This window comes from Saccopteryx bilineata, chromosome 3 (assembly GCF_036850765.1).
Source record: "Saccopteryx bilineata isolate mSacBil1 chromosome 3, mSacBil1_pri_phased_curated, whole genome shotgun sequence".
Taxonomy (NCBI): Eukaryota; Metazoa; Chordata; class Mammalia; order Chiroptera; family Emballonuridae; genus Saccopteryx; species Saccopteryx bilineata.
In genome coordinates this window covers 27,979,960-28,556,675 of record NC_089492.1, presented here as the reverse complement: position 1 = coordinate 28,556,675, position 576,716 = coordinate 27,979,960, and the positions used below count along the sequence as shown (strand labels likewise).

The window sequence follows — 576,716 nt, the reverse complement described above, 5'->3', positions numbered from 1 at the left end:
TCATAGGGGTTCTTGAAGAAGGAGAGAACAAAGGATAGACACTTTGTTCAATCAAATCATAGCTAAAAACTTCCCTAAATTGATGCAGGAAAAAATCACACAAGTTCAAGAAGCACAGAGAATTCCATTAAAGAGAAATCCAAGGAAATCTACAGTAAGACACATCATAATTAAAATACCAAGACTAAGAGATAAAGATAAAATATTAAAAGCTGCTAGAGAAAAAAGTCTATCACCTACAAAGGAGCCCCCATAAGGATGACTTCCGACTTCTCAACAGAAACACTTGAAGCCAGAAGGGAATGGCAAGAAATATTCAAAGTAATGCAGAACAAAAACGTAAAACCAAGACTTCTCTATCCAGCAAGGCTATCATTTAAAGTTGAAGGAGAGCCTGACCAGGCGGTGGCGCAGTGGATAAAGCATCGGACTGGGATGTGGAGGACCCAGGTTCGAGACCCCGAGGTCGCCAGCTTGAGCGTGGGCTCATCTGGTTTGAGCAAAGCTCACCAGCTTGGACCCAAGGTCGCTGGCTTGAGCAAGGGATTACTTGGTCTGCTGGAAGCCCATGGTCAAGGCACATATGAGAAAGCAATCAATGAACAACTAAGGTATCGCAATGAAAAACTGATGATTGATGCTTCTCATCTCTCTCCGTTCCTGTCTGTCTGCCCCTATCTATCCCTCTTTCTGACTCTCTCTCTGTCCCTATGAAGAAAAAGAAAAATAAAATAATAAAGTTGAAGGAGAAATAAAAAGCTTCCCAGCCAAAACACAAAAAAAAACTCAAGGAATTCATTACAATCAAACCAATGCTGCAAGAAATGTTAAGGGGCCTGTTGTAAACAGATCAAAGGGGGAAAAGAATATAGCAAAACAGGAATACAGCTTTAAAGAATAAAACAGCAAGAAACAACTTGCTGCCCCTTTAAAGAATAAAACAGCAAGAAACAACTTACATATCAATAATAACCTTAAATGTAAATGGTTAAATGATCCAATCAAAAGACATAGGGTAGCTGAGTGGATAAGAAAACAAGGACCTAACCATATGCTGTCAACAAGAGACACACCTTAAAACAAAAGATACACATAGACTGAAGGTAAAAGGCTGGAAAAAAATATTTCATGCAAATAGAAATGAAAAAAAATACTTATATCAGACAAAATAGACTTTAAAACAAAGGCTATAGTAAGAGATAAAGAAGGTCATTACATAATGATAAAGGGAACAATCCAACAGGAAGATGCAACCATTATAAATATCTATGCACCTAATATAGGAGCACCTAAATATATAAATCAGACCTTGATGGATATAAAGGGTGAGATCAATAGCAATACCACAATAGTAGTAATGCAGTAGTAGTAGTGAGGATTTTAATACCCCATCACTAGATAGATTCTCAAGAAGGAAAATTAACAAAGAAACAGCAGACTTAAAGGACACACTAGATCAACTTGATTTAATAGATATCTTCAGAACCTTTCACCCTAAAGCAGCAGAATATACATTCTTTTCAAGTGCTCATGGTAAATTCTCTAGGATAGACCACATGTTAGGGCACAAAAGCGGTCTCAACAATTTTAAGAAGACTGAAATCATATCAAGCATTTTCTCTGATCACAATGGCATAAAACTAGAAATCAACCACAACAGAAAAATTGAAAAATACTCAAACACTTGGAAACTAAATAGCATGTTATTAAATAACAAATGGGTTAACAATGAGATCAAAAAATAAATTAAAAAATTTTTAGAAACTAATGATAATGAGCATACAACTCAAAATTTATGGGACACAGCAAAAGTAGTACTGAGAGGGAAGTTCATAGCATTACAGGTATTCCTTAAAAAGCTAGAAAAAGCTCAAACAAACAACTTAACCTTGCATCTAAAAGAACTAGAAAAAGAACAGCAACTAAATCCCAGAGGTAGTAGAAGGAAGGAAATAATAAAGATCAGAATGGAAATAAATGACATAGAAGCTAAAGGAACAATACAGAGGATCAATGAAACTAGGAGCTGGTTTTTTGAAAAGGTAAACAAGATTGATGAACCTTTAACCAGACTCACCAAGAAAAAAAGAGAGAGGACTCAAATAAATAAAATTAGAAATGAGAGTGGAGAAATAGCAACTGACACAACAGAAATAAAAAAGATTGTAAGAAAAATACTATGAAGAACTATATGCCAAAAAACTAGACAATCTAGATGTAATGAATAAATATAATCTTTTAAAAGTCAATCTGGAAGAATCAGAAAACCTAAACAGACTGATTACAACAAATGAGATCAAAACAGTTATAAAAAAAAAAAACCCAACAAACAAAAGTCCTGGGCCTATGGCTTCACAAGTGAATTCTGCCAAATATTCAAAGAAGAACTAACTCCTATCCTTCTCAAGCTATTTCAAAAAATTCAAGTGGAAGGAAGACTTCCAAGCTCCTTTTATGATGGGAGCATAATTCTGATTCTAAAACCAGGCAAAGACAACACAAACAAAGAAAATTATAGGCCAATATCCCTGATGAATTTAGATGCTAAAATCCTCAACAAAATATTAGCAAACTGGATCCAGCAATTAAAGAAAAAAATCATACACCATGATCAAGTGGGATTTATTCTGGGGAGGCAAGGCTGGTACAATATTTACAAATCAATCAATGTGAGTCATCACATAAACAAAAGGAAGGAGAAAAACCACATGATAATTTCAATTGATGCAGAAAAAGCATTTGATGAAATCCAGCATCCATTTATGATCAAAATTCTCAGCAAAGTGGGATTACAGGGAATATACCTCAACATGATAAAAGCCATCTATGACAAACCCACAGCCAACATCACACCTAATGGGCAAAAATGAAAAGCAATCCCCTTAAAATCAGGAACAAAGCAAGGGTGCCCCCTTTTACCACTCTTGTTCAACATAGTCCTGGAAGTCCTAGCCACAGCAATCAGATAAGAAGAAGAAATAAAAGGCATCCAAATTGAAAAAGAAGAAGTAAAACTATCATTATTTGCAGATGATATGATTGTATATAAAAAACCCTAAAGTCTCAGTTAAAAAAACTACTGGACCTGATAAATAAATTCAGCAAGCTGGCAGGATATAAAATTAATATTCAGAAATCAGAGGCATTTTTAAACACCAAAAATGAACTGTCAGAGCAATTAAGGAAACAATCCCTTTCACAATTGCAACAACAACATCAAAAAAATAAAGTACCTAGTAGTAAATTTAACTAAGGAGATTAAAGACTTGTACTAGAAAAATTATAAAACATTGATAAAAGAAATCATGGAAGATACAAACAAGTGGAAGCATATACCGTGTTCATGGAGAGAAAGAATAAACATCATTAAAATATCTATATTACCCAAAGCAATTTATAAATTCAATGCAATACTAGTTAAAATACCAATTGACATACTTCAAAGATATAGAACACATATTCCAAAAATTTATATGGAACCAAAAAAGAACACGAATATCCTCAGCAATCTTGAAAAGGACAAATAAAGTGGGAGGTATCACACTTCCTGATATCAAGTTATACTACAAGGCCATTGTACTCAAAACACCTTGGTACTGGCATAAGAACAGCCATATAGATCAATGGAACATAACAGAGAACCCAGAAATAAACCCACACCTTTATGGACAACTGATATTTGACAAAGGAGGTAAGAGCATACAATGGAGTAAAGACAGCCTCTTTAACATATGGTATTGGGAAATTTGGACAGGTATGTGCAAAAAAAAAAAATGAAACTAAACCAACTTACATCATTCACAAAAATAAACTCAAAATGGATAAAAGACTTAAATGTAAGCTGTGAAATCATAAACATCTTAGAAGAAAACAGGCAGTAAGCTCTCTGCCATGTCTTGCAGCAATATATTTGATGATTTATTTCTACGGGCAAGTGAAATAAAAGACAGGATAAACAAATGGGACTATATCAAACTAAAAAGCTTTTGCACAGCTGAAGACAATAAGGACAGAATAAAAAGACTACACAATGGGAGAACATATTTGACAATACGTCTGATAAGGGTTTAATAACCAAAATTTATAAAGAACTTGTAAAACTCAACACCAGGAAGATAATTCAATCAAAAAATGGGCAAAAGAAATGAATAGACACTTCTCCAAAGAGGACATACAGTTGGCCAATAGGCATATAAAAAATGTTCAACATCACTAATCATTAGAGAAATGCAAATTAAAACCACAATGAAGTATCACCTCACACCAGTCAGAATGGCGCTTATCAACAAAACTACACGTGATAGCTGCTGGTGAGGATGTGGAGAAAAGGGAACCCTCCTGCACTGCTGGTGGGAATGCAGACTGGGGCAGCTGCTGTGGAAAACAATATGGAGATTCCTCAAAAAATTAAAAATCAAACTGCCTTTTGACCCAGCTATCTCACTTTTAGGAATATACCCCAAGAACACCATAGCACTGTTTCAAAAGGAGTAATGCACTCCCATGTTTATGGCAGCATTGCTCACAATAGCGAAGATCTGGAAACAGGTCAAGTGTCCGTCAGAAGATGAGTGGATTAAAAAGCAGTGGTACCTATATACAATGGAATTCTATGGGGCCATGAAAAAGAAGGAAATCTTATCTTTTGTGACAACATGGATGGACCTGGAAACTATTATGTTAGGGAAATAAGCCACTCAGAAAAAGAAAAATATCATATGACCTCACTCATTTGAGGAATCCAATGAACAATGTGAACTGAGGAATAGATTGAGACAGAGGAGAGATCAAAGAGACCAGAGGAAAAGAGGATGGAGGGAAAGCGGATGATAGGATGGGATAAACCTGAAGGAAAGGGGGGAGGGTGCTATGGGGAAGGGGGACAAGGGAGATGTTGAGGGGAATATAGGGGAGGGGGATGCATTCAGGGCAACACTAGAATCTATGTAAACACAATAAATTAAAATCAATTAAAAAAAGAAATAAAAATAGGCAAAGATCTTAAAATATCTGGAAAATTTTTCTAAAGAAGTTATATGAATGGTTAATAGGTCCACGAAAAGGTGCACATCATCACTAATCATCAGAGAAATGTAAATCTAAACCACTGTGAGTTATCTATTTTGCACCTGTTAGAATGGCTGTCATCAAAATGACAAGGTATAACAAATGGTGTGGAGAGAATGTCAAGAAAAGAAAACCTTTGTGTGCTGTTGGTGCTACTGTAAATTGGTACAGACACCATGGAAAACAGTAAGAAAGTTTTTTAAAAAATTAAAAATAGAACTACCATATGATCCAGCAATTCTACTTCTGAGTCTTTATCTGAAGGAAATAAAAACAGTGTTGAAGAGATATTTGCATCCCCATATTTATGAAGCATTATTTACAATAGCCAAGATGTAAAAACAACCTAAGTGTTCATCAATGCTTGAATGAAGAAGTTGTGAGATTTTACACACACACACACACACACACACACACACACACACACACGAATAGTATTCAGCCATAAAAAGGAAATCTTGCTATTTGCAACAACATGGATGGACCCCGAGGACATTATGCTAAGTCAAATAAATTGTACAGAAAAAGGCAATTACTGATGGATTTCATATGAGGAATCTAAAATAAACAAAACCAACTCATTGCAAAAGAGAGATTTGTGGTTTTCTGTGGTTGGGGATAAAGGGAGGGGGAATTGGATGAAGGTGGTCAAATGGTACAAATATGTAGTTATAAGTTAAACTATATAGTACTGGGTATGTAATGTACAGTAATGTGACTGCAGTTAACACTACTGTATAGTATATTTAAAAGTTAAGAGGGTAAATACCGAGTTCACATTTCATAAAAAAAATTTCTTTTTCTCTGTACCTATATGAGATGGTGTATGTTACTTCATGGCAATCTTCTCATAACTTATGTAAATCAAATCACTATGCTCTTATACCATAAACTTATATGGTATTGTATGTTAATTATGTATCAAAACAGGGAAGGAGGAGATCCCAAGAAAAATTTAGGACTATCATTTTGATGATATTATCAAATTACTGTCATATTTCCCCAATTTTAAGATATCATGTTTGATAAAATTGGTCTATCTAATTACAGTAGTTTAGAAAAAAAATCCACCACCATGCAAATGTTATAACATTACTGATTCCAGAGAAAGAAAAATATATATTTTAGATTCAAAGATGTAATCTTTGGGGGTACTTGCTGGCTTTTATACATTTAGGCTATGTTAAGACACAATTATTTATTTTATTTTAATTTTTTTTGAGAGAGTGACAGAGAAAGGTACAGATAGGGACCGACAGGCAGGAAAGAAGAGAGATGAGAAGTATCAATTCTTTGTTGTGGCTCTTTAGTCTTCTTTGTTGTTCATTGATTGCTTTCTCATATATGACTTTACTGGGTGGGTACAGCCAAGCTAGTAACCCCTTGCTCAAGCCAACAACCTTGGGCTTCAAGCCAGAGACCTTTGGGCTCAAGCCAGAGACCATGGGGTCATGTCTATGATTCCATACTCAAGCCAATGATCCTGTGCTCAATCTGGTAAACTGGTGCTGAAGCCGGCGAGCTTGGGGTTTTGAACCTGGGTCCTCCGCATCCTAGTCTGATGCTCTATCCACTGTGCCACAATTTATAGAGACCACTTAATAACCCATTTCAATAGGAGTGCTCTCTGCCATTTCTTTAGATCTGTCAGGGATGCAGAATAGGAACTGTATTTCCATATGGGTCCTTCTCAATTACATGCTCTTCTTTAACAATGTCTAAACAGGTGTTTTTACTTGATTGTTTATAAGATCAAAAAAAGTTATTTGAAACTTAAACTTTACTCTTTAAAATATTCAATTTATATGTCAGAGAAAGACAGATACCATATAATTTCACTTATATGTGGAATCTAAAGAACAAAATAAATGAACAAACAAAAATGAAAATAGACTCATAGATACAGAGAACATTTTGATGTTTGACATAAGAATAAGATTGGGGGTTTGGAGAAAAAGGTAAAGGGAGTAATAAGTACAAATTGGTAAGTTATGAAATAATCATGAACATGTAAAGTACAGCATAGGGAATATAGTCAATAATATTCTAATAATTATGGGTAGTGGCAGGTGCGTATGAGATTTATCGAATCTTTGCAATATTTTTTAATTGATAGGAGGGGAAGCAGAGGCATACTCCTACATGCACACTGACGGAGATTCATCCAGCAAACCCTTTATGGGACGATGTTCTGCCCATCTGGGGCACTGTTCTGTTGCTCAGCAATGGAGCTATTCTTAGTACCTGAGACAGAGGCCATGAAGCCATGCTCAGTGCCCAGGGCCAGCTTGCTGCAATTGAGCCATGGTTACAGGAAGAGAAGAGAAAGAGTATAAGGGGGGGGGAGAGGCGAGAGGGGGAGAGGTGAAGAAGCAAATGGTCATTCCTCCTATGTGCCCTGACTAGGAATTGAACCTGAGACGTCCACATGCTCATGCTGGGCCAATGCTCTACCACTGAGCAAACAAGCCAGGGGTCACTTTGCAAATTATATAAATGTCTAAGCACTATACTGTACACCTGAAAATAATATAAAATAATATTGAATGTCAACTGTATCTGAAGAAATTATTCAATTTACAGTTAACAGGTTTAAGACAGTTATTTCTTATAGTATTTTTCTAAGCCATGGATTGCTTAGAAAATTTCCCAAGTTACTTCCCATTTTTTTTTTAATCTTTGGTGTTTGCTACTGTTAGAGAGTAGAGTACTACAAGTGAAAGGCACAATGAATGAAGAAATTTCAAATGAATGTCAACAGGATAAAATTGATCATACCTATTTTGGTCATTGCTCAAGTGCTACTTCTTAGGGTTCATCTCCCTATGGAAAGCCATTAAGCTAAAATGTGAAGCTTATATGGATTGAAACCCACAGAACGGAACGCTAGCAACTGTTACCCTATGATAAGAATTGGCTCTTCAGCTAAAAACTATTTATCAACCCTTCCTTGCTACTGGTGAAGCCTCTAGCTGGGTGTACTTAGAATAATGAATCTACAAGTCTTGCTCTGTTCTAAATATTTTTTCCTAGTTCTGTTTCTGCCTCTGACCCATATGGTTTGCTTCTATATCCTACATCTGGGGCTCATTTAAAGTAGCAAATGTTTGCCTGAATTGTTCAAAGCTCAGTTTGTAAGGGACAGATGTCTGAACTCCATGGATTCTGTCAACTGTAATCCTGCTGCTTCTATCTACTATTGCTCAAATCGATACAAAGGGGAGTTTCAGGAAACACAGTTCTCTTGTGCAACTCCTTCCAAATGCTCTCAAGTAATAAGAGTGACCAAAATACTTTTTAAATAAATTTTGGCAGGAAATATAATATTGCCTATATCCAGAGCTGCCGGGAGACATTCTCCCATGATAGAAATCCTCTCTAAATCCTATTTTCTTCAGAGTTGTTGGCTCTGTCACATAAAACCAACACAAGTAAAAGCAAACATGCAAAAACTAAAAATTTTAAAAGCCCTGCAGAAAATTGTTGCCCTGTGGCCCTGTATCTGCAAAGCTAGATTAGAGTTTTGCTTATAATAACATGTCAACTATATTAGGGTCTCAAAATAGCTCTTTCTTCACTTTAGGCTGTTTGCAACCCATGCAGAGAAGAGACTAGTCATTGAAAACAGTTGCTTCCAAATCTTTGAAAAATGGAAGAAGAATAATTTAAGATAGTCATATCAGATGGTTCCATGGTAGTTCCCAGTGATCCCATGAAACACAGATGTTTCTTGAGCTGAATGGATTCCAATAGAAAAACAAAGAACAAGATCCCCCCAAAACAACCCCTCCAAAATAATGAGTATCCTTATCCAGATTTTAGAGGAAAAACATGCAGACATAATTCTCCCAATTTCAGTTACTTCCATTTCTTTTTTAATCTTTGGTGTTTCCTACTGTGAGTGCAGTGCTTCAAATGAGAGACACAATGAATGAAGAAATTGCAAATGAATATGAACAGGATAAAATTGATCATACCTATTTTGGTCATTGGCTTTCCTTATGGATTTGGGTATCAAGACTAGTATTTTACACAATTATGGAGAGAGAAAGAGAGGGGAGCAGAGACAGAGTAAGAGAAATAGAGAAAGAGAGGGAGAGATAACCTGCTCATAATTGCAATTTGAATTTATATAGATATTTACAAAGTAGGATATTTTTAATAGTTGAATTCCATCAAACAAAAAGTTACATCAACTCTGTAAAGAATTCCATGACTTCCAGTTACTTTGACACCTGAGCAAGTGTAAGAAAAACCATTTAATAGGCCCTGGGTGGTTGGCTCAGTGGTAGAGCGTCGGCCTGGTGTGCAGGAGTCCTGAGTTTGATTTCCGGCCAGGGCACACAGGAAAAGTGCCCAACTGTTTCTCCACCCCTCCCCCTCTCCTTCTTTTCTGTCTCTCTCTTCCCCTCCTGCAGCCAAGGCTCCATTGGAGCAAAGTTGGCCTGGGCACTGAGGATGGCTCCATGGCCTCTGCCTCAGGCTCTAGAATGGCTCTGGTTGCAACAGAGCAACGCCCCAGATGGGTGGAGCATCGCCCCCTGGTGGGCATGCCAGGTGGATCCCGGTCGGGCACATGTGGGAGTCTGTCTGACTGCCTCCCTGTTTCCAACTTCAGAAAAATACAAAAAAAAATCATTCAATAACATTCACCCAGTTTTCTTTACCACTTCAGAGATTTCTGTGCCACCATAATTTTAAGTTCTACTATAGCTCCTCCATGTTTTCTGGAGAAGCTCAGTTAAGAAAACTGTAAGGAATTTTTCCTATTAGGCAGAGTTCCCCCTCAGAATCTATCTGAAAAGACAATCCTTTCAAATAGCTTTTTTTCTTGAACTGTTGAGATGATATTGTATTGCACTAGCTGGCATGTTTTATTATTTTCCCTTGTACTAGCAGCTAAGTTATACTGGGCTTATCACCCTCCTGTTAGAGATGTTATTGCAGAAACACAAAGTAAAAGCAATGAATGATTGCTTAGTTTTTGCATTTTAAAGTAGATTTTTAAACTTCAAGAAAAAGGCAATATAGTATTGAGGAATGTTTAATTGCAGAAGCTGGGATTTGATATTTTTTTAGAAGCACAAAACTGAAGAGTTCAGGCCATAAAGTTCTTGCCAAAAAAATGGTACATTTTTTCTCAGTTTTGACAAAGATTCTTCAAGTTCAGCTTAGGGAGATAATAGGAGAAAAAAGGTACGTTGAAACGAATCTTGGGTGCAAGCATTTGAGATGAACGGGTTGTACTGTTCTTTCTCTGGTTAGTTCCAAGTGGAGACAGATGTAGAACCTCCTATACCTCTCATTTAGTTTGTCATTCAGAGGGAGGGGTGACCTGTGCTTCCTTCCAAGTTAGAACCCAAAGTGGCAGAAACTGGAGATGGCCTTTGCCCCATATCAGCTGGGTACGGTAGCAGTGGGGTAGAAATGGTGGTGGGACGTGAGTAAGCAGACCAGACCTGAGATAGCTCTACAGGACATTTTCCTATGGCCCCAGAAGTATCCAGGGAAAGTAAGTGTAAAGATATTCCACTGCCCCAAGAGTGGAAGACAAGTGAAGGAACAAGGGATCATTGATCAGAAAGGACTTCTCCGTATGGAGAAGGGAACACCCAGTTTGTGGAGCAATGACTATGACCAGTGGGATAGTGAATCTCAGGGGATGCCAGCATTAGCAGATAAGACGGTAGGGACTAGGGAGGGGGAGTATGTCAGCAGGTGACCAGATTCTGGCCAATAACCAACTTTTTAACACCACCACCACTCACTAATCCCCACAACTTCAGGTCAGGCTCAGGAACCTGGGGAAAGAGGCTGGAGAAAGGAACCTCTGAGATGACCAGCTTAAATTTTAAATGATTGATTTTAATTAAAATGAACTAAAGTCAGATAGAATGGGGGTTTGACTTGATTTAAAGAAAGCTATGGAGGCACATTAGCTTTGCACATCTGAATGTTACAACCTGCTAATTTATACTTATATATATTTGATTTCCTCTTATTTCTGTTGTAGAATCTTGATTGGAAGTGGTCTTATCTTGGGTAAAGAACAGGGTGTAAAGCAAAATTTTTTAATGATAAAAATGGTTTATAACATCCCTGATGGCAAGCATATAGTACAGACATGTTCTTCAATAAAGTCCACACAGGGCAGGAGGAAAGCTATTTCTCAGCTGTCCTGACACCAGATTACATTGTGGGCATCGTACCCTGAGACACTGAGGTTGCATTATGCTCCCAATGTGCGAGGCTCATGGGATCAGGCATCAAGTAAGACAGATTCACTCCTTGGCCACTGGAGGCTCACCCAGCAGGAGGCAGGCAGCTTTCCACATGGTTTAATTCACTCCTGCACACGTGCTCAAGGTCCCTCTCTTTCTCTCTCTCCTTATTCTTGTCTATTTGAGTGAAGTGTGTACAGGTAATTGTGCTCTTGTGCTCATGTGTGAAGTTTTGATTTTAAACTTATGGCTCTGGCAGATGGCCTCCATAACATTGTACCTGGCTTGACAGTTTGGGGTTGAAACCAACACCATTTAACCTCAGCCTCTTCCCTCCCCGTGCTGTGCGCATTCTTCATCTAGTAAGGTCCGAACAACACGGGCCTCTTTCTTCATTTCACACAGTACACTCAGGTTTTGATAGAATGTTAATATTTCCAAAAACTACATGTGACTTTAAAAAGCAACTGACCATTTGCAAACAACAAGCTTGAAAGAATACCTGGCTTCTACTTGAGTCACTGTCCTCAAAGTACAAGCTCGTTGTTGATGGTAAATACTTTAAACACAAAACTAGGTTTACATACTTCATTGTGAGCTCAGATTCCATAATTATGTCCATTAAAGATAAGCTTTTCTAATTATTTTGAGCTAGCAAAAACAGTCAAATGATATTGAGTTTTTGTGTTATTGATTTTCATTATTAGTAATGACTATAATAATTACAGGCACAAGTACAGGTAGATAGGGGTTTTGTAGGACTTGAATTTTAATTTAGGAAGCTCTCTAAAAAGAATATATACAATATTACAAAGACAAAATCAGGTGTTAAAATAAAATTAATTTTAATAATATATTAAAGCAAAATTTTAAAAATTAAGTAGACATATGCCACCAAATCACATAGTACGAGGTTGTCTCAGAATCTTAGAAGGGGTCCCAAACATACGAAGTGACCAGAAACCTCTATTTTATTAACTTCATGATAAATCCCACTCTAAGCATAATTTATTGGTTATTTCTTTTGTTATACATACTGAATTAGAGATTTTATATTTGAAAACTCATATCATAATTCAAATCATCGTCCTGTTTAGAGGTTTAGAAGGCATAGCTCAGAGAGAGTAAGAAACTTACCTAAGGTCACAAAACTAATAACAGAGCAAAAATTCTAATATATTTAAGTCTGATTCATTCCAAATCCCGTATTTCTTTTTTTATAGTGCTTATCTAAAATTTGATTAACACATAATGTAAAGTGTTACTTTACGTTATGTCAGTTACACTTAAATGTGAAGAGGCAGAAATGCTTCCTTCCTTCCTCACCCATCCTTTCAATTTCACATATAGATTAAATTTTGACCATGGGTATATGCTTTAGTAGCCAATAGATCAACAAATATTAGATTTGTACCTAGACTATGGGAATGATTACATGTCCTGTAGAAGGTCCTGAGTAAAAATCAGGCTAGGCATAGCACTCATAAAACCCCAGTAGTGCTATAAAACTTAGATGACTACATCCCACTTAATGATTTGTTGACAGCAAATGCTCTTAACATGCATGTTAGAGTTGTCCTGGAATTGTACATTTTCGGGCAGACAATCTGTAAAAAATGTTGGCTTCCGAATTGGGTCTGTCGTTCAACTGAGCCCCAGCTCTGAGTCTTGTAGAAACACAAAGCACCGTGATTTTTTCTGCACTTAGATTAGTTTGTCTTTTCCGGTTATTGATTTTTGTGTTTCTCTTCTAGCCTTGAGTTTGATGTTTATTATGGCTGACTATATGACTGCAGAGTTCTTTAAATTCCAAGCCCATGGTAGCTTTTGTTTGGTAGATTTATAATTGTTCAGGCTTCTGGGTGGTTAAAGTAAGAGGTGAAAAGAAAGAGAAAAATCATCTTTAAATAACGCACATTTGTATGTATACATAGAGCATTTCTATATTTACATATTGGCAAAGGTTGTCTGTGTAGAGATGTGGTTGTTTTTGAGGTGATGGCTCCTTAGGCCCTCTCCAGTGGTGCCGTCATTCTACTTGGGGAGCATGTTTTGGTTTAATTTGCTGCTTTGGGTTCTTTGGGCTTGTGATCCTTTTGTTTTTGCCCTTGGTTTCATGGTAGGTCTTTCAAACCATGCCATAACTTAGTTCACAGCATCTTAACTTAACTTTAATATGTCACATATCAAATATCTAATTACATGCTCTCTTCCTTCCCATGATCTTGCACTGCTGGACTCCTGTCAACACTAGTTTTTTAATTAAATTCCTTTGGCAGGTATGCCCCTGACATTTACACGCATGTGTGCATGAGCACACACACACACACACACACACACTCGTATATATACATATATAATATACATATAATTTGCCCTGGAGTTTGGCCATGAATTCTTCAAAATCTGGGTTTTAATCAAGATTTTAATTTTGTTTTCCTAGTGACTTCCAATAGTAAAATTTACTACTTTTTTCTGGTCAGTACTTTGGAAAGGGAGACATAGAGTGAATTTTCTATTCTTTATCAATAGAGGTATCAATGTAATATATGAGTAACATGTATATTTTTGCCTCGTATAAAAACAGTGAGATGGTGGTTGTTCTTTAGATAAGGGTAGAGGAATCACAGCTTTATTGAATAAATACTTTTTCCTTTATTTTATGCTCAGTAATACATTTTCCTGAGAGTTGGGACATTAAGCAAACTCTGTTGAAAGGAAGTTAAAAGTCCTATTACATTAGTGTCTCAGTATTTTATTTTGTTACATTATTCTAGAAAATGATGTTATTGATTGGGATCCCAGAAGTAATTTCCAGCAACATGCCTTATAAAACTATTTTTTTAGCCTTTTCCAGAAAATTGCTTGTATCTTGTAAGAACATTTAAAACTAATCATTGCTGATATTATGTGATAAGACTTGACACTTAGAAAATAAATGTGAGATAATTCAAATTTGTATTTCAATAAATGGTTCTTGAAAGCCCATAGTAAAGCAGAAAAATATGCTCAGTTCTGAGAATTATGCTAATGTTTGCCTCTACCAAGAGCTCATTGCCTATTAACAATGAAATAAACCATTAACAAAGAGGAGGTAGACTATTTGTTAAAGAGACAGAATGGCACAATAAGTTTATCTCTGAGAAACTTCAGTAAAGATCATCTTCAGAAAATATATTAATTGATTATTTCTGTTCAATTAAGTTGTGTGACAAAACTAGCCTAATGCATCTCTAGTCTCTACAAATTTATTATTTCAAAGGAAATAGTAAGGAGGAGTGAAAACGCAGAACCTGGTGTCCGGTAGACATCTGTGTGAATCTAGGCTCTGCCTCTTACTGCTGAGCACCTTTGTTTTTGTATCTGTAAAGGGGGGATAATATTACATATTAGAAGATTTTATTATATTATAATGAGATTATCTACTATATAATGGTTTGGTAACATAAGCCTCCAAAAATATTGGTTATTCATTTGATCATTATTAATAACAACAAATGATATAGAGACCTAAGGCTGCTAATCAAAGTACCAGAATACGATCATGATAGAGGGCTGTTTTCTCTTCTCTGAAAACCCATAAGAAATGTAAAAATGTACGTAACTGGATGCTCTTAGACAGATTTTTAAAATATGCACAGAGTGGAGTAATTCTGCAGAGAGGTGGTGCTCAAAAAATGGTTCCCTGGAACAAATGCATCAGAATCAACTAAAAACTTGATCAATATTCAGGTTCTGGGGTCCCATCCCAGAGACATTGAATCACAAAATCTGTGAGTGAGACTCCACTGCTCTGTGTTGTAGCAAAGTCATCAGGTGCTTTTCTGATGCACTCTAATATTGGAGAACCACTGTTGGAGAGATTACTGATGTAAACATCATATGTCTCATTAGAAAAGTTAGTTGTGACCCACCTTTTACAAAAGACTTTTTTTATTTCGAAGTCATATTTAGGACTATATCCCAATTTACTTTCAAATGGAAACTATTAAAAACATTCCTTGTTACAAAAATACCCTTTTCATCTTATTTATTAAAATTTTAGTTACTACAGAAGAGGAACAAAAGAGAAAAGAAAAATTAGAATAAACTTGAACTAGTGACCGTTAGTATAAACTGGGGCATTCAGTAAAAGAATGTTCTGAAAACTTGACTTTCTGTGGTGAGGATTTTCAGATGAAAACATTTTTTGGTTTCTCCTGAGAATAATATTCTTATTACTATTATACTTATGCATGTATAACAACATTTTGGTCAACAAGGAACTGTATATACAACAATGGTCCCGTAAGATTATAATGGAACTGAAAATTGCTGAGTGATACCAGTTATTCAAATGCCAAATGCAGTACATTACTCATGTGTTTGCAGTGGTGCTGGTAATAACCTACTGTGCTGCCTGGCCTGTGGTGGCGCAGTGGATAAAGCATCAACCTGAAACGCTGAGGTCGCCAGTTCAAAACCCTGGGCTTGTCTGGTCAAGGTACATATGAGAAGCAACTACTGTGAGTTGATGCTTCCCGGTCCATGACACCCCTTCTCTCTTTCTCTCCTCTCTCAAATATTCAATTAATAAAAGTTAAAAAAAAATAAAAATAAACCTGCTGTGCAGCCAGTCCTATAAAAGCATATCCCATACAATTATGTACACTACATATTACTTGATACTGACAATAAATGATTATATTGCTGATGTATGCATTTACTATACTATACTTTTTATTGTTATTTTAGAGCGCATTCTATACATACACATATAAAAAATGTTTGCTGTAAAACTGCATGTTATGCTATGCTGGCAGTAGCCTCACACATCTCAAATTTACTGTTTCTCTTAATTGCATCATTTTCTCGTGTGCTTGATTTAATCTTGTGTTGTTTTGTACAGTAACACACTATACAGGCTTGTAGCCTAGGAGCAATAGACTATACTATACAGCCTAGGTGTGCAGTAGGCTATCCCGCCTAAGTTTGCGGAAGTGGACTCTATCATGTTTGTACAATGATGAAATCACCCAATGAAGCATTTCTTCTAATGTAGCCTTATCATTAAATGGTGCATGACTTGTATGCTTTCCATAAGCTGATTTTTCTTTTTAACATACTTTGGGAAGTAATTGTGTTCTGTCCCAAAGGTTTTATTTGATAGGAAAGATAAGGAATGTCCATAAACCTACTAGAATGAAGTCCGCTTCAGGATTTGAATGCTATATAATACAATTTTGCATCCAGAGTATCTAACAATGTGCCTGGTACATGCACATGTTTTAAAAATATTAAAACTGCATTAATTATTATTACAATAGTACAAAGCCAATGTGACAAATGTTATAGATGAAATAAAGTTAAAAATAACCCAAGATTTTATAAAAGAGAGCAATTACTTCCAGCTGGAAAACTAAGAAATATTTAAAAATAAAGATGGAATTTGAGCTAATCCCTTGAAGAATGAATAGAGTCTAGACCTGCTTGGATGGAGAAGTTGGCGGGCACAGGGAATTGTAGGCAGAGTGAATAACATCTTGCAATATTCAGAGACAGGAAGTGTGGGATATGTGTGTGGGGCATCAAATAGTCCCCTGTTACAGAAAAATTTTGAATAAAACAAAATTTTTCAGAAACTGGGCTATTGAAGAAAAACAGGCTTAGAGCCTCAATACTATTCTATGAGTAGAATAGAGCCATTTTATGTCTTAAACAGGAACTGAATGCTTAGTACCATGGTTGAAGAAGAGAAATCTGCCAAGTGTAAACTAGATTGAAGGAGGAGCTAGCATATGGGAAAATGGAGGGCAACTGGGTTTGAGAGAATTAGAGAACTCAATTAACAACTGAGAGTATATTTAATGAAGTATGAGCACTAAAGAAGAGAAATGCCATTTAGATTTAAAGTTTGGCTCATTAAGCCTGGCTTGTGGTGGCGCAGTGAATAAAGCATCGACCTGGAACACTGAGGTCGCCAGTGCGAAACCCTGGGCTTGCCTGGTCAAGGCACATATGGGAGTTCATGCTTCCTGCTCCTCCCCCCTTCTCTCTCTCTCTCTCTCTCTCTTTATCGCTTTCTCTCCTATTTCTCTAAAAATGAATAAATAAAAATCTATAAAAAATCATTAAAAAAATAAAGTCTGGCTCAGAGACCACAGGCTGAGGAGGTTTAAATCTGGAGCTGCTTCCAGACTGTACAGGCAGTCAAAAGTTACAAATTTCCAGATATAAAAAAAATGAGTCATGGGAATATAATGTACAGTATGATTGCTAGAGTTTATAATACAGCATCACATATTAAAGTTGCCAACAGAAGGTTTTTAAAAGCCTTTATTAAAAAACAAAAGAATTCTTTCACAAGAGGGAGCAAGAAGCATGAGGCAGGTGTATCCACACAAGGTAGGAGAAACTCCAGATAAAAGCAAGATCAATTAAAAGTATTTCCTCCCTGAAGGCAACTGGTAAAGACTAGAGGAGGTAATCACTCTTTCCAATGTAAAAACAGCAAACAAAACTTCAAGGAATATCAAGAATAAAAAAAAAAAAATGACATTACCAAAAGATCACAATAATTTTCCATTGATTGAACCCAAAGACAGAATTCTATGATTTACCCATACAGATTTGAAAACACCTGTTTTTTATTTATTCATTTTTAGAGAGGAGAGAGAGAGGGAGAAAGAGAGACAGAGAGGGAGAAGGGGGGAGGAGTTGGAAGCTTCAACTCCCATATGTGCCTTGACCAGGCAGGCCCAGGGTTTCAAACCGGCAACCTCAGCATTTCCAGGTCGATGCTTTATCCACTGTGCCACCACAGGTCGAAAACTCCTGTTTTGAGAAAGCTCAGTGAGCTACAACACAACACATACAACTCAACAAATTTAGGAAAACATTACATAAAGACAACAAGTAACTTAACGAAAAGATAGAAATCATAAAAAAACCATGCAGAAGTTTTGAGCTAAAGAATTCAATGAATAAAATAAAAAATGCAATAGAGGGTGGGCACCAACAGCAGAATAGTCCAAAGGGAAGATAAAAGTCAGTGAGGTAAAATATATGAACTTTGAAATAACATAGATGAGAACAAAGGAAAAGAATTTTTTTATCTTAAATAACAGTTTTATTATTTTTGTCAGGTATTATTTAATATTTTTTAATATTTTAATACTCGTAGCATAATCTAGTTTTGTATACCTCTTTTATTGTTCTTATTAAGTATTAAATGCATGAAATAATAAACTACCTTTTGGTATATCTTTTTGTTGTTGTCTTTTTTTTAATGTAATATATTTTTTACTTTACTTTTGAAAATTTCTTTTCTTTTGAGACCAGAATAAGATCTCAAATAAAGCAAAAGCAAGACACAATTTCATACATCAGTGGTATCCATCACTTGAGAATGCAAATCTCTTTGTGTTTCCTTCAAACAAAAATAATCAAACTTTTTCTTTTGATCATCCTTTGGAAAATTCTCATAATGACATTCTCCTTTCAGGGATGGAAATGATAGAATAATGTCCACTTATTATAATAACAACTTTCAAAAAGATAGCATTCACAAAACTTTATGGCTCTAGCAAACACTAAATGTATAATTTTAGCAAGCAGCTATACGACTGAAGAAGAACAAGTACATACAAATTACCTAATATAACTATTCCGTCTATAATGCAGAAGACAGAGGAAGGATTAGGCTTTCAATACCTATAAAACATGTACAATAGCACAATATAGTGAAATAAAATAAAATGCTATGAAAATAAACATCACAAATGATAATAATTTTGTAATTGAGTAAAAAGAGTCAAGAAAACCTATGTGATTGATCTATGGGACAACATTAAAAGAAAATCACAAACATTGGAGATCCAGCAGAGGACAGACAATATAGTTAAAGATAATAACAGCTGAGAATTTTCCAAAACTGGGGAGAGACTTGGACATCCAAGTTCATGAAGCTAAGTCTACTCCATTATTTCAATTCAAAATGACCTCCAAGAAACAATAAACCCTCAAAAATCAAAAAAAAATAAAGAATTCAAAAAGAAATGAGATAAAAGGATCTTAGTGTACTAAGGAACCACATTGGGCTATCAGCAGATTTTTTAGCAGAAACCTCACAGGTCAGGAAAGCGTGGAGTAATATATTAAAAGTGTTGAAAGAAAAGAATTGCTAGCTAAGATTACTCTCTCTGGGAAAGTTATCTTTCAGAAATAAAGGATGAATAAAAACTTTCCAAAAACAAACAAAGCCAAGGGAGTTTATTACCAGTAAACCTTCCTTATAAAAATGCTGAAAGTTCTTCAAGTTGAAATGATAGATGCTAATTAGTAACACGAAAACATATAAGTGTATGAAAAACACTGGTAAAGATGAATATACAGTCAGATTAGAAAACCACTTTTTCAATATGATAATGTGTTAACTACTTAACTATAGTATAAAGGTTAAAGGAATGAAGTATTAAAAATAACTATAACTATTATACAGACAACTCAACAAATTCAGGAAAACATTACATGAAGACAATGAGTAACTTAACAAAAAGATAGAAATCATAGGACTGACCAGGCAGTGGTGCAGTGGATAGATAGAACATCAGCCTCAGATGCTGAGGACCCAGGTTTGAAACCACTAGGTTCCCGGCTTAAGCGCGGGCTCATCTCGCTTTATGGTGGGCTTACCAGGTTGAGCTCAGGGTCACTGGCTTGAGTGTGGAACATGACCACATGGTTACAGGCTTGAGTCCAAGGTCATTGGCTTGAGCAAGGGTTCCCTTACTCTGCTGGAACTCCCCTGGTCAAAGCACATAAGAGAAAGCAATCAATGAACAACTAAGGTGCTGCAACAAAGAATTGATAATTTTCATCTCCTTCTTTTTCTCTCTGTTTATCCCTGTCTATCCCTCTCTTTCTCACTCTCTCTCTTGCAAAAAAGAAAAAAAAAGAAATAATAAAAACCAAGCAGAAATTTTAAGCTAAAGAATTCAATGAATAAAATAAAAAATGCAGCAGAGGGCACCAACAGCAATTGTTAATGAATACACAAAATATAATGATATAAACTGTGACATAAAAACACAAAGGTATGCAAAAACAAAGAGGAAAAGGAACAATGGAACTCAAAACAGCCAGAAAACAATTAGATGGTGTTAATAATTTTTTATATATCAAAAATTAATCTAAATATAAATGGATTGAATTCACCAATTAAAAGACGTAGAGTGCATTCATCCAGTGAGTGAATGGTTAAAACAATAAACATGCAACTATATGCTGCCTTCTAAAGTCCACCTTCAGCTTTAAGAACACACAAGGATCCAGGCAAAGAAAAAAAAAAGATGAGAAATATCCTCAGAGCCTCCATGAAAAATGATCAAATTATTAATAAGGTTAAAAAATAAGCTTGGTATTGGACTTCTTGAGCAAATATCTAATAAAACAAGCTAACAGGAGACCAATACTTTTAAGAAATTCAAGGAAATAATTTGTGAGCCAAAAATGTTGTATTCTGGCAAGCTTTCAATTGTCAGAGCTAAAGAAAAAATTTTCAAAGAAATAATCAGGGTATCCTGTCCAGAGTGTTTGTCTTGAGGAATTTACTAGTAAATAAGGGTAATCTAACCAAGTAATAACTGGGGAAACTTTAGCAAAATTATTGAGGAAGGGTATAAAAATATATTTTTATATGGCAAAAGAATTATATAGGCAAAACAAAAACACAACTGGGAAGATGGTAGACAGAATATATTAAGTATTATGTGTTCTTGTACAATAAGAAGACTGCAACTAAAAATTAAATAATAAAGTGAAAGGGAAAAGTAGAATCAGGCTAATGCTGAGTAGGCAATAGACACAAATCAAAGGATACTATTTAAAAAGATCAAATAAAAAGGAGACAACAAAGAGAAGGACTAAGGGCTCTATAAAAACTATAAATACAAAGGTAATCACTATAATAAAAATAACAAACCTTCCCAAATTCCAAGAGCAATGTTTATAAAAGAGAGGAAGACATATCCAATAGAAACACAGAACATATAACACAGTAATTCTTGTACAAAATTATGATAGAGTTGAGAGCAAATATATCACAGTACAGTAAATAAATGTAAATGAATACATTTTTCTATTAAAATATTTTCAAATGTAAACAAAAGCAAACATAAACAAATGGGACTACATCAAACTAAAAAGCTTTTGCACAGCAAAGAAAATCATCAAGACAAAAAGGCAACCCACTGAGTGGAAGAAAATATTTTCAAATCATACATCCAATAAAGAATTAAAATCCAAAAAATATAAAGAACTCATACAAGTCAACATCAAAATGCCCAAATAATCCAATTAAAAAGGGGAGGGTATGAATAGACACTTTTCTAATGAAAACATACCAATGGCCAACAGACACATGAAACAATGCTCAACATCACTAACCATCAGGGAAATGCAAATCAGAACCACAATGAGCTATCACCTCACATCTGTCAGAACAGCTCTGCTCAAAAAGACTACAAATAATAATGTTGGTGAGGATGTGTTGAAAAGGGAACCCTTGTGTATTGTTGGTGGGGTTGTAAATTAATACAATCACATAGAAAACAGTTTTGAGATTTTTCAAAAAATTACAAACAGAACTATTGTTTGACCTAGCAAGTCCTCTTTTGGGTATTTACCCAAAGAAAGTAAAGAAACAATAATTCAAAAGGATATATGCACCCCTATGTTCATTGCAGCATTGTTAACAATAGCCAAGATCTGGAAACAACCTAAGTGTCCATCAGTAGAAGAATGGATAAAGAAAATGTGGTACATATATACAATGGAGTATTACTCAGCCATAAAAAACTGACATCTTGTTATTTGTGACAACATGGTTAGATCTAGAGAGTATCATGTTAAGTGAAATAAGTCAGACATAGAAAGAAACACTGTATTTCATTTATATGTGAAATCTAAAAAACAAAACAAAGGAACAAACAAAAGGAAACAAACTCACAGATACAGAGAACAAATTATGATTGCCAGAGGGGAGGGAAAGGAGTAGCAAAGGAAAAGGAAAATAAGAAATATACACACTTCCAGTTATCAAATGAGTCAGCATGGGGAATAGAGTCAATGATGTCATAATGAATATGTACAGTGATGGTTGGTGACTAGACTTATTGTGATGATCTCTTTATAAGGTATATAAATGTTAAATCACTATGTTGTATTCCTGAAAGTAATGTAATATTGTATGTCAATTTAAAAATATATAAGTATTTACAAATACAGAAGATACATGCATACATACATATGTATGTACAATAATAAACGCATAATTAGGGAGTGGTAAAGAATAAAATCACTTTCAAATTACCTTCTGGTTTGGTCCAGGCAGTAACTATCAATTATTATGAATAGACAATAAATCTTTGGCATGGGGTGGGTTGTCTGATGAGGAGCAAGTTATTTACACTGTTCTTAAAGTGTCTCCCCATAAAACAAGGGCAAGATTAGGCACAAGGAAAAAAAGTAGTAATTACATAATAACAAAAACAGCCATCATCTCAAGCTTCATATTAGGAAATGGGGACCACTGGTCATGGTGTGGCCCTGCTTCCAGTACTTACAGAAGGCAGCAACAGCGTGTTTGTAATTTTTCAGTCTGGGGAGGCATAACCTGAGTATAATTTCAAGAAATTCAACAAATTTAAACTGAGTATCACTTATATAAAATGATTGCTCTGTATTATTAAAAAAATGTAACTATCATGAAAGATAAATGCTAAGAAATCTTTTAAGATTAAAGAGACTTAAGAGACACAGCAACTAAGTACAATATGTGATTCTAGACTGGAGCCTAATATTGAAAGGAGAAAAAGAATGATAAAGGACATTATTAAGACCATTCACAAAATTGGAATGTAGACTGTAGATGAGATAAGAAGTCTGTATCAATATTAAATTTGTAAAATTCAATTAGGGTGCTTCCATAGAGAATATCCCTGTCTTGGGAAACTCACACTGAGGCACTAGGTTTAAAGTGTCAGTATGAAGGCAGCACGTGCTCGTAGTTCTGCAAATATAAAGTGTCGCATGTGCATGTGGAGACAAACACAGAGACAAAGAGGAATAATAATAAAGTGTTAGATATGCTCAAAACTGGTAAATCTGGGTACAGGGGTTCCTTTCATTATTTTTCCAAATCTTTAATTTTGAAATTATTTCAAAATAAAAGGTATAAAAGAAGCAATGTTTCACTCAGTAGAGTGTTCCATTCTTTGCTTATACTCCTTCCTTTAGATTTTTAAACAATATTTCTCTGGCTCTCATCTAGGACTGAACTGCTTTTTATTTGTAAAAACTTTATAGAATTAAAATTTTCTCATGCTCACTTGACTATGACAAAAATCACTTTCTTCACACAGTCCCAGTAAAATGCATGTAATCCTGCTAAGATTCTAAATTTGATATAATCTGGATTAAGGAACATCCAACCAAATAACCAGTATACACTTTATAGTCCAGGATTCCAGTATCCAAAGACTGCTCAGCACCAACATTGACTGAGAGATTGGATTAGTTTTATTATTTAAGAGTATATAAAAATAAACCACAAGCAGCTTCTCAGCCAGCCTAATGAACTTCAGGTTAGTACAGACAGAATAACGTGTAGCATGATCTCAGAATTAAAACAGGTTTAGTCATAAAAATTTCAAATTCAGTTAAGAAAAATAAACACTAATATCAGAGGAGAAATTCTCATCCACTTCCAGGTCATACTTTAGGAAATGTTTATGGTGCCCTGTTGCCCATACTTGATGTTAATATGGACATATAGAGAGCTTTATAAGTTACAAAGTATATTTATATACACTGTACCATTTAAAATTTTGAACCACTGTTTAAAATTAAATAAGTCGGAAATCATCACCCATTTTGTGGCTTGGGAAACCAGGACTTAAGTGATTGTTTTTGCTTAGTGACGGCTACTAAATTAGAGGAACAGTTATTGAACTCTATTCTTACTCTAAGTTTACTGCCTTATGTTCCTTATACTGTTTCCTTAAAAAAACTGGACGTACCTTAAGATCTTTTGTCTATGTTCATAAACAGGAGTGGACAAAGAATATTTAGAATAATTCAACAATTCAAATCAAAAGCAAAAGGGCTCTCTAATTCTATTAACAAACATAACAACAAACCCAGTTACACAGAGTACTTGGGATATTCTTATGGAATACAATTCTAGTTCATGTAGACAAGTAGGCAGTGAGAACCGTCCTGGATGTCTCTGTGATACCTAATGCCATTCTAGTAATTGCAGCTATTTAGAGTTGAGGAATTGAAGCATAGTTCAAACTAACTTACTAAAAATATAGAAACAAGCCAGGCATCTTTACGTGACCAGCATGTTTAAGAATATTTCTGACTGAAGAGGTATATTTGGTATGATAGATACTTGGACCACTCAACTGATTGCATTGTTGGATAAAGGACTGAATTTCCTGTGGGTTTTGGAGCTTAAATAGCTATCTTTGCCCCAACTCTTAAAATACTGACTCCTACCTTCCTCCATCATTAGTACGTGGGATATTCTGATGGAATACAATCCTTTACCTTGTGGAGGGACAATATTTACCTTGTGGAGGGACAATGTACTCACTAAGCAGTTTCAGATTCCTTCATTTTCAAGCATATATACTTTTGAGAAGATAACTCTAAGGGCACAGATTTTTGCTGTATAAGAGATTAATAAGATTTAACCTACTTATATTTCAGTTGAGCTGATGGTAAGGATTAACTCATGGGTGACAATTCCAAGTTGAGCCTGGTATTCTGCCAAATCCAATGAAACAGAAAGGTTGTGAATATGGGGTTTAGAGCCAGATTTCTGGTTTTGAATCCTGGCCCTATGCTTATTAGTTGGGTACCAGGGACAAGTTAATTAACCACCCTGAAAGTCAATTTCCTCATCTATAAATTGGTGATAAGGATACAATCAACATCACAGGGTTGTTTGAAAACTGCATGGGTCAATATATGTAAGGAAGCCAATATATAAACCAGTGCCAATAAAAATAAACAATTAAAAAATTTTCTACTTGGATGTGTCAATGCAGAGATTCATGATCATTGCTGCTTATGTCATAAATCCTTAGTCAGTAAACAGACTCTCAAAACTAGATCAAGCACTTCTGGGGTAGGTGCAATTCTGATAAAAAGAACATTCATACACTTCTACTTAAATGTACAGAATTTGAGCCACAAAAAGTGGAGACAGGGCATGAAATACAACCCTTAAGAGAATAAAGCTGAAAGCCACAACTGTAACTTGACTCAAACCATAAAAATGTTGAAACTCAACCAATGGATGCCTAGACCTGACCTAATTCCTGACTAAACAGGGGATGAGACGGGCATTACTAGAGGCACCTGGCCCGCCAGGCTGTGCCTTCCTGCAGCAGCCTAGGCTTCAGTTTTGCTGGACTGATGCACTCTCCTCACTTGCTACACTGAGGTCCTCCAAGGAAACAATCTTCTTCTTTTACTTTAAAAATATCCTTATACTTGGCCTGTGAACAGATGCTTAGTGATTAAAGCATATGACTCAGTTTGCTTGGAAAAAACCTAAGTTTCACCGATTGTCTCGATATAATTATTAATAGCCTTTCAACTTCACTCTCAAAAGTATCTCAATTTGGATAACCACTTACACATTTTTCTTATTAATAATGATAACTGAATAAACAAATTCTCCTTATCCATACACCAGTCTTCTCCATCTAATTTGTTTTGCCCTATTTCTCCAGCATTTTCCCTACACATAAACAGTAAGTGAAAGAAGTACTATATTCAAGCAGAAATAAACCTTTAATGTATTTTATTTTACTTTATTTTTTCCTTTTAATAGAATTGTGATATAACAGGCAAGTTACACAATGTGTTATTTAATATAAAATGACATACCTTTAAATCTAGTTAACCTTCATGAAAGTTAAGAAATATAAAAAGAAAAAGCTATTCCAGAAAAGTTATATGGAGAGGCAATTTTGCAATCTGAAAGAAAATCATATCATTATCAAAACTGAGCAAATATACTTAGTTTTCTTGATCACTTCTCCACATATTTGAACTATCTGTGGACAGCTGTTGTTTCAAATGATTTTATTAATGCAATAACACTTTGAGGAATGTACAATCACCAAATAGATTTCAATATAATAGGAGTTCTGAAATTTTTGTTTTAAAAAGGAATGCAATAATTAGCTCCAAAATGTAAATGTCCATAATTTCACAAAACAACCCCAAAACACTACTTATAAAAATCATTTTTGCTAGTATAGTTAAGCATTGTACAATCACGTTGGTTTCCTCATCCATTTAGTTTTACTAGTTGTAACTAACTGATCCAAGTATTTTATCCTCTTTTATATAATTAATCTCAAATGAAGCCCAACCAACCAGAATATTGCAATGACACAGTTACTAGTTATTAAAAACATTGTTCAGACTAATTATGCCAATGGAAAAAATTCATGTTAGAATTCATGTTAGGGCTGTTTTTCTCTTTAAATATATATTAACAGAAATCAAATAACAATATGGGTGGAGGTGAGTTATGGCCTGTCCTTCTCACCCTATCCTCTAGCTTGGTTTAGTTTATATAGTACTTCTTGTCACATTTGTGTTATGTAATTTCAAACAAAATTACATTGATTCAAGTGAGATTAAGACCACAAATATTAGTCTAAATATGTTCCTTCCCTTTCTATTTCTTTATTTTTTTCTCCAAAAAATGCAAATGGAAGCTCCGTTGTTTACCTAATGTGAAGGTAAGTTATAGCTGGGAGTGGTGGTGCTCCTGTAGTCCCAGCGACTCGCGAGGCTGAGGCGAGTGGGTCACTTGAGCCCAGGAATACTGGGCTGCAGTGCTCTATGCTGATCGGGTGTCCACACTAAGTTCGGCATCAATACGGGGACCACCAGGTTGCCTAAGGAGGGGTGAACTGGCCCAGGTCGGAAGGTAAGTTATGGAAGTGAGTGCTGGAGGAATATAACTGCACAATTATTAGTTTTAAAAATCTCATCTATTTTAGCCATTAAGTACTCATTGTTTAACTGCGAACATTTCAAATGACAAGAATGCTTTTATGCAGCAAAGAAAATAGATGTTGAAAAATCACGAAGGATAAAATTCGGTAAAATTTTAAAAATTAGTATTTAAAAAATACATTTGCTACCTCTAAAATGGTGTGCTGTTAAAAAAAGAAACAACAGGCCCAAGGTAGAGTCACTTGTGCCCAGACAGCAAACCAAGTTTTAATTGCAATTTTAACCTCTCCCAGAAATGTGACATTAAACCAATGGTTTTGAAATTTCATGACAACACTAGTGACGCGATCTTCCTGATAAGACCCCATTTCCTTCCTACAAAGAAAGATAACCTTGCCTGAAACAATCATTTTATTCCTTTACTAATAACTTCCTTGTCCCCACCGCATTGCCAGTTTCTGCCTATAAAAACCTTCCATTTTCTGGATCAAAGATCTAAACATAAGACCTGAAACAATAAAGTACATAGAAGAAGACATAGGTACTAAACTCATGGACCTGGGTTTTGTTTTTTTTTTATTCTTTTTTTTTTTTCTTTTCATTTTTCTGAAGCTGGAAACGGGGAGAGACAGTCAGACAGACTCCCGCATGCGCCACACCGGGATCCACCCGGCACGCCCACCAGGGGCGACGCTCTGCCCACCAGGGGGCAATGCTCTGCCCATCCTGGGCGTCGCCATGTTGCGACCAGAGCCACTCTAGCGCCTGAGGCAGAGGCCACAGAGCCATCCCCAGCGCCCGGGCCATCTTTGCTCCAATGGAGCCTTGGCTGTGGGAGGGGAAGAGAGAGACAGAGAGGAAAGCGGGGCGGAGGGGTGGAGAAGCAAATGGGCGCTTCTCCTGTGTGCCCTGGCCAGGAATTGAACCCAGGTCCTCTGCACGCTAGGCCGACGCTCTACCGCTGAGCCAACTGGCCAGGGCTGGACCTGGGTTTTAAAGAGCATTTTATGAATTTGACTCCAAAGGCAAGAGAAGTGAAGGTAAAAATTAATGAATGGGACTACATCAGACTAAGAAGTTTTGCTCAGCAAGAGAAACTGATAACAAAATAAACAGACAGCCAACTATGGGAAATGATATTTTCAAAAAACAGCTCAGATAAGGGCCTAATATCCAAAATATACAAAGAACTCATAAAACTCAACAACAAACAAACAAACAATCCAATAAAAAAATGGGAAGAGGACATGAACAGACACTTCTCCCAGGAAGAAATACAAATGGCCAACAGATATATGAAAAGATGCTCATCTTCTTTAGTTATTAGACAAATGCAAATCAAAACTGTAATGAGATACCACCTCACACCTGATAGACTAGCTATTATTAACAAGACAGGTAATAGCAAATGTTGGAGAGGCTGTGGAGAAAAAGGAACCCTCATACACTGTTGGTGGGAATGTAAAGTAGTACAACCATTATGGAAGAACGTATGGTGGTTCCTCAAAAAACTGAAAATAGAACTACCTTATGACCCAGCAATTCCTCTACTGGGTATATACCCCCAAAACTCAGAAACATTGATATGTAAAGACACATGCAGCCCCACGTTCATTGCAGCATTGTTCACAGTGGCCAGGACATGGAAACAACCAAAAAGCCCGTCAATAGATGACTGGATAAAGAAGATGTGGCACATATACACTACGGAATACTACTCAGCCATAAGAAATGATGACATCGGATCATTTACAGCAAAATGGTGGGATCTTGATAACATGATACGAAGTGAAATAAGTAAATCAGAAAAAACCAAGAACTGCATTATTCCATACATAGGTGGGACATAAAAGTGAGACTAAGAGACATTGATAAGAGTGTGGTGGTTACACGGGGGAGGGGGGAGAGGGAGAGGGAAAGGGGGAGGGGGAAGGGCACAAAGAAAACTAGATAGAAGGTGACAGAGGACAATCTGACTTTGGATGATGGATATGCAACATAATTGAACGACAAGATAACCTGGACATGTTATCTTTGAATATATGTATCCTGATTTATTGATGTTGCCCCATTAAAAAAATAAAATTATTAAAAAAATAAAATAAAAATAAAAACCTTCCGTTTTCAGTAATTTTTCAGAGCTCCCTTGTAGTTGCTGGATGGGATGCTGCCCAACTCATGAATTAAGCCAATTAAATCTTCACATCTTTCAGTAGATTTTTTTTTAAAAAACAGCTCTTCTGCCTTAAATTTCTATGTTAAAATCTTTGCATCATGGATGTTTGAAAGTGTATACATTTATACTTTTTTAAATTGTGTATGCACATGAGAGAGAGAGGGACAGAAAGACAGGAAGGGAGAGAGATGAGAAGCATCAACTCATGGTTGTGGCACCCTCGTTGTTCAGGATTGCTTTCTCATACATGCCTTAACCAGGAGGCTCCAGCAGAGCCAGTGACCTTGGGCTCAAGCCAGTGACCATGGGGTCATGTCCCAGGACAATGCTCCATCCACTATGCCACCACCTGGTCAGGCATAGGCAAGTGTATACATTTCAACATATTTCCTCAACTTTTTTTATTTTGTGGAGTTTAAAAGATAGTATGTTATGTCATACCACTGACTTTATAACTACTCGACAACATAAAGATGCACTCTTAGGCTGGTGTTTTATTTTGTTTAAATTAGAAAGTAATGTGATATAGAGAAAGGGAATTAATTGTGGCTAATTTTCTCCATGTTATAAAGCCTTACTTCCTTAAATTTAAATTTTGTCTTAAAGATGAGGAAACAGCCAATTGCTGCTTTAAAAGCCTGGCCACTGATAAACAAAAGGAATAGTTGCTCTACTATATTTAGTGTGATCATGCAAAGTAGGGTGGAACAAGTAGGTTTCTTTGGCCCAGGGGTGTTTTAATGCTAAAATACTATAGTAATCGTTTGATTACTCACCCCTTGTGTGTTGTCAGCATGACACAGCTTTGTCAGATTGAAAGTTATTTTCTTGCCAAATAGTAGATTCTACAAACAGATGGGTGATCTGTTTGCTGCTCACATAAGTGTACGAAGTTATCAAAAGCTTCATGGAAAGAAAAATCATTGGCCACAACACAAGTTACTATCTGAGGCTCAATTCATTGACTAACTTTGTAAAGAATTTTATGTAGCTATGCATTTAACACTTTTATGGGGAGTGTGGTCTGAGCTTTCACACAACCCTCAAAGGAGTTTGAAACACAAAAATACTTGAGAACAGGTGCACCACCAGTTTACCTCTGATGCACTCTCCAGTTAATTGACCGTATATGTCCGCATTCTGCCCAAAGGTTATTTGATTGATTAATTCACCATATATTTATTGAGTTTATACAATGTGGCAGACCACAGGGGACAATAATAAAGTATGATGGACTCTGTACTTCAGTAGCTTACTGTCTTTTAAGGGAGACAGAACAGTAATTAGAACATGATAAAACCTATGATAGAAGTATCTTCAAAGTACTGAGAAAACATTCAAATAAGGCTGGAGTTGATGGTGTGGAGGAGTGAATAAGATATTTGCCTACATCCTAATAGGTAAGAATGGACACAAAAGAATCCCAAGCTTTGAGAACAGAATAGAAAAAGGGTAGAAGTGTGAATAATCTGAGGAACAGCAAGAGACGAGCACAGTGGTGTAAGGGGTGGTGTGTAATTAGGCCAGAGGAAGGAAGGGACACAGTGTAAAGGGATTCACATGTCAGTTTAAGTAGTTGCACATTTATTTAGTAAGATAATGGTTTCAATTTGGGGGTTCATGACCTTTCCAGTGTCCAGGGAAGGAGTCGAAACACTATTGTCAGTATTTATTGCCTATAAAGGTAGATACTTTCCCAAAATGAAAACTTAGCCTTGTGATGAGATTTTATTTAAAAGGCACTGATTATTAATTAATGCATTTTAGGAATCAAAATGTTTGGAATCAAAGTATGGAGTTCATGAGGGAAAAAATTTAAATTTTCTGCAAAGTTTGCAAACTCTTGGTTTTGAGTCATTAAAGTGAATGAATTCAAGATGTAAGATTTTGTGTCTACTTAGATGTGGAAATCAAGGGAGAGTGGGTATATGATATTAATACCATCTTTGTAATCTAGGCTTAGATAGATAACACATTCAGAATAAGAAACATTTAGTGCTCATTCTTGAAGATTAAGGTTGGATATATCAATTTAGTGGCTTTTTGGGAGAGTATAAAAAAGAAAAAGAAAATCTTTGATGTATACCAGCATTTAAGAGACAAATAGACATGACAGCTAAATGAAAGGTATGATTCTTGATAAACTCCAGATTGGAGGGAGGCCACAAAGAATATTATTAGGCAACTGGGGAAGTTTAAATATGGATTATGTATTAGAAAATAAAATTACACAATGTTAAATTTCTCAAGTGTAATAATTGTTTTCAGGACATACACGCTGAACTATTTAAGAGGAAATTTCAAGATATTTGCATTTATCTCTCAATTTTAAAAGCCCACTATAAACGCGTAGAAAATGCATAGGTGTCAGGGGGAGTGGGATTAGGCAAATGTGGAAAATATGAACAATTAATGGTTCAAGATGGAGGGTATTTGAGTATTCATGAAAAATTCCTGCAACTTTTCTGAAGTTAAAAAAAATTTTTTAATAATAGAAAAAAATGAGGTAAAGAAAAAGTAAGCCCTGGCTGGTTGCTCAGTGATAGAGCATTGGCCTGGTATGTGCACATACCGGGTTCGATTTCCGGTCAGGGCACACAGGAGAAGCAACCACCTGCTCTGTGCTGGTTTTGATGCATTTGTTGAGGGCAAAAATCCTTTGATATTTTTGCTTGACTTTTTATTCCAAAGCTTCAAGACTGTTTCAGAGTTCATTAATGTTTGATACAACTTGTTCAGAAGGAACTATTTCTTTCAAAGAAGATTATTTCAACTTCTTAGCGGTAATAAAATAAAACTAATTAATACCTTTTGTGTAAATACTATTTTTCTGGGTACTGGGCAAAGAGTTTTGACTATATAACCAGACTTAATTATTGCAAAAATCTTATTTGCAGGCATTAATTTTATTGATATTCTAATATTACCATTTTACAAGGGAACTAGATAGAAAGACTTAATTATATATTTAAGTTCACAGTCAAGGCTCAAACCAAAATTATTTGACTCTAAAGTGTGTTCTCTGAGATGTAGGATGTTTATTTTGTTTGAGGACTATTAAAATCCTAAGCAGTATTGACAACTTCTCATTAATTAGATATCATAACTTTAATACATATATTTTAGAATAACCATTTTAAATCTCATGTAATAGATTTACAAGCTACCCCCCCTTTATCTTAAAGCATCTTGCAAATTAGATTTTCCATTTATTCATTCATGCATATCCATTTATTTGAAAAATTGCTTTTCCTGCAAAGTCACAACAGGATACACTGCTGCAAAGTCTTGGAGGAGGAGACAACCAGAGAGATCTGAGGGTCCTGAGAAATAGCAAAGGGGTGCATCTTGGAATGGGGTGGAAATTTTTCCTGTTTCTCCTTCCCTGCCCTACTCAGAACACAAAAAGCCACCAAGTCCCACGTCCCACATCCAGTTGGCCTCCTCTTCAGCCCTACTCTTGTTTATCAAGGCTTCTATTGAAGAAACACTTCTTTAAAAATGAATTCTTTGTGTGAAAGGATCATACTAAATCCAAAAGACACTGCTTGAGAATTCACTTTTCTTACTGAACACAGGTTTTCCTATAGAAGAAGAGATTAAAACCTTCGCAAGATTCTCAGTCAACCTAATGAAGAACCCAGGAGATGATGCCCACAGGCAGAGGTGCTGGTAAGAAATGAGCAGTTGCTCCTGTAGGGTCCACAGTCCCGGAGCTTGGTTCTTTTAGAAGTGACCTCACTCTAATTATGGAAAAGACTAGTGGAAACATGAATAAAAGAACAACCGATATGGAACTGCAGATAAATATTTTTGAAATGGGAAACAGATATCTTTATTAGTATTCTCCTGGTATGATACTTCCCATAAACTCAGCAGAAATATACCAAGAGGTTAAAAACAATTACCTGTGAAAAAGTCAGGGTCAAAGATTGTCTTTTGGTTGAGTAAACTCACATGTTTTCACCAAGGCTTTTTCAAATGAAACTATTCACTTAAGAGCAGTTTCAGTTTCTTATAGAAACACTACACCTGCACAATTAGGCCTTCTTCCAGGCTTTCAGAAACAGTCAGGCTAGTGATATGATAGGCAGTGATAACTCAGCCATGGGGTCAAAGTAAGGATGGTGGAAATGCTTCAGAAGTCCTCCAGAGAGACCCAGGAGACTGTCACTTGTATTTACTTGACAATGAATAACTGATCAAAAAATAGATATTTTGGCTAAATTTGTTTTTGTCCAGTCCAAAAAACAAACAAAAAACAAACTTATCAGTTATTTGAACACATTCACTATTTAAAAAACTAAATGGTTCAACCACCTTGAAAAAGTCTTGCAGTTCCTCAAAAGCTTAGACATTTACCACAGAAACCAATTATACTCCTTCAGAAATGTACCCAGGAGAAAAGGAAATATGCCCATGCAAAAATTGTACACAGGTATTCATAACAGCATTATTTATAATAGCCAGAAACATCAAAATAACCTAAATGTCCATCACCTGATGAACAGATAAAATATGAAAATCATAAAATGAAATAAAAAGAAATAAATTTTTGATACATGCTACAACATAGATAAATTTTGAACACATTATTCTAAGTGAATGAAGTATATCACAAAAGATCAAATAGTTCATGATTCCATTTCCATGAAGTGTCTAGAGCAGACAGAATCTAGAATCTATAGAGAAAGATGAGACAGTGTCTAGAATCTATAGAGAAAGATGAGTGGTTCTCTAGGGTAGGGAGATGGGGGTTTGGGGGAGGGATAACAGGTAAAGGGCCTGGGTTTCTTATAAGAGGGATGAAAATGTCCTAAGATTAATTGTAGTGATGGTACACAACTCTGAATTATTGACAAGTCATTGAATTATACATTTTCAATGGGTGACTTACGTGATTTGAGAATTCTCTCTTAATAAAACTATTACAACGAACCTAATTTAACTAACAGGGACAAAGAAGTCTATTTTTTTAATTTAATTTTATTTATTCATTTTTAGAGAGGAGAGAGAGACAAAGAGAGAGAAGGGGGGGAGGAGCTGGAAGCATCAACTCCCATATGTGCCTTGACCAGGCAAGCCCAGGGTTTCGAACCGGCGACCTCAGCATTTCCAGGTCGACGCTTTATCCACTGCGCCACCACAGGTCAGGCCTATTTTTTTTTTAAATAGCCATTGTCCTTTTCTCCTACTTTCCTGCTCCTGGTGGCTCTTTGTGAGGATGTGGGCTTCAGACATGATTTTTGAACCAAGTTCATTTCACACTAATGTATAGTGGAAAAATAAAAGTTCCAGATGCATAGCTTACATTAGCTATGACTGCGAAACCATAAGGAGCAAGACAGAAAATACAAGGCTTGCAATTAGGAAACCTGGAGTTGGGACTGACCCTGTCATGAACTGTCTGGGTGACCTTGGAAAGGTAAACTAATGTGTGTGAGCCTCAGTTTTACTGATTTGTACAGCTTGATTAAATAATAGCAGCAACAAAAATCTTACATAAGGTTAGACCAAAAAAGATAATAGGTTTGCTTATTCATTCAAATCTACACTGGGGGGTTATGCTGAGGGTTATACTGGTGGCTCCTCAGGGAGACCCCGGAGGCTGATAGAAGTCAGCTCTAGCTGCTTTGAGAGCAAACAGAAAATTCACCTGCTCCAGATTAGGAGATTAAGAAAATAACCTCTCAAAACAGGTAATGCCTCAGCTGATTCTTGACTACAGGCAAGAAGGTATGGTGGTGGGGTTAGTGTTTGAAGAAGCAGCTGGGAAAAGGCTCAGAAGGGCACCTAAACAGGGAGTTCAAGGTATTTCATGTAGCGAGATAGATCTGAGCAGCAGTTCTCAGACTGTGACCCCAGACCACTGTCAGCATTAAATGGGAATGTGTGGGGAATGCAAATTCTCAGTTCAAACCACAGACCTACTGAATCAAAGACTGTGGGGTGAGAGCCAGCCATCTGTGTTCTAACAGACTGTGCTGGGCATGTGATGCCTGGCCAAGCTGAAGAACCATGGGACTAGAGCCTTGGTTCTGGTGCTGGGTGGTAGCAGATGTGTCTACACTAGGTGAATATCTATGCAGTATTCATAGCAGTTTCATAAGTATATTTATAAACTGTATAAATTACCACGTAAGGCTATTTATTAGAAAATACAGAAAAGGTTAAAATATAATACTAGCTAAATATATATTGTAAGGCTGGCGGCTGTGGCCATGAAGGTTCACCTTGGATTCGGGCTGATGGTAGAAAAACTGCGGAGCTGGAAAGTTGAGTCATTTCTGTTTAACAGAGTCTCCGAATGGCTGATGAGCAAATCGGCAGGGAAAGCCACTTCTCTCTCTCCAGGTTGATGAGCAAAACAGGCCATGGTGGGGGTACCCCTTCTCTGGCAAACAATAGCAAAAATGGCCCCTCCCAATGGCGGTAGGCAATCCACAATCTACAATCTGCCGCCCTGAGGGCAAGCACCTGCACTTTACAGAGCCTAGACACACGTGGTGCTGCCCTGTGCTCATGCACCAATCAGGCAAAGTACAAGTGAGCAAGCCTAACACCTTTGTATGCCCGACATACATATTGTTAATATTTGGTAAATTATATAAATATATTTCTTTTGCATGGTTAAGCCATAATGTACATTCTTTTGTATTCCACTTTTCTTAACTTAATATTTTATGAGTATTTTCCCATGGGTTTTGAGTTCTGTCAATCAGTCCTAAAAACTCATGGAAGCTATTTTTAATGACTACTACAAAGTGTTTCAGCATGTGGATAGACCAGAATTTAATTTATCATTTATTATTGTTGGATAGTTAGATTGGTTTCAATAAATTAACATTTTACATAAATATTTCTTCTGCATTTCTACTTCCTATAATAGATTCCTAAAAGCAGAGTTATTGTGTTGTCTACCTATTCTGTTTATCTGTGTCTCTCTTTCTTCTGATTACAGATCCATCTTCTCTGGCTACAGGACTGGTGAGCATCCTACCTGGGCCAGTTCTGATGCCCATCCTGACCACATAGACTGGTTCAGGGATGGCTATGCGACTCAGGCAGAGCCAACCAGCTTAATGACTACATATTGCAGGAGAGCCGTGCTCCTCTTCCTCCTGAGAGTAAGAAGAAACCAGTCAGCTGTAGGAACTTATGAAATTAATATGAAGAGAGAGAAGAAACAAGAGGTAAAGAGCATGCAAAGTTACAACAGATTCTAGCTTATTTACTCTTCCAGAACAAAAATACTTTAAAAAACCTATTTCAAATTGCATTTATTAGTCTTGACTGATATATAGGACCCTGAAGGTTAAGAGTGTGACAGTATTAAATCTACATATGTTTGAGAACATTGAACACCCATTTAACCTTCCTATTTGGAAGCATATTATGTTTCTCTGATTATTTATAATTTTCTTTTATTATTTGCAGTACAATTTTATAATTTTCTTCATGTAGGAGCAACATATTCCTTATAAAGCATATTCTTACACATGTTATTTTTGGTTGCTTTTGTTATAATAAGCTTTACCCCTGTATTAGATTTTTATTGCTGCTGAAGCTGATTACTACAAATGTAGCGGCTTTACACAATATAAATTTATTGTCTTCCCATTCCGGAGGTCAGAAGTACAGAAGGTGTCTAAAGATATCAGTAGGGCTGTGCTCCTTCTAGAGTCCAAGGGAGAATCTGTTTTCTTGTCTGTGTCTGTCCAGCTCTCACAGATGACTGCTTCCATCTGAAAAACCAGCAACAGCCAGTTGAATCTCTCTCCTCTCTCTCTCTCTCTCTCTCTCTCTCTCTCTGCTTCTGATTCACCTGCCTCCTTCTTCTGTATTTACAGATTCTTATTTTAATATTGAATATTGGGCCCAATTGGATAATCTCCTTATTTTAAGGTAATCTGATTAGCAACCTTATTCCACCTGCAACCTCACACGTTCCATGTAACTTAACATATTCACAAGTTCTGAGGATTAGGACGTGAATTTATTTGAGGGACTGTATTATTATGCATACTGCACCCTTAATTATACATTATCAATTGGCTTCTGATTTTTGTATATATAATATGTGTATATAAATATATTTTCTGCTTTTACAGCAAAACTCCCCAAACAATTGTTTCTATACATTTGCTCTTGACATTGTTTCTTGAATGTATTGCAATCATGCTTTCATTCTCACCATCCACTAGAAATTTATTTTAAGGTTAACAATTACCTACTCCTGGCCAAACCGAAGATTAACTCAGGGTTCTCATCAGGGGAGGCTTACTGATATTCATGAAATCTCAGGGTGCTGGTACCAGGAAAGTTTATTTTTGCTCCTGTCAAATGAAGGTTGGAATTGAGAGATGACTGGGATCTACACTATCACTCTTAGACCCAAGTCCTTTCCAACTAATGGTTCCATCATCTCTTAGCTCTCTAGAGTCCTCTCCTGAGTCCTCTAAATACAGTTGAGAGTAACCAGAAGATCAGTGTGCCAAGTTTACTTTTTCTAAAGGCGCTAGCACTGGCAATGATGTACAATATGCCTTCCATGACCCATTTGGCAACATTCAGTATTGTTGATCCACCTAACCTCTGGGCCTCATGGAAATTGCATCTAGCTGTGTGGTCAGGAGGAACGGAAACTGGGATTCGGGAACAAACGGCACTGCACCTGCTGCCTAACCATCACATGCGTTTGATGCAGTTGGTTACTCCCTCCTGGGGTCTTCACTGTTTCCTGAGACCAGCCCAGTCAGTGCCTACAAAGCTCAGCCAGTTCCAGAACCAACACAACCTGTATCAAATTTAAGGGCCGGTGAAATTGAATTGTGTGCTTATTTCTCTTTTCCCAAACTTTTCCTTTCTCCCGTTTTCCACTTATCTTTATTAGCTCTCTGTCTTCCCTTCCCAGACTGTGGCGACCTTTTGCCATTTTCTACACATTTTGTTCTTTGACTCCATAGTCCCTTTTGAACACTTCCTCCAAACACCCACACTCATTAATCTCTGCACGTCATTTTCTCTCTATTTTGATAAAATAACTTAAATATGGACATTTCTCTGTGAACTTCTCTAGTGACAATACACATTTCCCTTAGATCATGGTAGAAGGCCAGAGGGGGAGTTGGCATTTTCTTTAACAAAGACTGCACTGGTTTCTTCAAGCCCAAGTCCTCAAGTACTTTTGTTCTAAGCTTTGGCCATATAGAACTTAATATATTATCATTACTATTAATAATAATAACACTGGTGAAGATATATAGCATTTGTTATATTTGCTAAGCACTGGATTTCATTTAATATACAAAATTAAAATATTATTTCCCCATAATTTCAAGCAAGAGCTATTTTTCTTCTTTTAATGTATCAGATTTCATTTTTTTAGCCTTATAATTATTATCTGGAGGTCTTTTCTGATTATTTATTTTTCTTTACTTTTTTCAATATGCAATTCTATCAAAAAATCCTTTTCATAATGACAGTAGCTAACACTGTCTGACAATTATGGGCCAAAATGTTAAGTGCTTCGTGAGAACTGTCACACCTAAAATTCAAGATATTAGTACCTTATACCCTATTTTACAGAGCAGGAAACAGAGGCACAGAAATATTTAAGAGCTTGCCTAAGATTATGTGGTATCACAAATGTAAGAACAAGACCCCTGATGGAGTCCCAGGTGGATCCCAGCCCCTGGGAACATATGCACAGTTTCCCTGGTGATGGTACATTTCTCATTTGGCCCTTGACTCTCCACATGCCGACTTCTCTGGTTGGGTCCTCCGTCTTCCTCTTTATCGTCATGATTCTTGTCCCTAATTACCTTGGCTGGGTCCCTTTTTTTCTATTTTTTAAATTATAATTTATTAAAATCAGAAATAAGGTGGAGATTTTTGTATGTATTATTTAAAAAATAATTGTTAACCATATATTTTCTTTTTCTCTTCTGAATTTGCAGAATGTCTGTATCCAATTAGAGATAGTTTTTGACTTTCATAAAGTTGTCAATCAGTCATATTTTAAAATCTGCAATTTTATTTATTTAGTGAAATTTTGCTAGATAAGATACAATTCTGGCACATAAGAATAAAATACAATAAACAGATATTTATATATAATAGGAAGCAATGAGGGTAACTTTTGAGAAAGATTTTAAATTCAAAATTCAACAAAAATAATAATAAGCATGATAAATAAATGAGCATGAAAAATAAAAAAGGTAACTGAGAAATTAACTTGTGGTCCTGGCCTGTGGTGGTACAGTGGATACAGTGTTGACCTGGAATTCTGAGTTCACCAGTTTGAAACCCTGGGCTATTCTAGTTAAGGCAGATATGACAACCAATCAATGAACAACTAAAGTGAAGCAACTATGAGTTGATACTTCTCACTCCACCCCGCTTACTCTCTCCTCTCTCCATAATAATCAATAAATAATATCTTTTTTTAAACCAACACATGTATGCCCATATCTGGACAAGTTCACTAATCCATGAATTTATAGTATGTGCTCTAATATGCAATAAGCACACACATGATCTCCTCCTTGACTAATCAAATGCTCATCCTAAACTCTGCAGTAATGATACTATACACAAGACATTGTAAATCAAGTGGAATAAAATAGACTATGAGGTAACTTGATCCAGAAAATCTCCTGGCTTTTCTCTGAACCACATTCAATAAATTCTGATAATTTTAATTTAGACAATTTATGTGCCCAGATGAAAACTAATAAAGTTATTATTTCCAGTATCATTGTTGGAGAAAAAGTTCCCATATTTATTAGTAGTTGAAGAAAATTTAAAAGATTAATGGTATGTTGAAATATCCATTAATAAAATACTCCAAAAATGTTTGTTAGGCTTTCGTTATAAGGAATGTAGATTGTGTTCTTATTTGAATACCAGTGTTGACCTCAACCCAGGGATGCTTGTCAACTTTGAAAGTGAAGAGTGTAAAACTGCCTGGATTTTCATGGTGATTTAACTCTGCTGACCCTTTTCATCAGTTCTTATTTTTAAGGATTTGTAGTTCAAAGCAAAGTCCACAGTTCAGCCCATTACAAAGTAGCATATACTCAAATCCAAGTGAACCTCACTGAATATTAACCTAGCTTTAGTGGATTTCTTTGGTTTCTAAAGAAACTGCTGCTACTTGGCAAATGTTTCCTCAATTTTCTTCTCCTAGTTTCTCTGATGTATGACTATAAGTCCACATGCTCTTAAATTTTTTTTCAAAAACTGTAAGAATCATATGGAATCAAGAGTAGAATAAAGTCAAATCTCCAAATAATGCAAATAAAGATAATCTCACCTTTAGTCCTATTACATATTAATAAATCATGAAAGTTTGTTCTTCCTTTTCCTAGAGAATTTTTTAATCAAGTAAATACACCAGTTACTAGTGTGTTATTGTAACAATATAAATTCTTTCTATAATGTTTATTCTACCCTTAAGACCTCAAGATAGTTTGTTTGCATAAGTTTATATTAAGACCCATAATGCTTGCATATTTTAAAAGTATGACTATAATTCACCAATGGTTGCAAAAGTCTCATAAGATCTTCAGCTATTAATTGTTGCATTTAAAACTGACCATAACAACAGCAATGTAAAGAAGATGATTTTCTAGCATCAGTCATGAAGGTTTTGAAATAGAAGGGAGATGGCTCATTTGGGCAACATACTTCCCTGGGGTCTGATGCTGGATAATTTAAAGCTTATAGCTAATGGGTCTTATCACCTCTTATGACATAGAATTGGCCAGAGGCCCAGACCAGGAGCATGTAATTGGATGAATGATTATTAATTCTGAAGATGATATAAATCAAAGGATTTAAAGAATGGGGTTGTTAGGTTCATAACAACTGGCATCTTTGGCAAATTTAATAGCTTTTATCCTCCCAGCCCTGGCAGGCCAACCTGTGCTAATCTGGGAAGGGTTTCAATATAAGAAAAGGTTCAGGCTAATATGATGACCAGGCTCTGGAGCTCAGACTCCAGGCAAGGTTGATGTAACATTATCTGGAAGCCACCAGATGTCGTACATACATTGTTCATTATTTGATTTGCCAAGTAACTGAAGTATGCACTGGAGAGAAAGAGAGGTTCTACAGCTGTTAAAAGGTTAAGAGATTCTGTCCAGAGAAGTGCTGAGTTCACTGATAAAACTTACTTCCTCTACCTTTGTACAAGTAGCTTATAAAACAACTTCTACTCATTCATTCATGGAAAGTATTTTACAATAACATGAAACATAATCATTATTTTTATGATGATTCAGTTTTCCTGAACACATTAAATTTTTTTTTCCTTTCAAGCTGACTCCTTGCTTATTTTTCATTCATTCTATGGAGAACTCCTAATTGTTTTCTATTTAACCACCACTTCCTAGCTGCTGGGGATATGCAGCTGAATAAAATTTTCCCTGTCATCAAAGATCTTACAGCCCAGTCAGGGAGGCAGATAGAGAAGTAAACCAATAGAACTCAGCTACTGTGCAGCTGCAGGCTCGGTTCCCTGGAAACAGGTACTGAGATGAAGTCTGGGGTACAGGATGATTATTTGAGACGAACACCTGTGAAAGGATGGAGGTGGAAACAGGACTGGGCAGAAGGAAAAGTCAAACAGCTGCAGGTCTGTCAAAGTCTTGAATAACACGGTGAGAAAACTCTGGGGCAACTGCCCATTAGACCTATCTCACATCAGGGTGGTCTTTGCGTCTCTTGCTTTGTTCAGTGGCTGGAAGAGGTCTGCCCTTGGAAGGGGAAGGTTGTTCTCTGTGACTGAAGCTGTCAGCTGAAGGGTGTTGGATGGCCACACTCCCTGTAGGCTGGGAAGCAAGTCCTTTCTTGCAGGGGAATCTAGGTGGTACATCTCTGTGTGGACCATACACAGGATGCTGTGGGACCCTAAAAGGTCAGCTTAGCCTTGGGGGGTAGTACATAGATGGTTAGAAGTGAGGCCATGTTGAATCGTAGAAACAATAATGGTAATAATAGCTAAGATTTGTTGAGCAATGAATGTATGTCAGATATAACATTAAAATTTTCGCTTGGATTATTTAATTTAATATTTACCACACAGCTATGAGATAGATATGTAACTTCCATTCTTAGGTTATAGATGAGGATATAGCAGATGAACCATTAAGTAACTTCCCCAAGACCACAGAGTTGGATTCAATCCCAGGATGTGTGACTTCAAGACCCCCTGGGTAATAAGCACATTTACGCAGGAGTGTGGCTAGGCTATTACTTTGGGGAAATAGTGCATAAAGATATGAACTGCCCATCAAAGTTCCTAACCTAGAATGTGAACTTAATAAGTATTTGTTGAAGGAGGTAGAAAGGGAGGAAGAGAGGGATGAGGGGATGAAGGAAAGAAAAGAAAAAAGAACAAAGTCAAATTTAAAGAACTGTAAGAAAATGTATGTTCAGAAAACTGAGTCTCAAGTTCTGTTAAGAAGCTTCCAAAGTTTTCCTGAAAAGAAGTGGATGGCATTCGTCATGTTGTTCTTTGTGTTCTCTGCATGGGAAGATACTCTTGATATTATTTCCTCCAATTCACCAAGCTTTATTATTATTATTATTATTATTATTAGAGAGAGAGAGAGCAGGAGGGAGAGAGAGACAGGAACATTGAACTGTTTCTGGATGTGCCCTGACTAGGAATCAAACTGGCAACCTCTGTGCTTCCAGACGATGCTCTAGTCAACTGACCCATCAGTCAGGGCTTCAATTGACCACTTCTTAAAGCTACACATGTGATCACCAGTTATTTATCCAGTGACTATCCGAGTTCTCCTATTAGGCTGGGATTATTTACAGAGATTTCTACACTTTAGCCAACTACTTGTGGCCTTAGTGACCACACAATTCTTGCCTCAACAAGAAGAGTTACAACAAACTGACTACACGATTTGACTTTTCAGAATTTGATGGCCATGCTATTTTCACTTCTATTTTTATGTCTCCTTTCCATATTTGTCCCTTCCTACATATTCTGACTTCAGCCCATTGCATCTACCATTCAGTGGTGCTTACTGTTTGTGGCTCTTGCTCAGTTTGCCCAATCAAACTGAGTTTTCACAAGACGCAAGCCTGATCTCAGTAATACTGGAATAGCTGCATTTTCAGCAATCCTGTCTTCCTTAAGCATACGATGTTAAGGGTTCTGAAGAAGCTACATAGGATGCTACTTATGATATCTGTGTAGGCCTATTGCTGTGACATTTTGTCTTTTCACCTTACATAAGGGTTTGCGGATGTTGTTGATGAGATTTTCTAGTTTCTGGCTATGTTTTAACTCATGTGTCCCTATTTTAAATCCCAGGCTCCACGGATTCTGGAGTTCAGAATAGTACTATGTACAAACAGAGCCTAGATACTATAGTGGAAAAGAATGATGGAATACGAGAGGAGGATGATAATGTGTTTCTTTTTTACATGAGTAGAAGAGACGGCATGTCAGAAAATTAATTTTGATGGTACTGGAAGGTAAGTCTCCGGAGTCCCCACTTCCAGCAATGTTTTAAACTTGTAGTAGAATTCCAATTTTTAAAAAAAATTTACAAGAATTTCTATAAAAGAGAAACTGGAGCCTCTGTCACAAGTTAATGCTCTAGGCCTAGTCAAAGCCAAGTAGATGTTTGATTTTCTGCTCTGCTCTGCGGATCTGGATGGGCACCAGTGTGCCATCTGAGACCAGAGCAGGAACATTACCTGGAATGAAATTTAAGAAGCAAGACTGAAATAGTGAGTGTGGAGGAAGCATATGCTTAGCTTCAAATACGAGGTTAAATGAGGGTTAGTGAATAAGAAATAGAGGTGATCACGTACAGATTTGAAAATAGTGTTGGCCAGGACAGGGGAAGGAGATAGGATGAAAGTCCAGAACAGAGATATTTAATACAGGCTAGGTTGGGGAAGTATTTTCCATCTAGATTAGGGAAGGGGTGAGCTTACTAAACACAAGGTATTGACAGTGGTTATGGGGGGGGGTTCCTGTGGACATGGGGAGCAGGGAGATAAGGGAGGTGTGTGATCTCAGAAGGCACATTCTACTTTATTTTCTGTTTTTATGCAGTATACTTACATATGTAACAGTGATTTTTAAAGTACTTTTGTTTTACTAGTGGGCAAAATTCTACATGGAACCCTAGTTCAGGGAAGAAGTAAAAGCAGAGCTGCCATGATTGAATTGGGTGATAGTTGGAACCAATGCCTTCCTCCTGTATGGCCCAGGATGAATGAACTTTTTTTCCCTTTGGAAACAGTACCCTGAATTTTGTTTGAGTTAAAATTTGAAGAATGTATTAGTTTGCTAGGTCTAAAAGTGTGAAAAAGACATTTGCTCAATAGAACATTTGTATGTAAAGATACAGAGGCAAAAAGCAGAAAGACACTGGAAATAGTAAGGCTTTTGGACCTCAAAAGAGTGAGCAATTGTTATTTGAGTTAGATACAAAGAGGGATTCCAAGATGGTGACAGAGTAGGTGGGCGTTCCAACTGTCACCTCCTAAGATCAAACTGGATTACAACTTAAGTACAATCATCTTGTAAAACCAACTTTGGACTAAGCAAAGAGGGGTCTATAACTGAAGATCACAGAGGAAGCCACACTGAGACTGGTAGGAAGGGCAGAGACATGGAAAGGGCTGCCCTGCTCCCAGGAGAGAGCAGGGCGGAGGGTCCGGAGGGACTCTCACTGTGGGAATGGTCACCCTGAGAGGGGAGGGTCCTTAGCCCCAGTCCAGGCATCCCAGCATAGAGCCCCAGAGCCTAGAATAGGCACCTGCACAGCATTTGGCAGTGAAAAGAGCCAAGGTTTCTGTCTTCGAGAGAGATTGGGAGCTCTCAGAGATGCAGGCTCCACCTTAAAGGGTCAGTGAAGAAAATCTTGTTCACAGCCACTTACCTGAGGCTCCTGCAGAAGGAGGGATGAGAGGATTAGAATTGCATCGGAAGAGTGTGAAGTCAGTAACCCAGGGAGAGATACCATGGGGGTCGGCCACTGAAACCTCTGTGCTGAGTCATCTTCCAATACTCCAGTTATCATCTGTCTTGGATGGAGCAGTCCCTTTCCTGAGCCATCAGCCTGGGGAAAAGTAACTGTCCCACCCTCAGAATCTCTCCTGCCCCATTTCATGGAGATTGGGTCATTCTGAGAAGTCATCCAGGAAGCAGAGTGCCTGTCTGTGATAAAGTTTTCTGATGTTGAGGCCAGAGCTTTCCCTTACATGCTCCCGAGTCTATGTCTGGTGCTTCCACCTCATGGGAGACTCAGCAGAAACTGTCTGGACTGTGGGCAAACCACACCTCTGGGACTCAGAGGCCACACCCACTGGACTCTTGGGGCCACACCCTACTGAGGTTTGTGGAAAAAGTCTGGACAGTCTGACACCTGGGGCCAAGGGGTGGAGCCACACTCACTACCCTTCCTAATGCCTGAATTGTCACAGGCTATAGGTTCTACCAGAGGTGTTTTTAGTGGCTGAGCCCAACAAGTAGCCAGCAGACAGAAGCTGCAGGAGGTCAGACTCAGAGAACCTTGGCCTTTTAAGCAGACTTTCCCCAGGCCAAGTATGGGTAAAAGCCAGCCTACGTGTGCACCTTTGTATTTGCATGTGCACCTGGGACCAGCAGAGGCAGCCACAAGTCTGGATTACTTATAGCTCCAAGAAGGTTGCTAAGGGCCAGTTGTGGGCAGTGTCTGCCACTTATCTGTGCCAAGTTTCCTCCAGGGAGGCCCAGGGCCTGCACATCCAGTGGCCAGCTCAGAGAGCATCTGTTCAGGACCTAATGACCCTTGCCGGCAGCATGCCCTAAGGGACAGCTCATCCAAAACTTGGTCCAGCTGAGGCGAATTCCGCTCTCTGTGATCAGCACTGGCACATCAGCTCATGTGTTTTGGATAGGATGAAGCTTCCCAATCAGCCAGCCTGGGTGTTGAATATCCTGCCCCGCTGGGCTAGGTTCCACAGAGGGGAGAGAGGCTTGGAGCATGGACAAAGTGTGGATCCCCACGAGCCTACTATTGGATCCAGTCGAGAGGCTTAGCCACTTTCTAGGGTACACAGTCAGCCTTATGGGAGGACTCTCTGTCTTCCTCCCTGAGACCAGGGTCTCACCGGTTGGAAGAGCTTCTGCAGAGGCAAGTGTTGGCCCCACCAAATCTGAACCTGATGCTCACCTCTCTGAGGAGAAACAGAATTGGAGTATCCAACAGTGTCTGAGGGATTAGGCTTTGGAATAGGGGCCACTTTCTCTGTACCAAGCTCCTGACCAAGAGACCCCTGAAGTAGGAGGTCCCACTAATGTTGTATTTTTAACCTCAGCTGCCCTAACCCACCAAGCTTGCAACCTGTAGATGGATTGGTGGGGTGAAGCCAGTATTAGCCCACACTACAGACTTTCTACAGAAGAATCTGTGGGAAGACCACACAGCTACAGGAGGAGGTAGAGCAGCTGAAAATTAGAGGCAACTGTTACGGAGCTTGGGGCTTTTACAGAGCTACAGTAATCTCTAAGCAGGAGAAAGCTGATCCTTATAAAGAGGATGGTCCCTCTCACACTACCAGGCACAGAATATGCAGACAGAAATCAGAAATAGTGAACAGAAGGTACCCCATGGCAATTTACAAACAATAGCTGAGGCCAAACCAAGAAGACCCAGAACCAACACAACCAGAAGTGGGTGGCAGACAGTACCAATGCCAGACTCAGCTAGTTACACAAGTGGCATGCTCAAAGGAGGAGTCCAGAAGGCACCAGACACTGCAGAGAATAAATATGCCCAACAGAACAGACACTGAACAGTGTCTAATACACATGATCAAGGTTAACCCATAGAGCCAGCCAGCCTGAAGGGATAACTGCACCATGAAAAGAACAACTACATTAAATACTGACATACAACAGGAGGATAAATACTACCTCAAGAAGCATTCCTACAGCAAGGAACTCAGGTGACCTGAAGGTCAGTCCCACTGAGCCTGTCTTCCTCATAAAGACACCACAACAAATTTCAAAGTCAGACAGTTCTACCCAATACACAGACAAAATAGGCAGATTAAAGAAATATGACCCAAATGAATCAACAACAGAAAAAGAACTAAATGAAATGGAAGTATCCAAACTACAAGATGCAAAGTTTAAAATAATAATTTTTAGAATGCTCAAGGATCTTAGAGCAAGAATGGATAATCACAATAAGAACTTAAACAAAGAGATATGAAGCATCAAAAAGTACATTGAAGGTCCTGGCCGGTTGGCTCAGTGGTAGAGCATCGGCCTGGCGTGCAGGAGTCCCGGGTTCAATTCCCGGCCAGGGCACACAGGAGAAGTGCCCATCTGCTTCTCCACTCCTCCCCTTCTCCTTCCTCTCTGTCTCTCTCTTCCCCTCCCGCAGCCAAGGCTCCACTGGAGCAAAGCTGGCCTGGGCACTGAGGATGGCTCTGTGGCCTCTGCCTCAGGTACTAGAATGGCTCTGGTTGCAACAGAGTGACACCCCAGATGGGCAGAGCATTGCCCCCTGGTGGGTGTGCCGGGTGGATCCCAATTGGGCATATGCGGGAGTCTGTCTGACTGCCTCCCTGTTTCCAACTTCAGAAAAATACAAAAAAAAAGGACATTGAAGTCACAAAAAAGAACCAGTCAGAAATTACAAATACAATATCAGAAATGAAGACTGTGCTAGAAGGAATCAACAGCAGGATGGATGAAGCAGAGCATTGAATCAGTGATTTAGAGGAGAAGATAAACATAAGCACAGAAGCAGAGCAGCCAAAAGAAAAGAGGCTCAAAAGGACTGAGGGAACTCTAAGAGGCCTCTATGATAATAAGAAGAGAAATGACATCTGTATCATAGTGGTTCCTGAAGGAGAAGAGAATGAACAAGGGATAGAGAAGAGAACCTGTTTGAAGAAATCAGAGCTGAAAATTTCCCTAAATTGATGAAGAAAAACATCACACAAGTTCAAGAAGCACAGAGAGTCACATTAAAAATTAACTCAAGGAGGCCTACACCAAAACACATCATAATTAAAATGCCAAAGATAAGAGACAATGAATGAATCCTAAAAACTGCAAGAGAAAAGCAGTTAATTACCTACAGAAGAGCCCCCATAAGGATGACATCTGACTTCTAAACAGAAACACTTGAGGTCAGAAAGGATTGATTGGCAAGAAATATTCAAAGTGACACACACAACAAGAACCTATACTCAAGACTACTTTATCCAGCGAGGCTATCACTTAAAATTGAAGAAGAAATAAAAAGCTTTCCAGTTAAAAAAAAGATTGAAGGAATTCATTACAACCAAACAAGTACTGCAAGAAATGTTAAGGCACCTGCTATTAAAAGAGCAGAGGAAAAAAGAAATTGAGAGTAGGAGGATTGTAAATTTAAAGAATAAATGGCAATAAATAAGTATATATCAATAATAACCTTAAATGTAAATGGATTAAATGCTCCAATCAAAGACACAGGGTAGCTGAATGGATAAGAAAAGAGAACTGGGGCTTTAGCCGGTTGGCTCAATGGTAGAGCGTTGGCTTGGTGTATGAAAGTCCTGTATTTGATTCCCAGCCAGGGCACAGACAGGAGAAGCACCTATCTGCTTCTCTACCCCTCCCCCTCTCCTTTCTCTCTCTCTCTCTCTCAGCGCCCCAGCAACCAAGGCTTCATGGGAGCAAAGTTTGCCCAAGCACTGAGAATGGCTCCATGGCCTCCACCTCAGGCACTAGAATAGCTCTGGTTGTAATAGAGCAACTGCCTAGAAGGCCAGAGCATCACCCCCTAGTGGGCTTGCCAGGGGAATCCTGGTCGGGTGCATGTCTTTCTACTTCCTTGCTTTTCATTTCAGAAAATTACAAAGAAGAGAAAAAAGAAAACAAAAGAGGATCAGTACATCTGCTGTCTATAAGAGACCCACCTCAGAACAAAAGATATACAGAGACTAAAAGTGAAGAGATGGAAAAAAGAGTTTTATGCAAATAGAATTGAAAAAAAAAAAGCTGGGGTAGCAATACTTATATCTGACAAAATAGCCTTTAAAACAAAGGCCTGACCAGGCAGTGGCACAGTGGATAGAGCATCAGACTGGGATGCAAAGGACCCAGGTTCAAAAACCCTAGGTCGCAGGCTTGAGCGCAGGCTCATCCCACTTGAGCACAGGCTCACCAGCTTGAGCAAGGGGTCATTGGCTTGAGTGTGGGATCATAGACATGACCCCATGGTCACTGGCTTGAGCCCAAAGGTTGCTGGCTTGAGCAAGGTGTCACTCACTCTACTGTAGCCTCCTGGTCAAGGCAAATATGAGAATGCAATCAATGAACAACAACGGAGCCGCAATGAAAAATTGATGCTTCTCATCTCTCTCCCTTCCTGTCTGTCTGTCCATATCTGTCCCTCTCTCTGACTCTATCTCTGTTTCTGTCAAAAAACAACAACAACAACAACAAAAAACAAAGGCTACAGTAAGGGATAAAGAAGGTCACTACATAATGATAAAGGGAACAATCCAACAAGAGGACATAACCATTGTAAATATTTATGCACCTAATATAGGAGCACTTAAATATATGAAGCAGATTTTGATGGATATAAAAAAACAAGATCAACAACAACACTATAATAGTAGGGGATTTTAATACCCTACTAACATCAATAGATAAATCTTCCAGACAGAAAATTAACAAAGAAATAGAGGTCTTAAATGACACACTAGATCGACTGGATTTAATTGATATCTTCAGAACATTTTACCCCAAAACAGCAGAATATACCTTCTTTTAAAGTGCTCATGGTACATTTTCTAGGATAGACTACATATTAGGACACAAAACAAGTCTCAATAAATTTAAGAAGATTAAAATCATATCAAGCATCTTTTCTGATCACAATGGCATGAAATTAGAAATCAATTACAATAGAAAAACTGAAAAACGTTCAAACACTTGGAAGTTAAATAGCATGTTATTAAATAGCAAATAGGTTAACAATGAGATCAAGGAAGAAATAAAACTTTCCTTATAACAAATGAAAATGAACATACAACAACCCCAAATCTATGGGACACAGAAAAAGCAGTTCTGATAGGGAAGTTCATAGCATTACAAGTATACCTTAAGAAGAAAACTTCAAATAAACAAACTAACTCTGCACCAAAAAAGAACTAGAAAAAGAACAACAAATAAAGCCAAAAGGAAGTAGAAGGAAGGAAATAGTAAAGATCAGAGCAGAAATAAATCACCTAGAGGCCAAAAAAAAAAGAACCCCAAAATACAAAAGGTCAATGAAACCAAGAGTTGGTTCTTTGTAAAGGTAAATAAGATTGACGAATCTTTAACCAGATTCATCAAGCAAAAAAGAGAGAGGACTCAAATAAGTAAAATTAGAAATGAAAGTGGAGAAGTAACAACTGACACCACAGAAATACAAAGGATTGTAAGAAAAAACTCTCAAGATTTAAATGCCAAAAAAATTGGGCAACCTAGGTAAAATGGATAAATTCCTAAAAACAAAGGAAATTAAAACAGTTATCAAAAAACTTCCAGCAAACAAAAGTCCTGAGCTGGATGGCTTCACAGGTGAATTTTACCAAATGTTCAAAGAACATCTATACTCAAATTATTCCAAAAAATCCAAGAGGAGGAAAGACTTCCAAACTTATTTTATGAGGCAAGTATTATCCTCATTCCAAAACCAAGTAAAGACACTACAAAGAAAGAAAACTATAAACCAATATCCATGATGAACATAGATGCTAAAATTCTCAACAAAATATCAGCAAACTAGATCTAGAAACACATGAAAAAGCTTATAGATCATGATCAAGTGGGATTTATTCTGGGGAGCCAAATTCTGTACCATTTATTCTGGTACAATATTTGCAAATCAATAAATGTGATTCATTACATAAACAAAATGAGAGATAAAAATCACATGATTATATCAATAGATGCAGAAAAAGCATTCGATAAAATCCAGCACCCATTTATGATCAAAATTCTCAGCAGACTGGGAATATATGGAACATACCTCAACATGATAAAGGCCATCTATGACAAATCCATGACCAACATCATATTCAATGGGCAAAAATTAAAAGCAATACCCTTAATATCAGGAACAAGACAGGGGTATGCTCTTACTCACCACTCTTATTCAACATAGTACTGAAAGTCCTAGCCACAGCAATCAGACAAGAAGAAATAAAAGGCATTCAAATCGGAAAAGAAGAAGTAAAACTATCATTATTTGCTGATGACATGATACTATACATAGAAAACCCTAAAGTTTCAGTCAAAAACCTACTGGACCTGATAAATAAATTTGGCAATGTGGCAGGATATAAAGTTAATATTCAGAAACCAGTGGCATTTTTACACACCAACAATAAATTGTCTGAAAGAGAAATTAAGGAAACAATCCCCTTCACAACTGCAATAAATATAATAAAGTGTTTATTCTTGAAAGATTTTTGCTGGTTATAGCATTCTGGAATAATGTTTTTTTTTTCTTTTTCTTTTTTTTTAAATAAATTTTTATTAATGGTAATGGGATGACATTAATAAATCAGGGTACATATATTCAAAGAAAACATGTCTAGGTTATTTTGTCATTAAATTATGTTGCATACCCCTCGCCCAAAGTCAGATTGTCCTCCGCCACCCTCTATCTAGTTCTCTGTGCCCCTCCCCCTCCCCCTAACTCTCTCCCTCCCTCCCTCCCATGTCCTCCCTCCCCCCACCCCTGGTAACCACCACACTCTTGTCCATGTCTCTTAGTCTCGTTTTTATGTTCCACCAATGTATGGAATCATGTAGTTCTTGTTTTTTTCTGATTTACTTATTTCACTCCGTATAATGTTATCAAGATCCCACCATTTTGCTGTAAATGAAACGAGGCCCAAAATATAAAACCTGAAATAAAAATATTTTTAACTAAAAAATCAAAAAAATATATAATAAAGTGTTTAGGAGCAAATTTAATCAAGGAGGTAAGAGACTTGTACTTGGAAAATTATAAGACATTGAAAAAGAAATCAAGAAAGACATAAACAAGCAGAAGCACATATTATGTTCATGGATAGGAAGAATAAACATCATTAAAATGTCTATATTACCCAAAGTAATTTATAGATTCAATGCAAAATTCCAATGGCATACTTCAAAGATATAGAGCAAATATTCCAAAAATTTATATGGAATCAAAAAAGAACACAAATAGCCTCAGTAATCTTGAAAATGAAGAATAAAGTGAGAAGTATCACACTTCCTGATATCAAGTTATACTACAAGGCCATTGTAATCAAAGCAGCTTGGTACTGGCATAAGAACAAGCATACAGATTAATGGAACACAACAGAGAACCCAGAAATAAACCCATCCCTTTATGGTCAATTGTTATTTGACAAAGGAGGCAAGAGTATACAATGGAATAAAGACTGTCTCTTTAATAAATGATGTTGGAAAAATTCAAAAGGTACATGAAAAAAAAATTAAACTTAGACCACCAACTTACACCATTCGCAAAAATTAACTCAAAATGCGTAAAAGACTTAAATGTAAGACACGAAACCATAAACATCTTGGATAGCAATATTTTTGTCGACATATCTCCATGGGCAAGTGATATAAAGGACAAAATAAACAAATGGGACTATATCAAACTAAAATGCTTCTGTACAGCAAAAGATACCACTAACAGTGGCTGCATAAGCCTGCATTCCTTTTGGGGCTTTATACATAGGTACTATATATTTTAAATGAAAAACTAAAAATGGAGGACTCTGCTCTTTAGTGTTTCCAAATAAGTGACATTAAAGGTCATGAAAAATAACTGAAAGATTATAAATTTTGAATTATTCACTCCAGGTTTAATTTTGAAGTTCTGTTTTTCTGTACAGAAATTAGATTTTTGCTTTTTGTATAGTAAAATGCCAGGAGCATAATCATGGGAAGTTTTCACTTGGATAGAAACCACAAGTTCACAGTCTACTATAATTTTGTAGGAGGAAGAACAAGAGCTGTACTTGGCCGTAATATGTTCTTCTATATTTAGGAGGATGAGAGCCATCAAAATACATGAGGTGACCTATAATGAGATTTTGTTAATATAGCTAATTTTTGCTCTTTATTTTATATCTTTAACGCTGCTTTACATATTTACTGTTTCACTAGGTATTTTATGCTTTCGATTTTTTTACTATGCTTAGCCATAGTAACAACTTAATAATTATCATGTGACTAACACAGTTTGACTTTCCACACCAAATAATTAATGTAAAATCCATGACAAATGATAAATTTGTTGATTACATATAGAAATGGGAAAATCCAACCCAATTACCATCCTTTTAATATTATGTTAACAGTGGAAATGGAAACCTTCTATCTTAAGCTCACCACCAAAGGCCTTTCCATTCTTCTTGTTTTCATGCCAATGACCTTCTTGTCTTTCTTGAACTCATGCTCCCGGATCCCAGAAATGGACCACATTCTCAAAGTAGACCTCTAGCAGGTAATAAGACATTTTTCTTAAAGAAAAGGAAAATGGAAAAAATAAAGAAGGAAAGAAGGAAGGAAAGGAAGGAAGGAAGGAAGGAAGGAAGGAAGGAAGGAAGGAAGGAAGGAAGGAAGAAAGGAAGGAAAAAAGGAAGGAAGGAAGGAAGGAAAGAAGGAAGGAAGGAAGGAAGGAAAAAGGAAGGAAGGAAGGAAGGAAGGAAGGAAGGAAGGAAGGAAGGAAGGAAGGAAGGAAGGAAAGAAAACCTCTACCTACTTTGTCAGGGCACCTATATTTTCCAACTAATAACATTATCATGTGTTGAATAGCACACAGTTTTCAGAATTAGATCTGGGATAAAAATTGGGATCTGATTCTGTGTGTCCAAGTTTGTGACCTAGGTTGATTTATTTTTTCAACCATAAATGAGGAACAATGTGTGGTCCCAGGTGGCATAGTGAGCACTGTCCGCTACAACCAGCAGGCATGCAGTAACTGTGAGTGCCCATTTCATGGCCAGTTCATTCTCATGACTTCTGGAGGCTACTCTCCTCCTGGAGCTCTGAATTATAAAACTTGCCTAGAAATTGTTATTTTAAATAATAATCTACTAAATTCTTTATGATTGCCTACATTGAGTGGCATGGCAGACCTTTCCTGTGTGAACAGCACTCTTTCCTATAATGCTGTAGTTGAGATAACCATCCTCACGCCATTCATATGTTACAGGTGTGGCCACACCCCAATCAGAGTAGTCCTTCCTTTAGCCAAAGAGATTAATAGATGTGATCTCAGTCAGGACAATACCCCCTAGTTTTTCACCATAAATGTTAGTAAGACCATCTTTTTCCATTGGACTTGATAAGTTGGCAGAATATGAGTCTGCGGGTGTCATCAACTCTCTTGTGTACCACATGAAGAACTACCTGAAGCAGAGAGAGAAGGAGAGAGAAAAAGAGAAAGAATCTTAGGGCTTATGGTATCAGTTGAATCCAGACATTACAGAAGCCATCTTTATTCCTAAATTTCTTCCTTTTATTTGTAAACTCTTTGAGATGGGCTTTTGTGATTTGCAATGAAAAGAATTCTGAAAATACACATACATTTTGGCTTCTAGAAGAAGCCACTTTGACTAAGTAGATAAAAATATCAATTAGGCCTTTTAACACATCTATAATTTTTTAAAAACAACTATAAGTTAGAAAGACTATATAAAAATATTTGATATTTTTCTATTTTTGGGTCCCTTGTGTTAATAGCTACACTAAAGTTTATAAAGACAAATCAGCCTACCATGCATTAAGGGAAGTGTATTAATACTGAATCTGGGTGACTAATTTTCATATTTAAATGCACCTTAGAAGCAATTTGGTTTAAGAATCTCAAGAAAGTAAACACCAGCACCAAACACAACACAAAACTGTGTTCATGCTGGGAATATTCACGGGTGTTCATCAGGGCAAGTGTTGGATGTAGAGCTGTTGGCTACAAGTCTGGCATTGTCTGTAGAATCTCACATGGGTCTGCATGTGGTACTTTTCACCTCACCACTCTCAGGTGACAAAGGAGTTAATGCAATTAAGGTGCAGATATATTTTAAGTGAGAGGAGAGGAGATGGAAAGACAGACTCCCATATGCGCCCCAACCAGGATCCACCCAGTAACCACTGTCTGAGGCTGATGCTAAAATCAACTGAGCTATTCTCAGTACCTGAGGTTGATGCTTGGACCAACCGAGCTATCTTCAGAGCCCAGGGCCTATGCTCAAACCAATCACAGCCACTGGCTGTGAGAGAGGAAGAGAGAGAGAAGGTGAGAGGGAGGGAAAGAGAAGCAGATGGTTGCTTCTCTTGTGTGCCCTGACAGGGATCAAACCTAGGACATCCATATGTCTGGCTGATGCTTTATCCACTGAGCAAACCAGCCAGGGCCTAAGTGAAGATATTTAAAAGAGGAAAAATTTAAATTTTCATGGTAGTGGTGGACATGGGGAGAAATGTTCAGATTCTGGATTTGTTTTGAGGGTAGACTCAGTAGCTATCAGTTGAATACTTTCTACAAACCCTAATGGTGACAATATATATATTCAAAAAATATTAAAGTATACATAATGAGTATAAGTGCACAATTTTTCTCAGTATTAAATATATAAAATATAAAGAAAGTTTTATCAAGAATTTCATTAACTAGAGCTTGAAAAAGGAAACCATTCCAAGCGAAGAGTCATCAGAGAGGGAATCTGGGAAGTAACTCTCATTCCTTGCTCTGCATTTGAGTGTACAGGAGATATCGAACCTCTCTTCTCTCTGCTGTCCTCCATCTCCTCCTCTGTCTTGCTGTCACTTGTGTATATAATTATATATCTACATCCAGGGCCAGTATCATAATTTGTGGCACTCAGTGAAAAATGAAACTGCAGAGCCTCTTGTTCACAAAAGCAGAAGAAAAAAGGCATTAATAATATAAAGGTACTAAAATATAGGCCCTGGCCAGGTAGTTCAGTGAGTTTGAGCATCTTCCTAATACAACAAGGTTGCAGGTTTGATCCCCAGTCAAGGCACATACAAGAAGCAATCAATGAGTGTATAAATAAGTGGAACAACAAATTGACGTTTTCTTCTTTCTCTCAAATCAATAAAAAATAAAATAATAAAATATAAAGATTTTCTATCCCATCTGTAGTCTCTCAACATGTCATGGTGTTTCTAAAAATTTTTAAATTTATTGTTCTGTGTAAAGAAAATTAAAAAATTTTAATTAGAATGAATTTTAACTATGTTTGCCTCCTGCAATGTTAGTTTTAAATGCAAATATAACAGCATTTTATCTAGATGTAGAATCATTGCAATCACACAATTTGTATTTTGTAACCTTTACATGCATGTATATTTAATTTTTACTAGAACTGAAAACTAACTCAACCTTTTATTTTGCTTCTTGGTAAGTGCACATTCTGCCAGCATTCCTGTGTCCTAGGCATACTGGCCAGGAAGGCAGAGCTGAGAGGAAGATGAACCGTGCACTGTGTCCTAGGCTTACTGGCCAGTAAGGCAGAGTTGAAAGGAGGATGAACCGTGCACTGTGTCCTTTCCTTTTTCTTCAGTGTCAACATTTTTAGCATCACTAGAGGGCCAATCCAGAGAAGCAATGCAAAGAAGATACATGAGAAAATGTCTTGGTGATTTGTGTTTTTTAGAATGCCTTTGCCTCCTTGTATTTGGAGCAAGTTCTATTTGAATTGAAAGTAAAGCTTCTAGGAGAAGCCGTGTCCCCACTTAGCAATAGCCAACATGCGGAACTCCCACTCACAGTGGGTCCCTGGGATTTCTGTGCTCATGGGACATTGAGACCACTAAATGCAAAGAAAGTGCCAAGAAATGACAGACATGCCATATTACACGTATCTCTTCTGCTCACTAACATGCTCTAAGGTCTCATTGGACCTCATTTGCAAAACACACCTTCAAAGTTTATTAAGAGTTTCAAGGCAACAACAACAGAGCATTAAGTAAAATATGGGGTAATCACACAAGTTGCACACCCAAGAACCCAACCCTGTTTATATGTTAAAATTTGAGGGGGGGACTATGTAACCTAAGATCTATTTGAGAACATTCTGTGACCATTTAAAGAACTAATTATTAGAGAACATTTTGCATCCACCCCCTGCTCCTCAATAGATCATATATACCTTTATGACAATTCTCAAAATTACAAGTATTTACACTGTCTCTCTTGTCTACTATACTGTGAACACTCTGAGGCACAGACTTATGTATTCTGATGTACGTTCCTGTCACCACCTACAGTAGTAATGTTAGGCTCCTACTAAAAGGTACTCAGCACTTATATCCTGAAAGAATGAAGGACTCTTTCTTATTTCTAGGGTTATAATTATTGTTGAGCTTTCAAAAATACATTTTAATATTTATATGCCATTCTTTATGAACTGCTCTAATTCTTTTTGTTGATTTATGTGTAAAACTGTTATGTAGGAGTCTATATGATTCAAACATACACAGGCATGACATCTTAAGCATTTTATTTTGATTTTCATATACATCTTTAGTCTCTTCAATCGCTGAAGATAATTTTTCGAACATTAATGTTAGATATAAGTTTGAAGTCTTGAATAGCAAAATTGTATCCACCAGGCTATCTTACACCTTCTTACACTTTCTTACACCTTCTGGGCACTTCTTACACCTTCTGGGCACTGCTCACTGGAATTATTTTTTTCTGGTTTATTTTCCTCTCATTTCCAAGGCTACTGCTGGGGACAGCAGGAAGAAAACTGAAGTGAACACAGAAGAGGAGAATACAGCCTGACCAGGCAGTGTTGCAGTGGATGGAGTGTCAATCTAGGATTCAGAGGACCCAGGTTCAAGGCCCTGAGGTTTCCAGCTTCACGTGGACTCAGCGTGGTTTGAGCAAGGCTCACCAGCTTGAGCCGAAGGTCGCTGGCTTGAGCAAGGGGTCACCCCTGGCCAAGGCACATATGAAAAAGCAATAAATGAACAATAAAGGTGCTGCAATGAAGAATTGATGTTTCTCATCTCTCCCTTTCTGTCTGTCTGCTCCTATCTGCCCCTCTCTCTGTTTCTTTCTCTGTCACAAAAAAAGAAGAGGAGAATACAATTCTACCACCACCTGCCATCCATATTTATTTTATAGAACATTAGAACCCTTCAATTGGAAGCAAACTCTTAAATCATCTTGTTTGACTTCTTCCTTAATGCAGAGATCTAGTGTGTAGTACCTCTGACCAGTTTATAAAAATCAATCTCTGAGTTCTAGGCTCTGAACCAAGATTCAGAAGTGTGTTCCCTGGAAAAGGAAAGAATGTGTTTCTGTTTATACTCAGAATGGCTTTTTAAGGTGGCATTTCTCAGTCATCCCCATAAGCCATATGCCTTAGGATTTCATAAGACCTTAGCTTTCAGAATATATTACTATTTAAACCATACTTTTCTTTTAGGAATTTTGAGAAATTTGCTATTTTGAAATTTACTTGATTCTTAAAGACAACAGTTACAACTCTGAATATAATTATGAATTTCTTTTATTTCCAAATATGCATTTATACCTAAGGATAGAATGTGTGAGATGAAAAAAACAAAACCAAACCCATGGTTTTGTTTCATGTGAAATACTGGTTATTTCACGAGGATGTGAGAGCCTACTGACACTTTTTCTAGGTCCTGGAAATGAAGTGATGGTCTCATGGTCTGTCTTCAGAAAGCTTCCTGTGTTGAGGTCAGACAGTAATAGAACAAGTAATCCCGATGCACTTAAGGCACCTTTTGAGGTGAGCAGAGCCATGGGAGTAAGTATTAGAGACACACACCTGGTTCAGAATGTTCAGAGTTTGCCAGGACAACAAATGCTTAAGCTGAAGCTTGGAGAAGTGGATGTTGTCAAGATGAAGAGAGCAGGAAACCACATATTTGATGGCCCGATGACCAGAGAGGCCATGATGAGTTAGCAGGGGTAGTCAACCTTTTTATACCTATTGCCCACTTTTGTATCTCTGTTAGTAGTAAAATTTTCTAATCGCCTACCGGTTCCACAGTAATGGTGATTTATAAAGTAGGGAAATAACTTTACTTTATAAAATTTATAAAGCAGAGTTACAGCAAGTTAAAGTATATAATAATTACTTACCAAGTACTTTATGTAGGATTTTCGCTAAGTTTGGCAGAATAAATCTTTATAAAACAACTTAATCTAGTTAAATCTATCTTTTTATTTATACTTTGGTTGCTCCGCTACCGCCCACCATGAAAACTGGAACGCCCACTAGTGGGCGGTAGGGACCAGGTTGACTACCACTGGGTTAGAGGAACTGAAAAAAACCATTATGGTCAGTGTGTGGTTAAAGGGGGTTATCAGGTGAGATTGAAGAGGTGGGTGTGAGCCAGTGTGAGGGCCTCATACAGTCAGTGTGGAATTTAGCACTTAGTGCCCAGGAAATGGGAGCTATGAAAGGTTTTGTAAGTAAGGTGACTGTAGATGACTGGCAGCATGGAACAACATGTGCAGTCCAGGGTGGGCCCAAGGCAACTCCCACGGCCCAAGGGGGCTGATCCTTAAATATTCAGGAATTTTGCCAACTGGTTGTTGCTAAACTGTCAGTAGCTTGAAATAGGCCATGATGGGAAAATTTACATATTGGAAATTGGCAAATACCATAAATAGCGTTTTGTTGTTTTTGTTGTTGTAGGAAAGCTGGTTTACTAGCATATGACTGTAAGCAAGGGGAACATGATGACCCCGACCAGATGGTAGCCGTAGGAAGGGAAATATGTGTTACCTTTGAGAAACAGTGAGCCTGCTATGTCTATGTGGAAGTAGACGTAGATAGAAGAAATGCATAGCAGGCACCAGGCTCATTTCCAACCCGTCTGGGGACTTCTAACTTGACACCTGTCAAGTAGCTCCAGATTGAAAGCAAAGGTCAAACTCTTCAGACATTCCATTCCACATTCAGTCATGTCATTTGTTTTTTAAGAAAATGTGCATTAAATTTCTTACCATAGGTTCTTATAGGCAAATTAATAACACTGTACTTCAATTTTGGCAATACTCTCAGTAACATAAAGCAAAAACTTTTTTTTTTTCTATCCAGAGATTTGTTTTACTCACCTGGCATTGATTGCTCATGTTCTCCAAGCCCTCTCAGATCAGACAATGTGAATGCCAAATGTGGAAGGCAACTTGGACATTAAACTGTACATTCTCATGTGATTTGCAAGATTTGCAAAGATGACTTTTCTCCAGGGTAATGCTGAAGCAGATGTTACAATTCTGTGAAAGTTTTATTTGTAATTTTATGAGATTAGCACACACACACACACACAAAAATCCATATGGTATGTTCTTGTTGGTTTTCAGCAAGAAACGATTTAGAGAGGTAAGAAATAGAAGAGAAAATATATTTATTTTGGCCAATTCAATTGCTAAGTAGACTCATTATTTGTATTCTGGCTCAAAAGTTTCACATTTGGAATGTGGATCTGAGTTTTATTTTCTTGCTGTGTTAGGGGTTGAGTAGCTTCACCAATAGTTACTCTCTCTGTGACTGAAAAACCATATCCTGTCATTTTTATGCTTCGGAGAGGATTCTATTTAGATAGAGGAAAGTGTCAGGAATGAAGCTTTCTGACAGCAGGGTGAAACTCTCTCACATTTAAAGAATTCTCACCAGAGGTGTTTGTAATCTCCCTCCAATGTTTCCTTCCTCCTAAAACCTGTTTGAAGATAAAGCAGAGTGTAACCTGTGCCCTGTCAACTTCCTGCAGAGTGTTAACTCAAAAGCCTCCATCATTTACAGAGAGCATCTTTTCACAAGTTCCTGGTGTTTGGGAATGAGTTCCAGATCACTTTTCATAGGGCTGACTGTCTATTGCCCGAGGCCACCATCGCTATTCATTAAAATTTTGGAAGGTGGTATTTAGCTTCATTAAAGGATTAAAGGATCTTGAAACAAGGCACAGTGTGATTTCTTGTACATAAATTCATCTTACTTCCCCAAAGCTTGTAAGATGGGAAATGGCTTATGAGAATCTGATAGTTAAAAAAAAAATAGAGTGTGAGAACACCCTTGATATCCAGGGTTTGTTGCTATTGTTGATATGGTCCATATTTTACTTTTAAGATGTAAAGATAAGTCCAATACATTAATATTTTTTAGTTCAACTTAAAGGAACCTCTCATTATGTATTATACCTGGATGTTGGGACTATTGTGGTGAACAAAACAGATAAATTCTTTGTTCAAATGGAGATTACATTCTGGGGATGCATGATTAAAGGAAAGAATGATGTATTATTACCTGCTTAAAGGTAGAACCAATTTTTTAGTTATGATTCTTTCCAGCTCTTTAAAACTTTTTTTTTTCCAATAAATTTAGTCTTAAGAAGAGTTGCAAGGATAATACAGAGAATTCTCTTATTTCCCCTAAGGTTAACTTCTTACATCTTGAATGGTAAGATGATCATAACTAAGATAATAACATGGGTAAAAGACTACTTAATAAACTGGATTTTATTCCTAGTTCTCCAGTTTTCCCTCGTGTCCCTTTGCTGTCATAGTGTCTAAACATGGATATCTCTCTGTGCTTATTGACAGGGAGTCCTCAGTTTTCTCCATTTGTGATGGTCTCTGAGTCCTTTTTTGTCTTTCATGGCCTTGACACTTTGGAAGAGTTTGGGTTATGTATTTTGTAGTGTATCCGTCAATTTGGGTTTGTCGGATGTTTTCTCATGATTAGACTGTGGTTATGAATTTTGGGGAAGAATACACAGAGGTGAGATCTCATCATCATCTGGGAGGGTTCTTGATATTAGTGTTTTAATATAAATGTTATTAACCTTGATCACTTGATGAAGTTGGTGCCTGGCAACTTCTGCTACTATAGTTACTATTTATTTTCCTTTCCAAAGTCTATTTTTGGGGATTGAATTACTTAATTGCTTAGTCTACCCCACACTGAAGGGGAGGAAGGTTTTTGTTTACCTCCTATAGAGGAGTATCAAAGAATTTGTGGATGTTAAAACTACACAGTAATTAATAATTATGTTGAGGGAGTTACTTTGAGGCTATGCAGATTTCCTAGTTCTCTTTAATTTAGTATTTATTTGTGGATATAACTTGCAGCATTAATTATTGTGGTGTTCTACTAGTGATTTCTTATTTCTCTCATTAATTCAATATTTATTAATTAGAATTTTTCTGTGAGGAGGAGCTGTCCTTCCTCCTCAGTTTGTTTATTTCATCATTTATTTGTGTCAATGTGAACTTATGAATATTTATTTTATTCTTGGGGTTATAATATAATTCTGTTGTTATTTTTTTGTTCAAATTGTTCAAACTTTAGTCAATTCCTTTTTGGATTAGATGCCCTGCCTTTTTACATTGAGAGTTAATGCTGTTACTTTTCTCATATGAAGTAGAATTTCCTTCTATTGAGAGGCAACTCTATGTGATTTGTGAGCTTTTGAAAGAAAACCAAAGTTAAGTAACTGTCTTCAATAACTTTGAGAATTACTTACACTGATATTTGAAACAATCTACTGCGTTTTGATTAGTAGAAGTAATGCCATAGCAGGAAAGAATAATGAAAACATACATTAGCTTAGGTTTGTTTACCAATTACTACAATAATCATACATTTCCTTAAGTGAGACATCACACCTTGATTATAGCAGTTGTCAACCCTTGAGTGTTTTGTCAGAACCTTGTAAAGTGTTATGTAGGCAAACCCAATGATCATTGGCCATATTCATCCATGTAGAAATGACTATTATTATTCCATGGGACCTTCTCCTATGTTCCAGATTCAGGAATAATAACAGTGTGCAAACACAAGGCTTCATGAAGATGTGAGTGCTTATGGATGTCAGGCTCCTCCCTCACTCAATCACTCTCTCATTATGTAGTAAAGCTTCTATCCATCATCATAGGTTCAGGGTCAGCCATGTTAAAGACACAGACACTAGGCATCTGGGTGGGATCACTCAGGAATACTCAAAATGGCAAATTTAAATTTGAGAATACCAAAAATGTAGTGTTCCTTCAAGGCAGTATTTAGATAAAGAATATTTTTAATATTAAATATAATTGTTTTACTAGGCTTTTATTGTCTTAATATTTTGGTATCTTGAAGTCCAATGGTTGGGGTTCTGTATTTTCAAGCGATTTGACCTTCAGTGAAAGATTAGTGACCCTTTCCTAGTCTGAGAGTAAGATCTCCTTGAGATGTATGAACTGAGTTGGGGAAGAACCAGCTTTTAAAAACAAAGATTCAGGCAGCTGTCTCTACATCCATGATTTGATGGAATCAGGCTTGTGAAGAAGGGGTCATGTCTGGGAGTCTGTCTACCAGGACCTTGGAGAATGTACTTCCCCCACATGTAACAATATATATTAGAGTGTAATATAATATGGTATAATAAATTTCATTTTATCAACTGTCATGGCTGGGTCAGCAACGATTGTATTTTAGAATAGAGCATCATAAAGATAAGCATCAGAATTGAAGAAATTGTAGGTAAGATTAGGAAAAAATGATATCAGGAAGAAACAGCATTCTATAGTTATTGTTGGATGAGAGAGACTAAAAGTCACTTGCATAAAAAAGTCTGCCCTGGCTGGATAGCTCAGTTGGTTGGAGCATCCTCCTGAAGCACAGAGGTTGCTAGTTTGATCCCTGGTTGGAGCACATGCAGGGGCCAAATCTATGATCTATGTTTCTGTCTGTTTATATATCTCCTTTCCTCTTTCTATAAAATCAATAAAAATAAAAAACAAATTTTAAAAATCTTATCTTGTTTATTTCCAAAAGGTAATTTTGTCTTGATTTATATATAGATTTAGTCTCCCTCATACTCTCTGTCAAAATGTAACACTCCAGCATTGTTATTGGTGGATTATTTCAACATGCCCCATCTCCTCACCTCCTGACAATACTTATATTCTTTTATTAAAGAAATTCCAACATCAAATGTACAGGGTGGGGCAAAAGTAGGTTCAGAGTTGTGAATACACAAAACAGAATTTATTCTTGTATTTCTTCTATTATTATCAATATTTATTAATTATAGTATTTTCTATATGAAAAACTGTAAACCTACTGTTGTCCCACCACCACCACCACCACCATCATCATCATCGTCATCATCACATCACCATCATCCTCATTTTATTACTGGTGTTCTTATCCAAAATGATAATTGGTAAGAAAACAGTGAGCCTAGACTGTGGTAGCACAGTGCATACTAAATGCTGAGGTTGCTGGTTCAAATTCCTAGGCTTACCTGGTCAAGACATATATGACAAGCAATCAATGAACAACTAAAATGAAGCTATGACTTGATACTTCTCGCTCTCTTTCCCCTCTCTCTTCTCTCTCTGTAAAATTAATAAATAAAATCTTAAAAAAAAAAGGACAAGATTTTTTTTAATTCCTAGGCTTACATACTTAGATGATAGCTATTTTGGATAGGGTGGTCATCCTCATTTCACAACTTTTAAAATAACTTTTGTCTCCATTCCAATGTGAGAAATATCTTTTGGCCCGGGTGATCATTAAAAAAGAAGTCTGCTCAAGACGGAAAAACAAAACAAATAGAAATAGAAAATTCCACCACCAACAACAATGAGGGGATTACTATTAACAGCCCTGTTTTTCCTTCTTACAAATGCTGACTAGAAAGGTCTGGCTTCTAAGGAGTCTGCTTATCTAACTAAGTAGCTCTACATAAATTGAGACTTAACATTACCCAGAAATTTGAGTAAGTTTCGTTACTGACACACATCTTATTACTCTTAGATGAAATTTCAAGGAAGCAGACATTTGCCTGTTTCCGATCACGTAGCCTCAACTCTGCATAGTTACAGTTAGATTAGAAAAGTTTAAATTACAGATCTTATTTAAAGTGTGAATGCCACTATGATAAGAAGCTCATAAATAAGATCATGAAACATTTAAAAATAAAGATTATGTGCTTCACAAAAATAGATTCAGAAACAACATCTCTTTACAGAGTAAGTTATATATGGAAATGTTTTTCTTGATAATGAGAATGATTATAACATTCAAAAATCAGTATTATTTCTCTTGTGGTAGTGAAATAAATGTGGAGACACAATTTAAAGAACCCACTTATTATTCCATCCAAAAATCCTGATGTAACATTATTTAGTTGGCATTTTGAAGTTTTCAAATAGAATCATATTTTAGAGAATTAAATGTCTGTGACAATGGAAAAACAAACTTCATGTATGCCTTGAGTTTTTATTTTTAAAGCCTGATATGTACTTTTTTTGTCAAATTTAATATCAATACTTGACATTCGAATATTCTCCTTCTAAAAAAATCAGTAAAAAACATGTTTACCCTTTTCAAGGATAGCTAAAAGTTTGTAAAAAAAAATTAAATTGTGATGATGCCTTAAAAATAAGTTTTAGTGTATAATTTTTTCATGGTTAGTGTAATGGGTTGCGGCATTTTATGTTATGGAGTAAGCTATTAATATATATGAAACAGTCAATTATAAAATAAAACATAGACTAATAAAAGTGCTTATGTTAACTTTACACCCTTAAGAATAGACCACATATTATTACCAAATTGAAGATACTTGCTTAAAACATTTCATGTGTTTCTCAACTTCTTTCTTTTGCACCTGCTTCTCCCCTTCTGTCCAGGCTCACAACACTCACACATGGTGGTGCCCAGCTTCCCAAGTGCTCTCTTCTTCCCCAGTTTCTTTCCCTTCCATTATCCCTTGCACATCTACTCCAGATTAATTTCAATCTTGCTTTCATCATGTCATGTTTTTGATGAACTCGCAAATCTTTAATGGTTCCCTATTTTCTACTGAGTAGTATCCAATTACTATTAGCTCTTAAAGTTTTACATAATCAAGCAAAGTAGGCCCTTTGAAACTGGACCTGACATTACTTTTTTGCACAGTTTTCCCCAGCTAGTGTAGATTGTTTAGTATCTCTTTAATGAGACACACCTATGGTTGCTTCTATAACATTTCTCTGAATTAGCCCTTGATTAGAATTTTTGTTCCCTTTCTCAATTTGTATTGCCTGTAATTTTAGTTACTTTCCAATTACCTTTTATTTCTAGGTCCCATTCAACTCCTGCCTCCTCCTTGATAATTTCAAACTGTACTAACCTCTCTTCCCAAGAATTTATCACATTATATCAATCTCTTTCATTTAATCTCATGATGCTTTTAGGCATATCTTATACTTTTGAAATCTGCTATAGTTTAGTTCTTTGGCTGACATTTTAACTACTTATGTTTTAATTTGTTATAAAGAGTCCTTTAGAGCAGACAGTGCATATTTTTCAGCCTTTGGTATTCTGTACATATAGCAATGTATTGATTTTAGAATACACTCCTACAATTTGAATCTTGTTCCCTTACTGTACCAGGGCTATTATTTAACCTCTCTCATCCTCAGTTTGCTCATCTCTAAAAATGGGTGAGACAAACAAATTCATAGGACTGTGGTGAGTATGGTGATGTCTGTAGAAAGCTCTTAGTGCTAAACAAATGTTCTTTCCCTCTCATCCAGCACACAATATGGTTTCTCAGTATTATTTATCAACTGCACTGAAGAAATATTTAATAATTGTTTGTTGACTCTTCATCTATTTATTAATTTAAGGATTAAGTTAAATCAAAATCTGAGCCCAAAAGATTTGAGTTGTATGACTCTCTGTGGAAAAATTCTTTGTGGAAAGTTCTTCCCTAAAACATTTCATCAGCATCAGCTATATTCTGGGCTCAATTTCATATAAATAGAATGAGGTTACCAAAAAGAAACTCTGGAATAAACTAGTCATCAGGATGCTAACAAAGCTGCCTCAAAGCCAGCTCTGTTGAGGTGGTCACATGTAGATGACAGATGACAGCATGATTCCCACAAAATAGCTCCTGTGTTTCCACATGAAGTTGACTATGCAGCAAAATCTGAGAAACAGTGTATTAACATATAGGGAAAAAAACCCTCAAACAAAGTACTGTAGGTCAGATATTTTAAAAGTAAGAGCAGTGGAGAGAGAAGAATTTGTATTTATCTACTTGGGCCTGTTCAGTCCATGAAGCGATGGGGAGGAGCCCAAACCATATTAGATTGTTAACAACACCTGAATGAACATGGCAGTGATATTCACTATTATAGAAAGTTATAAACGGGAGGACTTTCATTGATCTTTGTAATCACACTCATATGTGAAAGTACTCTAATAAATGTATCACATTTAGGAAAATATATACATAAGAGTGTATTATCTAAAGAACATTAAAGTTATTAATCAGTAGTAAACCTCATGTAAACAAATTTGTGTTCAATGCTTAATTTGCTCAACAAAGGATTAAAAGGATGTGAGGATTCAATGTGGCACATATATGAATAATTTTAAAAAATCTGTTTGTCTATAGAGATTTCATTTAGCAAATATAACCTTCCACTTAAAAAAAAATAAAGGATGTGAATTGCCAGGGTACTCATGTGTCATATGCCTTTCATTTTAAAAATATTAAATTGTTGCCTGCCCAGGCGGTGGTGCAGTGGATAGAGTCTCAGACTGGGATGCAATGACCTAGGCTTGAAACCCCGAGGTCATCGGCTTGAGTGAGGGCTCATCCAGTTTGAGTGTGAGCTCACCAGCTTGAACAAGGGGTTTCTGGCTTGAGCATGGGATCATAGACATGACCCTATTGTGGCTGGCTTGATCCTAAAGGTTGCTGGCTTGAAGCCCAAAGTTTCTGGCTTGAGCCCTGACTCAAGCCAGCGACTACTCACTCTGAAGTAGCTCCCCAGTCAAGGCACATATGAGAAAGCAATCAATGAACAACTAAGGTGCCACAATGAAGAATTGATGCTTCTTATCTCTCTCCCTTCTTGTCTGTCTGTCCCTCTCTCTGATTTTGTCTCTGTAAAAAAATACTAAATTGCTTCTAACATATTTTCAACTTCTTTATATATCAGGAGTGATTACTCTTCAGAATGCTTGGGAAGTATTTCAAAAGGTGTTAATCATCATTGTTGATAGATGTCATTACATTGCTATTGGTAAATAATTTATCTAATTTATTTACAGTTGTAATTCTTTTAAGGAATTAAGAAAGCAAGATTAACTTCTTGCTTCCAAAGGTTTTGGTGAAGTGAAATGTTTACTATTCAACATTCTGGATAAATTTTTATCATTTTTCCTCCCAACCCACTCTGCTGTGCTGGTAGCACCTTAGAATATTCAGCATCATTCATGCGATCAAGTAGCTTTCCTACTTCACAACCCAAGGATAAATTGCATAAGCATTTATTTCTTTTTCTTTCCTAATAAGTTGAAACAATTATTTTAACACTTCATTTTAAAACCAGGCACCCGTGGTAAATTAACTAAGTAGCTTGGCCAATTCTTTGAGCAAAAATCAATTAAATAGTTTTATGTCGTGCTGAAAACATAGTTGATTGATAACTTAGTAATTCTTCTTTTCAGTTGGCTTTCTAGCCCTTACACGAGATGCAGAAATAGAGACATACACAGGAGCCTCACCTTGACCTCTTATCATTTGCTACTGCAATGTTGTGGAGGAAGTGTGTCTGGAGCTCTGCTCGTAAAACGAAGTCAATGATATTTGGATGTTTTGTACACTTTTTAATCTGGCCCCATCTACTCTTATCAGAGGAATCTCATCAATTCTATTCAGAAATAACTCCTATGGGTGGGTGGGTTTAGTTTTTGTGTGTGCATGTGTTCCTTTTATTTCTTTTCTTTTCTTCTTTATCTGTAATGGCAACTTAGAGGACTTAATTCATAATATCAACCTGATTTTTAAAAACATTATCATAGTGAATATAAAGTGAACAAGAAGAAGGAAAGATCACATCTTCTGTTTAGTTAAGCCTTTACCTAAAGGAAGTCTGTTGGACAGGAAGTTTTATTTAAGTTGACAGGTGGTTAACCAGGGCTCACTCTGACCCGTCTATGTCATCAGCATGTTACTTTAGTTACTTGTAGTTTATTTTTTCTTAAGAAAAAAGTGTAGTACTCTATAATGTGTCTTGAGAAATTTGATTACACATATGAACCAATAAATTTTAAATAATGAAATGTCTTTAAGGAAGTTTACAAACCAAGATAGTAATAAGAGGGATGGCAAACTTTCCCGGACACCCCAGCTATACAAGTGAAAACAATAGCTTCTTAAATTTTATGTTTCTTAAAATGCTTTTATCCTAAAAATAGATATATGTACAGTTATACATATATATGTTGATATACATACATGTATAAACATATACTTATACATACATATACCAATACACTTTATTAGAAATGCAGTCAGTTTCTATTTGTGCCTTTAAGATAGTCAAATACATTGTGTCCATTATATTAATGTCTAAGTTACTCAACAATCTTGTTCCTGGATCTTTAAAACTTTCATACAAGCCAGGAATCAAGAATGAATAAGCCAAAGACTCCAGTGAATAGGAAGAGGAATTCTTAGAGATTGAGAGAAAGATGTTAAGATGTAGGAATAGCTTATCCTACTAGCCACAAGAAACGACCAGCACACGGTCAAAGCCAAACCTCACTGGTGCTAAGTCAAAGATGTTTGGGAAAGGTATTAAAAAAGCAAAAGAAAGCAGCTGTGTCAGCAGTATGGTTGGTGGGCAGCAAAAGTGGTCAATAGAAGGTGATCTGATGGCGACTAACAGAAGTCATGTGGTTGGAGGGAAGCTGAGAAAAGTAACACAGTGGACAGATCTGTAGGCAGATACCTTAACTTCTCTGAATCTGTTTCTTCATTGGTAAAATTTTGATAATAATAGCATCTATCTTATAAGATTGGTGTGTTATTGAAAAAGATATTTATGTAACAAATAAAAAGTGTTTCTGGATCATAATTACCCAATTCTTACTGTTAACCCTATAACATGAAGTTTTCAAAAATTAGTGTCACTCCTGATATTTCAGGTCTGTCTACCCATCTGTGGTTTATGCTGATTGTATTACTTCTTGTTGGGTTGGATTGTGCACTATAACTTTCCAATGCGGTATGTTGTTTATTAAGGGTCACGTCTAGCATTGTGATGGGTACAGTCTTACCGACAAATTAGTGGTCGTGGAAGCTAAGATTTTTCAGAATGACATATTCTCAGTGGAGAACTAAGAGAAGTTTAATATAACACATGTATCAACTAAGCAGACCAGATCCTGGCTCAATTTGAAAAGACATAGATCTACATAGCTGGAATAGACGTACCACTGTGTACCAAGAGAGCATCAGTCCTGCCACTGTGGTTCCAAGTTCAGCTAATCTGTTGTGGGAAAGTTCCAGGGAGAGGATTTCTGTGGATGGAGGGGCCTCTGTTTTCCATCTGGTATTATGGCTTTAAAGCAGGAGTCTACCTAGCAATTCTGGATCCCTGGAAGAGAAGAAGGAAGGAAGAAAGGAGGGAGGGAGGGAACAATAACAAAACCAAAGGAAAAAAACAAAAATCTAAAATTTTCATCTAACACCTATTTTTTTATTTAAAGTTTTCTAATGATTAGCTAGCTTAAAATAGAAGTCTCTTATGAGTGTTTGATTTATTAAAGTCATAAAAAATAAGATAAAATAATTAAAATTAGGACAACCAATCTTCCAGGGGGACAAAACAATGCTTTGATAATTGAAATACTACAAATATTATAAATATTTATGAAAAAGAATTAAGTTGTATGTAAATATAAACAACTTGGTTTTAAAAAAATCTTGGAAAGCCTGTGTGAAAAATAACAAAAGGAATTAAGACAGCCAAGAAAATGCAAAAAACACTTAAAAGACATTGATTTTAAGAGATTTGGTCATTGGGTTTACTTCTTGTTAAACTGTTTCTAGGGGAAGAGATATTAGGCAACCTAGACTGAAATAAGATCTACTTGAGTCAGCAAGATTATCAAATCACATCATAGGAGAAATGTTTTCCAGGTTTGTCAGACCTGCTCCAAACCTACATTATTGGATGTCCGAATTGTGACTATGTCACCATACAGGTGGATTTAGTGATCCTCTAAGAACATGCACTATCATGTCTGGAACCAACTTCTTGTAAACTTAGTTGGTACTTGGGTACTCCATATGTTCCACTAATGAACGACTTTAAGTCTACTGAGGATCCTTTTTGAAGCTGTTCATTAGTGGAATATAAAAGACAGAGAAATGAAACTTAGAATAGTTGGAGGTTTGCTGAAACCACAGAAACTCTGGCAATCTTAGTTAATGGCCCGATGTTGGTGAATGAATGGGAGAAGTTATGCCAAGGAAGACTGCTTGGATGAAAACATTACCTGGGGGTTAGCTTAAAATGGTGCTGACTGACTGAGCCCTATGAAGTTGAGGATTTCTGCAAGAAACTCTGAATGCTATATCAGCATTCCATCCAAATATATTCTACACTAATTCTAGTAGTATTTCCCAGGGCAGGAGTTCATGGAGTACATCACTTATTACCTAATGGGACGCAGCACTCCACATGGCTTACAGGCCTCATAAAGTTTGAATCAGCTTAGATGTATACCCAGAGGAATTTGTAGGTACCTGGACAACCAAATTTTTGCAGACACAGCATCTCTAACACAGGTAAAGCAATCTGTATTATTAACTATATTGAATCTAAGGAAGACTGATTGGGCCAGAGACTCTCATTCTTTTATTTTTTGACACTAGGTCAATTGCAAAATAACAATTGTGGTATGAGTCCTAATTTTTACCTTCCTAATTGGAAAAGTATTCTTGATGTATCATATGTTCTTTTTGTGTGTGTGATAGAGAGAGAGAGGGACAGACAGGGACAATCAGGAAGGGAGAGAGATGAGAAGCATCAATTCTTCATTGCAGCACCTTAGCTGTTCATTGATTGCTTTCTCATATGTGCCTTGATCAGAGGACTACAGCAGACTGAGTGACCCCTTGCTCAAGCCCGTGACCTTGGGCTCAAGCTGGTGAGACTTGCTCAAACCAGATGAGCCCACACTGAAGCCAGCAACTTTAAACCTGAGTCCTCCATGTCCCAGTCCAATGCTATTTCCACTGCACCAGGTGGTATATCATATGTTTAGGCAATATCTAAAGTAAGCAACAAAGTACAACTGCAATACCAGCTGGTTAGAAATAAATGCTTTAGAAATATTTTGTCAGAAAGCAAAGTAAGGACAGGAAGTCCTCATTTTGCATGGCATTGTGTGAAATGCCACCTGTGCATATCAAAATGCATTGTTCTATATGAGTCTGTTGTACAAAACCAGAAAACCATTCTGACATGCATAAGTTGCCATTTACATAATACATGCAAAGTGAGGACTACCTGTAGTTAGGCCATGACATGACAGGTCACAGGGAGGTGACAGTATCATTTATTATTCAAACTGGAATGGGTTTAAGAGTGAAAGCAGGTTCTATTAATTATCATATTGGAACAACAGGCATAACTCAGGTTTATGTACCAGATGAGACCAAGAAGAAATGGGAGAGAAGTGATAGACAACGCCAGGGGTGCCAACAGCTCTACCTGTCCAGACACAGGCATGGTCTTGAGATGATTACTTAGCCAGAAGGCCAAATTGCTATTTCCCTCACATCTATCATATTGTGCCTTCAAAAGCAGGTCTTGACTGGCCCGGTATTCTATTGGCAGCTCAGCGTTCTCAGGATTGGAAAGAGGTTTAGGGTTAGTGAAGGTCAAGCCTGAGCTTGACCTCTTTCCCTAATACCAATAGTGACAGGTGTGATATACAATGGATTTATTTTTCTAGTAGCATTTGGTTCTAGTAGTAATAATTTAGCATGCTTGGTATATAATAGACACTCAAGAAATATGCAAAAAAAAAAAAGACAAGATGCTGTCCTAAAAATTCCTTGACAACTGTCCATCTAAATTCTGCTAGAACTCAATGTAATGTCACCTGTGACAGAACATACATGACTTCTCAAGAAGTCAATATCACCATGGGCCAACTCTGGTTATTAAAGATTCTTTCTTGGTGTACTTTGATTTTAAGTTTGTCTTTCTATGCTTTCTACACTTCCTGCTTTCTGATTTAACAAGAGCAAGTTTCTTTCTTTTCTTTATACTCTTATGTTATTCCTTAGACCAGGGGTCTCAAACTCGCGGCCCATGCGGCCCGCCGAACAATTTTGTGCGGCCCGCAGACTAATCCACGAAGTTCAAAATATTTTGGATAAAATTAAGTAAGCCTAGGGGCCTACTTGTATTTTTCATTTCTCTAGCATCCTAGCTAGATATTAGCTTAGTTAACAGCAGTTGTGATGCGAACTACAGTTTCTGGTCGTTTTGTGACACTGAGTAAACTGCATGTACGATTGTGCTTGTTGTACTGATTTTTTTTTGTTTTCAACTGCAGTGAGAAAAGTGTTGCATAACAGTTGCCTTTTGTAGACCTAGTGCGGCCCGCCGAATGGCTGTGATCTTGCTCTGCGGCCCACATGCTGAGTTGAGTTTGAGACCCCTGCCTTAGACCATTACATTACTTCAGGGGAAAAAAACTTTGCTTCAACCATCATTATATGATTTGTTTCTAGCTTAGGAGAACAGTATATTAAAAGTATCTTGGGAAGACACATGAAATTCACTTGCTTTGTGTCAGAATTAACAGATAAGTCATGTTTTGTCTGTGAAATAGAGTATTAACATCTTGATTCATGAGCTGTACTTATTACTGGTGATAAATTTTAGTGTCCTGCTCTGTTAACTATTATCTTTGCTTTTTCTCATTTATCACTTTTTAATCTACTTTGTGAATAGTCAGATCTGTCACTAAAATTTCAAGAAACTATTAAATAAAACTGTTTTCTAAGAAAATATACTGTCTGTCACTGCATGGTTAAAATGGGATTGTTTTAATAAGGTTTATAATGTCCCTGTACCACTGTCATGCCCCTAATTCACCATTGCTTCAGTGTTATTAAACTAAGCTTTAGTGGATACATTGACTCTTTTGATCAGTCATTATTTCCACAGGTTTTTAAAGAGTACACCCTATAGATCTGGCAGGAAAATAAAGTCTACATAAATTTAAAACGTGTGTGTGTGTGTGTGTGTGTGTGTGTGTGTGTGTAAACTATAAACATGGTGATTAGGGAGCTAATGAATAACTCAGTCTTGCTAGGCAACAGTAGAGGGGATAGCACATTTAGAAAGTGCCTCAAGGGTTAAAATGCATTTTTGTTCATTTTATCTTATGTTGTCCTAACAAAAATCTGGAAGGTATTTTTTTGTATTTTTCTGAAGCTGGAAATGGGGAGACAGTCAGACAGACTCCCCCATGTGCTCGACCGGGATCCACCCAGCACACCCACCAGGGGGCGATGCTCTGCCCATCCCGGGCGTTGCTCTGTTGCAACCAGAGCCACTCTAGCGCCTGAGGCAGAGGCCACGGAGCCCTCCCTAGCGCCTGGGCCATCTTTGCTCCAATGGAGCCTTGGCTGCGAGAGGGGAAGAGAGAGACAGAGAGGAAGGAGAAGGGGGAGGGATGGAGAAGCAGATGGGCGCTTCTCCTGTGTGCCCTGGCCGGGAATTGAACCCGGGACTTCTGCACACCAGGCCGATGCTCTACCACTGAGCCAACCGGCCAGGGCCTGAAAGTTTTTTTTTGTTGTTGTTGTTTTTTTTGTTTTTTTTTTATTAATAATTTTATTTTTTTAATGGGGTGACATCAATAAATCAGGATACATATATTCAAAGATAACAAGTCCAGGTTATCTTGTCGTTCAATTATGTTGCATACCCACCACCCAAAGTCAGATTGTCCTCTGTCATCTTCTATCTTGTTTTCTTTGTGCCCCTCCCCACCCCCTATCCCTCTCCCATTCCCCCCTCCCCCCCGTAACCACCACACTCTTATCAATGTCTCTTAGTTTCACTATTATGTCCCACCTACGTATGGAATAATACAGTTCCTGTTTTTTTCTGATTTACTTATTTTGCTTCGTATCATGTTATCAAGATCCCACCATTTTGCTGTAAATGTTCCGATGTCATCATTTCTTACGGCTGAGTAGTATTCCATAGTGTATATGTGCCACATCTTCTTTATCCAGTCATCTATTGATGGGCTTTTTGGTTGTTTCCATGTCCTGGCCACTGTGAACAATGCTGCAATAAACATGGGGCTGCATGTGTCTTTACGTATCAATGTTTCTGAGTTTTTGGGATATATACCCAGTAGAGGGATTGCTGGGTCATAAGGTAGTTCTATTTTCAGTTTTTTGAGGAACCACCATACTTTCTTCCATAATGGTTGTACTACTTTACATTCCCACCAACAGTGTATGAAGGTTCCTTTTTCTCCACAGCCTCTCCAACATTTGCTATTACCTGACTTGCTAATAACAGCTAATCGAACAGATGTGAGGTGGTATCTCATTGCCGTTTTGATTTGCATTTCTCTAATAGCTAAAGAAGATGAGCATCTTTTCATATATCTGTTGGCCATTTGTATTTCTTCCTGGGAGAAGTGTCTATTCATATCCTCTTCCCATTTTTTTATTGGATTGTTTGTTTGTTGTTGAGTTTTATGAGTTCTTTGTATATTTTGGATATTAGGCCCTTATCTGAGCTGTTGTTTGAAAAAATCATTTCCCATTTAGTTGGCTTTCTGTTTATTTTGTTATCAGTTTCTCTTGCTGAGCAAAAACTTCTTAGTCTGATGTAGTCCCATTCATTAATTTTTGCCTTCACTTCTCTTGCCATTGGAGTCAAATTCATAAAATGCTCTTTAAAACCCAGGTCCATGAGTTGAGTACCTATGTCTTCTTCTATGTACTTAATTGTTTCAGGTCTTATGTTTAGATCTTTGATCCATTTTGAGTTAATTTTTGTACAGGGGGAGAGACTGTAATCCAGTTTCATTCTTTTGCATGTGGCTTTCCAGTTTTCCCAGCACCATTTATTGAAGAGGCTTTCTTTTCTCCATTGTGTGTTGTTGGCCCCTTTATCAAAAATTATTTGACTATATATGTGGTTTTATTTCTGGACTTTCTATTCTGTTCCATTGGTCTGAGTGTCTATTTTTCTGCCAATACCATGCTGTTTTGATTGTCGTGGCCCTATAATAGAGTTTGAAGTCAGGTATTGTAATGCCCCCAGCTTCATTCTTTTTCTTTAGGATTGCTTTGGCTATTTGAGGTTTTTTATAGTTTCATATAAATCTGATGATTTTTTGCTCTATTTCTTTAAAAAATGTCATTGGAAGTTTGATGGGAATTGCATTAAATTTGTATATTGCTTTGGGTAATATTGCCATCTTGATTATATTTATTCTTCCTAGCCAAGAACAAGGTATATTCTTCCATCTCATTATATCTTTTTCGATTTCCCTTAACAATGGTTTATAATTTTCATTATATAAGTCCTTTACATTCTTTGTTATGTTTATTCCTAAGTATTTTATTTTTTTTGTTGCAATCATGAAGGGGATTATTCTTTTGAGTTCGTTCTCAGTTGTTTCATTATTGGCATATAGAAAGGCTATTGACTTCTGTATGTTAATTTTGTATCCTGCGACCTTACTGTATTGGCTTATTGTTTCTAGTAGTCTTTTTGTGGATTCTTTGGGGTTTTCGATGTATAGGATCATATCATCTGCAAAAAGTGATACCTTTACTTCTTCTTTTCCGATATGGATGCCTTTTATTTCTTTGTCTTGTCTGATTGCTCTGGCTAGAACCTCTAGTACCACATTAAATAAGAGTGGAGAGAGTGGACAACCCTGTCTTGTTCCTGATTTAAGGGGGAAAGCCTTCAGTTTAGTGCCATTTAATATGATGTTAGCTGATGGTTTATCATATATGGCCTTTATCATGTTGAGATATTTTCCTCCTATACCCATTTTGTTGAGAGTCTTAAACATAAAATTGTGTTGTATTTTATCGAAAGCCTTTTCTGCGTCTATTGATAAGATCATGTGGCTTTTGTTCTTTGTTTTGTTGATATGGTGTATTACATTAACCGTTTTACGTATGTTGAACCATCCTTGAGATTCTGGGATGAATCCCACTTGATCATGATGTATTATTTTTTTAATATGTTGTTGTATTCGATTTGCTAGTATTTTGTTTAGTATTTTAGCATCTGTATTCATTAGAGATATTGGTCTGTAGTTTTCTTTTTTTGTGCCATCCTTGCCTGGTTTTGGTATGAGGGTTATGTTGGCCTCATAAAATGTGTTTGGAAGTATTGCTTCTTCTTCAATTTTTTGGAAGACTTTGAGTAGAATAGGAACCAAGTCTTCTTTGAATGTTTGATAAAATTCGCTGGTATAGCCGCCAGGGCCTGGACTTTTATTTTTGGGGAGGTTTTTAATGTTTTTTTCTATTTCTTCTCTACTGATAGGTCTGTTTAGGCTTTCTGCTTCTTCTTGACTCAGTCTAGGAAGGTTGTATTTTTCTAGGAATTTATCCATTTCTTCTAGGTTGTTGAATTTAGTGGCATAAAGTTTTTCATAATATTCTACAATAATTCTTTGTATATCTACGGTGTCCGTGGTGATTTCTCCTCTTTCATTTTGGATTTTGTTTATATGAGTTCTTTCTCTTTTTTCCTTGGTAAGTCTTGCCATGGGTTTGTCAATTTTGTTGATCTTTTCAAAGAACCAGCTCCTTGTTCTATTAATTTTTTCTATAGTTTTTCTGTTCTCTAATTCATTTATTTCTGCTCTGATTTTTATTATCTCCTTTCTTCGGCTGGTTTTGGGTTGTCTTTGTCCTTCTTTTTCTAGTTCCTTAAGGTGGGAAGTTAAGTGGTTCACTTGGGCTCTCTCTTGTTTGTTCATATATGCCTGAAGTGATATGTACTTCCCTCTTATCACTGCTTTTGCTGCATCCCATAGATTCTGATATGTCGTATTGTCATTTTCATTAGTCTGTATATATCTTTTGATCTCTGCACTTATTTCTTCTTTGACCCATTCATTTTTTAAAAGTATGTTGTTTAGTTTCCACATTTTTGTGGGATTTTTTTCCTCTTTTTTACAGTTGAATTCTAGTTTCAAGGCTTTATGATCAGAAAATATGCTTGGTACAACTTCAATTTTTCTGAATTTGCTGATGTTGTTTTTGTGGCCCAACATATGGTCAATTCTTGAGAATGATCCATGTACACTGGAGAAAAATGTATACTCAGTCACTTTGGGATGAAATGTCCTATAGATGTCTATCATATCCAGGTGCTCTAGTGGTTTGTTTAAGGGGCCTGGAAGTTTTAAATAAGGGAAAAGCTCAAAGTTGTTTGCAGTATGAAGACACTTTCCAAAATATATTCCTAATTTTTGAAATGCAAAGTGATGTGATGAGTAAAAGCAGAAAACTAGTCTAGAGGCCTAGGTAGGCATAGGGAGGCTCTATTCAACCCCACCTAGGGAGGCCATTCTTTGAAAGTAGCCACTCTGTGATTTCTGTTCTTGAGAGTTTATTGCCCACTTCCAGTGTTGAAACCACAATTTTTCTATAAACATTATTTAGGTGTTCATAGCAGGATTCTTATCCTAGCAGGTATTTCAGAAACAGAGTGGAAATGAGCCATTGTTTATAGATTTAGGTTATTTGAGGATTAGATGTTTGAAACTTGGGGACTTGAAAAGAATCAAATAATAGGAAAATGTATTATTCCAGAGGCTGGATTTCTTATTTCTCCCTAAACACTTTAACTGTAAACCTATCAATTTTTAAATTACTCTGGTTTGTAAGATAACATATTTAGCTCTAAGACAGTAAAGGACTTGAATTTGCCCCTAGGTCAGCAGTTGTACTCTAATTGCTGACATTAGGTGAATACCAACCAGCTAAATCACAGTGGCTCCAGACCATTTTAAGGAGCTGTGTCTGCACAGTATATGGCCTCATGTGCAAAATAGGAGATTGCCTATATGAACAGAAGAGTGCATGTGCAAATTCCTTTTTGTGTTGAGAGCTGCTTATTTTGTACAGATAATTACCAGGCCACATTCCCACTAAATATATTCTGCTGCCTTAAATTGGGGTCTTAATTGTGAAAATTGATCCTTTGAAGAGATGAAACCCTTTGAAGGTTTCTTTCCTGAACTGCAAAATTTTATGGGTTTTGTCTATAAATTGAGTTGTGCAGGATGACTAGACTGACGGATTCTATAGATTGAGGTCTAGCAGTATCATGTTACTCATTTTCTACTAGAATACCTTCTCTGGCACAAGGGTCCATGGGCCATGAATTGATAGTGATGTTAACTCTTCAGTAAGTCAGGCCTCTACTTCTGGACATTTTCCTTACGTAAATAGTCTTTTATTGTTGGCAGTAAAGGAATTGGAAAACATGGTTCTATTAGAATAAGCTATGATATGGGTAGTCTTAATTTTTATATGGAGATGAGAGGTATTAATATTAACAAATGATTATATTTGTTACCTATGTAAAAGCTTTGAGGACTAGGGGGAAATGGTTTTGTAATGTCCAAGGGTACTACTTTTCTTATATGACATTCCTGAGGAGACAATTAACAAGACTAAGATTTGATCCCTGCACATGTCCATAGTGAGGGATTAAAATTAATTGGACATGTTGATGCAGAGACCTTCAACACAGACAGACATAGTTTGCAGAATTACCTTTTTGAAGCTGAGTCTAGTCTTCATTTAAGAGCTTCTTTTTGTATTTGCATTTATTTCCTTCTCTGCTCTGCTACTGTTGTCCTATAGAATTTAAACTATCTTAAAAGCAATAGTACTGACCTGGTTGGGACATTTTTTTTTTTATAAAAATGAATATGTGACTCTAACAAGTATGTGAAGTAGGCATGATCATTGTTTGTGGTCTGCACCCTGAATCAGAGCTGTTGCTGTTAGAGACTCTATAACTGTCTCTTAAATATTTCCATGATGAGAACCTTCCTCATTGCCACATACCAAGCCAAGCGATCTGTTGTGGTGTGGCCTGGAAGCCCACTTCTGTGCCATGTGGCAGAGGTAGGTCACACTGTGGTTTCTGGAAAAACTGCCTTTAATATATGTTGTGTGTAAATTTATGCAACCCTTCTGGGGGGAAACGCAGAAGTAGCCATTCAAGGACTTAAAAATGCCTCCACTCCATGACTCAGCAGACTGACTTCCTGGAATTTATCAGAAGGAAAAAAAATCAGTTGACATGTGTTACGATTTATGAAAATACATAGCTGTTTTTCAAAGTGTTAGGTAAAATTTAAAATTTGAAAATTATTACGCTGTACAATGAAAGACTGTTCATGTCCATTTAAATTCCATAGAAGAGAATGGCATGGAGGCAGTAAACATTATTGGAAAAGGGGTATGGATATCTGGATATATTTACATTTGTTTAAAAATGCAAAGTAGTTTGGAAAGTCTTTTTGTGCGTGTGTGTGTGTGTGTGTGTGTGTGTGACAGAGACAGAGAGAGGGACAGACAGATAGGAAGGGAGAGAGATGAGAAGCATCAATTCTTTGTTGCAGCACCTTAGTTGCTCGTTGATTGCTTTCTCATATGTGCCTTGACCAGTGGGCTACAGCAGACAGAGTGACTCCTTGCTCAAGCCAGATGAGCCCACGCTCAAGCTGGCAACCTCAGGGTTTCAAACCTGGGTCCTCCACATCCCAGTCCAATGCTCTATCCACTGTGCCGTTGCCTGATCAGGCTGGAAAGTCTATTTACGTTGAAACTACCACTTTTTTAAAAAGAGAGGTAAATATATAATAATGAGCATCAACATAATTATATTGTATAATCTCACTGCGTGTATGTGTATAATGTTTAACACTGTTAGCATTATACATTATTACTATCATTAACCCTGAATGTTTTTATTTTCTTTTTTGTGATTTTTGGTATTTTTCACAAAACTAATAAGGATCATACATTAATAGTATAATTAGAAAACAATAGTTGTTCTATTTCCCTCCTCTTATAGATTTTCCAAGGGCAGCAGTGTTTTATGGAGAAGTCTTGGGGATAAACAAGAAGTGAGTAGGCCTTCAATGAAACAAATCCTTTGTACTACACAAGCAGGCTAGCTAACATACCCTCTTCTCTTGCATTCTCCCTTCTGAATGCAATAAAAGTGGCTGCACGTTGATTCTGAAGTGATTGTCCATTCCTTTCCAAAGATTATCAAATAGAGATAGTACAACCTCCCACACCTACACCCTGCTGAGAGCTTGAAATAAACAATGTTCCCGTACCCAGAGCAAACTTCATACTTCAACCAGTTAAGGGTCGGCTTGGATGACACTGTTACTGTCGCACTAGCAGGTGAGGAAAGACTGAAAAAATATTAAAGAGGTAGAAAAGAGATGGATGTGGGTGGGAAATGGGACAAGGCAAATTCTACATCCAGGTTCCTGGTTTGGGCAACTGGTGAATTGTGGTACCTATCATGATCCAAAATGAGGTGGAGGGGGTCGAGGGGGAGGATGAATGAAGAAGAAAATGAATCTGGTTCTGAACATTTGTAATATGAATAAAATAGCAATGTCACTTGCAGATAAAATGTTGCAAGGTTGTGATCGTTGTGGATGGACACTGAAACAGTTCAACTGAAAAGTTTTTCTCATGAAAATACTGCAAAAAATAAAAAAAGAATTCTCTCGTCACTTCCAATTACCATATTTCCCCATGTATAAGAGGCTCCCATGTATAAGACCACCTTAATTTTGGGGTCCAAAATTTGAAAAAAATTGTATTACATAAAATTATTAAACTCAAGTTTTATTCATCATAAAATTCATACAACTCCTCACGTGGAAAATGCGAGTAAAAAATTCTACAACCGCTATATAAGACACATCAAGTTTTTAGACCCCAGATTTTTCAAAAAAGGGTACTTTTTATACATGGGGAAATACGTAAATTCGGGTGGTTTTGCATTTTATACTGCAAGTATTACTGAGTTGTACCACCACATTGCATCTTTGAGGTACCCCCTGGTTAGCATGCAGCGCGCAGGGATATAGCATTGATAGGCACTGCTGCCCACCAGGGCAGTTCTCAATGTCCATAGGAGGTGAGAAACAGAAGTTATAACGCAGTGTGGTTAGTGTAGCAATGGACATATGTACCCTGTACTGCCAGCTCAGAAGAAGGAATAGTTACTTTCTGGACAATGGAGTTCTATTTAAGCTTCAAAATCAGAGTGAGGTTTGCTTTGTATCTTGAAGATTGATTAGGCATGGAAATTATGAGTTCTTGAAAATTATGAGTGGTGACATGTGGCAATGCAGACCCATCATTTAAGGTTTTCTTAGGCCAAACCAAAGGTCAATTTTGGTTCAGTCAAGTGAACCATTAGAAAATGTCATTTTGAATTATAAATGTATAGTCTTCTCCCAATATACCATCTAAGATACACCAACAATTTCACAGCTGTGAGAAATGACACAAGTCTTCAACATCAAAGCAGCAGGACACACATGGTCAGTGAATTCTGTTTGTGAAACATAAACTTCAGAACAAGAACAGATAAATGTTAGAGAAATGAACTTTCAATAATTTCACCAATTTATCACAAATGTCAGTGTTTCTCAGCTTTATTTTCCTTCCCACTCTCCTGCCAAAGAGCCTTTTTAGACTTTTCCCCTAATTGTCTTTCTCCTCATGAAATTTAAATACCACAGATAAACATATGTCCTTTACCCAACCACAAATTATAACATCTGAGAATTTTTCACCCTCTAAGAGCTCATTTTCGCCCTAGGGGGATTCATATTGCCCCATTCCTTATATGTGATTTAAATAAGATACTAACGAAAAAGTTTGTCTCCTAGATTGCTTGGAGCTCAAGAAGGTCTATATTTTGTTTTGTTGTTTACATGCCTTGAGCATATAAACCGCAAGATATACATTAACTGATATCAAACCTTTCATGTGACTCCAAACCTCCATTCAAAGCAGAAATTTCATTCAGATTCCTTATGAAATCACTCTGAAGTGTAGTTCACCATTGAAGAGCTTGACTGCCTCATATTTCTTAGATTTTCTAACGACATCTTTTGTTTTCACAGTGTAATGGGTAATAATTCAAAACAGAGAACAAAAATTCTTCATAAGGACAGTCCTCCTTTTCTTGGACATAAATTTCCTTTGGCTAACCTCAACGATACAAAAATCACAGCAACAAGCAGTTAGAGCAATTTCAAAGAACACACACACTCACAAACTAAAAAAGAGGCAGAATTTTACTTGGCAAACGTAAGCACTGACCAAAATTGTTATGTAACGTACAATGCTTCAGAAAATAGCATACCCACAACTATGCAGTGTGGAGGCTCCTTATGGAAGGAAGTAGAGATTGGCTGGAGGGGAAGGAGCCCCTACGGGAAGGAAACAGTGACAGTTTATAGGCTTGGGAAAGTTCAAGTAAAAAAGGAGATGGGTTGAGGGCTTCAAGTGAACGGAAAAATGTCCCCTCTTCCCTGGGCTTGCTTAGACTATGAGGAGCAAAAAAAGGCTTTAGATCCTTTCCTAGGGAAATAGCATGCATGTGAGGGGCCTCAGCCAAATGCAGACGAAGCCCATAAACTCTAATGGATGACTGTCCTGGGGACCAAAGTGTGAACATCAGAAAAGCGTGGAGGAAGTCAGAGGAAGACTTCCCCAGGTTCCACCATCACAGTCTGACTTACGTGCACCAGAATTTTGGAACTTCAGACAAAAGATTTTTCCAGTTCCATACACTGATTACTGAATGACATATCATTAAAACCACTAATTAAAAACTGTGAATAAAATATTTTAGATATTTTTCCCAGGCATAACAGAAGTTGGGATGAAGGGCTGAGAGGGATGGATCTATGTCATCTTGTCATCCATGGGAGTGTTGACGTGAAAATAATTTAGGGAGAAATGGCCTGAGATGGGGTCCATAAACAAGATGTGCCTCATTGCTCTTCCCTCCTGTTGGTTTTCCCTTCACCTGGGGATCTCTCAACCAACCCCTGCCGGTCTCCCCACCAGCCCTCGGGTACCTGCCCTCTTGGCTGCTGGGTGAAAGGAGTTAGTATCCCAGATACACTGACGTTGCTGATTTATAGGCTTTCTGTTGGTCTAAGGCTTAAAGTTCACAAACTGCTGTCCCTAAAGGATGACAGATGTACATAAATAAAAGGCTCCTTGGGAGAGTAATGTTGGGAATCTATTGAATAGGATGAATACATTTAAACAGCTTTGCTAACAAGCACTCGATTCTTCAAGAACAACAGCATATAGTATAGAGAGTTTCCTAATACATATTGTTAGATAGTCTGAGAAATGCTAAAATGCAATTCTATTAGACTTTCACACTGATGAATAGGAACTAATATTTCTCGACGCAAATTTTATTTTCAGGTTAAGAGCAGAAGTAATTCTTGTTGAACAAATGTAACTCTTTGTAGTTACTTGAGCTCTGGATTAATATTTGATTTATTAAATTTAACAGATTTTAAAAACTTAGCTCTATTTTAGCCTTTCAATTCAATCTATAGATCTTGAACTTTTATCAGTGTGTTGACTATTCTTTATATGAAAATAAAATCACATTACATGTGTCAAAACAGCAATTAATTAATTCAGTTTGAACAGATTAAAACCTTAAACAATCAATGACATTTAAAACTTAGATTTTAAAAATATTTTACCTACACTTGTAAATTTAACTTTTTAATTTTCTTAAGTGATTTAAGTGTATGACAGGGCACACTTATATGACCTTCATTTGTAACAGCTTTCTAAATTCTTACAGCTAAACATTCACATGGTGCTTACTCTATGCCAGATACTCTTCTAAGCGTTTTACGTATATTAATGCATTTAATTCCCACCTCAATTCCATAAAGTTACTAACTAGTCTGACATCTATTTTATAGGTGAGGAAACTGAAGTATTAAAGTATTGAGCAACTTGCTCAAAGTCACACAGATAATAAATGGCAGAGCTCTTATTGATACATTAAACTTAGTGCAATAAAATAAAATTCTCTTAGATATTCCAATACTCTTGACTAAATTTTCTAAGGATGTTCACTTACAAATTACAAAACTTTGATATGTTACATCTCTCAAACATACAAATGCCTTAAATAACAAACACAGATATCATTTGGAATTTAATATAACTTTTTAATACTAAGGATTGAATTTGGCTTTTATTTCTAAGTCTTTATAGAATTTAAAAGACCCCAAAAAGAGAATTACCATCTCAGACACAGTGAGATTATGAACCCATAAACTCAGGACCAGAATAAAGTCACTTCTCTGCAAGAAACCAGAACCTAAGATATGGAGCCGAGAAGCAAAAAGCTTCCAGATGATTCTCCTAGAACCACAGTTGAAATGTTGGACCATTGATTTTTGTGCTATCTATGGGGCATCAGGTCTATTGTGCTCAACTGAAATTGTAACCTACTTCTCCTGTTGTGCGCATGCATGTGTGCATGTGTATCTAAGGAATGCTTGATTGGATTTACGTGCTTTCTTTTACTGTCTCATTCAATTCTGTACTCTTTCCATGTTTTCCTTTTAGCAACAACTATATAGTCCTACTAATGATAAATATTATCAGTAGTTGGAAAATAAGAAAGCTGAAGACCTAAGAATTTATTAACTTGCCCCGAGTCCAGTATGAATAAATGATAGAGCTAAGACACAAGCCCCGTCTTCCGTATTCCAATCCATTACATGTTCACTGATTATAATTGGTTCCTAGTCCACCTGTTGTGGCTGCTCAGGTTGAATTGCCCCCCAACCATGCAACAGCTCTGTATCTCATGTTGAAATTATACATTCTCTTAACTTCTTTCCTTTATTTGTGACTTTGAAAATATTCAGTTACTATTAGGTCATTCATTCTTCCATCAGTCAGTCACAAAGTATTTACTGGATTCCTGTCATCTGCCAGGAACTGCTCTTGGCACTGGGGATGTTATGAGGACAACATATTAATTTATACTGAGAGATGGCTTAGACTTTTGTTGAAATAAACCCCTCAACTCCTGTATTTGTCACCCCTCACCCCTCGCCACACCAAGTAAGAGAAACCCAACTTAAATGTAAAGCAAATGGATGGATTTGTGTAACTGCAAACTTCATAAGCAGGGAGACAATCCTTCATGTGTGGCTGGAGGTGGGGCCAGCAGGATGTCACAAGGCCACCTGTCTTGCTCTTACCATTCGTTCCCAAACATTCTGTCTCCATGTCTCAATCAGCTATATATGAGTTTCGGCCTGATTTCTTCCTGCTGCTGAATACTTGTTCCATGTGGCAAATGAAAATGACTGCAAATTCTTCATTTCAATTTTCTTTTCATCTTATGATTTAAGAAGAAACAAGAGCATCTCTTCCAAAAGCTCTTAGAAATCTTGGACAGAATAATAACTGACTCAGTTGGAAACACATGCCCATCTCTGAATAAGTCACGGTGACCAGGGGTATGGAGAAGCCTGGGCCACTTAGTCCAGGGTGCAAGCGCTACCACCTAAGCCTCTTGGAATGATGTTGGCAGTTATACAAAGAAAGGATGGTAGGCAGAAAAACTTCCTGAGCCACATATGTATTTTTTTTTCTCTCTCTCTCTCTGTCTCTTCCTCCATTTCTTCCTTTCTCTAATAGTTATTGTGTGTCTACTATGTGCTAGTTATTGTGTATAGCAGGGGTCCCCAAACTTTTTACACAGGGGGCCAGTTTACTGTCCCTCAGACCGTTGGAGGGCTGGGCTATAAAAAAAACTATGAAGAAATCCCTATGCACACTGCACATATCTTATTTTAAAGTAAAAAACCAAAACGGAACAAATACAATATTTAAAATAAAGAACAAGTAAATTTAAATCAACAAACTGACCAGTATTTCAATAGGAACTATGGGCCTGCTTTTGGTTAATGAGATGGTCAATGTCTGGTTCCATATTTGTCACTGATAGCCGTAACAAGTGATATGGCGCACTTCCGGAGCTATGATGCATGCGTTTCGCGTCACCGGAAGTAGTACTATACGTGAGTGACGCCACACTTTGTGGCGCCACCACATACAGTACTTCAGGAGTTCTCTCATTGACCACCAATGAAAGAGGTGCCCCTTCCAGAAGTGTGGTGGGGGCCGGATAAATGGCCTCAGGGGGCCATAGTTTGGGGACCCCTGGATAGAGTCAGGAAGAAGACATACATAACCTTATAACCTTGCTTCTATGAAGCTTAGTATACTAGCAAGGAAGATAGATATCAAATGACTAATAAATTATTCATCTTATTAATTAATTTTAATTGTGATAAATGTTAAGAAGCAAAAGTATAAGATGTTAATACAATATATAGTAAGAAAGTAGCCTGGCCTAGAGGGTCAGGGAGGGTTTCTTAAGAAAAATGTGATTGAGATATTTATTGAGCTCTAAATGAAACATAGTAATGAAGTAGAGAAAGAAGGGAATGGAGACCACAACAGGGAGAAGGAAGGGTGGCTGTGAAGACAGTGGGGTGGGCAGAACCATGGTGATTAGATGAACTCAGGGGCTAGGATGACTGGGTATGCTGAGCATGAGGGAGAGAAGCCAGAGATGCTATCAGGCCTGCAGTGACTATGTCCCCTCACATGCAGACCAGCGCTGAGCACATAGTAGGTTTCTCATTATATTTATCTGATTTCTATTTACTTTTTCAGATTCCTACTTAAATCTGGTCAGATCCTAGGACTGTACTTGGTCTTCAGTTGAAAACTTGCTCGTAATAGCTTCTCAACAGGATTTGCTGAAAAGACTTCAATGAAGGAAAATAAATCCAGGCTGTTTTTAGAATGGCTGAGCCATGTAACTTTTTACACATAATTTGATTAAGAGATCAAAAGCACAGAAGAACTATCCAAGTAATCTCCTTTTAAATTCCTCTCTTTGTAGACTCACACGTTCATGACCTTTGCTCCTGTCTCTGGATGCCACCATCAGAAAGACGCCTGCTGCTCTGACTGGTGGGAGAGGAGACCCAAGAAAGAGCGGACAGAACCTCTGGGCCCACCCATAACCTCATCTCCTCTAGCAAATACCATAATAGTCTATGGCTCCACTCTTTTCTGTCAAGATCTTCGTGGACATTTTTATTTATTAACTTTTCAGTTTAAATGCTTCTCAATGGAGGAGTACTAAACACACACAGACACACATACTCACACAAACACAAACATATATTTTTCATTTGCTTGAAGATATCTTTAGGGTTTAGTTTCCAAACCAACTGTAATTCTTATAATTTTACGTTATCCTTTAACCTTCTGTTGCATAAACAACATGATCAGGCCTCCAGCAGTAGCTGGTTAGAACTGCTCTGTGGCTACTAGATGAGATTTTAGTGTTGCTAAAATATTCATGGCATTTGGACTTGTAACTGTTGTACTCTTCTAGAAGGGAAATCTTGAAGATGAGTTGACATAGGTCCATGAACAAATATCCCACCGGATGTTTTCTTAAGCATTCTGAGCAAAGTTCAACTACCCTTTGGGAGAGAACACACATTTCTTCTTAATTTATAATTTTTGGAATGGTCCCAATCAAAGAATCTGAAGAGTTCATTAGATGAAAAAATGTTCAAATATAACAATACTTTTTCATTATTTCATAGAATCACGTAGTTTTTTTTTAAGTAGCTCAGCAATCAATTACTATTATTTCTTGTGGAAGGCAGGGCATAATAGCCTCATTTTAAAGCTGTTGTTGAAAAAGCAGAAAAGCTACCCTGTCTGCGATGAAGAGGCCTTCTGGAAGAAGGTCAGCTTCTTGCAGAACATGTTAATAATTTCAGGTCATGTTGAACAAGCGATGCAATGCATTACTAATTTTAGCTCTGCACAGGAACAGCAGGATCAAAAGTGATTGACATTGATTTTTATTTTTTCCAAAACATGTTGTTTTGTGGAGTTTGCTTTAAAACATTAAGGATCTAGTGATTTGGAAAACCTGTAATATTCATGAAACTGAATGAGAAAAACTTTTATGCTTGGTTTAATTACATGTGCACTTTTATCTTATATTTCTTCAGGACACAGTAGCTGGTTGTGCACTGCAGATCAAAATAAAGTAATAGTTTCTGACTATAGCCCTTTCCAGCAATGCTACTGGAACCTGAGTGATCTAAAACATTTTCTTTTGGCTTAAGCCATGTTTGTTTTTTCCCATGTCTTCAGGATTGACTAAAGGATTCATGTTTCGGTTTGGTGATAATCATCCTTGTACCCTTGTTTGTTCTAAGTGTTCACTGATTAGACTTCCTATCCCTGAACCAATACCATTTAAAAATTTATAGATGCTTCCCTTGCTGCTGTCTACTCCAGTGAGGACCATGATGATATACTGCCACTGTGCTCCAACATCGCTGTGCTGAGGAGGGAAAGTATGGCCGACTCTTGCCCCTGCTTCTTTTTTTTTTTTTTTTTTTTTTTTGAGAGAGAGAGGCAGAGAGGGAGGGGAAAGGAGAGTGAAGATGAGAAGCATCAACTTGTAGTTGCTTTCACCTTAGTTGTGTGACAATTGCCTTGAACCAGGCTGAGCCAGTGTCTCCAGGCTCAAGCCAGCGACCTTGACCTTTTCATGCCAGTGACCTGTGGGTTCAAGCTGGTGAGCATTGGAATCATGTGGACAATTCCCCTGCCAGCAAAAATACATAAACTATATCATACATTGAATATATGTACTTCAATTCAAAATAAAATATGTATATAAAAGGGAATATAATGTGCCTGTTTGTATAAACAACAACAATAACAATAATAGTAAAATGACCGTTCATGGACCCACCAGCCAGCTTAGGAAACAGAACCTTACTAACATTTTTAGATCCCTCTGTGTGGTGCATCTCACCATTCCTCCCCATTAGCCTGTATTTTCCATTAGTCATTGCCTTGTCTTCCTTATTATATTCCCACATATATCTATATTCCAAAAGAATATGGTATTTAGTTTTGCTTGGTTTTGAAGTTTACATGAATGAAATTACAATGTATTTGTTCTTCTCTGACTTGCTTGTTTTGCTTATTATGTAACATATATTTTCAGACCATCTTTTTCTGGAGTCATTTTAGGTACACAAATTTAGAAAATGCAGAGTTTCCCTATACGCCCTGTCCCCACACATGCATAGCCTCTCCTCTTACCAACACCCCCCACAAGAGTGGTACATTTGTTACAATTGAACCTACATTGACACATCATAATCACTCAGCATCACAGCTTGCTTACCTTAGGGTTCATTCTTGGGGGTGTACACCCTATGGATTTGGACAAATGTGCAGTGACACGTATCCATAATTATAGCACGCAGAGTATTTTCACTGCCCTAAAAATCCTCTGAGCTCCACCTATTATCCCCCACCCCGAACCCCTGGCAAACACTGATCTTCGTACTCTCTCTATAGTTTTGCCTTTTCCAGAATGTCATATAGCAAACACTGATCTTTGTACTCTCTCTATAGTTTTGCCTTTTCCAGAATGTCATATAGTAGGAAGCATATAGTGTGTAGTCTTTTTAGATTGGCTTCTTTTGCTTAGTAACATGCATTTAAATTTCTTCCATGGCTTTTTGTGTCTTGATAGCTCATTTCTTCTTAGTATGACATAATATTTCATTGTCTATGTGAACTACAGTTTATCCAGTTCACCTACTGAAAGACATCTTGCTTGATTTATTCACATTTCTGTGGATACCTGAGGCTTATTCATTTTTATATAAAATAAAATATTTTATTGTATGGATTGCTACTTTAAAAAGAATCTGTCCTTTTGATGGACTTTTTGGTGTCAGTAGTGTTTTTAATAACAGGAATGATGCTGTTGTGAACATTCATGTTCTGTGTAAATATGTACAAGTGTTTCTCTAGGGCATACGCTTTACAAGTGAAATAGCTATTGTAGAGTTAATACAATTTCATGTCAACTTACTAGGTGAGGCTTGGTTTTGTCTTCTAAAAAAGGTGACCCTATTAAATATCAACCAATAGTGAATGAAAATTCCTTTTGTTTTATAATCTCATCAATGTTTGATTTAGCATTTAAAATTTCTTCAAGTCAAGTCAGTGTGAAATGTTATTTCATTACTGTATTATCAAAGTTAAGCATTTTTCACATTTTTTTGGTCACATGTGTCCAGTGAAATCCCTGTCCATGTCTTTGCTCATTTTTCTTTAGAGTTGTCTTTTTCTTATAGACCTGTAGAAGTAGTTTATAGTTTGGATATTTAGAGTCTTGTTTAAGAAATTCTTTCCTAACTACACCTTATAAAATTATTGCCCTACAGATTTTTCTAAAAGGCTTAAAGTTTTGTCTTTCAGATTTAAGTCTTGATGTAATCCATTTGGGATTGTTTCATGTATCTTCTGAGGTAAATACTCATTTCCATTTTTTCCCCACATAGTTATATAGTATCATTTTTAGTATCATTTGTTGAAGAGTAACCCTTCCTTTTCCCATTTATCTGTATTGAATCTATGCCCTGCACCTACTGCCATGGGCTTTGTGTCATTTCTGACCCTTTCATTTGGTTTTGTTAGACTATTTGTCCAATGCACTTTCTCTATCACATTGTCTTGTTAACTATCGCTTTAAAAAGTTTTGATGTCTTAAAAGTCATTTTCTTTAGCTATTTTTTCAAGAATTTTTTAGCTCTTCTTGGCCCTTTGATCTTTCATATAAATTTAACATTCATCAGAAAAAAATATTGAATTTTATCTGAATTTATAGATTAATTGAAAGAAAATTAAAATTGATGTTGTTAAGTTATTATATCTTATTCCATAACCATTTATCTTTCTATTTATATAGGCCTTCCTTAAAATTTTTTAAAAGTTTGATAAATTTATCCAAAATATTTTTATGCATCATTTACTAGGTTTATTCTCAGGTACCTTTTGTTTACAGCTGTTATTGAAAATGGTTAAAAAAATTCTTGTCTAACATTTTTCTGTCTGGTATAATAAAATGAATTCTAGTGTATTAATTATATATTAATCCTGATAAAATCTCCAATTAATTCTTTGGCCTTTTTTTTAGTGAGAGGAGGGGAGATAGAGAGACAGATTTCTGCATGTGCCTAGGCCAGGATCCACCTGGCAATGCCGTCGGAGCCGAAGCTTGAGTACCAAGCTATCCTCAGCACTGGGGGCCATGTTTGAACTAATCGAGCCACTGGCTGTGGGAGGGGATGAGAGAGAGAAAGAGAGAGAGAGAAGGAAGATAAAGAAGTAGGGAGAAGCAGATGGTCACTTCTCTTGAATTCCCTGACTAGGAATCAATGCAGGACATCCATATGCCAGGCCGATGCTCTATGCCAGGGGTCCCCAAACTATGGCCCATGGGCCACATGTGGCCCCCTAAGGCCATTTATCCGGCCACCGCCACACTTCTGGAAGGGGCACTTCTTTCATTGGTGGTCAGTGAGAGGAGCACATTGACCATCTCATTAGCCAAAAGCAGGACCATAGTTCCCGTTGAAATACTAGTCAGTTTGTTGATTTAAATTTACTTTTTCTTTATTTCAGATACTGTATTTGTTCCCATTTTGGTTTTTTACTTTAAAATAAGATATGCAGAGTGCATAGAGATGTGTTCATAGTTGGGTTTTTTTTTATAGTCCATCCCTCCAACGGTCTGAGGGACAGTGAACTGGCCCCCTGTGTAAAAAGTTTGGGGACCCCTGCTCTATGCATTGAGCCACCGGCCAGGGCCCAATTAATTCTAATAATAATTCTTCCACTTATAATTTTGAGTTTCCTGTATATACAATTACAGAAGCTGAAAAAATATTATGTATTAAGTTTTAATCCTTTTACATTTATTTTTTACATTCTTGTGTATTCCAAGAGTTAATTTTTCTTTGTTAATAAAGAAAGATATGTTTGGGGGGAGGGCAATGGTAGTAAGGTGAACCAAAATATCAAGTTTATGAAATGGTATTTGGGGTAAAGATTAAACTACTGGTTAAAACTATTAAATTGTTTAAGGGTTACTCAGAATTCTATTTTTTGTGACAATTTTGGTACTTTTAATATCTAGAAATTTGTTAATTTAGTTAAATTTTAATATATATTTCTAAATGTTTTTTACAATATTATCTAAATTTTAAGTCTTTGCCTCATCTCTAATTATATAATTTAATTATTTTGAAATAATGATCTCTTTGGAGTATTTTTAAATTTTCTATTCCATTTCTTCTTCTTTAATAATATATATAATATATATATAATATATTATAGAGACAGAGAGAGGGACAGATAGGGACAGACAGACAGGAAGGGAGAGAGATAAGAAGCATCAATTCTTTGTTGCGACACGGTAGTTGTTCATTGACTGCTATCTCATATGTGCCTTGACCAGGGGGCTTCAGCCAACCCAGTAACCTCTTGCTCAGGCCAGCATCCTTGGGCTCAAGCTGTTGAGCCTTGCTCAAACCAGATAAGCCCGTGCTCAAGTTTGTGACATCAGGGTTTTGAACCTGGGTCCTCCGTGTTCCATTCTGATACTCTATCAACTGCACCACCACCTGGTCAAGCTTTAAGAATATTTTAATGGTACACTTTTTTTGTTTGTTTGTTTTTACAGAGACAGAGAGAGAGAGTCAGAGAGAGGGATAGACAGGGACAGGCAGACAGGAACGGAGAGAGATGAGAAGCATCAATCATTAGTTTTTTGTTGTGGTACCTTGTTGTTCATCGATCATTGCTTTTCATATGTGCCTTGACTGTGGGCCTTCAGCAGACCGAGTAACTCCTTGCTCTATCCAGTGACCTTGGGTCCAAGCTGGTGAGCTTTACTCAAACCAGATGAGCCCGCGCTCAAGCTGGCGACCTCGGGGTCTTGAACCTGGGTCCTCTGCATCCCAGTCTGGCACTCTGACTACTGTGCCAGCGCCTGGTCAAGTGGTACACTTTGTTTTTGATTTCTAAAACTGAATTTGAATAAATGTGCCTGTAAATAAAGATATTGAAAACTGTTATGAGATGCTATGTGGACTTGTACATTATGAATTTAGATCGATGGATTGATCAATAGATAAGCAGATAGACTTTATGCTGGCTATATAGTCTTTCTTTGTTAATAAAGAAAGATATGTTTGGGGGGAGTTGCAATGGATTGCGTTAAGTGTTCTGTCTATATACACTAAAACTTGTTAGGTATGTTAAAATATTCCATAGCCTTATCAAATTCTTTTATCTGCTTGTATACCACTACTCTGGGAGAAGTATTAAAATGTCCAAAATTCACAGTTGATTTGTCCATTTCCTATGTGGAGATAACAGTACTTTATATTTTGATCATTTTATTATACGTGCCTTAAAGTTTAAAATTGCTGTAATGTCTTTATGAATAAAAAATTTTATAATTATGTGATGATCCTCTTTATCACTAATATTACTATTTGCTTTAAAATTGATTTTTTGTGTTATTAATATAGCTAATTAGCCTTGTTTCATTTTATATTTATACAACATAATTCTTTATTTTTAAATTTAAACTTGTTTGTTTTTTTAAAAATAATATAAAATGAGATTTTATTTATTCAATCTAAAAATCTTTGATTTTGAAGAATAAATTATTTTTTACATATATTATAATCACTGATATACTGGAATTATTTCTACCACTTTATATTCTACTTTCTATTTGCTCACTTCTACTCTAGTTTTTTACTCATTCTTGACTTTTTCTCTGATTGTTTAGGAGATATAAACTATTCTTTTTATATTTTAATGGTTATACTACATATCTGAAAATACTAAAGTAACCCAATAAATTTTAAAAGTAGTGATTACCTTTATTCTTTTTCCAAATAATACAAGCATCTGTGACAGAGACAGACACAGACACAGAGGATGGGAGAATGAGAAGCATCAATTCTCCCTTATGGCCCCTGAGGGGGTCAGTGGCTACAGCAGAGCTACTGACCCCTTACCCAAGCCAGCGACAACCTTGAGCTCAAGCCAGAGATCTGCTCATCCCATCAAGCTGGATGAGCCCACGCTTAAGAGGGCAACCTCCGGGTTTCAAACCTGAGGCCTCTGCATCCCATTCTGATGCTCTATCCACAGTACCACCGCCTGGTCAGACAATACAAGCATCTTAAAAATGGATTAATTCCAGGCCCTGGTGGGTTGGCTAATGGTAGAGCATCGGCCTGGCGTGTGGGGTCCTGGGTTTGATTCTGGATTAGGGCACACAGGAGAAGCACCCATTTGATTCTCCACCCCCCTTCTCTGTCTTTTCTTCTTCCCTCCTGTAGTCAAGACTTGATTAGAGCCAGTTTAGAGCCAGTTGGCCTCCTGCTCTGAGGATGGCTCCATGGCCTCTGCCTCAGGCGCTGAAAATTGGCTCTGGTTGCAATGGAGCAATGCCCCAGATGAGCAGAGCATCCCCCTCTAGTGGGCTTGTGGGTGGATCCCAGTCAGGCGCATGTAGGAGTCTGTCTCTGCCTCCTCTCTTCTTAATTAAAAAAAAGGGGGGTTAACTCCAGTCACCCATTTTGGGTAGTGTTATGTGCTTCTCTCAATTCAATCTTCAATTTCTAATCTTACAAATGATGCATATTTAAAATTTCATAAATTTCTACTAAATTATATTTAAAATTTTCTTTGCTTACCATTCATCACATATCTCAGATCTTTGTCTTTAAGGACATCCTTTAGAAGTTAATTCATGTGAATTTTTGTGTAATAAATCTCTGTTTTTGTGTACCTGAGTTGTCTTTATTTTGACCTTATTCTGAAAAGGAGGCTTGGTTGAGCATAATAGCTGGCAAACGTTTTAGATGCCAGTGACTTTTCCTCTGCATTTGGAATGCTACTGCACATTCTGTACCTTCTATCATTTTAGATAGCCTCAGTTCTGTAGACCACTCTAGTCTCAAACCAAGGCAGAGTTACAATTTGTCGACAAGTATTTGTTTCTCTCACTCTTATTGTACCAACACTTCATGGAAATTCAGCTTCTCCTTGAGTGGCTGCACTGTTCCTGGGAGTTCCATGGGGATGTCTCAAGTAGGCACCACAAGAAATCGCTCTGTTCTCATGTGGCAGGTGCCACTTTCTTTGCCGGGTTCGCTGCCTCTGCAGGAGCTCACATGCTGATAACCCCTTAGGAGAGGACGTGCTGCGCCTGGATGTGCCCATCACTCAGGGCTACATCCATGCCTCACCAAGTGCCCTGCCCTCCAGGCCCTTGCTGGGCTCTTCTGATGCCAACAGCAGGCTATGTTCTCCGGAGATCTGTGATACATTATCCATGGAAGAGAGAAAAGATCTCTCTCTTACTCTTTTATGTTACAATGGCAGAAAAGAGAATGGTCTTTATAAGGATAGGAATTAAACATCATTTGATTCTTGTTTGGTTTGTTGATTGCTTTTAGAGTGATCAAACTGCTTTCTCTAGGCCTCAGATGTACATGTGTGGAGAGGAAGAGAAAGAGGGGAGGGAGGTGTGGAGGATGTCTCTCCTGGGGCGGGGTGGATTGTGGGAGAACTCAACATATGGCAGACGCCGAATGAGAGATACCAGGCTCTTTTCCGACAGGCCTGCCCCTCAGATGACTAACGTGTTGTTACTGGCTAATCCTAACTCTTGTCCTATTTTCCTTTAAAATGAACTCTTCCCAGGTCGTTTTCTCCCATCAGAGGAGTAGGTTCTTGGTAGTCTCACCCTATAAGCCTTCCCTTCACACCCAAGCACACCTGAAGCCCAGGCTGCAGATCTGGATATAACTTTAAACTGGAGCATCAGTTGATGCATAAATTGGATGTTTTATATGTATATTTATTTTAATATAACACTCTATGTGACTCTGCAGCATCTCTCTTAATCTGCTTTACATTGAAATACATAGACTTGTTTTATTATTATTATTTTTTTAATAATTTTATTTTTTTAATGGGGTGACATCAATAAATCAGGATACATATATTCAAAGATAACAAGTCCAGGTTATCTTGTCGTTCAATTATGTTGCATACCCACCACCCAAAGTCAGATTGTCCTCTGTCACCTTCTATCTTGTTTTCTTTGTGCCCCTCTCCACCCCCTTTCCCTCTCCCATTCCCCCCTCCCCCCCGTAACCACCAAACTCTTATCAATGTCTCTTAGTTTCACTATTATGTCCCACCTACGTATGGAATAATACAGTTCCTGGTTTTTTCTGATTTACTTATTTCGCTTCGTATCATGTTATCAAGATCCCACCATTTTGCTGTAAATATTATTTTTTTAAAGATTTTTTAAAATTTATTCATTTTAGAGAGGGGGGAGAGAAAGAGAGAGAGAGAGAGAGAAAGAGGGAGAAGCAGGAAGCATCAACACCCACATGTGCCCTGACTGGGCAAGCCCAGGGTTTCAAACCAGTGACCTCAGTGTTCCAGGTCGATGCTTGATCCACTGTGCCACCACGGGTCAGGACAAAGACTTTTATTATTATTCTAAAGTCTCCCTACTGAGGCACACGCGTGTATTTAGCTGTCGTCAATCTCATGTCTGCACTTTAAATACAATTAAGCTCCTCTTTCTTCTATTTGTTGGTGGTTTCTTCTCACATTAAAAAAAACTATTAATCTTATTTTCTTAATTTTCTGTTTCCTATTTTTATATTTTTTTAGCTGATTATGTTTTTGGTTTATTAAAGTTTAATTTCTTGATGCCTGTTTCTTTTTTCCCCTTTGTTTCTTTCATTTGAGAATTTTTTGAATTTTTTATTTTTTGTCCAAGGTCATTAAAACTTTCTTTGATGATTTACTCCTGGCCCTTTTCATATATTTAAAAAATTAACTGAATAAATATTTTTTAGAAGAAATATAATCTGTCTTTTTTAAGATATATTTTTATTTGAACATGCACTTAAACTTAATTTGAGGCTTAAAAATATTATTTAATCTACTTTGCATTCTCAAATGGAAATACCCATGCTCATTGTATGGTATCTAAAGCCTGGTGAAATGACAGTCACCTCATGGCTCAAGAGTGTTGCCCACCACTGGGGAAACCATCACTGACCCCAAAGAGAAGAAAAGATGTGATGTGAAGTCTCTACTACATAAAAAAACTTGGTTTGAACTTGCAGGAACACAAATGTTTTGTTCTCATTTTAATATCAGAGTTCAATAGTAAAACTCTCTTGTTTTAAATGATCACAATTATCTTCAGAGCTCAAAGCACCGTCAGAACAAATAGAAACCATTAATAATCTATATCAGTAAAATCATCACTCTTAAAGGCAATGATAGTGTGTGTGTTTGTGTGAGTGTGTATTCATGCAGGTAGAATCTTAGCTGTTTTTTGTTTTAATTCTGCCATTCATTGAGCTTCTTATATGTGCCTGGAATTCTATATATACCTTAGTATATGTATGATTGATATTGTATAAAGTGATTTAGAATTTTGTCTTAAAGTATGCAAATAACTACAAAGAACAGCTGAATAGATTTATTCCTGGATATGACAGGTTGTGTGAGGTGTTTGTTTTAACCTTTGTAAAAACCTCCCTACTCTGACCTTAATTCAGATTGGATAAAAGGGACAATACAATTCATCACTGCAAATGTCTTCATGTTCTCTCATCGGTCACATACAAGTCATCTATAGGAATGTGTAGAGCAACCCTTTCTGCAGAACAGTCTGCTTACAGCAGTGTCCTACCTGGTGGCCAGTGGGAGTTTTTCTATATATTTATTTCTGACAACCATACTCTCCTCTGTCCAATCTTTGCCTCTCCTACTCCCCATGAAGTCTGTTTCTTTGAAAGTTTCCTCTTCCTTCAGCCTTTCACCATTGGCCTTAAAGGTCAACTTTCACACAGCACCTCCCTCCTCTTCCCAGTCTTACTCTTCTTTCTCCTTTAGCTGAAAATATCCATCATATACTTCCAATAGTTGTGTTTCTCCCCTAGATGAAACTAAAGAGGCTTCTAATTTAAGGAGGGTTTGGGAAACTGAAGGAAGCCAATTAGTAAAACTTACTGGTCTGATCTCAGTGCTAAATCTTTACAGGGCACAGATTTGGGCATAGCTAAGGTCTGTCTCTTATAGGAAATCTGTGCATTATTTAATTTAAAAGATCCTCTGTCTCCTATCTTGCTCTCAGGTTCAGTGAAAAGGGTATCCCTTTTGTTGCTCAGGCTTCATAAATGCCACCAAGAGAGTGAGGGTTTGGTTTATATTCCACTTGGGGGTAAGAAGAAGAAAAAAAACTCTTACCTTCCACAGCTGTTGAATTTGAACACATCAACAAACCCATCACAGATGGTGTTGGGCAAATCATGTATGAAAAATTCTAACATTCCTTGGTATGTTTGGTTTGCAATCCATTGGCTCAAAATAAAGATGGGAAAGCAGATCTAGATGAGCAGAAGAAAGAGGAGTGTCAGGTCCTCCCGATGACATTTTCCCAGCCCTTCCTTGAGCAAGCCATGCCTGTGCATGGTTAGCGAGGAGCTCAGGCCTTTGGAAGGAAAGCTGCGTTTGTGGCAGATTTCAAGCTGGCTGATCAAATGATAGTTCACTCTACACCTGCTCAGCTTAATGGACAATTTCAATGCTTTCTGCATTCCACTGTGCTCTGGAATTAGGACCCTGGGCTTGAAGATTTGATTGTTGATGTGTGTGGTCATTTGAAATATTACGGAAATTGTCTCATCTGTTTTTGGCAGAGCTCAGTTAAAAAGTTAAGCTCAAAATTCTTATGGGAAAGTAATGCAAGGGCCAGCTTTAAATGTTTGGAAATAAAAAAAGTCACTTATATGGAATTTTCTATATCGATAAAATAAACATTTCAAATGTAAATGGCACATGACTAAAATTATTATCATTTATTAAGATTTTGGCCTATTCTCATATAAACTTTAGAACATGTCCTGGGGTAGTATCTAATTCTCATAACAATGTATTTGACTGCCATTATCTAATTTAAGGGATGCCTAAATAATAAAGCTAGAACAATAATCTTCAATGCACAATAAGTAATATCTTTTTTATTGTTTCTATTTTTATTTTTAAAACACTTTTATTGAATTTATTGGGATGACATTGGTTAATAATATTATATAGGTTTCAGGTGTACAGTTCTGTAATACATCATCTATATATTGTACTGTGCATTCACCACCCCAAGTCAAGTCTTCTGTCACCATTTATCCCCCCTCCCATTACTGTCTCTATTCCCCCACTCCATTGCCCTCTGGTAATCACTATACTGTTCTCTGTGTCAAGTTTTTTGTTGTTGTTGCTGTTTCTGTTTTGTTTTTGCTAATCTCTTCACTTTTGTCACCCAGCACCCAACTATACTCTACTCTTTCTCTCAGTCTGTTCTCTATCTCTGAGTCAGTTTCTATTTTGTTTGTTAATTTTATTCATTAGATTCCACATATAAGTGAAATCATGTGGTACTTTTTATCTGACTGGCTTATTTTACTTAGCATAATGCTCTCCAGGGTTGTCCATGCTGTGGCAAAGTGTAAGATTTCCTTTTTTTACAGCAGAGTAGTATTCCATTGTGTAAATGTACCACAGATTTTTTATCTATTCTTCCACTGATGGACACTTGGGCTGTTTTCCAATCTTGGCCATTGGATAAAGCACTGTAATCAGCATAGGGGTGCATAAACACTTTTAAATTAGTGTTTTAGGTTTCTTTGGATAAATTCCCACAAGTGGAATTAGTGGGGCATAAGCCAGTTCTATTTTTTTTTTTTTTGAGGCAAATACAAACTTTTTTTTTTTTTTTTTTGTATTTTTCTGAAGCTGGAAATGGGGAGAGACAGTCAGACAGACTCCCGCATGCGCCCGACCGGGATCCACCCGGCACACCCACCAGGGGCGACGCTCTGCCCACCAGGGGGCGATGCTCTGCCCCTCCGGGGCGTCGCTCTGCCGCGACCAGAGCCACTCTAGCACCTGGGGCAGAGGCCAAGGAGCCATCCCCAGCGCCCGGGCCATCTTTGCTCCAATGGAGCCTCACTGCGGGAGGGGAAGAGAGAGACAGAGAGAAAGAAGGGGGGGTAGGTGGAGAAGCAAATGGGCGCTTCTTCTATGTGCCCTGGCTGGGAATTGAACCCAGGTCCCCCGCACACCAGGCCGATGCTCTACCGCAGAGCCAACTGGCCAGGGCCAACATACTGCTTTTAACAGTGGCTGCACCAATCGGAATTCCCACCAATAGTGCATGAAGGTTTTCTTTTTTCCCTGTCCTCATCAAAACTTGTTGCTTGTTAATTTATTAATGATAGCCATTCTGACAGGTGTGAGGTTATATCTCATTGTGGTTTTAATTTGCATTTCTCTGATGAATAATAATGTTGAGCATATTTTCATATGTCTATTGGCCATCTATATGTCCTCTTTGAAAGAAATATCTATTCAAGTAATTTGTTCATTTTTAAACTAAATTGTTTATTTGAAGTTGAGTTGTATAATTTCTTTATAAATTCTGTATATTAATCCCTTATCTAATGTATCATTGGCAAATATGTTCTCCCATTCTATGGGTTGTCATTTCATTTTGTTGGTGGTGTCCTTTGCTGTGCAAAAAAATTCAGTTTGATGTAGTTCCACTTGTTTATTTTTTCTTTTTTTTTTCCTTACCCAAGGTAATATATCAGAAAAATATTGCCATAAGAAATGTCTAAGATTTTACTGCCTGTTTTCTTCTAGGACTTTTATGATTTTGAGTCTAATATATCAGTCTTTAATCCATTTTCAGTTTATTGTGTATAGTATAAGAAGGTAATCTAGTTTAATTTTTTTGCTCATATCTGTCCGATTTTCCCAACACCATTTATTGAATAGACTATCTTTATCCAATTGTATGCTTTTACATTCTTTGTAGAATATTAATTGACCATAAAGGTGTTGATTTATTTCTGGGCATTCTGTTCCATTGATCTACATGTCTATTTTTATGCCAGTACTACGCTGTTTTGATTACTATGACCTTGGAGCATTGTTTGATATCAGTTGGCATGATTCCTTCAACTTCGTTTTTCTTTCTCAAGATTGCTGTAGCTGTTCAGGGTCTTTTGTGGTTCCATATAAAGTTTTTGAATATTTGTCCTAGTTCTGTGAAATATATTACTGGTATCTTGATAGGAATTGTGTTTAATTTTTAGATTGCTTTAGGTAGTATGGACATTTTAATGATATTAATTCTTCCTTTCCATGAACATGGTATATACTTCCACTTATTTGTATCCTTGACAATTTCTTTCTTCCATGTCTTATAATTTTTTGAGTACAGATCTTGTGCATCCTTGGTTAAATTTATTTCTAGATTTTTTTAAAGCATCTGTGAATGGGACTGTTTTTCTTAGTTTCTTTCTCTAATAGTTCATTATTAGTGTATAAAAATGCAACTGACTCTGGATATTTATTTTGTATCCTGCTACTTTACTAAATTCATTGATCAGTAGTAAAAGTTCTTTGGTGTAATCTTAGGGTTCTCTATATACAGTATCATGTCATCTGCAAATAATGACACTTTTACTTCTTCCTTTTCAATTTGGATGCCTTTCATTTCTTCTTTTTTTATGATTGCTGTGGCTAGGACTTTTAGAACTATGTTGAATAAGAGTGGTGAAGATTGACATCCTTGTCTGGTTCTCAATCTTAAGGAAAATGCTTGTACTTTTTGTCCATTGAGTATGATGTTGGCTGTGGATTTGTCTTATATGGTTTTTATTACATTGAGGTATGCTTCCTCTATTCTCACTTTGCTGAGAGTTTTTATCATAAGTGGGTGCTGGATTTTTATCAAATTATTTTTCTGCATCTATTAATATAATCATGTAGTTTTTAACATTTTTTTTGTTTATGTGGTATATTCACATTTATTGATTTGCAGAAATTGTACAAACCTTGCATACCCAGAATAAATCCCACTTGACCATGGTGTATGATCTTCTTAATGTATTGCTGGATCTGATTTGTTAATATTTTCTTGAGGGTTTTAACATCTGTGTTCATCAAGGATATTAGCTTATAATTCCCTTTCTTTGTAGTGTTTTTATCTAGTTTTGGAATTAAGATAATGCTGGCCTCATAAAATGAGCTTGGAATTCTTCCCTCCTCTTGAATTTTTGAAAGATTTGAGGAGGATAGGTGTTAGTTCTTCTTTGGATGTTTGGAAAATTGAACTATGAAACTATCTGGTTAAGAACTTTTGAGTATTGGGAGTTTTCTGATTACTGCTTTAATTTCACTTATTGTAATCTGTCTATTCAGATTCTCCAATTCCTCCTGATTCTGTTATGCAAGACTGTATGTTTCTAGGAATTAATTCATTTTGTCCAGATTGTCCAATTTCTTGGCATATAGTTGTAATATTTTCTTACAATTCTTTGTATTATTTGGTGTCAGTTTTACTTCTCTTTTATTTCTGATTTTATTCATTTGGGTCCTCTCTTTTCTTCTTGTTAAATCTGATTAAATGTTAATTAATCTTGTTTATCTTTTCAAAGAACCAGCTCTTGGTTTCATTGATCTTTTGTAATTTTTTACAAAAAAATTCATTTATTTTAGTTCTCATCTTTATTATGTCCTTTCTTCTATTCACTCTGGACTTTGGTTTTGTTCTTTTTCTATTTCCTACTAGTATAAAATTAGATTTTTGATTTGAGATTTTTCTTCTTTCGTGAAGTAGGTCTATAATGCCATGAAATTATCTCCTAAGACTACTTTCACTATGTCCCATAGATTTTTGGTTGCTGTGCTCGTTTTTATTTGTTTCAAGGAATATTTTTATTTCTTCCTTGATCTCATTGTTATCCCATTCATTGTTTAGTGACATGTTAGGTCACCTCCATTTCTTTCCATGTTTTTAAGATTTTTTGTTGTGATTGATTTCTAGTTTCATACCATTATGGTGGAAAAAAAAACACTTAATATGATTTCAATCTTCTTAAACTTATTGAGACTTTGTTTTGTGTTCTAACATAGTCTATCTTGCAAAATATTGCAAACAAACTTGAAAAGAGTGTATCTTCTGCTGATTTGGAGTGAAATGCTCTGAAGGTATTTATTAAATCCATCTGACCCAATGTGTCATTTAAGGCTGCATTTACTTGTTGATTTTCTGTTTGGAAGAATTATCCACTAATGTCAGTGGGTGTTAAGATCCCATACTATGACTGTATAACTGTAAATCTCTCCTTTTATGTCCATCAAAATTTGCTTTATGTATTTAGGTACTCCTATGTTGGGTACATAAATGTTTACAAGGGTTATGTCCTATTGTTGGATTGCTCCTTTTAACATCGTGTAGTGTCCCTCTTTGTCTCTTACTATAAACTTTGATTTTTGATTGTTGATTTTGGTTATAACCTTCATACAACATAAGGATGGGTAACTTTTTTTGTGGACTGGTATGGATTTTCTGGCACCCCAGCACTGGTCCGTGAACCAGCAGTGAAAACGACTGCCTTAAACTATGCTCATTTTCTTTTTCTTTTTTTAGTGAGAGAAAGGAAGGCAGAGAGACAGACTCTTGCATGCACCCTGACCATGATCCACCTGGCAAGCCCACTAGCAGGTGATACTCTGCCAATCTGAGGCGTTGCTTCATTGCTCAGCAACTGAGCTCTTCCTAGCACCTGAGGTGGAAGCCATGGAGCCATCCACAGCATCCAGGGCCAAATCACTCCAACTGAGCCGTAGCTGCAGGAGGGGAAGAGAGAGAAGCGAGAGGGAGAGGGGTAGAAAAGCAGATGGGTGATTCTTCTGTGTGTTCGGACTGGGAATTGAACCCAGGACATCCATATGCCATCCCTATGCTTTACCACTGAGCCAACTGGCCAGGCCAAACTATACTCATTTAAAAAATTATTTTTTTTTTGCTGCTTTTATTGGGTGCTTTTTCACCTTTTCTTTTAAATCACTGATTTGATCCTCTCTTTCATCCAACCTACTGTTTATTCTTTCCAGTATATTCTTTGCTTCAGTATTGTATTCTTCACTTTTTACTGATCCTTTTTTTATGGGTTCTATGTCCTTTTTCATGCTGTTGAGCATCCTTATAATCATTATTTTGAACTCTATATGCAATAAATTGCTTGCCTCCATTTAATTTAATGTTTTTTTCTGGATATTTCCATAAGGTAGGTTTACAGTGAGTCACTAGGTCAGGGTGAGTGGTGTTCACCAGATTAATATAGGTTCAAACTCGGTATCAGTGCAGGGTCTGAGGCTACTCAGCAAATGTATACCAGGTATACCAAGCAAATGAAAGCATTTGAAGACTTTCTTTATTTCCCCATTTTGGAAGCCTCTTTGTGACTGTTTCTATGTATTAGATAGTTCTGCTATGATTCCCAATCATCATTATATGGAATTACATAATAGGAGTCCCGTGAGATCCAATAATGCAATCTCCTTGATCACCTAAGCTAGGTGCTCCAGGAATGTCCCTCATGTGGTGTATGTGGGCCCCTTGTTGTAATTGCGTCTTGATTGCTATTGGCCCATTCATGTGTGAGATCAACCCTCAGGATGGCTGACTGTGAGGCTCAATCTCAATGATGGTGTGTGAGCTGCTATTTAGGTTCTGACAACATGAAGCAAAATTTACCTCAGCAGCCTGGTGCTTGCTAATATGCTGCTTGTGTAGCTTATTGGATCCTGCTCTGATGTTGTCTGAAGTTGGCCAATGGATATATTGATTGAAGGCCTCTTGGGAGGGACCCTGATATAGGCCAATGTCAGATGCTGGTTATGACTGGCCCTGGGAAACCTGTTTAGAGCTACCACTGATCCAGTTTGTGGCTGCTTCTGCTGTGCTTGATTGTGCTGTGCACACAAAGCTATGCACTTAGGCTGGCTTTTATGAGCAGTAGGCCCAGGGAAAGATCATCAAAAGTCCCATGGCAACTCGAGATCCTCTTTCACCTACTTTCTCCTGCTGGCTGATTGTTAATTTTTTGTCACTGAAAGAGCCTCTGGCAATACTTGAGTTGCATAAGGTAGGTTTACAGTGAGTCACTAGGTCAGGTTGAGTGGTGTTCACCAGATTAATATAGGTTCAAACTCGGTATCAGTGCAGGGTCTGAGGCTACTCAGCAAATGTCCCCAGGTATACCAAGTGTAACTGTCACCCACTGGGTGCTCCCACACCTTTGTGTTGGGGTGGGGTGTATGTAAGGCAAGCAGAACTTACCAGACCAAATAGATCAAGGTTTGGCTATGTGAAGGGAGGGCTCTGCTCTGGTTGGGCATGCAAGAGAAAACTGGGACCTGTTCTAGAGCCACACAACTCAGTCTGTTCCAGATTCTGCCAGGAGAAGAAAGAGCTCAGCAGTGTGGTGCTGTTGAGACGATGGGCCTGGTGGATCTCCCATGAGGAGGGTTGCTGGTCAGGTATCAGGGAAGTTGGAGGATGTGTCCCCCACGCCAGAATCACGTAACTCAGTCTGTCGGGATTTTACCCTGACCTTGGCATAGCAGCACCACTAGAAGTTGGGTAGTAGGGCCACCAGAGCTCAGAGGGTGTCCACAGAAAGCCAGGAAGGTAGGGATAGCGGAATTCCCATCGGTGGGAAGTGCCAGTCAGGTTCACAGGAAAGTGGGGAGAACAGCCCCCATCCCAAAGCCACAGAACTTGGTCATTGACACTTGAGTCTTCCTAGACCTCTACACCATGGCCAAAGTAATCTACTCATTAACTGGGCATACACATGACAGGATGGCGCCAGTGGGAGTCCAGAGGGTGGGCTTTGCTTTCCCCCAGCCTGGTGCTATATGGAGAGAAGTGCTCCATCCTAAAAGGTGGTGTCTGCGGTGTGGTAGAATGGCTCAGAACAGAGATCCTGGTGGCTGTCCTCTCAGCTGTCTCCCCAGAACCACAAACCCCTGACTTTCTAGATACAACTCTAGTCTGCTCTGTCCTCCCTCTGCTGAGCTCAGGTTGAGTGGCTGTGAATGAAATTTTGTGTGTTGGCCCTTTAAGACCAGTGTCTCTAGTGGACTCCTGTCTCTCTCTAATAGACAAAAACCTTGCTGCTTTTCACAGCCAGATGTTATGTGGGTGCCTCTTCCTGGCTCTGGTGCTCTGGGCTGAAAAGCCTAGCTTAGGGTTGAGACCCCACACTTGTCAGGGGGAGTGCCCCCCAGCAGAGTCACCACCCAAGGAAGCAGAGCCTGCCCTTCCTACCCGTCTCCATGTGGCTTTGTCTGTAAATACCTGATTATAAGACTTCTCTTCAGCCAGTCTTTAGTTTGTTACTCTGGATGATTGTTTTATAATTTAGTTGTAATTCCACTTTTGTTCTAGGAGGAGGTGAGTGTAGCTTCTTCCTTCTCTCTCACCATCTTTTATTCTCTAGTAATTTCTTTATCTAAGGGAGTATACACTAGTTCTTTAGAGTCTAATATCACACAAATGTCTATGATGATGCTATTTAAAATCTTCCCCCTAAAATACAGAATAGGAAAAGTAACATATGCATGCTATATAATGCTCCCCAAGATGACAGGATTAATGGCCTCATATATCATTGTTGCTTGTCTTATTAGAGCCCCTGAAGCTGAAACTCACCCAATGCTCATAAAAGTATACTTTAGGCTTTTAGACTTGAGTTCTTAAGCTACAAGTGGCCTGAATAATGTTAAACAGTGTTTTTTGAAATATGAGCTATAGAATAATAGTATCGAGGAATATTCATACATGTTAATTACTCACACAAGTACACTTTTAAAATAAATTTGGGAAATTCTGGATCAAACAAATTTAAACAGGATTCTTTACTGAAATTCTATAGTATGCTAAGATGCCTCATGCCTCTAGATTGCACTCAGGCAATAAATATTTATCCAGTTCCTACTGTGTTCCAGGAACAGTACCCTGCATTGCTCAAAGAACCATCAGCAAATCAGACATTTGGAAACCCTGTGAGGTTTCTGTCCTCACAGAGTTTCCAAAGTAATGGGAAGAGAGAGTCAAACAAATAAAGACATAAATATTTAGATAGCAGGATACTGGGTTGTGTTTTGAAGAGGAAAAATAAGATGCCATTAGAATGAAGAAAGAGTTACCAATTTAATTGGAGGATGGATTTAGAAACAGTCTCGATAAGAAGTGAGATTTAAGCTGAAACAAAAAGAAGTAGGAATTAGCTGGATAAAGAGGAACATTCCAGTCCAGTGAACAGCCAACCCAGAGCCTAGGAGCAGGAAAGAGTTCGCTAGATGGGAGGAAAGACAAGGTCGATGTGGTCAGGGTGTGGTAAACAAGAGACCCAAGATGAAGCAGGAGAAATAGTGAAGGGTAAATTCATGCAGAATCTTCGAGGCCACATGAAAGATAGTTTTAATTTTAACTGCAAAGAGTTTTAATGAAGGGACTGGGTTTTAAAATACCATTTTCCTGAAGAAAAATATAGTGTTACATTTAGCATTCCCAAATGTATTGACCACGAAAAGATGTTGATGAGAAATTTCCTGGGAGCAATATCCTTGGAAACCATACTGCCAATGCTTTACTGAACCCAATTCTAACCAAGGATGGTGTCTCAGGACTCTCAGATTGTAAGTCACAGAAAGTAGTCACAGAGACTTGACCAGTTCAAGTGTGTTTGTCAGTTTCAGAAACATTCAGAAGCAGGGCCACCAACATAGATGGATTTGCAGACTAAGTTTCTCTTTATCTATCAGCCCTTCCTGTCCCTCTTTTGGAGGCTCAATAATATGACCCCAGAAGCTGTAGGATTTTCCACTGTGACTGCAAGGTGACTGACTCATCATCTCACATGCGCTTAGACTACATCTCAGTGGAAGGAAAAGGGAAGCTTCTTTCACAACATTCCCAGAAAAATTCCTTGCCTCTCACTACTTTTCATGGAGCTGCCCATCTGGGAACCAATTACTCAAACCAAAGTAACAGGACATGTGGATGGATTTAAGGTTAGTTAACCTGCATTCCCGCTTATTTGGAATCCCAATCATAAATCTAGGAAGAATCCTCCAAGAAAGAACAATGCTGGAGAGGCAGAGCAAAACCCCAGTAAGGATTTTTTTTTTTTAATTTGAGTGTTTTAAATTATGTGGATATATTTTGGGTCCTTGTGTTGTATTTCCAATTGACATATAAAAGGAAAATGCAATAAAGTTTCTTTAAAAAGTACAAAAAACACTGGGTTTTTGTTGTTTCTGGGTGGTTACAGAAATATTATGGAACAATGAAATAGGATACTTCTGTTTTTACTACTACTAACAATTCACCCTCATCTATGACCTTTTCCTTGTTCCTTTCATCTATGTAAAAATTCTTCTATTTAGACTAGTGAATCACTAAATAAATGTCATGTGCTTCATGTATATTACTAGCTACAACCCTTCCATTGTGTATTCCAAATACACCTTTCATATATATACACAAAAATATACACATACACATATCTGTGTAATATGTGTATGCATATGTGTATATTAATAATATACATGCTTTTACAAAAACATGAATCTTGAGGATTATAAAAAATGATTTCATAGTAAGATTCTTTAATCAAAATGTTCTCTAGAGTACTTTTAAGACAGTAATAAATATTGGAATTTATAACAGGCAGTGAGTCAAACTCCTGAGCACATATAATAAATTTTAGAGGTATAAAAGGGGAAAATGCTCTTTTTATGAGAAGATAGTAAGATCTGAATGATCAAAATAAACTTTGATAAACCATGGAGCTTGCATAAAAGCCACTGGTCAAGGAAAAGCTATGACCCTTGCAATATCAACTAGCAGTGTATTTTTAGTCTATAGATGGTGGTTAACGCTTCTGGTCATTTATACTTTGTTCCTTGTATTATGATTGTCATCTAAAAATAGTTGGGGCCTTTGCAGAACAGGCATTGTTAGGGAGGGATCTGCAGATAAAATGAGACTTTAGGGAATTTTTTTGAAAGGGGGTACTGGAAGTACATGATAGAGAACCTAATCGGAAGACAAATGGAGAGGGAAACACAGTTTGGCACTCTTACTGTTCCCATCTCAAAAACAGGTCCTGTTTCCCTCAAATCTCAAAAATGGCCTATAGCAAATTTCTTAAGGCTTTCCAGACTGGTAGGCAATCCAGGCTAGATTAAATTGTCTGACTTCATCAGGAATATTTGTGTTCCTATAAATTTTTCTTTCATCCTAGAGAACAGAAGTAGATTTGCCTTTAGAAGTAGAGAGAAAGGCAAGTGCATGAGTGCATGTGTTTTGGTCATTTTGAATTGATTCAAAACCTCTTTGAATTCTGTACATGGTACAAATGTTTGAAAGCAATGGGTTTAAACATAAATATTGCATAAATGTACTTTTTTTACTTAGCAATCATTGAACATTAAAACACTTATAATACAATATCTCTATCAGTTGTCTTGTGACTTTAATTTTTTTGGTTGATTTACTTTTGTAAAAGCCTATATTTATGTTTATTTTTAAATATCTTTATCTTTAAACCTTGTTTAAAAAAAGAGAGATTAGTTAACAACTAATTATCACACAGCTTCATGAAGTATTCTTTCAAAAGTGTATTAGAATTATTTCATTAACATAACTTCTGCAATTGTACCTTGAATCATATGAAATCCCATGCATAATATTCTAGAGATATAATAAAATCATTTTTAGAATTTATCAAGATATGTGAATTCAAGCCATACATGTAGTTGAAAATAATCCATTTTCTGAATAATTACTGGAAAATTAAGGTTTATGTCATCTTTGTTTCAAATGATAGATTCTTGCACTCTATATAAGAATATTGACATTAATGTGTCTAGTTAATTAAATTATGCTCAGGTGATTCATTAATGTAAAAATATTTTAAACATATGCCAGCATATAAAAGCTTTGGAGATACCATATATTAGTATCATCAGATTATTAAATTACCACTAATGTTCAATTTCTAAGGAGGATTATCCCATGTTATTAATAACCTTGAATCTAATTGTTTAGAACATGGTATATATTTTTTGGTTTACTAAAGAATAATTGATAAATAGGAATTATATATTTTTTAAAGTTATACAACTGGATGTAATGATATATGTATACATTGTGAAATGATCACCATAATCAAGCTAATTAACATATGTATCAGCTTACATAGTTACCATTTTCATTCCTTTTTTTTCTTTTTTTTTTTCCTTTTTTGATTCAAGAACATGTCAGATCCACCTTCTTGGCAAATTCAAGTATACAGTACAGTATTGTTAACTACAGTCATCAAGTAGTATCTTATGAAAACAACTGCAATGTGATACGCTTTGCACTGAACACATATCTAAGGGTTTTAAGCTGCTACAGTTTTTTAGTTTTCTTTTTCATTTAGATTCCACAAATAAGTGAGGTCATGCAGTAATTGTCTTTAAATCTCTGACTTATTTCACTTAGCTTAATGCCCTCAAGTTCTATCCATGTTGTCACAAGTCCCATATTATTTTGAAAACAAACAGAGTAGGAGGAGATTATGAAAAAACTTAACAGATAAAATGGCTAAATTCATATTAAAGTAGAACTGAAGAATTCTGATTTTCTTTCTCTTGATTTAAGCAATAATATGGGTAGCCTCTTAAAAACACAAGATGTACACTAGAATGTTACTTTTAGCTCATTTTCCTTGGCCTCATTAAATGGCTAAAACAGCAAACCTGTACCATTCTACAGTTTACCTTCTCTACCTTTTAAGATTCCACATGGCAGGTTTTGTGAGCACCTTTCATCCCAGCCACGTTCTTATCTCTGTAGGCCAAATGTAACTAATTCTTCTTATTCGCATAAAACCACTGTCTTTACACACAACACACAATGGACTATCTACCTCTAATCTGGCCAGGCTCCTCAAACTTGCTGTTGTCTGCTAAATCAGAAAAAACTCAGCAAAGACAGAACTGTGAATACTTCATGATTGCCACCACCTCTCCCAGTCTACAAATGTACCCAGTCATGCTATTTATCACCCAAAACACAAAACCTGAGGATAAATATCATTATTGTATAGAAGGCTGATGTTTGTCCTTGCTAACTTCTGCAATGTGCATTCTTCCTGTCCACCTTCATTAATTAAGATGTGATTATCTCCCAGCTTGATTACTGTAGTCTACTTTTTAAAAATTCAGATTCTGGTATCAACCCATTTTTATTGGTCTTTTCGTTTTGGAAAACATGACATCTCCACTTTGGAATCTTGCACTGTTCCAATTATAATTTTCAATGAATTCAATTTTTTTAACAGTAGGATGAGTACAGTAAGTAGAGAGTGCTTATCTGAGGAATAGATTTATAAAAGAAGAAGAAATAGATTTTACATATTATTGGTAAGAATTCTTCTCACTGTGTGACAGATAAAAATTATTTATACTGTTTTAAATTTAAAAAACAACAACAGCAACAAAAAACTTCATGCATAGCTAGATCTAGGGGCTCAAACAATATCAACTGGACTTCATCTTACTCTGTCTTTGGCTCATATTCATCTCAGTTTGGCTTTCTTCTGTGTTGGCTCAAGTCTCAGAAAGACTTTCTCTTCCTGTTTCTTGCCACCAACTTCATCTTATAACTTATCTTTTCAGCAATCTATCCAACAATTCTAATAAATGTCTTGAAATTGAGTCTCATTCACTCTGATTGGGTCACAGGCCCATTCTTGAGCCTGTCACCATGGCCGGGTGACTCTAGTATTCTAATTGGCTGTCTTGGTTACACACCACCCTTTGTATCTACAGGGGGAGCCTTTGTCTGTGGAACCATCTGGACTAAAGTGGAAAAACAGGTGATTTTTAAAATATTAAAGTATTACTCTGAGAATCCAAAAATAATAAACATGAACTATGAGCAGAAAAAAATACATAGATATTATATCAATAGGGAGTATATATAAAATACAAACAACTAATCATGGAGCTCAGTATATGATGACATAGTCTTAGAAATATTTGACATTAGGTAGTAATTATAGAGTAATCCTCACATTTTCCAAATACATAGGCTTATTTGGAAAATTGCCAAAAGGTAGATGGAAGAATTTTCCATTAGGCCCTCTCTATAAGTTTTCATTATTTTTCCCCTCCAGAAGCAGTGATCTCTTACCCTTTGGAAATGGGAAAAAAGGAAAAATGGATTACTTCAAAGCCACAGACACATTTATAATAAGTCTCAGGATGTCATCCACACTCCTCACTATTATACATACTATACTTTTTTTTTTTGCCCATCCTCACCTGTAAATTCCCTTCAAAACTGATATTAATGGATTACTTAATATATGTATTAACAACAAGGAACTTATGAAAGAAAAATGGATAACAAAGATAATGATTATAATCTACAATTTAAATTTCTTTCAGGTATGCTTCATTGCCCCTCAGGTAAAAGCAAATAAAGTTTACAATTGTGGTCAGCAGCTGTTTTTTTCTGAAGTCAGATATAATCAGCAAGCTTATAACTAGGGTAGGCCAGGCAGCTACTCATGTTGAAGAACAGTGCTCTAGACCCAGGAACAACTGCATCATGAGAAGGAAGTGTAGGATCATGAGTGGTGACTGGGGACCAAGAAATATCCAACTTAGTTGAGGAAGAAGAAGACTAGTCTACAAGTCCACAGACGTGGCTTCTGTTCCTGACTTGATAATTTGTTGTGTGATATTAGCCAAGGACTTCAACTCTTTGGGCATTAGTTTTCTCTTCTTTATTTTATTTTATTTTATTTCTTATTAGATTTTACACATAAGTGAAATCATATTGTACTGGTCTTTTTCTGACTGGCTTATTTCAGTAGTTTTCTCATCTTTAAAGTGTGTGTGTGTGTGTGTGTGTGTGTGTGTGTGTGTTCTGTTTTCTAAATTCACTATTAAGTGCCAAGATCATAGGATTCATGGGTAAGGAGAGATGAAGACACATGTATCAGAAAAAGACTTTTGAGAACTTGAAGGAGATGCATCAGTGGACGTTGCTGTGTTGCTAAAATAAATACTGCAGAAGGGTTCGTGTCAGGCATCTGAACGGCATCAACAATGATGGCAGCCAGAAGCACCAAGAAATGACTCAGTGAAGGGAGCACCTCTCCCGAGTGCACCTGTCCCAGCATCAGAAGAGAGCTAGACGGATAGCTGTACAAAGCTGGCAATTTTCATGGCCACCTATGAAACTTCTTTTCTAAAAACTAAATTGTTCTTTCCTACCACTAACCCCTTCCATCAACATGACTGTTGCAAGGAGCCATCTGCCCTCAGTTACTGGACTAGCAGTTGACTCAGGAGCCAAGGTGAAACAGAGAAGCTTTTCCTCAGACATTTGAACATGGCATAGAAAAAGAGAAGTAAATTTTCCCTCTTGAATGGCTTATCTTAGGACCCTTGGGTGACGGTCATGCCTTACAATATATGGTACAGATAAAGGGAAGAAACTAGGGAGGAAGAGAGAAGGATCAAATGCTTATGCAGAAATGTGAATGGATGAGAGACAGAGAGCACTGCTGGTTGTGAAATCCTTCTGAGACCCAGTGGCATTTCTGTCCTGGGGTTCTGTAAGATACCCCACTATTATTTTTTATTATCAATGAATTTTTTAAAATTAATTTGAATTAGTTATAACTTTTATCAGTTTGTGGTGCTAGAGGCAAATATGTGTTTGAGGATAAGTTAAGTTTGAATTAGTTATAACTCTTATTAGCTTGTGGCGCTGGAACCAAATATGTGTTTGAGTATAAGTTAAGCTTTTAATATTTTTATAACTATATTAGAGTTTTTTGCTGATGAACTATAACATTTTAAGTATTAAACATAGGTTATTTTCTTTAATACCCACAAGATCTGTGAAATAAGCAATATTATCCCCTTTGCATGGATTACTAAACTGAGGTTTAGAAAATTTTTCTAAGGCAGCCAAGTTTGACAATTATTAATTAGTGAGGCTATTTTCTAATAGACTTCCATTAATTGGATTCCAGCTCTAATCAGTTTAACCACAGGCCCATGCTTCTAACCACTGTTTTTTTTGTAAGATCTGGTGAGATGTGTACCACTAGTGGGAAAACTGAGATAGAGAAAGTGTACAAAATACAGATTTCCCTAATAATTTCCAACTTTCCAGAAAAGGAAATTAATATGTTCTGAGTCAGGAATGAAGGCACAAAGAGAGAGTGGCTGGTTTTTAGGGAACCCTGGTATCAAAATGTATCTTGTTATGTAAGATTCTGTAATTCTAAAAATCGAAGACTTCATGGAGCTTTTAAGGAAAGGAAATTATGCAAGGGTTAGTCATTTGGAAGCGAAGACTGTGCATCATTTGGCTGGTATTTACCAGTGCCAGAGGTCAAAAGCCACCACTTCAAGCGTTAGTGGATTCTCCCTCAATGAATTTCTCCCAGGCTGCAGGACCTTATAACTCTTTTCAAGTCTAGCAGTTGTGCTTTCACAAGTATTTTTAATCACAAACATGCAGTTGGCCACAAACACATTCCTGTACAATTCCTTCATCGGTGCCTTCTTAAGAGTGAACTGAACTGTTAACTTACTTTTAAACAAAACTGAATAGTTGAAATGTCTGACTGCTTCCTATCAGTATAAAAAATATGAATTTGTACAACAGCTGCAACTTGTTTCAGTAGGATTAAGTTTTACCCAAAGAAGGACAAAAAAATGTGTTCTGTAACAAGGGAAGACTAATGTTCTCAATGGAAAGAAATGAATATACCCACAGCTTTTTAATGTTGGTCAACATAAAAATGGCTTTGAAGATTAAATGAGGAACATCCTTTCTATTATAATTCATCTTATTTCCAGATGATTAGTAGTCAGACCACAAAGATGGAAAATCTATTAAAAAAAACAGAAGAGTAGGATTTGAAATATGCTACAAAAATTCAATAGCAGTCAATATAAAACGGTTGAACAAACTTTATAAAATGTCATGGATGCTTTATAAAAAATGGTAAAAATATGCCTTTGAGGTCTTTCCTCATGGAGAGCCCTTACAATCTTTCCCTATGAATGAACTGATTGGTATCTTTTCAACTGACTGAAGTTATGTAACAATAGTGAATAGAAGTAAAATATGTTATAAGCACTCATAACTACTGCAAATTAACAACTTTTACACTCATGCGTAGTGTGGTAGCAGTCAGTGGCTAAAACTGTTAGAGCTAATATCTGAGCAGAGGCATGCATTCATGGGCAAGTCTTGCTCTTTGTATTCAGAACTGTGCATTCTCAGCCCACTTAGAGATGATCAGGTTTTTATTTTTTTTATTATTTTTTTTTACGTTGTCTAAGTCTATATAAAGGTTTGCCTCATGGAGGAGAGAGTACCCGAATAGGTTAGACTTTGTTAGTATAGCAAGCTCAAATTGTGTCAGACAGTTTTGCATCTGCCACAGAGTGTTGCTTGCAAGAGATGATCAGGTTTTTAGTAGTCAACTTGTTCATCCAATCATTCAATAAGTCATTCAGAAAGCATGGTACAGATGATGGAAAAAATGAGTCAAAGACCACCTGCTGGATATGAACCTTACTTAGCTCTCCCCCTTGGGTTATGGCTTAGCCATCATATGACTCAGCATTATGGTCAGTCAAATGGAGATAATATGAATTCCAACCTCAGAGGACTATCATGAGAATGTTAATAATTAAAAATCCTTTAGGACAGTGCCTGGCACTACAGTAAGCATTATGTAATTGCTGAATATAAAAATGAAATTCATTGATAGGTTTCAGCAGTATTTATTATGTGCTTACCGAAGGTCAGGCACCATGGGTTACTCGACCTCGATAAGGTACCTGCCTTCATGGAGCTTACATTCTGGTTAGAGAAGGAAGGCAATAAAAAAGTAAAATATTAAAAACATGACATTAGTTCAGATACTGATAATTTTTGTGAAGAGAATAAATTGGGTGATGATGTGAGAAGACTTGGGCTGGAGAGCTGGGGAGCAGGCGTTGGTCAGAGGAGCTCTCTGTTTTGAGTCAGGGCTGAAGGATGAGAAGGAGCCAGCCAGGCAAAGCACAGAGAGAAGAGTTAGAGGATGAGGGAGGATGACCTCACATGACCAGCACTTTCTCAGAGGGAAGGATATAGGAAGGATGGAGAGTCAGGCACAGAGCTGATGACATACAACCTGTTGGTTCATGCTAAGGAGCTTAGGGTTTTTTTCAACATTGTGGGACCATGGCCCATATCCTTGCATCTATTACTCAGGTCCAGGGAAACAGCATCCAATTGGCCTGGCCGAGACCATATTTCACTCACTGCGCACTGTGGGGCTTAGAGAGGAGTTATCTCATCTTCCTGACTCTGTATGGTTTTGTGGTTTCTGTTTCTGTATTAAACCGTGACTGATGTATCAGGTTAACTGAGTTTTATTATATAATTTTGTTTTGCTAAAAGTTTTATTATAAATATTATTATATACAGGTACTGAATTTAATCAAAGGACTTTTCTGTATAAATTAAGATGTCTCTTTTTATAAATTTTGATAATGTGGTGATATACATTAATTATTTTTAAAATACAAGACCATCCTTTCACTCTTGGGATCCATCCAATGCGGTCATAATTTTTTTATGCACTGTTATCATTGGTTTGCCAGTATTTTCTTAGGACTTTGTGTGTATATACAGTACATACAAGGTTGAGCTATAATTTTCCTTCTTTGTTTGTCCTTGTCTAGTATTAGCTTCAAGCTATGGAAACCTCATGAAACATTCTGGAAAGACTTAAACCGTTTATCATTCTTATTACTTTCCTTTCTGGCCTTTTTTCCTTCCTATGGCAGCTGCCATGGACTCTTCTCACTCTCTCTGCCTTTGCCTTCCATCGCCATCATCTTTAATTTAGGCTGTGACAAACGCTTCCTCTCTTAACCATACAGCTATCCAACATTCCAAATATCAAATTCAGATAGTCCCTTTTTTCTTATATAATAGTATTTCTGAAACTTATCAAAGGCAAGCCACCAATGAAATTATGTATTATAAGGAAAACTCTCTTACTAGAGAAATAAAAAATTGATCATAAATTCTCAATTATAATTTTTTATTTTTTAAGAGAGAGAAAGACAGAGACAGGAAGGAAAGGAGAGAGATGAAAAGCACCAATTCTTCATTGTTGTACCTTGGTTGTTTATTGATTGCTTTCTCATATGTGCCTTGACCCAGGGGCTTCAGCCAGGTCAGTGACCCCTTTGCTCAAGCCAGCAACCTTGGGCTTAAGCCAGCGACCATGGCGTCATGTCTATGATTCTGCACTCAAGCCAGTGAACCTACCCTCAAGCTGGTGAGCCTGTGCTCAAGCCAGCAACCTCTAGGTTTTAAACCTGGGTCCTCATCATCCCAGGCTGACGCTCTATCCACTGTGCCACTGCTTGGTCAGGCTATAATTCAACTTTTATACACAGTCTTTAAAAATTTATAACATGTCATACGTATTCTTTTACTCTGTTCTTTTCCCTACTAAATACTCATGTAGACAACAGGCTTAAGTTTGATAAGTCTCCATGTTTAGCTTAATGTTTAGACTTTATTTCAAGTTTAAATTCATGAGATCTTTGCTTGTTATCACTAATGTCACCACTTTTTTGGCAATGCTTCTGTTTGTTAAATAATAAAAATAAAATGCAATAAGATATGACATAAAATTTTAAAAATTTTCTGTGCTAAGTTGCTAACACACTTATAAATTACACAGCAAGCATTACTACCAAAAAGGCAAGTTATTAGATGGGGTACAAACATGTAAATGCAGAATATAAAAGCAACTGTAGGGTTTTCAGACTTGATGTCTAAAAGTCAGCATTATTTGAAAATATTAAAATGGTCAAGGGCTTTACTTATAGAGACTGTTTCTCCATTCCCTTCCAAATAAATCTTAACTTTTGAGTGTGCCATTCAATACCTTTGGCAACGCCAGCTTACTTTTCAAGCCAGAGCAGTCATTACTTGCACTTCCATTGCCTTATATACCACTCACATTTTCAAATATGCTTGGTTCTCATGCCTGTTTCTATACTTATGACTTCAGTCAGCCTCGTTTTACCATCTCATCTTTTGTTTTTCCTAAGGTACTCTAATTTTTCCAAGTCTTTTGGCAATACTAACTCCAACATGAATCTTCTCCCTTTCCCCTTAAGTATTCCCAGAAAAAAATTGGTTTTTCCTCTATGTTCCCAGAGTACTTCCCCCCCCCCCACCCTGGAACTGTAACTTTTGATTGGAGAAAAATCAATCGGTTTGGGGCACTGTATAAATCAAATCTCTTTTAATATTTCAATTAAATATTTTGAGTCATCATTTAACCTCTTTCAATAATTTCCTCTTGTTCCCAGAGTCTATATTCTAGAACATTTCTGAGAATAACAGAAGTTCTAATAAGTGTTGACACTTACATAAGGCTTGCAATGTGTGTTCTGAGTATAGTAATGTGTTTGGTTATGACAACAACCCTCTAAGTAGATATAATAATAATATCTATTTAATACAGCAGGATACAGAGGTACAGAAAGCAACTTACTCTTAGTCACAGAGCTGGCCTCTAAGGCCTGGGGGCATCGCTCTGAGCCATCCAATGAGAGAAGCTGCAGGCAAAAGGTGAACAACCCGGTTTTGTCAGTGACTCTGATAACCAGGGTGGCACAGCCAGCCTTTGGGCTCAGTGGCATAGCATGACACAGAGTAAGAGAAAGAAAGATTCTCTGGTCACTTGCATGGATCTTACCCTCGCCTCAGTCCAGTGAGGACTCAGAAGGGAGGTGGGGTTCCCTCTGAGCAGTACAGGAAGCCAACAATCTTAGCACACCTTCTGACCTCATGAAGTGAGGTATTAACAGGGGAAAGACTTCAGATGCGAGGGATTGATGAAAAAAGCAGGGGTTGGTTAATAGTGTTGGGGTGATCTCTCTGGGGATGTCCAAAAGCAACCAGGCAAGACTTGGGATAAATTGTAATTCCTCCATTACAAGAGACTGGGCAAGAGACACCAAAATCCAGCATTGTTTTGAGTAATGAGACCCCCAAAGTACCCATGCTTTGTCAAATCTGGAACCATTTTAGATACACAGATGATCTTATCTATTACCTACAAGTGCCTTTCAAATTATGCATTATTATTTCTCTCTTAGATATTTAAGAAACTGGAACTCAGTGAAAGGAATAACTTACTCAGGACCAGGATTCTTGTAGGTAGCAAAGTTGGGACTCAAATGTAGCTTTTCCGACTCAAAGTTTACACTCTCCACTGTGCATATTGTCTTTCTGTAATGATGAAACAAATCAAAACACTATTGTATATTCTGTTTGATACTACAGGAGAAACATTTCTTTCCCAGTACTTGGTATTTCTCATGATCTAGAAATTAGAATTCATTGATAATTTTTATAAAATGAAGGCCCCAGTGAAGAGTTTTATTCTCACCCAAGTTGGATAAATCTCAGTATGCTGCTACAATCTGATGTTTGTCAATGTAGTTTCCTTCAGAAAATGTGAGTTCAGATGTAGCCATCACTTTCAACATGTGAATAAATGCACAGGGATACCCTCGTTGTTTCACTGTTGTTCACCTGGCACACAGATGAGAGCAAGACCTCATTTCCCACCGTATACTGTTCAGCCCTTTACGAGCATTTTCTTTAATGTTTACAACATAATGTGTTTCCCAAGACATTCTATTCTTCATAAATCTGTACATTCTTCTACTTAAGAAATTCTATAACCTCTTCCTTTAATTAAAAACAAATTGAGTCTCAAAAGGAGGGTGTTATAATATCATCGACAGCCATGTTAACTCAGTCAGGTGACTCTGTATTGAATTACATCACATTCATATCAATTCTGATAAAATTATAAGTTTGATTTTTGTCATGGGGAATGTGATCATGCATTAGATATAATTCTGGATAATTTATAATGCCATAATTCAGAAGAAAAAGAAGGGGGAGCATTGCTTATGGTCATAGTTAACAGTTTCACTGAGAACCTGATTTCAGTTGTCTTCTGATTATAGATCAGGAAAGCATATCTAATTCATGTGGACACTTCATCTGAGGGTGTGAGTGTTTCCAGGGTGGGCTAGTTTAATCCATATGTGCTTCTGTTTCTCTCAGAGCCCATCTAAATTGATTGGGTCAATTGGTGAAGGGATGCCTTCTTCCTTCCCTCAAATTCTGACTGTTTAAAGTAACCATCAAAGCTTCAGAAAATAAAGCCCTCTTAGTGGAGTTAAAAATTTTAATCTTCATGCTACACAATTGGAGTTTTTTGAATTCATGAATGTAACATATTTCTATTTATATAAATGTATAATTTTATAAACTATATGTATTAGTGGGAGGGGAAAAAAACTATAACTACATCTGGGAGTCACTGCTTTACAATTATGCAAAACTTTCCAAACTAATGCCTTAAATATATTTTGCCAAGAATGTTTCTTTTTAGTATTTTAATCCCAATAAATCTTATGTGTCTCAGAAAATGAATATGTTCTTTTCTAACATCGTTAATTTGTTGATGCTTGTGATTTTTCTCCATATTCATTTGAATCAAAGTGTGAAATGCAAAATTAGTTCCAAAAAAAGATGCACATTGAGTTTTGTACTTGATTAGAATCCAAATAGCTTGTTTTAAATAGTTGAGGTTTTTCTTCCTCTTTTAGCAATCATGAATGAACTATTATTCTTGCATGTGTCGAATGATTGAATGATAAAACTTCAGAGTAAATTCAGTAATGGAATAACAATAAGAATTTATGAGGGTGTGCCAATGCTAGACCTTGGTGTTTCATTGAAATGGTTGATGATTATTAACAAATAATGTGTAACTTCATTTGGGACTGCTGTATGGGAGGCCAACTGTTAAAAATTTAGCAAACTGTTAAAGTATTGTAAGAGGGAAAATTTGTTGAAATAAATCTTTAAGTCAGCACTAGAATCTAAAAATGTTGCAAAATGAATGTGGGTCCTGTTCTCTGAGTGAAGAATGCATTATTCCACTATTCCCCACCCCTCCAGGCTGCCCCTAGCTCCAGATGGTCAAACTCTATTTCTAAATCCAGTTCAAATTCTAACTTCTCCATAAATTCTCTCCATATCCTCCTTGCTCCTTTAAAGTCAGTTTTCTTCTTTAAATGCCCATATTATTACCTGTCTTTGGTGAGGTATAGCTACTCCTCTTTATTATGGTTATTTGAATTTCCATCATACTTCCCCTGCTTGATTCAAAAAGCTCTTACAGTTCAGGTTTATTATCTGATTTTTTTTAATTCTTCACAGGGCTTAGGAAGTACTCTACATAGGTTTAGAATAACATGAAGAAAGCTTATATTTATTGAGAGTTTACTGTTTGCCAATCAGCCTGAAAGGTGTCATTTAATCCTTAAAACCATACAAAGTAGGTACTATTATTATTTCTATTTTATAAGTATGAGAGCTAAGACTTCAAGACAATGAATAACTAGTATTTAAACTCGAGACTCAAACCCAGGCATTGTGACTTCAGAGCTAGTGCTGTTAAAAAAAAGTGCTAAATCAGCAAATGAACTAAGTAATGGATAGCATCAATACAAAACAGAGGGTAAGAGTGTGCTTCCCCACCTTCTACTACAAGCTCATTCAAATAATATAATTCTCACTTTCCATGCTCTAAGCCATTATGAAAACAACACTCCAGTTTCCCTCTATCCATGGTTTTCAGGTCAGTTTTACTCTAATCCAGCTGAGTCCGTATTTAAATCCCGACATATTGAAGTCCAAAGACAGACTGTGCTAAGGCTCACTAATCCCTTCATACTTTCTCCCTTTAAAGCCGGGGTAGTCAACCTTTTTATACCTACCGCCCACTTTTGTATCTCTTGTTAGTAGTAAAATTTTCTAACCACCCACTGGTTCCACAGTAATGGTGATTTATAAAGTAGGGAAGTAACTTTACTTTATAAAATTTATAAAGCAGAGTTACAGCAAGTTAAAGCACATAATAATAATTTCTTACCAAGTACTTTATGTCAGATTTTCACTAAATTTGGCAGAATAAGTCTTTATAAAACAACTTACTATAGTTAAATCTTTTTATTTACACTTTGGTTGCTCCGCTAGCACCCACCATGAAAGCTAGAATGCCCACTAGTGGGCGGTAGGGACCAGGTTGACTACCACTGCCTTAAAGCTTGTCTTATATAGTCTCAAGCTTCTAATGTCTTTCCTACCCTCCTGTTTCAAAGGTCAAACAAGTCACCTTTTTCATTCTTTCCTGAAGGTCAGATTCTTTGGCCTTGAAACATTCTTGCTGCTTCTCTCTGTGCCCTCTTCAAGTTATGCACACATGATATTAATATTAAGTGACTGCTTTGAATTATTCAATTGTTGATGTAACAGTCGTCTTGTGCGTTTTTCTGAAACAGTAATTGCGAGATTGCACAGGCTGATTTGGTAACTCAGCTGTCATGAGCTTAAATATAAAATAAACACAAGGGAGCAGATGGAAGAAGAGAGAGGAGCTGCCGGCTGGAACTTTAGAAAACAACAACAACAACAAAACAATGTTCTGTAACCTCAGGAGCCATTGAGCACAATTGAACCTTGCCTATTTTTGGCAATATCCTAAGGCTGCATGTAATATTGTGGCTCCCTGCCCCTGCTCCCTGTGCTTTTGGGGAATGTGGAACTGATCTAGAGCGTAATGGTAAGCAGCCTAGTAATCTTGGTTGCATGGTACTTTGCGTTAGTGTGTAGCTCAGAACTATTTTTGGCATTTTCTTGCTATCAATATTCATAATGATAGAGCAATCCTGGACATACGTCTTTTCCATGTGCCAACATTTCTGTGCTTGCTCTATAGAAATGACCCAACATGATTTTTCTTGTACACAGTGCATATGGATTTTAAGAAGTTATTATCATATATAGAGCTTTAGTATTTATCTTAATTTTTTTTAATTAGCGTCTGTCAAAATACATGGGAGTAAAGAAGAAGTTCAACATTTTCTTGCACATACCATAAAATACAATGCCATTTTCCTCCATACTCTTAAGGGTGTTTTTTTTTTTATTTGAATTTCTCCAACAGGAAAAAAAGGATAGAAAAGCAAGTGTCGAGGAACTGTAAAATGCCACACAGTCTTAGCTACTGTCAGAGAACGGGTGTCACCAGCATTCCTTCTTTTGTTTTTGTTTCCAATCTGCTCTCTTACCATTGTCACCCCAATGTTGCCCTACCTCAAACTTTAATATGCATACAAATCCCCTGAAAAGCACACTAATAGCCCTGTTCTTAGTCGATCTGAGTTGTGACCTGAAATTCTGCATTGCTAACAGTTTTTAGGTGATGCTGCTGCTGCTGCTGCTGGTTCTCTGGACAGCACTTTGAATTGGGAACAACTTTATGTATATTAGGTTCTCTAATAAACCAATGTGAGAGGTAGCCTTGATTTTTTTTTCTTCCTAAATGCAGAACTAGTGAGTAATTCATCCAACAAATATTTATTGAAGCCCTTCATGTGCCAGGTAAATCAAATATTCTTTCTTATTTAGTTATTTATTTATTTTTTTTATATAGTGAGAGGTGGGGAGGTAGGGAGGCAGAGAGGCAGACACGGCATGCCCTCCTCCAACTAGGTTCCACCCAGCAAGCCCCCTACAGGGTGATGCTCTGCCCATCTGGGGCCACTGCTCTGTTGCTCGGCCACAGGCTATTTCAGTGTCTGAGGTGAAGCCATTTAGCCATCCTCAGCAGCCGGGGTCAAATTGCTTGAACTATTTGAGCAATGGCTGTGGGAGGGGAGGAGAGAGGGTGAGAGAAAAAGAGAGAGGGGGAGAGAGAGAGAGAGAGAGAGAGAGAGAGAGGCAGAGAGAAGGGGAGGGAGAGGGGTGGAGAAGTATATGGTCATTTTTCTTGTGTGCCCTGACTGGAATCAAATCTGGGACTTCCACATGACAGGTGGATGTTGTACCACTGAGCCAACTAGCCAGGGCCTAATATTCTCTTTATTCTAGTGCAGAGTCACCTAATTTTTCTATTTCCACTGCTACTACAAACCAAGTTCATGCTACAACTATTTCTTTTCTGGACTTTTGTGGTAGCTGCTGAATGCATTTCTTCACATAACACCCTTTTTTCTTCTACAACTCACTTAAAAGTAAAAAAAAAAACACAAAAAAAACCTCAGGATTTAAAAAATGCATTTCTAACAGTAGCATTCCAGGATATCAAATATTTCAAAAGTTTCCCATCGGCTTTTAAGAAAAAATCCCAAATTTTTAACCGAAAAATCATTAAGATCCTGCTTATATTAATACAGTCATCTTTCATCTCTCTCCCTCTGGCTTCTGTTGCTCCCAGCCACTCTTGCTTTCTTTGGGTTATTAAATTTGCTCAGCATCTTCTCGTCCCAAGTCTTCTGCAATGCTGTTCCTTTGCCTGGAATGCTCTTCCTTTTCTCATCCAATATCCTTCATCTTTTATAACTGAGATCAATGTCGCTCCATCAGAGAACCCTAAGTTGGCCTTTCACATTAAGTCTGGATCTCCTGTAACAAGTACTTTCAGTGCCACTTACTGCTTCTCGGGAGCACTTTTCACAGACATGCAAATTAGTTTGCTTCCTCTGATAACCAGTTACATGAGGGCATGGATCTTGTCTGTCTTTTTCTTACTTTTTTATATACCTCGTCTCTAACACAGTGTCTGGCATAGAGTAAGTGTTAATAACTGTTTAATAAATTATTAAAACAGAGGAAGTGGTTGAAATATTTGGCCCATTTGTATTCCCCAGTGAAAAACAGATGTAGTTTGTTCATTTCAGTGAACCACTCTATAACAATACACACCTCATTAAAATGTTATCTAGCCTCTTAGATGTACTCCTAAGGTGCTCCCATGCCATTAATATGGTATCCATTTTCCTCTAAAGTTTATGCATTGACTAATAGTAACTTAAATTTCTTGCATGTGAAAAAAGAAAGACCCAGCTGTTTATGTATTTGAGAAGTGTTTGATACATTGCCAAATACTACCTCCTACTGCCTCATAAATTGTTCCTGGTGACACATTGTCTTTGTATATGGAGAATTATTACACATGCTTAAGAATCTTTTGTCAAAAAAGAAGATGAATCTGTAGGTGCTACAGCCCAGAAAACATTTGTAATTGCACTACTTGGGTATTCTAAGAAGCTATGGACTCATCTTTTCTCTCGTTAATAAATTTTACTTGTGAAGATATATGTTAAATGTACTTCTTGAAGTTCTACCACCACCTTGGGGAACAAGGGAAAGAGAACGGAGCGGTTCCTGATCTGTTGATGATCTTTGAGTGCTGCATGCCGCTAGATATTAAAGACCATAAAGACACTGGTCTAGGAGATCTCTTTGATTTCTTCAATAAACATAATTTTAGAAATATTTTCAAGGTTTGGAAATTCATCTTTAACTGTCTGAAACCAGTGGAGAAACAAAATTAATTTTGGAAAATTCATCTATCCATCTTCTTCATAGTGAACGTGAAAAATAATTCAAATTGGTAAACTGGAATAATACGGTTTATGGCTTGGTTAACATATCTTCTGAAGGCCTTTATTATTTTCTGAGCAAAGAAGGTCACAAGCCAAGACCTCAGTTCTCCCGAGGCTGACACATTCTATGTTTCCAAAGTGGCGATCCAGCTTTATTTTAAGCCCTGAGTGCAGTGGGACCATTATTCTCCACGGGTCCACAGTGGGCTGTGGGCCAGCAGCAACTGTCAGCTCAGCGGGTTTCTGCTTGTGGCTCAATGCAGACTGACTTAGAACCCTTGGCAGGGACGAATGTGAGCCCTGTGCTTATGGGAAAATACTTAAGTTGTCTACTCTCTTTTTGTTGCTGTTGTTTTATAGTTCAAGTTCCACTTAATAGACATCAGGAAAAAGCTGCTCCGTCCTCAGTAGGAGTGGAAACATCCATTCTCACTGGTACTTGCATCAACACAGGTTAACTGAAGGCCAATGAACTCCTGAAACAACCACCAGGGTGATGGTAGGTGCTCTGTGGGGGGAGCTGACTACATATCAGCACAGGGTTGCACTCAGCCACATTCTGGCTCTGGCTCTAAGTCTTATTCACCTCCTTACATGTACGTCTCTAAAGTAATCCCATTCCCAAAAGTTTAATAATGTGGATATAAAAAGCAGTCCTTTTCTGTCTTTTTCTTTTTTTTAAAACAAATCTTGTTCCAATTTTTGACTTCCATCTTCATTAATCATTTGATTTAACACATGTAAGCTGTTTAAGCTTTAATCTTCTAGCTAAATTTTCAAATTTATAAACCAAAGTAACTAGACACTAAGGCTCAGTTAGTTCTTAAAGATGTCTTCTTCTTCTTTTCTTCTTCTTCTTCTTCTTCTTCTTCTTCTTCTTCTTCTTCTTCTTCTTCTTCTTTTCTTCTTCTTCTTCTTCTTTTCTTCTTCTTCTTCTTCTTTTCTTCTCCATCTCCTCCTCCCCTCCTCCTCCTTCTCCTCCTCCTCCTCCTCCTCCCCCTCCTTCTTTTTCTCCTTCTTCTTCTTTTCTTTTAGTATTTGGGATAGGCCCCTCTGATTTTCCTTTTCTTCCTGAGGTCAAATCCCATGGTTATATCCCTAAAGGATGCTGGGATATGCTAGCACACACTTTCATCTTATCTACCTAGGTTTCGTGGAGGAAATAAAGAGTTCGAAAATGACCCACAGAAAGGAGGCTTTTATCCTAATTCTCTCCTCTCTTTCACTGTGCACATAAACTTCTCTCCTCACCTTTCCATTTCATGATAAAACCTTTTCATTCTTCTCTTCATTTTCTTATCTAACAACATTACACTAAGGTCTCCCATGTTTCAGAAGCTGTACTAGGCACAAAGAATGCGATAATGAACAAGACAGAACTTCTCCCTGTCCAGTTTACATTCCAGTAAGAAAAACCAACAATAAACAAGTAAGGAAAGTCATAATCAGGAGAATAAGGGTTGCTATTAAAGATACTAACAGAGACTGACTTCTTTCTACTTGAAGTAGACACTATACCTAGTGTTCAGAACCTTCTCTGAAGAGCTATATTTAAGCTGAGACCTGAAGAATGAGACCAACTTGAACACGCAAAGAATGTGGGGATGGTCATCTCAGCCAGAGGGAAATTCAGGGACTAGGAAAGAGCTTGTCATCTTCAGAGACTGATGAAAGTCCAGTGTAGCCAGAGAAGAGCTCAGAATGTCCCCACGAAGCTTGGTGAGCAAGGCCAGGGCCAGACTGCACGAGAGCCCTGCAGGCCAGAGCAATCTCTTGAAGAACAGTGTTAAGCTCTTGGTGAGCAGTAACTTTGTGAGAGCTCTGCTGATTGACTAACAAAACCAGAGGACAGTTCCAAAGAAATCATCTGTTTGGTAGATTATGTTTAGATTGGACATGGGTAAACATTAGGGGGAAAATTCAAGAAAATCCATTCTACAGAAAAGTATACAAAAAAACCCAGCTCTCTCGTTTTTAAGAGTATATCACATCAGGCCTAGCCTGTGGTGGTGCAGTTGATAAAGCGTCAACCTGGAAATGCTGAGGTTGCAGGTTTAAAATCCTGGGTTTTCCTGGTCAAGTCACATATGGGAGCTGATGCTTCCTGCTTCTTCTTTCCTTCTCTCTCTCTCCTCTCTAAAATAAATAAATAAAATCTTTTAAAAAAAAGTATATCATGTCATATAATGTGCTGTATATTCCAACACTTGGAATGTGTCCCCTGTATTATTTCTAGCCCATACTTCTACCCACTGGGCCAACCCTTATCTGTACATTCAAGACCTACTTATCAGGCATCCTGGTTAGGCAGGCTAATATAAATTTCTAGGCAAATTTGGTTGAGACCAGACTAATTGAATATACTAAAACAACCTCAGGAAACTCTTCATTCCCATGGTTTTTTTCTATGTGGATACATATTGTTTGTACTTTGTACGATATCCCACATCTGTTAGTATTTGACATCCCCCCCCCCCCCCGTTCTTAATATGCTCTCATCACCCTCCCTGGTTACATGTTAAAATGTGATCATTTGATTCTTAAATCTCCCCTTTCTACTTGGATTTTGTTAGAGGATTACCATCAAACTCCTAATACTTTGGTAATAGTCTTAGAAATTTAAAATACAAACGCACTTTCTGCATTATTTCCCAACAAAGCATTTTTTGCTCCTACTTCAAATGAACAGTTTAATTGACTTCCTTAGACTCTTTGAACAATAGGTTGAGCCAAAGGTGAAATAATGCCTTATTATTTTCATTATTGTATTTCAGAGCATGTGACTAACTCTAGAGAACTAGGAAAGTTACATATAAAGGACCCAGATGGTAGAACAACACATGTTCTGTGTCTTAGTATGAGAAACAACTCAAGCAAGTAAACTATTCCCAGATGTTTACAACAATAGTCCAGGTCTGGAATAATTATTGTGCTTCTGGCAAGAGACAAAGGTGGAAAATGGACATTTAAGTAAAGTTAACATTAAAGAAATTATTGCATTCTTTTCTGAACATAATCACCTGTAACTGGAAAAGTAATGATTCCACATGTCATGTTCTTTATTGATTTCTGTTAGACATTTGCATTTGTTTGACCCAAGTGTAGGTGTAGAATGTTGCCAACCTGGACAATCCTGAGAACTTAATAAAACCAAGTGGTGATTGATAATAGAGCAGAATGTTTAGAGTACATAGAAGCTAATATTTCCAAAAATATAAATAGCATGCTTTTGTTGAAATATCTAAAAAACATGTCTATTACCCCTCTATTACCTACATAGTTTTCAAACAGAGGACACACATTTTGTCCATTAGTGCAGACTGTCCATATGTATCACTCTGTGCACAGACTTCTCAGTATGTATGCTATGCCTCTTTTCATGGCATTTCTTAACACCAGTTGCTATTTTTGAAGTGGCATCTCTGTATCTCACTGATAATGTTACTTCTTCATTAACAAATACATCACATCTCCTATTGAGACTACCTAGATGATTTGAATGTGTTTATATGGCCCAGAATAAAGATTATACAGCATGAGAGTTTTAATTAACAAAGCTATCAGCTTTTAAAAAAAAATTCAGATATTAGTAAGTGGAACAGGGCTGGTTCCAGCAAACCAAGTTTCAGTTCAATATGACCAACAGAGTACATTCTGCTTCCTTTAGTATAAAAACACATTTAGATAGAAGAGGCAGCCACTCAGAACTGCGAAGAGAAAATCACAAATGAACATCGCTAGGCATAAATCACAGTGCTCTCGGCTTCAATAACACAATGTATGATGATTGGGAAAGAAACAAACATTTACCCTCTATATCCTTTATGAATTTTATCTTGAGATATCCAAATTGCCTATGAAGAAAAGATTTTATTTATAGATTAATAGCTAGTTAACCAATGTGACCTAAATAAATTCAATATAATTTTTGTTAAAAAAAAGAGAAGCTTTAAAACTCTAAAGAAGAAAGAAAAAAAATGTATTTTAGAAAGTAGCCTAAAAATATCCTTGAAAACATTGTAACTTATGCCAAAGTGTCAAGATTTCTATCTAGTTAATAATTAAAAAACTATTCTGTACAACAGAATTTTAAGCACTATTACAAGGGCTCCTTTTTTACAGGATGGAAATTCAGACCCAGAGAAGTAAAGGGACCTGGCCCATGATGTGCAGGAATCCAGTGGCTTATTCGTGTTAGAATCGCAAGCTAAGTCTCTTGAATCCTGGTCTTTTGTCCTTTTAAGATAACAAAATGCTTATTATTTTGGTGCTTTTTCTATAGCACAAGGAGAATGTCCCTTATGATTCTACTGGGTAACAAAGGCAATGTGTCATAAAATGGCTGTTGTCTTTATTGTAATTTGGTTGGGAGAAAGAGCCCCCAAATGAAATAAAGTCAGAGCGAGGACTCGGAGGCCTCTCTCCCTGGACTCTTTTCAGAGTGAGGTTTACAGAAGCCCATGTCTGCAGTATGCCCGGTGGTCAGAATCATGACTGCCCATCAGTTGAAGAAAAAACATCGGTTCCTCATAATTAGTGGGTATGCGGGAAAACAGAGCCTCTAACACAGTCTTCCCAGGCTTTTCCCTACTCTGCATAGCTTACGACTGGAGAGGACAAGTGAGAGGCGGACATACAGAGACAGACCTTCGTTGTGCATTGGCTCCTGGCCCGCCAAATCAGCTGGCTGGATGCAGAGGCAATTTCCTCAGTGTTTGCGGCCTGACACTGACTTCTGCACAGGCAAATTGGGCAATATTTATTGTTGAATGGAGCCTTGGGAGCTTATTCTTGGAAGGAAAAACCTCTGTGCACCTCTGTGTGTTGACTGAAAATCCCTTATAGCCTCCGTCCAACACAAAAATAACTGGGAAACAGAGGAAAATTCTTCAAGTTTGGAAATCCAGACATGGTTTCTTCTTACTCAAGGTGATTTATATCTCTGGAACACTGGCTTAGGGAAGTGTGGAAATAAATAGGTAACTAGGAGACTGTGAACTGCTCTCTAGAATTTTCTGGAACATTGAAATTTAAAAAAATATTTATTTATTCATTACTTGTTCACAGAGGACTTTTTTTGTGTGAAGCGCTTTTTACACACAGAGTCACGGGTCAGGTACTATAGAAGAGGTGCAGAGAGAAGAAAAGACTGATTCTTGACATTAAGGCGCTCACTACTCGCCATCGCCCCACCCCCTAAAAATCAAACAATAATAAGAATAAATAAACCATCTGGAAGCAATAGTAGTCTGATTGAAAAGGTACATGTGTCATAAAATATTCATATCCCACCTCTTGTCACTCGTTCTCTCCCCAAGTTAGTGTCTGAGAGTAAGGAGAAAGGGGTGCCAGCACATAACCTGAGTCAGTGGGAAGAGCTGGGTCCTCTGTCTCAATGCTGTCCATCCCATTGGGCTCTAGGACAACATCCTGCACTCAGTGGGCGCTGCTAGTCCTCATGTCATTTCTAGCTGAGCTGGGCAGCTGTCAAGATTCAGAAACTGGTCTTTCCCAGTGTGGGCGGGCTAAGCAGCCTTCCTGGCAAGCAAGCATCACACTGACTTCTGCTTGTGCCCGGACCTCGCAGGGTCTAACTCGGTCAGCGTTGGGCCTTGCAGGCTGCTCAGGAATCGCTGCTACAAAGTCATGTCATTAAACAGTGTGGAAGCTCTCCAGTCAGTGTCTCAGTCACTCTGAAACCCAGGGTGACTCCAAAAAGCTAGCCTTTGAGGCCTTCTTCTGCCTGACCACCTAATGTTGTCAAGTTTGGTGATTGGAAGGTGTATCAAAGGTGTTCTTCTAGAGGCCTTGATGTGGACAGAGCAGAGATCTCTCTGTCCTCAGTGCTTCCTTCACTTCTCTGAACTCTTCCCTCCTTTTCACCACAGAAGGGACAGCAGGAAACACATGTGTGACTGATACTCATTTTTCTCTTCCCTTCCCTTCTACTTCTTCCCTCCCTTCTCCTCCCCTCTTCTCCTTTCCTCTTTTCTCCTCTCTTCTCTTCCCTTCTCTTCTCCTGACCACAGTTTTCTTAGGTCTGAAAAGGGTTGGGCATTTTTTTCTAATTCCCCAAAGTCTATCTTCTCTTCATATCCACTGACCCAGACAGGGCATGCCCTCTACACCATAGTGAATCCCCTGAATAATTTTTTTTTAAATAAGCAAAGGCTCTGTGGAACCTGAAAATACTACTCTCATAACAGTAGTCAATTTTTACTTAGAGGCCAGGAACCACCTTATTCTTTCTTTCATAATACACAAATGTCCCCTGAGGCTAATGAGTGCTTTGGGTAAATAGGGTAAATAGGGTAAATATCTTTAATTTAGAAAAGCACAGGAGAAACATATTAACAATGTTTATGATTCGCTACACTTATCATTTGGACACTCCCACTGCCACAGTGCCAAAGGAGTCAGGACTTAATCCTGATATGAGGAGCTCTATAGAAATTAGTGAGTAAAACCTAGTATATTTAGTTTATTCTTGCTTTTTAATACTGCGCACTTTATATAAGTTATAGCTCAATAAAAAGTCAACAACAACAATATTAAATAATATCAACCTTCTAGGGCTTTTGTGAGGACTAAGTGGTATCATGCAGGAAAGAGGCTTAGCTCAGAGCCTGGCACACACTAAGGATGTCATGAGATGACCATGAGCGTGATTGTCACCAAGGACTTTCAAATATAGCCACTCTTTCATTTTTACAACTACCCTGCAAGTGGACTTGCATTGCATAGCTGAGGAATGGAGGCTTAGAGAAGAGACTCTCCAGATTGTATAATTCCACATCCCAGACTTTTTCCCTGGTCCTTTCCCCCAGGCCAGCATGAGCTCAGCAGGGCACAGTCATCAGAGCTGCCCGGGCAGGCCCAGGGGCCACTGTGCCCAAGCCTAGTTTCCTTTCCAACACAATCTCCATGTAACAGAGAGACCAGAAAGTTTTCACAGCTTCTTGCAATGATTAGAAATGATGCTCGAGGCTTCTATAATGACAGAAGCCAAGGCCTAGGCCAGGTGTCCCCAAACTACAGCCCACGGGCTGCATGCGGCCCCCTGAGGCCATTTATCCAGCTCCCCCCCCCCACCGCACTTCCGGAAGGGGCACCTCTTTCATTGGTGGTCAGTGAGAGGAGCACTGTATGTGGCAGCCCTCCAACGGTCTGAGGGACAGTGAACTGGCCCCCTGTGTAAAAAGTTTGGGGACCCCTGGTCTAGGCAGTTGAGCCCCTGGTATGAGATCTAAGAAATAATTGCCTCAAGACAGATATTGCAGGCTGTCAAAGCCTTCCTTGGTGCCCATCAACTCTTGGCAACCCCACAGGAGTGAAGATGAGTACGGTGGAGAGAGGCTGCTTTATGGTTTGTTAGAGGAAATACGAGAGGCTGAGAGTCTTTGTCGTGGAGCACATGGGAGAGAGTCTGCATGCGATTTCCAGCACTGTCCTGGATGAACGTAAGAAGGTCGAAGTTCCTTAAACATCAGTGGTAGGCTGCAGAATTGGGGGTGGGGGCAGGGGTAAGACAATTTAGAACAGTACTGAGACTTCTTACCTATTTTCTTCCCCTTTCTCTCTGTTGAGATCTGGGGAGAGTGACGGAAACATGTTAGATCACGATGGAAATGACTATATCCATATAATTATAATTTAAAGTGTTGTCATTTCTCATTCTACAGTGCTAATTTAGTCTCATTCTTTAAGAATCTAAGTGTTTTCTGACCAGTGATGGTGCAGTGGATAGAGTCAACCATGAACCCTGAGGTCGCAACTCTGAAACCCTGAGGTCACTGGCTCTGAGCACAGGCTAGTCAGGGCAGGGTCGCTGGCTTGAGCGGGGCATCATTCACACGACCCTAAAGCTCACCAGTGTGAGCCCAAAGGTCGCTGGCATGAGAAGCCAAGGTTGCTGGCTTGAGCAAAGGGACACTTGCGCAGCCCTGGTCAAGGCATGTATGAAGCTGAGTGCACAACTAAAGAGAAAGCAACTAGAAGTGATACTTCTCGCCCTCTCGTCCTCTTTCCTCTCCCTTCCTGTCTCTCTCTCACATTCTCTTTCTCAAAAGACAAACAAACAAACAAACAAAGAAACAAACAAAAATAATCAAAGTGTTGTGGTTTTATTTTGTTTTTGCCTCTTTTTAAATGTCTAAGCATTAAGTCATTTATAGGTCAATTGGTTCTGGATAACAAAAGCCCATCTGGTTGTGGGTAACAGGCACAGACACTGGTGTTGCTTCTGAGAGTCATTGTCCCAGTGATGCCACAAGAGAAGTCTTGCTCCTCCCTCCCAGCAGTCCCTTTCCTCCTGCTCTTTACACGCTTAGCTTAACTTCCACTTATTTTCCTTCCCTGCTTCTCAGCCCCGTCCCTGTGAAATCAGATCTCTATTATCTTCTCTCATTGCAACCTATTCTTTTCTTGCTTAGCACATATCTTGATTTGTAATTATATTTTATTTGTGGTACTTATTATGTTTTAATGTTTAAGACCATTAGTTCATTCTTCAGAGAGCCAAGGAGGAGAGGGATAAAGAAACCATTGTCTCAGACGACAGGTGGTGGCTAGGAACCTGACCAGGACACAGAGGGCCCCCCCACACACCTGGCTGTCTCAGAGCACTCCTCTCTTGTGGTCTCCACCAGAAGGGCCCCAGGCCCTGCAGCACCCCCGCCCCTGACTTGCTGAGAGCCCCTATTCATGATCATCACTCTCCTATCTCATTACCAATTTATTCTCCAATTCCTTTTGCTTCGACCACATCATCCTCTGCCTGAGCTCTACCCCCAGAGAATTAGATGGGGGGGATATTTCCAGATGACTGGGAAGGGACAGATTACAGAGGGATAGTGGAAAGGTTGTTATCAACCATTGAAGAGCTACGACGTAGAAAGCGTGTTTTGGGAATCCCATGTGGGACCACCAGATGTACACTTTTCCCTGAACACCTGATCCTGAGGTTCTAAAGTAGTAGTCAGAAATGAGCCAGCATGTTTAAAAACATGCTCATGGCATGTGGCAGGTTGGAATCAAACCCCAGCCAACCTGACTCCAAGGTTCATGAGCTTCCCTGGTGTATACAGCTGCTTCATGTTCACAGCTCAGCGTCAGGATCTACCTAAACGTAACTCTACCTCTGATACTGAGCTCAGGAACTGTACTGACCAATTTCAGTGGTTCTCAGTATTTCCTCTTATTTTATTTGTCACAACCCACTTGTGAACTAAAAGCTTTCCTATCAGTGACAGTGGCTTATTGTCACAGAGAGGAGGCTGGAGGGAAATAGCATAACTGTAATTTGAAAATGGCTCACCCTTACTCCAAGCAGGTTCTGATACGGGTTGCCCAGGAAGAAGTGCCCACATATCATTGTTGAGAATCGGTCCTTTTAGGGCCCTTTGACTTCAGAAGCAGGGTCACTGTGCGTTACTCCTTGCTTCCGGAGCCTGCTGTTATCCTGATTTCTCTAGAACCAGGTGCTTTGAGTATCAAAGTATTCCTGAACATACACCTCCCCCCCCCCCCCCCCCCCCCGGCACAGGCTCTAGCTGACCGTCCTGTACTCCTGTGTGCTTTCTGCTCATTTCTATCCACCACCATCCCCGTGTCTGCTGGCCTCTCACAACCTCAGAACGCCCCGGCACAGGCTCTCGCTGACCATCCTGTACTCCTGTGTGCTTTCTGCTCATTCCTGTCCACCACCATCCCCGTGCTCTGCTGGCCTCTCACAACCTCAGAACGCCCCGGCATCATGCTTTCCCCACTCACTGACATGTCTGCCGACTGTTGATGATGAGTCTTTGGCACATTGTGTAGCTCTCCTTCTCTTTATTTCTACTCAAATAAGCCCCCAGAGGACATCCTTGCGGTCTGTCTGGTAGCTGGGTCTCCATCGTTCTAACCTCACCAACATTGGTCTCGGCCTTCCCACCACAGACATCCACATAATTGTCCCTTGTTCCATGTTGTTAACTTGAACCTTCTTTTAATAGCTTCCCCATGGATGAAGGAGCTTTTAAAAAAAGAAATGTGTCTTTCTTACATACATTCTTTATAGAAAGTCTTGTTTTATAGTCACAACAAATGATAGACATGGGTCCCTTTTGGAGTTTTTAATTTTTCCTTAGTCTTGTCAGAGCTTGGATTTATAAGCTAAATCTGAGGAACATTTATTTTAAAATATCACTTGTAAAGTGTATGAATCTGTTACACTAAAGTTTTAGAAACCACTTTCATAAAAAACATTAAACCTTTTAAAGGATGATATTATTAAAACTTCTCCACCAGGTTAGGACCTGTTGGTTCATATTCTTGCTCTCAGGAATTTCTATTCTTCTTCTTCTCTGAGCCACTGGGAGAGGCTCTGGGAAGAATGAATTGGGTTAGCATGGTGTATTGTGGTCGTACTGGGTGGTAACTTTGTCAAATACCTGTTCTATGAAATTCATTGAAGGAAAAAACACTGTGGTTATTGTGAGTTTTCTTTTGAAGAATTTATTTCTTTTGGTCACTGTAGCCATAGCAATTACCTGAAACAAAACTGGTCATTGATTTCCTCCTCCCTACTCAAAGCAGATACAGAATAACAGTCTACTCTGGGGAACTTAACATTAGTTTTCATATTTTAATCTTTCAATAATTTTGCTTATAAGGGAAGACTCACACAGGAACTGATAATAATAGAACATTTTTCATTGGTAACAGCAATCATTCATGTTTTCATGTGTAGTGGTTTTGAATACCTGAAGCTATGAATACCATTTCCATAATACTACCTGAGCTATACCTTATCTAGCTATGTCTATATCTATCTATCTATCTATCTATCTATCTATCTATCTATCTATCTATCTATCATCTATCTATCTCTATAGCTATCTATCTATCTATCATCATCATCTATCTATCTATCATCTATCTATCTATCTATCCATCTATCTATCATCTATCTATCTCTATAGCTATCTTTATCTCTATCATTTGTCTATATCTATGTCCAGGTCTAGTCTATGTCTAGATTTGGATATAGATGTAGATACAGATAGACAGCTTCAAATTTCAGTTAACTGGTATGGTCAAATATATTCAGTTGACTGTGTTGTTTCAGAGAAGTTCAGAATAAGGTCACATCTGAAAAGTGAGTCCTCTCTGTATTCTGGAGCAAATGCCAGTTTGGAATTTTCATACTTAAGATGCCCCTACCCCACCAATAAAATATAGGTTATATGATTCTAAAGTTTTCAGTTAGAAACTTTTGCTTTCATGACAGGAAAACTGCAAGTTATTATAGCCCATGATGTGTATTTCAGAGTAATGAGGAATAACACATAATTTCAACTTATTTCTGGACTAAGTTAATATGATTATATATTATTTCATACCACCAGAGTAAACTTATTCTTCCATAGAAGTTGATTCCTTTCCCAAATGAACTGGATTTCTAGGTATTTTAATCAATATTTTCAATTAATACCACTACCAGACAGATATTTTAAGAAAAGAATAAATTCACATTTGTCACTAGTCTTATTTAAAGTGAATAAGAAGAAGTGGGTAGCTTGAAATGCATGTGCCTTTGTTTGAAAGTACATGTGCAATTTGTTTGAAATTGGGGAGGAGGTCATTAGTGGTTATCAGTTCACACAGCTGATCTAGAGGCATACCAGCATGAGAACACTTCAGGTTCAGCTGTAGAGAGATAACCACTAAAGACTAATTAAGTATGACTCTCTTCTTGAAAGAAAAAAATAGAGACATGTATGGGAGGCATATAAATAGGTGAGGATGCCCTAAGAAATATTTAAGAACTAAGATCCTAAATTCATGGTGAAATCTATATTTTAGTGGCCACATGCAGGTGCCTTCCTACTCAGAAATACTCAAGAGATTAGTAACCATAAACTTCCTCATGATAAATTGAGGTGCTCTAATTCCACCAGGTACATGGGAGAAAGAATTAGAATTGAGAAATGGGCTTTTATTTACACTACGTGGCTAATTTTTTTCAGCTAGCCCGTCAAGTGAGTTGAAAGATGTGCCCCCTAAATGAAGGAAAATTGGAGTCTGTAATATAGACTACCCATAGCTCTTTGTGTGTTTGGGTTAAAAAAATGCAGAGTGCTTATCTACTGCCCCTGTTCACTGTAATCAGAATCTTGAGCATAGCTTCTTAAAAGGGAGTTTACTAGAAAGAGTGAGCTGATGAGACACCCATCAGTGGATTGTGCCAGACCCCTAAGGAGAGGCACGCTGCGGGGAGGGGTCAGTGCTCCTCAGCTGCTGTGAAGGGAGCTCCTCTCCAGGAAGTGCCTCATGAACCAAAGGTGACTGACAGTCATTTTCATAACTGTGACCTTTCTGTTCCTCTTTTTCCTTTTCCTGGATATGGACTTTTCCTGGACTCCTGCTCCCTGTGACAGCTCCTAACAGACTGAACTGTGGTTGGGTTGCATTTCTCAGGGATTTGGCATGGTGAAGGGCCAACTTGGACTTGGTGAACATGTAAAGGACACTACTCTTTTATGGATTCTTGCTGTATTGGCCAAGAGTTTGCTTAAAGGCTTTTAATCACTGTAAAAAAAATAGAAGACTGGATAAAGAAGAAGGGACACATATACACCATGGTATACTATTCAGCTAGAAGAAATGATGACATCGGATCACTTACAGCAGAATGGTGGAATCTTGATAACATTATGCGGAGTGAAATAAGTGAATCAGAAAAAAACAAGAACTGCAGGATTCCATACATTGGTGGGACATAAAAGTGAGACCAAGAGACATGGACAGGAGTGTGGTGGTTACGGGGGGTGGGGGGAGAAAAGGAGGGAGAGGGGGAGGGGGAGGGGTACAAAGAAAACTGGATAGAGGGTGACGGAGGACGATCTCTCTTTGGGTGATGGGTATGCAACAGAACTAAATGACAAGATAACCTGGAAATGAGTTCTTTGAATATATGTACCCTGATTTATTGATGTCACCCCATTAAAATAAAAATTTATTTATAAATAAAAAAATCAAATATATGCTCTGCTTACTAAATTTGATTGCATATAAACAGTTTAAATTAAAATAATGTGTTGAGCTAAAACAAAACAGTAGAAAACTAGTTGAGTAAAAGTACTCGTAGCAAATATTGATAGGTCTTATTCATATTATATTAGACAAAGGGATCATAAAATAGTAATAAAAGCCTCAAGGGTTTCAATAGACACATGCATAAAATGTGTAAATAACTAATGTATATTGAGAGAATGGAAACATTTTTTGAACATCGGTAATAAAAGAATATAAATGAAAATGATTACATAATGTTATTTCTTGTGAAAAATAGCAGGGCTATTCTGACCATATTAATTGAAACATAAAAAAATGATCCTATCTCCCTATCTGTGGGGGATATATTCCAAAATGCCTGTAAAGAGACATTACCAAACCTTACATATACAGTACTATGTTTTCCCTATACATAAACACCTATAATGACCTATAATAAAACAAAACAATTAGAACAATATAAGTTACATGAATATGGTCTCTTTTAAAATACCTCCCTGCACTGTCTTCACCCTTTTTTTTTTTTTTGCATGTGTGATGTGAGATGATGAGATGGCGTGAGGTGAGTGACATAGGCATTGTGATGCAGTGTCAGGCTACTATAAAGGTTACTCAAACACAAGCAATTTGATATTGCGGTAGTTGATCTGATAACCAGGATGGCTAAGTGACTAACAGGTGGGTGGTGTATATAGTGTAGGTACACTGGACAAAGGAATGATTCGTATCTCAGGAAGTACAGAGTAGGCTGGCATGAGATTTCATTGCACTCATCAGAATGGTGTGCAATTTAAAACTTATTAATTGTTTATTTCTGGAATTGTCCATTTAATATTTTCAAAACACTAATGGCCATGAATAACAGAAATGTTTGAAAGTAAAATCATGGAAAAGGGTTTAATATTTTTTGGATATGTCTCCTTGAGCAAGGGAAACAAAAAAAAAATAAACAAGTGGGATCACATTAGAGGAAAGAGTTTTCTCACAGCAAAGGAAGCCATTAACAAAACAAAAAGACAACCTACTGAAATGGAGAAGACAATCACCAATGACTTATTCTATAAAGGGTTAATATCCAATATCTATAAGGAACTTATATATCTTACCACCAAAAAACAAGCCAATTTAAAAAATGAGTAGAGGACCTGAACAGACATTTCTCCAAAGAGGATATACAGATGGCCAATAGTCATATGAATGTTACCCTGTTAAATTTGTCTAAATAAAAATAATTTTTTTGAAAAGATGCTCAATATCAGTAATCATCAGGGAAATGTAAATTAAAATCACAAGGAAATATCACCTCACACCTGTCAGAATGGTTATCATCAGTAAATCAAAAAACAACAGGTGTTGAAGAGGTGGCAGAGAAAATGGAACTCTCATGCACTGTTTGTGGGACTCTAAGTAGTACAGTCACTATGGAAAACACTATGAATGGTCCTTAAAAAATTAAAAATAGAACTGCTATATGACCCAGCAATTCCACTTCTGAGTATCCAAAGAAATCCAAAACATCATTTCTTCTTTTAACTGAGCTAAAAAGCAAACATATAAAACAAAATATATATGATCATGTTTATTGGTCTACAATATGTATAAATGGCCTAACCTGTGGTGGCGCAGTGGATCAAGCGACGACCTGGAATGCTGAGGTCGCCAGTTCAAAACCCTGGGCCTGCCTGGTCAAGGCACATATGAGAGTTGATACTTCCTGCTCCTCTTACCTTCTCTCTCTGTCTTTCTTCTCTAAAATGAATAAATAAATAAAAATTACAATATGTATAAATGTAATATATTTGACAATAACAACACAAGAAAGGTGGAAAGAAACAAACCTGTATTTGAGTAAGAAGATTACACCAGATGGTAACTGAAATCCACAGAAGGAAATGAAGAGATCAAGAAATAGTAAATAAGAACCACATCAAATGACAGCTACACTACAGAAGACCCATCACTGAGAAGTACCTGAAGTCTAGCTGAACAGAAGTCTTACACAGCAGGATATAAAGAAGCCAAACGAGACGGGTAGGAGGGGCAGGAACACAGAATGAGCTGGTCCCACACTCCTGTGTGGCTGTTAAAAATTGGAAGGGATATCTCGGCTGTGGAGGTCTCCCCTGAGGAGTGAAGTGTCCCAGCCTCACACCAGGCTCCCCAGTCCATGGTCCCAGTACCAGGAAGAGAAGTTCCCATAACTCCTGGCTCTGCAAAATAGCAGGCATTGTGGCTGAGTGAAATGGAGGGCTTTTGGAAAACCAGGCATTGCTCTTAAAAGGCCTATGCATGGGCTTACTCAGACTCACTCCTTCTGAGCTCCAGCATTGCGGCAGCGACTCAAAAGGCAGCAGGGACACATGGAGAGGAACTGATTTGTCTGGTTTTAAGGCGAGGACTGGAGTGGCAGCTTTCTCTCAGACAGAAGCGCTGGCAGAGGCCATTGTTCCTCTGCTGAGCCGTCCCCTTGTAAGTGTAGGTGGGCACTACTACATATATCTGTGTCTCCATCAACCTCACTAACACTGTTTGCCCTGCCTGATGACTCCCAAGACCCTGCCACAAACCAAAATTTGGGCCTACCCATGATGCTCCTAGTGGCTTTTCCATACAGACATCCTATCCTGGCTCATGCTGCAGACTTTCCTAAAATATTTTAAAGGTTCACTGTCCCCCTCCCCAAACAAGCAGGGGCTGGCTTCAGCGTGCTCTATACCACTTGCTAAGTAGTCCCAAGCCCAGCACTGGCAGCAGCTGATCTCAGTTTGCAGCTTAGCCTCTTCCAGGCATTTGTAGCCCCAGCACAAAGTGATCTATAGATCATTTTGTAGCTCACACCAGCTTGCCCCAGGTAGGGTACAGGCAGAAGCTGACCTTGACCTGTACCACCTCCCAGGAGGCCCCAGAACTAACACACTCAGTGACCAGCTTCTGATCATATCAGAGCACCACCCATCCACCTCTACATAGAGCACACTCAAAGAACAGTCTTGCCCGGTACCACAGTGCTGCTAAAGCAAATCCTGCACTGTAGTGTCAGCCACAGCACGGCACCTTCTCCACTGTAGTCATGCCAGTCTTCACAACCAATCAGCTTGAGATTCCATCCCTCCCACTAACATGCCAATAGTGATTCAGGGTCCTTTAGAACAGAAGGGCACACCCAGTTCACACAAAGGACACACTTGGAGAACCCAGCTCAGGTGAACAGGGAGACTGTGCCACTGGGTGTCCATAAGGCCATACTACCAAGCCCAGGAGACACAGAAGCTCTACCTAATAAACAAAAACAAGTATAAGAAAGCTGCCAAAATTAGGAGACAAAGAAGCATGTCCCAAATGAAAGAGAAGAACAAACTCCAGAAAAAGAACTAACAAAATGCAGACAAGCAATTGACCAGATGCAGAGTTTAAAACACTGGCTATAACAATGCTCAGTGATGTCAGTAAGACTTTTAACAAAGAGGTAAGAAGCAGGAAAATGGAGATATAAAATATAAAAAAAAAAAGAATCAGTCAGAAATGAAGTGTACAGTAACTGAAGTGAAAAATCCATTACAGGAACTAAGTGTAGAGTAGATGAAGCAGAGAATCAAATCCGCGATTTAGAAGATAAGGAAGCAGAAAACATCCAATCAGAACAGCAAAAAGAAAAAAGAATACAAAAACATGAGGATAGTGTAAGGAGCCTCTGGGACAATTTCAAGCTTACCAACATCCACACCATTGAGTGGGGGAAGGAGAAGAGAGAAAGTAAGGAACTGAAAACTTATTTGAAAAAATAATGACAGAAACTTCCCTAACTTGATGAAGGAAATAGACACTCAAGTCTAGGAACTGCAGAGCGTCCCAAGCAAAATGAACTCAAAGAGACCCACACCAAAATACAGCATAATTAAAATGCCAGAGTTTAAAGACAAAGGGGAATCTTAAAAGCAGCAAGAGAAAAGCAGTTAGTTACCTACAAGGATACTTTGCAGGCCCGAAGGGACTGGCATGAAAAGCAAAGACTTACAACCGAGATGACTCAACAAAGCTATTTATTTATTTATTTATTTATTTACTATTTAGAGTCAAAGGACAGATAAAGAGCTTCCCAGAAAAGGAAAAGCTAAAGGAGTTCATCAGCACCAAGTGAATATTATAAGAAATGTTATAGGGACTTCTTTATGAAGATGAAGAAAAAGATAAAAAGTCTGAATAATAAAATGCCAATAACTACATATCTATCAAGGGTACCTTGACACACGAATTTTATTTGTTTCATGGCCAAGCTCGTGACTCAATTTGCTTGTGTGTCAAATCGAATTTTCCCATTTAAATGAGTGGAAATGCAATTAATCTGTTCTGGCCCCCAAAACCACACAAATTTTTTGTTGTATATGATTTTAAATAAGAAAATGTATTTTACAAATAATAAGAGAGAATGTAAAGAAATAAACTGGTTTATGAAGTGTATTTACTTTCAAGTTCAGTCTAAGATGCTGGAGCAGGGGAGGATTCTAGCAGAGGAGGTTTTCACTTCGTGCACTATCGCTTAACATAACTTACTCTCTACACACTTAACACTACATTTAATTGCAAAATTTAATTACACACTATGTATAATATGTAACTGTATTGCTAGGCTTAATTGCTATTTTTTTAACTTTTTTTTTTTTGTATTTTTTCTGAAGAGACAGTCAGACAGACTCTCACATGCGCCCGACCAGGATCCACCCGGCACACCCACCAGGGGGCGACGCTCTGCCCACCAGGGGGCGATGCTCTGCCCCTCCGGGGTGTCGCTCTGCTGCGACCAGAGCCACTCTAGCGCCTGGGCAGAGGCCAAGGAGCCATCCCCAGCGCCCGGGCCATCTTTGCTCCAATGGAGCCTCTGCTGCGGGAGGGGAAGAGAGAGACAGAGAGGAAGGAGAGGGGGAGGGGTGGAGAAGCAGATGGGTGCTTCTCCTGTGTGCCCTGGCCGGGAATCAAACCCGGGACCTCTGCACGCCAGGCCGATGCTCTACCACTGAGCCAACCCGCCAGGGCTTTTTTTACTTTGTTTAATCATCATGGTATTGCTTCTTTCTCCTTTCCCTTCTTCTCTGCTCTTTTCAAAACTTTTTGGTGCAAAAACTCCACCTCAAGCTACATTAGCAAACAATGGCCCCTCCCAAGCAGGAAGGTAATTAGCAACTTCACAAACAGCTGCCCAGCACCATTTTTAACAATAAAAATGAGCAAACTCAGAAAATACAAATTTTACAAACTTATTTGCCCCAAAATCATCATTTTCTTCACTGACTTTTGGCTCTTTTGCCACACTTTCCTCGCTTTCACTTAGAGGCCATTTCAACAAAAACCTTTGCATGGAAATTTGTTTCTTTCTCCCTTTCAGAATGTTCGACAGGCCATCTAGTGGAGGTGGCAGAAGCTCATGATTCAGATATCCATTCTTGATTTAAAGCAAAAAACCCCACCAGTGATTGCTCGTTTCTCAAACTGTTCGTCATTTAAAGTGCTCGTGTGTCAAGGTACCACTGTACTTTAAATGCAAATGGATTAAATACTATAATCCAAAGACATAGGGTGACTGAACAGATAAGAAAACAAGAACTTCATATTTACTGTTTCTAAGAGACCTGCTTCGAATCAAAAGACATACACAAACTGAAAGTAAAGGGATGAAAAAAGATATTTTATGCAACTTGAAATGGAGGAAAACCATCTGGGGTAGCAATATTTATACCAGAAAAAAAATTTTTTTTTTAAAGATTTTATTTATTCATTATAGAGAGGAGAGAGAGAGAGAGAGAGAGAGAGAGAGAGAGAGAGAAAACGGGGGGAGGAGCAGGAAGTATCAACTCCCATATGTGCCTTGACCAGGCAAGCCCAGGGTTTTGAACCGGCAACCTCAGCGTTTCCAGGTTGACGCTTTATCCACTGCGCTACCACAGGTCAGGCCAAGAAAAAAAAATTTTTAAGCAAAGCCTATATAACAAAAGACAAAGAAGGACCCAGTTTTTCTACTTCTGGGTATTTATCTAAAAAAACCTAAAAGACTAATTTTCAGCAGTATTATTTATAATAGCCAGACATGAAAACAACTTAAAGATCTATCAGTGGATGAGTGGATAAAGAAGTGATACATATATATAATGGAGTATGGCTCAGCCATACAAGTAACGAAATCTTGCCATCTGTAATTATATGGATGAACTTAGAAGGTATTGTGCTGAGTAAAATAAATCATATAAAGACAAATGCCATATAATTTCACTTATATGTGGAATTTAAAAAGCAAAATAAATAAATAAAACATAAGCAGACCCATAGACTGAACATTTTGATGATTGCCAGATGGGAGGGGGGTTTGGAATGATGGTTGAAAAAAGGGGAAGGACAAAGTGCAAATCAGTAGTTACAAAATAGTCATGGGATGTAAAATACAGCATGCATATATATATATAAAACTGAAACTAATATATTGTATGTCAACTGGAATTGAAAAATAAAAAATATTTAAAAAGAGAAATAGTAAGAAAATTAGCATAGCAAACCATATAAATAGACTGGCTCTTCTTTCTTCTCTCAGTTTTATTAGAACACATAAAATAACATATGGTAATAACTATAAGAATGCAACACATGTAATTATAAGGAATATGATAATAATAGCAGAAAAGGGGAAATAGAGAAAATGGTTATAAAGGAGTAGTAATTCTAGGTACAACTTAAATAAAGTTAGTATAAACCTGAATTCAATCCTGACAAGTTTAGATATATAAGGTAAAACACTCACCAGTAACATAAAGATAGTAAAAATAACATTAATGAATTAAATATTAGTAATTTTTTGTTATTTGGGTTAGGCAAAACCTTCTTGAATATGACACTGAAAGTATAGGCAACAACAAAAAATAGATAAGTTGGACTTCATTCAAATTAAAACCTTTGTTTTTTAAAAGTACCTTTAAGTATATGAAAAGACAACCCATATAATGCAAGAAAATATTGCATTAATAGGTAACTTATATTTAGAATGTATAAAGAATTCTTACAACTAAATAATATAAGACAACCTAGTCAAAAGTAGGCAAAGGAACTGAACAGACATTTCTCCAAAGAAAATACCTAAATAGCCAATAAACTCATTTAAAAAAATGTTCAACATCATTAGCCATCAGCAAAATTCAGGATTTAGTCAAAACCACAATGAGATACCATTTCATACCCACCAGGATGGATTTAATAAAAAAGTCAAATAGTAATAAATGATGACATGGAGGTACAGAAATTAGAATACTCATCAATTTCTGATGGGAATGTAAAATTATGGGAAAGACTGATAAATCCTCCAAAGGTTAAGCATAGAGTTACTCAGCAATTCCACTCCTAGGAATCCACCTAAGAGACGTGAAACATAATTCCTCAAAAAATTGCTACACAAATATCCATAATAGCCTCAAAGTCAAAACAGATCAAATTCCTATGGACAATAAACAGAATGATATATGTCTATCTATGAGTGTGTGTGTGCATGCATGTGTATGTACATATGTCTAATATGATGTATAATTCCATTTATATGAAATATCCAGAATAGGCAAATCTAATTGAGACAGAAAGTAGATAAATGGTTGCTTAGAGTGGTAAAGTTAGGTCAAAATGGGGAGTGACTGTTAATATATATTGAGTTTCCTTTTAGGATAATAAAAATGTTATAAAATTTATTGTGGTAATTGTTTCATAGTTCTGCAACTATGGGATTGTACACTGTAAATGGGTGACTTATGTGTATGTGAATTATATATTATAAAGATGTTATATTTAAATAAATTAGTAAATAAAATATATTAAAATTTTCACAAATGTACAACATATAATACATCTTTCTCTATAAAGATCAACTACTTATTAAAGTTTTGCTAATGTTAAATATAATTCCATGAGAATATTTAAAAAAACAGAAAATATAAACCTTTTTTACAATTAAAAAGTAAATGTAATCAGACAGCAAAGCATGAAGAGACTTAAGAATGAGTGCTTAGACCTATACGGTGATATATAGCCATTATTCCTTAATAAAACTGGGGGTGAAATGAGAAGAAAATGGTAAGATTTAGATTTGCTAAGTTTTGGGGAATATTGTCCTTAGGAAGACAGAGCCTGATAGAACCCTTAATGAACACACTTTGTCTTAAAGTTCTCTTAGGTAGCTATTGTTTTGTCAGGCATTTTCAATGTGTTTTATACAAATTATCATTAGTTCTTTTTTTTTTTTTTAAGTGAGAGGAGGGGAGATAGAGAAATGGACTCCTGCATGCGTCCAACCGGGATCCATCTGGAAAGCCCGTCTGGGGCCAATGCTCAAATTGACCAAGTTATCCTCGGCAATCGGGGCAATGCTCAAACCAATGGAGCCACTGGCTGCAAGAGGGGAAGAGAGAGGGAAGGGAAAGATGGAGGGGAAGAAAAAGCAGATGGTCGCTTATCATGTGTGCCCTGACCTGGGATAACCTAGGACATCTGCACACTGAACTGAAACTCTAACCACTGATCCAACCAGCCAGGGTATCATTATTTCTTGCAAAACAAATGTTAAAAAGCAACTACTAGAGCTTTTTAAACAGTTAACTGCCAATTTTCACACAACAAGTATGTGGTAAAGACTAGAATTCAGGAATGCTTATTGAACCATTCTGTGTTGATATAGTAATTTAAAACTATATCTGTATGGTTCACCAAATTATTTCAAACATCTTTTGCACATTATTTGACTCAAAGCTAAGAAGAGAGAACTGAACTTTATTGTTAAGTCATTAATTTATGGTTCCCAAAGTTCCCCTTTCCTCAAATTTCTAAATTCTTAAATATTAATATAAATTAAATTTCTTAAATATTAAGCTCTAAGCTCTGGCTGGTTGGCTCAGTGGTAGAGCATTGCCCAGCATGTGGAAGTCCTAGGTTCGATTCCCAGTCAGAACACACAGGAGAAGTGACCATCTGCCTCTCCCCCACCCCCCTCTATCTCTCTCTCTTCTTCTGAAGCCATGGCTCAAATGGTTTGAGCAAAGTTGGCCCTGGGCACTGGGCTCTGTGGCCTCTGCCTCAGCTGATAAAATAGCAGGGTTGCTGAGCAACAGAACTGCAGCCCAGTTGGGCAGAGTATCACCTGGTGGGGCTAGCCAGGCGGATTCTGGTTGGGTGCATGTGGGAGTAGGTCTCTGTCTCCCTGCCTCTCAATTAAAAGAAAATATTGCCTGACCAGGTGGTGGTACAGTGGATAGTGTCAGACTGGGATGCAGAGGACCCAGGTTTGAAACCCCAAGGTTGTTGGCTTGAGCATGGGCTCACCAGCTCAAGCATGGGGTCACTGGCTTGAGTGTAGGATCATAGACATGACCCCATGGTCGCTGGCTTGAGCCCAAAGGTTGCTGACTTGAAGCCCAAGGTCATTGGCTTGAGCAAGGGTCACTCTGCTCTGCTGTAGTCCCCCAGTCAAGGTAATATGAGAAAGCAATCAATGAACAACTAAAGAGCTGCAACGAAGAATTGATGCTTCTCATCTCTCTCCCTTCCTGTCTGTCTGATCCTATCTGTCCCTCTCTCTGACTTTCTCTCTGTCTCTGTCAAAAAAATATTTATTAAGCTCTAAAAAGATAAATCCTTAGATTATATTAGCAACTTTTGCAAATGAAAGTAATGCTTTTTTAGTTCTTCCTGGATAGGTATCTTCAAAGGCTTTTATTTCTCATTCAATTCTTTAAAAAATTACTGTGTGGGGCTTGTCAGTGAAGAAGTCTTGGTCATGTTTATAGAAAATCTTAAGAGACTGCTTCTTTCTCAGACCAGAACAAGTAACATACCAAGTAGTTCCTCAGCTCAGGATGTTATAACAATATTCCTCATGTAAATAATGTTAATGTAAATAATATATAATATACCCTAATGCTGCACTCACCCTATGCTTTAGGTTATATAGTAAATGAAAAAAAAAAAACTCAGGCTTATGAGCTTTAAAAAATTATTTAATTGCTTACAGTTATCTTACAGGAAATATAAAATTGTAAAATTGTAAAATATCTTTTTACATTGTAGGAACACAATTGTCCCCCACCCCTCAAATGAGAAGTAAACCAGCAATAGAATTTTGACAAGATTTGTGTGATTCCAATAATAATTTAAATCACAAGAGTAATAAATGTATCAGTTATAATCTCTTGCTTGTGTGAGACCCTCAGAATTCCTTCCTATGGAATCCCTGATGAGGTCATACCTGTGCAAACATCATTTCACCAGCATCTGGTATAGGATATTTTCAGTTTGATTTAGATAGGTCAAATCAGACAGGGTTATGCTGATTAGAGGGGAGAGAAAGGGTTCGTTCCAATGAGAGTAGCCAAAACTTAAACAGACAAGCCAGACAAGAACATTTCTTTTAGGGATTGATTAATTTAATATGTTACAAATTTATAGAGTTGGACCCATTCACCCCAGTGGAACCCCAAACAATTCTTAGACCGGCAAAATGCCCAACATGGCTTTGAGGACAGACTTGTACATTACATGACAGCTGTTTATGTCTTCTAATATAAGGGGCAGGGATTTTTGCTTTGAATTTGGCAATGACATATTATTTTCTTTGGCCAGCAGAGATATTGTGAATAAGATGAAAGGTAGCAAGAGCACAAGGTAGATCATAGGAAACAATCACAGGGCAATGATAAAACAGAGCCAGAAATGCTTATGTAGATAAATGAGGTATATTAAAGGCTAAACCATCATTCATGGGGATCCCCATCCAAAAAGGACTTTAAACTTTAAAAAAAGATTGAGATAAAATCACATGTAGCTTTAGAGTGCCGACCTAGAATGCTGAGGTGCTGGTTCGAAACCCTGGGCTTACCTGGTCAAGGCACATATGAGAGCAACCGATGAACAGCTAGAGTGAAGCAACCACTTCTCGTTCCTCACCCCACCCTTGTAAAATCAATAAAAACACATGTAGCTTGCCTGACCAGGCAGTGGTGCAGTAAATAGAGCATGGGACTTGGACATAGAGGACCCAGGTCCGAAACCCCGAGGTTGCTGGTTTGAGCATGGGCTCGCCAGCTTGAGTATGGGGTTGCTGGCTTGAGTGTGGGATTATAGATGTGACTCCATGGTCACTAGCTTGAGCTCAAGGTCCCTGGCTTGAGCAAGGGGTCACTCACTCTGCTGTAGCCCCCAGTCAAGGCACATATGAGAAAGCAATCAGTGAACAACTAAGATGCCTCAACAAAGAATTGATGCTTCTCATCTCTCTCCTTTCTTGTCTGTCTGTCCCTATCTGTCCTTCTCTCTGACTCTCTCTGTCTCTGTCAAAAAAATAAAAAATAAAAACACCAAAAACACATGTAGCTTTAAAAAATGCATGCCACACAAGCATGGTCCAAAACCTCTAAGTTTTTACAATATTATGTAAAAAAAAGATGACATTAACTAAAATCCAAACCCCACCACTACACCAAAATAAATGCAATAGAAAGGCCTAACACTGAAGAAAGACATCCCCAAGTTTCAGTTTCCTTATCTATAAAAATCACAATAAAAATACTTGTTAGTTTGAACTTGTGACCTCTGAGATTCCTTCCAAATTGATTTTCATGATTTTAGGTAAGATATACGTATTGTAAGTTCAAGGTGTCACATGTACCAGGAATACAAGAATTTTGATAGGTAATGAAGAGGCTTCAATACCCCATGGGATGAATCTCTAAGGAGAAACTATCATAGTCTGACAAGTCATGATGGACATTTATGTGTATGGTGGGGGAAGCCTTCCCACAGCCCTTAAATCACACTGCCATTTTCCTAAGCAAATTCTAATAATGACTTTTCAAGCTTAGCTGCACAGGAGAATCTGAGAGCTTTAAAAAATCTCCATGGCCAGGCCACACAGACCAATTAAATCAGGATCTCTGGGGATAGAACGTGCACATTAATATTTCTTCAAAGCTCTGGAAGGGGTTCCACTGTGAGTTAATGAACAATGAGCACCACAACCACTGCCTCATGCCTTCATGTCAGAAAGAGAATAAGGACCACTGCCTCGTGCCTTCATGTCAAAAAGAGAAAAAAGGAAAAAATTGAGACCTTCACAGGCTAAATGATTGCGTTTAGTTCAAGAAACTAGTGATGAAGCCAGGACAAGAGTCCTGGTCTCCCAATTCTCCATCCTACTCTTCCCACTGCACCTGTCTTTCTGTCTCTACTTGTTTCCCATTGCTGCTTCTACATTCTGCGTACTAGTGTCAGTTCTTCCGTTCAGTATCTATCCACACCACATAACAAAGCTGGGAGCTGCCTCTTCCAGCACAGCTTTTGCATATGACTTTCCTTTTCACAGACATTGCTTGCTAAGGCTTGCCAGGTGAGAAGTGACTCAAATTCTTTCATTTCATTCATGAGAAAATGGAGCACCAGAAAAGATAAGTGACTCGCCTACAGTCATGCAATCCAGCAAGGAGTAAAATCCAGAACTGAAATTGCTCAACATTTCATCCCAGTTCTTTCCACTCTTCCAAACCTCCAACTTTGATGGTGGGACTGTCTCCCAGGAGACAGTGGCACCCTTTGTCAAGAAGCCAACACGCTTGAGTCCTGAGAGTAGAGAAGCTGCATGAGGATGGGTGAGAGGAGGAGAGGGTACTGCAATTGCAGGAGCCGTCTTATTCTTTGTGTTTGGAGGTAAGAAGAGGGCCCGAGGAACTGGGCAGCCCACACACATTACCGCTTGTATATTGGCTCCACTGTTTGGGGGCAGCAACTCAGCCCACATTGAAGTTGGCAGCTTGGGAACCATGAAAGACCATTGCAGATTCTAGTTCTCCCTTGTGAGTTCTGGTTCAATCAGTTTTTCCTTGCTCTCCCTCCATGTCTATTCTCCTTTCTTAACAGCTTACCTTCTGAACTTCAGATTTATACATCAGACATAGAATTCATATGCAACAGCCTCAAACAGTCTATATAACCAGCTCTGACAACTGCATAAGGTCATATCTCTATAATAAATCATGTGTCTATATCTCCTATGGCTGTGCAAACCTTTTTATAAAAACTGCCCACTTTTGCAGTGCTGGTCAACCTGGTCCCTCCTGCCTACTAGTGGGCATTCCAGCTTTCATGGTGGGCATAGCAGAGCAACCAAACAGCACCTCGATTGGCCCACCATGAAAGCTGGACCGTCCACTAATGGGAGGAAGGGACCAGGTTGACCAGCACTGCAAAATTAGGCAGTTTTTATAAAAAGGTTCACCATCATGGTCCTAGGGGTTATTCCCTTTTGATCAGGACTCTTACCCATACAGGAGCTAGGACTGGGAAACAGAACCACGTGGCTGTACTCTCTTGGCCATGACTCCCCTATGTCTACAGGCACACAACTAGAACTGAAAATCTTCCAATCTGACAACACCAGGTCTTCACTGACCTTTTGACAACAATCTGCTGGGGCAGAGCAATGAATGTCTCTATCCATTTTCCTACTGACTTCGTCTCTGTCTATGACATCTTTATAGTGGCCTGTTTTACATATTGGTCCTGCTGGCCTGGCCTTGTGGGTGTTTGAGTTTGCACCCTCCTGTATCCTCAAGTCTAACCAGCAATACTTAGCTTTTCCAATAACTTTTTCTTGATCACCATTTTGACCATTTCTCTGACTTTTTCATGCCTCTGATTTCCATGACTTTCCCATCTCCTCAAGCACGTTGGTGTCATTACTAATGTTTACATTTGTGCTGCTCTTTACTCTTTGTTAAGATTTTAGTTCTTGAGTTTAGAATAATACAATTCTCATACCTCTTTATCTATACAAAGATTAACAAAGAGTTAATAATGTAGTAGAGGCTCACTAAATAACAATTGAAATTAATAGGTATTTATTGAAGGTCCATTGTCTATATGTTAACATTCTTATTTGATTGGAAGGTGGCTGGCAATTTGCTTTCTTGCATATTCTTTAAACAGAGCAATAGCATTAACCTAGAGTAACTTCTATCTGTGTGTCTTTAGTATGTCTTAACACCAAGACTTGGCTGATAATTTTGTTACTTAGTTGTAGAAAGATAACTACCATATAGTCACCCTGAAACTTTTATAGTCTAGTATTTTGAAAGGAAAAATGACTTTATACCCAATGGCACAATATTAGAGAATAGTTTATTTTTGAGTCATTTAATTTAGATTTCTACTTTTAGGGCAACATCACTAAATGTATTTTTCTAAAGCATATGATACTGCATTTTGTGACATACATTATTTAGCCTTGCTTCTGAAGTCTGAGTTGATAGACTTTTTAAGAGTTACAACCTACAAATGATTCACTCTTTGCACTTATAATCTATGTTTGCAAATGCTTATATATAATTATTTTGTCTATTTTAAAATAAAATATTTGCCTGGCCTATGGTGGCACAGTGAAAAAAGTGTTGACCTGGAACACTGAGGTCACCTGTTTGAAACCTGGGGCTTGCCCGGTCAAGGTACATATGAGAGTTGATACTTTCTGCTCCTTCCTCCCTTCTCTCTCTCTCTCCTATCTAAAATGAATAAAAAAAAATCTTTAAAAAAATAAATAAAATTGAGTAATTATGTTATAACTCTTGCTATATGGCAAAAAAGTATGCAAAAGCTTAACATTTGAAAAACAAAATAACTTCCCCTTCAGAAATACAGAATTTTTATTTAAGTATAAAAATATGTATGATTAGATAGATAGGTAAATAGATCTTTATTCCATATGCCAAGTTTTATTGTCTGCCCAATTTTTACTTAAAAATTTTATGTATAGGCCTTGGCCGGTTGGCTCAGCGGTAGAGCGTTGGCCTGGCGTGCGGGGGACCCGGGTTCGATTCCCGGCCAGGGCACATAGGAGAAGCACCCATTTGCTTCTCCACCCCTCCCCCTCTCCTTCCTCTCTGTCTCTCTCTTCCCCTCCTGCAGCCAAGGCTCCATTGGAGCAAAGATGGCCCGGGCACTGGGGATGGTTCCTTGGCCTTTGCCCCAGGCGCTAGAGTGGCTCTGGTCTCAGCAGAGCGACACCCCGGAGGGGCAGAGCATCGCCCCCTGGTGGGCAGAGCGTCGCCCCCTGGTGGGCGTGCCAGGTGGATCCCGGTCGGGCGCATGCGAAGTCTGTCTGACTGTCTCTCCCTGTTTCCAGCTTCAGAAAAAAAAAAAAATTATGTATAAAAACATGACTTTTAATGCTCACATAACATTTTATCCCATAATTATAGCCAGTTTACTTAAGCTCTTACTGTAGGATATTTGATTAATGGCTCAGCAAAACCTCCTTGTTCATCATTCTCTTTGCCCACAATTTTAATAATTATAGCAGGATAAATTTTTTAAGGTGAAGTTGCTTAAAATATATGTGCATTTAAAAACTTTTGATACATATTTTCTGCTTTTTCTTAGAAACAGTATACAAATTATAGTTTCATCAAGTTAAATTTTTACTTTGCGAAGTTGATAAGCCCAAATTATATTTAATTATTGCTTTAATTTGCATTTCCTCAAACCTACAGTTCCAAGGACAATAAATATATTGCTTACAAATATTAGGGATATTTCAAAATGAACATGAAGTGATAAAATATACCCTAATTTTTGTGAGCAGTGTATTTATATAACTTGAGATAACTTGTGATTTGATATGCAAAAAGAAGCATTTTTTTTTTGTTTAAACTTGCAATTTACCAGGTTTTTATGTACAATAGATAAATAGTGATAGCAAAGACTGTCTTCAGAATAGGAAAAAGCATGATTTTGAAACGAGAGCAACAGAACCCAAGGAAAGAGGACAATTCCAGGCAATAATCCACCCCCCCAATCCATGGTGGACAGGGAGAAAGGAGATTTGCCTTAAGTGAAGATTAAGTTGCTTTGGATATCAAATGGAGAGTAGGACCGTGCTATCAGCTTTGGCTGGGACTCTGCAAATGTTAGATGTTATCATCGACAAGGCACCAAGCCAAACATGATTCATCAAGGTTGATAAAGGAAGTTAGAGTAGAAACTGCAGCAGTGTCAGTCAATATTTTCACATTGTTGAGCTCAAAATGAGATCTCTGAAGACAAAGACAATGATTAGCATAACCCTATTATGATTAAAAAGGGGAAAGTGCTAAAGAATTACTCAGAAATTACACATGGATCTATCCTGATCTCTCATTTGGGAAAGAAATTGTACAAGCCTGTTGAGCAAAAAACAATTGGGCTACACTTAGTAAACTCATGGTTTGTTGATGGAGACCAACCCATGCCCTTACTCCGTGGCTCATCAGAATTCCCTGAGGATTTCATTACTGCAAAGGAGCTAAGCTATTTTCTTAATAGAGAAACCATCGAGTGTGTCCTCATTGCTTTGGATGGAAGTCCTCTTGTTTGTGTGGGTTTGGAGCCGAGACTGGCTGCTGAGAGGAGATGATGTGTGTGATCAAATACAAGCTGTGAAGAACCTGGGTCCTTCTGAAGTGATCTGTAAGCCTTTTAGAAATTCTTTTTGACTTTCCAGAATTCTGGCGAGAAACATCTTCCTCCAACCAAGGGAACTGCCTTTCTATAAAGAAGACTTGAGAACATAACAGTTCTGATAACAGTGGGCTAACGTGGCAAATGTGTGAGGTGGCTGTGGGCACCTACAGCTTCTTCAATACCAGTGGGGACCTCTAATCAGCAGAATAGCCTGAAGGCTTGAGTTTTGTCCAAAATTCAAAGGGGAAAGAAAGCCCAAGAGAGGGGTAAATTTAAATGGTAGAAGAGAGGTAACATAACATTAATAACTCACATAGGAAGGCTTCTAAGGACTGTCTCTCTTATCTACTCTTCACTCTCAGTTTGAGTCTTTGTTACATCTAAAGCCCCCTAGGCCCACAAAACTGGGCAGAAAATTTTGAGCCAATTAGTTGCTTAACAACCTAATATTTCCTGCTTTAGACCTAGCTGGAAGAACAAAAAAAAGGAGCACATCACACATAATTAACTCTCGAGTACACATGTCAACAGAGTCAAGACATGTAAAATAATAGAAATGTGGAGAATATGCCTGAAGTAGTGATTGCATGCACCCTGTTGTTCCATGGACGTAGGCGTGGCTGGTCTAGCAATTCTCTAATAAGCAAGCAAACAAGCAAGCAAACAAACAAACAAACAAAAATTCTGTTTAAAGATTTGAGTGACTCTCCTTATCCAGGAATCTATTTGGATTGCTTCAACTGTAGATTTTCTGTCCTAGTTTAGATAAAATTTCCTGTAATCTAGACCTAGTGGTTGTGAAATTGAATAACCTCAGAAGATTTACAAGTCCCTTGAATAGCGTATCCTGCCTGGGAAATAGTCTCCTGGCTTTCACTACATGTCTGAGCATAGATCAGGGCATCCCTGGGCAGAGTGAGCTGCACTGACACAGTTGGTGGGCAGAGAGTGGACAAGGCTTTCAGTTGCATCTGTATGTTCAGGTGGCACTCACGATTTAAACTCAGTTTCAGAACTGAGGCACGATATGACTGCATTTTATTAAGCCACAGTCCTAGTTGTGGGAGATCACTGAGCAAATGTATTGGCCTAGAATGAGCTTTGGCACGCCTCTAGGAAGAACATGTCCCCTCTGTCCTGTATGTTTCCAAGATATTTATGTAGTTCAGATTGAGGTCATCCAACCCTAACTCTTCATGGTAGTTTATTTTAGTAACTAAACTTTACCTTTCACTTGGATACCTCCAGCTCTGCCTGAGTTCTTGAAGTAGTTTAAACATTTTATAGGAGATAAAAACTTATGGCCACTGTGCTATACAGATTCTTATATCAATCACTCCTTGTGGGAGGGTCATGATAGTCAAGAGGTGACACAGTAGGTCAGGGGTAGAGAACCTATGGCTCGCGAGCCAGATGTGGCTCTTTTGATGGCTGCATCTGGCTCACAGACAAATCTTTAATTAAAAAAATAACATTAAAAATATAAAACATTCTCATTTATTACAATCCATTCATTTCCTACTGCTCATGTTCTTGGTTGCGAGTGGCTGGAGCCAATCACAGCTGTCCTCCGGGACAACACCAAATTTTTATTGGATAATGTGTAAAGTACACAGGTTGTTTTACGGCTCTCGCAGAATTACATTTTAAAATATGTGGCATCCATGGCTCTCTCAGCCAAAAAGATTCATGACCCCTGCAGTAGGTAAATAATAGAAAAAGAGGATTTTTTAGGATTTCTTATGTTCCCTATCATATCAATAACAAAAGACTTTAGGGTCATTCAAAAGCAGAAAAGCATAGTTCAATGAGTAGGAATGTTTCTACAACTAGTCAAAGCAAGCAACTGTGCATGTTTAATTACCATAAATTTTCTTCACAACCTCAATATGGAGAATTGGATTTCCAATGTTCTTCATACTTTCACATGACATCTCTTTCTATGTCTTAAACTAAATATATTCTTATGACACTGTTGAATTACCCTAAGGAATTTGAGGAGAAATATAAGTTGTCATAGAACCTATAACAATGCTCTGTAAACAGTAAATTTTAATTAAAAAATTTTGCTAACTCACTGGTATGATTTTATGGATATCAAATAGCTCATCCTACTCCAGCACACATTTAAGTATTTTCCACCCTAAACACTAGTCATGTTCCTTGATTTCCCAAGAATTTTGAGATTTTAGTCTGTGTTGTTGTTTTTTTTATTGAGTTTATTAGGGTGCCATTGCTTAATAAAATTATAGAAGTTTCAGGTTTACAATCCCACAATACATTATCTGTATATTGTATTGTGTGTTCACCATCCCAAATCAAGTCTCCTTCCATCAACATTTACTGCCCCTTTACTCACTTCCTTAACTTTTTAACTGGTAACTTTGATTCAGGCACTATCTGCTGCTTATAACTCAATTTCACTAGGCCTTGTTTAAATCCAGTATAATTACTCTTAGAGCCAGGATTGCTCATTTGCATAGTTAGCTTAAATAGGGAGTAGCTGAACCTTTCTCTGAAAAGCTTCACTACTTGAACTATCACGGTATTCCTTTCTGGTATTTAGAAGAAAAAAAATTACTTTTTTTTCATAAAACCCAGGAAAACAAAAGGTATTCAGTGTTGGAAAGAAAAAATTCACAATTAAAAAAAAATTGTACTCAAACTGTCATAATCTACAAGGGAAATATCAGGGTTGCAATAGCGGAAGAGACCTGTTTCTAATTGAGAAAGTCCTGTCCTGCTCACCAGCCCTGCTGTCTGTGGATATGAAGGTTTTTAAAGTTTGGGGGAAACCATTCCCTGGCTTCTTGCTTCATTATGAAGTCTTTGAATGTTCTCCACTCCTCTCTGGCTCTTTCAAAAATAATTAGTGCCCTCATCAATTTCCCTGCCCTTGCTCATTTGACAAACAAGTGCCATTTGAGTGAAATGTTTGCATTCTCTCCTGAGCAGAATTGGGGGGGAGTCTCTAATTCTATGGCTTTCACAGCACTGAGGCTCCCAAGAGAGTCATAAGTGAATTTGTGGTAACTCAAGCAGTTTTTGATGACTAACAGTGTTGTGTTACTTCTTTGAATTGGCCTTTTATTTCAGTGATTAACAGGTGTCGTGCAGGAAGCCTTTAGTTTCAGCTCCATTTAATTCAACAGTCTGCTTCTGCTTTGCTACCAAGTCTAAGATACAATAATATCAGGCTTCCAGAAAAGTAACTAGAGTTCTACCTATTTAGATATTTCAGAAATAACTTAGCTAGAAAAATCTAACATGTAGCACCAAGCGGGCACTATTTCCCAACTCTCTGTTTTCACAATTTTATAAATAGAAAATTTATTTCAAGTTATGTGTCTAAGCTAAAAATATCTTTTTATATTACACCAGAACTGCATAATCAATTATGATTGTTAATCAATAAAACTAATCCTGAATCATCAGCCTGAGGATGAGCCAATTTCCTGAATTTTTCTTTCATCCCATATGCCGGCACTTGGGCAATATAATTCCAGAAAGTTCCTATGGCAAATGCTGGTCTGAAAGGAGAGTGGAGGATTTAACAATAATAATTTATTTTTCAGTTTGTTTTCAACAAACAGTTGATTTGGAGGGTTAACAAAGAGAAAGAGTTCATGAGGGGACAAGACAGCTCTATTGAGAGGTTCTCCCAAATTGCTTTGATGTCCCTTTACACGTCAAGCATGTGGGAAGCATCTACTGTACACTGAGCACAGCAGTTGGCTCTGGATGTGATACCAAGGAGAAAACTCCTTGTTTCTGCCTTCTGGAGAATGAGAGGTGGGCCAGTGACACATGAAGTAAAGAATAATACAAATAGCTAAAGGGGTCAGGAAATTCAAAATAAAGTGAGGGGTACTGTGGAGCTGAGACTGTCAGAAAGGTTGTTTGACTTTAGGGAAAGTGAAAGGAAAGGCACTGAAGCAGAGGGCTTGGAAGCAAGGAGAACCAAGCACATGCGTGCGTGGACCACAAAGGTAAGGCTGAGTCAGCTGCACCTGCTGGCTCAAGGAGGACAGCATTCGAGTCGCTTTGGAACCTGTTATCCTCAGGAATAATGGCGTTTGTAGTGAGAGAGAAACTTAGTTTGTCAATCAGAGAACTGATACAGAGAAAGATTTTGTATATTTCTTTTTTTTTTTTTAATATTTTATTTATTGATTTTTTTTAGAGAGAGAGGAGTGAGAGAGAGAGAGACAGAGAGAGAGAGAAGGGGGAGGAGCAGGAAGCATCAACTCCCATATGTGCCTTGACCAGGCAAGCCCAAGGTTTCGAACCGGCGACCTCAGTGTTCCAGGTCGACGCTTTATCCCACTGCGCCACCACAGGTCAGGCCAGATTTTGTATATTTCATTACTACACTCTGGATTACACTGATGTTCACTTATGAAAAAAAATCATTTGAGGAAAAGAATCAACCATTAATAATAACATGAACAATCGAGGAAGTGCTCAAAATCAACTGTCTTTGGTTGGTTATCCTGGGATTGTTATTAATTAAAATAGACTGAAATTAATGAATTTATTTGATTTATAAGTAATTAAATATTATTTTAGTGTCTCTGAGGCCATCCATGTTTCCAAATGATTTACCTTAAATAATTATGAGGCAAAATTATTACCTGAGATGTGACCAGATCCAGATATCTAAGACAGGAAACCTGCAGAGCAGGTTATTGACATATTCCATTCCTTATCATGACACTTAAAACCCTGGGGGGCAAAGCAGGCTTCTTATTCACAGGTTTATGGAATTCGCTGGAACCAAGGATGACCTTGTAATCCCTGAAGTCAGTCTTCAGAGAGATCTCGCCAACAATATAACTGTTTGAAAGCAGAGTTGTCATTATAAGATCTGAACTTAAAGTTGGGATTTATGGTTAGGACAATATTTGTGATAAACCTCACAATGTAAATTAGGCTTTGATATAGTTTGACATTCACTGGAGGATATTTTAAAGGCAAAACTTGGCTTTAATTTTAGTCAATGGTTTCTTCGTTATCTAAAACAGAAGAACACATTTATCAATGCATCAATCAAAGTTTCAGATGTCTCAGAATGTAAAATTATTTAAGAGGACCCAGGGGAGCCATTGCAAACTGTCTACCTAAAATGACTTCAATGTTATTTTTATTTTTAATGTGAATACTAAAGTTATCTGATTATAGCAACTTTGTGTTGGACTTACTCAAGAACAGATTCATGACCCTGCTTTCAAGCTGAATTTAAACCTTAGAGAGATTCCAAAGCATAAATAAAACATTGTAATCAATACCACCCTTTTGACAAGACTCTGGGCAATAAATCTGAAATTCTATTCCTCTAAAATGAAACATGAATTAACAAGATTATTAAAATGTAGTTTACACATGTTATATTTTACTACACCTTCAATGTTGTTTTCAAAACATAGACATTAAACTATAACATATTTTACTGAGAACAGAGCATACTATGGAACCAGTAGGAACACCTCCATATGCTACTACCTTTTATGCATTATTTTCATGTTAATTAACTCATTCCACAAATATCTACTTAGTACTTATCATACATCAAAGACCATGATAGATGCTAGGAGACAAAAAGAAGTAGGAGAAAAACTAATTTTGCCACTATCTAGTCTCCCATTGTTTCAAGGTATTTCTTCCAAGTTTTTAGGTTGTTGGGTCTATGATTATTTTCATCCCCCAACAGAATCTAATGATTCAACTATATGAATGCACTGTTAATCTAGGTTAACTATTAATGGAAAGTTGTAGATTAGCGTGTCTCCTGATCCCTTTAAGATGGATGTTGTAAGAAAGCTACATTAGTAAATTCTTGATTTTTGAAGGACAAGGAGCCCTAAAATAATTTCTAACTCAAGAAAAAAAAAGATTGTACCAGATTTCAGGATGTTATAAAAGAAAGTACAGAGCTAATTAAAGAGAAAGGGCTGATGGTAAGCCAATGTCTGTCTTGATTCCAGGAGTCAGAAGGGAGATGACAGAGTACAAATGAGGATACACATGTGACCAACTTTGAAGTCACTCATGTTTTAAGAGTTTATAACATTCTGATCCTAGCCAGGTAGCTCAGTTGGTTAGAGTGTCAAAATCAACAAACTTTGGTTAGTTGTGGGTTCGACCATTAGGGCACATATAAAATCAACCAATGAATGCATAAATAAGTGGAACAACAAATTGATGTTTCTCTCTCAATTAAAATAAAGTATAATATTTGTAGAGAAATGGTGTGTGTGTGTGTGTGTGTGTGTAAATTAATTATGTTAGAATCTTTGACAACCACATATAGTGTGGACAGAAAAAGCAACCTAAATTAAATGAACAAAGGAAAAAGGAGGCCAGTTATCATAACTGCTCCATGAGATTAGCATGGCATGGATTTCACCATTCTTGGTAAATGTGCACATGTTGTAAATACTGCGGACAAAGTATAGGAGACAAAACTGAACCAAGAGGAATGCTTAACAAGCAGCCGCAGTTGACTGCCTGTGAGAATGGCAGAGGTGTGAAGCTTATACTACACATGAAGACAAGCAAGATGGGAGCCTGGGCTTGGGGGAAATAGCATGCGTTATGTTTATCTATATGATGATAGATTTGTAGGCTGTGAAAAATGTGGGCAAAACTTCTGAAAGCTTAAAGTGTACGTCTGTACAGAAGGAGTAGTAAGGCTGGCTTAGAAAGGTAGATCTGGGAATGATCTGCATCTACGAAATGATGCTGTTGTATCTGGGAGAGTGTGGGGGTCTGACAGGAAGAGGGAGATCTGGGAGCCATGTAATCCAGGAGCCAAGCCAGTTGGAGCTGGTCCCAGACACACAGGGAGGAAGGTTAAGGTGGGAGTGCGGAAGGGACTTTCCTGGAACCTGGAGTTTCAAAATTCTGTATCTATACTAATCCTGCCTCTTCCCTTGGCTAGGGGGTTTGCAATTCAGAAGCTTAAAATTATCAAAAGTAAAAAAAAAAAAAAGAAAGAAAGAAAAAGGAAAGGCAATGCCTGCAAAATTTGGAACAAGCAAACAAAATACAGTGTGTCCGTAAAGTCATGGTGCACTTTTGACTGGTCACAGGAAAGCAACAAAATATGATAGAAATGTGAAATCTGCACCAAATAAAAGGAAAACTCTCCAGTTTCATACCTATTCAGTGCAGCTCGATGTGGGTTCACGCACAGATTTTTTAGGGCTCCTTAGGTAGCTATCCCATATAGCCTCTACAGACTCGTCACTGACTGATGGCCTACCAGAACGGGGTTTCTCCACCAAACTGCCGGTTTCCTTCAACTGCTTATCCAACCGAGTAATGTTATTCCTATGTGGTGGCGCTTCGTTATAAACATGCTGATATTCATGTTGCACTTTGGTCATGGATTCGAATTTAGTGAGCCAAACACACTGAACTTTCCTCTGTACTGTCCACATCTCTCTCGACTGGCATGACCATAGGCTGCTCTGCTGTATACACGGTGTTATGTCATCATCTGTGCATGCGCACATGCTGCCACATCATCCTATGGAAACTGGGAAGGTTTTCCTTTTATTTGGTGCAGATTTCACATTTCTATCATCTTTTGTTGCTTTCCTGTGATCAGTCAAAAGTGCACCATGACTTTATGGACACACTGTAGAGATGTATAGACCAAACACAGTAAGAATAGGCAAATGGAATGTCCATTTGATATGTTTAAGTTACTTTGATTTTTAATTTCAGGTAATTTGTTACATCTGACTGTGCTTCTAAAAGCACTTGTTTGATTCAGGTTTGTTTGCACTTGCTTTCACTGACATGGATTGATATTATGGATCAGCACTTGAGAATCTAATTCCCTTATTCTGTGCAGAGCACCTTGCTAATTTCCTGGGTAGCATAGAAGGTGGCTTTAAGGAGTCAGCAGTCTGACTGAGAAACTAAGACTGATGAAGAAACATTGAGCAAAGTCAGAAATATGCATAGTTAAGGGATAAATTGTGAGTTATAAGTCAATTGCAATTACAGATTTTTGCAATCTGCAGGATCAGTGCAGGCTAGAAAAATAGAGGGAGAGTTAAGATGGAAGATTCTGAGCTGGGCTTTGAAGGATGGTGTAACGCCGGTGGCCAAGGTTCACATTGGATTCGGGCAGACGGTAGAAGGACTGCAGATCCAGAAAGCATGGGGCCGTTTCAATTTAATAGAATCTCACAATGGCAGATGAGCAAACAGGCAGAGAAAACCACTTCTCAGGCAAACCAACAGCAAAAATGGCCCCTCACAGTTGCGGGCAGGCAGTCTGTAATCTGCCATCTGCAATCTCCAGTGACTATTCCAGTTTATGCCCCTGTCAGCGCTCAGTCTGCAGCTCATCCTGGAGCTCTTGACCTCAGGTCGCCTCTCGCACAGAGCTCTTGATTTCTTCTCGCAGGGCTGTATAAAACACCCAGCCCACAGCACGCGAAAGGACAACCACAGGGAACCGTATGCTGGAGAACAACGACCACTGCTCTATCACACTCTTTAAAGGTGGCAGAGGCTCCATACTGATCTGATCCGAATCCTGCCCACTACGCCAGATGTGATGCCATTGACCGAGGCCAGGCAGGTCCACATTGGATTCCGGCAGACAGTATAGAAACTGTGGGGCTGGAAAGCTTTGGGCCATTACCATGTAATAGATTCTCGCAATGGTGGACAAGGAAACAGGCAGGGGAAAATCGCATCTCAGGCAAATAAGCAGCAAAAATGGCCCCTCACAGTAGCAGGTGGTCAGGCAACCTGCCATCTGTAATCCACCCTGAGCACAAACACCCATAGCCTTACACAGACTATTCACACATGGCACTGCCACATGCTCACACACTAATCAAGCAAAGTGCTTGCAGCCAGGAAACCAGCGAGCAAGCCTAACACAGCTGTTTCCCCAACATATGGATAGGATTTGTCTTAACAAAAAAGAAGAAAGGCATTACTGGTATGAGAAATGGTACAAAGGTGAAGTAAACATGGCTATTATGAGGTCTCATAAAATAACCAGGATCTCAAGAACAAATGGTGGATGTTTAAAGGCTGTGGAAATTAAAGTGGTCTAGATGGAGGCCTTGGAAGGCTGGAATGAGGAGCTCAGGTTTGAAGCTGTGTCTAAGTGGCTGGCCTTTACGTCTGGAAGGTGAGATCTGATTGAGGCTGCTAATGTTGCCGACTCAGAAAACCACAGGAGCCTAGAAGAGGTCGAGGGGGACCTGTGTTCTTCTCCATGGCTAGTGAAGAGCCCGCTGAGCTGAAACTGCGTCCACCACACCAGCAGCCGACGGGTCCCTGCACCAAAGCAGCACCACGGTGTATCTCTTCCTCTCCTGAGGCCTTTAGCTGCAGTTCTAACTAACATTCAGCAGACTCAAAGCCTTATGCTTGAGACTGGATAATTGTATCATTAAACGAAAGCTAGAAATTTAGCTCTTAGCACAGAACGCTGCACATAGTAAACGGGAATCAATGGACGACGTGGCTTTATTTCCCTGCAACCAGCACATCCCACCTTGGATTTTAATTTAAATTAAAATCCAGTTGAAATGCTATAATGTTCTTTATTATTTTTTTGAACTGCTTCTGGCTCTCCATTACGAAGAGCCGTAGTTTGCAAAGTGTGATCCCCTGACCAGCAGCATTGGCACCGCCTGGGGACTTGTTAGAAATGGACATTCTGTCACCCCACAGCAGGCCTGCTTAATCAGAAACTCTGCAGCCGTGGCCCAGCAAGCTGTGTTTTAAAGAGCTATTCAAGTGATTCTCATGCATGCTCAAGTGGAGAACTACTCACCTACAGGATGCAGTGATGACTCCTTACAATGGCATCCAAGGTTCTTCATGGACTATTTCCAAATTACTTTTCCAGCCGATTCCCCAGGCCTGCAACCCAGCCCCAACACCTACAGCGCACGTGTATTGCAGGCCCACGCAAAATATGCTGGGTCTCCAGACCCACACCAAACTCTTGAACGCATCCCTGGTTTTGCATTATTGCTCTTACTATCTTGTCCAGACGGCACTTGGTGCACTTTGGTGAACCCCTACTTTTCTTTTGTATTTTTCTGAAGCTAGAAAACCGGGAGAGACAGTCAGACAGACTCCCGCATGCGCCCCACCGGGATCCACCTGGCACGCCCACCAGGGGGCGACGCTCTGCCCCTCCGAGGCGTCTCTCTGCCGAGACCAGAGCCACTCTAGCGCCTGGGGCAGAGGCCAAGGAGCCATCCCTAGCACCCTGGCCATCTTTGCTCCAATGGAGCCTCGCTGCGGGAGGGGAAGAGAGAGACAGAGAGGAAAGAGAGGGGGAGGGGTGGAGAAGCAAATGGGCGCTTCTCCTGTGTGCCCTGGCCAGGAATCGAACCCGGGACTTCTACACGCCAGGCCGATGCTCTACCACTGAGATAACCGGCCAGGGCAAACCCCTACTTTTCAAGTCCACCTTCAACAACCCTTGGCCGTGGCCAGCAGTTTCTCTGGCCTATAGTCCCGAAGCCTTTCATTTATCCTGCTGGTATGATAGTTATCACAATGAATTGAATAATCAGTTTATGTGTCTGTCTGGATTAAGGAATTCTTGTTGCTTTCAGCTCTGACCATTTACCCTCATCAGGATTCTACTCCCAGTTCTGCTGACCAGCAGGGGCACCTGGCTCTACCTCCTTCCCCCAATCTGCATATGTAAATGAAGGGGTAGATTAAGTGAAACGCAAGATTGAACACTGGGATCTACATTTTCAACAAGCAGCCAGGTGATTCTTATACATTCTCAAGTTTGATAGCCACTTTTGATGGCCTTTCTACCTATATAAAGTTTTAAAGCCTGCAGCTATGCATTTAGAAAGATTTCATCTTCCTTTGTTCTTACCACTTCAAGTAATTCAAACTCCTGCATTCCTGGCGTACCAGCCAATCCTAATGGGAAAACCAGCCCTGGCTTCCTCCCGGCTATCAACTGAGACTCACCTGCAGACACTTCTTGAAAAAGTCCCTGGAGTGTGGAGGCCCAGCAAAGAGCTTAATTGGAAGCGCCTTAAATTTATCGGTAGCTTGGAGAAGGGTATAAAGTAAGACCTGCAAATGAAGCAAAAAAAAAAAAAATATGTTGGACACATTTGTTTGTTTGACCTCAATAAACATATATTAAAATAATTAAATTAGTCCCCAGTTAACGATAAAATGGCACAGTCTCTCCAGCCCCAATTTCTCAAGGGCTGGTTGTTTCAGGTTTTGTAAAGTGGTAAATGCCTAGGAATGTGAATATATGAACTCTAAGTATAGTCTTTTTATCAGCGAAGGCTGATTCAGTGGCAAAGACAGGCCACCCACCGTACCTTGAAGCAGCAGTTTGCTACCAGCAATGATTTGGTTAACCTTTGATTAAACATAGGAATTTAAAGCATGAAAAGGTCTGGAACTTGACACAACCCTTTGACACCACGCTGTCTGTCATTAATGATAATCCTGCATTAGATGTTCGCCTTTGAAAATGAAATTAGATGACTTCAGTTTTCAACCCTAACCCTGCTGTACTGTAAACTGAACCCTGCTGTGTTTGCAGACTTCCTGATTTACTGCTTTGCCTTTTAACTATTTTCAGGCAAATGGGCGTTGGGGGCAGGGTAAAGAGTCTAGGGATCAAGTGAGTACAAACAAGCCATCTCAACTACCACCAAGGGAAGTGACTTTTTGCTTAGATAAGTCACCAGGTCAAAAGAGCTTTATTCCCACAGCTGATTTAATCTTTTTTTTTTTTCTCCTTTTCAAACTAGGTGTATGAATTTTTTTTTTTTTCTGGGACATCATGCAAGAAATATTTGGTATCCTTTTTCACTTCCTTTTAAAAACAACAGCAATCATGTTAGAGATCCCTGGAGTTCCTCCTATGTCTCAGAGGTTCTTTTTCTTTTTAACAATACATCGGTGTGTCTGAGGGCTCCCCATCCCATTTCAGTTCCAGGGCAGTGTTCAGAGCAGGGCACAAGATAGGTCTAAATGCTTGCTGAATGAACAAATGACCGGCTCTGCCTCCTCGTTTAATAGCTGTTGGCACGTAAAAGCAAGTTTTGGACAACAATAAAATTATAGGCAATTGACCCAGACCTTTCTTTTAACCTTAATTTGTTATTCTTAGATTCGTTTTTTGGCTCTTGAGTCTGTCTGTTCCTCGCAAACTCCCACCGCATAGCTTCTTGGCTAATTGGACTCGGGAATCTCAGCTCTTAGCTGGGTGGACTCCTGGGATTCAATATCCAGAGACTCTTCCTTCAGTCTCCACTCTAAGGAACCTGTCCAGAGAGGGTTACAATTCCATGTCTCCATTCTCTGGGAGGAGAGAAAGTTGAGCACCACGTTCCTTCTATTTAGGTGAGAGAAACTGGAGTCGACTGGTATTCTCTTAAGCTCTTTCTCAGATATTGAGATTGTTTAACATAATTTAATCATTTTATTCTATTTACTAACATTGCAAAAAATTTTCAAGCTTTAATAACCTCCATGAAATGTCTGTTTCTAGTAAAGTGATGTGACATGACTGCATGTCTACTACATCAGCAGTACTTTGGGAATCCAGAGGCTATTCCAGACTAAACAGCCAACCACTGTACTGGAAAATTTTATTTTCTTTAACAAACACATGTAACATTTACAATGAAACAAGCACTGTTCTATGTGCTTTATAAATTTTAATTCATTTAATTTTTAAAACAATGTAAGAGGTAGGTACTATTATTAGCTCTATTTCAAAATGAGAAAAGTGAGACACAGGGAGTTAAGTAACTAACCCAAGATTACAGAGTTGGGATTCAAGCTCAGTGAACTTCACTACAAGGTCTGTGCTCATAACCATTCTGACTTCATCTTGTATTTCTTAAAGGAGTTTTAAGATATAGATAAATAATAATTTAATAATGTCATTTTTGATAAAGAAATAAGAGTGCACATGATTTTATTAATAATAATAAAATAATAGATTAATAATAGTAAGAGAATAAAAAATTTTTATCATTATTTGAGGGTATGGTATATAGATGGTATATATTTTACCAGACACAATTTTGAAATTAATTTTAAAATAAAATTACTATTTTTATTATGATATATTGTCACTATATTAGTATTTGTTTTTATTGTGAATGTATATTTATATTGTATATCATATATATTTATGTTATATATGTATATATAGTATGCATATATGTATATATTATATAACTATATATATTTGTAGTATACATAATTACAATATAGTATGATAACTATTATATATCAACTATACATTTTATAGTTATATATAACATATATATATAATAGAACTATATTCTAATCAGCCACAGTAAACTTTGAAAGTCAGCAGTTTTGTATAAGTAAATTATTTTGTGTTCCATAAAACAGAGTTTAATTAGCTAAAGCTAATTACTCTAAACATTTAATTCTAACATTAGAGAATTGCAGTTCACTAATATCCAATCTCCCTCTCATTCTGTGCATACTGCGGACTTCAGAGGCCCTGTGGTTAGTTCTGGCCAGTAGGCCCTAAACAGACATGATGTGTGTCAGTCACTTAACTTCTAGCTGAAAATGAAGGACTGGCTGTGAGATCCCCATGGGTCTCTTCTCCTGCTTTGGCAACTGATGACATGGCGAGGTTAGATGGTGCAGCCAGAGACGGAGCCCAGCCTGGGTCCCTGAGTGACTGTATGGAGTAGAGACCTCCACCTCAGGCAATGCCAGATGGTCCGTGATGGACAAGTAGCATGGGTGACAAATGATCTTCTGTTGTGATAAACCACAGGAATTTGGGGGCATGTTTGTTAAAATAGCACATGTTCTCAAAATATGCTCCCCGCACCAAGAAACACCAATTCTCAGGCCCCACCCCAGAATACTGAGTCAGAAACTCTGAGGGTGAAGCCCAGAAGTCTCTATATTAAAAATCCCTCCAGGATATTGTTATGCAAGCTCAAGTCTGTATACTACTGCAGTAACACAATCTAGCTTATCCTGTTTCATACTTGTTGATTTTTAAAAAATTTATTGATTTTAGAGAGAGAGGAAAGGTAAGAGAGAGAGAGAAAGAGAGGGTGAGAGAAACATCAATCTGTTCCTTTATGTGCCCTGCCCAGGGATCAAACCAGCAACCTCTGCAAATCCATATGATGTTCCAACCAACTGAGCTATCTGGCCAGAGCTGGTGATGGGTTTTTAACCTGTTGACTACTTAGCTATAGTAGCTGCATTATAGAAAATGTGAAGAGGAGTGATGGAAAAGATGATTGTGAATGAAGGTTTAGGCCATATCAAGTATGAACACTTATTGCTCAGAAGCGATGGTTTAATCTTCCCCTGCCCTTCAAGTACTGATTATATTAAAGTAGAAACCCCCTAACTCTATTTTCTGTGTTCATTTTTTCTCCATGCTTGTCCTCCCTACCTAAGTTTGCAGTAACTTTTCAGAAGCTCAGCTGATGACATCATTATTTTTTTAACAGCTTTACTGTGATGTGATTCACACCCAGGAACTTCTGCCATTAGTAAAACTGATCAGAATAGCTCACTGTGCCTAATCTGGTTGCACAAAGAATGTGGTTTATGCTGAACTCCTGCTTTCCTTTTGGGGCTCTGGAATTTTTGTACATGCTAGGCAGAGTGTGCAGGTGACCGGACTCCAATAAAAACCAGAGTCTCTAATGAGATTCTCTCCTAGACATCTCCTCACGTGTTATGTAAACATGTGGCTGGAGGATTTATGCATCCTGTGTGACTCCACTGGGAAGGGACCCTTGGAAGCTTGCTCCTGGTGTCCTCTGCCCCTCACCTCATTCACCTTTTGCCTTTGCTGATTTTACTTTGTCATCTTTTATTGCAATAAATCAAAGCACTAAGTACACCGTATGCTGAGTCCTCTGCCTTGTCCTAGGGGAATTGTGGAACTGAGGGCAGTTTTGAGGATCCCCAACACAACTTCTAACTGTTCATTTCTAGTAATTGCAAACTGATTACTATTTTTGACAATGCCCTTGGGCATAAGTTGCTGCACTGTCTCATCCAATTAATGTCCAACTTCTTAGTAGGAAGGATAGGCTATTTGCCTGCCATTGAGGCTTGCTATACCCAATCAGGGCTCCTCTTAGCTAACTCTTTTTCTGCTTTTCTTTAACTTTCAGCTGGTCTATCATGTTGCTTATTGCTCCCAGTTTCATGAAGTTACCAGTTCTCTCTCAACTGCTTGCCACCAAAGTCGTCAATGTTTGTGACAACCCATGATCTTTCCCACAGTTTGTTCCAAGTGAAGTCTGTTTCCTTGAGAAACAGAGAACTTCAGAGCCTTCTGATTTTATGGCTGCCTAACCCACACCCCTTGGGCAGGACTTGCATTCCTGCACTGCATGGGAGCTGGGGCTGCTCTTCGCCCAAAGGTACCTGCTCTTCCAGGGGAGAGTACTGGTCAGGAAGGTAGCCCCTGGTTATTTCAGCTTGTCCCTCCCGCATGGATCCTCTACTGTCTGAGTGAGCTGAGGTGGGGCAAGTGAGGCCTAGTCTTCTTGGCCTACCACATCTGGGGTAGAGTTTCTGCCCTCTGGGTGGGGGCAGGGTGGGGCCAGCAAGCCCTAGCCCTCCTAGTTCTGTCTGCCTGGAAGAGTTTGCACAACAGAGGATGAGGGAAAGAGATGGCAGCAGCCCACCTCGAGGTCAAGTTGTTGTCCTAGACTAGGAGTGCGGGGAGAGGGAGCCCCCTCTTCTTGGCCACAGCTGTCTGGAATAGAGAGCTTCCATTCCGTTGATCAAGGAAAAGCAACAGGATAAGTTGTAACCAAGATGCCACAGGTTCTCACTGTTCTTGTTAGGAGTTATTTGATTTATTTAAATGAATATTTTTTCATTTAAAATTTCCAGATGCAGCTCTGGTTGTTTTTTTTTTTTTAAAGTCTTATTTATAATGTTCATCAATTAAATGGTTACTTCACTGGGGAAAGAGTTCCCTGAGCAATTCACACCACCATCTGGAAGTCCTACTTCTGATCATATCATTATTATTTGCCAAATTATTAAAGACTCTCAATTTCCTGGTAAAATAAAATCCATATTTTTTAACATGATTTCCAATGCCCAGTATAATTGGGTTCCATATGGTACCACCATAACCAGGACGGAATGAGTCTGGAGTTCTTTGAACACATTTCATGCTGTTCACGCTGTCAAAACTTTCATCCCCTTTTATGTCATAACACATATTTATATTCTTTGTTTCTTCAATATAAATACTCCTTTTTGTATCCTTTGCTAATTTTCAGGCTCCCAGTTGGCTCTCCCAATAAAATGTGTTAGAACTGAAAGACAATGATTGCTTTCTGTTTTTCTAATTTTGTACAAGTATTAATAGATATTATTACTTATTACAGTTAGGGTAACAGTTGATACATAGTAGGCACTCTAGAAATATTTTTTGTACCATGGAAAAATGGCTGAATGAGGACAAGTATTAGCAGAAATAGTGTCAAAATAAGGGCTTTACCACTTAAATAGAACTTTCTCACATATGCATTCCATTTGCTTGTCCCAGCAAAAATGTTAGTCAAGGTTGTCATTATTACTCCCATGAGGAAATTGGGGCTTTTAAGTTTAAGATTCCTACTCAAGATCATACAGATATTGAGTAGCCATTGCAGACCTGAGTTCAAAGCCTGTACTCTTTTAAGAACCAAGCTCTTTCTATACTGAAAACAGATCAGAAAAGAAAATGCTTTTTACCACTGTGGTCTGCTCATTTTTTCAATTAGAAAGGAATAAGGGTAATTTAAAAATAAGGACAAAGTAAATTTTTTGAAATTTTTGCTTACATATCTAAAATATAAAATTAAAGCTTCAGAAATGAATGTTGGTTATATAATAGACAAGAACAAATTAGGTCTATTCTTCACAGAAATGCTCTGTGCTAACCTAACCCCATGGTCATTTTATTACAGTGACTATGTTGTTTTGAAAAGTAACTCATTCCACAGGAGATGAAAGATAAGTGGCCTCAGAATGTGGAGCAAAGAGGGGAACTTTTGTTGTATGTATGAGCGAGCCTAAGGCTGGGTGAACATGGCCGAAGGAAAGGGTTTGGGAAGGAATTAACTTCTGGGTTGGAAATAATTATTTTCTTCCTTTCTCGTTCTTTTCTTTCTTTCTTTCTTTCTTTCTTTCTTTCTTTCTTTCTTTCTTTCTTTCTTTCTTTCTTTTCTTTTCTTTCTTTCTCTATCTCTTTCTTTCTTTCTTTTATTAACTGAATCACCTATGTAGTCATTCACTGAGAGTTACTATACCCCCCAAAAATCCTGTTAGATAACACTCAGATTTTGTTCAAAACCACACTTGGCATTGTATTTGATTTTTCCACTTAAAGAGTTATCAACAAAGAAACCTTTCTTATAGGTGTTGATTAAGAGATTGAAAAATGTCTCTTTATCTGGGTTGTTGGAATGGCAGAACCATTATCCAAACATTGTGCCCTGTACTCTGAACCCTAAACCTTGAGTGTTTTTCCCACCTTTAAAATGGACCTCAGATTGCTATTTATGTATTGCCCCAAAGATTAAAAAATGTGAACATCTCTAGCAAAATGCCTGGCATTTTACATGCTCAGCAAGATTCTCCTTGCCGGCTCTGCCTTTCATCACTGCTGAACTCTTGATGTGGTCCCAGATTCCCTGACTGGTTTTACCAAATTGGATTAAAACATGTGAACAAGACTGTTGATAATGAAATACTTTAAAAGGGCTTGACTGTCCTTTCACTCACTTATTTAATCACACCATCATAGTGGTTGAGTAGTGAAGCAAATTGTGGAAATGGTATTATTTACAGGAGATTATAAAAATAATAGATGATGTACCCTGTATGTTTTCCAGGTGAAAAATATTTTAATGTACATAATCTCACTTAATTCTCCCCAAGTGTGATGATGTAGATGTGCTTATCTCCATTTTACAACAAGAGAATGAAGTTCAGAGAGGATCAATGATACACGAGAAGCATTAGAATGAAAGCATTCATGCTGGTGACCAAGTTTTCTATGGAGAGAAAAGAGTGGTGACTTCATAATCCCTTGTAGAAAGAGAGTATGCAATAGATAGGAATACAGTGCTATAGGTATATTTATAATTGGGGTTGATGAACAAAATTTATTTGGAGACTGTACTAGCAATTATGTAACTTTCATCTCTGGTAGTATAAATCCTTTTGAAGATAATTTTCATTCTCCTTTTCTTGTTCCTTTAGAGTTTCTGATGAACACACATCAAATTTCATAGTGAAAACATACATACTTCACTGAGAATAATTCATTCCTTCAGAAAGCACTTGCTGAATAACAGTAAGGAAATTGTATTTTATTGACCATTTCCTCACTTTTGGTTCTCTTTTAATGAATGAGATGAATAGTTCAATGAATGCACTGAAATGCTATATTTTATCAATATAGTTTTATTCTCTTTCTCTAACTTTAAGTTTCTCTGAAGATTCTGACTTTCTGATGCATTATTTTTAAATCCTCTGGCCTTTCATTACTTTCTTCATTGTTTGATGAGAACCAATATTTATGAGCCTTGTTGCCAGTTACAACAAGAGGTGGGTGACAGAAAATATTTATAGTATTCAATTTCATAAACATGGAAAGATTTCAGTAATAAAATGCTAAGAACCAAAACAAAAAAGTTCAGGATAAAAAAAATGTGAAAGTAACTTAGGCAAAACAGGGCTTTGGGGGAAATAAAATAAAATAATGTAAATATTTTTTGTTTATGGTCTTCTAATAATTGAATTATTTGGAAAAATTATTTTCTTCATATTGTACACTGTTATTACTATTATATTGTTTAATTATGTAAAAAAAAAACATACTTTTAAAAATGCATGGCTGTAGACAAGGAAATTTCATATGGGCTTAGTAGAGAGTGTTACTCTTCCCTGGATATGTATTAATTTGTATTCCAAGTTCACTGGAGAGAAAATTTTAATCTTGATTTAGTTTTAGTCTGATTTTTGCTAAAAGATTGAAACTCCCTTTTCTTGAAATTATTGTCTCTAATAACATTGCCTGGAACACTTGCTGAATATAAACACAATGGAATCAATATGGTAATATGATATTTCCTCATGGAATACCAAATTTATCTCTCATGGGACACAAAAGCCATAATCAACTGTCAGGGTTGTGAAGGGCTTTCTTATACATTAGATTGATCTGATAATCCATATCATGTTTGGACATATTTTATGTATTACAACTTATATTCTTTTGCTTCTATGGCAACTGATGGCTTTGTAAACTTTTGAAACACTAGGGAAAGAAACACATTGGCAGAGTGTTTAGGTTTCCATTTTCCCATAAGATAGAAAAAGCAAGATACTCAATGACTAGATGTGATGATGTGATGAGAGATTATTTAATTATTCTTGACATGCCCCCATGTAGCCAAGAAGTGATTTTAATTTGTGAAAGGCCTGGACTGATTTAAAAACAAATTAAAAATACAAAAATTTATTTTTCTTAGATTAATAAAATAATAGAGTTTTCAGCATCACAGCACGTAGTACTTTTCAATACAACCATGAAAATAAAACATTGCAATTTTGAGTGTCCCAGTGGATTTTAGTTTTCAGTTATTGTGATTAACAATACAAAATTGGATTTCTAAAAATCCCGTTTTTAAAATTTATTACTTCATGAGAAATTTTTTTTAAATATTTGCAGCTTCTTAGTCAAATTTTTTAGTTTTATTAATTAGTTAATGATTTCTATTATGATAGATCAGGGGTGGGTAAACTATGTCTGATGAGCCAAATCTAGCCCAATATATATGCTGTGAGCTAATAATATTCTTTACATTTTTTAAGGGTTGGGAAAATTTTAAAGAATATTTCATTACACATGTAAGCTATCTGAAATTCCAATATTATTAGTGTTCATAAATAATGTTTAATTTAACGTAGTATGCCCATTTATACTGGAATTAAAGAAGTAAGAGTTGGGACAGAAACCATATGGCCAACAACGCTGAAAATATTAACTGACTCTTTACAGAAAAAGCTTGTTGGCCTATGAGATAGTTACCTCTATATCATAGATGGCTATTAAAACATACACACACACACACACATACACAAACAAACAGTGCATTCTGAATATGTATCCTGTGAAAATGTTTTCATTGCAAAAACTTTAATTCATGGGGACTATCATTTATATTTTGAATATTATTTTCAAGATTTAAAATTATTACAAAAACAGACTCCTATTTTAAACATCAATATCAGGATAGTTAGGAAAAATTACAACTAAATACAACATATTGTATAAAAATAAATCCCATAATTTAAACATACTTAAATCCTGTAGTCACAAGTACATTAGCCTGATAGCGGAGGCATCCATATTCTTGTTCTTACTTCCTGCCATTAAAATACTGACATTGTCATTATTAGGACATCTGTTGTCTATATAATTGATACTATTCTTCAGAATGGTATGTTGGATTATTGCTGAAAAGTGATAGAATCTAGAGTTAACTTAATTTTAATAATTTATATTATCTTGACGGGGAATTCAATTATATGTTACTTAACAGTCTTATGCCTAATTGACATCTATCTCTATGATATAAGACATATCTAACATTTTACACACTGATTTGTACTTTCCAGAGAAAAAAGCATTCAACTGAAAATAGCTTTCAAACTGGACAGAGTTCTGAGGAGGGGGCCACCTTGTGGGGGAAATAGATATAAAGAAGAAGCCAGAGGGTTTAGTCTCCTTGACCTTTGCCCCTTTTAGGTAGAGAAATTTTGCTTTGTTTTCTGATATTGAAGGTCTTATATGAGAATTTTTTAATGGTTCTACTGTTGCTAAATGCAATGGTTTTATACTGTGTTAATAAATTTAATTAGAACTACAATTTCTAGGAAACCCTTCTCTATATGAACTAGATTAGGTCTGGCCACCAGAGAAGTTTGCATTAGATTTGGTAGGCACGTGGACAGGTATTGTTACACTCTGAAATTCAGTGTAGGGAGGGGCCAGCTCATACACATTGTCACTGATCTGCCAGATTACCTTGTCTGCATGAGACAGCAAGCTGTGGTCCCACAGCTCCTCCAGCTTCTCCGTGTCCTGAGCAAGTCATCATGCAACTCCACTATGATGAAGGGTGCTAGCTTCTTTTTCTTTTTTTTCTTATTTTTTTTTGTATTTTTCTGAAGCTGGAACCGGGGAGAGACAGTCAGACAGACTCCCGCATGCGCCCGACCGGGATCCACCCGGCACGCCCACCAGGGGCAACGCTCTGCCCACCAGGGGGCGATGCTCTGCCCCACTGGGGTGTCGCTCCGCCATGACCAGAGCCACTCTAGCATCTGGGGCAGAGGCCAAGGAGCCATCCCCAGCGCCCGGGCCATCTTTGCTCCAATGGAGCCTTGGCTGCGGGAGGGGAAGAGAGAGACAGAGAGGAAGGGGGGGGGGTGGAGAAGCAAATGGGCGCTTCTCCTATGTGCCCTGGCCGGGAATCAAACCTGGGTCCCCCGCACGCCAGGCCGACGCTCTACAGCTGAGCCAACCGGCCAGGGAGGCTAGATTCTTCTTTAGGTGACCCGTAACCATCTAGATTGGAGGTGGTGAAGAGTAGAAGCACATTTTAGTTTGGATTGCTGTTGTCCTTAATATTTTAGTACATCCATGCTCTCCCTGCTTTATGTTCAGAATTCTTTCAAGATGTTGATTCTGCTGACCCACAGTTACTTTGGACCCAAAATCAGACACAGAGGCCACCACCTTCCATTGACATCTTCAGAGCTCACACCTTTCTATATGGTGTAATATCAAATATAAGTCCCTTATTTCAAATCATTTAAACAGGCTCTGCTTATCTAATAGAACCATAAAAGGTACACTAAAAGTGTTTGAAAGTTACTCATCATTCATACGCATTGTTTCTTTATTTTTCTTTTTTTTTTTTTATAATTTTATTTTTTTAATGGGGTGACATCAATAAATCAGGATACATATATTCAAAGATAACAAGTCCAGGTTATCTTGTCGTTCAATTATGTTGCATACCCACCACCCAAAGTCAGATTGTCCTCTGTCACCTTCTATCTTGTTTTCTTTGTGCCCCTCCCCACCCCCTATCCCTCTCCCATTCCCCCCTCCCCCCCGTAACCACCACACTCTTATCAATGTCTCTTAGTTTCACTATTATGTCCCACCTACGTATGGAATAATACAGATCCTGTTTTTTTCTGATTTACTTATTTCGCTTCGTATCATGTTATCAAGATCCCACCATTTTGCTGTAAATGTTCCGATGTCATCATTTCTTATGGCTGAGTAGTATTCCATAGTGTATATGTGCCACATCTTCTTTATCCAGTCATCTATTGATGGGCTTTTTGGTTGTTTCCATGTCCTGGCCACTGTGAACAATGCTGCAATAAACATGGGGCTGCATGTGTCTTTACGTATCAATGTTTCTGAGTTTTTGGGATATATACCCAGTAGAGGGATTGCTGGGTCATAAGGTAGTTCTATTTTCAGTTTTTTGAGGAACCACCATACTTTCTTCCATAATGGTTGTACTACTTTACATTCCCACCAACAGTGTATGAGGGTTCCTTTTGCTCCACAGCCTCTCCAACATTTGCTATTACCTGACTTGCTAATAACAGCTAATCGAACAGGTGTGAGGTGGTATCTCATTGCCGTTTTGATTGCATTTCTCTAATAGCTAAAGAAGATGAGCATATTTTCATATATCTGTTGGCCATTTGTATTTCTTCCTGGGAGAAGTGTCTATTCATGTCCTCTTCCCATTTTTTTATTGGATTGTTTGTTTGTTTGTTGTTGAGTTTTATGAGTTCTTTGTATATTTTGGATATTAGGCCCTTATCTGAGCTGTTGTTTGAAAATATCATTTCCCATTTAGTTGGCTTTCTGTTTATTTTGTTATCAGTTTCTCTTGCTGAGCAAAAACTTCTTAGTCTGATGTAGTCCCATTCATTAATTTTTGCCTTCACTTCTCTTGCCATTGGAGTCAAATTCATAAAATGCTCTTTAAAACCCAGGTCCATGAGTTGAGTACCTATGTCTTCTTCTATGTACTTAATTGTTTCAGGTCTTATGTTTAGATCTTTGATCCATTTTGAGTTAATTTTTGTACAGGGGGAGAGACTGTAGTCCAGTTTCATTCTTTTGCATGTGGCTTTCCAGTTTTCCCAGCACCATTTATTGAAGAGGCTTTCTTTTCTCCATTGTGTGTTGTTGGCCCCTTTATCAAAAATTATTTGACTATATATATGTGGTTTTATTTCTGGACTTTCTATTCTGTTCCATTTGTCTGAGTGTCTATTTTTCTGCCAATACCATGCTGTTTTGATTGTCGTGGCCCTATAATAGAGTTTGAAGTCAGGTATTGTTATGCCCCCAGCTTCATTCTTTTTCTTTAGGATTGCTTTGGCTATTTGGGGTTTTTTATAGTTCCATATAAATCTGATGATTTTTTGCTCTATTTCTTTAAAAAACGTCATTGGAAGTTTGATGGGAATTGCATTAAATTTGTATATTGCTTTGGGTAATATAGCCATCTTGATTATATTTATTCTTCCTAGCCAAGAACAAGGTATATTCTTCCATCTCATTATATCTTTTTCGATTTCCCTTAACAATGGTTTATAGTTTTCATTATATAAGTCCTTTACATTCTTTGTTATGTTTATTCCTAAGTATTTTTTTTGTTGTTGTTGCAATCATGAAGGGGATTATTCTTTTGAGTTCCTTCTCAGTTGTTTCATTGTTGGCATATAGAAAGGCTATTGACTTCTGTATGTTAATTTTGTATCCTGCGACCTTACTGTATTGGCTTATTGTTTCTAGTAGTCTTTTTGTGGATTCTTTGGGGTTTTCGATGTATAGGATCATATCATCTGCAAAAAGTGATACCTTTACTTCTTCTTTTCCGATATGGATGCCTTTTATTTCTTTGTCTTGTCTGATTGCTCTGGCTAGAACCTCTAGTACCACATTAAATAAGAGTGGAGAGAGTGGACAACCCTGTCTTGTTCCTGATTTAAGGGGGAAAGCCTTCAGTTTAGTGCCATTTAATATGATGTTAGCTGATGGTTTATCATATATGGCCTTTATCATGTTGAGATATTTTCCTTCTATACCCATTTTGTTGAGAGTCTTAAACATAAAATTGTGTTGCATTTTATCGAAAGCCTTTTCTGTGTCTATTGATAAGATCATGTGGGTTTGTTCTTTGTTTTGTTGATATGGTGTATTACATTAACCGTTTTACGTATGTTGAACCATCCTTGAGATTCTGGGATGAATCCCACTTGATCATGATGTATTATTTTTTTAATATGTTGTTGTATTCGATTTGCTAGTATTTTGTTTAGTATTTTAGCATCTGTATTCATTAGAGATATTGGTCTGTAGTTTTCTTTCTTTGTGCCATCCTTGCCTGGTTTTGGTATGAGGGTTATGTTGGCCTCATAAAATGTGTTTGGAAGTATTGCTTCTTCTTCAATTTTTTGGAAGACTTTGAGTAGAATAAGAACCAAGTCTTCTTTGAATGTTTGATAAAATTCGCTGGTATAGCCGCCAGGGCCTGGACTTTTATTTTTGGGGAGGTTTTTAATGGTTTTTTCTATTTCTTCTCTACTGATAGGTCTGTTTAGGCTTTCTGCTTCTTCTTGACTCAGTCTAGGAAGGTTGTATTTTTCTAGGAATTTATCCATTTCTTCTAGGTTGTTGAATTTAGTGGCATAAAGTTTTTCATAGTATTCTACAATAATTCTTTGTATATCTATGGTGTCCGTGGTGATTTCTCCTCTTTCATTTTGGATTTTGTTTATATGAGTTCTTTCTCTTTTTTCCTTGGTAAGTCTTGCCAAGGGTTTGTCAATTTTGTTGATCTTTTCAAAAAACCAGCTCCTTGTTCTATTAATTTTTTCTATAGTTTTTCTGTTCTCTAATTCATTTATTTCTGCTCTGATTTTTATTATCTCCTTTCTTCGGCTGGTTTTGGGTTGTCTTTGTTCTTCTTTTTCTAGTTCCTTAAGGTGGGAAGTTAAGTGGTTCACTTGGGCTCTCTCTTGTTTGTTCATATATGCCTGAAGCGATATGAACTTCCCTCTTATCACTGCTTTTGCTGCATCCCATAGATTCTGATATGTCATATTGTCATTTTCATTAGTCTGTATATATCTTTTAATCTCTGCACTTATTTCTTCTTTGACCCATTCATTTTTTAAAAATATGTTGTTTAGTTTCCACATTTTTGTGGGATTTTTTTCCTCTTTTTTGCAGTTGAATTCTAGTTTCAAGGCTTTATGATCAGAAAATATGCTTGGTACAACTTCAATTTTTCTGAATTTGCTGATGTTGTTTTTGTGGCCCAACATATGGTCAATTCTTGAGAATGATCCATGTACACTGGAGAAAAATGTATACTCAGTCACTTTGGGATGAAATGTCCTGTAGATGTCTATCATATCCAGGTGCTCTAGTGTTTTGTTTAAGGCCACTATGTCTTTGTTGATTCTCTGTTTGGATGACCGATCTAGAGCCGTCAGTGGTGTATTGAGGTCTCCAAGTATGATTGTATTTTTGTCAGTTTTTGTTTTAAGATCAATAAGTAGCTGTCTTATATATTTTGGTGCTCCTTGGTTTGGTGCATATATATTAAGAATTGTTATGTCTTCTTGATTCAGTGTCCCCTTAGCCATTATGAAATGGCCATTTTTGTCTCTGAGTACTTTTCCTGTCTTGTAGTCAGCATTATCTGATATGAGTATTGCTACACCTGCTTTTTTTTGGATGTTATTTGCTTGGAGTATTGTTTTCCAGCCTTTCACTTTGAATTTGTTTTTATCCTTGTTACTTAGATGAGTTTCCTGTAGGCAGCATACAGTTGGATTTTCTTTTTTAATCCATTCTGCTACTCTGTGCCTTTTTATTGGTGAGTTTAATCCGTTTACATTTAGTGTAATTATTGATACTTGTGAGTTCCCTATTGCCATTTTATATCTTGCTTTCTGTTAGTTTTGTGTCTTGTTTGATCCTTCTCTTTCGTTTTTCTATCTTTTGTTTTTATTTGGTTGTATTCCATACATCTTTCCTCTGTTGCTATCTTTTTTATCTCATGTGCTTCTGTGGTGGTTTTTTCCATGGTGGTTACCTTTGAGTAATGAAAAGGGTCCCTACCCTGTTCATTGTAGCGAACTATTTTGTGAGTACTTTTGCACTCCATCATCCTTTGCTACTGTTAATCTCCATCTTCTCCCCCTCTTTCTTTTTGTTGTTGTCACAGTTTAAATTTGGTTTTATTGTGTTCTTCTTGGAGCTTTTACTTGTGGCTCTGTTTTTTTTTATTCTTTGTATCTGATTGGAGAACCCCCTTTAGTAATTCCTGGAGTGGGGGTTTTCTGATGATAAATTCCCTCATCTTTTCTGTATCTGTGAATGTTTTTATTTCTCCTTCGTATTTGAAGGATAGCTTTGATGGGTATAGTATTCGTGGCTGAAAGTTCCTCTCTTTCAGGACTTTAAATATTGGGGTCCACTCTCTTCTAGCTTGTAGAGTTTCTGCTGAGAAATCTGATGATAATCTAATGGGCCTTCCTTTATATGTTGTATTCTTCTTTTCCCTGGCTGCCTTGAGAATTTTTTCTTTGCTGTTGGTTTGTGTCAATTTCATTATGATATGCCTTGGAGTAGGTTTGTTGGGGTTAAGAAAACTTGGAGTTCTGTTTGCTTCTTGAACTTGAGGCTTTAGTTCTTTCCACAGGCTTGGGAAGTTCTCATCTATTATTTGTTTGAGTATGTTCTCCATTCCATTTTCTCTCTCTTCTCCCTCTGATATACCTATTATTCTTATGTTATTCTTTTTGATGGAGTCAGATAATTCTTGTAGGGCTATCTCATTTTTTAATTTTTGAGTCTCTTTCTTCTTCTCTCTGTTGTGTCTCAAGTTGCTTGTCTTCTATTTCACTAATCCTCTCTTCTATCTGACCTGTTCTATTAGCTAAGCTTGTTACTTCGTTTTTCAGCTCGTGAATTGAGTTTTTCATCTCTGTTTGATTTGTTTTTATACTTTCAATTTCCTTGGACATATATACTTTGTGTTCATTGAGTTGTTTTCTGAGCTCCCTAAATTGCCTTTCTGTGTTTTCTTGTATATCTCGGAGGATTATTAGGATTTCTATCTTGAATTCTCTGTCATTTAGCTCCAAGGTTTCCAATATATTAAATTTTTTCTCCATAGATTTTTCCTCATCTAGCTGTGTTACCTCTCTTTCTTTTGTATCCATGATATTCGATTTTCTCTTCCTTAATGGCATCTGAGGGTGGTTTTGTTGATAGTATTAATGAGATTTAATAAAGAATAAAGAGTTAAAGAAATAAAAAAAATAAAAAATCGAAGAGTTTTTTTTTAAAAAAAATTAATAATGAAATAAAGAAAAATAAAATAAAATAAATTTTTTTTAAAAAAAGGAAATTATTCCCCCCCTCCTTTTTTCCTCTCCTCTCCTCTCCCCTCTTTCTTGAGAAAATCTTGTGGTGGACTGTGAATTATAACAAACAATGCCTGTGATGGAGGGCCTGAATTGGGGAAAAGTAATAAAGGGGCAAAAAAAAAAAAAAAAAAAGAGTGTATGGACCCAAAAAAACCAAATAAGGAAAAAATTTGGGTCAAGAATAAAATGATTTGCTTTTAGGTGTTGGTTGTCTAAGAGTTATGATGAGAGGAATAAGAGGAAAATGGAAAAATGGGGGGACAAATTAAAAAATTACTATTGTATTTAGTGGAACAAGAACTAGATAATATGGAGAGCCAGGGATGGGAGTACTGCTAGTGAGTTAAAAAGGTGAAGTAAAAACCCCCCAAAATGCCACAAACATAGGTTTGAGTCCCAGATAAGATAATTTGTTTATTATTGAGGTTTGAATGAGAGGAGATGTAAAGGAGAAAGGAAGAAACTAATATAGAGGGAGAAAAGAAAGAGAGAGAGAGAAAAAAAGAGGTAACCACTAAAAGAAGAAAAAAGAAGGGAGAGAGAGAGAGAGAGAGAGAGAGTTAAAGGTTTTGGAGTGCAACCCTCATAGAGAGAAAGGAAGAGAAGAGAAAAGATAATGGGAGATGTAACACTTATGGGTAGTGTAGTTCAAGGAGAGGAGAGAGTAAGACCGGTAGAGAGTTAATCGGCCAAATTGGAGGAGGAAAAAAAAGTATCAAGAATGAAGATAAGAGAAACAAACGAACAAATATAATAAAATGGGATAGGTTATAAAGTCTGCAGATTATTCTTGATTTTGAGAGGTTATCTTCTTGCTTTTTCTTTTCTCTCCCTCTTCCTGGTTGGTGACTCTGTACCCCGGGTTCTGCCCCTTTGGCACGCTCAGGTATAGGTCTGCAGTTGATAAGTCTCTATGGCAGTGTCATGTATTGTGCTTTAGTCTTGTTGGCAGTCGAAGCTCATTAGCATTTATAGGCTCCGACAGTGAGAGAGTCCGTGTTCCTGGAGCCTGTCTCCTAGTCTTTCCTTCCTCAATTAGTAGCCTGATAATCCAGCTATGGGGTTGCTGCTGCCTCTGCCTGGATAGTAAGAGGCTCAAAATGCTGGCAACTCCCCACTCTATTTCCACTCAGCACAGGGCTCTGGGTAAGGCTCAGTCAGTCAGAGCTGCTAGCATAATCAGGCGGGCTTTCCGCCCACTCAAAGACCACTGGCTCTGCCACTCTGTCCGGTAACACAAGCGGGCACCCACTTCCGGGGCGCTTGGAGGAAACTCTCACTCACTGTCTGCAACCAGGATATCCGGCCAGCAGTCTCACGCTCTGAGTGAAACCCCCAACCGCAGGGAAAAGTTGCAGCATTGGAATTGAGTCTCGCTCCGTCCCCATGCACGGCTTTTGCAAGGCGCTGGGGCAGCTTGAGATTCCGCTTTGGCCCACACAAAGGCCCCTGACTCTGCCCCTCTGTGCGATAACACGGGCGCACACTGCCGAGGCACTCGGAGGAATTGCTCACTCCTTATCTGCGCACAAACCAGGATATGAGGCCGGCCACGTTGCCCTTTGAGTGAAACACCCTCCAGCACGGAAAATCTCCACCGTTGGAATTAGTTCTCACTCCCTCCCATGCGTGGCTTTCCCAGGGCACTGGGGCTGCCCAGAGACTCTGCCCTCAGCCCACAGAAAGGCCTCTGACCCTGCCTCTCCGTGGGGCAACACGGGCACCCACTCTCGGGGCCTAGGAAGAAATTCTCGCCCACTAACTGCGCACCGACCAGGAGACCGGGTAAAATGGCCGCTCCGCTTGTCTTTCTTTGTTTGGGTTTGGCGCTAGTGTTAGCTTGTATTGCCCGGGTTGCCACAGGATCAGATTTTCCTCGGCTTGGATCTTCGTGCCACAGCCTGGTTCGGCCGTTTGTGCCGTGGCGGCCTGGATCTGTTCACCCCCTTTGCCTGCCTCAGTTTCTATATTCACAGTTACCAGAGAAAGCCGCCCTGTTTAGGTTAGTGAGGAAGGCGGAGCATTTCTTACTCCCTATTTCCTTCGGGGTTTGGTTATATATTTAGCCAATTTTTCACTCAATCATACCTTTGGGTGTATTGCGAAGCATCTGGAAGCTCCAAGTATAGGTTTTTCTGTTTCTGGTTGAAGATCTTGTTGAGTTTTGGGGGAGATTTATCGGTATCGCTTCCTACCCCGCCATTACTCTGACGTCATCCATCGCATTGTTTCTTTAATGAAGAAATTGCAATCCAGACAGAAGAGCAGTAGTAGTAGTAGTTACTCATTCTCATGGTAGTCGTAAACATTTATCTAGTGCTTACTCTGTAAAAAACTTTGACATGTAAAATCACCTAATCCTTATTATAACCCTATGAATTAGTGTTACTGTTTTCCCCATTTTGAAGTCTAGAAATATGCCCTGGCAGGGTGGCTCAGTGGTAGAGTGTTGGCTTGGCGTATGGAAGTCCAGGGTTCGATTCCTGGCCAGGACACACAGGAGAAGCGCCCATGTGCTTCTCCACCCTTCCCCCTCTCCTTCCTCTCTGTCTCTCTCTTCCTCTCCCACAGCCAAGGCTCCATTGGAGCAAAGTTGGCCTGGGCACTGAGGATGGCTTCATGGCCTTCGCTTCAGGTGCTAGATGGCTCCAGTTGCATCGGAGCAATGGTCCAGATGGGCAGAGCATTGCCCCCTATTGGTCATGCTGGCTGGATCTAGGTCAGGTGCATGTGGGAGTCTGTCTGTCTGCCTCCCAGCTTCTAACTTCAGAAAAATACAAAAATATAAAAAAATAAAAATAAAGTCTAGAAATACTGAAGCAGAGAGAATTGTAAATTGAAAACTTTGTGGTCACAGTTACTTAAATTGTGAAGTTAGAATTTGAATCAAAGCAGTTGACTTGCTCCAAACTCAGTTGATAACCATAGTTAATCTTTGACAACAGAGTTTTATAGAGATATAATAAAAAAAAAAAAAACTTTTTCCCCCCTCCCTTTTTTTTTTTTTTTTGCAATTGCTTGAACAATTTGTAACTATTTGCTGAGTACCTACTATAGTGTTTCTTCTTGGCAAGAAGGAAAGATACAGTTGCTGCCCAGGTGGAGCCAGTAGATATTTTCCTTCACCTGCATGTGTGAGTGAGAATCACGATCCTGTTTGAGGCTACACTTATATAGCTATTCTCTCACTCTATCTCTCTAGGTAACTATATTTTATTGCATTCAAAACATAAATATATTAGAGGTGGTTTGAAGAAAAGCATAGACATTTAGACTAAATGTGTGGAACAACAAGAAATAATGAAATTACTAATGATACTTATTTTAAATATTTCCAAAATATTTAAAATAGTGTTTATATTTTTACAAGTGTAATCACATGTCATAAAATTTCTGAAACATATTATTTGAGAAGAGAATTATATAGATCCATTTCTTGATTCAAAAATGAATATACAAGTTAAATATGTACTGAGGTGGATCATATATTATCATAAATAAACTATAGCAGTAAAAACTCTTTAGACAATTACATCTTTTGGAAAACCCTGGTAAGGGGGTTCACTCTAAAGATCTTTGATAACATGTGTAACGGAATATAAATTAGAGTCAATATTAATGCTGACTCTGGTGTGGAATTCAGTTATCCAAGAATGGTCTTCCCAGGAAACTCAAGATTCTGTAGCAAGTTTCAGCTTTAAGTAGTCTCCTAAAAATGTGCCTACCTTCGCATGTAAAGTTCATCTAGGTGGCGAAGGAAACCTGTGGTGCTTGCCTTTATTCAGGTTGCCATGCAGAAAGTAGCTTTCTGTTGTCTGGTGTTGTCAGTAAATGTCATTCTGCTATTCATTACTTGGGAGGCTTTTGAGAGAAGTGAGCAGAGATGAATGAAGCAAGAAGAAAAAAGCGATTCAGAAGAGGTAAGAAAGCAGTAGAATTAGATTCCATATAGAGGTGATTGTGATTACAAGTAGCAATAGGAGGGGTGGGTGTCAAACATTGATTCAGAGCAGTGGTAGTCAACCTGGTCCCTACCGCCCACTAGTGGGCGTTCCAGCTTTCATGGTGGGTGGTAGTGGAGCACCCAAATGGTACCACGATTACATACTAATCGATTAACTATTGACCAGTCAAGATCAGGACAGTGGTCAGACTCTGTTACAGGGCATTTGTATTGGGACCACACCTGACCTCTTTTGCAACCACCTGGCCTGCATCTGCGAGTGGCCAGGTACCTGACCCCAGGTCCACACCTGCCCTGTGATCCAGCAGGCGGTTTATGACCACTATTGTCACACAGAAGCTAGCAGTTTGTCATTTTATTACCCCGTAGACAAAGAACTCCATGGTTCAATGCTTCTTTCTATTACAAAAACTGAAGGACAATGGAGATACCAATTAACTCATATTTTCGTCTCGATTACCAGATTTTAGGATAATAGGTGACATTCTAGGAACCCCCACCCTTGGATAACCAAAAGTAGCTGATGTCTCACTGCTTCACCCCGATTGCAAAGAAGTGATACCATTGGCCAACACTCACTACATAAAATTTTATAAAATGCACAACCACGGATACTCACCAACTTAGTCTCATCTCGACAAACTCTCTCTCAACCACGACACTTGTAACATCGCGACCATGCAACAGACTTCAAGTGCATACGTTTGGTTCATGTTAAGTAAGTGAAGCTAAATTGTTACATAATTGAAACTAAAGTCAGTACATAGTTAGATTTCTGAGAGCAAGCACATGCTTACAGCTTCAAACAAAATATTGTGAAATATCATGAGCCCATGTCTCAAAAAAACAAAACAAAAATGCACACAGCTATTCGCCAGAATATCTGAAATTGTGTTTCATAAAATCTGTTGCAAATAAACAACATCCAATGTGTTTATTGTGCCATAAAACATTATCCAATGAGACAGTGAGGCCAAGTCAATTGAGAGAACATCTTTCTACAAAGCATCCAAATGACAAGGACAAGCCCATTGAATATTTTCAGGAAATATATAAAAAATTTCAAAATCATTCAACTATCGTTGCATCATTTAAGAAACAACATACAATGAACAAAGATGGATTAATTGCCACTTATCGCATTTCACAAATAATTGCAAAAAGTGGTAAAAGTTATAATATTGGAGAAACTGTAATAATACCCTCTATAAAAGAATTTATCTCAACAGTAATGCATCAGGATATACCTCAAATTTTAAAAACATTGCCCCTAAGCAATAGCACAGTAAAGCGACTAATTGATGAAATGAAAGTTAATGTTGAAAACAAACTTATAAGTATTCTCCAAAACTCTTCATTTTCCATGCAATGGGATGAATCTACCATTGTAGATAATGATGCTTTATTGATGGCATAGGTATGCTATTTTGATGAAAACAATATATTATGAGAAGAAATGCTACTTGCAATAAATCTCATCACAGATACAAAGGGATTATCTATATTTAATACTGTGATAATATACTTTACAAAAAATAATATTCCTTTGAATAATATTGTTGCATGTGCTACTGATGGAGCACCATCAATGGTAGGTCACTATGGTGGATTTGTTGCTTATTTGAAGCAGGAAGTGCCAAATGTTTTATGTATTCATTGTCTGAAACACAGACAACATCTTGTAAGGAAACATCTAAGTACAAGTTTCCATTCATCATTAACTATAATAATCAAGCTGTAAACAAGATCAAATCCAATGCAAAGAATGATAGAATGTTTCGGCAGCTTTGCCAGGACAATAATGAAGATTTTATTAAGTTACTTTTGCACACAGAAGTTCGGTGGCTCTTAAAGGGTACATCTTTGGCTAGATTTGTAGCATTATATGATAGTGTCAGCCAATTTTTTGAAAGTAATAATGAGACCAATCTGTGTCAACAGTTAAATACAGTAAAGAATGATGCCTTTTACTTGGCAGATATTTTCAAGAGATTTAACAGTGTCAATTTGCAGCTTCAAGGAACTAATAAAACTCTTATAGGCTGCCAAAGTATTGTGGTATTGTTTACTGACAATTTGAACTACTTCGTCATAATCTATTGAAGAGAGAATTTCATCAGTTTCCTCAATTATCATCTATAAAAGATGATTTAACTCCAGAGGATATTGACAGATTCAGTAGCCACCTCATCAAACTTAAATCATCATGGAAAAATAATTTGAAGATATTTTGAAATTGAAGATATATGACTGGATGAAAAATGCTTTTACTATATATATTGAAGAGGCTGATACAACTTGCCAAGAACTGTTAGAAATTAGATATGATAAAGAAAGTAAACATAAATTCGACAGTGGTGGATATGAAAACCTATGGCAAAATTAAAAAATGCCGGTCTTTTATCCAAATATGTGGAAAATAGTATTCAGTTTATTGATACTTTTCCCTACCTCGTATCTTGTGGAATCAGAATTTAGTGCTGTTAATCATATTATGACGAAAGAAAGAAACCACCTGAGTATTTCCAAAAGGAGAGACTTTCGTTTGTTCCTCACAAAAAATTGAACCGGATATTTAATATTTAGTTCCCCAGCATCAACCTCAGAGATCCCACTAATAATTCAATTAGCTAATGTAATTTCTATGTATGCAAAGTATAAATAAAAAGATAGATTTAACTGTAGTAATTGTTTTATAAAGATTTATTCTGCCAAACTTAGCGAAAATCCAACATAAAGTACTTGGTAAGTAATTATTATATGCTTTAACTTGCTGTAACTCAGCTTTATAAATTTTATAAAGCAAAGTTACTTTCCTACTTTATAAATCACCATTACTGTGGAACCGGTGGGTGGTTAGAAAATGTTACTACTAACAGAGATACAAAAGTGGGCAGTAGGTATAAAAAGGTTGACTACCCCTGACTCAGGAAGACTCAACAGATAGGACTGCAGGGGAGGAGACTGAGCAGTTCTGGTTGATTAGCCTTTAAAGGCACGGAGCATCAAATCTTAACTGTGTGTTATTGGATGAAGGTTCTGCCTTTTCCCTGCTTTCTGTTTTCATTTGTGTAACACCGCATCCTCTCTCTGCCCTGACTCACTATTCCCCTTGTCAGGTTTGGTGACTTATTTGTAGAATTTCCAAGAAGTATTGGTTCTCTAGTATACCTTTCTTATCTTTCTTTCCTCCTTTTCTCTCTGGGAATATCTTGGCTATTGAAAGGATCTGTTCAGGTTGACTGCCAGCAGCAATGGGATGGATTTAAAGGGGAGAGTTCTGCCCTTCTTGTGAGGGATTTTTGAGGTTGTTCAATATTGCCAAGTACTGAAGATAGAACCAATCTAATTCTTTTGTTTATTTTTATTGTCTCTTTTCTTTTCCAAGTGAGAGGAATGGAGATAGACTCCCACATGTGTCCCAACCAGGATCCTCTAGGCAACCCCCATCTGGGGATAATGATTTGCCCAACTGGGGCCAATGCTCTGCCCATATCAGGCCATGTTCACAACCAAGCTACTTTTAGCACCTGAGGCGAGGGCTCCACGGAGCCATCCTCAGCACCTGGGACTGGAAACCTGTCTAATTCTGAGTTTCACCACTAGGAAGTCCAGTATTCCTTGACTGGGCATCAACCACCATATCAGGCCAACCTACAATTTGGGTGGGAGTAATGTGGAGAAGGAGAGGAAGATGTAGCTATCTAAATGACTACTTTTCTTTTTATCTTGCAGGAGGTAGATACTGCCTGGTTTACGACACAGCCACTGTCTGATATCACACATTCATTCCTCAGGGATCCTCTCAGTGCAGGTGTTTGCCAGTGGCATTATCATGTTATATTACAGTGGATGTCACAATACAGTGAATGTTACTTATAATGCTCATGACAAAAATGGTCACATAGAGAAACTTGGACAGCTGTCTTCTAGGTTTTAGAAAAATATGCTCATTTTTCTTTGGTTTCATTTTTCTATGTCCCTTACCCCTTATATGGATGGGACTGCAAGGACTGAGTTTGGATCTGAAACAAAAGTTCTAACAAGTCGGCTTGAAGGGAGCCATAGGCGAGAGTGTCAGAGGACACCAAAAGGACACATATGTCTCACAGTAATCAGCCTGGCTCGTGGCACAGAAGGCCAGAGAGGGACTTGGAGCTAAGGCCTATCTAATAACAAAGAGTGTTTTTGCCAACAGTTTCAAGTGAGGACCCCACTTGGTACCAGGGCTGGCAAAAGGCGTATGGTCCAGGGCAGGGCGTTTCTCAGTTCTGGCTGTTTCTTCGTCTTGAAGATGGTTGTGAGAAAACTGCTTCCTTATCCTCACAAATGAGTTAGCTGAAGTCCTAGGTCAGTGTTTTTAAGGAGATATTCTGGCTAAAACTGTGCTAATCTTTTGAATTCTGCTCAACTTTTTTTTGTGACACATGACAGTCTCAACTCACAAAATATCATCTAGGTTAACATTGAAACTTCTCTCTTTGCAAACCTTTCTTTTCAGGACTTATTTATATAATCGCAGAAAGTCTTCAGGCTTTATTGTCTGTTTATCCAGACTTCTACCTTGGAAAGCTTCTACAACATGTTGGTTGTGCCAGTTAATCCTAGACATGGCACTTGTCTGTCTGTGCAGTTGTACAGCTCTCTGTGGCCTGGGGGCTCTGCTCATTTGGACTGTTCTTGGCTGGATGTGCTGTACTGACACAGGTGAAGGTTAGTTACATTCTCCTCCTTGAGAAGGGAAGGGCTTCTCACTTCTTTATCAGGGTCAGTGTTGAAAACTAGATCCCCCTCGCATAGCACCGTTCATAGATTTTTGTGCAATGCCACAGCAGTCGGGCCAGGGGCACTGCTGCTAAGTGCTTCACACCCACTATCATGTGGGGTTTGGGATTTAGGGCCTTGGTTATCTGTACTTCACTCCTGCGGCTGTTGAAGGCATTAGAAACAATAGAAAAGGCCAAAACCTGACTTATAACGCATAATATTGGTTGTGCTGTAAATGCCATATTCTACAGCGGTGATTCCCAAGCCCCGGGCCACGGACCAGTACGGGTTCATGGGCCATTTGGTACTGGTCTGCAGAGAAAGAATAAATAACTTACATTATTTCCATTTTATTTATATTTAAGCCTGAATGATGTCTTATTTTAAAAAATTACTAGATTCCCTCTGTTACATTTGTCTAAGACTCACTCTTGACACTTGTCTTGGTCACGTGATACATTTATCCGTCCCTAAAGGCTGGTTCGTGAAAATATTTTCTGACATTAAACCAGTTCGTGGCCCAAAAAAGGTTGGGGACCACTGACCTACAGTATCTGGTATTTTTTTTAAATGTGCTCTGAGGAGCACGAGTTTTGAAATTTTGAGGTAATAACTCAATGAGAAAAGAGTTTTGATACTGGTAAATACTGCATACAAGGTTGAGAAAAAGTAGGGTTGTAGATGTTCATATGAAAATAATATAATAATGAATAATAATACATGAATAAACTGTGTTTTGCATTTCACAAATATAAACTTACTTTTTCCACACTCTGTATTATAATTACTCACAGAAAATTACAACTATACTACCATATTAGTCTATGGCCGTACCACCCTGAATGTGCCGGATCTCGTCTGTAGAGATATAATTTAAAAAACTTCTTTCCCCCCTCTTTTCTTTCTTTTAATTTTTTTTTTTTTTTTGGCAATTGCTTGACCAACTTGTAAACATTTGCTGAGTACCTACTATCGTGTCTCTTCTTGGCAAGAAGGAAAGATACAGTTGCTGCTCAGGTGGAGCCAGTAGATATTTTCCTTCACCTGCATGTGTGAGTGAGAATCACAATCCTTTTTGAGGCTACACTTATATAGCTATTCTCTCGCTCTATCTCTCTAGGTAACTATATTTTATTGCATTCAAAACATAAATATATTAGAGGTGATTTGAAGAAAAGCATAGACACTTAGACTAAATGTGTGGAACAACAAGAAATAATGAAATTACTAATGATACTTATTTTAAATATTTCCAAAATATTTAAAATAGTGTTTATATTTTTACAAGTGTAATCACATGTCATAAAACTTCTGAAACATATTATTTGAGAAAAGAATTATATAGATCCATTTCTTGATTCACAAATGAATACACAGATAAAATACCTACTGAGGTTGATCATATATTATCATGAATAAGCTACAGCAGTAAAAACTCTTTAGACAATTACATCTTTTGGAAAACCCTGGTAAGGGGGTTCACTCTAAAGATCTTTGATGACATGTGTAACGGACTATAAATTAGAGTCAATATTAATGCTGGCTCTGGTGTGGAACTCAGTTATCCAAGAATGGTCTTCCCAGGAAACTCAAGATTCTGTAGCAAGTTCCAGCTTTAAGGAGTCTCCTAAAAATGTGCCTACCTTCGCATGTAAAGTTCATCTAGGTGGCGAAGGAAACCTGTGGTGCTTGCCTTTAGTCAGGATGCCATGCAGAAAGTAGCTTTCTGTTGTCTGGTGTTGTCAGTAAATGTCATTCTGCTATTCATTACTTGGGAGGCTTTTGAGAGAAGTGAGCAGAGATGAATGAAGCAAGAAGAAAAAAGCGATTCAGAAGAGGTAAGAAAGCAGTAGAATTAGATTCCATATAGAGGTGATTGTGATTACAAGTAGCAATAGGAGGGGTGGTGGTAGTCAACCTGGTCCCTACCGCCCACTAGTGGGCGTTCCAGCTTTCATGGTGGGCGGTAGTGGAGCAACCAAAGGGTACCACGATTACATGCTAATCGACTAACTATTGACCAGTCAAAACCAGGACAGCTGTCACACTCTGTTACAGGGCTTTTGTATTGGGACCGCACCCGACCTCTTTCGCAACCACCTGGCCCACATCTGTGAGCAGCCAGGTACCTGACCCCAGGTCCACACCCGCCACCTGATCCAGCGGGCAGTTTATGACCACTATTGTTGCTCAAAAGCTAGCAGTTTGTCGTTTTATTACCCCATAGACAAAGAACTCCATGGTTCGACGCTTCTTTCTATGACAAAAACTGTTGGACAATGGAGACACCAATTAACTCTTATTTTCATCTCGATTACCGGATTTTAGGGTAATAGGGTGACATTCTAGGAACCGCCCCCCCCACTGCCAAAAGTAGCTGATGTCTCGCTACTTCACCCCGATTGCAAAGAAGTGATGCCATTGGCCAACACTTGCTACATAAAATTTTATAAAACGCACAACCATGAATACTCACTAACTTAGTCTCATCTCGACAAACTCTCGCTCAACCACGACACTTGTAACATCACAACTATGCAACAGACTTCAAGTGCATACGTTTGGTTCATGTTACATAAGTAAAGCTAAATCGTTACGTTATTGAAACTAAAGTCAGTATGTAGTTAGATTTCTGAGAGCAAGCACATGCTTACAGCTTCAAACAAAATATTGTGAAATATTGTGAGCCCATGTCTCAAAAAAATAAAAAAATAAAAAAACAACGAACATGGCTATTCGCCAAAGTATCCGAAAATGGGTTTCATAGAATTTGTTGCAAATAAACAACAGCCAATGTGTTTATTGTGTCATAAAACATTATCTAATGAGGCAATGAAGCCAAGTTGATTGTGAGAACATCTTTATACAAAGCATCCAAATGACAAGGACAAGCCCATTGAATATTTTCAGGAAATATATAAAAAATTTCAAAATCGTTCAACTATCGTTGTATCATTTAAGAAACATACAATGAACGAAGATGGATTAATTGCCACTTATTGCATTTCACAAATAATTGCAAAAGATGATAAAAGCTCTAATATTGGAGAAACTGTAATAATACCCTCTATAAAAGAAATGATCTCAACAGTAATGCATCAGGATATACCTCAAATTTTAAAAATGTTGTCCCTAAGCGATAGCATAGTAAAGCAACGAATTGATGAAATGACAGTTATTGTTATAAACAAACTTATAAGTATTCTCCAAAACTCTTCATTTTCCATGCAATGGGATGAATCTATTGTACCATTGTAGATAATGATGCTTTATTGATGGCATAGGTATGCTATTTTGATGAAAACAATATATCATGAGAAGAAATGCTATTTGCAATAAATCCCATTACAGATACAAAAGGATTATCTATATTTAAAACTGTGATGACATACTTTACAAAAAATAATATTCCTTTGAATAGTATTGTTGCATGCACTACTGATGGAGCACCATCAATGGTAGGTCACTATGGTGGATTTGTTGCTTATTTGAAGCAGGAAGTGCCAAATGTTTTATGTATTCATTGTGTGATGCACAGACAACATCTTGTAGGAAAACATCTAAGTACAAGTCTCCATTCATCATTAACTATAATAATCAAGCTGTAAACAAGATCAAATCCAATGCAAAGAATGATAGAATGTTTCGGCAGCTTTGCCAGGACAATAATGAAGATTTTATTAAGTTACTTTTGCACACAGAAGTTTGGTGGCTGTCAAAGGGTACATCTTTGGCTAGATTTGTAGCATTATATGATAGTGTCAGCCAATTTTTTGAAAGTAATAATGAGACCAATCTGTGTCAACAGTTAAATGCAATAAAGAATGATGCCGGGAAATGATATTTTCAAACAACAGCTCAGATAAGGGCCTAATATCCAAAATATACAAAGAACTCATAAAACTCAACAACAAACAAACAAACAATCCAATAAAAAAATGGGAAGAGGATATGAATAGACACTTCTCCCAGGAAGAAATACAAATGGCCAACAGATATATGAAAAGATGCTCATCTTCTTTAGCTATTAGAGAAATGCAAATCAAAACGGCAATGAGATACCACCTCACACCTGTTCAATTAGCTGTTATTAGCAAGTCAGGTAATAGCAAATGTTGGAGAGGCTGTGGAGAAAAAGGAACCCTCATACACTGTTGGTGGGAATGTAAAGTAGTACAACCATTATGGAAGAAAGTATGGTGGTTCCTCAAAAAACTGAAAATAGAACTACCTTATGACCCAGCAATCCCTCTACTGGGTATATATCCCCAAAACTCAGAAACATTGATACGTAAAGACACATGCAGCCCCATGTTTATTGCAGCATTGTTCACAGTGGCCAGGACATGGAAACAACCAAAAAGCCCATCAATAGATGACTGGATAAAGAAGATGTGGCACATATACACTATGGAATACTACTCAGCCATAAGAAATGATGACATCGGAACATTTACAGCAAAATGGTGGGATCTTGATAACATGATACGAAGCGAAATAAGTAAATCAGAAAAAACCAGGAACTGTATTATTCCATACGTAGGTGGGACATAATACTGAAACTAAGAGACATTGACAAGAGTGTGGTGGTTACGGGGGGGAGGGGGGAATGGGAGAGGGATAGGGGGTGGGGAGGGGCACAAAGAAAACAAGATAGAAGGTGACAGAGGACAATCTGACTTTGGGTGGTGGGTATGCAACATAATTGAACGACAAGATAACCTGGACTTGTTATCTTTGAATATATGTATCCTGATTTATTGATGTCACCCCATTAAAAAAATAAAATTATATAAAAAAAAAAAAAAGAATGATGCCTTTTACTTGGCAGATATTTTCAAGAGATTTAATTATGTCAATTTGCAGCTTCAAGAAGTTAATAAAACTCTTATAGGCTGCCAAAGTATTGTGGTATTATTTATTGACAAACTTGAACTACTTCATCATAATCTATTGAAAGAGAATTTCATCAGTTTCCTCAATTATCATCTATAAAAGATGATTTAACTCCAGAGGATATTGACAGATTCAGTAGCCACCTCAATGAACTTAAATTGGACATGGAAAAACGATTTGAAGATATTTTGAAATTGAAGATATATGACTGGATGAAAAATGCCTTTATTGCATATATTGAAGAGGCTGATATAACTTGCCAAGAAGAATTGTTAGAAATTAGATATGATAAAGAAAGTAAACATAAATTTGATAGTGGTGGATATGAAAACCTACGGCAAAATTAAAAAATACTGGTCTTTTATCCAAGTATGTGGAAAATGGTATTCAGTTTATTGATGCCTTTCCCTACCTCGTATCTTATGGAATCAGGATTTAGTACTGTTAATCACATTATGACAAAAGATAGAAACCACCTGGATATTTCCAAAAGGGAAGATCTTTGTTTGTTCCTCACAAAAATTGAACCGGATATTCAATGTTTAGTTTCCCAGCATCACCCTCAGAGATCCCACTAATAATTCAATTAACTAATGTAATTTCTATGTATGCAAAGTATAAATAAAAAGATAGATTTAACTGTAGTAATTGTTTTATAAAGATTCATTCTGCCAAACTTAGCGAAAATCCAACATAAAGTACTTGGTAAGTAATTATTATTATATGCTTTAACTTGCTGTAACTCAGCTTTATAAATTTTATAAAGCAAAGTTACTTTCCTACTTTATAAATCACCATTACTGTGGAACCGGTGAGTGGTTAGAAAATGTTACTACTAACAGAGGTACAAAAGTGGGCAGTAGGTATAAAAAGGTTGATTCCCCCTGACTCAGAGGAAGACTCAACAGATAGGGCTGCGGGGGAGGAGACTGAGCAGTTCTGGTTGATTAGCCTTTAAAAGTACGGAGCATCAAATCTTAACTGTGTGTTGTTGGATGAAGGTTCTGCTTTTCCCCTGCTTTCTGTTTTCATTTGCATAACACCCCATCCTTTGTCTGCCCTGACTCACTGTTCCCCTTGTCAGGTTTGGTGACTTATTTGTAGAATTTCGAAGAAGTATTGGTTCTCTAGTATACCTTTCTTATCTTTCTTTCCTCCTTTTCTCTCTGGGAATATCTTGGATGTTGAAAGGATCTGTTCAGGTTGACTGCCAGCAACCTGAGGGATTTTTGAAGTTGTTCAATATTGCCGAGTATTGAAGGGGAACCAATCTAATTCTTTTGTTTATTTTTATTTTTATTGTCTCTTTTCTTTTCCAAGTGAGAAGAGGGGAGATAGACTCCCACATGTGCCCCAACCAGGATCCTCTAGGCAACTCCCATCTGGGGATAATGATTTGCCCAAGTGGGGCCAATGCTCTGCCCATCTCAGGCCATGTTTGCAACCAAGCTACTTTTAGTACCTGAGGCGGAGGCTCCACGGAGCCATCCTCAGCACCTGGGCTGGAAACCTGTCTAATTCTGAGTTTCACCACTAGGAAGTCCACTCTTCCTTGATTGGGCATCAACCACCATATCAGGCCAACCTACAATTTGGGTGGAAGTATACTCTGTTCTCTTACTGGGTGGGAGTAAGGTGGAGGAGAAGAGGAAGATGTAGCTATCTAAATAACTGCTTTTCTTTTTATCTTGCAGGAGGTAGATACTGCCTGGTTTACGACACAGCCACTGTCTGATATCACACATTCATTCCTCAGGGATCCTCTCAGTGCAGGTGTTTGCCAGTGGCATTATCATGTTATATTACAGTGGATGTCACAATACAGTGAATATTATTTATAATGCTCATGACAAGAATGGTCACAGGCCTGACCTGTGGTGGCGCAGTGGATAAAGCGTCGACCTGGAAATGCTGAGGTCGCCGGTTCGAAACCCTGGGCTTGCCTGGTCAAGGCATATATGGGAGTTGATGCTTCCAGCTCCTCCCCCCTTCTCTCTCTCTGTCTCTCTCTCCTCTCTCTCTCTCTCTCTCTCTCTCTCTCTGTCTCTCTCTCCTCTCTAAAAATGAATAAATAAAATAAAATAAATTTTTTAAAAAAGAATGGTCACATAGAGAAACTTGGACAGCTGTCTTCTAGGTTTCAGAAAAATATGCTCATTTTACTTTGGTTTCATTTTTCTATGTCCCTTACCCCTTATATGGATGGGACTGCAAGGACTGAGTTTGGATCTGAAACAAAAGTGCTAACAAGTCTGCTTGAAGGGAGTCGTAGGCGAGAGTGTCAAAAGGACACCATATGTCTCACAGTAGTCAGCCTGGCTCGTGGCACAGAAGGCAAGGTACCAGGGCTGGCAAAAGGCGTATGGTCCAGGACAGGGCGTTTCTCAGTTCTGGCTGTTTCTTCGTCTCAAAGGTGGTTGTGAGAAAACTGCTTCCTTATCCTCACAAATAAGTTAGCTGAAGCCCTAGGTCAGTGTTTCTAAGAAGATGTTCTGGCTAAAACTGTGCTAATCTTTTGAATTCTGCTCAACTTTTTTTTTGTGACACATGACAGTCTCAACTCACAAAATATCATCTAGGTTAACATTGAAACTTCTCTCTTTGCAAACCTTTCTTTCCAGGACTTATTTATATAATCGCAGAAAGTCTTCAGACTTTATTGTCTGTTTATCCAGACTTCTACCTTGGAAAGCTTCTACAACATGTTGGTTGTGCCAGTTAATTCTAGACATGGCACTTGTCTGTCTGTGCAGTTCTACAGCTCTCTGTGGCCTGGGGGCTCTGCTCATTTGGACTGTTCTTGGCTGGATGTGCTGTACTGACACAGGTGAAGGTTAGTTACATTCTCCTCCTTGAGAAGGGAAGGGCTTCTCACTTCTTTATCAGGGTCGGTGTTGAAAACTAGATCGCCCTCGCATAGCACCGTTCATAGATTTTTGTGCAATGCCACAGCAGTCGGGCCAGGGGCACTGCTGCTAAGTGCTTCACACCCACTATCATGTGGGGTTTGGGATTTAGGGCCTTGGTTATCTGTACTTCACTCCTGCGGCTGTTGAAGGCATTAGCAACAATAGAATAGGCCAAAACCTGACTTATATTGTATAATATTGGTTATGCTATAAATGCCATATCCTACAGTATGTGGTATTAATTTTAAATGAACTCTGAAGAGCATGAGTTTTGAGACTTTTGGGTAATAGCTCAATGAGAAATGAGTTTTGATACTGATAAATACTGTATTCAGGTTGGGGAAAAGTAGATTTATAGATGTTCATATGGAAAATAATATAATAATGAATAAATAATACATGAATAAACTGTGTTTTGCATACTCACAACTATAAACCTACTTTTGCCACTGTATTATAATTACTCACAGAAAATTACAACTATACTACCATATTAAAAGCAAGTGGTTTTACAATAAATATACTTATTTAATATTTTAATCCAATATTTTTGGAATTTACTTGAACATAGAATTTTCTTTGTTCTCATCAAATCCTTTTTATCATTTGGAATGAAAATATTGATGATATTGAATGAAAGGCAAAATGCAGAACCATGTTACTGGTTGTTCTCTCAACAGAACTAGAATGGACATTTATTTGTACCCGAAAGTGTCAGGACAGGAAGGGTCACTGAGGCAATATAATACAGATTCATGTCCCCTGCTTATTATCAGAACTAAGAAAGGGCAGTTCTCAAAAGACCTCAGAGATCTCAAAGACTCATAGACTACCTGTGTGGAGAGAACATGATTAGACTCCTGCTCAGTGATGTGTTAAACTGTGCTCTGAGGATCCCTTCAGGCTACCTGATAAGTGGTGGGCGTTGCTGGGTTTTGCCAATAATTGCTTCTCCTACTCTGCCAGACAAGTGGAAGTCTGCATGCCTCAGCCCTCTCATTGTCGGCTGGGCAAGGAGAAGAGTCCTGGCCAGTGAAGTGTGAGCGGAGTGACACACTGCGCACCCTGGTTAAGGGAATTGAAGACTCTGTGTGGTTCCTTGCCTGCATGACTACGAAGTTCACGAGCTTCTGAAAGTAAAGCAGTGAGATGGAGGATCTCCTTCAATGTGGATCCCTCGGTGACCTTGTAGAGCTGAATTCACCACTTCCTCTTTTCCACATCCCGTCACCCCACTTACCTATCTCAAACATACAGCACTGTCGAGAAACTCTTGTTGACTAAAATGACTGAAAATTAGATATTGCTCCTTCCTGCAGCAGGACTAAACCTCCACTGAGTGTGTATGAAGGGGGATAGTCGGCTTCTCTACTCTGTGTTCCCCTGCTTGAACACTCCCGCCCCACACACTATAATCAGAGAAGCCATATGTTGACTTGTTTACCAGATTGGACTGCTAAAGGTACATTTTCTTAAAGAATTCCATTGTTAGAAATATTGAAATTCACTGTTAAGCATTATCTCTTGAAGAACCACTCCAATGAACAACTTAGTCAAGTTATGTCTGACAGCGATAGAAACAGAAATAGAACTCAGAGTTTTGTTGCGTTCATCTTATTTTATTGCACTATAAGGTGGAGAGTTAATAATAAAAATATTTTTAAATAATATAGAATGAAAGGATAACAAACAATATTCATAGGCCCACCACATATCATATAAACAAGCACTTTATTTTTCCATGTCGTCCTTTCTGATCTTTTTAATTAATAATAATAGAAACAGTCACTAGTACTGGCCGAGTCCGCCCCAGTGTCAGACACCCAGCAGCTGAGGCAGAGCGTCTGAAGCAGGATGGCCTGGTAAGCATTCATACCCCCACACTTCTCTGCTGCGTGACCTCATGCAACCCTTCCGTACCTCAGAGTCCTCAGTGTTAAAATGAGGATTTACTATGGTTTTATGGAGGTCAAATGAATTTAAAATGTATGTAAAATATTAATATTTGGAACAGTACCTTGATTACTCTAAGCAGTCAACAACTTTACTTTCCATTTTTTCCCTAGTGAACGCTCTCATGCTAAACAATAGATATTACTATCTATCTTTTATAGATAATGTAAATACAATTAGGGAAGTTAGTAATTTCTCCAAGTCACACAGCCAAAAGGCAGGCATGATTTATTCCAGGACCTGTTCTCTTAAGTAATATACTATAAAAAGATGCCATTTTGTGAATCATTAATTAATGCACAAATGACAGGTATTTCTTTTCTGATTTTTTCACTATTATATATCATATCTTGAATACAGTGAATGTTACTATAAACTAAATATGCTTTTATTAAATGTTTTTTATGTTTTTAGAATTGCTCCTTAGAATAGATTACTAGAAATGATATAATTAGTAAAATAATGTGGTGTTGTTTTTTAATTCTTTATTCATACTCTTCAGATTCTGTCTCATAGTATTTTACTAAACCTATCAGTTTTAAATAAAGATGTGCCATCAGAATGAAGAGTATTTGCTGGTCAGATTTAAGACAAGAGGTGGTGGCATTTTTAACATAGGTTAAAAATATGGGTGCTCAATTTAATTTGCAGTTTTTCAGTGTGCTTTCTTCAACCAATAACATTTCATTTACTGTGACATTTTACAGGATCAGATGCTCATATCGAATGGATTAAATGGCCCTAAGACATCCTCTGGTAGAACGGGAAGTTTGAAGCCATGTTTCTGCATGGCTTTATCTCTGTCTTCTCTTCTCCTCACGGCACACTCGCTCCAGAGAAGTCATCATCCTCCCCTAAGACTTGCCTATCGTCGCTACCCCGCTGATCACCAAATCTCTGTATTTCTCAGTCTCCAACCCAGATCTCTCTTTTGAGCAGCACCCCAGACATCCCCACATCGTCTAAAAATGTCATCTGTTGTCCCTTCTGCGCCTTGAACTCACACTGCCCAAGGCCTCACTCATCCTCTTACCTCCAGACCGGTTCTTCTTTTGCTCTGCATGTGGTGACTTGGAAGAAGCCATTTATCAGATTGCCCAAACCTGAAATGAGTTGTCTCCCTTGACTTTTCCTTTTTCCGTACACATCGAGGTACATTAGTTCTGGGATCCTAAATATTCGTCAAACCCACCTCTTTGCTGCACCCCCCTGCAGCTCATATCACCCTTTCATTGGAATCAATAAACTTTGTTCTCCCTGTCTCCTACCTAGTTCCCTCTTAGCTCGACCTTTGTACTACCTCCAAAAAGACAGAATATCTCCCTCCTATGACAACCCCTCCCTTTAAAATTCCTGAAGGCTCTCTACTTTGTTTATATGAGGAGACCTAATTCTCATGATCTGAAAAGAAGGGTGCCCACCTCCGGCATCAATGCCCCTGCTACCTCTGCACCCCTCCCCCACCCCACGTGCACTGTGCTCAAACAATAGTTTTGAAGTCTGACTGTACATTATAATCACTGTGGTTGCTTTTAACAAACACCAAAGCCAGGAATGTCCAGAGCCTACAATTTAATTGGGTTTAGATATTAGTATCTTTTTTTTTAAATCCATCAAGAGAATCTAATGTGCTGCCAGAATGAGACCCGCTTCTACTCATCAAATTAAACGATTTGAGTTCCCCCAGTTCTCTTTTTCTACCTTGCCTTTCCTCCAGGGATGCCCTTGCTTATTTCAGTCTTGCAAACCTCAATTCATCTTTAAGTGCTTAGTTGAAATTTGTGGTGGTGCTGAGAGGGGAGAGAGACTTGGAGTGACTTTGTCCCCTCCCCCCCTAATAAGTAAGCTTCCCTTCACATTTTCTCTCTCGTGAATGACTGACATTCTATCAACCTTACACAAAGTGCTATACAAACACAGCTTCAAGCCGGCCACCTGTGACCAGATTGCTGCCCCTAAGATTCTCTTAGCCAGTTATTCCAAAACCATAAGTTCAAGTGCTCAACCTCAGCTAAGTCACCTCTGTGCCTTTGGAGACTGGAGCCTTCCTTCCTGCAGGTGGACCTGGCACCTTGAATTTGGCAGCGCTTTGATAATTCCTTGCTGTACAATAATTCCTCATCTGCATGTTTTTAGGGTCACTGGATTGGACAATATTCTATGGTGGCTACAGCTGAGTGTCTTAGTCATTGTTGTATCACCTATGGTCTGAACTAGCTATATACTAGATACTCAATAAATGTTACTCAAATGAATGTCTTTGATAACTAGCCCAGCTGCTGCTAGATCCCTAATTTAGGTAAGTGAGGAATCAAGTCATAAGGAAATAGCTCTCTGACCTCTTGAATCTTGGCTTAACTACTACCAATTTCACTTTATGGTTGTATTGCATTTCTATTGTTATTAATCTTTATTTTCAAATCTTTGTAGTGTATCTGGAAAATATCTTTTCCATGTGTTTGAGTTTAAGTGAAATAGTTTCAAGCCTTACAACACTGATTTCTGCTTCTGGAGTATTGACTATGAGCTTACTCCATTTTTTCTGCAGTTCAGGAGTTTGGGATTTATAATAAGTTCAGGATGTGCGTCTCTCTATTTTCCTTACATCTAAATAAATAAAACTAATGAAAAGTAATTATTTACTGTGTTTTTAATAAGGTTTATTATCTTTAAGCTGGGATAGTTCGAAAAGTCCAATTTATTTCTGGTTTTCTTAAGGGAAAATGTGCTCCTTAATCTTAATTAGCTTGTAGGAGTGTTTCTTTATTCTTGAATTTCAACATAACTGAAGATGTCTGAGTTTGTTGGCTGATAATTCTTACATTTGACCCTGTGCACTGTGCTAGGGCCCCATTAAGCAACAATATCACCCTTGGACTGAGGTTTAATAAAAATAATAGTATTAATACTGGTGTTACTACTATTCTGCTTGACTGCTTTGAACTAGACAATGAGCTAAGTACATGCAATGCATTATCTTATTGAATACTGTTTCTGAAGTTCAAAGGGGTGACGTTATTTCTCAGTGTCACATACCTATTAATTCATAAACCTGACACGGCATGCACGACCTGAACAGCAACTAGGCTCCCTAAAAGGCTGCTAGATATATGACTAATGCATAGAAACATCACGTGACACCATTCGAATCTGGGGGAGTAAACTGCTGAATATACCCAAGAGGTGGCTCTAGAGAGTTCTCATGAGCCCCCCCCCCCCACCCCATCCATAAGTCACTCAATACAAGAAAGTATCTGAGCTTTCCAAACCAAAATATTTTCTTGTGTTTTTGTATTATTTACAAAGCATGTAAGAAAGTGGTGAAGAGATGTTGTTTAAGATATAATGAGAATTGTTGTAACTAGTAAATTTGATCTTTAAATCTTTGCATTCTGGAATGGGTTATCTTTCCACTAAGAAACATACATAGATTTTTTTTTATAAAGTAAGAACTGTGTTTGTTAAAAGGTAGCCCCTTAACAGCATATAGTTTCAATAAATTCTGGAAAAAAATTAGAGATTCAGAGCTGGTTGCCCTATAATAAATAATACTTTTTATTTATATATATGAGTGAATTTATTCATTAATTAGTTAAAATGAGCTTAATAGTCACTGTTTTAATTTCACATAGATGCCTGTTCAGTAACATCAACATCTACTTTAGGATATTCAAGAAAAATTATTATTGACTAACTCCCCCCCCCCCCAATTTCTTTCTGGGTATTAGTGATTCTGCAAAATAAGAAATCTTTCTTTGGCGGTTATATATAGATGGTATTTACTTGCTTTAGCAAACAAAATGTTATATATTGTGTTAACATCAGGCGAGTTGCATATGACTAGTGATTTTCTGATAATGGGGGTGAGGGAATACTATTTATGTATGGACTCATATCAAGAACTTTATTTTGGCCCTGGCCAGTTGGCTCAGTGGTAGAGCATCGGCCTGGCGTGCAGAAGTCCCGGGTTTGATTCCCAGCCAGGGCACACAGGAGAAGCGCCCATCTGCTTCTCCACCCCTCCCCCTCTCCTTCCTCTCTGTCTCTCTCTTCCCCTCCCGCAGCGGAGGCTCCACTGGAGCAAAGATGGCCGGGGCGCTGAGGATGGCTCCTCGGCCTCTGCCCCAGGCGCTAGAGTGGCTCTGGTCGCAGCAGAGCGATGCCCCGGAGGGGCAGAGCATCGCCCCCTGGTGGGCAGAGCGTCGCCCCCTGGTGGGCATGCCAGGTGGATCCCGGTCGGGCTCATGCGGGAGTCTGTCTGACTGTCTCTCCCCGTTTCCGGCTTCAGAAAAATACAGAAAAAAAAAAAAAGAACTTTATTTTAATTAAAAGTAGACTAAATTTCCCAAGGGAAATAATTTTATAGCAATGTCTATACAAGGAGATAAAATTGCATTTCATTTGTCAAAAACTTTTCCCCTAAGGCAGCTTGATTTCTGTAACTGGTGTAATAATTATTCTTTTGTTTGAATTTCACACTACCGAAGAAACTGAACCACAATTCCCAAGGATGACTAATTGTTTGATAAAGATGTTAGTGAAGAATTTTTCTTTCTCCTCCGCTTCCCTAGCCCCTGCCCTCTCTTTCTCTGCCTTTGTCAAGTCCGGTTTCTGAAAGTCTCACTGAATGCATAGTCTCTGAATTGTCTATGAATGTATGTGAGCTCATACTTACATCCCAAACCTATAATTTGAAGAAAAAAAATTAAAATCAGCTCATACCAACAACAATAAGAGCAACAATAAGAAATAATTGTTTTTTGGAAATACAGTATCAGCAAATCCTTTATCTGTATTATTAAACCACTTCAAATCATTCCATATCGCATGGTACTCTCCCCCCCCCCCACCTAAAATTAAACACACATGAAAGACACCTGGTTTTGAATTCTGAGATGAAATGCAAACCAGATGGATTTTGTTGAAAATGTGTTCCTCTATCGACTCTCATGCTAAAATGGGAAGTTGATTTTTTTAAGTGACATCTACAAATACACACTTAAAAGGCAGCTTTTATTGGTCAGATGTTAGGGCTCTCGGGTCTTAGCCTGTTGCAAAATGTTGTTCTATAGAGTATTTGACTTCTTGCATTTAAAGATTAAAAAAATATAGCTCCTGTTGAATCACAGTATAAAAAGTACAAAAAAGTTACTTTTTTTCTCCAAATTTTGAGACAGCATCACTACTTTAGCATAGTATGATAATTCAAGTTATCAAGTGGCAGAGAACTTTTCATCTTAATATTTTTTCAAATTAATAATATAATTAAAATGGAAATGATATTATTAACTAATTTTTGAGTGCCTACTTTGTGCCAGGTCTGGGGCATATAATGGTAAACAACCAGATTTGGTTCTTACCCTCATGCAGCTTAGTCTTGTGAAACTATCTTGTTCATTGTTTACAGATAAATAAATCAAAGTTCAACTTGTTGAAGAAATCTACCATATATCAAATACTAACTCTGTACCAGGACTGAACCAGGATTTTTTTCATCATATTTAAACTTCTCAATACACCTGCAAGGTAGTTACCATTATCCTCATTTTATCGATGGGTAAACTGAGGCTCACAGAGGTGAAGTAACCTGTTTAAGGCCACAAGCTAGTAAATTAGCAGATGACAAAATGAGTACTTGAATGCAGGTCTGATTCCACAGTCTGACATCTATCTGAGCTTAGTGCCATCTCTGCTTTATAGAATTTTAATTCAATAGGAAAAATAAAATTGCTCTTTCTTCTACCCCACTGAGTTCACTTTATCAAAAGAAATAATATACTGTAGATCACAACATACCAGCTGAAAATATGGACATCTGCATTCCCAGTATTGTCATTGGCCGTTAGAGCTTTGATTTCTTTGTGACTCTCTTCATAGAGCTGAAGAAATTGAGTAAACACACCTAATAGATTTCAAAATTAAAAGTCCATATAAATAGGAGGATTTTTTTTTCTTTTAAGTTTAGAAAAGAGACCAATATTTAATAATTGCATTTTGGTTGTTTTGGTTATTTGATGGTGTCATGAGGCTGAGTTCTTTGCTGGGTAAGATGGGACTTTGTGAAAGCTGGTTTCTACTTAATTAATTATTTCCTTCAGAGAGATTCCTTCCATGGAGGCTCAAGTTCTTCCAGGCCAACTAACATAAAACTTGAAACTTATTGTTTTCATATAATTCTTGAATTCTTTGTATAGCTTAGTGGCCAAATGTCTTCTAGCTTTCCTTTTGAGTATCTATTCTTTTGAAAGAGCTCATTATATCTTTGCTTGCTTCTAATAATCAGGTCATTTCCCCTCAAAGTTGGACAATGCACACATAGTTGCTAGGTCTAGAACACAGTTCATTCCTATTATGTATGACAATTTTCCATATTTATCCCATACAGGACACATCTGTTTTTTTTTGTGTGCAGCTATTCAAATTGATAACTATTTTAAAAATAACAACCATGAACTCTCTCCATTACTTTTGTTAAATAGCCCCAATTTCTTCATCTGCTCCTGGAATAACACAATGTGAAGTTTCTTCATTGAAATAAAGATAGTAGCTAGAACTGAGCTCCATATTCCTACTACTGTATAATTTTACAAACTGCATTATCAATTCTAAACCTTTTCACTTTATACTAATATTTCCTTAAATAAGGTCTAAGTTCATGTTAGTTTATTTTGGAAATCAGTTCATAATTTTGACTGAAACTGAGTTTACTTTCAACTTGAAAAAAAAATTTTTGGACCTGTGCTGAGTTTCAATCCTCAGCATTACCTTTTATGTTGCTCTGGATGTTTCTGACAGTCAAGTTTACCTCCCTTTCATATTATCTGTCTTTTCTCTCTACTTGCTTTTAAAATGCATATTTAGTGTTTGGTAGTTTTATTATGATATCTATTGTAGGTTAGTTGTCTTTCCTGAAGGTAAGAATTTATGTCTTTCATTGGTTTTGGAACTTTTTTAGTCTTTTTTTCTTTAAATTTTGTCTCTTTTATATTCTCTGAATTTTCTGTTTCCAACTCTTCAATATGACTTGTTACACTATTTTATTATACTTGCTGTGTCCATTTACCTCTATTTTGTGTTTGTATTGTATTGTAGTCTGAGTAATTATTCAGATCTTTATTTGTTCCATTGATTTTTTTAGCTGACTTTGAATGTGAATATTTTTAGTGATTTTTATGTTTACAGATATTTTTATTTTTCGTTCAACAATTATACTCTGAAAGTTCATACAGTGCATAAAGATTTGTGTAGAAAAATGTTCATTTCAATATTATGTAAAACAACTTGAATTTCAATGTTTCAGAAATTAAATACTTAATAGATTGTCATGCAATTATTAACAATAATGTGTGTATATGTATCCATATATATACACATAGATATATGTATCTAATATGTGTTCTTACATTCACATAGGAAATGTTTAAAAGGATAATAAGGAGCCTTGAAGAGTGATTATGAGTAGAAATCTGAATGGATGGGAAAGATTTTTATAAATTTTACTTTTGGTTTTGTTTGATATTTTTCTATTGGCTTTTATAATGAATATGCCCTTGTATAATTAAAATTTAATTTTTAAACATCCTATTAAATTTATCTCCTCACTTCATTTATCTTTTTTTCTTTTTTCCTTGTGGGAGGCATACATCTGGCAGATGGTCAATAGGTTAGATAGCCTCCTCTACTTCATGTCATCTGAAAATTGGTTAAACATGAATTCTATAACATCATCCGTCACTGGTAAAAGTTTGGAATGCCTTTCAGAAACCTTCTTCCAGGGAGGTCTTATCATCGGATAACCCTGGCACAAAAGAAAGTTATCTGAATCCATATTTCTTTCTTTCCTTTCCTTTCCTTTTCTACATAATAAAGACATCACTGCCAAACACATTTATTCCTTTCAGACAAACTTAATACAAAAATATTGACACATTCATTCCTTGTGTATAAGAAAATGTACCATCACCCTTTCTGTACTATCCAAATTACTTAGGATTGCTGAATTGTAAAATCCATATTTTGGTCCTTTTTAAAATCTGTTAAGCATTTTGTTTTATAATGTCAAACTACAAAAGCATTCCTCACCTACATTTTATTCCTGACACTCATTAACTTTAAGATATAAGTCTAAGAGAGGAAGCCATCTTGAATGAAGAAGAATTGTGGCCATAGGTGACATTAAACCTTTGGTTTGAATTTGAATCCGTCCATGACATACTTCTTCAATGTTTCACCAAGTGAAGAGGTCAAATTAAAGATGAAATCTAAACTGAATTTTGCAAAATCTGACTGCTTCCTAAGAAATAAGAGTTCTCCATAGTGATTAAGAAAAATGGGACTAAGAGAAATGAAACTGCTTCCTAAGAAATAAGAGTTCTCCATAGTGATTAAGTTGGATTTTCCTGAATAATGTTGATTCTGAACATATTCCTGTGAGATACCAGAGTTGTGAAGGTGAAAAGTGCTTCTTTATTGACTGTACATTTTCACCTCTGTACTATCTTTTCCAAAGCTCTCCAAGCCTGTGGGGCACTAGTGAATATCACTGTAAGCCCATCCAGGTGCTTAAGTTTCCAAGATTTCTATTAAATTCCTGGAGCAAAATTGGACAATATTCTCTAGTCATTGTTTTCCATTCCTAGGTACTATGCAATATGTCAGCTCAAAACTACACATCTTTGTGTTATTATAACTTGTTACCTTTAGGACCTCTTCTGCTCCTCCACATTCCATGAAGAGTTATCATTTTGCTCATTGCATTTGGGTTCAACTATTCTGAGAAGTCTTGTGTAAAGATACCATACTTTGGAGTTTCCTGGATGACTTTTCTTTGAACAGGCATCATTTTAGGTCACATGTCCCTAGTTAGTCCAGAGCATTTAACTTTTTCTTTTTCTTTTCTTTTCTTTTCTTTTCTTTTTTTTTTTTTTTAGGTGAGAAGAGGAAAAATAGTGAGGCAGACTCTCACATGTACACCGACTGGGACCTCATTTGGGGCCAATGCTTCAGTACTGAGTGCTTTTTAGTGCCTGAGTCTGAAGCCCAGACCAATTGAGCTATCCTCAGTGCCCAGGGCCACACTGAAACCAATTGAGTTACTGGCTGTGGGAGGGGAAGAGGGTGAGAAGGGGAACAGAAGCAAATGGTCCTTCTCTTGTGTGCCCTGACTGGGAATTGAACCCAGGAAGTCCATACGCCAGGCCACTCTATCCACTGAACCACCATCCAGGGCTGTTTTTGACTTTTTTAAGAAGTATGGTTTTATTTGCACCATGCTTTTTAATATATATAAATCCCTTAAGACATAGAAACTCTTCACAAATCAAAATCACTTTTTATGTGGGGTAAACCAACCCAGATAGATAGAAATAGTCTAAGGTCTAAATGAAAACTAAGGTGTTATTTTCCTTACAGTAGGTGGATCTTGGTTTCTTAGCTGCTATTGAATTTGGCTTCAAGAATAAATTACAACATTTTGTGAGTTCAAAATCAACTCTAAGAGAGTGAATGTTTACAGCCAAAATTGGTCTAGCCATTTTGACTAATTTGAGTGCTAAAACTAACTAAATTCACACATATCTCACAAAGAGTAACTGATGTTTGCCAGAAGGGACCAATATTTTTCAGCTAAACTATCTTGTTAAGTAATTAAAATTGTTCTGGTTACATATCTAATCAAATGTGTATAAATAAAATCAGCTTTCTTTTCCTTCTATAAACTGACAAAGTTGTAAAACAATATAATTATGTCCACTGTGCTTGAATACTTTACAGATTCATTTTATTCTTTTTAATTTTTAAAAATTAAAAAAAATTAAACACATATGCATGTGTGTGCATGCATATGTGTGTGTGTGTGAGAGAGAGAGAGAGAGAGAGAGAGAGAGCAGACAGACAGAATGGAGAGAGATGAGAAGCATCAACTTGTAGTTGCAGCACTTTTAGTTGTCCACTGATTGCTTTTTTTAAGTGCCTTGACCCAGGGTTCCAGCTGAGCCAGTGACCCCTTGCGCAAGCCAGCAACCTTGGGCTCAAGCCAGTGATCTTTGGCTTCAAGACAGTAATGTTTGGGCTAAAGCCAGGGCCCATGAGGTCAGGTCTATAATGCCAGGCTTAATCCAGTGACCCTGCACTCAAGCTAGTTTGCCTGAACTCAAACCAGTGACTGCAGGGTTTGGAACCTGGTTCCTCAGCATCCCAGGTCAACACTATCCACTGTGTCACCACTACTCAGGCTATTTTATTCTTGATATAACCATAAGTTAGAGGAATTAATATTGCTCACTCCATTTTGCAGATGAGAAACTGAGGTTTGAAAATGCTAATTAACAGTCCCAGGCCACCTAGCTAATAAGTGAAAAATTTGTTATTAAAATATAGGTCTAGGCCCTGGCTGGTTGGCTCATTGGTAGAGTTTCAGCCTAGCCTGCAGGAGTCCCGGGTTTGATTCCCGGCCAGGACACACAGGAGAAGCACCCATCTGTTTCTCCACCCCTCCCCCTCTCCTTCCTCTCTGTCTCTCTCTTCCCCTCCCGCAGCCAAGGCTCCACTGGAGCAAAGTTGGCCCGGGCACTGAGGATGGCTCTGTGGCCTCTGCCTCAGGTGCTAGAATGGCTCTGGTTGCAACAGAGCAATACCCCAGATGGGCAGAGCATCGCCCTCTGGTGGGCGTGCCAGGTGGATCCTGGTCGGGCACATGCGGGAGTCTGTCTGACTGCCTCCCTGTTTCCAGCTTCGGAAAAATACAAATAGATATATGGATTAGTGCTGGAGTCCAAGGTCAGAGACATTATACTTTTTAGTATTCTTACCTTTCACACATAATGTCAATATTATATTTACTGGTCTGTAAACTCTATACTATAGAAAAAGTTGAATTTTCAATTTAATTCTAATATGTTTGATACAGGAAAGTTTATTTTAAAGATAAGTGGCCACATAATAGTGGCCCACAGTAGAAATCACGTGGGTGCTACAGGTCAGTAGTTACAGAGAATCTTAGAGATGCTTGAATTAGGTCTGGTTCTAATTAGTAGTTCATTGTGAAGAATACTAAACACAGACAGGCACTGAAGACTAAATGAAAAAAGGAAAGGCCATTTTATCCAATAAAAACCTTCTAAAATTTGTCCTGAATAAATTGTTGCATACCTAACAATTTTCTCCTGGTGTTTATTACAGGATGTTGCTGAAGTATGCCTATTTGGCGGAGAGCCAAACGTTTTGCAATTTCCCTCTGATCTGAAAACATTCTTCCCAGATTTTCTTTTGCGTCATCAACTTTTCCAGACATCACACAGTTGAGTCAATTAAAATAAAGTTAATTGGTATTTTTTTCCTTTGTCAAATTAAATCATTCCATATGGAGGGGCTTGCAGATTGCTAGAGATATCTTTAGGGAAGGTGAAAGTTCAGAGGTGAAGGCCAAGAAACTTGTTTTACTCTTTTGGAATAAAATAAGTGATCTCGTTTCTAAAAATAAGAAATGTCATTTTAAAATACTCAAGATGCCAATCCTTGGAAAAATAATCTCTTGAGTTTCCTAGGGCTTTATTTCTGTGTGCCCACAGAGGAATGTTAAGTAAAAGTGATCATCATGGAGAAATCACCCAGAGAGTATGTTTTCTTTCATATCTGTTTATTCATATTATTTTATTCATTACTTTATATTCTTTATTTAACTCTTAAAATACACATTTGGAAGTTGAGCTATTTTCTAGTGACTTTATATGTTTTAATAAAAAGTGACGTGTTCAAATAACTTCTAGCGTGCTCTTACCACCCTCTCATGTGGTCCTCCACATTTCCTTAGGTGGTACAGGGACTGGAAATGGTTATACGTTCACTAGGATTTTTTTTATACATATAATATGTATCTGGATAGATTGCACTGGTAATTGTTATTTTAACAACTTATTATTAATAAAAAACTACTATTTATTTTACTTTCCATGTATATTTTGCTGGGATGTGTCCTGTTAAGAAACAGGTCCAGGCCCTGGTCAGTTGGCTCAGTGGTAGAGCATCAGCCTGGCGTGCAGGACTCCCGGGTTTGATTCCCGGCCAGGGCACACAGGAGAGGCACCCATCTGCTTCTCCACCCCTCCCCCATTCCTTCCACTCTGTCTCTCTCTTCCCCTCCTGCAGCCAAGGCTCCATTGGAGCAGGGTTTGCCCGGGCGCTGAGGATGGCTCTGTGGCCTCTGCCTCAGGCGCTAGGGTGGCTCTGGTTGTGGCAGAGTGGCGCCTCAGATGGGCAGAGCATCACCCCCTGGTGGGCATGCCCGGTGGATCCCGGTCGGGCGCATGCGGGAGTCTGTCTCACTGCATCCCCGTTTCCAACTTCAGAAAAATACAAAAAGAAAGAAACAGGTCCAGACAAGTTAGGTAATTCGCTCAAGGTCACACAGCTTTAAGGGGCAGGGATTCAACCCTTTCTCTGTGTGTAAAACAATTGTCTTTGCAAACCTTATTTACATAGAAATGATCAAAAGCTTACATTTACTGGTAATGAGGTTTGACTAGAAGTTTTGACTATACAGAGACACAACCAAATGGACGACCTGAATGTAAAGGAACGAGTGTATAGAATAGAGGTTTTTAAACAGATAATTATAAGAGGCATCCCCGGCTGCAACAGGAAACGCACAACAGGAAACGCACTGGGAAGAGCGCTGCAGTCACCAGGAGAACACCAAGGAGCGGCTCCTGCGTCAGGAAGCCACGGATCTTGCCAGAATTCCGTTCCAATGCATTCTTTCTGATTCTGATCATCATGTAGGAATTTCTGGCACCATTTTTTTTTTTTTTTTTAGAAAGAGAGAAGTGTGCTCCATTGTTACTAGACTCCACACCAACAGAAGAACTTTACTATCTTTGGAAACATTCTCTGCCTTGAAATTTTTGTTCATGGGATTCATCTTTAAAAATTGTTTTTATTCATGACTGTCTTAAAGGGTTCCTAAAGGGTAGATAGCTTCAAAAGAATGTAAACCTCCAACTGGCAGATATTTCCGGATTAATCCTTAGGGTAATATTTGGCCCATGCTTGAGCCATCGTGGCATCAGGGACTAGAAAGGGATGAAGAGTATCACAGACCCAGCTGTAGCTCTCAACACAAAGCAAAACAAATGAAGAGAACTTTTAAGAATGAAATCAGATCACATTGCTCACTGTTCAAAACTCTCCACTGCTTCCCCCAGCCCCTAGAACAAAACCTAATCTTCAAGATACACTATAAAGACCTACGGGCATGGTTGCTGCCAACTTGCTTGATCACTCTTAGCACTTGACTCCTGCCACACTGACCCTCCCTCCCTGCCACACCGACCATCCCTCCGTCCCTCCCTCCCTCCCTCCCTCCCTAGCACACCAAGCACATGCCTGTTGCCTTCTCTAGGACACTGTCCCAGAGGATTGGCTAGTCCATGCCTTCATATTACAAACCCCTTAAAGTCCCCTTCTCACTGTTGCTGACCACCCTCCCTAAAACACGCCCCTCATACCCTGTCCCTGCATTCTCACTTCCTACCCTGCTTTATTTTTTAATAGCATTGTTAGTTATCTGAAACTAAATTAAATGATTAAATCATCATTAAATTATTTATGCATTGCCTCCATCCCAGAAAAAGGCAGATATAGTGATATTGAGACTATGTCAGTCTTGTTCCCAGCCTAACATTTACTCACTGTATTCATTAATAAACACACTAACAAATGTTGTAGGAAGTGGCTTCCAACTCCCTCTCAATATTCCCAGTAGGGCTTTATGTCTCCATGTTTCAGAGTAAAAGCTTAAGAGAAAGAAAGTTTTGCGTCTTGGCAACCTGATGTCTACCTTTTAAATCAGTACTTCCTCTCCAGGGTTTTTAACATGGGAACATCCTCTGACTTCAGGATGAAACACCATCTTTTTTTTTTTTTAAAGACGAGTGTCTTTTTTTTATTTATTTTTTATTCATTTTTAGAGAGGAGAGAGAGGGAGAGAGAGAGACAGAGAGGGAGAAAGAGGAGAGAGAGAGAGAAGGGAGGAGGAGCTGGAAGCATCAGCTCCCATATGTGCCTTGACCAGGCAAGCCCAAGGTTTCAAACCGGCGACCTCAGTATTTCCAGGTCGACGCTTTATCCACTGTGCCACCACAGGTCAGGTGAGAAACACCATCTTTAATTATTCATTATTTATTATCCATGACTTCCTAACTCTGTTTTCCTACCTATTACGGGGCTCCTACAGCCTCATCCTCTACCCTGCCTTGCACTGAGCTTTGCTACTGTTTGCCTTGTGTATAGTCAGATTTCCAAATATAATTTGGGTTTTCTGCCCTGTGCCTCAGCTCTGCTAAAATGTGAAAACGACTACCTTCTCCTTCCAGGCCACAGATCGAAGGTCCTTCAACCAGGCTTCCACACACCTACCCAGATATATAGTCATATTCAATGCCTTCTTTAGACACACAATTAATTAGTGCTTATCTCCTGACAATCTAGTCTTTCTAAACTGAGTCTCCCGATATTCCTGTCATAATTGTAGCATTCTCTGCTCAGGGATGCATATTAACATCTAGTTGAGGATGACTTTTTCATTTATCACTGGATATTCTCTTGATTTAAGGTTTTTAAAAAATTTATTTATTGATTAATTTTCAGAGAGAGAGAAAGAGAAATAAAAGGGAGAGAGACAGAGAGACAAACATCAACTTGCTGTTCTACTCTTTTATGCATGTACTGGTTGATTCTTGCAGGTGCCCTGATAGGAGATCAAATCTTCAACTTTGGCATATCAGGACAACACTATGACCAACAGATCGACCCAGCCAGGCCTTCCTTGAGCTCTGAGGCACCCTTCAATAAATGTTGGAAGAATTTTCCTTTCTCTTTCCTTGTTTGAGAATTTCAGTCTGCTCTTTGGGCACTAAGCCCTAATTACCATTTCGTCTTTTATGAAGGAGAACTAAGAACTTTCATGCAAATAGAAATCAGGAACCTTGCCTTACCATTCCAACAACCTGGGCCAGAAGCGATGACTAAATTCTGTATGGATATTAGTATGTTGCCATCAGCATTTAGGGTTTGACAGAATCACGGATAAGACCTTAGTATTGTAGAAAAATTAAAATATTTGAGTGAGTTCACCTCTTAACGTTCCATTTAATTTCATACTGAAGTGACTAGCATGTTATTGAGGGCTTGGCACCATGGTGTCCCAACTGAATTGTTCATTCCTTGTAATAAAACACTTACTGTGTTTTTTAGCTATCCATGGTGCCGCTCGAGCATTTTCCACACAGTGGTTACTCCATACATATTGACTGGTTGGAATTTGGAATGCCAAGTGTCCTAACTTAAAGGGTTAATGGCCTCTTATAATTACATCTGTGAACTACCACTGTAGCTAAAATTGGATCTCGACCTTGAAACATTTCCATTCAGCTTCTGCTCCAAGTTACACAGTGAACCCCGAAGGTAGAAATAATTCTTTTTTTTTTATAGCTCTAAGTCTATTATTTAAAGCCAGTGAACAGTGGTTAATAATGGAGAAGTCTTAAATTTCAGGCATGTTTCTAGAGACTAAACTTAATAATATTATTAATTGGAGGCAAAGAAATACTATTTGTTTTGGTAATTGTCATTTAGTATTCACGAGAACACACCACATATCAGCCTCAACAATGGTTTTGTGGTTTGACTCCTGCTTCCTTAATGCAGGACGTGGTACTTAAAGTAATATACTTTTTTAAGGCTTAAAATCTACCTTTTAAATAACAGATGTTTTAGTCTAAATCAGGTTTCAGATACTTGGGGACAGTCTGTTTTTCAGAATCAAAGTAAAATATAGCTCTCCTTAATGAAACTGGTGTTATTGGTAAACACTGATATGTCTATAATCAGTTCATTAAAAGGTCAGCGAAATGAACCTTAGATAATAAACTGAGTACAGTAAACAACACTTTTCCTCCTCTGAAAGAATAAGAATATAACTGGATTAAGATATAATATTTCAGTCTGTTTAGTCCTATACACAGTTATTCACCTTGTGCCAAATACTGAACTTGGGTCCAGGTTTACAAATGTGGATAAAAGCTAGTTCCTCTGTAGGAGGAATTTACAAGAGAAGAGTGGTTTCAGAGTGGGGTCCTATACCAGGGGTTTCTGTAAGACAGCTCTCTGATTCTCGGGAGAAATATGAAAACTTCTATGTATAAAGCAAAAGAAAATTGAATTATTTTTTTTAAAAAAATAAGTAAAATATAAAAGCCAAAGTTGTCCAGTGCAAAGAAACGAAGACTTATTCATCATCCACGTGAGCCCTCGTGCCTTAACTCATATTTAGCCTGAGGAATTTTGAAGGAAGTGCTTAGAACATAAAAACAAATATCTATAGCTTCGTGTAATGTTTAAGGTCATAGACACTCAACCAGACTTTACAAAATTTTACTGAATAAAAAAATTAATGTTTAAAGGACTTTTTTGAGGTTTTTTTTACTTAATGATGAAAAATAGGAAGCCAAATAATCTTAAAATAGGCTTATTCTTCCTGCCACAATGAAATGATTTAAGTAATATACAGAAAATAATATAAAAATGTAGTTACATATTTAAAAGCCTGCTTTTGTTATAAAAATCATTGAAAGCTGCTCAAGATTGATACAGATGAACAGATATGCATATTAAAAGCTACCCAACTTGGAAACTTTGCAATGTTGTTGGAAAAAGGCACAAATGTTATTAACATTTCTCAGCTGATGGCATTTTCTCAGTTCTATTTCAATAATGAACTAGACACCAAAGGAAAGATGGAGCAGAGATGATGCATTCTCAGCAGAAAGTTATTTTGTTAATAAAAACAATGTTTGTGGAAATAACAGTGAAGTGTAACCACTGATGAAGCAGCTGCTCTTTACTGGAATATTTCAAAAAGATCCCAAGAAAAAACTGGCAGAGAACATCACTTCCTGAATCCTTCCTAGGTAAGCTATTTCGGCAAAAGAGTGCATAAATCTAGAAATGCTTAGAGTGTATAAACTCTTTAAGAATATCCCCCATTACTAAAGCAAGGCCACGAAGATATTGTAGTATTTTAGAAATACTTTGTATTGAGATAAGGAGTAGTTATAAAAATCTTTCATATAAACAGGGCACAATTGGAGAGAGAAAATACTATGAAGGAACTTTTAAAACAATGTTGTTAGACTTAAAGCTAATCTTCAAACTTATCCTTCCACTTAAAAGAATATTTCAAATTTGTTGCTGATATTGAATATTACTAATATGATAACTAGTGGATAAATTTTTGAAAACTGAACACATTCTAAACAAAATTGAGAGTCAAGGAAATATTTGTTATGGAAAAATAATTTTGAAAAATATTTTTCCAGGTTAAATTATATTGTTTCTGAAAGTGGTATGAGTGTGTTTACTTTGAAACCCTAATCTTAACACATTTTTTAAAAATTGGAAACACTTTTTTTACTTGTTAAAACTCTTACAACTAAAGAGTTCTTGTGGGTTTTTTAAAAAATTTTTTTAAATTTATTCATTTTAGAGAGGAGAGGGACAGATAGAGAGAGAGGAGAGACAGAGAGAGAGAAAGGGGGAGGAGCTGGAAGCATCAACTCCCATATGTGCCTTGACCAGGCAAGCCAGGGTTTCGAACCGGCAACCTCAGCATTTCCAGGTCGACGCTTTATCCCACTGCACCACCACAGGTCAGGCTCTTGTGGGTTTTTAACCCATTCATTAAAATATTTAAATGTAATATTTTTTTTATCAGTGTGCAAGAAAAACTAATTACATCAAGGAAGATGAAAGGTTACTGGCAAATTTTAATAAAAACATTTGCATAATTTATAAGTAAGGTAAAAATTGAGGTAAATTTTTAAATTTAAACATACTTTTTTGTGACAGAGGCAAAAAGAAAGAGAGAGGAACAGATAAAGACAGACAGAAAAGGAGATGGATGCAAAGCATCAATTCTTTGTTGTGGCACCTTAGTTGTTCACTGAGTGCTTTCTCATATGTGCCTTGACCAGGGGGCTACAGCAGACCGAGTTACCCCCTGCTCAAACCAGTGACCATGGGTTCAAGCTGGTGAGCCTGTGCTCAAACCAGATGAGCCTGCACTCAAGCTGGTGACCTCGGGGTTTCGAATCTGGGTCCTCTGTGTCCCAGTCTGATGCTCTATCCACTGTGCCACCACCTGGTCAGGCTTTAAATTTAATAAGTTCACTTTCTGATGCCCTTGTGCAACTGGGACTTGCATATCATTTAAAGATTTTTTTTTCAATTATCTTATAAATATATGGTACAGTTTGCCCATTTAAGTAGGCTAGAGGGTATTATACTAAGTGAAATAAGTCAGATAGAGAGAGATAAATACCATATGATTTCACTTATATGTGGAATCTAAAGAACAAAGTGTTACAAACATAACAGCAGACTCATAGATACAGAGAACAAAGTGACAATTGCCAGATGGGAGGGGATTTGGAGGCTGGGTAAAAAGGGTGAAGGGATTAAGAGATACAAATTGGTAGTTACAAAATAGTCACAGGGATGTTAAACGCAGCAAAAGGAATGAAGTCAATAATATTGTATTAAATATGTATGATGCTAAGTGATGTTTGAATTACTACCTGGGGATCACTTTGTAAATTAAGTAATTGTCTAAATACTATCTGTACACCTGAAACTAATATAAAATAATATTGAATGTCAAAACATACCAAAAAAATAGGGGTCCTATAAGCTGGTAGTAGATCTAGAGTTTGGATCAGATTTAGGTTTGGTTTTGGCAAGAATGCTTCATAAACAATGTTGTGTGAGTCAATCGAGAGTCACATGACATTTAGTTTTTTTTATTGCTAATTATAGTCATTGTTTAGATCGATTAGTTCATTAGGGACTGCAAAATGGTGATATTCTTTTAAAATGGAATTTTATGGAGGTGAAACTGTTTAACACAATGATACAGGTTTCAGGTGCCCAATTCTTCAACACATCTCTGTACACAGTATTGTATGTTCACCCCTGTAAGTCAAGTTGTTGTCCACCACCATGTATCTCCCCTATATTCTCCTCCACTGCCTCCCCAATATTATATTCTATAAAGAGACATATTTACACCAACTCTCTGGATATCTTGAGATAAATTTTGTCTAAGATAGGTCAGATAAATGTCTAATTGTTTCCGTCATTTACTAGTTTTCAACATGATGCTTTCACTCTCTAGTGTTGCCTGCAATATCATATTCATAATGTATCAAATATCAGATGTATCATTTACATATATACAATATACAAAGGCATAGGAGCAGGAAAGAACCAGATCAATAAGATGAACTGAAAGTTCAACAGAACTGGAATACGGGGCACAAGAGAGGGAGAAGGAATGCGAAAGTTCTCTGAACAAGTATTTATTTTAATGTACCATGTATTATATAGTTGAGTTTTGTGCTAAATTTAAGGAATACAATAATTAATTAATAGAGTTTCTTCTTTCAGGGAGCTCAGGATCTAGTAAGGAAGAAAGATGATCATAAGCACATAACTATAATACCTTGTGCTAGATGCTGCTATAGATAAAAATACTATTATGCCCTTACAGACACAGGGATAAGAACAGATCAAGGAAGATGTTATAGAAGAAGTCATGCTTGAGCAAAGTCTTAAGGAATGTTTTAGAGATTTTCAATAGTCCTGGACACAGGGTGGAAAATGGAAGGCATTTCAGACAGTGAGACCCAAATGCAAGACTTGGCCTGACTGGGTGGTGGTGTAATGAATAGAGCATTGACCTGGGTCACTAAGGACCCAGGTTTGAAACCTCAAGGTCCCCGGATTGAGTACAGGCTTATCCAGCTCGAGGGCAGGCTCACTAGGTTGAGCGTGGGGTCAACAGCTTGAGTATGGGATCATAGACATGACCCCATGGTTGCTGGTGTGAGCCCAAAGATTGCTAGCTTGAAGCCCAAGGTCACTGGCCTAAACCCAAAGTCACTGGATTAGGCAATGGGTCACTGGCTTGGCTGGAGGGCTCTGGTCAAGACACACATGAGAAGACAATCAATAAACAACTAAAGTGTCATGACTGTGAGTTGATGCTTCTCGCCTCTCTCCCTTCTTATCTGTCTGTCTGTCTCTCATGGAAAAAAAATAAATAAATAAAAATAAATAAGTAAATAAAAATGCATGACTTAGAGTGAGGGAGACTTTGTGTTTGACAGATCACATCTAGAATAGTCAGGCTGGGATATATTCCTGGTCCAGCTCCCAGCCCTCCAGTATCTCAAAGCGAGATGGAAAAGATTGGGAAAGAGACAATGGGTATTTGAGGGGTCAACAATGTGAAATATGACTGGAGATCTTCTCTTCGTGATCTTGACTCTTGGACTTCTACACAGTGATGGACTAGGAGAGCCCCCAAAATGACTGAGGTGATTTCCTTGCTGACTTGATGGGGGTTTGAAGATAAAATTAAGTTGATTTAAAACATATGGTATATAATTATATTATTACAATATAAAGTATTGTGATATTCTTTGCTTGTCTGAGCTTGTGAAATTGAGATTTATATCTATACTAGCTATTTACACTATTTGATTCTGACAACAATATTGAAAAAGAAAAAAGCAGAAAAATATTATTATCCATGTTTAATAACCGAGGAAACATTTCATACAGGGTATGAGAATTTTGCAGGGTAAATATCATTGCTAAATTATTGGCATAGATCATAGGATAGATCAACTGAGATGTTTATCTACAGATACTTGCCATCTTTGAAGACTGTTCCTTAAGACATTAACTATGTATTTGACAATGCTTCGCTGTACAGAGTCCATTTCCAAAACCCTATATCCTTTTATTAATAAGCAGAGTATTATTATACCTTTGCTTATATCTATAGTAGGTGAAATTTGGTGATGGCCTACCAAGAGTCCCTATTCCCTGTTCTTGTCCTGTGTAATCTCCTGGACTGTGAATGTCATGAGTTTCACTCCTGTCTTCGACTCTAGACCCAGATTTAAAGCGTTTACTTGATTAGGTCAAGCCCACAGAGACAATTTGCCCTGAGAATGGCCAGGAGCTCAATATGGTCTCCAGCTCACATCAAACAAAACAAAGTACTTCAGTCTTACAATCTCAAGAACTTAATTTTTCTAATAATAAACTTGGAAGAGGATCCTGAGCTCCACATGAGAATAAAAACTGCTGAAGCCTTTATTACAGCAATGTGAGACAGAGTAGAAAATTCAGTGCTAATAATACAAAGGATATGACAATCTAAAATAATTATTTTGATAAAATACTTCTTGGAACAACAAATAAGGTTTTAATGTTGGAAAACAATAAAACACTGAAATATTTTTAAGCCAAACATGTGTTTCTTACTGAAATAGTAATACTGAAAAACAGATGAGTTTGCATATTTAATCACTCTTAACATGTAAGACTGAGTTATACGGTTTACAGTAATAAGAATGTTGTGAGTTTATGTAATCAGGAAGGAGTGAGTGGAGCAGGAGAACGGTAGCAGGGAGAAGGGGATAAAGCAAGAAAAGGCATGCAGAACTGGAAGAGTGGAGGAATGATGAAGAAACAGGCTACTGTCCCAGGTTTAGGCCAATGCAACCACTACATCTAGGGTGCATTTAAGTTGGGGGCACTCGAAAGAAATTGGATGAGTTTGTTAAACTGAAATCTTCCAAGGTTACGGTGGTGGCTATTGATACAGTGGTTACAGAGTTCCACCTGTCCTCATAGAGGCTCATCTGTGACTGTGCTTATTCTACTGGTCTTTATCTTACAGAAGACATCTCTGTTTCTCAAAGATATACCTTGACAGAAGTAGACTTCTCTTGGTTTGGATTTTTCCAGAAGAGCATGAGAAAAGGATTTAAAGGCAAGTAGTTTATTTGGGAGGGGATTCTAGGAAACACTGGTAAATGATTGGAGATAAGACAGTGAAGAGAATAAGATGATAGTGTGTTATCAAGCTTGTTGCCAAAGTAGAGCAACTGGAGCTCATCTCTGCTGAGAATCCTGAAAGACAATGTAGACTACACCTTAGAGTTCCCTTGATTAAGGGGAAAGAAACTGAGGCATCTGTCTACAAATCTCTATCATCTGTTGAAAACTGTTTCTTGATACATTAACTGTACAGCACTTCTAGCTCGCTTCATGTAGGCGACAAGCATTCTCTCCTGGCCAGAAACAAGCAAACAAACACACAAAATCCTCCTCTTGCTGGAGGATCACAGGTTTATCCAGTCAACAGCCTTTACCATATAGACATAAATGCTGAGGGGCACCAGGACTGCCTGCTATAAGACTCAGAATCTTGAGACCCAGAGATAGCCAATCAATGAAGTTTTACTAATCCCTGTCTATACACCAGGCACCCTTGTCAAGTCAAGTGGCTCATCCCCACTCTTAATCTACTGTCGTTTGTCTTTTTGTATAATAATAGAATAATAGAAATTCCCATGTCTGTCTTTTCCTGCTCCATTATCCCAAGACATGCTGTCATCCTGCCCTCTGGGTCCCCCCTCCTGGGTGAGCTCAGACCAGTGTTGCTACTTTCTGAACTCTGCACTCATTGTACTGATCACTAGTTTGGACACGGGCAACTCAAATGTTATCACATGGTTTTGTCATGTTAAGATCCAGTGCTTGTTGCTGTTTTCTCCTTATACTTCAAACAAAAAAATCCTTAGTTTTGAAAAAATGTAATCCACATGATTCTCATTAGTATATAAATAATCTGATTGTTCCTTTTACATGAGCAGTTTGATGTTTAAAAAATGTACCTTTTGTAGCTTTGTGTTGAAAGCAGGAAGGCATTTATCTTAAAATATAAACTCTCAGGGAAAAGAAAACATGATTTGGTAGATCATTTTTGAGCTCCTCCAGTTTTCATTCATGTGTCATGGATCCATCCATCCGACAACCCACCCACCCAACCAAACTTTACTGACCACCTAAGCTGCCTTCCTATTACGCCGGGTCCTGGAAACATAAAGTAAAGTGAGGCACAGAATAAGAACAAAAACAGACAGAGCAAATCATTAATTGAGATTCAAGAATATTATAGGCACAATTACAGGTTCTAGTAACACAGAATTAATTAAATTCGATACTGCTCCTAATGCTCATTATCTGGAGAGGGAACAAATGTGTCAATAGTTGACTAGAATGCAAGTCAAACTGCAAAATCCCTGTAATATAAGTAGAAGTAAAATGCTGAGGGGGCACAGGAGGAGGGTGAGTAATTGAGTTTGGTGGACTTCAAAGAGGAAGCAATTTTACTTTGGTGTGAACATTCACCGGCACAAATGTTGTGGACCGAACTAGGCACTAGATGTTGTCAAGTGACCTAAGTGTGGCAGAGTGGAGCTGTTAAGCTGAGTGATGCTAATTCTTGTTTTGACACATATGAAAATCACTGGAAAAAGTGGATCAGTCCATTCACATTCCTGATTTCCAATCTCAATTGATTGTTTAATAGCACTTGGTCAAGTTGGAATTCCTCTGGTCAGTTAGTTCTCCGATTACCTTAAGTGGCTCTTCTGAACCTATTTTCAAACACTATTTAATTAAACTGCCTATAGTCTCATAAAGTTCCCTTCCCTTCTACTTCCTCTATAAAACAGGGACCATTAGGTAGATATCCTTCCTATGGCAATTCATTGCCTCCCAGTTTCTGTTCTTAGAGAAAGAGCTGGTTCTCCTGTTCAAACTAAGCCTTCCCTCACTCCCTTCATTCTTAACCCTGTGTCACCAGTCACCTCAAAATACTTGCTCCATCAGGGTCCTTCCTGTTCCTCCTTTCAGCCTCAGCTCTCCCAACAGCTCCTTTTCCTCAGTCTGAAGATGCATTCAGACACCTCTCATTCTAGCAACCTGTTCCTGTTCTTATCTCTATACTGTCTTATCTCCTTCCATTCTCAGCCATATTTCTGAGGGTTTAATTTTAAACCAAAGCTTCTCAAACTTTAATGTTCATAGGACTCACTTGAGAATCTTGTTAAAATGAAGATTCTAATTTGATAGCCTGGAATGGGGCCCCAAAAATCTCCATTTCTTTCTTTTTCTTTTTTTTTTTTTTTTTTTTGTATTTTTTCAAAGCCAGAAACGGGGAGGCAGTCAGACAGACTCCTGCATGCGCCCGACTGGGATCCACCCGGCATGCCCACCAGGGGGCGATGCTCTGCCCATCCAGGGCATTGCTCTGTCATGATCAGAGCCACTCTAGCACCTGAGGCAGAGGCCACAGAGCCATCGTCAGCGCCTGGGCCATATTTGCTCCAATGGAGCCTCAGCTGCGGGAGGGGAAGAGAGAGACAGAGAGGAAGGAGAGGGGGAGGGGTAGAGAAGCAGATGGGTGCCTCTCCTGTGTGCCCTGGCTGGGAATCGAACCCAGGACTCCTGCACGCCAGGCCGACACTCTACCACTGAGCCAACTGGCCAGGGCCAAAATCTGCATTTCTAACCAGTTTCCAGCTATGATGCAGTTCAAGAAGTCATTCTAATCAGCAAGGGTCTATTCATTCATCTAGCTTCTAACCCCTCTACCACTAACGCTGCCTCATAAAATCACCAATTTTCCTTTAAATTCCAAATCCAGTGGACACTTGCCATCATCATGCCTTCCCATTCTGTGGTGCATCTCTGATTCTTAACGCAATCTACTATTATGCCATTTCCTCCTGGCTTTCCTCTTGTCTGTCTAGCCATTATTACTTATCTCCTTTTTGAATTCTCCTTGTTTACTTGCTCCTTATACTTTTTATGTTCAATCAATTTTTCTTTTGGGTTATATTTCACTATATAGTCTCTTAAAAATATTTCATCTAGTGATTTTAATTTCTGTCTAGATACGACAGAATCTGAAACCTTCATTAGTCCTGCTTGATTAATTAGTCAGACTCATGTATCCAACTGCCAAACTTGAATCACCAGCATCTCAAACTCAACCTGGAAAACCTAATTCATTAGCTACTTCTCTAAACCTGTGTTCCCTATTTTGGACATTTGCATCACCTTCAAGTTAATTAACCAAGACAAAAATATGGAATGGTCTTGATGCTGTCCTCACCTTCCACCCAATGATTAAATTCTTTTGATTCTTTTCTCTCAATATCTCTCAAAACCCAACTTCTCCATCCATTCCTACTGTCACTGCTGCACAGGCCAGGCCTTCATCCTAATGAGCATGTTAATAACATCCTCACTGATCCAAACCCCTTTAACAAGAAAATAAAAACTAAGTTCAGAAATGTGACTTAAAATCTTTCACTGATTGACTGTATCTCCACCTTCCTCTCCTGCGGCCTCCCCCTCAAATGAACTTTACAGGCCAACCATAGAGTGCAACTCGGAGTTCCCCAGAGCATCATGATTTCTAATGTCTTTATGCCGTTGCAGTTCCACTTCCGTCTCCCTGGAAACTACCAATAAACTTGCAAAATGAAGCCTAGATGCCATCTTCAATGAAATGGATAATGTACATGAAGGGAGGACTTACATTTCTTTTAAATTTAAAAAACACGTATATATAAAATTTATTATTGAGTAGTATTCCTCATGTTTTTTACACATATAATTATTATTATACACAACTACACATAACACAGCCTTTACTGGACTTAATTATTCTTGTCTCACTATTCTTGCTGCAACTTTTTTTTTTTTTTTTTTCTTCTGAAGCTGGAAACGGGGAGAGACAGACAGACTCCCGCATGCACCCGACCGGGATCCACCCGGCACGCCCACCAGGGGCGACGCTCTGCCCACCAGGGGGCGATGCTCTGCCCCTCCGGGGCGTCGCTCTGCAGTGACCAGAGCCACTCTAGCGCCTGGGGCAGAGGCCAAGGAGCCACCCCAGCGCCCGGGCCATCTTTGCTCCAACGGAGCCTTGGCTGCGGGAGGGGAAGAGAGAGACAGAGAGGAAGGAGGGGGTGGGGGGTGGAGAAGCAAATGGGCGCTTCTCCTGTGTGCCCTGGCCGGGAATCGAACCCAGGTCCCCCGCACACCAGGCCGACGCTCTACCGCTGAGCCAACCGGCCAGGGCTTCTTGCTGCAACTTAAACACACTTATACTAACTCCAGTAATTTAAAGTTTTTTTATTGCTCATTCATGTCTACTTGCTTGTTTTCCTCACTAATTGTGGATTTCTTAAGCCTTAATATCCCTAGTACCTTTCTAATGCTTCATCTGGATGCTAGGAATTGGCTGCTATATTTGTTAAATATAATTCACATACTGCCATGAAATTAAAGCTATAAAATCATTTTCTAAAGGAAAAGCTTATGTAACAATGATCTAGCATTTCATTATAACTATTATGGTTGTACATTTCTTCTAGTGGAAATATCAAAATTCATTTGAAGCCTTAATCATTTTCTCTAACCTTTTATACCATTGTCTTGGTGTTTAGACATTGTATTAAAATGTATACAAATAAATATATGCCTTTTATAATACTTTATTTTAAATCCAATTTTAACTTACAATGGTTTAGTACTTTCTTTTAGTTGATTCTGGTTCTTCATAGCATATCTAGGGAAAAGATGCAGTTTGAAAAATTGATTTATATAAGAAAAACTTAGAGTAGTCACAGTTCTGTTGGCATAACTGGCTGACCATGGTACTCTGCTAACTCCCACCACACAACACGCACATCAACTCCCCCTTAGCTCTGAGATAGAGCGAATGGATGGGCAGGAGGTAGACTGGTCTTATGAGTGGATGAAGTAAGCGCTTGCTTATAAAGGATGACATCAGAAGTCATTCTTCTCTCCATCAAAATAAAACAAAATAAAATATCCTTTCACATTTTAATGAAGGTTAATATGTTCGATTTTGAGATTATTTTTCTCAGGTTAGAAAACAAAGCCTGGGAGGAAGTAAACCTGAACCATATCTGTCATTTGGGATAAGAATGAAAGAGATGTAAATGACTTGTTTCATGTCAGTAGTCCCTCAGAATCCTTTTATTATATTCACTATCAGAATCTCAATGGCTGATAAAAAAGTAAGTAATCAATAAGGAAATGATCAGAGAAATATGTGAGAAAATATTGAACTTGAGTTAGGGAAACAACTTTTATTAAGAGTCAGATGAACTAAAAAAACTTTTTAGTTGAACCTTAAATACTAAAGTTGAAAATAGGCTACCCAAATATATGTATTTAAAATCAAAATCATCACCTTACATTAATAACCATGTAATAAATAAACTACTATTTAATAGTACATTTCATATATGGACATTAATTTAAATGAAAAGAGTTCAGCCTCCCTCATTCAAACAATATATAATCTGTTCCAGCAAGGTAGGCAATGAAGTGGATTTCTGAGGTGACTAAAGTTATAAATTTGGGCATCTTTTTTTTTTTTCAGGAGGAGAATGGGCTAATTTTGAAGTGTGAAAATAAATGGTTTAAGATAGTGGTCAAATCTATGAATTTTGGATTTGAATATAGATAGAAGGGATTTCTTACTTTTTTCAGAGCAATTCAATTCCATTTAATAAATACAAAGGGTCTACTAGGTACTGTGGGGGTATTAAAAGCTGAATAAAATACAGCCTCTTAGAAATAAGGAATATAAAATAAAGCACAAAAAATGTGTTAAGAGCGGTAAAGAGTACGTGAGTGGAAGGAGGGTGGAAGTAATAGAGGGCATCAGAAAAAGTGTCATGAAGCAGCTGATGTTTTGATGCTCTATAGAGAGTTGTTGAAACTTTTGCCATTCTAGAGGAGACAAACATAATTCGAGGAAGTGGTTCTGAAGAGTTAGGTTGCATAAGAATCTCATGTGCATGTATGGCGGCCTGTATTATTTTGTATCAGTTAGCTACTGTTGAAATAATAATGTTTAACAAAACACCCCAAGATATAGTGGCTTAAAACAACCACCGCTATTGTTTCACATAATTATATGCATGTTAGCTGGGCAGTTCTACTAACCTAAGCCAGGCTCAGTTGATCTCAGCTGAGATCCCTTATTTATCTGGGGTCATCTGGTAGGTCAGCGGGGGGCTGGTTGAACTGGGTGGTCTCAGCTGGTAAACTCTGTCCTGATTCCTGTGGTCTCTAATCCTCCATTAGGCTACCCTGGGCTTTTTCTCCTGGCACTTCTCCTAGGGTGGAGCTGAAGTGACACACAGGTACATCTGCAGTCTTTTGGCAAGAACAAGTCTCAAGCCAGCCACTCAGGGGATGGGGAGATAGACTCCACTTCTTAACGGATAAGCTGTGAAGTCACACTGTGAGGGCATGAATAGAGAAGAGGAAGGGCATGCCATTTTTGCAATGAGTCTAGCACTGAGGCATCTTCATTCTGTCACTGAAGCCAATTAAAAAAAAAAGAATAAGCTTATGTGGATATAGGGTGACTAGGAGCAGAGAGTACCAGGAGAAAGAATATCTCTTCCATTTATATAGGTGGAAGTTAATGAGTGTTCACATCAAAGTGGTGGCAGTCAGAGCAGAATCAAAGGTAAGAAACCTTGTGAGGACTGAACTGGTAAGACCGCTGACGAGAAAGGAAGCATGAGGGTTGAGTAGCATCTCCTTAATGCTCTTTACCTTTTATAACTAACTCAGATATTCAGTACATATCCTGTTATTCTCCATGCAAAGTTCCCGTTTTATTGTCAATTGTCATATGATAACACAGCATTTAATAATTGACAGGACATAACAATCGTACAGTAGAGATGTGGGACTCAGACTCATTGCTTTGATCAATCATTCTAATGAAGCTAAGCTTTCTTATCGCATCCAAGACTGAAAGTTTTTCAAAGATTGAGGCTTTAGTTTATTTAATAGTTTTTTAGTGATTCTATACTTCCATAGATATCTATTTTTAAAACATTTATTTCAAATGATATAAGGTTGCACAAATATGCTATTTTAATTTTTTAAATCAAATAAAGCTGTGATTGATGTGAAGACATTTAATAGAAGTTACATGAATTTTGTTAAAATAAAAATTTAAAGACAAAAGTCCTAATACCTAATTATCTTCTCCTGAAATAATTAAATGCAAAGGCTATACATGTTAAATGGCCTAAGACAGGTAGATATTACACAATGCACATAATGAAGTCATAGAAACATTTTATACTGCTTTATTATAAATAATTGGAAACAATATTTTATTTTTCAAACCCAGATAACAAAACAGTAAATATCATGCTTTATTTTTTTATTATTATTTCATTTTATTTTTGTAACATAACTTGGGAAGTAGTATTTCTTATCAAAAGACTGGTAAAAAAAATCTGTAAAAACACAAAAGAATTGAACACTCACTTTCTCTTTTTTAATGAAAATAATCAAGGAGGTTTATAGAGGGAGAGGCTAAACAGTACTAAGCAGGAGTCACCAAGAGAAAGACTGTGTGATACCTGCATAGATCACATTTAAGGCAAAGTAAGTTTGTATATAGATGTATAAATATAAAGACTTGATAGTAAATTAAAAAAATATTTTCTTAAACATGTGAATAGCTCTATTCTCTCAGAGAAGAGGAATAAAGGCATAATAGATCATCCCAAGGTTTGAAATCGATACGCTTTGAAAAAAAATTTTATCTCTATAAAAGAACACCCAATATGTATCTCAATTTTCTTATCTCATGTTTTGATAAAACCTGTTCACTATTGTAAACTTGAACACTTAGAGACAGTAGTAACTTCAAACTGCAACAAAAATGTATGCCCCCAATTTCACTTAAAATAGATTTTCCCATAGGCATTTTCATTAGGAGATTTACAACAACAAATAGTCAGAATTTTCTTATTCAATAGGTGACTATGATTAACTTTTTGTGTGTTTCCCTTAGGTATAAAACAATATTCATCACTAATAATAATTTTTAAATATGAGAAACTACTTAAGAAAACTGTTTGAAGGAGAAAAATATGAAGAATAATGTATTTCATAAAGTAGTGTAATAGATTTCTTTGAAAACTTGTGTTTATTTGCATGAATTAAGGACAATGTTGCATATTCCAGATTAAACAGATATTAGGTTTACCGTGGGTATAAACACGCTATATACAATATAATTCTTTTATTTTTCATAGACTTCAAAGTGTACCTTTTATAGAAACTGGAACAGGGTAAAACTGGAAAGCATGTTTCAATCAATTAGCAAAAATTAAATTAGGATGAAATAACAGGGTGAAGAATTGAAGGTCATTATTTTAAAACTAATGAAGTTACACTTACATGTACACATGCAAAAAAATACTGTAAAATAAACTGTTCCAGTTTACTTGGTTTTACTTCAATTTAATACACACTAAAAAACTGCTTTCATGTACACTATCATGGGAAATATTAAATGCATGTATATTATTTTAAGAGCTTGACGATATATTTCACATTCTTTAAACTTTACTCAGGCTATAAATATATATTTATATATCAGTCAGTCAGTTTTTAAAGTAAGTGAAAACTGTACCATGGGGGATAATTTTTCACCTTATAGGTCTATATTTGATTATGCCCATTTTTTTTCTGAGAACGATATAAAAATATCAGAGTAATGGAGCACGTTCCGACATCACACTGTTATTCTTCATGTACTACAATTCATTATGGTTTAACAAAACAGAATTTACCTTTAACTGAAATTAATTGGTAAGCATGATTTAGGAATTAGACTTCTGAAATCCATGAACACTTAACCAACTCAGAGAGCAATGTTGTTCTTCCTGAACTTTTATTAAAATTGTGCAACAGTATAAACTTACTGTTAGTAGGTTTGCATAGAAATAACATCATTTCACTGGTGTGATACATCTTTTCTGAAGGATTATTGCAGGCCTGTTTCTATTCTTCAGGTACATTCTTTTTGTTGTTGTTGTTTATTTTCTTTTTCTTCAGTTTTACATGAAATAAACTATTTATTATCTGGCTACCATAGTTCCAAAATAATATCCAGTAGTAGTTTGAAGCGCAGTGAGCTAAGCAGTTTCTTCCCTTTTTAAAACATGACAGTGAGTGGCATCCTCTAGAGTTGAGCCATGTGAACACGGTCGACCCCAGTAGAGACTTTTGTGAACTCAAAAGACTCCACATCCACAGCCAAGAACCTTGGTGATTTCATATAACCGCCACTTGTTGCTGGAAGGGGGACACATTGTTTTGCTTCAGAAATTTTCAAGCAGTTTCTCATCTGGTAGCTTCTCCAGATTTCTTTGTTGTTTTTATAACTGCTTCCCACATTGCGCCTTCAAAAATCTAAAGGTCGAATCATCATAGTTGCGGAATGTAAGGAGTAACTGGGCCCTTTGAAGTAATGCCACTTGATCCCGTTCAGTTTTCCCAGGTTTTGTCCCGCTGTATAGAACATTCCATTTAGATTGGATGGACCACAAGCATCAAACCACCAGCCTGAAGAATTCGTTAATAACAAAAGAAAGAAGAAACAATTACAGAGAATTGAACATTTGGAAATTAATGGCATTAACTGAGGAGATATTTATTCATACTTGATATGGTCATTTGAAAATTGTAGGCATTCAGTAAACATCTTCTTGCTAGTAGACCTGTCTTAGCGACATCCGATTTAGGCAGTATATGAACAATCAGAGAGAGGAATGCTCTCATGGAAACCAAGCTTCGGTGTCACTCCATTGGGACACATTTCCCATGGGAAGCTTCTAGCCTTTCAGAAATAATCTCAATCAGGCCTGGACTTATTTGCAGGGCACGTAAAATTCATACAACCCTTAAGAGGCATTCTACCTTAAGCCCACTATTGGGAATAGAACAATGAATTACCAGTGAAGAAATTCAGATATTTAGACAACTGACATCTAAATATATATATATATAGAGAGAGATGCTTTCTGTTTTCTTCATTATTTTGCCAAGAACTTGCCCTCAGCTGCTTCTAAGTTAACTGGATACTGGGTAATGACTCTGAATTCAACTTGAATTTCTATGCCCTCTCTGTATTTAATAGCAATATGGGAAGTGTTCATTAATAGGAGCCATATAGCTTCTATATAGCAGTATTTTTTTCTGAGATTGTTCAAGTTCTTTCCAAACTTAGTAAAAAACAACAACAACAACAAAAAAAACACCCAAAAAACTTGATCAGTGACTTGGGGATCCTATGCTTGAATAGCTCTCTATAAGGATAATTCACTATTTAATTTTTTAATGAATTAAATTCTCAGATTTTTAGATAAAACATTGTATATTTTTTTCCCCTCTCTTGAAGAAACAACTGCTGAAATCTTCAGGGAGAAACGGATGCCAGAGACATTCTGCCATATTTTTATTTGGATACAGTCGACCTCCCTTTGATTGTAGAGTTATACCTAAGGGACTAATAGTTAAAGAAAGAGAAAGCTGTACAGCTGATGTTGAACTGGAACATGAGCATCAACTTCCAGAAACTTTAAAAAAAACAGAGACAAGCTAGTTCTCATTTTTCAATTTTGGAAGATGAATATAGCTGAGTTGTGTTTATAAAGTCATACTAGAGACATAACAAGCCGTATTAATTACCAGCTCATACTGGGGAATGGTAAGGTATGTCGATGAACTTGGAAAGCTGCTCTATTCAATGCTGTTTTACCAACTCTATGTAAACAACATAGATGTTAATGCAGTGAAAACACAAGGGACAAGAGGCTCTTTGTCAAGGAAGGAGCAACCGTAAAATTCCACCTTTTCTTTTTTCCTTAGGATTAATTCCTTTCAATCTTTTTGATAAGTAGAACTAGTAAAAATATATTATTTATATTAAAAAAGATAGTCTAGTCTTGGGGAATCTATCTACCCTGAAGATTCTCACCCAACTTGATCGCTTCAGAGTTTTAACTTCCTCCTCCTGCTCTATGACCTTCCCCGGCACTCTTCCATCATGTTAATGAGCCTTCCCTGGTTTCCCAAATGTCCACCATGGTCTCTGAGGTAAATTCAGATCCTCTGTTACTGAGAACTACTAAAAACCACAGAACAATCCTCTGAGTTACCTTCGGGTACTTAGGGTAAAAGTGTGTGGTTTCATTTGGTTTATAGAACGTCGAAAGAATTCTGAAAGATTGTGGGCAGGCAGAGGTCTGTTGCAACAGCAGCCTGGCAATAAAGGGTACAGGCCAAAGGATACATTCATCGGGAAATTTTAGATGTACTTAACTTAAGACAATGACAAGAAACAGAAGGGGTACAAGAGAGAATCAGGTAAGTTGATCATGTGTATCTTTTCGAATAAGTGGGGAAATGTTTGTAGTTAGAAGAATGGCATTTTAGAGACATTGAAAGACCTTAAGGCTGGGTCAGAGTTAACAAGAGAGTGTGGCCTAAAGCAGCGAAGGCCTGAAGACCAAACCCCAGAGTCTTTTGTTCATTATCCTAAGAGAAACAGAAAGGCAGGGTCTATTTATGGGTCCTTCCAGCGTAAATACTTACTTAGTGCTGCACCTAACAGAGCTTGCTTAATAAATAACTGATGAGTGACTATAGGCTTACTGACAGACTGACTGACTTGGGCTCTTTCTTCTTGTAAAGTCTCTGTGATCTGAATTAGTTTTAGTTCACTAAAATCTTACATTTAATAAATGACCCATGCTTATTATATTCATTTTTTATTATTTCTTCATTCAGTAATGTAATTATTATTGTGTTTTCATATAATACTCAATAAGACAAATGCAGTCCTTACCCTCATGGAACTTACTTCTAATGGGAAAAAAACAGATAAAAAGTAAGCAAATAAATAAATATAAATCATGCATGAACAAAGAAAAAAAAGGGAAAGATTAGGTAGCTATAAAGCGGGGGACTACTTGACTTTTCAGTCATGGAGGAAGTTGATATTTCATGAGGCCTGGAGGATGAGAGGGAGGCAAGCACGTGAATATGAGAAAGACTCTTCCAAGCAGAGTATAGCACATGCTGATGCCATGTAGAAAGAAAGCTTGGAGTGTTTAGGGACTAAGAACATCGGTGCAGCTGTTAGAGTGAGCAAGGGAAAGACTTGCAGAAATAAAGGCAAGAAGTAGACAGTCTTGATAGAAAGTTGAATAATGCTCATGGAAAAATTTATAGTTGATTCAATCCTACTTGTACATCATCATTGTGAATATTCTCAAGGAATAGCATTTAATCAGTGTACCTCTATCTGTCAGGTTGGATGTTTAATAAAATATTATGTAGAGCCCTCATTGGATAACTATACCCGCCAAAGCCATCCTGAGCATATGGAGCAGCCGGTCTAAGGGGAGAAAAGTGAATCAAGGATTAAACAAATATTAACCAATAAGCTGATAGAGGGGTCAGAGTTAAGTAAAACAAAATCCCTGACATTAAGGAGTGAATAGTTGTGTGTAGGAAAGAAACAACAAACTGTTAAAAAATGAGATGACAATCATTAAACAGAGATTTTAAAAAATCTTACAAACAGAGGTGAAAAATTCTGTTTGTCAGTCCATAGGTCCACTCGTTTACCACTTGAGCTGGATCCTGAAGAGGGGGTGTCTCTGGACAGAAGAGATTCTAAAGACAGTGTGTATGTACTCTGGGGGCACAGGAGTGTCTTCCAACAGCCGGGTTGGCTGCAGTGCCAGTGGGTGAGGGGTTGGAGAATAATAGCTCTAGCAAAGTAAACAGAAGTCATAACACAAAGATTTTTATTACATTAAAAAAAATTTTTGTGGGCACTGGGGAGACTGTGAGAACCCGACCAGAAATTAGAAGGCCCACGCTTTGATGCTAACTGCATCAACTAATAACTGAGAGATTTTAGGCAATAACATAAATAATATTTAATATTTTTAAACAGTTAATATGTGTCAGGAATCCTACTAAAGTATGTATAGGCATTTTCGCATTTTATTCCCAAACAGCCTGACGTGCTGTGGTTAATGCCGTTGTAAAGGCAGCGATGCTTAAATCGTTCAAGGGAAATTCCTGAGGACACAGGGCCACTCAACTCTTCATTCGCAAGTTGTGATTTATTAATATCTGATTAATACTTTTCTCAGCACAGTTGTAGGAGTTGAAAAAGGTTATGTACTCTTTGGGCCTGTAAGACTCTATCTAGTGCTCTGTGTAGGTTACCTAGGAAGTGTGGTAGAAGGGTTAGAGCAGGAACAAAAGGGATTAGATCTTGTGGGGCATCATAATGACTTAATAATGAAAACCAGGTCGTCAGTGCCAACGCAGTTCTTTATTTGCTTGGTAAGGTTTATTAGAGAAATATGAAAATAATTTAGACCCAAATGAGTGTAGTTATACAATGTTCACATTGTAAAGACGTGGTATTTACATGCTCAATATGGGTTTTGTTTCCAAATATTTGTTTGCTTTCATGAGGAAATCAAAGAGCTTAAGCTGTTTCATTATCTCTTTACCTTAAGACCAGTGGGCCATGCATACTATAGACTATCTGAGAGCATCTGATGATAATAAAGATGATGAATTAAGATAGCAGAAAACAAAATGACAGGACATTATTTCTCATGACAATTTTAGTTGTAGTGCCCTTTATAAAATATTCTGAACTTCACACTATCAACAATAGTTATTTCTGTGTAATCAAGCGTTGTGCTTTCTCAGACACATGAAATAAAAAAGAATTCTTTGTATCGAATATTTCAGCTTGACCACTTTCTACCTCTCTTTGAAAAAATTAAACATGATCAGGTCTTTTAAATAAATCCTGAAAAGACATGTTTTAAAGCACATTTGTAGAAAACGGGTGAAAAGAATGGCAGAGTCCTGGTTACTCAGGTGGCCTTCTGAGCATTTGTGGATAATCAGATGCACTCATGGCTCCCAATGCATGTCAGTTCACATGGGAAGAAGGTACCCTTTGTGAACACACTGACCAGTGAGCCTGGGTTTGCAGTTCTTCTCTGCTAAGAAAACAAACGGCCGAATTACATATCCTCTATGATCCTGGGGAAATGTTCACTTTGTACTTTGTTCTGTATGTGTCTGGGAATAACAAATAAGCAATATGCTAAACAAGCTAATCTGTGAAAGGCACTTTAAGCTTAAAAGAACTTGGTGATGTAAGCAAAGGACAGAAGAAAGCAGCAGCTCCCATCTGCTGTTGGGACAACTGATAAAATGTCTCAAATGTTTTAAAATTGGCAACGGCTGAGATGTACTTTGCCAAGCATTTTTCTTCATAACCTGTAACCTCATGTATATTTTAATAAGAAATCTGAGATGCATGTTTCTAATTCATTTACACTTAACTCATTAAAATTTAGTTGTGTAATAACCATCCTGGGCCTCCCAGTCTTTTAAAAATTATTTAAGTCTTTTATCTTTGAAGCAGAAATTCACATTTTATCACCAATAAATGAAACTTTGCCCAGAAAATAGGAATTTGATTCTAAATTTAGTACTCAGGAAGTTCAAATTTATTTGAAAGCCAGAAAACCTAACTCTCAAATTCTGATCTAAACAAAATGTCTCAACACTTCTTTTCTAAGGTAAAATCTATATAGTAAACTAAAAAGATATATGTTTGTATAGATTTTGTTCATTCATTTTGAAGGCATACATTCTAATCAGTTATATGCAAAAGAAATTGCACAGAAAACAAGATTTTCCTCTTTTGTCACTCAGGACAAAGCTAAACTAAATTCATGAGTGCCATTGCTATCAATGGCTCATCACAAAAAACCATTTGCTGAGTCCACATATACAGTTCTGGCCCCAGGCCAAGGACTTGGCTTTTTTTCCCCCTTTTCTCTTTTCTCTTTTTTTTTGTCCCAAGGATGAAAAGTTGTTTATCCTGGTGAGTAATCTTGAATTCATTTAAAATCTCTAGGTATTCTCTTACTGTCTCTTCCCTCCCTTGGACTTCATATCATGTCAGACCCTGGGGGTGGTGAACACAGTGCAGTGAGTGGATGATGTGCTTTGGAGTTGTACACCTGTAACCTGTATGATTTTATTTACCAATGTCATCCTCCAAAATTCAATAAAACGTTCAACAATGTGTTGTTATAAAGAATAATATAGAGTTAAACTCTCTTTCTTTTGTTTTTTGAATGCCATTCCCTTAAACAGAGGTCATGGAAGGAGGAGACAAGGTGATGGCTTCTAGGAAGATTGTGTTAAAGTTCTCCCTGTGACACTAATTCTTTGACCTTTGGTAAGTTATCTAACTTTCCTGTACTTCAGTTCTGGTCAAAGACATTATTGTGGTCCCTATTTCAAAAGGTTTTGAGAAGTATCATGTAAGCTATTAAATGCAAGTCACTTAGGATAATGCAAAAATGCCTGTTAAACAGTAAGATTGCAATAAACATTCATTATTAGAGTAAAATACAAACAAAATTGAGTGATTATTTCTCATCCACTGTCCATTATTAACCTTTGATGACAGCCTTGTGTTATAGGGCTGTCCGTTCTGGTTCATCTTTCCCAAACTTATCTTTTGAAAGACACTTTCTGATATTCTTTGCTCTTTTCCAATAAGTAAAAAATATCCCTGGAAAATATGAATATAATCTTAAACTTTGCACTTAGGATGTTAAAATTTATTTGAAAGTCAAGAACCTAACAGTCAAATTTATCCAATTCAGGAGTTGAGTCTTCTGGGGTTTAGTCAGTCTTAATATTTAGTCAAACCTTTGATATTCATCCTTTTGTTCCATGTGTACATGCAAATATTGTACATATATATGTATTTTAAGTTCACACAAAGTCAGGTTATACCCATTTTAATTTATTTTTATGTCTTCTCATCAGGAATATTTGTAGTTTTGTAATGTCCTTTCAGATTCAGTGAAAACATTCATTTATTTAACCAATATTTATTGAGCACATACTATTTGCCCAGCATTATGCTAGATATGGAGGATATAGTGACGTACAGCATGAAGTCCCAGTCTTCAAGAAATGTACTTTTTTGTGGAATTACAGATTATGTGTTAAATAAGAAATTGCTTTGAAAGTATATTAGTACAATGTAGATTTCTGTGGTCAACCTTAAATTATCCACATGGATCTTTTCTTTCAAAATTTTGACTCAAAATCTAGGGAATGCCAGTTATCTGACAATGCTTAGCACATCCTTCTTGGGTTATTAAAAACTCAAAGATGATTATATTTTCACCCCAAATCTTGTCACTTCAAGCAGTTGGAGAAGCTACTAATTTTTTTTTTTCATTTTCTTTGTCTTCTTCAAGATTATAAAAGAGGCAAGACAACCATTAATCAACTCTCTGCTGCTAGCGTCTGGTAAGTTGTAGGGTGTACTAAGAAATTTATGTGTATAGCTTTATCCACTCTTTTAGTACTGAACTGAGAGATATCTTTTGTTTGTTTTAGCAAAGTCTAGTCTGTTGGCTGACATAGTTTATGCATGGGAAAAGACACTGAAGTTTCTACCACAACAGATTTGCTTCTGCAGAAGGTTAGGCCACATTTTTACATAGCTTTCATGTTATACACTAAATATGGAAATTGTGTTGAAAGATAAAAAGATAAGTAAGGTAAAAGAAAGAATTCAATACAATACCATGTTTTGTTTCTGTCAGCAACCTTTAGCAATTGTAGTTTCTAACAGACTTTTAGAAACATGTATTTTATTTTATTTTTTTTTTCAAGCTGGTGAGCTTTTTTTTTTTTTTTTTAAGATTTTATTTATTTATTATTATAGGGGGGAATCAGGAAGCATCAACTCCCATATGCGCCTTGACCAGGCAAGCCCAGGGTTTTGAACTGGCAACCTCAGTGTTTCCAGGTTGACGCTTTATCCACTGCACCAGCACAGGTCAGGCGCTAGTATTTTAAAGAATGCTAATTTAGTACCAAGGACCACGTTTTCTCTAAAATAAGTTTGCTTTTAATGTGACAATCTAGTAATAAGAGGTTTTCATTTTTATAATTTGGAAGTTTTTTTGCATATTTATTTTATATACATTAAATTCACATTAAAAGAGCACCTGTTAGATGAGATTATATTTTCAGGGTGTTCATGTTAAGTAGTAGATAAAACATTAAATTTATAATAAAATGGATTCCTTCTTTGGGCTCAGGAGGGTACAATAGGAACTCTCCTGTGGGACTAAAAATAATATTTCCTATAGTCATCTCTTAAATGTATCCCTCCTGCTATGGTACTTAAATATACATATTTTTCATAATATGCTATATAAAGGAAGAAAGCTAAGAAAAAAAACTTACAAATATTCCTAAGGTCAATGGAATCACTGAGTACAGATTATTTCTGGCTTCCAAATCTATGCCGACAAATCATCTCTATTTAATGATTTAACAGAGGGGTCATTTCCATAGAAAACATGTGTGGTAATTTTGACCTTGAAGTATATACAGTTTGATTCCAAAAGAAACGTGTAGGAAACAAAACAATTATTCAAAATTTAAATCGGATGGAAGACTCGCTAAGCGTTCTGGGAAGGCAGGAATAATGCCCATGCTTTTGTGAGAGGAGGGGTAAAACACTGTGCTATGCTTCTATTGAGGCAAATGTGCTTTCTCAGCTGACGACACCCCCTTTCCACTCCACTGTGCACTGTGAATTACAACTCATGCATTGAAATTAACATTACTGCTGCCACAAAGAGTACATGAAATGATAGAATGAAGAACAGAACTAGAAGAAACTGTAAGATACTCTTCTCATTCCTGGAGTAGAGGAACATGCATAACTCTGTCATATGAATAGCTTAATATTCTCTTTGTGAAGGTGTCCATAACTAGAAATGCTCAATCCTCCCAGGCAACTCCTTCCAAACTTTGATCCCTGGATGCTCCACCTAAAGTCACTTCTTCATTCCTCCCATAACTGTGTCACATGTTATACTGTGTCCCTAGAACTTGTATGGTTTTAAATTATGTTATATCTTATTTATTTATTTTTGTGGATGGTCTCCCTCACTAGAGGTGAGCTCTAGTCTATCTTGCTCATTTCTCTAATAGTACTTGATCCTTAATACTCATTAAAACATATTAAACTGATAGAAGAAAGATTAAGAAGTTAGAATGTTAGGAAACAAGAAAGATCAAAATGTTCTACCATATGTCTAGCTGAAATACCTTCTGCATTCAATTAAGCTCACTTCTTGTTGTTCAGTCTTTGACAGAAAAGGTAAACAATGATACTGCATTCTCCAACTAAAATCCTTCCATGTACTTGAAGACAACTATTGAGGACAGTGAGCAGGCAATAAATCTTACTTTACTCTTAATTCCTTTTAGAAGAAGCAAAGCAAAAACATAAACAAGATTAAAAAAAGCTTTAATTGATGATGACAGAGAATTATAAATCAGTTGTTTCAAAGAGTATAGAATCTCACCGTGCAAAAGAGACTATTTTAAATAGGCAACAAGTTCAAATGCAAATTAAGAATAAAGGAAATATTAGATGAAGAAAGTGGTTGTAAGGGAAAACATGACAGAATAAAATAGTGTTAGGAGTGGCTCTGCAGCCCTTAGTTTCAGACAATACTCAAGTAACCTGGACTGTCACTGACCTTCATCCTTGTGCTCTCCAGCTCTTAGCTATCTAAATTCCACATGTTAGCTTTGTAGAGTGAATAGCTCTGCAAGACCTGGATTCTTTCAAAGGATATTTGATAGGGTAATGGCGTTTATTACAAAAACACATTTTCTTAGACTATTCTAGCCCAAGCAATAAATGGAAATTTTCTCTCCCCAACATATGTGCTTATTGGTGAGTGAGAAGCAGGTCCAAAAAATGATTAGGGATAATAAGAACATGACAAAGTGCCATCATTTGGAGCAGAAATAAAATCATAAATCTGAGCAATGAAGTTTTCACATTGACAACAAAGGGGTACATTGTCCTCTTTGGTCTACATTTTCATTATTATGACAGAATATGAACACACAGGATACTCTTCTAAGAAAACATTTGAAAGATTTTACTGTTGCTATTTCATGTGTTTTACTTATTTGGTAGGAAAAATTATCTGTAACAATAGACGTGCAGAAAATGAAAATGTATTTCAGTATTAAAATGGGCAAGAAAATGAACAATCAAGTCTTTTTTCTTTGCATAAAGTTTCTGACAATTCTAGATCAGGAAGATAATTAAAAGACATTTTTTTCTCTCTAGAAAAAAAAAGTTTAAAATCTAACCTGTGGGTACAATTTTTAAAAAAATTCTAACTATCTAACAACTGCTTTGGATGGGGGTCATAAAATTACATACAGAGGACTTTTAACTATTTAATGAGGTTGAATGTGATGTCAAATGGTATGTTTCAAACTTAAGAAGAAGGATATGATCGAGGCAGAATCATAACAGGTTGGCATTGACAATTCTAGGGCTAGTCTCACAATGAAAGATGTTAATATAAAAGGAGTGGGTGGGGTGGTATTAATTGAGAGTTTGGGGGTCAGGATGAATGTAGAAAGACATCTCCAAAGCCATCCTCCAAACGTTTCTATGCTTTGTTTTTGACAAGAAAAATGTCAACCGAATGATTCATTTCATTGGCTTCAAAACTCGAAATGATTTCAAAGGTCACAGGATGCTCATTCATGTGCCATATTTTTTTATTGAGTTCCTGTGTGCAACAGTCTGCTCCACTAGATGTTAGGGATATAAGAATGAACGTTAATTTACTTTTGTCTTCCTTACATACAAAGTAGAGATTAGAGTTTCCCTACTTATCTCACATAGTTGGTTTGGAGTTCAAGTACGACAGTACAGCAAATATAATAATATGTAATAATAATGGTAGCAGTATCATAATTTGAAAAGACAAATATTAGATTTAAATGCTATTCTGTTGTAGAATAACAAAGAGAAAGATTCATAACAGTTGAAAGCAGGAGTGACAGCTGTTCCATTAATAGAGAAAAACAACACTAAAACTGTGAGGAAAAACACGAGGGAAAAAGCTCCCTGCTCAGTTCTGTTTGGTGCCATTTCCTACTTTACCGGAACTTACAACACTCTTGAGCCACATCGTTCACCACTGGGGCTTTGCTTAGTGCTTCTCAAACTTTGGTCATCTATCAACTTTGCAGGTTTTGTCATAGCTGTGTAGAACTTTTATTAATACTTAACTACTAAAGATATATTTTTTCAATCAATGATTTATCAAATACTGTGAGTAAAACTAAAAATGTAAAGTTTATATCGTTCCTTTAAATAGAAGATCAGCACCACTTGCTATATAATCCAAGGTAGTTATAAAGCTCAATATAATAAAAACAAAATCACTTTATTTAATTCTAGGGATGTCCCATTGCCGATTCAAGGCCTGGAGCCTGCAGACAGTTTTGCTCTTTTTTCTTTTTTTTGCTAACAAGGGTAGTTATTGAGAAAGTGCTGAAGGAGTGCTCCAGACATGCTGGCATCAGATGGAGAATGCCCCTTTCACACAATCAGAATGCTGGAAAAATACTGAAAAAGTACAAACAGGCCTAACTTTCTTACTCAGAGCTACACTGTTAGTCCATGGTATCTCTTATACCAGCTCAAATGTCTTGCAGAGGTCAACAGCATACAAGACAAAACCCTGTGATAGCTGGTCTGAATTGTAGGACTTTTTGATCTAACTAGACACTCATTATTCTTCTCACTCCATTTCAATAGGATTGTCAATGAACTCTTGCTACAGAGTTGCAAAATATTTTGTAAGATTTTTTCCCCCCAGAATGCTGAATTATCAAATTCTTGTTAATTACACTATGAGTATCGCAATGATTATTTGGGAGGTAGAGTACGTGAAACTTGAAGAGGCTAAAAAACCTATTCAGAACCAAGCTTAGCATGCCCTCTCATAGATGTTGAGGGGGGGAGGCAAATGTCTGGGTGTGTTAGCAATGTCTTGAAGAAGAACGCATGGTAAATTAGTGGGCAGAACAAAATGATCCCTAGGGACTTGCTCTTAGGTTTCCTGACCAGAAGATCAGAGTTCTTTCTCCTAGATAAGAAATCTCAAGGCTCAAACCAATGAAACAGAACTTAGGGAATGCCCCACATGACTTACCTCCTGTTAGCATGAGGGCGCATTTACACAGACAGTTGTCATTATCAGCATCTTTAGTGCTGAAATCAGCACCATGGATGACCAGGCTGCTCTGCTGTCCTGCTGTCCCGGTGTGACCCTTTAAATATAACCTGAAGTTAAAAAAAAAAAGAAAGAAAAAGAAAGATAAGCCGTTCAATAGAATAAGAGAGCCCAGAGGACCGGTTTGTTGAATGTTTGCCTTTTCCACCATTTTTCAAATTTATTTTGATTTTTCAGAAAAGTATCAGGAAATATAAAAACCAAGCTCAATATTTGGCCATACTGAAAGCAAAATACTAGTAAAAATAACATTTAGACATCATGTCTAACCTTAGAGAAACATGTCTTAAAATACCAAGTTTAACACACTTTCCGCCATAAAGCAAAACAAGTTTATTAAACCACAACTCTGAGGTAGACTTTTCAAAACTGACAGAGCTTTTTAAAATAAAAATTAAAAGAAAAAAAAAAACGCACTCAATTCTAACTCTGGAATCTCATTATTAATAAAATAATATGCTCAAATGTTAGTGAAAAGAAACAGTTGGTAAACCTGAAAACAAATCTTTCAATGAATGAATTCAGATTCCAACAGAATACGCTGCTTTCGAGCTGGGAAGAGCAGTTGCTGTCACACTCAGGCCTCACTGAGCACAAATAAATGCAAAAGGAGATGAAAGCAAACTAGGAAGTCAACGTCTTCCTGCAGAGTAGCAACCTTCCTTCACAAAGAGGAACCCAGTTCCACAGAGTGGGATATTCTGTAGCATATGGCCAATTTTATTCTCAGAACCTCAGTCTTGCACTATTGAAATAAAAGTAATTTTTGTCTTGAAGCAAGTCTAATGAAGACACCAAAATCCTGTCCTCTGTGTTCCAATGATACTTCTGCCGCTCTCGTCATCCTTTCAAGACGACCTCAACCTAATAAGAGTTAACTTTCTAAATACTTGAAGACACATAAGGAAGTTCCAGCTCATCTGCCTTAGCAAGGCCCTCTCTGTTCTCTTTGTCCCTCACAAATCATTCTAGTCAGTTTTGTTGGCAGGGCCCCTAGCTGGGAGGATAAAAATAGATTCCCATATCCACTGTCCATTAAGTAAACATAACTATTGGTACGGGAAGACAACATTATAATACTTCTAAACTTTTTATAATTTAAGAATAAACCCACCTCTAAAAGTTAATTTCATAGCCCCTTAATATTATTACCAGTCTGGACATTTTATATTGCATCCCTCTTTGGTGTCTGTCTGTTCCAGCTCTTTTTCAGTAGTTTCGTCCTGGAGGAACCCTTGAAAAAGCTTTTGGCCGTGGCCAGTTGGCTCAGTGGTAGAGCGTCGGCCTGGCGTGTAGAAGTCCCGGGTTTGATTCCTGGCCAGGGCACACAGGAGAAGCGCCCATTTGCTTCTCCACCCCTCCCCCTCTCCTTCCTCTCTGTCTCTCTCTTCCCCTCCCGCAGCCGAGGCTCCATTGGAGCAAAGATGGCCCAGGCGCTGGGGATGGCTCCTTGGCCTCTGCCCCAGGCACTAGAGTGGCTCCGGTCATGGCAGAGCGACGCCCCAGAGGGGCAGAGCATCGCCCCCTGGTGGGCAGAGCGTCACCCCCTGATGGGCATGCCGGGTGGATCCCGGTTGGGCACATGCGGGAGTCTGTCTGACTATCTCTCCCGGTTTCTAGCTTCAGAAAAATACAAAAAAAAAAAAAAAAAAAAAAAAAGAAAAAGAAAAAGCTTCAAAGCAAGGGACCCCTCATGGTATGTGAATTGCGATCACTAAGCTGAAGGATACTAGTACTTCACAGAAATGCAGCACTGGCTGACTGGGCCTCACAGAGTTCTGTCTCTTCTCTGAGACAGAACTTCAGGCTGAGGATTTAGAGAAGAGGTTTTTCTCTCCATCATACACACGGAGGGGAGATGCTATTTAATTTGATTTTTGAGTTCTTCAAGGAGAGTTTTATTTTAGGCATGAGAGTTGTTACTATCCGGCTTCATTCTCAAGTCCAAGTGGCTGCAGAAAACTTTCAAAAGTTCCTTTGGCAACGTGATTCTTCCAGACTCCATCTCTTTCTAATCTAAGAATCTTGTCACTTGTAAGAAAGAACATTTTCCCCGGGACCTTGCAGAAATGTGTTCATTCATTCACACAATGAAACGTGTCTGCCAAGTAGGCCTGTAGCCACCCTTCATCTTCCCAGCAGTCAGAGAACCGCGAGGAGTTTCCGCTAAGTACTTTGGAAATTCCCATTTAGCTCAGGATCCTGCTGAGAACGCTTCCTCTGATAAGCCACTCGGGTTTCTGTATTAGAAGAGTTATGTGCTCATTGTTCAGGTTTTAGTTTTTTTGTTTTGTTTTTAATTTTTGCATAAATGGGTTTTGAATAAAATGAAGCATTTTTGTAGCATTATCCAGAACTTTCTTCATTTCATCACAAGTTGTTTATATCAGCCCCTCTCTGTGTAGAAAGCAGTATGCCATAACATCAACATCAGGTGTTGTTTGTTTTTTTTAATGAGGCAAGACTTGTCACGAACCCAATCACTGGTGGGCACCAGGAGTATAGATGACAGACCTTTGGTTTTCAGATATGAAGACCTGTTAAATTTATATTGGCTTTTGTTCTGGGAGGCTCCTAGCAGCAGGAACATTTTCTTGAATTTCATCATCATTTACAAATCTTGCAAGTGCAGTGGAATGTCAAATATTGGTAAAAATATGTTGACTTGTCAAGCCAGACAGAGAAGCTACTGTGTTTCAGTTAATCACTTAAAACTTCTTTAGCATCATATGACATAAATTAATTGATTAAATTGGAGTCTTTTTTCAATTTCTTGTATTTCATGCACTAGAATTTTACTGTTGGTATTAATAGAATCTTACCAAATATATGACCTTTTCTTTCTGAAATAAGTTTTGCTACTAGATAATTTGCTTCCTAAGCCTTTTAAGTAAATGTGATTTTTTTAAAAACAAAATCTTTATTGTTTTGATATTCTAAGAGCCATTTAAAATAGTCAACATCTTTACTTATGAAATGACTATGATTTACAGTTAAAACTACTAGACCAAATGCTAGGTCAGTTGTATTTCATAAACAATAAACAGTGGAATAGGACAGCTTGGATTATAACTCCATATAAAACCATTAAAAAGTAGCTTTCATTGTAAAGAAAGGATTTCTTTCTGTCCCTAGTTGCGGTAGTATGCTGAATAGCTTAGAAGGCTGTAATTCTTCATCCCTAACTGTGTCAGCAACGTCTGCAGTTCTACGCCTAGCATGGTCCTCTTCGGTCTCCTACCTGGTCTTCAAAAACTGCAGCAGCAGGCCGTCGGATTTGTTTGTAACAAACAAATGCTAGTAAAATATAAAAACGGGCATAAAACCTAAATACGATCTCACAAAAAGAACATGACCTTCACAAAACAATTCACTTCTAAACTATATGACCCGTGTTTTTGCTGTGTTTGCAACAAGGCACAGGTGATAACTGAATTATAACACATAAAAATTCCTTCCTTAGAATGAAAATTTCCTGCTAAGTTTATACAGGGTAGGGCAAAGGAGGCTTCCATTTGCTTGCATGAAGAATCATAAAATAATAAATAAGAATACAGGAATAAACTCCATGTTTCGTGTACTCTTAACTGTAAACCTGCTTTGGTCACCCACCCTGTCTTCGCTCCCATGGGTCGTTGGCAGTGCAGGAGGAGAGGTCGGGGAAGGTAGTCGTCAGGGCCTGGCCAACATCATGCTCCTACCGCATTCCCCTGCGTGCAGTCCCAGCACCCACAGCTTCTCCTAGCTCAGCCGGATGTCTGGGCCTGCTGCACACGCCCTACAGGCACGAAAGGGTCTCTAACAAACGACCTCCCACACGGCGGCTCAGTCACTGTTCCTTATGGTGAGTATAGCTACACAGACAAGTTCAAAAACAGTCCTTTCAGTCACAGTTTTGTATGGAATCCCAGCAACGTCTCACAGAATCCCAGGTGAGAAACAGACCTCCAACACAAATGATTTTTTTTAACCCAATGAGAGGTCATTTTCATTTGACTTGGGTCCTTTGTGACTTGATTGGCAAGTTTAGGTGTAGCTCCTCCCTCATTCACCACCTGTGGCTCACATACTGGTTTTGTCTGTCCCTGTCTTCTCACTATTCTCTGGTAACACCTGCTGGTCATTTGTTTTCCTTCTGCTGGGTCATTTTGATTTGATCTGTCACCAGATTCCAATTTAGCCTCTTTCCCATTTCCTGCTGCATCGTCGGCTTCGGTTAAGCTGTGGCAGGTCCTTAGCGCTCTTCACCACCTCCTGGAGATACTGCTATCTGAACAACGTGTAATCTTTCCAACACTGGGGCAACAGACAGCTTTAATGATTTTTACTACCCCTGTGTACTGTGGATTAGTAAACTACACTTTGTTTTCCGAATGTAGGATTCCTGTGATTCCTGTCAATTCTTTGATAAATTCTTCTCTATTCATGTGACTGTAATTTTGATATTTGTATACTTTGTGCAACTCCCTTTATTTGGAGCTTTAAACCAGGATTCCAAAAAAAATATTTTTTATATCTTCTAAGAAACCTTGCATGTGCCGAGAGGCAGATTAAGGTTGGTTCAGGCCCCGGGTGCAGAAGAAAATATTGGGCCCCTTAAAATAAAAAGAGAGAGACAAGGAAAATAAAAATACATGTTCACCATATTTTTAAATAAATAAAAAATAGTATGTAGTACTAATATTAAAATTGCACATATAAAACCAAACTTGGTGTCATTAGAAGAAAGGGTAAACTTGGGGTCTCGCAGGGCCCTTCAGCAGTCGGAGTCTATGGTGCGCATGCTCGGTGTGCCCGCCGTTAAATCCGCCTCTGCATGTGCTTGAGATGGGTAACATTCGAAGAATAACCCGAGTCCTCTTCCTTCTGTTCATAAGCCGGAGAATATGATGCATCAATTGCTCAGGTTCTATCCCAAGTGACCTCCATTATTCGCACCACTCTCCAATGACTGGAATCGTCTTAGCTTTGCCTTGTTGGATGCCTTAGTGTAACGAGCTTCTTTCCTCAAGGCAGCCACACCATCATCGTCTTCTCCTTCACGTCCAGAGGGCTGCTGCCCTCTGTCTGAGAACTTGTCCAGCCCATACAAGTTGTCGCTGTATTCGCTGACCAGCCTGTAGGTTTCCGTCAGGCACTTGCTCATCCTTCGTGCTGCAGGTGAGGAGACTGCTCTGCAGCCGAGTCCAGCTGCTGGGGTCACGGCTACTGCAGCACCAAGTCGTGGCTCTGAGTCCCCATCCTGCTGGCAGGGGCTGGTTACCCTTTTCTCCTTTCTCTGAGCTCAGCCCTTCCAAAACACTTCTACAGGACCCAAGCTCTCTGAAACCAAAAGAAAGGTAGAAAGAGAAGGAGGAAAGAAAGGAGGGAGGGAGAGAGGGAGGAAGGGCTCCAAAAGTACACCAAGACTCTACAGCTTGTGGGCTTGCTGTTTATTTCACTATTTTTCAAACTCATACAGTTCTCCAATAATGCAGAATTGAGAACAGGAAAATAGGTTTACTTTATTGTTATAGTATGACTCTCTAAACAAAAAATGCCTCTTAGAATATCACTATAGCATGTCACTCACTGGGTTAATTTAAATACTGGTGATGTGTTAAGCGTTATTCTCAGCAATAGGAATAATACTTCTCATTGATTAAGAGCTTGCTCTGGGTTCAAGCACCCTGCTAAATGTTTTGCAGCTGTAATTAAATTTAATTTTTACATCAAATCTGTGAAAAAGGCATCAGTATTCCCATTTTGCATAGCAAGGCTTAGAGATGCTAATTAAGCTAGATTTTAGCTGTGTCTTTAAAATACAAACTTTTATTCATCATGCATTCCCTGGACAAATGTTTGTGGAACACATATTATATTCCAGAAATTGTTCTAAGCACTTCAGACATAGCAGAAAATAAAATACACATACACAAAAAAAAAATCACAAGCAAAACAAAGCAACTTCCCCCCGCATAACCTGAGGGGCTTATCTTCTTGTGGTATTCCTAAAATTAAGTTCAAAAAATACATATGGTGACAAAAAGTGATTTGACTTTGGGTGATGGGCACACAGTGTAATCAACAGTTCATATGCTATAGAAATGCTTACCTGAAACCGATGCAATCTTACTGATCAATGTCATCCCATTAAATTTAACTTCTAAAAAAATCCAAATTGTTTAACCTCAAATATGGCATTCTTCAAAGAACCTAACCTTACTCTCTATTTTGTATATAACATATACATTAACCTAGATCAGGAGCTCTCCAACATTTGGACATATAATAAACCATTTCTGAAAAAGGCCTTTTCCCTAGGGCTAGAGACATTTGTTTCCAACCAGCATCTCAGGTTACACTTTGCAGACTGTTCAAGAAGAATATTTTGAAGACTATTGGTCTAGAATTTTAAAAAACTAAATTACAAAGTTGACTAATGTGGTTCCCTGGGATAGCTTCTCATTTCTCATTGACACTACATCACTACATGTTGTTCTCTTATCCAGCTGGGTATGGTGACAAAGGCGACTTGCTTAGGTCCTCCAGTGGCTGCTCAGGGCTCAGCTCGTGTTGCTAGCAGTGTCAGTGTGATACCTAAGGTCTTTTCTGATTGAGATTTTATCCCTCTACCTGACTCTACCTACCACCTGCTTCTCTTACTTGATCAAAATCATCGAGCAATATTCTTTACAAATCAATGTATGTGACCACCTCTGTGCCAGAGTCATATGAATCCTAGCTACCCTCTAGTATAGCTAATGAGTAATCAATATATCAATATCTCTGTTTGAGTGAGACACTACTAGGATCTGGGCTGGCTCTGATCAAAATCCAGGGGGCGATGCTCTGCCTATCTAGGGCATTGCTCCATTGCAACTGGAGCCATTCTAGCTCCTGAGGCGGAGGCCTTGGAGCCATCCCCAGCACCCAGGCTAATTTTGCTCCAATGGAGCCTTGGCTGTAGGAGGGGAAGAGAGAGATAAAGGACAGGGGGAAGGGTGGAGAAGCAGATGGGTGCTTCTCTTGTGTGCCCTGGCCAGAAATCGAACTCAGGATTTCCACACACCAGACCAATACTCTACCACTGAGCCAATTGGCCAGGGCCTCCACATCTTTCTTGATCTTCTTTCTGGTTCTTGTTTTTGTTCTCATTTTCTTGGAGACCCCAGAATATGAAAAATGTCTGATGTATTATAGTAATAAAATAAAATAAGAAAGGCTCTATCTTAATTCCTATTAGTTTTTGTTTTATTGAATGATTTATTTGTGCTGTGTGCATACCCAACTGATATCAACAAATTCAAAGTAAAAACATGGTGATGATAAATATTTTGAAAAAATTATTAGAAATTAATGAGAAGAGTCCTATGATAGTACAGTGTAAACATTGGTTTATGTTTTGGTTGCTATACTTTAAAAGTAGAAGAGTCCAATAAATTGAAGAATAAGAATAATGAATTTTCACTGCACAAGACTGAGAACTTGTAATTCATGTGTAATAGTATTCATCCTCCCAATGTCTACAGCCTTAGCATGTCACAAAGTAGCTGCTTATGCTCTTCTAAGGAACAGGCACCTCTCACTACAGTTATTCTCTGGCACTGGGAAATAGAGATGTGTATCATAAAAATAGTTTTCTCGACATTATTTTAAGAAGTGTGCAAATGAGGACAACTATGCTTCTGTGGAATCCTATAAGAATTCTGGGAGCATCTGTGCAGTCAAGGAGCTGTCCTCTGCATATTTAAGGGGCTCTGCTTTTCCTGCGCAGCTATTTAGTTAGCATAGAATAGCAATTATTGACCTCAAAGCTAAAAACTACACCTGGTTATTTGATACAAACAAACTAGGGGTCAGCTTTTCATTAATGCCAAGTTGTTGTTTTTTAATTACATAAGAAACATTTAAATTGTGGCTCAAACAGAATATTTAGGTGGTTCTTTTTAATGGTGGGTCTGGCTTATTTCTAAAGTCCTTATATACATTCAACTATCCATAGCTTTCTCTATTTTGCTAATAGGTTTTCCAAATGGACCTTCACGTTACAAAAGAAAAGTATATATACAGAAGAGTCAAAGTTGGCTTTGCATATGACTATAATGAAAGAGTACTTGTAGTGTGAGTCATTACAGAGAATACTTCCCCCAAATTAACACCAGGAGAATCCTGGACACTTATTTCTTGTCTTTAGCCAGTGTAGACTTGGCTTCCACGAATGCTGATATATGGTAAAAGATAAAAACCAAAAGTCATTCCAGGATAAAGTACTTGATTTAGGGACAGAAATATGGAAGATGCCAAAAAATAAAAACAAACTCCAAAGAATAACAAAACTCCAAAGAATAACAACAACAAAAATAACAACAAACAACAACAAAACTCCAAAGAATATGATTAGATTTGATCAAAAAGGTAGCCACAAAGTAAAAATCATGGGTTTTTTTTTAAACCCATTTTTTCCTAATTAAGGGAAAAAAATTGAGTACCATTCGATCATATTAAGGGGAAATAAAATAGGTAAATATGCATTAAAATTCGTCATGAATCTCTAGTCATCCCTGATGAAAATAGTTACTCCTTTTCTCTCATTTATAGAAATTTAATGAACATGGGGGCGCATATATCTTTTCAAGTTGCTTTCATTTTTTTTCAGACAAATACCCAGAGGCAAGGTTGCTGGATCATTTTTTGAGAAATACCCATACTGGTTTTCATAGTGGCTGCGTCAGTTAATATCCCACTAAGAGTGTACAAGTCTTCTCTTTTCTCCACCTCTCCATTTTCACTTCAGTACTATATAAAATAGTCTATGTATGGAAACAACCAAAGTATTCACCAATGAATAATTAGGTAAGGAAGATGTGGTACATACCACAATTAAATATTACTGAGTCATAAAAAAATAAATATTGCCATTTGCAACAACATGGAAGGCTTTGAAGATACTATGTTAGTGAAATGAGTCAGGGAAAGACAAATATTGCATAATCTTTCTTATATATTGAATCTTAAAACAAAACAAAATGAAATCAAACTCACAGAAGTACAGAACAGATCGGTCACTGCCAGAGGTGACAGGGGGTGGGAAGTGGGAGAAATGGGTGAAGAGGGTCAAAAGATTACAAATATTAAAAAGTAATTTTAATAAAGATTATATTATATTTCTTAATGAATGTAGGACAATAATGACTTCTATTTGGAAGAACAGACTTCAAACTATACCATATAAGTAATTCTATAATTCTGTAACTTTCTTTTCTTTAAAATAGGCAGCCCAAATCTCATGCATCCAGTTTCTCATTAATTTTGTCTACTTAAGAGACCAACATACTTCTCATATTTTTTTCATCTTCACTATTTTCAGGGGACAGAGTTCCTTTCATTATCCAAGGCAGTGGGAGTTGTATGTATGACAAATTGAAGTTTGGTTTCAGGTCTTTTAAACAGTAGACAGACTCTCTCAGATATGTGAACTTTAAGGTCTTATGTACTGACAAGTCGAGCAGATTTTATTTTGGCTCTGCACTCTCTCCCTGCTACCATATGGAACTAGTTTGTCTTTTTTACAATTACTTGAAGAAAATGCAAAATGACCCCATGGTTCTCCTTCAGAGCCTGGTATTAATGACTCAATCTGACAGTTTCCAACTCTGCTGTCCTTTGGTTGCTGCTCCAGGGCTGTCTGCTTTAACTACCCACCCAGCCATGTCCCTGCCCTACAGAAAAGGCTGGGCACCATTTGCAAAGAAGGATGTCACAGAATGTCTTTTTGAACTGAGTTTAAATGTTATAGGTAGCATCTTCTGTTTAAAATAAAGAAAATACTTCTCCTGTCAATCTATATTTAGAGAAAACAGTATTTTCCATACTGTACACCTCCAACAACATTAGCATTTGTTTGGCATTATGAAGATGACATTGGGAGGTATACAAATAATTAGTAGTGCAAGAAAAAAGGTATGTATTCATGTCTTAGCCATCTTTGTTAACTACATATGCTATATACATAACAAATATTCAGTAAATACTCATTGAGTCAGTTATGAAGAGTTCGAAGTGTTTAGAATTTAAGTTTTATTTCTCGCAAGAGATGATTTATACATAGTAATATTTTATCTCTAGTAATGTTTTACAATTCAAGTCCATGAGCATTATTTTTCTGGTTTGAAATATTATTGACTTAATGGTCTGCTCAAATCATATTGGGGCACTGCCACAATGAGAATGGAATTAGTTCATAGATGCCAAAAGACATTTGAAGAAATAGCTCATAAAATAACCCATTAAAATAAATCCTAGAACGTTTATATGAGCAATGAGACCATCCAGTTTTACAAAGGGACCTATATCCATACTTGTGTCCATTCTATGGAATAATTACATCTGGAACGTGAGTAATCATTAAAATTTTTTTTTCAAAAGATTTATCTTTTTTGTTACAAGAGAGAGGATTTATTGCCAAATATTAAATCTTAGGATTGGGATCTCTGTTGGAGGAGAGTCTCTTAAATCTGTGTCATTATGTGCAACATTGTTTGATAGTGTGTCACTCTAGTGTTCATAAGTAAACAGAATTATTTACTTACTTGAAAGATCCTGTCAATGAATATGTGAGAAACTGATAGAAAATATATGAGCAAAGTTAGTGCACCTAGGAAAAAATAAGTGAATAAATGCTCATGGTAGTTGGATGACAATGATCTGTAGTCATAGATATAAATCTATAAGTAGAAAAGAAAGTACAAAAGAAGTTTAAAAACAGGGTGGAAGTAGGAGGATTGAAAGACGTATTAATTTATAATTTGACTAATGAAGAATTAAGGACATGAGGTTTAAAAATACCTTAAAAAGACATAAAGACCAGCAGATATGTGGTTGGTACAAAATAAATATAAAGGAAGGAAATAACTGACAATAAAGTCATTACCCAAAATTCTTTCTTTTTTCCTTTTTCCACTCCCCACAAAATAAATAAATAAATAAATAAATAAATAAATAAATGAAATAGCTTCTGAAGACTGAGACTGTGTCTTGAGAGAAACATTAGTTTCTGAAGAGTACTCTGTGTCTTGAAGGGCAGGATAACAGAACAGCTTGGAGCTTAACTGTCTGGGTTTGAAATCTGTCTCCTGCTGTTTCTGATCCTCAGTTGCCTCATGGGCAAAATGGCTCTAATAGCAGTGACATCTTTCTATCATTATTAGGAAGATTAAAGTGGGTAATATATATTTAGTGCTTAAAAAGACTGTCACATATAAATACTTGATAAATATTATAAAAATTAAACATAGAAACTAAACTTCTCTAATCAATAACCATAATCTATGCCATAGCTTAGTATACATGAGTTATATGAATGACAATAAAGTAACCCAATGTCAGTATATATAACATTGATAGACCTGTGTGTAAGCTTACTAAGACTGATGAAAATGATAGAGACATAGCTAATTAAGACATGCATTTAGGGAATAAACTGGAGACATTAAATATAAAAAGAACTAATTTTCTCAAATCCATAAGGTCCATTTCTTTTTTTTTTTAATCTTATCAAGCAAGCAAATGCCAAGTACAAAGAATAAAACACCAAAAAGCTGCTTTGCTGACTGGCTATCTTGATTAAGGACTACTTTATTTTAAACCCAAGTGCCCAAATACTGACTCTTTAATTCAAATGTTTATTCCTTAATAAATTAAAATTCCAATCTTTTGAGAAACCAGATTTTTCTTGCCATATAATTGGGTGTGTTACTGGCTGAATCCAGCATGTTTTACCCCATTCTTTACTCATAATTGATAGTGAGAAAAACCCATGAAAATATCGCCCATGCTGACCAACCCTTAACTCGCATTTCTATTTCCTGAAACTTTCCTTATCACATTCACGCCTCATTAATTGGTGTCATTTGTTCTCAGATAAAATTGGAACATTGGAGAATCACCTGAATTTGTGTATATTAACCTAACCATTATGGTAGGAAGAGGTACATTATCTTATTTGCTTCTTAATCCTCAGATGCACTGAGGTAGACATGTTACATATCCTTGAACATATTCAGTGCAAGGTAAAATAAATACTTGAGATAGTGACAGTCATGGAAATCTGTGCTGTTATTAAAAAAGATGAATTTTGCCTGACCAAGCAGTGGCACAGTGAATAGACTGTCGGACTGGGATGCTGAGGACCCAGGATGGAGACCCTGAGGTCACAAGCTTGAGCGTGGGTTCATCTGATTTGAGTAAGGCTCATCAGCTTGAGCCCAAGGTCGCTGGCTCGAGCAAGGGGTCACTCAGTCTGCTGTAGCCCCCCGATCAAGGCACATATGAGAAAGCAATCAATGAACAACTAAGGTGCTGCAATGAAGAATTGATGCTTTTCATCTCTCTCCCTTCGTGTTTGTCCGTCCCTATCTGTCCCTCTCTGTCTCTGTCACAAAAAATAGAAAGATGAATTTCCAGGGTTACAGAAAACATCAACCCAAGTAATAAGAAACCTCAAAAAATGCAGTTTTCATGTTTTTCTCTAATTCCATTGATTATTTTATATATTAGTTTTCATTATAAGTGCATAAATTGTACACTAATTTTTTCATCTACATATTTAAGTTTTGAAGGTATCCCTCTTTAAATCTCTCCCTTGACTTACCAATATGAATATAATGTAGAACTTTGATCAAAATGAGTTTATCAACCACCCAGTTTTTAAACTTTTGACACTGGAAACAATGATACCTATTTCAAAACCCTAGTAAAATAAAGTTCTTAGTGTTTCTCAATGACATGAAGATTGTATATGTTTAAAACTCATGATAAATTCTTCCTCCAAAAAAAAAACAACACTTCACATACTATTATTATCTCTGAGTTCCTTTGCATAATGATGAGAAAGTACACGCTAGTCTGTAAATTAAAAAAACAAACAAAAACAGCTAACGTGTTTTCATGAAATCTGTTGCAATGACACCATATTTCCCAAGGTTCAGAAATACAATGTTGAGATTCTCTGTTTTTAGTTCTAAATAAAATAAAGCTCTTTTCGTTTTCTTTTCCGTTTCTAAGAATATATTAAAAAAATAGTATCAGAATGAATGATGTTGCACTAAGACCCCTGTAAAAAATACCGACAGTCCCTCCAATGTATTTCAGTTCTCTTGGCATCGTGTGTGGCTGCCAGTCAACTCCAAGTGTGTGGCTCATGGACCAAGCCCTCTTCCGGTGCCTAAAAGACCAGGCCAATGGCCATCTCACAGAGTTTATGGGTTTGCTTTTTATTTTATTTTCTTTTACCAAAAATTAAGTCAAGTCTTTGTGAAACTTGTGATCAAAAAAATTTTTTTATACTATAAACAAGTTCAAGGGAGGTAGGCTCATTTTCATTTTTATTTCTCTTTAAAGAGCAGCAAGAAACTTTCTTTCCAGTATTCCCAAAAGGAATATATATATAGAGAGGAAAGGGTGAGTAGAATGTTGAAAACCAGGGAGAGACATTGTCTGAGATTCTGTTTTTGTTTTTTTTTATATTGTTGTTTTGTTTTGTTTTTGCAAAGAGGAAATACTTTTTGTTGTTATACTTGGACAATGTGTTGCTATAAGTTCTACAAATAAGGCTCCTGCATGCATAAGCAGATTCTTCTGTTGACAGAAATCATCAGTGTGCTTACTTCTCTTAATGATTAGAATAAGAAAGGGTCCAAATTCCTTATCATGAAAACGGCCCTCTGTTCTCTGCAGCACAGTGAACCCCTACATACAAGATCCTTGCTGTTTTCCACTCTAAGTCTGTTCACATTGTTCCTTCTGGCCTGAATGTGCAGACCTTCCTCGGTTGTCACCACCCTCCATATGAACAAACACTCCTCACAAAAACACATACTCATATTTCACAAATCTCCAAGGAGTTCATCTGTGAAGCCTTTCCTGGCCCCTTCAATCTATTCCAATGTACCCCATTTATCTTCAACCCTAGTTAATCGCCTTTTCTTTGGTGCCGAACTATAGCCTATGACAAAGGTTCTTACCCAGGGACTGTGTGTGAGGAGCTGAGTCATGCATAAATGTAAGCAAAATTTTGTGTTTGTTCATTTAATCTGGACATAAGATCCAGAGTTCCATTAAAGTTTTTAAAAGGTCCATGATTCTTTGATCAAAAAACAAATATCTGGTGATAGAAGATGATATGAGTTTGGGTGGTGGGCAAACAATGCAATACGCAGATCATGCATCATTGAAACCTAGATGATCCTATCAACCAATGTCACCCCAATAAATAAAATATTAAAAATTTAACAAGGATGAAACAAACAAATAAAACAATGACCAGAAATACTAAAACATATTGCAGATAGAAGTTATATTTCATGCCAACTCTCCCATGTTTTCTTCCTTCTCCTCAACCATTATCTCAACAAGGCCAACAAACATGGTATCTCCTTTTAATGTCATTAAAGTTTTATTTCTACATTAGCACAACCTGGGTGTACTTTGTAAGACTGAGATACCTGGGTCTTACCCCAATATTAGAATCTCTGCATATGGGATCAGAAATGCATACACTTTAAAGAAGCACCCTAGTTTATTATATAAATTCCAAAGTTTGAAAATGAGTGAATAATACCAGGAAATAGTAGCAACATGATAAATATTTAGAGGCTGGCTGGCTGGATAGTGAATAAATGCATAGTATGATTTCAAAAAAATTATAACAACTCTTAAGAAAGTAATTTTAGTGACATTATATAGATTAAAGCAAAACTATATCTAGTTAAAAGAGAAATAAGACAGTTACAGATATTGAACAACTACATACTTAATAATTATTATTTATTTACAAGCCAAGAAAATAGTGACTTAATGTCTCTAAATATCAGCATATCTTCTAGGTTAGGGGGTGTTAAAAAATCATAAAATATTCAGATTTTTCTGAAAAATTCTTCTACTAAGGATACCATGCACTTTAAAAATTATACTAAAAATAGGTACAACTATTTATTTAATATTTAATCACATCTATGATTTTAAATCATAGTCTTTTAAAATAATTATTTTATAAAAATGAAGTGACCTCTAATTGTTTATACAATAACTTCTTATCTTCAGATCTAGAATTTTTTTTTAAATTGTTCATAAGGGCATGAGAACATTTTAAAATGTTCATAAGGGCATTTACTTTCACTTGCAGCTAAAAGTAAATAATACTAAAATTATTCTTTATCCAATTGTTTTGAACTTCAAACTGAAGCAGATAATAAAATAGCACTTTTAATTTTTTTATTTTATTTTATTTATTCACTTTTTAAAAATTTATTTATTTATTTATTCATTTTAGAGAGGAGAGGGAGAGACAGAGAGAGAGAAGAGACAGAAAGAGGGAAGGGGGGGGGGAGCTGGAAGCACCAACTCCTGTTGGTGCCTTGACCAGGCAAGCCCAGGGTTTTGAACTGGCAACCTCAGCATTTCCAGGTCGATGCTTTATCCACTGCGCCACCACAGGTCAGGCCTATTTATTCACTTTTTATAGAAGAGATTAGAGAGAGAGAGATAGAGAGAGAGAAAAGGGGGGGGGAGCAGGAAGCATCAACTCCCATATGTGCCTTGACTGGGCAAGCCCAAGGTTTTGAACTGGCGACCTCAGCATTCTAGGTCAATGCTTGATCCACTGTGCCACCACAGGTCAGGCTTTAATTCTTTTAATAGAGAATAAGCAGACCAGCATAAATATTGGCATTTGTGATATTAATATTTGCACTTTGCAAATATCTGGAATCAAGTAAGTGCTCAATTAATATCAGCTGAAGTTGAATGTTAAGATGCTACTTTCAACACAGGGTTTGCAGTTGATGCAGTGTTGCTACTCGTTGATACTTGGCATAATTATTCAAAATGATTTCAAGTTTATGGTTGAAATGGATCAAGTCTCTTGTAAAAGAAAAAGCATCTAGAGAAAAAAAGGATTGTAAAATTTATACAGTAATTAAAATTTTATATTTTTATTTTCATAACTTTAAAGTTTTTACTAAAAAAATAACAAAATATTAATTTGAAAATAAAATGCAGCCGTATGTTCATTGCAGCATTACTTATGACAGCCAACATAAGGAAACACCCCAAGGGCCCCTCATTAGACAAGTGGATAAAAAAGATGTGGTGCATACATAAAACAGAATATTACTCAGCCATCAAAAGAGTGAAATCTTACCAGTTTCTGTAATATGGATAGACCGAGAGGGTATTATTCTAAGTGAAATAAGCCACATAGAGAAAGACAAATAGCATATGATTTCACTTGTATGTGGAATCTAAAGAACAAAATAAATGGACTAACAAAATAGAAAGATACAGAGAACAGACTCGTGGTTTCCAGACGGCAGAGGGGTCAGGTGACTTGGTTAAAAAGATGAAGCAGTTAAGAAGTACTAATTGGTAGTTACAAAATAGTACAGTAAAGTACAAAACATGTAATCAATAATATTCTAATAACTATGGTGCTAGGTAAGTACTTGAAATATCAGGGGGAAGAACACTTTGTAAAGTATATGATTGTCCCACTATCCTCGTACACCTGAAACTAATATAAAATAATGTTGAATATAAACTGTAATTGAAAAATAAATAAAAAATGTTTATAACAATTTAAACCTTATACTTCCTGATAAACTCTCAGTTATTCATCCATAGTGAATTCTATAAAAATCAAAGCTCCCTGTCACCTAGTGGTGGCTATCAGAATTGCAGGCAGATTACCCAGTCCCTGTAACTCACAAATTACTTATCAGTGATAATAACATGGTATCCTTTTCCAGGATCAGTTGGCCTACAGCAATAAGGTACGCTTTGTGTTTCTTTTATTTACATTTCATTTACTTGGCAGCATACAACATAGAAATTCTTGTGTATCTTTCGTGAGGAAAGAAAATAAACTGATGAGCCAGCAGTTGACTACATCAAGCAGCAATCTAAGAATTTAAAGGAATAGTGCTTTATTAAAAATCTTACATATATACTATAATATGCTACTATTGTTTACCATAAACCTCTGCGGACAGACATTTTGACGTGTTGGTCTCTGAATTTCTGGCATCTCAGTCAAAATCAGTTGTGTTTGTTGCATACAGAAACATGCCTTTGTTGATATATCTATTACAAATTTATTAGAAAGTACTTCCTCTCCAGACATGTGCCAAAAATTGCAGAGAGATCCCTGCTTTCCTCGATGCGGTATTCTAATAACAAGGAATAGCCAATTCCGAGCCAGTATGACAAGTAAGGCCTCTAATAAAGACATGCACAGAGCCCAGGGAGAGCAAATGGAAAGAGTTCTTCATCCGCTCTAGAAAGCAAAGCTCTCCTGAGTGAGTTAAGACTTAAACGATAAAGAAAAACAAGTCAAGAAAAGAAGTTAAGCTCTGAATGGATGGAGGTTGAATTCTGCAGGGTTTTGTTTCATATGCAATGTCTTGCAAATTGCTGCTGCTCATATTTAATGAACAGAGTAATCAAAACATTGAGTGAAAAAAATTACTGGAATGTGATACTAGACCATTTTAATGGGCTGTCTTTAGAGCTGTCACCAGTTGCCAGCCCAAAGTCTTCCAGATTTTACTAGTTACTAGTTGTCTGCCTCTTCTTTGTGTCATCACTCACTTATACTCTATGCTTAAGGTATTGCTTAAGATATCATATATATTATAATTATAATTACATATATATATAATTTTTTTCTACCTTGATCAATCCAGGAATGTTGTAAAAAGTAACTTTCATACTAAGACATTATACGTCTCATTTATAAGCCTTCACATATACTTCCAACTCTGAACCACTTCTCAAGCTAATTCCAGTTTGTCATTTTTATGTCAACTTAGGTCACCCCTTGGAGGCCCTTCTAACATCTCCAAATTAGTGAGATACCCCTATTCATTCGTAAGCTGAGTAGGCTCACGGCACTGTAATGAACTGTCTGCCTCTGTACTATCTATCTATCCTTTCTCCTACCCCATCACACGTGTCTATGCACTTGCATGAACACACACACACATGACTATACTGAAATCTTTGTGAGCGTTTTATTTCAGGATTTAAAATGGCAAATAATTCATTCATTGAAGATACAGATTTCATCTTTTCAGTGAACAGCACTAAGAAGACCCAGAGCAGGGGATCACATGACATCTCCCTTGACTATTTCCTGAAGACAGCGCCAGCTGGTTTTAGCAACCTTTGCCAACCTATAAGTTTCTAGGACAACATTTTTTGAGTCCTATCCAGCATTAGTCTTTTGGGAGCAGGACTCTTTCTGGGAATCTTAGATCTAAAAGCAGTGGGGTGTTTATTTTTGTCAGCTCGGAAAAATACAAGACTATAAAGACTGACATTAAGCTGCATTTAAGTCAAGAGATTTTTTTTCTGACTCTCAGAAGACCTGAAGAAAGTACAAGTGACTTTGTAATACCATGGTTTTTTCTTCTTGAATATATATATCATCTCAGTTAAAGAGCATAAAATGCAATTTTGTTGAATAACACAGTTACTTCTCTGTTTTAGGAACTACAACAAAAGTTGTAGTCTAAGTAAACATAATACACCTCCTAAATCAGAGAAATAATCTGAAAATACAAATGAAATTACTTAAAACTTTGAGTTTTGTTTCTGGGCTAAAAATTCAAGAGCATAGAAACTGCCAGGAGATTTCCTATATATATTTTTGCTACCTTGATCAGTCCAAGAATTCTGTAAAAAATAAATTTCCTCTTAGCATTTCAGCACATCTGCTACTGGTTTCAGCCAAGACCATATAACCCAGAGGATCAGAGAAATGAAAAACATTTCATTAAAAAGAGTGAAACAACTTTTGCAATACCCATAAAAATGCACAGGTTAAATTTACATGGGAAGCTCCAGAGAATTCTTTTCAATCCACACTGATTTGTTTTGTACTTGAAATACATACATGACATAGGAGTACTATAATTTTTTTTTAAATAAAAACTCTGGAATTGAAAAAACTTCATACTAAAACCTCCTCATTTTACTTCTGGAGACTTGAGATTTAGAAAAGGGAAGTAGCCTGTCCAAGGTCCTTCAGAAAAGTATCTACAGACCCAAGTCTGGAGTTTGTATTTTCTTGAACCCTAGTACAAGGCTTTACTTACTACATCAAACTTCTTCCCAGTAAATATCTTGGCACGCAGCAACTTTGTGCAAAAAGAATATTTAATGGCCAAATTATTTTCAAGGATTCTTTTGTGGCAATTTTGTTTATAACATTTTCTTAATCTCTTCATGTGGAATCTGTTCGAGAGCATGGTTTTAACATAGCCATTGTCAGTTCTAACCTAAAGGTATCCCCCTAAATTATATAGAAATAAAATATAAAAACTATTTCAAAATTATGAATTATAATTATTACAGTGAGATTCTAATTGGAATATAAGGTGTTCATTATAAATGGTTAAACATTATTGTTTACTAATGTAATTTATTAATACATATTCTCTATTGGTTCAAAGGAGGTGTTATCTATAAGCTTGTCATTAGTCTATGCATAATAAAGACTTTACTAATTGAGTTAATACTATACAATATAAAGGAATTAACTTTAGGGAAAAACTGTAATCAATATTTGAAAAAAATTAACATGCAAAATCACTTTAGCTAATGACATACATTCCCTAAAATTGTGCCTTTCTGATGAGGCTAGAAATTTTTAATATAGTTTTCTTTTTCTTTTCATACCTGAAAGTAGTACCAGTAAATTTATTTCTAATCTTTACATTTTTAGTCATGATAACACGATGCGTTGGTTTTTAAGCAATGCTGTACAAATATCTGAGGCACTAGCAAAAAGAAAGACAAAGGGATATTGTATTAGGCTCCACAACAACTTCAACCAAAATAGAACAACTTCAGGTGACTTATATATTATGATATTTAATAAGAATTTTCTTTAAGAGACTTCATATTCCATTGCCAAACCAAACCCAAAACCTGAGCAAGTGAGTGAAACTCAGCCTAACCCATGGTGGGACAAATGGACCTTTGTGCCTTTGGATTTGATAAAGTAGAAAGTACACATCAGTTATACAGTATTCTTGTTGTTGTTTTTTTTTTAAATCTAACTTGAATCTCATCAAAAAGAAATAATCAGATAAATCCATAAAGAAACATCTCTGAGGAAAACTGATCTGTTTTCTGAAAAAATATCAATGGTGGGTATATAGCAAACTGCTCTAGGTAAAAGGTGACTAAAAAGACCACCTAAGAAATGAGTGTTTCTGGACTGGGTCCTGAACCCAAAAATAATAAATAGATCAGTAGAATTGATCTTAGGGATGGATTTGGACAGATTTCAGTATAGATATATAATTATAATTTTTATTGAATCAATTATAAATATCATGGGTTAATTAAAATGAATTACTAATATCTAAATACCTTTCATTATTGAGTGGAATTTTAGTTTGTCCGATACAAAATGTGTTTGCATACTCTTTCTGATTCAGTCCCTATAAACAGAATGGTGCAGATGATAGGAGACAGAATATTTTTTCCTTTTCAAGATTAAAAAACAAACAAACTAAGGTGTAAAAGTAATAGGTGATTCACTCAAAGTATAGCTAGATTGTGCTATTGTCCTCTTTGGTTAACCTGGGAACTATGTTTCCCAGAATTGCCTTCCTTGTATTGCTCCACGTTAGAGGTGGCCAGAAGAGGACATGTGAGGTTTTGATGGTGGAAGAACAGCAGCAAGCCCAACCTTCAGTCTCATCAGATATGGCGATGCTCAAGGGCAGAGGTGCCCAGCAGTTCCCAGATTGTCCTCTCTCTTACTCTTCCTCTAGCTTGCCCTCCCCAGGCTATAAACAGCTGCGGAGCCACCAGCAGATGCTTAATGCTCAACCCCAGGTAACAGACTACACTGAGCACCAGCTTCCCTTCGATCTACCCCTTTGTGGTCTCACTTTGGTGGCCGATCATGTTGGATTTCTATGATTTCTCTATAAACTTTTGGTTGTCCACTACCATGCCAGTTCATAATCATCTGTGCTAGTGGCCTTTTCATTGATTTTCTATCTTCACCTTCTAGACCTTTACTTCTCCAGCTCATCTCACAATTGTGTAAATTAAACTTGTATAACAAATCCTTTACTTTCATAACAGTCATCATTTCTCTGTTTTCCCGACTCAATACTGATACAACCAAGTTGGTTTCATGGACAGTGAACCCAGATCTCAATATTGAATAGCTTCTTAATCTTCTGATTTCCAAGCCAGAGTTCTTCCCAGTAGATTAGAACATCTTTCCAATCCTACCAATAACCTGTTATTTTTTTAAAGCATTTATTTTGGTGGTGGGGGTTCTGTACTTGTTTTTTAACCCTAAGTATTGGGACCAGTCAAGTTTTCAAGAAAAGAAAAAGGTCACTGTAAACCTTTAACAGGTGGAAACTCACTAAAGTTTATTTATTAGAGAGATAAAAAATTAATCATTCACCATATAATTAAAGGGTCATAGCCTGACCTGTGGTGGCGCAGTAGATAAAGCGTCGACCTGGAAATGCTGAGGTCGCCGGTTCAAAACCCTGGGCTTGCTTGGTCAAGGCACATATGGGAGTTGATGCTTCCAGCTCCTCCCCCCTTCTCTCTCTCTTTGTCTCTCTCTTCTCTCTATCCCTCTCTGTCTCTCTCTCTCCTCTCTAAAAATGAATAAATAAAATAAAAAAATTAAAAAAAAATTAAAAAAAAAGGGTCATAAAATAAAAAGGAATTGTGTACATAAAGGTAATTCTATTCTAGAAAATAATTTCTGAGCTGCAAGGAGCTTTACAAATACTTATAGGACAGAAATTTGAGAACAAGAGAGATGAGATAATGTGTCCATGAACATTCATATTATTAAAGACAAAAATGAGATTAGAAGAAACATTTTATCTCTTAGAATAGGAATTTGGGTATATTTAACTCTAGAAACTTACTAATAAATTTTATATTATTAAGGAACAAATATATGGCAAGAAATTATGAGATCAAAGCTTGTATCTTAACTTCTACTCAAGTTAGTACCTGTAACCTTGTACATAGTATTATGCCTCAGATTTCTTACGTGAATATGAGGTGTCTGGTGCATTTTATGTAGTCAGCACATATTAGCTATGAGTTAATAATTTGGCTAATTTAGGTATATATCTTGAATTTTGATAAAAATGTTTCCTAACCTCTAGATGCTTAGACATAGTGGGAAAAGGTACACACACAGAGATACAGTTATTTAAACATAAAAACAAAAACATTTATTAATGAGTTTATAATAAAATGTGGATACCTAATAGCCACAGAATGTTAGGATTATATGAGAGCACAGAGCATCCAAGTTAGCCTGCGAGTGAGGAGGGTGCCTTTCTCTAGGAAATCAGAGTAGGTATACATGTAGGGGAGTGCTCTTGGGATCAATCCATGCCACAAGTAAAGAAAGCAGAACTGAGAAGAGGGAGAAGTTGGGCTCATACACAGTCACAGTAAAGACTTCAGCTAATCTCAAGTGCAGTTCTGGCCCTTGGATGGTCCTTCAGAATTGCCCCAAACTGAGGGATGGGGATCTTTCTATACTCCACATTGACCAGTCACTGAGTATAATCTGTCTGCTGGAAGGAGCAGTGGCTTTGGATGATGTGACTTCCTTTGGCAACAGGGAATGCCCATGTAGGGGACCTTGGCTATAAGCTGTTAGCCAGCAATGCAGGAGGCGAGAAGAACACTTTAGTTCTGAACAGAGGCAATGGATTTAGCACACAGAGAATCTATCATAGTAGGTATCAGGGAAGACATCCTGGAATAAGGAAGAATCTTAAAAGATTTAGAAGATGTGTCCAATGCTGGATTTATGCATATAGGTAAAGATATAGCATAAATAAAAGCATGGAAGGTTTAAGGAAATCAAAGGTAATTACTGGGATATAATCATAATAAAGGCATGTCTGGCTGATGAGGTTATGGGGAGAGTATGATAGTATTATTCAATAAGTAGGTAGTGCCTCAATCATGAAGAGTTTTAAATGGCAGGCTTTAACTTGTAGATAAGTTGAAATATACAAAAAAGAGCAAGACCAAGTCAGATTGTTTTTTAGAAAAAAACATCCCTCAGTAGTATGGAAGATCTATTTGAGAGTATCAAGACTAGAGGCACGCAGACAGGCACACTTCATAATAATTTGGGTGTAGATGACGAGGATCTGGATAATACTACCTCTCTAAAGGAAGTATTTAATAATTTCACATTGATTACATGTTATTTCACATGATGTGTTCATCGCAATACTTTTACATTATTGTGGTTTCCTTATTTATATTCTTTTGGGTTCTCTAGATATTATTTTCTATCTGAGAAAATCACTTGAAATTCCCTAAGAGGATAAAAGAAAAATATGCATATTACATATACATTTGTAAGCTTATCTATTCATTCATGACACTTTTTTTAAATGATACTTTTAGTCAATATGTGTCTAGATCATGAGGAAGATTTTTTTTTCAAATTAGATTTATACATATGGGTACAGTTATTACAAGAGTTTTTAAAATATACTTTCTGTTAAGATGGGATATTAAAAAATAAAACTCTCAAAGAACTTCTGAATTTAATTTGAAAGAGGAAAAATAAAGGAAAGTGTACAAATATCAAACAAAAACAGCATAAATTCCAGAGTTTTTATTTCAGTTGAGTCTGAGCAGGTCAATTGATCCATAGTCTCAGTATCTACATCTTTAAAATGTGTCTAATAAGAACACTTTCATCAAAAAGTCATGGTCAGGATCGAATGAGTAAAGTGCTAAAAATCATTTCATAAATTATAAAACACTAAAGAAATGTCAGTATTAATACTTTTTATTACTTATCTCAGGGAGGCATCCTAATTTGGAGAGTAACAACAGTGAGTGGAGTAAAAGCACAGAAGGGCAAAGCTGGACTTCCGGAGTTCTAACTCGAGGTGATGTGTGATCACTGTCCCGGGGAATCAGTGCTGGGCATGAGTGAGTGCTGATACAGGTGGCGAGGAAAGCCACAAGGGGTCACGTCCCTTTCCAAGCTTCTGTCTGGTCTTCTTTGAGTGAATAACACTATTTCATAGTATGCTTATTATAACTAAGCTTTCACCAGAACAAGCACTATGTTTTAATGAGTTCTAATTTCCCATTTGATGCCAACATGAATCTTAATATTCAATAGCATGAGAAGGCGATGATTACAGACCTATTTTCTGCTGAGTCTTGGCAGGAAAGAGGGACAGAACCACCAACTTTATTACAGCAGCGTGATAAAGAGGAAACCACACTGAACTAGGTAGGAGTCAAACATCCCATATTTGAGTTTGTCTCCCACCTTGGGCAAAACATTGCATATTTCTGAACCTCAGCTTCCTTTTCATTAAAACCAGAGGTTTGGAATTTACTTAATTTCCTTCTGGATTTATAGTTTTGATTATCCGGGCTCATAATATTCTCAGAAAAAAAAGGGGGAATCCAGAGTGTATGCCTCATTCTAGCTGGGAAAACTTACTTCAATTTTTTTTTTACTAAATTGGGATGATGTTGGTTAATAAAATAATGTAGGTTCCAAGTATATAATTCTATAATACCATATTTCCCCATGTATAAGACGCACCATTTTTCGAAAAATTTAGCATCTAAAAACAGGGTGCATTTTATACAGTGGTTGTAGATTTTTTAACTTGTATTTCCTGCTTTTTTGCACTTGGTTTTGCGCTCATTGTTGAAGACAGTGATTCGTCATCAGACACAGATGAGGACAAGCTAATAGATGGGGGTTTGACAGTGATGAGGAGTTGTGTGAATTTTATGATGAATAAAACTTGAGTTCAATAACTTTATGTAATACATTCTTTTTTTCAAATTTCGGGTCCCAAAATTAAGGTGCGTCTTATACGTGGGAATGTCTTATATATGGGGAAATACCGTACATCATTGTATATTGCACCTGTGTATTTATTGTCCAAAGTCAAATCTCCTTTCTTCAACATATATATGACCTCTTCTACCCTTTACTGTCTCTATCCCTCCCCCATTCCCCTTTCCCTCTGGTAACCGCCATACTGTTATCTGTGCCAATTAATTATTGTTTGTCTTGTTTGTTCATTTGTTGCTTTCAGTGATATATTCCACATGTAAATGAAATCATATGGTTCTTGACTTTTTCAATCTTTTTGCATCGTATGGGTAAAGATCAGATTCACACAGTACTGAAGGAATAGGAAATGCTCAATGAGAGCAGGGGACACTCAAACAGGAGCTGAGCACTCCACTCTTCCCTCATGCAGATGCAAGAATGACATTCATACCATACATCCTAACTCCTACTTCAGATGCCTACAGTCCTAAACTGCCAGAAACTCTCTGTCCTCTTAACACAACTCCAGTCTTGCAAGTACATGCATACATGCGTACATAAACACGTGCACTTGTGCACACACATACACATAAGAACTGAGAGACATTTTGGAAAGGAACCAAAGAAAATTCTTCAGGAGCCTAGAAAAAGACTAGACTAATTATTCGCTAGTCCTATTGTCAGGCTGTTTGACGTTCGCCAAGTTTCATATAGTTTCAAGTTTCAGGTCAAAACATTTACATAAGAGTACCCCTGATGTTTTACAGTGGTTTTTCTTGTTATAAAAATCTCAAAATATTGACCTCCTTGGAAACATTTCTTTTTATACTTCACTGCATTTTATAAATGTCTATTCTTTGGTTTCTTGAGTTGTCATTATGTACACCCTCACTCCCCCCCATGGGACTCTGAACTCTTTAGATCTATTTCTCATCCTCTGTAAATGTGGTGACATCATCACTGTTTGTTAAGAAAATGATTATTATGTCTCCAAGGATCCATTCCCATACATAACCCATTAAAATAAAATGAGATGTGTTCATGAAAATGTTGTAGATTCAAAGTCCTAAAGAATGGTATGTCTCAAAAAGACAAATAAGCAGCAGAAATAGTCAAAGGAGGAGGGGGCCCACACAAGTTGGAAAAAAAAGCAGAAGGCCCTGGTTGCTTTCATTGCATTCTGCTTGCAACCCTTTAATGCACACAATTGTTTCCCTGACTGATGTAGCACAGCCACAATATTGAGAGTTTAAAATCACTGTAAGTTTAATTTACCTATTACAAAACTGAGGCACATATCATTATTAGTGACCTGCTATGTGCCAGGTATTGCATTAATGAGTAGGGATACAAAAGTAACTGAAATATGTTCCAATGTTGAGTGATTTAGGTAATAACAAAGCTCTCCTGGGAGGTCTGGGAAACCAGAGATCACATCACTGACTGCAATGGCTAGTGCAAAGCCGAGTTCCTGGAACACTGAAGTAACAGTGTTTGTGAAATGAATTTACAATACCACATTCCTTGCTTAGCCATTTTTAATGTGTTTTTTTTTCTAGTATATGAGGTGCTCATTGGAAAAAAAAATCAGAAATGTTAACAAGTAAGTATATAGATTGTCTATTGTTACATCTGCAATAGTGGACTGTATATTGATGCCCATTATTTGTATTTATTTTGGCCTTTTACATTATTTACTAAAAAAATCTAAATTATGCCTCACTTTAATTTCGGTCAATAATTCAAAAACATAAAACTTTATTCCTTTTTATCACCTTCAAAATAATAGGAAAATAATAATTTAAGAAAGGTAAAAAAAAAACTGATGAGTAGAAAATAAATCTTTTCTAGAAAGAAGGGAATATTTATTTCAAGCCACCGAGTTTGAGTCAATTCTCTGTCATCAGCTTTATACGTATGACTGCACCGAACCTTTATAACAGTAACAACAACAATAAAATATTGTGCTTGATCTAATTTCCTATCTTCAAAAATTTAAGGCAACATCAAGACAGTCTGTGAAAATTGAAATTTCAAGCATTTAAGAAGTCTTTCCAGGATTTTCTGTATCTCATTATCAGAGGCCAAACAATCTGAATTTCAATTTGAAGGATGGCTTTCACTATTTCTTTTTTTCACACTTTCCCAATAAAACTGTTAAGTGGGCCAGACCCAAGGCCGCAGAGCACTACCGGGGAGGAGGACTCACCTATAGTTTTGCTTTTCATTTCCTATGTGGAATCTGTCGTATTGTGAATAGGCTTGGTTTCCTTCCCAATCCATTAACTGGATTCTTAGTGTGTACTGCCTCTGACTGGTCATGGCAAAAATGAACTCATTCCCCAGCCAATATTCACCGGAGGGATTTCCAAAACCCTGCGAAAGAAGATAGAGATGCAGTTGTTACTTTAGAGAGAAAGTCTTTTCATGCTCGGTCTTTAACAATGTTCAAATAGTAATTAAACATTTTTAAAAGTAAAGGCATTTCTTTCATATTGGCACATATTTTCTTTCAATTACCGACTCAATAATTTTATGCTGTGTTTCTCTCCAAAAAGGTTTACCTCTAACTCGTTAGGATAAAAACCTATATTCTGTGTAGTTTAGATATTTTTGGATTAAATAAATCCGATTATAAGTTTGACAAGTAAACACTTCTTTATCATAGCTTGCTTTTAAGAAGGTTTATAAAATACTAGTTAATGGAATATTTTAACATAATTAAAAATTTTCCAGTAAATTATCAGGGTAGTGTCAGATAATTTTTAACAATATTGTTTTTGTTTGTATACTCATTATTATTCAGGAATCAAGTTATGCTCAGATAATAACTTAAACAGATTATTAGATCTTTGTCTTCTTTAACTTTAAAATTTTCATATTTTAAAATTTAATTTTTTATTTACAGTTGATACATTTATCAGTTTCAGGTATATGACATAGTGATTAGATATTTATGTATCTTATAAAGTGATGCTTCAATAAGTCTAGTACTCATCCAACACCATAATTATTACAGTATTATTGACCATATTCCTTATGCTATACTTTACATCTCCATGACTTATTTTTATAACTGGCTATTTGTACTTCTTAACCCCTTTACCTTTTGTGCCCATCTCCCAACACACCTTCTCATTTGGCTACTATTTTTTGTTCTCTATATCTATGACTTTGTTCTTATTTTGTTTGTTTATTTATGAGAGAAGCAGAGAGACAGAGAGAGACAGAGAGAAAGGAACTTTCAGCTGTTCTGTATGTGCCCTGACCAGGGATCAAACCCACAACCTCTGTGCTTCAGGACAACATTCCAACCAACCGAGCTATCTGGCCAAGGCTTGTTCATTTATTTTTTAAAAGTGCAATCACATGGTATTTCTCTTTCTCTGTCTGACTTATTTCAGAAGAATATTTGCCAATGATACATTCAATAGGGAGATTAATGTCCAAAATATATAAGGAACTCACACAACTTCATACCAAAACTTAACAATCTGATTAAAAAATGAGCAGAAGACCTGACTAGATACTTCTCCAAAGAGGACATACAGATAGCCAACAGGCATATGAAAAGACACTCAATATCACTAATTATCAGAGAAATGCAAATTAAAACTACAATGAGATATCACCCCACACCTGTCAGAATGGCTATCATCAATAAATCAACAAACAACAAGTGTTAGAGAGAGTGTGGAAAAAGGGAACCTTTGTGCACTGTTGATGGGACTGTAAATTGGTAGCAGCCATTATGAAAACAGTGTGGAGATTCCTTAAAAAATTAAAAATAAAACTACCATACAAACTAGCAATTTCGTTTTTGGATATTTACCCAAAGAAATTCAAAACACTAATTTGAAAAAGACTTATTTACCCCTATATTCATAACATTTTTATTTTTAAATGGCAATTAGAAAACCTGCAAATTCAGGCCTGCAATCCTTCACTGGAATGAATTTGGATTTTAAGGCAGAAGGTTGAATGTAAGAGCTGGCAAGTGAGTCCAGCTAGCCACTCTGCACCTGAATTTCAATATGGCTCTATTGTTTTCCTTAGAGTAATCCCAGTCATGGTTGTTAAATGTTCAAAATAGTTTCTTTGTGGGGTAAAGGGTTGTCCCCAAACAAAAGCTACCACTTAATATTAGATGTTAGTGATAGGAAAATAAAAAATCCTAAGAAACTGATGGCATTCTAGACTATGTATTTAAACAACTGCCTCAGAAAGTATTCCTTGGTAATGCTTGAAGTTCAATGTAATTTTTGATCTACATGTCTGTCTTCTGACCTGACAATGAGCTCACTAAGGAAAGAACTTGCGTGGTATTTGTGAATCCTCAAAGGCTTTGTGGCATAGCACCATATGCTGAGAATTCTATATGTCTTATTAAAGTTCAAAAAAAAAAAAAAAAGGAAGGAAGAAAGGAAGGAAAGATGGAAGAAAAAAAAAGGTAAGAAAGAAAGGAAGGAAAGAAGAAAAATACTATAGCAATTTATAATGACATTGAGAGTAGTAACCTTAAAATGTAATTCCTGTTGCAGATAATTTGGTTGAAATTCACAAAGGTGTTTCTTGGAGTGCCCAACTGAATCATAATCACTGTAGCTCTGGTTCAAAACAAAAATTCCTAGCTCCACACTAAAAATATTTGAGAGCCACCCCACGACTCTGCATCTCAATAAGCTCCCAGTCTGTCTTGTGCACATTCACATTTAGAAGACACACCTCCAGCAATAACATGTTACATTTTGTTGTTTCAGAAAAAAACAGATTCTGGTTAATTGCGGTATTCATTAAGAAGAGGTACGAGGGTGGTAGTAAAAAAATCACATCAACCCTTATTTTCTCAACACAGATGATAGAATTTGGAAGACTTTTATTTCCTTTCAAATTTAATATGTATTAACTATACTGCTCACAAAAATCAGGGGATATTTTATTGCTTCCTATTCATTTTGAAATATTCCCTAATTTTTGTGAGCAGTATATATAGAATTATAACTATAGCAGAAGTGTTTCTCCTTTAACTCACTTAACACGTGAATCAGTATTTTCCACTCCTTCTTTAAAATATCAATATATTGAGTATTTTAAATGTATTTGTGCACCGCTGTCTTTGCCTGTTGAATTACGTACCAAAGTCAGTTGTGTTTGGTCTCAAATTTGTTGTGCCAGATCTGTTATTGTAATGATAAGATTTATAATATTATGTAAATAAATTAAATATTAGTGGGTAAAGTAGATTTTTTGTTTATTTTAAGTATTTAAGTTTGCCTAATAAAAGCAAATCACTAAAATTTGTTTTTGAATCATGTTGTTACAATAATAAAAGACTAGGAAAAATAAAACATTTGAAGATTTCTTAATTACTTTGAATGTATCTTACTTACTCTAGTTTAAAAAAAAATGAAAGCTAGAAATTTGATGCATTTCATTATGGAAAAGTTTATGAAAGAGCCACTTATCCAGAATTCCAGGTTTTGGCCCTACATTTAAAAAAATGAATAAATGAATCCATATTTTTCTATTTAAAGTTAAAATAAAATGTAGTATTATGTGTAGGCACACTTTTAAAATTATTCTCTAATTTAACTTAGTTTTTGGTGAACTAAACATGCTTTTTCCAAACTGCACTGGCTATATTCTCCCCTGAAGACCAGCTCTCTGTAGTTCAGAGTAAAGACACTGGACCCCTTAAAGTCAGTATGCCAGGGGCTCATTTATTTTCTGTTCCTAAGATGCACAAGTCACACTTTGCAAAAATTTTACAGTCGCAGGAACTATCAAGGCAATTTAAGATGAGCCAGAAACTCGACACATTCTTGTGGCAGTTGGTACCACATACCAAGGAGAAGAGTGAAGCTGTACCTTCTCCTATGAATAAGCAAAACAGAAAGTTACAGAGGACTGAAGTCAAAGAATTAGCACATTCTCAGTTGCAGGAGCCACTGGGAAGGAAAAGAAGGCTGCTGGGATTTTTCTTGCATTTCTTCTCAGCTCAGACATGTCAAAACTCTCCCTGTAGCCACTTGACAATTCCCTCTTCTGCGTAATCAGAAGGGATTCGGCAATTATACTAAATGTGAAAAAGGAGGCTGGGAATGATAGAGTGTTAAGTTTTAGGTCACATATTTCCATGCTGTTGAAAGTGTTGCATGGATAAAACTCTCCAGCTTCCCCAGGAAAATGTGCAGAGATCGCCAGCGAGCCTAAGAAATAGATGAACATTAATGTCATTCCTACAAGCCTCCGTCCCATCTTGGCATGCAGGCTTGTACCTCCCTCTAAGTGAGATTAACATCCCTTCCTAAATAGTTTAGTTTTTTTCCCATTGAAAATAGAGCAAGAAGCAAATCAAATGTAAGCAACAAAAATTGTTTTAAGAAGCCAAAATTCTATTTCATGCACCTTCCTGAAAAACTATACCTATGTGCTATAACGTGGGAGCGAAATGTTGGGCTACAGGGAATCAAAAGCGCCTATTAGAGAGATAGTGTAGGGAGGAAACCTTCTACTAGCTAAAAGTGCAGTGATGCAGAAACAACTGTTTCATCAAAAAGATGAAAAATAAATGAAAGAAGGGAAAATGGGTTCCCACATTAGTAAACTGTCTATTGAATAATTTATCAGGCAGACCATGAATCTGATGCTTAGCAACAAAGGCTTGGCTCTGATTAAATAACTTCTACTCCCTGTCTCTGTTCTAATTTGAAGCCTTTCTGCCACATATTTGCTGTGCACTGTCCAACATTATTTCTGAGCCTCTGTTTCCTTATGCAAAACATGGATAAAAATGTTTCCATACAGAGTGTTGTGAAGAAAGAAATGAAATAATATAACTAAAGCATTAATCTTAGTGTTGATACAGGAGAACTTAACAAAATTCTATTTGTTGTGGTTGTAGTTAAAGGATATATCACAATACATATTAATTTTCTGTTTACTTGTTTCTCTCCCATGAGACTGAACAGGTTTCTTTCTATGACAAACAAAACAAAATAATCCAGTCTTGTTTTAGCCTAAAAATTAATTAAGGGGATACTGAAACAGCAATTTAAAAGGCTTCCATATGCTAGGAACTAATGTATTCTCATGACAAGTTGAGTGTTGGCTTATACAAAAGTCGATTATTGAATTTCTTATTCTTAAAGCCAACAGATTGCAGTTGGGGCTAATCTATGACATAAAGCAAGTGTAGATATGTAGACTACTTTTTCCTACTTCTGCTTCCTAATGCTAAAGAGAAGCATCTCCTTCAACTTCCCTCTGTTCCTATTATTTTAATCCCTTTCTCTTTATGTCTCAGAAGTTTTAGCATCTACAAAAGAGGTAATTTTTGAGAGCTTAAACATAGCAATAAATTGATAGTTCTGACAGTTGCTCTCAACCAGAAGTGCATATCAAAAACAGCTGTGTAGCATTTTCTTTTTCTTCTTCTTCTTCTTCTTTTTTTTTTTTTTTTTTACTATAGATAACTTGGTTTCCCCAAATACTGGTTCTGACTCAGTATGTCTGGTGGCGGGTTTAGAAATCTGCACACTTAAAAGTTTCAATGTTGAATCTGCTGTACACCAAAGGTGAAGAATCATACAATCATGGTATGAAACAGCTATTCCAAAGGCAAATTGGAAAGTCTATATTAACCACATCAAATCGTCTGAGTAATAAACAAGGAAGAGACAGGTGTAAAAACCTCATCTTTATATTCGAGTCCATATTAGGCATGTCTTGATTATGAATTATGTACTGTCCTTGGAAAAAATTATATTCATGCCTGGAATACAGAGACTGCTGAAGGACATTAAAATAGGTTTGCACAGTACTGGATACATAACAGTTTACCATAGGTCTATATTTTACTCCAAAAAGCTTGTAACACCCATAAAAATAAAAATAAAAGCTTAAACAAAATTCAGTGCTGATACTGAAAAAACAGCAAGTCCTTAGAGAATTAATAGACAATAATAAAAAATAGAATTTCTTCTTTTCCATAAAGGAAATCTAAGAACGTTATACTATAGTCTTTCATGAAAACTACTATGTTTAGTTACACCAATCACAATCACATGAAAGATTTTCATGCCACAATTCAGATTGGTTGTTAATTCTATTTCTCCTTTAGCTCTTTAATAAAAGGCAAAAAAGACACTGGAATTTAACCTAAACTCATGCTGACTTAAAATTGTCTTTAAAACATTGGAGATGTTTTCTCTGAACATATGTACCCTGATTTATCAATGTCACCCCATTAAAATTAGTAAGAATAATAAAAAAATTAAAAAAATTAAAAATAAAAAAATCAGAAGTTAAAAAACAAACAAACAAATCACATTTTGCTTAAAAACTGCACATAGAGAAAAGACCAACAATGTTCATTAGTTTTTGCCAAAATTTGCAGAAATGTTCAGTTGTGGTTTGTATTTTTCCAAGTTAGTAAAATAATTGTCTTAGATACTTTGTTTTGTCTCATAATGCTCATAGGACGTGTTGACTTTTTATAGCTGAACACAATTGAAACCAGACACAGCCCATGTATCCTATGGGTTTCATCTCTTTTCATAGAAATAATTAAAGAAAACAGATAAGGGGTCAAGGTGACTGACCTGTGGTTTCCAAAGGTGCTTTAATTCACAATTTGATTGTGGATCTCCACTAACTGCTGAGACAGCCCAAGAAAGAGCAAAAGAATGATTTTTTTACCACATTTTAAATTTTTTATAAATTTTGCTCTTTTTAATGGAAAGATGTTAAAATGCAGTTGAAAATGTGCTCCTAACTTTTTTCCAGAAACAACTCCCGAAAAGTATGGTGCTCAGACTGAAATATTTGTGTTAATAAGAAGCTCAGTTTATGGGGGTAATTGTTTTCAATACAAAGCCAGGTTGTCTCCAGGGCATTAGTCACTACCTTCCATAAAGTTAGGCCACTAGGGTACTATTTGGAACTCCTAGGTTGGTTGGGCTTTATGTGCAAAAGTACTGCTGATAAGTGTTATGGAGGCCACTAAATAGTATCCTCATGGCTCAAAGGAGTTAATATAGTTCCCTAAGTGCCTCATTAAAAGGGCCTACTCCAGACTTCCCTCTCAGCAAACATCTTTACAAATCCATAAACCAGATTTTGCAGAATCTCCTCATAAGGAAGTTTAAGTTAAAACAAAGCTCAGGTAGAAGACTTTTGTAGGCTTAAAGCCAATGTTAAGACTCAGTAGCAAATGTTGAGAGGTTTAAAAATAATAATCATAATATACAATATATATCTGTAATTATGTGTTGATAACTTTAACATATTTTTTCCTGCAAACCTTATGAGGCAAGAGGCAGCCCTTAGGTATCAGCCAGTATGAAGTGAAGGAGAGAGGAGAGGCATAAAAAGAGAGATGAAACTATTCCTATACCCGGTGCTGGAGAAAGAAGGGAAGAGTTTTAGGTTATATGATAGTAGATTAGTGAAGACTGTGGAGGAAGTGGTGCATGCCAAGAAGTTCTTGTTTTCTTTCAGGATACACACACCCCGGCAGCCAGTGCTTCTGGTGCAGGAAGCAGAGGTGGTGTGACTGATCAGAGTTAGCACAGGAGTCTACATCCATTCTTTGTGGAGTCCTGTTATTTTTTGTCTTTAGGTGAAAGAAAAGCTCTGGAGGAGACAACTGAGACACTTTCTGCCATGTGTTTTGGTGAAAGTTAACCAAGTTGTAACATATGATGAATTCTTTTAATTAAAACATAAAGGCCCTGGCCAAGTGGCTCAGTGGATAAAGTGTTGTCCTGGCACGTCAAAGTTGCATGTCTAATCCCTGGTCCATGCAGGTAGGAAAAGCAATCGATGGAGTGTACAACTAAATAGAATGAGTTGATGCTTCTCTCTAACTCTCTCTTTCTGCCCCCCTATCAATGGAGATTTTTGAAAAATCCAAAAAAGTTGTTAGATTCATTTTTGCCAAGTTTTTCAGCATTTTGGAGCTTATCTCATTTTCTGATCAGGCAGAATTGACACTCAGCTGATAAACCGTTCTAGTTTGAATAAAACAACAGTCTTTCTATTTTAAAAAGGGAGAAGGGAAACTTCATAAAAGCTATGATTGAAAAATAATTTCATTCTCATTCCAATAATGATAAGCTACATAATATACAATGTCATATATAGTTAAATACTTAATAAGACATAAATCAGTAGCTCAGTTCATATGTCAGTCTCTCTTAGTTAATGTGACTAGTTTGTCAAAGCAGCAGATGCCTACAGCTAATAATTCACTATTTTAGAAATACACTATGATGGCAACTTTATATTCATTTTTCTATTACCATTAATATTTATTATAATTTATTTTAGATTTCCCTAAATCTAAATCTATATTCTGATTCTCAGATAACTTCTTCACATCTCATTTTAGTTGTAAAACTAATCATGAGTTCAAGTGGTTCACAAAATAATATTTTTGGCAGAGTTAAGCAAAAATTTTGTAGTCTTTGGTTAATAATAATAACTACTGTTAATTGAACATTCAGTATGCCAAGTGCTTTACTTATATCTAATTTTTACAACATCCCTGCAAGGCAGGTGAGGTATTATCATTACTGTCCTTTTCAAAAAATTTTTTTAAATTAAATTTATTGGGGTAACACTGGTTAATAAAATTATATAGGTTTCAAGAATACATTTCTGTAATGCATCGTCTGTATACTGCTTTATGTGCTCACCATCCCAACTCTCCTTTCATTACCATTTAGCTCCTCTTCTACCACCCCACCCCCTTTCCCTCTTGTAATCCCCACACTGTTGTCTGTGTCTATGAGGTTTTTTCTTTGTTTAATCCCTTCATCTTTTTCACTAATCTTCCAACCCTCTTCCCCTCTGACAGTGAGAACGTTAGGTAAATGATTTGCCAGAAATCACTTCATTTGTAAATGACAGAGAGAAGACTAGAACTCTTAATAAAGGAAGGTCCTCTTTCAGAATTTAGGTTCCTCCTCACCCACCCTGCCCAGTATAAGTTCTTAGACTCACATGGGCAGAAAAAGACTTTAGAATCAAATCAACATTCCAATTCTCCATGACAATCCTAAAGCATGGTGATTTACCTCCACTGGGGTGTTTCCACTGAGGAGGGGTCTCACCACGTACTAGGCAGTCCATTCATATTGGAAAGAACCATTAGAGAGTTTTGTTCATACTTAGTCAGATTTTGCCTCTCTGTAATGTTCTTCTATTTGCATGGAGATTCTTTCTTTAGAACAGCGTTAAATTGAAGATTCTAATTCAGGATGTCTGGGGTGGAACTTCAGATTCTGCATTTCTAATAACTTCCAGACAAGGCTAGTGCTGCTAAATCCCCAACCAGAGTTTGAGTAGTAGACTCCAGTTTCACACACCCCTATTCAATCAATTAAAACAACTCTCAGAAAGATTTATACCTAATTCTTTTCTCTCCAGGTTAGATACTCAGCTATTCCCATGCTGTAAATATGGTTTCAAGATTCTGTCCATCCTGCTTGTACCCTCCAGGCTAAGTTTCCTTAGAATCCTCCAGTTCTAAGGAAAACCTCAGAACTGAAAGCATATTCTTGATGTAACCAGACTGTGGCACACAGCGATAAGTTTTGCATTTGCAACTAAAAATTATTATAAATGTAGAATGTATACAGATCTTTATTTTTTAGTAGCCAACAACATAAAATGAGCTTATCGCCACATAAGTCTCTCCATCATTCACAAATTAGGTTAAGCTAGTCTTTGCATCTTAAGTAGTATACTAGATACTAATATCTAAGCTAGTAACCTTTCTATCTTGAGTTTATTGCTTATTGAAGACTTCAAGATTCCAACTTTTTATAATTACAAATTTTATTAACCTACATTCAGAGTGTTCAGTGAGAATATGATAAAAATGTTGTAGACACACAGACACCACTTGAGACTTCACTTTATTAAAAACCTTTTTTTATTGTCATTCAGCCAACTATGAACCTACTGATGAATGAACTGTGATGTCAACCAAACATAATTTTTACATATTGTTTATAAGACAGAACTTAGGCTGGTAGAGCACTTCTCTTCATCTTCTTTCTGAGAGACGAATTTGTAAAAAAAAAAAAAAAGGTCATAGATGTAAAAAATATGAGAATTAGTCCATAAATGAAAATCCTCTTCCAGTATTGTGCCTTGACATTCTGTCAACAGATTTTAATACTTAATATTATAGGCACTGGGTATGTGATTATGGGATTATGAATTATTTCAACAATTTACTATATTTTCTTTAAAAAGTTCACCTCCAAACTTGTTAATTTCCTTCTGAAAATGGAGAGAGTAGTAGCTACAATTAGCTATAAGTTTGATATAAAAAATTAGATAAGCATTTATGCATAGCACTGGCACATGTTAAGCATCGAAAAGGTTAGCTATGAACATAGTGATGATGTCTGCTGTTTTTTGGAGACCCCAATGAATGATGCCTCACAGTTCACACCTTTGTATACTCCTGTCACCTTGAATCTGGACTAACCCTGTCATCAACCTGAACAAAACAAACAAAAGCTATTTATGCATCTAATAAACTTTAGAAAGACCCAGAAGTTTCTATTTTTGGGCTTGAAGGAATGTCAACTGCCAAATAGGACATCTGATGACCCTGAACCACCATATTTGGAGAGAAGTCCAGCCCAGCCACATGGAGGAGCTCTTACTCAATAGCCAACAACTTGTGAGCCATGTGGGCAAGGCCATGGGTAGTAGTTGTCCTGCTCTACAACACATAGCCCTGCACAACTCCCTTGTCCTGTCCCATGTCCTGTCCCTTGTCCTGGCTCTGAGTTCTAGCTTCCCCCGCCCCCATTCAACCAGAAAAAAAGTCCAGGCAATACATAACAGTTCACCCAAGAATTTCAGTAACACATTTTTCTTTCTAATGAGCACATGGAAATAACTTACTGAAAATGATTTATGAATGTCTTGTATTTAATGAAAATAATGTCACTAATTTATCATTTTATTTTTAAAATAATTAAAACCACTAAAAATACAAGAGTTTATCACATAGTGTGTTGAAGATAAACTTATGATAAAACATCAAAAATGACTAAATTCTTCCATCTTACCATTTTATATTCCTTCCAACCTCTTTGGAAATCCACACTTCCATCTTCACGATGTTGTATTACAGTCCAACCTCCCCCATTAAGATCCATATTGCAAAATACCTGACAGAAAAGGGAAAAATAAAGTCAAGTAAAAAACTATGTTTGTTTTAAAGAAAGTTGTATCAGATATGTTTTAAAATAGAAATAGGTCTATAGATAAAAAGAATAAAAATTGCTATGTTGAAAAATGTTTAGACATATTATTGGTTATTCTTCTTATATTTGAGTTATTTCTGATTAAATTTTTTTAAAAAAATCTTTGTTTTAAATGGTAATAGATATTTGTGTATGTTCAATTTTTAAAAATGCTACTAAAGTTTCCAAAGTAAAGATCATTGATTTTTAAACTTTAGGTAATTGAAATGGAAATATAATAATTAAAGTTTTAGAAAAACAATCTAAAAAATCATTTAGCTATTAATATTTCATTGCATATTAACTTCTATACACTTACCTGCTACACTAATTATTCTTGATAGTTCAGTATTACATTAGAGGCAAAATTTTGTCCTTGGCATTTGGAAAAACTTTATTTGCATGATTTTTGTCATGAACAATTAGAGGAGAACATGACATCCTGTATTTCTTCTGACTGCAACAAGCATTTCTTTCCCATGTGGACAAGTTATCCAAATCTTGAAAGACTTATGCTTATTTCAATTATTCTATATACTTTAGTATTTATTGAGAAATTGACTCATTTCCCTCAGAGTCCACCCAAGGAAAGAAACATATCTGTAATGGGATTATCTTTGGAAACAATCATTGTAATTTGTGTAGCATGAACGTGCTATTTTTTATCAAGGGCCCAGCTATGGGGAACTCCATTGCCCTGGCAATTGAGTACTAAAGCATTTGAAGGCTGGCTAAAGGTGTAGGTGTGATGTAATAGCAGTATGCAGGCTGTGTGGGCTCAGAGCTAAATTCTGATTAAATGAAAAAACTTGAAGTGTTCTCCCAAAGGCATTAAATTTGGGGCCCAAATACGTAAAGAGTAGAAAAACGATGAAAAGAACTGTAATTCAAAGGACAAGTTATCCATGTACTTCCTCAGAGTAAAGAGAACTAAAAGCTATGCCTATTTGTGAGCATATAAATAAGTAAACTGTTCTCTTGAGGGCTGGCTGCCTCTCTAATTTGACAACAACCACTCATCCGTATGTCTTCATACTCCCTAGGAACTGACTCACCTCCAAAATTGTATATAAATATGAAGTTTCCCTCCCTGCCTCCCCATCAACTAATCCCTTAACCTTTCTGTACCTGCTCATTGTCCTCAACATAACCCCTAGCTAGTCTTTTGTTCTCCTTAATTTTAACTAATTCACTCAATTATTTTTCACTCCACAAGCATTTTTGGCATCGATTCTGTGTTACAACTGGAGATATTAATGATAAATAAAATATGGATCATGTTCTGAAAAATGCCTAAAAGTTTCAAGTGACAACTCCTGTGATTAAAAAGATGCAGGGGTCCACAATTTTCAACTCCTGTAACCTGAAGAATGATGAAGACAGTGATCTAAATGAGAAATTGAAAGAAGAGAACTAGCATTTGAGAAAAGAAAATGATCATGGTTTGGGACATGTAGAGTACGAAGTAGCATAGTCAACCAAAAGGGAGAGTTTATTGATCAGTTAGAGATGATCTCCTAAAGGCAGACCATGGATAGATGTGGATAAGGGAATAAGAAAAGGAATGGCCATTAACAATGGCGTGCTTGCTTGTTAAGTGCCAGGTAATTTAAATTCTTCACTTGTATTTTCTAATTCATCCCACAACAATCCTAAGATATGATTATTATCCCCATTTACAGAAGAAAAAAACTGAGGCTTAGAGGACTTCAATAACTTATCAATGGTTATAATAAATAACAAGTACTTGATCCAAGATTTGAATCCCAGGTCTACCTAATTCAAAATGGCATTGGGAATAATATGCTTGAAAGTAGTATTTGATAGTTTAAAGATGGCTTACCTAAAGAGAAAAAAGTGGGAAGAGAAAGTGTGTGCAGGGAAGGGAGGAGGATACAAGAATGAGCTTTGTAAAGCAACTGATGGAGATAAAATACATCAATAACTTTTAAGAGGGCAGGGACTTTGTTTTATTTGTTAATGTTCCCAGTGCCTAGAGCAATACCTAGCCTATATTTAGTACTAGGCACTAAATGAATATTTCCTGAATAAATAGAGAAGTAAGAAGTAAAGTTAAAAAAAGAAAATCTGGATTAATATAACATAATATAAAGATGAATTTTGAGTTGGGGAGGTGATTCACTTAATCAAATATTTTAGAGAAGTCGAGACAAATAAAGATTAAGAAAACACACATTCAACTTAAAATGAAGTAGCCATTAGTGACCTTGATGAGAGAGTAAAGGATTTCTGTGAAAAAAAAAAATCCAGATGACACAGTTTAAAGAGGACACAAGTGGTGATTCAAGACAAGAGGCCAAGGTGAAACTTCACTGGTGAGATTTTAGAGTAAGTGAAAATCTTAAGAAAACATTTTGCTTGGAGAAACTGATGTCACCCATATTTTAATTAAATCTTACCCTACATTGACTGGTTAATCCAGATTTTTTTCCCCAGGTTTTTATATTCAAATGGACATTGATTGCCTAAAATTTTTCCAAACTGTGTTTGCAAACCTATAAAATCCACTGACATACTCGAGGAAAGAAATAACTGCCTTTATAAATATAGAGTATATAGAGAAAACTATTCCTTACAGTTTTTGTTACTATTATCTATGCTATTAAACTTCTGTGCAAAGTTTTAAAATCACTCACAAAGTTTAGAAAAATTTTCCTTTTGAATAAAGGTATCCAGTGACCTGAAAATATTAAGATTTTTTTTGTGTGTGTGACAGAAAAAGAGATAGACAGAGAGAGGGACAGATAGAGACAGACAGACACAAAGGGAGAGAGATGAGAAGCATCAACTCTTTGTTGAGGCACTTTAGTTGTTCATTAATTGCTTTCTCATATGTGCCTTGACCAGGGGGCTACAGCAGAGCAACTGACCCCTTGCTCAAGCCAGCAACCTTGGGCTCAAGCTGGTGAGCCTTGCTCAAACCAGATGAGTCTGTGCTCAAGCTGGCGATCTCGGGGTTTCGAACCTGGGTCCTCTGCTTCCCAGTCCACTGCTCTATCAATTGTGCCATTGCCTGGTCAGGAAAAAATGTTAAGATGTTTTGAGAGCCCTTCTCAGATAAAAAGCCAGAGAAAGAGCTACAAAGTAGATAGAAATTACCTAGAAATATTACTGTGTTGGAAGCTGAGGTACAGTGAAATTAACAGGTTGAACATATACTCCACAATAATTAAGGCTCAATAATAACAGAAATAATAGCTGCTATTGTGGAATATTGGCATAATAGAACTAAATGGTTAGGGACATAGACTTGGCATAGGGAAACTGGTTAGGGGTATCGACCTGGATGCTATATCACCTGTGTTCAAATCTCACCTCTGCCTTCTTCTCTATCTCTTAGATCTTTTGCAAGGGATAAATGAGTCATTGCATATAGGGTTTCTAGAATAGTGTTTGGCACATATTAGTCTTTGTCACTACTCCTATCTCTTAGATGTATGTAACATATATGAGATAATATGTATATATTTGTATACATACAAATATATAATATGTATTTATGTTATGCATATATCATATAGTATAGTCTATTATAATATATACTTGCATATAATTTCTAACGTTATAAATATTATGGAATGTGCAACGTCAAAATATGTTTACATTCAATAAAACATCCTTATAATTATGATTCCCAGCTCTTGTTAATAATACTGGCATTACTAATCTTTGCAGATGTTCCTTTTTGTTATTATATATATATTTTAAAAGTTCACTCTAGAAAAAAGACTTTTTTCTAGTCAGAACAAAAATAAAAAGACTATGCTTAACAGATGAAGGAAGTTCAAGAAAAAAGGTGGTTGGTTTCAAAAGATTTGAGACATGAAAAGACTAGAAAAGTTCATTTGCCAATAGTGTGTGGTCTATGCTATCTTTCCGTAGACAAGGGCTGCGCTACATTTACAATGCGGGTTGCATTTATTGATCATATGACTTGGGCTTAACTCTATCCAAGGAAAGATTGAACTGGCTCCTATCCCAGGCAAGGTCAAAGCTTTCAAGCATTAAATAGCTTTTAACATAATACGGAGATTTAAACCCAAACAAAAAGGGGAAATTTGATTCACATAGTTCTTATGTTTTTATGCTCCATACAAGTTGGAATGATTAGGCTTATGGATGTTAATTAATTTCCCGTAACCTTACACAAAAAAATGCTCAAAACTTTTGTTATAGTCCTTTTCTAAGAATTAGGAAAATTATGAAATCAGAAACAAATTAATAATATATACAATAAGCAGAGTTATGATTTAATTGATTTCTTTTTATAAAACTATCCACTGCGCCACTGCTTGGTCAGATTTTTTTTTATAAAACTAAGCTAGCTATAGGGCTTTTGGTTTTAGAAATTTATGAAATGAAAAAGAAATATTTCCTACTACTATGCATTGAAGGGAATTCAGAGAGAAAAATAACCACAAGCTATAAATAAAAGTAAAAAAGAAATATATAAATAATCTAATTCTCATTTTCCATCTACTTGAAAAATTAGTCCTAGAAAATGGCCTTTGGCTTCCACATTACATTTGAAAAGATAACACTTTTTTAAATTTTGCAGACATTTTTTCTTGGCAGGGAATATTGGCAGTCAAAACAGCAACTGCATAAGAATTCGGTGCAATTGCAATGCTCACTCTGCCTAAAGGATGAATAACTCCTATTAATAGTTTTCATCAACTGCCTAAATTGGCTAATTTTATTCATTGGCCCATATCTTATATTACATTTATTTGAACTTTTTGTTTTATTTTGTTTTCATATAGGCTTGCCTTGAGTTTCTTAACCTTGCTAGAACTTCTGCAAGCATTAAAATGTGCAAAGCTTTTGCTAAATGTATCTAAAAGTATCACTACTCTTTATATCTACAAAGTACACTCTACTTGGAATGGTGAAGGTCCTAAAGAAGAATTTTCTAATTACTTTTTGTAGGATTGAGTGAATATCAATAACTCATCAAAATAGAAGAATAAAATAGGTTACAGGGGGAAAAGGAGGGAGGTGGCTTATAATCCAGCATAAATCAATTTTACATAATTTTCTAATAATAAACTCTTTCCAAGTTACTCACTTAGGTTCGTGTTAAAAAATTATGAATGGTGAAACTCCATTATGTAAGTAATTATTGTACTTCATCCGTGTTAGAATGCCACAGTCTGGAATTGATTCCTTTGTTACAAAGCCTGTGTTCAATATTTACTAACTATGTGATTTGGGCAAGTTATTTTTTTTTAAATAGAGATAATGGGAGCACTTAATTATAGAGTTTTTGAAGAGTAAATAAGTGATTATATATACATATATATAAAGATATATATATATAAATAAAATACTTAGAATAGGATCTGGCAAATGGTAAATGATTAATACATTTGAACTGTTGTATTTATCAGCTCCTAATTATATTGGAGAAATTCACATAATATTGTTTTTATGAATGGCAAGCTATGTGAATGTAAGAATGAATTTAAAACAATTTCCTTACTACAAAAAATGCAGATAAATCACTCTAAAGTATTCATCCCCACAAGAGAGCAATATTACGATTTGTGAGAGGATTCATGATCATAAAGGAGAACAAATAAAACAAAGGAATGCACATCTAAGTCAAGAAGAAATCCAAAGTCTTTCCCCCTCCTGCTCAGTTCTCTCCCCCTCTCACCATATGCTGCTATTGTTTCCAATAAAACTAAATCTAATAACAGTCTTGACCAGATGACGAGTCAATGGTCATGGGGTCATTTCTACAGTGATGAAATGTGCCTGTTACAGGCCTGTACTAATTCCACTGCTAATCTGCTCAGGCTACTATGTTTTCCTAGGCCCAAATCTTAGACGTTTAATCCAGCATATATTTGATATTTAATATTTAAATTAAATTTTAATATTTAATATTTCAGATTTTGTTTATTCAAGAACCCTAAAGCTCTATAATATGCAAAATTCATCACTTTTAAAAGGTGTAAGTTTACATCATGCTATCCTGGTGAAACCAATATAGGAATCAGCCACTGAACTAGTGAATTCGATCCTCCAATCCCCTCCTTTATATAAATATGAAAAGCACATTTATTCAAGTTTTTGAACCATTCAAGATAATGAGTTAAGATCAACCATTTTTCTTCCACCCTAAAAGGAGCGTGGTCTGTAAATAGCCCGTGCATCATTTGCATTTCAAAACATTTTGAACTACATAGAATACAGTTGTGATTATATATGAATTAAATAAAGTTCATGGAATGATCAAAACTATACTTGTAATGTCTGTGCCAAGGCCACATGGTAGTACTGAAAATGGAGTGAAATAAATTCTAAAAGTGTGAATGTCAATCTAAAAACTTTAAAAATTATTTTATTTTTATATTCATATATATCATAGAATTATTAGGAATCTAAAAGGAGGGTTACTTAATATTGTTCATTATCTTTATTGTTATAATTGAAGTTCTGTTATAGAGGAGGTGACAATAATTTAAGGGTTCTTCCAGCTCTGGGCAATGCTGTGGGTAAATTACAGGGAGCACCTCTGTAAGCTCCACCGCTCTAGCCTGGACAGTCTCTGACTCCTTCACCTGCTCTGTGTCTGGTGTGGGAGTGTGTGCAGGGTTTACATGCCTGTGTGTGTGGATGAACTGAATTTAAGCATTGTATGATTTTAAGATATCAGCAGGCAGAATAGAAAGACTTCACTGGATTTAAAAGGTTCTTCTTATAAGTCACCCTTTTCTATTTACTTTAAACTCACCATTGTAACTTCACAGATTTTTTTTTTTTTTAATCAAGCCATGGAGCACTTAATTCAGTGAAATCATCACTGAAGCCCCAGTGAAAAACAGGTGAAACCGAACTTCTCTGGTTGGTGGCCCAGGTAGCAGTGCACAGACCTCTACCTGCCACCTCTTCCCCCTTGGGCGTTCCCTCCTGCCCCTTGTTATAGAACTACATGCAAGGCCTCTTTTTAAGGTTAAATTTTGTCCCAGCAAAGGAAAAAAAACAGTGAGCTAATGTAAACCACCAATCCTTACTGAAATCAGGAGACAGAGGACACAGGTAGAAACTCTCACTCTTGTCCATTTTGTGACATCTGACAAACTGTTCTCTAAAATTTAATTCCTTCACCAATCAAAGGAGCCTAACATGCAGGAAGACTAAATAAGTTAGGCTTGCTTATACTGCACTACTACATAGAAGTGTTAATATTATCACCATCAGGTCATTTATTCATTCGTTAATTCTAGCACATATTTATTTAGAATCTATGATGCGCCAGACACTATGCTGGGTCTCAGGAAATCAAAGATAAAAAGATGCATACTGTGGAATACTACTTGGCTGTGGGAAGAAGGAAATCTTGCCATTTTCAAGAACGTGGATGAACCTTGAGGGCATTATGCTAATCGAAATAAGTCAGACAGAGAAAGACAAATATCTTATGATTTCACTTATTTGCGGAATCTAAAAAGTGAAACAAATGAACAAACAAAACTCACAGATAGAGAAAAAGATTGGTTATCAGAAGGGGGTTGCGAGATGGGCAAAATGGGTGGAGTTGCCAACTGTACAGTAATGGATGGTAAGCAGACAGGTGGTGATAACTGCATACCGTATAAAAATATTAAATTACTACATTATATATCTGAAACTAATATAATATCATTTATAAATTTTACTTCAATTATAAAAGGAAAATAGAAGATAGAAAAGGTACATTTCTTGGGCGTGTAGAATTCTGGTATGAGGGAAGCAGGGAAGGCCTTCCAGGAGCATTTGAACAGTACCCAGAGGAAAGAGGGACACGGCTGGTAGTTCAGGGAACAAACAGAGGAGAGAGTTCCATCCTTTGACGAAGCATTTCAAGGGCTGACACTTTGTGTGGAAGAGTGCAACTCTCCTCAAGGCTCTCCAAAAACGTTGCATCAAACAGACAGTCTTTATCACTGCACTTCTACAGCATGCTAGAATCATCCGTGTAACTGTCTGTCTTCACCACATACTGGCAACTGTTTGTTCTGTATTATGTCCCTCGTCAGTGACTGACAAATGAATAACATGCACTTAGTACGTATTGAATGAAGGAATGGACTGATGATTTAATGAATAAATAGGGAGAAAGAGTATATAAAAGAAATGTAACAGCAGGAAGATGGTGTTTCCTTACTTTGAAGTTTACTTTGGATCCTGTTCAATATACTGAAGAATCCTATCCTCCAACCCACTCTTTTAGGTAAATACAAAAAGTAAATCCTTTCAAGATTATGAATTAAGATAGAATATGTTTCTCTCGGCCTGACCTGTGGTGGTTCAGTGTATCAAGCGTCGACCTGGAATGCTGAGGTCGACGGTTCAAAACCCTGGGCTTGCCCGGTCAAGGCACATATGGGAGTTGATGCTTCCTGTTTCTCCCCCCTTCTCTCTCTCTCTCTCTTCTCTAAAATGAATAAATAAACAAAAATAATTTTTTTTAAAAAATTATGTTTCTCTCACCCTAAAAGAAGCAGTGATTCTGGCAGTATGAGCCTAGCTCCCTCTCCACAGTATCTGGACTGTAGATGCTGTGTGCCATCGGAGCCCTTGGGACTGCTCCCCATGTACTCGAAGCACATGTGACTTTGATGTGCAATATGAGTAAGGCAAGCATTTATAAGCAACGGACATCCCAGGAATGAGAAAGAATAAATACAAAACTTCGTGTGAAAGAAGGATGGAAGGTGCACAAGTTGGGGGAGGTCTGTACAATAGGTTTTCATCTTTTATGAACCTGGGACACAGTATATTTTCAGAGAAAAGAGCTCAGGCATATATATTTTTAGTTTAACAAGCTCACAAATCATTTGATTGTTCAGCAATTCAACTAGGATCTGCTTTACATCTCGTAAACAAACACTTCTGGTTTTACCTTTTTGGGTTCTGGCATATTATTAATATAAATAGTGTAGATTCCACTTTTATTAAAACCAGCTTGATATACATCTGCACAGTCTCTAAATGGTTCCTCTTTTTTTCCTCCCTTTAGTAAAACTGCAAAAAAAAAAAAAGATTACAATATGTGAATAAAAATATCAGTACCATTAGTATCCAAATGGACTTCAAGTATAGATAAGCAAATTTGCATTTCCTCCAAGCAAATGTCAATATTGCACTTACTAAAAAATCTATCATGAGGACAATACTAGATATTGAGGTGACTCACAAAATTACAATGAGTAAGAAGAATCTGTGGAGCAATTCTCAACTTTCATATTGTTTTTCTCTAAACGTTTTCCAGAACATCAATTGATAGCATTATGCAATACCTCCAAGTGGTAACAATTATGTCAATACTCCTGCAAAATTTCTAAAAAGTTCTTACCTACATCTTATAAGAAATGAGAAATGCTGAAGCATTTCTGGAGGAGGAAGAGATGAAGATAACAAATTCAAACATAAAAATTCAGTATGGAGATTTAAAACTAAATTAGGTAGTATTTTTTGTAGCTTTAGATTTTAAGAAGTTCTAAATTTTTTTAATTAGAAAAAGCCTTCAAAATAATTAGATTTATGAAATAAAAAAGAATCTCTGACCCAATTAAACTATCTGTAATGACAAGGAAACTGAACTTTGCTTTTTATTTAATGCCCTTTAGTTAAACTATTAGGTAGATGATACACAAATAAAAAATACAAAAGTAAACAAGGTTTGAAATGAAGTTATACGGGAAAGAGGTCAGAAAAAGCTGAAAGGCAAGTGGAAAATAAATTTAATCAGGTATAGTTTTTACTAAGAACTTTATTTTATTTACTAAACTTAATCCATTATTAAGTTCTTATATATAATTAGATCAAAATACAAAAATAATTCACATTTAATAATTTTTATATTTTAGTAAATTTTTTAACTAATTTTTTTCTAGAAGATTAATAATATATTGTTATCTTGCCCTTAAAGTCTCATATATAATAAATAACTGCTTTCAACCAGTTGGAGTTACAATGATATTTTATAATAAAAATATAAACGCTAAACTATGACTCAATGCTTTTAAATTGATTTTAATTTTCTATCAATCTAAAATACTAGCTTGATTTAAACTTAAGATGCATGATGTTACTAATATATAGGTTAAAATTAAAATTAATTTCTAGGTAATTAAAATAAATAGTTTAATCTTGGTAGAAAGATGGATTATATCATATAAATACACCAAATTTTCAAAAATAATTGTTTACAAAATGAAACATCCATATCAGATATGCTGCCAAAACAAAAATATAGAAATATATTAATAATATTAAGATGCTTTATAACTCACATTTACACTAATAGTTTTACTTACATTAATAATTACATTTAAATACCACTATTACAATTGCAGTATCAATACAAGTAATCAGGGGATATGATAGCTGAAGGAGTATTGTACAGAATGTATTACAAATAGCAACTTAAAAATAGATGAATGCTTACTCAAAAGCCATCTGAAATGTCATTGGGCATGTCAATAAAATTATATAAAGGTATTATTTTCAAAAACATCAAAGTACTTCAATTCTGCTTGTTTATTTTAAGGTAATGTGTTATTTTCTTTTTAAAAAAAGACAACGTTTTAAGTTTTAAATGCTTGATCTTCTGCTGAAAAGTTGAAAATAGTCAAAGTAGATACAAAAGGGTTGTAAAGAAATAACAATTAAAATTTATGATCTCTTAAGAGGATACCAACACAGGAAGATGTGGTCAACAGAAATTCAATGGCAAATTCATTTTTCTTTTTGGGTTGAAAGAAAAAGTCATTTATCTAAAGAGAAAATGCTTCTCCTTGCATATACCACTTCCTGCCTTCCCTTAGTTACTTATGTAAGGAGAATACATTCCCTTCCCACTTCTCTGCCATCTCTCTCCCCTTTTCTTTTCCTCTTCAGGAAGAGGCTGTTGTGTGGGAAGAGGGAAGCTATTTCACATACATTTTAAACAACAGAAAAGAAAAGAAAAGAAATAGGTATTATCTTGTTTTCCTGAAAACTAATTGTATAATGCCCAATCCATGAATGTAAGTCTTATAACTGGAAAAATGCTTTGAGAATTCTACTATAAAAGCTACAACTAGTACGGTTACACTATGGCTTTGTTGTTACTGCAACATAATAACATGAAATATCTAATATAGATATTTCATTTTCTTGAAATGTAGTTTGCTATTTTTGAGAAATTAAAACACTTGCATTCTTCCCAGAAGAAACAGTCTTTCTTTCTAAGAAAAATTAGATATCTTGCATTTCATTAGTTATTAATTAGTAAATATTGTTTGAAAATTTGACCCAGGGTTCATTTTAGAACATTAAAGAGTTTAAAATCAATTTAAAAGCTTTATTCATACCTTAATTTTAATATTTCTATTGTGCACAGTAATTTGAGAAAACTCCTTCCATAAAGGAAATTGACCTTCAGAGTTTTTCTTTCTTTTTTTAATCTATAAAGTAGGGCTGAGAGGTCGTTATACCTATCACTCAGGCAAGTGTGTTCAGTATGTAACAGAGTCAAATGACTGAATAATAGTAAGTACTATTACTTACTATTATGTGGTAGTTATTATTGTTATTGTTATGGTAATATAATAATATTACTAATGATAACATTATATTATTATCTTCTCTTATGGAAGAATTAGCAAGCTATGGAAAGCCAGCTGGTCTAGTCAGTGAAGCGGTGGATGATATTGTCTTCTGCCTTCAGATGCAAATATTGCAGCTGACTAAATGCAGGGCAGTTACAATTAATTGGTTACATGTAGAATTAGAACTGGCCTCTCCTTGTCAAAGTTGGCTTATTGCCTTCTTTTATTTACTGACTACATCAGGTCATACCATCATTGTTTAGGTAAGAAAAAATGGCAATCTAATCTTGCTATATATTGTAAGCTTTCTCTGAATAGTTAAGATTTAAGAATTATTTTAGATGAAATGATATGTGATGTATATACCAATATGTTGATTATAGAGGTTTTAATCTCATAACGTAAATTTGCAAGACTAATTATTTTCTTTCTTAAGTATCAGAGAGTTCTAAAATTCAATGTTATAATTAAATATTGTAAAACTGGACACATAATAAACAATTTAAGACCTAGAAAGATAAATACAAAGATGAGTTCACTGAATATTACAAGTGTCAGAACTAAGGATATATTTTTGTAGGAGATCTTGAGATTCAAATAACACAAATGGAGCTACAATTAAAATGGAGCCAGAGCCATCCCCAAGGAACTGCCTTGCACGTCTTACTTCTCAATCCTTTGGAATGGGTAAAATAACCTTTGGATCGGGCCCAAAGCAACACTGTGTTCCAAACAACTGTTTGTAAAGATAACAAGAAATCAGATATTATGACTAGTGAATTGATGGCTAGCAGACTGAAAATTAAAAACATTGTTTAGAATTAGAGTCACTATGTTAGCTTATCTGCATCAATAGAAATGCCTTCCTTCTATTGATGTAATTGTTTCTTTTCCCTTTCTCATAAATATCTATTGTCTTTGTCTCCAAATGAGAACACTGTTGGGTTTCTGCCTGAATCAGTGCATGCCAAGTAGTTGTTCTTTTTTTTTATTTCAAATAAATGCTTGTTGCTTCTCACTTTTGCTTTTTATTTTCAGGTTAACAAAGATACTGTCTGGAGGAAGGTGTGGTAAATGACAAAAGATGGATATGCAAAACCTGATGGAAGATGATAAAAGAAGCCTCAACAGGACACAAGTGGGGAGAGCGATCTGCAGACTGGATAGAGGTGCTTATCTATCTGTCAAAGTGGCTTCAACTTTTTGTAATAATAAAGTGGTTTAAAAGCATAAATTAAAAAATAGATCTTTGCATTTAAAAGTTCCTTCTTTGATCACATACTCTTATCTTTTCCTCTCCCATTCTTCAATTTTCAATGAATTTGTTTTCTAAGTGAGAGTCCAGATCCCTGTCCTTACTATCAGCACCTTTCTAACCTCCATTTTCTTTTTTCCTAACTTTTATCTCAGAGCCGGGGAGTAAAGAACAGAACAGTTTAGAACAGCTAACACCTGAATGAATAAAATGTAAAAGAGATTATTTGAATTATATTTTAAGAGCGTAAAATGCTAGTATAAGGACTTTACCTAAATCATTATCAGCAAATAAAGTCATTCCGTTCATTCAGTCTTATCTGCACAACAAAATATTCATGATCTAAAGGGAAAGACTAGAGATACAAGCAGGTGCATGTCTGTCTTTCACTGACCAACATTCAGTCAATAAGCAACCTGAGACCCTGACTCCAGCGGCTATTGACTTTATCAGGCTCTTCCTTTTCTTTGCCCAAACAGTTTCAATCCCAACGGCATATCTGCCACCAGGCTGACTTCAGGGAAGAACCATGAAAGTTGAGGCAGAGGGTCACTTCAATTCAGATGAACCCTCAAGAGAAAACTTCCTGGAATGCAGAATTGGTAATTATGAGTCTCAGCAGACCTAGTAGAAAACACAGATGGCAATTAGCCTTGCTATCAGAGACTAAGCAAAAAGCCGCAGCCCTTGAACCCTACTCATTTCCTAATAAGCTGTTATAAAGGACTCAATTCTCCAAACATCCTTTTTAAATCTTAGATGTGGCTAATAGTTCATATATCTCCAGTATTTAGCAAACATCAGAATGAATGTGGATCAAGATATTGGTTTAAGGATAATCCTTGTTGTGCTTTTAGGCCATCATCTCAAGGATATCACAGTACTAGGAATTTCCCCTAAATCTGTGATTTTCAGCACAACAGGTCATTGAAGTTAACTGAACATATGGATGAGGGAAAGAAAAGCCGGCATATCTGACAAGGTGAAAACAAGCAAATGATTAATTAGATTCTGTATACTTGAGACGTATGTGGGCATTTCATGGAAAGCCCATTTAATAACACTTTTTAAAATTCTAATTTCCTTCAAAGGACATTTAGATGTGGAAGAAAGTAATATGCATTTCAAGGGTATGGGAAGACTAAAAGAAAGTCTGAAGGCAATAGTTAATATTTCAATATTTTGTGAATAAGTGTGAGGATGAGAGAGACTTACCAATGATTTCATAAACATATATCACATATGTATAGCTATGCAAATACAAAAATATTTTTCTATATTTAAAATTTCAAAGTTGATATTTTATCTCATATAAAACATGCACATATACTATACAGTAGCTCACAAAAATTAGGAGATATTTCAAAATGAATATGAAATGATAAAAAAAGAAGCATTTGATTTTTTTTATTAAACAAGAACATCAGAAAAGCAAACAACAAGTCAAAGAAAGTTGTTTGATTATGTGAATGAGATGCAAAACCAATTTGATTTCATTGGTGAAAATGCACTATACAAAAGGCTGAAAGTACTGGAGTATCTGCATGTTCCCCTGATCCCCTAATTTCTGTGAGCAGTGTAAATACCTATGGTTTCATATCTCAGCATGACTGTTTTTAACCCACAGAAATGGCAATTGCACATAGTTTAATCTACTACATATTTTTTCCTTTTCCTTAAATTGAATTTATTAAGGGTAACATTGGTTAATAAAATTATACAGGTTTCAGGTGTATAATTCTATAAAACATCATCTGTAAACTGTACTATGTTCATCACCCCAAGTCAAGTCTCCTTCCATCTCCATTTATTCCTCCCTTGACCCTCTTCTACCTCCCCTCGCCCCAGTTCTCTCTGGCAATCACCAGACTCTTGTCTATGTGTTTGTTTGTTTTTGTTGGTGGTGGTATTTTTCTTTAATCCCTTCACCTTTTCCACCTAGTTCCCCTCCCCTCTATTTTGTTTGTTACTTTATTTTGTTCATTAGATTCAACATATGAGTGAAATCATATACATACCTACATATATATTGCTATGTCACAAATAAAAAAGACATAATTATACTATATACATACCACATTTATCTACTTTAAATCTTAAGTCTTTGGTTAAGTTATTAAAAACTTTCATTTGTAAAATATCAATCATTCTTTTCCCCTACAATTCCCCAAACCTTGGTATAAGGGAACACTTGAACATCATTTACTTGCTGCAGTACTATTTTAACTATTCTTTTTTGTAAAACAAGACTGCTTTACCCTCATTTAAATTCTTTATATGTTATTATTTTTGTGGATAATTGTAAAATCTTAACTATCCATTATCTTCTTGGTGGAACTGTAATAGTCATGAACACAATAAAATCAACTAGCATTAATTAAACACTATGTGTGTTCAACTTTGATTTCATATGCTCAATATGTTTCATATGCTTCATGTCATTTAATCTTCCCAAATACACAGTGGGTTTGTCCATGTATTGTTTTATATCTAAGGAAACTGAGGCTCAGAGATGTTATCTAACCTCACTAAATCTCTTAAGTGGTGGAGCTCTTTTAATTATGAAGCCAAGACTCTTAACTACTTCTTACTCACTTCTGGACTAAAGTCAAACCCAAAGAGTGGTCCATTGAGTCATCTTTCACAGAGTCCCCAGCAATACTTAATCTCAGTTGACAACATCACACCCAGGGTCTTGGGTAAATTGGGACAGGTCTCAATTCTAAATGGGTACAAGCCCTTGACGTGGAAGCAGGAAGTATGGGAGGAGTGCAGGAGGCAGAAATGACAGGAAGAAAAATATTGAAATGAGGATAGAAGAGAACCACATGTAGCAGAATAATCTGAGGGAAGGGAATTCTCAACAGAAATGTAAAGTAGAACTTCAAAATTTAACAGAAGATTAGAAAGTTAAAGGTTCTTGAGAGTCACATTGAACTTTATCATGTCCATAAATTAAATTATGCTAAACAGGATTTACCCCATTACTTTTAGATATTATTTAAACAAGGCTAAATTATTTGATTTCCCAGTCTCTGAACTATTAGCTAGAAGGTACAAATTTACAAGATGTGCTGGTGAGGGGAAGTGAGAGTAGGCATGGGAATGTGCATTTGTGAGTATGCTTTGAGTGTTCATCTGAGAGAATCAGACATAAAAACAAAAACAGTTGATATTAAAAGCTTTTGTGTGTGTGTGTGAGGAAAAAGTAAAAATTTTAAAGTAAGCAAAAATAAGAAATGATAATGGTTTGAGCAGTAAGGGACAAATTATATACTTTTCCAAATGCATCATAGTGTTATAATACATATTAAGGTATGCTAATGGTAATAACTTTTTTTTTAATTAAGACTTTAATTTTATTTAATTTCTTCTTCAAGGAAAAAGAGAGGACAGGATAAAAACAATTCAAAATATTTACCATCACAATATTTTTAAAATTTCTTTAAATTTTACTACTTAGATATATTGTAATTATCTAGACAATATATTACTCATTATGTATAATTATATATATTTAATAATATCAAGATATGTATGTTAAATCTATGTAGACATGCAAAGCACCCTGTAAGGCTAGGGGCCGCCGCCACCATCGTGGCCATTTGCATGCTAGTTCTCATTGAATTCAGACGGTAAAGAAGTGGCAGAGTCAGAGGATGGTGGGCCATTCTGTTTATTGGTGTCTCACCAAGACAGGCAAGCCACAAGAGAAGCCAAGGGAAAAGCAGAAAACCTGCTTTTCTCATGAAGGGCAAGGGATCAGGGAGGAGAGAAAAAAAGAAACCCTCCCGCACCTCTCTCGGTGGTGGGGGCAGAATCTCTCTTTCAGTAAACATTAGCAAGACAATGGCCCCTCCCAATCAGGAAGGCAACCTGCAACCTCACAGACCACTATATCTGGTGTTGCCCAGTCCCCAATACAAACTATAAGCGAGCAAACATATACATCATATTTCCAACACACCCTAAGACATATATAGGTAGATTGCTAATTTGATGATAGTTCTTTTAAATTGTAGAATAATGAAACATCAAGTAATTCTATATATTTCTACTTTAGTTTGATTAGTGTTTTTAAATAAATTTTCTAATGCTCCTCTAATGTGAAATGATGCATATATATATAACTGAATATATATTTAATGTGTATTATTCTTAAAGCATTTCTGTGTTTTCCCTTCGGGCACCCTAGTGGGCAGTTATGAGTGCTACATGACCCTAGCAATTTGTCCAGAATGTAATTTCATTAACAAAGATATTTCAGGTGTTTCATGTGTGCTAATTTCTCATATAATGTTTTTAACATGACTGGAATACACTGATTTTGAACAAAAGATTTTCTATACATGTGGGAAAGCTTAAAAGGCATCTTTTGTGCCTTATTATGAGACAAACTGATTTTAGTAAGATCCATTAAAAATGGAATGAGAGTCCTTGGGCAATGATGTAAATGCAGAAAGCAGTTGCCAAATGCTTTTGAAAACTGACGCACACACATAAAACCTCACTTTGAAGTTTTAAGTAAATAAAGGCTGACTGTCACCATAGGTATGAACTTTGTTTTCTACTCTTGTGCTGAAATATACTTGAGCAGATCTTAACTACTAGCTGGGGTTCCACATGAGGGTCTGCTCTGCACTCAGGCTTCTCATCACTATGAGAGGTACAAAACCAAAAGAAGATATGGATTAGTTGGTAAAAGTGATAAAATGTGTAAGTTTGTCTATGCCGTGAGGCAAATTCCCAAGGTGTATGGCACGTTCTTGTTAAGCGACCTGGCAGCAATGTTAGGACTAGAATGCAGCCATATTGATTCCTTTTCCTTCTAGACCATCACGCCCTGTCCCGTAGAAGCCATTCAGTATTGCTGCTCCTAGCCACTGGAAGGGAGACCATCTCAAACTAGTCCTAGTTTTAGGGACCTGGGCTGGATTAATTATGGTTGAGATTTGATTTATTTGTGTACTTGTAAGTATGTGCATGAGCCAAAACAACTGGCAAAACCTTCTGTTAGAACAGAAGCTACACTTAAAATTAAATCCTGGCCCTGGCCAGTTGGCTCAGTGGTAGAGCATCGACCTGGCGTGTGGAAGTCCAGGGTTCAATTCCCGGCCAGGGCACACAGGAGAAGCGCCCATCTGCTTCTCCACCCCTCCCCCTCTCCTTCCTCTCTGTCTCTCTCTTCCCCTCTGGCAGCCAAGGCTCCACTGGAGCAAAGTTGGCCCGGGCGCTGAGGATGGCTCTGTGGCCTCTGTCTCAGGCACTAGAATGGCTCTAATTGCGGCAGAGCGACGCCCCAAATGGGCAGAGCATCACCCCCTGGTGGGCATGCCGGGTGTCTGTCTGATTGCCTCCCCATTTCCAGCTTCAGAAAAGTACAAAAAAAAATAGTATTCAAAATAAAAAATAAATAAAAAAATAAAATTAAATCCAAGGTTCAAATTCACTGTTCTAATGGAACTCGTGTTGGTTGTGAAAACAAATCGCTCACACCTAAAAGTAATTATGAGTACATGAAAGGACACCATAAAATTTAAAATGATTTGACTTAATTGGCATTATATTTAATAATTTAACTTAATCATAAATTCATTGAGAAGCTAGATGTTTCTTGGTGGGTCACATATTACTGTGGAATGTTACTGAAGTTGATTCCACTTAGAATGTGTACACTCAAGTCAGCAGCAAAAAGAGATTCCAGCGTACTTACAATTAGCTATGATGCTGGTATCTTCAGGTGAAAATAAATATGAGCATACATAAGAAGCTAAAAATGTTTTTTAATCAGTAGTTTTAAAGGTTTTTTGCAATTGACTTCAGAAAAATCTTATGTTAAATATCAATATCCTGTTTATATGTATTTTGGCCTAACTATACAGTTGCAAATGCAACATTTCTCAGCTTTTATTTCTTCTTTCTTCCTTCTAAAGCATAAGGAATTTCCTGAAGGATTCACTCTTGGTTGATATGATGCATATGTACTTAATGATGTTAATAAAATGGTTGTGTTTTTTTTTCTTACTTTGTCTCCAAGTAATTATAGGTGTCATTTGACACAGTGTAAAGTGTCATAGCTTATCTGTGACTAATGTCCAATGTCCCATTACATCTCCAGATTAGAAAATATCTGTTGAATTTGACTTGAGTGTGGATGAGTCCAGGAAATTACTTAGTTGAAATTCTATTCAAAACATTGTGTGCTTCTTTGCTTTAGACAACCAGGCCGCAAAAGCATAAGAGAAGGAGTGGCGTTTACTCAGAGTCACGTTGGAACATCAAGGCAACACTCTTTTTGGTGGCCTTTCACCCTGTGAGTTCCAGGCCCAGCTGGAACCAGGAGATATCCCTTTTCCGATTGTCTAGTTTCTGAAGTTGAGACTCTAATTCCAAAAGAGAATTAACCACAAAATTTCACATCTCCCCCAAAAGATGTGGTTTAGAAATAGTTCATGGGAGAGGTCAAGGACTGTATTATTTTTTATTTTGTTATCATTAGTTTGGCTATTCAGTATTCACACAATTTTTTTTCTTCAGAAACTATAACTTTTTGAAAAGCAGATAACATGCTCCATCAAAAGGGAGAAATATACCATTTCCAAAAATAAACAGTCACTTTCCCCCTTAAGCCATTGGGTTTTATGAAAGGAAGTGCTAGAAAGTGTGGTTCATTTTAAGGAAATTGTAAATGTTTGACATATAATTTTCTGTCAAGATAAAGCATTCCCTCATTAAACGGGAACAAGTGCTCACTGTTTTGTTCAGCAGATGACTTCCTGTATTTTCCTTTCTCTTTCTACCTAGTGTTAAATTGTGCATTACATGGAGCCAATAAAAAACCAAATATTTTATACTCAGTCAATGGAAATGGTATTTTCTATTTTTATCAATGTTTATATGAGTGACATTCAAAAACTTTTAATTTCCTCCCATCGCTTGTGATGTTTTTAGAGTCATTCTTAACTCAAGGGACTGCAGGAGGAGTTCAAACTATCTTATCCACTGGCTGAATGATTTACTTCACAAACTCAATAGACACTGCACAGGAGGTAAATTCCTTTCAGATGGTAGAATTATTCTGAGAACAGAGCCAAACGTCGCCTCGGCACTGGGAAGGAAGCAAATGCCTCATTTCCCATTTTCAGAAGGCCGAAGGACTGAAAATAATGATCAAACGTTCCAAACCACTGCAATCCGCCTCTGGGAAAGACATTAAATCAAATAATTTAGCTCATTTAAAAATGTGTATTATCAGTCATTATGTCTTTCAGGTGACATGAGAAAGTTTTTTTTTAAGTGAACTTCATGATAAGCTCCGTAGGATTTGAAATTTGAACTTCACAATAGGGACCGAAGTATATAAGCATGCTCATGTCTCAGCATTTATTTTCAAGACTCTTAGTTGGTGGGATTCAGCTGTTCGCACCGGTTCGGCAGAATCAATACCTAATTATTTGTTGAGTTTGGTAAACTGGTTGTCAAAATGGCACTTGTAATCAGGGTTCTCTCTAAAGTGGGTGCCTGGACAGCTGCCCAATGTACAAATCACAAATTTACATTCCTTACTCTTTTTTTTTACGTTCATCTGACCAACAGTGTATTCTAAGTGCCCATATTAATATTCATTCCGCCCACAGGTTAACATAATTTGACAGACCTATTCTTATAATATTTATTTATTCATTTCATAAAACTCATCATACCTTTGATGAAATACTGTGTTTTAATTCCCTCTCATTTGTTACTTCAGTAAACAAACATATAACGTAAAGAGAAAAAGTGCCAAACAACCAGGGGTGACAAGCTGTCATTTGTTTCAACTTTGTGTTATGCCCAGAATTCCCCAGAGATTTTAAGAGTATTATTTAATATTTTCTCATCAATATTTTAAAACTCTTTCTTTTAACACAATCTAGTTTTGTGTACCTCTTTTATTGTTCTTATTTAAGTATTAAATGCATGAAATAAGAAACAACCTTTCGGAATATTGTTTTTTTTATACTTAAAACAGTCATTAGGGCAGAGAACCGGTTGTTGAAGTATTTAAATCCCACCGCTGCTTTTAGTCCGCTCTGCATGTGTACCTTCCTAGTGAAAACTGTTATCTGTCCTTTCACATTCCAGTTTCTGGGCTGTGCATAGACACCATTTTCTGCTTTTACTTCCTCCTACACATTCTAATCTTCGACCTACACAACTGAGCCACACACTATACCAAACTCTCTCTAAAGAAAGTCATCCCAGTTCCAAAACTCAGTTCTCAGTTTTTGGTTTTTTTTACTTGACTTTCTGCTAATTTGCACTAAAACAGACCTCTCATGACAACATTTTTCCCTCTCATAAAACTGCTCACTACTAGTTTTTCCCCCTGACTCTATGTTCTTCTTGGTCACTTTTTATCTGCCCCTTAAAGAACGCTCAATTTCCTGTCTTTGATTTTACCTTCTTATTATTTTTAAATGGATCCATAATCTTCTGTGTCAATTCTCTGAAATTATATGTAAAGTTGTACATGGGTTTTTGCACTAGGTGGGGAAGAGAGGTAGGCTAGATTTTATCTGTTTCTTAAATGGATCTATAAATGCCCCCAAACATTAAGTCATGGCGTTATACACATCTTCAATGATTTCCTTTGCTGCATGGCTTTCCCACTCATCTCCTCTGGACACGTATAAATGGCCATCCAGATGTTGCTCCTGAGTTTCAGATTCCTGTTGCTCTGCCTCACAGTTTTAATTGTCCTAGTTACCTCAGTCAGTGTACCCCAAACTAAACTCATCTTTTTTCCTTAAACTTGTTTCTCTTCCCATGTTGCTGATTTTAAGTAATGCCATCCTCCTCCTCTCAGTTACTGAGACCCAAAATTTGGACATTATGTTTAACTCTGCCTCCAGTAAGTCATTATTTCTTATTGATTCCAATTCTTGTTCACTCACAAATTCCCCCTCACCTGCCTTTCTGTTTGCCCCATTTGGTCCTGACCTCATTATTTCTCTCTGAGGAGAGCTTTTTGAGAATCTGATGAAAACCACCTTCCTTCCCCATCAACTTCACCTTTTTTCCTCATCATAATATGATGGTTAATATACGAATGCCAAAACCATACTCGCTGGGTTACTACCTCAGCTTCCTGGCAGTGGTGATATCTAGAAATTACTTACCTCTCTGTGCTTAGTCTCCTTATCTCTTATATAAGGTCAACAAAAGCACCTTCACTTATAGAGTTATTATTAGAATTAAATGAGTTAAGACATACAAAGGGTTCAGAAGATTAGTTTATACTCTATAAATACTTGTTAATATTTTAATTATGACAAAAACACCCATCTGGTCTCTCTGATTTCAGCTTGTAAACTTTCCCACAATTTTTCTACAATGCAAATGCCACCATTATCCTGATGTATTGACAATGACTATTACTATATTACATTAAAGGGGAAAAATGTAGCTTCCTTGATCTCCCTCAGTGTACCTCTCTAACTTGACCTTTCACTGTTTTCATGCCTATGATTCTGAGATTTAGGCTATGTACCCTTCAACACTCATCCTGCTCTCATAACTCATGACAAATTTCTATGTTGTTTGAGCTCTGAGTATACTCTGCTTTCTTCAATTTTAAGACTTAGTCATTATGTTCCCATGAAAGCCAACCTGTCCGTTTTAATACTGGATCAACTTTTTTTCAACTGTCCAACCTTGGCCAAACTACTCAAGTGCCCTGTGAAATTTATAAAATTATACTAACCATAGTATTTTCCTCATACTGTTGCTGTGAAGACAAACTAAACTAAAGCGCAAAGCTTAGACAATGTCTGAATTATGATTAGCATTTAACAAATTCCTTAAGAAGAGTCTGCAGGTGCTAGATTCTGCCCTCATTTTTTGTCTCTGCCATGATTTTAATATCCCTCCTGTGTGTTTTGCTAGTGCCCTGGCACCCTGACCTCACCTCTGGCAAACAGTTGCAAAATATAACTATTGTTTCCCTGTTTTTGTCCCCATCAAACTCCAGTTTCCTTGAAACCAAAGACTGAATTATATTTTTTCTCTCTTCTCAGTGTTCTGAGCATATCTGGTATATTATAGAAACTCAGCAAATAGTTGTTAAATAAAAATGTCTGAATATCCTTATTCCCAGGAGGAAATCTGAAACAGGACATTTTTTGTTTAATAATTTTTTGAATGAATGGATAAATTTATGAATCATATCTTGGTATAGCAGGAGTATGCTCCATGCTGATTTGGACAGTAAGATAATCAGCCAACATAATTTTATGATGGAGCCTAAACTCCATTTTCTTTTTTCCTCTTTCCTTTTTTTTTTTTTTTTAAGTGAGAGGAGGGGAGATAGGGAGACAACTCCCACACATGCCCCTGTCTGAGGCCGATGCTTGTATCAACCGAGCTAGCCTCAGCTCCTGGGGCCATGCTTAAACCAACCGAGCCACTGGCTGTGAGAGGAGAAGAGAGGGAGAAGAGGAAAAGGGAGGAGAAGAGAAACAGATAGTCGCTTCTCATGTGTATCCGGACTGGGGATAAAACCCAGGACATCTGCACACGGGGCCGATGCTCTATCCACAGAGCCAACTGGTCAGGACCACCACTTTCTTTTTAAAAGTTTTTCTTCCTTTTAAATGCTCTGTTAGTGATTACATTTGTGATCACATAATACGATGTTTGTCTTGTGTGGTGATTTAATAACTTTTGAACATAGGCGACTGGTGAATGTTTGATAGTCATTATTCTCCCCCAAAGAAGTCCAAACCTTGTTTCCATGTCATTATTAGTGTAAACTATTTAATTCCCACATTAATTGTGAGTTGCTAAAAGCATGAAGCAATCAGCTAAGCTTTGACACTATGGTAACATTGAGGGCAATAGGCAATATTTCTTTAGTGGTTAATGTTCCTAAGAATAAATTTGACCAAATGTTGGCAGTCAAAGGTTAGACAGAAATAAATGTGTTACCCGAAGTCTTACAAAGTGGATGAAATTCAGTTTGAAATGACTGTTGCCTAAGACACCACTATTGTCCATCTGAAACAAGAAGAAGAAATTTGGTGAATTATTTCAGGAAAAGTGTATATTAACTGTACTTATCTTAAAAGTTTCTCATGACATAGATGTTTTGGTAAGAAAAATTATGTGAAACAAAACAAAAATACTCCCCACATGCAAAGATAGAGTTATAGTTCTTAGACCAAATAAATGTTTGGGGTAAGGATAAATTTCTACTCAACACTTCCTAGGAATGCTTTTATCATATAAGTTTAGTGAGTTATAAGCACTTTAGCAAGCATAAAAATAAGAACAACTAAAAATTTTTGAGTATTTAGTCATACATTGTTTAATGATGGGGATGCATTCTGTGAAATGTGTCCTTAAGATATTTTGTCGTTGTGTAAGCATCAGAATAAATTTACACAGATCCAGATGGTAGCCCACTAAGCACCTAGTCTATATTGTACCAGGGGTCCCCAAACTTTTTACACAAGGGGCCAGTTCATTGTCCCTCAGACCGTTGGAGGGCCGCTACATGCAGTGCTCCTCTCACTGACCACCAATGAAAGAGGTGCCCCTTCTGGAAGTGTGGCTGGGGGGCCGGATAAATGGCCTCAGGGGCCACATGCAGCCCTTGGTTGTAGTTTAGGGACCCCTGGATAGACTATTGTTGCTAGGCTACAAGCCTGTACAGTGTGTTACTGTACTGACTACTATGGGTAATTGTAACACAATATTAATTATTCATGTATCTATACATATTTAAGCATAGAAAAAGGTACAGTAAAAATATGGTTTAAAAGCTTTTAAATAGAGCACTTACCAAAAATAAAACGAGTAATTGAAAGTTGTTCTGCATGAGTCAGTGAGTGGTGAATTAATGTGAAGGCCTAGGACATAACTGTACACTACTATACACCTTAAAAACAGTGTAACTTATGCTACACTAAATTTATGAAAAAATACTTTTCTCTTTTCAATAGTAAATTAACTTTAGCTTACTATAATTTTTTTATTTTTATTTAATATATTGGGGTGACACTGGTTAACACAATTATACAGGTATCAGGTGTACATTTCTGTAACACATCTCTATATACGGTATTGTATGTTCAACACCCCCTCCCAAATCAAATCTCTTTTTAATCACTGTTTATGCTGCCTATACCCTCCTCCACCTCTCCCCACCTGCTTCCTCTTGGCAATCACCATACTGATGTTCATGCCCGTAATTTCTTTCTTTTCCCCCCTGGTTTTTGCTCAATACCTCCATTCCTCTCACACAGCCTCCTCCCCTACCTGACAGTGGTCAACTTGCTTTCTATCTATGAATCTGCCTCATTTTGCCTGTTAGTTTATTTTGCTCATTAGAGTCCATATACGAGTGAAATCATATGGTACTTGTCATTCTCTGACTGGTTTATTTCACCTAGCATAATGTTCTCCTGGTCTACTCCACGCTGTCGCAAAGGGTAAGATTTCCTTCTTTTTTATGGCTGAGCATTCCATTGGGTAAATGTACCACTGCTATTTTATCCACTCATCTACTGACGGAAACTTGGGCTGTTTCCAAATCTTGGCTATTGTACAAAGTGCTGCGACAAACATAGGGGTGCATATGTTCTTTCAAATTAGTGTTTTGGCTTTCTTCAGATAAATTCCCAGAAGTGGAATTGCTGGGTCATAAGGCAGTTCCATATTTATTTATTTTTTTTTGAGGTAATTCCATACTGTCGTCTATAATAGTAGCACCAATCTGCATTAGGGTTATCTTTTTTCTACATCCTCACCAACTGTAGGTATATTGATAATAGCCACTCAGTTTACAAGAGTGAGGTGATATCTCACTGTGGTCTTAATTTGCATTTCTCTGATAATTAGAGGCATTGAGAATCTTTTAATATGTCTTTGGCTATCTATGTTCTCTTTGAAAAAGTGTCTATTCAGGTCTTTTACCCATTTTTTTAATTGGATTTTTTTTGGTGTTGAGTTTTATAAGTTCTTTATAAATTTTGGATACTAACCCCTTATTTGATATATTGGCAATTATGTTCTCTCATTCAGTGGGTTGTCTTTTCATTTTGTTGATGGTTTCCTTTGCTATTCAAAAGCTTTTTAGTTTGATGTAATTCCATTTGTTAATTTTTTTTGTTTCCCTTGCCCAACTATGACTTTATTACTTATAAACTTTTAAATTTTTTTTAACTTTTCAACTCTCGTAGCAACAGTTGAAAACACAAACACATTGCACAGATGTATAAAAATATTTTCTTTATACTCTTATTCTATAAGCTTTTTTCTGTTTTTAGTGTTGGGTTTTAATTTGTTTTTTGTTTTTTTTATTTTTTAACTTTTTTGTTAAAAACTAAGACACAGTACACTTAGGTCTACACATGGTCAGGATCATCAATATCACTTCCTGTCTTTTACCTCCACATTTTGTCTCACTGGAAGGTCTGCAGTGGTCAATAACATGCATAGATCTGTCAACTCCTATAATCACAATGCCTTCTTCTAGAATACCTACTGAAGGACCTATAGAAGGTGACACTCTTTTTTAAAAATATGTCTATGGTGGTTTGCTTGATTTGTTTCATTTTTTCACCACAGATTGCCTGTGAACAAATGATGTACCATGAACATTCCTCTCTATTAATAAAAACATTTCAGTGTTGGAGACCATTTTTTTCAAACTTTTAAAGAAGCTTGTTGAGGTCTGCAAAGATTTCTGTTAAACATTTCACTGTAAATTTTCTTGGGGTTCCTTCTCTTCTTTTGCAGTTTTCTTTTTCTCTTGCCTCTTCTTCAGCCTTTGCATTTCTGTTCCTGTTTTAACAACTTTTCATTAGCCAATTCCCCAGAAGCCACCTCTAGGAGATCCTCATGTCACCCTCATCCACACCCTGGATAAAGTGTTTGCCATTTCAACCTGTCTTATTGATTTTTGCAACCTTCCCATCCAAGGCAAATCCTTTCAAGTCATGGATGAGCCTTTTGAGTATCTTCTTCCAGATGCCATTCATATACTTATTGGTGACATTACCCCAAACTCAAGCGAGTTTTTGGATACTGTCCTAGATATAGTCATCCTTTCACAGTGGCATCAGTGTCTTCTCAGGTTCATCAGTAACCTGGCCAAAGGTTCTCTTTAGAGGCTGTTATAACTCCTTGACCCATTGGTTGGATCAAAGAAGTGATATTTAGAGGAATAAAAACCCCACTTTAATATTAGGATAAAAATCCTCACTAAAGGGAAAATGTCTGGAAATATAAATAATAAGCACAACCTTGAAAAGTATGTTATTCTATAAGGAGTACTTCTCCATTACACTGGCATAGCCATTGAGGAGAACATCTTGGAAGAGGAACTGGGTCATCTGTGACTCCTTATCCCTCCGTGGTAAAATGCCAATGTGTACAGACTGATATGCTTGAAGGGCTTGGGCTTCTGCCTGATCACAGAAGGTGTTAATTTGTGGTCTGTAACATTGCTCCCAAGTAAGACTGTTATCATGTCCTCAAAAGCCTTGAAAGTTGGCATTGGTTTGGCCTCATTATAAATAAAAGTCCTTTTACATTTATTTTCAGAATAGGAAATTTTCATCCATATTGCATATTTGCTCTGACAAGTAATTTTCCTCCAGTCAACTTATTTAGAGTTTCCAAATATTCTGCAGCTGCTTTCATGCAGGCACTCACAGACTCACCACTCTCTTGCCATTATATAATAAATAATGATTCTTAAATAGTTTAAACTTCCTAGAGTTAGCAGTACATTCAGCATTATAGTCAGACCTAGCCTTTACTTTTGATAATTTTTTTCTTTTTGCATTGGCTTAAAGAGATATACTTCTATGGCTGGTCTTTAATACAGGTCATTAGAAACTTCTCCATGTCTCTCTTTTTTTTTTTTTTTTTGTATTTTTCTGAAGCTGGAAACGGGGAGAGACAGTCAGATTCCCGCATGCGCCCGACTGGGATCCACCCGACATGCCCACCAGGGGGCAACACTCTGCCCACCAGGGGGCGATGCTCTGTTCCTCCCGGGCGTCGCTCTTTTGCGACTAGAGGCACTCTAGCGCCTGGGGCAGAGGCCAAGGAGCCATCCCCAGCGCCCAGGCCATCTTTTGCTCCATTGAAGCCTCGCTGCAGGAGGAGAAGAGAGAGACAGAGAGGAAGGAGTGGGGGAGGGGTGGAGAAGCAGATGGGCGCTTCTCCTGTGTGCCCTGGCCGGGAATGGAACCCGGGACTTCTGCACGCCAGGCCGACGCTCTACCACTGAGCCAACCGGCCAGGGCCGAAACTTCTCCATGTCTCTTATTGGCCCTTTTTGAATTTTTGTTAGTGTTGTTCACTTCAATGAAGCACATCCTTTGAGAGCTTCCACCACTTTATTCTTGTTCTTCAAGATGGCAGGTATGGTGGAATAGAATGCCTGATTGGTGAGATTAGCCATCACTGATTCTCCACTTTGGTAGTCCTCTGCGCTATTCTTTTCATTTCTCTGTCAATCAATCGATATGGCCTCTTAGCAGTGGATGTTGTATGCTTAGAGGTTATGATGAACAATACAACATGTGATTAAATCAAGCACAAAGAAAATGATCTAATCAAGAAACCATAAATAGGAGATGTGTAAGGCTGCTGTCAGCATAACATGACATACTGTTTTACAGCAAATGTATTTTTATAAGTAGAGAGAGTACACTCTAAAATAATGATAAAAATATAGTATAGTTAATACATAAACCAGTAGTGTAGTGTACATAATTGTATGTGATATACTTTAGCTGACCACTTGGTTTCTTTATACCATGATCACCACAAACATATGACTAACATGTTGTCCTATGACATTGCAATGGCTACAGAATCACTAGGCAATAAAAAATTTTCAGCTCCATTATAATCATATATGACCACAGTCATATATGTGATCTATTGTTAACTGAAACATCATTATGCAGCACATAATTTTACTATAGAGAGGCACTATTATGGATAGACAGTATTTATACAAACCTCTTTTAACTCTTACTACAAATGTACTAGTTATGTATTTTATGATCCCATTTTAGAGATAAGAAAACTAAAACTAAAAGAAGGTGTTTGGATGACAACAGTCAGACATTCTAAAGCATTGTATTCAAATATTTTCCATAAAAATATTACTTATACATAGTACTTAATAAATTAGTGTTTAATTGAATCATATCACTGTAAAGTACACCAATTTTCCTGACTTTATGAATAATGAAACAGCTTCATAAAGGTTAAACTAGTCAGGAAATCCCCCCTTGCCTTGTATTACACTCAGGCTGTCTCCATAAATAACTGAGTCAAGTTGGAACTAGAGGACCCTTAGGTTCAATGAAAATTTTTGGCTTTTTGGATTAAAATACACTTCACGATATTTTTGGAAAGATTTTCAGAAAACTACTCTTTGATATTTTAAAATAAATATCTTGGAAAATTGATGTATTTATTGTGATGCATTGACTTAGGCATACTTTACATATATTTAAATTTAAAACTAAAACATTTACATATAATATTTTAATAAATTAATAAATCTATTTGATAAATAAATTTTTGGTCATAAAAGTAAGGAAACATTTTAATTATGTGTTTTAGAATTAGAATGACATAAAAGTTAATTTTCATAAGTGATACTTAACCAGTATTATGCTATTGGTCATTAAAAAAATTAAATTTACCATAACTAAAGACAATGGTGCCAATGAAAATAAAGATATACTGAGAATTTAAATCTTGGTAGAAACCTTAGAGAGAGGCATTTTCCAGTTTTGTGTCTCTTATGAGTTTTTAAATTACCAAATATTTAGCTAGAATACCTAAGGGTAGGATTAAAGAAAAAAAGGTTAACAAGAAGCAAATAAAATCTATAATTATGTAAGAACTCATTGGAAAATAGGGCAATAGTCTTAAATTAGGATTATATGCCCTGTAGTTCATCAGAATTCATTTTAGGATGGTGTCATTAAAAAGGAAATAAGTATTTAGAGGCCAGAGTATTAGAAAATTTTTGTCTCTACTATTATTATTTTGTAATATGTTATATTATAGAATAGACACAGTTCTTCTTTCCATACACTGAGTGAGTGTAATGGGTAATATCTATTGGAAATGCCATCATAATTGCTCAACAAATGGTTCTTGAATTGAACAGATGTTTGGTTGCTTGGTGTTGCATCCAAACTCCAATCTGAGCCAGGAATTTTAATTTTGAAGTCACCCTCAACATCTAAAAGTTTAAAGATACATTTATTAGATAAATACACAGAGAAGAAGTGAAATTATGGTAAGTAGGCAGACATATGAGCTCTGTGAGAATCACCATTGCTTGATATTTCTGACATCATGAAAAAACAGAACTACTTAATTCCATGTGCTTTAAGTCTGTGGATGATAAGAAAAATATGTTTTCAATCTTTCCCCAAATGTATTCAGTTCAATATGAGAATAGATATGTCTTATATTAATACTTAATTTCTAAATACTCATGAGCTCTATTAAAATACTCTGGCAGAATCCTACCATGCTCTCTTTCCAGTGGACTCTAACTCAAGGTTTTGGCAGGCTCTGACTGATTAGCAGGTTTTTCCCTTCCCAGTCCCATTTCTGAGCACACCCAAATGGAGCACTGGGAACTCACTGTTTAAAAATATATTCTTTATAGAAAATATAATATGATGGGCTTGTTTTGACTATCTAATGGAGATATAACTCAAGATAATTAAGTATAATAGAGAAATATAAAATGTCCTTAAAATAAGATATTTTATATTAATATAAAGTTATCCTCTGCATACAACTCTATACATGAAGGAATGAAATTGAGCTAATTTATTTATATAGTTAAATTCCACTCTTAAATTAAAGGATCCTTCACTTTATGTCTAGTGCATGTGCACACTAAACCATTACATGAAGTTATAACAATCATATCTTTCAGATGTAAGTGGTGTTCTCTCTCACTCATCACCATTTACCATTCCATCTTCACTCAGAGAAAGGCTGATAAACAAGCAAAACTACAGAAGATGACCTTACACTCCAAATGTTGAAGAGCTCTCCTGAGGCGAAGGAGAGGTTCTGCTTGAAGTGGATAAGTACACACAGAGGTACTGATACAATAATTGCTAGGTGGATAGATGGGCAGATGGATGATTATCTTCCAAAGAGACACAGGCCTCCAATATTTCCAAGATTAAATAGCTCCAGATATTCTAATGATATTAAAACTATTTCCACTGTCACAAAGATAGCCCAGAATAAACGTATCTAGATGCTCTGGTTATGTCTTTATCACAAAGAACTAAGCATTAGTGATACAGACTTTATAGAGTTTTAATAAGTCTTAATAAAGTCTAAACAAAGACTTTTAATAACAAAAATTCTTTCCCCCTCATAATAGTTTTAGGGAACTACTGTATCTCCTTTTCTTTGGAGGTAAGTTTTCCTCTTCCATCCAAAAAACAGAAACAAACAAAAAAACAATATTACTTTTAAAATGGGGACCTTCTTGCAACTCTCCTTGTTATTCTAAACTAATCTTTACCATTGGCTAATTTCTGTCCTATATAAAAAAGTATCTAACACCATAACACCAAATATTTTCTGTGACAGTGTCATAAATTTCATCTAAGGCTAAAAAGATCAAGAAAGAAAGAAGAAAGAACTACAAGATTCTGTTAGAAAAATATTGTGAATTCACAAATTCAAGCTTATAAAAACAGGCTCTAAAGTTAAAAATATGAAAAAGTTGTCATTGAAAACTTCTCAAGATGCTTCTAAAAATAAAATATTTTTTTGTTTTCATATAGCAATCAATGCAACATTGAAAGTTAATTTGAATATTTACTTGCTCCGTATTAAATAAAATATTTACCACCCTAAAGTAAGAAAGAAATTCTTACCACCTTCTTTAGTGAAAAGGTTGACGAGGTTATGCACAGTGTCCGTCAGCTCCAGCTGCTGCTTCTGAAGGACACTGTTGTTGGTGGTGGCTCTGTTCAGCTGTTTCCCTAGTTCCTGGATTATATACGTTTGACGAGTCACCAAGCCCTGGAGAGTCTCCTTCTCTTCCTTTAAGGTGTCCAACTCTTCCTTGTGCTTTCCCTCCAATTCTAAGAGTTTGTGTTCTAATAAACTACAAGGAAATAAAGATATGATTTAGTTTTTAAAATGCTATACAAATAAATTGTGATTCACTAGTTCCTGAGTTTATTTAAAGTTTGATGTTTTAATTAAATATTTCACAGTAGAACTATTTTGTGAGAGACTCAGAATATATATCTATATATATAATTTATATAAAATAGAAGTGACATATATAACATCTCAAATGAAGAACTGTTAGACCCCTTGTCAGAGTAAATTTTGCTTCCTAAATATAATTTATATTCTGGGGTATATCTTATATCCAGGGTAGCTAACTTGGACCCAAACAATTATAACCTGGACAAGTTGTTGGCTAACTTCCACAATGGGGAAAAGTCTAATAAGAAATAGAAAATATGCAGAAAAAAGTATGAACAAAACACGAAAACTATTTTTTATTTACTTTGCTTCACTCATTTGAGATTCTTAAAATATTACCAATGATTAAACTTCACAGTAGTACTGTGGGGTCAGGGAATAGTATATTGATGCAGAAACCTCACGGCCAAAGAGTAAGCTGTGTAAAATCACAATGAATTAGGTTTCTTGGGATTGTTGATACCTGCTCTGCTATCATAACCATTACCTTACTTTGTCTCTCAACCTAAGCTTCACAATGAGGCCTAAGAGCACACGAATTTCCAAATCACTGCATAAATCCTTCAAAAAAGAAAGACCACAGGCTAGTGGCATGGTCTTACAAAAGGATTTCTAATACTTTGCTCAGGTGAAGCAATCTTCAATCAAGAATCTTCCTTCTCTCAGAGCACTTACAGACTGCACATTAAAACTGACAGTGAATGCAGAAGTACTCTTGCAACTGACTGAAAAAAAGCATTTACATTATATGGAGTGTATAATGTACTCTAGTATTCCCCAGAGGAAAGCCATATTCAGTTCTCTCAGTTTTGTTTTCAGAAAGTTCAAACACTCGTTAGTTTACAAGGTGTTATTCAAATGTAACATACCAGACTGGACACTTAATTTACCTTAGAGAAATATAGCACTGAATCATTTTCTGTACGTTTTCATAAAAAGGACACTAGGGAGTGTTTTAAATTTAATATTTTAAATTACAAAATGAAGCATGTTCGAAGAGCCAAAGTTTCCAACTCCATGTACTGGGAGACAGCTAGAATATCTGATTATTGTTTATGTAGATTACGAAGTGTGAAGAGAACTGCTCGTGGGCATTCTAGATCTTGGCTAGCAAAGAAGTCCTCTAAGAGAATGTGGCCCAGACTATGGCAGGAGAGCTGCCTTTTGAACCAAGACTGAGAAACACCAGGGTGCTTCTGACTATAAGATCCTATTAATTTACAACTTTGGTACCATGCCTAGATCCACATATGGAAATTTCACATTGAGCCCTGGTAAGGGCAGCTCTTTGACTCCTGCAATATGAGAAAATGGCCCAGTTTGAATTGCTTTCATTCCATAAGACATCAACAGTGAAGAGGAGCTCTGCCCTACCTGATCCTTAAGCAAATTCTATTTGGATAGATCTTAGGTACAGGGATTTGGGGAAAATGTGATGATCGCTAATTATCTTAAAAAATATACTTTGAAAATAAAAAATGTAGGCAAGGCAGTCAGAGTAAGATCAAAGAAAGTATCTCTAAGGAGTAGGGTCGATTCAGAGTCTTTCAGTACTGTATTTTTGTGTCAATAATTTACCACTGGAAAACTTGGTGGTTAAAAAACAAACAAAACAAAATATCTTCTCTACTGGTTAAAAAATTCACCCCACTCACTGGTGAAGTAATTAGTGTAGTTCTGTGGATGTCAGAAGAGATTTTCTTTGTGCCTCTTAATATGTGGACTGGAGATCTGAGAATTAACCATAATTTATGCCTTAATTCATTCTGTTTAATTTTTCATTGTTTTTGTTTCTTTTAAGGTAATGATAAGATACAAGATGCACATAATACAGAGTCAGTTGACTTATAAAAAATTTGTCCTGTAAGTTCAGAAATTATGTATGCTACCAAAAAACCTCAGAATTAACTATTAAAATGACAATAATGAAAAGATCAAAATTTGGGTGCTATAGTCACATAATACTAGATAACAATTCTGAATTACTATTTTCTTCCTGAAATAAAATGATTATTGGCCTTTCAGTATTCCTAAATAGTACTTAACATTGTGATTTGGAAAATAACATGCTATAGTTATACCTTGTATTTATTACTACTTTCTAAGTGCTAATAGTTCTCTCAGTGCTATGTAAGATATAAAATGACACTATTATTCCTATGCTAAGAATTTATTTTTAGAGAGAAACCCTCATCTATAAGAAACATTTGTTTCAGACATAATACTTTTAAATAAAATTTTGCATCAATGTTTTTCCACTTTCAACTTTTTTTTTTTTTTTTATATATTTTTCTGAAGCTGGAAATGGGGAGGCAGTCAGACAGACTCCTGTATGCGCCCGACCGGGATCCACCTGCCACGCCCACCAGGGGCGATGCTCTGCCCATCAGGGGCGTCACTCTGTCACCACCAGAGCCATTCTAGCGCCTGGGGCAGAGGCCAAGGAGCCATCCCCAGCGACTGGGCCATCTTTTGCTCCAATGGAGCCTTGGCTGCGGGAGGGGAAGAGAGAGACAGAGAGGAAGGAGAGGGGGAGGGGTAGAGAAGCAGATGGGCGCCTCTCCTGTGGGCCCTGGCCAGGAATTGAACCCGGGACTTCTGCATGCCAGGCCGACGCTCTACCACTGAGCCAACTGGCCAGGGCCACCACTTTCAACTTTTGATGCATTTTTTGTTGTTGTTCAGGAGGACATATACAGATGGCCCCTATAGGAGATGTCAATAAAGGAATTTTCTTTTGTTTTTCAGAGACAATTTGGAATGAGCTATGAATAGAAAGTTCATCAGAGAAGTCCTGGTGCCAAAGCAAACAATTGTGGACACTTGTTTGTAGAAGAAAATGCCTACATTTTCTAAGTAAAAGGAATATGCACTTAGCATGTTGAAAAGAACATTAATTTTCATAATTCACTAAATAACCTTCAATGCACCATGCTGCCAGGTACCAAAAGACATCAATATTTAAAAAAAGACATCAACATAGCTTGTTATCTTAAGATATTCATGTAAGGAAGGAGTTGCTCAAGTAAGTTAGCCTGCTCTGCATAACAGACATCTCACAGAATCTGGAATGCAATATATACATAAAAATAATACGCATGGAAACTACAACCAAATTGGAAAACTGTCACAATGTTTCCCAAATGACAGGTCTTACCAATTATTTATCTCTTCCCGGTATATTCTCATCTCATTTCTTCACTTGAAATTCCTTTAATAACTTTTGTACTCTAGAAATTCTCTAATATATCTATATATCTATATATCTATATCATCTATATCTATATCTAGTCTTTTATATCAATGTTAGCATTTTAGACTTCTTCAGGCAGGTCTGATCTCTTCTTGACCCTCCCATTTTCTTCAACACTGCTTGCTCATCCCTCCCTTCCGTCTTCTCTTCTTATCTGGCTTCCAAAAAATGATTCTCTTTTCTCTGATACTTCTCATCCATTGGTTATTATATACTTGGGAAGTTAGCCCTTCGTCTCCACTATTTCCAAACTGGTTTGAAGTAAAAATTTCTTGCCAGAAAAATTTATATGCTATCTCTGCTTATTAATTACATTGTTGTAATATACCATTATAGTTGTGTAGTATTTTAATACTCTTTCCTCCTTTGATTTTTAAAGCACTATAGTGACATAGACTGAGTAGGTAATATAAGCCCCAAGTTTACAGGTAAGAATCTAAGTATCATGTCCAAAGCTACATACATATTGTATCAGAATCAAAATAAAAAGCGTCAAACTAAATAGAAATCTGCCCACAATAGCCCACTGCTATAAAAACTAGTGTAAGAGTCTCATTTCTTAGATTTAGGATAATGTAATTTCTACTTATTTCCACTATTTATATTTTATGAGACATTAAGGCATCGCTTTATATCATCTCCTTTGTATTTGCTCTTCTCCATCTGGTGATTTGGGTCGTTTGTCTTTCACAGTATTTCAACCCATCCATCTTTTTACATGTATAAAAAGCAAACGTCTGAGCCATGTCAGGCTTTCTTTTTAATATCAACGGATATTTTCTTAAGCACTCTGCCTTAACATCTTTATCATTAAATTTAATTTTATTACTCAATATATTGATCATATCCCATTTTATCCTGAAGCCTTTTATTAGTTCTCTTACATTTTCCCTTTTCAGGTCATTTGGGAGAGGCCGGCCACCTGAATAGGTGAAAGAAACCTCTAAATGTAAACATAGATATGAAGGACATTACAGCTATAGTGTTCCAAAATTAGATAAGCAAAGTAGGCATATTTTTCGTGATGATGGCCATTAGCAAAACGTTTAGGTTTATTATATGCATAATCCAAAACCTGAATGCTGATTCCAAACTCTAGTTCACTGCTTCGAAGGTACTTTCAGTGTTTTTGTTAGTTAAGAGCTCCATTGTCAAGTTTCTGAGAAGCCTAGATTAAATAAACAGTTTTTATTAAGATGCATTTTTTAGAATCAGTCTTCCATGGAACAACAATTTAAGAAACTGTGCATTTACATCTGAATATATAAATTGAGAAAGAAACCCAAAGAGAGTTTCTCACAGGATTCTCAGTACTTCCTGTTTCCCATCTTTCTGGAAACACTTTGAGAAGAGACATATATAGAATTTTGGCACTTAATTTCTAGTGTAAGGCAGAGGTGCTCTTTAATGAAGAATAAAATAAACAAAATAATCCAGGTCTTGAACCTCAGCAAAAGGTTCTAACTGAGTATATACAAAGCCTTATTTAAAGTTTTTGGTTAACTTTTCCCCTTCTTTTCCACAGCCTGCCTCCTTTAACATATCTTACTGGAAATATTTCAAGTCATTGAACACATCTTGAAGCTTTCACAGAAAAAGCTTTCCCTTTCAAATTGTTTCCCACAATAGAGTTCTTAACATAGCAGCCAATGAATTCACAGCGGTGACAGTTGCCTAAACTCTGTGTGTATAAATATATCTTTTAAACATGGAGGAAGATGTTAAAAATACAGAAATCTTCTCTTATCAGTCTGAACCTACTTACAGATGTTTCAATTTTTAAATTTTATTTTTAATATGCAAAGTGTCAACTTGTGTTGCAATTATGGAATTTAAAAAGTGATTTTTTTTCTCCCATTCAAACAAGAACGTAATAAGTTCAGGATAAATGTATACTTTTAAGTTTACACTTGTACAAAATATATTTTCTCTCAAAATATGAATTAAATATTTTTCTAATTCAAATAAGAACACAGTACAGATCACAATAAGTAAACATTGATAAGCAAATGTTTTAAAGTTTGAGGTAAGTAAGAATAAGCTAAATATGTTGTAGAAGCCAGACACCAAGAAAAAAAAGAGAAGATACACTTTATAACATAAAAATGTAATATTTCTATAAAAATAGATTAGACAATAAATGGCAGATTATAGAAATTATTGCAATATACATGAAAACTTTTGATATTCATTAAAGATCTCATGTGAGTTAATAAAGCAAAGATAAGACTAGTCACAGAGAAAGAAATGCAAACAATCTTAAATGTGAAAAGATGCACAAGCTAATCTCTCAGGTAGACAAGATTAATAAAATGGCTAGCAAGGTTTGGGGAAATCGGAAAGCCCATGCACACTTGAGAAGAAGGTAAAATTACAGTACATATATAGCAACGAATGAAGTATATCTGTACATCTGTTACATGTGTATTACAGCCATGATAAATTGAGATGAAGTAGAAAGAAATCCAACACTTAAAAATTAGTTATAATCTATACACATACATCATATAAACATGTACTTGTGTAGGTGTGCAATTTTATAGGGGTATGTGTCTGTGAAAACACACATAAATATGCACACTGTATATACTTATGCATATCTTAATATCCATAGAAAAAGTCTGAAAGAAATAAAACCAAACTATATATCTGTTGATTCTTTGAAGAGGGTGGTGGCAGTGGAGAAGGATATGAAATTAAGGAAACTTCGACTTTCAATTCTTACGCTTCCATATAATTTAATGTTTAGATCAAGTTTGTGCTACTTTTTTTACTAAACAGAGAGATGTGTTAAGCAGTCATGAATCTAGGATAGTCTGGGAAGATGCTCTTTAGAGGTTTAAGAATTGGGCTGAATCACTGAACCTTAAAAGGAGGACTGATAATTTTAGGTGCCATGCAATGGGCTCTTGGGGATGCAGAATAGTGGTTAAAATGCCTCTACATTTTATCTATGTTAAGAACAATTATTATATTTATGATATTTATTGTAAACTATGTGATTTGTGTTTTTCATTAAAAAATATTTTTCATAGTAGAAAGGAAGGTCATTGAGCTAAAGCCTGGCAGACTTACATGCCTCTGCTGGGAAGAAACAGGGACACTGGAAGGCAGGCTTCCCCCTCGCTCCTCTAAGGGAGGGTTCAGTCTCTTCCAGCCCTGTTCCAGCCACCTATGACCTAACCTTGCCCAGAATGCTGGGGTTTGCCACTGAAGGCTGAAGGGGCCCAGGGCCGTCGGCCCCATCTACGACACTGTGGACGAGCCTAGGGTATTTCTTCCAAGAAGCAGGTAAACTGATCTCATTTGCACAAGGGCCACTTAACTATGTCTTGCCTGAATAGTCAGATTTTTTATTCTTCCCTCAAAGAACTCTGTTGTGGGTGTTGATAGTCCTATTTTCTGCTGCTTTGTTTAATATATAGTGTTACCTTTATTCCTCCTACCTCAATGCCCCACGCATATTTCAGGCTGGGACCTACTCCTAATTTAGAGCTCTCTTTCCCCCTTTTGCCAACTTCTATTATGAATCTACCTTTGTCACCCAGCTTAGTGTATTCCAAGGTTCTCTTTACCAAGCCACAGTCACAGAGCTCCAGGGGAAAGCACCCTGGTCTCATCTCTCCAGGCAGAGGAGAACAGAAGCTCCATCTCTACACATGCTGCAGATGGCTTTTCCAGTCTACCTGAATCATTACCAGCTAGAAGCAGCGGTCATTGGGACTTGAATGTGACTTGCAAAGTATAGAATTGTGACAACAATTCCAGTGCCATGCAGACTTTTCCTGGATGTGGACTTTTCCTGGACTCCTGCTCCTTGTGATAGCTCCTAATGGACTGAACTGGGGTTGGGTTGCATTTGCAGGGATTTGGAATCGTGTTGGTGCCAACTCGGACTTGGTGAACATGTTAAGGACACTACTCTTTTATGGATTCTTGCTGTATTGGCCAAGAGTTTGCTTAAAGGCTTTAATCACTGTAAAAAAAAAATAGAAGACTGGATAAAGAAGATGTGGCACATATACACCATGGTATACTATTCAGCCATAAGAAATGATGACATTGGATCACTTACGACAAAATGGTGTGATCTTGATACCATTATACAGAGTAAAATAAATAAATCAGAAAAAAACAAGAACTGCAGGATTCCATACATTGGTGGGACATAAAAACGAGACTAAGAGTCATAGACAAGAGTGTGGTAGTATGGGGGGGGGGAGGAAAAGGGGGAGGGAGAGGGGGAGGGACACAAAGAAAACTAGATAGAAGGTGACAGAGGACCATCTGACTTTGGGTGATGGGTATGCAACAGAATTGAATGACAAGATAACCTGGACATGTTTTCTTTGAATATATGTACCCTGATTTATTGATGTCACCCCATTAAAATTAATAAAAATTTTATTTATTATAAAAAATATTTTTCAGCTGTGTGTGTATGTATTTGTACATAGAAAATGACTCTTGTTGGGACATTTACCAGTTCATCATTCATTCAAAATTCAAAAAGCATTTAATACTATATGTGCTATCTATAGAGAAATATGCCTAAGAGTGTGAAGACAAAGATAAATAAACCATAGTCTCTGTGCTCCAGAAATTCACACCCCAGCAGCAGAGAGATAAATAAATATGTGCATACACACATATTATAATGTGATGGTGTAAGTGAAATAATTGGGAAAAAGCAAGCTACAGTGTTATCATATAAGTTGTAATGAGTAAGTCTACTTGGCTGAGTCCGAGAAGGGTTCTTGGATGGGGTAACATGAGAGTCTTAAAGGTGGGCAGAAATTTGTGAGTTGAATAAATAACTACAGAGCATTCCAGGTAAGTCACACATTAAATATGTCTGTACTAACATCAGACCTTCAGTGTGACACTAACAACCAGCACAGTTCTGCACTTCCTGTGTGTCAGGCATGTTAACTTCCATATATATGACCTCAACCTCTCCTCAACACCATGCACTACTATTTTCATCATCCCTATGTTACTAATTAGGAAACTCAAGTACAAAGAGTTAAAGAACTTATTCAAAGTCACACAAATAATATGCGGCAGAGTTGCTTTTGACAGGATCAAAAAAAGTGAAATTCAGGCAGTCTGGTCTCAGAGTTCATGTGCTTAGTTATCAGACCACACTTTATAAAATTTAAGAAGGTCTGTGGAAGGAAGGCTATAAAATTAGGATTATAGTGACCATGGACTATGTTCCACGCCAAAGGACATAAGCTTTCTTCAGTCACTACAAAGAATCAGTAGGGGTTGGGCAGGTGCTGCTCAGAGATTTAAAAATTGGGTGGAATTAGCATTAGCCTGTGGGGTACCTAAACAAAAGGGAAGTAATCTGACCTGCATTCTAAAAGAAGGCTATGGCAGAGTACTGGGTGATAGGTTTGAGAGGCATTAAACTTGAAGGCACATAGGTCACTGAAAAGGCTAAAACAAGAATTAACAGGAGTTTGACCTAAGATGTAGTCAGTGGAAATAGAAAAAACAGAATAAATTGGAAAAATATTTAGGAGATGGCATTGACAGCATGAGCATTCATTATTTGGTTACCCTAAGGTTAACAAAATTTAAATGAAATAAAAAGTTATATGGATTAAATTCATTTTTAAAAACGTGAGGAGAAAAAATGTTATATTCTATCAGAGTCTGTAAGTGTTCCATTTATAATGTATAGAATAGAGTAGCATCAATTCAAATACTTTTTCTTGATCTCTTCTATATACAACTAACATAATACAACCTAATTTGATGCTAGAAGTTAAAAAGATTTATCTTTAGTACTTTGTACAGAAATTATCAAATGGGAGGTAGCTTTAATTACTAATAAGACTATGATTTAACTTTTTTTCCTTTGGTCATATTACATACTAAAAATCAGTATTTTACTGTGCCTTACAGTGCTTTATTTATAAGGTATAATTTAGTATCTTGAAATTATACACACTTTAATCACTTACAATTAATAAATATAATAACTTCTCATAAACTCCAGCTAGAAGATAGATGAGGCTTGTCAAAGAAGTTCAATGAATTCCCAAGGTAAAATAAATAGTTTATATTTCCTATTCCAGTATTAGAAGGAATAAATAATGATCTGTACAGGAATAGGCAAAAAACTACTGGCCTACTCCCTTCCTTAAATTTATATTTGTTTGTTTTAAAAGGAAAACATGACAACCACATCAATTATTATTGAGGCTGCATCATGTTGGAAAAATAATTTTCATAATAATTAAGACAGAAACTCACCATGCACTTGAACCCTAGCATTGTCATACACTAGCTGTTTGGTAGTAGACAAGTTACTTGACCTCTGTAAAGTTCTATTTCTTTATATATAAAATGAAAATAATAATAAGTATTTTGAAAAGTTAGTTGGAGGATTAACATAGTATAAAGCACACACCTGGCACAGATGTTTGCCTGATATTCTATAGCTAGGCAGCAGATAGTTTTGTTAAAACTATGTTGGGATGACCATCACACGTATAGTTTTACTTCTTCTGGGTGGTCTTCCTAAAGATTTCCCTAATTTTTACTCTCCATATTCAATGCAAGTTTTAAGAAAATCTAAGTGCTCCTTCTTTGTATACGAGGAATGTTGATTTCTCTTCCTGTATACCCTACAGAAGAATTTCTTCTGGAATATTTTTTCACCTGGCTGTGCTCCTACATTGGAGAATGTTGGGGTTAAGTTAGAGATGAGCAGGTGCCTTAAAACCTATTCAGTTGGCCCTGGCCGGTTGGCTCAGCGGTAGAGCGTCGGCCTGGCATGCGGGGGACCCGGGTACAATTCCAGGCCAGGGCACATAGGAGAAGCGCCCATTTGCTTCTCATCCACCCCTTCTTTCCTCTCTGTCTCTCTCTTCCCCTCCCGCAGCCGAGGCTCCATTGGAGCAAAGATGGCCCGGGCGCTGGGGATGGCTCCTTGGCCTCTGCCCCAGGCACTAGAGTGGCTCTGGTCAAGGCAGAGCGACACCCCGGAGGGGCAGAGCATCGCCCCCTGGTGGGCAGAGCGGTGGCCCCTGGTGGGCGAGCCGGGTGGATCCCGGTCGGGCGCATGCGGGAGTCTGTCCGACTGTCTCTCCCCGTTTCCAGCTTCAGAAAAATACAAAAAACAAAACAAAACAAAACCAAAAAAAAATCTAGTCAGTTGATCAAACTTTTAGACCAAAAGATCCATTTATGTATTTGGTTCAGCTGAAGGAATTTGCATTATGACATATTTACCTGTTCACCTCTCCTTTCTATTGTTCTGAGCAGGAGTGGCATGAAACATATTGGGGGAATCTAATAAAAGTTGACAATTATATATCATACTATGGTCATCGTAAACCCCTATGTGCAAGGTAAATATTAATTCTTTCCATTTCTTGGGTTCTTATTTGTATAATTTCAATTATATGGGCAAATTACTCATCTTTTACTTTCAAGTACTAGTTTTGTAGAGGGAAGAAACAAAACCAAGTTTTGAGATTAGGATAGCATCGAACAAAAGAAAAAACACCCTGAAGAAAACACATTGGAAGCTTCTTGGTGTCATGCCCATTAGATTGTTAGGAAAACAAATAGTAGAGCAAGTGTTGCTAATCGTATTCCTGCTCTGTGACTTTTGCCATTTAGGGGATAAAGAAGTGAATCTAATAAAACCAAAAAACCATTTTAAAACTTAGAGTGATGCATTTATTTTGTTAGGATGTAAAAATCAGCATAACTGCGTAGTATAAAGTATTTTTCCGTGTTCTGCAAAAGTGGCAGACCTTCCTAAGGGCCAGCTCACCCAATTGGCAGCTGAGGCCTCATCATACTCAAGCTGGTAAGTCACACACCCAGAAACAACCACTGACATTCCTCGGGGAGGAAGCATAGCTTAATTTAGATAATCCCCTTTGCAAAGTGTATTAGCTGATCCAGACCAGACCTGGCTGTCTAAAAGCGTGTTGTTCCTACATTTCAGAGATGCCTCAATGTAGAAAGAGGTTCTTTTTCATTTGGAGGATTAACATTCATTTATGGAATAGGTAGGGATGATCAATAAGATATTTTAAGACAAATGAAACAACTTCATGATTGACTTTGACCTTCTATCCGCTTGAATGGGTTGGGTCCCACATTTCCTGGTGCTCTAGAAAGTGTTTGGCAGAATTTCTCTACTTCACATATGAAAATAACAATAACATTAAACAGAAAAGGGAAAGAAAGTATGTTATATATCACAAATATGTACCTTTGGTTTCTGTACAGAAAAATACTTTTTAAAAAGTGGTTCATAGAAGAATATGCCAGGTATAAGGATAAATGTGCTACCAACACTCCTTTATACACGCTGAGTCCTTCACCAAAAGACACAGACAACTATAAAGACAGTTGGTGAGGAGCCACTGAGCCACTTCACCTGCAGGTGTTGTAAGGTACCCAAAACTACAGAATTAATATTAATATTTTAAGAGGCTTGGAGAACATTTTATTAATTTGGGTTAAGGTGTGCAGAGAAATTGTGAGAATAGTCTCTGTACTGTGTGATTGGCACAACCAGGATGGCCCTTGGCATTGTATTGTAAATGCAAAGGGGAGGAAAACATGGATTCCCAGACATTCCACCACGCCTGTGGGGAAAAGGGTGAATGGCTAGCCAGGTACAGGGAGAGAAAAGCCAAAATAAACCTTTTCTTATAGCAAAGAGTCATTTTCAGGCATTTGTCCCCACAGAAACTACCACTCCTATGTAAATGCATGTGGTTAACACATGTGACTCTGGACAGAGAGATGGCAGATAAACACTAGATAATATTTAATATGTAAAGAAACATCTTTCTACCATTGTGTTGGCTTGTAAATTTTGTTTTCTCCAAAATGATGTATGGCTTGCAAATTGAACATGGTCCTATCATGTTAAAGGACATATGGCTATAACCAATAGTGGTAAAGGGCTCCTAATTACAATTTTAGCTTCTGTACTTCCCACTTATAAAACTATAAAAACTAGGTAGAACAAAGGGCCGGCGCATTCTCCCTCAGATTTCTGTCAGAGCTACCGCTGTTTGGCCAAGCTAGACAATAAAGCTTTGATGTGTAAACGACGGACCTTGTTCCTGTCTTCCATATTTCGGGTCCCTCCGAATTTGGCTTAACAGTGGCAATGCCAGGAGATTCAGCCCATTGAAGAAACACACTCCCAGGAACTACCTGTGAGGTAATGTCATAATTAAGGGGCAAAAAGGAAGGGGGTGCAGAGCAGGAGTAAAAGATACATGTTTTTGTCAGCATGAGCACAGAAATGAATTTCAAATTAAAACATAAATCCCTGAATTTATTGTGAAATATACCTCAATTGCTGGAAAATGGAATTGGTATAGTTCTGAAAAAATATTATTAGCAATAAATTGTCTGATTTATACATGTAAGAAAACCTGAATTTTCCTTTGAAATTAGAATTCCACGAGGAAAAGTTCATCAGGAGGCAGAATCCCGAGCGCTGTGGCTCACCCGCCTGAGCTGGGGCTGAGCTCGAACCTTGACTTCGCTTTACTTACGGAGCAGAGGACAACTTTAGAGCAGTTTCCCTTTAAAAAGAATGCTCCAGGCTGAGAACTTTATAATAGGAAATGTGTATGAAGAATCATGATGGAAAAATAAAAAGTCCAAATTAATATAGAATTAGGGAAAAAATGATATATTTTAAAAAAGAAAGGATGAATATGAGAAAAAGGGAAAGAGAGACACAGTGATGCTCTCCTTTGTAAAAAGAGCAGAGAGGTAGAGGCTAAAAATAATTCATGCTGAAATATGTTTGGAACACAGCAATCCTCACCTGTTTTTCTCCTGAATCTTTAGGATTTCATTTGTCTGTTGGAGAAGTTGCTTCTCTAGCTTGTATGTTGATAGTGAATTTTCTAGTAGTTGTATTTCAAGTCGAGATGTTTGATTTAGCATCTGAAGTTAAAAGATAAAAACATTTCAAACTTCTATCTTAAAGAGCAAAAACAATTATTTTGTTTTATTTTAAATTAATATTTCTCCCAGAATATTTAATTAAATGGTCTATATTCTATACATTCATGCTCTACATGTCTCTTAAACATTATATTCATTTGAGATAGAGCTTGCAATTGGATGAAAAAATTTTGTTAAGTCCATTTTCAAATTTAAGTTTTTGTGTCCTGAATCCCTGGGATATTTATTTCACAGTGCTAGTTGTTATATATATTATCATCAACATTTACAAGTGAAAATGAGTATTAGTACAAGGTCTTAGATATTGTATATAATTAAAAATAATTATTAAGTATGTAAAATATGCCTGCCTGGACCCATCACTTTACATAATAAATCAATTAGAAATGTGCAAACAACTTTCGACGTAGCCAGATTCACAGTCACACATTTCTTGAACACTATGTTAGGTCATGTCATCCCTTCCAGATGTCTTATCATTTCATACACATGGGCACCTGTTGGAGGAGGAATTATCATCATCATTTTACAAATAAGGAAAGAGGTTCAGCAGGAGGCTAAAATCCACCCAGGAACCAAGGGAAGAGCTGAGTTTCGAATCCAGATAGTGTGGCTCTAATTCTAATATTCTATACAGAAAACTATGAACAGGGAGAGTCAAACTATCCCAGCCTGGATCTTAACCTGAAAAGATGAAGCGACCAGGAACCCAGATCACAGTGAGAAGAGATTGTAGTTATCCTTCTAATGGTACCACGCTGGGTCCTCTGTAGAAACTGTAAATATTCAACTCTGCTGGAATCATGAAGACTTGCATGGCTAGTTAAGCTTTAATGAAATTGAGCCCGTGAGCTGTAAACCCAAACACGGTCATCCTCTGAGTGATCATCACGCATTCCAGACCTAGAGATGTCTTCAAACTGTGCCAATGTTCTTGTCCCTCCCGATCTCTGTCCTGCCCCACCCCACTTCTTCATTAAGGGAGGTAAAAAGGGCAAGGAAAAGGTATAATTCGTTTTTAATGCTCCCCATGTAACTTGAAAACTTTTGCAATTATCACATTTTTGTTACAAGTACTTATTGAGCGAAACCTGAGAAATCTTCTGGAGGGTCACTATCTATCTAAAGGGTATTTCTCTAGAAATGATACCATTAGAACTTTCCTTCTTTTCTGTAGCAGATCTAAACCTACATCCACAACCTATTAAAAATAGGTGATTGACATGACCAGGGCTGGGCTTGAGCTACAGGAAGTTGTGTGTGTGTGTGGAGGGGGGAGGAGACATATTTTCACGGGAACAGGACAAGGACTGGGTAATGCAATTACTTAAGCTGCAAAATTTAAGGAGGTGCCAAAAAAACTCAGTAATCAAGGTAAATAATATTTTAACACAACATTCTGAAAGATCAAAATTAAAGCCTTAATAATCCACACTGGACATAGTATCATTAAATTTAAAAAAAGGATCTGCCCTGAATATGGATGATTCAGTTTTGCATGACCTGTTATTCTCACCTGGTCCACAATGGAGGTAAGGTAGAGACAGTATAGTAAAAGGGAGCATTAGTGCTTTAAAAAAAAATTGTAAGGGCCATGATTCATTTATATAATTGTCAAGAATATAGATCTGAAAGCCAGTCTAAAAGTTACTACAATCTATCAAAGCATATTGTGGAGTGTCTTAGAGTTTTAAAAAATATTTCACTATTTTGAATCATTTCATTTGAGGGAAAACAGGAGCAAGAGGACCTGGGATTTGAAGACAGAGCTAGGAGCAGTCCAGAGAGGAAAATGGTAGAGACTACATAGATTGTGAATACGCAAAATGTAAGTTTCAATTATTGAACATGTATTTGTACAGGTAAGTTCATTATTTATTTATTAACTAGAATGACAAGTTATGAAATAATTAAGAGGAAGAAACATCTGTATCTTTTGGTGACAGTGGTTGGCCCAGAGAAGACAGTATTTATTGAATAAACAAGAGCTACATTGTCTCACTGAATCAAGCATATCATATGTGATTAAATAAAATATGTTCTCCCTTATTTACAATACTCTCTAATCATACTTCCTGATATTCTCAAATACCAAAATTTTTATTTTACAAAGGACAGATATTGTTCTCCCCCATGTCTGAGAAGAGCATGAGAGTTAAGCACTGAGAACAGAATGGAGCCATCCAAAATAAAAAATGAAGCTGCTGATATCTAATCTGGAGACTACTACAGTTCCTAATTTTTCTCTCCTTTGTCTAAATTCTAATCCATTTGTTACACAGCAAACAGAGTACTTTTTGTAAATACATAAATCAGATCATGCTGTCTCTTGCGCTAATTCTGCTAATGGCAATTTGAAAGTTCTTAGCCTGGCCTACAAGGTCTTATACAACCAGGACCCTGATTACTTCTTAGATCACTCTCCTTGTTTATTATGCTTTAGCCATACTGGCCTCTTTTCAACCACAACATGACAAATAATTTCTACCTCAGAGCCTTTGCATTTGCAGTTTCCCCAGCCTGGAATGCCTCCCCCTTCCCAGATGCATGTACTTTCTTCTCATCATTCAGGTCTTATTCAGGAAGGCCCTTCCTGACCGCTCTCTGTAAATTAACCCCCTGTTGTCCTTCATCAAATGTCCTTGTTTTATTTTCTTTATGGAATCATCACATTTTGAAGTCATCCTGTCCATTCACTCATTTGTTGTCTTTCTCATGAGGACATCAGCTGTACGAAGGCAGGATTACTCCACCTGGAGCCCTTGAAACTTCCAGAGCACAGCATGGGATGTGGCACGTGGGGCATTCAGAGTTTTATGTTGAATGATGAGCTAGACAAAAGACAGCGAGTTGTTCAAGTTGGGTAATGGTCCGAGAGAGGATAATAGGCCATGTGAATATCAAGCTTGACTTCAATGATAACACCTCAAATCTAAAGCAGCATCTGAATGTGGAAGGAGAGGGGCCAATCTCAGAAGTCCGCGCTAAGTGTTGGGTCATCTTGAGCTAGTTTTGAGCAAAAATGTCAATCCCTTCTTTTTTTCCCCCATCACTTTGACCCAGTAGCTGCTTTATTTCAGCTTTCTCCACTGCTATATTAAAACAGGCCTGAAGTTCAAAAGTGAGCAACTGAGAGAAATGTACAGGAAACTATGATAAATTGACCACTTTCTTGCTGTGTGTCTTTGAAACTTGCTGCTTAGCAATAATCTAAGTGTTCCATTAAAATGACAAAAGACATTTCCTTCTTTAGCCTAAACACATTCCAAAAGCACATCTCTGTGAGTATATATTACCATCCAAACACAACCTTAGGGCATTGCCTCTGGGCTTGGGAACACTGGGTTTAAATCTACAAAAATTAAAGGACTAATATTAGTTAATATAATCATTTGACAAATGTTTATTGAGACACTACTGTGTAGTACTATTCTAAATCCTAAGAAGAGAAGGGTAAACAAGGCAGACAAAATACATGATCTCTAGGAGTTTATATTCCTGTGTAGGGGTTGGACCGCTTTTTCTGTAAAGGGTCAGAGAGTAAATATCTTATCTTTGGAGGGCTAGATATTCTCTGGTAGTACTATGCAACACTACAGTTGCATTGAGAAAGCAGCCGTACACAACATATAAATGAATGAGTGTAGCTTTTGTACAATAAAACTAAACTTAAAAAAAGAGAGGGCGGTTTGAATTTGACCTGTAGGTCATGGTTCACTGAGCCCTTTGCTTTTCCAGACCTTGTGAGAAAATTGTTTACCAGGATATTTTCTTTGGATTTACCCATTAGCAAATTTATCTTATTGCCATTTCAATTAGGCCAAGGTTAGATGTTTATTCAACTATTCTCTCGTCAAGGTAAAGAGATCCAGTGACTCAATTTTGAAAGTTGCTTTTTCAAACATGTTTCTGCCTAGAGATTCATCCTCATTGATTAAAATGTTCCTAATCTGTCTTCAATTTGTAACTGTACAATTGAAGACTAAACAACAGGTATGAGCATTAGTGATTTCTGAGGAGCAAGTGATAAAATGAGATTAGACATGCAGAAAATGTATTCAGGGAAATACCTGTGAGGGAAAATTGAGACACCAGAGTTGTCTAGGAGTGCCTTCTGACTGGGATGCAGGTCTAACCACAGTAAAGAGGAGAGACTATGAAGGGAGATTGAGTGGAAATCTTAGTTTGCAGGGAAGTTGTGGGAAAGTTAAGGCTGATGAGGAGCCCTTAGTCAAGGTCGTGTCAGTGAAGTCCTACAGCTCCCAGGAGCAGGTCTGACCAATTATCGCTGCCACAATATGTCAATGGCTGGAAGTGGCCACTGGAAACTGGCCTCCATAACCCACACGGTGAAGAATTTCAGAGCACAGTACCTAGAAGCACTGTTCTATTATATTTCCCATAGTAGGAGATGGAAAGGAGTATTTTTATGAGCGTAAGGAAAAGCTCTATAGCTAATTAATTTGATGAAAAGTTAAGAAAGAAACAGTTCAGGAAAATTTGCCATATTAACACAGTTAAATACACTGAGGATAAGAACTGTTTTACTTACTATTGTATCCTACATAGGACCTATTAAAATATCTTGCATCAAGGAAGTACTTAAAATATAGCTGTACAAATTTGATTAAATTCCACTTCTAATACTATGGGTCCCATGTAAATCATCAGAAATTGGAGAAAATGTAGGCTCAATATCTAAGAAATTTCCCTACAGTTACATGGTCAGCAATCCTGAGTCCTAGGACTGCATGAGATAATGTGCAGTCACGTGGAACAGTGGCAATCATTGGTGGTCCCATCAGCAGCAATGGAGAAGTAGCAGCAGCATCTTCATCACCTATAGAAAACATTTCATGGCTACTATTAGGTTTACTTTACTTTTGCTTTATCTGATTTCCACCTTACCCTCGGCTTCAATCCATTTAGTGTCTACAACCTTAGAGTGGTAAAGGAGTCACAAGAGAGAGGCGTATCGATGAGAACTGTTAAGGCATGTAGACTCTGATGCCAGACTCCCTGGGTTCAAATCTTCACTCTAGCATGTATTAGTTCTTTCACCTGGGGAAGCTGCTTCAGCTCCCTGGGTTTAGTTTCCACATCTTTAAATGAGAGATAGTAATAGTTCCTACCTCATAGAATTAAAAAAAAATGTTACATGGCTAATATATGTAAAATTTCTTAGAACAGAGATGAGCACAGATTACTAGAGGTGAATTTTAATATAGTCTGTCTATTTTTGTGCCTTTAATTAAAATTGGTCTGAGGAAGAAGTCAGAAATTGACCACAGGAAGGGACGTGAACACTGCTTGAAACTAACCCTTTCATGTTGCATACTTGGAAAGTGGAAATGGAAGGAGAGGAAATATTGGAGCAAACTGGTAACAGAGTGAGGAAAACACTACAAGCTAGACTAGAGAAGAAAGAATGTTGTCGTATTGGTTCCGGATTCTCACCACCATGGCCAGCAGAGCCACCATGTGCTCATTATCTGTCTCTTTTCTGATCATGGTGCTTACTGAGCACAAGAGTATTTTTAAATGCCATTGCAGTAAACCCATGGTTCTAATACCTTTCGTGAAGTTCAAGCCTAGAAGGTCAGCAGAGGACTAGAAGGAAAGCAGTAAGTTACTTATCTTTATAACATCATCAAGTGAAAGCTAAGACACTAAGATATATTACAAACCTATGGACATGAGCTACTAAAATAACTGAGAACCTGAAGTCAGCTGAGTAAAAGCAGCACTTATTAACCATGAAACAATGTTGGATGAACATGGGAGTTAAAATTGGGGAGCACACCTGGATAGCACAAGAGGCTTTACTAGTATATAAATGCTTAGTATAAAATAATAGAGTATATTGAGATTAAGGAGATATTCAGGATTCATTTTGTAACCGTGGCCATGCATCAGAACTTGAGTGTACTTAAATACTTTGCCTAAATAAAACATATGCTATTGCAAAGGTTCAAATAAGCACCACATAAGTATACATTCACATGAAGAGGGTTTTGAGCTTCCCTCTTATTGTGATGGAGTTTTTATTTTTGAGATGTTTTCAAGGTTAAAATTCTTGGTGTATCTTTAACTTTCATTGGCCTTTAATGACTACTTAGTTTAGCTACTGAACATAGGGAGTAGGTTTTTTTTCATATGAATTTTAGTACTGTTTTCCATAAAGTACATATCCCTTAACTTTAAGAATGAAGAACAAGTTGTTACCTCTTAAAATCTTACACAGCATGTATCATAACAGTGATTAGAATGCTGACAATGGAATTTTTTTCCCCCCAAACTCCAATTCTTAGCTAGAAAGAGAACAAAAGAACTCGGGAGGTTTCCTGAGATGAAAAAAAAAATCCTGCCATGTTTTTTATGAAACTTGTTATAATATTAAAACAGGAATGCATACATATTTCAAATGTTCTATCAAGTAGAGTAATAGTAATTGTGTATTTCAGTTTTATAATATACAGAATGCTTTGTAGAAGATGGTGAACATTCTGTTCTCATGAAAATAGAGAAAATACTCTTGCATTATTTGTACCACAGAAGCCAGTGTTCAGAGATCACCAAGCTTCCTTAATGTGATGACAAATGATTATATGAAATCTCATAAATTTTAGTTATAATACGTGGTTTGCCTTCCCCATCCCTCATGGTTATCTAATAATAGTGCGCTATCATAATTTCCGAAGCATATGTGATTCACTGCTCCAATATAATCCATATTTAAGTTCTCATTCAATTAGTTAATTATTAGTATTATTAATCAACGAGGACAGAAAGGGAAGAAATGAGTATGCTGTAGTTGATATCACAGATTTGATTCATCGGCTGTATCAATATGAGAAAATCACTCACACTTTCTGTCCTCCTGTCTGCTCTAAGTGGTTTTCTTAAAAATCACTTGTACATGGGAAAGTGGTTTGTGTAATATAAAATACTTTATCCATATAAATTATTATTATTTCTCTTTAATTATCAACAATATAATGCCATTAACACCCATAAAATTAAGTAGAAATAAGCTTGTGTCTTACTTTTAAATTCATATTTCTAAAATAATTAAACAATAAGGCTTTAATGCTTGAAACCTACATAAACGAACCAAAAAATTAAGCCAGAGTCAATGCACTTGAATCCAAGAAAATGAAACTTAAGAATAACCAATCACAAACAGCCAACAAAGCTTTCCCAAGTAAGGCAACTGATTAAGCTATGGCCAGTCAAATCATTTCTTTGCTTTGCTTCCACATCTATCTATTAAAACTCTTCCCTTATCTCCTGAGGTAGAACACTTCTAACCACTTTGGTTTGGAACTGCCCAATTCAACCAATGTTTGCTCAAAAAACTTCTTGAAAACTTTAATGTGCCTCAGTTTATTTTTTCACAGTATTACCTAAACTTTGAGTCCAGAAATCAACTAACTGGGTTTCAGAATGGTAACTGAAATAACTATTTTCATAGTTTAAAGCAGGTAAAGAGTTCACCTTTTAGTCATTAAAAATGATATTTTCATTAAACTGTAATACAGGCGGTCCTCGGGTTATGAAAATTCCAAACATGACGTTTCGAGTTTACAACACTCACTCCCATAAAAACTTAAAAAAAAATGAGATGTGAATGTTTAGGCTTATGCTGCTAGTATCATATTTACGTGAGCGAACTAGTTTGGTTGTACACGGCAGGAAGAATACGCAGTAACGTGTACAGTACAGTGTAGTTATGTCTTTTTCTTTTTTCTGTGGCTTAGTTGTGTTTTTATGTTCTAGATTATGATTTTACAACCGTGTTAGGATAGGTAAATGACTTAGGGTAGGGTGTGTTTCAACTTACACCAAAATTTGAGCTATGCCACTGTAGTAGAAATAGAACTGTGTTATAACCCAAGGACCCCCTATAATAGGTTTGTGACAGTGATGATTAAAGGACATTTTATTAATTTGCACATAGATAAGTATGATGGTACATAAATAAGTATGTCATTATCTACGTAAGGTTAATGTGTACATATATATGTTAATGTACATGTCTGTGTATGTGTGTGTGTGTGTATATATATATATATATATATGGAGAAAGAGTTTTAATTGACTCCTTATTACAAAATCACGCTAAATTAAAACAGAACTACACATTCCTGATTCATTCAATTGGAGGATTTCCTTCCTCCCCACTGAATGCACAAACCTCTGCAGGTACCATTACGGCCAGAGGACTGCCGGAGGCGAAACAGGGCAGATCAACTACGTACATAAAAGGTACCAACTTAACTTAAATGATTATTTTGTGTGACATATATCATATCACAGTTGGTAGCTGCAGTGTTTATTTGAATTTAAATGCTGATTAAGTCCTTTGCTAGTCTCATTTTTACAAACACATACAAAGCTAAATACAACCAACCCTCTTTTAATCAAAAGAAACATGCATAGCATGTCAGGCGGTCATTGTTGTTATTACCAATAAACAAAAATGTATATGTTTCCACAGTCCCAGTGCTGAAACACACTCTGTGTTTATGGAGTAAGCTACAGGATAAAAAAATCTTCCCAGCGAAGAGTGTGCTGACTGGCCTAGGGGTGTACCTGGGTCTCAACATCTGTCAGCTTTCTGGTTTGCTCTGCTGTCTGAGAGAGAAGGCTGGTTCCTATCTCAAGCATGGTGGCCGTGTGGTTCTGAACTGCATTCTGCTGTATCTGGGCCATTTCCGACTTCATATTTTCCACAACGTAATTCTCAATCTGCAAGAGATAAAGGACAAAATATACTACATTATAAGCAAAGCCTCTCAGTTGGAGTATGTAATATTTACAATGACAAAACGAGACACAGCTGGCAAATCAGCCATCTGGCAGGGATCCTCTGCATCTCTGGGAGTGAGGGGAAATTGGAGCAGACCTCACAAATCCAGTTGTTAACAAACTGCTAATATACTGATACATACATGGAATCATCACAATCATAATAAAAAATTACACTTGGATAGTGCTTTCTTGTTTTAGACATCATCTCATTTAACCCTCAGGGAAAGATGTAAGAGTTAGGCACAGATGGCCTCATTGTTCTTTTAATATTACAGCGAGGAAACAGAATAAGAGAAGGTCAATGACGAGCCCAAGGTCACCCAACAAGAATGCAGCAGCGTTAGTTAGCATTGGATAATTTACATCTAAATCTTGGTTCTCTGGTCTTTCCACTACACCATATTGACCACTTATCTCAGAAAAATTTTGCCTCCTTCTTCCATATATGTAATGTAAAATAAAGACCAGGCTGAGTTCGGGGGGTGGAGTGAGGGCTGAGAAGAGGGCCGATGCCCCAAACACAAGCCTTTAAGGGAATATTAAAGTATAGGCAACAACATAGAAAATGAGCTGCAGAGTTTTGGAGCTAGCTAAAGCATTCTTATTGCTCCTTTGCAAAGTAAAAGAAAAAGAAAAGAAAAAATGAAAAAATGAAAAAAATAAATAAATAAATAAATAAATAAATACTGAAAGTAGCCAATAAAGTTGCATTTGCCCTGCTTGCCTTAGCTAAGATTTAGTCCCATTTCTGGTGCCATCTCAGAGAACACTATGGATAAAAACTAAATGGTATAATATACCATAGGGGCCAAGAAGAATTACTGACTTACTATGAGGAGTCTGATAGGCATCTGGGAAAATGCAGCTAAGCATATGCACTGCTTGAAAAATGTAGAAGCAGCCTGCACCTTCCTGTCAGTGCACTTAATTCTCCCCCACCACTGCGTGGTGACTACATTTTATGACCCAATTACACATATGGGGAAATTGCATCCCAGAGAAGTCAGGTCCAAGGCCACACACCACAAAAAGAGTCAGACTTGGATTTGAGTGCTGAAGTCCTTAATTTTCATACCAACCCTTTTAAACACTTGATAGTTCTGCCAAGTCGTGCTTCACAAGACGAGTTCCAAATCATTAGCAGCTACGTGACTTTTACTGATTTAGTGATCTTTAATAAATCCACTGTTTTATCATCTATAGCAACACTATTGTCATGTAACAAATATAAGCTAAAACTAAATGACCCTTTGTGAAACTTTAGCAGTTTATTTTCTAACACCATCTCTTGCTATTTCTATTCTTCATATATGAATGAAACTGCCTCAAGGTAAAGAAAATGAAAAGTTAGAACCAAACTTATATTGTGACTAATAAATTCTTTTTGTTCTTGGTTAATATAAGGTAACTCCTCTCCATCCTTTATTCCCAAATTAGAAGTTAATCTACAAAAAGTCAATCTACAAAAATTTATTATAAAACAAATATGAAGCAGATTAAAATAAATATCTAGAAATTAACAAATGTAAGGTCTCTAAGCCATATCTTGGCTTTATTCCAATTGAACTAGCACATTTAAACAACAATGAAAGTAAAGCAGGGTAGGTCAGAGTATCAAACATCTGTTGTTTTGGATTCTGCATTGTATATCTCCCCATTTTCTAATAACATTCCTTAAATTTCTTTTGGGAAATTATCTTCTCCACCGTCAAAACGAATGTTTCAGGTGGCGTTGTCCCACCCTAGATTCAGGAGTGGTTACGTGTGAGAGCCTGAAAACCAGAATGTTCTGCTCTTACTTAAAGACAGTGAATAGTTCACAAATAGAAAAACAATGTAAGCAAGGCTACTAAGTCTCAGTTATGAAATTTTGTCCAACTATTTCTCAAAAAAACTGCCTTTACCTCTGTGCTTAGTAGGCCAGTAACATATATTCCTGACACTTCATCATAAAACCAGAGTCAGCCTAAGAAAGAGGTCAACTCAGAAAGATGAAAGATAGATAGATAGATAGATAGATAGATAGATAATAGATAGATGATAGATAGATAGATAGATAGACAGATAGATAGATAGATGATAGATAGATAGATAAACAGTTGATGTAGACAGAAGGATATCTTTAGAGAATCTTGATCAGTTATGTTTTTAGCCAGGTTTACTTTTTGGGCACTCAGTTGTCAAGTGTGTGATTTAATAATCTCCTTTAAGCAGCCCACTTTTTTTTTTTCCTCCAGTTACATTGATTTATATTTCTAACATACTCCAAAGACTCTTTTTTTCACTTTATCTTTTTAAGTGAGACAGACAGACAGACAGAAAGGAAGGGAGAAACATGAGAAGCATCAATTTATATTTGTGGTACCTTAGTTGTTCATTGATTGCTTTCTCATATGTGCCTTGACCTGGGGTTCCAGCTAAGCCAGTGACACCTTGCTCAAGTCAGTGACCTTAGGCTTCAAGCCAGCGACCATGAGGTCATGTCTATGATCCCACGCTCAAGCTGGTGACCCCACGCTTAAGCTGGATGAGCCTACACTCAAGCTGGGAACCTTGGGGTTTTGAACCTGGGTCTTCAACATCCTAGGCCAACTGCTCTATCCACTGCACCACCACCTGGTCAGGCCCAAAGAGTTTTAATTAATATTTTTGGGAGATGTTTAGCAGGCAAACATCAGCAGTATGTTCGCTTTCTAGGGAATTGGAGGCTGCACATACATGAACATGCATATTCTCAAATATGGCAGGTAAATCTCCATCATGGAGATTATAACTGTTTTTCATAGTTGATATTTATCAGCTGTCTACTCTGTGGCAGGCACTGAGCTAAGTGCTCTTTATTTTTATAACAGCACTTAAATAGATAGATGACAGGTAGATAGATAGATAGATAGATAGATAGATAGATAGATAGATAGATAGATATAGATGATAGATAGATAGATAGATAGATAGATAGATAGATAGATAGATAGATGATAGATAGATAGATGATAGATGTGTTACAGGTGAGACTATTGAGGCTTAGGAAATTCAAAACTTGTTCAAGAAGAAACAAGAACTCAACCCCCAGTGCCAAACCATGTTCTTAACCTCTAGCCTATTCAGTATGGCACTACTTAATTACTCTACATATTCTATTATGTAGCTCCTAAACCTTGTATGTTCATCAAAAAACTACATGGAGAGTGTTTTTAAAATGCTGATAAAGAAACACATCAGAACTTCTAATCAGAATTTTCAAGGATATGTTACTAGGAAACTATATAGTTTCAAAATCCTCTACTATAATTACTTTGATTCAGGCAACGACTAGTGCTTCTAAAGGTTTGGTCCATAGAATAACTGCCTGTGTGAGAACTATTTCAGAACAGTCTGCCATGAGATGAAGAACTTGTGGCAGGACGCCAATTAGTCACTAAGCATACTTGGGTTCACTTAAACTATATATCTATAAACATCTAGAAAGATAGATATTGGAGCAAGACTTTCTCAATGAAGAAAGCGATGCTCTAATACTTTAATTTATATTCTGGTGCAAGCTTCTTACATTGTTCACAAAATTTTCTTGAATATCAGTAATTTAGACATCATATTTATTGTGATATGTCAGATTCCCTGCTTACAAAGAAATTTAAAATAACAATTTAGTTTCTCCTGAGAAAGAATTCACTAATCAGTGAGCTCTGGTACAATCTCCTTAATAATTACACATCAATTTTTATGCAGCTGGGTAGTGGGAGTCAGAGCTTGACTTGCTCTGGGCATAATAATAATCACATGTCCTGGACTCCACAGAGTAGGATACCACTGGCATAGGGTGACTACATCAAGGTTCAGGTGCTTTGTGACTCCACCTACGACAGAGTCTCGCTATCATTTATCTATTCTGTGTTACTGTGCTTTATTTACCTGTAAAAGTTAATATCGGCAAAGCAAAATAACTGCTTTATGCCAGCATTCATCACAAAGGACCTCTCAGTTCTGCTGACTCTGTTATAGAAGTAAAGTAGGTCTCCAAACTATACTAAAATTCTCATTTGGGCTGCCATGATGAGTAACATGAAAATAACTCCAGTTAATTATTTTTTAATCAAATGGAGCTGTTTTCTTTAGGAGTAACTGCCTTTTAATGCAAAAGGTAATGGCACACTTAAGTAGCAAAACCCAGATGGGGTTGATTTAAAGGCTGAGGAGAGAGGCAGAAGTCAAATATACAATGTGTGATTAATAAGGAGGACTACTTTCATCTTATCTCTAAACATTCCTCTGTAGATGTAGAACTACGAAATCCATCTTGATGTGCCGTATTAGCTGGGTTCAGGCAAGTTTTTAAAATATGTTTACAGGATATGATGGCTCTGTCAAGGTTCAGTATTTCATAAATATCTAAGATGTGAATTTTAAGCTTAGAAGTTGCTGAGCATAAGAGCTGATTGGTTATAAAGCAGGAGGGTCCCAATCTGAATCATACAATTTGACTATACTGCCACTCTCATTGTTTGACTCCCTAGTTTTATAAGTATTGGCCAAAATACTTATCAATAGTAATAGTATGTAGGATGTAATTTAAAATGTGATAATAATAATAAAGAATGCTTTTTAAGCAAGGAAATAATGTTACATTATTTCTAAAGGGATTTAGTGTTTACAAAAAGTTTTCATACACATTGACTTGATTCTTACACCAACCCTACATGGAGAATATTGACTCCATCTCATGGGTTAAGAAATGGATGCTCAGAGACTGAGGTGACTAGACAGAGATGAAAGAAAGGACTTATATCTATCTTCTGATGTCCACTAACCTCAGAGCTCATGGAGAATTCACTTTCTTATTCCTTTGAGAAAACCATGCATCAAAGATTAATTCACTTTGCTTCACAATGTTGGAGTCTAAGTTAATTTGAGGTGAGGCGAAAGTCTCTAAAGCTGGGTACATGAAAAGTTTATATTGCCAGCACCTTTGATACAACGGGTCATTAAAAAGTCTTCTCGTCAGTTCCAACCCTTTTTTCTTGATATGTAGTTTATAACATGTTTGTTTACTTCTGCCCATTCTATTTCTATAAACCATTATAAAATACATAAAAAAGAATAACAACAATACACTAATCTTCTACTAACGCTGGGCACATACCAGGTTTTACAAATACGTGGCTCATTGACTCTTTGTAACAAGTCACTGTATTCATTGTCCTCACTTCACGGAGAAGAAAACAGTCTCAGGGAAGTTATATTACACAATGAGTTAAGTAGAAGAGCTGGTATGTTGCTTTGAAAGTGGCTAGATGGCCTCACGGGTTGTGACCCCTCTGAAGGATAGTCACTCATCACACACAAGCACACTAACTTAACGTCAAAGACAAATTCTGGTAACACAATATTCATGCAGGGTATGCATAAAATAAAGGCTACAGAACTGATGAGGTGAAACTTGTTCAAAGACATAATTTTTCAGTTTTTTAAAAATTATTTTATACTGATTGAAGGCTATACTTTCTTGGGAAATGTTATAGGTGATGAGAAAACAAATATGCAGCCATCATTATTAATTAGAAAAAATAGTATTTTTAAAAAATCAAGACTATCACCCATTTGTAGTTCACTTACATATATATATTGGTTACCCATGTCTTTTGCCCAATGACTAATTGAGAACTAATGCTATCTTTTGCTATTAGAAGAGAGTTTTAGGACTCTTACTGGGTCCTCAAATTTCTTGCTGCTTCATGTTCAAATCGTGAACTAGAATCTATGTCAGGTTACGATATATCTTGCATGTGAAATACATTATCTATTGCTTCACTTCAAGAGATCACTTCAAGGGATCTCTTAAATGAGAGCATATCTAAAGCACAAAGAATAGAATTTCCTCATATAATTCTTAAGAAAATAACATTTTAAGCCCTATAAAAATTGACAAAGTCATTGTTCACTTAAAATACGTAGTAGATTAAGTAGACTCTCATTGAACGTTGGTGCATATGGTATTACTCAGATACAGCAAAACATCTATGAAATAAAGTAAAAGGGTAAATATGGGAAACCAATAAAAAGGTGAAACAATGCAAAAAAATGCCTTATCATTGTTTCATAAATCAGTGGCAATATTAAAAAACTAGGTTTATGGTTTTATATAAAAACAAATGGCTGAGGCCAAATATATTATTTGCAGGAATTTCTATTATTAGATTTCTCCCAGTTACACTGCTTCTTTTTACCAAAAGGAGAAGTATAATTGTCTCTTTAGATAACAGATCTATTTAGCTAACATTGAAATAGTTTCTGTACTGATATGTGTGGCGTGAATCTCATTTCTCATTCTGGTGTCTGAAGGAATACTTACTATTTATAGAAGAAAGAACCATTAGAATAAGTGAGCTGAGAGAGACATTAAATATTATGAGCTCCAAGCATCTCGTTTTATAGACATAGTGACTGAGGTTCAGAGAGGTTATAAAAAGCAAGGTGAAAAAACTAATTAATGTCAGATGTGGGCTATGGCCACTCCGTGTGTGGTGAACTCAGACTTATATCCGCACACTGAACCAACAACAATTGCTGCTGGTATTGTTGGCCCACCCCACATTTCTTTCCCAATTTCTTGCTTCTTACTCCTTGCTTTACTTCTGATGGCCCCTAATTTGAAGCTCCCATTTCACAATACCAATTCATCAGCATCATCTTGGGGGTGTTAACTTTACTTCCTGCACTCTATCCTCGCTTCCCACCACTGATGACCACTTTAACTCATTCTCACTGCTACGCCTACACCTGACAACCAATATCCTAACAATACGCCAGTAATGGCGAGATATTGTTTGAGAGGGAAATTTCTAGGGGCGCCACATACCAGTAGTCCAAAAAAAGCCTTCCCTATGAAATAATTCTTTCATCATTTCAGAAGTATTTTTCTTTGCTGGCTTATTCTGGGCCTTCTATCACTAAAACCTGGCTCCCATCCTGAATTAGGTGGGCACTGACCCCCACAGGGTTCACCCCTCAAAATCCTCAGTTGTTGAGCTCAGCATCACCCTGATTTTATTTTCCCTATGTATCACCCCACAAAATGGCCAGACTCTAAAGTTAGTTCAACCTATTAATGTGGCATTAGCTCTACATATCCTAGTAAATAGGGGATAAATGCATACTGACCCTGGTACCAGATATTACAAGTACAAAGAGTTATCTTGTAAAAAATAGACAATAAGTAATTTCAATAGAATTGACAAACACTCTAATAGAGTTTACCTCTGACTATATTTCTTCCTGTAAATATATATATATATATATTTTTGTATTTTTTCTGAAGTTAGAAGCGGGGAGGCAGTCAGACAGACTCCTCCTGCATGCACCCGCCCGGGATCCACCTGGCATGCCCACCAGGGGGCGATGCTCTGCCCATCTGGAGTGTTGCTTCTTTGTGGCCGGATCCATTCTAGTGCCTGAGGCAGAAGCGATGGAGCCATCCTCAGCGCCCGGGCCAACTTTGCTCCAATGGAGCCTTGGCTGCAGGATGGGAAGAGAGATAGAGAGGAAGGAGAGGGTGAAGGGTGGAGAAGCAGATGGGTGCTTCTCCTGTGTGCCCTGACAAGGGATGGAACCTGGGACTTCCACATGCCAGGCTGATGCTCTACCGCTGAGCCAACTGGCCAGGGCCCCTGTTAAGTGTTCTTATCTTTGATTGATAGGGAGACGCTCTCTGCTACTGACATTAATAATGTGAGGAGATATTTGTTACATCACCTCCAATTGAGTATTAGCAACACCCCCACTGAAGCATATGGAAAAGTTAAGCTATCAAGGGCATAACAAAAATCCCATATGAACAAAATCTTGTACAATCATGTTTTTTGTTTGTTTGTTTGTGTTTTTTTTTTTTTTTTTGGTTATGATTCTTTTAAGAGCACAGTTTTGTGGCTTCTGAAAGTTGTCAAATACACTATCCCAGATTTGAGCCAGGACCCAAGAAAGTCATTCTTTCTTCATATAACAAAAGAGATGTTTCCTGTGCCAAGGTCCATTTTATTAGCCTGGCACCTCTCTTTTATACCTATCTTCTCACACCCAAAAAAGTCAGTCATAAAACTTTGAAAATATTTCTCTAAGTGCCGCTTAGTTTTTTCCTTTACACTTTTTAAAGGCTGGTGATATATAAAAAGCACACTCAGCCAGGAGTTAGGTTATCTGGATTCTAATCTTGGTACTAGTGTTGATTTACTCCATGAACTTGAAAAAGTCACTTAAGCAATTTGGGTTGCAGATCTTCATCTATGAAACGAAGGGCTGGATTAAGTTCTTTATAATGTTTCTCTTGAAGTTCTCAAATTATTTGATTTAAAATTTCCTTTTTAAAGTACAAGAGTCCACAAAAATTTTAATTTTCACTTGTTATAGAAAATTAAAATATGGATGTATATGTCTGTGTGCCTGAGATATATGATACATATCCTTAATGGCAGTTAGGAAACACCGATACAGGAACACAGCAGAAAATCCCCGGATCAAGTCTCTAGAGCAGGCGCATCTGTTTTAAGATAAAGAGCTAGAATTTCTGATTCCTTTAATCCCCAGGCACCATTCTGTCCAAAATATATTCCTCATCATTCATCAACACGACCTGGCTTTCTTCTTCTGTTTCTTGTATCAATGAATGGCTCTTCCACCACCTACCCATTCATCTAAGCCACAGGAGTCATCTTGACTGTTTCTTGCTTTCATTTTCTACATGCAGTCAGCACCAAACTGTTGCTTCTGTTTCCTGAAGGATGCCTGTATACAGCCCTCTCCCCCTTTCCCTTTCTTCCTACCACATCTCTTTATCTTCACTGGCACTGACTTAGGTCAGACTCTCATCATTTGTCTTCTGGATTTGTTAATGGCCCCATAACTAGTCTCCTGACTCCAGACTTGCTTCCTCCAATCCATCATCCATGGCATAACCAGAGCGATCTATTTGAAACATAAATATGGCCTCATAAACCACTGCTTAAACTCTTTCAGTGGCTTCTACTACCTGCAGATAAGTCACAACTCCTTAATCAGCATAGAAGACTCTTTATGATCCGGACTCAGCTTCCCTTTCCCTACTTGCACCCTACGTTTCAGATATAACAAAGTATTTGCGTTTTTGCAAACATAAGATTTTTCTTTTGCTTTTATGCTTTTATACATGACTTTGTTCTGATTGGACTGTTCTTTTTCTACCCCATCTTCCCTTTTCCTGGGCTAGGTCTTGTTTCTTTAATATTCAGTTCAAGCTTTCCCTTGACAAAACTTTTCATGACCCCCTCCCTGTAATACCCTGCCTTTGTATTTCTAGAGTACTCTGTGCCTCTTTTTTCCCACCACTTCAGTATACCGTTAGCTCCGTGAAGGCAAGCACTATCTTGCTCAGCTTGTATCACTTAGTGCCTGGCACATGTGAGTCCTCAGTACTATTTAGATAAATAAAGTAATGCATGAATCAATAAACTGTGACAAAAATACTAACAGCCTCCAATTGTGAGCTTAGCCTAGTTACATTTGTTCCTGAAAGTACAAAATGTCATATTATCAGTTATTAATGATGCCTTTTTGAATGTCAAAGGGACCAATGTAAATGACGCAAATGTAGATAGGTATGAAGACAAATCGCCTCAGTTAATGCACCTCCATCTTGTCTTACTGTATCTTCCCTGCTTTTCTTTTCCCTCTATTATGGGTAATTATTTAAATTAAGTAAAATCCAACAAACACATTGAAAACTATCATGTTCCATCACTGTGTTATAAAGTTACGGCAAAAGAACGACAAACTTGATTCTGATGATCAAGACTGCTTCTAAGGCAAGTGTTTTACAAGTGCTGAAATGAAGGTTCAAATGTTCTGCCTGCCTGATCGGGCAGGCTGAAGGTATCGTTTTGATTCATTCACACTGGATGGCTATTGTTGTGTTGGCTGCTGCCATTTTTTTATTTGGCAATCTAAGGGAAAGAGGTCAGTGGCCCTGACTAAACATTCAGGTACTGCATGTTTAAAAAATCATGCGGGACACCCATTGAAAATCGCTGCTATGGGTAATGCCTGTTAAATAGTCATGGACAGCTCCAGTGTTCTAACAACTAAGAAATCTTTTCCCCAGATGACAGAAAAATTGAAAGAACCACAAAGCAATTTTGTACACATTGGTTTTTTTTTTAATCAATGAAAATGACAGTTTTAAAATAGAAAAGATATTGCTTCCAATAGAAAATTGGAATCTTATCTTCCTTTAATTTAATGGTCTTTAGTTTCTTGTTTATCTTCTAGAATAAAATATAACCCCCTGAATGCTACATATAAATACATTCTGGCTCACTTAAAGAAAGAAACCTTTGCCATTTGAACTAGAGACTGCTCAGCAGACAGCAGGTTGTAGGGATTGATGCCATAAAACAGACTCTCCACTGGATAATTCTAAAAAACATCTTTGCAAACTACATTTTTTTCTCATTTGACACAAGACAGTCATACAAATGAGTAATTCACATTGTTCAGCTTTTAAATAAAACCCCTTACATTAAATGAAATGCTGCAGGACAAATCATGCAATTTAAATACTCAGCAGATGATATAAGGTACTCAGTGACAGAAATTCAAAAGCCTTAACAATTAAGGGATTTATAGACTTTTCAGCAATATCATTACTAGACATAAAATTGCCATCATTTTACTCTGGTATTTCATATAAAATTGCAGGGTATTAGCACTTACAATCTAACCTCATTCCAATAAAACCCCTCTGTTCAACATTCTGAATTTTTAGGCTATTTCTTTTCCATGTACTGTTTCTTTTCATAAAATGAAGTTGATCTATAATGTACCTTCTCTTCTGTAGTATCTCTAAAGTTCATGGTTGCTTTTTTAAAATTCACTTTCTTTCATATGCTTAAACAGGGCAAAATTAATAGTAAAAGTATGTGTGTTTTCTCTACAATGTGGGATTACTCAGTGGAACATGTATAAGTTTGTACAGGCATAAAACTGTCAACGTCATTGTATAATAAACATTCCAAAGCATTATGTGTGAGGTCTAACTAATTTTTCCTGAATAATATTTGTTGAGTAGTTCTTTTTTTAAAATACCCTTGGTTCAACTACTGGAAAAATGTCTAGGATGAAAACAATCATTCAAAACATAAGAAAGGGACAATGCTGACATCTTATAAATGAAATGAAATCGCTGTTTTCCCTCTCTTTGATCAAAGTACTATAAACATTGGGCATTGTTTCTTCTTTAACAAAGACCATTCTGGTACCCTGGTGATACTTGTTATATCTCAAGTGCTATTGGAAGACAGCCCAAATTAACATTACAATGAATTAGCCTCTTGGAAATAACCAGCCAAGAGAGAACGAAACCAAGCATGACTAGCTGCTAAAATACCTGTTCCCATTGCCACATGCATTGCCAGAGGAATTTGGTAAAGTCCATCTTAAAGATTCCCTAATCTAGTTTGGGGAGTTATAGGTCATTTCACAGAGTTCCTTCTGATTTCATCCCCATCCCCAAAAAGCAATGACCCCTCAAAACCTCATGTTTTTCATTAACTGAAAGAAGACTGGTCTAATTTATTGAAAATTCTAAATCATGGAATCTTAGAATATTTGTAAAATCATGAAACATTGATAATAGACAGCATGATGCTACCATTAAGATGTTGCAGATGTCATTTTTGACATATTTGCCTTGAACCTGTTTTGCTTTTTGTAAGAAGTAAAACGTAGCTTAGACAACCAAAGCACCCACTCCACGCACATACCACAATTATCCTGAAGTTGATGTAGACTTATGCTACATAGGCATATACGAAAAATAATAAACTATACCATTTAGTATATTTTCAAGATTTACAAAAACATTACCTTATTGCAGCAATTTTCAACCTTTTTATCTCATGACACACATTAAATAATTACCAAAATTCTGCAGCACACCAAAAAATATATTTTTTTCCCAATTTGACCAAAAAAAAAATAGCTATAATTTTGATTGATTCACACCAGGTGGCTCTTGTTGTGTTTGTTGTCATTTTTTCTTACTTGATCATCTAACAGTCTGGTATTGCATGTTTTAAAAATTCTTTAGGCATAACAGAGTGCCAGGGCACACTGGCTGAAAATCACCGCCTTTAGTGGATGGTTTCTTCAACTCTTTTATTTTTTAAGTCCACATTATATTTTTGAGACTCAGACATATTAGTAGTTAGGACTCAGACATATAGTTTTATTATAAATTGTGGGACAGAATTATTAAAGGTCCATATAAGAAAAGAGCCTTGTCCCCAAGGGCTGACATACTCTGAAGAGTACAGTACAAACCAGTTAGACCCACTGCCCAGAGTTGTAGCTCTGTTTCAAGGAGGAACAAGTTGTTCCATAGTTTCTCACAGAGGTGCTAGAAATTCTTCTTTAAGGAGCAGAAGGAGAGCTATGTGATACATATTCTCCCATTTATAGACTCTACCTCAAGAATCCATATGGAAAATTTTCATCTTTGGCAAATAGCTACATCCCAAAATAAATTGAGAGAGCAATTGGGGGCTTGAGAAAGAAATGAAAACAAGGAAGCAGTTAATGAAACTAAATATGAATTCCATCATCCTTTTCATGTACTACTACATTAAGATTTTAAGATAATCATGATCATAATTATAAAGACAGCCCTTTCAACTTCTTAGCAAGCTTTCCACTGACCAGATTGCGTAGTCTAGATGTCAAGGTACAAAGTGACTAAAAACGTAGCAGCTTTACATGCCTTAAAAAAACTTTCTAAAAAAATATATTTGGGTTGCTATCAGTTGGGGGGGATATAAAGCCACCCATCAGTCACCCACCAATCACCTATCAATGTTAAAAAAAAACAAACCCTCTCCACTCACTTGTTCCTCCTTTTAAAATACAATAAAAAATCCCCTTCACCACAGTCATGCTTAGAAATATTAAAAGAACGACTAGGTTCTAAGTAGTGGATGCTTTGAGACATTCCTGAACTAAGTATGAAGTAATTATTTTATAATATGACAAGGTGACTTATTCTTTCCTCAGCTCCATGATGATATGTTACTTACGGCCTCATTCATTATGCTTGCTGAAAAGTGTTAGTATTTCCTTTCATTTTCTCAATCAGAACAGCGATACAATCTTCATGTGGCACATGGGCTAGTATCATGTTTGTCCTCCTGTTCATTACAACTTCATGCCTTCAAACAAAATCGCAAGTAAGTACTTATTCTAATGTTCATATACACACTGAAAACTTTTCCTCATAAAGTGTACTCTAATATTATACCTTTTCTAAAGCTTATGAAAAAAAATTCATCAATACTCTTTAAACAATCCTTCTTCCAGAAATAAATGTTTTCTAGATAACTAAATTAAATACTGCTAAACTATATATAAATTAAAACTACTAAACAAATAATTTTTGCTAAAAGATTTTTAATTGTTAAAAGTATTTATGGATGCATATACTTGCTGAAATTTTATAGATTCATATATTTATATAGAATACATATATGTTGTAAAGTAGTAGACTATAACTGTTTCTCTTTGAAAATGCCATGATTTATCAAGTAGGTGTAAGGTTACAGATTAGATTAGCTATTGACAAAGACATACAGGCACATACACTGCTGTGGGTGTATAATTATGTATGTTTATATAATATATCCATTTATAGGCTTTTATAAGAAATAAACACAGTTCAATGAACATCGTACTGAATCACTTTTATATATTTTCTATGTTAACAGGCCTTGCACCACAGAAATATAAAAATGCAAAAAAGCTACAGTTCTTTCCTATTCCCTGTCTAGTAGGAAAGACAAGTATATAAACAGACAGCATTATAATGTGGTAACTGTTAGGATAGAAATAGCTGGTACAAAATTGTGAAACATATACCCCACATTTATGAAATCCATGAGAATTTTATCCTATCTACTCACAGAGAAGAAATAAAGAGCTTCATAGATCTCAGCTAACGCAATGTGACTGAGCACAGACATGACTTGGAACAGGCACGTGCTTAATCAGCCATTTTCTGTACTCTGCATTCCCACCCAGGACTGGCGACCATCATGATTCAGTTTCATCACAACTTTCTCTATATTAGAATAATATCAGCATCATTATTTCCAGTAAACCATGAAGCCCAAACATTATAGATTCTAGGATTTCACTGTGGCCTAGTAGAGTCTTAAATTCTTAAAGCCAAGGGTTCTCATGCCATAGCATTTCATACATTAAGTAGTCAACTGAGTTTGCTGGAAAAGCATCATCATATCGAAATCACATTGTTTTTTCTCACAATTTTTTTCCTACTAAAAAATATAGAGTCAGAGAAAATAGGTAATTTTCCTAAGGATATATAGTTAAATAGAGCTCGTAACACAACCAGAATTCTCACCTGCCTGGTCTAAATCCATAGTTTATGATGGTAGTAATGCCTACCATGGCTATCAGCCCACTTATAAAGGTCTCTCATATCAAAAGTCAAGGTTGCTTATGTTCTACCTGGTTTCTCCCAAAGTGGGAGAAAGATCTTGGAGAACTTGCATAGGCAGGTGGAATCCTGAGGACTGAAGGGCTATCTTTAGAGTCATGTTGTGGAGAGCTCCCAGAATGTGTCATCAGGAGACCTGAGTGATTTTTCACTCATCAGCCATGCAAACTTCACAATCTTTCTCATCAGTAAAATCATCTTGGAATTCATACCTTTTCCAGGATTATCATAAGTTTGTTGTAACAATCAACAGAAATGTGTGTGAAAACACTTGGTTAGCTATAAGATGCCGTGTATGCAAATGCTAATGCTGATACTTTGGTCTGGAGATAATTTGGGAGAAGCAGTTTGAAAATCTATTAGGAGGAGTGTGAATTCTCTGGTACAAATAAAAATACACAATAAGGAGACAATTAACAGTTAAAATTAGCCATCATATTATTTCTTTTACAAAATCCAGATGTATAGGCATGTGAGAAGAAGCAGTGTGTGAGACAGGAGGGGAAGCCTTGAGCTCTGACAGCCGCAGAGTGGCAACTGATTGCATGACTTTAAGCAACTTGCTTCCTTCTCTGTGTTTCAGCTTCTAGAAAATGGGGATAACAATGTACCTACCTCATAGTATTAGTTGAGGACTAAAAAATAAAGATCATGAACATGCCTTCACTGAAAAATAAAATAAGCTTCGAATGGAAAGGAACTGGGTTTGAACTTTCTCATTAGCTGTGGATATAAGAGGTGGTATGGGAGAGTAAAAAAATACATTAACAAGGGATTCATTCTCAGAGGCCTATCTTCTTAATGCTTATCAGCATTACAACAAAGAAGTCCTTTAACTATTCTGAGCCTTGGTTTCCTCACCTGTAAAGTAAATGTAGTAATACTGACGTCAAAGCAGTTTTATCAAGTTAAAATAAAACTATTTTGTAAACCGTAGTCACCAAAACAAAGATTAAAGATTTATAATAGCATACTCTTGAGCCCTGATACTATTGCCTGCCTAATACTAAAGAGTTTTGCAAACTTTCATTCTTAAAGAATTGTATTTTTTCCTGTTTATACTAACTCCAGGAATCTATGTACTCTAGGGTGGCCAAAACATCTGGGAACAGATAATAATATTGTATTGTATTTAATGTACTGTCAGAAGCCATTTATTATAGAAAGTCACTAATTTTTCCAGATTTTATAGCCACAGGGTACAAAAAAACGTCTTGTACCATATGTGGTAGTTGTTTCAAATGTCCAGAGGAAACACTCTCCTTGAGCAATGTTAGCACAGAAAGATCTATAATGACGATGTTGATGATGATTAGACTCTGACTTGCTAGGCCAGCAATGAATAAAGTGAGAGGTTGCAGTGAATAAACTTCCCAGATGTCCTTTGTAAAAACACTGTGAGGTGGGGCAGGGGCAGCAGGAGTAGAGGAAAACTGTAAAAAGAAAAATAAGTTTTTCTTTAAAAAATATTTAAACATTATAGTTAAATACAACTAGCTGAGCATCTGACTTAAAGGCTGATAAAATAAGTATAAAGTTAATCACATTATAAAAGTATTCATCACTATAGTTAAGATAATGAGAACCTGGAAATTAACAATATTGCGAGTGTTTAAGTTTTGTTTGTTTTGTGATAAAATGACTGACAGATTGAAGATGAAGCATTTCAAGCCACTGATAATAACTATCTAAAATTTTAAGACAACACAAATATGACATTAAAACAATGAAAAGAGCATTTACTTATATGGTTCACCGCTGGACACTTGGCAAACTTGGCAGTGAAGAGCCTCAAATGGTCTTTCTCAGTGAGAAGCAGTGCCTCTTCTAGGAGAGTGTGATGTTTAGAATTTCATAAACCTCAGGAACTTAGCACTTCTTTATTTAACCACACAACTAAAACAATCCTTGTGGATGCATACTATATAAAAGATTCCAAGCAATGAAGTCCATTGAGATTTCTAACTTTCCTATGATGCTTATCATTAATGCATCTGCAACCACCTATTAGGCAGAAAGCAACGAGCCTTGTCCTTTCCTGGTGCGTGTCTAATGATGAAACACGGGAAGGTCATTGAATAGGAACATTGTGATTCATCATTAAACAGAGTCTAAACAAGAAGAGGTTCTCCGACAGAGAGGCATTAAAATACTCCAACTTAAAAAACATTTAGGGAGACACAATCACTAGAATAGAATAAGGTTTGTTCTCCTCAGGAAAAAACACAAATATAACAAAGTGAGATTAGAGTGAGAGCTCTCTCTCTCTTCTCTGTGATCCATAGAGGAATAGTTTTAACCAGGACAAGAAAGAAATGCAATGCATGTGTGCCACACACACACACACACACAAATATGAAATAAAAGTTTTATGAAATAATATTTCCACTTACACAGGAAATAAAACTCAGGTCTCTGACTTTTAGATTTCATTTCATTTGTACAAAAAGATTTGACTCCACCAATTTCTAGTATCACAACCTACTCAAGGTCATTACATTCAGTTTAAAACCACTGGATTAGAAGCTATGTTGGGTTCCTTTACCCAACTTCACTAGCTGACAAGCAATTCTCAGACAGCAGTAGGATGTCTGAGGATTCATCTCAATTCTGACACTATCTCCCAGGACCTAACATCAAATTCCAAAGGGTAAGAGTTCAGTCCTATCAGACTGCACCCCCACCACCAAACATACACACATTTCATATGCCACTCACAACCCCAGTACCTTTGTACTTCTGACCACCTGGCTAAAGACTCAAGGTTCCAATGATGCCCTCCAACTCAGAATGCCAACCACAAGTCCAGGTCATTACCTGTACTTCTGACCAACTAGCTATAAATTAGTTTCAATTTAAGAAATGCCTAAACTTGTATAAAAACTGTCAAAAAATTGCTGGGAGGATAAATCTCAACATATTGAGATGTTCTGGAGAATGGCAATTTTGCAGCTTATTTGAAAAATTAGAAAAAAGGAAGAGACATATAAGGAGGGTTACATGAAATCCACTGGTCGATTAAGAAGAGAGGAGAAAGTAAAGAGGAGAGATCTCTAGATTTGGATAGAAAGTAAAATGGAGAGATACTTCTTTTAAACTGGTGGGTACAGGATAGTTAATAAGTAACATTTACAGCACATAGAGATGGTATCCAGGGAACAAGATCATAATGAGGCATTCTGTGGTCTATGCCTCTGGTGCTGTGTTTGCGCCCTGAGCGGTCTGGAAAATAAGATTACTCTGACATTTCAAAGATATATTATCTTAGATGCAAAAAAACAATGGCCTTTTGCAATAGACAGGTTCATTCAAGGTCAAGGAAGTTACAGGCCTAGGACATGACTACCTGCTATGACTTGCTTTTAGTTAGGAATGTTTTTTAAACTTTTTTCTTCTTTTTCCAAGTGAGTGGAAGGAAGATAGAGAGACAGACTCCTGCATGTGCCCCTATCAGGATCTACCCAGCAACCCCCATTTGGGGCTGATACTCTGTCCATCTGGGGCCATGCTCACAACCTGGCTATCTTTAGTGCCCGATGTGGAGGCTCCATGGAGCCACCTCTTTTTCATCCACAGAGGCTCACGCAACCCCGTCCTTGGGTTCAATGAATTAGCTAGAACTGCTGGCAGAACTCGGAGAAACATGTTAATTACAGATCGCCGGTTTATTGAAGAAGGATGAACTCAGAAACATCCAGATGGAAGAGACGCACAGGGTAAGGTCTGCGGGAAGGAACAGGCCCTCAGTGTGGACCAGTCTCCCCACATCTCTGGGTGTTCACCAACCTGGAAGCCCTCTAACTGCATCCTCTTGCCTTGTTTGGAGGTTTCATCACATGGTCATGACTAATTAAATCATTGGCCACTGGGGATTGATTTAATCTCTAGGCCCTCTCCCCTCCCTAGAGGAGGTGGTGGTGTGGTATTGAAAACTCCAACTCCCAAATCAAGGGGTTGGTTCTCCTGGCAACCTACCCCTAGGTGCTTCCTAGTCACTTCATTCACACAAAAAACGACATCTTTATTACTCTCAACACTTGGAAATTCCAAGATTTAAGGGCATTGGGAGCCAGGAATTGTGAATAAAGAACAAATATATTTTGGCTATCTGAATAACCAGATATACATTTCTTACAAATCACAGTATCATAGAAGCTACTATCATAACTACTATTTATTATGTTTTCACTGTGTATGAAGCAATGTGTTGAATAGTTTGCTCACATCATAGCATTTGATCCTCAGAACAACCTTTGGAGATGAATGCTGTTATATCTCAGAGAGAAGGTGGCACTGGAGATTAGAACCTGGCTTTGGCTGCGCAGCCAGGAGATGGCAGAGCAAGGGACTGCAAGTCAGGGAAGAGCAAGGACTAGAAGTCAGTCTTATTTGTAATTACCCTCTTTATACTACCAAAAAGCCTAAAGTTGCTATTTCAGGACAGACCAGAGAGAATTATGACTAGATTAGCACAAAAAGCTATTTCTATAGAACAAATAAATGGCAGAACCTAATATACTTTTCTTTAAGTCATTGGATATATGTACTATAAACTCAACATAGTTCTCAGAACATGGGTTCATTTTTTTCCAACAAAGTTCTTGTCATTTTTTAAGTGACCACCAGTTGTAGAGCTTCTCTGTGTATTGTTCTATAAAGACATTTCAATAGGCTGCATTCTAGCTGATTACTGATTTTAAATACAACTTTAATATGGTAATCAACCTCTCAGTGGTCCAATAATCCCATTCTCTTGGTATTTATATTGTGTAGTTTCCTCTTGCACTCTACCAGAGTTATTTGTGTGAGCAATAGAATGTGGCAGAACTAACAATATGTCACTTTAAACAAAAAACACTAGGACTTACATCTTGGTCTCTTTTTCTCTCATCATTCATTCTGGTGGAAGCCATGTTATAAACAGACCTTGGAGAGGACCATGTGGTTGGAAATCGAAGCCTTTGGCCAATAGCCAGTGAATGAGCTTCAAATGAATCCTCTGACCGGCCATGTCTTCAAAGGCTGTAGCCCCAGCCAACAGCTTGACTATCCCTCACAAAAGATCCGGTGCCAGAACCAGCCAGCTAAGCTCTCTCCAGATCCCTGATTCTCAGAAACTACGTGAGATGATACATGATTGTAATTTGAAGTTAGTAAATTTTGGCATAGTCAGGCAACAATAGATAATTAATAAAAACCGTTACAGCTTAAACTTTGCAGGATGCTATTTCAACAGGGTTTTGCCTGCATGAGTTACATAGCACCTTCAATAGCAAAACTTGTAGTTCAAGGATAACAGAATGCTCAGGTTGAAGAAATCAAGAGAAAAAAAGAAAACAATTATGAATGGTTTAAGTCTCTGGGAGTTTATTATTAGGCTTTCAAGTCAAACTGAACAGTTTAAACTAGAAGCTAGTGATGTAATTTATGAGTCATTGAGAGTCCTAATTCCAAGTTAATATAACAATTTGTCAACCAATCTATTAATCAATCAGCATTGCCTTTATTCTTATTCTCCCTAATCACTGCCCATTTTATAAGTCACTGGCACATCCCACTTGAAGTCAAATTAGAGAAGAGAAGAGAAATGAAACTCACATGTGTTAGTTCTGCTACTCTTTGTAGCTCCGCGTGAAGCCAGGCTTTGAAATTTGAAAAGTAGGCAAAACCGTAGGCACCACGATCCCTCATGCACCCCCCTCCTGGTGCAGAGGGTTCTCATCCTATCTTCCAGCTCCCTGACCCTTTCTACATGGCATTTACCCAGGTCTGTCTTTGCTCACAATGACTTCTCATTACATTAACACACTCAAAGGCACGAATAGATCATTTTCAACTTATTGCTCTTCCAACTAAATTTTATAAAGATCCTTGTTTACCCAATTAAATTCTGTCTGTGGATTTCACTGAGATTTATAAGCAAGAAATAAAGATTTTGTAATTGATAAGAAACGTATCATATATGTGTCATATGGACCAAAACAGTAATTCCTAGAAAAAAATTTTAACTTGTTTTACAGTGTTGGGACTATCATTTTCTTATCTATAAATTAGCTAGATTTCTCTACTTCAGCACTGTCGACAGAGCAGTGAAATGTTCTGTTGTGTGTGAGCGGGTGGGCGGACATCTGTAGTTTATAGAGTCTTCAGCAGCATCACTGGCTTCCAACCGCCTAGATGCCAGTGGCAACCACCTCCTGCTGTGACAACCAAAAATGTGTACAGACATTGCCAAATGTCCACTGGGGCTCAAGATCATGTCCAGTTGAGAAATACTAATATAAACAATTGCTACATTTTTTTAAGCAAGTATGTGTGTATTTTTATTAAGAAGATATAGGAAAATCATTTCAGAAAATGTTTTGGGGTTATTTGGGAGGTGACCACTTTCCTGATACTCCTAAAATTACAACCATATCATAGAACCAGATGTGTTTGTCTAATTCTTATCCTGCATTCTAATAAAAGGCAGAGATTAAAACCACTAATTTTAACTCTATTATTTAACTTACCAGATAACTGAAATCTGGCCATATTCATACAACTTGAGGGTTGGAAAGAATCATGGCTGCTGTCTCCTGAAATTCTCTGTCCTTTAAAGACCATGGCCCCGAGAAAAGAAGGTCTTGCAGAGATTTGATTATACAGTAAGGACTAGAATGCGTCTTTGACCTGCATCTGCTCTTGAGTGAGGTAAAAACGAAAGATACTTTCCTCTTGATCAGTAGTTCACCCACATTATATCTAATGTATTTTTCTCTGAATTTGTGTGCTGTACATGTTATGTACTTACCTACAGGCACCAAGCAGAAGACATGAGCTTGATAGTGGACTCTGCCATGTATTTGCACGACCTAGGAGTAAAGCTCAATTTCTCAGCCTCAGTTTCCTCATCTTCAATATGGGGATAACCATCACATGTGACTAAAATGTGAATTAGCTTATTGTCCTGCCAAAATGTTTGAGATATTTATACAAAGGGTGAATATATACTACAGTTTATCTCAGATAGAAAAAGTGATAATCCCAAAGCTGTCAAAACTGAATTTACAAAGAGCTTTGTTGTTGCTGTGATAAGGTGCTAAAAATGGGCTCTTTGACAAAGTGCAAATCCTTCTCCATTTCCTAACTGTTCTTTTCAATATCTCAATCCCCTACTCTCTTAAGTGGGAATTAACTTCAACACTATTTTTAGTCAAGTACAAAATAGTTTTCTTCATGAACAGAAGAACGCATTTGAAAAGATATGAAGGAAACACATGAATTTTAAAATAAAATGTCTTTTAGCCAGTGTGTTTCTAAGTCACAACATCATATTTAAAACTCAGAAGTTACATTTTAAAATATGCTGGAACATGAAGAACAATTGATCATCCACTCTGGGAACTGCATAGCAGATGCAGTGATGGCATGTCTGAGTCTATTCACCATGTTGGAGGACAAAGTGAGATTCAGATTTAAGGGGTGAAACGATGCTTGCTGTCCTTGACAGAGCATTCATAGAAGCATTTCCCTATCAAAAAGATACTATATACCACTTGAGCCTAAGGAAAAAAAAAATGTTTGATTTGTTCTACACTGAAAGTGTTTCTTTTCAGAGGCTCTCTTGAACACTTTAAGTACATCATTAATTTCTGATGGACTAAAAGATTTGCTCGATTTCTCTATATGCCTCACTTTCCCCTAGGCCCCTAGGAACAACCCAGGCTTTCCGGCACAATCTGGTTTACTGTATATTACAATGGAAGAGAAGGATCTCATTTAAAATAAAGAATGAAATAGATGAATGTAATGATTTTTATTGGTCTCTCATTATTCTTTTAGAAGACATGACCTACTTAAAAATAAATGATTTAGAAAGACATCACCTAACTCTTGAAGTGCCTTTTTCTCTAGTGAAAGTCAGCTGTTTGGTTTCCTTTCCAGAGAATTTCTGAACTTAGCACCACTTCGGCTGGCTGCTTTAAGAATGCTGACCTTAATTCCCATTTAAGGGAGTGAAGGGTTAGGATTAATGTTTCATTTTTACATATGCTCTCTTGCAAAACCGTTTCCATCTACTCATAAAAGAAGTTTGCCAACCTTTTTATTGAAAGGATTAAGACTAGGTTATTTCTATCCTAACAGTGTGATCAAAGATAGTTGTGGTAAGCAAAGAGGAGACCAGGAGAGCCAACTGCAATAGACTGTAATATAATGCTGCAGACTAGTTTATTGAGTGTATTTATCAGGGAATTATTATAAGATTATAAAGTATAATATTTATATTTCATTATAATTTACCCAATGTCAGTTCTCAGGAGGAAATATACTTTTATAAAAGGCAAATTAAACCACCATGATCAAATGCACTATGTATTCTGGCTTGAGATCACCACAGTAGTGGTACAGGTTCCGTCCTGTCCAAGGGCACTCACCCATGGCGTGAGTAGAGGCTGAAATTAGTCCACTCTTAGCTCTCTAAGCCTTGGTGCTGGACTAGGGAATTTTCTAATTTACTCAAAGTATGATATGGGTTAGTGGAAGTCACTTCTGGACTATCTGAGGTCCAGATACAATCTTTCTCTTTTAACAACATTCTACCCAGAGAAAAAGGAAGCACATGGCTCTAGGCCATGACTTGCATTTCCCAACCTGACATGATCCCACAGTCAGTCCCCCAAAGGGACTAGGGAACTCTAGTCTTCACTGTCAGAATTTCTGGTAGAAATTGGGATGGTATCAGATGATATGTAGCCAGAGGAATAAAAAAAAATGCTTAAATCCTTATTTTTTCCAGTCAAAACCCTGTCCCCTTGAGGAGCCCTAGGAAAATATAACCCAAGGGACAGTGGCAAAAGAAAACTAAGTTCCAAATTATTAAGAGTTGGGCTTTTGTGCCAAATTCCAATGCGGAGCTCTTAGATAAACTGTAGCAGACCACTTAGACTAACTGTAGCAGAGCAGAGGGCTTACCAGTGAAGTACAGGAAGGCAAGCCCACCCTCCACTGAAACTCAAATGCAAACCTAACACAGCGTTGTACGTAACACTTCCTTCCTTCCACACCTACATTCTGCCCAGGTTTCTGCATACCTCAGGCTGAGCACACCAAAGAAAGTTAAATTCATACATCTTTTGTTTTCATTGAATTTATGGGGGTGACACTGGTTAACAAAATCATACAGGTTTCAGGTGTACAGGTCTACCAGCCATCTCTGCATACCCTATTGTGTATCCACAACCCCCAGTCAAGCCTTCGTCTATCCTCATTTATCTCCCTCATACCCTCCTCCACCTTCCCCCGCTCCACAATCACCACACTGATGTCTGTGTCCACGAGTTTGAGTTCTCACTAACTTCTAAAACTTTTCAATATAAGAACTGGAAACTTTATTTCTAAGCTATCAACATATGATTTCTAGGTTAGTACATTGAATAAATATAGTCTTTCCAAGGTTTTTTATTAGAAGTTTAGGAAATTTCCAATTTTGAAGCAAATATTCTGTAATGGTCCAAAAGATCAAGTACCTTTTTTTTTTCTTTTAATGCTTAATCCACAGCACTTCGTTTCAAGGCACAGCTCATCACTGATTATACAAATACTTAGAAGTAGGGCTCATTTTTAGTAGGTAATGAAGTGTAAGGATGAAGCTTAAATGATGCAATATACCCAATGACTATCCTTACATAAATAAATAAAGGACCATTTGTTTCATTTCACTTTAGTACACACTTTTACAAGGGAATGTTCTATTTCTTTTGGCACACATGAAAAATTCAAAGTATATATCAACATCTTTTTAATGTTGAAATATATTTTTTGTTTGTCCTTTATTCAAAAATAACTATATAATAAACATACTGGAAAATTTTGGGTGCCCTGTTCAAAAATGAACAGGCTAAATTTCCTCGCAAGATGCCTCCTGACATTGGCATAGCATAACAAGAAACTTACAGACTCCCAGCCATAATCCCATCTGGATGAATCCGATACATGCTCCAGCCAGGCCAGATCTCACCCGCAGACATTGAAATTTAATCCATTCTCAAACTTTATGTAGGGACTTCCAACAGATAGTAACCTACTGGGGATATGCTTAAAAGTTGCTATGCCATAGGACTATTTTAACATACTGCAATTGGCCCTCTATATCTGTAGGTTTCTTCCTCCACAGATTCAATAACCAAAAATATTTTGGCTGGAAATCTAGGATGTGGATGGACAACCATGTGCATTGTTTCATGACATTTTATGTAAGGGACTTGAGCATCTATAAATTTTGGTATTCTCAAGGAGTAGTTCTGGACCAAATCCACTCACTGGCACTGAGGGGTAAGTACATTTTTGTCTTTGGAGAAATGGAAGAAGTAGGAAGTTGTGAGGGAAGAAACTAACAGTTTTGGGCACTGGTTATATAAACAGGGACAAAGCAAGGCTTTATCAATTTAATCCATTTACTCTTTTTAAAAGAATTTTTTTAAATTTATTTACTCATTTTCAGAGGGGAGAGAGAGGAGGAGGAGCAGGAAGCATCAACTCCCATATGTGCCTTGACTAGACAAGTGCAGGGTTTTGAACCGGCAACCTCAGTGTTCCATGTCAATGCTTTGTCAACGGCGCCACCACAGGTCAGGCTAATTCATTTACTCTTCAGAGAACACCGTGTGATAGAAGTATTGTTCCACCTGTTTCCACAGTGGGAAACGGAAGCTCACGTGTGTGAAAGCCAGTGTTACATAATATGTGGTGGAGGTGGATATTAAACCTGAAAAATCCTGAGATTTCAACATCCAAAATTTTTAATTACATAATCTTATCAAGATTTTAAAAACAGATAAGTAGATTAAAATGACTCAAGGATTGATATTTAGAAACCCAAACTAATATTTTTGTTAAATTGACCTAATCCTTAGAGGGTGCATCTATTGAAAATAAGCTTTGATATTGTCATTTAAAAAAAAATCACATCAGTTGCCAAAATTGACTCCATTACATTGGTACATACTGCTCAACACGTCCTAACTGACCAAGCAGCTTGGCAAAGTGGATAACTGAAAAATTATTCACTGGAACTCTAACTGTAACTAGTCAATCTTGATTTTTTGTGTCATAACATATAACTTTTCCATATGACCCTTGAAGCTGAATTGAGATAAAGTCAAAACTCAATTAAACACCTCAAAGGGCCTGACCTGTGTTGGTGCAGTGGATAAAGTGTCGACCTCGGAACACTGAGGTTGCCGGTTCAAAACCCTGCACTTGTCTGGTCAAGGCATATATATGGGAGTTGATGCTTCCTGCTCCTCCCCCTTTCTCTCTATCTCTCTCTCTCCCCCTCCCTCCTCTCTAAAATGAATAAATAAAATAAGTAAATAAACACCTCAAAGGCAAGCAAAAATAAATGACTGGGACAATATCAAATTAAAAAGCCTCTGCACAGCAAAAGAAACCACCAACAAAACAAAAAGGTAGCCAACCCAATGGAGGTGATATCTGCAAACAAGAGCTCTGACAAAGGGTTGCCATTCAAAACATATAAACAATTCATAGAACTCAGTACCAACCAACCAACCAATCCAATTAAAAAATGGGCAATGGACCTGAATATATATTTCTCTCAAGAAGACACACAAATGACCAAAAGATATATGAAAAGATGCTTAACTTCACTAGGTACTAGAAAAATGCAAATCAAAACTACAATGCAATATCACCTTACATGCTATAATGGCTAATATCAACAAGACAAGTAATTGGAGAGGCTGTGGAGAAAAAGGAACCCTCAAACCCTCATTCACTGGTGGTGGGAATGTAAACTGAAACAGCTACTAAAAAAAAAACAGTATGGTAGTTCCTTAAAAAAAACTAAGAAAAAGTTACCAGCAATCCCCCTCTGGGTATCTACCTGAAAAATTTGAAAACATTTTTTTTATTTGCAAAGATATATGCACACTTATGTTTATTGCAGCGTTATTCATGGTGGCCAAGACATGGAGATATCTGAAGTGTCCTTTGATAGAAGACTGGATAAAGAAGATGTGGTACATATACTATGGAATACTATTCAGCCATAAGAAAAGATGAAATATTGCCATTTGTGACAAATGAACTTTGAGAATATCATGCTAAGCAGAGTAAGTCAGTCAGCTAAGAACCATATGATTTTACTAATATTTGGGATATAAAACTAAGACTCATATAAACAAACAACAGTATGGTGGTTACCAATGGGAAGGGGGTATGGTGGGTTATTAAAGGGTAAAGGGGACCAAATATATAGTGAGAGAAAATGATTTGACTTCGGAAGGTGTGTACACAATGCGATATACATATTTGTATCATAGAAATGTACACTTGAAACTAGAAAAACCTTATAAATTTAACTTAAAAGAATGAAAAGAATAAAGTGAAGCTAGAAGTGGTTACTCTGTAAGGCTGCCTTGAAAATTAAATAAGAATTTGGAAAGTGCTTAAAAGAGTGGCATATAGTAAGCATTCATTAAAGTTAGAAAAGTAAACAATATTTATGAAAAGCCTTTGGTATGAACCTATCAATTTTATACATGAAAAAACTGAGTCTCAGAGGGGGTTAAAAATATCTCAAATGTCAAAATGATGAAATCAGGGTGTGAATTTAAGTTTATCCACACTAACCCTGTACCTACTCTTCTTCCACACACAATAGGCGTTTTATATTACCCATGCACCTACCACCACATCATTCCTCTAGCTTTTATTGAGTATTCCAAATATTTCTGTACTTTGCATGTTAACTTACCAAATTATTAGTCTGCATACATATTTTTAACCTAAAGCTTCATGTTCTTTCAGAATGATACATTGAAGTATGATAAAGTAAAAGCTGATGTTTGTTAAGAAAAAGTTAATTTTATTCAATATTTTAAAATACTGAAAGCCTGCAAATTAGGTTATTATTGTTATTTTAAGAAAAAGAACATTTTGTATTGAAAAAGTATGCCTTTCCAAGAAACCACTAACCAGATGTTGGTGTACTGAAATTTCCCAAAGGGATACTGATGGAAGAAAAATGATGAAAGAATTTCTTCCCCACAAAAATCCAAGAGAGTACACACACAATTTATAACTATGAATATTGTTTGCAAAAAAACAAAAAAAAATCAGCCATTGTGCTTTATCATCAGATACCAGAGCCCTGGAATATCCTAGTTTTGAAAATGTGGTTTAACAGAGAAGGAAAGTACAAATAGCTAAGAGAAATTACTAGGAAAATGTTAATGCAATAATTAAGTGGAATATAGTGTGGAAAAGCCAAATATCTAAAGTTTATTACACACATATGCCAGGAACTTAAAATCTGTGTGTGGCAATGAACTGTTCAGTCTTTGATTTTATTTACAAAGACAGCATGTAAAAGCTGCATGATATATTCATCAGTCAGTTATTTGTTATCAAATGTTTATTGAGTGTTTATTATGTGCAGAGCACTTTACTATATACAGCCATCCATCCATACATAGCCATGCATGTATAAAGAAAGAGACACACATGAAACTATATTAAGTTTTGGTTTGTTTTACTCAACTTTTTGGCTTTTATTTCACTTCTTAAGGTGATTGTTTTTCATTTATTGTTTGTTTTCTTTGATTTGGCTTAGTTTGCTGTACTTTAGATCTCCCAAACTTACTGGGTGATGGGTGTTTGTTTGTTTTTTAACAGGTGAAATAGATATAGCCAGGGTGAGTTCACTCTGTGAAGTATAGCTCCCCTTATGTGCATATATATATATATATATATATATATATATATATATCTTTTTTTATTTTAATTTTTTTTACCAACTCATCTGGTGGTATGCCATCCTTTCTCATTTTATCAAAAAGAAAATGTATCTAAAAAACGAAACATATTATTTTCTAAGAAAAAAATTTCCACCACATTTGACACCTATGTTAGCTTTGCATCTTCTCTACTATGCGAGGCAGAGTCACAGTGCAAAACACTGAGTTTTACTCAACTTGGTGATCACTGTGTGGGGCAAAGTGCCTAGAGGACCCCGTCATTTACTCATTTGTGTTTGTTTATTTTGTTTGTGTGTATGTTTAATACTTTGTTATTGGCAAAATAAAAGCAAGGTCTCCTCTGTTGGGAAATGTACTGAGTACTCTTCCAGATGGATTTCACTAATTCTTGGGAAAGCCTGAAGTTTAGATAAGTGGAGACTGTGGAGAAGTTGTATTCTTCCTGTTCCTGGTTTCCTTAGTGTTTTAATTTCATCTCCTAGTGGGCAGCTCTTTGTTTTATGTCACTGGGCAGATGGCCATTGGCTCTCTTTCTGGTTTTATTGGAAGTTCCTTCAAATGGCTGTGGTAAATTTCAATGAATTTTTTTTTTTATCATGCTCGTTTCATTTAATTTTGTAGTTGGGCAGTTCCAAGCTAAACAGAAATCTCAGGCAAAATGCTAAAAGGGAAAAACTTGAATCCAAATCAGCAGGACTTAAAAGCAACACTGTGTGTGCCGGGAACTTGCCCAGAGATTAACGCTGTTGGATAGTGATAGGCAGCTGTGACATTACCTGTCAATGTTTGCTTCTCCAGAGGCTCCCAAGAACCACTTCATGCTTACTAAAGCTCCACTGCATAGCGCGGAGCCTGAGAAATTGGATATCTTTGAAAGAGAAGACTAGGTGCCCTCCTGAAGGCACCTTGCTGGGTCTTGGCAGAAGTATGAGGGCAGCCCTGAAGAAGAATTACACTCACGGAGTCTTCTGAATTCTCTCTTTGTGAAACCCCATCCCCTTTGTTGCTTGCTTCTGGCAAACTGAGAGCATCCTGAGAATGGGTCAGGGATCTTTTAAAGGAATCCCTGCCAGCAACACTGAATCACATTTCCAAAAGCAAACTGGGAACATTTTTTCATATCAGACTGGGACGTTATGACAACTGGGTACTGAGACTGTGGGTAGGACAGGAACGAGAGATGGAAAGGTATTTTTTTTTTCCAAAATTTTCCAAATGACAAAAGTATGCCCTACAGGGCATTAATTTTTAAAAACAGATAAAGTTTCTTGGTTGATTAGAATAATGTTGCTTCTCTGACTGTTCCACAACTTTTTCCTGCTTTTTGCCTATTTTTCAACTATATCTGGGTGGTCAAAAAATGTTTTAAGATATGAAAGATAGACATTTAGGAGTTCTGGTAAGAGTCAAATTTGATTTATGTCAGGGACTGTTACTCTAAATTATTGACAGCATTATTTATTTCTGCCTCTATATTCTGAATTGGCTCAAACAGTAGGTGAGTTTATTATTTCAGACACACAAAAGGAACTTAATTTTTAAATTGTATAAAATGTAAGAAGTATACAATTAGGTAGTAAATCTTACCAAAAAAGTAAAAGAAAAAGGAATTTCGGCATATTTATAAAATCTCCACTTCCTTATAGCATTTTTTCTTTTTTTTCCCCCAACAAAGTAAATTATAGGAACACAGAATAGTTTAGATAAACCACATATGATAATTAAGAAAGGATGTCCAAGTCAAGCTGATCCATGTGCGAATCCCATACTTGTCACAAGATCTAATATGGTTTTCCATGAGTTGGGCACTAACTACATCATGATCCCAATTATTATGCACATGCTATGCTGGTAAATGAGCTCTTCTGAAAAATATGCCCCTATTTATAGTGTTTGCTATTTTCTGTGGTGTAAATGCTCCCACCATGCAGATTGCAATCTAACATCTGATGTCACTAAACAAAATTGGGAAATGCTATGCAGAATTGACTACTGTGAGCCTGCAACAGCCAACTTCAGCACATTGCACGTAGACATACATGGAGCTAGGAGGCAACTTACTCCCAAACCCCTTAATTTTAAAAATAGGAAATGTGGCTTAGAGGTGGAGTGATTCAATCCAAGCAAAATGTAGCTAATTTTGGAATAGATCCTTTACATTATTTCTAGTTCAGGGTCCTTTCTACTACAATAAAATATAATAAATAAATCTGCCTGTGCATCTTTATACTACAATCTGTAGAATAATAAAGAAGAAATGAGTGATTATATTTTTAAAAATAAAGTGAATAGAAGCTAATATAATGAGTCAGGCACTGGTAGATACTGAAAAGCTATCCTTCTCATTGCAAAAATGTAAAACAGTGCTACACTGTTCACTAAAAGTTTTTCTAGAAATACAGGGGGTCCTCGGGTTACAACAGTCTCGACATACAATGTTTCAAGTTTATAATCCTCATTCCCATAAAATTTAAAAAAAAATTGAGAGGCGAACAATTGTGGAAAAAACTGCCCCCAGTTTGTGTATGACTTCCATAGCTTTGAGGAGTCAGTGGAGGCTGTAACAGGGAAGGCTGTTGCCATGGGTAAACAGCTTAATTTGAAGACGGAGGCTGATGATGTCAAAGAACTACAGGCATCACATGGAGAGGAGCTGTCTGCTGAGGTCCTCATTCAGCTGGAGAAGCAGCTGATTGAACAGGAAGAGATAGAAACCCCAGAACCCAAGAGATTTGCTACTAAGGATTTGGCAGAAGGTTTTTCTATGGTAGAGGATGGGTTGGCCATATTTCAGGCTGAAGACCCCAGCGATGACAGATTCAGTAAGGTCTATAGAGCTATTATGGATGCCTTGCAATTTTTAGGCAGATTTTGGAAGAGAAGTCCTCAACCTTCTAGACTAGCCTGGAACAATTCTTTAAGAAGTCAGAGAGACCTATAACAGATCCTGTACCCTCTCCATCAGCTGCTTCTCTAGATGAAACACTTGTAGTACAGGTAGAATCATCTCCAGCATCTCCTGCACGTTCCTTAGACAATCCTGATTCACCTGACCCAGCATCTCCAACACCTTCTGCAGGTTCTCCTGCCTCTCCAGCTTCCTCCTCCCAATAGGTCACTCTCTCCCACCTTGCAATGCCCTTTCCAGTGTACAAACCAACCACAGAAATAAAGGTAAGGATTTTTTTTTACGTTCATTTTTTGTCCTTTTTTTCTGTTATTACAATACAGTGTGCAGAACAGCATATTTATGTCCTTTCCCTTTTTCTGTGGCTTAGTTGTGTTTTTATGTTCTATATTATGATTTTACAACTGTGTTAGGATAGGTAAGTGACTTAGGCTAGGGTGTGTTTTGATTTACACCAAAGTTCGGGTTATGTCACTGTCATAGGAATGGAACTGTCATAATCCAAGGACCCCTGAAGAGTCATTTTCATTTAAACATGTTATTGATGTTAGCAAGTAAGTTTATCCTTCTTATTTTAAAATAAAAAAGAATTTTTAAATGTCTCCATTTTAATTTCTAATATAGTAAATATCAAAAGGAAGAGCCCACACAAACAAAAGGGCCTCAATATTTTTTTAAGACTGTGAAGGGGCTGTATTATCAAAAAGTTGCAGAATAGTTCATTTAAACCTACCATTTCCAAAAAAAATATAATTTAGGGGTTAAAAGGGGAATATGGTGCATGTGTGACATTCATTGATGGTTTCCATTAATCCTTTCTCTCCTTTTAAGTGCATACTGCTCCTAACATCAAGAGGTGAAGTCTGTTCCCTTTCTCCTTTAATCTGGGATAGCCTTTTGACCTGGCTTTACTGATACAACCTGGCAGAAGTGACATTCTGGGATTCAGGTCTTAAGAATTTCATCTTCTACCTGGGTATCTTGGAATGGTAGTACTTGGGACATTAGGAAATCAGCCAGCCACACAGAAAGGCCACATGTAGTTTCTCTGGTCATTAAACCTAGGTGAGTCTTCAGCCAATAGCCAACATCAACTTCCACTCATTTGAGGAATCCCATTTGGATATCTGGCACATTTGATAACTCTGGCCCCATGTTTCACCTGATTGCAACTGCATCTGAGGTCCAAGCAAGAACCTCTAAGCTGAGCCTGGTTAACTTCCAAGAACAATAAGATATAATCATTTATTTTAAGCCACAAAGTTTAGGGTTACTTTGTTATACACCAGCAGATAACAAGAACAGGTAGAAAAACTACAAGACTATTAGCTATAGAGTGTAGCTATAGAGGTGGCTATGATTTCAGGTGATCGTGTGACTATCTCATTTAGATTAGGATCCTAAAACATGGCTCTGGCCGGTTGGCTCAGTAGTAAAGCACTAGCCTGCCATGTGGATGTCCTAGGTTCAATTCCTGGTCAGGGCACACAAGAGAATCACCCATCTGCTTCTCCATCCTTCCCCTTCTCGCTTCTCTTGCTCTCTTGTCCCCTCCTGCAGCCATGGCTCAATTGGAGCCAGTTGGCCCTGGGCTCTGAGGATGGCTCCTTGGCCTCCACCTCAGGTGCTAGGATGAGCTCAGTTGCTTAGCAACAGGAGTCGGTCTCTGCCTCTCTTCCTCTCACTGAATAAAAAACAAAACAAACAAATAAACAAAAAACCACCCATGCCTGAGGAGACATAGGGAGAAAGTAGTTCAGCTCAAGAGGTACTTAGGGAGCATTAGGCTGGTTGTAGAGGTCCAGCAAAGAGAAAAGTGGTCTGAGCTCTAAGAAACAAGTAAGCATACAGCTGAGATTGCAACACATAGAGAGAACTGGCATGTTAATCACCGCCAAAGCTGAAGTCCAGCCCTAGGCCATGAATAAACACAGCTGTGTCAGAGAACAGCTTCAGCTGAGCTTATCAATATCCATTTCTCACTCTTGTCAGACCCAATTCCAGGTTTACCACAACACAAACATTAGCAGCGGCAAGTCATACTTCACGTCCCATTGGTTGCTGAGTGTGAAGGTGAAGGTGTCTGCCTCAGTCAGAATTATTCAGAATTATTTCAGAGGTAGGCACTTAGTAACTCACTACACATTTAAAACCCACAGATGCCCTGAATTTTTCAGCCTGAAGACATATCCAAAAAAGATAATTCAACACTCAAACTTTGAAAGAAAGTGTTAAACAATGAGGAGAAACTCCAGAATTTTATATACGAGAGGTTAAAAGGCTATAAACTTGGAAAGGAGGGCTAGAGTTCTCTTTAAGGGATATCTGTCCAGCTAGTGTAATGTTTGACATAATAGACTGCTTAGGTGGGAAGCCTTGCAGCAGCTGATAGAGTTTCAGGGTATGTGTGTGTGTTATTTCCCCACACATCTCCTGCTGGTACCTCATCTTTCTATAATCTAAATGAGATCTTCAGAAGAAGTTTAGGCCATCAATAATTGCTACTGGCTATCCAAATTTACTCTTAAGAATGGACAAAGACTCTCCCACTGCACATGTGGCTATATAATTAAGGGTGTCAGTAATCCTTAGAAAGAGACACCAAGAGCAGTTTGCGTCAGAGGAAGTGAACATGGTCTCCCACGGCTTGTGCAGTCAGAAGTCCAGGATGTAAGGTTCAGTTTGTGAGCTGTGGATGATTCATCTGTCCCAGGTTCTCAGTCTCCCAGCATCACCTCGAGAGTGCTTACAAAATGCTGACATTGGTCCAGCCCAGAGATTTTAAGTTAATTTGTCTTTGGTGGGCTCCCAGGTGTTAGCTTGTTTTTCTTTTTCTTTTTCTTTGTTTTAAGACACTCAGGTGATTCTAACATGCATCGAGAGTTGAGAACCTCTATTTAACCTCTCTAAACCTCGGTAACCTTCTGTGTTAAATAGAAAATGTAACATCTAATGCCCAGAAATGTAGGAAAGAGCTTCACAGACTATTGCATATGAAAGCTTTTCATAATCAGGAAGGATACTATATAAGTATTCTTTATTATATGTGTTAACTATAAAAAATAAAAAAATAAGTAATGAGTCATGTTTTAAATAATGGTTAAATTTCTTGATCAACAAATACATCATTTGTTCTACTCTATAGATAATATTGTTATTTAATAGTGGCAAGTCTTAATGTTTTGATGTATTTTGTGGGAATTATGACAGGAGAAGGGGTAACAAGAACAAATACTGCCTTGACATTTAAAGTCATCCACAAGTTGCTACTACCCATTAAGTGGAGCATCCAATAGGCAGCATTTTGGTAGCATATTTATTAAAAACCAGTTTGGTCTGGTGATTAGGAACAAACAGCTTGCCTGGCATTGAACCTCACTAAAACATGTAATTTCAGCGAGGTATTAATGGTGTTAATAATAATTGTATCTCAGAATGTGGGAGAAGAAAAATACATGTAAAGTGTTCTTAATAGTGTCTGGCATATAGTAAATTCTCAGAAAATATTATCTATTATTATACACTAACACAGTCTTACAAGTCAATAGCTGGCTAACATGAATGTGCACAATGTTGTTTTTTTGTTGTTGTTGTTTTCTGGTAGGCTTGAAGTAGTCTGTTTTGGAATTAATGTATAGTAGAAACTGAGTTATATAAGGGCTACACGACATTATTATATTTTTATATGGGAATTTGTTCATTTTAAAATTACCAGACACCAAGTGTGCCAGTTGCTGTGCTAAATGCTAGGTTACAAAAATGAATGAGATTCCTCTAAGAATTCATAGTTTAGTAGATGAGATAGATCTGTGAACTATAGGGACTCATAACAAATGTGTGCACAGGAGGATGGGAAAGAGGTAAGACAGCATAAATTGTTGGGAAAGTTTCGACAAAGAGGTTGGGTGGGTTTTGAGTTAAGCCTTGAACAAGGTTACAGAAGAGAAAGGATGACATTATATGGATCAAAGGTGCTCATATCAGCAACACTAATGTAATGACCTAAAGCTACTCTCCAAGTTTAGATTCCTCTGTTTGTACCTATCTCTGCTTTGTTGAAATGACTGGGAGTTGGTCACATCTTACCATGAAGTCCTTCTCTGTTAAGGCATTGTTGACATACAATACTGCATCAAAACGCCAGCAAATACCTCCCCCTGTGCACTGCAAAATCCTAAAGGCAATAGAACTTTCATATTGATAGTTCTTAAACTGAAATGACCTTTTGTACTTGATGATCATTCAGGGGCATTGTAATATTATCAATAATCAGTTATTCACAATTTTGAGCAAAGTTATATTTTGAAAAGACCTTTGACATAACATAGGAAAAATTGGTAGGAAAGGTTAAAGGATTTTGGATCCTGGAGGGGGGTGCTATTTAAAGACTAGTTTCCAAGCAACATTGTAATATCTTCCAAGGTTAACTTTTTTTAAGATAAAATTTTGAACTGTATGAGGAACTATTGAAACTCTACTTTTTCCCACAGCTCAAAAAATAATTTTCTATATTTAAAATAAATTATTAAGATTTCTGGGCCTCAACTCTTTTCTTAAAGACTATTTCAGAAACTGCTATATAGTTTCTGGTTTGGGTATACTATTTAACAGTTTGAATAACTTGGACAACAATTACTAATGATATATACTAATTATTTCTCAAGAGGCTTGCTCAACTTGTAATGATGAATTAAATGTTTTCTATAAAAGAATTAGTTTGTATTTTTTATAACTTGTTTTCTAACACTGATTGCATAAAAATCATAATTGTAAAGGATGCATAGTGACATTGACAATTTTGACAGAGGTTCCTGAAAGAAAATATTATGCAAAACATCTTGATCAATGATCAATATACTCAAAAGGAGTCAAGTTCCATTTTGTAAGTAGAAATTTATTCTGAGCTTCCCTTTCCAAAGCATCCTGGTCTACCATCATTTACATGAACAAACTGCCTGATTATACCATCTTGCACATCACCCTGATGGACTTCATAAAGCTTAGTCACTAGAGTGGGCCTCCTTTATTGCAGATTTTTCAATGCATATCTTTTTTTTTTTTTTTTAATTTTTTTTCTTTGCATTTTTTTTTTTTTTTTTTGCATTTTTCTGAAGCTGGAAACAGGGAGAGACAGACTCCCGCATACGCCCGACCGGGATCCACCCGGCACGCCCACCAGGGGGCGATGCTCTGCCCATCCTGGGCGTCGCCATGTTGCGACCCTCCTGGGTGTCGCCATGTTGCGACCAGAGCCACTCTAGCGCCTGGGGCAGAGGCCACAGAGCCATCCCCAGCACCCGGGCCATCTTTGCTCCAATGGAGCCTTGGCTGCGGGAGGGGAAGAGAGAGACAGAGAGGAAGGCGCAGCGGAGGGGTGGAGAAGCAAATGGGCGCTTCTCCTATGTGCCCTGGCCGGGAATCGAACCTGGGTCCTCCCCACGCTAGGCCGACGCTCTACCGCTGAGCCAACCGGCCAGGGCTTCAGTGCATATCTTTAAATCTGTAGAGACTGAGGCAATATCCTATTGATAGTACAGCTGAGTTGACTGAAAGTGTGAAGCACATCTTGCTGCCAAGAACTCTTCCTGAATTGTACTCTCCCTGGATTATATTAATAGTAGTAAATTCTCCTTTAGAGTACCAGAAAAAAAAAAACAACAACTAGCAATTCCTATATCATTTAATGAACACATAATATAAAAAGTTATAAATGCTTCCTTTTTAAAAATCACTGGAGCCCAGTAAATCCTTGAAGTGATGCACAAAGTAAGTGCATTATTATCGGAAGGAGAAAGAGATAAAAATGGAAAGGTAAAGATTATAATGTTACCCTAAGAGGTACAAAGGGGAGGAAACAAATAATGAGAAACAAGAGGAATGAGGAGGAAGAGGAAGAGGAAAAAGAGTGGGAAGAGGAAGAAGATAGTTACTGAGTATTTACAATGTCTTGATATACTGTTCTTAGCTTACAATATTTTTCTGTTTATAATCATAGAATTACTTTGTAGGTGCTATTATTTGTCCTGTTTTATAAATAGAGAAACTGAAACAATGAGCCAAATTTTGGTGGACCTGGTATATCTTCCAGGTAAAAGAAAAAAATAAAAAAAAAGTACTCCTTTAAGTAATGTGACATACCCAAACATTGCCAGGTAGAGCATTTTCGAAGGTCATTATAAACTGGCTCAGCGGAATCTGAAATATTCTGTTAATTTGCAGATGTATTTCGACATGGCTGCACACATTGGTAATATATTTATTCACACAGTGAAGACAGTCTCTGGGATTTGACAGGCCAAATGGAGCTAATATTTAAATTATATATGTAATCTACTATCATGATGACCCAATATTAATAAGACTTTCTAGAACAAAAATGTGGTGACATGAAAATAGAGAATTACTGAACCTGGAAAGCTAGATTCTAATCATGACTTTGCACTGCCTGGTTCTATGACTTTGGGGATAATCATATAAAATGGGGGAAATGTATCTTCTACTGACCTCTCAGGTTTGTTCTGAACATGACAAAGGCTGCTATATATGCTGTGTTTGAATGCCCAGCATCTAGTCCTTGGTTTTCTATGGGAATATTTAAATCTACCATGCATAGCATATTGGAATTATCCCAAATCAGGTTAGTTTGGGAATTGAAGAGATGTGTAATTCTGCGGAGGTCTGGGAGAGGTAAATTTGATATGTAAAGCAATTATGTTTCATAATAATGGATGTGGCAGAACTTTGACAGGATAGCAAATTAAAGAGGATCCTCAGTCTCTGTTAGTTCCATTGCAAATCCTCCCCTAGGGACTCTTCCATTTCCAGATTTGAGAGCTGGCTTAATTTTCCTGGACATCGTTTGTCTGTTTTAGCTAAAAGTAAGGCCAAACAGAGGATAACATATAATAAAAACAATTACATACTGCCAAAATAAACCTCTGTACAAAAGAGAGGGTTTGTAACTCTTTAGAAACATTTAAAATATAATTAGGAATATATATAATTCACAGAGTACATCCAAACAACAGAGCTATAGAAAATGGTTGTGGCTACTCCCTTCAACTAAAAATAATTTTGACCCAGGCAATGTGGTAAGGGTGCTGTGATATCTTTTTTGCACATTCTTACATGCCAAAAATATTAAAACAGGCTTTTTCCTAAAAAAAAAAAAAAATCATGTTGCAGCAAGAAGCACTCTGAGAGTATCGGCATCTCGTGGTTCCCACTTTCTTTCCAGAACGTGTGGTAAATTACCAAATCGGCACCTCGTGGTTCCCACTTTCTTTCCAGAACGTGTGGTAAATTACTGTTTCCTAGGCTACACCTCAACTAGTAAGTATGCTCCCTTTAAGGCCAACAGGACAAATATATGGTAAGGGACACTACCCATAATAATTTTACCACATCATTTACTCTTTTAGTTATTTATGTTTTGAGCCAAGAGCTGTGCTACGCATTGCTGGGAGGGTACAGAAGTATCAAAGATACAGCTTACTTGCATTTCCTTTTTTTATTTTATATTTGCTTCAAGTGTAAAGCATCACATCACTTACTTTTTCAATGATTTCAAGAGTTCCTAATTTTACATATTATGCTCAAAAGACTTCCCCTTATTATTAACCCACCTATTTTATATGCACAGGGCTATTGGAGAGAGACCTACATGTACATCCTTGCATGTTATTAAACTGAGCACATTGGAACAGAACTCAGATTATACAGTAAACCAGAGTACACACTTGTTTATGATTGGAAAGCAGGACCTAATTCATTATGACCAAAAGCATGGCTCATTCAGTTCAGTTTGGTTTGTAACATTGAACCATATGCTCTGAAGCTTGCCCTGCATTTAGTATAGAGATACTTAGATTAGTGATACCAGTTCCTTAACTTCCTTAACCCTAGGAAGCTCACACATGGTTGATATTGTTATTGTCCAAGTAATCAAAATCATGATGTGGGATTAAATCATTGGGGACTTTATAGTTTGAAGTTCCTGGGAGGATCCAGAATAAATTCCCAAAGGATTGCTTAGAAAATGGTGCAGAATGGTAAAAAAATAAATAAAAGGTCTTTACTATTCATTTACTTAATAAATACATGCATTACGCTTCCTGTTTGGCATTATTTTAAATGCTTCACAGATAATAACTCATATAATTTTTAGAGCAACCCTCTGAAGTAGGCCCATAATAACCCTCAGTCATTATCCCCATTTTGCAGATGGAGGAACTGAGGCACAGAGAGGTTCAGCAACTTGCCAAGATCATGGGTCTGGAAGAGACCAAGCGAGGCTCTGAACCTAGGAAGTCTGGGCTCCAGAACGCATGCTCTGATGCCTCTGCTATGTTTTCCCTCCACTAATGAAGCAAATGGGCATAACAAAAGTCCTTTTGACTCAGAATCCCAGTATCTAATATTTGTTACCTTTAATTTTTTTAAGTCGCATTTTCAAATTGGCATGTCAGTTACCAGGTACCACTGCGATATACAGTGTGTCCGTAAAGTCATGGTGCACTTTTGACCAGTCACAGGAAAGCAACAAAAGACGATAGAAATGTGAAATCTGCATCAAATAAAAGGAAAACTCTCCCAGTGTCATACCTATTCAGTGCAGTTCGATGTGGGCTCACGCACAGATTTTTTAGGGCTCATTAGGTAGCTATCCTGTATAGCCTCTACAGACTCCTTACTGACTGATGGCCTACCAGAATGCGGTTTCTCCACCAAACTGCCGGTTTCCTTCAACTGCTTATCCCACCGAGTAATGTTATTCCTATGTGGCGATGCTTCGTTATAAACGCGCCCATATTCACGTTGCACTTTGGTCACGGATTCGAATTTAGCGAGCCACAGAACACACTGAACTGTCCTCTGTACCGTCCACATCTCGACTGGCATGGCCATGGGCTGCTCTGCTGTATACTCGGTGTCACGTCATCATCTGTGCATGCACACATGCTGCCACATCATCCTACAGAAACTGGAAGGGTTTTCCATTTATTTGGTGCAGATTTCACATTTCTATCATCTTTGGTTGCTTTCCTGTGACTGGTCGAAAGTGCACCATGACTTTATGGACACACTGTATTTTTTAATTAAAAATATTAACTACTACTAAAGAATTACTTTAATTCACAAATACAGTTGCCCAAACTCCAGAATCAGATTTCTGTACGTGACTGTGGGCTTAGGTAATGTGTGTCTTCATACCTCTGGCTCTCATCATAATGTGGGAGTGGTCTTCTGAGCAGGGCAGCAAGGTTCCCCGTATATATGACAGTCTATTTATTGTCTCTGGCCCCAGTTCACTTGGAAGCCTGACTCAGTCTTTTTATTTTCCCATTTATATTTTTATCAACTTCAAATTTTGTATGTATTTATTATAATAGGAGCGATAATCTAAAGATATATTTTCAAAAAATAATAATCTCCTCTGACACTCTTGGGATATCATCCTGACAGTATGGTCATTTTGGTGTATGTAACTTCACAACTTTTTCTATGTTGTGACTTAGAATATATGCACATGTATTTGTTTTTAAAAATATACATGCTATTTTACAAAAATAGGATTACACTAAACACATTATAGTGCAGTGTTCTTTCACAGAAAAACACGACATATATCTGAGTCAACCAATAAATACAATTATTTTTTTCCCAAAGTATGAGCAAGTTTATTTAGAAAGTTACAAAGGAAGTAGAAGTGAGCCAGCTGGGCTGTGTGTAGGCTCAGGAAACAAGTTACAGAAGCAAAGGAAGGGCCCTTGACACTCAGGAGAGAAGCACAGGTACCTCGCCTGGGAAAAGAAGACGGGGAAGGGCACATGTGAGCTCCTACGAGGGAGAACACGCCTATCATTTGTTGTAATAGCTACAGGGTATTTCAAAATGTATGTGGGTCATACGTATTATTTTACTCTAAAAAGAACTTCAACTTGTATCTTGCCCCTTAGAAAATAATGTAGTAAATATCTTTGAAAGTAGTCATATCTAATGGCATGGTACTGGTAGTTTTATTGCAACAGGATAGATTTCCACAGTGGTATGTAAAATTTGAATCTTGCCATCACTTTTCAGAATGATGGGAGTAATCTGTATCACCCCAACATATAGGATATCTGTTTCCCCATACTCTCAGAAAGCATTGGGTGTTACTCCACCTTAAAACTTTGCCAATCTTATGAGAGAATATAAATGTATTGTCATTTAAATTTTTATTTTACTAATAATGAGGATGAACACCTTTTTATTTATTAGTCATTGGAGTTACAAATTTACTGAGACAATGCTGTTCTTTTCTTTTGATTATTTTGATCAGTTTTCAGGAAATTTTGTACATGAAAGATGTTTACTCCTTGACATAAAGCAATATTTACTTATTTGTTTACTTAGTTTATTATACCTTTGCCATGAAAATATGTCTATGTTTGATGTGTGTGGCTTTTGGACTTTTTGTTTCTCCTTCAAATATCTTCTCTACTCCTATTCTTTTCCTAAATTGTTTTCTAATATTTTATAGCACTATTTATCCTTAAAAATTTCAACCTATTTGGAATTAATTTCATGTATGGTGTGAGATAATTTTATTTCCCTCAAGGAGAGCTGCTTCATCAAACTGTTGACTAAATAAAATGATCATCTCTCACTGGAATTGAAATGCCAGCTTTGCTATGTATTGGGTCCCCAAAAATGCATGGATCTATTTCTGGTCTCTGAGTCCATTCCATTGAGCTCTTTGTCTATTCATAAGCTGAACTGTATTGTTTTGACTATAGTGGCAACTTCATTCTTACTGTTTATTGAGAATGGCCTACCACTGAGTAGCAATGAACGTTTGAACAAGACACACAAGAGCAGAAGAAAAACAAGTTAGTGTTCAAATCAGAAAGTATAAACTAAAATTTTCATATCAATCACATTACTTTTTATTATTTCTTCCATCAGCTCTTGCTGATGTCTTAACATTTTATCGATAAGTACTTATTATTAGTATTACTTTTTAATCTTTTAAGTGTGAAGCTTAGGTAAAAGGCAAAACTATAAGGACTAAACACAGGTCAGTGGATGCCTGGGGTTTAGGGTACAAAACAAGGATTGACTCTTAAGGGTCACAGAGGTACTTAAAACCATGAAAATGTATACTCTTGATAGTGATGGTGGTTAAACAATCATATACATTTGTTTTATTAATTATAAAGTATAAATTTAATTATATTTCATTAAATTTGAATTAAAATATATACTACTCATCCATACGTAATGATGATATATTGCCATTTATGACAACATGGATGAAACGAGAACATTTTACTAAGTGAAATGAGTAAATCAGAAAAAGCTGAGAAATCGATGAGTTCACATATAGGTAGAATATAAAACTGAGACTCGTGAACATAGATAAAAGTGAAGTGGATACCAGGGGGAGGGGCCAGGAGGGAGATGATTAAAGAGGGACAAATATATGGTGACGAAAGTAATTTGACTATGGGTGATGGGTATACAATGCAACCAACAGTTTGAATGCTATAGAGATGTTTACCTGAAACCTATGTACTCTTATTGATCAGTGTCAATCCTTAATCTTCATTTCTAAATAAAAGAAGTATGACTGTAAAATATATATTTTTCCCCTTATGTTTTAGGAATAAAACCTGACTTGCTTTCTTCAATAGATAGAGTTGAATTCAATCCTGACTTTGCTTTAACCCCCCTATAACAAAACAAGAGCAGAATCTTAAATAAAATTCTGTGGGAGCTCCTGCTACTGATGCATGTTGAAGAAATCTACATCTGACCTGTTTTAACTATACAACAATTCACTCTCTCTTACACAGGTTCATTAATTTTATTACAGCCAAGCATTCTATGAACTGTGAAAAATATTGACATTTTCCTAAAGCTAGGGGTTATACCTGAAGGTCTGGTCCTCAGTGGTATCTAAGCAGTGACCTTCCACTTAGGGAAACTGAGACTTTATGAGGTTAAGATTGGCAGAGCCACAGAGCTACAGTGTTCTCATTCCCAATTTCTCTACTTTGGTCAGTACATTTTAAGGAAAACTCTTCTCTTTGCTGACTCTTATTAGAGTATTCAAGCTAGGAACTAGACCATGCCTCAGAAACCAGAGGACAAAAGCAAGGGAAGATTGATGAGCATTACTGCAGAGAGCCAGCCCCTGTCTCAGTCCCAGACGTAAGGCCAGGAGGTTCAGCACGATAATCTACTGAAACAGCCCTGATGGTAACTCCGGATCTAATGTTATCAGGGTTTATCCTAGAGAAGTTAGTTTTCAGAGTCAGAAAAAGAAGGAGGGGAGGCAAGGAGGCTAGGTTTAAAAGATATCATGTCAATGTGCCTGCTTTTTCTCACTTGTGAAAATGTAGGCTATCTGATAGGAGCCATTTTGAATGAACAATTACCACTAATACATTTTAGCCACTTAAACTAAAGTTCAAAATAAACTTATGTGATTTTTATTCCCAATATCATTCTGTCTTCAGATGGATTTGCTTAGCTTTCTCTTCTATATTCATATTGATGTTTTGTTACATTAATTTTTGTATTTATTTGGACAGGATAACTTAGTATAGTGAAACAACATAGAATATTAGTAAGCCACTGCAAATAAGATGGCTCTTTCTAGAGCTTCCCCATGGATCTTTCTGCTTAAAATGCCCAAGGGTAATAAAAGTTGGCATAATAATCTTGGTATTTCTTTCAACTGAAACACCTTTTTGAAAAATAGATTAGAGAGCATCAATATGGTATTCATAATAGTTAATAATAAATAAATGCCATAAAACGAGAGAACTACATGTTAGAACTATTCAAAACAGAATGTGCTGCCTTCAGAAAGAAATTCCTAGAGATGTCTTAGATAAACTTGCATGCTTTTTTTCTTTTGTTTATTCACCATACCTTTATTGAGCACTGAGGACTCTTGTCAGGTGTGTGGTTAAAGGATTTCGTAATGGGACTGGACACAATAACCTTTAAGATTTCTTCCATTTCTATGCTCTTTGATTCCACGTTTCCACATTTTTAGTAACAATTTCCAGTGGAAGGTATGAGGCCATGTATAATTCACTGGTATCATAATTTCATCTTTTACTGCTAAATAATTTTCCACTACATCTTTGCCAATTAATGATTGACAGTAAACACCCTGACAAGTTTGCACTGATTTATGGAAATCATAGCAAAAATGCAAATGAAAATACCTCTCATAATATTTTACTTCGGACTGAACTCAGAATATTTTATAATATCTAAAACAAAAATATATGTCACATCAATACATAAGGAAATAAATTTAGTATATATATAATTATTTATGTAAGTGTTTATTTGAAACATATCATATAGGTTTAACTTTGTGTCAGTGTATACCATTAAATAAGGTATATAGTTCAATACAGCCCAATAGCAAGAAAACTGTTAAGAGTTGCCAAGAAAAAGCCAGGATGTCCTTAATAATTATGTGCCTAGAGCTAGAAACTGGGGATATTTTATCTCAATTATATGACCAGAGACTGACCAAATATCATGCATGTACATTAAAGACAGGCATACTCTATTTGCAGTATGGTTACTTATCCTATCAAATTAGCTGAATTATTTTTCATTCATTTCTGCATTTTACCCAAGGTAACTATTGCCTTAATCACCCCTAAACACTGAAATTCAGATTTTCAACCACAAAATCATAAGTTATTATAAGAAGCAAGTCACCATTATCTTTAGAAAAGGAAGGTACTAAAGATAAAACAAAATTAAATTCAAACATAACTAAAAAACAGCTCTTTTTAATTATATGTTTTCAAACACTGACTAAAAACAGTCAGTGCTCACAGTCTTATTTCTTAATATTTTATAAGAGAAACTAAAAGGAGGCAGAACTAGTTGATTGGCACGTCAGCAACTCTTCTTTTTGCTCTTTAGTGAGTACTGTGAGTAAGGGAGGTGAACATATGCTGTTAGCAAGAAGGAGGAAACTGTGAACAAGGAAGTACAGACCTGTTGTTGGGAACCACTACAATACTTTAAAGAGGAACTTCAAAGTTCAGTTAGGTAATGTTCTTCACTTGCTTTCAACATTTTCAAAAATGATGTTACTTAAAGAAAGAGCATGTGATATCTATTTTTTTTTTTAACTTAGCAGGAGAGTACTACAAAAGCATCTTTTCTAGAGGACATGTACATACATTTACTTAAGTGTTTCTCATTTCCTTCTCCTTGGAATGTCCATAAGGACAACAGGCCAGGATATCAGAAAAGCCTATGGCAAGCTATACAAAAAAGAGAAGAGGCCAGCTGGAAAAAAAAGGATTTCCCTCTTTATGCAAGTCACAAGTCTGTGATAACTCCTCCAAATACCAGGTGTTTCATGAACATAATTTTGTGGTTAAAATGGTTCCCAAGGACCACCTCTTTATAGTTTCCAGATCATGGAAGCTATGTTACGGAGTTGTACAACACTGCTTTCTTATAACCTAAAGTCATGTCTGGAAATACTGAGGAAGGTGATCAAAAGAACTAGTCAGGTCTTAGAACCAACCATTCACATCGGAAGCATTTTTCATTTGTTTTCATTTTCCTACCCCATTCCAGTCCCATAATCTTGCTTTGGATTCTGTTGAGATCATATTATTAGTTCTTACTGGCCACATGGAAACCCAATTAGAAGAGTTATATGCTCACATTCAAAACATTTCATTCTGTTCAACAGACCCAACAAATGCCCTAAAAGACCAACTTGCCCATGCAGGGAAGGGCTTTGGCTTCCTATGATTCAAATACCAAAGTTGGAATGAAACTAAACTGAATTATTATCAGATTATCAGGGTTTGGCTGACTCTTTGCCCCACATCATGAGGCAGATACATTCTGAACTGGCTTACTCCTAATTGCTGACAATACCTTTGATGGTACAGTTAGCAATTAGGAGGGATAGAAGTGTTAAGTATTCCTGGAGGATTTGTATGTATTATAAGCATGCAGCTACCTGAGTCCCCACAGCCTACTAATAAGCCCAAAGGAGTTGAAAGAGTTTTCACAAACTTAATTTTTGTTTTATGTCAAAACATTGATTCCATGGAAGATTTTAAGTTTCACAATTATTGATTGATAAGACATGAAGAACATAAAAATACCACCTAACATACTAATAAGTTATGACAACTTTAACAATTCATGTTATTTTTTTATGAACTGCCTGAATTTGAGATACTAATAGAAAATTCTTACTTTGTCCAAGTAAACAATTTTAAATTGCTTATTAATAACACTGTAAAATGTCACTTAAGTTCATTTTATTAGTTGTTGAAACAGGGCAATTGGTATATGAATATTCATTATGCTGTGTGTTCGAAAGTTTCCATAAGGTAAACTTTAAAAATTAAATTTAAATTTAAAAATTGCTCTTAAGCCCAATTATTTCAAAGGAAGCGTCAGGATTTTATGCAAAGATTTTCTTAATAACAATGGCAAATCATCAATAAGCTTTAAAGTTCTTTACAAGTTTTACATTTCTACTAAGTATAAAAATTCCTTGTGAGTTAAAGATTTTTTTTTTTTTGCAGTACTCACATGTATGAAAGGTCTGTTGATGGTTCATATAATCCCTTTACTAGTCTCAAAGCAGACTAAGTCAAAACTCTTTTGCACAGAGTGGTACCTAGCTTTATAATTTTGTTTAATCTCCAGAGAAAGCTAACTATAATTCATGTATTATTATAAAACCCACTGTTTCCTATTCTGTTTTTCGAGTCTGTGTCTATAGAATGCGGATGGGAAAAGAGGAGAGGAGAGATCACCGTTAGGAGAAAGAGCAATCATTATTCCACTAGGAAACAGCCTGAGCAGACACTGGGGCATTTTCGGTTTTCCATAATTCTAGCTATTCTGGGAAAATTATGAGAAAGGTTCTTTCAGAGTTATTTTAGTAGCTGTGGTACTTAACCAAATTAGGAAGTAACAAGATTGGATAAAATGTAAAATAAATTAAAGTATGCATTTAAAGCACACAAATTAAAAACTGTACAATTTTCAAAGCCTCCATTTGTGTCCCCAAATATCCAAGTCAATTTTAGTTTGAATTAAATTAATTTAGTGTTTTGAAAAATATTTAAGAGTATATTAGTGCTACATTCAGTGGTTATAACTAGGGACAAAACTGCACAGAATGGTAATTACTGGAGAGGAAGTGGAACAACTTCAGGGGTGAAGTTCCTATTCCATCTTCTAGCCTAGAGTCCCCTCTTGGTGTGCTCTCTTCCTCTCTGACCAATACCTTCTCCATCACTAATACTGGCCTTTTCCTGGGTCAGTGAGGATACATTAAACAACTATGATAGACTTATGGGAAAGAGTTAGAAAGAGGGAGAACGCTGGCATTCCCCCCCAAAAAAACAGAATTTGATTCTGAGTGTTATATGTGTTAAGTAAATGTTATCAAAACAAGTGGTTTCAATTTTTATTGTCCTATTAAAAACAGCTTTAATACTAATCAGCATTAAGAAATATGTACTTCTCTTCCAAAATTGCATTTATCAGGCACTTAATTTTGCATCTTTAAAAAAGTGTACCATTTTAAATACAGGTGTTTCATTGGCTCATAAAGCATGAAACAGTAAAGGTCTTTCACGAGTCATTGCAGGTAAGGAGTGTATGGCTGGCCAAGGAGTTGATCACAGGTTAGTGCAAGGGTTGGAAACCTATGGCTCAGAAGCCAGATGTGGCTCTTTTGATGGCTGCATCTGGCTCGCAGACAAATCTTTAATAAAAAACAATAATAACGTTAAAAATATAAAACATTCTCATGTATTACAATCCATTCATTTCCTACCATTTATGTTCATGGTTGCGGATGGCTGGAGCCAATCACAGCTGTCCTCCGGGACAACACCAAATTTTTATTGGATAATGTGTAACATACATGGGTTGTTGTATGGCTCTCACATAATTACATTTTAAAATATGTGGCGTTCATGGCTCTCTCAGCCAAAAAGGTTCCCGACTCCTGGGTTAGTGGCTGAGCCAGGCTCCAGCCTCACAGAGTCTCCCTCCCAGGATGCCCCAAGGTTCCAGTTCCAAACCCTTTCCATTCTACCATCACAAGAACATGATCCTGATAAACCACATGGCAAAGTGACGTGACTTAGAAGAGTTGATATGGTGTTCAGACATACCAGCAAACACCACCATTGCTTTGAGATATGATCTCACTGATGACTTAAGGAGTCAAGTGCCATACTTGTGGGGTAGAAAGGGCTCAGAAAATGTTGGGATAGCTGAGATGCTGCCACACCAAGACTGGCCCTCATCAGAGAAGAGTCCAGCGTAAAAAGTAGGAATTAGAGTAACAGGTCTCACTTTTCTTTCCAGACTCCAGTTTTTCCAGAAACAGTGTAGAGCCACCTGAACAGCATTAGAAAGAGGATGGGAGCTTTTTCTAAAACATGTAAACATTTAGTAAACACATACCAACTACTATTAATCTACTACTTTTATCATTTATTTATACTTTGTTCCAAGCCTTTTTCTGACATAGGACATTGATTTTCTAACTCCTATTTTGGGAAGTCTAATTGGAATAGAAATGATTTAGTTCCTTTCAAATTATTTATGCAAATAACTTTTAAAAATTCTCATAATCCCTATCCTTAAAAGCATGCTGCATGAGTATTATTGAATACATCCTGATCCCTCAGCTAAATAGATGAATTCAATAGTACTTTTATTTGTAATGCTTTATGAAGGCAAGATGTTTTTTATGATTTATTTCCTGCTATATTCCAAATGTCGAGAACAGTGCCTAACACGTAGTAGGTCCTCAATAAACAATTGATAAATAAATGAATGAAAGTTTACTTATTTTTATAGCAGCAGACATCAAGCATTACAGCTGTCTGGAAAACAAATGGTCAAATAGAAAATACAAGGAGACAAATCAGAGCTTTTAAAGCAGGGCTCTTGTCACTTGAAATTTTAAAAATAACAACATTTACACAAGTGCCTGCTGGGAAATGGCATATATATATATATATATATATATATATATATAAAATTTTATTTTATTTATTTTATTTTTTAGTGAGAGGAGGGGAAGCAGAGACAGATTCCCACATGTACCCCAACTGGTATTCACCTGGCAAGCCCACTAGGGGGTGATGCTCTGCCCATCTGGGGCCCTTGCTCTGTTGCAACCGGAGACATTTTTTAGCTCCTGAGGCAGAGACCATGCAGCCATCCTCAGTGCAAGGGACCAACTCTCTCTATTCAAACCATGGCTTCAGGGAGGGAAGAGAAAGAGAGAGAGAGAGAATCGAGAGGGTGAGGAGTGGAAAAGCAGATGGTCACTTCTCCTGTGTGGTCTGACCGGGAACTGAACCTGGGACTTCCACATGCTGGGCCTACACTCTATCATTGAGCCAACTGGCCAGGGCCTGGCTGATATATCTAAAATACATGAATAGATAAACCCCTACCACTACCAACACATCAATGATTTATTTAATATAAATGCCAGTTTCTTATGTTACTTTTTGAAATGTTTCTGGTACTCCTACAAACAGTGTTGTAACTTGCTGATTGGCACAGTCTTTTGAGTCCATAAACTTTGCTTTCAGGAGACCACAACTTAAATAATATATCCAAAACAGTCTTTATTTTAAGCCCCTGTGTTTTGTGTGCAACATTTCTATTGTTCAGTCGTTTGTTCTGAGTAATCTATTAACTTTAACTGATTATCTGTCACTAAAATAAATGTGGAATATTCATTTCTTTTCTTTTTCTTGTCATTAATTATATTTTAAAAGCTTATATTCAGATAAAACTTCTATTTTTTATATTTTTTCTGAAATAAAACTACTCTCACAAACAAATAAAATGCAAGAGTTATCAAAGAACCACTGTAACAATCTTAGCTGTTTCTACAGGTTGGAACAACCATTTCATTTTGGTAGTTTTATGTGTTGTTGAGTGGATTAGAGAGATGAGATAATGCACTGAAGATCTGAAGTGACCTGCTTTTAAATCCTCAAAAGGATAATACATAACTGAGGGCAATGAGTGGGTTTGATTGATAGTCATTAGCCAAAGGGTAAGATAGTTGGATGTCACATAAAACTCCCATTAAGTTCAATAGTCCTTTGATGCAGGATTATTCTATTTGCACTTAATAATACGGTAAAATTTATTGTGAAAAACAAATTTACATGTTCACATACACTGTAACATATATACACGTGTATGTATATATATATATGTCATGTATTTTATGCTCGCTCTCATTGTTCATTTTATGGATTGCATTTCTCTGAAAAATTAATGTGGAAAGAGTTTTTTAAAGCAATCTACAATTAATGCTTAAAACAATGATATATAAGAAATGTGATGTCTTTGTTTTGCTTTAATTCTTATGTACACAGGCAAAAGCAAACAGAATGGGTCCTAGAAAAGCTTAGATATGAGGAAACAGAAGTCCAGATACTAACCTCAGATTTATTATTCTTTCCTTCATTTATTTGTAAATATTTCTTAAACAACTAAAAAATATCAATTACTGGGATAGGATGTGAGGCTACACAGATGAACAAAGAGCACTTAGACTGTAGACAGTTCTAACCATTTAACAGGTACTAACTCATCTAATCCTCACCAAAACATAAAGTAGGAACTAAGAAAGACACAAGTTAAGCAACCCGCCTGCAATCAAACCAGTAGTAACTAATGCAGGCAGGAACCCATATAGCAGCTCCTTAGTTCATGATATTACTTTCTAAATTAAACCAATGCCACAATTAGAAAATATAAGAATAAGGGATAGGATACTAATTAATGGCTAAAATGCCCTTAAAATATTGTAAACTTATATTTAAAGTGAGCTTAATCTTTCAGGCAGGAATTCCACTATTAAGGGTATCTCAGGAATACATTTGGACAGAATTACAAAATTGTACTTTCAACAATGAATATTTCAGCTTTGTGTGAGATAGTGAAAACTGGAAACAGTCTGTATCAGTTGGCTTGCATTGGGCTGTAACAGAATATTTGATTAAGCTGGATTAAATAATAATACTTTATTAGCCCATGAGGATTCCTAAAAAGAAGGTTCTAGCATTAGTTCAGTAGCTCAGGAATGATATCCAAGCTTCAGAATCTTAATCTTCATACTCTATTATTCTTGGCATAGATTTATTCTTAGGCTTAATTCCTCAGAATCACAAGAAAGCTTTTATAGCTCCCAATATCTCACCTCACGCAATAACATCTAAAGTTAGGAAGAGGGCAGTTTCTTCAAGCACCTCTACCTTTTATCTAGGAGGGAAATCTATTTCGGAAACTTTCCTTGGTCGCTTTAACCTGGTTTGTGCCTCATGCCCAGTGCCTTACCTATAAGGGAAGTTGAGAAAGAGACTGGCATTTCCAGACTGTATAATGGGAGGTAGGGTTTGCCAACAGGAAGATGAAGAGGCTGTTGTATTGACAGAGTTGGGTCTGCCAGAAACTTTGATGTCTAAAAATAGAATACCCATGTAGTATAATCCAGTGCATGCTGCTGTTATAAAAGTCAATATGCTAAGAGGTAGAATACATGAGGAATATATACAAGGTATTGAAAATCTGAAATATACAAAGGACATATACCAAAATGCTAACAATGGTTATCTCTTTATAACAGAATTAGAGGGGTATATTTACTTTCTTTATATTTTTATATATTATAGAACATTTCAAAATTAACATAAATTACTTTTTAATAAAAAAGACTGTTTTCAGCTTTGAAAAACAATATAATTCAGAGAGAAAAATTATTTCCTATCAAAATATTAATGTTCTTTGGCTAAGCTTGGAAGCAGAGTTGAGTAGTCAAAAAAATGAACAAAGACATTTTTATCAAAATTTGTTTTGCATTACTGTCATGAAGAAATGAAAGAAAGACAAAAGAGAAATCAAGCAAAAATGGTCACTGGAGGATTTTAAAATTAGAAAAATAAAAATGTTTTGTTAAGAGATGATGACAATCAAAGCCCTAAAGAAAGGGCTGTTGCAACTTAATATATTGTAGGCATGGCCCTATGGATTTCTCCTCTTGTGAGAATGCCTTTCACCCTTGCCAAGATCAGCTTTATGCTGGCCACAAAAATTAAAATCGTTTAAGGAAAGAAGAAAAATACTTTTATTTTGGGGAAAGTAATTCACAGTTTTAACAGCGTGATGATATTGCCATTATATTAGTATTTGTTTAAAATAAATGGCTAACACTTTTCTTGGTTCATTTAACATTTTAAATCATTTTAATTATATGTTATACATGAATGCTTCTCATTACAAACACCATCAAAGAATAAAATTAAAAAATGAAATGTCTGTTATGTTGCTTATAGCAATCCTTGGTTTGTTTCCTGCCAAAGAGATAATCATTGTTAAATTTAGGATTTATCTTTTCAAACCTTTTCTATATATTCACATTTTTTTAAAACCTCAGTTCAATCATACTATACACATTGCTGTGTAATAATATGTCTTGTATATGTGTCACATACAGATCTCTCAAAAATTTTTAGCAGCTATCAAACCTATTTAAACACTCTTCTGTTGATGGACATTTAGATTGTCCCTAATAATTTCCTTTTATAAAATGCTTCAGTGAACATTTTGTATATCCAATTTTGTTCACTTGGTGGATTGTTTAGTAATATTAATTCCTAGAAGTGAAATTGCTAACTTTATATATATGTACATTTAAAATTTTGATAGATTGTATAACACTACTCTATAAAAAGACTGCATTAATATCACACTCCAGTCAGCAGACTTTGCAAATTACTGTTTTTTTCACTTTAGCAGCACTGAACATGAACAGATGTAGGGAAATCACTATACTGGTTTTAATTCACATTTCTGTGAGTAATAGTGAGGTAGAATTCTTTCATATATTTACTCAAATATTTACACTAACAGCAGGATTTTGGATTTATAATGGCTATTATTCCCTATGGATACCATTATTATTTCACTCTTATTATTTTAACCATATTCATTGTTATTTTATAAAAAATAAGCTTTCTCAGGTAATTTATATATTTCAATTATATATACACTTAATATATACACAGATATTAAGTGTAGTAAATTTTAAAATGCATAAAAATTTAAAAATATAGCAAATATTACCTATAGTTTTACCAATTTAGATAACACATTAATTTTTCATGTTTTATTATATATGTATATATGTATATGTTACATATATTATAGGTATGTTATACACACACCTATATAGAAACATTTACAGTGGTACCTTGAGATACGATCAGACCAACATACAATTTTTTAAGATACGAGCTGCGACTTAGTACGTTCACAATTTTTGTTCAATATTTGAGCGAAATTCCAAGATATAAGTTGTGATTCAGAAAGCTGCCGCTAGTTGGAGCCTTGGCACATGGGTCCAGTATTGGCAGTACAACAACAGCATCTTGTTCTTTTTCACGTTACCCGCAAAATCAAGTCAAATCTTGTGCGCTGTACTCATTCTTGCATCATTTTTGCATTTTTTTACTAACCTTTTTTGTGTGCTATCATGGGACTGAAGAAAGTGAGTATAAAGAACAGTGGTGAGAAGAAGAGAATGATGTCGATAGAAGTAAAGCAAGAAATAATAGAAAAACACGAGCGTGGTATATGAGTGATTAAACTGGCAAGGCTGTACAACTGCAATACATCTACAATTTGTACCATCCTTAAATAAAAGGATGCCATCAAAAGTGCAAATTCAGCAAAAGGATCTACAATTCTGTCCCAATTAAGAACAAATATCCATGAAGAAATGGAGAAGCTTCTGCTGGCATGGGTGAAAGAGAAAGAGCTGGCAGGAGATACAGTGATGGAGACTGTAATATGCGAAAAGGCATGTATTATTTACGGTGACTTGAAGAAGAAAGAACCATCAACCTCAAAAGAGGCAGCAGAAGATACATTTAAGGCAAGTCATGGCTGGTTTGAAAATTTCAAGAAGAGATCTGGCATCCACTCGGTGGTGAGGCATGGTGAAGCTGCGAGTGCTGACGTTAAGGCAGCTGAGGAGTGCATCCACACATTTTGCTGCGCTTATCGCAAAGGAAGGCTACATCCCCCAACAAGTGTTCAACTGTGACGAAACAGGATTGTTTTGGAAAAACATGCCCTGAAGGACTTTCATCACTGCAGAGGAGAAGAAGCTGCCAGGCTATAAACCCATGAAGGACCATCTGACCCTTGCATTGCATGCAAATGCTAGCGGTGACTGTAAAGTAAAGCCACTGCTAGTGTATCATTCTGAAAATCCTCAAGCCTTTAAGACTCAAGATTCTTAAAGAAAAACTGCAGGTTATGTGGCACGCCAGTGCTAGGGCATGGGTTACACTGCAGTTTTTTATTGAATGGGTAAATCTTGTCTTTGGTCCTGCAGTAAAGAAATATCTTCAAGAAAATAAACTCCCGATGAAAGCATTACTAATCCTTGTAAATGCTCCAGCCCACCCACCTGGTCTTGAAGATGACATTCTCGATGAGTTCAAATTCTTGAAAATCCCCTACCTCCCACCCAACACTACTTCAATCTTGCAACCTAAGGATCAGCAGGTCATTTCCAACTTTAAAAAGCTTTGCACAAAGCACTTGTTCCACCACTGCTTTGAGGTGACTGAGAATACAAATCTAACCCTTCGAGAGTTTTGGAAATATCACTACAACATCATGATATGTTTATGCATTATTGATTTGGCATGGCAAGAGGTTTCAAGAAGAACCTTGAACTCAGCATGGAAAAGTTATAGCCTGATGTTGCAGACAGGCATTTCAAAGGATTTGACCCAGAAACCGAGACCAAGGTAGAAAGCAAATTAAAGATTTGCTGGCAGCCCTGGCCGGTTGGCTCAGTGGTGGAGCATCGGCCTGGCATGCAGGAGTCCCGGGTTCAATTCCCGGCCAGGGCACACAGGAGAGGCACCCATCTGCTTCTCCACTCCTCCCCTCTCTCTCTCTTCTCTGTCTCTCTCTTCCCCTCCCGCAGCCGAGGCTCCACTGGAGCAAGGTTGGCCTGGGCACTGAGGATGGCTCTGTGGCCTCTGCCTCAGGTGCTAGAATGGCTCTGGTTGCAGCAGAGCAACACTCAGATGGGCAGAGCATCACCCCCTGGTGGGCATGCTGGGTGGATCCCGGTGGGGCACCTGCAAGAATCTGTCTGACTGCCTTTTCGTTTCCAGCTTCGGAAAAATACAAAAAAAGAAAAAAAAAAGATTTGCTGGCAATGTGGGAGAAGCTTTCAAGTTTCATTGAAAGGAAACACCCAGAAAAAGTTGCAACTAGTCGTGCTTCAGCTCTTTTTAATGACACTTGTTTGTCACATTTCCGTAACATTTTAAAAGGTAGGCAAAAAACAAACATCTTTGGATAGATTTTTATTCAAAAGTCCTGCAAATGAAAGTGCCGAAAGTGCAGCCAAAAAGGCAAAAACAGGTGATAATTAAATGAAAAATACATTAAGCTCAGGTTAAGTTTAAAGTTAAGAAAGTGCATTTTTTTACAATTAAGTTTTTGTGGTTTCATTTTAAGTAAAGAATGTGAAGTTTTAGTTTTATTTAAAGTAAAGAAAATGCAGTTTTAGTTGACATTTAGTGTTAAGAAAGTGCAGTTTTAGTTTATGTGTCTACAGTGCCTGCATCCCTTCCTCCCTCCCTCCTCCTCCGCCATTCACCTCCATTAGCCACACTTGTCTGTCTCCAAGGTAATAATACAGTACTAAATAACACTTTTTTCTTTTATTTCATATATTTTGTTATGCATTGGTAAAGTATACATGTGTGTTTCTTAATTAAAAATATGTCTTTTTCATAATTTAGGATGGTTTGGGGATGTTTCACAGGGCTGGAATGGATTAAATCTATTTCAGTTATTTTAAATGGGAGAAATTTGTTTGATATATGAGTTGACTAGTTTATGAGCTCTGTTACAGAACAAATTAAACTCGTATCTCAAGGTACCACTGTATTTTAAAAAAAAATTGAGATTATACTGTATATATTAATTTTGTACCCTTTGTCTCATAACAGTATTTTATAAATGCTATATTGTTTTTATATTAATTGGTATTCAAAGTATAGCTGTCATTTCATGAATTTGTTAGGCTTTTATATTGTGTTGAACTTACAAATTATTTAATATATTTAAAGTTAAAATAAGATTTGCTAAACCTCCTTATAGGTAAAATTTTATATTCCTCATATTTGTTTCATATAAATTACTGTAAGTAAAATTATTGGCTCAAGGTGTATAAATACTTTTAAATTGGGATTTCTATCTATATTTTAACTATGCATATGTGTACATGTTTTAATAATTTATACTTCCATAGTGATGTTATAGTGTTTATATTTCTATATCCTTAAAACAGTATATGTGAAACATAGTTTTTAATCTTTTATTTCCATAGATTAAAGTATTATTGTAGGTAGAGCACAGAGCATTTACCTGGCAGCTGTGGCCGATGCTATGCTGTGAGAACATTCCAGCAAGGATAAATCCTCCCCGGCACACCCCGGAGGGAGCTCACCCACTATATGGAAATGACTCAGCGCTAACCAGGCAGCTACCTGACCTGTTTTGGCCATTTGTCCTAGTATAACATCCTATTGGCTGAACCCCTGTATATAAGCTAGTTTACTTCCTGAATAAAGTGTATCTGCGTCACTGAACCTGGTCCCTGAAGTCGGGTCTCTGTGTCTCCCTTGTCCTTATTCCCGGTGGGCCTTGTCCACATATTATCATATTGTCATTCCTATAGTTACAATCAATATTGAACATTTTATCATGTGTTTGAATTTAATCATTTGTGTTTATTCTTCTTTATTGAATTTTCTAGACATATTCTCTAACCATTTTTAAATTTAGTTGTCTACATTTTCACATTGACTCATAAAAGCTCTTTATATAGGAAAGACATTAATATATATATATCTAGTATCTTTTTTTATTTAGATTTTTAATAAACCTACCCTACATATAATGAACAGACTCAATCAAAACAATATGACAATATAAATATAAATGAAATATTTAAAAATATTGGCCTAGGTTTGGAAAATTTGGAATATACGTGGACAATGTACATGACTCAAATATGTATTCTAATACGACCTTTTTTTTTAAGTGAGAGAAGGGACTATAGACAGATTATTGCATGTACCCTGACCGAGATCCACCTGACAATATCTGGGGCTGACGCTCGAACCAGTTGAGCCACTGGATGTAAAAGGGGAGGAGGAGAAGGAGGAAAGGGAGAGATAGAAGCAGATGGTTGCTTCTCTTGTATACTGTTGGGCAGAAAAGATATATTTGCTCACTTTGTTAAAGATGGCGCTGCCCACATGAATGGCCATAGCCTAGATGATAATATTAATTGCCTTCTTGCTTGGGAGGGGCATGGTTATGCTAATGTGTATTGGGTGAGGGCTTTTGCACCAAAAGGTTTTAAAAGGAGGAGCTAGGAGGCCATTGGGAAAGAGATTACATTGTTCTGTTCAGGGGAAGAGTGATTATGTTCTAGGAAGAGCCCATGGAGGCAGGGCAGGGAAGCCAATGGAGGAGGCAGCCAAAATGGCGGAATGGGGAAGGAGAAGCCAGTTCGTGAAGGAGAAGGAGATGGGGAACAGACTTGAATAAGACTGGTGAGGTAGAAGCCTTTGATTCTAGGAAAACTCCGATGAGTCAGTAGCTTTGTGAGCGCTGAATGAGTGGGTTTTGGAGCCCTCTCATTCAGAGCTTTTTTACTCACTTGCTGAGTGCAAGTCTAGAATAAAGGAAAATGGACCACCAGTTTTGGCTCAATTGTTTCTTTACGATCTATCCGAATCAAACCTGAACCTGAGTTGGCCAGGTGACTGTAATGGTAGCTGTGAATACTGGCTTTACCTGTGCCCTGCCTGGAAATTGAACCTGGGACGTCCATAGGCTGGGCAGACATTCTCTCCACTAAGCCAACAGGCCAGGCCCCACTGTGACATTTTAAAGATATTAGAAATGACCTTCAACAGCCAATATTAAATAAGATTTCTTTTTGAGTGTTCCATAATCAAACTAGATGAGCATTAGTGGGCTCTTTAAGAAAGGTTTCGGTATATAAATGAAGTAAATAAGTATATATTCTTTCAAGCCTGATGTTTAAATTTTGGAGTAAGGTAAAAAACAATTCAAATCCTGATGCTATATGAACAAGCAAGCCATTTCTCTGTGCTTCCTTGTCCTCATTTATAATAATACAGATGAGTAATAGTATTAGCCATCTTAAGAGTATTTTAAAAATAAATTATGTAATTATGTAAAGGATGCAGCATTGTGCTCAATTGAACAAAACTGTTATTCCTTAAATTATAATAATAATAATGATTATTTTAGAATTATTTTTATTACTTACAAAGAAATTCCTTCTACCATTAAGTTCTTCAGCAAACATAAAAGAGTTTTACATAAAGTGTATCTCCTTTGGGAAACCCGTTTAAGTGAGTTTATTTCTGATGAAAGCCTGCAGTGTATCCATCTTTAGAGAAAGCGGGAGCATCTTTGAAGTGTTGGTGGCTCAGATTGATGTGTTCCTTCCTCTTTGGTGCTCATTCTTAGCCTTTGGACAATTGGAACAGAAAAGACATGGCCGGAGGGCATTCTTTTCACAATGGTGCTTCCACAGATTTGACCCAGGCCATGCATATGGCTCGCAGTAGGCAGATTTTATTTAAATGAATGAGATTGTGTCGTGTTTAATTCATGACACAGAATTTAAAAGCACACTGATAGAGAGGGCAGATCAAAACATAACAGAATGGCAATAATATTTTTATAAAACTGCAGGCTGCCCCTTCTAACGTAAGTGGATATATAAAATACCAAACTGCGTAATTCAAAAGGTATCCTCATATTTAAAGCTGTATGTAAATCCCAAAGATCGATGAACTGCTTTTGACTTTCTACCACTGCTTTGTGACTTTCATTTCTGTTGCTCACTGACAAGGCTTCATGCACCATTTAATAGCCCGTTTTTAGAAAAAAGAGGATGGAAACATTGTGCTTGAACATCCTGAGAATCTGGCAGCCTACCTGGACCTCATTCAAGTGCTCTGCTCCCTTGCATGAAAAAGGTGGTAGGATCTCAGAGAGGAAAGAAAACACAATATGAAAGTCTTCTTTAAAACACACACACATACACACACACCCATCTCAGAAAGCTCAGATGAGTGAATAATAGAAAACAGCCAACACTGCCACTTGGGGTTGATCACTTGGTTTGTTTTTCTCTCCTCTCTCCTACTGCTTGCCTTTGGGCTCCCTCACTGCTCCTTGGCACCTCTAGGAGGGGGCTGTGTAGGGTCAGACAGGGGAAGGGAAAAGACCATCAGTCAGTTTTGCATTTTGCTAGTCATTCTAGAGAAAGGTTGGGTAAAACAGAAGACAATGAGGATTAGGGATTATCTGTGACTTTCAAAGACTATTGTTCTTCCGCTATTAAAAAACTCAGCAATGGGCTGCAAGTTCACTTTTATTTATTTATGCACATGGGGAAAGAGAATTCAGTAGGCATTCTCATGTTGTCCAGAACTCACAGCTCTAAAAGTAAAAGAATTGTACAAAAATACCATTCTCTAAAAAAAAAAAAAAAAGCAATTTCAGTCAGACACAATTAGAGAAAGCCGAAGTCCAGCTGTTTTCAAGATTTATCCAATATTAGTAACATTGTGGTTTTGCAATAACAACACAAAATGTGCTTTCAGAGGTGTTTTTCCATTTAATTCAGTAACTTCTAAATGTTTGCTATTTTATCCATATGTTTTTAGTTTGTGTACATTGAATACTTTTAAAATGTCATTTTGCAAGAGCTATTTGATGTTCAAGTGCTTTGGTTATTATTAGAGAGCAGAAATCATGATTTGTAGAGGGAAATTGTACAAGTTTGAAAAGATTGCTTTTGAGGTTTTACTTCACTTCATTTCCCCTGATGTCTTTTAAAGAGAAAAATTTATCACTCTGATACTGAAGACAGTCTTCATGCTGCAAATAGAAAAACAGAGCAGGAGACAGGGTGAGGAGGCGAGGGCTCTGCTGTCTTTATGAACTGCTACTGTTCAAAATCAACCCATCTAACTCCTTGAAAGTACAGCTTCAGCAATGAAAGATGTTTAAATAGTGATAATGAATTGCAAATAAAGGGACTCTTATCTTTGGAATTTTGAAGTAGACCACGAAGCAGTGCAAATTTAGTTTAAGGCTTACCTCCAAAGCTGAACTTTCATCTTTTATATGTCAGTCTGTGCTTGGGGGCTTCAAGAATACATAATGAAACTTCTGAAGCCTGGCTAATCGCATATATAAATAAAACTTAGAACACTTTACATAAAATCCAGGAATTTGAGGTAAGATTATATTTTATTTTCCCAGGAGCACGGTGTCAGATAAAGGAAGGAAGGATGTGAGAATAGCACATAAATGTGTCATGGATGGCAGAATAATAAATCTTACTCTGCCACTGATTACTTCATCCACTCATCACTTTTTATTTTTCATTTATTCACTCATTCAGTTATTATTCTACTATTGAGAGTTGCTCCTCAAATTTGGAAAGATAAAGTAAATATGATCATAGATATAGCTCATTCTTATTCATCCGACTCCTCTCTCTGACAAATCCAAAGGCAGTTGACAAACAGAAAATCAAATGGCTTTTGAAGTAGCAAAGAGGATTCTAACTGGGAGCAAAGAAATGTTTTTCTTTAAAATAGCTCCAGGTTTCCTTCTTAACAGATATTAAACCCACAGCCACAAAGCCAATTCTTTCATTTCTGATAAATATAACGGTCTCAACTTTTCATAAATAAAAACACTCTCTCACAAAGATTTCACCATTTTTCAGTCAGATTTTGCTCCTGCAGCACATCTTTTCAGCCTGAATTTTTGGGATGTAGGTTTGCTGATGGGACGCTGGCTGGTTGGCTGGTCCTGGACACCTTCTCTAGGCTCCTCAGTGCCCTGGCCGGGGCTCGACCTCCGAGGCTCAGAGCTGGTCTGCTCAGGACCTCCCTGTCCCAGTCTCCATCCACTTAGTCCAGGGCTGCATGAACAACAAGCAGGAACTGTTTGCCTTTCATTGAAATGCTTTTCCTCCATCCATCTTTTTGTGCTTTACCTTTACTCTTCCATGAGGGAATTTTCTAAGCACAGAACCAAGGCCAATAAGATTATAATATTTCTTCCTGCCAACATCCTTGCATTTCAACTGGGGTCACTTTTCCTATGAGAAATGCCTTCTTTGGGAGAACTTTTTAATGTCCCTTTCCCTTAGCAACTTGTTTATTTCTTTCTAAATGTTCAAAACCCCAATTATAATTTTGTATTCATTTTACCTTCTTTTCTGTCTAACGAGAGTTGGGGCCTCATGAAAAGGGGAAACCATATTGATTGTGTTTATTTTTGAATCTGATGCATTTTAAATAGTACCTGGCAAACAGTAACCCCTAAATATATATGTGCTGAGTAAATTCATCCATCCATCCATCCATCCATCCATCCATCCATCCATCCATCTACCTATCCATCCATCTGTCCATCCATCCATCCACCAAGATTTATTGAGCCAGATGTTGTGCTAGGTAATCAGAAAGTTGTGACAGACCCAGGGGAAAGTATTTAGGGCCAAGTGGGCCTCTTGATGCCCTTCAAATAACACCGCCCTGGCAGCTGCTTACACCACTGTGCACGCCAGCCCTGGACAAAGGTTAGAGGGGTGAAGCACAAGCAAGGACAGATCTCACAAATCACTAGCTCCTGACACTTGCAACAACTCTGAAAACATTTAAAACTGTTACCTTCAACTTCAAGGCTCTAGTACTCACTCTGCTAAGAAGTCTATTGACACTCTAACCCCATAACTTCCTCCCCCACCACTGACTCACAACAATTGGCAGATCTCAGGATTGATGGTCTAGGAACTAGGGAGAAAGTCCTTAGGTCAGGGTCCTAAGGCTCTGGAATTCCCTCCCTCTCAAGCTCTGCTTTCCTCTCCCTAGGGCAATGTGCCAAAACAGCTCCTTTTATTCCTGGTCTGCAAGGGACATATGAATATCAAAAACTTTATATCTGAACCTTTCCATTCTTCATTCTGCAACTAGGCCTGAATTGTTTGGATAGCTGAAAAGGTCATGTCTAAAAAACCTAGATGCTTATTTGAACCTCAGAACTCGCTAGAAAAAGATTAACTGAAATCTTCTCATGCTATCTTTATTATACACAACAGTAACTTTCAGAGTATGCCTAAAGTACAACCATATCAAGTGACTTGACACTGTGAAAAAATAGAAAATGTGGTCGTTTCCCCCGCTAGTAAAAATATATAGTCAGTATAAACTAAGTTTAACCATTACATATTAAAGTACAAGTTGTTTTTTTAATGAAACTTTACCAATATTTGTTTATATTTCTCAAAAATTTGCCCAGTTATCATTTATCTCTTATAAAAACTTTTAAACTTTAAGCTTTATAAAATCTTATATAGTTTCTAGTGCCGATCAATTCTCATTTTAACTTTTTGTAGGTTTCTATATACAAAACCATTCTCACTTTAGAGCTATAATGAGAGAAACAAAACTTTCAGTGAATTTGAACAAAATTACAGAATATAAAATTGTTAAAGATTAAGAAGTCAATATGCCAAAGTCTTGATTCAAGTGTTTGGCAAATAAAGATCTATTTTAATAATGGATCTATAAAAATATACAAAAACTCACATAATTCTACTTATTTGTTTGTTTTTTTGCTCAAGGAGAGAATGCCTAGCACATGCCATGGTGAAAGAGAACAGTAGCTAATCTATAGGTTTCAATCACTTACAACAATGGCTTGCAGATGAAGTTTTGATTTTATGTTGCCTCCGAGTTATTTTAAGTGCTGTTGTACAATTTTCAAATACCAACTAAATATAAAGAATATTAATATTGAAATAAAAGCATTGTTTAGTACATTTATTCTTAATCCCACAAAAATTGTTAGTCCTTATTGTGATCTATCATTCAATAAAATCTAAATTATTCAATAAAGTTGATAAATAATACTTTCAAATATGTGTATTACACATAGTTAGTGTAAAATATGCTGCTCACAAAAATTAGGGGATATTTCCAAATGAATATGAAGTGATAAAATACCCCCTAATATTTGTGAGCACTGTATATAAATCAAACCAAAATAAAGACTATGTAGAATATTTATATGCACATATGCAGGTAAAAAAATTCTATACTTAAGATTGAAATAATCTCTCTGTTGAATACCAAAGCAAAATGAAATCAGCAACTGGATTTCTATTATTTAAAAATGTATATAACCATTTATATAGGTTAGAATGCTTTTTTTTTTCTTCTTATACAGAGACAGAGAGAGTCAGAGAGAGGGATAGACAGGACAAGACAGACAGGAACAGAGAGAGATGAGAAGCATCAATCATCAATTTTTCATTGAGACATCTTAGTTGTTCATTGATTGCTTTCTCATATGTGCCTTGACCATGGGCCTTCAGCAGACTGAGTAACCTGTTGCTCAAGCCAGTGACCTTGGGTCCAAGCTGGTGAGCTTTTTTGCTCAAACCAGATGAGTCTGTGCTCAAGCTGGAGACCTCGGGGTTTTGCACCTGGGTCCTCCACATCCCAGTTCATCGCTCTATCCACTGCACCACCGCCTGGTCAGGTAGGTTAGAATGCTTTTAATGGCTATTTAAAAATAATCCAGCTCAAACTGGCAGAAGCAATTAGGAAGTACATTGGATCAGATAACTAAAGCCCAAAACCAAGGCTAGATCCAAAATCATTGCTACAACTATTTGGAGATGTAATTAAGAACCAATGATCTTTCTCATTTTTCTTTCTAATATCTACAGTATTGAGATTCATCCTAATACTAGTTTTCCTGTGGTTATCTCATAGTAGGAGCCATCAGAGAGAGCTACATGCTTCCTTGTTTATGTTAGATCAGGATTTCTCCACCTCTACACTATTGATACTAATGACATTTTGGGACAAATAATTCTTTATTGTGCTCACCTGTACACGTAAAATACTTAGAATTATCTTTGTCCTCTACCCAATAGGTGCCAGTATTATTTGTTGTTGTAACAATAGAAAATATCTCAGATATTGTTGAATGTTCCCTGGGAGGAAAAATCACCCACAGTTGAGAACAACTAAAGAAAGCCCCTCAGTCAAATTCAAGGAAATTTTCTAAGAACCTCTTATTAAACATCTTCTCAGATTAAATTGACCTAAATTGGTTGGCCATACCTAAATCATTCATGGCCAGAAACATTAAATATACTCATTAGGACTAATTCCCAGCAATAGAAAAAGAGTCAGCATTTCTTGAATCTTAGGGGATACACTGGGATGGGTTGGTTCCTGAATAAAGTCAGAGTTATATGAGGAAGAAACAAAGGGATAATAGATTCAGACTAAATAATAATATTCATATAACAGTTTCTCAGAATAAACAACAGTAACTGACATTTACGTATATTTAAAAGAAATTACTCAGTTGGGTCTTCATAGAGGCAATAATGAGAAATGTGGTCAATACATAATTTAAATCTTCATTGAGTATATTCCACACACTAGGCCACTAGGCATTGGAAACAAGGTGGTGACCGTGATAGTGGAATTTACGGAAGATACACTGGAAAGAGATTGCCAAAAGTATGGTGAATATTCAGGTAGCCAGGTGCCATGAGACTATAATCTTGCGCATTCAAGAATTCAGGAAGGCATCTCCAGGTTTTGACTGTTTTGTTCACTCTGCATTCCCAGCAGATGGAAAAGTAGATGTCTTATAGTAGGCTCTTATAAATATTTATTGAGTAAATGAATAAATGAATTCCAAAATATTAAGCTCTTATTCTATATCAGGCACTGTTTAAGTAATAAGGATAACTTATTTGTCCAGTGAACAAACTAGTAAGAAATCTCAGATAAAAGTAAGTAGATTTGGTCAGTATGTAAAACAAACCTAGCTTGTGACATAACTAAGAACCGAAGTGTTTTCCTGTCTCAACCTTTCTCTTTAGTATTTAGTTGAAGAAGAAAAGTTTATTCAGCCCTGGATAAAGTGGTAGTGGGCATATGACTTTTCTGTTTATTTTTACATATTTCAGTCTATTGTGACTATAAGTTGCAAATATAGTCTTTTTTAACATTTTATCTTTTTTATTTTTTTATTAAATTTATTGGGGTGACATTGGTTAATAAGATTATATGGGTTTTAAGTGTACAATTCTATATCTCATCTGTATATTGCATTGTGTGCCCACCATTCAAAGTCAAATCTTCTTCCATCACCATATATTTGACCCTCTTTACTCTTTCTTACTCCCTCACCCCCCTTCCCTCTGGTGACCACCATACTGTTGTCTCTGTCTATGAGTTTTTGTTTGTTTTTCTTATCTGTTCATTTGTTGCTTTCAGTTTTATATCCCACATAAGAGTTTTTAACTTTTTCTTTCTGAATTATTTTGATTAGCATGACATAGTCTTAAGGTCGATCTATGTTGTCACAAATGGCAGTATTTTATCTTTTTCTTAGGGCTAAGTGATATTCCATTGTGTGTGTGTGTGTGTGTGTGTGTGTATGTGTGTGTGTATGTGTGTGTGTGTGTGTATACCACATTTTCTTTATCCAATCACCTAGTCACCTATTGAAGGACACTTTGGCTGTTTCCATGTCTTGGTCACCATAAATAATGCTGCAATAAACACAGGGGTGCATATATTTTTGTTAATTAATATTTTCAAAAATTTCAGGTAGATACCCAGAAGAGGAGTTGCTTGGCCATATGGTGACTCTATTCTTAATTTTGGGGGGAAAGTTCTATATTATTTTCCATAGTGGCTGTACCAGTTTATATTCCTACCAGCAATGAATGAGGGTTCCTTTTTCTCTAAAATCTCTTCTAACACTTGTCTTATTGATATTGGCCTTTATAACAGATGTGAGGTAGTATGTCCTTATAGTTTTTATTTGCATTTCCCTAATAGCTAGTGAAGTTGGGTATCTTCTGTACATCTCTTGGCCATCTGTGTGTCTCCTTGGCTATTGTTTGTACCCATATATAAAAATTAATACAAAATTGATCAGACCTAAATATATAAGCTGAAACAATTAATTACTTAGAAGAACACTAAGTACTAAAATTATAAACCTTGGTCTTAGAGAAGATTTTATAAATTTGACCCTTAAGGCAAAGGAAGTAAAGGCAAAAATAAATAAACTTGACTATATCAAACCAATAAGCTTCCGCATAGCAAAAAAAAACCTGCCAACAAAACAAAAAGGTGACCAACCTAATGGGAGAAGGTATTTGCAAACAACACCTCTGACAAGAGTTTAATATATATAAAGAACTCATATAACTCAACACCAAAGAAACATACAATCCAATCAAATACAGGGGATCCACAGATTATGACAGTTCCGTTCCTACAACAGTGACGTAATCTGAATTTTGGTGTTAGTTGAAACAGACCTTAGCCTAAATCACTTACCTATTCTAGCATGGTTGTAAAATCTAGAACATAAAAACCCAACTAAGCCACAGAAAAAGGAAAAGGACATAAATATACTGTACTGTACACTGTAGTGTAGTAACAGAAAAAAATGACAAAAAATGAGTAAGTCAAAACACTCATGTCTCAATTTTTTAAAGTTTTTGTAGGAGTAAGTGTCGTAAACTCGAAATGCTGTATGTTGAGATTGTTGTAACCTGAGGACCTCCATATAGTCTTAATCCAGAAGTTGAGTGATGAGTCCAAGGTCATTATTAAAACTTTAAATTTGAATTAATGTTAATTATTCTTCCCTGCTTCTCACAGCTTCAGGCTGGAAGGCAAAGTCCTGATTTCTCTGTTTTCCCTGTCCCCATCCTCTCATCCTTTGTAGCCATTTTGTTCCTGATTTAGATAAAAGCAAAAATTAATAAAGCTAAGTTATGGGGATGTGAGGTACATTGTTAGGACAAGAGTGAAGTAGGTGTGACAAAATTTTACCAAAAATCTCAGGAACCAAGATAAAAAAAATTAATAAAATATTAAGTATCAAACTGATATTAAAAGATAATCAATGTTAATATCAACGTGAAACTATTTTAACAAAATATTTTAAAACCCAAAAGTATTTTTAAATATCTCTGATACACAAAGTATCAAATTTTAAAATAAAGACAGTATCAGTGACATTGCCCTGGTGAGCCATATCAAAGCCTTAGGCAAAGGAAAAACAATCAGGTATACTAAGTTAGGGCAGTGAATCTTGTGATAGGTCGATAAATTTGAGAGGTCTCTTGTAGGTATAATGTTAAAGTTTGGTGATTTTCTAGATGTGGTAAGATGCACAGTTATTCTAATTATTGGAAAGGGGAATATAGGAAGATAAGCAGGTTTTGGTTGTGAAAGTCAATTCAGGAAAAATAATGGTGAAGTTGAGATTAAGGCTCCTAACAATCTTTCATCTTATTATATGTTCAAAGGGCCCTTGTTATGTGGGTGTAGGGTTTATGATAATGCTTTTAACATTAATTGTTCCAAACAGGAACCCTCTGAAAGGAGAATTCTCAATGGAGGTGATTCTTTGTATCTGGTTGGAATTGGTAAATGGGGCCCCCAAAACAATGGAATCCAAGTACACAGCTTCTGTGAATTTACTATGATTCTGATTAAAAAGTAGATTAAAATCAGATTAAAAATCAAACCATCTAAAGGAATGAATGGGCTACTCTCCTTACAATTATTTCCTATTCACATTGTTTCATTCAATCTACCTTTCAAAAAATCAAACAACAGGTAAATTGTGGGTATTACCTTTGGAACAAGCTGAGAGTTTAGACATTTATGTTGCGAATTAAAAGCAGTTAAAAACTTCTAACTAGACAGATTTTTTGTTTGTTGGTTTTTTCATTATAGGAGTCTAACTACACTTTTTGCCAAGGCTGTCCTATATAGATAGTAAGATGGCCATGGTTGTATGGCTGTGAAACATTTTACTATAAAATTGTTAAATAAAATGTCACTCTAATGACTACAGAAAAATCTCAATTCTCTAACAACAAAATACCTTATTATAACCAATGCTGCTGTGGGCATACCTTACAGGAAAATTAGTTGCAATATGTTTTATTAAAGTATTAAGTGAACTTGCCTAATATATGGACAAGGTAAATGACAATAAATTAAATTTATGGAAATAAGGTAAAAAACCTTGTTTTAGAGAAATTGATCTTAAACCATTCTTTCTGATTACTGTTAAGTAGAAAAAGCTTTAATTTGTTGATGCCACTCCTAATAAATTAATAACAAAAATTCATGCATATATCATGTATGAGGGCATATTGGAAGACATAACTTTGAAAATGTGATAAAAATCAACATTTAAAATCATCATGAATCAGTTTCATAAATTATTTATAAATTGTTTTCTACTTTGCAATTTTTATAGATTACATAAATTAACCTATATAATGAGCACAAATTTAATTTGATATGTAATGATATATACAGTTCTAAAAATATGTACATAATTAATCATTCTATTAAGAGAGAATCTTGACCATGCCTTCTTTAAACACTCAAAGGGGAAAACTGTGACTAACAATTTAGTTCTCTGCTCTATACCTCTAAGAATATAAACTCTCAGAATAATTAAAACAAAAAATAAAACTTTTTAAATATTTTAATTCATCTTAACATTTTGTGATGAATCATTGATATTAATTAACCATATATATTAATTAGCGAAGCATAGAGATAGATGAATTCACTGATGAACTGTTTCTTTGGAAAGTCATTGTTTTGCTTGGATTTCTTGTATATTCTTAAAGGCATTTTTCCAAGAGAACCATTGGCTTTTTTGAACAATTTTCTTTGTTAATCTCTGTGTGAAACATTTTTTTCAGATTGTTTTTCTCTATTTAAAGCTTTTCAGGCTATGAATAATAAACAATATATGAGTCAGTCAGAACTGGTTATTATTAATTCAAAAGCAATTTGCTCTCAGAAATATATAAAGTATATACATGGGGATAGGAAACTTTAGGAATGACACATTTTCAACTCATAAATGGATATAACTAAGATGAAGTACTGGTTATTATAAGATTTTAGTAAACCTCTGTACTTGAAAAATGTAATACAATTGTGTAAAAATTACAGGAAAATACTAACATTTAGGAAAGCATTCAGCTCAAACACTAACACTCTCCTCAAAATAAGAATGTACCAGAAACCCCATTTTGTAAACAGGAAAATAAAACCCAAAATTCACACTGTCTTTGATATTCTGGCCAGTAAAATAAGATATGAAATAGAAATATAAAGTAGAACTTTTAAATAGGGGATTAAAAATTATTTGTAGACTTTCCAGAAATTCATTCATTCAATATCTTTTAACTGATTGCTTTAGGAATTGTTCAAAATGCTAGGAATATAATGATAAACCAGCCAAACATGGTCTAAGACCCTGCTCATCTTTAAGTTTCTCTGTTGCGTGATTCATTATTAGTTCAGTAAGTGCTACACTGCTCTATGGGACATCAGTATGACTAACAATAACAGAGACCCAAAATACCAAGGGCATAAACAATATGGAAAATCATTTTTCTTACACATAAATGTCAAGGCTCAACTGCTTAGATCTGTAAAGAAAGCTCTGCTCAACACTCCTAAGAACCGAGATTGTTTCCAGTTTTCAGCCCGGTCATCCCTGGAAATAATCCTCTTTTCCATGGTCCTAACTAGAACTCTAGCTATCATATATAAATTCCAAGAAATAAGATGGAGGAAGAAGGGAAGAAGAAACAGAAAGCACAAGTTTTCAGTCTTTTAAGGCATTTTACTGGAGTTGTTACATCATGTCTCTGCTAGTGTCCCGTTTGTCAGAATTTAGCTACGTGGCTTCACTTATTGGAAAAAGAGACTGAGAATGTAATTTTCTCTTTTATTTTCTTATGAGGTAGCTACAGGCCCAGCAAAAAAGGGAGAGTTGTAATTCAGTGAAAGCAGGCATCAGGGTAGAAAACTAGCAGCCTCATCCAAACTGGGCAACCATAGGTCATCTTAACATCATCCCATCACCAAATGCCTGTTTGAGCACTAAATTCCAAATGAAGCATAATAAAGCTAAACCTGTAAACTCACATCTTTAACTTTTTTTATGTCCCATTTGTCTATTAAAGGAAATGTATTAATAGTCACTAGAAATGAAAGGAAGTTTGAAGAAAGGAAAGGTTATAATGGTCACTTTCCATGGAGTTGACATTCTTTCAATTTTGTCAACTGGCTATACTATTATTATTATAAACTGCTTGGAACACACAAAACAAATAACCATAGAATGCAGTCCTAAAACACACTGTTTGCTAAAACTTTAATTCTGAGGGCTTGCTGAACGAGGTAATTGCCAATTCCAGTTTTCACTGCCCTGAGAAGAATGTGGATTGCATCATTCTAAACCATCATGATTTAAAGATATCGTGTACAAAGGCAGTGGTGCTAAAATTAGTTGCTGGCCTGTGATTCTGTTCATCATGATTATACACTAAAGTGTATGTGGACATTTCCTACAGAAAAGGGTATGTCTAAGTGGGAGAGTTTTCTAATAGAGTAAAACTTTAGAGCAAGACTATTCATTTTGAATGATTTGGAATGAAAGAACCCAATAACTTCTAACATTATCTAGGCTTGTGTTTAGAGTCAACTAAGATTTCTTTTAGTGACATTCTAGCCTGAGTGGAAACCACTGATAATTTTATAAAATGAACCTGAAACCTTTCAAAGACCATACTCAAGTTTCCCATCATAGAGCTTTGTATGTCAGACTGAGTATGTGAGTTTATTAAGGTATTCCCCATTGCCAGAAAAGGTTTATTTTACCCATTAAAACCTCACTCAGATGGATATCAAGTATCTCTTGTGTCTTGTTACACAATGTAATTTAAGTCTGAAAATGTCCATGCTTTGCTTTAACCAGGAAGTCAAAATCTTTCTCAATGGAAGCAATAGAGTATATCACTGATAAGGTGAAGCTGATCCAGTAAAGGGTCATGACTTAGCCCTTTCTGGACAAACAATGAAAAGAAACTCATCTGCTCCATGTTACGCAGCATCAATAATCTGGTCTGTTTTAACACATCAAATCCCTTCCCTGCTTTGGAACCAACCCTTCCATATGCATAGTACTGGGTGGCCACAGTGGACTCCCCCTTACAATGTAATTATGATAGTGCTATAGAACAATTATGTGCAACCATGTCCTAGCCACTAAGGGAGACAAATAGATGAATAATCTTTATTTTTTAAAGAGTTTACAATTCAGGAGGAGAAGGACTAGAACTATAGCAATTCTGAGTCAAGATCCTATGACCAAAACCATGAAAGAACTAAAATAAACAAAGGAAAAATCACATTGGTCTGAAGAACTAAGAAAATCTGTAAAGTTGAAGGTGGCACTTGAAAAACATCTTGAATAGTAGATAGACACAAAAAGAAGGGCTCTGTGGAGGGGCTGTGAGATGAAGAAATGGAGCCTATGTTTATGATATAGTAGGTGGTAGCTTGGCACATACATTAAGTCTAGAAGCAAAGTGAAGAAAGGATGGACAGATGAATGGTTGCCCTACTATGGTCACCATAGGCACCAATAAGGAGTAAGAATGTTTCTTAATTTATAAGCATGCTGGTAGCCATTATAAATTTTTGCCAAGAGGAAGTTATGATAGAGCTGTACTTTTGTCAAGCAGAGTGGATGAAAGGGCCAGTTAGAGGCCATTGCCATTGTCATCCCAAGCTGCAACAACAGCAGCATCCTGATTGTTCATGTAAAACTCTGAGACAAGTGAGAAAAGGGCAGTATTAGCATTTGCCAAATGTCTTCTCTTGAGAAAGGCTTCCAAACTTGGCATTCTAATTCAAGTTTTCATCAATCAAGAACCCTCTCCAAATTGATCCTTTTCTTCCCCCATTATTTCCCATCTTGGAAGAGAAGTTTGCACCTATCCACCTTTAAATGTTCTATTTCCCTAACATAGATTGTGACTGTGCTAGGGGCAGCTAAGAAAAAAGGGAGCTGTTGGCAGCAAGAGTGCATCCTCTCTCATTAAATGAAGCTTCAGATTCATCCAGGAGAGTCAGATCTGGCCTAGAAATATTTGAAGGGCATATTATTCTCTCCAACGAAAAGAAGGAGTTAGGAGATGGCGCAGACATGTTCTGTGACTGTGAATTTGATCAGTTGATTTCATTCCCAAAGTAGTTAAACACAAGCCATTTAAACAGCAGCATTTTTAAATTATGATATTCTCCAGTGGGAAAGGAGGACCTCAGGGGACAGGATTTTTCCCTAGAATTTTGCAAAGATAATAAAAGTATCAAGTAAGGTAAGTAGAATTGTCCTGTCTCTGCAAATTGCCGTGTACATGTTTACTTTCTGTAACATGTTATGACCTCAAATCATTTACTAGAAATTATAACTTCACAGCATCTTCAAGAAACCAAAACACCATAACAAATGTTTCCTTTTTATATGAAGCAGTATTTGATTTTGATGAGAGGTTTGTACTTAAAAAAAAAAAAAGTCAGAGAACATAAGGCAAAATCTCCAGCAAAGATTATTTAATCAAAGCTGATGAAAAAGTGATTTATTTTATCTTCTCTAGACAACTCTTTTTCACTTTTTATCCCCTTTCTATGACAATTGTGTTTAGCTAAGCATAGTATAAGCTTTCCACTCCAAAAGCATTATAGCTGCTTTTCCTTAGACATCCCCGACATAATATGATGAAAGAACTTTAGAAAAAAAGGGGAGCACATGAGTGTCATTGTTTTCTTGTTTGCGATGTTGCCAAATTGCTTAGTAATTACATGACATTCATCTGAATTTGGTATATTGGCCTATGATGAACCAACAGACTTGGTAAAACAATGAGCTAATCAGGGTTGGCAATCATTTCCATGCTTCTCTATTTTGTTGTTTTAAAAAAAGTTCATGAGACTATAATGTAATATTTGCTAATATATGCCAAAACTACTTTTAAAATCCAGCAAGAAAGACAGTGAGTGAAATTAAAAAGACTGATGGCTTTTGAAGGTGTAAGTAAAGTAGCAGTTCAATGTGAATGACAGGGGAGAAAAGGTGAAACAACATCTGGCTTATGCAAAATAGAAACTTTGGATCCAATCTAGAAGTTTGCATTTTGCTCTCATAATTAGAGCCAGCTGAGGCCAAGCAGGGATGAAATATCAAACTCAGCCATCAGCCATAAAGTGCTCTAGTGCTTCCTCCAGTGTTCCAGAATGAATACAGGTTTGTTGTACGTAAACAAAGTTGTAAAACTGCCAGGAGAGAGGAGTTTCTCATAGTGAATAGAACAGAATACTGACTCTGGGCTCTGGCTGGTTGGCTCAGTGGTAGAGCGTCCGCCCAGCGTGTGGAAGTCCCGGGTTCAATTTCTGGTCAGGGCAGACAGGAGAAACGCCCATCTGCTTCTCCACCCCTTCCCCTTCCCCTTCTCTCTCTCTTTCTCTTTTCCTGCAGCCATGGCTCAACTGGTTCAAGCACATCTGCTCTGGTGCTGAAGATAGCTACATGGAGCCTCTGCCTCAGGTGCTAAAAATAGCTCAGTTGTGATATGGCCACAGACAGGGGTTGCCAGTTGGATCCTGATCAGGGTGCATGTGGGAGTTTGTCTCTCTATCTCTCCTCCTCTCACTTAGAAAAGAAGGAAAAAAAAAGAATACTGATTCTGGAATTATTTGATGTATTCAGTTCTCTGTACAAAAGGCAAATATGTATCTTTTACTTCTGATATTTCTATGTCTTAGCCACTGTGAATAATGCTGTGATGAACATGGGGGTGCATATATCTTTACATACCAATGCTTTTGAGTTTTGGGGGTAGATACCCAGTAGAAGGATTGCTAGGTCATATGTAAATTCTATTCTTAATTTTTTCAGGAACCACCATAATTTATCCATAATGGTTGAACTAATTTGCATTCCCACCAGCAGTGAATTGAGGGTTCCTTTTTCTCCACAGCCTCTCCAACACTTGTTATTACTTTTGTTGATAACAGCCAGTATCAAAGGTATAAAGTGGTATCTCCTTGTAGTTTTGATTTGCATTTCTGGAATAACAAGTGAAGTTGAGCATCTTTTCATATATCTGTTGGCCATTTGTATGTCTTTTTTGGGAGAAGTGTCTGTTTAGGTCCTCTCCACATTTTTTTAATAGGACTGTTTGTTTGTTTGTTGCTGAGCTTTGTGAGTTCTTTATTTATTTTGGGTATTATCCCTTTATGGAAGCTGTTGTTTTCAAGTGTCATCTCCCATTTAGTTGGTTACTTATTTGTTCTGTTCTCATTTTCTTTTGCAGAGCAGAAGCTTTTGAGTTTGATCTAGTCCCATTCATTTATTTTTGCCTTTACTACCCTTGCCTTTGGGGTCAAATTCATACATTATTCTTTACTGTCAAGGTCCATGACCTTAGTATGTTTTCTTCTATGTAAGTTATTGTTTCAGATCTTATATTTAGATCTTTGTTCCATTTTGAGTTAATATTTGTGCAGAAAGACAGCTGCTGTCAGGCTTTTTTTTTTTTTTTTTGCATTTGGCTTTTTGATTTTCCCAGCACCACTTATTGAAGAGGCTTTCTTTTCTCCATTGTGTGTGCTTGGCTCCTTTGTCAAAGATGATTTGTCCATATATATGTGCTTTTATTTCTGGGCTCTCAATTCTTTTCCATGGTCTGTTTTTCTGCCAATACCATGCTGTATGGATTATCGTGGGTCTATGGTATAATTTGAAGTCAAATAGTGTGATACCTCCAACTTTATTTTTTATTCAGGATTGCTTTGAGTGTTTGGGGTTTTCTGCAGTTCCACACAAACCTGGTGATATTTTGTTCTATTTATTTAAAAATAACATTGGGATTTTGATGGGGATTGCATTAAATTTGTATATTGCTTTGGGTAATATGGCCATTTTAACTCTGTTGATTCTTCCAATCCATGAGGGTTACGTTGGCTTCATAAAATGTTTTGGGGAGTATTGCTTCTATATTTTGGAAGAATTTGAGAAGGTAGATACCAAATCTTCTTTGAATGTTTGTTAAAATTCACCAGTGTAGCCATTTCGCCCTGGTCTTTTGTTTTTGGAAAGGTTTTTTTTGTTTGTTTGTTTTTTTGATGGGCCATTACTTTAATCCTAGCTTGCACCCAGCAGGCAAGAAATACACACAGTAGGAAAACACTTCCCTTTCCATTCAGGGCTCCCAAAGCTACTGACTTATCCCGAATTTCCTAGAATCAAAGGTATCTACCTCACCAGCCTCACCCTCCTTTTTTAAAAAAACCTTTTGGTGTGAAAGCTCTCTGCCAGCACACGTTAATATCTCATGCCCATCCCAAGCAAGAAGGGCAACTAATATTATCACCTGGGCAACGGGCTTCCACGTGGGCAGCACCATCTTTAACAAAGTGAGCATAATATATTTTATCTGCCCAACAAAAAGAAATAAAAGGCATCCAAATTGGAAAAGAAGAAGTAAAACTATCATTATTTGCAGATGATATGATATTGTATATAGAAAACCCTCAAGTCTCAGTCAAAAAACTACTAGTCCTGATAAATGAGTTTAGCAAGGTGGCAGGATATAAAATTAATACTCAGAAATCAGAGGCATTTTATACACTAACAATGAACTGTCAGAAAGAGAAATTAAGAAAGCAATCCCCTTCACCATTGCAACCAAAAAAATAAAGTACCTAGGAATAAATTTAACCAAGGAGATTAAAGACTTGTACTCGGAAAATTATAAAACATTGATAAAAGAAATCAGGGAAGATACAAACAAGTGGAAGCATATACCATGCTCATGGTTAGGAAGAATAAACATCATTAAAATGTCTATATTACCCAAAGCAATTTATAAATTCAATGCAATACCAATTAAAATACCAGTGAAATACTTCAAAGATATAGAACACATATTCCAAAAATTTATATGGAACCTCTTTTTTCCTTAGTGAGTCTAGCGAGTGGTTTGTCGATTTTATTGATCTTTTCAAAGAATCAGCTCTTTGTATATGAAGTTTTCTCTGGATTTTTTTTTCTATTTCTTTTAGTTCTGCTCTAATTTTTATTTTCTTTCTTCAGCTGACTTTGGGTTGCCTTTGTTCTTTTTCTAGTTCTGTAAAGTTGGATGTTAGGCTGTTTACTTGGGATCTCTCTTGTTTCTTGCTAGAAGCCTATAATGGTATAAACTTACCTCTTATTGCTGCTTTCACTGTATCCCAGAAATTTTGATATGTCGTGTTATCATTTTTATTTGTCTGTATATATCTTTTGATCTTTACTTTTATTTCTTCTTTGACCCAGTAATTTTTTAGAAGTATGTTGTTTAATTTTTATATTTTTGTGGGTTTCTTTACTTCATTTTTATAGTTAAATTCTAATTTCAAAGGCTTATAATCAGAAAATATGCTTGGTATAATTTCAATCTCCCTGAATTTGTTAGTTTTGTAGCCCAGCATACAGTCTGTTATTAAGAATTTTCTATGCACACTGGAGAAGACTGTATAATCTGACTTTTTGGAATGAAATGTCCTGTAAATACCTATTATGTCCATTTGATATAGATTGTCATTTAAGGCTGATATTTCTTCATTGATTTTTCATTTGGATGATCTATCTAAAGCTATGAATGGTGTCTTGAAATCAAGTATGATCATGTTTTTGCCTGCTTCTATTTTTAGATCAGTTAGTAGATGTCTTATATATTCTGGTGCTCCCTGTTTTGATGCATATATATTAAGAAGTGTTATGCGTTCTTGATACAATGTCTCTGTTATCAATATGAAATGTCCATTTTTGTCCCTGGTTACCTTTGTTGTCTTGAAGTCAGCGTTGTCAGATGTGAGTATGGCTACACCTGCTTTTCTTTGGATATTATTTGCTTGCACAATCATTATCCAACCTTTCACTTTTAGTCTACTTTTGTCCTTGCAGCTTAGATGCGTCTCTTGAAGGCAGCATATGATTGGTTTTTGCTTTTTGATCCAATCTGCTTCTCAGTGCCTCTTTATTGGAGAGTTTGCTCCATTTACATTTAAGTTAATTATTGACACTTGAGGATTTCTTATAGCCATTTTATGTTTTATTTTCTGGTAGCTCTGTGTCTTGTTTGGTTTTTCATTTTTTGTTTCTGTCAGATTTTGTTTTGTTTTGTTTTTTCTTTTTCTTTTTTTTTTTTTTTTTTTGCTTGTTAGCATTCCATACTTCTGTCCCCATTTCTACTTTTTTTAAGCTGTGTGTTTCAGTGGTAGCTTTTCTGTGGATGGTTACCATTAAGTTATTAAGAGAAAAATGTTCATATGTACAAGATTCCTTTGTCTTTTGAGTGCTTCTGCATTCCATCCTCCTTTGCTACTGCAGATCTATCTCCTCTCCTCTTTTATGTTTTGTTGTCACAGACTCCTTATTTTTATTGTGACCTTGTTGAAGATTTACCTTGTAGTTTGGTTTTGTTCCTTATATCTTGTCAAATGACCCCCTTGATTATATTTTGTAGTGGGGTTTTTCTGGTGATATATTCACTTTTCTGTATGTCTAGAAAAGTTTTTATTTCTCCCTCATAGTTGAAGGATAACTTTGATGGACATAGTATTCTTAGATGGTAATTTCTCTGTTTCAGTATTTTGAATGTTTGGGTCCACTCTCTTCTGGCTTGTTGAGTTTCTGCTGAGAGGTCTGATAATAACCTAATGGGCTTTCTGTTATATGTTATGGTCTTTCTTTTTACTAGCTGCTTTGAGGATTCTTTCTTTGTCACTGATTTTTTACAATTTTTTTTATGATGTGCCTTGGAGTAGGATTGTTTGGGTTCTGGTCACTCAGCATTCTTTTTGCTTTTTGGATTCAATGCTCTCTTTTCATAGGCTTAGAAAATTCTCATCAATTATTTGTTGGATCTCTTCTTCTTCTAATATATCCATTATTTGTATACTGCTCTTTCTGATGAAGTCAGATAATTCGTGTAGACCTCTCTCAGTTGTTTTTTTGTTTTGTTTTGTTTTTGTATTTTTCTGAAGTTGGAAACGGGGAGGCAGTCAGACAGATTCCCGCATGCGCCCAACCAGGATCCACCCGGCATGCCCACCAGGGGGTGATGCTCTGCCCATCTGGGGCGTTGCTCTGTTGCAACCAGGGCCATTCTAGCACCTGAGGCAGAGGCCATGGAGCCATCCTCAGCGCCCGGGCCAATGTTGCTCCCATGGAGCCTTGGCTGCGGGGGGGGGGGGGGGGAGAGACAGAGAGGAAGGAGAGGGGGAGGAGTGGAGAAGAAGATGGGCACTTCTTCTGTGTGCCCTTGTGCCTGGCTGGGAATTGAACCTGGGACTCCTACATGCTAGGCCAATGCTCTACCACTGAGCCAACCAGTCAGGGCAGTTTTTTTTTAATTTGTGAATCTCTCTTCTCTCTATAGCATCTCTAGTTGTCTGTCTTTGATGTCACTGATTTTTGCTCTATCTGGGTTGTTCTATTACCTAAACTTGCTATCTCAGTGTTCAATTCATGTGTTGAATTTTTCATCCCTGTTTTTAAAGTTTCAATCTCCTTGGTGGTTTACTTGTTTTGTTCATTAATTTGTTTTCTGAGCTCATTAATTTGCCTATTGGTGCATCTCATTTAGTATTTTCAGAACTTTAATTTTGAATTCTCTATCATTGAACTCCATGGTTTCATATAATTGAGATTTTTTTCTGGAGATTTTCTATTTTATTTATTAACTATATCTCTATCTTGTATAGGCATGGTATTCAATTTCTTCTTCATTGATTACATTTGTATTTTTAAGAACCCTAACAAAAAGATAACTAAAAAAATTAAAATATAGAATAAAAATATAAAATTTTTAAAAATTATGAGAAAAACCACATAAAAAATCAAAACAAAGAAATAAAAAACAAAATACCACTAAAAAACCAAAAATATAAAATTTAAAGAAGAAGAAATTCAAAAGAGAAAAAAAAAGAATAAGAAAAAAGGGGAAAATAAAGTAAAATAAATTTCAGTTTGGAGAGTTTTTTTCTTATAGGTGTTGCTGTAATTCAACTTTTAGCTCTGTGAAGTTCCTGGGCTGTCCACCATTGAGATATTGCTGTTGCAATAATGTGGGAGGGGCCACAGTTGCATTGGTGGCTGGAGTGTGTTGTGAGGGCTTTACAGCTTCAGCCTATGGCTTTGGCTCTATAGCTTCAGTTTTCTGGCTTTAAAGATCTAGCAATGGAGATCTCAGGCCTCTGGGCACTCCTTCCCACATATCAACAGACCTGGAGACTGAACATGGAGCACCTCTGTTATTCAGGGGAGAGAGTAGCTCTGGAGAGCTAGCTGTGGGGTTTGTCTCTGCCACTCTCTGTACTGCAAGATGAGGGAGCAGGATCTGGGAGGCTGAGGGGCTGCACTTTAGCTTTCTCTGTTTCTGCTGAGTGTGGGTTGCAGGCAAATCATGGGAACACTGAACATGTCCTTGTGCTCTGGCTATTTTGGTTTATCTCCCCCTCTGCCTCTCTATCTCACTGCTTCTCCTGGCAAAAGGAGACCCAATCACTCCAAGTTTCCCTCTCCATACCCTTCAGACAAAATCCAGAGAGCCTAAGCTTCCCTCCTCCCTGTAGTCCAGCAGAGAAAATAAATCCAGCCACTCCAGGTTTGTCTCCTCTCCTTTCCAAAACGCACTGCAAATGCATTTTATCGTCAGTCCCCCTTTTCACCCCATCCCACCTTTAGTCAATTTGGTGCGTTGATCTTTCAGGTATGCCTACAAAGCTGGGGTTCCTTCACTTCATTATAGTTGTTCAATTTGTTGAAATTTCAAGGGGAGAGATCAGGAGTATCTCTCACGCAGCCATTACTCTGATGTCTTAGGTATTTTATTTATTTTTGTTGCAATTATAAAAGGAAATTTTTGTTAAGTTCATTTTCTGAAGTTTCATTGTTGGCATATAGGAAAGCAATAGAGTTTTGTATATTGATATTGTATCTTGTGAATTTATTGTGTTGGTTTATTGTTTCTAATAGTTTTTCAGTAGAGTTTGAGGTTTTCTATATATAGCATCGTGTCATCTACAAAAAGTGATATTTACTTCTTCTTTCCTGACATGAATGTCTTTTATTTCTTTCTCTTGCCTGATTGTTCTGGCTAAAACTTTCAGAACTATGTTAAAAAAAAGTGAAGACAGTGGACAGCCTTTAATTGTTCCTGATTTTAGAAAAAATGCCTTCATTTTTTCACCATTTAGAATGATATTAGCTGATGTTTTGTCATATATTGCCTTTATGATGTTGAGGTACTTTCCTTCTATTCAATAATATATTTTCTAGGTCCAAAATCAATGATGACCCTCCATTTTGCATTACACACAAGTGAAAGAAAGAATAAAAACATGAAAATTGACCTAGGACAAACTTCAATTAGCCAAAGCTCTGGATTATTTCAAAGCTTTTCTTGTGATTGGAAAAGATCAGATATCTAGATTTAAGTAATTTCATAGTCTTCACAGGATATTGCTTCTTAATTGTCATAAATATGTCATAATTTGCACTCCTATTCTGTGTCAACTACTGTACTAAGTACATTATACTCATGACTTCATTTAATCACCAAACTAACTTACAATTTAACATGTACCCATTCTACAGATGGAGAGAAATCTTAGACTTAAAGAAGGTAAGGGCAGAAGCCATGACTTCTTTTTTTTATTTTAATGGGGTGACATTGATAAATCAGGGTACATATGTTCAGAGAAAACATCTCCAGGTTATTTTGACATTCGATTATGTTGCATACCCATCACTTACAGTCAAATTGTCCTCCATCACTTTCTATCTGGTTTTCATTGTGCCCCTCCCCTCTCCCCACCCTCTCATTCTCCTCTCCCCTCCCCCCGGGAACCACCATACTCTTGTCCACTTCCCTGAGTCTCATTTTTATGTCCTACCTATGTATGAAATCATATAGTTCTTAGTTTTTTTCTGATTTACTTATTTTACTCAATATAATGTTATCAAAGTTCAACCATGTTGTTGTAAATGACTCAATGTCATTATTTCTTATGGATGAGTAGTATTCCATAGTATATATGTACCACATCTTCTTTATCCAGTCATCTATTGAAGGGCTTTTTGGTTGTTTCCATGTCTTGGCCACTGTGAACAATGCTGCAATGAACATGGGGCTGTATGTGTCTTTATGTAGCAATGTTTTTTTTAAACACTCAACAAAATGGGTATAGAAGGAAAATATCTCAACATAATAAAGGCCATTTATGATAAACCATCAGCTAACATCATATTAAATGGCATAAAACTGAGGAATTTTTCCCTAAAATCAGGAACAAGACAAGGCTGTCCACTCTCTCCACTTTTATTTAACATAGTGCTGGAAGTTCTAGCCAGAGCAATCAGACAAGAAAAAGAAATAAAAGGCATTCATATTGGAAAAGAAGAAGGTTTTACCTTTTGCAGATGATATAATCCTATACATCAAAACCACCAAAGACTCCACAAAAAGACTACTAGAAACTATAAACCAATACAGTAAGGTCACAGGATATAAAATTAATATACAAAAGCTCATTGCCTTCCTAAATGCCAACAATGAAACATCAGAAAACGAACTCAAAAAAATAATCCCCTTCATTGTTTCAACAACAAAAAAGAAGCCATGATTTCAACTCAGGTTTGCTAGACTCAGAGTCCAAAGGCCATTAACCATGAAGCTTTTATAGAATTCATACTATAATTGTTTATTCACATTGACCATTGCTCCTAGCAGGTTATTTGATAAACAATTAATTATTCATCTCACTTGCCATATAAAATTTTGTGTCTTTAATTATTTGCAGGTCAACAAAAAAATCTTGCCAGTGTGTTGCTAACATGGGAATAATGGCCTCTGATCTGCAGTCACAGAAAAACACCTGGGCTTTGCTCAATCCCAGTCTACATGTAAATAATAATTATCATCATCATGATCCCTGGTGATATTAATCACAAACAATAAAAGACGGACTCTTTGTATTCTTAAAAAACACATACAAAAAATTCTACCATTGTTTTGTTCCAAGTGGAATCAATAAGATTTAATACAATGATTGTCTGCATCCAAGCAAATATCACAGGTTTATTGTTAGTCATTGATATTTCTTCCATTTACTTGACTTTTTCATTCATAAACTTAGAAGTACATTTTGAAAGTTATTTCCAGTTAGGCAAAGAACAGCCTGAAGTTTCACACATTCTCAGACATATAGTAGTCTCTTTGTCTACTCTTGAGAAATTAGAAATTGGCCCAAAACTTTTGTCATCAATCTGTCACTTAGATCATCATTCATATATGGTTCATAAAGAATGAGTCACTAGATATCTGTTTAGAAATGTACTTTCATTACATGAGAACTCACAGATAGTTCAAAAAATGAAAAATAAAAACGTTTGCTTTCCTAATGCTTTTTAGCTCTGAAAATATTCCATCAATGTAAAAACATAGAGATATATATCAAGTTCATACAGTATCAATCATTAAAAGAACTTATTTCATATGAAAATTATATTTAGTCATTAATGTTCTTTTTAACATTTTATTTGTTGATTAATATACTAGAACATGTGTGAAAAAATGATCCTTGAGAATGTTTAATTTTTCAAATTTCATCAGAATATTTCTTCCATCTGGAATTTTCCTAAAGATTTTTATAAATTCTAATAACCTGATTTTCATTAGTTTATATAGAAATAGCGACAATAATTCAATTAACTTTGTCAAGGACAATACAATATCATATATTACTGGATATAATTTAGATTTTTTTTTCTATTACATAGCAAGAATCTTGGAAATGCATGGAAAAGTAAAGAATATATCCTTTATCTAGTAGCTGCTGGCATTTCTCATTGTGAGTGAAAAATTGTCTTTTCTTCTTTTGTCAAATAACAATGAAAGCAGTATTAGTCACAGTGTTCATGGAAATCTGCCAATAAAAGAAAGCTAAGTAACATTTCCCTCCAAGCCTAATAAAAATGTCCCATAGCCTTTTGTGAGGATATAAAGTATGACTCAAGATACCAGCCAAAACAAAGTAAAATTGGAGAAATGAAAAGAAAAAGATAGTGAAGTCTCACTTTTTCTGTTCTACTTACAAGTTATCTTTAAAAACCATGTTGAAGCATAAGAGAAATGCAACTTTGGTGTCTCTGTCAATCCTCTCATGAGCTACAAAAAGGAAAGAAAACCTTCTTCCCTGTCAGAAAGTGTACAAAAGAGGAGTCTTGCTGGTAAGGTTAGCATCTGTCAATATCAGCCCTGGTACAAAAGCAAAACTGCTCTTTGAATTGTTTGCTTAATGAGATCTCCCAGTGAATGGAGTGTATCTGCAGCTTGGGGTTTCACAAGGAATCAATATTGCATGTGGGTTATTTTATGTAGGAAGGAGGTTAGTTTCAGTAAAGCAACTGAGGAATAATAAGTTTGTCTTCTGTGTGTCTGCTTTGAAAACTATTAAAATAGTTCTTCTATACACTATCCATAAGCATGATAATTCATATATTTCATCCCAGCCATCTGATTTTTCTCTGTGACATTCTAAATTGGTACTGGCTTCCATTCACTGTGTTCCTTTTGTGGACCACTGCTATAGAATTTTAATGAGTTCTATGTTAAACACCTATTAGAATTCATTCCTCAGTCATCCTATAGGGAGCCAGCCCATACATACTACTGGAGTTTACCAATATGTTCTACTACAAATGAAAATAATATATTCCAATTTTGAAGGGCAACTGCAAGAAACATAAAACAATCACTTTGTTCTACTGAAAACTTCATATTCAGTTACAAATGCTCAACTCTGACACGAATTACATCTGTTATAACTTATTATTCAATTGTACGCAGGCAATCAGAAACACAGTTTAAACTTTACAACAACATGCAAGAAAGGAATTACTTTCCCTTATACAAATGAGAAAACTGGGTATCAGAGAATTTGGTCATTTGCCCAAGACATCCAGTTATAATTCCAACCTAAATCTTGTGTTCTATAAAATTCAAGCTTTCTTATTATACTACATACATTGTAGTTGTTCTACTACATATATGTAATAACTTTAGTTATCTTTTTCTTTAAAGACCTTTTTAAAAGCAGTTTTAGATACAAAGCAAAATTTCAAGGAAGGTCCAGATTTCCCACATATCTCTGGCCCCTGCACATGCATGGCCTCCCCATTATTGGTGTCCCTGACCACAGTGGTACATTTATTACACTGATGAACCTGCAGTGACACATCATCATAACCCAGAGTTTAGCCTTTATATTAGGGTTCATACTTAGAGTTGCACATTCCTCTGGGCTTGGACAAACTTATCTATCATTACAGTATTTTCATTGCTCTAAAACCCCACTTTGGCTTTTAAAAATAACCTTGTACAAAAGCATACGCATATTTCAAAGCCTCATTAAACGTATTCTGGCTAAATTCAGAGAATAGCCGATACTCAGTGGTGGGATTCAGCTGGTTCACACTGGTTTGGCAGAACATATACCTAAATTTTGTTGAGTTTGGTGCAGTGGTTGTTAAAATGGCACTTGTAATCAGGGTTCTCTCTAAGGTGGGTGCCTGGGCAGCTGCCCAATGTGGAAATCACAAATTTACATTCCTTACTCTTTTTTTTAACATTCATCTGCAGAACAGTGTATTCTAAGTGCCTGTAGTAATAGTAATGTTCACTTTGTCCATAGGTGAAAAAATTTTGATGGAAATATGCTTATAATATTTATTTATTCATTTCATAAAACTAGTTATACCTTTGATGAAATACTACATTTTAATTCCCTTGTGTTTGTTACTTCAGTAAACAAACATATAACATAAAGAGAAAAAGTGTCAAACAACCAGGGATGACAAGCTGTCACTGGAAGTATCTTAAATAACGGTTTTATTGTTTTTTGTCAGGTATTATTTAATATTTTTCATTAATATTTTAAAACTCTTTCGTATAACATAATCTAGTTTTGTGTATCTCTTTATTGATCTTATTTAAGTATTAAATGCATGATATAATAAACTACCTTTTGGTATATCAATTTTTATACTTAAAACAGTCATTAGAGTAGAGAACTGGTTGTTAAATTATTTGAAATCCCACCACCGCTGATACTTATTTTGTTTTCTTGGTATGCCTTGAAAACCGCAGTTCACCCTTCCAAAGTGTACTCCAGTCAATTCTTATAAAGATTTTTTACATGATACTTGCTTTTGTTAATTTCCTTTTCATATAAAACATTCAGAAACCTCTAAATTTCACACTTGGAACACAAAGGCCTAGACTTTGACATAAATTTTACATCTAGAGTTTAATTAGCATTCAATCCAATTGAAATTTTTATTTAAACTAAAGAAATCACTATATTAATTTCCCAAATCAGTGTTTTTAATGTACTTGAAAAAATTAAAAAGAAAAACAAACATTTTTTTTTCTCAGATATTAGAACTGAGTATGTGCAGGCAAGTAAAATGTCACTTGAAAAAATCCTATAGTAAATAGATTTGTAGGGAATTTTGCAGTTATATATAAAGAAGAATTGAATAATGTATTTCTTATATGTTCTCCCATTTCACAAATGGAAATATTATTTTTACCAAAGGCTTAATAACAATTAAAGTAGATGTTCTGGAGCTGGGTTATACTTCTTTGAGCTGATCGTGTACAACTCTTTCCAACTACGCAACTTGAAATTGGCCATGGTGGGAGTATTTACACCATGGAAAATGACAGACTACAAATCAAGCCTGTCTCTGACTGCCCTTTATTCTGAGCCAGTTGGTAAACATTTATCAGCACACTGATGAAGTGAAATAATACATTTTAGTGGATATGAAGTGTGACTTGATTCCTCCAGGTGCAGGGAGCGTTGGCTGCGGATGGCTCTCAGCTGCACTCTGTGAATTGCTCTTAGCTGACGGGAACTGTCCCGTCCAGTATTGTGCCCCTTCCTCTTTGGACAGTAGTTAATCTGGGGTATAGAGACCTACCTAGACCCCACATAAAGCTATTCCATTTCCAGAGTTTCTTGTGGGATCTGCTAAGGTCTCTGTTTCAATTGCATCACAATGTAGCTACTCTCTTTGCCCAGTCTAGCTTCTCTCTATATTGGTGTTACTCCTGAGAGCCAGCCCCCAAAGCTGCACAAACATCTCTCAGTCTTTGTTTCACAGGGAAACTGATCTAAGACAAACAGGTAACATTACCTGGCACATAGTAAGTGCTCAATAAATGTTACTGGTTAATATATCTGTAACCATTCTTTCACTGAAATTTAGTTTCTAATTTAGTTGTTAGAGATAGAAGAAAATAGTTTTAAATATCTTTCCCTCTTTTTAATTTTTTTTAAAAAATTCTGCTGTGGATAAAAAAAATCACAAAATAATAGCTGTTTGTCATCTTAGTTAATTCTTCAAAATGTTGGACCTGAATGAAGTATATATTTGGGCCAAGTAAATACCTACAAAGTGAATGGATTCCTGGAAATTTTATTTAGTTAAAGGTCCTTGTAGAATCAGGGGGAAAAAAAGGTAAAATTTGACAAAGGCGATAAGAGAATTTTAAGAGTTTGTATAATTTTGATAGCTGAACCTTAAGCAAATGTAATTCCTAACTAAGACACCCACTGAGGAGTCTTTAATTATAATATGAATGCAAATTTGGTAGCATCACAGTTCTGAGAAGGCTAAGAGGAAGTTTCCTCAGTAACCTCAATAGTTGATAAAAACCTTTATTTGGTCAATTTAATATAAATTGAATATTATGGCCACATTATTCCCCTCCTGAGACTGCACAGGACCTAAGCATCCCTAGGGAGGATTGGACCCAAACTACAGCTGAAACACATTAGGCAGCTATTCACAGCCATCTGTAAAGTAATACTCTGTGTACATTCTTGGTTATACATGAAGATCATGATTGCTACTAAGGGATTAATTATTTTATTTGGAATCATAATATTTCCTAGAACCCTGTGAAGAACTTAACAAAATTAAGTCATAATAGTTCACATAATGGTCATATATTAAAATAAAATATCTCGAACACATTAGAAAGACCAGTTTTAAAACTTTCCATGCATTGTAAAAATACATTAAGGGAATACTGTGTGGTATCTGATTTCTAGTATGAAATTCAGACTCAGTTAACACTATAATGATTATATGCTATTATAGGAGGATGCTACCTTGATATTTTCCTATTTATTTGCTTGCCTATTAGTTTATTCAGACAACTCTATTAGACAAGATATAATCGATAGCACTGAGGATAATGAGAGAAATGAGAAAAATTATCCCTTGTACAGAATCCATAGTTTTATGGAAGAGAAACACATGAAAATAAATAAATTCAAATTCAAGATGAGGGAATTTAGTAGCGATCATCTCAGCATGTTTTACTTGCTTTTATAAATGGCATCACACTGCCCCTCCATATTCTTTATCTCTATTATCCTTTCCATGTGGCTCTATTGGGGGCAGTCACAGAACCGGCCCTGGACGCATCAATCTCAAGCTGAGTCTATCAGGCCCAACCAAGGTTTCCTGCCTTCTGGATGTAAAAGGATGTGAATACGGGGCTGTAGGTAGTTATTTTTCTACCATTTGAATAATAAAGTTAAGGCAAAAAAAGATAAAATCGGTCCCAAGCTCTCTTCCACAATAAACCAAGAGTTGGTTTCTATCATTGATCCTGGAAGCAATCTAGATATCCTTTCAGAACAAGCTTGGGTCAACCTTCTCCCATTCTCAACAGAAAGTGCTCACTACTATGCAGCTACCAGAAGTGGCTCCTCGGTTTTTTGGGCCTGAAGCCTATACTAGGAGTCCTCTAAAAAAATCATATAACATTATAAAAGCATAACCACATACAAATGTGCTTATTTTGAAAGAGGAAGGAAAATCCAAGCTCCTGGACTCTTGGAGGGTTAGCACTTTGGTAATTGACCAGATTTGGCTCACACAGACTTGCTTACTAGCTGCACTGGCCTCCCTCCCCATGTAGAACTCTGTGCAACAGCCAGCAGCTCTTGACACAAAGAGGCAAGTGTAAGCGGTGGGCTCACACCTCAGGCTTCACCAGCTTCAAGGCAAATCTGCTTCCAATCACACATACGTTTAAAGCACAGGGGGACAATAAAAAAAAGGGCAGTTCTGGTAGTGGGAATGCTTTCTCAGAGGGGTCAGTACTCAGGGGTTGATGAATCGGCTTCTAAAGCAAGGGAAGTGGGTGAGGCCCAAGGTTGCATGAGTTCTCTACACTAGAGAAAGCTGATCTTCAATGAGAAGAAAAGGGGATTTCAGGGGAGCAGGTTAGAGAACCCCTCTCCCTATAACAGGACATGTCTGTTACGTGTGTGGTTTCCCTCCCCTTCTCTGCTCTTCCTCTTTTGTTTCACTGTCTTGGTCTCTGAGGGAGGATACTTCAGAGCTTTGCTTCCAGCATTTTCATGTACAGCACAGGCTTTCTATTTTCGGGACATTTCACCAAATCCCAATATTTAGTCCTTTCCCTTAAAATAAACACAGCACTCAAAGAAGGAGAGGAGGAAAGAAGCAGGACAATAAAAAGTGGCAAGGCTTTTCTCTTTTACACCAAGACCCTATGACATTAAGAAGTTTAACAAAAATAACAAACGCTACCCTTTTCCATATAGGAACTGTGTCATCAAGAGTTTTAAAGGTGGTGCTGAATGCAGTGGGTGAAAAACCAGAGGAAAGTTTTTAAGTACACAAAAATGACATCTCCTATTTTTAAAATTTTTTTTTAATTAAAAATCAAACAAATTCAAGTTTTCACAGTCTACACAAGAATTCTAACATGAAAAAAAAATGTGAGTCCAAAATCTGTTATTTATATATTCCTTTTTCCTGATTCAGATAAAAAAACAAACAAAAAGCTGGTTTTTATGAGTTTGCTGGATCCTGCTAACTGTAGGCAGGACCAGCTTGCTTTAGTCAATAATACAATTACAACTAAAGAGAAAATGTTGGTACCTGATTCCTGGCATTGTGAAAGGTATTTCTGCATGTGTTCCAGAGGAATGGAGGTTTAGGGAATAAATTTCAACTTACTTTGAAATTTCTATAGCAAGAGGAACTGGGATCCTGTAATGATTCCTGCATCTTCCCATTGTTAGACTGTAAATACCTTACCAGGTGTCCTGCCCAAACTGTGATCCCAACTCATCCATCAGACAGCCAGCTCTGAGCCATTTGTGAAGCAGATGCTGGTGTTTGCACAGCCTCCTCATCTGTTCTGTTCTGCAGCCACTAGCTGGGGAGGCCCTTCTTCCTTCCTCCACTTGTAGATACCATTCTGAAGATGTTCCTGTCTACTCAGGACATACAGTCACACCTGGGCTTGTCCTTTAGATCAGTGTCCAGTGTTTTATCTTTCCTAATCCCCTTATTCTGAACATTTGTTTGTTTCAGTCTCCCTTGGTCTTTGGATTTTCCAAAATAATAATAATCACTAAAGGAAGATCTCACTGCTATTATATGTTTGAAATTATATAAATTATTTTAGACTGCACTCCAGTATGGTACCAAAATGTGACCAATGATAAGGACAAATTCCTATAGGTAAAGATTGGCTTCTCCCAACAAGAGGGAGAGGGGATATGAGTTATTATTCCTAATGTCATTGTGGGGAAGATAAAGTTCCCAAGAAAGCAAAGGTATCCCCATACTGCAGAATGAGGAAGCCTAGTTTGAAATCCAATGTGTCCAGAAGGTGAAATTTTAGGGACTAGGCAGGACTACTTTCCATTTATCCTTTCAAGTGGCTTTTCTTCACTTATTACCAAGAAGCCCCTGGACCCAATGTTTTGAGAACAGGCATATTTTCTTGCGAGCTACAAACAGTGAAATATGTTATATAGGTTTCCTTCCCAGATAATATTTATCTTTTATGTTGTCATCTATTAATTAAATCTCAGTACACATGAATTCAGTTAGTATGTGTAGAACATCTCTTATATGTCTCATCCATGCTAGGGAAACTTGAGAGATTACAAAGGATACAAAAGGTGTAGTGCTTGCCATGTTGGAAACAGGTTTAACTTTCATGAGATATTTTTATTGCAACATAAGGTTTTGCAAAGTATAATATTCTATAATAAAATGTCAGTCAAAGAGCAAAAACAAATAAAACAGTGCTATTATCATGTGTGTCAGAGAAAAATTTTTCCCAAGGTTCCATCTTTGATCATTTACATACTTTTTTAAAATGATGTCAGAGTTTCTAGGTCAGGTCTCTCTCAACCTTTTTGTTGTGGTACTGTTGGCAGTTTTGTTTTGCTTTTTCTACTGCTGATATTGAACAAGAACAATCACAGATACTAGCCAGGTGCTTTTTTAAGCAAGGACATACATTTTGACAGTAATTGGGGACAGCCATGGCTAAAGTTACCAGTAGTAACTTTATAAGAATCACACCTGTTATTTTGACCACTTAGCAAGCTCATTCTTTAACCAAGTTGGCAAAATCCCCAACCCACAAAGAGGCATTTTAAAAAGCACTCCTCATAGTAAGTGCTTTCCCCTAAACTCCCAGGTTAAGTGAAGAAAAAACTAACCTTTCAATATTAGCTGTCATGTACTTTAAAATTTTGAATTATTTTCCAAATATACTAGAAAATATCTAAAATAATAGAATTTTCCATTTTAAATGATAAATATCATGTCTTATAACATGGTCTGGGAATTATTAAAACATAAAATCAAGTAAAAGGCAAAAAATGGTAGTATTAAAGCTTTTTAAGAGAATGAATAACTAGGTTAGTTAAGGATAACTCGCTATATATTATCACTCTAATTAATAGATGTTTACGTGTTACAACTTCAAGCCGTGAGATGATATGGAACCCTGTGCATGGGCAACAGAGAAATAGAGGAAGAATCACTGAAAGCATGAAGGATCATTGTGAGCCACACATAAGGGATGACTGGTTGCTGTCTGAGTGAAACCAGGACTTCCTAGGGAGGCTCTGTAATCACCATCCCATCATTTAACAGTTCAGTTAACAAATCTGGACAAAAAAAGCAACTGAAAACTTCATCTCTAATTATTAACCCCCTTGAAGCTTAAGTTCCCAAAGGCTTTTCTAAGAGAATGGGTGTCACTAATCAATAACGACACTGAGTAAGACACTCTTAAGGAGCTCTCTTTCTTAGAGATGTTTGTTAACCCCGCAGGGAGAGTCTGCAGTGAAATCCTTTTTACTTTAGGGTTATTTGTTGTTTTCTCTCCAAAGCCAATGGGAGCTTGAAGATAGTATGAAAGCCTACTGCTGAATTCTAGAAGGGCAAAGAGAATCAACTCTGCCGGATTCCCAAGAACCAGTTGGTTTTTGGGTTGCTTTTCTTCTTAATGAGGGAGAAATTCCTGGAGCATGTTCTAGAGTATAAAGTTGTATTCTATAGATGAATATTATTTTAGAAATGCAGGCCTTCCCGAATCTTTTGTTTTAGGACACTCAGATAATATGATGGTTTGTTAGGAGAAACCTAAAAGTCTTAGAAAAAAATCCATTCTTAAATGGGTTAGTTTTTATTTAAGTGTCAAGCTGGGTAGTCACATGCATACAAATCAACTGCTTGGTTAGAATCTTACTTCTGGAATGTGCTTAATGAATTTGGGGATTTTGTTGTTGTTTGGTTGGTTGTTCTTGTTTGTTTGTTTTTTGGGGGAATTAAAATTTCTAACTTCAGTATACAGAAAAAAATCCTTAAAAGTAATTTGACTCCTAAGGTAATTAGGTTATTAAAATTTTTACAAAAATCACAAATACAAAAAAATTAAAATTAAGTTTACCATTTTCTCAATGGAAAATTAATTTGAGACAATAGCCTCTATGGGTAGGTCCTAAAAGTATCTCAAATACAGGAGAATATTGTATGGTATTTTCAGCAACATTCTTGGCCTAATTGTTAAGTACTACTCATTGCTCACTTGGCAGCATTTTGACCCATTTTATTATCATTTTGGTTAATGTGCCTGAGTCCCACTAGATTTTGAGCTTTTTGAAAACAAGAGTTCATGCTTATTTACTCTTCCTTACCTAGAACATAAACATAATTATTTTTCCTAGATTGCACCAGCCTTTATATGGTAAGCTAAATAATGGCCTCCCTAAAAATGTCCGTATCATAAACCTGAGGAGCTATGACTAAATTACTTTTTTTTTTATGACTATGTTACTTTCAAGGATAAAATGGACTTTGCAAATGTGATTAAGGGTCTTGGGATGGAGAGTGGATTATCAGAGTGGGTCCAGTGTAATCACAGGGGATTTAGAAGAAGGAGGCAGGAGCACCAGTGTCAGTAAGCAATGGTTGGAATGATGTGGGAAGTAGTCAGCAAGCCAAGGAGTGCAGGTGGCCTCTAGAACCTGAGAAAGGCAAGAAAATAGATTCTCCCTCAGGGCCTCCAGAAGGAACCAGACAGCCAAAATCTTGACTAAGTTTGACATGATTTGTTACAGCAGCAGTATGAAATTAATATAGTCTGTTATTATTTGGTGAACTAAAATCAACTATTTTTCTACAGTTCCCCTCTAATAAAGTTTGTGGGGTCAGCTGTTTTCAGAAGAGGCAATATTTCAAAGATGAAAAATCTTGGGCTCTTAAATCAAACATCTTGGGTTTAAATCTCTGCTCAGTTTGACCTGTCATTTAATTTCTCAAAACCTCAGTCTACACATTGGGAAAATAGGTTAATAGTAGTTCCTGCATCACAGGCATTTTTTCCTCTAAGAAATAAGGTAGAGAGAATGTGTGTTTATTTAGCATATTAGTATTTGGTCAGTGATTTAGTTTTTTAATATAAAATATAAGTATAACCTGACCAGGCAGTGGTGCAGTGGGTATGGTATTGGCCTGGGATGCTGAGGACCCAGGTTCAAACCCTAACTAAAGTCACTAATGTAAGGCCAGTAGCCACGGCCACCATCACAGCTGCCTGGCCCGTACAGGTTCGCATTTGATTCGGACAGACGGTAATGAAACAACAGAGCCAAGAACTGGAAGGCCATTACCTTTAATTCTAGCTTGTTCCTGGTGGGCAAGAAATACACACAGTGGGAAAACACTTCCCTTTCCATTCAGGGCTCCCAAAGCCACTGACTTATCTGAGTATTCCTAGAATCAAAGGTTTCTACCTCACCAGCCTTATTCACCTCTGTTCCCCATCTCCTTCTCTCTGCACAAACTGGCTTCTCCTTCAGCACTCCGCCATCTTGGCTGCCTCTCCTATGCAATGCTAATTTCAGGAACCAAGAAAGAGCAAGCCCCTGGTCTGCCCCATTTTATAGTGTATAAATAAAAACCTTTAATCCAATATACAAATAAGGAAGTCTCTGATACAAAGTCACTTATCTGAGGCATAAATGGAATTCCTCATAAGAGTGCACCACTCCACATCATGCAAGAGTCAATGGTGTGGGGAAAGCTTAGCATTGAGATCTTAGTATTAAAAGGGTGGGAAAAGCTTAGTCTTAAAACTAAGCCTTAGGCTTGAAGGAAGGACCTTGCTTGCTTATAGCCTATCCCTGGTACTGGGGTTTGAACCCATAAAGACATACATTCATTGGATACTGGCTTGAGTGTGGGTTCACCAACTTGAGCACAAGGTTGCCAACTTGAGTGTGGGATCATAGACATGATCCCCTGGTCACTGACTTGAGCTAAAAGGTCACTGGCTTGAGCCCAAAGGTCACTAGTTTGAAGCCCAAGGTCACTGGCTTGAGCCCAAGGTCACTAGCTTGAGCAAGAGGTCACTGGTTAAGCCGAAGACCCTCAGTCAAGGCACACATGAGAAAGCAATCAATGAACAACTAAGGTGCCACAACTATGAGTTGATGCTTCTCATCTCTCCCTTTCCTGTCTGTCTGTCTCTCTCAAAAAAAAAGAAAGAAAAAGGAAAAAAAAAGAAAAGAAAAAAAGAAAGTATAAATATAAAAATACTATGTCTAAATAAATTACCTTAGAAAAACCTGGATTCTTACTTTCTGGCAAGATGGCAGCACAGATAAATGCAGTACTAGCCTTCTCCCACAACCACATCAAAATTACAACTAAACCACAGAACAGCTATCATTCAGAACTGCCTGAAATCTGGCTGAGTAGAAGTTCTACAACTAGGGAATTTAAAAAGAAGCTGCATAGAGACTGGTATGAGGAGCAGAGAACCATAACAGGCTGGTCCCACACAAACATGCACTGGATAAAACGTTGAAAGGATACCTCGGTGATATAGTGGTTTAAGCTAGTGGTTTTCAAACTTTTTACACTTGTAGGCTGGTGAAAATTGAAAAATTATTTTGGGGACCACTAAGCTAGAAATCACCCTGAACATAAGCGAATTCAACTGAGATCATTAGGTGTATAATCTTCATACAAAATCAGGATGGTGAACTTTTCTACAGACCAGCTTGAAATTTCAGGAAGGACAGTCTATGGATCCAGCAGCTGAAAGAACACTGGTTTAAGCTAATCTATACTTATATACCCCTCCACAATTATACACAAATACCTAATAATAAATTTCTATCTTAGAATAACACTTCTTGCTTCTAACATTTTAATCTAGAGTAATTGTACTGGTATATATTTCAGTCAATTCTGGCAAATCAATTTAACATAGATGTTGGCATGAGAAAAATTCTCAATACCTCTCAAATAGCACAGTGAATTATAGTAACAGAACAAAATTTAAAAACTATTTTATTATGTGATTGAGGTAAAGATGTTAATGTTTCTGCTTCTTAAAAAATATTTACAACAATGTTATACAATTAAAATAATAACTGAACTATGAAATCTTTTAATATTAGAAATCATTTTCACTTTTCTCCAGGGAGATTATAGTAAAATATAAATTAAACCTATTCCAAATTTGGGATTATGCCCATTCTACATTGATACTATAATTGAAGTAAGGTGAGATAACTAGAATTATTTTTCCTGCTAAATTTTCTAAAATATAGTTTTATAAGGACAGCAAAGACTATCTGCATCTACATGAGTGGTTAACTCACCTGTCAGGCTTAGAATAATGTGTTTAATATGTATTAGACATCTTATAATGCTGCAATAACAATAGTCTTTACCTTGGTTTATTTGAACAAATAATTGCGGTCATTGGGACAATAAAAAAGAGTTGCTTTGTCTCACTGTCTATATGTTTTATGAAATCTCCTGCTTTAATTGTACTTTTTCTTAGTCATTTATTTCTGTAGGCATTCCTTCCCATGTGCAATTTTTAATTCTTGGCCTTACAAAAATGTTTTTATAAAAATAATAATTTCTTGATTTGTTAAAAAAACTCAATTTAATAAATATTCATATTTCACATCATGTAAAATAGTTTTTTTTTTCTTTCTCCATTTTTTTCTTAAAATACTTTTTAAGCAATGGAAGACAAGATGGCAATGGAGTAGGCAGACGTACCACTCTCCACCTCCCAGAACCAAAGTGGATTACAAACTAATTTTAAGAACCATCATCTGGAAAAACCAACTTTGGACTAAACTAAGAGGACTCTTCAACCAAGGAACACTGAAGAAGGCATGCTAAGACTGGTAGGAAAAGTGGAAACGCAGAGAGGGCTGCCCAGCTCCCCAGAGCAAACAGCAGCTGGTAGAGGCTCGTGTGGTGGGAAGTGAGTTTAGCAGAGAGAGGAGGGTCCTGCGTCCCAGGAACAAAGCCCCAGCCTGCAGCCCCAGAGCCTAAAAGAGGTGTATGGACAGTATTTAGCTGGAAACAAGACAGGATACTATTTGTGAGAAAGAGACTGATTTCTCAGATCCAGGATTCTTCTTAAAGGGACCATGCAGAAAACCTCTCTCACAACCACTCACCCAGGGCTCCAGGGGATGGGGAGAGAGGAGAGGACTAGAGTATCAGGAAGAGAGTGTAATCTAGGAGGCACAGGGAGAAACGTTTTGAGAGACAGCCACCCTAACCCCTGGGATGAGTCACTCCCCAAATCTGAAGTGAATATTTCCCCTGGAAACAGCAATACCAGCAAAGGGAAGCAGGACACCAGACAAACAAGCTCTCCCGCAGCACTCAGAGCAGAATTGCTTAGAAGGAGGGATCTTTCGGGACTATAGTAGTGAGTGTTAGGGTCTGAGCTGCAGCACCCCCACCCACATGGCTGAGGGCTCACCCAAGGTCAGGTGGCAGCGGGATACCGAAGTGTGGTTCTGTTGGAAAAGGCAGAAGCCGGCTGGTCACCACTGAGGCCCAGGTGTGAGCTCGGTCTTGCCAAGCTGGGGAGGAGGGGATGTGCAAAAGTGGTCAAGCCCAGCTGTGGGCCGCCTGCAATCCAGCCTGCAGGGAAAGGGCAGGAGCCCCGAAAGGGGTGGAGACCTGCCCTTGAGCAAGGGCGCAGGAGACCTGCCCTTGAGCAAGGGCGCAGGAGCACAGCCTTGCCCTGCCTGTGGAACTGAGGTTTGTGGCTTGACTTGGGAGCTGGCTCCTCCCACAGGGGTGGAGCCAAAAGCTCAGAACAGGTGGAGTCCCCCTACTGAGCATGGACATGCAGTCCCACCCAGCCTGTGGAGCCAAGGCTTGCAGCCATCCCACGAGCAGGCTCCTCCTGCAAGAGCAGGGCAAAAGCCCAGAATCAGCGGAGACTCGCAACTGAGCAAAGGTGCTGACCCCTGCCCTCAGGGCCAAGCATAATGCCACTCGTGGGGGCGGGGCGAAGGCCAAGACCACCGAGGCTTGTATACCTGAGCAAGTGATCACAGCCCCTCTCGTGAAGGATAGGCGGAAACCACAGCAACAGCCCCAGTGGGCAAGCACCGGCAACGCCCATACCCGAACGCCCTAGGCAGCAACAGCAGAGGGGGTGGTGGGCCTGCAGACAGACCACACCTAGGGAAAACAGAGGCCACACTCAGTGGACTCCAGTGGCAAAAACCTTCTTTTACACAGAAAAAAATGAGAAAGCAGAGAAATGCAACCCAAATGAATGAAGAGAAATCCCCAGAAAAGGATCTGAATGAGTCAGATATAACCAAATTACCAGATGCAGAGTTTAAAATAATGATTGTTAGGATGCTCAAAGATATTAGAACAATAGATGGTCATTACAAACACTTAAATAAAGAGTGAGCAAATATAAAAAAAGGACATTGAAATAATAAAAAAGAATCAGTCAGAAATGACAAATACAATATCAGAAATGAAGAACGCAATGGAAAAAATTAAAAGCAGGATGGATGAAGCTGAGAATCGAATCAGTGAGTTAGAGGACAAGATAAATAAAGGCATGAAAGCAGAGCAGAAAAAAGAAAAGAGACTCAAAAAGTCTGAGGAAACTCTAAGACAGCTCTGTGCCAACATGAAGAGAAATAACATCCGCATCATAGGGGTTTCTGAAGAAGAGAAAGAACAAGGGATAGAGACATTGTTCAAACATATCATAGCTGAAAACTTCCCTCAATTAAGGCAGGAAAACATCTCACAAGTTCAAGAAGCACAGAGAACTACATTAAAGAGAAACCCAAAGAAATCTATACCAAGACACATCATAATTAAAATACCAAAGCTAAGTGATAAAGAGAAAATATTAAAAGCTGCTAGAGAAAAAAAGACTATCACCTACAAAGGAGCCCCCATAAGGATGACTTCCGATTTCTCAACAGAAACACTTGAGGCCAGAAGGGAATGACAAGAAATATTCAAAGTAATGCAGAACAAGAGCCTACAACCAAGACTACTTTATCTAGCAAGGCTATCATTTAAAATTGAAGGAGAAATAAAAAGCTTTCCAGACAAAAAAAAAACTCAAGGAATTCACTACAACCAAACCAAGGCTGCAAGAAATGCTAAGGGGCCTGTTGTAAATAGATCAAAGGAGAAAAAGAATATAGCAAGAGAAGAATACAGTTTGAAAGAACAAAATAGCAATAAATAATTAAATATCAATAATAACCTTAAATGTAAATGGATTAAATGATCTAATCAAAAGACATAGGGTACCTGAATGGATAAGAAAACAGGACCCATATATACACTGTCTACAAGAGACACACCTTAAAACAAAAGATGCACATAGACTGAAGATAAAAGGATGGAAAAAAATATTTCACACAAATGGAAATGAAAAAAAAGCTGGGGTTGGAATACTTATATCATGCAAAATGGACTTTAAAACAAAGGCTATAGTAAGAGATAAAGAAGGTCACTACATAATGATAAAGGGAGCAATCCAACAGGAACATATAACCGTTATAAATATCTATGCACGCAACATAGGAGCACCTAAATATATAAAGCAGACTTTGATGGATTTAAAGGGTGAGATCAACAGCAATACTATAATAGTAGGGGATTTCAATACCCCACTAAAATCACTAGATAGATCCTCAAGAAAGAAAATTAACAAAGAAACAGCAGACTTAAAGGACATACTAGATCAACTCGATTTAATAGATATCTTCAGAACCTTTCACCCTAAAGCAGCAGAATATACATTCTTTTCAAGTGCTCATGGTATATTCTCTAGGATAGACCACATGTTAGGACACAAAAGCAGTCTCAACAAATTTAAGAAGCTTGAAATCATATTGAGCACTTTCTCTGATCACAATGGCATGAAACTAGAAATCAATTACAACAGAAAAACTGAAAAATACTCAAACACTTGGAAACTAAATAGCATGTTATTAAATAACAAATAGGTTAACAATGAGATCAAAGAAGAAATTAAAAAATTCCTAGAAACAAATGAGAATGAGCATACATCAACTCAAAATTTATGGGACACAGCAAAAGCAGTCCTGAGAGGAAAGTTCATAGCATTATAGGCATACTTCAAGAAGCTAAAAAAAGCTCCAATAAACAACTTGACCCTGCATCTAAAAGAACTAGAAAAAGAACAGCAAGTAAAGCCCAGAGGTAGAAGAAGAAAGGAAATAATAAAGATCAGAGCAGAAATAAATGACATAGAGGCTAAAGAAAAAATACAGAGGATCAATGAAACCAGGAGCTGGTTTTTTGAAAAGGTAAACAAGATTGATGAACCTTTAACCAGACTCACCAAGAAAAAAAGAGAGAGGCCTTAAATAAACAAAATTAGAAATGAGAGTGGAGAAATAACAACTGACACAACAGAAATACAAAATATTGTAAGAAAATACTATGAAGAACTGTATGCCAAAATACAAGACAACCTAGATGAAATGGACAAATTCCTTGAAACATATAATCTTCCAAAAATTAATCTGGAAGAATCAGAAAACCTAAACAGATCAATTACAACAAATGAGATTGAAACAGTTATCAAAATACTCCCCAAAAAGAAAAGTCCTGGGCCTGATGGCTTAACAAGTGAATTCTATCAAATATTCAAGGAAGAACTAACTCCTATCCTTCTGAAGCTATTTCAAAAAAATCAAGAGGAAGGAAAACTTCCAAGCTCCTTTTATGAGGCAAGTATAATTCTGATTCCAAAACTAGGCAAAGACAACACAAAGAAAGAAAATTATAGGCCAATATCCCTGATGAATTTAGATGCTAAAATCCTCAACAAAATATTAGCAAACTGGATCCAGCAATATATGAAAGAAATCATACACCATGATCAAGTGGGATTTATTCTTGGGAGGCAAGGCTGGTACAATATTTACAAATCAATCAATGTGATTCATCACATAAACAAAAGGAAGGAGAAAAACCATATGATAATTTCAATAGATGCAGAAAAAGCATTTGATAAAATCCAACACCCATTCATGATCAAAACTCTCAGCAAAGTGGGAATACAGGGAACATACCTCCACATGATAAAGGCCATCTATGACAAACCCACAGCCAACATCATACTCAATGGGCAAAAATTAAAAGCAATCCCCTTAAGATCCAGAACAAGGCAGGGGTGCCCCCTTTCACCACTCTTATTCAACATAGTTCTGGAAGTCCTAGCCACAGCAATCAGATAAGAAGAAGAAATAAAAGGCATCCAAATTGGAAAAGAAGAAGTAAAACTATCATTATTTGCAGATGATATTATATTGTATTTAGAAAACCCTAAAGTCACAGTCAAAAAACTACCAGACCTGATAAATAAATTCAGCAAGGTGGCAGGATATAAAATTAATGCTCACAAGTCAGAGGTATTTTTATACACTTACAATGAACTGTCAGAAAGAGAAATTAAAGAAGCAATCCCCTTTACCATTGCAACCAAAAAAATAAAGTACCTAGAAATAAATTTAACCAGGGAGATTAAAGACTTGTACTCAGAAAATTATAAAACATTGATAAAAGAAATCAGGGAAGATACAAACAAGTGGAAGCATATACCATGCTCATGGTTAGGAAGAATAAACATCATTAAAATGTCTGTATTACCCAAAGCAATTTATAAATTCAATGCAATACCAATTAAAATACCGATGACATACTTCAAAAATATAGAACACATATTCCAAAAATCTATATGGAACCAAAAGAGAACACGAATAGCCTCAGCAATCTTGAAAAAGAAGAATAAAGTGGGAGATATCACACTTCCGGATATCATGTTATACTATAAGGCCATTGTACTCAAAACAGGCTGGTACTGGCATAAGTACAGGCGTATGGATCAATGCAACAGAACTGAGAAACCAGAAATAAACCCACAGCTCTATGGACAACTGATATTTGACAAGGAGGTAAGAGCATACAATGGAGTAAAGACAGCCTCTTTAACAAATGGTGTTCGGAAAATTGGACAGCTACCTGCAAAAAAATGAAACTAGACCACCAACTTACACCATTCACAAAAATAAACTCAAAATGGATAAAAGACTTAAATGTAAGCCGTAAAACCATTAGCATCTTAGAAGAAAACATAAGCAGTAAGCTCTCTAACATCTCTCGCAGCAATATATTTGCTAATTTATCTCCACGGGCAAGTGAAATAAAAGAGAGGATAAACAAATAGGACTATATCAAACTAAAAAGCTTCTGCACAGGTAAAGACAATAAGAACAGAATAAAAAGACAAACTACAGAATGGGAGAATATATTTGACAATACATCTGATAACGGGTTAATAGCTCAATACCAGGAAGACAAACAATCCAATCAATAAATGGGTGAAAGAAATGAATAGACACTTCTCCAAAGAGGACATACAATGGCCAATAGGCATATGAAAAAGTGCTCAACATCACTAGTCATTAGAGAAATGCAAATTAAAACCACAATGAGATATCACCTCACACCAATCAGAATGGCGCTCATCAGCAAAACAACACAGAGTAAGTGCTGGCAAGGATGTGGAGAAAAGGGAACCCTCCTGCACTGCTGGTGGGAATGCAGACTGGTGCAGCCACTGTGGAAAACAGTATGAAGATTCCTCAAGAAATTAAAAATCGAACTGCCTTTTGACCCAGCTATACCACTTTTAGGACTATACCCCAAGAACACCATAGCATTGTTTGAAAAGAAGAAATGCATCCCTATGTTTATGGCAGCATTGTTCACAATAGCGAAGATCTGGTAACAGCACAAGTGTCCTTCAGTGGACGAGTGGATTAAAAAGCTTTGATACATATATACTATGGAATACTACTCAGCCATAAGAAATGATGACATCAGATCATTTACAACAACATGGATGGGCCTTGATAACATTATACTGAGCGAAATAAGTAAATCAGAAAGAACTAAGAACTATATGATTCCATACATAGGTGGGACATAAAAATGAGACTCAGAGACATGGACAAGAGTGTGGGGGTTACAGGGTGGGAGGGAGGAGAGGGAGGGGGTTGGGGGAGGGGAGGGGCACAAAGAAAACCAGTTAGAAGGTAATGGTAGACAATTGGACTTTGAGTGATGGGAATACAGCATAATCAAATGTCAAAATAACCTAGAGATGTTTTCTCTGAACATATGTACCCTGATTTATCAATGTCACCCCATTAAAATTAATTTGAAAAATATGAAAAATAAAAAAAAGAACAGTACATAATAAAGAATGCAAAAATAATACTTTTTAAGCATTGAACTTTCTTAAATAGTGGTGGAGATTCTTGCCCTGAGGAGGAGGGATGTAGGTGAAACTGAGGTGTTCTTTTTTATGATTCCTAAAACCCAAAGTTAATACATAGTGGAGAAAAATAGCCAGAAGTAAATTTCAGACCTTTCATTTAGTACCACATAATTCTTTTTCATTAAACACAAAGCCTAGTGGCTACCAAGTGGCAAATAAATGTTGAGAAAGGGATATTCTATTGCAAGTGGTTGAAGTGATGAGTTCTTCTCCAGGAAACCAGACATGCCTTATGAAATATTTCTGTGGCTTTCAAAATCCTGTGTAGAGAAAGGGTATTTCCAGGCACTGCATTTAATTAGGTAATTAAAAAGGAGATATTGAGTCAAAGATTAGAAACAAAACCCAAACCCCTGCTATGCACAATGAAAAAGCAAACGGTACAAATAAAAGTACTGAACAATATTTTCCTCATCTGGAAAATTTGTGGATTGAAAAAACTATCTTCAATTCCTTTCAGCTATTAGACTTTATGATTTTAAATGGATGAAACAGGATATTAACAGGCTTCTAGGCCAATTCTACAAAAATCTCTTGTTAATCCTTTCCCTTATCTCAAACAGGAAGTTTAAAAGTTTCAATAGATACCTTTGTACAAAAGGGACATACACAAAAAACTAGGGAGTTGGAAGTGTATGTCTCATCCAGATGTCAGAGCTATTCCAGGTCCAACAATCTTCAAAGGCAGGATTTCAAAGAGTCTCTCATCCATTCATGAATTTATACATTCTTTATTAAGCTCCTACTAAAGGTGGTAGAAACACATAATTAACTGGCATAGTCCTCATCCTTCTATACAATAAATTTGAGTTAAAAATACAATATTAACTGGGTTCAAATGAAAAAGGGCAATTCTGATTGAGGAAAGGGGTGAATATTGGAGACGGGGTTATAGAAGCATTTGCTGTTGTCTAAATAATAAGGTTGCAATAGCTAAGAAAAATGGAAAGGGCCAGCATTCCATAGGGAGGAAACAGGCTTAGCAAAGACAGGGAGAATGTATGCTATACTTGGCAAGTTTTGAGAACAGTGAAAAGTGTAGCATGTCTAATAGGCCGGGTTGGGAATGTGAGAGCAGCAAGCAATGAGACAATAACAATAGGCTGGACTAAATGTGTGATAGGAAGTTTATATTTCATTATGTGGGCAATTTGAAATCATAGAAGGTTTTAGAACATAGAATTTGAAATACCTCCTACTGGGCTTGGGAGAAGAGAGTGCAGGGGTAAGTTCAGCATGATTGAGGCCAATGAGATCATTTATTGGCTTACTTGTAAAGTCCAGGGAAAAGATCTTAAGAACCTGAATTCAGTAGAAAAGTCCAAAGAGTAAAGAGACTTTTCCCAAACAAAGTCAGTCTCAGCTAACCCAAACTTCCAAAGAAACACAAAACTTCAATAGCAACCAAAGTTAAAGGTTGGAGGCTTGGCCTAGAATTGGCTCTGATTAGATAGCGAGGATTTGTACTTTGCGTATTAAAGGAGAAGACAAAACTCTTATGGCTTCTGTTTTTGTTAGACTGATAATGTTTGCTTGTAAATGTGTGCCCAGTAGGTTTAGAAAATAAACTATTTGAAAATGTTTTGTTCCCTGAAAGTGGTAAACATTCCACTTGAATCACACTGGAACACTTACTTGTTTAGGAAATCCATTTAGAAGTGGTTAATGCCAAGTGAAACCACAGCGAAAAATCATTCAAGAATTACTTATTTACTGCAGCGTGAATATAAGAGATATATTTGTCCTTTAGTTAATCTCTATCTAAAATGAGGAAGGGTAGCGGATGTTATATAACATTCTTACAGTGGCTGGGTTTGGGGTTGGGGTTGGAAATGGGGAATGACAGAAGATGGGCCCAAGGGATCTCTTTGGAGTGATGGAAATGTTCTGAAATTGGATTGTGGTGCTGGTTGCACAACTCTGTAAATTTACCAAAGACATTGGATTATACACTTAAAATGGGTGAATTTTATGGTTATATAAATTATATACTTCATTAAAGTGTCACAAACATTATTGATGTACATGTATCAAAGATTCTAAATCTGCTAAATGTGATAAATAATTTGTAGTCATTTATACAATAACGGTTTATAGAGAAATATACTAGGGTCAGGTAAGTTCTATGCCAGTGCACCTAAGAATGTAATGTGTTAAAGAATTATCAGTGGATAGTAAATGTCGATTCTAATTCAGTAAGTCTTAGTCTACACCCATAATTCTACTATTTAAACAAACTTCATGTGATGTCATGAGCTAGCTGAAAAACCATATCTGGATGTTGAGGTTCTAAGTATGGAGAATGTAACAGGCAACAAAAAAGTAATTTTTTGGCTCCTATGGAGCTGGCTTCTTAAGAAGGGAGATGGGTAATGACAGAGTAAACAAATAAAAGCTTAAGATACATAACCTTCAAAACAACCCTATAATTCAACATTCTTTCATAATATTTGATTCACTGCCTACCATGTGGAGACACAATTGTGAGCAAGCCACTATTTCTGATAATCATGGAATTTATAATCTACTGCTAGACTCATTTTACCCTCAAAACACCCTATGAGATATAATTATTTTTATTTTACAGAAAGCAGAAGGCCACACAGTTCATATCAGTGGTACATGGGTCTTAAATTAGAGACCTCATTTCAACATTGAACTAGACTATACTTGCCTCAATTTCATTGTTACATTTAAAAAATAAGAAATTTAGATTGCATTTATAATCACAGAATACTATGTTCTTCTAGACACTGCTGTCCTTCTGCTTTTACTGAGTTGTATTGTCTGTACTGCCTATTAGCTTGGCCCTTTCCTTTTTCTTGGTCTCCTATTATTAAAGCACTCTTGTGCTTATACAGAAGATTGTTGTTTAGGTCCACGTTTCTTTCTTCACTTTGCTGCCATTTTCAGCAACCTTTTGAGGATCTATTTGTTCTCTCCTCTCCTGAGAATGTGAAGTCCATCTTCATTTATCCTCTGCAGATGTACTTCTCATGCCACTTACTTCCATTTTTCAGTTCACTTGATGCAGTTAAACAACATAGACTCAAACACTGACCCATGAGGACAGCTCCCCAGATTCAATGCTCATTTTATATCAATAATCCTTCAACAACATTTTGGTTTAAAGTGCTCATACTGGGACAAGAAAAAAAACCACTGTAGTTTACAATATAATATAAATTCCTAGATACATATAGGAGAAATATTTGAAAAAGAACAACTTTTTTGCATGAATATGAGAATGGACAGAAATATAAAATGTGAAATTATATTTGAACAATCAATAGCAACTAACATTTATTGAACATGATGTGGCAATCATTTAATTATATTATTAGTATATCTAATGAAAAAAAATTATCTTTCAATATAGTTACATCGTCCATCACCACCATTATTTTGCTGGCCAGAAACTGAGAGCCAGTATTATATATTGCTATTATATACTGTTTAAATTAATACTTATATTTTTTAGTTGTTATTTTAACTGAGCTTTTAAGAAACTACCTATGTTTCCCTTCTCTTCTGGAATATGAAACTTATCAGTACCCTCCCAAAGAATACTTGACTTGGATAATTTGAACAAGAAGAGTATGTCTCCCTAAAGAATATTTGACTTTGTAAGAACCAATTATTTGATCTGGCTTGTTGTAGAGAGAGTTGTTACCAGTTACCTTGAAATAAGTTTTGTAAAACAAATTGCAGTTTTTATAAAGCTAATGGGGAATAGAGAATTGAAAATAATTCAAATATGTAAACCGCTTATATCATGGTTTCAAGACAATTATATTAAGTACACAAATCTGGTTTTAATGGCATGCTTAAAAGATGGGCAGAGTGCTAAATGTGTAAATAATTATGAACTTGGCACAGTAGCTCTGTTTACTTTAAACTCTTTTTTGCTGCTTTGGTTGAGAATGTTTACTTAACCAGACTCTATTAAACATGCTAAAAACATTATTGAAGATTTTGTCTCTGTGAGCACTTTCAATTGACAAGCTACAGAAGCAATAAATCACCAGGCATGGTAGATGATCGCAGATGGGCTAAAGCAGACACAGTGGATAGACGGGTATCTCTTTATCTTAAACTAAAAAAAAAAAAACCCAGTTGAATTAAGTGTTTTTGAAAAGCAAAGGACTGATAGTACTGGAGACTGAAGTCTTCTGTTTTCTAGACACCAGGCTCTGTGTAGGGAACTGCTGGAGGGAGCTCCTCTAGCATGCTTTGACCTGCTGGAACTGGATGATTAGCCCTCTCTGGTGTAATGAAAATCCCATGCTAGTAACTATTGCATGAAATTCAGCCTCTAAATCTATACTTAATGCAGTTACTCTAAGAGCTTGATAAGTACAATACATAACACTTTAACCGTTCACAATGCTATCTAAGCCTAGGAAAGAAGAAATTGCTTAGCTGTGCTACATAATGCAGAAACAAGAAACTGAGAAATCACAGAAACTTCTGTCATTGATGATCCATGTGGAACACCAGTTGTTTATTATTATTATTATTATTGCTATTATTGCTATTATTTCTTTTCCTTCCACCACCTTCTCTTCTCTTCCTTCTCCTCCTTCTTTTTCCTCTTTGTCATCATCTTCTTTGTTATTTCTATATTTATTTAACTTTATTGGGGAGGGGACTTCTTACTTACATTTTAAATAATTCCAGTGTATTTACTGATAAAGATTGTTTAGCCACATATTTAAAGTACTTATTAAAAATAATTTGATCATTTCTATATAAAATTTTAAAATATTATGATCCCACAAAATAAGTTCATAGCAGAGAGGCAGCGATTTTATTCTAAACAAAGAAAATGAAGAATTTTTGTGATACACAATAATAACTCATTATAGTAATCTTAAAAGGCGGTGAATTGGCAGGCAGGAAAAAAAAACCACATCTGTTTATCTTTATAATTTACATAAATCTCAGCCTGAAAGAGATTTTAAGCCATGGCTATCACAGAAATTATCTGATATGTTTTTCTGAAGTTTATTGACAAAAACCACTCCAGTCAAAAATTCATTTTATATGGTGTGTGGTCTTGGAGAAAAAAGCATTCATTTCATTTAGCTGAAAATAAGCATCCTAAAACAGTCCTAACAAGAGAGACAGGATTTAAAAAAATTAGCATGAGTGAATGATTATATGCTATATTCTTTTCAAATAGTAGCATGAGATATTTAATTAACAAAAGGGTACATTTTAAATAAATTAAGAAATGAAATGAATTTTCTGAAATCCAAATAGAATATATTATTATTGTATAAATTTGTTTACATATATAGGGTCTCTTGTGTACCACGGAATACTGTTTAGAGTTTAATATCTAAGTAATTAATTTTCTTATGTTAGTAACCACAGGACCACTAATTTATGAGAAAAAACAAAGTCTGAATGCACGTTAATCACTTAAACTTATAGAAAGCCTTATAGAATACCTCCAAGCTGTCATAACATCAGAATTAATGCCAACAATTTAAGAACAATTAAACTCCAGTATAGGCCAGTGGAACTAAGGACTAGGGCTTAAGAGTCAGACAGACCTTGGGTTAGCTACTCAAACTCTTCTAGCCTTACTGTTTTCATCTATAAAATGGGATAATATTTCATTAGTACAAAGTTTTCAGAGAGATTATCATTAACAATACTGTGTTGTGTATTTGAAAGTTGTTAGGAGACATCTTAAAAGTTCTCACCACACACACAAAAAATTTAACTATGTGAAGCGATAGATGTATTAAATAACCTTATTTGTGGTAATCATTTTGCAATACACACATAAGTCAAATCATTATGTCATACACTTTAAACTTTTACAATTTTAAAAGTCAATTATATCTCAATAAAGCTGAAAGTTTTCATAAAGACTTAAACAATATAACTTATGTCATGACCTAAGCCCAGTGCCTAAATGTACTCAACTAATGTTAGTTGCCTTTACTTTAGAAAGAGGGAGTACTCTTTTTAAAGGTAAGAGCCGTGTTTCTTTATAGTTGTAGCTGTCAGAGTGTTTGGTGGAGCATCTTGCACCAGTATATATTCAATTAAATCTAGAAAAAAAGGAGGAAGAGAGGGAATGACCTAGTTGCAATCCTAAACTAGCTCCTGATCTAGTATGAGAGACAGAACTTATGTAAATAAACATTTATATTTAAATTTTTATTACAATACAAATACTACCCTAAAGGTACATACCAGCTGCTAAATTATTATTAGCCAGAAAAGGAATTTGTCTTGTTGATCAAAAGGCATTTTAATACAAGAATTCTGTCTATTCATAGTGTCCATAAAAAATAAGAAAAGAATATAGGCAGAAAGGCTCACCAGGAGCCCCTTAAAATAGTCTGGGAGTATAGGATATCAAATTGGCTGAGCCAGTGGAAATGCAGAAGTACAAGAATTTAAAAATATTAAGGAGGTATCAGTAATCTGGAATGACGAGTGAGTGGGAATGGGCAGGGGAAGCCCAGCGTCTTCCCCTGCAAGGAAAATGCAGGGGAAACAGAATAGCTGGGCTAAGGGGTGACAATGAGTTCCCCGCCTTTCCCCTCATGTTTATATTTAGGTAATGGCAGAACATCTTAGAGAAGATGTTCCATAAACAGAAAGAAATCCATGACTGGGAAGAATATAAAAGGTCAGGGCAGAAGAGAATGGTCTGGAAATTGTCTATATAGAGGTGGGTGATAAGTAAAATTGAGGGCTCAAGCATTCTTACTTGTTCAGAGGACTTGAGTTGCAAACCACAGATTTAAAAAAACAAACAAAAATCATTTCCTATTTTAAGTACTTTTATTTATTAACTATTTCTGGATTCTCTCTGGGGTTAATATATTATCATAATTTTACATTCTTATCCATTTACAGCTGAAGAACAATTTGAGAGACTTTTGGTACAAGTTCTTTATAGACAGGCAAAAGACCAGAGGTGTGAAGTGACATGTACAAGATTATTATGCAAATAAGTTTCCATTTGCTCACTCATTCAAGAAGTACAAATATGCAGATATAGATGAGTACAAATATGGGATGATTTAAAATTCTATATTGACATGCATTTTTATTTACAAATGCTCAATTTTTTTGTGACTGTAATTCAGTCATACTTGTTAAAGTGTGTGTGTGTGTGTGTGTGTATAATTGACCCAAAGCCATACACAGTACCAGAATTGGAAAACAAAGAGTTTTCTACAAACCTCTATGTCCTTTGAAAAACAATAGGCTGATGATATGAAAACATTTTGTTAGTCTCAGCCATGTTGTATGCTTAACTTGAACTGTACAATGTGAACACTTGAAACTAGAAAAAAGACGTATACTTTCCAAGTCACCTTTTATACACTTGGGTAAACCAAAGGAAAAAACAAATAAATCTAGCTATAATCTAGGCAGTCAGCTTTCAGTTGTTTACTTCATCACTGCCTTGGTACTTATTCTAACTGCATAATTTACTCAAGTGACAGTAGCCAGAATTTTTTAAAAAGGCAAATTCACTAAACTATGATTTTTATATTCGATTGTTTCTTGTTTTTGTAACTCTCAAATGGTTACACAACCTATGACTGAATATGTCTAATGACAGAAAACTGATTAGCTTCAAAGCAAGTACAATTTATTTTTATCTCTTTGGAAAATTATTTCATATAATGTTTCCCTGCAACTCAACACATACATATTGTTTCATATTTTACCCAAAAGGACCCTGAAAAGCAATCATAATAGCTCCTATTTCTGGTAATCCTTTCAATATTTGAATAAAGCTAGCATGTTCCCTTTGAGTTTCTTTGTACCCTGGCTATTTCTCCTATAAATTGTCCTAAGTGCCTTGCCCTATTGGCTTTTCTCCACCAATTTTGCTCCTGTTCATTTCAAGTTTTCTGTAATGTGGTATAGTGCAGAGTAAACAGAAGTCAACTCAAGAGTAGGACAGACCTTTATTTGAGTCTCTAACAGTCTATTTGATCTTAAACTTCTTATTTAAGCTCCCTAAACTTCAATTTTTCTACCTGTCAAGTTTGAAATAAGAATAATGGCCCTGGCCAGTTGGCTCAGTGGTAGAGTGTCACCCTGGCGTGTAGAAGTCCTAGGTCCGATTCCTGGCCAGGGCTCACAGGAGAAGCACCCATCTGCTTTTTCTCCACCCCTCCCCCTCTCCTTTCTCTCTATATCTCTCTTCCCCTTCTGCAGCCAAGTCTCCATTGGAGCAAAATTGGCCTGGGTACCGAGGATGGTTCCATGGCTTCTGCCTCAAGTGCTAGAATGGCTCTGGTTGCAATGAAGCAAGGGCCACAGATAGGTAGAGCATCGTCCCTTAGTGGGCTTGCCTGGTGGATCCTGGTTGGGCGCATGCTGGAGTCTGTCTCTCTGCCTCTCCGCTTCTCACTTCAGAAAAAAAAATACAAAAAAAAAGAAGAACCTCAAGTCCTGTTGTAATGACAAATGTGAGATTATACAAAGTCTAGTGCCTGTTCTAGCTCTCATCAAACCCATACCTCTAAAAGGAGTCAAATCCTCCAAAAAGAGCTCTTGGGTGCAGTTTCACAAAATGCATTCACATTGAATATCCTTGGCAATATAAATGGGCAAAAATGCAAAAGGTAAAAGAAATACATTTTGGCAAAAGGTAGTATAGACAGATAAGAACAAACTGACGCTGGTCATGTTGCACTCTTAAATTTTTTATGTCACCAACTAACCTACTTTAAGCAGTACTACTTTTGTACATTTCTTCCTATTCTAATTTATGTTTATTTTTAAGGTTTAAAAGTGCCATATCTGCCATTGTGCATCTCATTACCATGTAACATAATTGTAAAGAGAAAAGTGTAAAGAATATGCAAATCAAACCCCTTACACTATTGTCAAACAGTGTAAGCTGCTTCTCTTCTGAAAAGATTTCCCTGTCAGAATATTTGTCCTTGAGTGAACTTTATATTACTTATTTGATTACCTCACTCCATATCTTCTAGATTCCTTAGTTCTCCTCTTCCCAAATATATCCTACCAATGCTTTGAAAGATGGCCACGATTGCCTTTACACACACACACACACACACACACACACACACACACACACACCAGTGCAGTAGAGAAGTACTGGGGAAACTGTGCCTACATTTCACAATGTCCCATGAATCTTAATAATTGAGCCTCTTAAGCATCTGCCAGTAAGAAGGTACCACAGTTTTTCTGCATAGGGCAAATAAGAGAAAACATTCTTTCAGTTACACTCAAATTTCTGATAACATCTGCAGAATGTCTTCATGTCAGAAACCAGAATTCAATATTCTTCCCCTAATTTGGAATGCCCAGCCCAGTTTTTCTTTCAATATCCTCAAGACTCATTCTCTATTAAGCATGTTCTAATCACCTACCAGCATATTAGATTATTTCTCTTTTGTGCTCCCATTTCTGCTTTATATACTTCAATCAGTGTCTCTATAGACCCTAAAAACTCAAACTTGTTTATTTAGCTGTCTTTTTCTTTAGACTATAAGCTTTCTTAGAGAGAGTACATGTCCTATTCATCACTCAGGTTTGGAACATTACCTAGCTCAACATATTTTCCCCTTTCCAGTGACTCTTTTTGGTTGAATTATTAAGGCAAAATTAGGTAGTGTAGTGAAACAACTGGCGTTGGAATTTTGGAGGCCTGAATACTAACTCTCATTTATTAAGCTATATCTTTGGAAAAGTTAATCAACTTCTAGGAGTGCCTAAACTAAGGAGGTTGAGCTAGTTATCTGTATTTTTTTCTTTCTATCTTTTTGACGAAGGGAGATAATAAGACAGACTCCTGCAATGTGCCCTGACCAGGATCCACCTGGCAACCCCCTCCCTCTGGGGTCAATGCTCAAAATAACTGAGCTATTTTTACCTCTTGAGGCTGACACATTTGGGACCAACAGAGCTAGCCTCGGTGTCCAGGGTCAACACTTGAATTAATCGAGCCACTGGCTGTGGGAGGGGAAAAAGAAGAGAAGGGGGGATGGACGGGGAGATTAGCAGATGGTCACTTCTCTTGTGTGCCCTGAGCAGGATTCAAACCCATGATGTCCATACGCTGGGCCAACACTCTATCCACAGAGCCAAATGGCCAAGGTGAAGTAAGTCATCTTATTTATTATCCTTGAATTAAAAATTCTGATTCTCAGTACTTGAGCACCTATAACATACTTTATAATATAATAGAAGTAATAAAATATTTTTGAAAGTATACTAGTACACCACTGAAACCAAAAAGATAAAATGAGATTGGGACACCAATATTCTTGAACATGAAGTTACCATGCTGATGAACACAAAATGAGCTCTGGTTAGTCTTCTATCACATTTGAAGTATAGATTCAGACTCTTTGGATATGACTTACTATACTTCATGGCTATGACATTAGGAGTGCCCAAGAGGAGTCAGTGTCTTTCCAGAATTTTCTAAATTGCTCACAGAATACCCTTTGTGAGGAGAGAATCTGGCTCAACATGTCCATTGGTTATGTGTGGGTGTACCACGTCTGAATCACTGGCACCAGTGCCTAAGGCCAAACATAAAACCCCGAAACCTCAAACTATTAAGTGTTGAGCAAGATATCTGGCAATACTGGGAATTCTGAAAGTACAACTTATTTTGGCTCAGGACACTTAGAGGAAAGAACAGGTTTTTAGATTTAAATTGAGTTTGGAGCATCATTATCTTTCACATGGAAGCCAGACTGTTAAAGAGGAGAATAAAGCAAATCACTTTTCAAGGATACATTTATATGTCATGGTAATAGGCCACCTCCTCCCATTTCTGTCAGTTGGTTCATATGTTTGTTGAACAATATTACTGAACACCCAAATGAGGTCAACATTCTAGCATTAGGTCTTACCCCTGTTCTCAGTGAAAAGAAATAGAGCTGTAAACTTATAGGATGTTATATATAGAAGTAAAACTTTATGTCATCAATAACGTTTAGAAGAATCCTTAAAATTTGCTAAGTCAAGCTGATATAAAATAGAAGGAGACATACAGACCAATAGACTATGCTTATGAAGAGCTTCCTAAATATTTATGAGTTTTAGCAGGGAGTGCTTATTTATTTATTTAAAGGTGAGAGGAGGGGAGTAGTGAGACAGACTCCCGCATGAGCCCCGACCAGGATCCACTCAGCAGCCCCAGATGGGGCTGATGCACTCGACCAACTGAGCTAGCCTCAGTGCCCTGGGCCATGCTCAAACCAATCCAACTATTTGCTGCGGGAGGCAAAGAAGGACAGGAGAGTGATTGGAGGAGTGGGTAAGAAGCAAATGGTTGCTTCTCTTATGTGCCAAGACCAGAATCAAACTGAGACATCCATATGCTGGCCTGATGCTCTATTCACTGAGCCACCAGCAAGGGCTCAGGGAGTCCTTTTAGTCTCAGATTTAGGAATCAGTTTATTACTTTACAACAATTATGAGAGTGAAAAATTATTTAACCCAAGCAAGCACACAGGACAGTGATTTGTAGATCAGGTGATGGCTATTAATTTACCATGAACAATAAATTGTGCCTCCTTTTCTGAAGGGGAGAGCACTCCTGAGACAAATCAGACTGAAACCTTGTTGAATGAACCATAAAGGGGAAATTCAACATGCCAAAGAGAGATTTACATCAAATTAACATATTTTGAGATGTTATTCTTCTTCCCTGCAGGAGTATTTTGTCTAGACACCTAGGACTAGTCAGGAGAATCAATGCACTTCACTCTGAACAGGACTCACAACACAGAACTAATTTGCACCCTCTGTTTTTTCTATAACAGTGTTTTCCCTACATATGCCCCCTATAGAGAATTACATCTATATCCACTATTATATCAGAATCTTGTTTCCCAGAGACAGCTTCAGAAAGCATTTTACTGCCTTCTCCCCTGGACTATCCATTTGATGGATGTTATTCTTTTCAGATCTCATTGCTCAAAAGATATTTTAGATTTTATTTCTAAAATCATAAGGGGTATTTGCACACAATAGGGAGAAAGAATGAAAGTGAAGAGAAAAAACTCTCCCTCTTACTTACCTTATTTTTATCTCCTGGAAAAATTCCTGGGTCTCTAGAATTCCTTTAAATGTATATAATGTTTAGTTTATGTAAAGTTATGTGTTATTATATTTTACTTCTTTCATAGTCGATTAAAAAATAATTGAGTGAGTCTCTTAATGTGTAAATGAGATTAAAATCAATGTAATAAAAAGTCACTAGCAAATTTAAAGTCAGAAAAAAACTAGAATTTAAGTGTCTGCAAAAATTAAAGAATTTAGCTATGTAACTGTTAAGCCTAATCCGGAGGGACTCAAAACATTGAAGACACGAACAAAATCCTTCAATTCCACACCAAAGCTTTATTGTCTAGCTTGTCCAAGCGGCGGCAACTCCGACAGAAATCTGAGCGAGAGCATGCTGGCCCTTTGTTCTACCTACTTTTTATAGTTTTGCAAGCAGGAAGTACAGAAGCAAAAATTGCAATTAGGTGTTCTTTATCATTATTGGTTATAGTCATATGCCCTTTAACATCATAGGACCATGTTCAATTTGCAAGCCATACATCATTTTGGAGAAAACAAAATTTAAAAGTCAACACAATGGTAGAAAGATGTCTCTCTACATATTAAAAGGCATTCCTATATTTTCTAATGTTTATCTACCATCTCTCTGTCCAGAGTCACACACATTAACCATATGCATTTACATGGGAGAGGTAGTTTCCGTGAGGACAAATGCCTGCAAATGGCTCATTATTATAAGAAAAGGTTTATTTTGGCTTTTCTCTTCCTGCACCTGGCTAGCCATTCACCCCTTTCCCCACAGGTGTGGTGGAATGTCAGGGAATCCATTTTTTCCTTCCTTTTGCATTTACAATACAATGCCAAGGGCCATCCTGGTTTTATGCCAATCACACAGTACAGAGATTATTTACAAAATTTCTTTGCACACCTTAACCCAAATTAATAAAATGGAATTCGAGCCTCTTAAAATATTAATATTGATTCTGTAGCTTTTGGTACTTTACAACACCTGCGGGTGAGGTGGCGCAGTGGCTCCTCAGGGCTCCTCAATAACTATGTAACACTATTTTTATTATAAAAAATACACTATTTTAATCTGTAATTTGATTTTGAATGTACTACTTTTAGAAAAGAGGTTGAAATAATGATACAAATATGTGATCGGCTCTAATTTTGGCTGACTTTGGCAAAGTATTTCGTTTTCTTAAATATATACAATGAACCTCCTATAGTTTTTTTCAAATTATGTCTTTTTCAAATCAATTAATTATTATTTTATTTAATTAAAATTTTAAGTTTCTGTGTTAACATGGATTCAAGTGCCTCACTCAGTATAACACCCTCCACTCCCAACAACGCTCCTCCCCTTGTACTCCCTTCACCCTCTCCCTCCCACCCCCTCTTTCCTCTGGGATTGCTGTCCTGTTCTCTGTACCTATGTATTTTATATATATATATATATATCATATATAATTATATATATATATTTCTTTATATATAAATAATTTGGCTAATGACTTCACCTTCTCTGATCCCATCCACTCATCCCCCTTCAAATTGTTTATATCTGCTGGGAAGATAAAATATATTATGCTCACTTTGTTAAAGATGGCGCTGCCCATGTGGAAGCCGTTGCCCAGGTGATATTAATGTGTATTGGGGGTGGGCTGTGGGCAGGCAGGATCCTTGTAGCCTGGGGCTTGGTTTTAGGACTAAGCCTTTCCCACCCACCTTTTTTTTTTCTTTTCTTTTCTTTTTTGTATTTTTCTGAAGCTGGAAACGGGGAGAGACAGTCAGACAGACTCCTGCATGCGCCCACCGGGATCCACCCGGCACGCCCACCAGGGAGGGGCAACACTCTGCCCACCAGGGGGCAATGCTCTGCCCCTCCGGGGACCAGAGCCACTCCAGCACCTGGGGCAGAGGCCAAGGAGCCATCCCCAGCGCCCGGGCCATCTTTGGTCCAATGGAGCCTTGGCTGCGGGAGGGGAAGAGAGAGACAGAGAGGAAGGAGGGGGGGAGTGGAGAAGCAAATGGGCGCTTCTCCTATGTGCTCTGGCCGGGAATCGAACCCGGGTCCCCCACATGCCAGGCCGACACTCTACCGCTGAGCCAACCGGCCAGGGCCTCCCACCCTTTTTGATGTGGGGTGGTACAATCCCATCATGCCTCAGATAAGTGACTTTGTATTAGAGACTTCCCTATTTTGTATATTGTATTAAAGGTTTTGATTTCTACACTATAAAATGGGGGCAGAACAGGAGCTTGCTCTCTTAGTTCCTGAGATTAGCATTAGAGAGGAGAGCAGAGAGCAGAGAGCAGAGAAAGGCCATGTGGAGGAGGCTAGGAGAAGCAGCCAAGATGGCGGAGTGTTGAGTGAGAAGCCAGTTTTTGCAGAGTTTGTGCAGGGAGAAGGAAGGAGATGGGAAACAGAGGTGAATAATCTGGTGAGCTAGAAACCTTTGCTCTTAGGAAACTCAGATAAGTCAGTAGCTTTGTGAGCACTGAATGTGAGTGAGTTTTGGAGCCTAGTGTGTGTTTTTCCTTGCCCGCCGGGTGCAAGCTAGGATTCATGATGATGGCCCACCAGTTTTGGGCTCCATTGTTTCTTTACCGACTGTCCGAATCCAGTGCAAACCTGCACGGGCCAGGCTGCTGTGATGGTAGCCCTGGCTACTGGCTTAACAATATCACAAATCAGTGTCTGAGGATAAGTATCAATTAGAAACCAATAAACTTTTAATTAAATTCTATTGACCATCTAGTCATAATCCTAGTGTGTCTGGGAAAGAGGAATCAGACATAATTTGTTTTCAAAAACTCAGAATCTTTCAGAAAAACAGATGCAATGTAACCAACACATACATAATCACACAGTGGTATGCATGCTCTAACACAGCCCTGTCAAATAGAAATAAATTGCAAGCCACAAATGAGAAGCTACATAAGTAATTTTAAAGTTTCTAGAAGGTCACATTTAAAAAGTAAAAATTAATCAGATGAAATTAATTTTAATGTTTCATTTAAATTAATATATCCAAAATATTTTTATTTCACAAGTATGTAGAATTATTGATATGTTTTATAATTTTGTATTAAGCCATTGAATGAGATGCAGATTTCACATTTATAGCAAATCTTAATTTGTACTAACCACATTGCAAATGTGCAATAACTACATATGGCTAGTGCTACTATATTGGACAATGCCGAAAAGAGTATATAACAAATTCTGATTGAAAATTTAGAGAAAATAGATGAGTTCTTCCTCAAATACTTGAAATATTAAACAAAAGAGTTGTCCCTTGAGTTTGGCACATAAAGATAAATAGGATTTTATTACGTAAAGGGAGAATAGTTGCAGCCTTATTGTAAAGCTCTACATTAAAACTGGAATTTGTCTTTTAAGCTCTGACTAGGTTTTAAAGGCAGGGCGTAATAAAATCAGAGTTTTGCTTTCAAAATATAAATGTTGGAGAAGTGTCTATTCAGGTCCTTTTCCCATTTTTTTAACTGGATTGTTTACTGACTCGGTGTTGAATTTAGAAGTTCTTTATAAATTTTAGTATCAGATGTATCAGAGAATATGTTCTCCCATTGAGTGGTGGGAAATGGGAATGGAAAGAAACTTTGCGTGGGGCATGGGGGGTACAATCTGGGGGGTGGAGGGTGTTACATTGAGTGGGACACCTGAAACCATGTCAACACTATAAAAATAAAAATTAAACAAACAAAAGAAAAAATATTATAAATGGAAAAATTAAAAAAATATATATAAATGTCATAGAGACAATAAATATTTGGAGACCAAACAGAGTGCACCAAGGGACCTGGGGAGACCACCTCCCAATCCCCTATACAGGTTTCATGAAATGGCCCAGAGATGGGAATGAGAAAGTCAGGAAGGGGAACTTCTTTAGAGCAAACAAAGGGCAAGGGAAGAAGCTCACCTTTGAGAGAGTTACCCCATCTATTGATAAATCAGAATTCCTAATTCTATCCCTATGGTGCTGTGTTCAGCATGGTACTGCGTTCAGTGCTTTCTGTACTTTCTGTCAGTGACTCCACTGTGCTTTTGCCTCAGGGCACTGAACGGTGTGTCCCTGTTCTATCTTCTTATTCAGAGCCTCTACATATAAATGTTGGAAGAATGAAACATGCATCGGAAAATGACACAAATAAAGTCAAATAGACCAGTTATGTCGTTGTTGCTGAGTATAGGATATGGATATGAACTTAAATATCATCTATAGGCTTGGGGCTCCCAAATTTAACACTTTAACACAGACCTCTCTCCTAAACTCTAGACCCAACAATTTCACAAGATCTCTCCCCTCAAATACAGAGTGGCAACTCTGAAATAAAATAACAAAAACTCAGTTCCTAATCATCCATTAGGACCTGCTCTATACACAGCCTTTCCCACCTTAGTCGATGCCCCACTTTCCTTCTAGTCTAGCTGCTTACACTGAAAGATTTAAAGTTACTTATCTTTTATCCCTCTTGTTCTCTTCACCTCCCATGTCCAATCCCTCAGAAATTCCTGTGGACTCGACCTTCAAAAGATATCCACAATCTGACTACTTCTCTCTACCTCTCTTACCACCCTGGTTTGAGCCACCACCATCCACTAAATTGTTATACCTTCTACCTTGTCTCCTCACTTCTTCCCTTGCCTCCTAGAGTATATTTTCAGCATAGAAACCAGGCTGGCACTTTTGAAATTTTTTTTTAACAGGGACAGAAAGAGAGTCAGAGAGAGGGGTAGATAGGGACAGACAGACAGGAACGAAAAAAGATGAGAAGCATCAATCATCAGTTTTTTCGTTGTGACACTTTAGTTGTTCATTGATTGCTTTCTCATATGTATCTTGACTGCGGGCCTTCAGCAGATCTAGTAATCCCTTGTTTGAGCCAGTGACCTTAGGTCCAAGCTGGTGAGCTTTTTGCTCAAGCTAGATGAACCTGCGCTCAAGCTGGTGACCTCGGGGTCTCGAACCTCGGTCCTCAGCATCCCAGTCTGATGCTCTATCCACTGTGCCACTGCCTGGTCAGGCCACTTTTGAAATTTAAATCACATGATCTCCTGAAACCCTCCAAAGTCTCCCCATTTTACTCAGAGGCAGAGTACCTATGTGGCAAATTAAACTGTTCCTGACTTACTATTTCCTCTCTGTAATAAAATTACGTACTCATCATTCATGTTCTTTGCCATGTGAACTTTTATTATATCTCAAAAGAGTATTCAAAGTATACAGCCCTGTCCCACTGACTTTGGTCTAGGCAAATGACTGTCTTTGGCCAATGAAATAGGTAGAAGAGATGGCGTTACATTTCTGAGTCAAGGCTTCAGGAGACATCCTGTGTTTTCACTCATCCCTCTGGCACTATGCCATCTGCTTAGAGAAGAGTATAGTCCAGACAACTACTGGACCCAGAATGAGGAGACATATGAGATAGACTTGATTTCAATTTGCAGCCTGGACTCAAACCCAGCCAATCCAAGCCAAGCTTAGCAGAGCTGATCCCAGAGTAAGAATGAGGTTTGGGATTGTTTCTTGTGCATCATTATTACAAATATAACTCTGTAATTATAATAGCCTATAAGACCCCATCCTTCATGATCTGCCCAGCTTCTCTTTTCCCTCTTTATCTTACTAATCTCTGTTACACTTACTACACTTGTACTGCTACAGCATCCTTGATGATCCTCAAATATACCATGCATGTTCTTCTTCCCTTAGGGTTTTTGCACAGGCTAATTGTACTTCTGTCTAGACCACTTCTCTTCTAGTTACCTGTATAACTCACTTCCTTATTTCCTCCAAGTTAAATGTCACCTTTTTAATGAGATATATCATGACAGCCCATTTAAAATCGCACATTTACCTCCCATCCCAAGGATTGATGATGGTGGAGGGGCATGAGGAAAACTTTCTGGGGTCATGCCAATGTTCCATACAGGGGTATATGCTATAGAAGTATATAGGTGTGACAAAATTAATCAACTTGTACATTTAAGATATGTGCACATAACTATATAAATATCTGATAAAAACAGATCCTATAAATAAATTGTCAAAAAAATAGGATCTGTTTAGTTACTAAATTTTACAATATCAATTCTGAAACTTTTAAAATATGAGTCATAAGCAAATAAATCTGTCATGAATAATGAAAACCTAGTTTCTTCTTTGGGAGGAGACAGTTACAGATATGAGAAGGAAGAGTATGATGCAAAGTACCCTTTAGTGCTGTAAAGCAATTTGAAAGAGAAAAATGTAAACTAATAGCTTACACACACACACACACGCGCGCGCGCGTGCGCACACACTATATAGATAGATTAAGATGTAGATACAGAAATAAATATATAAACAAGATAGATGCCTTTACTATTCACTGAGAGGGCCTAGAAACAATATCACAAGGAACAGTGAGTACAATTAGTGTCCAGATCTTGGTGTCTACATACCATTCTCTAGTAAAAGAAAACACAGCTCCCTAGATAAATGGCTAACTCCCTAGCAGAGGCAGGAAAAGTGAAAGATAAACTGGAATATCTTGGTACATCAGAAAGTAAGTAAGTGCTCAAGGCACCGTGTCTCAAAAAGCCACAATAGCCAGCTTCAAAGAAACCCAACTGGCCAAATGTGTGCATGAAGTTAATAATAAAATTGGGTTATAACCTATTGAGTGCAGTAAAAATCCATGATTCCATCTGGTATAAATAAATAAATGAATGAAAAAGTAAACAAATAAATAAATAAGTTAAACATCTTTCTTATAGAATTTCAATAAATGTGAAAGTAATAATGGATTTAGAAAATCATCAGTGGAGGTGAAGGTATGATGACAAAGAGATACTGAATCTTAAAGTACCTCTGTACAAATTACTTACTAATTACAAAGTAAAAATGTTGACTTTACAGTTAAGCAACCTGTGGATACCATTAGGATATCAAAGCTAACATCACCAACAACTGGAACAAGCCAACATCTTTTGATATTTAACATAAAGTACTGAGAAAGTCTGACCATCATTTGAGTGCTTTTCCTGTAAAAAATGCACAGCATTGCTCAGTTTAAAAAGAAACAGCAAATCCAAATCAAATGCCATTGGCTTGAACTCTTCAAAAATGTCAAGATCAAGAAACACAAGTAAAACTAGACAACAAAAGTCAATACAGGAATCTGGATTGAATTCTGGGTCAGATTAAAAAAAAATGTTTTAAAGAACATTACTGGGACAACTGATAAAATTTGAATAGGATTCTGGATTAGATAATAGTACTGTATAAACATTAAATAACCTGATTTAATGATAATAATAAAATTATCTTCAAGAATGTCCTTCTCTTTGGAAATACACATTGCAATTTTTAGAAGTTAGGGGACACAACATTTTCAACTGCCTCCCAGAAGTTCAGGAAAAAAATCTGTGTATCTGTATGTGTTTGTAAACAGTAAGAAATAAAAAGAAACATAGGAAGAAAGAAAAAAAGGAAGAAGGGAAGGAGGGCAGGAAGGAAGGAAAAAGAAAGAAGGAATTTAGTAAAGACGGGAAGAGGGAGGGAGGGAGGGAGGAAGGAGGATGAGAGAGAGACCAAACGGAGCAAAATGTAATCAATTAGAGTATATTGGTAAAAGGTATGTACGAAGAACTACTATAAATAGTTCTTTGAACTATTCTTGCAACTCTTCTGTAAATCTGAAATAATATCAAAACATTTTAAGTGAGAAGAGAGGAGATAGAGGGACAGACTCCCAAATGCACTCCAACTGGGATCCGCCCAGCAACCCCTGTCTGGGGCAGATGCTTGAATCACCCCAATTATCCTTAGCACCCAGAGTTGATGCTTGAACCAATTGAGAGAATGAGGAGAGGTAGAGGAAGAGAAGCAGATGGTCACTTCTTATGTGTGCCCTGACCAGGGATCAAACCCATGATGTCTGCATGCAGAGCTGATACTCTATCCACTAGCCAACAGGTCAGGGCGCTATCAATTTTGTTTTTTCTTTTTTTTCTGAAGCTGGAAACGGGGAGAGACAGTCAGACAGACTCCCGCATGCGCCCGACTGGGATCCACCTGGCACGCCCACCAGGGGGCGATGCTCTGCCCACCAGGGGGTGACGCTCTGCCCCTCCGGGGCGTCGCTCTGCCGCGACCAGAGCCACTCCAGCGCCTGGGGCAGAGGCCAAGGAGCCATCCCCAGAGCCCGGGCCATCCTTGCTCCAATGGAGCCTCGCTGCTGTAGGGGAAGAGAGAGACAGAGAGGAAGGAGAGGGGGAGGGGGAGAGAAGCAGTTGGGCGCTTCTCCTGTGTGCCCTGGCTGGGAATCGAACCTGGGACCTCTGCACGCCAGGCCAACGCTTTACCACTGAGCCAACCAGCCAGGGCCCAGGGCGCTATCAGTTTTTAAAATGCCTCTTACTGTTCATAACCTGCTTGACTTACCATACACTAGTCTACTTTTTCTCTAGCACTTACTTCCCTTTAAGATACTATATGTTTATTATTTATTGTCTACTTAGAACAACTGATACATTTTAAGCTCCTAGGAAGTGCTTAGAACAAAGTAGGTGCTCAATCTTTCTTGCATGAAAAGAGAGATGATCAAAAGGTGAACTAAGAAAGTGATGATGGTAACAGGAAGTTACTGAGTCAATGATAGCTAACAGCAAAATAACACATGCTTACTGAGCATTTACTATGTACTCAATGTAATTCTAAGTGATTTACACATATTACTTATTTAATCTGCCAAAATTTGAGATAGAGACTATCATTATCTTCACTTTACCAATTTGAAAACTGAAGCAGAGACGAGAGTAAGTAGGTTTCCCAAGGTCACCCAGTTAGTAAGTGGTGAGGACAAAATGAGAAATTCAGATAGTCTGGCTCCTAGAGTCCACAATTCTGCCATTTGAGGCAAAGGAAGAGGCAGTGTGGGGCAATGCAAAGGCAAATCATCAGGATCACGCATACCTGAGGGTGAGTCCTGTGTCTTACACATATTAGCTATATATCACTTTGAGACAGTAACTTAATTACTTTTTCACCAACTTTCCTAATTTATAAGATGAAAATGACATCTACTACATAGAAATGTGAGGATTAAGCAAGATAAAGAAAATAAAGTGCCTGAAAGTGTCTGGAAAATCATTCTCACTCATTATTAGTTTTGTACCTCTTCAAGTGAGGGAATAACTTTTGTTGTTTGTTTGTAAAGTTGACCTACTAGATGGTGATGTTGAATGAGTTAGGAAAGAGTTGTTAAGCCTGGTCAATTCCCATTTTAGGAGTCATCCACTCTTGATCTTTAGCATTAATAGACATACTTTATCCCCCCATTTTTTGACCCAGTATTCTGTGCACATCATCCTTTCATGTGAGAACAAATTAACTGTCTGAGGATGGTCAGTACTAGAACCAAAATATCCAGGTGCAGCATATATTGAATTTGGACAGGAATGCTCCTAGTCTGTTCTTCAAATGAGGGTGATGTGGGAACTCCAAGGGCCTATATGAGTGCAAAATAAAAAAAATATTTCTTCTCTGAAGTGAGTTGTAAATGGAGAAGAGTAGGAGGAGTAGATATGTCGAAATGTTTAATATATACTGCCATGACTTTATGAAATATTTTCATTTGATTTTGGTGCCGCTTAGTGTGACAATAAAACTGTCAATGATAATTACTATTCTACTTATGTCACCACAGACTCCCTCTTTGGTGATAGTTGTAGTCTATTATTTGCATATATGACATAAAGTAGTTATCTATTTAGCAAATTATGTATTTCAATCTATAGTAAAGGTAGAGGTTTTTGCTCCTTTTATAAATCCCTTATTAATAAAGCAAAATAAAACAAAACTTTAGATGTTCTTAAGGAAAATGTGTCAGAAAATCAAGACTCCAAATCAAGAGTTTTACTTGAGATTCTGGGGCCAAAGATGACAGAACAGGAAAGCGGTAGTATTTGGATACTGGTGCCTAAAGAAAATGTACTCAAACGGAGATGTACTTTACCTGTTACATAATATAAACGAGTCCTATTCCTCTATCTCTCATCAAATTGTGTAACCAGATTTACCTTAGCTTGGAATCAGCATGTTTTCAACTTTTGTATAAATTCTTGCTTTAGGGGAAAATGTTTTAAATTTAGGCCATGTTGTAATATTCATTGATTTCTTAGTTTGTACAAAGTACTTTTTTTAGTTCTTTATATGCATTAATTCACATAAATCTACTGACATTAGGTGTATCTTTTTGCATATTTATCCCAGAGTATTAGATATATAGTTTCCTTTGAGTTGGGCTTCCCTTGTTTCAAATTTATAATGTGGATATACTTACAAAGTCTAGGAGACTAAACATCTGATTTTAAATTTTAGGCTTTAAGAGCAAATCCAAGAATCAATAATTGTTAAAATCCTTACATTATGACAGTGCATTAGGTTAATTAAGCACAAAATTAAACAACAAAGGATGGCAAAAGTGTCCTATCTGAATCCAAGTAAAGTTGGTATAGAACTAAAAATAACTTCAGTTCTTAGAGGAACCATATGGTACATTAGATATTGTTAAAATGATTTCAATTTTTTAAAAGTGATTTTAAAGCCACTGCACAAGATATACTATCTGCATTATTTATTGTTATTATCCACATTTCATGGTTTCTACAGCTAGTTACACATGCTAAGCATCTGCTAAAGCTCAAATTCTGCTCAAGCTTCCTGTAGAGGAGTTAAGGATTATTTGCTTTTATATGGTTCATTTATGTCTGTGGTATGTGATAAAGGTGGTGATTTCTTGACACAGCAATATAGATGAATTCTCCCCATTAAAAGCTCTATGGCAGAGGGTGGGAACCCTTATAAATCACTGTGTGGTCTTATAAATCATGCAGTGTTGTGAGGTATTTTCTTCTAGGTTTGGATCAGAATAATAAGCACACATGAAACTTCCAAGAGCATCCAAAAAGAAAGCAGAACCACCCAAAATAAACAAAACATAGTCTAATATTATTTTAATAAAAAAAATTATGAAAAATTATTTGACACAAATGAAATATTTCCAAAAATGTTGCCAAGAATATAAAAATGGGAATAGGTTTTTATGTACTCCTATTTTAAATCAAGAAATTATAGAAATATATGAAAGCTATAGTAATCCCTGTAATGGTAGGATCAATCAAATTTATTAGCACTAACTCTCCTCTGCTAATTGCTTTCCCTTGTTTTACTTAGTTTAATTTCCAAAATTGTACCATGCAGTTAGTATCATGTTATAGATGAGAAAATTTATGACTGCATTCTGTATATTTACTAGAATATTCTGTAAGTGTGCCATGATACTTTTATTTCAAGTCACATCTAATTTAGGTAAAAAGTATTTGACAAGATGTAATTTTGTCTTTTATTTTTTATGGTTACACCTCTAATTAGGACCAAAGTGTCTTCACATGTACATATCCTAAATTAAAACAATGCAGTTCTAGAATCTACATTAACTTTTTATTGTCTGTTTCCTAAATAATTATTACCAATAGCAGATATAAATTGAGAACGGACTGTATATGAAGTCCAGGTATAGGAAAGTGGTTAAAAGTGAGAGAAACTGCTTTTCCAAAACTTACTCATATACACAAATGCATAGATACATATATACACAATTTTTTTCAACCTATGATAGTAGGTGTGATATTTTTCAAAGAATACTCTGGTTCTGAAAAAGTTAAGTTTTAATGGAAATTGAGTTTATTTATAATGTGGGGAGAGTATCTATCAATGGAAGAGTCTTGGCTCATTGTTAACTTCGAAAATACCTTAGTTCCCTTCCCTCCCCTTCCCTCTCTCTGAAGAGATGACAGCAGAGTAATGGCAGCATGAGAGATACTCATGATCTCTCACCTTGAAATCTCAACAAATTGAACAACTATAATGCAGCAAATGAACCCCAGCTGGGCTCACGCACCAAATGGACTAAAGGTGGGATGGGGTGAAAAGGAGGTGTGGAAGATAAAATGCATTTGCAGTGGGATTTGGAGATGAGAGGAGACAAACCTGAAGTGACTGGGCTTTTTTTCCTCCACTGAACTATGGGAAGGAGGGTAGCATGGGCTCTGTGGATTTTATCTGATGGGTAAGGAGAAGAAAAGTTGGAGTTACTGAGTCTCCTTATGCTGGGAGAACAATGAGATAGAGCGGCAGAGGAGGAGATAAACCAAAGCAGTCAGAGCATGAGGTCACAGCCAGTGTGTTCCCTTCATCTGCCCAAAGCCACACAAGGTAGAGACACAGAAAGCTACAGTGCAGCTGCCCAACCTCCTGCCTCCTTTACCTCACAGTACCAAGAGTGGCAGAGACAAATCCCACAGCTAGTTCTTCAGAGCTACTCTCTCCCCTGAAGAACAGAAATACTCTGTGTCTGGTCCCTGGGTCTATTGAGACATGGGAAGGAGTGCCCAGAAGCCCAAGTTCTCTATTGCCAGATCCATGAAGATGTAAAGCTGATGCCATAAGGCTGAAGGCATGAAACCCTCACAACACATTACCCTAACAACAGGACTGTGGCCCTACCTACATCATTGCAACAGCAACATATCAGCGGTGGACAGCCCAGGAACTTCACAAAACTAGAGTTGTAACACAGCAAGACCTACTGGAATAAAACACTCAAAACAAAAATTTATTTTTCCTTTTTTTTCTTTTTCCCCATTTTTCCTTCTTATTTTCTATTTCTCTTTTTTCTTCTGAATTTAATTTTCTTAAATTTTTATATATTTTATTCTTTTCTGTGGGTGTTTTGTTTTTGATAATTTTGTGTTCTATCTTTTTATGGTTGTTTTTCTTGTCATAATTTTTTAAAGTTTTATATCTTATATTTTTATTTTTCATTTTTTTGTGTTTTGTTTTTGTTAGGATTCTTAATGCCCCTCTCAAATGCCATCAAGGAAGAAGAAATTGAATACTATTGTTATACAACAGAGATGTCATTCACATAGAAAATGAAAAACTTCCAGAAAAAAAAATCTTAATCACATGGAAACCTTGGAGTTAAATAATAGAGAATTCAAAATTGAATTCTGAAAATACTCAATGAGATGCAAGAAGACACCAATAGGCAACTTAATGAGCTCATTGAGAAAACAAATTAATGAACAAAACAAATAACTCACCAAGGAGATTGGAACTTTAGAAAAAGAGATGAAGAACTCAATACATGAAATGAAGATTGAGGAAGCAAGTTTAGCTAATAGAACAACCTGACAGAGGAAAGAATCAGTGATATCAAAGACAGGCAACTAGAAATGCTACAGAGAGAAGAGGAGAGAGACTCACAAGTAAAAAAAAATGAGAGAGCTCTACAAGAAATGTAGAACTCCATCAGAAAGAGCAACATAAGAATAATAGGCATATCAGAAGAAGAAGAGAGGGTGAAGGAAATGGAGAGGAGTTTATTCAAACAAATAACGGGTGAGAATTTCCCAAGCCTATGGAAAGAGTTAGAGCCTCAAATCCAAGAAGTAAACAGAACACCGAACTATCACAGCCCAAACAGACCTAATTCAAGGCACATTGTAATAAAATTGTCAAACATCAGTGACAAAGAAAGAATTCTCAGGTAGCTAAGGAAAAGAAGAACATAACATATAAAAAGAAAAGCCCATTAAACTTCTCAGCAGAAACTCTACAAGCTAGAAAAGAGAGTGGACTCAGACATTCAAAGTAATGAAAGAGGAATTACCAGCCAAGAATACCATATCCATCAAAATTATCCTTCAAATATAAAGAAGAAATAAAAACTTTTACAGACATACAGAAGCTGAGGGAATTTATCACCAGAATACCCCCACTGCAGGAAATATTCAAGGGGGTTATTCAACCAGAAAAAGAACAAAACAAATCAAAACTACAAGTAAAAGCTCAAACAAGGTCCCAATAAAACAAGGATAATCTGTGATAACAATAACATAAAAGGAGAGAGGATAAAGATCTGCAGTAGCAAAGGAGCATGGAATGCAGAAACACTCATAGGACAAAGTACTAATATATACATGAACATTTTGCTCTTAATAACCTAATGGTAACCATCCATAAAAAAGCTACGACAAAAACACAGCTTAAAGAAAGAAAAAATGGGCCTGGCCTGTGGTGGTGCAGTGGACAAAAGCATCAACCTGGAATGCTGAGGTCACCGGTTCAAAACCCTAGGCTTGCCTGGTCAAGGCACATATGGGAGTTGATGCTTCCTGCTCCTCCCCCCTTCTCTCTCTCTGTCTCTTTCTCTCCTCTCTTCAAAATGAATAAATAAAATCTAAAAAATTATATATTCTAAAAAAAAAAAAGGAAAAATGGGAAAGAAGTGAGGAATACCACCAAACAAAAGCAAATGATAAAAACACAATAGAGAATAACCAAACAAGATACAAAGATACCAGAAAACAAAACATAAAATGGCTATAGAAAATCATCAAGTGGCAATAATTACCCTAAATGTAAATGGACTGAACTAATCAGTAAAGAGGCACAGAATAGCAGATTGGATCAAAAAGCAACACCCAACCACATGCTGCCTTTAAGAGACACATCTAAGCTAAAAGAACAAAAGTGAAAACAATTCTCCAAGCAAATGCCATCCAAAGAAAAGGAAGTGTAGCCATATTCATATCTGACAATGCTGACTTCAAGAAATCAAAATTAATCAGAAACAACAATGGACATTTCATAAGGATAAAGGGGACATTGTATCAAGAAGACATAATACTTCTTAATATATATATATGTACCGAACCAGAGAGCACCAAGATATATAAGACATCTACTAACTGATCTAAAAACAGAAGCAGACAAAAACACAATCATACTTGGAGATTTCAACACACTATTGATGACTTTAAATAGGTCACCCAAATAGAAAATCATTAAGAAATATCTGAACCAAAGGACATAATAGACATTTACAGGACATTTAATCCCACAATGTCAGATTACACATTCTTCTCCACTGAGCATGAAACATTCCCAAGGATAGACCATATGTTGGGCCACAAAACTAAAATCAACAAATTCAGTAGGACTGAAATTATACCAAGCATATTTTCTGATCCTAATACTTTAAAATTAGAATTCAACTGTAAATAGAAAGTAAGAAAGCTCACAAAAATGTAGAAATTAAACAACATACTTCTAAAAAATGATTGGGTCAAAGAAGAAATAAAAGCCGAAATCAAAAGATATATACAGACAAATAAAAATGACAACATGAAATATCAAAATTTCTGGGTTGCAGCCAAAGCAGTAATAAGAGGGAAGTTTTTATCATTACAGGCTTATATCAAGGAAACAAGAGAGATACCAAGTAAACAGCCTAACATCACTTCTTAAGGAACTATAAAAAGAACAAAGGCAACCCAAAGTCACAGAAGAAAGGACATAGTAAAAATTAAAGAAGAACAAAGTAAAATAGAGAAAAAGAAAATTATAGAAAAAATTAATACAACACAGAGCTGGTTCTTTGTAAAGATCAATAAAATTGACAAAGAACATACTAAATTCACTAAGAAAAAAAGAGGAAGGACTCATATCAACAAAATCTGAGATTAAAGAGGAGAAATTGCCACAAACATCATAGCTATACAAAGAATCAGAGTATAATATTTTGAAAGATTATATGACACCAAATTCAACAACCTAGAGGAAGTGAATGAATTTCTAGAACTATATAATCTTCCTAGACTGAAACAAGAAATGGAAAACATAAATAGACCTATAAGCAGGGAGGAAATAGAAACAACTATCAAAAACCTCCCCCAAAATAAAAGTCCAGGACCAGATGGCTACACTAGTGAATTCTACCAAACATTCAAAGGAGATCTGATACATATCCAAATCAAAACTCCCATGAGATATCACCTCACATTTGTTAGATTGGCTATTATCAACAAGACAGTAAGTGTTGGAGAGGCTGTAGAGAAAAAGGAACCCTCATTCAGCACTGGTGGAAATGCAAATTAGGATAGCCATTACAGAAGAAATTACGGTGGTTCCCCAAAAAATTAAGAATAGAATTACTATGTGACCCAGCTATCCCTCTACTGGGTATCTACCCCAAAGTTCAAAAACATTGTACATAAAGATACATGCATTCCTTTACAGAAGGAAGCATTATTCATCACAGCATTATTCACAGTGGCCAAGATATGGAAACTAACCATAGTGTCCCTTGATAGAGAATTAGATTAAAAAATATGGTATACAAATACAATGGAATACTACCCAGCCATAAGAAATGATAACATAGTGACATTTATAACAACATGGATAGACCTTGAGAACATTATACTGACTGAAATAAGTAAATCAGAAAAAGCTAAGAACAGTATGATTTCACATATAGGTGGGATATAAAATTGAGACTCACAGACATAGATAGAAGTGAAGTGGTTAGCAGAGGTAAGAGGATGTGGGGGATGGGTTGGGGAGGGGATGGCAGAAGAGAGACAAATATAAGGTGACAGAAAATAATTTGACTTTGGGTGATGGGTATACAACATAATCAACAGTTCAAATGCTATAGAAATGTTCACCTGAAACCTATGTATTCTTATTGATCAATGTCACCCTGTTAATTTTCTAGATAAAACTTAAAATACCTTAGTAGTATAGAAACAAATCTGTATTTACATAGGGACATTTATTCATTTCACATATTCTTAAAATGACTGAAATGGGTGACTCCTTTAAATGTTGGACTTACTATTTTATAAGTCTTGAACAGTTATTTGCAAGAGAAGTTCTAACTAGGTCTTTCTACTAAGAAATAGACATGAAAATATCATTAGAACAGGGATGCTATTGTGGAAGTCAGTCTATGCTTATGGTGATATTTGTTGAGCAATAAGAAAAATCTTTCTTTTTAGATCACTGACCTGAGAGTATCACAGAAAATGTGTTTCTCCTGAATTCCTAAATTAACTCTCACACCTGATATATTCATCTTTTCTTTTGACAGCCAGAAAATTTAGTCTAATTTTTGATTCACCACTAGCAATTTTAAAGGACTATATAGTACGTACTTCTCTATGCTAATTCTATTTTCCTATTGTTATTTTTCTTTACCTAATTCCCAAATGTTTATTTTATACTTTATATGTATAAGTTTTTACATTTATATATACACACATGTATGTATGTATGTATGTATGTATGTAAATGTACGTACCTTAGCTACATCAAGTTCTTTATAGAATGAATATAATAAGGCCAAACAGTAATATTTAGAAAGATAAAATCAATGAGTATTCTGACATAATGCTTACCACAATCCATTATATTTTATATATAATATGTATATTACTATTTGCCATAGGTAGAGATGTATACCGAATTTTCTTGCCTCTAAGTAAAAAATGAAATTAAAGACAATGTAAGCCATGAAAGTTGTTCCTATCCTTCACAATTAAGGTCTTATGAATAGAATATGGATCAAAAAGCCAAACAGATGTGAATTCCTAGTCCATTTTAGCTTTGGTCACATGTGTGAGCTTGCATGAACTGCCCAACCTTCAAGAGCTTTAACTTCTTCATCTCAAAAATGGAAAGAATTTTTTTTATTTGCCAGATGTTTCTAAGGATTAAATGAGATTAAGTAAATTTGACAGGCTCAATAAATGCTGGTTTTGTCTTAGCTGTCTTCCTCACAGAAATCTCCACTCACTAGATCTTCACTGAACATGCACTAGACTAGACATTCTGCAAATATTCAGTAAATGAATTAATAATGAAGAATTTATAGGGACCTATTTTCCCTTACTGGAATTGGCTGCATAAAGAGCAGTCTAGAATTTTACATCCAAAAGGGACAAATGCTTAATGAATTTTTTAAAAAGACGGTGCCCAGTGCTGGTAAAGATACATGTGTGGCGTGCTTTCCTGCTTGTCAAGGAGTGGTCATTCTCATAACGCTATGTGAGTATATATTAATATGCCATAGATTGTCTGAAGAAGTATTTGCAGTTCTGTATATTACCTTTGATCCAGAAATTTGACTTCTAACAATTTTGATAAAGAATAATTAAGGATAGATACAGAAATTTATTTACAAAGGTATTCATCACAATACTATTTATCATATAAAAATTTGTTAGAACTCTATGCATGCAAGAGTAGATGATTGGGTAAAGTGGAATGCCTTTAAATAATTAAATTTTTGCTGGCCATTATAATGAGATGGTAAAGCACATTTCTAGTATATTGTTGTGATAAAAAAAATCTTGAAACACCATACATAAATGATCCATTTTTAGATTTAATTCACACTTCTGTAAAGAAAAAAATCTTGAGAGTATATTTTGAAAATGTGAAGAATGGCTATGGTTGTCTCTTCAAATGGCAGGTGACCTGTATTTCTTTAGCCTATCTGTATTTTCTAACTTTTCAGTAATGAAGACCTACTAGTTATGGAATAAGAGTCAACTGAGAGACAAAGAACAACTGTTGGAACTCCCTCCTGCTTTTTGCTTCACTGGTGTTATATTCTAAAGCAAATGATTTAGAAAAGAATTGAATGAACATAGCAAGCTACTTTTACAATGTGGTTCACAATCCAGTACTTTTTTTTTAAAGGATGTAATTGACTGACCTGAACCACTTAAATAACAATAGTTGAGAAAGGAGTGTTGGAGGTATGTGGCTAGGCTTGTTAGATATTACCAGCACCATTTAGATTCTCTCTTATAGTACTCAAGACATGCTGCTTTTTGACAAAGGTTATTTTTTTACAATAGAAATCAATTTCCAGACAAGTCATTTAGTGGAAGTTTTGAGCAGTTGATGTCACTTTTGAGTATCTGGTAGTGCTATAGGCACTCTGATATAAAACTTTAACTGTTTATTATTTTTAGTCATTAGGGTAAACTGATACCTAGATATCCTACATGTATCAAAATAAACTATAAAAGTATACTCTAAGTAGGAAGTAGTATGTTTTCTACTCAAAAGAATTGTCACATATTTTGTTAGCCAACCTAAACAACATGCAAATAGATTGAGATATAATACACAATCTTAAGTGTGTAACTTAATACTCTGGAAGGGTTTGAATTCAAGATGGGAATGTCATTTTTCTGACAAATGTCACCTGACTAATGTTTCTGGCTTTTTAATTCAACATAATAGTCATTTAACTGTCTTTTTAAAACAGTAAGTAAATAAATGAATACATCTGCATTAGGGTTAAAGTGATCTGTAAAATGTATCATATGCTCTTGTTTAGAAGACCAAAAACATACAATAGGAGGATCATGTAAGAGGTGTAAATGGCTAGGGTGTACTTTCCCACAACATTGCCAGTACTTGTAAAATGAAATGGTATGGAAACAGGTTCCAGCCGCTTCCACTGACTTTTGGCTCCCAAATGTCTTCTTTTCTATCCACCTTCTCAAAATACTCCCTCAAACCCTTTTACTCAATCTAAAAATAGATCTCAGATGTCTTGCTACCTCCCTGTGTAGCCTTTCTCTCCTTTACTAAGACAGCAGAAGGGGTTTAACAATAAGACCTTTCTTGGGTCAAAATAAGTTCATTGCATAGCAGGTCTTTATATTTTTATGAATACTTCAGAAATGTAGAAAACATTTCTGTAACTTTACTTATAAATAAGGTTTGGAAGTTATAGCACACTTTTTTGGTTTATAGTTCAAATTTACATGACACTCTAATTTTAGGTGGAGCTTTCTCATATTTTAAACTAACAAGTCATTTAAATTCTAACTATTAAGCCACTTGCTTGTCTAAATGTCTTAATTGAATTTTCCACTTATATTTCTATAAAGTATCTCCCATATGCTCTGATTAATAACTATCACTGAATTTCCTGGCAAATGTGGTAGGTAAGTGGTTTAACCCTGACCTTCCATTCTGGGAATAAAAGAAAATTCAAAAGCCTTTGCATCATATACTTTGGTGAACTAACTTATGTTTTGAACAGGGCATGTTTCAATGGAGAGCTTGTTAATAAGAAAACATATCTGTGGTAATTCCCGTCCTCTTCTCATGAATCATTGTGAGTGAAGTTTGCAATTTTGCCTTGGTTGATATAAAATATCCCTTACCTGTGGCCAAACTTGCAATAAAATAGCTCCAATAAGAGAGTCAGTGGAGCCCGACTACATTCCCAAACAAGGAGTTCGTCTTCAAGAAAGAATATGGTTGGAGAACCTCCCTCCCTCATCATTAGTCCTTTTTATTAATCTTTTCAAGCATGGAAACAGACTTAGAAAGACCCAAAATACATGACTTTGGGAGTAGAATGAAGCTGTAAAAAACATGTTTTTATAAGAACAAGAAGTCAGAGAGTTGATCTTCATTGGTTTTCTGCCTACATGCAGAATTTACCCCCTGAGACCTGGTGTGTGCATCAGCACATCGGCTGATGGCAAAGCAGCATCATTGTAATAAACACAAGGCTCAAATGAACAAAGTTTTAAAAAAGCTTACAGGTTCAAAAATGTTCTTTGTGCTGCTAAAATTAGGTCAACCAAACATTATTTGGTCAATGTTAAAACAGAAAGCTGGGTAGCAGTTGAAGTCACAAATAGTTTTCTGTGAACTTGGATGTCTTGAGAAAAGCTGAGATGTTTGCATAATCTTTTCTGTAGCAACAACATTCCACATGCATATTTCTCTTTAAAAAGAAACTTCATGCTCAGTGGTATTCTGGGTTCAAGGCCTGATTAAAAAGCATCTTAAGTGAAAAGATCTCTTCTAAAAATTGAGATGTAGAAAAGGTCATAAGTTTTTTGACTTCGCATTTAAATCATTTATGGATGACTAAAAGTCACATTTATTCAAAGTACAACTTTACTTGAATCTCTGAACTTGAACTTTTAGCCATCTAAATGAATTTCTTCTCCCAAAACTTCCCAAGTGTTTGAAGTTTCTACAAACAAGATAAATCCCTCTACACAAAACTGAGCAGAGGAGAAGGTGAAATGCATGATAAGCTTGCTTGCATAATTTTTCTCAAGGTCTTGAAATAAGAATTTTATATGTATCCTACCACTTTTGTGGTATTTTTTCAAAATACAAGTTTCAAAGTATATATGATATAACACTTATTTTTTAAAAATAGAAATATAAAATCTAGAGCTCTACACCTAAAAAATAAAATGAATAATTCTAAATTATACTTATTTTGAACATCTTATTTTCCCTGGTGTTTGAGCAAGACAGCAGGCAGTTAATAAAGCAATAAGTTTATAATGAGATTACTTTTCTTTCTGCATTGAGCCAATGAGAAGGTGTGCCCTAAATTGTAATGTTTCCTCGATACAGTAGAATTGCACTATATGCTCTTTTAATTTTATAAATCAACCCATGTGATTAGTATAACTTTACTAGTATGATGAATAATTAAAAATTTTACACAGTATTTATCGTACATATTCTTTATTATAGATTGTACATTCATTAATTAACTCAATTATTATACATTTATATTACATACATATCATTTTAAGAGTTGCATACACAATCTAAAACCCCTGATTAAGATGTTCTTAATATTATAATGTAGAGATGACAAAAGATTGTAACTGCTTATGCTTATGTGTCCTACCCTTCTCAAAAATAATAATAATCATAATAATAATGATTATGCTATAATATTCATAGCCAACAAAATTATGATAAGGGGTGAAGTAGTCAACTAACTACCAAAGTGTAATTTTTTTAGAAGAATTAAACATCACTGTAATAAATGGTAATATAATTCCCAGTTTAACTCAGATTTGCACATGAGACTTCTTTTGTGGTTATTGAGGTAAAAATAAATCCTAATCACTCCAAACTAGTACAGCCTCTCTTTTCTGAAAGGTAAACAGCAAAATATAACTTCCTGCTCTAGCACTAAATCTAAAGCCAGCCAGCTGAGTTGTTTATATCTTACACAATTTTAGTCAACTAAAATTAATAATATGTGGGTAAGGCTCTTTATCAGAAGTAATCTATTTCATTGTCTGAAGTTTAAATCATTCACTATGTCTCCCAAGTTGTTTACTATTTAGGAAATCACACACACATAACACATACACAATGCACAGGCACACAACACATACACATACACACACACCAAAGGGTGGGGGAAACTAAGGGTTTTTGATTTAAGGCAACAACTCTGTGGGTGAAAGTCAATATATTTTAGCTCCTTCTTTATCTAAAAAAGTTATTCTCTACAGAAAATCATATTCATACTGACTGTAAAACCAAAAATAAAGTAGAACATTTAATTTCTCTTTTGTCCAATAATCATTTTCAAGTTTTTGCAACTGAAGGCCAAGTTGGGATTAGAAGACTTCTTGTCCATGACTAGTTGAAATTCCAGTATGTGTTGATAAATAAGATTTGACTGATGCTTCTGAAATTAATTACCTGACCTGCTTCACTGACCTTTTGGATTTAACTGACCATTTTATGATCATACTGTAACATGCAGGTGATATACAAGAATAAACAATGAGTTTATTTATCTTTGAGATTTCAATAACTGCTGTTTCTCTATTTGACTGTATTACAGAAAAACTGTTAAAGGAAAATATGATGTAAACTTGGTTTGTAATATTAGAAAATTTAAGCTCATCAAAGTTCTTAGGATTGTCTCTGTCAAAAAAAAAAGTCTTAGTCCTTTGACCTAATTATAGATTGAAAATGTTACTAGTCAAAAGTATAAATATCACAAAGTATAAAATATTGTATAAGTTGAAACAAGAATAATTTTCAAACATTTTGAACAAGACTTTGCAACTATTTCAAGTAGATAATCTCTATTCTGGTGAATGAAAATGACTAAGTGTATCTAAGGAGTTAGAAAGTATTAAAAGAAAAGATTCAAAATGCATTAAAATGTTATATTATGTTTGGTGCATTGATATAGCTTTTGTTATAAAGAAAAAAGGTAAACTTTTTTTTATAAAATATCAATTTGTGTCACTAAATAAATATTGGACACACTGGATATGAGTCTAGGAGGTCTAATATCATGTTGGTTGTTATGCATGCATTATTTCATTTAATCTTTCTGATGACCCTATCATATAATTCTATTATCCTCCCTTTACATATGACATTTGATAAAATTAAGGCCCAAAGGGTTATGTAAATAGCAAAAAATTACATAGCAAGTTTTAACCTAGCATAGTCAAACTTCAAAGGTAGTGCTGAAAACTCTAAGACAATCTGAGCTCTGTTAAGCAAGTTCCTATGTTTTAGAATGATCAGTTCATTCAAAGAACTCTAGATATGTCTACTTCTGTATCCCAGGATTTTTTGTTCTCTCTCTTTTTTAAAAAATCTCCTATGAAATAATCTTTGGATTCAATAAGTAAACTTGCCCTTGCACCGAAAAAATAAATGGGATACAGTGTGGAACACTGTAATTAAATAAAATTTTACAATAAAACAAAAGAAGTTGATTAGAATTCAATACATTAATACGGGTAGTTAAAATACGCTGTTGTGTGGTGAATGTTAAAAAAGATTAAAGAATGTAAATTTGTGATTTCCACATTAGGCAGCTGCCCAGGCGCCAACCTTAGAGAGAACCCTGATGACAAGTGCCATTTTAACTACTGATTCGCTGAACTCAACAAAAAATTAGGCATCGGTTCTGACAAACCAGTGTGAAGAGGCCGAATCCCACCACTGCATGATTAAAAAAAAACAGGATCTGTACATATGCTGTCTACAAGAAACCCACCTCAAAACAAGAGATACACATAGACTGAGTAAAAGGATGGAAAAAAATATTTCATGCAAATGGAAATAAAACAAAAGCTGGGGTAGCAATACTTATATCTGACAAAATAGACTTTAAAACAAAGACTATAGTAAGGAATAAAGAAGGTCACTACATAATAATAAAGGGAGCAATCCAACAGGAATAAATAACCATTATAAATATCTATGCGCCTAATATAGGAGCACCTAAATATATAAAGATGACTTTGATGGACATAAAGAGTGAGATCAACAGCAATACTATAATATTAGGGGATTTCAATGCTCCACTAACATCACTGGATAGATCCTCAAGAAAGAAAATTAACAAAGAAACAGCAGACTTAAGGGAAACACTAGATACCAACTGGATTTAATAGATATCTTCAGAACCTTTCACCCTAAAGCAGCAGAATACACATTCTTTTCAAGTGCTCATGGTACATTCTCTAGGATAGATCACATGTTAGGACATAAATTAATTCTCAACAAATTTAAGAAGATTGAAATCATATCAAGCATCTTCTCTGATCACAATGGCATGAAACTAGAAATCAACTACAATAGAGAAAATTAAAAACACTCAAACACTTGGAAACTAAATAGCATGCTATTAAATAACAAATGGATCAACAATGAGATCAAGGAAGAAATAAAAAATTTCCTTGAAACAAATGAAAATGAGCATACAACAACTCAAAATCTATGGGACACAGCAAAAGTAGTCCTGAGAAGGAAGTTCATAGCATTACAGGCATACCTTAAGAAGCTAGAAAAAGCTCAAATAAACAACCCTGCAACTAAAAGAACTAGAAAAAAAAATCAAGTAAAGCCCAGAGGAAGTAGAAGGAAGGAAATAATAAAGATCAGAGTGAAAATAAATGACATAGAGGCTAAAAAAACAATACAGAGGATCAATGAAACCAAGAGATAGTTCTTTGAAAAGGTAAACAAGATCCATGAACCTTTAACCAGACTCACCAAGAAAAAAAGAGAGGACTCAAATAAATAAAATCAGAAATGAGAGTGGAGAATTAACAACTGACACAACAGAAATACAAAATATTGTAAGAAAATACTATGAAGAACTGCATACCAAAAAAATTAGACAACATAGGTAAAATGGACAAATTCCTTGAAACATATAATCTTTCAAAAATTAATCTGGAAGAATCAGAACACCTAAACAAACCAATTACAACAAATGATATCGAAACAGTTATCAAAAACTCCCAACAAACAAAAGCCCTGGGCCTGATGGCTTCACAAGTGAATTCTACCAAATATGTGATATTTAAAGAACAACTAACTCCTATCCTTCTGAAGCTATTTCAAAAAATTCAAGAAGAGGGAAGACTTCCAAACTCCTTTTATGAGCGAGCATAATTCTGATTCCAAAACCAGGCAAAGACAATACAAAGAAAGAAAACTATAGGCCAATATCCCTGAAGAATTTAGATGCTAAAATCCTCAACAAAATATTAGCAAACTGGCAATACATGAAAAAAAATCATGCACCGTGATCAAGTGGGATTTATTCTGGGAGACAAGGATGGTACAATATTTGTAAATCAATCAATGTGATTCACCACATAAACAAAAGGAAGGAGAAAAACCACATGATAATATTAATAGATGCAGAAAAAGCATTTGATAAAATCCAGCACTCATTTATAATCAAAACTCTCAGCAAAGTGGGAATACAGGGAACATACCTCCACATGATAAAGGCCATCTATGACAAACCCACAGCCAACATCATACTTAATGGGCAAAAATTAAAAGCAATCCCTTAAGATCAGGAATAAGGCAGGAGTGCCCCTTTTCACTACTCTTATTCAACATAGTTCTGGAAGTCCAAGTCACAGCAATCAGACTAGAAGAAGAAATAAAAAGCATCCAAATTGGAAAAGAAGAAGTAAAATTATCATTATTTGCTGATGATATGATACTGTACATAGAAAACCCTAAAGTCACAGTAAAAAAACTACTGGATCTGATAAATGAATTCAGCAAGGTGGCAGGATATAAAATTAATACTCAGAAATCAGAGGCATTTTTATACACCAACAATGAACTGTCTGAAAGAGAAATTAAGAAAACAATCCCCTTCAACAACAACAAAAAGAAAGTACCTAGGAGTAAATTTAACCAGGGAGGTTAAAGACTTGTACTCGGAAAATTATAAAACATTGATAAAGAAATCAAGAAAGATACAAACAAGTGGAAGCATATACTGTGCTCATGGATAGGAAGAATAAACATCATTAAAATGTCTATATTACCCAAAGCAATTTATAAATTCAGTGCAATTCCTATTAAAATACCAATGACTTACTTCAAAGATATAGAACACATATTCCAAAAATTCATATGAAACAACAACAAAAAAAAACACAAATAGCCTCAGCAATCTTGAAAAGGAAGAATAAAGTGGGTGGTATCACACTTCCTGATATCAAATTATACTACAAGGCCATTGTACTCAAAACAGCTTGGTACTGGCCTAAGAATAGGCATATAGATCAATGGAACAGAACAGAAAACCCAGAAATAAACTCGTACTTTTATGGACAATTGATATTTGACAAAGGAGGTAAGAACATACAATGGAGTAGAGACAGCCTCTTTAACAAATGGTGTTGGGAAAATTGGACAGCTACCTGTAAAAAAATGAAACTAGACCAACAACTTACACCATTCACAAAAATAAACTCAAGATGGATAAAAGACTTAAATGTAAGCTGTGAAACCATATGCATTTTAGAAGAAAACATAGGCTGTAAGCTCTCTGACATCACTTGAAGCAATATATTTGCTGATTTATCTCCAAGGGCAAGTGAAATAAAGGACAGGATAAACAAATAGGACTATATCAAACTAAAAAGCTTTTACACACCTGAAGACTATAAGAACAAAATAAAAAGACAAACCACACAATGGGAGAACATATTCGACAATACATCTGATAAGGGATTAATAACCAAAATTTATAAAGAACTTGTAAAATTCAACACCAGGAAGATAATCCAATCAAAATGGGCAAAAGAAATGCATAGACACTTCTCCAAAGAGAACATACAGATGACCAATAGGTGGATGAAAAAATGTTCAACATCACTAATTGTTAGAGAAATGCAAATTAAAACCACAGTAAGATATCACCTCACACCAGTCAGAATGGTGCTCATTAACAAAACAACACATAATAAGTGCTGGTAAGGATGTGGAGAAAAGGGAACCCTCCTGCACTGCTGGTGGGAATGCAGACTGGTACAGCCACTATGGAAAACACTATGGAGATTCCTCAAAAAATTAAAAATGGAACTGCCTTTTAATCCAGCCATCCCACTTATAGGAATATATCCCAAGAACACCACATCAATGATTCAAAAGAAGAAAAGCACCCCCATGTTTATGGCAGCATTGTTTACAATAGCCAAGATCTGGAAACAGCCCAAGTGCCTGTCAGTGGACGAGTGGATTAAGAAGCTGTGGTACAGCCTGACCAGGTGGTGGTGCAGTGGATAGAGTGTCAAACTAGGATGTGGAGGACCCAGGTTCAAGACCCCAAAGTTGCCAGCTTCAGCACAGGCTCATCTGGTTTGAGTAAAGCTCACCAGCTTGGACCCAATGTCCCTGGCTTGAACAAGGGGTTACACGGTCAGCTGTAGCCCTATGGTCAAGGCACATATGAGAAAGCAATCAATGAACAACTAAAGCGCTAAAACGAAAAATTGATGCTTCTCATCTCTCTCCATTCCTGTCTGTCTGTCCCTATCTATCCCTCTCTCTGACTCTGTCTCTGTCAAAAAAAAAAAAAAAAAAAAAAAAAAAAAAGCCCTGGCTGGTTGGCTCAGCAGTAGAGCGTCGGCCTGGCATGCGGGGGACCCGGGGTTCGATTCCCGGCCAGGGCACATAGGAGAAGCCTCCATTTGCTTCTCCAACCCCTCCCCCCTCCTTCCTCTCTGTCTCTCTCTTCCCCTCCAGCAGCCAAGGCTCCATTGGAGCAAAGATGGCCCAGGCGCTGGGGATGGCTCCTTGGCCTCAGCCCCAGGTGCTAGAGTGGCTCTGGTCGCGGCAGAGCGACGCCCCAGAGGGGCAGAGCATCGCCCCCTGGTGGGCAGAACGTCCGCCCCTGGTGGGCGTGCCAGGTGGATCCCGGTCCGGCGCATGCAGGAGTCTGACTGTCGTTTCCAGCTTCAGAAAAATACAAAAAAAAAAAAAAAAAAAAAAAAGCTGTGGTACATATACACAATGCAATACTATGGGGCCATGAAAAAGAAGGAAATCTTACCTTTTGCGACAACATCGATAGGCCTGGAAACTATTATGTCAAGTAAAATAAGCCAGGCAGAGAAAGAAAAATATCATATGACCTCAGTCATTTGAGGAATCCAATGAACAATATGAACTGAGGAATGGAATAGAGACAGAGGCGGGATCAAAGGGACCAGAGGGAAAGCGGACAAAGGGAAAGGGGATGATAGGATGTGATCAGAGAAGAGAAAGAGATTGGTGAAATTATATACACATAACACAGTGCTATAGAGAGCAGAAAAGCTAATCCTGGAGGGAAGGGATGAGGGTGCTGCAGGGAGGGGGGCGAGGGGGATGTTGAGGGAAACACGGGGAAGAGGGTGATGTATTTGGGGGGACACTAGAACCTATTTATCACAATAATTTTTTTTTAAAAAGCTCCATGGTGAGGAAAAAATACTGATATATTATTTCAATTCATTTTTTAATTGAAGTAAGAAAAATGTGTAGAAAGTGTCACCTTAATTAATAAACCACTAGTTAGGAACACTTATGTGTCAGTTTTATTTGTTCAGTTTATAATGACCATATGACAACTCTGCCTTGGACTATAAGCCTTCAGGAGGAAGGATGATGCAGACTATGTCTAGTACCATTTTCTCGGAAGTTAAGTAAACTCTCAGCACTTGACTGAGTGCATGCTTTTAAATGACCATGCCAATGATTACGTGAATAGAGAGGAAATAGGAAAAAGTTTAAGGCCAAAACTGAAATTGATCCTAACAGGACTTAATATTGTGACTTAAGCAGCAAAGATTGACTCTAAGTAGCATGAACTTGAGCCTCCCATGGAAGAACCAATATGAGCTAGATTATTTGGTTCAGACACACAAAAACATAATTGGTTCATAGTGTTAGTATAAAAAGCATACATTCACAGATGGAGTCTTTAGGGAATATAGTAAAGGGAAATTTAGAAAATGAGGGATTGAATGTCTAAGATCTTTACAGTTGAGGTGGCTGGCACACATGGCCCATCAGACTCTCACAGTGGGGGTTTTACAGATAAAGGAATAAAATAGGACTCTGGTTTGGAGGGTCATTTAGTAGTTAAAGTCTTATGAATCTCAAAAAAATAATTTTTTAATGCAGTTCAACTATATATTCAATATTACCCCAATAAAAGATAAAAACTTTAAGAAGCATCTATTTTTTACAATCCGTAAACCAAGAGCAAGTATAAAAGAACCAAGCTAATCAATTAATACCTCCCACACAAAGAGAAAAAAAACCCAAATCTAACAAAAAGGAAGGATTAAATTGCTAAAAAAAAACAAACCCACAAACAGTTAAATTAAGCTATATTTCCCTCTTAGTCCCTTATACTCATAAAAGAAAGTTTCTGTCCTTGTGGTAGGCAGGCTTCTAAGATAACCCCAATCTTCCCTGAATCATCAAATTCGCATACCATTGTAATTTCTCGTTCTAGACCAATGGCTGGATGGAGTGACTTGCTTCTAACTGTGGCAAAATTTAGGGGATGACACTTGTGTGATCAGGTTGCAAAAGCTTGTGACTTCCAACTTTCTAGAAGGTTCTCTATTGCCTTTTTATGCTTCAATGAAGTATGCAGCATGTTGGAGAGGCCTATTGGCAAGGAACTGTGGCCCTCAGTTCAACCACACACAGTCTGAATGGGCTTGGAGGACATTCTTTCCCCAGTCAAACATTCATATGAGATTGTTGCCCTGGCCAACATCTTGACTACAGCCTCATGAAGAACCATGAAGCAGAGGACTCATCTAAGCTATGCTCAGATTCCTGAAGCACAAAAATTGTCAGATAATAACTGTGTGGTGTTATAAGTTACTATATTCTGAGTAATTTATTATATAAGATTTTTAAAAATCTAATACAGTTCTTAAATGTCCTCCTGAGAGTTAGATTGTATTCCAGTTCATCTAAGACCAACAAGAATTCTATTAACATCTTTTTAATAATAACACAATTTTTGCCTGACCTGTGGTAGCGCAGTGAATAAAGTGTCAAGATGGAATGCTGACATCACTGAAAGCCTGGGCTTGCCCAGTCAAGGCACATATGGGAGTTGATGCTTCCTGTTCCTCCCCCACCCCTTTCTCTTTCTTTTCTCTCTCTAAAATGAATAAATTTTAAATATTAAAAAAATAACAAAACTGACCCTGGCCACTTGGCTCAGCAGTAGAGCATTGGTTCAGCGTATGGAAGTCTCAGGTTCAATTCCTGGTCAGGGCACACGGGAGAAGCACCCATCTGCTTCTCCACCCTTCCCTCTCCCTTTTCTCTCTATCTCTCTCTTCCCTTCCCACATACAAGGAGCAAAAGTTCACCTGGGCGCTGAGGACGGCTCCGTGGCCTCCATTTCAGGTGTTAGAATCACTCAGGGGGCAAGGAAGCAATGCCCCAGATGGGCAGAGCATCACTCCCTGTGGGCATGCCGGGTGGATCCCATTCAGGTGCATGTGGGAGCCTGTCTGACTGCCTCTCTGCTTCTAATAATAACACAATTTTCTACAAATAAATAGAAGGTGGCAATTTTATCATTATGCCATTATGTTTCATTTTTAATGGAAACCAGTGTCTACAAAGCAAATTCTCTAAATCTATTTTGAATAAGCCAATATTTACACATACACACCCACACACACTTCAACTCCTGTATACAGCTGCTGACAATTTTAGAAGACTCATAAACAGGCTTTTTAAAAATAAAAGTTTTCTAGGATAAATTAAAGGATTCCTGTAAAAGCTGCATAAGGGTTTCATTCAGTAACATTTGTAGTCATAGAAAATATTCTAAAGATTAGGAGACTTTAAAGCTCAATTAAAATAAAACAAGTATATTATAAGATTTAGACCAGTGGTAGTCAACTTGGTCCCTACCACCCACTAGTGGGCATTCCAGCTTTCATGGTGGGTGGTAGCAGAGCAACCAAAGTATAAATAAAAAGATAGATTTAACTATAGTAAGTTGTTTTATAAAGATTTATTCTGCCAAACTTAGCAAAAATCCGACATAAAGTACTTGGTAAGTAATTATTATTATCTGCTTTAACTAGCTATAACTCTGCTTTATAAATTTTATAAAGTAAAGTTACTTCCCACTTTATAAATCACCATTACTGTGGAACTGATGGGCGGTTAGAAAATTTTACTACTAACAGAGATACAAAAGTGGGCGGTAGGTATAAAAAGGTTGACTACCCCTGACTTAGACAATATAAAGATTGAGATAAAATTAAAATAAGTTTATTTTTTGAAATGTATAGTCAGAATATAGGTAGACCCTGGGAATTAGCATTCACCTGGAGTTATATCAGCATAATTGGACATGTGACAACCCATTTAATGTGGTGAGGAAGAACATACATTCTAAAGCCAGTCAGCATGGGTTCATTTCCTTCCTCCATCACCTAACAACTATGAGACAGTGGACTATCTCTTTGTGTCTCAGTTTCCTAATCTCTGAAGTGGAGACAATGAGAAGATTTGCACAGATAAGGATCAGAAGGGATGTAAGTCATTTTGAATAGCTCCTGGCTTATGGTAGAATGTAAGAAAAAGGAGGAAGAGAAGGAAGATAAAGAGGGAGAAGGAGGGGGGAGGGAGAGAGAAAGAGGAGAAGGAGAAGAAAGTTAATTCAACTACAAAAGTGATCTTATGCATGTGATTTACCTATATGTATAATGATTTTTCCACTTAAAAGATAGGAACTTGTATAAGACAGATTTTTAAAGCCCTTTACAGTCTTAACACTCTTAATTTTTGTCTTCTATCATTCAAAATATAATCTTTATTATATGCGGCTTAAGTGTCTGTTTGTCGCTGATAGCTTATTGGTTGCTTGCGTAACTGTACTAGCCAATGGGGTGAAGTTGCCACGGCTGAACGCAAATTGAGCGGGTCAGAGGGAAGGTGAACATTTGTTTGCATTGGCAATCATCTGTTTTACATAAAAACTACGTCTTAATGTAATTTCTTTTAAGAATGCCTCCTAGAAAATACAGCACTGAAGAGGAGAGAAAAGGAGCTAAAGCTGCACAAAAACGGCTTTCTCGACAAAAAGAAACCACTGAGCAGAGAAAGACAAGGCTTGCTTCAGTCGAAGAGCAAATGTGTCTTTCTCAGCAAAATGAGACTGATGAGCATAGAGAAACAAGGCTTGCCTCAGATGCAAGACAAAAAAGCCTGTCTCGACAAAATGAGTCCCTTGAACAAAGGCAGGAAAGAAATGCAAAAAAAGGACAGAATAATGCTGACCAAAACGCAAAAAGGATTAAAACAGTTTCAAATGGAGAAACTTTAATTTTTGAGCATTCCTCTCGTGACATGAATATTAAATGTGAACACTGTCAGTCCTTAAACTTCAAGTTAGAAACTAATCGATTTGACCGTGGCAAGAAAGAATTTTCTCAATGTTGCAAGTATGGAAACATTGTAGTTCCACTAATTGAGAATTATGCACCACTCTTGAATAAATTATTGACTAATCAGCATTCAAATAGCAAACAGTACATGGATAGCATTCAATCCATTAATAGTTTGTTTGCTTTTGCGTCCATGGGGGAAACCCCGTGGGGCACTAAGCAAAGGGGCATCCTCGCCGCCTGCCCTGGGTAATTCAGTTTGAATTAGCAGACACCTTTGCACAAATCATTTTAATTACAATTTATAATATCTAGAACAGTGGTCATTTTGTATGACCGCCAGGCTTTCTAGTACTTAAAATAAGTAGAAAATGTGTAGTCATTCATTTTACTCATTCATTCACTATTTCTTTATCAAGTCTCTACTATGCTCACAAAAACTAGGGGATCAGGAATGTGCAGATACTCTAGTACTTACAGCCTTTTGTATGGGGCATTTTCACCAATGAAAGAAAAGTTGATTTTGCATCTCATTTGCATAATCAAACAACTATCTTTGACTTGTTGTTTGCTTTTTCTGATGTTCTTGTTTAATAAAAAAATATCAAGTGCTTCTTTTTTTGCATCACTTTATTTTATTTTTTTTTTTAATAAATTTTTATTAATGGTAATGGGATGACATTAATAAATCAGGGTACATATATTCAAAGAAAACATGTCTAGGTTATTTTGTCATCAAATTATGTTGCAAACCCCTCGCCCAAAGTCAGATTGTCCTCCGTCACCCTCTATCTAGTTCTCTGTGCCCCTCCCCCTCCCCCTAACTCTCTCCCTCCCTCCCTCCCATGTCCTCCCTCCACCCCCACCCTTGGTAACCACCACACTCTTGTCCATGTCTCTTAGTCTCATTTTTATGTTCCACCAATGTATGGAATCATGTAGTTCTTGTTTTTTTCTGATTTGCTTATTTCACTCCTTATGATGTTATCAAGATCCCACCATTTTGCTGCAAATGATCTGATGTCATCATTTCTTATGGCTGAGTAGTATTCCATAGTGTATATGTGCCACATCTTCTTTATCCAGTCTTCTATTGAAGGGCTTTTTGGTTGTTTCCATGTCTTGGCCACTGTGAACAGTGCTGCAATGAACATGGGGCTACATGTGTCTTCACGTATCAATGTTTCTGAGGTTTTGGGGTATATACCCAGTAGAGGGATTGCTGGGTCATAAGGTAGTTCTATTTGCAGTTTTTTGAGGAACCACCATACTTTCCTCCATAATGGTTGTACTACTTTACAGTCCCACCAACAGTGAATGAGGGTTCCTTTTTCTCCACAGCCTCTCCAACATTTGCTATTACCCGTCTTGTTGATAATAGCTAATCTAACAGGAGTGAGGTGGTATCTCATTGTAGTTTTGATTTACATTTCTCTAATAACTAATGAAGCTGAGCATCTTTTCATATATCTGTTGGCCATTTGTATCTCTTCCTGGGAGAAGTGTCTGTTCATGTCCTCTTCCCATTTTTTTATTGGATTGTTTGTTTGTTTGTTGTTGAGTTTTATGAGTTCTTTGTAAATTTTGGATATTAGGCCCTTATCTGAGCTGTCGTTTGAAAATATCAGTTCCCATATAGTTGGCTGTCTGTTTATTTTGATATCAGTTTCTCTTGCTGAGCAAAAACTTTTAATTCTGATGTAGTCCCATTCATTTATCTTTGCCTTCACTTCTCTTGCCATTGGAGTCAAGTTCATAAAATGTTCTTTAAAACCCAGGTCCATGATTTTAGTACCTATGTCTTCTTCTATGTACTTTATTGTTTCAGGTCTTATATTTAGGTCTTTGATCCATTTTGAATTAATTTTAGTACACGGGGACAGGCTGTAGTCGAGTTTCATTCTTTTGCATGTGGCTTTCCAGTTTTCCCAACACCATTTGTTGAAGAGGCTTTCTTTTCTCCATTGTATGTTGTTGGCCCCTTTATCAAAGATTATTTGACCATATATATGTGGTTTTATTTCTGGGCTTTCTATTCTGTTCCATTGGTCTGAGTGTCTATTTTTCTGCCAATACCATGCTGTTTTGATTATCGTGGCCCTATAATATAGTTTGAAGTCAGGTATTGTAATGCCCCCAGCTTCATTCTTTTTCCTTAGGATTGTTTTGGCTATTCGGGGTTTTTTATAGTTCCATATAAATCTGATGATTTTTTGTTCCATCTCTTTAAAAAATCTCATAGGGATTTTGATGGGAATTGCATTAAATTTGTATATTGCTTTGGGTAATATGGCCATTTTGATTATATTTATTCTTCCTATCCAAGAACAAGGAATATTTTTCCATCTCATTGTATCTTTTTCGATTTCCCTTAACAATGCTTTGTAATTTTCATTATATAGGTCCTTTACGTTCTTTGTTATGTTTATTCCTAGGTATTTTATTTTTTTTGTTGCAATCGTGAAGGGGATTATTTTTTTGAGTTCGTTTTCTAATATTTCATTGTTGGCATATAGAAAGGCTATGGACTTTTGTATGTTAATTTTGTATCCTGCGACCTTACTGTATTGGTTTATTGTTTCTAATAATCTTTTTGTGGAGTCCTTCGGGTTTTCGATGTATAGGATCATATCATCAGCAAAAAGTGATAGCTTTACTTCTTCTTTTCCGATATGGATGCCTTTTATTTCTTTGTCTTGTCTGATTGCTCTGGCCAGAACTTCTAGCACCACGTTGAATAAGAGTGGAGAGAGTGGACAACCCTGTCTTGTTCCTGATTTAAGGTAGAAAGTCCTCAGTTTTATGCCGTTTAATAGGATGTTGGCTGATGGTTTATCATATATGGCCTTTATCATGTTGAGATATTTTCCTTCTATACCCATTTTGTTGAGAGTCTTAAACATAAAATTGTGTTGTATTTTATCAAAAGCCTTTTCTGCATCTATTGATAAGATCATGTGGTTTTTGTTCTTTGTTTTGTTGATATGGTGTATTACGTTAACCGTTTTACGTATGTTGAACCATCCTTGAGATTCTGGGATGAATCCCACTTGATCATGATGTATTATTTTTTTAATATGTTGTTGTATTCGGTTTGCCAGTATTTTGTTTAGTATTTTAGCATCTGTATTCATTAGAGATATTGGTCTGTAGTTTTCTTTCTTTGTGCCATCCTTGCCAGGTTTTGGTATGAGGGTTATGTTGGCCTCATAAAATGTGTTTGGAAGTATTGCTTCTTCTTCAATTTTTTGGAAGACTTTGAGTAGAATAGGAACCAAGTCTTCTTTGAATGTTTGATAGAATTCACTAGTATAACCGTCAGGGCCTGGACTTTTATTTTTGGGGAGATTTTTAATAGTTTTTTCTATTTCCTCCCTGCTGATTGGTCCATTTAGGCTTTCTGCTTCTTCATGACTCAGTCTAGGAAGGTTGTATTGTTCTAGGAATTTATCCATTTCTTCTAGATTGTTGTATTTGGTGGCATATAATTTTTCATAGTATTCTACAATAATTCTTTGTATTTTTATGATGTCTGTGGTGATCTCTCCTCTTTCATTTTGGATTTTATTTATTTGAGTCCTGTGTCTTTTTTCCTTGGTGAGTCTTGCCAAGGGTTTGTCAATTTTGTTGATCTTTTTAAAGAACCAGCTCCTTGTTTTATTGATTTTTTCTATAGTTTTTCTGTTCTCTATTTCATTTATTTCTGCTCTGATTTTTATTATCTCCTTTCTTCGGCTGGTTTTGGGTTGTCTTTGTTCTTCTTTTTCTAGTTCCTTAAGGTGTGAAGTTAAGTGGTTTACTTCGGCTCTCTCTTGTTTGTTCATATAGGCCTGAAGTGATATGAACTTTCCTCTTATTACTGCTTTTGCTGCATCCCAGAGATTCTGATATGTCGTATTTTCATTTTCATTTGTCTGTATATATCTTTTGATTTCTGCGCTTATTTCTTCTTTGACCCATTCATTTTTTAGAAGTATGTTGTTTAGTTTCCACATTTTTGTGGGTTTTTCCCCCTCTTTTTTGCAGTTGAATTCTAGTTTCAGGGCTTTATGATCAGAAAATATGCTTGGTACAATTTCAATTTTTCTAAATTTGCTGATATTGTCTTTGTGGCCCAACATATGGTCAATTCTTGAGAATGTTCCATGTACACTAAAGAAAAATGTATACTCTGTCGCTTTGGGATGAAGTGTCCTGTAGATGTCTATCATATCCAGGTGTTCTAGTATTTCGTTTAAGGCCACTATATCTTTATTGATTCTCTGTTTGGATGACCGATCTAGAGCCGTCAGCGGTGTATTGAGGTCTCCAAGTATGATTGTATTTTTGTTAGTTTTTGTTTTAAGGTCAATAAGTAGCTGTCTTATATATTTTGGTGCTCCTTGGTTTGGTGCATATATATTAAGGATTGTTATGTCTTCTTGATTCAACTTCCCCTTAATCATTATGAAATGACCATTTTTGTCTCTGAGTACTTTTTCTGTCTTGTAGTCAGCATTATTAGATATGAGTATTGCTACACCTGCTTTTTTTGGGGTGTTGTTTGCTTGGAGTATTGTTTTCCAGCCTTTCACTTTGAATTTGTTTTTATCCTTGTTGCTTAGATGTGTTTCTTGTAGGCAGCATATAGTTGGATTTTCTTTTTTAATCCATTCTGCTACTCTGTGTCTTTTTATTGGTAAGTTTAATCCATTTACATTTAGTGTAATTATTGACACTTGTGGGTTCCCTACTGCCATTTTATAAATTGCTTTCTGTTAGTTTTGTATCTAGTTTGATTCTTCTCTTTTGTTTTTCTATCATTTGTTTTTGTTTGTTTGTGTTCCATACTTCTTTCCTCTGTTGCTACCTTTTTTAAGTCAAATGTTTTTGTGGTGGTTTTTTTAAGGGTGGTTACCATTAAGTAATGAAAAGGGTACCTACCATATTCATTGTAGTACCCTATCTTATAAGTATTTCTGCACTTCATCATCCTTTGCTACTGTTAATCTCCATCCTCTCCCCCCTTTTTTTCTTTTGTTGTCACAGTTTAAGTTTGGTTTTATTGTGTTCTTGGTGGAGCTGTTACTTGTGGTGTTGTTTTCTTTTGTTCTTTGAATCTGGTTGGAAAACCCCCCTTAGTATTTCCTGGAGTGGGGGCTTTCTGTTGATAAATTCTCTCATCTTTTCTGTATTTGTGAATGTTTTTATATCTCCTTCATACTTGAAGGATAGCTTTGATGGGTATAGTATTCTTGGCTGAAAGTTCCTCTCTTTCAGGGCTTTAAATATTGGGGTCCACTCTCTTCTAGCTTGTAGAGTTTCTGCTGAGAAATCTGATGATAATCTAATAGGCCTTCCTTTATATGTTGTACTCTTCTTTTCCCTGGCTGCCTTGAGAATTTTTTCTTTGTCATTGGTTTGTGTCATCTTTATTATGATGTGCCTTGGAGTGGGTTTGTTGGGGTTAAGAAAACTTGGTGTTCTGTTTGCTTCTTGAATTTGAGGCTTTAGTTCCTTCCACAGGCTTGGGAAGTTCTCGTCTATTATTTGTTTGAGTATATTCTCCATTCCATTTTCTTTCTCTTCTCCCTCTGATATACGTATTATTCTTATGTTATTCTTTCTGATGGAGTCAGACAATTCCTGTAGGGCTTTCTCATTTTTTATTATTTTTGAGTCTCTTTCTTCTTCTCTCTGTTGTGCCTCAAGTTGTTTGTCTTCTATTTCACTAATCCTATCTTCAATCTGGGCTGTTCTATTAGCTAAGCTTGTTACCTCGTTTTTTAGCTCGTGAATTGAGTTTTTCATTTCTGTTTGATTTGTTTTTATAGTTTCAATTTCTTTGGTAATATATTCTTTGTGTTCATTGAGTTGTTTTCTGATCTCCCTATATTGCCTTTCTGTGTTTTCTTGTATATCTCTGAGTATTTTTAAGATTTCTATTTTAAATTCTCTGTCATTTAGCTCCAAGGCTTCCAATATGTTAAGTCTTTTCTCCATAGATTTTTCCACATCTATTTGTGTTACCTCTCTTTCTTTTGTATCCATAATATTCGATTTCCTCTTTCTTATTGGCATCTGAGGGTGGTCTTATTGATAGCACTAATTAGAATTAATAAAGAGTAAAAAGAAAAAAAAAAGGGTAAAACACCCCACAAAAAAACAGTAATAATTTATTATTTCCCCCTTTTTTTCTCTCTTCTCTTTCTCTCCTCTCCCCTCCTCAGGGAAATATCGTGCCTATAATGGAGGGCCTGATTTGGGGTGAAGAGTTCAAGGGGCAAAAAAAAGGGAGTAGGGACCTACTAAATGCAAAAAAAAAAAAAAGGAAGAAAATCTTAGACAAGCATAAGATGATTTGCTTGTAAGTGATGGTCAACTAAGAGATATAATGAGAGGGATAAGAGGGAATTAGAAAAAAGGACCAAAAAAGAATAATAAAGAAGAAAAAATAAAAATAATAAGTAAAAATCTGTTGTATTAAGTGGAGCGAAGACTAAATACAATGGAGACCTTGGGTTGGGAGGACCCAAAATGCCACAAAAATAAACAAACAAGAGAAAAAAAATAAAAACAAAAGCAAAAAAGAGAAATAAAGCCAAAAAAAAGCCTTGAGTCCCAAATTAACTAATTTGTTCGTGATTGAGGATTATATGGGAGGAAAGTAAAATGAGAAAAGAAAAAATGAATAGAAAGGAAAAAATAAGAAAAAGAGAAAAACGAAGGAAGAAATAAAATAGGAGGAGAAAAAAACAAAATAAAGCAAGACAAAAAAAAAAACAACAAAAAAAAACAAAAGAGGAGAGAGTGAGAGTTAAGTGTTTTGGAGTATAACCTTAAAGGAGGGTGAGGATGAAGAAGAAAAATAAAATGCAACACTCATGGGTAGTGTAGTTTAAGAAAGGGGAAGCATAAGATGGGCAGAGAATAGAAGGACCGAGGTGGAGGAAATAAAGGCAAAAAGATAGAAGAAACAAACAACAACAACAACAACAACAAAAAATATTAGTGGATCAAGTTGTAAAGTCTGTGGGTTTTTCTTGATTTTGAGAAGTTAACTTCTTCCTTTTTCTTTTCTCTCCCTCTTCCTAGTCGGTGACTCTGTACCCCAGGCTCTGCCCCTGTGTCACTCTTAGGTAGGGATTTGCAGTTGATGGAATTCTATGGCAATGTCATATAATTGGCTTTAGTCTTGCTGGAAGTAAAGGCTTGTTGGCGTTTGCAGGGTCCAACGATGAGAGAGTTTGCTTTCCTGGATTCTCTCTCCTAGTCCCCCCTTTCTGAATTAGCAGCCTGGTGATCCAGCTATAAGGCTGCAACTGCTTCTGCCTGGGGAGTAAGAGGCTCAAAGAGCTGGGAAATCCCCACTCTATCCCCACTCAGTGCAAGGCTTTGGGAAAGGCTCTGAGAGTCAGGGCCTCCAGTGTAATCAGGTGGGGGTGGGAGTCAATTGTTGTCAAGGTGACTGTTCAGCGCCTATCATTTAGTTGGACCTCTCAACCCAGGCTTTCCACACTTTGTAGCCTGTTTTTGCAGGGAAGAAGAGGCACTAGTCTCTGCTTGCAACTAGTGTAGTATAGACCTTATTATCTGCCAAGTCCTTCTTGTTAGCGTTTATCCCTGAATATGGAGGCTCTATCAATCAGAAGTTGCCCCCGCCCCTTTAGCGAGAGGCACTAAAAAATATCACGCCTCTTGTCTTGGATCGCTGAACTGAGAGAGATCTTATCAATTAGAACCGAGGGTGCACAGATTTTATGGGTTAAGCTAATTTCAGTGATTTGGTTGCAGCTGTGCTTCCGAAGGTATTTTAGGCTGCCTGCGCGTGCCCCTCCCCCAACGCTTGATTGTTAGCTTTAATGGCTGGGTGAGGTGCCCCGCCCACGGAGAGAATCTCCCAAGCCTCTCCCGCTCGCCCCGCCGCTGGCGGCTGGACCGCACCAGGCGCAGGATAATGGAGCCCCCTGGGTGTGCGGGCCAGCAGGGCGCCCTGGGCGCGTGGAATGCCCAAGGCACGCGCGCGAATGGGGCGCTCCGGGCACCGGTGGTCAGCGACCCCCACTCGCAGTGTATGGGCTGCTGGGAACGTCAGCGGTGCTCAACCGGACCGGGCGCGCGCGGGGCGGCTCGTGGCGGCTGGCCGCTCGCGGTGGCGGTTCACTGGGGCTCGCGGGTTCTCGCGGCGGCGGCTCGCGTCGGCTCGCAGTTCCCAAGTATATGGACTGACTCACCGCAGGCGCACTCCCTCGCGGCTTGAATGAGCGTCGCTGCTGCGGTAGCTTCCTCCACACCCTCGTCTCTCAGATTCAAGTGATAACAGTCCTTTTGCTTTCAGTTTGTGTGGAACTCCGGAATGCTGTGAGGATAAATTTTTCTGTTTCTAGTTGATAAATTTGTTGTGATTTAGGGGAGAGCTGTCGGACGCGCTTCTCACGGCGCCATTTCCGTGACGTCTGCATCACTTTATATTCATTTTGAAATATCCCTGGAAAGCCAGTAGTCACAACCACCATCACAGTCACCTGGCCCATGCAGGTTGCCATTAAATTCGGACAGACGGTAATGAAACAAGGAGCCAAGAACTAGTGGGCCATCATATTTAATTTTTTTTTATTTATTTATTCATTTTTAGAGAGGACAGAGAGAGGGAGAGAGAGAGAGACAGAGAGAGAGAGAAGGGGGGAGGAGCTGGAAGCATCAACTCCCATATGTGCCTTGACCAGGCAAGCCCAGGGTTTCGAACCGGCGACCTCAGCATTTCCAGGTCGACGTTTTTATCCACTGCGCCACCACAGGTCAGGCTGGGCCATCATCTTTAATCCTAGCTTCACCTAGCGGGCAAATAAAAGCACACACTGGGCTCCAAAACCCAGTCATTCAGTGCTCACAAAGCTACTGACTTATCCGAGTTTATTAGAATCAAAGGTTTCTAGCTCACCAGATTTATTTACCTCTGTTCCCCATCTCCTTTCTTCTCCCTGCACAAACTCTGCACAAACTGGCTTCTCCCTCAGCACTCCACCATCTTGGCTGCTTCTCCTCTCCTCCACGTGGCCTTTCTCTGCTCTCTGTTCTCTAATGCTAATCTCAGGAACCAAGAGAGAGCAAGCTCCCCGTCTGCCCCATTTTATAGTGTAGAAATCAAACCTTTAATCCAATATACAAACAAGGAAATCTCTGATACAAAGTCACTTATCTGAGGCATAATGGGATTCCTTATAAGAGTGCACCACCCCACATCATGCAATCAGTCAAGGGTGTGAAAAAAAGCTTAGTCTTAAAACTAAGCCTTAGGCTATAACCACCCTGCCTGCTTACAGCCTGTCCCCACACCCAATACAAACTATAAGCGAGCAAACATATATATCATATTTACAAACTTATTTGACTAACAATTCCCTAATATTTGTGAGCCGTATTTGTTCTAGACAGTATACTAGATGTTAACACCAAGATAAAAGCCTGACCCTGACTTCTAATCTAGAGAAGCAGTATAAGGTAATGGTTAAGAACCAAAGCTCTGGCCTGACCTGTGGTGGCGCAGTGGATAAAGCGTCGACCTGGAAATGCTGAGGTCGCCAGTTCAAAACCCTGGGCTTGCCTGGTCAAGGCACATATGGGAGTTGATGCCTCCAGCTCCTCCCCCCTTCTCTCTCTCTCTCTCTCTCTCTCTCTCTGTCTCTCCTCTCTCTCCCTCTCTGCCTCTCTCTCTCTCCTCTCTAAAAATGAATAAATAAAAAAATAAAATAAAAATAAAAATTAAAAAAAAGAACCAAAGCTCTGGAATTAGACTCTCTGGAACATAGCCTTTTATAATTTTGGACAATTTTCCTTTTTTTGAAATGGGAATGATAACAGTTGCATCTCACAAGTGTGTTATGAGGATTAACTGAGTTAATACAGGTAAACCTTGTACACAACTTGGAATATAGTAAGTATTCAATAAATACTAGTATTAGCAGTAAAGTCAGACAGGAAAATAATGCACTAAGTACAACCATTGTGGGGGTTGGGGGTGGAGACAATGCACAGGAAGCTAGGACAGAAAATCAAAGAGGATGAAAAGCAGTATGGAGAGCTCAAGAAATAGTTTCCCAGCAGAGTCAGTATTTGATTTCATATTCACAAATTAAGAGAAGTGGTTGAAGAAGTCACATTTTGGGTGACTATTTCAATGTGATATATTTAAAAAGTATAATAGAATTTCACCAAAATTAAGTAAATACAGATTTATTCCAATTTATTTATTTATATTTATTTATTTTTATTTTTTTTTTACAGAGACAGAGAGAGAGAGTCAGAGAGAGGGATAGGCAGGGACAGACAGACAGGAATGGAGAGATGAGAAGCATCAATCATTAGTTTTTCGTTGCACATTGCGACACCTTGGTTGTTCATTGACTGCTCTCTCACATGTGCCCTGACTGTGGGCCCTCAGCAGACCAAGCAATCCCCTGCTAGAGCCAGTGACCTTGGGTCCAAGCTGGTGAGCCTGTGCTCAAACCAGATGAGCCCGCGCTCAAGCTGGCGACCTTTGGGTCTCGAACCCGGGTCCTCAGCATCCCAGTCCATCGCTGCGCCACTGCCTGGTCAGGCAGATTTATTCCAATTTAATATACATTAACTAATGAGTCTAAGTTCACTTTCTTTGTTCATTTACTATATACATCTCCATTTCCAAATAAATGCAATATAGCATCCATTGATTGCCAATTGCAATAATATGCAAGGGGAGGAAAATACAGATAACTATATTGTTCTCCTAGGGAGACTTGGTCCTAAACACAAATGCCTCTCCAATAGGTACATTACAAATGCAATTTTGGGCAAGAGTCCATTGTGGTACTCTTACCATCACATCACTCACTTAACTCTCTGATATATTTGGGAAGTCTCCAAGCAGACTCGAATGTAAACTATATATTGCTAGGAGGTCTATTACTGGGAACAAGTTTCAAGAAAGACTTGGAGAACTGGCTAATATGTAGAACTGCTATACCCTCTGGGAACGTTTCCACTACCCCTCCAGACAATGCCATTCCTGGCACTAGAAAGTATTCAACCAGATTTAAAAATATCATCTACTTAGGGATTTTATAACATGGATTGTGAGAGGTTAGGCTAAGTGCAAAAAAATTTTTGTATGAAGGGAGAAGGTGGACAAAATGACTACTTCTGCATTTCCATTCAATCTTAAAGTGCAATTCAATTTTACTTAAATATTCATTTTAGTGAGTATGACATATAAGTCAGGAATATGAGAATTTCTTTTACAGTCCTGTTTATGCCTGCTGTCTTGGTGAAATTATTAATAGAGTACCCTGTGAATCTCAAAAGTGTCTGTTGTCGCTAGAGAATATTACTTCCTATTTAAAGTAACACATCTCCAGGAGCCTGTGCAGCCCCATGGAGATCAACAAGCTGGATTCTCTGGCTGGAAAGAATAGACTTTTTGGTTTTCCTACTAACATAAGGTTTTACTTTAGAAAAGGCTGGTATTATCTATTTCTCCTCGCTGTTCCAACCCTCCCTACACCTGCCAGGCCAGGTGTCCCATACATTCTGGGTAGGTAAGACTGAGACAATGGTTAAGAAAAGAGGATGGTTTCTAAAACTAAGGAAAATTGAAACATTTCATCATTTACCTGAGCACTAATTGCTAAAAATTATAATTTGAGTAAACATCCAAATTCAGTCCCTTACCATCCAACCCACTGTAACCACCCTAATTTGGGACTTCATTTCCTCCTGCTGGACTACTGAGTAAGTGAAACATGGAAAAGCTAGTCCTTACCCATGTTTCAGCCAACATAATACCTTGGCTGAAAATTTAGAACAGGCTTGTCAAATGTACAGATGACCAAAAGTTATAATTAAAACATAATTTTTTGGAAAAATGCTCTAGGTTCTTAAAGTTCTTAATGGACCAAAACCTTAAGAGCAAAATTAATTTTAAAAAAATGTAATATAGATAAATTGGCTTAAAATAGACCAAAAAGAATAGATGAGGAAGGACAGGTATAAAAGTTGATCACATAAAAAAACCTAGGGACTTATTTGGGATACTGTGATCCAATGGTGTCATAAAGCTACCAATAGTGGGTAATATCTAGGTTAAAACAAAAGAAAACAGAATGTTCAGACCAGTGAATAAGACAGTCCCATGGTTTCTTTGTTAGGATCGCATGTGGATACTGTGTTCAACTCTTTAATTTAAGGTAAAATTGACCAAATAAAGTCTATTAAGAACAGATAAAGAAGCAAAGCATGCATAACTATGCAAAAAAAAAAGTTAGGGAGATTAAATAACTATACAACAACAGAAATCCTATATTAACAGAAACACTGATAAAGTGCACTGGAAACACTTTAAACAAGTAGTCTACTTTGATTCCTGCATGAATCCTAGGAGGTAATAGTATTAGCTCCCCTTTTTCAGGTGAGGAATCTGATGCTCAGAGAAAGTAACTTGTCTAAGATTACTTTCATACTAAATATTCGAAGGCATTTGTGTAAAAGAGAGAAAGAATTGTTCTTTCACAAGGGAAATGGATGAAAGCTATAACTTGATACAAAAGAAAAATTCTTAGTATTCATAACTACATTAGAGTGGAGTTATCTGCTTCCTTAGTAGTCAGCTTTCCTTTCTTCACATGAACTGCCAGGAATAAAAGTTGCAGGAAATAAAGCATTCCTGTGCTAGTTGAAAGGTGAGGTTAGGTAATCTTCAGGTTTTCTTCCAACATTAAAGTCCATATTCTGATTCTGAAAAATGGATACTTTGTTGTATTGTATTATATACTATTTAAATCAAATAAAAATTAAGTCACTCAAATCAGTTGTTATGCTGATGGGACAGGTCTCTTCAATCAAAATAATCGCTCCAGTTAATCTGCATAGACAACATTCTTTAATCTATTTCTGTGATTGATCACATTTCATACGGATATGCTATTTTTTAAAAGCAATTTTATGAATATCATCTATACATTATATTGTAGCAGGAGTAAAAACAGGGTTTTTATCCACAAGGTTATACAACACAGTTAATTCAAACTTTTTCACTGCCCACACTGGCCGTATGCCGCTGAATAAAGTGAGCCTCAAACACGCTACTCCTGAATATGTATTAATGTCATAACTAGAGCATTTCAGCCAACATTGGCAATGGAAAATAAGACCTTTAGTATTTCTTGAACCTGCATCCTCCCTGAAATGTAAACTCAAATATTATATTAGGCCTGTTGTAAGTAAAGGGAAATCGTCCAACTGAGATCAGATTAAAAGCTATTCATGAGAGAATGGGTACACATTGGTTATGTGTACACAACTGGTTTCCTCTGACTTCCCCCAGGTCTTGTCAGTTGTTAAAAGTCAAACTAAAGTGGTAAAAACAAACAAACTAAAATAATAACTATAGATTGTGTGCATGAAGGAACAAAAGGCAAAGTGAAAAACCCATAGCAAATACGTGTTACTTGGTAGAGTAGAATCACAAAACTCTAGGGTTTCCTTTATATAGTCACAGAGACAGCCATAGAACATACACAAATTGGGCTCATTCATTTAGTTCTTCCCTTCTTCTTCCCTTTTTGCTTTTCTTTCTGCTTTCTTTTGGATAAACTTTTGTAGTCTCTGTAGCGTGTTAGTGACTGAACAATTCAAATCCTGACCAAGTCCAATCTTTTATTTTATAATCTTAACCTCCTATATATCTTTCTCTACTTTTGTGTTAATTTAAATTTGTATGACCATTTAATTAATATCAATTTTCTCACTAAAATGTACACCCTCAAATATCTGTGTTTGCCTTTGTATCCAGTGTTCACTATAATGCTTGTCACGCACAGACCAGTCAGTAAATATTCAATGAATGACAAAATTAAAAAATGCAACCTTGCAGAACACATTTTGATTAACCACAGGCTTTATAAACTATGTGCACAAGCTCCAGGACAGACTTTATCATATACAAAGAATGTCTTACAAAAGCGTTTGAGGTAAAACTGTTCTCACACTGTTTGGGGACACTATCATTAATTGTGTCATCTCTGAAAACTATCAATAAAAAGGGCAATAACAGCCCACAAATCAACCCTACATTGGCCAAAGTCTAGAATGTTTATCATGCCTAATTTATGCAATTTTATCACTGCTATCTATCAATTCTTTTATTTTTTTTAAACCAAGCCACATTTCTGGCTTTTCAAATTGTACTTCATAAGTTACTAGCTAACACACAACAGTTTTGTCATAAGTCACCAAGCAATGAGATTTGACATCAGGCAATACCGTACCATATCTTAAACATACTATATCTTAAACATACCTTATCATGAGTCATATAAAAGGATAACGTAATGCATATTTTGCCAAGCTTGTTTGAGTGGCACCTTTAACAACATTTTCTTTTTTAAGTGAGAGGAGGGGAGATAGTGAGACAGATTTCTGCATGCACCCTGACCGGGATCCATCTGTCAACCCTATCTGGGCCAGTGCTCAAATCAACCCAGCTATTATTTAGTGCCTGTGGCTGATGTGCTCTGACCAACCAATAGTGCCAGAGGTGATGCCCAAACCAATCAAGCCAATGGCTGCGTGAGGGGAAGAGGGAGAGGAGGTGGAGAGGGAAGGGGAGAGAAGAATATAGTCACTTCTCTTGTATGCTCTGACTGGGAATCAAACCTGGGACATCCATACACTGAGTAGACACTCTATCCACTGAGCCAATTGGACAGGGCCAGTTTAACCACTTTCTATAAGCTAAATGAACAGAGAATACCTCACAATTGATCTGTGTACAATTTGTGTAATGCTCGTTATAGTTACAGTATAGAGAGGTCAAAATTATATCCATAATCACAATCTAGAATACTTTAATCTGATGTAATATAACAAAAATTTAAGGATATTTTGTTTTACAGTAAATAGCTAAATAAAATGATATAGTTCTGCCCTGGCCGGTTGGCTCAGCGGTAGAGCGTCAGTCTAGCGTGCGGAGGACCCGGGTTCGATTCCCGGCCAGGGCACACAGGAGAAGAGCCCATTTGCTTCTCCACCCCTCCGCTGCGCTTTCCTCTCTGTCTCTCTCTTCCCCTCCCGCAGCCAAGGCTCCACTGGAGCAAAGATGGCCCGGGTGCTTGGGATGGCTCTGTGGCCTCTGCCTCAGGCGCTAGAGTGGCTCTGGTCACAACATGGCGACGCCCAGGATGGGCAGAGCATCGCCCCCTGGTGGGCAGAGCGTCGCCCCATGTTGGGCATGCCGGGTGGATCCCGGTTGGGCGCATGCGGGAGTCTGTCTGTCTCTCCGTTTCCAGCTTCAGAAAAAATGAAAAAAAAATGATATAGTTCTGATTTCTTGTTCTATTACAACTTGTAGGTATTTTAATGATAGAGAAAGAAAATTAATACACTTTTTGGAAGAAAGATTTTAACTTGAGCTTTGTTACTCAAAGTTTAAATCTGCAGAGCCTCAAGGGCCTGGAAGAAAGACATTTATAGAGGCTATAATGTTATAAGTACTTGCTATTAGCAAACTTACTAATTTCTTTTTTCATCTTCATTATTGTAGGAGGGTGATAAAATACATCAGGTTGCACTTAATGCAATCTCAGTGACCTGGCAAATTCATTTTTATATGCTTGTGTAGGACTTTGTTTTTCAAAAGAACAATCTATTCTGCATGTAACTATCATATCATCCATAAACAGTAGGATGGGTCCCATGTTTTTCATACCAGGTAGGAAAAACCTTATTTTTCTTATTTCAGGATGCTTTCAGAGACTCCAGATTTGAGAGTTTGAAATCTATTATTTTGCAGGTCTTTTTCTGTTCAAATTACTCTCTGTAAGGAGTAAGCACAACCCCGCAGAGCTGTTTTTCACATTCTTATTGAAAGAGTTATTTGTTTTACACCAGAATTAGCTGAGATGTCTTCTTCACATCTAGTCTAATCCATTCACAATGGAGTCATGCGTGTCTATCTAACCCAAGGCAGTACACATTTTCCCCAGTCCTTTTCTGTGTGTTTGTTTCTTTATCTGTTTATGCATTCTCATTAACTGAAGTCTATAGTTTGTTCAGATTTCCTTAGTTTTACCTATTTTTGAAGAGGGGGACAGAATCCCATCCAGGATACCATATGACATTTACATTTACTCATCATATCTCCTTAGGCTGATCTTGTTTCTTTTTGAGGAACTCAACATTTTTGTGTTTGTCAGATGTTTTATAGAATATCCATCCTAAGTTGAAATTTTTCTGATGTTTTTGTCATGATTAGACTGGGGTTTGAAGAGACTACAGAAGAAGGTTCCTAGTCTCATAACACTGATAAGCATACTATCACCATGACTTGTCATTGTTCATACTGACTTTCACCTCCTGGCTGAGGTAGTGTTTGTCAGGTTTCTATACTGCCAAGTTACTCTCTTTCCCCCTTTCAATATATACCCTTTAGAAAGAAGACACTAGATGCAGCTACACTTAAGGAGTGGGGAGTTGCGCTCTACTTCCTTGAGGGTAGAACATCTACTAAATTACTTTAAATTCTTCTGTAGAAGAGCTTTGTTTACTGGGATTTGAACAAGGGAATCTTAAAGCAATTTCTATCTGATTACTTACAAGCCACATAGCCCTAATAAAGTCACTTAGCTATTCTGGACACCATTTGTAAAGAAAATCTTTAGACATTTAAAAGACAGTTGTAATTTGCTAAATATAAGCTATGTACCAGACTTTATTACGAAGCACTTAGTCAATCTTGTCTCGTATAATCACTATAACAACCTTGTGAGGAATGCATTACTACTCATTTCATAGCTGCAGAAATTTGAAGCTCAGAGAGGTAACCTAGTCTGTCCAATTCACACCTACAATCCATCACATGCTAAAAGCTAGACGGCATACATGTACATCCACTTACATACACACGGCCATTATATAGCATGAAATAACACTTTCCGTTTATAGCAAAGGCAGGAAGCATGTCAAAGATATATTTGTCTTTTTTAAAGAAGAGAAGACAATTAAATAAAGATTTCTAATTTTGCTCCATTCATTTTCCATCATAAAGAATATAAACAGCTTTCCCATCCCTGCTACCTCTAGAACTAGTCATCACCTGGTTTGAGGTGTCCAGTTCTCTATGGGTATGGTGATTTTAGTGAATAATAAATAGTCCATGATATAAAGTAATGAGAATGTAATACAAGTATGTATTTTTAAGAGGACATGAATTTCCCAGTGAGCATATTTTATTTCTAGATATAAATATGCATTTGCTTAAATATCCACATGTTCCATGTTACAAGATCATTATTCTTACTCAGCAAACATGGAATTTTTATGTTTTTACAGAACCAGGTTTCTACTTAAACATTTTATCTGAAATTTGCATGACTACCAGGACATGCATATTCCTAATATTACCGGGAATCTTTCTGTGCTATATACAAAGTCACAAAATGCATCATAGGCATGATCTACTTGATAAATACTAAGGACTATTTCACATTTCATTATTAGAAAATGCACATGCTTACAAATGTATAATTACCCAACTGAAAACATAATTAGTGTCTGAACTGTGGTGGCACAATGGATAGAGTCTTGACCTGGAACACTGAGGTTGCTAGTTCAAAATTCTGGGCTTGCCCAGTCAAGGCACAAACAAGAAACAATAAATAAACAAGTAAAGTGAAGTAATTATGAGTTGATGCTTTTTTCTTTCTCTCTCTTCCTCTCTAAAAATCAATAAATTAATTTTAAAAAAGAAAATGAAAGGTTGAACCCAGGTCATTTAAAAAAATGCCCCCTAAGACATATAGGTCAACAAATATTTATTACACTTTAATGTCTCTCTAAATAGAGAGGGCTCTTGGTACTTAACTGACTCTTCACTGAAATGATTAATGCCTTTATTTTCAAAATGAAACCAACACACATTATTTTTTCAGAGGGTTTTAATTTGCAAGAATCAAACAGACTTAAAAGAATTAAATTGTTCCTATATGTGTGTCTATATCACAGAGGAGAGCCATATGTATCTTGCCTGGTGTGGATTCTTAAATGGTTGGAAACCTGATGTAAGGCTTATTAACCTTACACTTAAAGTAATCTGACTCAATTCCCTAACACGATTTGTATTGTATTCTGTAAATGCGTGGGGTGCACATAGGAACGGAAATCAGAATGGAGCTCTTTACTTCTTTTTGAATTAAGAAATTTTAAAGCATCTTAGGCTTGTCTTTTCCTCTTACTTCAGAAGATGGGAATGAGGTTAATCTTATGTTATGTAATATTGAGAATTACTCTTAAAGTCATTTAAAGTAAACAGCTTCCTATGACACAAATGCAGAAACATTTCCAGTCATAATTTTTTTTACAGTACCTATTACCTGATTAAAGCACTCTTGTAATGTTCCCAGTTCTAAAACTTTGATGAAGTATTATCTTTGATGAAGACTTCTGTTTTATTTTTATTTACTTAAATGCTATCATGAATGTCACAGTTACTAATTTTCTAGCTGCTTTCCCCAACCTTTCATCTATTTACCTTACTTCTCTTTTTTTTTTTAGATGAGTGTAGGCCACTCTTCTTATCACCCTAGCTTCTTGTCTTTTACCATTCATAATAAACTGCAGAATTCAAAACCTCTTCTTACCATTATTACTGTTTGTGTCTATCGTTTTTGTCATTCACCATTTCTATCAAATCCCATTGCTTCAGAATGAGTTACAGAAACTGTAATCCACCTAGTTATTAAGGAATCTCTCCAATCATTTGTCTCTCCATCAATCCATGTATTGAATACCATATGGAAGATGGAGCAGGAGAGGTATAAGAAATTTGCTGTAGCATAGAATGAACAAAGTTAAAGAAGAAGAATAAATTATGATATTTTAGCAGAACTGACAAAATTGATATATGTCTAAGACAAGAACCATGGACTTTCATCAGACAGCCCTGGATGTAAGACTCTGCTGGTTCTGCCATTTACTGCTTTTGGGGGCTCATGTGTGGTTTCCTCATTCAAAGCTGTGGTAATACTGTTTACCTTTTAGAGATTTTTAGAATTAGAGATCATGTGTGCAAGTTATCATAGTAAATACCAAATAAATAATATCATTATTGCTTCCAATGTTTCTGCTATGATAACTGCAATGAACATGTACATGTATATTGTTTTTTTCTTCTTTTGAATTATTTTCTTGGGAATGATTCCCAGAAATAAGATTGCTGAGTCAAGGGGCATAAAAATAGTTATGTTCTTTGTATTTAATGTTATGTTGCTTTCCAATAAGTTTTGACCAATATGTAATATATATAATAAGCAAAGCACCTCATATATTTAAATAGTGTTCCTATACCTGATTCACTCAAGTTCAAATCCTATGCTCATCAGTTAACAAGGGGAGAATCTGGGATGAATTTTACTACAGGAATTCCAAACTGTTGGGACTTGAACAGATGCTGCTAACTCATTTTACATTTGGGAGACCACCAGTCAGCCATGTTCAGTAACAGCTTTCAGAAACATCTGGATTTAAACTTATGGCTTAAATATGACATATATATGTATGTATGTATATATATATATACATACATACATATATATATATACATACATATATATGGCTTCATGTCTTAATTCTCAAAAATCTGAATTCCCTGAGATTTTTACAATTTTTAAATGATTGAAAAAATTGCAAACAATGTAACATTAAGACTCACATAAATGATACATTATATAATTTTGGTATTAAAGACTTTTGGTTGAGTTTCAGTTTAGGAAGGCTCAGAGGATTTTTACAAATACTACTTTGAAGGTAGAAAAATCCTTACTAGTAACTGTTTTACTCAAAGAAGCACAAGTATATATGCTGTTTTCAAGTTATGTTTATTGAACTTCACTTATATGAAACTGAAATAGTTAAATTATACAAGTAGAGAATAATAGTATATGTATTGGCTTAAAAACCAACACTTACTACATTCTACCCATGTCATGAACCTTACTAGAATGCTAGCTCCTAGAAGGCACAGCTCATATCTAATGCTCACAGTGATTACTACAGTGATTAGATACCATAGTAGTAAGCCTTGCACCTATGTTTAAGTAAATGGTAACTATTCCAGTCACTACTGTTGCTTTAATCTACTATCTCCAAATTTAGTGAGTTATAACAACCATTCAGTTGTGATGTCATTAGGCTCACAGACTTTATGCATCAGGATTTCAGACAAAGTACAGCGGGGATCAGTTGTTTCTCCTCCATATACTCCAATGTTGGGAATTTATATCTGGAAGTAATGAAGTGACTGGGTACTGGAATCATCTGAAGGTTCATTCACTCACTTGTCTAGATCCTGGGTTAAAGTGACTCAAAAAAACAGGGATTCGCTAACGAGAGTATCTACACCTAACCATGGCCTCTCCCGGTGGCTTGACTTCCTCACAATGCAGTGGCCTCAACATAGATGAATTTCTAACATGGCAGGTCAGGACTCCACCCATGAGTATTACAATGAACAAGATGAAAACTGAATTGCCTTTTATGACCCAGAAAGATTCAAAGGGAAAGTAATTTTTTATAGGATGATGGTATGTAAGACATAATACTATATTTTACATAGACAGACAGACAGACACATACTATTACAACCATCTTTAGAAAACACCACCACCAACTTCCCTCTAGTCCTATTTCTAGCTATTTAACTTACATTCTTCCCACCTCATTAAATTTAAAAATTCTTTGCATAGTTTTAGTACCCAAACATGGTGGGAAAATTCATGATTCTAAATTTAAAAACTATACACAATTTCTTAAATTACACCTTCCTCAAAAGTTCTGATAAACTCCCATTGAGTGGACCTGTAAAACTAATGGATCTTCCTAATATAAAATCACTCCTAGTCATTAATTTCTCAATTGCCCAATAATCACAGGAGGCCCAAACACATATTTATTTCATTTCCACAGGAGATATTTTATATTTGAAAAAAGGAAGTTCTCAAAATATTTAGTAAATTATTTAAAACATAAGCAATTTTAAAATGTGCTTATAGAGTTTATTTAAATTTTTTTAGTTACCTATGGTATATTTCTTGCCATGACTTTCAAAATTAGATTCAGCAGAAGATATTTTAATATAGTAGACTAATACATAGAGATAGTTTATGCTCAAGATAATTCATTTCCATAGTGAACTTTACCCTGCAAATTGCACAAGTTTGATTTGTGAGCTGAAAGTATGTAAGCTTTAGTCCCATATGAAACATAATAGTCACAAAATAAAGAATTCTCCTTTCATTATGACATAGAGGCTTCTTAGTTGTTTTATGTACTCAATTCTTAGTTAAGAGCTTTGTTGAAGGCTGAGTGTGGGATTTCCACTTCTATTGTTAACTTGAGTCATCTACTTAAACTAGTCTCTTTTAGTGCATTAGTTTCTCTTTACTGTCAGTAAGAAATAATAAGTTTCACTTTCACAAGGGTTTATTAACTTTCTGGGGGTTTTCTAAGCATAAAGCTGGAAATGATAATTACTCTCACACACTGAAAAAACAAAAAACAGCAAAGTTAAAAATACATATGGCATAAGGTCATTTTCCCATAAATACTACAAAACAGGACCTGGATTCATTAATGTTGAAATATTAATGAATTGTATCTATTTTATTACTATTTGGTCTTTGAAAGAAATACAACCTAGCACTATAATGTACAGTTTATAAACAAAAATGCACATAAAGTAGTTTAAAATATTGTCTTTATTTGTATACCCATATCAGGGTAACCTCAACTAAGGCAATATATGTGAGCAACTCACTCATTTTTTTAAAAAATATAAAATAGAAATTAATCATTGCCCTTGCACATATTTTTAAGTTTAAATCAAAATTTATATCCAGTCAGGAATGAGGCTAAAAAGTAGTTGTCTAAAAAGTTGTGGCTTTCTTACAGCAATTTTTATACATGTATGGCAAATATTCTAATCTCCAAAGGTTATTTATTCTGGATATATTCTCCAAAAAACTTCAGTTTGAACCTCTTCCCCACCCTCCATCAATCAAAATATGTTTTAATTTTTGAGGAAAAAATGAAAGAGATGTGAACAATGAAGGGCTTTAGATTTAGAGTTGGATGATGACATTGCTTAACTGAAATAGACTATTAATGCCCTATTTATTACTAAACATCTTTCTTAAAATAGAATGTCATTTTCATACTTGCTTTCACCCTATATCCATTTCAATCTTTGTGGATAAATTGTTTTATTTCATACACAAACAATAGAAATTTTATTGTCAGAAAATATGATTCTGTACATGAGATAAATCACACCATAATTATGTGTCCACATTAAGTATAAAGAATACATCTAAATATAGGAGGTCACTTCTGTTAATATGTATTTGCTATTCTGGCAGCCAGCTCTTGAGAGGAGATGAAAAGTATCAGATACAAGAGATGAAAGATGAACAATGGGGAGAGGATAAAGAAACTATTAAAATTGAGAAAGGTATATTCCTTAAGAGTTTCTTGCAAATTTGGAAAAGATCCTTACTATTCAACATTAGCACTAGAATCCTTCAGACTGCTTCACCGACCAAAATGTCCTAAATAGTTTAAGCACCACAGCATGCATTCATTAATGCATCCTACCACTGTCTCTGAGGCACCTGCAACATCAACATGCCCTAGACTGCTAAGCCCCATAATCATGGAGAACTCAGGCCCAGCAAGTGCACACACATTTTTTTCCCCTTAATGTATTTTAATATGTCCCACTAGGCAAAGTTGGATGTCAAACATGTCCGAATTCTATTTTGTCCCCATCCTGTTTTGTCCTCTCAGCTCTTTGGGACTTCATGAAGAAGAAGGACAAAGGGCATTAGGGTCACCTAAAGTCTTTCCACTTCATACAAGTGATACTCAGCTATAAAGGCAGCAACCCTCAAAACATAAGCATCAGAGAGGCCAGTCCTCTGAGATGAGGAAAAAAGAGAGAAAGAGCTGTCACAACTGCCTGCAAATATCAGTATTTGGCCTTGGACCAAAATACCAGAAATACTTTAATTAATAGGAACAATGATAAATAAAACAGGAAGTGAGATAAGAGGTCATTGCCTGAGAAAACAAAACTTTTCTTCTCATTTTTACAACTTTCTGAATGACCCACAAACGAAAGTGCATGCAAATAATATTTTAAGTTCCAGGATGTGCTTTTGCTTTCCCATGAAGGATTGCCCACAGATAAATTCAAGAGGGAGATCATTAAGTTGAACGGAAGATATTTAGAATAGGCAGCTTCACCCCATGTAAAGCAATTGTAAGCTTTTCTTTGTGTTTTTAGAAGTTTTTCGATTAATAGTCAGATTCAATTAAGCTCTGTGACTTCAAGAGATGTTGCTTCTAAGAAGGTAGGCGGGAGGGACTGCAGAGGGGGCAGCAGACTTGGGATTCCTCTATTTGTTAACAGACGTGTGGGAGGGCAGAGAGAATTAGGCTATTGTGCTTCAATCAGCAGCATAACCTATGTGTCACAGTCAATTTAACCATGGAGATTTCGAGTTGGGATGGGGACAAATGGCTGTCTGAAACAGAACTTGAGAAAGGGGCAACTCATTTAGTATGAAAGAATTAAGGGTTTAATGCAAAGACTACTAAGGAAAAAAAATTAAGTAGACTTAAGGTTTGAAAATTGACAAGAGGGGACATAGTAGAAGTTGCTGTAGCTAATCCCATGCTTGGTTAAGAGCACAGGTCATGAAGCCAGACAGAGGGAGATTGGGTGCTGGCATTGACTCCTAGCTTCTGTGTGATACTGGGCATGTTACTTCCCCTCACTCTGCCTCAGTTTCCTCATTTGCCATGTGGAAAAATATACTACTATCTACCTTATGTTAAGAGTTGGTAAAAGTGCTCAACATTTAACTATTACTGTAACCCAGAACTGCCCCAAGGAATACCTATATTTACTTGACATTTTCTGTGATGGAACTTATACATAGACATTTATGTGAGTCAAGCTTATTCTTAACAATTACTTCAGGATATAAGTATTATACTATTACTACTTCAATTTTACCAGTAGTGAAAGTGAAGCACTGAGAAGATAAGGAACGTGCCCAAGGGCACACAGCAAGGAAGTGGTGCAGTCAAGACCCAACTCCAGGCAGCCTGGCTCTAGATACAACACTTTTTCGTTGTTTGGTACTGTCTGTAGAACTGACATAGGAATTAGCGGACACAAACAATGCATTTGCTTTCATGTCTATCTATTTCAGTGGGTTTAGGTTTCTCAACAAGAGGCTGTAAGTGGATTCATGGTCACCTCCCAGTACCTAGCAGACCACCTTGTATGCAGTACACATTTAAGCAGGTAACTGGCTCACTGCCTGCCTCCTTTGTTAATAGCAAGCGCTTAGCTTTATGTCTTGTGTCTGTGTCCTAAAATCCCATGACAGAACTCACTGCCATGTCTCCCAACACTGCTCTAATCCCATGGCCCCTCACTGTGACCTGCCCACCACCTCCAATAAAGGGACAGTCACTGCTCTCCCTGTCCATTCACCTTCCTTCTTGTCTATCCTCTTTCTAGCACTTCCACTCCATGGACAGCGTGAGGAGGATCACATAAGACTTCACTGAAAACAAAACCAGAGGAAAGAAGAGGAATGAAAAGCAGAGATCAGCCCAGGGATAGATTCCTTTGAGTCCTTTTGTCTTTCCAGTTCTGAGGACTGCCTCACCACCTCTGTTTTCAAGTTTCTGAGTCTCCGAAGTCTCCAAAGTGCAAACAGGTGTTTGAAAAATGAAGGCCACTGGGAAGCTAGAAAAATAGTATTAGAACTTTCATTTCTAAAATAATAAGATAGTTAATAAGAAATCCACATAAGCCCTGATTTTGGAGCCTTTACCCCATCAGTACATCAAATAGTCATGTATTATTCATGTCCTAAAGAAAGAGAAATAACTCCACAGAACTAAGAGAAGTGAAGGTAGCAACAATCATCTTGCTGTCTTCCCATGATTCCTGTCTTTTAGCATACTGGGATATGGTGAAGCCAAGTTGTGTTTGGACAAGTAGATTCAAGGATGATTTTATCTAGTCTTTTTTTTTTTTAAGTGAGAGGAGGGGAGGCTGAGACAGACTCCCACATGCACCCTGACTGGGGATCCACCTTGGCAAGCCTACTAAGGGTTGATGTTCTGCCCATCTGATGTCCTTGTTCCACTGCTACTGAAGCCATTTTTAGCACCTGAAGTGGAGGCCATGGAGCCATCCTCAGCATCCCAGGTCAACTAGCTCTAAACGAGCCTTGGCTGCAGGAAGGGAGGAGAGAGAAGTGAGAGGGGAGGGGTGAAGAAGCAGATGGGCACTTCTCCTGTGTGCCCTGACCAGGAATCGAACCTGAGACTTCCGACACTCTACCACTGGGCCAACCGGGCAGGACCAATTTAATCTAGTCTTAACTAAATTAACCTTCATAGTCCAGGCTAATGTCTTAAAAAATAATAAGCAAGCCGTACATATAAACCAGAAAATGGCAATTCTGAGATTCCTATTCTTGGTAAAATCTAGTAAAAACAAAGATTAGCTAAGCAGACCTAGCAAGAATCTTTGAAATTTTGAAAACAAAATTTTGAAAATATCAAAATGCTTACTTAAAATTTAGACTTCCTTTCACTATTTTTAACAATGAATTCTGTTCTAAGTGAATATTATAGCTTGAGATTTTAGGTGATCAATATATATGTCATATTCTTAAATTTAAAATAGAGAAATATTATAGGAAATAAATAAGTCATACAATTTGTGTGTAATTATCCAACTGTTGTCTATTATCTTAACATGTTTGGGTCATATTAAATATGGACAGGCCTTAACATATTTAAGAGTCGAGAACAACTTCCATTTTTGTAATTTACAGATTAATATATATATATCTATATATATACATATATCTATATATATAGATATATGTATATATGTATATATATAGAGAGAGAGACTGATAGACAGAAAGCGAGAGAGATGAGAAGCATCAACTCATAGTTGCGGCACTTTAGATGTTCACTAATTGCTCATCATATATATCTTGATGGGGTCTTGAGAGGGGGGCTCAAGCCAAGTCAGTGACCCCTTGCTCAAGTCAGCAATCTTTGGGCTCAAGCTAGAGACCATGAGATCATGTCAATGATCCCATGCTCAAGCTGGTGACCCTGCACTCAAGCTAGTGAGCCTGTGTTCAAGTCTATGACCTCGAGGTTTAGAACCTGGGCATCCCAGATCAATGCTCTATCCACTGTGCCACCACCAGTCATTAATATTCTTAGTGGTTGGCCCTGGCCGGTTGGCTCAGTGGTAGAGCATCGGCCTGGCATGCAGGAATCCCTAGTTCGATTCCCGGCCAGGGCACACAGGAGAAATGCCCATCTGCTTCTCTACCCCTCTCCCTCTCCTTCCTCTCTGTCTCTCTCTTCCCCTCCCGCAGCCAAGGCTCCATTGGAGCAAAGCTGTCCTGGGTGCTAAGGATGGCTCCATGGCCTCTGCCTCAGGCACTAGAATGGCTCTGGTTGTGACAGAGCAACGTCCCAGATGGGCAGAGCATCACCCCATGGTGGGCGTGCCGGGTGGATCCTGGTCAGGCTCATGCAGGAGTCTGTGTGACCTCCTCCCCATTTCCAACTTCAGAAAAATACAAAATAAATAAATAAATAAATAAAATAATATTCTTAGTGGTAGACTTGGACATTCTTACATCAGCTTGCCAACAAATGTTCAAATCATCAAGTGTTATGTTTCTCCCTGCCTTTCCCATTGGTTTTGACAGCTTTACTGACCAATATTTGATTATTTGAAAGTTTTACTGCAGCCATTTTGAAATGGTGTTCCTTTGAACATATAGGGTCCCTGAGGACGCTTCTGGGAAAGGGGCTGGAGAAGAGGGTCTCAGCAGGGCCTCACTCCACTGCTCCAGCCCCTCCTTTTGTGTTTGAGTACATATTAAGCTTCTGTCTAATAATTTGCTTAATGATAGAATTCTATTGATAAGATATTTTAAATTCATTATTTCATTTCTTCAAATACAGGGTGCAGTAAAAGTAGGTTTACACTAGTGAGTACATGAAACACAGAGTTTATTCTTATAATCTAAGTATTGTATTATTTCCCATACAACAGCTGTAACCTACTTTTGTACCCTCATATATTTAACCTTCACTGTTTTATTAACATTTTATAGTTATTAAATAGTCAACTGATTTAGTACATTATTCATTTATTGCATAAATATTATCAGTACTACATATAGTAGTTCTGTTTTTGTTGGAAAATAAACACTGGTAACATTAATAATAAGGATACAATCCTCACCTCTTTTTTTTTTTCTTAGATTTTATATATTCATTTTTAAAGAGAGAGGAGAGGAGAGAGAGAGAGAAGGGGGGAGGAGCAGGAAGTTTCAACTCCCATATGTGCTTTGACCAAGCAAGCCCAGGGTTTCAAACTGGTGACCTCAGTGTTCCCAGGTTGACATTTTATCTACTGCACCACCACAGGTCAGGCCCAATTCTAACCTGTGCATTCTTATACTTGTGCAAATGAGATAAAGTGGATGCAAGTTCTGTTGGGTGCAACAAATTTTTAGTTGCAATATATCCCTATTGGACCTTAGTCATCTGTACATGAGTAGTGACAACAAGAACAATACTAAAATGTTTTATAAAATTTGGGACTATCTTTAAAGGTTTAGAATTAAAATAAAATTTGGAACTTTAAAATATTTGTTTTCTTGAAATAGAAACCCTCCAATTATCTTTAGGGTCTAGTATGTATTATAATTTAACTCATTCAGCTTTCATAAACAAAAAGAGACTATTTATAAAGTGTACCTAATGAGTTAAACTGCAGACACTATCATCCAAAGTTATCATTAGCCACTCCATAGAAACATATTTCCCTATTTGATAAAAATGAGTTTTGTGATATATATTATTAATAATTTGGTATATTCACATTTCACTTGCATTTTATTAATATTTCAGCTACTGATTTATTTTAGACACAGCTGAGGCTTGTGCTAATTTGCATGCTCTTTTACTTGAACACAAATTTAGAAAATACATGCCAATATAGACCTGTAATAATTGACTTGTCATGTCATATGTATAAACAAGCATCATTTATTACATTTATTTTACTCTGTATTCTTCAAAACTTACTGTCAAAAGAAAATATTTACATATGCTCAAATATATTACTGATGAAATTATTAGTCACCAGTAGGGTTGTATCTGGATTTATATGATTTACATCACTTTCTCTGTTAAATAATACCTTTTCAATTGTTTGAAGGAAGAAATCAGATCATTTAGATGAGTAACTAAGACCAAACAAGCCCAAAACCTCTCACTTCTAATATTTCTATGTAAGAATGAGATAAGATTGTTTAGGTACAAAGCCTCAAATATAAAGAAAAGATAATCCATGAAGTGATTCATTCTTTAGAAACCTCTTTGATAAGGGAGAGGGCACATCTTTTGTACATTTTGTAAAGAGATTTAAATACTAAGAGGCCCTCTCTCCCTGAGACCATGGGACAAGACCAAAGGGGATTTAGAACTTCCTAAGGTCACAGCAAACCATAATCTTGTATTGGAACAAAAGGCAAGGATGACTCAGAATGTAATTAGGGTTGTGCATCTAAGCAAATGACACAATATAAATTGTGGTATTAAAAAAAGAAAAGAAGAATACAAGGCCCAGGAAAAAAACTGCTAATGTTTCCACAAAGAGACAAGGCCATGGCAAAATAAAAACAAAACCTCCTTAATTAGCAAATTGTATAGCACAGTGGCTGATAAACATCTACATTGTGTAGCTGAGCAACTCACTTGTTGCTTCTCTCCTCTCTTCATCTACACAAGCAGGAATACTTGTAATGTTCATATCTAGACAAATGACAGAGGCAGAAAAGGTTTCTAAAAAGACCAAATGTAAAAGGCAGAGCCAAAGTCCAGTTCCTATGAAAATACAATGCCTCCAATGTTTTGTCAGCATTCCTGCTGATGCCACAACCAGCAGGATGAAACAAGCACATAGAACAGAGAAGCCTGGCACCCATCCTTATTTATCCAGAGGCTGCAGATTTGTCCTATCTTTCAGGTGCTTTTTAACATGTTATCTGCTTTTGGAATATTTCTGTGTTCACATGATGATGGACAGGGGAAAGAAAAGACATGAAATTTCCCTGCCTGTACTTCTCTAAAGTGTCACCTCACAGCATGTTGCAATACCAAGCCAAAAAATAGCTTAGTCAGGCTCTCTGCCAACTGGCATGGACCTGAAGATTACTTGGCCACCTAGAGGGCAATCCTTTTTCCCACACAACAAACCTCACAATTTACCTTACAATGGTCCTAATATTAATGCATGTACTTTCTGTGATATAGAACAGGGGTAAGCAAACCTTTTCTGTAAAGAATTAAGATATTAAATTTTAGGCTCTGTAGACCAGTTGGTTTCTGTAGCAACTCTTCAACTCTGTCTTTGTATGAAGAAAGCAGCTATAGAAAATATAGAAGCAAATGGTTGTGGCTCTTTCAATAAAACTTTATTTATAAGTGCATAGACAATGTATTAAGGAATGGGTGTGGTTGTATTCCAATCAAACTTTGGAATTTATAAACACAGTTGGCTGGCAGCATTTAGCTGAAGGACCATAGTTTACTGATCTTTGATATAAAAAACAAAAACTCAATAAAAATTAATATTCTCTTATTATATAGTTTGCAGGGTAATGTATGAATTATAGTTGGGTTTCATATTCATATATATATTTAATTATAGTCCAAATCTGCCCATGGAATTTATTTATTTCTATTTTTTTAAAGGCATTGTTTTCCAACTATGTTTCAGGCATTGTGCTAGAAAAGTAGGTGTAATATAAAAAATAATAAATAAAATAATAAATAAAAATTGGTGAACAAGGCAGGCACAGACTCTACCTCATGCATTCTTCTAAGAGTGAAGTATTGTACAGGAAACAAGATAGACAAGAAACTCTTGTAGTACAAATAGTGTGACAAACACTAAGCCATAAAAGGTCACATAGTGGTAAATGCCACAAAAAAATAACACAGTATATGAAATAAAGTCACTTAGTAGAGTAGGGGAAGGAGATAGGTAATGGTGCTTAGAGAAGACTTTCTGAGAAGACTTCTGAGCAAAGACCTGAAGTGAAGAGAAAGAGCCACCTATGCCAAGATCTGGGGGAAGAATTTTCCGAGCTAAGTGAACAGCATGTAAAGTCTGAGACAGGAATGAGCTAGTCTGTTGGAGAAATAACAAGAAGCAATTGTCTCTGGAGTGTCTGGAATTGAGGAAAGGTAGTAAATGATGAATCCAGAGAGAACTGTGGGAACAGATCATATAGGGCCTTATGGTAAGAAACTGGATTTTATTTTTACATAATGAAAAACTGTAGTGGGATCTTAAGGGAAAAATGACACATTCTCATTCATTTTCAATTACACTGAACCCATAATTACATGAGATAACTGCTAGTAAAACAAGGCTCAATGTGAAATGGCACAGTCAGGTGTAAGGAAGGGCTGCAATCATCCATAACAGTAAAGGACCTACTTGCCATGGTCCTAAAACTAGAGATCCACCAATGGAGCCAGCATGGGGATGGCTTGCTCCTTGCTACAGAGAAATCCAACAGGCCTTTATGGATTCAGTTGCCCAACATCTGGAGCCCAGGAAGGCTTTTATACCTCTTGGATCTTTTGATGCTAATATATCACAAGCAAACAATAACACCTAACTATTCATTGAGAAGTTAATACAAGGGTATTAACTAAAGGATTCATACTTGGCTTGAAAATCAGGGGTTATTCTTTAAATAAAGCTAATTGGATACATTTCAACAACAGGATTTAAAAGATAATGATTCCTATTCATCTTTCTTGCAACTGTCATTTTTCTCTATCACTATGCATAAATCATATATGTATATTTTCATCAAGTTTAGTGATAAATTTTTAAAAACATACTTATATTTATCTACTGTCTGCTCATTTCACACATTCAGGAAGTCTCTCTACATATGAAAATAAAATATAAAGCATCCTCTCTAGTTCAGTATTGCACAGTCAGCAGCTACCAAAACAATGCACAGGTGAGAAGTCAGTTGGAATTACTTAGATTCACATGTCATATAGTATGCATAAATATATGCCATTGTTGCATGCAGTAAATGGTAGCCTACTGGTCTGGTATTTCAAAAATTTTTTCTTCCCAAAGGAAGATCTAGCAGATCAAGGACTAAAGCAACTTGAGCACTTGAAAGCAGTTACAAGGTCCCTTAACTTACATTATTTTATACCCAGCACCACAGATCTGAACAGTTGATTTTTTATTTCTTAGATTATGATGACAACAGAGATATTATTTAGATACTTAATAAACATATTAGGAGGGCATTTACTGCACTATTGTCCAAGTAAGACACCAGACTTAAAAGAAATGCTGAAAATGACAACAACCACACAACATGGAAGTACAGTGCTAACATGATACCTGCAATGTACGATGATAACGTTGGAGAAAGCCTGCATGGGGAAGTGGAGTGTGGGTAGCTTTCCAGGAGAAACTGGCAACAAAGCTGATATTTAAAGAGTAATGTAATTAAGAGGACAAAATAGAAGTGGATAGAAGTTTTTGAGATCCTAAATCATTGGATAAATATAATTTGAATAATTAATAACCAACTACTCTAACCCTATTGCTTTAATTAACAGAAGGACAAAATAATCATAGGATGGAGTCCTTGCATAATTGACACCTTACAATCTATTCAGAGAGGTAGGTGTATACCAAAACAAAATGTTAATAGTACAAAGTGGACATGCAACACAAACAATGCACTCATTGGTTCATTCAACAAATCTTTATTATTGCTGTGGACCATATACTGCTCCAGAATTGGGGATATGGGAATGGACAAACATACAGGATCCCTGGCCTCATGGTGGCCACAGTCTAGTGGATATCAATATGGGTTGATATATGTAATATATGGTTTTAAAAAGATCATTATCATCATTATTGCATTTCATGTAATAGCATGCTAATTCTTAATTCTTTGAAGCAAATAATATAATATAAAAGTATAGTATGTTGTTAAGTCATAAAATGCTGTCAAACAGAAAAAATTAGCCAAGCATTCCAGTTAAAGATTTTATTAAAATATTCTGAATAGCAATTCATAACTATGTTTTCTAAAAATAATCACTGATTCATCAATTTTAGGTAGTGTGAAATATTTATAATAGATCGAACCTTATTCTTGAATTCATGTCTTTGACTTAACTTATTTATAATTTCAACCAAGAGAAAGATATACTTGGGTAAAGGCAAACAGACTTTCTAAACATTCCTCCAAATTCTAGAACATATATTTTTAATCTTAATATTTTAAATATATATATTTGTGAAATTCTGGGATATGGGAGAAAGAAAATAATAGTTCAAAAAGTACAAGATGTGAGTAGATATTAAATGTTAGACATTTCTCTGCCATAGAAAGGTTGAAAGGAATCACAAAAAAGTTGCAAAGACACAATGGGCATTGTACTTATTGTTACTATCCTAATATCTGGTACTCTCAGGTGTTGAGAGTATAATAATTCTTTAAAAAGTTATATAATAGAAGAGAGTCAAACCTAGACATATAGCCCAGATAAAACCCAATAAAGCTGTGATGTTTGAGCATTTTATTTATTATTCCTCCCCATCTGACAAGTGAAAATAATGCTATCAACCTACCTCACATGGTTGTTTAGCAATAAGTTATCAAGGAAAGTTGATCTCTATGAATTAAATTCATTACATCAAGATACCAGTTCCATAACAGTTAACAGTTCTAGTACTTTCAGTGACCAATGCATCTTTTGCCCCCTTGCATACCTTGCTTCTCAACCTGTTGCCAGACCAGAAAAGTTGAGGAATGAGATTTAAGAGTATAGTAGAAATAAATTTTAGTGACAGCCAGTGTCTTGTGAAGAATATTTAAAAGAATCCAGTCTATCCAACTTTAAGGAAGGTACCAGATTAACATAAATTATCATCTAGCTGCATTTAGCATTGGTAACACACATTCTGTATCAAACACTCTCCTGATAGTGATTCCATGCACTGCATAATAATCACCATGCTTTAATTATTTTGTTGAATAAATGGATGACTTAATTGCACTTACACACAGATAGTCTTAGTTTTTCAGTGTATTGCTTCTTATCCTAACACAACCACTTGGAATCAAAATAATAGTACAAATTCTAGTAATAAGCATACCAAATAGTTATAGTAAAAGATCTCCATTTGAATTATCAAAATAAACACATTTAGAATTTAGAACTTGAAGAAAGCCTCTAATTAAGGGAAACGTATGAGAGCCTTTACCAAGTTCTTTGCTGAATGTAATTATGTGGTTCTTGATCCTCAGACCAATAGCATTAACAATGACAAAAGATATGCAAATTTAAACAGGCAATAGTCAAACCAAGCTGCTCTGACTCAGACCAGCAGGGACATTTTCAGCATATACTCAGCTTGATTCATTCTAGCAAAAATTAGTGTAATAGTTATGACTGGTTATAGTCTGAAAATTATACAATAATCATTGACCAAGAACAATACAAACAAAGGTCAAATTTGTTTCACACAATAAATTAACATTTGAAACATGTGAATGATATAAGCCCAGTAGAATTATATGTTTACCCTGTCATGATGAATAATTGCATAGCAACAAAAAATATGCATAACTATGTTTAAATCATCAATTATATACTTTAAGAAAACAAAATGTTACATTTTTTGGTAGAGTACCTCATTTAAGACAATTAGGGATTAAATTTCCTTCACTACTCCCCCTCAAAGAATCCTAATTTAAAATGATTGAATTCTCATTAAAACCTATATGAACAGTATATTGAGAATAGAAATAAGTGATTCAACAAAATTCATTTGTTTACTATGGAAACAAGTTTTGCCAAAGTAAAACAGATATCTTATTAGAAACAGTTGCTGTAATTAGTGTCTAAAATTTAAGTTACAATTATCAAAAGACTACAGAATTCTGTTTGCTTTCTATCCTTCCACCTATCTATCAATTCTTTTTTCTTTTCTTTTTTTTTTTTTTTTTTTACCTGTAGTCCTCAATGGAAGATTAACTACAATAGCGGGTTTGGAAATTCTAAAACTACTGAACTTCAGTTAACGTGTCAAATAAAATAACAATGATCTTAGTTCAGTCCCTAGTGGACAAAAGTAGAATAACTATTACTTGGCATGATTCAGCAGGCGGTGATGTAAGTGAGCATGACCACACAGGAACAAAAAAAAATTTATACTTTCCCTATGTTTTATCTTGTTATAAGGTTTGCTCTGTTAAACAACTAACTTAAAGAAGACTGGACTGGTTACATAACTATCTATATGCACCAAGTGGATTAATTGCAAAAATCCCAAGAGGGTAGAGAGGAGGCTTTTCACAAATAGGGGTATTTGCCCCCCCTTATAGTGACATAGTTGAATATATTTGTTATCTGCTGCTTACCTGTTACACAATTAAACAGAGCAAAACTGGGATGAACTGCAGAAAGTTTCATATTTTATAGACATATTTCCAATAAAAAATTTAAATGGTTTAGAGAGAAATTCTGAATAAAACATTCCATTTGATTTCTATAAATTGGGATTATTTGCATATGCAATATTAACACCCATCTGGATACCTACACTCCCACGTGGGACTGTATGTAATTATCATGTCTTCAGAAAACAAGGTAGCTCAGGAAGATAGCCAACTCTACATGGTATGTTCAGCTCACATCTGCAGGTGCATGTCTTTGGGAACAGCCACCGTCGGCTCCATTTCTCCCTGCCTAGTGGGCAAATAACCTCTTCCTGATGCGGTCACACTCAAAGTTATCCTCCCGGTTTCTTTTCTCAAAGATAGCAGAAAATTTGACAGAAACCAGTTCTCTACTATTCTACTACTTGCTAAAATTTAGTTTCCTTTACACACTTACACAATTTCTCCAACCAAATAACACAATTTATATTTACTCTCATTTCATGCTAACTTTACTAGAGGCTGAAAAATAAGTATTTGGTGATAATTTCCCACGCTGACTACAGAAAATTTCCTGCTTTAAAATTATTTGATACTAAATTAATATTGCTATTCTTATTTTCTTTTTCTCTAACTTGCTCAAAACATGCGTGTTTTTTTTTAAACTGGGTTGTGACAGTCAGATAATTCAAGCTAAATTTTAAGTAAGAGAAAAACAGAGATATCATAAAATGTGCCATTGCTAGGCACACAGATGGGGTGCCACCATGCCTTCATAAGCCAGCAAAAATCTAAAATACTTGACTCACCCATTAAGTCACAGGGAGAAAGCTCTCTTGCATTTGCAAACACTGCCCCCCTGGAGCAAAAAGTAAACACACAAATGCTCCCCTAAGGAACTCGAAGTTAGCTATATAGTACAAGAACGGAAAAGGCTCCGTGCAATTAGAAACCGAAAGCAATCACTTACTTTTTGCAGCCACTGAGTATAATTTTCCAGCACATGCTCCAGATGTTGAAGTTTCTGGGAAGAGAAATCCGGTTCCACGTGTGGAGCATCTCTCTGCAGAGCGTTTGTGTTGTACTGGTCTGTCCTACTCTCACGACAGTTCCCGTCGTGTTCTGGAAGAATGAAAGTGTAGGCACATTGCCCATATTGAATCCGGCTATATCTTCTCCCACCGTTCTCTGGACTTCGGCGCTGGTTGCTGCACCCTACGTGAGTCAGAATGGCAGCGAGGAAAGCTAAGGAAAGGAAAACTGTCATTGTACTGCCAGCACTCTCTTTCCGTGCCTCTCGCAAAACTTGCTCTTTCTTCTGACCTTTAAACTACTTCTTTATTTCAGGTAAAACTGCTTGTCTCTTTGACTTTTCCCAGTTGAAAGAAAGTTTTGAAAGAAGAATCACAGAAGACTAGCCATTTGTTAGCTTTGTTCTAAAATGTTATTTTTTATTTCACTGTAATGATAGTTTCCTTAGTTAAAACTTGAAATATTTATTGCATAGTAGCTGAGATTTATTGTTTCCTCTCTGTATAACCGTTCAGCATGGAGCCTGCTTAAGTTAGCTGCGTGAACATATTCTAGACCCTTTCCTCTACCCTATCTGCTGCAGATCTGCTATTTTCTCCCAGACCTCAGTGAGTTTTAAGGTTGCACATCTAAGCCAAGCTGGAAGCAGGCAGCCTTTCACAAGATGACTTGACAGGAATGCATGAGGGTGCCCCTATGCAAAGATTGTTGATGGCTTGGAGGAGCGGGATCGTCTTACAAATTGGCTAGATGCGCATGACCTCGATTATGTATGGCCCTCCCGCCCCTTCCGCAGACAATTGTCTGGAGCCTTGAGCAAACTCATGGCAAATCAATAAATAGGGCAGTCCACCTTAATATGCTTTTAGATTGCATGCTGACCTACTAAAATCCAGCAAACTAGCAGTAACTTTTTAAAGTTTCTATTTAATAGGGGAACACTAAGAAGAAAATTGGCATAGGGTCCAGTGAAATTATTTAGATTATTTTTGAGTGATAAATCTGTATAATTATTAATTTTTAAAAACTGTATTCTTGACTCTGGGGAAAAAAGATATTAAAACCATTTTTAGAGATGGTATTCTTACACTGTATTCACTTAAGACTTTTAGGAGTTGGAAAAATTAGCAGGGAGTGTCAAATTAGCAAAAATATTTTTTAGCTTATCACTCAAAGGAATATAGCTTATGCATATTAAGTAGAATAATATGAGCACTTTCTGAGATATGGATTTCAAATTAAACTAGTTCCTGATTAGAATACAACCCTGTGTGTTCTGTGTATATAAACTGAGTGACTTCCTTACAAAAACAGTGTTGTTAACAATTTAAGACAGTGGCCTGAGAATTATTAATTCCTGTGGTACATCCTAATCATATATTTCACAAGGACCTCTGTGGCATTGCTATGGCTACCTTTACTATGTGGTATGGAAGTTCCACATAAATTTGCCTATGGTTGCACAGAAAAAGTATCTGAGAAAAAAAAAACACGTACCAGGTGTGTCAATGGGCCAGGAAAGGGCTATATGGGAGAAATTTCTGTTTCTTCTATTAAGTAAAAAACAAAAGCTATCTGAAGGTGATTTCTCAAATCTAGGGTGTCAACATTTGAACAAAGGGTCAGTAAAACCTAAAAAAATAAAAGGTGATAATTATAGAATTAAGGTTACAGCACTGAGATCTTTACTAAGTATGTGCCAAAAACATGAATTATGAGCAGGGGCTTTCATCAAGAACTGGGAGGGATTTTCGGGATTGGAACTTCTCAACTGCAATCCTGGTGTGAAAACAGAAGCCACAGATGTTGACGCTCATGTCCTGGAAAAGCGGGGGGTAGGGGTGGACAGGGCAGTGGGTAAAGGACAGTAGAGGTTAGAAATAAGCATGTTGGGAAAAGTGAGAGGAGAGAGCAAAACAAATTCCAGAAAGAATGTGATTTATTTGGGAGATATAAAATATGCTGAGATTTATCAGTCCTTTCCACACCAAAAAACAAGTTTCTGAACTGAGAGATATGGAAGCAGTAACAGCAAACATAGCAATAAAGGCTTGAGCCACTTTTGCTGTCTCCTCCTGACATTACCTGTCTCCTGTTGCTGATATATCACTTACCTGTAATAGTAACAGTGATGTTTATTAAGAGTTTACCACTTTCTAGTCTTGTGCTAAGCACTCCTTATACATAATCTCACTGAGTTATCCCAACAAACCTAAGAAATGGATATTATGTTTAACCCTATTTTATTGATGGGAAAACTGAGTCAGAAAGGCTAACTGGTCATAACTAATAAGTGATGGTGAACTGGGGCCAACTTATTCTGAGCCTATGCTTCTAACCTCCAAGCCAAAGGCTACACTGATTCACAGTTCTAAAGCAGGTTAACTGATGGTAGTTAGAAGAAAAGGAATTGATTACAAGCCAGTGTGTACAGTCAAAGTGACTTAATCCTTTACTGTACCCCCCCAAAACACACAAACAAAAAAAGTGACAGGTAACCCATATAATCAAGCTTATAAGGACCCATAATAATGAAGTAGACTGGCAAAGCACAGATTTGTCTAAAAACTCTTTTCAACATTTCTTGTTTTGAAAATTATTCCTGGAAAGAAGAAAGTCCAAAACCAACACCTATAAGTGCTTTGTTAAGAACTAAATACAGCTGAAATCGGCAGAAGACACATGGGTGAAGAGTGAGGGCTCGATTAAAGTGCTCCTGTGTTTTTTAACAGCCAAGATTGCTTAAAAGTCTGTTCCTCTCTCTCTCTCTTTCTCTCTCTCTCTCTCTGTGTGTGTGTGTGTGAGAGAGAGAGAGAAAGAGAGAGAGAGAGAGCATGTGTATCTACATGTGCTTGTTCATGTAAGCTTTTCCAATCTGAAAAATAAAAAGAAGAAATGCATAATTCCTGGGGAAAAACTAGAAAAACTAAGATAGGGAAGCCTAAAATACAAGTTAAAAAGGAGGGAGGGGACAGAGACAGAGAGAGAAAGACATGGATTGCATTCTTTCTTTTTCCAGAAAAAGAAAGAAAGAAAGAAAGAAAGAAAGAAAGAAAGAAAGAAAGAAAGAAAGAAAGAAAGAAAGAAAGAAAGAAAGAAAGAAAGAAAGAAAAAACATGACTCCAGAAGTATCAATATGAAAAGAATTGTCTCAAGATCAATTTTAAGCCACTGGAAATCACAAGGACATGTAGAATGGACTCATGTGCTTTGGGAATCCAGAGTAGCAAATCTTGGATGGATTTGAAAATCCTATGATATGTTAAGACAATATGCTTTCAGGGACCTGGACCTAACCAACAGATATATGTTACTGTTTTTGATGATTATTTAGAAATGGTACAGTTCAGGAGACTTTAGAATTCAGGAAGTAGTATGAAGTACAGGATATATATATATAATTCCTCTATCACATCTCTAAAAAAAAGTAAAAGAAGTTCTAAAGAACTAAATAATTCTATTTAATTGCATACAGAAAGAGCTTGATCTTGAAAGTTTGTAGCTTTGTATTTGATTTGTATGAGCAGAGCCCTGAAATAGGGAGGTAAGTATTTACAAGTTTTAAGATTCTGGTCTCATATTTACAATAGTCTTAGTAAACTTTAGGATCATCCAAAAATTTCCAGTGAGATAGGGAACAGCATTTCAATGGAACTTGATGGTCCTAAGTCTATCCTAAGATGCAGTCTTTGTCATTTTTATAGTAGTGCTTTCTCCAGGCCCAATACGTGGCTCTCTATGATGTATTTTAATAATCACCTCTTCAAATCTTCATAATTATTTTATTTTATTAGTCTTCTAATTATTTTATTTAATTTTTTTAGTCTCTCTCTTTTTAGCTATGAGTTCATAAAGTGATCTCTTTTCTTTAATCATTGATTTCCCAGCAGTTACTTTATGCACTTTGGTTGAAGGAACGAAAGGATAACTGAGTAAGTGAATGGCTTAACTACTTTAGTATCTACTACATGACTGGTCACATCTGTTGCAATATTGGGGTGAGTTTGCCTAGTATTAGGATAAAGCCAAACTTATTCTAAAGAATGAGTCAGATACAATAACATGTACAATAATAATGCGAAATATTTTTTAACCCTTAACAAATTTCTACTTATAGTGCCCATAATTATGTATTATTAATTCCATTTTGCAGATAAGACAGTTGCAGCACAGAAAAGTTAATTGCCCAACATCTATAATTTCTTACGTGGCAGAGTGAGTATTTAATCTTCAATCCATTTAATTTTGGGGCTCACATTCATATCTCACTGAGCTATAATGCCTTCAACAATACCTTAGTATTAGAAAACAGAGAAAAAAATCTTAAATTTAAGGGACATGCGCAACATGATATCTGTTTCTAAGAGGGTCTCCTCCTCCTCCTCCCTAAGTCCTTCATGGAGTCATGTTAGGACCTTCAAAACAGAGCTAATATTAAGCATCATGGTTGTCCCAACTGCTGACCAACATCCGATTTAATTGTTCATTTATACTTTGGGTCCATTCTGATTGATTAGTCCTATGCTATATCACTTGTTATAGACCTTGATTATAACCCTTGATCTAAAATAAAATTAGATAGTATAAAATAAAATAGAATTTTTTTCTCAAAAACACCAATAGGCAATCCCCTGCTATTCATATCACACCCTATGATGGCAAAAAAAGTAGGGAAGCATTCTTTTCCCTTGCATACTGAAAACAACATTGTTCAGTACATATTTTATAAATATATTATTAGAATATGCCCTATATTCTAAGAGCAGCATATGCTATGACTCTACTCACTAGAGTAGTAGTAGCACTCTTAGGGAACAAAAATATCAGCAGGGCTATGGTCATGGCAGCTATGTATAAAAAGAGGGCACCTGACTATTATCCCTGGAGACAGACCCAAGACCCTTTCACTCAACCATGTAGGCAACAAAGGTATCCACACCAGGTGGAAATACCATAGAGGGGTAAAGAGAAAAGCAAGTAGATGGAGGCGATCACCTGGTAACTAACAGCACTCTGTACATACAGTGTGTCCGTAAAGTCATGGTGCACTTTTGACCAGTCACAGGAAAGCTACAAAAGACGGTAGAAATGTGAAATCTGCACCAAATAAAAGGAAAACCCTCCCAGTTTCTGTAGGATGATATGACAGCATGTGCGCATGCGCAGATGATGAAGTAACAGCGTGTATACAGCGGAACAGCACAGGGCCATGCCAGTTGAGATGTGGACGGAACAGGGGAAAGTTCAGTGTGTTCTGTGGCTCGCTAAATTTGAATCCATGACCAAAGTGCAACATGAATATTGGTGTGTTTATAATGAAGCGCCACCACATAGGAATAACATTACTCGGTGGGATAAGCAGTTGAAGGAAACTGGCAGTTTGGTGGAGAAACCCGTCTGGTAGGCCATCAGTCAGTGATGAATCTGTAGAGGCTAAACGGGATAGCTACCTAAGGAGCCCTAAAAATCTGTGCATGAGCCCGCATCGAACTGCACTGAGTAGGTATGAAACTGGGAGAGTTTTCCTTTTATTTGGTGCAGATTTCACATTTCTATCATCTTTTGTTGTTTCCTGTGACTGGTCAAAAGTGTACCATAACTTTACGGACACACTGTACATGTGAAATATCTGTTGAGAACTCCTAAACCAATTGGGAAGAACTTTGCAAAAAGCTGGCAACACTGCAGTAGGTGGAGACATAGAAGTTAGTGAAGAAAACAAAAAATTATTATATAGGTCCTGGCTTGATTCCTGGCCAGGGCACACAGGAGAAGCGCCCATCTGCTTCTCCACCCTTCCCCCTCTTCTTTCTATCTTTCTCTTCAATTCCCGCAGCCAAGACTCCATTGGAGCAAAGTTGGCCTGGGAGCTGAAGATGACTCGATGGCCTCCACCTCAGGTGCTAAAAAATGGCTCTGATTGCAAGGGAGCAACACCTCAGATGGGCAGAGCATCGCCCCCTAGTGGGCATGCTGGGTGGATCCGGGTCAGCCACATGCAGGAGTCTGTCTCTCTGCCTCTTAGCTTCTCACTTCAGAAAAATAAAGTAATAAAATAATAAAAATATTATATAAATAATCTGCTTTCTGATGAAATTCCTGGTACCTGGGGGTTGTTGTCTTGCTTGCTAAGTCAGTTTTCAATAGTATCTAGGCAAGTTGGAAAGAGCTAAGGTAGAACTCACTTGTTTTATAAGAAAGAAGTAAAGAGACTCAAGGAAAGATCTGGAAATGGAGGATTGAAGCTAGAGAGGTTTAGAGAAGAGTTAAAAGAGACAGGAAAGTTGTGGCTGTGTGGCTATCAGAAACTTGTAAAGATATTTCAAGTATGGAGGTTTGGAGTGAAATGGTGTTTCCTATGAGATAAAATCCCTTCTTTCTTTCTTTTTTTGTTCCAGTAAAATGCATGCTTTGGGGCAAGTGACTTCTTTAGGTAAGTGAGACGAATTGTAGGCCCTTGCTCCAAACACGGAAACAGCTAACATTTGGACTACACAGACTGTTTGTTAATGTGAATAGAATTAAAGTCATTTATTTCACATTGGTCTTTCATACTATATAGATTAGAGCCTCTCTAGTACTGGGACTGTGTTTATCACTCTCTCTCTTTTCCTGGCACATAGGAGGCAACTGATAAATATTTGTGTTCCAGCTGACTCTCTGACTGACTTATCCACTTTAATTATTTTTAATTACATTACCTAGGGTGACACTAGTTAAGATAATTATGGTTATGGCAGGTTTCAGGTGCCCAATTCTACAATACATTTCTGTATACCATATTGTATGTTTGCTATAATTCTTGATAATGAGATCTGAAAACATAGAAGCCTCACACTCCTTTGGAGGTTTTCATGTGCTGATATTGCATAGATCCCAAGACCTCCAATTCTCAAGAGTCACATAAGAGACTCAGGGTTCATAGAATCCAAAACAAATCCCAGAACTGACAGTGGTATAATATCTAACACTCCCAGACCCATGGACATTGTTATGCTTGAAGACCCATTTAAGAAACATCACTGAAATACCTTCTTTTTTTTTTAATAAATCTTTTTTTTAATTTTATTTATTCATTTTAGAGAGGAGAGAGAAATGGAGAGAGAGAGACAGAGAGGGAGAGAGAGAGGAGAGAGAGACAGAGAGAGAAGGTGGGGAGGAGCTGGAAGCATCAACTCCCATATGTGCCTTGACCAGGCAAGCCCAGGGTTTCGAACCAGCAACCTCAGCATTTCCAGGTTGACATTTTATCCACTGTGCCACCACAGGTCAGGCTGAAATACCTTCTAATATGAGGTTACTTATTAATTCTACAACATAGATAAGTTCTACAAGTACTCAGATCAGAAAAGAAGACAAACAGCTGGAGACTACCAAGTAGAAATGCAGATGCCAGCATTCCCCTAATGTCAGAATAAAGAAAGATTTTCACTGGAGACCCAATGAGATGGAATTTTATTATGGAAAAAAGCATATAAGCCACTATGCATTTACTAAGTGTGTCCTTTTTCCTATAGAAGTCTTGATTCCTAGATTAGAGAAAATTGCAAAGGTCCTTTTGTCTCAACCTTTACAAATTCATAAAGTAGATGTATTTTAAAGGAAGGGTTGGAACCAACATTTGATGAATTATGCATCCAGTGCTGCTTGGATGGTGGCTAATCACTGTAGTCAAAGTTGATATATGCCCTTGATTAAACAATGACTGAATGACACAGAACTTTTTTTTTTTGCTTTTGTGTTTGTTATTAGAGTTGTGACAATATCTGCTCATCAGAACTGTAAAAAAGAAGTACAACTTCCCAGTATTGCACATTTAGATGTCAATACGGTAATAAGATCCCTGAATTTTTCTAAAATCTATCATTCTTTCTTTTTAATCTTGCTTTCATCTAATCTTACTTTCTCTCCTCCTTCTTCTCAAATTGGGTGAACTGTTTCATAGTGGTTAAGGTAGAAGACAGACTATTTCATATTTGTTTTTGTTTATATTATTCAACATGTTTGGATTACATTGCACACAACATTTGATTATTCTAAGCTCAGTTTCCTCATCCATAAAATGAAAAGGATGATACAGTGCCATTTTATAAAGGCAATATGAAGATTAAAAAAAGATAATGAATATAAAGTACTGAGCACAGTGTCTAGGTCAGTTCTTGTTTTTAAACATGAGTTCTCATTCTCATATTCAAATATGGTCGTACTTTTGAAGTTACTTAATTAAATTTTATATCTATATTTACGTAACTCAATTCATTATTATTTCCCCTCTAAATTGTTTAAAATCACTCTGAACCTCTTAAAACTCATAATATTTAAAAAGCATTTTAATATGGGAAGGTGACCATGTTTACAATGAGAGTTCATGTAAACGCTGTGGTTCCCTTGAGGGGAGGACTTCCATGTTCTTCCTTAGGGCTGCATCCCCAGCACCTGGAACAGCGAGTGCCTGACACCTAATATGTACTCAGTACATTATATCTTTAATGAATGAAACCAATTAGAAACACTTTAGTAGGAATATACTACTCCACAGAGACACTTAGTAAAGCAGACAGACATACGTTTGGTAGTGTTAAAAGAATTTAATTCCTTGGAAACCTTGGGAGCAATGTGGATGCCATTTATGATTTGTCACCATGACTTGTTATCTGAGTCATTTCCAGCCAATTCAACTAAATGACTTTATTTTCAAGAGCTTCTTTTATGACTAGACTTGTGGCCTATATCACCCCATTCTGCTTCCTGGGATGGAGAGATAGAGTAGCAAGTGTTTGCCTCTGATAAAACAAAAAAGAATTGAAGCACTCTACTATTAATCTTATAAGAAATATACAGCTTGACATGACTTGTACATAAGCAAAGGAAACCTTATTTATTTTTTTTCTCCAAAACTAATTTTGTTTCCCCACAAGCTCTAGTTAGATTAGGAATTTGGCAATTAAATAAGAAAATAAATTCTACTGGTATATAACACATGTGAAAATATAATGGCTTTTCCAGGCTCTTAGTTCATAAATTGATAGGCAAAAAACCAGTCGTTTTAATGGTAAATTTAAATAAAGTACCCTTTAAGTCTGAAAAGTTTATACTTTTTTTTCACTAAATATGTGCTTTGGTTCTTTCCTCTTTATTTTTGCCTTATAAAAATCATTAAAGGTGAGAATTGTGACAAGTAAGATAAAGCTAGATTAGAAAACAACCATAAATGACTAAAAAATTGGAAGAGACTCTATAGTTAAATGTTCCTTCCATTTGTGATATATCAATAAACAGATGGGTCAGTTTTAGCTCCAGAAGCAACAAAAGTCTGCATAATTATTAAGATTTGCAAATTTATGTTATGTTTGCCTTCAGTGTATTTACTAAAACTATATACATGCCCCTTGTACTATTACTTACCTAGCAGTTTCCTTAACACAATTTTTTTTCGTACCTAAGAAATGGGAGGCAGAGAAACAGACTCTTGCATGCACCCTGACCTGGGATCCACCCAGCAAGCATCATATGGGGTGATGCTCTACCCATCTGTGGCCATTGCTCCATTGCTCAGCAATCAATCTATTTTAACACCTGAGGTGGAGGCCATGGAGCCATCCTCAGCATCTGGGGCCAACTTGCTCCAACAGAGCCATGGCTGAGGGAGGAAAAGAGAGAGGGGGGTAGAAGGGGAGGGGTGGAGAAGCAGATGGTCACTTCTCTTGGTTGCCCTGACTGGGAATCGAACCCAGGATATCCCCATACCGGGCTGATGCTCTACCACTGAGCCAACTGGCCAGGGCCTCCTTAACTCAATTTTAGAGCTTTCTACACATCCCAGATTTCCCTTACACAAGAATATCTAGGATACCAAACACTTGTGCTTTTACCTAGTGTACGTTAAAATAATTATTGAAGGCCCTGGCTGGTTGGCTCAGTGGTAGAGTGTCAGCCTGGAATGCAGGAGTCCTGGGTTTGATTCCCGGCCAGGGCACACAGGAGAAGCACCTATCTGCTTCTCCACCCCTCCCCCTCTCCTTCCTCTCTGTCTCTCTCTTCCCCTCCTGCAGCCAAGGCTCCATTGGAGCAAAGTTGGCCCGGGCGCTGAGGACGGCTCTGTGGCCTCTGCCTCAGGTGCTAGAATGGCTCTGGTTGCAACAGAGCAACACCCCAGATGGGCAGAGCATCACCCCCTGGTGGGCATACCGGGTGGGTCCCGGTCGGACGCATGCGGGAGTCTGTCTGACTGCCTCCCTGTTTCCAGCTTCAGAAAAATACAAAAAGAAAAAAAAAATAAAAGAAAAAAATAAAAGAAAATAATTATTGAATATTAAGATGAATATCTGTCTACATGCCACCCACCAAATACTTCATATCTGCATTGCAATGTGTACCATACTTTTGGAAACATGACTTAGTGCTATCAACAGTAGAGTCATCCTCTCTTGCAAAATAAATAAAACAATACCTACAGCCTAAATCCATGGAAAAGACTGTTATAGCTGAAGTCCCTCAAGATAAGTTGGCATCATGTCCAAAGTGTTTGGGGATTATTTCCATTCTGTAGTCAAATAAGACATACCATTAAAATAAAAAGCTTTCAAAAAAGAGGCTTCTACACTTATGCTGTCACAGAGCTCTTGAAGGATTTCCCTACATCCTAACTGTAGAAGTCATGGTGGGATTGGCAACAGCCTATCTCTAATGCTGTCCACTGATAGGAATGCCCGACTGAAGGTCTTAAATTGAAATGAATGATAGACTAGGAATTTATTTTCTTGATTCTGGCAATGGGAAGAATAGTAAAGTGTTCAGTGTCTGAATAGTAAATCTTCACTCCTTTTTAGTCTTGCATTTGGAAGAGTGTTAGGGAAACAGTAAACAAATTTCTTCTCAAGGGTTGCATTCCCATTGGAGAATTTACATTTCTTTTTGACATCCCTCAAAGAGCCATAAAAATCACATCAGTTAACAAAAAAAAAAAAAGAGAGAGAGAGAGAGAGAGAGAGAGTTAATATTTAAAGGAAAGTTAGGAATCAATTACCCTCAGTTTAATAAGAGCTAACATTTATTGAGTACCTATGATATGTTTAGGACTGTGCTAATTCCTGTACCGGCACTATCTGTTCTGTTACAATCACAATAACCATATATCTTTATTATATGCGGCTTAAGTGTCTGTTTGTTGCCGATAGCTTATTGGTTGCTTGCGTAACTGTACTAGCCAATGGGGTGAAGTTGCCACAGCATTCAAATAGTCCCGCCTTCTGGCATGCCACCTCACAAATTGTGGTTAAAGATTGGAGCAGTTATTATGCTGTTAAGAAATCTTAATACCAGAAGGGGTCTTTGCAATGGTACAAGACTAGAGGTTCTCCAATTGAAAAATAATGTCATAATAGCTAAGTCTTTGACTGGCTCCTCTAAAGGTGAAATACATGTCATTCCAAGAATTGATTTGGCTCCATCTCAAACAGGGTTGCCGTTTCAATTGAGACGTAGACAATTTCCTGTAAAACTTGCCTTTGCTATGACCATCAATAAGTCTCAGGGCCAAACGCTTAAGCGTGTTGGCATTTTTTTACCTGAGCCTGCATTTGGACACAGTCAACTTTATGTTGCCTGTTCAAGAGTTTGTGAAAGAATGGACGTAAAATTAAAAATAATTGATGGTCCTCTGCAAGGCGAGCTTTAAAATGATGGAAAGATCTACACAAGAAATGTGTACAAAGAGATCTTTGACATATGAATTAACATTTTATTATTTAAATCACCTTTATTTATTGAGCTAGTGGTGGCTCTTAAGAAATGTACCGCCAGTGGTTTCCTTCACTGCACTCTAGTTTAAGCAATTAAGCAAGTAGAAGGGGGAAACCCCGTGGGGCACTAAGCAAAGGGGCATCCTCGCCGCCTGCCCTGGGTAATTCAGTTTGAATTAGCAGACACCTTTGCACAAATAATTTTAATTACAATTTATAATATCTAGAACAGCGGTCATTTTGTATGACCGCCGGGCTTTCTAGTAATATATAAGAACTTCGATTGCCATCATTTTACAGAGGAAAAAAAAACAAAACAAATTTAGAGATGTTTTAGGCAGGATGCAAACCCAGAGTCTTCTGACCACAGAGTTGAAGATTTTTTTCTTCTGTTTTTAAAGAATATATAGTGAATTTATTGGGGTGACATTGATTAATAAAATTATTTAGATTTCAGGTGCACAATTCTACAATACATCATCTGCATATAGCATCGTTTGTTCACCACCCCAAGTCAAGTCTCCATCGATCACCATCTGTCCCCCTCTACCCTCCTTCACCTCCCACAACTCCCTCCTTCCTTCAATCCCCACACAGTTGTCTGTCTTTATATGTTCTTTTTCTTTGCCTAATCCCTTTATCTTTTTCACCTAGCCTCCCAACCCCCAGCCTCTCTGACAGCTGTCAGTCTGTTTTCTGTATTTATGAGACTGTTACTATTTTGTTTGTTAGTCTATTTTGTTCATTAGAGTCCATATAAATGAAATCTTATGGTATTTATCTTTCTCTTACTGGCTTATTAACACAATTACCTCCAGGTGAAACCAGGCTGTTGCAAAGGTAAGATATACAAAGCCTCAGTCAGTCCTTTGTAAGCACCTGCTCATTTTGATTCACAAATTATCTTCCTGATTTCAGCATACATTTCCTTATATGTTAAACCAATAAGAAACACAGAACTTGATAGTCAACTAGACCAAAAGAAAGTTGTAACAGTTGCAAATGAAAGTATTAAGAAAAGTTAACAATTATAGTGTATTTAGTGTATGTCAATCACTTTATATACATTATCAAATGAAACCCTTAAAAGAATATCATAATCTTTTCACAGAAGAAAAAACTAGAGCCTTAGAAAATAAGAACTTGATTAAGGATATAGAAGTGATATTTTAACTAAGCCATCTGACTTTAGGGTCTAATCATTTTAATCAATACTCTAAAAAAAATTCTAAATAGGTGAAGAAAATCATTTTCAAGGTATTTATTTGAAGAACTTTAGCCAGCCATATCCTCATCTTCAAGAATGGAAAGGGTGAAGGTAAAAGATCATGGAGGGCCTTGGCAGCCAGTGTAACAATGATGGTTTTTATTCCTAGGTGGAAATACACTATGAATTTTTGAACAGAGGAATGTGGTCCGTCTTACCTTAAAGAAACAGTTTCTCTGTAGAAGGTCAAGGACAAAAGCCTAGAACCCACTGAGGAGGCTCTTCAAATGGCACAGATGATGGTAGTTTCAATGAAGGCTGTGGCTGTGGAAATGTGATGTAATCAGGTAAATATTTTGAAGGTGAGGCCAAAAGTGTTTGCTGGTAGCTTGTATGTCAGGTGAGAGAGATATCTCATGGTTCTGACCTAAGGAAATGGAAATTTGAGTTCTGTTAACGGAGATGAAGATGACTGTGAACAGAGAAAGAATAGTGTTTAGTTTCAGACATGTTAAATTTGAGATCCTTATTGAAAAGACAGCTAGTAAGCAGTTGGATATATGACACTAGTCTTAGGGGAATAGTCCATCATGGAGACATCAGTCTGGATATCATCAGGGAGTGTTCATATGGTATTAGAAGCTGTGAGAGTAGAGGCAATAGCCAAGAGAGTAGGGGTACATTAGGGAAGATCAAAGGTCTGACAGTTGGACTCTGAGGGGCCCTAGTGTTAAGAGATTAAAAATATGAGAAGAAATCAGCAAAGGAGTCTGAAGAGAAATGGTCAATAAGCTTGGAAAATAATAGGAAGGTGTGCTGGAAACTAAGTGGATTAGCTGTTACGAGGAGGACGGTGATCAGTTATGACAAATGTAGCTTTTATATTAAGGAATAGGAGGAATGGGCTTCCAGTCAAGATGGCAGAGTAGGTAAACTGTGCTCGCCTCCTTCCACACCCACACCAAAATTACAACTAAATTATAGAACAACCACCCCTGAGAGCCACTTGAAGACCAACTAACGAGAACTCCTATAACTAAGGACATTAAAAACAAACAAAAAACAAAAAAACCTGTTGAAAAACTGTCAATATGGGTAAAAAGGGCAGAGAAGCAAAACAGGCTGGTCCTATACTCATAGGTGGTGGTTAAGAATTGGGACAGATGTCTCTACTGTCGAGGTCTCCATTGAGGAGCAAGGGGTCCCAGTGCCATACCAGGCTCTGCAGTCCAGAGCAACAGTTCTGGGAAGAGTAGTCCCCACAACAACTAGCTGTGAAAATCAGCAGGGACTCAGTCCAGGTGAGATGGATGGCTGCTGTAGACCCAGACATTCTCTTATAGGGCATAGACTTTCTTGCTCATAAACATTTACCTTAAACCTTTAAATAGGGAGTTTTTTTCATGCTTGCTGACCCATGGGAGAAAGTGTTTGTTTGTTTGTTTTCAAAAACTGAAATTAGTTCCAGTTCCGGTTTTATTAACTTAAAATCATGTTTGCTTGATAACCAATTTATGGAAACAAGAAGAACATACATTTGCTTTTTTTTAATGTTGCCTTGAACATTTTTTAAAAAAATTGATCATACTCTGGGTGGTCAGGAGGCATGAGGACGTACATGAATGTACTACTCAAAGGGTTAAGCTGCAGATAAGGAACAGCAGCTCCCAAGAGTCCCAGGAACATATGAGAAGGAACTGAATTGTCTGGTTTCATGCTAAGAGCTGGAGAAAGAGCTCTCTCTGGGTCTAAAGTGCAGGAAGTTGCCATTATTCCTTTGTTGAGCCCTTTTCCACACAGCCTGCAGATGCAGGTGGACACCAAGTCTCAGTCTCCATCAGTCTGGCTAACTCTGCTTTCTCCTCCAACCATGGTGATTGTTTGAGACCCCACCACACCCCATTCACACATCTGGTCTTTCTCAGAGGCTAATCCACTCCATAATCAAGTGGCCACCCTGAGCCTGTGCTGTGGACTTTCCTAAAATCTCTCAAAGGCCCACAAACCCCAATCAAGCAGCAGCTGGCCTCCACAAGCCCTGTGCCTCCTGCTAAGCAGCCCCAAGCCTGGCACTAGTGGCAGCTAGCCTTGGTTCATAGTATAACCATTTGCAGGGCTTCCAAGCCCAGCCCAGGCAATTACAAGCAACCTTATAGCCTCTACCAGGCCAGATGCAGGCAATGGCTTGATGTTGGCTCACATAAGAGCCCATCCAAAGAGGCCCAGAACCAACACACCTTATGGCTGGTTTCAGACCACGCCAGAGCATCCCCAATGAGCACCACAACTGACACATCCAAAGTGTGGATTCAAAAGGCTCCAGAGTCCTGCTAAAGCAGATCCTACTCTGTGGGGTCAATCACTTTACAACAACTTGTTCACTGTAGTCACATCTGGTCTTCATAGCTACTCAGCCTGAGGGTCAATTCCATACCTGATGTGAAAACAGCAGTCAAGACATAACTATATATAATAGGCGAGCATACACAACCTACATAAAGACATCCCTGGAGCACCTGGCTCAGGTGAATAGGGAGATAGCCCCACTGGGCCCCACTAGACTACCACATAAGGCCAATCTGCTATGATAGGGAGTCATAGAATATCTACCTAATACAAAGACACAAACACAGGAAGGCACCTATAAAGAAACGTGTTACAAATAAAAGACCAGGACAAAACTCCAGAAAACGTGCTAAACAAAATGGAGGCAAACAATACATAAAATGCAGAGTTTAAAACACTGGTTTAAAGGATACTCAATGAATTTAGAAGAAGAATAATAGATAATATCAGTGAGAACTTCAACAAAGACATAGGAAACATTAAAAGGATATAGATAACATCTTTTAAAAAAAACAGTCAGTCAAAATAAAGGATACAATAACTGAAATGAATTCATTAGATCTAATCAACTACTGATTAGATGAATCAGAGGATCCATTCAGTGATTTGGAAGACAAGGTAGTAGAAAATATTGTTAGGAGAGAAAAAGAAGAAAAAAAAGAAAAGAAAATAGAAGAAAAAGAAAAAATAAGGAGGAGAGGAAGAAAGAAAAGAGAAAAAGAAGAAAGAAAGAAAGAAAGAAAGAAAGAAAGAAAGAAAGAAAGAAAGAAAGAAGGAAGGAAGGAAGGAAGGAAGGAAGGAAGGAAGAAAGAAAGAAAGAAAGAAAGAAAGAAAGAAAGAAAGAAAGAGAAAGAAAGAAAGAAAGACCTGGCCTGTTGGTGGCGCAGTGGGTAGAGCGTTGACCTGGAAATGCTGAGGTCGCCGGTTTGAAACCCTGGGCTTGTCTGGTCAGGGCACATATGGGAGTTGATGCTTCCAGCTCCTCCCCCCTGTCTCTCTCTCCTCTCTCTCTCTCTCTCTGTCTCTCTCCTCTCTAAAATGAATAAATAAAATTAAAAAAAAATTAAAAAAAAAAGATTTGTTTGGCCTGACCTGTGGTGGCGCAGTGGATAAAGCGTCGACCTGGAAACGCTGAGGTCACCAGTTCAAAACCCTGGGCTTACCTGGTCAAGGCACATACGGGAGTTGATGCTTCCTGCTCCTCCCTCCCCCTTCTCTCTCTCTCTCTCTCTCTCTCTCTCTCTCTCAACTCTCTAAAAAATTAATAAAATAAAAATAAATAAAAAACTCTTTAAAAAAAAAGAAAGAAAGAAAGAAAGAAAGAAAGAAAGAAAGAAAGAAAGAATCCCAAAAATTGAGTGTAGTTTAAAGGGACCTCTAGGACAACATTAAGATTAAAAACATTCACATGATAGAATACTAGAAGGAAAAGAAAGAGCACAAGAAATTGAAAACCTATTTGAAGAAATATTGACCAAAAACTTCCCTAATCTGGTGAAGAAAAATGACACACAAGTCTAAGAAACACAGATAATTGGTAATTACTACATACCTATTAACAATTACTTAAAATGTAAGTGGATTAAATGTTCCAATCTAAAGATGAAAGGATAAAGATGTGATACATATGTACAATAGAATGTCACTCAGCCATAAAAAGGAATGAAATCTTACCATTTGCAACAAGATGAATGAACCTAGAAGGTCTAATGCTAAGTGAAATAAGTCAGAGAGAGAAAGATACGTACCATGTGATTTCACTTATGTGTGGAATCTAGAAAACAAAATAAACAAACAAAAAAGAAACAAACTCATAAATACAGAGAACCAACTAATGGTTGCCAGATAGGAGAGGGGCTGGGGGACTGGTTGAAAAATATGAAGGGATTAAGAAGTACAAATTAGCATTTACAAAATAGTCACCAGGATGTAAACAGCAGCTTAGAGAATAGTCAATAATATTGTAAAACTATATGCAATGTCAGGTGGGTACAAGACATATGGCAGGGGATCATTGTGTAAGTTATATAAATGTCTGATCAGTCTGCTGTACACCTGATGTAATATTAATTGCCAAGTGTAATTGAAAAATTTAAAAAAAGTTTTAAGTAACACGAGGACTGAAAATTAACCAATGGTGTAAGCAACATGGAAGCGGTAGATACCTTGAAAAGAAAAATGTCATAAAAATAGTGAGGATAATGGGAGGCTGATCCTGATCAGAGTTGGTTTTAAAAACACTGAAAGGTTAGGAATTGGCATCAGCAAATGATGATGCCCTTTTTAAGGAGTTTGCTATAAATAGCAACATCAGTCTCAAAGAAGGAGTCACCTATAAAAACATATAAAAAGGTTTTTCACTGCATTTTCTGCTAACGTTATGGGAAAATGAGGACATAGATCTAAATCCCCATCTTGATGTGAAATACGCTAACCTGGAAATATTGACTTTATAAATATTGGCTTTGGTCTTATTTTTATACCTTTTTTTGCCAGTAGAGTTACTGAAACACTATCTTTGAACTTGCCAATAAGATATCCTGAAATCTCTTGGGCAAATAAGCAAGCTTCACTCTAAGAAGTATTGTTTTTAGAAAATAAGTCTAACTATAGACATATGACTGCAGTATCTATCACCCTTTTACTTGGCTTGATAATATTTTTGAAGTGAATTACTTTTCTGTTTTATGGCAAAACCCTTGTAGTTTCCTATAAAAGGGGGCAATCACTTACAGCAGGAGATTTATGCCTAAAAATATATATGTTCTTCATTTCTTTGTTTCCTCTTAAGTATTGTGGATTTGCCCCCTTTTCCCACTTGCAGGAAACCTTCTGAGTGATATGAAGTAACGTGGTGATATGTTTAGCAAAAAAGGAAAACCTGTTCTTTGGGGATTCCTTTTAGCAATAATATCTAGAGAATTATTTTTCTTTTGGGATTATACATGACTTCCCATAAAATTCACTTTTTTTTTTTCCAGAGGCAGAGATAGACAGGGACAGACAGACAGGAACGGAGAGAGATGAGAAGCATCAATCATCAGTTTCTCGTTGCGAGATGCGACTTCTTAGTTGTTCATTGATTGCTTTCTCACATGTGCCTTGACCGTGGGCCTTCAGCAGACTGAGTAACCCCCTGCTGGAGCCAGCGACCTTGGGTCCAAGCTGGTGAGCTCTTTGCTCAAGCCAGATGAGCCCGCACTCAAGCTGGCGACCTCGAGGTCTCGAACCTGGGTCCTTCCGCATCCCAGTCCGACGCTCTATCCACTGCGCCACCACCTGGTCAGGTCATAAAATTTACTTTAAATGAAAATCACATACCTTTCCAACCCTTACATTGAAATACAGAATGAAAAACTATTAATGACTAAGTCAAAGATTATTTTACCTGGAGAAGCATGATGAAAGGAAAACATAATTGGATTTGTCATTTTAGAAAATTTGTTTTTAAAAAAATATTTCCAAATACTTAAATTTAGCATATGACCAAAGTAACATCTCAAATAAATGGGCAGAAGATTTTTAAAAAATAGTGTTAGTACAACTGCTTGATCATCTGAAAGAAGGTAAAGTTGGCTTCATACTTCCCACTGTGCAGTAAGATAAACTCCATGTCAATTTAAGTTTTATAGTAAGAAATAATATTATTAGATTAAAATAGGATAAGAAGGCCTTTCTAACTTTAAATCTAGAATCCATTTAAAAAAATTAATTGATAGTTTTTGACTACCAAAATATATAAAAAATGTGAATACCAAATTAAAAAGAAACTTAATGAGCAAAACCAAAAGAGAAATGACAGAGAAAAAATTAATTGGAATCCATAGCATATAAGAAAATACAAACTATAACTACATGAACCAAGCAATCTAAACAATTATACTGGCAAAAATTCAAATGTTACACAACACCAACTTGTTGGCAAATTTATGGGGAAACTGACAACCTTATACATTACAGATGAAAATAGTACAACTGAAAAATTTGGCAATTTTTATTTAATTGTAAATGCATTTATCCTTTGACTCAGAATTTTGCTTTGGGGAATCATCCTACAGAATCATATGCATGAAATGACATATGTTCAACTATTTACTAAAACTTTGTTTGTAATAGCAATAAAACCAAGTGTCACCCAACTCAAACTTGTAATACTGTGGAACATCCACCCAAGAGAGGACTATGCAGCTATAAAAAGCGAGGAGTAAGCTAGACACAGAAAGAGCTCCAGGATATATCACTGAGTTTTTTTTAAGTCATAAACTAGGACAAACAGTATGATATCTTTTATTTATAAAAAGTAGTAACTAAAGTAGACAGGGACATGGATTGGAGAGGGACTTCTAGTGCTCTTACAGTTGGATTTTTTAATCATGTGACTGTATACACTATCCAACCAAAAAGAAATTAAACAAAACAAACAAACAAAAAACTGGAGTCAAATTCTGATTCGCTTATAGATTATGTAACCTTGAATAGTAATCTAACCAACTTGAACTTGTTTTTTGTCTATAAATTTGGAAAAACAAATCTTGTTTATCTCATATTTTATAATAAACAATATAAAACATGTATGAGTCCTCTTAAAACATAAAATGGCATAAAAGAAAGACATTCTTTTGATTTTTAGTTTTCTTAAAATGACTTGCTGGCAAACATACAAAGTAGATAGAATCTAACCAGGTAAGTAAATATATGAACAGAGAAATCTCTACTATTCAGTGTAAGTTCTTTACTCAGTTTTCATTCTTCATTTATTCTTCTCAGATTCTGTTTCACCGATCAAAGTTTTTCTCTAGGCCTGGTTATAGTTAGAGAGCAGAGTGGGGACAAAACAGCTGAATAACTGGAATGACAGCCCCTCCAAATTCTTCCTTCAGGGGTGTCCCTCCACTCCCACCCTTCTCCTGATGGTATGGGTACAACTTTGATCTTCTGTCCTGCTGCTACTCAGGGAATCAACTGCTACCCACTGTAACACCATATTCTTTTCTTCTTCTTCTTTCTCCGTCTTCCAATTGAGAGGAGGAGAGATAGACTCCTGCATATGCCCTGACTGGGATCCACCCAACAACCCCCATCTGGGGCCATGCTTACAACCAAGCTACTTCTAGCATGTGAGGTAGAGGCTCCATGGAGCCATGCTTAGTACCCTGACCCATGTGCTCAAACCAATCAAGCCATGGCTATGAGAGGGGAAGAGAAAGAAAAACAGAGAAGGTGGTGGAGGAGGGCCAGAGAAACAGATGGTTGCTTCTCCTGTGTGCCCTGAAAGGGAATCGAACACAGGACATCCACACACCAGGCCAAAACTCTACTACTAAGTCAACCAGCCAGGGCCCCATCCATATTCTTAGTACTCTGTTAGCCATCTCTTCTGTCTTCTCTTTTACCAAATCTTCTATTTCTGAGGCCCCCATCTCTGAGGAAGGAAGCCAGCCAGGTACAGGAGCCAGGAATGAGTCATGGGAACAGCTCCTAGGTTCCACTTCCTACATACTGCAGCTTCTCATGCTTCCACTGGTCCCTTGTGTAGAGTGGGGAATCCTCCTCACAAGCCAGGACTGGTAGGCTCCAGGCACTCCTATGATTATGTCTTGCCATAGCCTAAATAGTATGATATTTTTCTTCAGGTCTTCTGCCCTTATTTCCACAAGGGAACCACACTTCCCATAAGGAAGCAATTCCTATTATTGCCTTACTTTACCTTTGGTTAACAGTGAGGGGATTCAGCATCTGTCTCATTACCTCATCATCCTGCCCAACCCCACTCCCACCCTGTCCTTTCACTTGTGGGCAGTCTGATTTCCCTGAAGAGGGACCCAGGCCTCCCTTTTTTCTTCCCCCCAAGTATCACCAGCCTATGGTTTTCTCTACAAACACACCATTTAATTCTGGCCAGTTCTTCATTTAAAAAGTATGATTCTGGAGCGGTTACAAACACTAAAGACCTTTCCTGAGCTCAGTGCTCAGAAAAATCACAATTTTACAATAGTAATCCCCAACTTTGGTTGATGAGTGTCAATTTCCCAAAAGACAACCCCAAATTTACCAAAATTCCCTCTAAAGATATTTTTAAAGTTAATTCGTTTTAAGTATGATGTCATATGATGCTCTGAGACCAACTCTAAGCAAAGGGGCAATGTCCCTTAAATCTCAGCGTATATACTATTATGTAACCTACTCAGTTGATAAGGTCAGTCAAAAAAGATTAAGAATGTTCATAAAATTATTTTAAATCTCAAACTAAGATAATAAAGTTTTTAACATCAAAATTATTTGAGCCAATCTTTAAAGGGAAAGATCATTAAAACTATAAGACAAACACATTTCTACAAAGAATTTAAAGAAACAGGTATGTGTATATATATATATGTGTGTGTGTGTGTATACATATATATATATGTATATATACATACACACATTGGTGAATTCTGTTTTTTAAAAGAGAAAAGCACAGATATCACCTTACCAGACTGCATCAGCCATGGAAATGTAAGCATGCACTTCTAATAGCAATAGAATACACTGTATTAGGTGCTATGTGCAGTAATCCTTGAGAATTCAGAAAAGCATAGCAGTCTGCTGAAGTACATTTTGCTCATCTGGAGCTTACTTTGTAGAAATGTTGTCTGTTTCTCATGTATGTCCAAAGTCCCCATTAAGAACTGAGACCAGAGAAACACTGTGGTTTCACTACAAAGATTCAATGACTTCCACAGAATATTTTTTAGATTACGTGGGGAATTGTTATAAACACTTCCTTATGCCTCTGTCTTCCACTCAGCTAAAAAGATCTCTTTTTTCCTGATCGTTAGCCACTGCTGAAATGCTACCTATTTGTTCTTAAACTTCCTGGATGCCGTGTCTTATAACCTTGTGCTGTGACCTCAGCATGACAGCTGTGCCAATGCTTTTGGCTGAGCCTGTTGCATTCACTCACCAAAAGCATCATACTATTTGGCTCCTTGCACTTACTGTATGCCTGCCGCTCCTGGCTGTTGGCCACCTGACAGGTTGCTCTGTCAACTTTACTAGGTAAAAGGTCCTAAGGGAGACTTGTTTTACAGAGATGGGCTGCACAATGTTACTGACATCTCCCCAGCAAGAGAGCAAATATTACTGTCGTGAACCTCCAAACTTCATGCTTATGACCCTTATATGGGTCCATTTTTCACAAATATTCATGGCTCAGTGAGAATAATTAAAATCATGTGATTGTAGGTGAATTCGAAACACAGAATACAGGTTAGGGCCTCTTGTACTATTAGTCTAGGATTCAGATAGTTATTAAATAAAAAGATAAAATATTCCAAATATTCTAATATTATTTATTAAGGTCTTTCTGGAGGCTCAAAAACATATGATTAATTTTAAATAAGGGAAATTTTAAAAGATCATAAAATTCTAGCGGTGAGTAATTTTTAAAAAACCCTTTTATTTAGCAAATAAGAAAACTGTAACTCAAAGATTTGCCCCAGGTTACATTGGCTTTCAACTAGAAGCTGGTTGACACATTCCCACAATAGTTTCACCACACTTACATAATCTGTATCCTGAAAGACAAGCTCCAAATTAGGAAGTCACTGTCCAAGCACCAAAACTGAATTTTATTTTTCACTTTTAACTTTTTTCTCTTCCTTTTCTTCACATTCCTGATTTTCATAAAAAACACCTTCCAATCCCATTGGAAGGGTTATTTGACAGATCTAAGGGAGTTAGAGATCTTCAGGATAAATTCTTGCATGGCAAACCAAATAAAACATGACTATAAATAATCATGGCCGTAAAAACCAGCTTGCTTGGTCAGGGCCTAAGAGGAATCTTAGAGCAGTAAAAACGAAATTAGGCAGAAGATCAGTATGGTGCTAGGCAAAGGAGAAAGACAACATGACCTGTTATTCTATTCATGGCCTTCTATATCTGGGGTGTGTGTGTGAAGGTGGGTGGAAGTCTTCTGTGATGGGGAGATGGTGACTATTTTTAGCCATTAGTGCTGTACTTGTAAGTTCTTGCCTGAATGATTTGATGCCTGTTAAAGTATTAATAATTCACCAACTCTATGGTCCCAGAGATCTGAGTTCAAATCCCTATTCTGACACTTAGCTGCTGTGTGCTTTGCAGAAGGCAATTAATTGCTCCTAACTTGGATTTCTTGCTTGGTGACAGAAAAGTAATCATATTTCCCTCCCAGGAATCATGGTGAGGTTGAAATGGGAGAGCATAAGCCGATCTCTCGGTATTCACAAAGGCCCAATTAGTACAGTTCTCATTTGTTTTTATAAAGTAAGTCTGCATTAAAAAATAGGTAAGAAAAACGTAAGGAGAAAATCAAATTGTTGGTTTTGTTTCTTTGCAGACTAAGGCTATTTAAAAACCCTTTCCAAGAATACTATGAATTCCTCTAAACTCCAAGTGGAATTCTTCCTAATGCCATCTGAACGTTCACTGGGTTTGAGAAACATTATCTGGAGATGCAATGCTTGATACAAGAGCCTGGCAAAACATTTTCTTGGACTGGTTCGCTTTTGATCCCCTGAGATTTATTTTCTCCTCTGTCCCTCTGTCCCTCTTCCCTTTTCTCTGTTTCTTCTTCCTGGCACTGCCCTTGTTAACTCCGGAGTACAATTCCAGTTTTTCATTTTACTACTCCGCGCGCTCCTACAACAGGCTCAGTGAGAACTGAAGGGCGTGAGGCATTAGTGGAGGAGAGAACTTGACCTACACACACTCCCACTCTTCCCAGTCCCAAAGAACACCCTTCAGTGACCTCTGTCACGATCCCGCTTTCCTTTTCGGTTCAGTTTGTTCATCTGTTCAGGGCAAGGGTGAAAGGTCACTGGGCAGAGCCACACTAACTGCACTAGGAAATCTCCCAGTAATAGAAGGACAACGGGGAAAACCAAGAAAGAAAAAATAGAAGCACGAAGGAGAAACTGCTGCCAGAAATGATTATTGAATCTCTTTGGATTTATTTAGAGCATATTGTTCTGCATATAACTATAATACCAAACAAATCTCTAAGCCAGCCTGTTTAGGCCAATTTGACATTTCACTGGAAACTAAAGCTGTGCTCTGAGATGCCAAAATATCTCGATGAAAAGTGAAAAACTGTGTCAATAAACAAATATCTGTTAAGCTGATTAGCCAAGTCCAGCCCAGTGCTAAGGAACTGATGAGAGGATAAGAGAAGTAAAACAACAGGATCTTCTCTTCAAGGAGCTTGTTATATGGCAGGAGACAATAATAATATCCTGCCTACGAGGAAGAGAGCATTCCAGATGGACACAGTATGACCTAAGATGCTAGGGGTGAAACAGTATAGCACACAAAGTGTGGGGAAATATTCCCACCTGTCTAAAAGAATGTGTAGGACACCTATGTCTAGCTGCCTGGATATAGATAGATAAAATATTAGAACAACTATATTTCTTTAATTCACAGATGTTAAAGATCATCTACACTCAGTATCCAAGTTTATCTTTGTAGGAGCTTGAATCCCAGGGACTTCATTCCAGAAATGGATCCTAATTGTTTATCAGTATAATTGAAATTTAAACTTTAGGGAATTCAAGAGAAGAGTAGCTAATGTCAATGCCTCATTGGTCCTCCCATGATTTCGTCCTATTTGCTCTCTGATCTCTTTTGTTCTTCCTGCTTTATAGCCACTTGCAATGGTACTCAGAATATATTCCTTTCCCCCTTTTCACCAAAACAAATATGTTTTCTTGTATGTGACAACATGGCTGATCAGACCTTGAGGGCATTATTGCTAATAAAATAAGCCGTCCATGGAAGGACAATTATGACATGATTCCACTTAAATAAGGTATCTAAAATAGTCTGACTCATAAAATCAGAGACTAGAATGGTGGCTGCCAGGGGCTGGGGGAAGGGAAAAATGGTGAGTTTCTAATCAACAGGTGTAAAGTTTCAATTTTACAAGAGGAATATATTCTAGAGAATGTTGTATAACACTGTCCCCATTATTAACAACACTATTGTACAGTTAAAAATTGTTACATAGATAAATCTCAGGTTAAGTGTTCTTACCACAATAAAATAACTTTAAAATTAAAATAATTAAATACACAAGCCCTGGACTTGTTCTACTAGCCACACATACACATGAGGCCATATGCTCATTCTCTGATGATGATCCAAGATCTTAGGCACAGTTCTTGGCACAGCAGAAGCTATATAAGAGAGAGTTAATTCTGAAGGTAACTGATCATTGCTGAAGAAACCCATGAGTTTATTAACGAGTCCCAAATTAGAATGGAAGAATCATAGTCATTTCTTATTTAAGCAAGATATCTCAAAAATAAAATAGTCATATTATCTCTATCTTTAAATATGTTGGTTGTCATTAGTTTTGTGTGTGTAATGTGTCCAGCTATGCATGGCCATGACTATTATATGTAGTAAGGTCTAGGTTTAGTTGAGCTATGTTAAAAATACATAATAGTAACGGGTGATATGGATAACAGTGGACTGTCGATAGAAATAAAGAAGTTCAGTTAATCCTGACCTTAGACCATTTAAGCACATTACAGAACACATCTTCCTGCTATCCTGCAACTAAGTTTGGTGTTAATTCTTCTGTTGAGGAAGTCATTATTATATAAATATTTTTTGGCAATATAAATTGTCATACTGGTACATACATGGTTACATTCTCCAGCCTTTCATTTCTCTTTTACAAGCTTCTTTTTTTTCTATTCTCTTAATTCAGTTTTATCTTTGTTCTGAATTCCTGTCGTGTTGTGTTGTACAGTTTTGTTAGTGGATCTAGGTCAGTTTGCCTACAGACAATTTGCCGATGTGCAATTTGCCAAAAGGTAATTTCCTAAATGCCTAATTCACAGAAGACAATTCCCTGAAAGCGATGGCTTTTTGCAAATTGCATTTTGGTAAAATGGTCCATGTTCTTCCCTGGATGAGTGACCTTATCTACTCACAGGTATTGAACTGTATACTTGTGTCTCCCACATCCATATCACTTAAATATTTAACTTGTATATTCCCTTGACCTGTTAGAATTTCTATGTCAAAAGACCTTTTCTCAGTTCTCTTAGTTCCAGATTGTTCCTCCAGTGTTTCATATCTTAACAAAAAACACCACTTGTCACCAACCTTCCCAAGTCAGGAACCTGAGTTATTATTGATTACTTCATCCTTTCCTTACCCTCCATATGCAATCAATTGTCTACTTCTGCCAATTTTAACCTCCTAATTAAATAGAAGAATGAAATAATCAGATCTGTGTTTCCCATAAATTCTTAAGTGCTTCTCAATCAATCACCTTCTCCTCATCATTGTTGTCAACTGATGAAGGTCGGGGGTTTACCCTTCTCTCTCTAGGCCACTCCAGGATGATGACAATGAGGCCATAATTAATCTGCCTTCATCTGATTTTTCCCTTTTATATTCCTCCTTTACTTTGCTACCAGAATAAACTACACTCCTGGACTTACAATTACAAACTCCTTGTTGTCTCGAGCAGTGATTCCCACAAGTGTGTTCCATGCAACACAAATCCTGCAAGATGGTCTGTATTCAAATGCATTTAAAAATGCTGCAAATCCTGCAAGATGAAACATAAATACCATAAGGTGCTCTGTGTTCAAATAAGTATAGAAAATGCTGCATACTATATCTTCCTCTTGCAAGGTCACAACAGACATTAACATATTAAAGGCCCTGGAAAAATGAAGGAATTCATAACATTGTCTAACCCAGCATTTTCCACAGGGATTTGACTCAAAATCTATTCTTTTTCACTAAAAGCCACTAATAAGCAATGGGTGCACTTTGAAAATGGTAGCATACTGTGATTTGACCGGTCCGCTGCCCTGTCTTATTTCATTCCCTCTCCACCTCACAGTTCCCATTTGGGGAATCCTGTCGGACTTGCAGTTCTCCATAAGCAGCAGCATATTCTTTCCCATGTGCATGGCCTGCTGCATCTTTACCTGAAGTGCCCTATTCTATACCCACAACCCACTTCCACCTTCTGATTCACTCCACTCCCATTCATCTTTCCAAACAGGTCACGAGTTTCACCTCCTCCAGAAACTTTTACTGATGTGTCTCACCTACCTTTGGTTTCTCTCATGTCTTTCTACTCATCATGGCATTCACCATCTTTTAATTAAAACTAGCTTTATTTCCCCCATTTGTGCAATCTTCTCAGGGACCGAATTATTAATACATAGTAAGTGCTCAAGAAATAGCTATGGAACTGAAACAAACCAGTTTACAATGAAGATAATAGATAATAATGTAGTAAAGTTTTAAAGAATGTATAAAATACCATAACCCCTTAATATTTCAAAAGTATATTTTAAAGACTTTCCTTTTTAGAAAAGTTTATAGCATGCATCTTATTTCTTTAATGTCATTCATTTATTAATGTTGATAGTGATTTGTAATGAAATATCCCTTCTCACTAGCATTTGCATGTTTCAATCACTTTATATCTAATATTCAAATGTTTTTTTTCCCTTTAACAAGAATGAGGAAGAAAAAGAAACTGCTAAAATATTCCCTATACAACTTTGTATTGTAGAAACAGGCAACACCACTTTAGACCTTAATATATAAACACTACCTAAAATCAGTATAAGACACTGAATCCATGTCTTTGCTCAGCCTTATTTAAACAACAGCTGTTCTTCATTTTATTTGCCTCAAACTTACCAAACCTGTTTGGGCCATGAAGCAGGTCTGAGCCAAGCCTCCTATGTTTAGCCGTACATAAAAGATGACAGCTTTTCTTCTGGGTAAAATTACCTCATGCCACATTTTCCCCTAAACCTCAACTGCCTTGTATTCCAGATCTAGATTGTCAAGAGTGAACAGATCTCATTAACTAAGTGTGACATAGTCATCAACTTATGAACACAGGTTGGGCCCATAGCTGTGATATATAATAAATGTTTGAATAGAATATTTATTGATCCTGATTGACCTACATCATATTAAAGAAGATATCACCTTCATTTATCCATTTGCTTGTTTGATAAATATGTATTGAGTACCTATTGAGTACCATACTGTCACAAAAGTCAAAGTAGGCTAATAATAATGTTATAAATAATAGCTGCATGAACTGAGTACATACAATGTGGAAAGTGCCACGCTAAGTCACATATGTGTATTATCTCATTTGATCCTTAAAACAAGCTTGTTGAGGTAAGTGTATTGCTATCCCTTTTGATATATTAGGACACGGAGACTTAGAGACGTTGGTACAGCACCTGAGATCACAAAGCTAACAAACAGCAGATCCACATTTGAATCCAGACAGCCTGTCTTCTGAGAAACCCCCGTGCATAGTTGCTAGGCAAAATGGGCCACCAGTGGTCAAACAGTCATACTCGGCCATCAAACTTTCCACAGACAGGTTCCTTGCCTGACCACTGTCACGCTGTATCTTCAAAAGCATTGAGCAGGAACCACTTCAGGGGACTTTAAGGTAACAAAGGCTTAAGGGATCAAATTAAAATGTGTATTTTTTCATCTAACAACTCTGAAACATATGGTGTTGGCAAGTGTTTGATGAATATTAACTGACTATAGTTAATGTTAAACTGTAGTTAATGTGGTTGTACCGTGTGACCTTTGAGGTACCTTTCAACCAGGAGATTCTGTGATTAAAGCAGTGGTTCAATCTAGTTGTTTCTAGATTCAATCTCCAGACTGTCTCTTGAAAATCACATTCAATTCAGACTATTTTCAAAGGAATGGACTGGCCTAAGCAAGACACATAATCCTTATTTATGTCAAATTAAAGAGGTTACCTGCGGAGGAGTGGCCAGTCAGGCACCTACTTTGTCTCATATCCTGGGAGAAGAGGAACTCAAGATGAAAACACAACTAATGTGTTATATGGCATCAGGAAAGGACAGTCGGGGAAAAAAAACAACAACTAACTTATCCAGATATGTAACAAATAACTTCCTAGATAAGGAAGTTATTCTAAAATACAGATAAATGTTTTCTATAGATCCACTATACCAGAAGTTGCTTTACGGGAATTTGATCAGTGCAACAAAATATGGTGGATCCTGAATGTACAAAGAATGTAATTCCCTAGTGTTCATCATGTAAATTTCCTGGCTTACCCTACCCCTGGCTCACTTAGCCATTTAGTCTCCCCATAGGCCAAAAAACAAAGATTGCTTGAAGACTGTATTTCCTGACTAATTTATTAAGATGGTTTCTTGAGTTATACAATATTCCCAACCCAAAGGCCGCTCACTGGCAGGAGAAAATAATCCCCATTTTAATTAACAAGAAAAAAAATATCAGACTGAATTTCAAGCTATTTGACCAGTTTGACCTGGTCTTACACCTTATTCACATTTCCATGAGCTCAGGGCTGAGCTTGAAATCCCACTTTGGTTTAAGTTTTGTTTAAAGTAGTTTTCAATGGAAAAGAGGCATTTCTCTAGCTGTCCTGGAATGTGAATGTCAGTAAGGTGATAACCAGGTGCCAAGGTGAGAGGCTGCTATGACATGACATGATCCAAAGTTCATTTATACACAGAAGCTCTGGGCTTTGTGGCAAGAACTGAAATGTGGTACACCAAGTTCTATGTCCTAAATGTATCTTTTACCCATGAGAAAAAGCATTTTCACAGCAATTTTGGAGCTGGGTCAACCAGTGACCTGAAATTACATTTAAGTCCAGGGTCCCTAAGTTCCTGAAGGAGGCATTTATAGCAAACCAAATAAAATACCTTACATAAGCCAGTAAAACTTGTAGCAACAATATGATCATGCTACAATCATTGCCACTTAAAAAAAAATAAAGTTTGCATAAATAGAACAAGAGAGTACATGAACAATTTAATTCCTGATGAAAACACTCCAACTTGAATCAGCTTTAAGGCAGCATATTCTAGTTATTAAAAGCACCATCTCTGAGAAACATAGATCTTGTTTCAAATCCTTCCTCCCTCACTCACAGAGTGACCTTGGGTATTTAACAGAAGTCTCAGTTTCTAAAACTGTACCTCATAGAATTATTATGTGGTTTAAATGTGATAAGGCAGTTAGAAGTTCTCATTATACCATCTAACACTGAGAAAGCATTCAGTAAATATTGGCTTCCGGGTTTTACCCATTCTACCAATAATCAGGAACTAAGCTAAAGCTATGGAAAACAAAAAAGTACTAAAAGCTGAATGTAAACAAGGTTAAAATATTGTTTTTAAGGGTGTTATTTTTGTGTGTGTTGTTCTTAGTTATTTTCCATTGGCCATGTTTTTTTCCAATGGCTTGTAAGCTCCTCTAATGCTACATGCCATATCTTCTATTTCTTTTGAATGGCTTCTAGTATACAATGATTACTTTGTGGTTGGATAATTTTTCTCTGCTATAGGCTAATTCTGAAAGTTTATGAGGTATGGACTCAAGCAATAATTAAGGTTCAGCCAGGTTTTCTTACCCAAGTCCTAGCACTGGTGAGATCATATTATGGGCATCTGTAGAGACTGAGGTGATTAGATGACCTTCACAAAAGCAGAACCTCTAAAAACTAAACTGTCTTCCCACTGAGATGCCTTCACCCAAATCGAGACCTGACTTTTTCAAAATCGCTTGAGATAGCAGAGGTCAAGGTCTGACCAGAATTTAGCCACTGGCCTGTCCTCACTAACTTTGCTACTGTGATTCTAAGTATATTGCAAAAATGTCAGGGATTGCTTTAAAATCTTTGTGCATGCATGCATGTGTTTTGAAATGTACCTGCAGAAACATTCCATCTGCAAATGACAGAAGAAAGCCATAAAAATAGTATATAGAAAATTTTTGAACTAATTACAATGTATTTACACATTGTAATATATATATATTGACCAGTTTGACATATATATATATTTATATAATTAGTGGGTTAGTATAGTAAACCAATAACATGTTCATATTGTCTTTTGAATTTAAGACCTTAATACTCATTCATTATATGGTTCATCTTGCTGTTTTACCCAAATTAATCTCTGAAAATTTTATTGTCTTTGGCTCATGAATTTGATCTCAAAAGAATTTTGCAAATAATTTTATTAAATATTTAATTATAAATCAATTTATTTTTTAACTTTAGATAAAACTTACCTTTATTTTAATTTTCACGCCATGAGTATAGTTTATCTTTACTCTCATGAAAATAACTTTAACTTGCTAAACTCACCTACAGGCTATGACCCAGGTTACTTGAGAATTAATCGTTTCTAATACAATTCATCTCAAATTCTTTTTGAAAGGGGGTAGGGAATTGCTGCTTTCCCGGATAAGAGTGGTAGTTCTGTGTTGTCCCTAACTAATGATGAGAAACAGACCACGTGATGATTTTTCTGGGACTGTTTTCTCACTAATAAAATAAAATTAGATTAACTGAGTTCTAAGGCCCATTCAGTTTCTTAAACATTACAATTCTTTGTTTCAATTAATGTTTAGATTTTCTGACAAATGGAAAACAAACTATAATTTCATTTAAAAATAATGTGGATATGTACACATTCAGAAACTTAACTGTGAATCAATATTTGAGTTGAGGGTTAGAAAGACTTCTTGAAAAATACTGTGAGCTAAGTTCTACTGGAAAGTTCTGTCTGTTTTGGAATAAAACAAAATACAATTTTTTCTTACCATCCATCAACTTTATTAAATAATATAATTGCCATTATTATTAATGATTTATTGCCAGTGTGAGGGCAATTTGTATGTCCCATTTTTGAAAAATGTTTTATCTTTTGATGTGAAAAACTGAACCAGTGCTTGTTTGATATCTTCTTCATTTTTGAATTTTTTGCCCTTCAAAAATTTTGTAAGGACAAAAACAAGTGATAGTCGGAGGGTGCTAAGTCCGAGGAATATGGTGGATGCGATAGACATGCTTCTGTAGCATGTCTTCCTTGTTGAAATTCGTAAAAATTATAGCGGCGTAAATGAACTTTATCAGTAGCCATGGGTACACTATCGCTTCACACATAAGACTAACGTGAATCAACTTTGTTTTAGTTAATTTTCTACGTCAGTATGTATACATTAAGTGATAAAAATAGAGAGGCACACATGCGCCAAATAAACATGTGCTTACGTGTCAAAACTTGTTGTGATAGAAACGGACAGAACTTTCCGGTAGACCTTATACTATTTCTATTTTTGAGAAACTGTTTGGAAGAAATAATTGTGTAGTAGAGGCAAGATAATGCAGGGGTTTTTTTAGAATATTTTTTAATGTAGAAATTAAATTTAATTGGGTGACATTGATCAATAAGAGTACATAGGTTTCAGGTAAACATTTTTAAAGCATTTGAACTGTTTGTTGATTGTGTTATATACCCATCACCCAAGAAGATTTAAAACAGAAAAATCTAGATTAAAATCCTGGTTTCATGGTATTGTTTTGGGTAAACTATATAATCTCCTGGGTATCAATTTCTCCCTCTGTGAAGTGGGAATAATATGTACCCTCTATGACTGCTGTAAAGATTAAACAAGACATTGAAGACATCTAAAATGGTTACTAGTACAAGGTAAAAACTCAAATATTATTCACTTTTTCTTTTCCTTTTTAGAAGTCCTTGCACTGAGGGCAAGAAATTCTTGTTTTAGTAGAAACAAGAGTGAAATCAATAGACTGTGACTCTCTTGAGTCTCTGAAGGAAATAGTTCAGAGTAGTTGCCAGTATGTGCTTTGGGATCTTATAGACTTGCATTCAAATTCAAGCTGTCACTTATTACCTTTGGGATCACATGCAATTTATTTAAGTTGTAACTACATTGAGATGTAGTTTTTCATCTGTAAATTGATTTATTATGAGATTTAAAAGAGAGAATGTCGCACAGTATCTATATCACATCCTAAGAACTCAATAAATGGTAGCTATTTTTATTATGAATATATTCTCCAAACTTTAACAGAGATGAAATCCATGGATATTTCCAAAGAATGATTGAGTAAATGATTGTTCCTTGGTTGATGAACAACACCCAGAATCTCTGTGTGTCTTCTGGGAGCAAGGCAGGCCCTGGAATCCCACAGCTTCCTAGGGAAGGCATGTCATTTGCAAGGATGTCTTTCTTGACATGAAAAGAATGCCCTGTAAACCACTTGTGTTCTTTTTATGGAACCAGCTAGGGATTCCACATGTGTTTTTTTTTTGTTCTCAGTTAAAAAAACTGTTCCATAACATTTTTTCATGAGTGTGACCTGGTCGTCTATAGCCAAACATGTTGGGGGGGGGGGTGTATGTGAGGAAGTGGATATGGCTAAAAACTCTGGGAAATCTTAAATAAAATTCAGACTAGTCCCATTGGGAATTCTTAAATTGGTCTCACAAATTGATCTAAAAACTGTTTACTTACATAAACAAGTTAAGAAATACTGGCACTTCAGTAGATTTAAACATCAACAATAAAAAAGGACATTAAAGTATTTATACTTTGCTGGGTAGATATCTCTAGAATACAAAATATCAAGAGTTCTTTGAGTAGAACATTTAGAATAAAATTGTATCATCATTTTAAACTGACATTTAAACAACAACAATAATGTATGGGCTCCCTCTGCTGGATCTTCAGACTGTGAATGCAAAAAGAGGTTTAATACCATCAAGTTATCTAATCAACTGGATTAGTCATAAAAATTAACACAAAAATGTCTGCTTATAATGATCCATCTCAAAATCCACAGTAAAAAAGTATGCCAAATAAGGAAGCTACAATCGGTTGGGAATATTTTTTTCTTTAGTGTTAAAAAGCAGGGATTTTATTTTAGATAGGAGACAGAAGATTTTTTTATGTTTTAAAAAGGAGGCATAGACTTTCTTTGGAGAGGGGTCACATATGGTCCATGGTGCCCGTTGCCAGGGTAACCATGCCCTCTGTCTATACATGTCAAGGCCAGTTGCTTCATTTGTAGACAATCAGACTATCAGGTCAAAGGAAACAGAAAATGCAAATTATGATGCTCATGCTGCTTCAGAAAACTATAATGTGATTATCCTGCAACCAAACTCAGAGTTTGCACTTTAATAATGAATTTCTATTAATATTATTAATGTTATTGTTTCCTTAAAATAATTATGTTCTGGTGAACACATAGGAACTTTATGTCATTGCAATGGGGACCTTTTCTGTTTATTATACCCTGAAGGAAAAGTGAGGACAAAATACTTTTTAATAAAATTAGAACTTTTCCAAACATCATAAAACATTTATTCAAAACCCTAAAAATATTAGCTCATGGAGCATTTCTGAATAAGGTTCTTCCCTTTATTTCTCTCTCTTTTGTTAATGCCCAATTATCCTGAATATAGATGTTGTGTTTAAAAATTATTTGCTGAAAGAAGTCTAAAATTAGTATAAGTAATACTGAGTTCCACTTTGAGAATGGAAAGTCATTGGTTGTTTTTGTTTGTTTATATGAAGAACATAATTAAAACTTTCTGCACAACACTGGAGTTTTATCCTTTAGTTTGGTGTAGCTTTTTTTAGTAAGATGTATAAAATTTATATATACAAGTGAATGTTCACATATTCATTAAAAAGCAGTTTATTTTATTGAGTTTCACAAACTGTGCACTCTTATTATTTACTCTTTATTATAATATCTCCAAACACATAAAAAAGTATTTTTAAAAGCCTTGCTTCATATGTATTGATAGTGATCTCCATAAGAAACATACTCACAAATTCATCAATATATCTAAAACTACCTCTCTTATACTATTTCTGGAAAGGTAACCAAACAACTCCTTAAATTGAAAAATCTAACTTAGTTTCTTCAGGGATGATATAGTTCTTTATTGCTTGAAAAGGTTAAACATATTTCTTCCAACTTTTTATTTTTAACTTTCTCTCCTATGGTACATTATGTTACTAAAGATTTCAAAAGATCTTCATCCAAAAAGAAATTACAGTGATACCTTGAGATACAAATTTATTTTTTATTTATTATTATTATTATTATTATTATTTTACAGAAACAGAGAGAGAGTCAGAGAGAAGGATAGAGAGGGACAGACAGGAACAAAGAGGGATGAGAAGCATCAATCATTGGTTTTTCATTGCAACACCTTAGTTGTTCATTGATTGCTTTCTCATATGTGCCTTGACCATGGGCCTTCAGCAGACGGAGTATCCCCTTGCTCAAGCCAGTGACCTTGGGTCTAAGCTGGTGAGCTTTGCTCAAACCAGATGAGCCCGCGCTCAAGCTGGCAACCTTGGGGGTCTCGAACCTGGGTCCTCTGCATCTCAGTCTGACACTTTATCCACTGTGCCACCGCCTGGTCAGGCGAGATACGAATTTAATTCGTTCTGTAACCGAGCTCATAAGCCAGCTCATAAGTCAACTCGTATATCAAACTGCCAATACTGGACCCATGCGCCAATGCACCAACTCGTAGCAGCTTCCTGAATCACAACTCGTATCTCAGAATTTTGCTCAGATCTTGAACAAATATACAGACCGAGTCGCAGCTCGTATCTTAAAAAACAAAATTTGTATGTTGGTCTTTTCTTATCTCAAGGTACCACTGTATAGCTATTACTTTCTTTTGTACAGGGCTTCCTCTTGGACCCATCTCCCAAGGGAGCTGGAGAAACCAAGATAATGTATGTGGGGAAAGACAATGAATACACAATGAACTATATAGCTAGACTGTCTTATAGACAGAGTGACCATATGTTCCAATTTTAATGGGGACAATCTTGGTTGATGCCTGTTTTCCTGGCATAATAATTAGCAGTGCCATTTCATTCTCAAAAATATCTGCTTAAAGTGACCTTCCTGTTTACAGTCTAAACTCTTCTAACTGCAATAGCATTTGCTTTCTAGAACATCATTACTAAATGTGCATTCACCTAAACTCTTACCTTTCTATATATCAGGAGTTCTATGTTTAACTAAGGTTGAGAAATGCTGCATATTACATGCACTAGTCTTCTTGGATTGTCTAAGATACAGTCATATATTTAATGCTGCTTCACTTTGCTTACTCCAAAACCTCCACAATTTTCGGACTACCACCCACCTTGCATAATACTTAATACAACATGGAGCTATAAGTATTCATAGTTACATAAGTGCTCAATTCCAATTAGCAGAGGGTCCATACTCTATTCCCCTACTTAATTCACTGTACCCTATCTGAAAAACTAAAACTGTGGGGAGACAGAGGTATCCATTCGAACAGGGGTCCCCAAACTTTTTACACAGGGGGCCAGTTCACTGTCTCTCAGACCGTTGGAGGGCTGGACTATAAAAAAAACTATGAACAAATCCCTATGCACACTGCACATATCTTATTTTAAAGTAAAAAACAAAACAAAATGGGAACAAATACAATATTTAAAATAAAGAACAAGTAAATTTAAATCAATAAACTGGCCTGACCTGTGGTGGCGCAGTGGATAAAACGTCGACCTGGAAATGCTGAGGTTGCCGGTTCAAAACCCTGGGCTTGCCTGGTCAAGGCACATATGGGAGTTGATGCTTCCTGCTCCTCCCTCCCCCTTCTCTCTCTCTCCTCTCTCAAAATTAATAATAAAAAAATTAAATCAATAAACTGACCAGTATTTCAATGGGAACTATGCTCCTCTCACTGACCACCAATGAAAGAGGTGCCCCTTTCAGAAGTGCGGTGGGGGCTGGATAAATGGCCGCATGTGGCCCACGGGCCATAGTTTGGGGACCCCTGCATTAGAATGTCAGTTTCAAAACCTCATGTTAGAGAATATCAAGTGGGCTCCAATTTAAAATAAAAAGTATTCTTAAAGCTCTTGTCTAAATTGTTTAGAGTATAATTAGAAATCATTTCTCCACACATTCCTATTGACTTTAGTTGTTCTTTATTTGGTTCTTACTATGTTCAATGTGCTAGTTATGCACTATGTGAGGATGCATAGGGAAGCTGTTGTATCCAGCGACTTACCATGGGTAACAGATTCCTCTCCATTCCTAACCTCACTTCTATTTTTTCCCCACTGCACTGATAGATCTCTACCACATTATATAATTTTCTAATTGAGTATATTTACTTGTATCTTCCCAAATAAAAGGTAAATCCTCAAGAGCAAGTGTTTTGTTTGTTTTATTCAATAATTTGTCTCAAGTATCTAGCACAAAGTAGCTAGCACAAAGTCTATGCTTAATTAATTTTTCTTGAACAAATAAATGAATAAATTAACTTCTTAAGGAATATTTTAGACATGGGACTCAGCTCACAGTAGAAATGGTTTTTGAAGAATAAAGGAATGAAGGCTTAGATCAGGGGTCCCCAAACTACGGCCCTCGGGCCGCATGCGGCCCCCTGAGGCCATTTATCCGGCCCCCACTGCACTTCCGGAAGGGGCACCTGTTTCATTGGTGGTCAGTGAGAGGAGCACATTGACCATCTCATTAGCCAAAAGCAGGCCCATAGTTCCCATTGAAATACTGGCAGTTTGTTGATTTAAATTTACTTGTTCTTTATTTTAAATATTGTATTTGTTCTGGTTTTGTTTTGTTTTTTTACTTTAAAATAAGATATGTGCAGTGTGCATAGGGATTTGTTCATAGTTTTTTTTATAGTCTGGCCCTCCAACAGTCTGAGGGACAGTGAACTGGCCCCCTGTGTAAAAAGTTTGGAGATCCCTGGCTTAGATGCATAAGACATGTGGTTAAATCTCAGAGTATAACATGAAATCGAAAAGGTATATTAGAATTAGATCATGGAGAACCATGAATGCCTTATTAATAGCCTAGTTATTATTTATTGTACAATTATTATCAGTCATGCACTGTGTGAGGAATAACATCTTCCTATAAAAAACTCAAAAGGTAAGAACTACTGCCCCCTGCTTTATATGAGAAAACAGAATCTCATAAAGATTAAGTAATGTCCCAAATCATGTGCAAATCAGCAAGCAGTAAAACTAGGACTGAAATAGAACTTTCTGTGATTCCAAGACTTTAGCTCATCATACTACCTTTCATTAAGCAGTAAAGGGCTATAAAGATATGTAGGCAATAAAAAAAAATCTTTGTCTTGTGTTTTTACAGATAAGTGCCACTACTATGAGTGGTAGATTGTACAAGTAAGGTGTCTAATGTGAGATCCTAGTAGGAGTTGGGATTCTAGCTCTGGAACTCAGAATTCAGGATGGGTTCATAGATTCCACAGTTGTGATGTCCAAGACAGTGGATACTATCCTCATGAGATGACTGAGTGCTTGAAATGGGACTAGTCCAATAATTTGTGCTCTAACTGTAAAGTACACACTGGGTTTTGAAGATATGGTACAGAAAAAAAGACATGTAAAATATTGTATTAAAGAAAGTGTGAGGAAGGCAAAATGGGAAAAGGGGGCCAAATGTATGGTATGGAAGGAAGTGAGACTTGCGTGGGAGCACACAGTAAAGTACATAGATGTCAAATTGTAATTTCATACCTCCAAATTATATAAGGTTGTCATCCATAGTTACTGCAATGAACTTAATAAAAATATTTCATTTGCATGACCAGGTCATGGCATCAGTCTGGGATGCTGAGGACCCAGGTTTGAAACCTGGAGGTCCCAGGCTTGAGTGCGGGCTCATCCAGCTTGAGCATGGGCTCACCAGCTTGAGTGCAGGGTCGCTGGCTTGAGTGTGGGATCATAGACATGACCCCGTGATTGCTGGCTTAAGCCTAAGGTCACTGGCTTGAGCAAGGGGTCACTGGTTCAGTTGGAATGCCCTGGTCAAGGCACATGAGAAAGCAATCAATGAACAACTATAGCGCCACAGCGATGAGTTGATGCTTCTCATCTCTTTCTCTTCCTGTCTGTCTGTCCCTGTCTCTCTCTGTGTGTCTCTGTCTCACTTGCAACAACACCAAATTTAATCAATTACATGTTAAAATGAAAATATTGTAGACATACTAAGTTAAAACACATGAAAAGTAATCTGTTTCTTTTTGTAAGGTGGCTACTAGGAAAATTAAAATCGTATTTATGGCTTACATTGTATCTCTGTTGTATAGTGCTATTCTATATAGTTTCTCCTAAAGGAGCAATTTGAATTCTTAAAAAAACCACAGTAGAAACAGACTAAGTAGGCCAAGTTAAAAATCTTGAGAGAACACTTCATAGGGGATGGGTAAAGAAGGAGATAGCAAAGGAGATCAGAGAGTGATTCAAAATGACAGTGTCAAGTAATGTTGATCATCTGTTGCAGAAAGGCCGGGGAAGATGACAACAGAGAAAAGAAGCTACTAGATTTGCTAATTAGGAGGTTATTTTTTTTTAGGACTTTTCACAGAGTGATTGTGATGGAACCTGGTCTGAATAATTGAGTAGGGGTAGGACTCAAGGTACATACATTTTAAAAGAAATAGAGGAAGTTTAGTGAAAAGGAAGAGATTCAAGATTCAAAAGAAAGAGATCATTGATGTAACAAGGTCCTATCACCAGTTCTAGAAAAGTAACCCACCTAGGAAAGAATTCAGGATACTTTTTCTATGAGTCCACAGGGAAGAAAAGGAAATTCAGAGATTTCATTGATTTTATTTTCTATACTCTCAGAGGTGGAAATATAAGCATATAGTCGAAGAGAAGATTAAGGCTGAATCTGAGAGCGTGAGAAGTGTGAGGAGGGCTTGGAAAAGACACAGTAGCATGTCATCACTATGGAGTAAGAAAAGATTGGGAAGTGAGCAGTGAAGAGCCAGTGCAGTTTGGAGAATATAAATATTCTGGAAAATCTGTTGACACATAATGTTGCTTTTTCAGCAGAGCTAGGCTTTCTGAGGCTTGCCCAAGATTAAAATTTGACCAAAGATGTGTGACTGAAGGACAAGGAGCCTCTTCTGTTCTTCATAAAGAATAATACAATTATAGAAGACGGTGGCAGATTGGATAAAAAGGCTTTCAAAGTCCGTAGGGGAGAGAGGATGGAACGGATGCAGCAGCTGTTCTGCAGCATACATAATCCGCTGGCCTACTGACCGACCTCATTGACATGCAGTGGTAGCTGGATAAGGGGTGTGTGTGTGTGTGTGTGTGTGTGTGTGTGTGTGGAAGTGCCTCATCTTCTGCAGATCATCTACATCACCAAATCAGAGGCAGCAAGAACAAACACACATTTCAGTCCATCCTGATAAGGTTCCCGCTCATCTTCATGCTGTTCCAACCTGCTGCTGATCTTTCCCTGCCTGCCTGCCCTGTGAACTTCAGGACAGCATCAGACACAGATAGGACTATTAATCTAGCTCCTGCAAGTAAATTCCCTGTAATTAATCCTTTCCATTCACACACACACACACACACTTACTGTTTCTATCTGGTTGAATCATGACTAATACAGAGTTAAAAGGGTAAAAGCTTAGGACAAAGATGGCAAATCCTGCAGTTCAGGAAGAAGAGATTTCATTTATTTATTCATTTATTCATTTTTTCTAGGTGCCAAAATCATGCATCACACAAGATATAGATCTTGACAAGTTTGCATTAAAACAACTTAGTGAAATAAAACTGTCTGCATGAAGTAGATAAGGGAAGGGATGGTCATTCCGCCTGGCTTAGGTTTCAAAGTAACGCTGAACTGAGATTGCGGTTTATTGTCTAGAAAGGACATTAAAGAACAAGAAGAAAACCAATCTTCCCTTTGGTCCCCAAGATCTTGAGCAAGTAAGAGAGACTGAATGCTTAGAAGAGATTTTCAGGAAATGATATAGGCTCCTGAGTTTTAAAACTGTAATTCTAGTTCAAATATCACTTATTCATTATCCATCACTCCAAATCAGTTCATACTCTCATATTCCATAGCAATAACTTCCCAAGTTCCTCAAATACAAATCTCTGCGATTTCTTCTGCTCTTTTTTTCCCCCCATTTCATATACTGTAAAGGCCCTGAATAGGAACACAGAACAGAAACAGAGTTTAGTGCCCTGTGGCAAAGGCCACAGTGGTGTCACTGACAGGAAGTACTGAACACATTACCGTCCTGAACACAGCACAATAGGGATAGGATTAGCAATTCCAGTTAATAAACAGGTGGGGACATTTGACCTACTTCACTTGCCCTTTTGTCTGCTCTAAAGAAGTCCCCCTTCCTGACTTCCTTATTCTCTTCTCCTCACTCTCTTTTCTGTTTCTTGACTTCCTCATTCTCATCCCTGCTTCTATTTATGTGTATCAATAAATACGTGTAATGTTGGGGGTTGGAGATGTCTCAAGAAACCTGTGTAGGTGATTGTGAGGTGGTCTCCCTAGGTGCTTGGTGCACCCTATGTGGTCTCCAAGTAGTCACTGTCTCCATGACAAATGGTGCCCTGTATGAGGAATGGGAACCAAATGACAACACAGCACTATTCCCCATCCTGCCCTCTGCCACTGCCTCCCCAACTGGCCATCAAATCCTGTTACTTCTACTCCAGCACTGTCTCCATGCACATCCCACTGTGCCGCTCTGCCACCACTGCATACGTAAGACCATCACTCTCTCTCTCTCACTCACTTGGGCATTTTCACAAGCCTTCTCAGTTGTATATTTCTGCCCCCAGCATTCTTCCAAAACAAACTATATCCAGTTGTTCTTCTGCATAAACATCATTAAATCTCTCTAGAAACATTTCAAACTCCTTATCATAATATCATTTCAATCAAGGTGCTGGCAACCATTTGTGACATCTCCCACAACTTCTCTTCATCTGTCTGCAATGTACTTCTTCTGGTCATTCCTAAATGACACCATCCCTTTCAGAACTCTGTGTCTCTGCATGTATTGTTCCTGTAGCTTAGATGCCCTCTGTACCCTTTGACTTGTGATGAATGTCTCCAAATTCTTCAAGTTCTCTATCAGGCAGACCCCCTCCTTGGTGCCCCCAAGTACTGTATGCCAATCACTCCTTTGACACAAATTCCACCTTGAATAGTAATTACCAGTTTACATAGATGCTTCTCATTTTGGCCCTGTCATCTCTTGAGGGCAATGACTACAATGTGCACTTCCTGGTTGGCACATAGGAATGGCTTCAGAAATTTTTATTATGCAAATTAAAGAGTATCACAGAGAACCATGTTTCAGATGTAGGTTTACAATTATTGCTCAGGCCCCTGGACTAGCCCACAGAAATCTTCCTCTATAGCAGGGGTCCCCAAACTATGGCCCGCGGGCCGCATGCGGCCCCCTGAGGCCATTTATCCGGCCCCTGCCGCACTTCTGGAAGGGGCACCTCTTTCATTGGTGGTCAGTGAGAGGAGCATAGTTCCCATTGAAATACTGGTCAGTTTGTTGATTTAAATTTACTTGTTCTTTATTTTAAATATTGTATTTATTTCAGTTTTGTCTTTTTATTTTAAAATAAGATATGTGCAGTATGCATAGGGATTTTTTCATAGTTTTTTTTTATAGTCCGGCCCTCCAGCAGTCTGAGGCACAGTGAACTGGCCCCCTGTGAAAAAATTTTGGGGACCCCTGCTCTATAGGGTAGCTAGAATCCAGTAGTATATTTGCCAAATATTGCATTCTAGAATTTGATTGCAAAAAGACAATATTTCAGCCACTTAATGAGTCAAACCTGGATTGTGGGCTGGCACAGAAAGCCAATGAAAATTTATACTACTATTTCTATGGGAAAGTATATGCCTCAATTACAGAGAGAGAGGAATACAATTACTCCAAAATGAGAGTTCTCCAGCTACAGCTGTGCTATCTGTTTGGCAAATGAAAAGAAAAAGAAAAAAGAAAAGCATGCCACAAAACAGTTTTGTTTTGTTTGTTTTTGTTTCACAAGGCATGGCTTTTGGTTCCTGGCATACAAATGAAGCCAGGGATTTGAGGTACATGACTTCCCTCACCATCATCCGGAACAGAGGTTTTCAATCTTTTTACACTTGGGGACCAGTGAAAATAGAATTATTTTGAGGACCTCTAAGGCAGAAATCACCCTGAGCATAACTGAATTTGACTAAGATCATTGGGGTCTATAATCTTCATACAACATCAAGTTAACTCTTTCACAGACTGGCACCAAATTTCTGGCAGACCAGCCCATGAACCGGCAGTTGAAAAATACTGACCCAGACCATCTTTTGTCCGTGTCAGAGAAGTAGGAGATGTGGTACTCACAGAATGGCTCTTGTTCTCTGGAATATCCCTTTCTGCCCACACACTCTAATGCTGTGTTATTCTCTCTAAGTCTGAATATTTGTAACTCTGGTTACTTATGCTGAAAGAATGCCTCTGATTGTTAAATTAACAGAGAAATCACTTTTTCACTGAATAATCCTCCTGAATTATCTCAATAATAGCAGCACTTTTGTCTATGCAGCCACTTGACTAACTGTGGTTGAATTCCTATCATGTACTAGCCAATGTCATAAGCATTGGGGATAGAGATAAGTGATCCACAGTCTTATGAATGAATCATCCATTGATAAAAATATACGTAAAGTAAAATACAAAAGTGACAAAGACAGACTATTTCTGCACTGCTGCAGTTAATATTCCAGCAGGGGAAAATGTGTATAATAATAATGTGATTGATATATTTAATAATTGGGTGAGTTAAAGTATTTTAGAAGCACAGAGAAGCAGCTTCTAGTCCTGATATGGAAGAAATGAAAGTGGAAAGAGCAGGTGTGGTGAACAGATGCAGAAATAGCCCTTGCCTTTTGTTAATTTATCTTCTCCCTTTGAGTGTGAGTGGGACCTGTGAGTTGCTTCTAACTAATAGAATATGGCAAGTGATGGGATGTCACTTACATGATTATGTTACATAAGACTGTGGCTTCCATCTTTCTAGTAGGCTCTCTCCATTGCATTCTTGGCTTGCACACTTTGACAAAGTAAGAAGCCACGTTAAAGAGACACATATATCAAGAAACTGAGGCTGCCTCTTCAACAATTTAGGAACTAAAGGTGGCTTTTAACCAAAAACTGACAAATAGATGGGCCCACTTTCTAACAAGCTTCAAGGAACTAAATCCTGCCAATAGCATGTAAGTTTGGAAGTAGATACTTCCCAAATCTTTGAGTATTAAGATGAGACCTCAGCCCTGTTGACACCTTGGTTGAAGCCTCATAAGAGACACTGAAGCAGGATTCAGCTATGCAATATCTGGATTCTCAACTCATAGAAATCATACTTAATAATAATAATAATATTAATAAAATAATAATAAAAAATAAACACAAGGTTTTAAGCCACTAAATTCATGTTGATAATGTTTCACAGTAATAGCTGCAGCAAGTAAGAATTATTAAAGAAGAAAACTGATAACTGAGTTACGTATTAAAGATTAAGACAGATAGCATAAGGTGGTAAAAAGCAACCTAGGCAAGTGGAATAGGATAACTAATGGTAGTCAGGAAGCATGTCTGATGACTGAACCTTAAGCATTTCTATGTTACTGAGACCACAAATGCAGAGCATTGAATGGTGGGAGATAAAGAAAGTAAAGGTGGTTGAGCAAGGGCTGCAATGTAAAAGATCTTTTAGGCTTACATGTCATATGAATAGTTCGGACTTAATCCTATATATATAGGCAATGGGAGACTACTGAGACATTTAAGAAGGGCAGGAACAATGGAGGATTTCATGATTTAGATAAACCACTCTGGAAACTATATGGATAGACAACTCAGGACAAGAAAGGACCAAAGTTGCCTCCAGCTGACAAACTGTTCCCAAGGGTAGGTTTGGTAATAGAGAATAAAGTCTAGAACCATGTAAACGAGGAAAAGATGGTGACAGATTTTAGAAAAAAAATAGCAAAATTCAGCAGGACTTGGGAATTAGTTGAGAATAAGGCATAATGGGAAGGAAAAAAAATCAAAGCTGACTCCTTGATTTCTGATTTGGATAATCATTATTGATGGTTCCAAAAACTGGGACCAAGAATGTAGGAAGAAAAAGCAGTTCCAGGAGGAAAAGATGAGTGAAGTTTTTAATTAATCTGGAGTTCAGAGCAGAGCTCTGCATAGAGATGTAAATTTGAGTCTTGAGCATAGTGACAGTGGCTGAAATCAAAAGAGTTGATGAGACTGACTAGAAACAACAGGAAAAATAAACTCAGTGAGCTGCAAATAGAAATTCCGGGACAACAGCTAGAATGGACGGCAGAAGAGACTGTTGCAGTAACAAAGCAGGAAGAATGAGAGAGGAATGAGAGCAGCATTAAAACCTTTTTAGGAATCTCATCTTATATTTAAGAAACTCCCTTCTTTATATAATTTGCTTTGGCTGATTTGGACTTGAACACACTTCGGTGAGTTTATATGAAACTCCTTTCCTTCATTTCCCTTTGCTTCTCCATCTAGCTATTAAATTCCTCCCTTAACTAAATGATTTCCTATACAGTCATCCTCCCCATATCATGGTTCACTTCTTGCAGTCTCGCTGTATTGCGGATTTTTAAATTGTATATATCTAATTTTGGATCGCACATTTTTTTTTTGCTATATTGTGAGATTTTGCAGTACATAAATATTTTCATATATTTATTATTTTAATTATTTCGATGGTATTAAATAAGCATTTTCTAGCCTAAAAAATTGAAAACTATAAAAATATTAACAGAAACATATCGAAATAATATTAAATTGAAATAAAGCCTTAAAATATATATAAATAACAAAATAAATATAAAGTCACTACTTCAAGGATTTCACCTATCGCAGGGGGTTCTGGAACCTAACCCCTGCAATAGACAAGGGACCACTGTACTTCCGTGATTAAAACAGCACCAACTGTTAACAGAGGCCACTGTACCTGAGGTTAATTCTGGAAGAGGTTCTGATACACTGGAATATGTTTTGGGAAAAAAAAATCATTTGTCATCAAGGAAATTGCTTTGGTGGCTGAAAATCGTATGAGAGACTAAGAACAGAGGACCACTGAGAAATATTTTTCAGAAAGCAGTTCAATGTTATATTTTGGGGACAATTTATTTATAGAGGAACAGATTGCTGTAATAGAACACTGAGATGAAAGTTAGAATTCTTTGCTATTCGGGTTACATGAATATTAAGGGGCCAAGACTGAGGGTGAAGTAGTAGAGATAGAAAAGAGAAACACTTTGTATGAAAACAGTAAAATTTTTAACAGCGTTGGGGGGGGGCAGTGAGGAGGAGATAAAAGAGAGCTACTTGAATATTTCAGAATCTGTGTGCTGTGATCATGCTGATGTGAGTACTGAGTGGGGGCAAGGCAACAGGAAACAAAGCCAGTTTCCTAAAAATTTACAAGACCGTATTATAGATGGTTTGTGGGAGCTAATGGTGAGGTCAATAAAAAAAATGTATTACATATACCAGAGATAATGGGTATAAGTCCAGTAGCTGTAGCCACCATCACAGCCGCCTGGCACATGCAGGTTCACATTAGATTGGGATAGATCGTACAAAAACAATGGAGTCAAGAAATAGTGGACCATTTTATTTATTTCTAGCCTCACATTCAGCCAGTGAGTAAAAACAAACACATGGGCATCAAAATCCACTCACACATTCTCCGGTACCACAACCAGGAGAATCTTTTCTGGTTTTTCCTAGAATCAAAGGTCCACTAGCCTCAGTCACCTCCTTTTCCCCATCTGCACGCCTCCATCTTGCTGCCTTCTCTCCAACCACCACATGGCCTTTCTCTCCTGCAACAATGTGGTCTCCTCCCAAAAATGGCCTCCTAGCTCCTGCTTTTAAAACTTTTCCACGCGAAAGCCCTCCTCCAGCATACATTAGCGTCACCAAGCCCCTTCCCAAGCATGAAAGTAATTAACCGTATTACCTGGGCGATGGACAATCATGTGGGCAGTGCCATTTTTAACAATAAAAGTGAGCAAAACCAGAAAATACAGATTTTACAAACTTACTTGCCCAACAATGGGCAATAATGAGATGGGAGGGTGAAATAAGTGAAAGACATCTGAGGCGAACCTGGAGAGAGGCACGGTTGGACCCCGCAGTATTGAAAACACATTAAGTTAGAAAAGCAGAGACCATTTTGGAAGCCAGAAGGAAGAAATGAAAGAAAGAGAAAAAGCAGTGCCTATAGAGGTAGGAGGGAAACTGGGATTATATAGTTGGATAAAGAGGTTTGTTCATCATTTTGTGCCGCTGTATCTGTTTTCTGACAAGAGAGATGATTTAGAGTAGATGTTTCATTGCTCATTTCACACTGAATACTGAAGCTATTTCAGTTCACCAGAGGACACAGAACGCAAATATAACACCAATAAGAGAAGTGATGATAGATTTGAACATGAATTCCCACATGTTACAAGTAAATTTCCTTTTGAGTCCAAATCATGGTGTCTGGTTACAAGAGAAGATTTATTGGCAGCAGTGCAAACTCCTGGAAGGTTACTGTCTTACTCAGCTATTAGCAATAAACACATGCACTGTATCCTTAGTCAGACATGCTGGATTTTACAATCACAAAAACTAATCCCCAAAGTTCCTCAAACTAAGCAAGACAAGAAATTTATTGTGTGACTGTTACCAAAGATAGTACAAGCTCAAGTCACTTTACTTGTAAGATTAACTCTTAGTTTTAATGAAGTAATTTTTATTGGGAAGTGACTTTTTAAAACATTACTCTACAACACTATCAGAAAAATATATAATCGGCTGCCTGTTTTGGTTTGACACTTAAAATATATATATAATTGCCAATTGATATCACCTGTTTGTGTCAGTGAAACAAATTTAGATTCCAGGGTTCCAATACTTTCTAAATGTTTAAAACATTCTGGGTTTCTAGGTCCCTATACTTTCCAGGACTAAGCTACCTTTTTGTTTTTAACAGGTTTAGGAGAGAGAAAGGCAGAGAGAGAGAAAGAGAGAAATATCAATTTGTTGTTCCACTTATTTATGCATTCATTGGTTGATTCTTGTACCCTGACCAGGGATTAAATCCACAACCTTGGTGTAGTGCAGGGGTCCCCAAACTTTTTACACAGGGGGCCAGTTCACTGTCCCTCAGACCACTGGAGGGCCAGACTATAAAAAAACTATGAACAAATCCCTATGCACACTGCACATATTTTATTTTAAAGTAAAAAAACAAAACGGGAACAAATACAATATTTAAAATAAAGAACAAGTAAATATAAATCAACAAACTGACCAGTATTTCAATGGGAACTATGCTCCTCTCACTGACCACCAATGAAGGAGGTGCCCCTTCCGGAAGTGTGGTGGGGGCTGGATAAATGGCCTCAGGGGGCGGGACAACGCTCTAACCAATTGTGCTACCCAACCTGGGTCTACTAAGCTATCTTGACAAAACACCTCTACTCGAGAAAATGGGCCAGTTAACCACAATGGTTTCTATAGCTAATGAACAAAAAAAAAAAAATCCCTCATCTTATCTAATACTCATCACAAAAGTACCATGTTTAAAAAAAAATACATGTAGTTCAGCTTAAGAGATCAATTCAAGGCATACTGCTGTCTACTAAAACAAATATTTAGATTGACTTAGGAAATTATTATAGCCCCAAAGTATCTTTGTTGAGTTAAATTATAGGTTCTTCCATACTGGACTAAAAATAATGATTAAATGGTTGGAATTCCAAAAATCCCTACAAGATCATGATAAACATGATGATTATAATGTTAACATTCAGATAAATCTGGCTTTACAAGCATCATTTAGAAAGTATCAATTAGGCAGTCATATAAAAATGAATTTCTTTTTACCATCCTTTAAGTACACTGTGATACTCCATGACTTTTGGTAAAGATGAACACTGGCAAGGGGTTTAATTCAGTCTTCCTTTCTTTTTTTTTTTTTTTTTTTTTGCATTTTTCTGAAGCTGGAAACAGGGAGAGACAGTCAGACAGACTCCCGCATGCGCCCGACCGGGATCCACCCGGCACGCCCACCAGGGGCGACGCTCTGCCCACCAGGGGGCGATGCTCTGCCCATCCTGTGCGTCGCCATGTTGCGACCCTCCTGGGTGTCGCCATGTTGCGACCAGAGCCACTCTAGCGCCTGGGGCAGAGGCCACAGAGCCATCCCCAGCGCCCGGGCCATCTTTGCTCCAATGGAGCCTTGGCTGCTGGAGGGGAAGAGAGAGACAGAGAGGAAGGCGCGGCGGAGGGGTGGAGAAGCAAATGGGCGCTTCTCCTATGTGCCCTGGCCGGGAATCGAACCCGGGTCCTCCGCACACTAGGCCGACGCTCTACCGCTGAGCCAACCGGCCAGGGCCTCAGTCTTCCTTTCTTAAATCTGTGTATTACTGGACTTTCAATGTCCCTACATTGCTTAGGATAGTTCCTCACATATTGTAGTAAATTTTCACAAAATATGTGTTGAAAGCATCAATTAATTAGTAAATTTATATTTGCTTAGATGTATCTTGGATGCTGAACACTGTTACTGTGCATCTTAGACACTTAGTTAATGTTGCAGATTGGGTTTTGAATAAACAGGCATTGATACTGTTAATTAATTCAAGGAACATAAAGTGTAATTCAAGCTTACTCTTAACCATAACCATGTCATTTCTGATATAATAGCTTTGGTATTTCTTTTCCATTGTTACCTTTAGAACATTATTTTTAGATAAACTTGCAATGCAATAATACACATAGGAGCCAATGATTTTTGAATTGTGCCAAAATTAAGTATAATTATCTATAATTTTAAATATTTCAAAGGGAGATCATATTGTCATGAGAGCAAAAATTTTAAATGTTCAGAAATGTATCAAAGCTAATGGTTTTGAGAAGTTGCTCTTAATTAAAAAAAATCATAGTCATACAAGTGACCTTTTTTTTAAAGCTCTGATGATGTACTTTTAAATAGATTGTATTTAGCCCTAGTAAACCATTTACAGTCACTCTTCATAACAGACTCTCTTTAAAGACATTGAAATTATTCCAAGGACAATTTAGGCCAACATTTGTACATATATGTGCTTAGTTGGTGATTTGTATGTACATAATTAGGGAAATTACTGAATTGCATCAAAAATCAACTGAGGCCCTGGCCGGTTGGCTCAGTGGTAGAGCGTCAGCCTGGCGTGCGGAGGACCCGGGTTCGATTCCCGGCCAGGGCACATAGGAGAAGCGCCCATTTGCTTCTCCACCCCCCCCCCCCCTTCATCTCTGTCTCTCTCTTCCCCTCCCGCAGCCAAGGCTCCATTGGAGCAAAGATGGCCCGGGCACTGGGGATGGCTCCTTGGCCTCTGCCCCAGGCACTGGAGTGGCTCTGGTTGCAGCAGAGCGACGCCCCGGAGGGGCAGAGCATCGCCCCCTGGTGGGCAGAGCGTCGCCCCTGGTGGGCGTGCCGGGTGGATCCCGGTCAGGCGCATGCGGGAGTCTGACTGTCTCTCCCCGTTTCTAGCTTCAGAAAAAAAAAAAAAAATCAACTGAATTTTTTTTCATTTTTAAGCAGTCTTGAATCTTCCCATTCAAAAGGAATAATTAATAGGAAAAAAGGAAAATATTAGCACAATGAAAAATGCTTTTACAAAGATATTTTAATTATACTTGCCCATATACCAAAAATATCATTTATAATTTAATTCTTGTAAGGTATTGCACAGTAAAGCTATAATTCAATTTGATGAGCTATGAAAAAATGAGTTATAATACTCAAGTCTTTATAATACTTATAATGCCAGCTATAATATTATAATGTAACAATAAAAACTATGTTAGGCCCTGGCAGGTTGGCTCAGTGGTAGAGCGTCAGCTTGGCGTGCAGGAGTCTCGGGTTCAATTCCCGGCCAAGGGCACACAGGAGAAGCGCCCATCTGCTTCTCCACCCCTCCCCCTCTCCTTCCTCTCTGTCTCTCTCTTCCCCTCCGGCAGCCAAGGCTCCATTGGAGCAAAGTTGGCCCGGGCGTTGAGGATGGCTCCATGGCCTCAGCCTCAGGCACTGGAATGGCCCTGGTTGCGACAGAGCAACACCCTAGATGGGCAGAGCATCGCCCCCTGGTGGGCATGCTGGGTGGATCCCTGTCGAGTGCATGCGGAAGTCTGACTGCCTCCCCGTTTCCAACTTCAGAAAAATACATTAAAAAAAAAAACTATGTTAAAATTACACTAAATTTCAAATGGCAAGTTTGATTTTAGGCCTGACCTTTGGTGGTACAGTGGATAAAGCGTTGACTTGGAATGCTGAGGCCGCTGGTTCAAAACCCTGGGCTTGCCTGCTCAGGATATATGTGGGAGTTGATGCTTCCTGCTCCTCCTCCCTTCTCTTTCACTCTCTTCTCAAAAATAAATAAATAATATCTTTTAAAAAGTAGTTTAAAAAATGTTTTATTTTAAACAATTTAAATAGTACGTGTATTTAAGGAGTAAAACTTCAGCCTGACTAATAAAAGAATAGAATAGATTTTCCAGTCTAAGTTCCCAAATATAAAATATTTCAAAGAAAGTCAAGAGATATGTATATTCCAAAGAACAACAAAAATTGGCATTCCATCTTCATTTTTTATAATTAAGTAGATTTTAAAAAACATTAAAAAAAACATTTGTAATATTTTGGTATAACACAAGAGCCATCAAAACGAATTTAACTTAAAATATAAGCAATTTAAGAAATAAATCAGAAGAATCATATTTAACTTTTTCTTTAGAAGTGTTTACGTGAAGATGATTTAAAATTTCATTATTTTTGGAGAAATCTTTTATCAAAACAAGCTGGAGCTCAAATAAATGAAGGCATAATTACACATAAAAACCTAACATGCCAAAAAATATCAGCCAGATAATTCCTGTTTAATTCTCAGAATCATTTTGAAATGGAATTTATTATGAAACATAGTATAGTCTATTGCTTCTATGTAATAAAAAGAATCCATCAAAAAAAATTTAAAATGTATGAAAATAATGATTATTTTTGGATTCTTTAATTTTTTTTAACTTTTAAATTTTTTTTTGATGAGAGAAGTGGAGATAGTAAGGTAGACTCCCACATTTGCCCTTACTGAGATCCATCCAGCAACCCATCTGGGCCAATGCTCTGGTACCAAGCTATTTTTAGCACCTGAGGCTGATGTGCTCTGACCGACCAACCAGCTATCCTCAGTGCCTGGAGCCACGCTCAAACCAATCGAGCCACTGGCTGTGGGAGAGGAGAGAAGTGGGAGAAGGAGGGGTGGAGAAGCAGATGGTAGCTTCTCCCATGTTCTCTGACTAGAATCAAACCCAGGATATCCATATGCCCAGCCAACACTCTATCCACTAAGCCACTAGCAAGGGCCTACTTTTGGAATCTTTAACATGTTTATAATAAGACTATCTAGGCCCTGGCCAGTTGGCTCAGTGGTAGAGCATGGCCCAGAGTGTGGATGTCTCGTTTCGATTCCTGGTCCGGGCACACAGAAGAAGCACTCATCTTCATCTCCACACCTTCCCCTCTCACTTCTATGTCTCTCTCTTTTTCCTCTCTCCTTAAAATGAATTTTAAAAACTAAAAAAATTAAAAAAAAAACACTACCCTTAGGCTTGCATATGTATGAACATCATATATATGCATGGTGTTTATTATAAGGCCACAAATAATAACAGTCAGATTTGCAGTAATTTATTTTTTCTAAGTACAGCCTAAGGGAAAAGGAAAAAAGGAAGGAAGGAAAGAAGGGAGGAAGGGAAGCGAGGAGGGAGAGAGGAAGAACTCTTAATTAATTAAGAGTTAACTGCCTGACTAGGGGTGGTGTAGTGGATAGAGTGTCAGACTGGGACACAGAGGATCCAGGTTTGAAACCCTGAGGTCGCAGAGTTGAATGTGGGCTCACCAGCTTGAATATGGGGTTGCTGGCTTGAGCATGAGATCATAGACATGACCCCAAGGTCACTGGCTTGAGCAAGGGGTCACTCTGCTCTGCTCTAGCCCCCCCCCCCCCAGTCAAGGCACATATGAGAAAGCAGTCAATGAACAAGTAAGGTGTTGCAACAAAGAATTGATGCTTCTCATCTCCTTTCCTACTTGTCTGTCCCTATCTGTCCCTCTCTCTGTCTCTCTCTCTCTCTCTGTTTGTCACACACACACATGCGCGCGCACATGCGCACGCGCGCACACACACGAAACTAGGGAAGGGGAAAGGGCGGTACTTTTATCAAAATCCCGAATACTAACCAATAGGGGCTGTCAAAGGGGAACATATGTGCCCTAATTTAAAAAAGCAACGCATTAATGTTTCAAAACCTAAATTGTTCATTTCATCAGATATGCCACTTCTTAGAATTTAACTGGCTTTTAGATATATAACCAGTCAAATCCGGGGTGTGTGTGTGTGTGTGTGTGTGTGTGTGTGTGTTTATAAACTCTTCTTATCTATTCACCCCCTCAAAAAGTAATGGCTTAACTACAAACAATTTATGGTACCTCACATTTGTGGGTCATGATTCAGTTATGAGTTCCATTGAATAATTCTCCTTTCCATGAATAATGATGGACTAGGCTACTCTATAGTCCTAGCCCTTTCCACTCTCAAGTCTGGTGATTTTGATGAGATGGCCGGAAGACTAAGACAGATACATGGCCTCTCCAGCATGGATTTCAAAGGTAGTGGGGCTCTTACATGCTGCAGCTCTAGGATTCCCAAGGGAGTGTTCCAGGAGAGCCCACACAGGTGGAAGCTGCAATGCTTCTTATCACCTAACCTTAGGTATCCAACAATGTCGCTTCTGAAGTCTTCTATCAATCAAGCCAGACATGAAGGCCAGCCGAGATACAAAAGGGGACTTTGACATCATGTTTCAGTGAGAGAAGTACCAAGGAATTTGTGGCCATTTAAATTATTCCACACAAGTTCACACTGGAAGACATACCAGGAAAGAAAAAAGAGATACATTTTTTAAAAAAACCTTATACATTTTTATAATAAAGACCCATAGCTAAAAGGTATATATTTCGTTGATGCTTACAAATATTATTTTATTTTTTCTATTTGTATCCTCTTTAAAAATGTTCAGGTTTAAATTACTGTAACTAATTCTTATGACATGTAACTTTTAAAGCCTAAAGCTCTTTTTATTTATTTACTGTTTTTGGTTGTTTTATTCTGGTTTTTGTTTAATTTTTATAGAAGAATTATTTTCCCATTCCAAAGGGACTGCATTAGTCACATAGACAACACACTGCCTTGGAGGCCACTTAAATTTTGAAGGAAGCTGTTAATCCTCCCAAAGTAGACTGTTAAGAATATGACTGTGGTGGTGTGGTGGATAAAGTGTACCAGCAATGCTGAGTTCGTTGGTTCAAATCCCCAGGCTTGCCCAGTCAAGGCACATACAAGATGCTCTGCCCCACTTTATCTCTCTCTCTCCTTTTCTAAAACTCAATAAATAAAATCTTTTTTAAAAAAAGAATATGACTTTGAAAAACAACTGGTAGCATAAAGTATATACATTCTAGGTACTTCTTTTTTTTTCTATTTTTTAAATTAAGTTTAGTAGAGTGACATTGGTTAATAAGGTCATAAAAGTTTCAAGTGTACATTTCCTATATTTTGTGCCCACCAACCAAAGTCAAATCATCTTCCATCAGCATATATCTAGACCAGGGGTTCCCAAACTACAGCCCGTAGGCCGCATGCGGCCCCCTGAGGCCATTTATCCAGCCCCCACCGCACTTCCGGAAGGGGCACCTCTTTCATTGGTGATCAGTGAGAGGAGCACATTGACCATCCCATTAACCAAAAGCAGGCCCATAATTCCCACCGAAATACTGGTCAGTTTGTTGATTTAAATTTACTTGTTCTTTATTTTAAATATTGTATTTGTTCCCGTTTTGTTTTTTTACTTTAAAATAAGATATGTGCAGTGTGCATAGGGATTTGTTCATAGTTTTTTTTATAGTCCGGCCCTCCAACGGTCTGAGGGACAGTGAACTGGCCCCCTGTGTAAAAAGTTTGGGGATGCCTGATCTAAACCTTTTACCATTTTCTACCCATAACCCCTTCCCTCTGGTAACCACAAGTCCTTCTTACAGAATATAACTTTTCCCTCATAGCTACTCACATCTTAGCAAAGATCAGTTGAAACGAGCGCTAGTAATAGTGAATTCCTGACATGCTGCTGTACTTGCAGTCGTCATCAGTCCTTACCTGCTCCTGGATTCATACAAGCTAGCAGAATTTATCCCCTCATTGTTTTGATGCCTTATTTATGATCTTTTACAAAACTGAACTTTGACATCACACTACCACCTCACATTGGTAACCTTTATAAGTCCAGGCCCCTTAAAGCCCATTATTGTATCTATTATTATGTGAATGCAATTGAAGTGATGGCTCATGACACCAGGTAGAATCGATCTCCTTCAGGAAACTCGGCAGGTAAAATTTCTCTTGGCTCAGTACCATACATAGTTGAACTTATCTGGAGCAACTACTGGAAATTTGTCTTTATTATGAGATCTTGAATCATGCAGCCAGTTATGGTGTCCTCTTTTCCATGTCTGCTAAAAGTCAAATTGTTGCCTAATCTTGGCAACTAAGAGAACATGAACTTGAGTGCTGACCTCATGCCACAGTTCAACTCATTTCTCATAACCCTGCTTTCCCTTTTTCTTTAATAACTCATTGCTTTATCTGTTTATATTTTATGTTTTTTTGAAACCTACTTTAAATGTTTTTTAGAAAAATTAAGCAGTAAGTGATTAAATAATAAATATTCAACAAACTGTTCAGTGAGTATTCACTATGTGTGACAAAGCATTTATAAGTGAAATACTGTCATATTATGATTTTGGACACATGTTTTCCAGCTATGGAAAATAGGAACATG

The 576,716-nt window shown here is 36.9% G+C and overlaps 1 protein-coding gene, 1 non-coding gene and 1 pseudogene across 5 annotated transcripts; all 3 read right to left on the bottom strand.

Moving 5' to 3' along the window:
• Nucleotides 1–116,787: 116,787 nt before the first annotated feature.
• Nucleotides 116,788–116,911, bottom strand: LOC136332858 (small nucleolar RNA SNORA28). Its single transcript, XR_010730986.1, has one exon. It is a non-coding gene; the product is annotated as a small nucleolar RNA SNORA28 (small nucleolar RNA).
• Nucleotides 116,912–231,827: 114,916 nt separating this feature from the next.
• On the bottom strand, nucleotides 231,828–521,323 carry ANGPT1 (angiopoietin 1). Of its 4 annotated transcripts, XM_066265819.1 has the most exons (10): nucleotides 520,631–520,671; nucleotides 351,142–351,273; nucleotides 337,829–337,984; nucleotides 329,091–329,212; nucleotides 315,666–315,898; nucleotides 292,778–292,899; nucleotides 283,687–283,788; nucleotides 272,799–272,965; nucleotides 245,626–245,756; nucleotides 231,828–234,049 (listed from the first exon to the last, which is right to left on the bottom strand). In XM_066265819.1, the coding sequence occupies exons 2-10, from the start codon at nucleotides 351,151–351,153 to the stop codon at nucleotides 233,889–233,891; spliced, it is 1,206 nt and encodes a 401-aa protein (XP_066121916.1). In that variant the 5' UTR covers nucleotides 351,154–351,273; nucleotides 520,631–520,671; the 3' UTR covers nucleotides 231,828–233,888. The 4 variants fall into 4 exon arrangements, with proteins under 4 accessions (XP_066121916.1, XP_066121914.1, XP_066121915.1 ...); XM_066265817.1 differs by lacking the exon at nucleotides 351,142–351,273 and having other exon boundaries at nucleotides 520,631–521,323; XM_066265818.1 differs by lacking the exon at nucleotides 351,142–351,273 and having other exon boundaries at nucleotides 315,669–315,898; nucleotides 520,631–521,322.
• Nucleotides 249,673–250,852, bottom strand: LOC136328555 (THUMP domain-containing protein 1 pseudogene; annotated as a pseudogene).
• Nucleotides 521,324–576,716: the final 55,393 nt, after the last annotated feature.

Excerpts from the sequence above, each read along its gene's own strand:
- ANGPT1 (XM_066265817.1), bottom strand. The coding sequence starts at position 520,927 with ATGACAGTTTTCCTTTCCTTAGCTTTCCTCGCTGCCATTCTGACTCAC. Across the intron at positions 292,900-315,665 it reads CCTTTTCACTAAAGAAGGTG|TTTTACTAAAGGGAGGAAAA; the intron begins GTAAGAATTTCT and ends TTTTTTTTGCAG. Across the intron at positions 283,789-292,777 it reads ATATGCCAGAACCCAAAAAG|GTATTTTGCAATATGGATCT; the intron begins GTAAAACCAGAA and ends CTTTTCTGTCAG.